The 513,807-nt window shown below is 53.7% G+C and overlaps 118 protein-coding genes across 118 annotated transcripts; 59 read left to right on the plus strand and 59 right to left on the minus strand.

The window, feature by feature from the left end:
- Nucleotides 1-15,105: 15,105 nt before the first annotated feature.
- On the plus strand, nucleotides 15,106-17,187 carry CGCS363_v006702 (Uncharacterized protein; the record flags this gene model as incomplete). The annotated part of the gene is made up of 6 exons (XM_036638551.1): nucleotides 15,106-15,231; nucleotides 15,286-15,475; nucleotides 15,530-16,003; nucleotides 16,059-16,295; nucleotides 16,344-16,899; nucleotides 17,106-17,187. The coding sequence occupies 6 exons, from the start codon at nucleotides 15,106-15,108 to the stop codon at nucleotides 17,185-17,187; spliced, it is 1,665 nt and encodes a 554-aa protein (XP_036496908.1).
- A 7,408-nt stretch (nucleotides 17,188-24,595) lies between these two features.
- CBF1 (Transcriptional regulator CBF1) lies at nucleotides 24,596-25,583 on the minus strand (the record flags this gene model as incomplete). The annotated part of the gene is made up of 2 exons (XM_036638552.1): nucleotides 24,596-24,927; nucleotides 24,977-25,583. The coding sequence occupies 2 exons, from the start codon at nucleotides 25,581-25,583 to the stop codon at nucleotides 24,596-24,598; spliced, it is 939 nt and encodes a 312-aa protein (XP_036496897.1).
- A 2,314-nt stretch (nucleotides 25,584-27,897) lies between these two features.
- On the plus strand, nucleotides 27,898-29,255 carry FYV10 (the record flags this gene model as incomplete). Its single annotated transcript, XM_036638553.1, has 3 exons — nucleotides 27,898-27,948; nucleotides 28,004-28,543; nucleotides 28,602-29,255. 3 exons carry the CDS (start codon nucleotides 27,898-27,900, stop codon nucleotides 29,253-29,255), a joined length of 1,245 nt encoding a protein of 414 aa, XP_036496894.1.
- Nucleotides 29,256-30,337: 1,082 nt separating this feature from the next.
- On the minus strand, nucleotides 30,338-31,898 carry Cnot7 (CCR4-NOT transcription complex subunit 7; the record flags this gene model as incomplete). The annotated part of the gene is made up of 2 exons (XM_036638554.1): nucleotides 30,338-31,387; nucleotides 31,449-31,898. The coding sequence occupies 2 exons, from the start codon at nucleotides 31,896-31,898 to the stop codon at nucleotides 30,338-30,340; spliced, it is 1,500 nt and encodes a 499-aa protein (XP_036496893.1).
- Nucleotides 31,899-32,461: 563 nt separating this feature from the next.
- Nucleotides 32,462-32,892, plus strand: CGCS363_v006706 (uncharacterized protein; the record flags this gene model as incomplete). The annotated part of the gene is made up of 3 exons (XM_036638555.1): nucleotides 32,462-32,475; nucleotides 32,552-32,656; nucleotides 32,724-32,892. 3 exons carry the CDS (start codon nucleotides 32,462-32,464, stop codon nucleotides 32,890-32,892), a joined length of 288 nt encoding a protein of 95 aa, XP_036496892.1.
- A 1,306-nt stretch (nucleotides 32,893-34,198) lies between these two features.
- Nucleotides 34,199-35,347, minus strand: CGCS363_v006707 (uncharacterized protein; the record flags this gene model as incomplete). Its single annotated transcript, XM_036638556.1, has 1 exon — nucleotides 34,199-35,347. The coding sequence occupies one exon, from the start codon at nucleotides 35,345-35,347 to the stop codon at nucleotides 34,199-34,201; it is 1,149 nt and encodes a 382-aa protein (XP_036496891.1).
- Nucleotides 35,348-39,280: 3,933 nt separating this feature from the next.
- Nucleotides 39,281-40,135, minus strand: CGCS363_v006708 (uncharacterized protein; the record flags this gene model as incomplete). Its single annotated transcript, XM_036638557.1, has 2 exons — nucleotides 39,281-39,573; nucleotides 39,649-40,135. 2 exons carry the CDS (start codon nucleotides 40,133-40,135, stop codon nucleotides 39,281-39,283), a joined length of 780 nt encoding a protein of 259 aa, XP_036496791.1.
- Nucleotides 40,136-40,511: 376 nt separating this feature from the next.
- On the minus strand, nucleotides 40,512-41,449 carry TIF6 (Eukaryotic translation initiation factor 6; the record flags this gene model as incomplete). The annotated part of the gene is made up of 3 exons (XM_036638558.1): nucleotides 40,512-41,058; nucleotides 41,161-41,319; nucleotides 41,415-41,449. 3 exons carry the CDS (start codon nucleotides 41,447-41,449, stop codon nucleotides 40,512-40,514), a joined length of 741 nt encoding a protein of 246 aa, XP_036496790.1.
- A 700-nt stretch (nucleotides 41,450-42,149) lies between these two features.
- On the minus strand, nucleotides 42,150-45,555 carry CGCS363_v006710 (Protein NRDE2-like protein; the record flags this gene model as incomplete). Its single annotated transcript, XM_036638559.1, has 3 exons — nucleotides 42,150-42,693; nucleotides 42,743-43,185; nucleotides 43,243-45,555. 3 exons carry the CDS (start codon nucleotides 45,553-45,555, stop codon nucleotides 42,150-42,152), a joined length of 3,300 nt encoding a protein of 1,099 aa, XP_036495960.1.
- Nucleotides 45,556-47,577: 2,022 nt separating this feature from the next.
- Clcn5 (H(+)/Cl(-) exchange transporter 5) lies at nucleotides 47,578-50,542 on the plus strand (the record flags this gene model as incomplete). The annotated part of the gene is made up of 7 exons (XM_036638560.1): nucleotides 47,578-47,794; nucleotides 47,872-48,251; nucleotides 48,302-49,453; nucleotides 49,503-49,835; nucleotides 49,889-50,272; nucleotides 50,321-50,431; nucleotides 50,486-50,542. 7 exons carry the CDS (start codon nucleotides 47,578-47,580, stop codon nucleotides 50,540-50,542), a joined length of 2,634 nt encoding a protein of 877 aa, XP_036495961.1.
- Nucleotides 50,543-52,376: 1,834 nt separating this feature from the next.
- On the plus strand, nucleotides 52,377-53,936 carry gatA-6 (4-aminobutyrate aminotransferase; the record flags this gene model as incomplete). Its single annotated transcript, XM_036638561.1, has 2 exons — nucleotides 52,377-52,669; nucleotides 52,727-53,936. 2 exons carry the CDS (start codon nucleotides 52,377-52,379, stop codon nucleotides 53,934-53,936), a joined length of 1,503 nt encoding a protein of 500 aa, XP_036495986.1.
- A 537-nt stretch (nucleotides 53,937-54,473) lies between these two features.
- CGCS363_v006713 (uncharacterized protein) lies at nucleotides 54,474-55,571 on the minus strand (the record flags this gene model as incomplete). Its single annotated transcript, XM_036638562.1, has 4 exons — nucleotides 54,474-54,665; nucleotides 54,712-55,316; nucleotides 55,375-55,489; nucleotides 55,542-55,571. 4 exons carry the CDS (start codon nucleotides 55,569-55,571, stop codon nucleotides 54,474-54,476), a joined length of 942 nt encoding a protein of 313 aa, XP_036495972.1.
- Nucleotides 55,572-61,042: 5,471 nt separating this feature from the next.
- SET2 (Histone-lysine N-methyltransferase, H3 lysine-36 specific) lies at nucleotides 61,043-63,857 on the plus strand (the record flags this gene model as incomplete). The annotated part of the gene is made up of 4 exons (XM_036638563.1): nucleotides 61,043-61,412; nucleotides 61,489-62,844; nucleotides 62,905-63,089; nucleotides 63,138-63,857. The coding sequence occupies 4 exons, from the start codon at nucleotides 61,043-61,045 to the stop codon at nucleotides 63,855-63,857; spliced, it is 2,631 nt and encodes an 876-aa protein (XP_036495978.1).
- Nucleotides 63,858-64,619: 762 nt separating this feature from the next.
- Nucleotides 64,620-65,732, minus strand: bmt5 (25S rRNA (uridine-N(3))-methyltransferase; the record flags this gene model as incomplete). Its single annotated transcript, XM_036638564.1, has 1 exon — nucleotides 64,620-65,732. The coding sequence occupies one exon, from the start codon at nucleotides 65,730-65,732 to the stop codon at nucleotides 64,620-64,622; it is 1,113 nt and encodes a 370-aa protein (XP_036495980.1).
- A 2,975-nt stretch (nucleotides 65,733-68,707) lies between these two features.
- On the plus strand, nucleotides 68,708-72,039 carry CGCS363_v006716 (uncharacterized protein; the record flags this gene model as incomplete). Its single annotated transcript, XM_036638565.1, has 3 exons — nucleotides 68,708-69,184; nucleotides 69,266-69,361; nucleotides 69,427-72,039. 3 exons carry the CDS (start codon nucleotides 68,708-68,710, stop codon nucleotides 72,037-72,039), a joined length of 3,186 nt encoding a protein of 1,061 aa, XP_036495982.1.
- Nucleotides 72,040-76,868: 4,829 nt separating this feature from the next.
- Nucleotides 76,869-78,460, minus strand: AOS1 (DNA damage tolerance protein RHC31; the record flags this gene model as incomplete). Its single annotated transcript, XM_036638566.1, has 2 exons — nucleotides 76,869-78,046; nucleotides 78,097-78,460. The coding sequence occupies 2 exons, from the start codon at nucleotides 78,458-78,460 to the stop codon at nucleotides 76,869-76,871; spliced, it is 1,542 nt and encodes a 513-aa protein (XP_036495984.1).
- A 903-nt stretch (nucleotides 78,461-79,363) lies between these two features.
- Nucleotides 79,364-81,555, plus strand: CGCS363_v006718 (uncharacterized protein; the record flags this gene model as incomplete). Its single annotated transcript, XM_036638567.1, has 4 exons — nucleotides 79,364-79,548; nucleotides 79,608-79,981; nucleotides 80,038-80,752; nucleotides 80,802-81,555. 4 exons carry the CDS (start codon nucleotides 79,364-79,366, stop codon nucleotides 81,553-81,555), a joined length of 2,028 nt encoding a protein of 675 aa, XP_036495973.1.
- Nucleotides 81,556-82,425: 870 nt separating this feature from the next.
- Nucleotides 82,426-83,143, plus strand: DYR (Dihydrofolate reductase; the record flags this gene model as incomplete). Its single annotated transcript, XM_036638568.1, has 2 exons — nucleotides 82,426-82,560; nucleotides 82,646-83,143. The coding sequence occupies 2 exons, from the start codon at nucleotides 82,426-82,428 to the stop codon at nucleotides 83,141-83,143; spliced, it is 633 nt and encodes a 210-aa protein (XP_036495974.1).
- Nucleotides 83,144-83,326: 183 nt separating this feature from the next.
- Nucleotides 83,327-84,427, minus strand: cbp3 (CBP3-like protein; the record flags this gene model as incomplete). Its single annotated transcript, XM_036638569.1, has 2 exons — nucleotides 83,327-83,940; nucleotides 84,004-84,427. The coding sequence occupies 2 exons, from the start codon at nucleotides 84,425-84,427 to the stop codon at nucleotides 83,327-83,329; spliced, it is 1,038 nt and encodes a 345-aa protein (XP_036495892.1).
- Nucleotides 84,428-85,129: 702 nt separating this feature from the next.
- CGCS363_v006721 (3-oxoacyl-[acyl-carrier-protein] synthase) lies at nucleotides 85,130-86,567 on the minus strand (the record flags this gene model as incomplete). The annotated part of the gene is made up of 3 exons (XM_036638570.1): nucleotides 85,130-85,291; nucleotides 85,381-86,103; nucleotides 86,163-86,567. The coding sequence occupies 3 exons, from the start codon at nucleotides 86,565-86,567 to the stop codon at nucleotides 85,130-85,132; spliced, it is 1,290 nt and encodes a 429-aa protein (XP_036496854.1).
- Nucleotides 86,568-88,499: 1,932 nt separating this feature from the next.
- On the plus strand, nucleotides 88,500-91,187 carry isp4-7 (Sexual differentiation process protein isp4; the record flags this gene model as incomplete). The annotated part of the gene is made up of 4 exons (XM_036638571.1): nucleotides 88,500-89,337; nucleotides 89,389-90,143; nucleotides 90,196-90,401; nucleotides 90,458-91,187. The coding sequence occupies 4 exons, from the start codon at nucleotides 88,500-88,502 to the stop codon at nucleotides 91,185-91,187; spliced, it is 2,529 nt and encodes an 842-aa protein (XP_036496183.1).
- A 3,713-nt stretch (nucleotides 91,188-94,900) lies between these two features.
- On the plus strand, nucleotides 94,901-95,890 carry HQD2-3 (Catechol 1,2-dioxygenase; the record flags this gene model as incomplete). Its single annotated transcript, XM_036638572.1, has 2 exons — nucleotides 94,901-95,110; nucleotides 95,180-95,890. The coding sequence occupies 2 exons, from the start codon at nucleotides 94,901-94,903 to the stop codon at nucleotides 95,888-95,890; spliced, it is 921 nt and encodes a 306-aa protein (XP_036495321.1).
- A 469-nt stretch (nucleotides 95,891-96,359) lies between these two features.
- Nucleotides 96,360-98,955, minus strand: CGCS363_v006724 (Filamentous growth regulator 27; the record flags this gene model as incomplete). The annotated part of the gene is made up of 5 exons (XM_036638573.1): nucleotides 96,360-97,155; nucleotides 97,216-97,897; nucleotides 97,957-98,308; nucleotides 98,357-98,565; nucleotides 98,619-98,955. 5 exons carry the CDS (start codon nucleotides 98,953-98,955, stop codon nucleotides 96,360-96,362), a joined length of 2,376 nt encoding a protein of 791 aa, XP_036496817.1.
- A 6,519-nt stretch (nucleotides 98,956-105,474) lies between these two features.
- Nucleotides 105,475-107,263, plus strand: frc-1 (Formyl-CoA:oxalate CoA-transferase; the record flags this gene model as incomplete). Its single annotated transcript, XM_036638574.1, has 2 exons — nucleotides 105,475-105,868; nucleotides 105,918-107,263. The coding sequence occupies 2 exons, from the start codon at nucleotides 105,475-105,477 to the stop codon at nucleotides 107,261-107,263; spliced, it is 1,740 nt and encodes a 579-aa protein (XP_036496856.1).
- An 88-nt stretch (nucleotides 107,264-107,351) lies between these two features.
- CGCS363_v006726 (uncharacterized protein) lies at nucleotides 107,352-109,530 on the minus strand (the record flags this gene model as incomplete). Its single annotated transcript, XM_036638575.1, has 5 exons — nucleotides 107,352-108,220; nucleotides 108,273-108,689; nucleotides 108,756-108,954; nucleotides 109,029-109,269; nucleotides 109,325-109,530. 5 exons carry the CDS (start codon nucleotides 109,528-109,530, stop codon nucleotides 107,352-107,354), a joined length of 1,932 nt encoding a protein of 643 aa, XP_036496859.1.
- Nucleotides 109,531-111,774: 2,244 nt separating this feature from the next.
- Nucleotides 111,775-113,502, plus strand: RIX7 (Ribosome biogenesis ATPase RIX7; the record flags this gene model as incomplete). Its single annotated transcript, XM_036638576.1, has 2 exons — nucleotides 111,775-112,516; nucleotides 112,577-113,502. The coding sequence occupies 2 exons, from the start codon at nucleotides 111,775-111,777 to the stop codon at nucleotides 113,500-113,502; spliced, it is 1,668 nt and encodes a 555-aa protein (XP_036496858.1).
- An 11,356-nt stretch (nucleotides 113,503-124,858) lies between these two features.
- Nucleotides 124,859-127,499, minus strand: CGCS363_v006728 (putative leucine-rich repeat-containing protein; the record flags this gene model as incomplete). The annotated part of the gene is made up of 2 exons (XM_036638577.1): nucleotides 124,859-127,381; nucleotides 127,467-127,499. 2 exons carry the CDS (start codon nucleotides 127,497-127,499, stop codon nucleotides 124,859-124,861), a joined length of 2,556 nt encoding a protein of 851 aa, XP_036496178.1.
- Nucleotides 127,500-142,661: 15,162 nt separating this feature from the next.
- On the minus strand, nucleotides 142,662-143,684 carry CGCS363_v006729 (uncharacterized protein; the record flags this gene model as incomplete). Its single annotated transcript, XM_036638578.1, has 1 exon — nucleotides 142,662-143,684. One exon carries the CDS (start codon nucleotides 143,682-143,684, stop codon nucleotides 142,662-142,664), a length of 1,023 nt encoding a protein of 340 aa, XP_036496177.1.
- Nucleotides 143,685-144,704: 1,020 nt separating this feature from the next.
- Nucleotides 144,705-145,874, plus strand: CGCS363_v006730 (Pyruvate dehydrogenase complex protein X component; the record flags this gene model as incomplete). Its single annotated transcript, XM_036638579.1, has 1 exon — nucleotides 144,705-145,874. The coding sequence occupies one exon, from the start codon at nucleotides 144,705-144,707 to the stop codon at nucleotides 145,872-145,874; it is 1,170 nt and encodes a 389-aa protein (XP_036496025.1).
- A 7,350-nt stretch (nucleotides 145,875-153,224) lies between these two features.
- On the plus strand, nucleotides 153,225-156,985 carry NTO1 (NuA3 HAT complex component NTO1; the record flags this gene model as incomplete). Its single annotated transcript, XM_036638580.1, has 3 exons — nucleotides 153,225-154,694; nucleotides 154,748-155,784; nucleotides 155,836-156,985. The coding sequence occupies 3 exons, from the start codon at nucleotides 153,225-153,227 to the stop codon at nucleotides 156,983-156,985; spliced, it is 3,657 nt and encodes a 1,218-aa protein (XP_036496026.1).
- A 10,210-nt stretch (nucleotides 156,986-167,195) lies between these two features.
- bimG (Serine/threonine-protein phosphatase PP1) lies at nucleotides 167,196-168,411 on the plus strand (the record flags this gene model as incomplete). The annotated part of the gene is made up of 4 exons (XM_036638581.1): nucleotides 167,196-167,375; nucleotides 167,473-167,874; nucleotides 167,955-168,254; nucleotides 168,313-168,411. 4 exons carry the CDS (start codon nucleotides 167,196-167,198, stop codon nucleotides 168,409-168,411), a joined length of 981 nt encoding a protein of 326 aa, XP_036496023.1.
- A 1,473-nt stretch (nucleotides 168,412-169,884) lies between these two features.
- On the minus strand, nucleotides 169,885-170,769 carry CGCS363_v006733 (uncharacterized protein; the record flags this gene model as incomplete). The annotated part of the gene is made up of 2 exons (XM_036638582.1): nucleotides 169,885-170,442; nucleotides 170,668-170,769. 2 exons carry the CDS (start codon nucleotides 170,767-170,769, stop codon nucleotides 169,885-169,887), a joined length of 660 nt encoding a protein of 219 aa, XP_036496024.1.
- A 3,154-nt stretch (nucleotides 170,770-173,923) lies between these two features.
- Nucleotides 173,924-174,598, minus strand: gng-1 (Guanine nucleotide-binding protein subunit gamma; the record flags this gene model as incomplete). Its single annotated transcript, XM_036638583.1, has 2 exons — nucleotides 173,924-174,044; nucleotides 174,138-174,598. 2 exons carry the CDS (start codon nucleotides 174,596-174,598, stop codon nucleotides 173,924-173,926), a joined length of 582 nt encoding a protein of 193 aa, XP_036496021.1.
- A 2,867-nt stretch (nucleotides 174,599-177,465) lies between these two features.
- TIF32 (Eukaryotic translation initiation factor 3 subunit A) lies at nucleotides 177,466-180,952 on the plus strand (the record flags this gene model as incomplete). The annotated part of the gene is made up of 3 exons (XM_036638584.1): nucleotides 177,466-177,468; nucleotides 177,619-177,882; nucleotides 177,953-180,952. 3 exons carry the CDS (start codon nucleotides 177,466-177,468, stop codon nucleotides 180,950-180,952), a joined length of 3,267 nt encoding a protein of 1,088 aa, XP_036496022.1.
- Nucleotides 180,953-187,759: 6,807 nt separating this feature from the next.
- CGCS363_v006736 (putative fungistatic metabolite) lies at nucleotides 187,760-189,778 on the plus strand (the record flags this gene model as incomplete). The annotated part of the gene is made up of 1 exon (XM_036638585.1): nucleotides 187,760-189,778. One exon carries the CDS (start codon nucleotides 187,760-187,762, stop codon nucleotides 189,776-189,778), a length of 2,019 nt encoding a protein of 672 aa, XP_036496019.1.
- A 1,900-nt stretch (nucleotides 189,779-191,678) lies between these two features.
- On the plus strand, nucleotides 191,679-192,707 carry CGCS363_v006737 (uncharacterized protein; the record flags this gene model as incomplete). The annotated part of the gene is made up of 1 exon (XM_036638586.1): nucleotides 191,679-192,707. The coding sequence occupies one exon, from the start codon at nucleotides 191,679-191,681 to the stop codon at nucleotides 192,705-192,707; it is 1,029 nt and encodes a 342-aa protein (XP_036496020.1).
- A 1,891-nt stretch (nucleotides 192,708-194,598) lies between these two features.
- RGGB (RGG repeats nuclear RNA binding protein B) lies at nucleotides 194,599-196,060 on the plus strand (the record flags this gene model as incomplete). Its single annotated transcript, XM_036638587.1, has 6 exons — nucleotides 194,599-194,616; nucleotides 194,809-194,827; nucleotides 194,905-195,060; nucleotides 195,155-195,259; nucleotides 195,343-195,400; nucleotides 195,451-196,060. 6 exons carry the CDS (start codon nucleotides 194,599-194,601, stop codon nucleotides 196,058-196,060), a joined length of 966 nt encoding a protein of 321 aa, XP_036496027.1.
- Nucleotides 196,061-200,761: 4,701 nt separating this feature from the next.
- Nucleotides 200,762-201,613, minus strand: CGCS363_v006739 (uncharacterized protein; the record flags this gene model as incomplete). Its single annotated transcript, XM_036638588.1, has 1 exon — nucleotides 200,762-201,613. One exon carries the CDS (start codon nucleotides 201,611-201,613, stop codon nucleotides 200,762-200,764), a length of 852 nt encoding a protein of 283 aa, XP_036496028.1.
- A 1,056-nt stretch (nucleotides 201,614-202,669) lies between these two features.
- CGCS363_v006740 (uncharacterized protein) lies at nucleotides 202,670-203,257 on the plus strand (the record flags this gene model as incomplete). Its single annotated transcript, XM_036638589.1, has 1 exon — nucleotides 202,670-203,257. The coding sequence occupies one exon, from the start codon at nucleotides 202,670-202,672 to the stop codon at nucleotides 203,255-203,257; it is 588 nt and encodes a 195-aa protein (XP_036496523.1).
- A 221-nt stretch (nucleotides 203,258-203,478) lies between these two features.
- Nucleotides 203,479-205,325, minus strand: CGCS363_v006741 (uncharacterized protein; the record flags this gene model as incomplete). The annotated part of the gene is made up of 3 exons (XM_036638590.1): nucleotides 203,479-204,318; nucleotides 204,366-204,885; nucleotides 204,943-205,325. The coding sequence occupies 3 exons, from the start codon at nucleotides 205,323-205,325 to the stop codon at nucleotides 203,479-203,481; spliced, it is 1,743 nt and encodes a 580-aa protein (XP_036496521.1).
- A 669-nt stretch (nucleotides 205,326-205,994) lies between these two features.
- On the minus strand, nucleotides 205,995-208,357 carry CGCS363_v006742 (putative actin-related protein 8; the record flags this gene model as incomplete). The annotated part of the gene is made up of 3 exons (XM_036638591.1): nucleotides 205,995-208,116; nucleotides 208,185-208,263; nucleotides 208,318-208,357. 3 exons carry the CDS (start codon nucleotides 208,355-208,357, stop codon nucleotides 205,995-205,997), a joined length of 2,241 nt encoding a protein of 746 aa, XP_036496185.1.
- Nucleotides 208,358-210,071: 1,714 nt separating this feature from the next.
- Nucleotides 210,072-210,863, plus strand: CGCS363_v006743 (uncharacterized protein; the record flags this gene model as incomplete). Its single annotated transcript, XM_036638592.1, has 1 exon — nucleotides 210,072-210,863. One exon carries the CDS (start codon nucleotides 210,072-210,074, stop codon nucleotides 210,861-210,863), a length of 792 nt encoding a protein of 263 aa, XP_036496733.1.
- An 8,068-nt stretch (nucleotides 210,864-218,931) lies between these two features.
- meu26 (Meiotic expression up-regulated protein 26) lies at nucleotides 218,932-221,070 on the plus strand (the record flags this gene model as incomplete). The annotated part of the gene is made up of 4 exons (XM_036638593.1): nucleotides 218,932-218,954; nucleotides 219,014-219,366; nucleotides 219,417-220,675; nucleotides 220,729-221,070. 4 exons carry the CDS (start codon nucleotides 218,932-218,934, stop codon nucleotides 221,068-221,070), a joined length of 1,977 nt encoding a protein of 658 aa, XP_036496529.1.
- Nucleotides 221,071-228,522: 7,452 nt separating this feature from the next.
- On the plus strand, nucleotides 228,523-232,667 carry PHF20 (PHD finger protein 20; the record flags this gene model as incomplete). The annotated part of the gene is made up of 3 exons (XM_036638594.1): nucleotides 228,523-228,623; nucleotides 230,381-232,435; nucleotides 232,484-232,667. 3 exons carry the CDS (start codon nucleotides 228,523-228,525, stop codon nucleotides 232,665-232,667), a joined length of 2,340 nt encoding a protein of 779 aa, XP_036496528.1.
- A 3,290-nt stretch (nucleotides 232,668-235,957) lies between these two features.
- Nucleotides 235,958-237,301, plus strand: LEU1 (3-isopropylmalate dehydrogenase; the record flags this gene model as incomplete). Its single annotated transcript, XM_036638595.1, has 5 exons — nucleotides 235,958-236,008; nucleotides 236,074-236,094; nucleotides 236,153-236,224; nucleotides 236,291-237,011; nucleotides 237,066-237,301. The coding sequence occupies 5 exons, from the start codon at nucleotides 235,958-235,960 to the stop codon at nucleotides 237,299-237,301; spliced, it is 1,101 nt and encodes a 366-aa protein (XP_036496527.1).
- A 4,195-nt stretch (nucleotides 237,302-241,496) lies between these two features.
- Nucleotides 241,497-242,987, plus strand: CGCS363_v006747 (uncharacterized protein; the record flags this gene model as incomplete). The annotated part of the gene is made up of 6 exons (XM_036638596.1): nucleotides 241,497-241,640; nucleotides 241,699-242,071; nucleotides 242,123-242,240; nucleotides 242,289-242,353; nucleotides 242,405-242,435; nucleotides 242,495-242,987. 6 exons carry the CDS (start codon nucleotides 241,497-241,499, stop codon nucleotides 242,985-242,987), a joined length of 1,224 nt encoding a protein of 407 aa, XP_036496525.1.
- Nucleotides 242,988-248,542: 5,555 nt separating this feature from the next.
- CGCS363_v006748 (uncharacterized protein) lies at nucleotides 248,543-249,786 on the minus strand (the record flags this gene model as incomplete). The annotated part of the gene is made up of 2 exons (XM_036638597.1): nucleotides 248,543-249,262; nucleotides 249,316-249,786. 2 exons carry the CDS (start codon nucleotides 249,784-249,786, stop codon nucleotides 248,543-248,545), a joined length of 1,191 nt encoding a protein of 396 aa, XP_036496936.1.
- A 6,333-nt stretch (nucleotides 249,787-256,119) lies between these two features.
- CGCS363_v006749 (uncharacterized protein) lies at nucleotides 256,120-256,703 on the plus strand (the record flags this gene model as incomplete). Its single annotated transcript, XM_036638598.1, has 2 exons — nucleotides 256,120-256,575; nucleotides 256,623-256,703. 2 exons carry the CDS (start codon nucleotides 256,120-256,122, stop codon nucleotides 256,701-256,703), a joined length of 537 nt encoding a protein of 178 aa, XP_036496935.1.
- A 3,290-nt stretch (nucleotides 256,704-259,993) lies between these two features.
- On the minus strand, nucleotides 259,994-261,121 carry CGCS363_v006750 (uncharacterized protein; the record flags this gene model as incomplete). Its single annotated transcript, XM_036638599.1, has 1 exon — nucleotides 259,994-261,121. The coding sequence occupies one exon, from the start codon at nucleotides 261,119-261,121 to the stop codon at nucleotides 259,994-259,996; it is 1,128 nt and encodes a 375-aa protein (XP_036496077.1).
- Nucleotides 261,122-262,105: 984 nt separating this feature from the next.
- Nucleotides 262,106-263,627, minus strand: GONST5 (GDP-mannose transporter GONST5; the record flags this gene model as incomplete). Its single annotated transcript, XM_036638600.1, has 4 exons — nucleotides 262,106-262,528; nucleotides 262,721-262,943; nucleotides 263,065-263,240; nucleotides 263,364-263,627. 4 exons carry the CDS (start codon nucleotides 263,625-263,627, stop codon nucleotides 262,106-262,108), a joined length of 1,086 nt encoding a protein of 361 aa, XP_036496078.1.
- Nucleotides 263,628-270,096: 6,469 nt separating this feature from the next.
- CGCS363_v006752 (uncharacterized protein) lies at nucleotides 270,097-271,851 on the plus strand (the record flags this gene model as incomplete). The annotated part of the gene is made up of 2 exons (XM_036638601.1): nucleotides 270,097-270,204; nucleotides 270,403-271,851. 2 exons carry the CDS (start codon nucleotides 270,097-270,099, stop codon nucleotides 271,849-271,851), a joined length of 1,557 nt encoding a protein of 518 aa, XP_036496079.1.
- A 3,195-nt stretch (nucleotides 271,852-275,046) lies between these two features.
- Nucleotides 275,047-276,856, plus strand: CGCS363_v006753 (Uncharacterized protein; the record flags this gene model as incomplete). Its single annotated transcript, XM_036638602.1, has 5 exons — nucleotides 275,047-275,129; nucleotides 275,186-275,675; nucleotides 275,726-275,789; nucleotides 275,839-276,138; nucleotides 276,186-276,856. The coding sequence occupies 5 exons, from the start codon at nucleotides 275,047-275,049 to the stop codon at nucleotides 276,854-276,856; spliced, it is 1,608 nt and encodes a 535-aa protein (XP_036496080.1).
- A 6,916-nt stretch (nucleotides 276,857-283,772) lies between these two features.
- On the plus strand, nucleotides 283,773-284,762 carry CGCS363_v006754 (Polyprenol reductase 1; the record flags this gene model as incomplete). Its single annotated transcript, XM_036638603.1, has 1 exon — nucleotides 283,773-284,762. One exon carries the CDS (start codon nucleotides 283,773-283,775, stop codon nucleotides 284,760-284,762), a length of 990 nt encoding a protein of 329 aa, XP_036496081.1.
- A 28-nt stretch (nucleotides 284,763-284,790) lies between these two features.
- Nucleotides 284,791-285,663, minus strand: CGCS363_v006755 (Alpha-ketoglutarate-dependent dioxygenase alkB-like protein 6; the record flags this gene model as incomplete). Its single annotated transcript, XM_036638604.1, has 3 exons — nucleotides 284,791-285,082; nucleotides 285,199-285,470; nucleotides 285,538-285,663. The coding sequence occupies 3 exons, from the start codon at nucleotides 285,661-285,663 to the stop codon at nucleotides 284,791-284,793; spliced, it is 690 nt and encodes a 229-aa protein (XP_036496082.1).
- Nucleotides 285,664-287,712: 2,049 nt separating this feature from the next.
- On the plus strand, nucleotides 287,713-292,502 carry HOS4 (the record flags this gene model as incomplete). The annotated part of the gene is made up of 3 exons (XM_036638605.1): nucleotides 287,713-291,634; nucleotides 291,685-291,914; nucleotides 291,966-292,502. 3 exons carry the CDS (start codon nucleotides 287,713-287,715, stop codon nucleotides 292,500-292,502), a joined length of 4,689 nt encoding a protein of 1,562 aa, XP_036496083.1.
- Nucleotides 292,503-293,474: 972 nt separating this feature from the next.
- RBG1 (Ribosome-interacting GTPase 1) lies at nucleotides 293,475-295,299 on the plus strand (the record flags this gene model as incomplete). Its single annotated transcript, XM_036638606.1, has 7 exons — nucleotides 293,475-293,495; nucleotides 293,583-293,603; nucleotides 293,832-294,114; nucleotides 294,200-294,728; nucleotides 294,856-294,964; nucleotides 295,058-295,178; nucleotides 295,280-295,299. The coding sequence occupies 7 exons, from the start codon at nucleotides 293,475-293,477 to the stop codon at nucleotides 295,297-295,299; spliced, it is 1,104 nt and encodes a 367-aa protein (XP_036496084.1).
- Nucleotides 295,300-304,195: 8,896 nt separating this feature from the next.
- Nucleotides 304,196-305,985, plus strand: Tigd2 (Tigger transposable element-derived protein 2; the record flags this gene model as incomplete). The annotated part of the gene is made up of 2 exons (XM_036638607.1): nucleotides 304,196-304,737; nucleotides 304,794-305,985. 2 exons carry the CDS (start codon nucleotides 304,196-304,198, stop codon nucleotides 305,983-305,985), a joined length of 1,734 nt encoding a protein of 577 aa, XP_036496085.1.
- A 1,625-nt stretch (nucleotides 305,986-307,610) lies between these two features.
- Nucleotides 307,611-308,264, minus strand: CGCS363_v006759 (uncharacterized protein; the record flags this gene model as incomplete). The annotated part of the gene is made up of 1 exon (XM_036638608.1): nucleotides 307,611-308,264. The coding sequence occupies one exon, from the start codon at nucleotides 308,262-308,264 to the stop codon at nucleotides 307,611-307,613; it is 654 nt and encodes a 217-aa protein (XP_036496086.1).
- A 1,404-nt stretch (nucleotides 308,265-309,668) lies between these two features.
- Nucleotides 309,669-311,050, minus strand: pxa1 (PXA domain protein 1; the record flags this gene model as incomplete). The annotated part of the gene is made up of 3 exons (XM_036638609.1): nucleotides 309,669-310,390; nucleotides 310,445-310,471; nucleotides 310,525-311,050. 3 exons carry the CDS (start codon nucleotides 311,048-311,050, stop codon nucleotides 309,669-309,671), a joined length of 1,275 nt encoding a protein of 424 aa, XP_036497001.1.
- A 704-nt stretch (nucleotides 311,051-311,754) lies between these two features.
- Nucleotides 311,755-313,367, minus strand: CGCS363_v006761 (Protein MSS51; the record flags this gene model as incomplete). The annotated part of the gene is made up of 3 exons (XM_036638610.1): nucleotides 311,755-311,782; nucleotides 311,832-312,489; nucleotides 312,542-313,367. The coding sequence occupies 3 exons, from the start codon at nucleotides 313,365-313,367 to the stop codon at nucleotides 311,755-311,757; spliced, it is 1,512 nt and encodes a 503-aa protein (XP_036497000.1).
- Nucleotides 313,368-313,684: 317 nt separating this feature from the next.
- Nucleotides 313,685-317,644, plus strand: msp-5 (Pre-mRNA-splicing factor rse1; the record flags this gene model as incomplete). The annotated part of the gene is made up of 3 exons (XM_036638611.1): nucleotides 313,685-313,928; nucleotides 314,072-316,151; nucleotides 316,330-317,644. 3 exons carry the CDS (start codon nucleotides 313,685-313,687, stop codon nucleotides 317,642-317,644), a joined length of 3,639 nt encoding a protein of 1,212 aa, XP_036497003.1.
- Nucleotides 317,645-317,870: 226 nt separating this feature from the next.
- On the minus strand, nucleotides 317,871-318,769 carry CGCS363_v006763 (uncharacterized protein; the record flags this gene model as incomplete). The annotated part of the gene is made up of 2 exons (XM_036638612.1): nucleotides 317,871-318,533; nucleotides 318,587-318,769. The coding sequence occupies 2 exons, from the start codon at nucleotides 318,767-318,769 to the stop codon at nucleotides 317,871-317,873; spliced, it is 846 nt and encodes a 281-aa protein (XP_036497002.1).
- Nucleotides 318,770-323,445: 4,676 nt separating this feature from the next.
- Nucleotides 323,446-324,886, minus strand: CGCS363_v006764 (uncharacterized protein; the record flags this gene model as incomplete). Its single annotated transcript, XM_036638613.1, has 4 exons — nucleotides 323,446-323,756; nucleotides 323,806-324,288; nucleotides 324,338-324,554; nucleotides 324,728-324,886. 4 exons carry the CDS (start codon nucleotides 324,884-324,886, stop codon nucleotides 323,446-323,448), a joined length of 1,170 nt encoding a protein of 389 aa, XP_036496997.1.
- Nucleotides 324,887-333,639: 8,753 nt separating this feature from the next.
- On the plus strand, nucleotides 333,640-338,250 carry CGCS363_v006765 (uncharacterized protein; the record flags this gene model as incomplete). The annotated part of the gene is made up of 3 exons (XM_036638614.1): nucleotides 333,640-333,798; nucleotides 335,879-335,983; nucleotides 336,058-338,250. The coding sequence occupies 3 exons, from the start codon at nucleotides 333,640-333,642 to the stop codon at nucleotides 338,248-338,250; spliced, it is 2,457 nt and encodes an 818-aa protein (XP_036496996.1).
- A 1,471-nt stretch (nucleotides 338,251-339,721) lies between these two features.
- On the plus strand, nucleotides 339,722-340,351 carry CGCS363_v006766 (uncharacterized protein; the record flags this gene model as incomplete). Its single annotated transcript, XM_036638615.1, has 1 exon — nucleotides 339,722-340,351. The coding sequence occupies one exon, from the start codon at nucleotides 339,722-339,724 to the stop codon at nucleotides 340,349-340,351; it is 630 nt and encodes a 209-aa protein (XP_036496999.1).
- A 494-nt stretch (nucleotides 340,352-340,845) lies between these two features.
- On the plus strand, nucleotides 340,846-341,380 carry NUT2 (Mediator of RNA polymerase II transcription subunit 10; the record flags this gene model as incomplete). The annotated part of the gene is made up of 2 exons (XM_036638616.1): nucleotides 340,846-340,885; nucleotides 340,944-341,380. 2 exons carry the CDS (start codon nucleotides 340,846-340,848, stop codon nucleotides 341,378-341,380), a joined length of 477 nt encoding a protein of 158 aa, XP_036496998.1.
- An 824-nt stretch (nucleotides 341,381-342,204) lies between these two features.
- CGCS363_v006768 (DnaJ-like protein subfamily C member 7-like protein) lies at nucleotides 342,205-344,435 on the minus strand (the record flags this gene model as incomplete). Its single annotated transcript, XM_036638617.1, has 3 exons — nucleotides 342,205-342,493; nucleotides 342,548-343,709; nucleotides 343,766-344,435. The coding sequence occupies 3 exons, from the start codon at nucleotides 344,433-344,435 to the stop codon at nucleotides 342,205-342,207; spliced, it is 2,121 nt and encodes a 706-aa protein (XP_036496995.1).
- Nucleotides 344,436-347,713: 3,278 nt separating this feature from the next.
- Nucleotides 347,714-348,700, minus strand: rlc1 (Myosin regulatory light chain 1; the record flags this gene model as incomplete). The annotated part of the gene is made up of 2 exons (XM_036638618.1): nucleotides 347,714-348,132; nucleotides 348,187-348,700. 2 exons carry the CDS (start codon nucleotides 348,698-348,700, stop codon nucleotides 347,714-347,716), a joined length of 933 nt encoding a protein of 310 aa, XP_036496994.1.
- Nucleotides 348,701-351,249: 2,549 nt separating this feature from the next.
- On the plus strand, nucleotides 351,250-353,873 carry mesA (the record flags this gene model as incomplete). Its single annotated transcript, XM_036638619.1, has 3 exons — nucleotides 351,250-352,098; nucleotides 352,155-353,399; nucleotides 353,454-353,873. 3 exons carry the CDS (start codon nucleotides 351,250-351,252, stop codon nucleotides 353,871-353,873), a joined length of 2,514 nt encoding a protein of 837 aa, XP_036496126.1.
- A 470-nt stretch (nucleotides 353,874-354,343) lies between these two features.
- Nucleotides 354,344-355,270, minus strand: ESD (S-formylglutathione hydrolase; the record flags this gene model as incomplete). The annotated part of the gene is made up of 2 exons (XM_036638620.1): nucleotides 354,344-354,433; nucleotides 354,491-355,270. 2 exons carry the CDS (start codon nucleotides 355,268-355,270, stop codon nucleotides 354,344-354,346), a joined length of 870 nt encoding a protein of 289 aa, XP_036496127.1.
- A 2,815-nt stretch (nucleotides 355,271-358,085) lies between these two features.
- On the minus strand, nucleotides 358,086-359,591 carry orsC-8 (Tyrosinase-like protein orsC; the record flags this gene model as incomplete). The annotated part of the gene is made up of 6 exons (XM_036638621.1): nucleotides 358,086-358,244; nucleotides 358,296-358,378; nucleotides 358,443-358,946; nucleotides 358,998-359,073; nucleotides 359,129-359,285; nucleotides 359,362-359,591. 6 exons carry the CDS (start codon nucleotides 359,589-359,591, stop codon nucleotides 358,086-358,088), a joined length of 1,209 nt encoding a protein of 402 aa, XP_036496124.1.
- Nucleotides 359,592-361,719: 2,128 nt separating this feature from the next.
- Nucleotides 361,720-362,442, minus strand: RPO26 (DNA-directed RNA polymerases I, II, and III subunit RPABC2; the record flags this gene model as incomplete). The annotated part of the gene is made up of 4 exons (XM_036638622.1): nucleotides 361,720-361,756; nucleotides 361,884-362,003; nucleotides 362,082-362,351; nucleotides 362,408-362,442. The coding sequence occupies 4 exons, from the start codon at nucleotides 362,440-362,442 to the stop codon at nucleotides 361,720-361,722; spliced, it is 462 nt and encodes a 153-aa protein (XP_036496125.1).
- A 373-nt stretch (nucleotides 362,443-362,815) lies between these two features.
- Nucleotides 362,816-364,444, plus strand: sfc2 (Transcription factor IIIA; the record flags this gene model as incomplete). The annotated part of the gene is made up of 2 exons (XM_036638623.1): nucleotides 362,816-362,900; nucleotides 362,970-364,444. 2 exons carry the CDS (start codon nucleotides 362,816-362,818, stop codon nucleotides 364,442-364,444), a joined length of 1,560 nt encoding a protein of 519 aa, XP_036496130.1.
- Nucleotides 364,445-364,880: 436 nt separating this feature from the next.
- ZRT3 (Zinc-regulated transporter 3) lies at nucleotides 364,881-366,609 on the minus strand (the record flags this gene model as incomplete). The annotated part of the gene is made up of 3 exons (XM_036638624.1): nucleotides 364,881-366,284; nucleotides 366,352-366,482; nucleotides 366,546-366,609. 3 exons carry the CDS (start codon nucleotides 366,607-366,609, stop codon nucleotides 364,881-364,883), a joined length of 1,599 nt encoding a protein of 532 aa, XP_036496131.1.
- A 1,916-nt stretch (nucleotides 366,610-368,525) lies between these two features.
- NUC1 (Mitochondrial nuclease) lies at nucleotides 368,526-369,575 on the plus strand (the record flags this gene model as incomplete). Its single annotated transcript, XM_036638625.1, has 1 exon — nucleotides 368,526-369,575. The coding sequence occupies one exon, from the start codon at nucleotides 368,526-368,528 to the stop codon at nucleotides 369,573-369,575; it is 1,050 nt and encodes a 349-aa protein (XP_036496128.1).
- Nucleotides 369,576-370,138: 563 nt separating this feature from the next.
- On the minus strand, nucleotides 370,139-372,485 carry paa-1 (Polyadenylation factor subunit 2; the record flags this gene model as incomplete). The annotated part of the gene is made up of 5 exons (XM_036638626.1): nucleotides 370,139-370,141; nucleotides 370,191-370,360; nucleotides 370,396-372,067; nucleotides 372,117-372,232; nucleotides 372,395-372,485. The coding sequence occupies 5 exons, from the start codon at nucleotides 372,483-372,485 to the stop codon at nucleotides 370,139-370,141; spliced, it is 2,052 nt and encodes a 683-aa protein (XP_036496129.1).
- A 1,617-nt stretch (nucleotides 372,486-374,102) lies between these two features.
- On the plus strand, nucleotides 374,103-375,801 carry DGAT1C (Diacylglycerol O-acyltransferase 1C; the record flags this gene model as incomplete). The annotated part of the gene is made up of 4 exons (XM_036638627.1): nucleotides 374,103-374,382; nucleotides 374,435-374,475; nucleotides 374,525-375,530; nucleotides 375,581-375,801. 4 exons carry the CDS (start codon nucleotides 374,103-374,105, stop codon nucleotides 375,799-375,801), a joined length of 1,548 nt encoding a protein of 515 aa, XP_036496122.1.
- A 140-nt stretch (nucleotides 375,802-375,941) lies between these two features.
- icmt (Protein-S-isoprenylcysteine O-methyltransferase) lies at nucleotides 375,942-377,033 on the minus strand (the record flags this gene model as incomplete). The annotated part of the gene is made up of 2 exons (XM_036638628.1): nucleotides 375,942-376,701; nucleotides 377,014-377,033. The coding sequence occupies 2 exons, from the start codon at nucleotides 377,031-377,033 to the stop codon at nucleotides 375,942-375,944; spliced, it is 780 nt and encodes a 259-aa protein (XP_036496123.1).
- Nucleotides 377,034-378,711: 1,678 nt separating this feature from the next.
- On the plus strand, nucleotides 378,712-379,576 carry CGCS363_v006780 (putative acetyltransferase; the record flags this gene model as incomplete). The annotated part of the gene is made up of 4 exons (XM_036638629.1): nucleotides 378,712-378,887; nucleotides 378,992-379,114; nucleotides 379,168-379,525; nucleotides 379,571-379,576. The coding sequence occupies 4 exons, from the start codon at nucleotides 378,712-378,714 to the stop codon at nucleotides 379,574-379,576; spliced, it is 663 nt and encodes a 220-aa protein (XP_036495543.1).
- Nucleotides 379,577-379,624: 48 nt separating this feature from the next.
- On the minus strand, nucleotides 379,625-380,113 carry CGCS363_v006781 (Uncharacterized protein; the record flags this gene model as incomplete). Its single annotated transcript, XM_036638630.1, has 2 exons — nucleotides 379,625-379,745; nucleotides 379,803-380,113. 2 exons carry the CDS (start codon nucleotides 380,111-380,113, stop codon nucleotides 379,625-379,627), a joined length of 432 nt encoding a protein of 143 aa, XP_036495299.1.
- A 357-nt stretch (nucleotides 380,114-380,470) lies between these two features.
- On the plus strand, nucleotides 380,471-382,519 carry PEX8 (Peroxisomal biogenesis factor 8; the record flags this gene model as incomplete). Its single annotated transcript, XM_036638631.1, has 1 exon — nucleotides 380,471-382,519. One exon carries the CDS (start codon nucleotides 380,471-380,473, stop codon nucleotides 382,517-382,519), a length of 2,049 nt encoding a protein of 682 aa, XP_036495298.1.
- A 603-nt stretch (nucleotides 382,520-383,122) lies between these two features.
- On the plus strand, nucleotides 383,123-386,658 carry nphp3 (Nephrocystin-3; the record flags this gene model as incomplete). The annotated part of the gene is made up of 4 exons (XM_036638632.1): nucleotides 383,123-384,072; nucleotides 384,139-384,836; nucleotides 384,884-385,330; nucleotides 385,697-386,658. The coding sequence occupies 4 exons, from the start codon at nucleotides 383,123-383,125 to the stop codon at nucleotides 386,656-386,658; spliced, it is 3,057 nt and encodes a 1,018-aa protein (XP_036495297.1).
- Nucleotides 386,659-387,493: 835 nt separating this feature from the next.
- On the minus strand, nucleotides 387,494-388,472 carry DDR48 (Stress protein DDR48; the record flags this gene model as incomplete). The annotated part of the gene is made up of 2 exons (XM_036638633.1): nucleotides 387,494-388,393; nucleotides 388,449-388,472. 2 exons carry the CDS (start codon nucleotides 388,470-388,472, stop codon nucleotides 387,494-387,496), a joined length of 924 nt encoding a protein of 307 aa, XP_036495296.1.
- Nucleotides 388,473-389,242: 770 nt separating this feature from the next.
- CGCS363_v006785 (Sterol uptake control protein 2) lies at nucleotides 389,243-391,260 on the plus strand (the record flags this gene model as incomplete). The annotated part of the gene is made up of 2 exons (XM_036638634.1): nucleotides 389,243-389,320; nucleotides 390,118-391,260. The coding sequence occupies 2 exons, from the start codon at nucleotides 389,243-389,245 to the stop codon at nucleotides 391,258-391,260; spliced, it is 1,221 nt and encodes a 406-aa protein (XP_036495295.1).
- Nucleotides 391,261-391,466: 206 nt separating this feature from the next.
- Nucleotides 391,467-392,357, minus strand: RTM1-4 (Protein RTM1; the record flags this gene model as incomplete). The annotated part of the gene is made up of 2 exons (XM_036638635.1): nucleotides 391,467-392,146; nucleotides 392,207-392,357. 2 exons carry the CDS (start codon nucleotides 392,355-392,357, stop codon nucleotides 391,467-391,469), a joined length of 831 nt encoding a protein of 276 aa, XP_036495540.1.
- Nucleotides 392,358-393,204: 847 nt separating this feature from the next.
- On the plus strand, nucleotides 393,205-394,554 carry CGCS363_v006787 (Sterol uptake control protein 2; the record flags this gene model as incomplete). Its single annotated transcript, XM_036638636.1, has 2 exons — nucleotides 393,205-393,270; nucleotides 393,346-394,554. The coding sequence occupies 2 exons, from the start codon at nucleotides 393,205-393,207 to the stop codon at nucleotides 394,552-394,554; spliced, it is 1,275 nt and encodes a 424-aa protein (XP_036495293.1).
- Nucleotides 394,555-395,329: 775 nt separating this feature from the next.
- Nucleotides 395,330-397,525, minus strand: CGCS363_v006788 (1-phosphatidylinositol 4,5-bisphosphate phosphodiesterase 1; the record flags this gene model as incomplete). Its single annotated transcript, XM_036638637.1, has 2 exons — nucleotides 395,330-395,853; nucleotides 395,905-397,525. 2 exons carry the CDS (start codon nucleotides 397,523-397,525, stop codon nucleotides 395,330-395,332), a joined length of 2,145 nt encoding a protein of 714 aa, XP_036495303.1.
- Nucleotides 397,526-398,806: 1,281 nt separating this feature from the next.
- Nucleotides 398,807-400,638, minus strand: CGCS363_v006789 (uncharacterized protein; the record flags this gene model as incomplete). Its single annotated transcript, XM_036638638.1, has 7 exons — nucleotides 398,807-398,822; nucleotides 398,889-399,295; nucleotides 399,349-399,953; nucleotides 400,014-400,195; nucleotides 400,251-400,312; nucleotides 400,394-400,465; nucleotides 400,552-400,638. The coding sequence occupies 7 exons, from the start codon at nucleotides 400,636-400,638 to the stop codon at nucleotides 398,807-398,809; spliced, it is 1,431 nt and encodes a 476-aa protein (XP_036495302.1).
- Nucleotides 400,639-401,754: 1,116 nt separating this feature from the next.
- On the minus strand, nucleotides 401,755-403,431 carry TPK2 (cAMP-dependent protein kinase type 2; the record flags this gene model as incomplete). Its single annotated transcript, XM_036638639.1, has 4 exons — nucleotides 401,755-401,782; nucleotides 401,835-402,209; nucleotides 402,279-402,532; nucleotides 402,592-403,431. The coding sequence occupies 4 exons, from the start codon at nucleotides 403,429-403,431 to the stop codon at nucleotides 401,755-401,757; spliced, it is 1,497 nt and encodes a 498-aa protein (XP_036496198.1).
- Nucleotides 403,432-407,628: 4,197 nt separating this feature from the next.
- CGCS363_v006791 (L-type lectin-like domain-containing protein) lies at nucleotides 407,629-408,806 on the minus strand (the record flags this gene model as incomplete). The annotated part of the gene is made up of 4 exons (XM_036638640.1): nucleotides 407,629-408,421; nucleotides 408,505-408,575; nucleotides 408,647-408,670; nucleotides 408,756-408,806. 4 exons carry the CDS (start codon nucleotides 408,804-408,806, stop codon nucleotides 407,629-407,631), a joined length of 939 nt encoding a protein of 312 aa, XP_036496199.1.
- A 639-nt stretch (nucleotides 408,807-409,445) lies between these two features.
- Nucleotides 409,446-409,772, plus strand: TIM13 (Mitochondrial import inner membrane translocase subunit TIM13; the record flags this gene model as incomplete). Its single annotated transcript, XM_036638641.1, has 2 exons — nucleotides 409,446-409,529; nucleotides 409,596-409,772. The coding sequence occupies 2 exons, from the start codon at nucleotides 409,446-409,448 to the stop codon at nucleotides 409,770-409,772; spliced, it is 261 nt and encodes an 86-aa protein (XP_036496200.1).
- Nucleotides 409,773-410,096: 324 nt separating this feature from the next.
- On the minus strand, nucleotides 410,097-411,317 carry CGCS363_v006793 (Nuclear speckle splicing regulatory protein 1-like protein; the record flags this gene model as incomplete). Its single annotated transcript, XM_036638642.1, has 1 exon — nucleotides 410,097-411,317. One exon carries the CDS (start codon nucleotides 411,315-411,317, stop codon nucleotides 410,097-410,099), a length of 1,221 nt encoding a protein of 406 aa, XP_036496201.1.
- A 503-nt stretch (nucleotides 411,318-411,820) lies between these two features.
- On the minus strand, nucleotides 411,821-413,960 carry CGCS363_v006794 (LIMR family protein; the record flags this gene model as incomplete). The annotated part of the gene is made up of 2 exons (XM_036638643.1): nucleotides 411,821-413,591; nucleotides 413,650-413,960. The coding sequence occupies 2 exons, from the start codon at nucleotides 413,958-413,960 to the stop codon at nucleotides 411,821-411,823; spliced, it is 2,082 nt and encodes a 693-aa protein (XP_036496194.1).
- Nucleotides 413,961-414,995: 1,035 nt separating this feature from the next.
- Nucleotides 414,996-417,854, minus strand: opgH (Glucans biosynthesis glucosyltransferase H; the record flags this gene model as incomplete). Its single annotated transcript, XM_036638644.1, has 3 exons — nucleotides 414,996-415,354; nucleotides 415,407-417,342; nucleotides 417,396-417,854. 3 exons carry the CDS (start codon nucleotides 417,852-417,854, stop codon nucleotides 414,996-414,998), a joined length of 2,754 nt encoding a protein of 917 aa, XP_036496195.1.
- A 2,719-nt stretch (nucleotides 417,855-420,573) lies between these two features.
- CGCS363_v006796 (uncharacterized protein) lies at nucleotides 420,574-421,114 on the plus strand (the record flags this gene model as incomplete). The annotated part of the gene is made up of 3 exons (XM_036638645.1): nucleotides 420,574-420,845; nucleotides 420,899-420,964; nucleotides 421,057-421,114. The coding sequence occupies 3 exons, from the start codon at nucleotides 420,574-420,576 to the stop codon at nucleotides 421,112-421,114; spliced, it is 396 nt and encodes a 131-aa protein (XP_036496196.1).
- A 1,905-nt stretch (nucleotides 421,115-423,019) lies between these two features.
- On the minus strand, nucleotides 423,020-424,846 carry sed4 (Tripeptidyl-peptidase sed4; the record flags this gene model as incomplete). Its single annotated transcript, XM_036638646.1, has 1 exon — nucleotides 423,020-424,846. The coding sequence occupies one exon, from the start codon at nucleotides 424,844-424,846 to the stop codon at nucleotides 423,020-423,022; it is 1,827 nt and encodes a 608-aa protein (XP_036496197.1).
- Nucleotides 424,847-426,813: 1,967 nt separating this feature from the next.
- CGCS363_v006798 (uncharacterized protein) lies at nucleotides 426,814-427,528 on the minus strand (the record flags this gene model as incomplete). Its single annotated transcript, XM_036638647.1, has 3 exons — nucleotides 426,814-426,973; nucleotides 427,046-427,277; nucleotides 427,330-427,528. 3 exons carry the CDS (start codon nucleotides 427,526-427,528, stop codon nucleotides 426,814-426,816), a joined length of 591 nt encoding a protein of 196 aa, XP_036496202.1.
- An 11,362-nt stretch (nucleotides 427,529-438,890) lies between these two features.
- Nucleotides 438,891-441,841, plus strand: CGCS363_v006799 (uncharacterized protein; the record flags this gene model as incomplete). Its single annotated transcript, XM_036638648.1, has 2 exons — nucleotides 438,891-440,739; nucleotides 440,787-441,841. The coding sequence occupies 2 exons, from the start codon at nucleotides 438,891-438,893 to the stop codon at nucleotides 441,839-441,841; spliced, it is 2,904 nt and encodes a 967-aa protein (XP_036496203.1).
- Nucleotides 441,842-443,714: 1,873 nt separating this feature from the next.
- EFM4 (Protein-lysine N-methyltransferase EFM4) lies at nucleotides 443,715-444,582 on the plus strand (the record flags this gene model as incomplete). The annotated part of the gene is made up of 2 exons (XM_036638649.1): nucleotides 443,715-443,767; nucleotides 443,829-444,582. The coding sequence occupies 2 exons, from the start codon at nucleotides 443,715-443,717 to the stop codon at nucleotides 444,580-444,582; spliced, it is 807 nt and encodes a 268-aa protein (XP_036496091.1).
- A 414-nt stretch (nucleotides 444,583-444,996) lies between these two features.
- paa1 (Protein phosphatase PP2A regulatory subunit A) lies at nucleotides 444,997-447,299 on the minus strand (the record flags this gene model as incomplete). Its single annotated transcript, XM_036638650.1, has 8 exons — nucleotides 444,997-445,350; nucleotides 445,400-445,737; nucleotides 445,785-445,885; nucleotides 445,946-446,205; nucleotides 446,256-446,747; nucleotides 446,800-446,951; nucleotides 447,005-447,110; nucleotides 447,234-447,299. 8 exons carry the CDS (start codon nucleotides 447,297-447,299, stop codon nucleotides 444,997-444,999), a joined length of 1,869 nt encoding a protein of 622 aa, XP_036496092.1.
- Nucleotides 447,300-448,970: 1,671 nt separating this feature from the next.
- On the plus strand, nucleotides 448,971-450,948 carry FRS1 (Phenylalanine--tRNA ligase beta subunit; the record flags this gene model as incomplete). The annotated part of the gene is made up of 3 exons (XM_036638651.1): nucleotides 448,971-449,023; nucleotides 449,115-450,848; nucleotides 450,903-450,948. 3 exons carry the CDS (start codon nucleotides 448,971-448,973, stop codon nucleotides 450,946-450,948), a joined length of 1,833 nt encoding a protein of 610 aa, XP_036496093.1.
- Nucleotides 450,949-451,687: 739 nt separating this feature from the next.
- Nucleotides 451,688-452,350, minus strand: CGCS363_v006803 (uncharacterized protein; the record flags this gene model as incomplete). The annotated part of the gene is made up of 1 exon (XM_036638652.1): nucleotides 451,688-452,350. The coding sequence occupies one exon, from the start codon at nucleotides 452,348-452,350 to the stop codon at nucleotides 451,688-451,690; it is 663 nt and encodes a 220-aa protein (XP_036496094.1).
- A 60-nt stretch (nucleotides 452,351-452,410) lies between these two features.
- On the minus strand, nucleotides 452,411-454,594 carry CGCS363_v006804 (Phosphoinositide 3-phosphatase; the record flags this gene model as incomplete). Its single annotated transcript, XM_036638653.1, has 1 exon — nucleotides 452,411-454,594. The coding sequence occupies one exon, from the start codon at nucleotides 454,592-454,594 to the stop codon at nucleotides 452,411-452,413; it is 2,184 nt and encodes a 727-aa protein (XP_036496095.1).
- A 1,754-nt stretch (nucleotides 454,595-456,348) lies between these two features.
- Nucleotides 456,349-457,337, plus strand: rps3 (40S ribosomal protein S3; the record flags this gene model as incomplete). Its single annotated transcript, XM_036638654.1, has 2 exons — nucleotides 456,349-456,371; nucleotides 456,581-457,337. The coding sequence occupies 2 exons, from the start codon at nucleotides 456,349-456,351 to the stop codon at nucleotides 457,335-457,337; spliced, it is 780 nt and encodes a 259-aa protein (XP_036496096.1).
- Nucleotides 457,338-458,377: 1,040 nt separating this feature from the next.
- CGCS363_v006806 (putative magnesium transporter NIPA4) lies at nucleotides 458,378-459,997 on the minus strand (the record flags this gene model as incomplete). The annotated part of the gene is made up of 7 exons (XM_036638655.1): nucleotides 458,378-458,864; nucleotides 458,927-459,218; nucleotides 459,275-459,526; nucleotides 459,579-459,669; nucleotides 459,755-459,780; nucleotides 459,840-459,883; nucleotides 459,984-459,997. 7 exons carry the CDS (start codon nucleotides 459,995-459,997, stop codon nucleotides 458,378-458,380), a joined length of 1,206 nt encoding a protein of 401 aa, XP_036496097.1.
- Nucleotides 459,998-464,372: 4,375 nt separating this feature from the next.
- CGCS363_v006807 (uncharacterized protein) lies at nucleotides 464,373-467,153 on the minus strand (the record flags this gene model as incomplete). Its single annotated transcript, XM_036638656.1, has 3 exons — nucleotides 464,373-464,395; nucleotides 464,453-465,836; nucleotides 465,888-467,153. 3 exons carry the CDS (start codon nucleotides 467,151-467,153, stop codon nucleotides 464,373-464,375), a joined length of 2,673 nt encoding a protein of 890 aa, XP_036496098.1.
- A 658-nt stretch (nucleotides 467,154-467,811) lies between these two features.
- On the plus strand, nucleotides 467,812-469,576 carry ARCN1 (Coatomer subunit delta; the record flags this gene model as incomplete). The annotated part of the gene is made up of 5 exons (XM_036638657.1): nucleotides 467,812-467,814; nucleotides 467,871-468,314; nucleotides 468,368-468,570; nucleotides 468,626-469,433; nucleotides 469,487-469,576. 5 exons carry the CDS (start codon nucleotides 467,812-467,814, stop codon nucleotides 469,574-469,576), a joined length of 1,548 nt encoding a protein of 515 aa, XP_036496087.1.
- Nucleotides 469,577-470,260: 684 nt separating this feature from the next.
- Nucleotides 470,261-472,913, plus strand: cut20 (Anaphase-promoting complex subunit 4; the record flags this gene model as incomplete). Its single annotated transcript, XM_036638658.1, has 6 exons — nucleotides 470,261-470,492; nucleotides 470,545-470,872; nucleotides 470,921-471,506; nucleotides 471,555-472,265; nucleotides 472,321-472,378; nucleotides 472,435-472,913. 6 exons carry the CDS (start codon nucleotides 470,261-470,263, stop codon nucleotides 472,911-472,913), a joined length of 2,394 nt encoding a protein of 797 aa, XP_036496088.1.
- Nucleotides 472,914-473,213: 300 nt separating this feature from the next.
- gtr2 (GTP-binding protein gtr2) lies at nucleotides 473,214-474,539 on the minus strand (the record flags this gene model as incomplete). The annotated part of the gene is made up of 3 exons (XM_036638659.1): nucleotides 473,214-474,072; nucleotides 474,132-474,233; nucleotides 474,289-474,539. 3 exons carry the CDS (start codon nucleotides 474,537-474,539, stop codon nucleotides 473,214-473,216), a joined length of 1,212 nt encoding a protein of 403 aa, XP_036496944.1.
- Nucleotides 474,540-476,461: 1,922 nt separating this feature from the next.
- CGCS363_v006811 (uncharacterized protein) lies at nucleotides 476,462-477,737 on the minus strand (the record flags this gene model as incomplete). Its single annotated transcript, XM_036638660.1, has 3 exons — nucleotides 476,462-476,839; nucleotides 476,893-477,288; nucleotides 477,342-477,737. The coding sequence occupies 3 exons, from the start codon at nucleotides 477,735-477,737 to the stop codon at nucleotides 476,462-476,464; spliced, it is 1,170 nt and encodes a 389-aa protein (XP_036496943.1).
- A 3,479-nt stretch (nucleotides 477,738-481,216) lies between these two features.
- CGCS363_v006812 (uncharacterized protein) lies at nucleotides 481,217-482,002 on the minus strand (the record flags this gene model as incomplete). The annotated part of the gene is made up of 2 exons (XM_036638661.1): nucleotides 481,217-481,606; nucleotides 481,673-482,002. The coding sequence occupies 2 exons, from the start codon at nucleotides 482,000-482,002 to the stop codon at nucleotides 481,217-481,219; spliced, it is 720 nt and encodes a 239-aa protein (XP_036496942.1).
- Nucleotides 482,003-485,674: 3,672 nt separating this feature from the next.
- Nucleotides 485,675-486,635, plus strand: CGCS363_v006813 (uncharacterized protein; the record flags this gene model as incomplete). The annotated part of the gene is made up of 2 exons (XM_036638662.1): nucleotides 485,675-485,776; nucleotides 485,856-486,635. The coding sequence occupies 2 exons, from the start codon at nucleotides 485,675-485,677 to the stop codon at nucleotides 486,633-486,635; spliced, it is 882 nt and encodes a 293-aa protein (XP_036496941.1).
- A 1,054-nt stretch (nucleotides 486,636-487,689) lies between these two features.
- Nucleotides 487,690-490,658, minus strand: Clcn3 (H(+)/Cl(-) exchange transporter 3; the record flags this gene model as incomplete). Its single annotated transcript, XM_036638663.1, has 4 exons — nucleotides 487,690-489,000; nucleotides 489,052-489,237; nucleotides 489,595-489,747; nucleotides 489,801-490,658. The coding sequence occupies 4 exons, from the start codon at nucleotides 490,656-490,658 to the stop codon at nucleotides 487,690-487,692; spliced, it is 2,508 nt and encodes an 835-aa protein (XP_036496948.1).
- Nucleotides 490,659-491,170: 512 nt separating this feature from the next.
- CGCS363_v006815 (Uncharacterized protein) lies at nucleotides 491,171-493,226 on the plus strand (the record flags this gene model as incomplete). Its single annotated transcript, XM_036638664.1, has 3 exons — nucleotides 491,171-491,598; nucleotides 491,661-491,967; nucleotides 492,018-493,226. 3 exons carry the CDS (start codon nucleotides 491,171-491,173, stop codon nucleotides 493,224-493,226), a joined length of 1,944 nt encoding a protein of 647 aa, XP_036496947.1.
- A 923-nt stretch (nucleotides 493,227-494,149) lies between these two features.
- Nucleotides 494,150-494,788, minus strand: CGCS363_v006816 (uncharacterized protein; the record flags this gene model as incomplete). Its single annotated transcript, XM_036638665.1, has 1 exon — nucleotides 494,150-494,788. One exon carries the CDS (start codon nucleotides 494,786-494,788, stop codon nucleotides 494,150-494,152), a length of 639 nt encoding a protein of 212 aa, XP_036496946.1.
- Nucleotides 494,789-500,424: 5,636 nt separating this feature from the next.
- CGCS363_v006817 (Cell division control protein 42-like protein) lies at nucleotides 500,425-501,547 on the plus strand (the record flags this gene model as incomplete). The annotated part of the gene is made up of 4 exons (XM_036638666.1): nucleotides 500,425-500,444; nucleotides 500,758-500,877; nucleotides 501,050-501,428; nucleotides 501,482-501,547. The coding sequence occupies 4 exons, from the start codon at nucleotides 500,425-500,427 to the stop codon at nucleotides 501,545-501,547; spliced, it is 585 nt and encodes a 194-aa protein (XP_036496945.1).
- Nucleotides 501,548-503,878: 2,331 nt separating this feature from the next.
- GBU1 (Guanidinobutyrase) lies at nucleotides 503,879-505,222 on the plus strand (the record flags this gene model as incomplete). Its single annotated transcript, XM_036638667.1, has 4 exons — nucleotides 503,879-504,007; nucleotides 504,063-504,070; nucleotides 504,110-504,237; nucleotides 504,294-505,222. 4 exons carry the CDS (start codon nucleotides 503,879-503,881, stop codon nucleotides 505,220-505,222), a joined length of 1,194 nt encoding a protein of 397 aa, XP_036496940.1.
- A 1,548-nt stretch (nucleotides 505,223-506,770) lies between these two features.
- On the plus strand, nucleotides 506,771-508,578 carry CGCS363_v006819 (Asparagine--tRNA ligase; the record flags this gene model as incomplete). Its single annotated transcript, XM_036638668.1, has 2 exons — nucleotides 506,771-508,392; nucleotides 508,452-508,578. 2 exons carry the CDS (start codon nucleotides 506,771-506,773, stop codon nucleotides 508,576-508,578), a joined length of 1,749 nt encoding a protein of 582 aa, XP_036496939.1.
- Between the last annotated feature and the right edge of the window lie 5,229 nt (nucleotides 508,579-513,807).

A 513,807-nucleotide genomic window follows, 5' to 3' on the forward strand; every position in this document is an offset into this window, starting at 1 on the left:
GGCGATGTGTGGTTGTTGAGGACCGGACGGGACCGGGTTGATAGTTTCACGACTTGGATGTGTGTCTCTTCTCATGACTTGACCATGTGATTCAGGCTCCTTTGCGCCGTGGTCCTAACCTACCTACGTCACGGTCCGGGTCTCTATGTTGAGATGTCTTGAGGTTTCAAACCTGGCATGCCCGCCTGGACGAAGTCGGAAGTTTCCATGGTGGACATTATAACACCAGATTCTTCGTCTGAGCGTCGTGAAGTCGAACGTGGTTTTTGTTTGAAGCCATTCGTGAGATACTGTTCACTCCTGCCTGCATAGCGTCGCGGTATCAGATGTGAGTGTGGCTTCACGTTATGACATCCTGACGCAAGGCACTACTTCTCCTGTCGTCATTGTCAATTCTGTATTCTAGACGAACTTATCCAGCGGTGGAGCGAGTGCCGCTGGTCTTGTATCCTTGGTCACACGGACTAAATGTGTCACGATGGCATGCCTTGTCACTGAGATATTGTGATCTTCTTGTGTCGGCCCCTGTATCTTTGCCCGGAAGAGAATAACCGTTGAGCATCGGCTTGGGGTTTTGTAAGAATCAGTTATTCCGTACATGAACAGACCGGTATATTGGCATAGTTAAGTGATGGTGATGACGTCTGCGGGTGACGCTGGCTAACGGCGTAAGTCCTCTTACCTCATAAAAGCGTTGTATCAAACAACCCATTTGATAGAACTAGAATGCTTGTTGCCGTACACTTTCTTTCTAGATGCCTATGTCAAATAAGCGTATAAGTTAGGCATCAAAAGCTGCTGCATTCCATTTTCAGTGCTTGAATGCTTGTGTTCACCCGGGCACTCCCCGCCGTTCGTGAATATCTCCCGTTGGTTATACCGTTTGAATCCTCACAGCTCTTAGGTGATGACCCGTTCCTTCCCCTGTTAGCTCCAATGTCTTGGTGTTGGAGCTGAGAGCGTTCGGTGACTGATTTAGACACCGACACCTTAGAGAAGGCATTGGCGCGACCCGACTAAATGCTTCTGCCGGTGTTATTGAAAGTCAGATCTGGCTTTATGTGATGGATAGGCTTTCTCTGCAACTGCAGTCCCAGATCTGCGTGCTGCGCATGGCCGTCAACGAGAACATAGTAGACTTTGGCATATGCTTAAATGGAAGAGATTTGTCCCGAGAAGATCTTTAGAATGAACATCCACTGATTCATCGGACCAGTCTATACTAGAGTTCGATGGGAAAGCATACGGCAATCTCGAGTTTATTTGATCAAACCTACCGTTGTCGGTGCAACTGCCCTGATTTCGACAGAACTGATATCTTCCATCATCTTCTGGCGACCATGAGGACGAGTATTTCCCTAAGTGTTTCTGTGACTGGCGACGGAAATTCGAATTGCTTTGGCCCGAACAATACAAGCCCAAAGTCAATTTAAATAATAACGCAACATTTCCACAAGCAAGAAGCCGCCGGCTGTGTTACTTCAGATGCTGTGGCGCGGCCGGTCACACAACGGTGTTCGGATTAGGCATCCACCTCGTCCGCCTTCCTCCCCTCACCGCAGAGCCTCAAAAACACTTGGCCCAGCCCTCGATACCGTGCATATGCCCACCAAACCACGGCGACCCAGCCTCAAAGTTAGTTATAGAAAAGGAAAAGTCAAAAGAGAAACACATAGCTGAAGCTGGTTCAAAACGAAGGACTATCCCTACCATCCGCTAGACGCATTGGCAATGGTCTAGACCCCGTTGGAAAGCCAGGCCCAATCTCGTACGGACTACTTCGAAGTAGCCGCATGAAAATAGACGGAGGCATTATAATGCTGAACCATGACCCCTTTTATTCGTAGGGGTTCATGGGATTAACTCTCTAGGTAAGGGTTGTGCAAGCGCCTAGGGATTTCTAGGAAAATACGGGAGGCGCTAGAGGAGATGGTGGGACGTTCAGGTTCTCGCGATATCAATTCTCAGCAGCGGGATGAGTCAAAAGATGTCCGTGAATTTGGGATGCAGTGGTGGCTACGCGTGGGAGGAGAGCACAGTGGACAAGGAAAGCTCCACGAGCTTCAAGTAGAAGAGACAACGATAGGACATGACGAGGAGCAATTCGTATCACGCAAGATTCACAGATCACTTCTTACAAGGAGACACGTTTCTGCATCAAGAACAAGGCTTGCCCCACGAACAACTCGGCCTCGCCGACGAGGAGCTGGATTTCGGCGCGCTTCCGGCCTACCGAACACGACGTGAACAACCTCGAGACCGCCCAGCTTCCATAAACTAAAGTCTTCAGACAGGTCAACTCTAGTGCTTCAAGAAGAACCCCATATCGACCCGGCAGAAACCGCAAAAAAAGGCGCGAAAGGTTTAGCCCCTGAGCGTTTCTTGTCGTCGGTATCACGGCCAAGACGACCGAAGACGTCGCCTACGCCACCAGGGCCACGAGCTCGGGGCGATCACCCCTCTCGAGCCATTCAATACCACCATGTCTGTCTGTCTATGTCAAATTGATTCTTATCACCGCCACCTCCAACCCGTCTCCTTGTGTATGGCGTCGCAAAAGGGGGTTCGGTTCGAGTCGAGGATATGTCGGATCGATGGATGTCGAGGGTTGGTCGTGTCGGTAGGACTCAGTCAACGTCGAACAGAATATCTAGACGTTAAGAGGACTGATATGATCTTTGGAGATGGCATACGGTGCAACTGGATGGTCGACGGCAGTTGGTATCGAACGCGGGCTCGACGATGGTATCTAAGACGTCTCTGTGGAATCTGGAACTCAGTCAGCAGAGAAGGGCCCGTACAAGATGCCCTAGCCTTCAACTCCACATCAAGGAGACGTTGAATTCTTCGACAGTACTGCCTCGCAGGAGAAGACCGTGGGTGCTGATAACGTAGAGCTAGGAGTGAGGCGTACTGGAGCGCAGGTAGCCGGAGTGATCGCAACATCAGAGCCACCACTCACGGTTCTCGGCCGCGGTATTCGACGAGCAACCGCGAGAAGAGATGATAATGAACAAACAGATGGTTGGCTTCCAACAGCTAAATTGTTGAGGTCGAACATTTTGCGCTCGCTACGGCCCCCCACGACCCGGAGACCGCTCCGGCGCTCGCGTTTACGCATCAAAATCTATCACATTTGCTTCACCCGCAAATCTTACGCCCGGCCTCCAATTTACCACGGCCGCAGGGCTCTTTGAATCAATCACCTAGCAGAGCCGTTTGTCGTGCTGAGCTTTTCAACAGCCGACGGCTGGCTTGTGCGACGTGCAGATTAGACCGGCAAAATGTCGAACCCGTCCTGGGTCGCTGCCATCCATCCAGAGCCAAAGAGCGCGGCAGAGCACACGCCGTGGCTGAACCGACGATCTGTGGCTTGCGGCCAATGTCAGGGGCCATTGATAACCCTGAGTCTGGCCGTCATTACATCTCAGGTGACCGAGCTGATGACAATTTTCTGGGAGTCAGAGGCTCTCTGCGGCAGGATTTGGAATGTGTCCTGCTCCATGACGCCTAGTCAACAGGAAACAGCCACATGACCTGAGGCAAAGAGGTATCCATGATACATCGGTACCATTCTCCGCCTCTCGTTTCCAGCTCGTGAAGCCCCGAGTCTGGGCATCCCCGGCGCTCCATCCTGCCCACTAGTAGCCTGTGTCCCCTCACGTTGGGACTTTTTGATGCCTTGACATGTCACAACATAATAGAGTAACGACTACGTCCAAAAGATGGGGTTAAGAAAGTCTAGCGTCGCCGTTAATGCGTTCGGATCTCTCATATCGGGCGCACGTCTCCCATGGAACGCGATTGGTTTCCCCTGAAGCACTGGGGCAACACGCCGAGAAAGTACACGCCGTGCCAAAAACAGACGTCGACCAAGACGCTATCTACTCGTTTCGATAAACACACTTGGCTTGTTCCATCATGTCGAGTGTTGCAAATTTTCGTCGCGGTCCCCCCTTTACGGCGTGGTGGGGGCGTGGTGCGTGGTCATTAATGACAGAGTTCTGGAGGGGGGTCAGGTTACCGACTTCGCTCTGTGGTCGGCCAAAACCACGAGCTCCTGTGGCTTTCGTGATACTCCGGAGATTTTTGGAGCATGGAGCGCTACAAAAAGCAAACGTGTCTTGTGGCGTGGTTGCTAAACGTCGCGAGAGTGTTTCTCGTCGAACAAAAGGAACCCCAAAAGGCGCTAGCAAACGCTTCGGCCAGGAGAACCGTATCTCTGTTGAGCCCGGCCTTAGGCGAGGTGCTAAGGGCAAGGTGCAACTCGTTGGAAGGGCTTGCGTACTGTCAAACTGGTCTCCGTTTGGCGGAACCAAACTTTACCCTGGTATCCAGTGGGAAACGCTTCATGGACGACCATGGTGCGTGCTAAAGCTTGTAGGATGTCATAATCATCACTGGCTGCTTGGGCCGTCAAATGAGGATTGGCGTGGTGCCGTTGGCCAACCTGCTGTGTCACCGCCTATGCTGTGTAACCCAGACGAAATATCTGCACCCCGAGTAATCCTGTAAGACGAAGGGCACCGATACGACCAAGGAAAGGGACCAAAACATTCATTCGTGTGAGTAGCGCACTTCTTGTGTCGATATTCGTAATCTCTCCAAAAGGCCGAGACATGGAAATATTCTGGTTTTGAAGATAGCCGGAGAAGACCATGCTACTTGGTCCTCTTTGAGTACTTAAGTTCTGTATCGAGATAAAGCAGTCAACTGACGAGCCGACGATAAATGGTCCAAATAGACTGGCGACTTCAGGCTCATTAACGAACTTGCAGACTGACTCTCTGTACGCCAAAACCCGGCAGAGTCTCCGTAACCATCGGACCGGCTTCGGGGGTCAGGACCGGGCCTGCGCCTGCTCGACTTTGGCCACAATACCATGCGGCTTACTTTTTGCAAGCATACCCAAACAAAGCAACGGTATCCGTCAGGTCAAGATAGGAATCACACGTCGGTCGTGCCGTTGAGGCTCCTCGAGCCGCTCAGGCACTTTTGTCCACATATTATTTGGACCCTGGCCACGTGTGACATGATAATGATGGTGGTAAAATAGCTATTCGCTTGTCGAGCCGGATCTTCGCGATAGTCTCGGCCAGCCTTCCGAATCTTTATATGTCTCCGAACTGGGTCTTTTTGCACCCGAACGTAGGCACGCTGGGCGAGGATCAGAACACCGAGGACGACGACCAATGGTTTCGGGGAGATCTAGTCCAGCAAGCTTGCCACCTTCTAGTCGCTAAAAGCTCGACAGACGACCTGAGACTGGGGAGGTCGCGTACAGATGAGGAGGTGTCCTCGAAGTTTGCTGGGTGCGACTAATAAGCACAGCCCAACTCTTTCAGATATCTTTTCCGAGACATGCTGACAGGGAGGAAATGAGAGGAGACGGTCGAAACGAGAAGGGTCATGACGGAGCCTGACGGCTTTGCTGTTGCCCCTTTCCTCGTGGTCTGTGAGGGTCACTGGCCACTTGGTTGGTCCTGTTCGGAATTGGTGTTCCAGTGTTTGTCGGTGGCTCGACTTTGCCAGGGCGCGTTACCATTGCGGCGGTAAATGAGCGGTGCAGGGCACCAACGGCCCCGCGCGTAACGCAAGCACATGGCCAAAGGCAGCCGAGCAGCGCTGAAGATTTGCCGAATTGCATACTGCGACCGTCATATGTGTTCAGACCCTGCTTCCTGAGCGACATCCGACTGATGAAAGTGCTTTTGATGTTCAATTAGAGTTGGAAGTCAAAAATGAGCTAACACAGACGCGTTCATCCGAGTTGGAAGAGTGAGGTCAATCAAGCCGCTATGCCGCGCCGCGCCGTATCAAAGCGAGCATCTGGAGACCCGGACATTAGACTAGCTTTTTGGCCCCAAGCACAAGCCAAGAACGCCCTTTGTCTGCGCTGCGAAATGAGAGGGTCCAATTCGTGCCGCAAAACGTGAGCAGGGTGGCCGGCAGGCAGCAAAATCCACGAAGTCAACCATCTGATGGCCCGCGTGCCCCGGAGTGACGAAAGAGAGGAGAAAATAGTAGTGGAGATAACTCCAACGGTGAGGTGAGGTGAGCTGTCAGACCGGGCTGTAGTAGGTACGGTTATAAGTGGAGAGAGCCGCCGGGGGTTCTGGGTCACAGGCGCAGTGCCAACGGCTTCTGGTGGGTTTACCCCAGTCGCCAGCTGATGTTGAGTGGCTGTATTGCCATATTCGTAGGTACTTGATGTTGGTGACGGAACAGGACGCCCTGCCGTCCTGGTGGAGACGATGCACCTCGGCTTGCATGTCAGGGAATCGTCGACAATGCTGCGAATCACAGCGTTAGTTGAACATCAAGGGTAAGGGTTGGGATGGGGAAACGGTAGAGCGAAGAAACCAGGAACATTTGGATGTGAGAGATTCAGTTGGCGGAAGTCCATGAGGATCCGCTTGAGCGCTCCCTGCGCATTTCAAAAGAAGCACTGGCTTGAGGGAATCTCGGCCACTGTCGCCGTCGCCCTTGCAGCCAAGGATCTCTAACAAGCAACAAGCGAGGAACTGAGTCAGTGCCTTCACTGATCCCCGGCTTCTGCCCGCTGCATGCCTTGTACGGTGGTGTATCGCCTCGGCGGAACAATTCTGAAGAGGAACTGTCAACCTTATGTGCCTCCCGTCCGTCGCAAGAGAGATAGAGAGAGACAGAGAGCTCACAGAAAGCCAGAGAATACAAGATGGTGGGAGGTGGAGGGTGCAATTAGCTGATGCAACCCCCCTCTTCTGGTCTGACAGCTTTCCTTGCCTGGCTGACACCAACAAGCTGATCGTCCCAGAGGCATGGTAGAAAGTCTTCTTCAGGCCTGTCGCTCCTTGCAGGCGGAACGGCGGAAGTCAATCAGAGAGGTCGAGACATGCAGTATGTTCTCCACGAGGCGTTCCCAGTAGGTTGACATGGCGAACCGGTGGTCTGCATCCCGTAAACCTGCATACTATCCGCCCAGTGTACGGTGATGCCGCGGGTAGATATTGCAAGGGCACTTCTGTCGCCCTTCATAGTAGAATAGTGCATCCACTGCGGAATGTACGAGAGATAGTGAGTGCTCTACCGCTAAGGTCAGCGCTATTCCGAGTAGGAGTCCTTCGATCCAAATCAGCGCATCATGCTTTTTTTTCTTCTGGCTAACGCTCATTACGAAAAACAACATGGCTTTGAATCCAAGCGCAAGTGCGTCAGCAACAGGTTTTTGCCTGACGCTGAAGAGATAGTGTCACGCCAAAGCAATTATTGACCTGCCCTAAGCGGGCTCCTTGGCTGCAAGCGTATTATCCAGGTCGAAGCGAGGGTCAGGCAATGGAATTATCGCGCTTTTCTCGGCTGGACAAGTGCCGTCGAGAGGAAAAAGAAAGCATAAAACAGGTGGCTGTCAAACATTTTTGCTTTTTTTTTTTTTTTTTTTTTTGTTCTGATGGGCGCAAGTGGTGGGGTGGCTCGTGGTTTTGCACTGAGACGTCGAGTTTTCCCACTAACCAGATTGCCTCAGACATGCCTCTGGACCAAGAGGTGCATCTTACGCAGATTGGCCAGGACAAAAGCGATGTGGCCGACGGGCGTCCGCTCGAATGCTCTGGGTGACTCTGGAACATGCATAGATGCACTGCAAAGCCAAGCTTAGCGCGGTGGAGTTCAAGGTTTTTCCAGGCCGGCAGTTTTGGATCGATAGGATGTGACGATATCTTGCTTTTGCACTATTGTTCGAGACGAGCCGGTGCAATATGTGACAGAGTCGACGGCGGGATTCTGTGTGGACCGCCCATGGCCGAAAGTGTGCGTGGTTGAGGGCCACTGACACGTTGGACCTGTCGAGACCAGTGGCTAAATGGTCCCTTGCTGGACCCCATTCCCACAGGCGGTTTTTTCCAGCAAGGTGACTTGGAAAGGCATCCGATTCTGTGCAGCCGTGTAAGAAGCAGCCTGCCGTGTGACTCGAATGCAGTCAGGCGTGTCGAAGACTAAGCCGGATTGCGTCGACAATCGAGGAGTCCCCAAGGGGTGCGGGTGCAGCTACATTATGAGCTAACGGACATTGGACTTTGACCAGGGCGAGGGCATGTAGGAAGAATACTTAGCATATGCAGAACATACAACATATTTTCGGTGTTGACCGTGAGCTCTGTGGTGTAGTCGGCAGTATCATCGTGTCGGGATTTGAACCAGCGGAAGCCAGCCAAAGAATTATTACATCGGGGAATGAAATCTCGACGCCGATGCAACCCCCGGGTCAACTGCAACCGCCAGCAACGAGGAGGAAAACATGAGCAGAGCAATGCTGTTCAACCAGCGAGATGCAGGGTTGATTATTTCGGCTGTCGGTGAGGTGGCAGCTGCAATTCAATGTGAGAGACCCGGACAGCTCCTGTCGCTCTCGGCTGCGCTTGAAAAGTGTTCAGGTGCGATGACCCATTTGGACCAATCACGTGTTGGCGATTTACCTTGAAGAACAAAAGGAAGGAGGTTCCGTCGGTAGATACCTAAGGTAACCTAAGGTAGGCAGGGAGGCACTCCGGGCTCGTCGAGGAAACAGCCCCTCAACTGGACTTTGGCAATCGCAGACAACACTACAGATACAGTCGAGCAACGGACGGAACACAGTACTCAATTCAGGAACTTACATATGCCAGTACCCGCATGGACGCTTGTGACAGTCCACCTACCTGCGAACAAAACGGCCCCGCTGCGCCTTGGAAACGGGACTATCAATTATTGGATTGCCATAATAGTAACGACAACACCACCACCCGCATGTCAGTATCCGTACGCAGCATGGCAGATCCAAACTAAAGGTCAGGTCATGTACTCGGAGGCGGGTAGCCGAATGCTCGGCAACAGGGTGCTTGCTGCCCCAATACCAGTCCTGACCTGAGATATATGGGCCATCAACCAGGCTTTGATGGTCAGAGTTTTCGTCGTTTCTGAGCCGAGCATTCCGACTACCCCAAGGGACCAAAAATAAGGAACGGGGAGCGGGCTCCTCTGCCACTCGGCGACCGGCCCATCGGTGCAATGTCCGGGCCGTTCCTAGGCTGGGGGCACCTCGCGACCTGTTCAGACGACCTACTATGGTACACTAATTAAAACTTCCTTTGCACCGCGCGCACGATTCTCTAAAGACTGAGAGATGTCGAGTTTGAGTTAATGATCGCCTGTTCTCGATTTTGCGTGCATGCAGCCAAGGCACGTTGGACCGTTGAACACCTTCAGTGGCCGCGCGTTATCTCATGAAGGCGAGACACACAGGCCGGAATGCAACCCTTCGGGCTCAGTTCCGTATGTACGGATATAATTATCTGGAATGCTACAAGTTGGCATCAATAGTCCGAGGCATGAACCACACGGGGGGTCTGCCAACCTATCAACGGCACTTTTGTCTTTCGTCATTGCTGTGCCGCATGTCAATGTTTGTTGGTGCAGTGTCCTTTGAGTGTTGCAAGCTGTTGGAAGGGAATGTCTCTTCCAGCTTCCAGCTTCCAGCTTCCAGGTTGACGACGACCGGGACGAGGACACGGAAGACTCGCACTGCCATGTAACCCCCACCCTCGCGTCCTGGATGAGTCCCTGTAAAGCAGGCTCGTCTCCGAGTATCCCAGGTAGCTCCCACGCCCGATGACACTTCACGGCGGTCTTGTTTCTCTGGTACTGAGCCAATTTCAACGTTGATCCCGGGAAGGCTTTGCGGGCTCTCGGTCCCTGAACCTGACCTGACTTCGGCTGAGCGAGGAGGTGAGTAGCTTATCCCAGTCGCTGAGCAAGGTCTGTCCGACACTGCTAGCTGCATTATCCATTTTCAGCGAGTGGGGAAGGCTGGGCGGCCGCGTTCCTTCTCCACCCAGAACGTGTCCCCAGGTCGAGGGAAGCAAAAAAAAAAAAAAAACGTCGAAGCAAACACCTGAGGTGACTGGGTACGTACCTCGCTGGGTTTCCTCCAAATCCCCACCATTTTATCCGAGTTCATGATCGTCGTCAAACCGTTCCTTCCTCGGCACCTTGCGCATCGCCGGATGCGGCAATAGCATCAGCACCAGCAGCAGTGCCTAGGTGCTGCTGCGACAATACAGAGCGCTATCTGGCAACGCCTTTCTGTTCCCTTCATCACTGATCTCTCCATCAGTACTATGTATCACTGTCATCCTCATCATAATCACCATCGCCCCGATACCCATGTCGACTCCATTTTCATCCCGTCCACCACGGGACTCCCACTCCACGAGGAGGTGCAGATACCCACGTACAACGGGTGGTGGACATGGAATGCGACGGCATGGCATGGGAGTCCAGCAAGCATCACACATGCCCAATTCCAGCATCAGACATGGTACAAATACCCTCTTCGCAGGATGGATACCTGCGACACGGTGCGAAAACGACGCAGAACGGATGCAAAAGCACCAGCGGCAGCAACACAAGATGCCGTCGGGTGCTCTGCATCCCCTTCCTGATCTTCATGCACTGCTCCCACCACCGCCGCCGCCGCCGCAGCCACTGCATCGCACGCTTCGCAGGTCGGGTTCGGGCGTGGTCAGCCGCCAACCACCCTGGAATACCTAGCAAGCAAACACGCCTTCCTTGGCTTCCAAACGTTTCTTGCATTCCTGCGCCCTGGTCCGACATGGGCACTGAGCCGTTGAACTTTCACTCCACTCACCTGTCCACGAAAACTCCCCACATCATCACTTGTGAGGATGACGGAGACTAGCAACCTTTCTTCTCGTCTCGTTCACCACTCTATCGACACGGTCCAGACGGGTCCTTGGGTTACTGACGCACCACTCAATCGACTCCTTGATGCACAACTATTACAGCTGCCTGCACCTCACCACCCGCTGGTCTGATCTGGCGTCCTTATGCATACGGCAACATGTTGTCTACCGTTTCCTGCTCAGTTGTGCCCATGTTTCCTTTTATTTCTTGTTCAAAAAGCTGACGGTTCGACAAGTACATACGCCTAACCAAATTCTGGCCGTCCAGTCGATTGGACGCCTCCAAAGATGCGAGGGGACGCCAGGGGAATCCGCCAAAAGGACAATCCCCGTTCGGAACCCATCCCCGACCACGCCATGCTTGGTTTTGATCCGCTTCACTCTGCAAGCTTCATCCCATCTTGCGGCCCCAGCTTCACCACCCGGTCTGCCCATCATGAACGACCTGCCACTTAACACTGCAATTCAGATTACATCGGCGTCGGCTGCTGGCTAGAAAAAAATCGACATTCTAACTGAGCCACCTCTTTTCAAAGCCTTTCCATAGTGCCGACCTCTGAAAGCATCTGGACTCTTGCTGGCTTAGATGTGTGGATGCCCGTCACCACCAAACGGCGCGAAAGCTCAGTTGGTGCCATGTTGTGCATTTGGCCATGGGGCATTGGGTCCCATCAAAATTTGTTTGCTTGCCAGTCAACGTACTAACTTCCGTGCCGTACCGCTTCCCGCCGCTGGCCCTGAACTGTCAGGAAAAAACTTGCGCCCGACGCCCACGGACTGAGACGGCCCTGCCAACCTGGCCCCCCGCCCGCCTCCGTCGACAAGCAAGGGGTAACCTAACCGCTAATAACGGAGACGGCGTCGAGGTTTCCAACAAGAAAGTCCCGCCCTCACACACAAGTCCGCTCAACTCGTTGGACGGCGCGCCCGGTGCCTGCGGTATTCGCTTTTCGAAGCCAGCAAATTCACGCCACCTACTTGTCAACTCAGTCGTGAGTGCCCACACTTCTCCAAAGAGCACCAACCCCAGCTAAATAGGAATTCACAGTCGAGAAGCTTCACTCGGGTGTGAGTATCACAGCTTTTTCGCTACCAAGGCCTCCGCGATAGATGAACGGGTATGCTTTGAGTCATGGACACATCTTCCCGCCGCGGGACGGTCACCAATTCCCACTATTTATTCTACCACCGACTCGCCCGCAAACCTGAGCCTAGTGAAACGTCCTTCAAATGGACCGCAGCAAGGAGTCGTTGATTTACTACGATCGGCTGGAAAGTCGATCGACCAATTGATGGGACTGTTCTCAAATCGAATGCCAGGGCCGAACCACCAGCTGTCTCTTCTATCCACCCATCTAGATCAAACGAGGAGCAAACGGATGCAAAAGCTAGTATATCACATCAGTGTTGACGGCACACAGCACCCGAGCCCCTCGCTATTCTTCCTGCGCACCGAATCTATCCCATCACTGCCGGCCACATGCAAATCAGAGAGACTGGTCGGACATGGTTCTTGGACCAACGGTTGCAACCCACCAGGGCCCCTCGCAGGCGCCATGCTGTTCATGATACCTGCGATACGGTTATCCTGGAAGCCTCCCCCAGCGTACTTCACGGCATTCTCAGCGTGCAGCGCCGCGGGAAAAAAGAAAGCCCCGGGAGACAGTACGGCCTTGAAAATGATGCAATCAGTGTTCCTGGTGCAGCCAATATCATGTAATTACGGCCCCGTATGGCTGGCGAGGCTCTTGCCGACCGATGCGCCGTTCAGCCCGGCCCACCGTTGTCTCACTTTGACCCCTGCTCGTCGACATGGGACCTCTCCCACACCTTCATGCACTCACACAATTTGTGATTTTTTACTCGCTTTTATTCGATGGCACCCTCACCACTGCAGAAATACTCTGTACCAGCTTACGGTTCAACAAACCCGCACAAATGCCTGCCTGAACCCTCAGCAAACGCGTTGCCGGACACAGTGGTCACTGTACGGAAGCAAACCACACATACAGGGCCATAGGCTGCAGCTTGAGTCCGGTTCGTGGGGCTTTGTAGGGAGGTTGGCGATTCGAAGCTGTCTGCACAGAGCACGAGACGAAGTAAGCAAAGTGCGAAACGAGTACTGAGAAGAAACGTCGTTATGAGTTGCCAGATGTCAGGTCCGATGCCCGATCAGGACCTTTGACTGGCGGTGCTCATTGCGGCATTCCTCGGTATGCTCATGGCGGGGAGCCTTGGGGGAAAGGCCAGGGCCAAGAGGATCGCCCGCTACGAGACTTGTGCCCAGTGACAGCGCATGACGGGCTTTTCTACGCAGTGGAGGAAAGCGACGAAAGGCCCCCTACTTCGTTGGACCAGAGTTTCTGGCTCCTTTTGGCCAGGTACAGCCCATGTATGCGCAGACATGCGTACAGTACTGCTTAGTACTGTACATGGTAGACCTTGTCCGCAGTAGCGCAAACACCACAAGAGCCTGGGGGTGTGGGCGACCTCACCTGCAGGCCACATATTGGGACGCCGAGCTGCGGCATTGGATGGTGGTGTTTGGGAGGGACATGGAGCTCTCCCTCACTCCCCTCCCGACGGGCACCTGCCACACCTTATCAAGATGGCAGACTAGGGAGGGGCCAAATGTATTCGTTTCCCCTGGCAGTGCTTCATAAGTACCTCAACTACAGTCCACCACACCCGAAGGCTTACCTGAGAAGCCTTTTCCCTCTTCTCCACAGCTGCCAGTCTCTCCCCGGAAGACTTGTCGTCCTGCTTCAGGCTTGTGTCCGTCCGTTTTCTCTCTCAGACCGACCGATTTACTTGACCCTTCATCTGGCCTTCTCTCAGACGCCAGTGCTTCGGCTCACCACATTTCCAGTTTCTCCTGCTCACCAGCTACCAGAAACTGAAGGAGGGTAGGAAGCTCAAGTTGACTAGACTAGGGTCTTTCCTGGGTCCCAGCTTCCTGCCGCTTTGCTTGTCCTTGTTTCTACAACTGCGGATGCCGGTCTCGCTGCCCCTCGACCTCAAGTCATTTGCGGCCTCGTTATCCACCCCTCGCTTGCGGGAAGTGCTTCTCGCCCGCACCTCCCCAGTCCGCTGTCACATACCGCAGCAACAATCGAGATATACTAAGAAGCCCTAACTCAGATCATTACGAAAGTACTGGATCCGTCGACAAGCTCAACCCGCCTCCGCCTCGCAGACCCATCCTCAAAGCTCCACCTCAGCCCGCGAGCCTTGACCTCATCTAGGGCCCTCACCCTCCAGCCGGTAGTCATTGGCTCTTTTTCCCTTTCTCTGTTTCCTTCCCGAAGGCAGCCGTATTCGTTTTCTTCGTTTCGTCCTTGCTCGGGGAAGCAAACGCGTGCTGTCGGCAGTCCACCAATCCCTCTCACTTATCAACTCCTCTTCTGGTCTACCACTTTGTCCCCGAGACATTGCGTGGAGAGTTGCTCTAAGACAGACCGCGAACCAGTGGAGAGGTTTCCCCCCGATGTCTCAAGTCATCTTGGAAACAAAGAGGACTTTGAGGTCCATCCCGGTGTCCAGTTTCGCGAGCTGATAGATCTGTGTGAACCACCCGATCCCGCCTTCTTCGCCAACTTCCTCCTCAAACACAGCATCGTCCTGGACAAGTCACATCACGTCTTCTTTGTCGTTAGGTCCGTTCGCTGGTCCGCCAATTTCGTCTTCTCATCCGCGACACATTATCTGGTGTTTTCTCTGCAGCCAGCTCAGCGTTTGGTTGCTATCCGCCCGCCAACCGCGACGATCCCAGGCAGGATCCCGTTGCGTCTCCTAACACCCGGATCTTCACAATACATCACAACAGGCTCGCCCTGGCCAAAACAAGCCTAGCATCTTGCCGCTCGACTCTGCAATATCTAGTCAGCGACCCGCCCGCCATACAAACATCGGAACAAGTCGCGTCTCTGCTGCATCTACCCTCGCGCATACGGTCTGACACGCCACTCTCAAGTCTCAACGACCTGCATCCTGCATTAGGTTTGAACGTTCTCCGAACCACATTCATCCCTCGTATGCTGCGTTCTTTGAGCACTGATCAATTGCATTGATATCTGAGCTTCGTACGCTCTCTCAAGCACAGGCTTCTGTCCTACGACAGTCATCTCTCAGAAGCTCCGCCTCTTGCGGCGTCGACGTGAGATGCCCGGCTACCGCTGTCTTCATGTCAACCTTGTCTAACGCTCGCACAGTTGCACATCGTATTCGTCTTTCTACCTTCTGTATCTGGTTGGCGACGTAACACCTTGAATCGAAGTCGACCTCGGCAGCCTCTTAAGACTCTTCCAAACGACACATCAAGCTTTCACGCTCAGATCTTGGATGTTACTTTCCTGCCAGTCATACTGACGCCGGTTGTGCCATCACCATGGTCCGCGACTATCCCCGGGATACTTTCCCTCGGCAATGGCATCAGGAGCGGCATCCTGCCGACCCTCCGCCAGGGCTTCATGACATTAGCCATACCCAAGCGGCGGACGCTCGTAGGCCGATCGTAAGTGAGCCATGAGAATGAATGAATGTATCTAGCGTCTAACAGAGGTGATAGGACATTGGAAAGGCATTGAGGGATCATTGCAATATCCCGGCTAGACATTACTTCGTTGCCGCTGTCCTGGATGATGGTAGCACGCAGACTTTCAGCAACATTCCATTGGGAGGACGGAACCAGCCAAATCCTTCCAACAAATTTTTCGGCATGAAGGCGTTTGTTCGGCATATCCAAGGCGTCGACGCTGGTACCTATCACATTCCTCTACGCAAGGTCGAGTTTTCGCTGACACGATGCACAGTTCCAAGCCCTATGCATGACGATTCCGAATTCAGCCTCGAGAGTGATTACCACCAGTTCGGAGGCGGCTATGGGCATCGATCACAAGACCGTCGCCGACAAGTTGGTGACATGTACGACGAGAACGGCTACAAAACCCGCAAGAGGCATCGAGGCGGCATGGGAGGATCCTACCGAAGGCAGGTCGACGACGACGACGATGTGGTAGTGTCACAGGCAAATCCAACGAGGAATCTCAGAGTTGGCAACGACAAGGATGTGTGGGACTTCTACGAGCAACGTTTCAAGAACTGCCAGCAGACGGCTTGCAAACTCATCGCCAAAGCCTGGGTGAAGGTCGTCGAGCCAAAGAAGCAAACGAATCACCCGTATACTGGCCAGGACGAAAAGGCGCCCGACTGGTGGCCGAAGCCATGGGGTCCTACGAAGGAGGAGAAGGTCCGCCACAAGGAGCCCGATCATCTCTACAAAAGAGGTAATTTGCCATGTATGGGACAATCCTGTTTGACAAATGCTAACACACAGCTCAGAGCGTGTCCATTTACTGTGCCACATCCTCCGCATGATCGTAGAGCCCCCTGAGAACCAGCACCCCGCCATCTTGAAGATGAACTTGAACGTGCAGAAGCTCGAGGATGCCACGACCGAGGCAATGTCAGCATTCTTTTCGGACAAAGAGAACAAGGCCAATGCAAAGAAGAAGCCTTATCTCGACGAGATCTTCAAAGTTGCCAAGCACGAAGAAAGATACAAGAGAAACGAGATCGGTAAGTGTTGTTTCGTGTTCAAGTGGCTTACGTACTAACGTGAAATAGATGGCGACTCATATGTCCATGTCATGTCAGAAGACAAATTCCCAGAGAGCTATCCATCTGACACGGAAGACAACGGCTTCGTGAAGGAGGAGGATGAGCACCACCCATCCATGACATCAAGCACATCGCCGTCAAAGACAGGAGCACCACACGACCTTTTGCACGCGTCGAGTAGCGACCACAGCCCAGCCGGGACCCTTCCCAGCGGCGCCTACATGAACGAAATGCCGCTGCGTGGACAACAGTACTCAACCCAAATGCTCCCCTCAAACATCCACCCCGATCATCATTTCGTGGAGGGCAGCAACATTCACCCGCCTGGCGGTCTTCTGCCACAGGACTTGGTGCCGCCTCCCCATGATCCCCATCGTCGGTCATCTATGTACACGTCTCCCAACGAATATCCAACCGCCGCCCCCACCGGGATGTACACTCAGCCTTGGCAGGGGGGATCAACTGCCCCCAATGGCGCATCTGTGTATTCCTTCACGGCGCAACAGCCGGGTCCTGCTCCGGGACACTTTGGCAATCATGGTGTTCCTTTGGCACAGAATCAGTACGTGCCTTCGCCCTACGATGGGATGCCGAGAGGTGGCTTCGATCAGGGCAGTATGTTTCGGTCCGTAAGCACAAGTCAGACACCCGTTCAGAGTTCTCAAGGGTTTTCTGGGTATAGTCTACCGACCGACACACGAGGCCTACCCGGCTCAGGCGGAAAGCCAGACTCTATTGGTCGCGGGCAGATGCATTGACGGCCACCAGCATGAAGACTCCTATCTGCAGCTCGCCCCTCGACCACGGCTGGAACCAACAGAACGGCTCAACACTCGACAGAAGGATTTAAGAGACGAGAGAAGTCTGCTGTTGTGACTCGCTTTGAGATCCAGGGGGGACATCGCCGAAGGGTCCACCAAAAAGATCAAAAAGACAATAACTGGTCATCCCTCCAACAGCCGTATCGCGAATCCGACAGACGCAAGATCAATCTGTCTGCAGACTCTCGAGCTTTTCACACAAGACTTCACAATGGAACAACCAGAACGACAAAGATATGGAGTGGCTAGTGTCTGTTCTTGCTTTTTACGACTTGAATTTTCCATAACGAGGGGCATTCTTTGTTTTTAATTTCATCCGCGGCTCTCGAAAAGTTACATCAGCATTCCGAGCACTACAGCAGGCGGTAGCAGTATCAGGACAGGCAAACATCGCAGCAGGGGGGGAAGTTTGTTTTCACGTTTGTTTTCAATGGGAATGAATGCCTTCCCAGGGGTGTTCAGAAAAGGCCCCTGATTTTTCAACCTTTTACCACGCTGGAGTCCATTTACGGAAAGTTGAGGCAAGATATCTCATACAAATTACTGGCGGCTCTTCTGTGCTTGGGCGTCGGACCTTACGCTATCATGACACCACGCTTTTTTTCCATCTTTGGCTATTCGTTTCAACATCCTCGAGCATCAGCAAACACGGATTATCGGCTCAGGACGCAGCACAGTTGGACGGGCAACGATCGAATTGCCACTTTTTATTTTCTCCTTTTGGCGATACCGCTGGCCCAGGCCGTTTGTTTTTTGCTTTTATGGCCCTACACGATAGGGAAGCAGGAGAATTCAAGATACAGGGGGGTTCGGCACGGAAAGAAGGCGCAGATGAGAAGAAGAGGCTTGCCATTGCTGGAGATGGAGTATATTGGAATTGTTGCTTGGAACCGACCGTTACGTGGTTGGCGGGAGACGGAAAGGGGGTGAAGAAAAACAAAAATTGGTCTGAAAAGTAGGGAGGAAGGAAGGAAGGAGCCTGGCATGTCAGGGCGGCTTGACCGTTGGCCAACCCAAACTGCGCATTCAAGTGGCCGTGGAAATTGGGGTTTTCTAGGGCCCTTTGCGGTTCAGTCATGACAATTTGCTTGTAATGAAGGGCCGCTATAGATAGGAGATAATGAGGGCAGTCTGCTCGAAACATTTTTTTGTGAGAGGTCAGAATTAAGTACGCAACGTTTTCATTTCCCTCTCTTTCTTTGTGACGCATGTCTCAGTCCCTCAGCCTCATCGAATTCCAACGTCAATGAGGCTCACACTCAGCCTTAGCCGCTTGCGGTTCCCAAGATCAACGACACGATCTTCACTTAGCGTGGCCCAATGTGCAGATGGGAGAGAACAAAAAAACCTCCGAGGTGGCCAAAAAATATATGACTATATTTCCTTCCAATCGGCAGTCTTCCAAGAAACCTGCCACGCCTGCTTTGTGTCTCCCACTGGGAGGACAGTCCCAATTCCCACTGTATTCAGGGTCCTTCGGCAAGGGGAGGGGGGCACACACCCGGCCATGCATACAGATGACAATCTGACAGGTAACGGACGGGAAGCGAGAGTGTGGGATGTGCGAGAGGACTGCGTGCGGAGGGGGGTGGTGGGATGATGATGGGCGCCGGGGGGAGGAGAGGGACGACGGGGAGGACGCGGGCGCTACTGCGAACAGAATGTTGGCATGTTTAGTCGTATCCCGGTAGCCTGGGTCCCGTAAAAAAAAAAACTAGAAGTGACCCTTTTTTTCCTTACTGCTCGGGGAGTAATTTTGACGTGTCGGATGTCAGTTGGACCCCACCGAAAAGGAGGGTAGGGTGCGGCGTTGGTCTTTTCGTTGTGTGATTCCGTGTCGTTTTTTCGTCTCCGGCCGCACGGCGAAGGTGATGAAAAAGTGGCACCCCGGTCACCGGTGCCCCGCAGACCGGTGAAGAAGTGGATCCGCCCTCCGGCCAGTCACCGGTCGAGGCGTACCACACCTTTTTTGGGGGGTTGTCGTTCTTTGTTTGACGGGAAACGGACTGCCCTGCGAAAGAAGCACACGCCCCTCCACGAACACGATCCTTGTGGCTTCTATGTTCTCTATTTTTCCCCTGCTTGTTTGATGGATGACCACCACCACCCTCGTGCTTTCTTTTCTTTTTCCTCGAGGAATTTTGGTGGTGTTGTCGTGTGGTTTGAAGGGAGGGGGGCGCTACTGGCACGGCCCGAGGATCGCTGCAGAGGTGTCGTTGGCTGGGTTCGGTTTTCGATGCGTCGGTTCTCTTGTTTTCCCCTTGAAGCACGCACACTCCCCCCCACTCACACGTTCTTCGCTGTCAGGTTGATCTCTTCTGTTTGACAGGTGACAATGGACATATGATATGGTTTAATTTCTTGTTTCTTGTGGGAGGGGGCAAGGGGATGAGGTAGAGGTACTTTGGCGGGTTGCCCCTGGTTGTGTGGGTAATGGTGGGAAACGGTTGTGACGTGGGTTGGAGTCCGTTTCTGGTCCAAATCAAAGATTGCTGCTGTGTCCTCTGAAGTCTGTTTCTGAAGAGTTGTTCAATCCGACCTTGGTTTACCGAAGTTGTTCGCTTCAGGTCTTTGGTTGCGGTATTGGGTTGTGCGGATCATATGGATTGGGTAATTGAGTCTTCGACCTCGTGAGAAAAACAGCAATAAACCCAACTCAAGCTGAGAGAAAACAAAAATTTCCCAGTTGGAGATTAGAGGAGCCAAACAAATCAACCAGCCCTTCGTGCCGGGCTGGCAATCAGACCTTGCTGCCAATGATGCATGTCATCACACAAGGCTGTGCCCCTTCCCGGCGTTCACCCAGCTTACGAGGCCATGTTCATTGCCGCTACCAGATCCGGCAGGGGAATCTACACCAGAAACAAACAAATGATAAAGGCGAGGTTGTGATCCAAACAACAAACAGGTGAAGGATCATTATGCCTCGCCAAGTCAGTTCAAAGATGGGGACGTTGTTTGCTGATTATGCATGTGTATTCACCTGCTATGCAGGCAAAAGGGAGGCTGTGGGGAAGACTGTGACAAACTACCTGTTTCTTGCCGACCGAGTTCTTTGCCTTGGATCCGACCCCGATAATCCGACATATTCGGGAGAGCCGAGGGCCCCCCTTGCGGCCAACTGCGTTGCTACATGTGCGGCATGCATTTCCGATGGCCCGCGGCTGCGGTCTGGTGTCTTTGGACGGATACTCGTATGACCGATGATAGGAGTTCCGGTTCTCAATGGTGGTCTTGAGGTTCGCAGACCTAATAGAAAAGGATGATATCACGAGGTGATGCATGTACGTTACGTCGCCACATTCTACGAAGGTGGCTGACTTTCGTGCGAGTCTTCAGTTTTTAGAACTCGTCTTTTGAAATGCGATAGTATCAATGTAGAAGCCTGTATACTGCCTTCTGGTAGTCATGGAAGCGAAGGACATTTGTTGGAAGTAATCCAAACACCAGCACACCAACACCGGAGCAGGAGCAGCCCCTATCACTGGCAACTGTCTAGCACATTCCATTATAAAATCCAAGAAGTCTTGACCAAAGCAAACGTTGTTTCAAAACACGAATGGATCGGCATGGCTGGCGTTATTCGACGAGACCAACCAAAAGACTCCGGGTCCGTCTATGCAAGTGATGTTCTGTCCGAAGGAGTTAAAGACCGAACTTGAGTTCAACGATGCTCTCCGTCACTTGTACCCTGCGTTTATTGACCATTAAATTGGAAGACAAAGAAAAAGTGACTATTTCTTGTACTCATCGACGTCAAACTTGTGTTCTGCCGTACATCAAAACCGACCAGCCATTGGGAATGACGATAACAAGATCATGTTTAATACTGCTGATCTTCATGCGCATCATGCAAGGACCGAACCAATTGATCCAGAGTGTGCATGCTTGAAAGTGGTCGTAACGTGGGATCTATTTAACATATTTAGTTGAGTTGCACTTGGTGTCGGGACTTGAGGAAACGGCCCCCAGAATTCGCGGTGGTTGGATTGGGGGTGATGGGTTGTGAGTTCACCCTTGAAATTAGAAGTAGCACGGTTTGATAGACGTGTATGTACGTCTTTTCTCGACATGTCATGCCACGGTAAGATTGAGCAATACTCCAAGAAGAACAGGGATCGAGAAAGACGAATATTCTTACTGAAAAGATACCGCTGCATAGCTCTCATACTCCTAGTCTCGCGAGTTCCGAAGAGATTTCACATCTCAGAAATCTACAGAAGCTTCCGAACGCAAAAACCGTTTGTTTCCGGGACTAGATAACGTGAGGCTCAACTACAAATTAATATAACATAATGTAACGAGCGTCCAGACTGCCTGTACGACCAGGCCGCAGAGGATCGTCTAGACGAGAAAGGGCATCGTGAATCTGTTTAAGGTATTACTTGATAGAAGACTGGGCAGTAGGTTTAAAGGCTTTGTAACTGATATATGGAAATATGCAGTGTTACATATCTCCATCAGATTCAGACCAGGGACTGTCAAAACTTCATAGCGATGACCTTAGTCGATCTGGAAATCTACGCACAGGTATTGCATAGACCACTTGAATACGTCGAGTGATGCAACGGAAGAAAAAAAGGAAAACGATTACGCCCTCGAGATAGTACCGAATCCCTTCTCTAGTGAAGATGCTTGCATATCCCTGGCTGGGTGCGTACTTTTGACGTCAGACAACGGCCAAACAGACAGGGTCCCAAGTTATTGCCCTTAAAGACGAGCTGAGTTGTCTGATGCCACTATTATATCTTGTAAACTGAAGTTCTTAATGTTCATAGAGACAATTTAAGAGGCAGCTTTGCTGACGTGGCAAGGAAAGCCTCTGAAACGCAACCAATTCGATGGATCCCTCCTAAAGTATCTTGACATCAAACTTCCATATCATGATAGCGTATTTGTACTATGTGGCATGCATAACAGTCGACTCTCACTACCTAAATGACCAGACGCAAAAATGATGAACAGTCACAAAAGGGGCGAATACACGACAGGAAATGCGGTACAGCGTTTTAAAGTGATTGAATTGCTTTGTTGACTCCATTAGCGGTACGTCTGATTGCAGGTTTCCCTTAGACCTGGGCAGGTATCATCTTTGCATCGAGGCGCGGATCCATCTTTCAAGACAATGAAACCGCGGTGGAGCAACGCAGACTATGCTTTTCTCTCTATTATGTGCATCACTGCCAAATTGATGGCCTTCGGGGCTTCCGAGGGTCCCATTTGAGGCAGGGAACGTAGCCGAGTGAGGAAGGCTGAATTCTACATAAGACTCGGTGCATTTGGTTCTGGGACTGTGCCAAAATAAACGAATCCGTGCGTTACGGTTTTACTTGAATTTTCTTACCAGTTGGATCCGAAGAGTTACCGTGGTTTTGGGCTGGCACTGCCTGACGTGGAGGTACTGAAGTCTCACCTGGAGGTGAAAACAGAATCTCGCTTATTGTAGAAAGAATAGATAGCGAGCAGTAATGAACGACGAAGACTGTGTCAAAATAAACCCGAGTCATGGGTTTCCCAGAGACATGTGCGGACAAACCCCTTGACTTCTATCCTTCCTTCCTCTTACGATGTCAGGGCGCCGAAACGCTGCCATATCTCGGACCGAGTGAATTGAATATTACTGACGTATTTTTTGGATCTTTAAAGTACTAAGACACCCTGCAGAAGCTTCGGCTATGACAGGAAACGGCGGGTTCAGGTTGTGGTGAGAGATCCAAGTAGGGAGACTCAATATAACGGCAACAGAGCGTAGATGGGTTTCCAGAACACTCGAATGTTGTGGCAACAAATCCGAGTGAGCTTCCCTCGGGTCTTCTAGAAGGTGAATACACATCCTGGTAGCACTGGTTATCTGTTTGTCTGCGAGGCTTGGCTGCGAACATAGCATACACGTCTCCGGTGTTTCGTAGAGGTAACAACGCAGGACAGTGGGAACGAAAAACAGCACCAAAGACCCATACAATATTTGCATATTTCCCTGTCCCCGGCAGGGAACTGGTCGTGTGTCGCCACACCTTTTACTGGCTGCAACAGCTGGTACCTGGAGCCCAATAGCGATGAAGACAGCCAGAATTGGAGTGTACTACTAGACAAACTCCGTGCAAATTTATAGCAGCCCGAAATGAGTAGCCGTCAACTATATCCGAGGAAAGAGCTGATGTATACAGCATGCCTTGCTCAAGGATCCAAGGCAGCAGCCAAGAAGCCTCGCTCTATCTATAAAGAAGCCAAGACGCAACACTTGAGGCATCGTAAACAAACCAGAAAGATCAATCAAGAGGTACCACGCGGATAGCTAATAAGTCGAAAGCAAAGCAACCCTAGCTGCCCGCTACCGGGATCAACCAATATACGCCATTAACATCCGGTACAAGGCGTCAAACCCGACCCTGGATAAACCGGCGGCGAGAACGGACGACAGAGACATGAAGAGATTCACAACGGCGTCTTGTCAGTCTCTTGTAAAATCGTAAGCTTGATTTGTAGAATTGATGGTGCCGACCTTGCCTGCTCGAAGCGCGAACAAAAAGCTCCGAGATGATTTCCTTGGTGAAGTCGTGAGAAGAGAGAGCCAACCCGCCATTTACAGATCGTCGTTATGCAACGTTGAGCGTGCCTCAACATGCCGTATGGGATGTTCGATTACGTCGGGCACATTACTTTTTGACAGCACGAATCCGCTGACTCTAGCATGGTCGGGATACGTGCTTTTTGAGACCATTTAACATAGACCAGGCATGAAATTTAAGGCCAGAATCAATATTATTTCCGCCTCAAAGATAAATAGCCAGCGACTCAACCAGAGAAGCGTAACCTCCGACGCCAAGACCGGGCAGACGGGACGTCCGGCCGTATGCATGACTGCTCAAAGAAACCCGAAATCCTACGATACCATCACGAAACGTCCAACGCTGATACCAATCCATACGCGTAAAACAGAGTTTGAAGGGGCTAGGGAGCAATGATTCATTATAGACTATCTGTCTGTCGGATGTGACATCCATCGTGCTTTATAATTGAGTAAAGAACATCGAAGAAAGCAGCCTAGGGCTGCTGAGGGGTATAAGTTGAAGGGAAGGAAGGAGGCGCGGTGTAAGCCTGGTTTTGGAGCACCATCAGGTGGTACCTGATTCTTGCGTCCTCATCCATCATTTGCTGATAACCGACGGCAGCGGATTGAGAAGCCAGCTGGCCAGGTTGAAGGGAAATCGAGCTTTGGTGCTGGGTAGAGAGTCTATTGGGAGGCTCAACATTGTCAACCCGATGACCGTCGACGGAATTAGAGGGAACGTTGCGAGGTGTCGGAGATGAGCTAGACTTGACTTCGGGAGACTCATGACTTCCGCCCGAGACCTCCGACGCCGTGTCAGGTAAAAAGGCCTGCTTGGCGGTAGGGCGGCTCTGAGTGCGAGGCTGGGAGCTTTCGGCCTTGACCTTCTAAGTTGCGGCAGCTGGCTCATCCTTATTCGCCTGAGGGTACGAAAGACCAGCATTCTGAGCAACGCGTTTCCACGTCTCTAGTTCCTTGTAGAGACGTTCACACTCTTGCTTGAGCTTGTCATTGGACGCACTGAGCTCTGCTATAGCTTGCTCCGTCAACAGCTTCTCCAGAGTCCACTTCTCGATGTTCTGGTTCTCGTTCTCCTTGAGCTGGTTGATGAATGTGACGGCGCGCTGGAGGATAGATCCCTTGTTCTTCTCGCAGTTGGGCACGATCTTGGCGAGTTCATTAATGCCCTCATTGATCGTCTCACGACGACGGCGCTCCACTGTCCACATGTTAGTGTACGTTCCACGAGTAAAGTTAGGCGTGCTCACCCTCTTTGTGGTTGTCCTTGCGCATCTTGTGCCACTCCTCCGAGCCAACATCGGGTTTCTTGGCTGGTGTACTGGCAGATCCGGTGGAGTAGCGATGTTGAGGCGGCTGGGGTGGAGGAGGCTGATGTGTCTGATGAGGTGGTTGAGGCACACCCTGCACTCCATTGGTAGGCTGAGGAACGTTCGGCAGTGATGACATGAGTCCATCAGGGGACGGGAAGTGATCCTGGTGAGGAGGCTCATTGGCGGCCTGAGCAGCGAATTGCTCTTCCGTGGTGGGCGGAACGTGGAGAGTGGGATACATCCCAAGAGCGGCAGCCGCGGTGCTGGACGCATTGGCCGGGTCGGCGGCCTCGGAGTGCTCGGCGGCAGCGGCTTGCTGGAGGGCGCTGAAGTCGGCGACATTGACGCCATTAGCGGCGGCGGCGTTGGCGGCCTCTATGGCATTCTCAATGAAGGCAGTGGTGTCTGCATCAGGTCCGGCGCTGGTGCGCTTGGCACGGCCAGGACTTGTAGACTCCGACATGTCACGCTTGCGCTTCTGACCGGGAGAGGGTGACTGAGCCAGCTCAGACAGGTCTGGGTGGTCGCTGAGGACTTCGGCCATCGTACTTATGGGGTGAGGAGGCCAACAAAGTTTTCGTTGGACGAAGAGGTGGTTGATGGTAATCCTAGACAAGCGTCCACAATTCAGAATTTTAATCAGCGCCCAAGGTTGGTTGATGAGGCTGACGAGGTTGTTAGCATCGAAAAATCTGACTGCACCGGGATGGGAAGCAAGAGGAGGTGCCAATGGGGGAAAAGGTGAGACGAGGCACTCTGGACGGAAGGTAAGACGAAATTCACTGCGGCTGCAGAATCCGGAAGGAAGACGACAGCCAGCCTGGTGCAAGAATGGTGAGAGCACTTGCCCTTTGAGTTGACGTCCCTGCTTCAACACCCAAGTCTAATCGACCAAAGAGCATTGTTAAGTGAGACTGTGAATGAGCTGAAGGGAGGCAGGCGTAGCAGGCATTTTGAGGGCATTCAGTCCTTCAGACCGTGCATCTCACGTAGAGGAGCAGTAGATATAGGAGCACAGGTAGTGTTTCTTCCTCTCATGATAGATTTGTATCATTCATCAGTTCTTGAGAGGATTTCTCAAGATCAATCGCTTGATTGTGGTTGGGAAGAACATCGCGATGCGCGTCGCAGAGAATGGGCTTCATTCCAGAAAATAGCGCAAGCGACAGCGACAGACGCGCCCTCAGAGAAGGGCAGGCCTGCGCGTTGCATTGGCCGTGTGATTGAGAGAAGCGATAGGGCAGAGAGGAAGATCGTCAGGAAAAATGGGACAGGTCGCATACCTCTAGATCATGTGCTTCGCAGCGTGGTCTGGGCGGTGTAGGGAGGGAGCTCCAGATCACGGGTTTTGCTGGAGTTCACGTGTTGGCGGCGTGATCAAACTCGTGATATCGCGCGGCGGCGGGTGCGGCAGCTGGGGGGCCCTTTCGCTCCGGATGGGGCCGATTGTACCGTTGTAAGTGTCGAGGTTCAGGTCGAAAACTCTCGAGGACGAGTCGAAAAAACTTCACGCGAAATGCAATTCTTGAAAAGAATCTTCAGTAGTTCGAGACGAACTGCAGGCTTGCGCTACTCTTTTAATTCCTGGGCAAGAGCAGGTCGGGGTGGTTGAGTCGGGCTTGTCGATTGGGGGGGGGGAGCAGCAGCGCAACGACGGCGGGAAGCTCTGGTCACGCGGCAGAGGAAGAGGGTGAACACGTGCAAAGTGGGTGAGGCTGGAGATAAATACGCTTGAGAGCGAGGAAGGATGCAGGCCTGAGGCAGGATTTTGGACATGGCCAATCAGCAGGCCGAAAGCCACACCCCCCAGGCGCCCGGCTGGCCTGTGGGTGCCAGCGTACTCCTTCCGCGACTGCCCCGATCCAATCCCGTTTCTTCAGAGGGGCACACGCTGCAGCAGACTCCCCGACCTGGGAGACATGCAAGTGATGCTTGTCGCGTCTTATCGACGACGCGCCTTATCGTCACCCGCGACATGTTAGTACAACACACAGCACGGCCGAAGCTATCCGTACGGGCTACGGGCCAGCAGCAAGCTACGACAGCACCGCATAGCAGGGGTAGCTCCGACCGGTCTGAGGAGTGTGGGTTTGTTAGCCTCTGGCTTCGGTACAGTGCACCCAACCATCGCCTGGCGCGTCAGGAAATGCCGAGCCTCGCCAATCACCTGATGCCGCCGTGGGCTGCCAGCATGAATCAAGTGACTGATGGGTTGTGAGACATTCCACTTTGAAGACGAGCACAGCGTCTGCATCGGCCAAGATAGTCTCGACCGTTGTGAGTCGTCGCCTCGTTCGTGTGTTACCTGCTTCATTCTACCACCAGTGATCACGACGGTGACTGAGGTGCTTACGAGAGACGGGAGGTGGGGCTCCAGAAAGCTTCAGGGGCCTCGGCCTTATGTAAGCGGGTGCGAGCCACAGATGTGGTCTGTGCACAGATAGCAGTCCGTCACTTGTGGGGTTGGAGATGAAGCATCGGAAGTGAAGCACGAGAGCAAGTTGTGAATGACGTCCTGGCAGGAGAAGTCGACGAGCGAGTTTGACGTCTTGATCAGTGAAGGAAACCAACCCAGCCCATGAAACTTGCTTGAAAACATCCCGCTCAAAGGTCAACTTCCATATATCTAAACAGCCACCCGGCCCCGCCACATTGACATCGGCCCGGATAACGTCAACGTCCAGGTCGTTGGCGCCGTATCAGTGCATCTGTGCTCCCAGCTTCCAATCAATCCCATCTCCCGAATTCCCGAAGCCACAACGCCAACAGCCAACACCCCTCCGCCGAGGAGGCCTTTCACCAATAACTTTCCAACTCGCCATTGAAACCCGCGAGAGCAATCCTCTCGAAGCTCCAATATGGCAGACCACGAACATTCAATAATCAAACACCAAGACCACCTCCTCCTCGTCCGTGCCCGCTCCTTGCCCTCCCGTCTCGATCTGAACTAACCCATGCCACCAGGACCAACCCCTCCTCCGCCTCCCCTACGAACTCCTCCGCAAGAACTTCCGTCAAGCCCACTTCACAGTCGAGAAGGACTCGACAGCAATCAAGTCCCTACTCAAAGAGACAGCCACCGCCTCCGTCAACGGCCGCGCCTCCCCCGACGATGTCCTCAAGAACCTCGACACAATGATCGCCCGCATGCGCGGCGTAAAACGCAAGCTCACCGCCCATGCCGACGAGGAGGCCCGTCTGACCCGGCAGGCCGGCGCCAGGATCTCCCATCTCGGCGACCTGTACGGCATGCACTCCGTCGACGACGTCAAGTATGAAGCGTGGAGCCGCGCGCGGCTGGATCGTCTGCTGGTCGACTACCTCTTGCGGCACGGCTACAACGAGTCCGCCAAAGCCCTGACAGCGGAGCGCGGCATGGATGATCTCGTGGACGTTGAGACCTTTGTGCAAATGAGTCGAATTCAGGAGGCGTTGCGGAATGGAAGCGTCGTAGAAGCTCTTGCGTGGTGCCAGGATAACAAAAAGGAACTGAGGAAGATGGATGTGCGTTCTCTCCCTCGACACCCCCTCTCTCTCGAAGTATGCTAACAAACTCTCTCAGAGCAACCTCGAATTCATGCTCCGGTTCCAACAATACATCGAACTAGTCCGCACCCAGTCCCAACCAAAGCTGCTCGAGGCAATCGCCCACGCGAAGAGGTACTTGGTCCCGTTCAAGGCGACCTACCCGGAAGAGCTCCGCAAAGCCTTCGGCCTCCTCGCGTACCCCCCGAACGCCGCCAACGCAGTCTACTCCGACCTCTACAGCCCAGACCGCTGGAACGCCCTCGCGGACCTCTTCACCCGCACCCACAACTCCCTCCTCGCCCTCCCCTCCTTCCCGCTCCTCCACATCGCCCTCTCCTCCGGCCTGTCCGCCCTCAAGACGCCGGCCTGCCACTCGGCAAACTCGTCCCACGTCGCCCCCTCAGACGCAAACACCGCCACCAACGCCTCCGCGACGGCAGGCACCCAGTCCGTGTGCCCTATCTGCTCCACCGAGCTCAACGACCTCGCGCGCAACGTCCCGTACGCGCACCACACCAAGAGCTACGTCGAGCACGATCTGCTGCTCCTCCCCAACAGCCGCGCCTACGGAAAGGAGCGTCTGGAAGATTACGCCAAGAAATCGGGCCTCCCGCCAGATCAGGTCAAGGATCTGAGGACCGGCGATATTTACTCGGTGGACAAGCTCAAGAAGGTCTTCATTACATGAGCAATCTGCGCCCCGTCGAGAAGGACGAAACGGCGTTTGTCCTTCTCGATGTGTGTACCACATCATTATACCTTCATCAGGTTGCAGGTCTGTTTGTTACAGCGTAAAAGGTCATTTCAAATGGGTTTGGAGTTTCAGGCGCAGCGTCCCCCTTTTTTTCTTGGAAATTTCTTAGAAGCCAGGCAGGTTTCAATCGAAGAAGTACAGTTGTACCAGAGAGTGTTTAGACAAACCAAATCAAAAACCCTCCGTTAAATCAAAAGTGTCGTCACCCTCATACGTCTTTCGCAGACGGACCGAATCAGGATACTTCATCAGCAGCAACACTGTGAACAACTAAACACGCGTTTTAATTGCAGTCATTCCCCCAACCCCACCGTTTGATCCAGGTATTCACAATACAGTACATGATTAAGAGAAGTTTCATACGCTCGTCCTCTCTTGTCTCGCTCTCTCTCACTCCCGCTGTGTCTTCTTCCTTCTTTAGTTGGTGACAGCCCGTTTTCCTTCCTTGACCCTTCCTGCGCCGCAAGCTGGGGTCACTTTCCAAGCTGGTAATGCATATATAGCTTTCCATCCATCAACGTCCTCGATGGCGTTTGTTATTTGTGTGTCAGTGTGTTTGTGTGTTTCCCCCCTTTTCTTGAAATGAAAAGAAAGCCATAAACACCACCCCACTCCTTGGTCCAACCCAGGTTTCCAACAGCCGTGCTCGTTTTCCCTTTTTTCTTCTGACGTGATTCATGAAACCAGGACCTTCCCGAATCCCAACTCCATATCGAGTCCGCGCACACAAAGACGTTCGACCGAAAAAGAAACGAAACGAGCCCAGAAGGATATCGCTCCCCCTTCTGGAACCCGCCTCAAACTAGATGTACTCCCGAGGCTGAGCTTATTCGACATAAAGAGTGGATAACAGCTCGTGGACCTTCAAGATAGAAGAAATATTATGCAAAACCAAACCCAGCGAGATTGTGCCCCTGAGAACAAGTCACCATGGCCAGTTCCAGGGTACAACACGCGCCAGAACCCTAAAGCATCCCAGTGTGGTAATAGTAATGGGCGTCCGGAGGCTTAACTTCCTAACTTCTGCCTGCAAAGGCAAAGTTACCGAACACGCCGCCGCCCCCACCCGGTGTCATCGGGCCCATCGATAGGCCGTTGGTGTTGTGGGATTGCGCGGCGGGTGTGCTCACAAGGCCGACGCTAGCAGTGTTGGGCGTGCTTGGCCCGCCGTTCTGCTGGCCGTTGGGTCCCTGGTGCGACTGGTCCTGGTTGCCGGCGTTGTTACCAAACGGCAGCCGTTCGAGCACCAAGAGGTCCGGAATGCCGAGACCCCACACCTTGCCGACGTGCTCTTCGGGGATCTCTCCGTTGAAGATTTTGTCGCGCATTTGGAAGAAGACCTTGCCCGTCAGCAGAGAGTCGGATCCGGCCTGATGCGCGTTGCCCACACGCTTGATCTTGAGGGAGTCGGCAATGTTCTCGAGACCAGACTTGTGCTCGAACTTTTGGAGGATGTCGGCGCTGCTGGGGTCGCTAGGGGTGAGAAGTCCCGAGTTGTGCAGTCGGATGGCATGCTTCATAAGGTGCTTGACATCATAAGCTGACGGGAAGTACTTCTTCATGACTCCATCGAAGTCCGCTTCGTCGTTGGGAAGGTCGTTGCAGGTGAGGAGCTTGGTGAGGTACCCGAAATCGTAGCCACCGTGGAAGGAGATCCACTTTACGTTGTCGAAGCAGACGAGACCGGACGGGATGAGGAGGGAGGCGAATTCGTGAGGGTCGATACCGTCTCTCTCGAGGAGAGCAAAGTCGATGCCCGCGCTCGATAATGATTCGATCGATTTCTCGTTGTACATGTCGTCCTTGACGGAGAATTTGAAGTTGAACTGCCAGGCATAGGGGAAGGGACCTTGCGACGCGGCCCTTTTGCCCGCGGCACCTAGTTCAATGTCTTGAGTCGAATTTGGTCGCGCAGGAGGCGTCTCGCCGTCTTCGTTAAACAGTGTCAGCCCGATCTGGATGACTTTGAGCATATCAACGTTAGTGCGCAGGCACTGGTAGTGGTAATCGCTCTTCCCCCTGAAAGAGCCCATCGGCCGTGACACCACGCCTGGAAATTCGGTATCCTACGATTGACAGTCGTCAGTTTTGGTCTTCCCGAGTCTCGGGGGCTGAGTCTCAGCTAACCATGGCAATATACGGGTACTTGTCGACGAGCTCCCTCAACACGGCCATCTCCTCGACAAGATTGTGCTTCCAGACCTCACGTATCCTTCCCTTGTTCTGGGTCGTTCGTGCCGGCGCACCGCCATGATCGAGCCCAAAGTTGTGCTGCGGCTGGCCGTGCGGTTGCTGCTGCAAGTTCGCGGCGTGGAAGCTCATGCGCGCAGCGTGGCTGCTGAGGCTGTTGTCGGCGCCGAGGGGGAAGCCGCCGTTTAGACCTGGAGTGCCGCCGAGAACATTTCCGTTCGTAGAAAAGGGGCTGATCTGGGCGTTGGCGTTGAGGTAGGAGGGATTGCCGCCGAGGGGAGGCCCATGGTTCGCGGCATGGCCTTGGGCGGCGTGGGAGGGGAACTGCTGGTGGTAAGGCGATATGGTGTTGGGCCCGCCAGGGAACCTAGGGATCGGTGGCGGCATGCCAGACTATGCCTCCCAAGAAGGGGCTTCAAGTTATATATGAAGTGTTGCGAGTCTACCGCGATGTCGAACGATGTTTCGTCGGTCTCTGAGGGGTTGTGGACGATCCACGGCCCTGCATTTGCGTCTGGGGTTGAGGAGGTACGGGGGCTGGCAGCAGAAGAGCGCCTTTGTTCTCCGCCGCCGGTCGTCGGAACTCGGTCTCGCTCGGTGAGGTGCGTCGTCCAAAAGGTTCGTTTCTGCGCGTGCTTCGGTATCGTTGCGACGATTGATGTCCGTTTCGTTCGTTCTGAGTCGTGCTGTGCGATGGGCGCTGGGTAAAGATACGTCTGGCTGAGCTCGGTTTTAGGGACAGAATGTGTGTCTACGAGCCCAAAGGCTTGCTGAGTTGACCATGGACGGAGGGGTGGTCTGTGCAGGGCCCCGAGCCAGACAGGTACGTACCCGCGGGACTTTCCGACGACAACATCTCAAAGATCTCCAATCAGCTTCCTTCCAACTCGACTGACCACAACCCCGAACCGTCCATTGTTGTACGGCGAGACGACATTCACACAGCAATCATGCAGCCATCGAGGTATGCTCCTTCCAAAGCGCTCAATTGACTTGGTGCATTCGAGACCAGACGACTGACGGACTCCCTCCGACCATAGGATACTCAGGGCCGCCCACGGCCCGAAGCCCAATGTCACCGGCTTCGACATGAGAGCCTTCAAGGAGGCCGCCGGACAGCCCAGATACGACCCTTGGGAGAGAGCGTTAGTGCAGACCACTGGCATGCGGGTGCTTGCGATTTCTGGACAACCGCTGACGGTCGAGATACAGAGAGTCGTGGAGATACAAGGGCCCCTTCACGAGGTTCAACCGATTCAAGGGATCCTTCCCCGGCCTGGGCATTGCGACCGTCGCTTTCGCCGGCTACTGCGCGTACGAGTACTTCTTCCTGGCCGACGACCACCACCACGGCGACAGCCACGGCAACGACCACCACTAGAGGGGCGGCTTGGAAGGGAAGCGAGACGGAGGGGAGTTGCTCCGCTGTACATTTACCTCTCGAGTCGGCAGACCGGCTCGCTGGAAGGGTCTAGACGAAGACGAATTGTTTCCCGCGATCAAGAACATTGCCGAATATGTGACTCCGAGGGTGCCGTGATGGTCAAGATGTGGGCAATGGTGTGGTTGACAGGTATGTTTTGCGGCCGGAGCAATCGCGGCTCCAGACTAAGGTTATGCCTGAATGCCTCTGAAAATCAGAAGGCATCATGTATGCATTCCGGGCTCACTGGCCTATGTACGGATGCCATGCGAGGCAGCCAGTATTTGAAGATCTATGAGCCTGGTAAACTACCCGTCAATCTCCTGGATTGTACTAGCCGCGAAGAGAATCGAACAGTCAGTGTGTACCAGTATGACATATTTGCTTGCTTCAAACCTGCTACGGCTCTCATCCTCACAGGATGTGTTGGCTTAGAACTACTTAGACTCCCAAGGGGGTATCTACTTGAGCGCGAGCGCTAGCAGAGTTCTCGTAATGTCCCCAAAGCTTTGAAAAGCGAGCATTGAGGGCACATTAGATACACCCACAAAACCGGTATCATCATTATCGTAAATACATCTAGCAATAGACCGACCTCCAGGGGCGTCAGCCGGTGAAGTATGCCACCCCCGCTAGCCGAACCATATGGTTATTCGTCCTGTAAGACGGTTCCTGCATGAGCGAACACACTCCGCCTCATCTACAGGTTGAATAAAGTTTTCAGTCATCAAGGTGCCTCAGCCATCTCACTAAGCTCGTATTACCACGCAGCAAATGCTCCCTTCTCAACAACCAACCTACTCCGAACTGCCAGTGGAAGAATGTACTTAAACGGACAGCATGTCCCGTCGAGAACCGCTTGTCGGCCCTTTGGCGCAATGTCGTTGCACAGACGCCCGTTTCAACACATCATCCCATCCCATCGCAGCTTCTGCTCAGTCCAAGCTTCTGACAAGTCGGGGTCTCCAACGTCTTGTGACGTTGTCCAAGAGCTGTCAAATGGAGTTTCTTTCTTTGGTTGCGAAAATACTTGAACGACATATAGCATGCAGCCGTGTAAGTACTCAACAAGTGCTTGATTCTCTACACCTAGCTCATACGTTAAAGAGGTATATGCCGTATATTGCCAAACGTCAATAATGCCAGCTCATTGGTATCACGTTGTCCGTGTTATCCCGTAACCGTTTCCGTAACCCTAAACGCCAATGAAAATCCAACAAATAATGGGTCGTTATAGAAGTATATGTAAATCCGCCTCTTTCTCTTAGTCAAGTCTAAGCCCGTTCACGACGTCCAACGCAGTGTCCACACACGTTTCGAGCTCAGCAACACGGTGCTTCAGGCCGCGGTTCTCGTCCCTCAGGAGGCTGACGGTGTCCCACGCAGCCCGCTCGTCCTGCCCGCGACAGTTCGTACATGACGTCGCGCCGGCTTGTTGGTTTGCGTCGCCCGTCACACCTCGCATCAACTTCTGGAACACGCTCGTTTGCTGCGGAGTCTTTGGGGCAACCGGCCGCGACGCTTTCGGGGGGCCTAGGGTATTGCCCGTATTGCTCCTGGCGAGCGCGGGAGGCGTATCGTTACCCTCAAAGACGCTCGGCGCGGCGGTGGTCGGGCTTCGTGATCTCGAGAAGACGCTGGCGTCCTCGACGCTTTCTTCGTCGGTGTCAAACCCGGCACTCTTTCTCCACTTTCTCCTCGCCTGATCTTCCTCCACACCCAGGTCTTCGGATATTGATGATCCCTCGGAAATAGGCCGGCCCCGTTGGCTCATCAAACGCTCCTCTTGCCTTGCCTTTTTCTCCGCCGCTAGTTCCGCCATGAGTTGTTGCATGGACAGCTCCTGCTCGGCGACCTTGGAGGCCATGTTCTCTAGTTGAACCTTTAAGTGCTGGATTCGTGTATCGGCTTCCTCGTTCTCGTCCTCCTGAGCGTCTTTCTCTTCCCGCATCTCCTGGATTGTGGCGTGCTGCCGTTGGAAGGCGTTTTGGTATTTCGTCAATAGGCCGATTGCCGTAGTCTCGAGGTTCTTGAACGCCGCAGGGGAGAAGGCGTCCCGATGTGTTGGTGAAGACGGAGGGAAGAGGGCTTCTTGGATGTTGAGACTTAACAGCTCCTCGTCTTGCTTCGGGTCGGGGGCAGCCTGGCTACTCTTCCCGAACGGAGAGCTGAAGAAGGCGAATCTTGAGGTATTTGGCGAGGTTCCTTTTGACGTTTGGCCAGCTGTCGCCCTCCTCTGCAACCTCGAGGGCGTTCCATCTGCGTCGACATCGTTCATTTTGTTCGTCTGGGTTGTCGGACTGGTTCCTTCCGCGCTGTTGGGAGATCCGGAGCCGCCCAGCCAACCGCTCAGTATTCCTCCTCGAGCGGCGTCTGGTGATTTTCCACTTCTGTTGTCTCCGGTAAGAGGCATCGTGACCGACGAGGGACGGCCGCTCCCTCGCTCTGTAGATGGTGAGAGCGTCACCTGCGGGATAGAGTAGTTTGTGCGTGTGGAGGGGAGGTTTGGAACAGATTGCTGCCTCTGGTGTCCAGTCTGGAGTCTTGGAAAGCTTCGGTTGGCGGCAGACGGACTAATGCGACACGGTTCGGGTTGGGTAGGCGGGTTGGTGTTTATGGCAGCACCGGGGGTAGCGCTCGGGGAAGTTGGATCGACGGCTGGATCTCTGCTCGCGGGCCCATGTGCATGGCGTAGAGTTTGAGAGCCGTCCATTCCAAAGTCCGTCGTTGGGCGCGGAGCGGTAGACGGGTAGTCTGAGGTGGAGGCGGCGTGACGACTTAGCATGATGCGTTAATGTTTCGTGTGGGACGGGCAATATCTCTTGCCTCCCAGCTTCAGTAGGGAGGTACAAGCTCTGCTCGCTGGGATAGGCTTGAGACGGGGTTTGCGGCCTTGTTGGTACTGGGAATGTGAATGGATCAACACTGGCAAGGCCCAAACAGTGAACAGTGACCGAAGAGGAGGGACCCTTTCTTGAGCTAGGAGCACCCCGAGTCGCAAGCGGCCTGGGTCGGGAAAATGAGTGCGGATAGGGCGTTGGGGAGGGAAGTGAGAGGAGGACAGACTCAGAGTCTCAGTCGCTGGTAGGGGGAAAACGCTGGTCGGTCGATTTGGACAAAGGGGAGCGAGAGACTTCAGGCGAGAAGCCAGGTTCCCCTGCAAGCGAGGAGAGCGAGCGGCCGGGTTGCGACTAGGGAGCGATGTTGACAGGCGACGGTGTACTGCGTGGTAGGCTGCTTGGCTTGCACAACTCGCATGAACCTCTCGGAATGAAATGGTTGAAGACGGACGGACCCGGTCCTTGCAGATGTGCGCAGGCTGCCGGATCGAGGAACAAAAAAAGAAGTGTCGAGAGGCGTCGGCGGCGTTTTCTTCGCGGGGGTGGTTTGTTGGACGTCGAGCTGTCAAAGTCGCAGGTGAGTACGCAACTGCGCTTGTGGCTGAGAGCTAGCAGCGCGGGTAGATCTCTCTGAAGGCGTCCGTCTTGTGTCGTGTTGATATTGATGCGCTGTGTTGTATTGTGTCTCCTATCGCGGGAGGAGAAAAAGCGGGGGCCAGAAGTTGTGCCGCTTTGCAATCCAGTCGGTCAAAGGAAGGCGAACGGCCGAGTCAGGAACTGCAGGCACGATTGGTAGAGAGGCCGTCTCCGTACGGTAGGCTCCGGAGGTAGGCCGTGGAGTGAGTGCGTAGGCAAATGACTGCGAAGGGGTATCGAGCAAAGAGAAGCCGTCGGTTTCGCTGTAGCACTGCACTGCACTGCAGGACCACAGAGAATGTCGAAGAGGCGGAAATGTTCAACGAGGGATCCTTGCGTTGGCACGTTGGCTCTTGAGGAATTGTGTTTGCTCCCACGAGGTCGGGCTCAGACTTGCAGGCCGTTATGACGGAGAGTAAAACCTTGGAATCAGCCAGCGACGCCCACGGAACGTGATGGAGGCGGCAAGCACAGGTCCCTGGAAAAAAGCCAAAGGAAAACCAGAACCAGAAGCCGACGCGGAGGGCGGCAAGCGACGTCAACAAAGTCAAAGCCGACATTTGGAGGAGGTTGGGGGAGACATGTCCAACTTTCCCCCGTCTTTCGGGCTGTGAGGCCCCGTCAACCCATACAGAGCCCAGCATCCAGTATCCGCTGGCTCCAGTGGCCGGCGGCCAGAACATGGAAGCCATCATCAGTTGACCAGCTCCCCCTCCAACTCCTCCACTCACAGCAACCTCTGGCCGCCCTGCCATGCACCGGCTCGTCAGCCCGCCCCTCGGCAAGCATTCAGCCACCAGAGTCCGGCCTTCTCTCTCTCTGCGCTCCTTTCGCAGTCCGTCAGTTGCGCTGCGTTCTGGGCTCTTGAGGACCCCCGTTTGTGCCGGTCGCCGGTCGGCCCTCAAGTAGGTACGTAGAAGCACACAAGAGGTACGTCTGCCTGGGCACTCTACGGGGTACATGGTGCACGTACCACCATCCCTGGGCGCTGGGGCTCCTGGACCCTGGAAGTCGCATTGCAGGCCGATGCACTTTGGCACTCTGCAGCGGCCAGACGGGAGGAATTCACTGTTGGAATGAATTGTGTTGAGCTCAATGCTGTCCCGTGCGTGCGGATGTCAACTCGGCACAATCACAATTGCCTTTGCATTCCTCAATCCCTTAGCTCTAGGTATTTCATCCATAAAGTTGGTATGCAACTTGGGACGGGGCAAGTCATGATCTAATGTCCAACGTTGTTTTCACAACACCACTTCATCTCTCAGCTGGATGGACACCCTCACTCAACCCAACTCACCACCAATTCTCTAGCTGAACTCTGATGCCCCCAAGTGCGGTCATAGAACCCGTCCGTTTGAATCTTACCTTGATCCTGAGCGATTCCGCACCATCAAAGATCTACAAAGCAGGAAGGCAAAACATCGAAACGCCAATGATCCTCAGTTGTTCAGCTCGTCAACCGGCCACGCTCAGGCACGCGACAACCTCTTCAGTCCATATTCACGTGCAGATGTTCATACTAGCGAGATCAAGAAAAAAAGTTCCGACCCCTAGTCCAAACAAAGAAACAAGATCGAAGACACATTTGGCTTCCTTTTCCGCCCCCTTCCCCCCTCGTCGTATCCTCCGTCTCGCACGGCCGATCAAACAAAACAGACACCACATCGCAATCTCCACCATTCCTTCTAGCGAAGAAACAAAACTGTGGGATACGCGCCCCCATCCCGTGAGGCTTAAACAGACCTTCTTCCATGGCGAATTCCATTCCATTGTGCGGCTGGCGTTGAAGAATATCTTGAAATAGACCCTGACCCAACACCACAACATTCCATCACCCATCGCCCATCATCGACACAGAACCCTCCCTCTCGGTCCTCGCACGTTCCCCCGCCATGCCCGCCGCGGTAGCGTTTCCCTTCATGCCGGACCAAGCTCTGATTTTCTGGAATCCTTCGGTGGCCGGTGCTTTGCCGCCTTTCGGGACCGACACAGAAGGTGACAAGATTAACTTGTTCGGGCCAAAAAGGCAAAGGCCACTCTAAGCCCAGGGTTGCAGATCGTGACACCCGTCAAGAATGGGAATGTGGTTTTTCCCTTCCCACCCTCGGCACTTGTGAATGCGGTTGAAGTGCGGGGTTGAATAGCCATCTGTTATTTTACCTTTGGTCAACTTGTTCGTGATGTTTCCGACAGCACTTTAACGGAATTGACTCTGATCATGGTTTCACTTTCCGTACTGCGCCAAGAACTCGTAGACGGCCGGGCCTTCATGGCGCTGCATTATCCCGACAATCGCCCCCATTCATCATCCGGACCGGCCGGTGGTCCTCCGGGGTTCCGGGGCCGGCTTCATCGGCCGGATATCGCGATGGCCATGACTACGCTTGCAGGGACCTGGCATTAGTGATATTTTTGCCATGGCAATGCCAGTCCGGATGTCGCCAACAGATTCATTTGCCGGGTGTGACGTACGTTGCGGCCTCCAGAGGCGCAGTCGCGGCGGCTGATCGACGTTGCGGCTGATATGCCAGGAACAGGGTATCTTGGCAGAGGACGTCATCAAGATTTCTTCCACAGGAATCCTTCAAACCCAACCAACAATGCTACCCTGCCCTGATTGCATTCACCGTCTGCACTTCGTAGCTCGCTTTGCACGGCGAAGCTGGGCCCAGGAGCTCATGTGGCGAACTGCGCGTAATGCCGATGAAAGCCATCATTATTGAGGATGCGATTCTATTTTGGAAGATAACTTAATGCTTAAGAAATAGTAGAGGTTATCGCAAAGAGTCAATCCCTTGTATTAACCTCACCATGCTGTATGTTGGAAGCAACGTAACCTTGTCACCACCGTCGCAACCAACGTCACCACCTCAACCTCTAGCCTTCCTAAGCATGCTCCAGCGTCTGAACGGCGACAGCTGCTTCACAGCCTCCTTTCGAAGCTCAACATCCCTCGGCGGTGGTAGTCTTTTCTCATCGACCTCATAGTAACTCTCCTCGATGGCTTCAAAGCCATACTTCTCATACAGCGGCTTCCCGCCCTCGCTAGCCTCGATGTAGACGTCCAACCCCATGCAATCAGCCCGCTCAACACCCCAATCCATGACGAGAGACGCGGCGCCCCGGCGTCGATACTGCGGGATCGTGAACAAAATATTCAGGACTGGTGTAATCTCAACGTCAGTCTGCGAAGCGAATCCCACGTGAAACCTGAATTCGCTTTCCGCGACACACTCACACGCATGCGGCCGGTTCGCATTCCTCACAGCCCTCTCCAAAAAATCGTTCAGCAGCAAACTCGCAACCCACCGCGGCTCCCCCTCCGGGAACCACGTCGCCTCGACCTCCCGGTGCCCGTCGTAAGGGTTCGGACCGCCCCTCTCGAAGAAGCTCCACCGGCCGCCGGCGACGACCTGCCCCGTCTCTTCGTCGATGACTTTGAGCCACGTGCTCGTCGGGTCGGCGCGATGCTCGGCTCGCATCCTCTCCGTGGCCTCCACGAGAGCGGCCTCGCGTGCCGCGAGGTCGTCGGGCCTCCAGTCGCCCATGAAGAGTCGCCAGACGGCCGTGTCCGGGTTGGCGAACCCTTCGCGCAAAGCGGCGATGAGCGGGACGAATTCCTCGTCGGCCTTGACCTCATGTAATACGAGGCCCATGATGTTGACTCTGCGGCGGCTTTCGAAGGGAGGACCGAAATCGAGCCGGGTGTCTGGGCCTTCTTTCATTTTATACCATGCCAGAATCAACGGCAATAATATAGTTCACGCGATGTTTCACACAAACGGGCCCTGTTCGCAGAATGGACATTCAATACGAATGTCTCGGATTTGGGAAAAGCACAGTCACATCAACAACTTCGAAGAAATAGGTAGGGTCCTAACTGCCCGTGGGCTAGGTATATTCCATGCCAGGCGCAAGAATTCTCTCTCGCGTCCTCAGCATTAAGACTGAACCCTAAAACTGGCTCGCAAGGAATCGAGCCTCTCAAAACCGTTGCTCAACCCATTAATGGTATCCCAAACCAACCAAAGACCTGAATGAACCCAGAACAGCCGCACACCGATTTTTCCTCCGCTCTTCCCCGATCGCCGTTCTCCATGTTTAGTAGAACGACTCGACCATGGTGTCCTTGAGGTTGGTGTTGACGTTGCTGGGACCCAGACCCTCGCCGAGCCTGAACACGCTCTCGATGACGCTCAGCTCCGTCGCTGTGGTGTCGAGACCGGTGACAGCCATCCAGTCGTTGACGACCATGCCAGCACCGACGACGTTGCTGCCGCGGTTGACACTGCCGGCAACCAGAGGCACCTGCAGAAGACTGGAAAGCTCGTCCTGGTCCTGTATCGAGGTCTTGGGGTGGACGAGGCCACCCTGGTTGGAGAGTGACATGTAGGATCCGACCAGCACGTTGTCGGCAATGGTCTGGCGGAAGACCTCGACGCCAAGAACATCGGCGATGATCTCCTCCGTCTCGCGCTCCAGGTCAGGGTGAATCAGAGCGATGTGGTCGTTGCAGACAATGACGTTGCCGAGAGCGGAAAGACGCTCCTCTATTCTCTGTATGCGGATCTCGTCGGGCAAGCTATTACGAAGATGTTGGAGTTCTTGGTCTGTTGTGCTCGTGGGAACAAGGAGGCCCTTGCGGTTACTGGGTGGTGGTGGTCAGCTTTAACTATTTGATGCTCATGGGACCTCTCATATGGCTACCAAAAGGCACCATCAGAGATTTTCGAGGTGTTGCTGTGCTTACCCAGCTGTTAACCGGCCAATGATTCTCGTACCGGCAATGGTTGTCCGGCAGATGGGGATGACATCTTGCAGCTCAGCCTCGAAGACACTGTAGAAGTTCTCGCTCGCACCGAGGGCGGTCAGAGCATAGGAGTTGGTGAGGGTCGCAAAGACGCCGACCCTAAGAGTCTCAAAGTCAGCATACCGCGTGGTCGGTGGCCGGATCGCTGCAGAAAGCAGGATGGCGGGGTCGGGTTCGGCGGGGCTTTTGCTCACTCGTTGGAGTTCTCGAACTGCGCGCGCACAGCCATGATTGTGTTTGTCCCGGTAAGCTCGGTGCTGACTATTGGAATGGTGAAGATGGGATGCCGGTAGGGCTTCGTAAGAGTAGTTTGGTCGCAGAAAAAGGGCCCTAAAGGGTATGTTGTCGTGGTAAGGGTCCTGGTGGTTTGGTGATGATGGAATTTTTGCAGAGGCGGAAAGGTCCCATTAATAAAAAGCGTCAATCGCAGAGGTCAAGGTGGGGCAGGCACGGCCGGCTGCCCGCTTTCTGCAACTTTTTGGGTGCTGTTGCCGCTTTGGCTAGGCTTTTGCGCTGAGAGCGGGGCACACCGGGCTGTGGACCCCTAGATTCACTGCGAGCCAGTGGGAGAGAAGGGACGGAATGTATGGCTGATGAGTCACTTTGCCTACAACGAGCACGAAACCATGCTAATTCGATGGTTTCTATTACCAACTGCCTTGTCCGCGTCCTAATTTTTGGCTGACGCATCGCCACTCTGACTCTTCATTACTGCAGCTCATAGCTAGACCCATTGAGGTTCCTGGTGAATCATTCTGGCGCCCAGCCCGTGCTGCGGCCAACCCCGGACACTACCCCAATCTGCTTTACCGTTTGAATCACCCTAATGGCCCATCATCATGATGGCTTGGGCTTTCTCCCCAGGAGCAGGAATTGCGGTCCCTAGCCCCTGCATGCTATGTATGCTAAACCAGACTTATCTGGGTTCTCTAACGACGCTTCACCTTACTTCTCTCATGCTTCGTCACAAATTCCTCCAAATCGACGTGTATCCGCAATCCCTTGGAGGTCATCGTGTTGAAGACAGACCTGAGCTCGAACTCATCCATGACGTTGATGAGCGTTGTGTATGCCTCGAGGGCCAGATCCTTCGACCATGGACAATGTCGCAGCCCGCGGAAGAAGACTTCCTTAGCCTTGTGCCGGAACTGTTTCCTTGCATAGCTGAACTTGATGTAGCATCGCCAGAATTCTGGGTTTGACCTGCATACCGGGGTATCTAGAGCTCGCTCAAACGCCGCCTGGGTGGAGTGTACGTTTCCCTTCAGCAGCTCGTAGCGAATCGCAAACATGCGGCTCCCAATGCAATCGTTGGCATCGGTAAGTGTGACCTTCCGAAGAATGTCCCGGACAGGATCATCGATGCCGAAAGTCGTCGAGGCCCATGCGAAGAGAGTGAGGAAAATGGTGTTGCGTGGGAACAAGTCGATGCAATGAGCGAGCTGATCTCTCAAGTACGCTCGCCGGAATGGCCTGATGTATGTTAGTCTGGAAACTCTTGGTTGAAACTTGGTGAGCTTACCCTCGACTGGCGTGATGGTATAAAAGTCTTGCAGCAGCCTGCAAGAGCCTTTCGTGGGCTTGAGACTTCGCTTGGCCCTGTGCACACAGTTCAGAAGAGATGGTCCACAGTCTTTCCATCGCCATGGATATGCTTCCTTGGGCCTCAGACGTGGGTTCGCTACCCTCTTGCGATGTGAGATATACCAGCAATGCAAGGCATTCTGCACTCAAAATAGCTCCATCCGGCTGCCTGAGAGAGAGTTGGTGCTCGAGGTCGTCCAGCAAAGTCTGACGAGCCTTCAAGAGTTGCGATGGAGACGGAGCTGCCAATCCCGGGGCATTCCTCAAGGACTGGTCAACTGAGGCACAGAGACGCAGTATGGCCTGATTCTTGTTCCCTTCGTCAAGTTCCATCCATGCCCACGTCTTGAAAAGCAACAACCCGCTGGTGGAGCTGGCAGGCTGAGATATGCGCGTTAGTGATACGGAAAATTTTTGTGGACCGCAGCGAGTACTTACTGAGACCGAACTAGTAGCTGATGAGACAACCTGACGGCCAACTTCCAAGTTACTAGTTCCAACCTCGGCCAGCGCATAAGCGTTGTAGAGGGCCAGGTTTGACGGGTCTTTCTTGATGAGAGCTTTAGCGCGCTTTTTGACATTGCCGGGTTCGTTGGCGACATCCACGGCCAATGAATACTCTGCCAAATCCTTCAAGCCGACCGATATTACGAGTTGTCGAAGACAATTCGCAACCCAAGACAAGTCTACCGGTCCATCGAGAGACTTGGCAGTGCAAGGCCAGCCACTGAGAAAGGAGAACCAATTCCGTCTAGCAAAGAGTAGATCGGAAGACACAGCAAGGCGCAGCCCGTCTTGCTCGAAAGCCGGTATACTCTTGGTCTCGTCCATAACATCAGGTTCGTTCGGCTTGCGAAGGACGTCGGCCTCGAAAACGCTTAGACTGCCAACAACAAAGGAGTCATTCTCTGCGCTTTGAATCCATGGGCTTGAGCGAAACACCGGGGGCAGACAGCAGAATATGAGAAGGCCATCCACCAATTGCTTCCAAACACGGGAAACTATTGCGGATGGGATAACAAAGAGAAGCTCTTCGATGTCTGAATACATGACAACTCGGTATGGATCGTCCTCGAGAACATCATCCGTAGCTCGGCCTGGACTCCTGGAGCTTATTGCCCGGAGACGTTCTGTCGCACCCCAAGACTTGTATACATCTCTGGATTGCACCACAGTGTCGTCGTCTCGTTGCTGTTCTGGAGAATCCACCGAACCATTAGTCTGGACGTAGTGACTCCAGCCGGATGCGTTGTGCTCTCCTAGCCTTGGTGCTTCATCTTCCCAGAAGTCTCTAAAAGAACTCAGTATTTCAGATTCTGACAGGGCATCATGCGTGGAAGGTCGTTGCAAGTTGAGTTCGAGAAGCGCTTGCCACGCTGCGACTGCCGATTCACGATAGCCAGCGTCGTATATGAACCTGGTGATTCGCAAAAAGATGTATATCATCTGCTCGTAACGGGCAGCCTCTGTATCGGTATTTGCGCTATACACTGGTCCTGGGGAAGCCGAAACGGATGACTGTTGGGCGACGGCTCGCAGGCGTTCAATATACAGCTTCTTGATTTCGCTGTACTCAAACGTCTTCAAGTCCGTGACTTTGTGGTCGATCCTGGCCTTCCAAAGACAGAAACTCACTTCGTGCTTCTTTGCCACGTCCGACCAACGGCTGTCAAGCTTCGATGAGGACCAGACCTTGGCACCCTCAAGCATCAGACCAAGGAGAAGCCGTTCTTCGTCTTCTGGTCTTTTGACTTGGGCAAGTGCAGACTCGTACATTGATATCTTGATCTCTGCAAAACTGTGTATCTCGCCCTTTGTTACTTCGCGGTCTAGACTTTCGCCAGCTTTGAGGAGAACGTCCTGATGGGCGATAAGTTCGAGCCATCCTGCGATGTCATCAGGATGTTCCTTGACCCGACGAGACAGGTGAATTGAACGTTGCTTGAGGGGCTCGTCTGCTTCCGGAGTCAAGTCGCCCTCCTGGTCGGTTTCAAAGTCGATGTCGCTATCAGAGAACTCATGGGCCTTGGCCTTGCCCTCGATTGATCTGTAAGAGGGTTTGTCATCCCCGTCGGATTCTGGCTCTTCAGTGCGGCATCGTTTGGACGACTTGCTGAGTGGTACGAAGTCCTCTTCGGCTTCCTCTTGGCCTTCATTTCGTGGGCGTATGCGTCTTGTTTTCACCCTATGAACCCTCGCCTGGAATAGAGCTCTGTCTCGCAAAGTAGAGCTGCCCTCGCCCGGCATCCGAATGCTGAATTCTTCTCTGGGGCCATCTCTGTGAATAATGAGGTAGCCATCGGAACCGAGGACTTTCCCACGCCCGTCACGACGATACGTGGGCACCTTGCCGCGGTCGTTGCCGCCAAATCTCCTGATGAGGGGGTCACCTTTTGTGTCTATGACGAAGACGCCGTTTCCAGCCCTTTCTTCCAGAGTCGTGGCAACGTTGGGTCTTTTAGCAACAACAAGAGACCGTTCCTGACTGCGGCTGCGACTGCGTTTGCGATCACGGTGGCGGTGTTCCGATCGATGCTCTGATCGGTGATCTGACCTATGCCTCCGGTGGTCGTCTCGGTGCCTGGACTCATGCCGGGATTTCTTTTCCTTAGCTACCTCACCAGCACCATCCTTCCGGCTGTGTGTGACTTCACTAGACGAGGATTTGGCCAACGGCACAGGATCGGGTGCCTTGGGCTTGAAGGTTGAGAACTTCGGCACCGTCAACTTCTTATCCCCGGTGTCTGACATGTCGCCAGTCTGCGGCTCACCGGGTCATAATTAGGGTGCGCACAGTCAGATGTGCGGAACCGTAACGGCCGCTTGAACTGGCTGACAGGCCTGCAGAATGATTCCGCGCGAAGAGTGAGTGCCGCTTGTGGCGCAAAGACTATTGCCGCGATGAGATGACGTTGGCTGAGGGCGTCGACGCGTCGAGGGTTGGCGACTCGGAACGGTGACCGAAACGGAGGATTGACAGCGACGGGCGAATCAAAGCTCGAATTCGTGCTGATGATGTCCCTCAAGGTGCACACGGGATGCTTAGGTAAGGGCGCCTCAAGACGGTAGTAGTAATGGTGGTGGTGGTACGGAGACATTCCGTTCTAGAGTTGCACCGTTGCACCCAAGAAGGTTTCCAGGCACGTGTCTGCAACGGGTTACAGTGGCGCCCTCCACGCCTCACTTCCTCCAGTTCCCAGATAATTAATTGGGGCGTTCAGCTAGCGACATCTGGGGTTGGAAAACAAGACATGGCCGGGCCCAGGATGCTGGTTTTTGTCTGGGTCTGGATCTCAAGGCTGCTGTGTTTGTATCCAATTATTTGGAAACGAGGCCAAAACACGCTGATCGGTAGGTTGGTTCAAGAATAGCCGTCGCGATGCTACCGCAATTGAGGCATGTCGAGTGACGCCTGTCAATAAGTGGCTTGGTGAGCTAGACATAAAGTGGTGTGCTGTCGTGCACCGGCGGCCTTGATGTTGGACTTTGAGTTGGAATTAGCTGCATTCGAAGGGGATGGTCGGCTTTCTGCGTCGACACTGGACCTCGGAACGTTCCAGAGGGAAGAGCGACGTCTAACGGTGCGGATTGCCGTCCTGCAGCCACCCTTTACTCGTGACGGGTGCTGCGCAGGGAACTGGGCGCGGGATTGGCCTGTGATTGGCTGCTGATGGCGTGCGGCGTGGTGGAATTCTGCGGGACAGGTCGGCTTTCCACTGCTTCCTTCAGTGCGAGGTAGGGATTCAGTAATCTCAGGGTCCTCGATCTGACCGTTTCGGCGGAAAGTGCGCTAAACTCGGGGCCAATAACCGCCATCCAGTGGCATCCAGAGGCATCCACCAAAGGGTCACCCGGTGCAATGACCTCACGGCCAAGCCTTTCTACACCCTTTAGTGCTTCCTTTTCCACCGCCATTGCAACAAATAATTTACAGCACTGTCTGCCAGGGTGGATCACGCCCTCTATACTTACCGCGCGTGCCCGGTGCACAGCCCGTTGCCCGCCGTCTCGGTGGTGCTAGGGGGAGGGGGGGCCTGAGGAAAGTGGACGGGGTCAAGACCGTCTCGAACCAAGTTGTCGCGTTTTGTTTCGCTTCCAACTTATTTTGAAGAGCCGATCGTTCGTTGCGGCGACGGGTCTTGAGGGTTTTGATCTTTTCCATTCTTTTCTTCCTCCCCCCCTCCATCTGCCTGTCCTTCATCTCGATCCCTTTTCCTCCTGGCCGAACTCGAGGTGCCATCTGATGGATAAGTAAACCTGCCAAGGAACTGCCATGTCTCGCCCGCGATAGTCATCCGCCTACCTTGCTTCGTCGCATCTGACTCCGAACCCCTCGACGTGATCAGCCTCTTGTCGCCTCCCCCAGCCAACTCATATCCTGTCGTGTCTGCTTCTTACCGTCTTTGGAGTAACCTCGAACCATTCCACGTTGGGTTCACGTGCAGCTTTACCTTAACCTGCCGCCAACCTTGTCTATTCGGTTGATCGCCCGACTTGTCAAAGACGCCCAAGTCCAGACCTTCGCCTCCAACTACCCCTGACCGCCCTCCAATAAGTGTCTAGTTCGCCGACCTTACCTCGACGACCTCGATCGTGTCCTGTGCTTTCGAGTTTATCCCATCTCGAGGCGACGAGCCTTGTGTGCTTTCTGCTTCGACTTCTGCACCCAATCTTTGGACGATTAGGAGAGCGAACCCAATCACGCAGCACTCGAAACAGACCCGAGAACTTTAACGGCTCGAGCCGCCTTGCATCTCTACAACAACTTCCACCATGGCCGACTTACCAGATGACGGCGCGCTGTCAGTGCCTCCGTCACCGACGAACACGAGAAGACCGAGATTTGACCGGACAGGCTCGCTCGGCGAGCCGGACGAGCGCTCACCATTACTCTTGAACTCGAGATCTCGGATTCGGCGACACCAAGCTGCTACTCCCGAGAGCCCCAAACACCTGACTCCGGGCCTGTCGAGGAATCACAGCACGGCCGGTAAGTGTCTTGCTCGCTTCACATGCTTTGCGTGTACCAAGAAAACATGACAGCTGATCCATGTCCTTGCTATCCAGGAAGCATCCGGAGTTTGCACCACAGTCGCAACCCGTCATTCGGCGCTCGCTTATCGCACGCCTTCTCCGACTTCCCAGAATCTATGTCCGAGTCGAAACGATCAATTCTGCCCGACGAACGAGTATGGTACGATCAGTTTACGTCTACCGATTGGGTTCACGATAACATCGTCGATGCCCACCGAGCCAAGGCCCTCAAAATGCGCAAGGACTTCTGGGGAAGGATATACGCCATCTTCGATGCTTCGCAGGGCTGGATTCTTAGCGCCGTGTGTGGTGTAGCCGTTGCTCTCGTCGCGTACGTAGTCAACTTGTCCGAGGCTACCGTATTCGATTACAAATATGGCTACTGCACACGGGGCTGGTACATCAGCGAGAGGGTACGTTCCTTCACCTCGGAGATAAGTCCGAAGATGCTAATAGCCATTAGAATTGTTGTCCAAAAGGACCTTGCGACGATTGGGAGACTTGGTCGGAGTCTTTGAGATTCTGGCCTTTTGGAGATGTGGGAACCGAGTTTACAATCTACCTCATTGGCGTCGTTGGCTTGGCCTGCGTTGCTTGCGCCATGACGTTGACGACCAAAACCGTGGTGCCCTCGGCGTATCGTATGACGACCTTCGACGAGAACCTCGCTGCGGAACTTGCCCCTTACGCCGATGAACCTACAAGCGACGAGAGCCCGACGCCTCCAGAGCCTGTTGAGCCGGTGACGACGACATCAGAACCCGCGGAAAACGTACCGCCACCGATGATTTACTACTCAGCTGCTGGCAGTGGTGTGGCTGAAGTCCGCGTCATCCTCAGCGGTTTCGTGTTGCACGGGTTTCTCGGTCTGAAGACGTTGGGTATTAAGTCAGCTGCTCTCATTCTCAGTGTTGCTTCTGGTCTCAGTCTTGGAAAAGAGGGTCCTTACGTTCATATTGCAACGTGTGTCGGCAACATTGCCTGTCGCTTGTTCGCGAAGTACGATCAAAATGACGCCAAAAGGCGCGAGGTCCTATCCGCAGCTGCAGCCGCCGGTGTCGCCGTCGCTTTCGGCGCTCCGCTGGGAGGTGTTCTTTTCGGACTCGAGGAGGTCTCGTACTTCTTCCCTGCAAAGACGCTTTTCCGCACATTCTTCTGCTGCATTGTCGCAGCCTTGTCGCTCAAGTTTCTCAACCCCTACGGCACCCACAAGATCGTCATGTTCCAGGTCAAGTATACAACCGACTGGCATTACTTTGAAATCGTGTTCTTCATCGTCATCGGAATCCTTGGCGGCGCTGCTGGAGCTCTGTTCATCAAGGCCTCGAAGCACTGGGCCAAGACCTTCCGTCGGATCGACGTCATCAAGAAATACCCCATGTTCGAGGTTGCCTTGGTCGCCGTAGTGACCGGAATCATGAGTTACTGGAACGTTCACACCAAGCAGCCGGTCGCTAAGCTGATGCTCAACCTTGCGGCGCCATGCCACGACGGATCTGATCGCGAAGATTACGGACTGTGCCCAACGACGGCTGAAGGCATTCCTCCTGTGCTTTCAGGCCTTTTCTCCGCCTTTTTGATCAAGGGGTTCTTGACGATCATCACATTTGGAATTGTGCGTAATACACCTGGGTATGGTCGGGAAGACACTAATTTCTTTGCAGAAAGTTCCAGCCGGAATCTACGTGCCGTCCATGGTCGTTGGCGGTCTCATGGGAAGAATCGTCGGTCACGTCGTTCAGTATATCGTCCTGATGTACCCCACCTTTGGGCTCTGGACTCGATGTGCCGCATCACCAACAGGATCATGCATTCAGCCCGGTGTCTATGGGCTAATTGCTGCCGGATCCACCATGTGCGGTGTCACTCGGTTGTCGGTAACACTTGCAGTCATTCTCTTTGAGCTGACGGGAAGCTTGGATTATGTCTTGCCGTTCTCCTTGGCTATCCTCGTGGCCAAATGGACTGCTGACGCCATTGAGCCAAACAGCATCTACGTGAGTACAATCTGGCGTTTCTGCAAACTGAGTGTTCAATCTAATATGAGTAGGACCTCCTGACGAACATGAACTCCTACCCCTTCCTCGACAATAAGCACAAGCCAATTTTCACTTCCGACCTGGCAGACATCGTCCCTCGTGTCCGCCGGGAACGAATCATTGACGTCAGCGCTTCTCCAGTGATATCCGCCGTCAGTCTGCGTAAGAAGCTTCAAACTCTGCACAGGGCAGGTGAGCTTGACGGAGGTCTTCCTATCATTCGAGACGGTATTCTTGTTGGGCTCATCCCAGCACCCGACCTCGAGTTCGCCCTGGACAGTCTTGACGACGAGGCTTCAAGCATGTGTTTGATGGCCCATATTCCCACCATCGAAGACTCTGACGATGAAGAGACGGAGAGAGACAAGACAGATTTTACTCCGTACATTGACCCAGTGAGTCCTTTGATCTGCTTCGTCTGGCTGTGGCTAACAAGGAAGCAGGCTCCCGTAGCATTGGATATCAGATCCCCAATGGACCTTGTATATGAATGTTTCGTCAAGCTTGGTCTCCGCTTCATTTGCGTGCTCAAGAACGGGCGCTACGCCGGCATGGTAAGTTGTCAAAGCTTTTGGCTTAGCACGATAATATCTAACTGACTGTGTTAGGTTCACAAGAAGAGCTTCGTGAAGTACATGCGAGAGCTCGAAGAAAAGGAGCACTAGTTTGGCGCTCTCACGATGTGTTTCTTTCTCATTACAGACCGATACCACATGCCGACTGAGATTGTTCGGCAAACATCTGACGCATCAGAAAGACTGCGTAGCATCAAGCATGTTTTTGGCAGACAGCCCATTCAGCATCTACGGCATGGCGTTTAATTCTTTCCATCTTTTCAGACGTTTTCATCATTTGTTCCTGAGTGTAATCCAGAAGTGGCAGAATTTCTCACGCCAGATTGCATAGCATTTTTTGTATTGTCCGACAACCCAGGTTATAAGGGAGAGGCTAGATTATCGTTCTTCGTCTCGCATGGTGGTTCTGACCGAAGCAGACTGGTCATGTGCAATAAAAGAGTTACAACATGAGCATGAGATGTCGTCGCAGTGATGGCTAAAGGAAGAGAATGCTGACCCGGCGACCACAGGTGTCGGCCTCCGGCGGCGTGCGGCGTTCCGGGTGGGCCCTCCGCCGGCGGCAGTGCGGCGTGAATTTGACCCAATCTAGAAAGCAAGCCGCAATGTTCGAATGCATGCAGCCAGGTTGGCTTTCCTAAATGCCGATGGCGAATCTATTATTCACTATTATTCAATGACCGGCAAAGCCATTCCCGGCCCGGTTTCCGGTCCCGGCATCGGCCCTCTCGATCCGCAGGGGCGACCAGTGGATATCTCTAGGTCGCGGCGTCGCGCTAGTCCCCAGGTGCTCCCCTGGCTAGGTGGATAGGTTCCCACCAGATGCTTATCATTGTCGGCGGGAAACGCTGTTATCGCCTGATACGCGCGGCGGGGGCGCGCGGAGAGACACCGAGAGCGCGCACGTCGGATCTGTGATAGATGCGGTAATATTATAGGCACGTTGTGGTTGATGTTGCGGTGTGGCTTCTGGCGCTGCAATCCTGGAGGCTGCGAACTGCAATATGCAAATCAGAAGCAGGCTGGCGGCTCGAGGCGGCAGAGACGGGAGCGGCACAGCTAGTTGGTGGCGAGGGGAAGCCAATTGGAGCCGCGACCGATCGATGCCATCCGAGATGCCGAAACCTGCCATTAAACAACAGCTTGAGCACAGCCGGTCTATTAGAACAGATGAAGCTATTACATATTACGACGTTTACGCTACGCCCGAGCTTCCTGCAGCAGGAAGCTGGCTGCATATTGTGTCAGAGGCAGGTACCCTGATACACGGCCGCCCGCTACAGGCAGCCGGCGTAAAGGGCGTGATTTTACCCCTCCAAGGTCCCCCCGCCGCGGCGTCTTTGGAGCGTGTGTGAGGTCACTGCGACCTTCATTCCCCCAGCTTTCGCCCCGCAATTTCTCATTGGGCACGTAATCTTGGCTTTGGCCAACCGCCCCTCCAACTGGCCGCCTGTCCGTCCCCCCTCCCCTTCCCTGCCATATCGCCGAGCTAACGCAGCTGCTGCAGCTTTCGCTCCTTGTTCCGGCATGGTGGGAAACCAAGCACCGCGCCGGTGTGTGCGTCTGAACGCCTCGAGTCAACACCAGGACCCAGGGGACCAAAGCTCAAACCAGGCCGATGGCAATACACCACCACCTCTCTCCACCAAACGGCCTGACGAGACAACGCCGGGGGACCTGATAAGCCGTGGCCACCCGCCATCTATAAACAGCCCCTCCCCCGCGCACCAGCTTCGTGTCTCATTGTGTTACTCTCTCTCCCTTTTGCATCTTCACCATTGGCCAATTGACTGCACGTCGAAGGATAGATACGCCTCCGATATCGCACAGCTTCACCCCCACGAACACCGCAGGAAGAAAGCAGCGTCATAGAAAGGAGCGACAAGCAGGCCAGACACCACATAAGAGAAAGAAGACCATCGCCATGGCCTTCATGAGAGCCTCAGCGGCCCTGCGCCCCGTCATGCGCACGGCGGCCAGGACACCCCTATCCCGCCGCACCCTCTGCGCCTCCGCCCCGCGCATGGCTGCCTCCCTCTTCGCCGGCGAGCCCTCCGCCCCGGCCGTCAAGACCGAGATCCCGGGCCCTCAGTCCAAGAAGCAAATCGCGGACCTGCACGAGGTCTTTGACACCCGCAGCTTGAACATGCTCACGGATTACAAGAAAAGCAAGGGCAACTACATTGTTGATGCCGACGGCAACGTCCTGCTGGATGTGTAAGTACTTTCCCACGTTTCCCCCTTTAGTCAACGATCCTAACATGCACACCACAGCTACGCCCAAATCGCCTCCATCCCCCTTGGCTACAACAACCCGGCCCTCGCCAAGGTAGCTGAGACCCCCGAAATGATAAACGCAATCATCAACCGTCCCGCCCTCGGCAACTTCCCCCCGGAGGACTGGGCCGAGGTCCTCCGCACCGGCATCCTCAAGGTCGCCCCCAAGGGCCTCGACCAAGTCTTTACTGCCATGGCCGGCTCCGACGCGAACGAGACCGCCTACAAGGCCGCCTTCATGTGGCGCCGCCAGCAGGAGCGCGGTGGCTACGACGTCGACTTCACCCCCGAGGAGACCGCCTCCGCCATGAACAACCAGGCCCCGGGCGCCTCGCAGCTGTCCATCCTCTCCTTCAAGACGGGCTTCCACGGCCGCCTCTTCGGCTCCCTCTCCACGACCCGCTCCAAGCCCATCCACAAGCTCGACATCCCCGCCTTCGACTGGCCCCAGGCCACCTTCCCCCAGCTCAAGTACCCGCTTGAGGAGCACGCCGAGGAGAACGCCGCCGCCGAGCAGGCCGCCCTCGACGAGGTCGAGCACCTTATCAAGACCTACCACGTGCCCCCGGCCGCTGTCATCGTCGAGCCCATCCAGTCCGAGGGCGGCGATAACCACGCCTCCCCGGCCTTCTTCCGCGGCCTGCGCGAGGTCACCAAGAAGCACAATGTCCTCCTCATCGTCGACGAGGTCCAGACCGGCGTCGGCGCCACCGGCAAGTTCTGGGCTCACGAGCACTGGGACCTCCCCACGCCTCCGGACATGGTCACCTTCTCCAAGAAGGCCCAGACCGCCGGCTACTACTTTGGCAACCCCGAGCTGCGCCCTAACAAGCCCTACCGCCAGTTCAACACCTGGATGGGCGACCCGGCCCGCGCTATCCTCTTCCGCGAGATCGTCAACGAGGTCGAGCGCCTCGGCCTCGTCGAGCACACGGCCCGCGTCGGCGACTACCTGTTCGGCAAGCTCGAGGCCCTCGGCAAGAAGTACCCCGGCCAGTTCGCCAACCTGCGCGGCAAGGGACAGGGCACCTTCATCGCCTTCGACAACCCGCGCCGCGACGAGTTCCTCAAGAAGGCCAAGGGTCTGGGCATCAACATTGGTGGTTCCGGAGAGAGCGCTGTCCGCCTGAGGCCGATGCTCATCTTCCAGGAGCACCACGCTGATATCTTCATCGAGGCCTTGGAGAAGATTGTCAAGTCTTGGTAATGACAGAGAGCGGTCATATTGGGATAATTTTTTCTTTTTGATGCATCTCATATAGGAGCTTATTGGCCCGGTCCTGGCCGGTTATTCTGGTTTTTATCTAGCGTTTTTATGAATTGTCTCCAAAAAAGATTGAGAGACGTAGACAGTTGGCTTGAGGCAATACCAATCATGATATTTTATGGCTCTATGAACTCTGCTCTCAGTTGTCAATGTACCTTGCCACCGCCTATCGTACACGTTGATGTTTGTCCCAAATCCCCCAAACCAGATAAACCTCCTCTAGCCTCCGTATCCTGGAGTAAAAGCAGTTGGCCAACAACGCCTTCCAAATATCATACATGTGCCTCCTCACATGAGCGGCCTTGCGCCCATTGCAGGTGGTGTGGTGGTTGCTGCCGCAGCTAGCTGTGCGGGCTGGGTAGGCAATGTCAACCTCGTTTTCAGCCGTGCTTCAGACGAGTACTTGGGTAGAATGTACCGTCACCGCCTCTTTGGCCTGTTGATATGTCCATTGGTGATGGGCGGAACCTCAAGTTTCTATCTCGCCAGTCCTTCCTGTGTCAAATGCCCAATATGTGGTATGGCTCGTTCTTTCTCCGATTCTGAAAGTTGCTCGCGCTCGGGGTATGGATCTTGGCGCATCTCGTCAGACCGGCCGCGGGGAGTCTCGCTTGGCGTGGACCGACCTGACAGTGTCCTAGGTTGGTCGACTCTATAGGTATAAGTGCCCTGCCAATGTCAGAACCTACCAGCCAAGTGGCAGCTGCCTACTCACCGGTAACTCTGGTACGCCCTTTTCCGTTGACCTAGGTCGCCCGCGTTTCTTCCTTGGTGGCTCGCCAATTGTCTCCGAGGTAGGGCCTGGTGATAAACTGTAGGCTGAGCTCTCTGCCGGGGTGCTGGGACTTTCCCCAGCTGAATTGCGAGGTGCAGGTGCTGGAGCCAGGGGCGTGAAATGTTGGGGAAGCATCGCTCTAAGTTGCCTCGCCTTGTCTGCCCGCGAAGGCCTTCCTCTCTTACGAGGCGGAGGCGGCGCTGCGGGCGGCTGGATTGGGCTCGGATAACCGTTGGACGCCGTGCCACTCTCCGGGCCAGCATTCATCTGTCTCGGCTGTATATTTGGCAGTGGAGTTTGCTGCAGTTGCGTGGGCGCTGGTAAGAGAGATCGTACAGACATCGGATTCGCGTAAGCAGACGGTCCTTGTGAAGCAGAAGCCAGTGGCGGCAGCTGTGCAGGAGGTTCCATCGGAGAAACTACTGCCAGACGTTTGGATGGCTTGTCGAGGAGATCACCGACAGGCTTGCGCTTCAGATCTGGTATTCTCATGGGCCCTTGGAACATCTGTTCGGTGACTTGTATGCACTGCTCCATCGTACGGCCTGGACAAGTCTGTCAGTATACACAGACCGGGGTTCACGACTGTTGAGACACTCATACCAGGAGGCAGCTGCATTTTGAGCCAGTTCGGCTCGGTTTTGTGTAATTTCAGAAAGTCAACGAGATGGCCCAGGTCTAAGTTGCTGGTCTTGATGACTTCTGCGAGGATCAACCTCTGTGGAACTGCGCGTCAGCATACGTATGATAGAGGCGAACAACACGCTAACCTTTTCTTCTTCTGAAAAAGGGTAGGCCATCGTGAACAGGCTAGCTACTGCCGGGGCAAGTGTCACGAAAGCAAAAGATGGTGAGGAACACGGATCTTGGGACCGGCATTGGCGGCGTGGGGTTGTAGCAAACGAACGTCTCGGCGCTGGCAAGGATGGATCTGTCCGTGAGGAGTTGCAAAGAGCCAAGGTGGTCGTTCAAATGAAGGTGGGATGCTAATAAGGTGTGGAAGCTAGAGCGAGTGTAACGGACGGAGCCGGCGTCGTCAACTGAAGTTGCGCACAGCGAACAGGCAGATGCCAGGCAGACAAGCGCGGCCGAGGCGGCAAGAGGTCGTAGCAAAGGTCAAAAACAGCCGCCGTGGTGGGTGTCGCCTCGCTTTGCCGTTGGTAGAAGGCAGGTAACTGCACCTACAGACGACAACTGGAAAGAACGAACGTGCAGCTGGAGATAATGAAAGTCGTGAGATCTGCGCAAGCGCGCGTCTTTGACCAGAGGCCGCCGAAGAAAAGACCCCGTCCCACGATAACGTCGAGGGGAAGTTGGACGAGGCGCGAGATGGAGGGGGTAACACAGCCTGGACAGGCCTGGTCGGTAGAAGTGGAGGCTCGAATGTTTCGTTTGTTCCTGGAAAACCTGGGCCACTTTGCGACTATGAGCGCGGGAGGCCCTGCACGGCGCGCGGTCGGGGACTTGCTGGCGTGACCGGGGTTCAGTGGCAGGTCTGAGGCGTTTGTTTTTGGAAGTGGAAGACCTTGGGGGGAAGTTGGAACAAGCGAGACAAGTTTGCCGAGTGGTTAATTACGCGTTAGGCCTGTTCAGGAGACATTCCAGGACGTCGGTTCAGTCGAGGCCTGATACGGTATGTTGCGACGGCTGTTCGCAGCAAGGATGCGAATCCCGTCGTTCGATCGAGTCTTGTTCGAGAGGACTCGAGCAGAGGACGAGGCGGATGCTGTTTGTCTTAAGATCCGAAGCGACGGAGGAAGAGGCGAATTGGACCGTCGCAATTATCAGCAGGCCTCCCATGCCCTTAGTTCTCGTCGTGCTGAGTGAGATTCATGGAAGTAAGGGGAGTTCGGAGCTGGCGCAAATGGATAAACAGGTCACAACTCCAAAGGCACCCTTACACTCTCCCCTTGTTGGAGTAGTGCAAAGTTGCAACGTCCGAGCGAGGGTGGCTGGGAAATGCCCGCACCTCTTTCGACGAAGACGATGACTGCACGAGAATAGGTAGAGACAGTGCGGCGCACCAGAGCCTTGGGTGTCCTACAGTGAGGACGAGACGAACGAAAAAAGCGGTTGCAGGTCTGGCGTGACCGACTGACGTCGAGGGTGTGATTGCCGAAAATCAAGCGGGAATCTGAGGTGGCCAGGGAAGGCTTCCGGTAGGGGCGCGGAGAATCGCCGGTCGTTGTCTGCGTCTGCGACTATCTGTTTTTTTTTTCGATGGATGGATGCACTGCGGCACTGCCAAACTGGGCGCAAGTTTAATGTAATGTGCTCTGTCGGGATGTTGGTGGGTGGTGGTGGTGGGTTAGAGGATGGAAGGGAGGGAGGGATGATGGATGTTGGCACAAGCTGCCGTGGCGGCCAAGGCTAGATCAGGTCAACGACGAGCGATAGTTTGTGTGGTGTGTGTGCGAGGGCGTGGTGTGGGTGAGGATGGGAGTCGTAGTCATCCTCTCTCTCTCTGTCGTCCGTCCATGGATTGATATCAGCAGCATCCTCCAAGCCAGGTCCCGCCGTGATGCTGCCACTCCGCTCCCCGCCTCTGGCTTCCGGCGGCTGCTTCTTTTCTCGCTATGCCTCAAGATCGTCGTCGGCCGCCTTAAGCTTCTGGTCTGACCCGGCAGTGGCTTTGTCTTAGGCGCCCCTCGCGCCCGGCCTCTCTTTCCGTCGTCGGATTCTTGCTTTTTTCGCGGCAGCCGAATCGCCCTTTCCAAATTTTGTCGCGCATGTCTCACCAAGGCACCCAAAGAGGAAGCAGCTGTCTGGTTGGCCGACAGCCACACCGCGGGGCCTTTTTCTTCGTTCGCATTCGAGGTCGAGAATGGGGCTCAGATCAGAAGAAGCTCCAATGTCTGTGGTTGCTCCCACTTGCACCTCCTCAGCACCACAGTCACGCACCCTTTGAGAGGCATCACAAATGACTGCATAAGGTAGCTTCTCTCTGCCTATGCCTATGCAATCGACAGAGCGGGTATCCCTGTCTCCCGCCCGTCCTGCACACGCCGCTGGCTGCAGCAGAGTCCCATATGCTGAGCTGTTAGTGGCCGGTGTTGGGCTGAGAAGAGCTACGTGCAGCAGACTCTGTAAGGCAAGGGCAATGGAGAGAGTGCGGCCTGCAGCTGCAAATGCAGTGCTTGATACTGCCAGAGGGGGAGGGTTGCGTCAACTAGCCAATCCTATCGGGGAACATCTCCCGCCTGACTTGACTCTCTGCCACTTGCAGGACGTCATTGTCGTGGTGTCTGCCGAAGACATGACTTTTGTTTTCCTTCTCTGTCTCCAGCAAGCTTGGATATAGCATGTCAGCTTAAGAAACCCAGAGACTGATTCAGCACTAGCTGGCGAAGACGAGAAGTGACGGATTAAGTGAGTGAATTCCATTCCCTTCCTTCTGCTTGCTGGTCGGTGCGCTGGCAGCATGGAACTCGTATCGGCCGCCCTGGAGCGTGGCCTTCCCCCCACCATGCAACTCAAGTCAGCAACTGCCCCTCCCCCTTCCAACTCACTTTCTCCCCTCTCCGCTGTGGTGGCTGCTCCAGCGTTCCCATCTCCTCCCTCCCACCTCCGTTAGAGTTCACTGTCATCCCATCATTCCGCTTGGAATGCGCGCCTTTTTCTTCTCGCCCATCGCGGTCTCTTTGTCGACGGTGGAACAGAAAATGAAGAAACGTGATCGACAGACGACCGAATAAGGAAACAGGGGCCTTTTTAGTGCCCGCGCAATGCCATCGTCCGGAATGCCATTCAGCACCCTCATTGGCCGTCGCGCAGCCAAATCCAGCTCGCTGGTGACTGTCGGGGGAAACCACTGGATTCCCTCTTCTCCAATCACCGACCAACAACGGCACAAAAGAGCCAGCACAGGGCACGGGTTCGTCACATTTCCCGCAATTGACAGAGGGAGCCGCAGCCAAACACTGTGAGGCCGCGCTGCACCTGAGTGGACTGAATCCCCATGATTTCTGGGGGGGCGGCCCAAAACGTGACCGGGCGGAAAGGAAGCGATCGAAGCAATGAGGCTGAGAAGAATTAGGAAACCAGGCACACGCAACTCAAAACTGATGACTGTCGCGACGAACGACATCGAGTGCAAAGGGTCGGAAAATGATCTTGCTGCCCCAATTGCCGCGTTCGTCCACCGCCTCTTTATACTCTTGGACTTCCTCAGGCTGCTGGTCTTCTTCATCCGGCTTCAGCGACGTCTTTGCTGCACAATGAGTTGGCATCCTCCCACTGGGAGACCCACCCATGTACAACCCGTCCATGCCAATGGCGGAGCCATCTCCAGACGACACCAAACGGCACCGACCGCCCGTCACTAGCAGGGCATCGTTGCCCAACTCGGGTACGCCTACATGCCTGCTTCTCTCCATCTGACGGTACAGCACCTTGCCCAACACCGCTTTCGCCGGGAATTTGTCTTCTGCACCTCTGAGCTGTGCGTCATGCTGCTTCAAACTCCCCTTACCCTCCAGACCAGTGGACGGCTCGGGCTGGGCCATCGTGCAGGTGCGCGCCAAAGTAGCTCGATGCTTCGTTGCCGCCGTTGACGTTGCACTTGAATCTTTGCGCATCGGATGAACATGCGTCGTGGCATTCCTGGAGTGGAGCGATGGCCATCGGCAGTGGGCAACAGTTGCAGTCCTAACCAGATATGCCAATATCCTGCCACTCGTTTCAACAGGAACTGTGGCCCTCCCAGACACTCAAATGTGTGGGAATTATCCAAGGCTTCGAATTCATTTCGTGCGACAAAGCTCGAACTTCTCACTTGCTCCGGAACTAGGACTGCGGGATTGGCCTTCGGCTCAGAGCTATATTTCCTATTGTCCCTTGAAACCTTTTCTGGCCGAAACAACGCAGGTACGCGCAGTGAATACATCACGGGGAGGATAGGGAAATTCCAATGGAAAATCTGGTGAGGCTTGGAAAAGGCCATGTCCAGGGGTGTTCTCTTGGAAGAGCATGCAGGGCAGGTGGATGCGAAGTGTCGGTGAGAGAACCTGGAAACCATCTTCTTGCTCCAGATAAGCCCTGGTCCATGCTTAACTGTGACCATGTTTGACGAGGCAAGTAATTCGGGAATTCGCATCTGAATGAATTCCGCAACAAAGGCGGACGGGGTGCCAAATACCTCAATCAGCCTCATGGCGCTGTTCACGCCTCACATAGAAGGTATTCAGGCTCCGCCGTCGTTACACAACATTGCTGACCCGTTCGAATTAGATGACCAGCGATAGCAAATTCAAAACTTGAGGCCCCAAACGACAGAACACGGTGATCCGCCCCTGCGTGCAGCCTCTTGTCATCTCATGTCTTTGATCAAATGCGCTTACATTGCGTCAAATAGCATTGGGCAGAATGCGTGCTCTTTCTGTGGAGGCATCAGTGACGTGGGATCTCCAACTCGGACTTTTAAACTTCAAATAAGTTCAGGTGGGGTTATTACGCACGCGACAATTGGATGGATCTCGCGACAGTCATTCTGGGGAAGCTACGATCGGATTTTGAAAGAAGTCTAGGCCTCGGAACCCGGCCGCATCAATGTTCCGCGCCTGTCGTGTTCAGGTCCCGGTCCACTAGGTGTCGCGCCGCGGTCGGGTCGGGTGTGCTCCACCGAGATGAAGTCCAGTGTCGCTGTTGGTAGTAAGCTCGGCGCAGCGTGGATTCGCTCAAGGAACGGAAGTGGCTAGGTTTGGCCCAAGCGCGACAGGCTGAGTGGCTGCCGTCCAGGCTCAGTTGGAAGCCACTGTGAGATTATTCTCGCCTGTCGTCCCTTCCAAATCCTTTGCGACTTCGCCCTGGAAACATTGCTTCTCTCTCGGTTGCCGACAGCCCAGTGTTAGGTTTCTCTGGGTGGGTGATTTGTTGATTTTCAAAAATTTGCCATTGCCCAATCGCTGCTGGGTTTGCTGTCAATCCTCGTGCGACGACCAGCTTTTTGCGATGCGGGAAACCTTTGGCTCGGACTGCTAACCGCTCTCTCTCCTAACGCGCCGCCGCCTCGCAAGTCGTCCCCCATCTCCTCTTCCCATACCTTTCCAATCCTCTCCTGCTCCACCCCAACAAAACTGCTGCAGCTCTCACAAGCGCACCGGCCTACCGATTCGCAAATTCTTTCGCCTGTCGCGTCCGCGTCCTTTGACCCTTTGTCCCAATCCATTCCTCAGGACGACCCGATTCGCGACAATCTTCCGCCTCCCTCCTGTGCGCCCGCCCTGCCGAGGGCTTTCTCGATTGCTTGATGGAGGATGAAGCGCTGGCGACGATGAAGATGGAGGAAGTAAAAATCGAAGACGGTCTTGCGCCGAATGGGGTCAAGATGGAGCGAGAAACGAGCCGGGCATCATCGCACAACAAGAGCAACCACGGCTCCCGCGCCGTCAGCATGTCGCCTGGGGGCGAGAATACCAACGACGAGGGCGCCTCCACTCCTGGTACGAATAGCCGGCCGAAGCTTTCCCGCAAAGCCTCTCAGAAGCCTGTCAAGCGCGAAACCGTCCTGTTCAGCGATCTGCCCGATGTTCGAGAGGAAGCATGCAATACCTTTCAAGTCATTCCGGACTGTCTATATGGATCGAAGCACATGGGCTCAACCGATCACGATGCCTTGGACTGTGATTGCCGTTCCGAGTGGCGTAAGTCCCCCACGCCTCCCTTTCTGCCCGACGCGAGGCAATCGCGAGCGGCCCCTGACTAAAATTTGCATTGCAGAGGACGGGAAAAACTACTCATGTGGCGAGGACTCCGACTGCATCAACAGAGCGACGAGAATGGAGTGCGTTGTGGGCACTGGCAATTGCGGCGACGGGTGCCAGAATCAGAGATTTCAGCGCAAGCAGTACGCCAACGTTTCAGTCATCAAGACAGACAAGAAAGGATTCGGTCTCCGCGCCAATGTCGACATGCAAGCTAACGACTTCATTTTCGAGTACATTGGCGAAGTCATCAACGAGCCAACCTTTAGGCGGCGCATGTCGCAGTACGACGATGAGGGCATCAAGCATTTTTACTTCATGTCGCTTACCAAGCACGAATTCGTCGACGCCACGAAGAAGGGAAACCTGGGCCGTTTCTGCAACCACTCCTGCAATCCAAACTGCTACGTCGACAAATGGGTCGTCGGAGAAAAGCTACGCATGGGTATTTTCACCTCGCGCAAAATCAAGGCTGGCGAGGAGCTGGTATTCAACTACAACGTAGACCGCTACGGGGCCAACCCCCAACCCTGCTACTGTGGCGAGGTCAACTGCACGGGATTTATTGGTGGCAAGACTCAGACCGAGCGATCCACCAAGCTGCCCCTCGCGACTGTTGAAGCCCTCGGCATTGACGATGGAGACAGCTGGGACACTGCGGTCGCCAAGAAGCCCAGGAAGAAGAAGGTCGAAGAGGATGATGAGGAGTACGTTAACAGCGTACAGGCCAGAAGCCTCAATGAGGATGGCGCACGCAAGGTGATGGCGACCCTGATGCAGACGAAGGAGAAATGGATTGCAGTCAAACTGCTGCAGCGCATCCAGCAGTGCAGTGATGAGCGGGTCATCCACTGTGTCATGCGCATGCACGCCTACCAAATCCTCAAAACCACCCTCAACATGTTCATCGACGACCACAATGTCATTCTCCAGGTCTTGGATATTCTTGATAAATTTCCTCGATTGACCAGGAACAAGATAGAGGGCTCAAAGATTGAAGACACAATCACTAAGCTGGCTCAATCGGAAAACGAAGAGGTCAGCGTCAGGTCGAAGAAGCTGTTGGAAGAGTGGGCAAAGTTGGAGTTGGGGTACCGCATTGGGAAGCGAAAGTTTGACCCCAACGCCCCGACCACCAACTCCTTTCAGGAGAGGCGCAACGCAGAACGTGAAGAAGACACTACCGCCAAATCGACTCCCGACCCGTTCCAAAATGTCGAGATTCCGAAGGGTCCAAGAAACAGTATGCCACAGCGGAATCCACACCTAGCGAACGGCCCCCCACGACCCAGAAGACAACACTTCCCCAGCGGCCCTCTTCCGGCTGGATGGTTCACTGCAACCGACCCGGCAGGTAACACCTACTTCTATAGTAAGACCGGTGTAACAAGGTGGGAGAGGCCGACTAAGCCGGCTGATGCGCCAACCATAGCCAACAAGGCGCGAGAGGAGCAACAGAGGCTGAGGGACATCATCGACAAGGTGACGAAGGAACAAACTCCCAGGCCTTCGGCTTCTCAGACACCGCAGCGGGCAGAAACACCCGTGCAGGAGCCCAAGCCAGAAAAGTGGCGCTCTCTCAGTGTTGAGAAGCAGATGAAGATCTATGAGAATACGGTACGTCCATTTTCCCACGCGGCATGAATGCCTACTAACGTCCTTTAGTTATTCCCTCACATCAAGTACGTGATTGATAAGTACAAACACAAGCTTCCCAAGGAGGATCTCAAGCGATTCGGCAAGGATATTAGCAAGAAGCTGGTCTCATCGGACTACAAAAGAAACCACGTCCGTGATCCAACCCAGCCTTTGGATCAGAAGCAAGCCAGGAAGGTCAAGACCTACGTCAAGGATTTCTTGGACAGGGCTGTAGTGAAAATGAAGAACTACGAGAAGGAGAAGGCTGTCCGTCATGGGCCAAAGGATGCAGGCGTCAATGGTCCAGCAACGGACGTTGATGCCATGGTGGACATCGCCGATGAAGTTATGCTTTCTGACGACGAGGAGACTGCGTCGACGGGTAGCCCAGAGAGAAAGCGGAAGCGCGAGGATGAGGCGGCTGCTTCACCGAACCTGACGCCTTCGGATGGACCCTCAACGAAGCGCTTGAGGGAGGAAGATGTGGAGGACGGTGCGCCGCCTCCTCCACCGCCCCCGCCGCCCACAGAGCCGGCGCCGACCGATTCTCCAGAGTCTCTGACTGAAGAGCAACAAGCGCTTAGGGAGCAGGAGGAAGCTCTGATGAGGGAGAACGAGGAAGCTGAGCGAGAGGAAGCCACGAAAACTCAGGGGATCTTTGATGGGCCCCGAATCAACGGTGGCGTAATCGTGGCTGGAGAAGGAGAGCCCGCTGCAGCGACCAGGCAGGAGGTTCTCGGCCACTAGAACTGGGACGAGGACAGGACGTAAGGGGGAAAAGTTGCCAATTTGGCACCTTCATTTGGAAGGAGGGCCAGCCGAGAACGAGCGAAGAATAAGCGAGACTCGGCGCTGTACGTACAAGCAAGCATATTGCATTTTTCTTTTCGGAAAGGGATTCAGCAGACCCAGAGCACTCGGTTGCTGCCATTGTTATTTTCCATTTTCTATTTTGTTTTCGCCATGTGGATATTCAAAACGAGGAGCAGACGGTCACGCGGGCTTGCGGAAGCTATATCTGCGTATTCAGCATCAACACAACTTTTTCCCCTTGATCAGGCATGTACAGGTGGGAACACAGGCGGCATTCTAGCATGGGGTTTCTCGGCAGGCAGGCAGGCAGGGGGGCGGGTTTAAGGACGGCGGCGTTGCTTATTTCTCTCTCACGAGGGCCCTGAGGGGACCCTGAAAAGCATACCCACATTACCATACGTGGTCATGGCATAATGGCATATTGTTAAATTCTGAGAAATGATTTTTCTTGTCGTGCAAGCCCCAAGACGGAGGCTAATTGCACAAGTAACAAGCATGGTATCTGGCTTTTGAAATGCTGTGAAGCTCCTCCAAATTTGTTTGACTTTTCCCTTTCCTGAAGAACGCCGTGGTACCCATGCCTGATTAAAAACCGATCGAGAGTGTCTAATGCCCATGCCGTCGTGCTGTATGCCTCACGCAAATGATGCTCCAACCCAAGAAAACGAGATCCCGTAGACACGCATGCAAATCCCCTCACTCAAAGTCATCCTCGATATCCCCCACCTCGTCGTCGAAATCCGACTCCTCGTCGCTGCTACTCTCCTCCCCGCCCTTTCTCTTCTTCTTCTTCTGCGCCGGCAGCGCCTCGGGCGCCTCGCCGGTCCTCATGAACACAAAACTCCGCGCGGGCCGGTCCTCGCCCCTCCACGCGTTCCCGCTCGCCTCGCCGGTGCCCTTCTTCTCCCGCACGACGCCGAGAGTGCGCGCGTGCCTGTACCCCGGGTACGCGCGGGCGTGGAAGCGAAAGCTCTGCAGGGCCTGCAGGCCGGCGTGGCGGCCGAGGTCCTTGATGTTCCAGAGGGTGTAGGGGTGGCCCTCGAAGAGGGTGACGACGAGGGTGCCGCGGGGCGCGAGGGAGGGCAGGGCGGACTTGAAGAAGGCGACGAGGAGCTCCTGGTTGTAGCGGACCTGGCGGTTGACGTCGGTGGACTTGCCGCCGACGTGGGGGAAGTTGAAGATGATGCGCTTGTAGAGGCCGTGTTTCGTGGTCGTGGCGGTGCCGTGGTGGTTCTGGGAGGTGGTGCGCCGGGTGAAGGGTTTCATTGTGCGCGCGTCGATGTTGTAGAGGATCTTGTTGTTGTTGGGAGGCAGGGAGGGTTTGTCTTCGGCGTCTTCATCGTCTTCCTCCTCGTCTGCCGCTGGGGAGTCTTCGTTCGCATCTTCGTTTTCGTCGTCGTTTTCGCCGTCACCGCTGTCGCCCTCTGCCTTGGTTTTGGGTTTGCTCCCGGGGTTGGTGATTTGGGCAATATTCTCGTCGGCGTGCGGGTACTTCTCCAGCAGCTCCTTTTCGTTCTTCTCGAGGACGGTGGCCGTGACGTTGCGGCAGCCGTGATGCGTCGCCAGACTCGCGGCGAAGCTGAGGTCACCCTCGCCAATAAGGAGGATCGCGTCTTCGGGCGAGAAGGGGATGACGGGCTCTTGGTTCTGGTGGTACTGCTGCTGCGCCTTCTTCTTTGCGGGGTTGTCGTTGGCGGGCTGTTTAGACTTCTTGCTGTTCGAAGGAGGGCCGTTTGGTTTCCTCTTCTTGGCGGAGTCGACGAAGTGGTTTTTGTGCGTGATCTGGCTGGCGGTGCGCTTCTTCCCCATGGCTGTGATTGTCAATTGGGTGTCGCGGGGGTTGGGCGAGTGTGTATGTGCGATTCGAGCCGGAAGGGGATCGTCAAGGGCGGTTGTCGTCGTTTGCGACGTCGTGTGGTGAAGCTATTCGTGTGGTGGTGTCGCGCCGACTGAAGTTACTTTACCCCACAGTCACCGACAACTTTTTTTGCCCGGGCGGTATGAGAGGTCGTTGACCGAAGGTGTAGCGCGCCCCGGCGGCTCGGGAATAGACGAGGTTCAGCCGGTCGCAAGTGGCCCCCGCCGCCGTCGTCCGTGGCTGGGCTCTTTGGCCTTTTCCCAGCAGGCACCGCGCGACAAAGCTTCTGCCACCCTACCCCCTGGACGGGGCGACACCGGATTATGGAGAACCGCAGGGGGTGCTCCAGCGTCGATTGGGAACTGGAGACGCGCCGGGGCGGGAGCGTGTACACGGTACTTCACCACGTTAACAGAGTTGTAAGGTGCTGGTTCAGGGACTTTGCGGTGGGTAAATGGAGCTCCACCATGGGGCGTGTGTGTTGTGCGGTGTGGACTTTTATTTTTTCTCTGGTACCATTGGGACTTCAAGTGGTTTTTTCTTGCAGGGAGAGGAGATTTTCGGTGTTGCATTGCTGTAAGGTGACGTTTTCTCGAGGGATTGGTTGATTTGATGCATCTCGTGAGCTTGATGAGCCATCGCTGAGTGAGCGTTTGGGAGGCCATCGTGTGCTCGTCTCTTCTTACCCCCTTGGTGGACCATACTCTCAAATGAGGCTTACGGAACCTTGGGTGTTGAGCACCTTAGCAGACGCAAGGGATGATAATTCAGCAATCAGCATTCCAGGTCTGTGTTTGCTCTGTTGCCAGGCGCAGGTGGTTGCCTTGCACTCATTCAAACATGAATGTCAACAGATGGCTGTGGCTGCCAAAGCCAACGGGCGCCGTAAAACACCTCGGGAACACACGTAATCTGGTGCCATTGCCTTCTGCATTATGGGATCTCATTAGCCACAACCAACACCATCTTGCATCTGGTTGCTAGACTACTGGAGAGGCTGGAGACAAGAGAGAGACCCGGCTGGAGCTCGGGATCTGGGTGCAATAGGGCCCACTTCCGGACGGGACAAGGTCCTGGAAAAGTGCCCCCCGTCCGACTCGTCCGAACTTGGGACTGGGGGTTGAGAAAAATGTCTGTTTGGGAGCCGCCATCATGGTGAGATTAAAAAAAGAAAGCAGAGGAAAAAGTATCCGGCTTGACAGGATGCGCGATTACCAAAGGATTCCAACGGATCTCCCCGTCATCAACCGCAGGACCAGGCCGGATCGCCACTCGGCAGTCAACGGCGTGGCCCCGTTTCCAAAACCGTGACGGTAGCGGAAGTTTCTCTTGTGCGCAAAGCGTGGGTTTTTCTTGCTTTGGGTCTGTCTGGGGGTAGTAAAAAAACGGGCACTGGCTGTTGGGTGTGGCTTTCGTCACGTCAGAGGGATGGGACGGGGGGACAGGCCACATCCTCGCCGGCCACGACTTGGGTTTTTGTCCATCTCTTTGACGGTTGATGCTAGACACGGGTTTTCAATGCTTGTTTGTCTGCTGCTGACTCTTGACTCTGGCGCGTGTGTGTGGTTCTGCATCCGGCGGTGGTTATTATGCGACGATGCGACACCTTGGCTTGCAATGCTCGTCGTCATACAATCAATTCCCATTAGACGCCAGTCACTCCGCCTAAATACCGAATCGAGTCGATTCGTCTGCCGGAGCGGGCGGCAGTGTTGGTGACTGTTGAGCAGGATGGACGGAGGGACGAGGGAGGGCGAATGGGCTGCTGCTGAATCAGAGGATGAGGAGAACTACTACGTACACCAGAGCAAAATACATGCCTCTGACTGAGTCTGTTACCAAAGTCCGCATCTCAGGCATTCTTGTCGGTTGGCCTGCCAAGTCGCAAATCCACCGTTTCGAGGACCTGAGCGGCCCATAGCCAACGAAGCAGGACAGAGCAAGGCGAGGCACAGTCGCAGTACGCAGTACAGCGAAGCAAAGCAAATCGCGGGCAAAAGGCTTACACTGAGCTGAACGGGCCCTGACTCTGCCCCAGAGCGAGTAACTGTGACCTGGGCGGCCGGTGGGTGACCAGAGTACGCGGCCGTACACTGCCAGATGGCAGGCGGTGCAAGTACCCAGTACCTTCCCCCTTCGACAGGGGTGAGAAACTATTTCCGGCTACCGGATTATCAGGCACTCCGGACGAATCAGCGACGGAGAAATCCTGCCGACTCCTACCAGATTGGTGTAAGTGTGCTGGGCTGGGCCTTGCCTTTCCGCCTCGCTGTAGCAGGGTGGTCACGTCTGGTCTGCTCCTGCCACTGCACCGCTCTGCTGCGCTCCGCCTGGCCTGGTACGCTCGGTATTATTCTTTGCAAAAGGCAAGAAGGGGAAAATCGCAGCACTCTTGGTCCACGACGCACTTCAACACCGCTTTCGCCGCCCCATTCTCACCTACAGCGGTCGCTGCGGAAGCTTCTCATCTTTATCGCGATCACATTTTTACCCTGCTCAGATTGGTTGCTCGTCGAGTAATTCTCGGTCGTTGCGAGAGACATCAGTGAGAAAGGCCAGGCGGCTGCTTTTTCTTAGCCCACACCCGTTCCCGCTGGCCCAATCCACACCCTCGTCTTTCTCCGAACAACTCTCAGCCAACAACGAACTTCTTCAACCAAAAGACTCTACACACTCTTCACCGTCCTCCCTCCTTCCCCGAGAGAGAGATAGACAGTCGCGCTGGCTCACGCACCAGGGAAGCGACTCACTGACCGGCCGACAGAGAGTCTCTCGATTTTTCTGCCGGCCGCTTAACTGATCTCATCTCTCCTACCCTCACACGTCTCATTACACACTTACCCGCTCTCACTTTTGCCTCCACTTACCCCCATTTCCTTCCCCCCAGTCTGTCACGTATCTTTCATGAACGGCCATCACCGCCATCATGTCGGACACAGAAACACCGGAGCAGTCTGCTTCGACGCCGACGCCTCAGCCGACGCCTAGAGCGACCAGAGGCAGAGGTAGAGGCAGGGGCAGGAGACCCGCCGTCCCAAGAAAAGAGGCAGCACCCAAACCCGCGCCCACAGCCGGGACCGGTCGACGCGGCCGCTTCAAGCAGTTCAGCGACGACAAAGTCCAGGCTGCCTACGAGCGTCAACGCGAGCTCAAGGCTCAGTATGCGGCTTTGGCTAATGCCGTAAAGCCTGCGCTGCAAGACTTGGCGACGCGGACCGTCAGAAGACTGACCAAGGACGGCGATTACTACACGTCGGTGCCAGAGTTTGACGTGGTCACTGATCACCTCCAAGATCGCTTCACCAAGAGACTCGCCGTCGCAAAGACCAAGCTTGGGATTGACCAGAAGATGGTCCTCGCCGCCAAGGAGATGCAGCGCGAGGCCGTGCAAGAGATTTTCGAGGTACGTGTGAACCCCGGACTGACATGTCATGTTTTTTACCCTGGTCGTCGTCCGCTAACTGGCGGTGATCCGCGGCATTAGAACGGACTTGAGGATCTTGAAGACAGATTTTTGGATGCGCAGATTCATCGCCTCGATCTTTTGGAGTATCTCCATGACCATGGCCTGCCTATTGACGTAAGTATCTTACCATTTCTCACTCGGTCGTCGTGTGGCCTGCTTGCTCACGCGTGCCCCCTCAGCTCGTCGACGGCGGCTGGAATTACAAACAAATTTCAGACAAGGAAGCCTCAGAGTTTGGCATCTATGAAGTCTACGTCGACGGCCATCTCGTGCCCTACCCTCAACTCATTGAGGGCACTGAGGCTCACGCCCTCCGCCAGGCTGCCTGGGCGGAGCCTCAACACAAAGAAACCGCGGCAGCGCCCACCGCCGCTGCACCACGGACCAAGCGCAAGGCCAGAGACCAGCCCGACGGCCAGCCCGCCTCCAAGCGGACCGCCGGTGATGTCGCGCCTGCTAATCACATTGCGGGCATCATGTCGGCGCAGCACGCTCCCGTCGAGGATGAGTCTAATGAGAGCACGCCTGTCCCCGAGGGCCCGGTCTCCGCCGATCAGAGAGAACCTCCGCTGCCTGCGAAGGCTTCGGAGCCGGATGAGTATGGCTGCAGACAAGTCAACCGCCCACCAGCCAAGAACGGAGCCATGATTGCCAACCGCATTATTGTGCCGCCTACTTTCCAGTTTGACGATGACGAAATTGGCTATCGCGATTCGACAAACTCTGCAAAGCACGGCGCCACGGTCGCCAAGCGAGGCAAGTACTTCGGCAAGCCCAACTCCAACACTTGGCACTACGACCCTCTGCTCGCTCGCTGGGATGCACGTCTTGTTGAGGACGACGACATGGATAAGGACCTTGTCGAGAAGCACGGCGTCCACCCTCGCTATGGCTACTTCCTTCCTACCAGCAAGAACGACGCCGAGCCTCCCAAGGAGGAGGCCGACCCTATGCATCCGACTGTCTATCTCACCACATCTGGCCGGGCCATCCACGCCTCGCGTTATGCGCCCGTGGCGAAGGTTGACACCTCACTTGAGGAAAAGCCAGTCCGGGACTCGATGGCCGACGTCCTCTTTGCTGTCTGCGATCAGTACGAAATCGCCGAGGAAGACATCGAGGGAGAGGAACTCAAGCAGCTCAAGGACATTGCCGCCGATTATGCCGAGCAAAGAGCCCTTGCCGAGTCCATCAAAGAATCCCAGAGCGTCGAGGAGACTCCCGCTGGATCTCCCCTCCCTTGCAATGATTCCGCTCTCAACATTGCTGGTCTTGATGACCTCGTCAGCGCCGCCGAGGCGGTTGAGGGAGAGGAGAAGGAAGTCAACCCTGTCGAGGAAAAGCCAGTTGTCGTCCAGCCTCCTACACCGGCCAGAACCACGACCCGTGCGTACGACGCAATTCGGGATATCTTTGGCGATTCTGAGCCGGCGACTGAAGCCCCGCCTACGCCCGTCATCGCCAACACCGTGACCGAGTCGGCTGACACTTCGGCACTATTGTTGCTGGCTGGCGCCATCACCGGTGACTACCAACAACAGCCTGTCGACGTGCCGATGGCAGATGCGCCTCCTCCGGTCTATGCTGCCCCGATGGATGCTCCTCCTCACCACATGGAGCCCGCCTACCCTATGCAGGCTGCCCATCCCGACTCACAGATGTCATTGCCTCCTCCGAACGCTGGTGGCTGGGTGGAGCCCCGTCTTGCCTCGCCTGGACCGGACACTCGGATTCATCAATCTATCGAGCATCAGCTACCCCCCGCTCGTCCGGTTGAGATATCACAGATGAGGGCTTCCATCGAGACCCCGAACGACGGCCGCCGTCACTCTATGTATCCCGAGCACAATGCTTCCTATTACGAGCAGCAGCAGCAACAGCATATGCCGCCTCCTCACCCGCAGCAACAGTACCCGCCTGTGGATCCCATGATTGACCCACGTCTCTACTCTGCGCCCATGGAGGGACCGCCGCCTGGGCATCACGACTACCACAACACCGCGTACAGCCAGCCTCAGCAGCCGTACCACATGTCGGGCATGCCAATGCAGGGAGGACCTCTGCCGCCCGCCCCTTCGCAGATGCAACAAGCAGGCTCCTCATCCCGCATGCCTTTCACGAATCCTGCCCAAGACAGAAGCTCCCCGCTGCCGCCTCTGCGCCCGTCTAGAGGCCGTAAGAGCGCACCCGCCGCACCGGAGAGCATTCCGCCTGAGCACCAGCAGGCTCAACAGCAGCCCCCGCCCCCGTACATGAGCTCCAACAGCGGCTCTTTCTATCCTCCTGGTCCTCCGAGACCTTACCACAATGGCTACACTAACGAACAGCCTGGTCTGCCCATGATGCAGCCGTACCCCCCATACCCCGGAGCGCAGCCTCCGCCGCTTCCTCAGCAGCAATCTTATGCTCCCCCGGGCATGTCCCCGACCAATGCCTCCGTCGCTCCTGTGCAGAGCCCTCCTTCGCTGCAGTTCATCCAGCAGCAGCCCAATGAGCCTCCCCCGAGAAGCAGGGCGGGCAGCGGTTCGTCGACTCCCAGCTCTGCCGGCCCAAACAGCCGGTACCCCAAGCTGGCACCGGCGCCTATTCCCCCTCACCGGGTTGGCTGGCCCACGGGTCCAGAGTTGCGTACAGTGCAGTACGACTACAAGGAGAACATCAAGGATTACGCCCCGACCGAGCCCCCACCGCGTAGAGCCCCCATTCAAATCCGCGGCTGGAACATCAACAACAACAAGATTCAGCGCCAGCGTGCCGAGGAGAATGGAGACGAGCGTCGGGGCTCTCGCTAGAAGCAGAAGCCTGGCCCTCGTGGACCAAAGTCTGCCGCGCCCAAGTCTGGCAAGTCGGAGATCCTCCCTGCCCTTAGACCGGAGCCTGCCAAGCGTGGTCGCGGCCGTCCCAAGAAGAACCCGAGACCCGAGGGGTATGCTACTCGAGCTGCCACCGCGGCAGCATCGGTTCAAGAAGAATCTTGCAACGTAACTGCAGGCAAAACTACCCTTTAGCCTGCTACCAATACTGTTGGAGCTGAACCAAGACGAGTGCACCAGCCGCCAGAACATCTACTTTTCGAGCCATTATCGAGCCCTTGGCTTTGAAGCCATAAAAGGCAGTCTTCACATTAGACAAAATCTATCGCCCAACCCCGGAGTCAAAGGGTTAAAGAACAACCGCACACGATTCATACAAACATATTTTGCACACAGAGGAAAGGGATAGGAAAAGCGAAAACCTCTTGTATTATTATCTTGATTAGCTTTGGTTTATACCAGGGAGTGTGATCTCCCGTTGGAACGATTGAGAGCTAGGACTGAAAAGTCAGGATGGCTCCTTCGCAGCGAGGGAATGTCTGTCTCGCTTTGAAGTTTGACTGAGAGCTAGGGCTGAAAAGTCGGTGGAGGCTTTCTAAAGGATATGAGAGCTAGGGCCGAAAGGCCGGAGTCAAAGTACTCCAATAGATTTGGCATGATAATGAATACGAAAAAAATGGATTGGTTCTCAAAGTTGATTCTCCCCGTGTGCTGATGTTATGTGATATGCCAGTATGTTCGAGGGACTGCCACCCCCACGGCCCTTCTATGGCTTCTGAAGACTGGTCGTAGATCCTTGAAGATGCTGCGAAGAAGCCCTGTCGTCGTCGATAATCAGGCGTTTTGCCGGCAGCCCGATGTTAGATGTTGTGGCATGTCTATGCTCGTGGCCAGTGTTCCTTAAATACGAATCAGCAGAAGTCGGGGTGTGCATGTCCAATGTGAATACTGATCATCAATAATCATGAAACGAAGTAGGGGGACGGCGTGCCGAAACCGAGTTCCGGTCGGCCGCCTGCGCCATCAAGGACAATCCAACCGCAGCAGCAATAGCACCAGCAGCAGCATAGAGATCAGAGACTCTCTGGCATTTCTCGACTGGCCCGTGGATTTCATTTTCGAACGAAAGGTGTTGCTAGATTGGTGCCTACACCATATTTTATAGAATGTCCCCTGAGACGCATGGAAGTCGGTCGGTTACTGAAATGAGGTCATATTAAAAGTTGGGCCTTTATATGCCCATTCTAGAAATTCGCAATCCAGCCTCTTCACTGGTCTTTCGTACTAGGGTATATCGATACTCACGAGAGCAAGTTTTTGAGATGTTGACGGCGTCTTGCGTAGGTCACGAAGTCGACAAAAAAACCTTTCTTCGTAGATCGCCGTGGTCGTCAGCTTGGTATCTCCTATGAATCACAGAGCAAAGGCGACGACCTAACAAGTACGACTTGATTCGCTGATGTTGATAGAACTAGATGCCATACGCATTCTCAGTGCTGCGAATACTGTCAAGAAAACAAGAGTGGCAGTTATCGCGATTTTGCCTTGATCCCTCGACACGACCGTGCATCAATGGAATCCGGCTTGCTTTCGGCATGTTGCGAATCATGATCTCCCACGCGTCGAAGGATTCTCGCATTGGGTCTTGTCATCCAAGAGATCAACCTACCACTAAGCTACAAGACATAGATAACTCCAGTGGCCCTGAAGGCAGGTCAGTCTTGCGGTCTACTTAACTTCAGACGCCTGGATGCCGTTCCGTCGCGGAATATAAGTCAAAGCTCTATGATCAACTCCAAATGCTTAGCTGATGGCAGTCTCTGCCGATATTTGGGTGGTGATTATCAAAGGTCGTGTGTCACTCGTGTTTGAAAAGAGCACTGCAGGAGACCTCGGCTTAGCTTTTGTTCTGGAGTGACAATCAACCTGTCCACGCCCTTTGCTCTCTTTGATATATAAAGTCTCAAATACCATAGCAAACTGCTGTGTCTTTACAAAATCTACTTATCGTCCATCTGTGATTGATCGGATGTCTAACCAATCAGCCCAGACGAAAACATACGGACTTATTGCCGTTATACTTGATGAGACTCCCACCATAAACGTGACAACTTTATATGACCATCAATGTAACACATGGACATATGGTGTTGCAAGCTCAAGTGAAATAACTATACAAAACACGAAGCTAACATTTCTTATGGAAACAATCACGAAATCATGCGGATGATAGCTTATTGTTCCTGGATAGCCGCGTCTCCAAGGCTACTGACTGTCTGAGAGCACCCCCTCAGTCGATCCCAGTGAGAAGCCCCTTTGAACATCGTGAATGCCCAAAAGATGCAATCACGGACGATGACGTATAAGAACTGGTCGGTCCTCAGGTTTCCATTTGCTTTTTGATACCAAAGTTGTGATAAAATGAGAGGGTGGACATGTCTAATGAACCGCTTTTGTTTACATGTCCGAAATGATGCCTAACGCGATTCGCGTCCAAAGAAACCCCAAAACAATCTATCACGTTTCGACACTATTTACAGCGCCGTCTCGAGGGGCTACTGTAGTCTCAAAGCTACTCGAATATATTACACAAAATGCTTGAAATTAGTATTAAATAAGGAGGGTTTTCCATTGAGGGCTTGGCCAAACAAATGACCATGGCCGGGACGTGCGATAGTGTTGCGCTTGCTTCACCCTACTTAGGCTTGGACATGCTGCGACCGAAGCTATATGATATTAGTAGATAAGAGTACTGGCTCTGTTCAAAATATCAAGTTGCGATCTCCGTCTCTGTTGGTTTGCATTTTCCTTTGGTTACTATACTAGGAATGCCTGTTGGATGTTTGCTCCATGTCAACAATCTTGTCTGATTCCAAGAAACATTCCACCAAACTCGTCTCTGTTATTCTATAGTTAGAAAGTAGAAAGCGAAAGAAGACAAGATTTGCCGTGCGTACCACTTCTGATCTCCAAGGACAGGAGATATTGTCTTATAACGTCGTCCAGATGGAGTGCTGACTGGGTTGACAGTCAACCATCCGCTCATGAGGTGACACTTACTGCTTTGTGAATATAAGACAGATAAAAATCTTGTCGATACTCATTCCTGCAACGAAATTGTGCTTGCATGGCCTGGCGTCAGTAACATAGGTTGGTTCATGAGATGGCAGACGTTCAAAGTCTTCCCGGGATGACACCTCGAGTACTCGTCCCGTGACGTGAGCTACCGAAAGACTGCCCATCTCCTGACTTATTCTACGTAGATGCTTTGAAGAAGACGCCGAAACCTTTGAGCTTTGAATAGAACAAGCTGCTGCTCCTAGCAAAAGCCCCTGAAATAGGAGGGACTTGGGACGGTCACACAGTAGGAGAGATGTAGAGTCTGGATATGGGAAGATTTACCTGCAGTCCTATTTAGTGTCATGAGAAGAAATTAGACTGAGCAAAAGGTGAACCTGGCTAGGTTTAGATTAGGTATTTTCGCATGTGCTGGCAATGGAAAGGGGATGAGGTCATAAATATCGCAAAAGTCTACGGATACGTGAGACGGCAGATTGGGGGAAGGGTTTGTAGACATTGACTCCCGAAGTTTTCCAGACTCAAGGCCATGATTGCCTATAAGGCATAAACAAGAAGAATCTACCATGTGGCAAATACTGTGAGCGACCTGATGGAGACGACCGTGATGACGACTCCGGATAATCACAGAACAGAGATGGGACGTAGTTGCATAGGTGTTGACATGTTGGGCAAGGACCGGCAGAAAGTAGGCTGGCACTGCGTCATACACGCAAAATTTGGGAAAGTGCAGGTGGAACATGGTGACCATTGTGGGTGAGGAGAGAGTAGATTTGATCCCTCAGAAGGAGCGAACACGGGGTTGACGGCAGTCTGTCAATCCCTGCGCAGGAACCTTATCTGAGATGAGTGGTCAGAGAACCCTGAAAGCTGGGAACAAAGGCAGTGATTCACAGCGAACACCTTTTGCTGCCTACCTAGATGAGTTGCAACGTGAAAGCAAGCAGGCAGCACCCGCCCCTCCTGCCTAGACTGTGAGTCTACCTACTTAGGGAAAAAATCACCTTGGGATCTCAACAGCTACTGGGACATCTTTCTGGCATATGGCCTGGTCAGTAGATCACAGCATTAAAAATATACCGTTGGTCAGATGGCTCTGTTAACATCTGCACGGCGCTCTGGTTCGACGCTCCATATGGGCACAGAGCGTATAACACTTTTTTTTTTTTTTTTTTTCCATTATTCTTTTTCAAACAGCCGTTATGCGGTTTATGAGAGATCAACGGCTCGAAATCTTTATCTTTCCTCGTCGGCTTTCCACTTCGTAATCTAGTGATCGCAGGTCCTTCGACTCGCCGGACCAAGTGGGCAGCCACGGCCCTTGATCATGCGGTGTATAATACCTTTCAACCTGCTGGGAGATGCTTCCTCTGCCAATATTACTGCTGTTCATCAAAAGAATTGTCAAATGGCAATGCATCTAGCGAGATGGAACCATTTAGCGAGATGGAACCAGAAGAGTTCAAGATCACATCCCGCAAGTGAACCCGATCGACCGTCTCTGAGCCGCAGCAACGTCTTTTTGGTTTATTACAGTGTAGCTAATATTACATATCTCCGAGCCATTTCTCCCTCTCCAGGTGAAGGTATTGAGATGGAGCATCCTGTAACTCAATTCCTGGCAGTCAAATTGTTGTACACACCACCCCGGCCCATGTATTTTGAGGTTTCCAAGCGTGGCAGTCTGCGCTGCCATCATAGCCTGGTTGACCTAATGCGATATAGACGGCTTACTGAGTCATGATGGCATTACCAAAGTCCACCGTGCCGTCCATGTTCATCATCATGCTAGGGTCAGGGACCATAGCACCTCCGTTCGGCATGAGACCGCTCGGCGCAGCAAGAGAGAGCAAACCCCTGCCCAGCTCACCGACAGGGTGCAGCGGGTAGACTGACGCCTCCATGCTGTTACCATCGAAGACGACCATGTTCTGAATCGGCTGCTGTGTCTGGCCGAGAACGTTGATGACATCCTGGGCAAGCTGTCCTCCAAGAATGGCCGTGACGGGTGCCATCTCGCTGCCAATGTTCTGCAAGAAGCTCCTGAGGACCTCTGAACGGAGAGTCTCGGACGGCAGACCGAGCTGGGCGTGCTTGGCCGTCGCGAGCTTGGTGAACAGTCCCAAATCCTCCTTATTGTGATTGGGCAGACGACCGCCGTTGAGGACCTGGAAATCCCAGAGAGCTCGCAAGCAGGAGAGGACGGGGCTGACGGCCTTCCTGCGACGCGGGCTCTTGGCGTACTCCTCAGGCAACGTGGCACCGTCACTAGCCAGGTACCAGGTCGAGTAGAGTTCGCGCTTCGTAACCACCTCAATAGTCTTGCCGCCCTCCTTCTTCGTGTTCACGGCAACAACGCTGCGGGTCCGCGTCTCGGGCTGCAGCTTGGTTGCCATGTTGCCGAGATCTCTCTCAATGACGTAGTCATGCTCGATCAGGTCGGAGAAGATGAAGCCGTACATGCCTTGGGTGCCGGCGGCGTAGAAAGACTTCTGGTGCAGACGGGTGGCGGTGTTGATGATGTTCAGGGAGTCGGGGTCGAGGTCGGTAGCGATGACGATGTCAAAGGCAGAGAAGTAGCTCGTTCCCTTGGACTTGATGCCCTCGGCGTCGACGTGGACATTGACGCGCGGGTTAAGCTTGCGAATAGCGGCGGCAGCAGCGTGAGCGCGGTTCTGGCCGACGTGGTTCTCCTCTTCAGAAAGGAAGAACTGCGAGCCAAGATCTGACTCAGAGACGACGGCACCGTCAAGGATGGTGAGAGTGCCGATGCCGGCGAGAACGAGGTTCTTGGCGATCTCGTTGGCGAGAGCCTTCATGGTGATCAGAAGGATATTGGCGTTGCGGATCTTCTCCTGGGCCTTCATACCCCAGAGGCGGATCTGACGGTCGTAGAGCGCGATCTCATCTGGAAAGGGTCAATAAGGGCGTAAAAAGACGGAGGTGAGAGATTCATACCTGCGGTCATCGCGTTGGCAGGAACACTTGGCAACGCGCCGTTATTCATGAGCATTTGCTGCGCGTCTGGCTGCAGCAGCTGAGGCATGAACATCTCGCCCGTAGGCAGCATGCCGGGGAGAATTTCCGGCATAGCTCCTGGCATGACTTCCTGCAAAGCGTCAGGAAGCACCTGGTCCATGGGTGCATGCAAGTTGGGGTTGAAGCCGTTGGCCATGTCGGGCATGGGATGGCTTGGGATAGAGACTTGTTGAGGCTGGGGCTGTGGAGGTGCTGCGCTGGTCTCAATTGCAGCGGCAGGCGCAACCGCTGGTGCAGCAGCCTCTGGGGCGGGCTTATCTTGAGGCTGTGATTGCTCCTCCATGCTGAGCTAGTGAGATGAAATTGAGATGGGCTGAGGAAGGCACGATGGATGCGCAATCGGTGGTGGTCGCGTCGTTTGGACGAGTTCAGCTGATAGCCGATTCGTCGGGGGGGATCTTGAGATAAGTTTGCGCCAGGCACTGACTGATGAGATGCGCGACGCAGCGAATCGGTGAGAGGAAAGTGAAACCGGATCGAGCGAGCTGGGCGTAGGCGAGGGTTTACGAGGGTCGCAGTGTTCGGGTCGGAGGCAGCTTTTGCTGCAATCGCAAGTGAGCAGATAAAGTCGCTAAAATGACGTCGCCGGCTGAAGAGTTGATGTTGATATAAGGCCTCAGCTCATGAAGCAAAGCAAGGCTGAAGGCCGGAGAGGTTCACTAAGAGAGACAGAGACAGAGACAGAGACGCCAGCAAACAGAAATTGTTAACGTGACGACCAAGGCACAAGGCACGTCCGACGCAGAACCCGGACTGGCACGGATAACGCGCTAAAGCCACGCTTAATTGGTACCTTACTCTCCAGCACGAACACGTGCAAATCAGAAGTAGCTGCTATCAATTATCGGCGCTGCCTCCTTCCCTGCATCACGGGCAGTTCTTACAGGCACGGAACCCCGCGATGGACAGGGCCAGGGGCTTACTTTAGCGGGTGCATCAGGGCGATCCCACCACTGACACTGTTCGTTTGCTTGCCTCCCTCCTGCTGGATTGGACTTTCGAGTAGCCATCCAACTTCAACCATCGACCAACCAACTTCCGCCTTTTACTGCCCTGCTGACGACACGCCGAGCTGCTGCGACGGCCACTCGCGCCAGCATCCTCTGGTTCTCTCGAAAATATCGCTTCCATACCTCTTAGAGCATTTCGAACCCATCAGCATCTCGTTCCTCGTTTGCGACGATTAATGGTAGCCTTCACCGATCGGCCCCCCGCCTGCAAACGCCTCGTGTGTGAGTGCAAACCCCCCAGTGGAGGAGGTTCCGCCCTCGTCTTCGAGCCCTATCTTCGGCAGCCTGCAGACTCGAACTGCCGACTCCTCTTCTGCACAGCTTCCGACGTGTTCGCCTGGTCACCTAATCAGTTCTTCAGGTGCATGCATTCTTTGACCGGTTTCCTGCAGCTTGATGTGCAGTTGACCACGACCTCAGCACCGTCAGCTTCCCCCGAAGCCACCGCCCGTCGAACCCACATTTCTTACGTCGATTCGGTACCGCCAACCCTCCTGCGACCTCTGGCCACCTGACACCGAGGACCGACGAGCTTTGCGAGCCGCTCCTGTCTTCTGGTGTCTGCGTCGCTGGACCCTCAAAATCGTCCTCTGACGAAGCATGTCGTCACAGCGGCCAGATCCGAGTCAGAACCCTCAACGGCGAGATCAAGACTTTCCGCCCCTACCGCCATATCGCAGACTCCCCCCGCTACCGCCCTTGCCTTCGACCCGCGGCCCTCGTCCCCCGCTCCCCCCTCGGCACCGTCTCTGGGGAGCTGAACCTTACGCATCCCACGGAGATCAGGAAGATCCGTACGACACAGACGAAACGGGAGACATCGTCCGAGCCGCACGACGACAGATGGCAGACAGGCACTTCCAGGCGGAATACGACGAACTTCTGGGGAACTTCGTGGGCAACACCCTGAGTGATCTGACTGCTTTCATTTCATCGGCGTCAGATCCTGTCTTGGAGCGCTCACGGAACCGTAATCAAGCGACTGGCTTGTTGGAGACCCTGCAGAACGACCAAAGACCAGAGGACGACTCCCGGCGCCCGGCCACACAACTGCCCCCAGTTTTTGGCTACAGAACTATTCGATCCTTGAACGGCCGACAGCGACACGACGTCGGCGCTGAAGACGATTTGGAGGCGGTTAGAGCATTGTGGAATCAGAGAGCTCAGTACAGCTCATCGCCCTTTTCTCCGCCCAGGATGCCTCCAAATCTATCCCCACCCAGTCTGTCACCACTTCCGCAGTCGGAGGAGTACCCCGAGGAGAACCGACGTGTAAAGAGGAGGAAGCTGGATTCTGAAAGAGCCTCGCAGAGTTTCAAGGGTTTTCGATATGGAAGATACGGCCAGGTCGAGCCAGGCCAGCTGAAGATGGAAATCCTGAGCTGCGACGGAGGACTATTCGAAAACGGGTCTTCATATGTTTACGACAACATACTAAGAGACGACAAGACCGTCTATTGCACGCAGTCTAATCGTTGCAATATCATACTGAAGCACCAGGGTGCGACGCCGTTCAGTTTGAAAGAGCTCGTGATCAAGGCTCCGGCTTTAAATTACTCCTCGCCGTAAGTCGGCCTTGCGCAGAGCCACAGATTGTGACTGACGCTTTCGTAGTGTACGAGAGGGCATGGTATTTGTATCCATGCACCAGGATGAGGTCTTGACGCGAACGGCACAATATGAGATTCAATATGCTTCATTGAGATCAGGCCGATCATCGTCCACAAGACCGCTGGCCCCAATCATCTCTATTCGGCACCATGAGGACGGAACTACCGTGACCAGGACACACACTCGGCAGAGACGGATGTACAGTATGGACGGGGAAGATGACGAAAACGAGCAGCGGACGGCACAAATACCTGCAGAGTTCACAAGTCAGCTGCCACCTTTCAACATCACAACCGAGTGCAGCTATGAGGAGACGGATGACGAAGATACACCAAGAATCTCGGTCAATAGGCGAGCACCGAATAGAATCGGATCGCTGCCGTTCGAAAGCGATAGTAGCGATGATGGGAACCCGTTCGCGTCGGACAGGTATGATTTTGAAGATTATTCCTTCAACAACAGACGCCGAGACCCGTCGGATATGTCTCTGGCAGAGGCTGTTGAGGCCACTCAGATGGCAACCCAAGAAGCTGTCCGAGCTGTGGGCGGTGAATTAATGGCGCCGCACGCCAAGTTCTTCATTGAGAAGGACAAGAGCAAGTGCACCATACGGTTTGACCCCCCAGTCTCGGGGCGGTTCATTCTCCTCAAGATGTGGAGCAGCAGCCGTGCATCTGGAAGCAACATTGATATACAAGCGGTTCTCGCAAAGGGTTTCGCGGGGCCTCGGTACTTCCCTTCGGTGGAACTGCGATGAGATCGAGGAGAGGATGAACACGACATGAATTTCCTAATTTTAGTAAGGTGGCTTCATAACTCATGACGGGACGTCGAATGGAGTTCTTGGCAGTGGCGCAAACTGGAATCGTGATGAGAAATCACATCATTATATACCATATAAATTTATTCGAGGCTTCATCACCTGAGCGTGAGATTCGGCGTGATACAAAACCCTGTTCAGACTGACATGGCTAAAGACGACGGGGGCGATGGCTCTCATCTCAGGCGACAGCCTATATGTTCTTGCTTCTGCTGCTTTGTTGTCAACCGGCGAGAAGAATAAAATGGCCCAGCGGTCAGGTCAGCGCAATCGCAGCGCCCTGGTGTCCATATCTGATCGGTGGGGTTTAAGGGTTCAAATGAATTCTTTTGACATTTAAACTTTCCCCCCCCTTTTTTTCTTTTCTTCTTGAGGCGAGTCCCCCAATTTCTTCCATCGCTCAGCGACGATAAATCTGAACTTGAAAAAGTTTCTAGAAGATATCACGAATAGATGCTACACTTGTTTCCCAGGTCCTGATAACTGATCAAATTTGTTGTCTTGACCGTTGTCGTCGCGGTTTGTCTCGGAGGTGTAGTCTGATTCGATGGTTCGTTGGGGGGGGACCAAACCCACCAATCGCCCGCCTTGTGCAAGCCATTTTCGTCCTCACCTCGTCCCGCAAAACCTAGAATGAACCGCAATTCGTCGTTCATCCTGCTGCTTTCTCAGTGAACATACACAGCAAGCAAGCCAGCCTAATTTTCGCAACACCTAGCTACTTAGCAACTGCTCTAAGCCTGAGTTTGACCAAACCTACCATTTGGAAAGCGGAGCATAGCGCAAAAACACACAACGTCATCAAAAATGAGCCACGAACTCACACTCATCGTCGCGGCGACGCGCAACATGGGCATCGGAGCCAAGGGGGGCCTCCCCTGGACGGGTTTGAAAAAGGAGATGGCCTACTTTGCGCGCGTGACCAAGAGTCTTCCAGCTCAGGTAACCTTCTTCCGCCCTCATTCCTCACTCAACCGACGGCGACGCAACACACCACCAATGCACCCAGACTAACACACACCACCAGGCCCCCTCCGGCGCAAAGAACGCAGTGATCATGGGCCGCAAAACATGGGACAGCATCCCCCCGCGCTTCCGCCCTCTCAAGGGCCGCCTCAACATTGTAATCTCCCGCTCCCACCCTCCCTTCGACTCCTCCGCCGCGACCCCGGCGGACTACGACAAGGAGCCCGTCAAGGTCGGCTCGCTCGAGCAGGCCCTCGCCTTCGTGCGCGGCCGGCCCGGTGCGGAGGTCAGCAGCAAGGTCTTCGTCATCGGCGGCGCGCAGATCTACGGGGCCGCGCTGGAGCTGCCCGAGGCGAAGCGGGTGCTCCTGACGAGTGTGCTGGGCGACTTTGAGTGCGATGCGTTCTTCCCGCTTAAGCTTGGCGGCGAGGACGCGGCGGAGGGGTGGAAGAGGAGGGAGAAGCGGGAGCTGGACGAGTGGGTTGGCGAGGAGGTCGAGGAGGGCGAGATTGAGGAGAACGGCACGCGGTATGAGTTCCAGATGTGGGAGAAGGCATAAGATGAGTTTTTCTTTCATTGAGTCTCAACGGGAGACTTGGGGTCCGTGGACATGTCTACTTTTTACGACCCTCATGAGCCGTAAGCATCATCATTCATGGTGACGCCTCTAGTATGCCGGTGATTGTACAGAATTACAAGCGTATTGCCATGATGGTACACAGAAGAAGCGTATTCCAGCCCTTTACAAAACCTTGGCAGCAGCCTCCTTTAATGACTCAACCTCCTCGTACACCGCGCCCTGCCTCTCCGCAACCGGCTCAGGCGGCGGCAACTCCTCCCCTTGTGCACCTAGCGTCCCAAACTCCCCCTTCAGCTCCGGCGCAAACGCGTCCACGAGCTTGAACATGTCCTTCAGATCCCGTCTGAACACCGCCCGCGGGTCCACGAGCAGGTCCTCCACGGCGCCGGCCTCGAGGTCGCGCAGGCTGGCGCGGATCCACGCAACGACGGCGGCGACTTGGCGCATGTCGGCGTCCTCGCGGGACTTGAACAGGTTGCGCCAGACGGCGGCGCCGAGGACGCGGTCGTCCTTGACGATGCCCTCGTCGTAGGCGGCGATGAGGCCGCGCCACTGCACGAATATCTCCTTGAGGTAGCGCTGGCGCAGCGCGGACGACGTCATGCCGTGGTTGAGGTGCATCATGCGCTCGCAGTCGAAGAAGAACTGGTCGATGAACTGGTGCTGCAGGGCCTGGGCCGCGTCGCGGTCGAGGCAGCGGAGGCGGGCCAGGACGATGTACATGTGCAGCATCGTGGTCTGGGACCAGGAGGAGAATGAAGGCTGGAGGTCGAGGGCTGTTTTTGGTGGGCAATCATGTTAGCATCTTGGGATATCTTATGGCGGGGTATTATGCCTACCTTCGAGCCAGGGACCCTGAGCCTCGCCGACTTCCTCGCCGTCCTCCGTCATCCTCACCGTCTCGTTGTGGCGGTCTTGCTCGGAAATCTTGTACAGGGCAGGCTTGGCGCAGGCCCCGTACAGCGCCTCGAGACGGTTCGTCGTCAGGGAAGCCGCCATCGTCTTGGGTGCCGCGGCGAGCATGCCCGCGCGGATCGCCTGCTTGAAGCTTGCGCCTTTAACATCTTTCCTGGGCACAGATTGGCTGAAATATCTCGTTCCGTTCGCCGCTGTCGAACTCGTAGTTTGGGTTGCCGGGGCAGAAGAAGCTATCGCTCGGCGGGCGAAGGCACTCTGAGTCGAAGATGCACTGGAAAGTTCTGCAGTGGCTCGAAGACTCCGGGCTAGGAGCCGGGCTTGATAACGGCAGCTCTGGCAGGCCATGTTGCGAGGTTGCTCGAATTGAATTTCAGCTGCGCATGAGATTCGATGTTGCAGGGGAGGGTATCGACGAATTGGGGCGGGCCTTTTTCTTGGGTCAGCTCGGGCCCGGCTTCGCGAGGCTCAAAGTCTGAACGTCATCCAAAAAATTCATGAACACATCGAATTGGAAATTTCGAGCTAGCGCGCATGTACCAGATCGGCGGAACTTCGGGTCATTCACCTTTTCACGGTGTGACGTGTACTTCGCACGGTGGCTATAAGCTATCTCGATATCGTTAACTATCCTTATTACACCTTTTATTAGGGAAGTCTCGTTCCTTGCATGAACACTGGCAGAGTTCTATTGGCGACCAGGAATAGCCAAGTCGACTGATCGCGTGTTCGGACCAGAAACTTCAAATTCTGGAGACGGACTCCGAAATTTGATAATTGACCGGCGGGTATCTCCAGCCTCAAGCTTCCCGTCTTGAGGTGAGTTCGACAAATATAGTTGCGCCATTCGCGCCTCCCATTGCGGTTATCGGCAATTCTATCTCACACACGTGGTGTATCCAAGTTGCACAGAGGTGATGACGACGACAAGCTTCGGCCCATCTCGTGTTTGTCTATTCGCAAAGTCTGAGCCAGACTGATGAGATGCTGCGACGAGACGGGCGCCTTCGTCGCAACATGCTTCGTTTTCCCCCGGTCGACGAACCGTCCTTATCGGACTTTGGAAAAAACCAACGAGGCATTCGTGCCGCCGAAGCCAAAGCTATTGGACATGGCAACGTCAACCTGTTTCGCTTGTGCTTTGAGGGGAACCAGATTCATGGATCCCCCGACATCTGGGTTTTCGAGATTCAGAGTAGGCGGCACAACATTCTTTGATAGAGTCAGTGGTGTTCATTGGGCCAAAGTCTGGGGAAGATAAGGTTTCGGTTTCAGAAGAAATAGCCGCGCCCTATACTCACCTCAGCCACTGATAGCACGGCAAACATGGCTTCGATCGCGCCAGCCGCCCCCAGTAGATGCCCAACTGCGCCCTTGGTACTGCTCACGGTTATCTGCGACTCGTCCGCGTGGCCTTCCTCACCCGTCATGATGCTTCGAATTGCGGAAGCTTCTGCAACATCGCCCACCTGTGTCGCCGTGGCGTGGGCATTCACGTAGCTCACATCGGCCGGTGGGATGCCCGCGTTCTTCAGGGCAGCCTTCATGGCGCGGAAAGCGCCGTGGCCGTCGTCTCGCGGAGCCGTCATGTGATTTGCGTCGCCGCTGCAGCCGTAGCCCCTGACCTCCGCGTAGATGTGCGCACCCCGGGCCCTGGCGTGCTCGAGTTCCTCCAGGACCAGGACTGCCGCACCCTCCGAGACGACGAAACCATTGCGGTCGCGGTCGAAGGGACGACAGCTGGCGTGGGGGTTGTGGTTGTAGGCCGTGGAGAGGGACCTTGCCCTCCCGAAACCTGCAAATGTCAAGGGATGGATGCAGGACTCTGTTCCGCCAGCAACCATGACGTCAGCATCACCAAAAGCAATGAATCGCATCGCGTCGCCTATGGAATGCGCGCCGGTTGTGCAGGCGGTTGTAACGGCATGGTTAGGGCCTTGCAGGCCGTATTTCATGGAGACATGGCCAGCGGCCAGGTTGATGAGAATTTTGGGGACGAACAGCGGCGAAACCTTCTTGTAGCCCTATCCGAACAGACTTTAGCTTGGCTTCGCTCGTCGATCACTGCGGCTCAAATCCTCACTTGTTGGTTGAATGCCAAGCTTGTCTCGTAAATCTCTTCCAGATTGCCGATACCACTGCCCAGACAAACTCCCGTTGCTTCCAGGTCGTCTTGGCTTTCCGGCTTCCATGCGGCATCCTTCATGGCCATGTCCGCACAGGCCACGGCATATTGGGCAAACTTGGACATGCGACGTTGTTCCGTGGCGTTGAGCCAGTCGGACGGTCGCCACTGTTCTGGACCTGTGCCATGGCTGGGGACTACACCAGCAACCGTGCTTGTCAGATCCTTCCAATGCTTCTGTGGCTCGAAGTTGGCGACGCTGGTGATGGCGGACTCTCCAGCCAGCAGCCGTTTCCATGTATTGCGCACGCCGACACCGAAGGGCGAGATGGCGCCGAGCCCTGTCACTACAACTCGTCGCATGATCCGGCCATGTCCAGGGTGACGGCGATCTGTGGTGTGTGGTTACTTTTGCCTTATAAACGCACCGGAATATAAACGGCGTGAAGATAAACGGCAAGGAAGGGCAAAAGGCGGGGGAAAATGGGGCGTTGCTGTGATTCGCCCGATAAGAATTGAGAGAGAAGACGAGGGTCTGAGAAGAGCACGGCCAGGTATGAAGTGCAGTGTCAAGTGTCAGGCCAAGCCGGGTGTGGCTAAGGAGTCGAGGATTGAAGTCGGAACAATGTTAGAGACTGCGCTGCAGACTTGCAGTAGAAGCCGCGGTCGGGTCGCTTCTGCTGCGCCGCACAGATGCAAGTTTTAGCGCGTTCTTAACAGAGAGACAGCTCGGATAAGATACGTACCGCTTGAGGCTGCAGGGGGAGAGGAACGCAGACACACTGTGCTGCCAGGGGCCGTCATAGCGACGACCACGCGACATCTGGAGGCAGTAGGGCATTTTAGGGCGCCATTCCATAGTGCTGTCACAGTGTCGAGATCTGACGGCCGTCGCCGAGGGCAGATTGCAGCGGGAAGCGGGGGACACTAATGTGGTCGCTGCAATTGGGTCAGGTCCCCTATTGGCGGCGGGCAGCTCCAGAGACCTGGTTCCAGCCAACGGGGTCTCTGCGCCGCAAACGCAACGCAACGCTGCGCAACGACATACGTTGCGACTGCGACTCGACTGCACTGCTGTCGCTCACTCACTCACTCACCTCTCACTCTCACCTCCAACGTACCCCCACGACCCGCGAAACCTTCACCTCTCTGCTGCGTCTGCGCTCTGCACTCACTCACCACCACCACCACAACAAGACCACGTCGATTGCAACTGAAGGGGTGACATCCTTATCCAACCCGTTGGATCCCTCTCCCCTGCGCGCTTCAGGGGCCGCCCAATCCAACACGCGAGAAAGAACGAACTCCCCGGCGGACGACATCTCAACTTGCCATTGAGCCACGTTTCAGACAACACCGACTTCCTTGCATTCCAAATCGCCATCACCACAGCCCAGGCCAAACCAGCCGAGAGAAACAATACCACTGCCGCCAGGAACAAGAGGCAACACCCCAATCTTGGCTTTGCTGTCTGGCAGGGTCTCCCATCGCACTTCGGTCGACGCGGCACCCAAACACGACGTTCTTTCATCCCCGCAACTTGCGGCTCTCACCTCTCGGCCCTCAACTCGCCACACCCACACGCATCTGTGCTGAGTTGTGCCGCAGCTTGGTTTCAGCGTCGCATTTGTTTCCCTTCTTATCGACTGGCCTCTCTCGTCCTATGAGCCTGTACATCGCCTTAGTCCAACCTTCTCGCTCGAGCATTGATACCAGTCGGGACATACGCCTTCCTTGAGACTAGCCCATTTCATGCCTTCGCACACCATCGTCCTCAGCATCTGTGGCCGTCCGATCATCGCCCATCCCACATCTCCTACCCTCGACGTTGCTTCCCTCCAGCCATCCTCCTCGCCTGCCATCAGTCTGATCCCGGTTCGCTGATCGCCCCTACTTTTCCTCTGCCGAGCATCACCCTGTCTCCCCCAGAGCACGGGGCCAGTCATCTACTCATCGACCCTGCGGCCCTGCAGGTTGATTCACCTCGAGTTCCGCGTCCAATCACGCCACCGCAGGCCTTGAGAAATTCATCAGAGAGGCTTATCGGGTACATCCAAAAGGTTCCCATTAGCGTTTGCTTCATGTTCGTCTGGGATCGGCGCTCGTAGCTCAGCGGGTTCCCCTCGACCCGTCTCTCTCTCCCAACGCACAGCACATCCGCCTGTGCCGTAGTAGACACTTTAGACTCTCCCCTATATAGAAACCCACTGCCTTCTTCCTGCTTTTGGACGTTTTAGCCCTTGCGTCGATGATTGTGCTCCCTCGCTGTCAATCCAGTCTGGGAATACCTTCAATATGGCCCAACCATCACATGCACAGTCGTCTGGCACGGCTTCCGCACCCATGATGGTAGACCACGATCGCGGGTACGACGACAAACAGGAAGGGGTTGAAGTCAGTGGGCGCGAGATCAACCCTGCCTCCGACTCGATCACGTCGAGATATCAAGAACGGCCTGATCCGGTCGAGGACTTGAAGGAGCGCCTCTCGCAATGGGGTGAGTCTAGTGTCTATGCCGGCTACTCTGATGATGAAGAGCAAGGGTCCGAACATGAACTTCTTTTAGATCCCAATCTGCCCGAAGAATACGACTCGAGAGTTCAGAAGGCGGCGACTACGCCTACCGAAGAAGTTGACGATGAGTTGGCTATGAAGGCCGAGGAGGAGGAGGACTCACCATATCCCGAAGTTCGCGCCGCCGTCCGCAACTACGACGAAGATGTACCATGCAACACGATCCGAGCATGGACTATCGGTTTGCTACTGGTGACCGTCGGTGCCTCGATGAACACGCTGTTCTCGTTACGCCAGCCGTCCATCGGTCTTGGACCTTTGATTGCCCAGATTATCGCCTGGCCTATGGGACACGGCTGGGCCAAGGTTATGCCCACGAAGCAGTTCAAGACGTTCGGTATCAAGTGGAGTTTGAACCCGGGTCCGTTTAATGTTAAGGAGCACTCGATCATCGTCGTCATGGCGGGTGTCTCCTTCTCCGTTGCTTACGCCACGGATATTATTTTGGCTCAGCTTGTGTTCTACAAGCAGGATTTCGGCATCCTCTTCCAGCTGCTACTGACGATTTCGACACAATCCCTTGGCTACGGAATTGCTGGCATTATGAGAAAGTTTCTCGGTGAGTGGGTGCGTGAGCAATGGGGTGTGTTGGTTTGCTAATATCAACTAGTCTATCCGGCCGCCATGATCTGGCCCGGAAACTTGGTCTCTGTCACTCTGATGAACGCCATGTACGAGAAGAATGACCGCCCCGACCCGAGCTTCATTGGCGGATCCATGCCGCGATACAAGTGGTTCTCGATCATCGTGTTGGCTTCGTTCTGCTACTATTGGATTCCGGGTTTCCTCGCGCAGTTCCTCAGCATCATGGCCTTCGCCACTTGGATTGCGCCAAACAATGTCATTGTCAACCAACTGTTTGGCGGCACAAGCGGTCTGTCGCTGCTGCCACTGACCCTTGACTGGACTCAGATTTCCGGTTTCGTCGGCTCCCCTCTTATTCCCCCATGGCACGCGATTGCCAACACCCTGATCGGTGTTGTCACCTTCTTCCTCATCGGCGCCTCAGCCTTCCACTACAGCGGCGTGTGGTACGCCCAATACCTGCCCATGAGTGACTCGGGCACCTACGACAACACCGGCAGCCCGTACAACACTAGCCGTATTTTGACCCCCCAGTTGACGCTGAACGAGGAGGCGTACAAGGCCTACTCGCCGCTGTTCATCAGCACGACATTTGCCATTTCTTACGGCCTGTCATTCGCCGCCATCGCCTCCCTGATCGTTTACACTTACCTGCACAACGGAAAGCAGATTTGGGCTCAGTACCGTGGCAGCACCAAGGAGAAGCCCGATATCCACATGAAGCTCATGAAGAAGTACAAGGAGGCGCCTACGTGGTGGTACATGGGTCTCTTCGTGATCGTGAGTGCTCAAGCGCCGAAATCCTTCCGACGCTTACTGACCTGAACTCTAGATGCTGGGCGTTGGCTTCGTCGCTGTCCTCGCGTATCCGACCAACCTGAGCTGGTGGGCGTTCCTTTTGGCTGTCGTCATCTCCTTCAGCTTCTCCCTGCCTATCGGCATTATCCAGGCCATCACGAATAACCAGATCGGTCTGAACGTGCTCACGGAGTTCATCTACGGCTACATCCAGCCCGGACGACCTCTCGCCCTCATGATGTAAGTCCTTCCGTGTCGGACGTCAAACCCTCGCGACTCGCTGACACCCTCTTTAGCTTCAAGACCTTCGGCTACATCACCATGTCCCAGGCCCTCAGCTTCGTCTCCGATCTCAAGTTCGGTCACTACATGAAGATCCCGCCCCGCACAATGTTCATGTGCCAGGTCGTCGCCACGACCTTCTCCTGCTTCATTCAGATCGCCGTCCTCAACGCCGCACTGAAGAACATCCCCGACGTCTGCACCCCGCACCAGGAGAACAAGTTCTCATGCCCCGGCGGCCGCGTCTTCTTCGCCGCCTCCGTCATCTGGGGTCTCATCGGCCCCGCGCGTATGTTCTCCCCGGGCCAGGTGTACTCGGGCCTCTTCATCTTCTTCGGCGTCGGCGCCATCACCCCCGTCATCTTCTACTTCGCCGCCCTCAAGTGGCCCAAGAGTCCCATCAAGTACCTCATGGCCCCCGTCATCTTCGGCGGTGCCGGCGCTATCCCGCCCGCCACCCCGCTCAACTACCTCAGCTGGGGCATCGTCGGCTACATCTTCCAGCACTACATCCGCAAGAAGCACTTTGGCTGGTGGTCGCGCCTCAACTACCTCACCTCGTCCGGCCTAGACCTGGGTCTCGCACTGGCCACACTGGTCATCTTCCTGGCCTTCACGCTCAACAAGATCGAGCCGCCAAAGTGGTGGGGCAACGACATTGTCACGTCGACGATGGATGCGCAGGGCACTGCGATCCAGATGACGCCGCCCCCGGGCCAGAAGTTTGGACCGACGCACTGGTAGAGAAAGAAAGAAGGAGTATGTGTGTGTGTGTGTGGGTTTGCGACGGCGTTGGGTCTATGGGTGTCACACAAACTCATTTTGATATATGGACAACAAGGGATTGGGTGAATTGGGAAAACCAAGGTTGGGATTATTAAGAGACAGTAGATGGCTGGTAACCACGATACTAAGCTGCTTCAATTATTGTGTATATTCTGTACTCAGCCGCGCTACGCCGACTATTTTGTCTAATCTTACTCGTTGTTTCTGTACACGATCCACCTCTTCAGTCACTTAATATGTTGTTGACTATCCCATGTCTACCTTGTCATAAATGACCTGAGGACTTGCCCAAGAGACAATTGAGATAGATAGACTACCAAAGTATGGCGAGACGACCTTCATATGGCTATCAACTGACAGAGCGTAAACAACAGCCTGGCTGCTGGCTGAGCCTCGTAGTGGACCCAGTCCGCGGGTCGTTTACGAGGATAACTTCCCATTGCTGGCAGCAAGTAGAGCCGCGCCGCAACCACGCAGTCACTCAAGCGCGCTGTGCCCCACGCGTGGTGTAAAATCGAACCACCACCCATCGTACAGGCATCGATAACAAAGACCGGAGATGCAGCCTCGGCATTTTGACCCCGAGCCAGAACCCCATAGCGAAGCAACAAGAACCGTAGATCTTACAACACACGGATTCTTGGCTCTTGTTGGTTCAGAACGCCACACAATGTTTGTGAAACCAAGCAGCGTAGTAACGGTACCCGAAACTAAGAGCGTCGCATCGGCGGTGGACTGTGCCTGTCTGCTGAGTGGAAACAGTCGAGTTTTGATAGGTGGGGCCCGCGCGCGGCGGTGATGTTCAACTCCGTTAATCCGCTGTGGAGGCGCTAACGGTTCGGGGCAAACGGCCGGGGCCGTGGGGCACTGCGACGGGGCGAGCGGGCAGGTCCAGTCAAGACTCGAGACTCAAGCCACAGGGAAGAGGCGCTGGAGTGGCCCAGGCCCTCCCTCCTCTTAGTGTCCTTCATGCGTTGAAGTTTCGTTGGGGGCGAAAAACAAGCCCATACGTAAAATCGGCACTAGAACACAATGGAGCCTCCAAGTTTCGAACCATTGTTTCTTGTGCATGTTGTGGATGGACCAGATTCCCGATTATTGCCAGCCACGGCCCGAATGCTGGAAGCCTCCCCCGCGGAAGGCTGGGAGGGGCGGAGTCGGCGGGAAGAAACACAGAGTCAGGACGATGTTGTCATTGTCTGTGCTTTCGTGTGAGGGCAGGTGTCATTGGGTTTGCCAAGGGCATCTCGATGATTTCTGCTGCCCCAATTTGACGACGAGTCAGGGTTTTGGAGTGACGTTATGATGTTGGAGCTTTTTCGAGAGTGTGTATCTCAAATGGACAATTGTGAAATGCCGGCCGGATGGGTGGGCACTCCATGATGGAGGTTCACTGTTGGTTCCCACCAGAGAGGGAGCCAAGAGGGGCCTTCTTGATGTGGGCGGCGAGGTTGACTGAGTGTAACGGGGCAGAGAGGGTCTCCATTGTTCAGGTAGAGGCGGCACCGGCAAATGGGGCCTAGAGTCTGTTGGTGATGTTGCCCGATGTCGTACTGCCTGTCGCTCGTCAAATCAAAGGCCTGTAAGATGGAAATGTTGTCACTGCAAAATCGGCCGAACCTTCTGTCACCTCGGGAATGTTGACGCCCGTCCCCATCTCCGGTGTCTATGCAGGGGCAAGTGGGATAAAATGGGATGGGATGTGATCCAGAGAAGGCCCGGCCTGGGAGGATGCGGCGGGACGAGGAGGGGATGCAGACAACAATGCAACTTCCTGGACAACCTTGATTTGATTTGCACTTTCCCACTCTATTTGCATGCCCATTCCTCATCGCTAATATTTGCTTATTCCTCGGCAGCCGCCAATCAGACTCTCTCGATTTCACCCTTTCAGAACCCATTCACGCGGGCAATGTTCCCTTTCCCCCTCCAACTCCACGCCGGTATGCACAAATCGTACGAAGAAATCAGCGACCAGGCTCATCTGGATCACGGATTCACCGTTGGGCCTAGTTCACCGCCACCAGAAGCCCTATATCCCAGCACACCGGCCGGCCTATCGGAATTTGATTTCGGCCGCAGGTGGCTTGACTGAACCCCGACCACTAGCTCCACGCCTAGAGCTGTCACCCTCGTGGAATGTCTCTACAACCTGACCCTGCAGAAGGGCAGAGGCAAGGAGGCTAACGACGACCATCCAAAACATAGTTGCACTCAGAGTGGCTGGAACGGCCAATGACCTGCATGAACAGCGGTCGATCTCAACCGCCCGCCGACTGACACCCATCGTGACGCACGAAATCCCATCACGCTTCCTTCTTCCTCGACACCTCACTCCACAGACACTTGGCTTCCCCTAGATCCCCCGACATCGAAAGTCGTTGTTGCATTGCAGCTGCATCTGGCGCCCCTCCAATCCGCCGCGGCGGGGACGCCACTTCAACGTGCCACTCGCATGCCACCTTCCCCTTGGCTTGGGCTTGAGGTAATCGCGACCTCCGAGTGCTTCCCAACCCTGAGAAGGCCTGGAGCTGCCTGCCGCTTCTGTTCTCGCCCAAATCACTTGGCCCTGTGCCAAAGCTCTGAGACATCCCACTGAGAATGGTTTGGGCTCTCAATAGACATCAAGTCCACCACGGAGAATCTTCCGCAACCAATTAGGTCCAGTGGATCACGATACATCAGCAATGCAGAGACGATGGGTTCTCAGACGATGACTCCTGCAAGACTAATGCACCGCACAGACATGCTATTATCACGTTGCCCTCACTGACCCTAACCCAGCAAACCTCTCTGATTCGAGCCACTTTTCGCCGGTCGTTGGAGACCTCTCTGGAAGATGCCGTGAAGGAGTCTAGCCTTCGTATCTGGCCCGGCAAAATGCACGGATGACCACCTTCTCCGCCTGCTGACGGATTACCGACTCCATGGAACTTTGTCAGTGGCTTCTGCGCCGCTCGCAGGTTATGCAGCCCGCTCAGTTGGGAAACTTGCGGCCATTGACACCCAACTAACACCGGCACATCCGTTGAGGTATCATTGCGTCGCTTCTGCAAATTCTGCCCTTTCAAACTGGGGACAAAGCCCGTGACATGGCGATCCTGGCAACTCGGCTGGCTCAATGCTTGGCATCAGCCATTGAGTTTAGCTGAGAGAAAGAGCCCGCTCGCTTGGCACTTGGAGACAATTGCTACAGGCGCCATCCATCTTTCCTGAGGACCAGTCGTGGAGAGGCAGTTCCCAATCCAATCCATCCAGATCGGTCCCGAGGGACCGTAGCTTCCGTCCCAGTAACTGCCAGTGTGGCCTTCTGCGGGCAACTCGTTCTGGCGACGGAAGTTCTTCCCAAACGATCTGCCTTCTTAGCGTTTTGCTTCTCAGATCAGCATCATGTCGACAAGCTGACGAGAGGACTAATTTCTCATCCTGCCTCCTCCAACAACGCCAAGTATCAATACATACGCATCCTTAATTCGAACCCTATTGAACTCACTTTACCACCTCCCGAATAGGATACTCCCCCGCGAGGATACGAAGTCGCTTTAATCTACGCGTATTTAAAGTTTCAACTCATCCGACGAACGCTACCCACTCTGGAGCCGTCTGTCAAGCTATAACACCTAGACCCTTGAGACCCCTGAACCCAATTCGACGTGCGTATACGGTCGAAGATGGCGAGCCAAAACGCCCTCGAGAAAGAGTCGGCACCGGCCGGAAAGGCAGTCTATGACCCGGACTTCACTGCCCGTGTCATTGCCGCTACGGGGCCGAACGCCAATCCCCGTCTGGCCCAGATTATGCCGAGCCTGCTGCAACATCTCCATGACTTTGCAAGAGAAGTCGACTTGACAGTCGGTGAATGGATGGCTGGCGTGCAACTTGTTCGTCTGCCGTCTGCTTTGGTCTTGTCAATTCAACATCTCGTCTACTAACATGTCGTCACCGTTTAGATCAACGAGGCAGGCCAAATGTCCAACGACGCCCGTAACGAAACCCAACTTGTCTGCGATATCCTCGGCCTCGAATCCCTCGTCGATGAAATAACCTCCACACAGCTCCAGCTCCAAACAACGTCCTCTCTCGCAGCAAACCCGACATCGTCCGCCATCCTAGGCCCTTTCTACCGCCACGACGCCCCTATCCTCCCTAGCGGCAGCTCCATCGTCTCCTCCCTCGACTCTCCAGAATACCAAAAAGCCTCGACCCACCTGTACGGCCGTGTCCTCGACCAGAGCGGCAACCCGGTCCCCGGCGCCATCGTCGACCTCTGGCACACCGCCCCGAACGGCATGTACGAGCAACAGGACGCGGATCAGCCGGACATGGACCTCCGCGGCCGATTCAGGACCGACGAGGAGGGGAGATACTCGCTGTACTGCCTGCGGCCTGTGCCGTACCCCGTCCCCGACGACGGGCCCGGCGGCAAGATCCTGAAGCTGCTCGACAGACACCCCTTCCGCCCCGCACACATACACTTCATCGTCTCGGCGGACGGGCACAGGCCGCTGACGACGCAGCTTTTCGACAGCGAGGATAAGTTCCTCGAGAACGATACGGTTTTCGCAGTCAAGAAGGATTTGGTGGTGGAGTACAAACCGAGCGAGTCGGATCCGAAGGCTGCCTGGGTTTTGGAGTACGACTTTGTGTTGCCGAGTACGTGAAGCCTTCTCTCTATCTACGGATACATGGGGCAAATCACCTAGTTGGCAGACCAAAACGCTTTTACGAAGACATGAATGACAAAACGCACATCAAACATAACCGTCTGCTTTTGAATGTTTAATTCCTTTGAATTTGAATTTTTGTGCTTTTTTGGTATCCCATGCCCCGTATCTTGTTGCTTGGCATAATCCTTTCCTCCCATTTTGTCTCACCGTAACTCCGTACCAATGATCATTACCCATGGAGCAAGCCCGGAGGTCTTCCAATACCGATACTTGGTGTACATACACACGACACAGCGGCTTCGCAAACCTCTTCTCCTCCCGCGCAAGCTTGCCTGCCCTCATACAGTCAAACGCACGATCCACCAACACTGGGTATATCTATCTCGCCGCGCCAGCGCACTTTCCATTCTCCTCCAGTCGGCTTTTGTCATCTTCGTCTGCTCGATCCCTCGCCCAAATGGTACTACGAATGTTCCGCAAGGGTGTACATCGGCACGTTCAAAGGAGCCACATAACCCCCCGCACCAGCAGGAGCACCCCCTCCTCCACCTGCGTTCCCATTAGGCCCGAAGTTTCCGAACCCCTGGAATCGCGGACCCGGGCCTTGCACCGGGAAACCTTGCCCGGGCACCGGCATCACCCCGCCCGTCTGCGGCGGCGCAGGTACAGTTGGCCCCGCCGGCATGGGTCCGCCCGCAGGAGGACCCGGGGTGGCGCCGAAAGCCCACATCGAGTCAAAGGGAACCTCCTCGTCGCCCATGTCGGAGTCGCCCATCCTCGCACTCAGGTCGCCGCCCGAATGCGACATGCCGGGCGTGCTACCCGCCGGGGAAACACCGGCAGACGGGCCAGCGGGGGCGGAGGAGAAGCTGTGCTCAGTCCTCATGGACAACGGCGGAGGCGCCATTGCCTTTACCGCGGACCCGGGCGGCGCGGAGGTGGCGGTTGTCGCAAAGGAGTTCTTGCGGGAGGGGGCGGTGCGTTTAAAGAGGCTGCCGATCGGGTCGTGGAGGGCTGTCGGGGACATTGTTTGCGGGATAGGCATGGCTGGCTGCTCGGGCTTCTTTGAGCGCAACTCGTAAATAACGTTGCGGAACGAGTTGAGAATGAAGAGAAGCCTATTGGCCTGCGGGTCGCTCGTCGCGCAGTAGTTCATGATGGAAATTGTGCTGGACATGGAGGTTCCGTAGGTCGGGTTCGGGTATATGGCGGAGAACTCGTTACTGAGGACGATAAGAGACGCGGCAAAGAGAAAGTACCTTGAAGTAGTGTAAGTGGCATGTCTTGAAAATATTTCTTTTTTCCGGGGGAGAGCTTACAGGACAAACGGGTTGCGCTGCGGAAGATAGTTGCTGTCGAATGCCTTCTGCACCAGGGCGATTGTCTCATTGGCCGCGCTGAGGCAAGCCTCGCAGTATTTCGATGTGCGGTTGATCCAGCGAGGAACCGGCAGCGTAAACCCTTTGCGCTCATTGTGAACCTTGCTCAGGAGATAAATAAAGAACGGCCGTGTGAGTATGATGATGGTGTGGTAGTAGAAAAGGTTGACGTGAAGGGCGGCGATGGCCTGCGCTGGGTTGGTTGGATCGGCGGCCACTTGCCCCGACGACAGATCGTCGCTGAGTGATGCGTGCCAGGCTCCGCATTGCTCCCAAATCTCAGACGTCCTGCGAATTGACACGAGCCGGCGGGCGTAGATCTTTTTCAAGATCTGGCTAACAATTTGGCAACATCTTACAGCGGCGTCGAGCCCGTCGCTGGGGTTCTGGATCCGTACCAATTCACTGGCAGACTTCTTCTCAAATACAAGCAGAGCGTCGGCCGAGCACTCTTCCTCGTCAATCGCGACTGGACGGCCCAGCGAAGCGGCGAGGAAACGGTCGAGGATGAACAAGCTCCTCCAGAGGCTTCGGCGCAACCTGACGTCTTCGCTTTTGAAGATGAAATGGTTTTCATGGACTCTGTGCAAGCCGAGTGCGAAGCCAGAGCGAACTGCCATGCCTTTGGGACGGTGTTAGACATGGTGTGCAGGGGAGGGGTTGGGTTGAGCTAAGACTTACCAAAATAGGCATACGCCGCATTGCGCTTGGACACTGCCAGCATGTAGACAGCCATCAACAACAACGCTTGCACAGACCAGAAATCCGCATCTTCGAACCCAGAGATGGGGTCGCCGAGGGCTTTCGCACTCCTAAAGAAAGACTCAGCTCGATCAAACTGGGCCGTTCTGAGCTTCTTGAAGATGGCGTCCTCTTTGCTGTTAGGAAGCGGCGTCGCGAACACCATGCCGATGGCAAAGGTCAGGTACAACAGACATAGGAAGGATGACTGTGCCGTAAGAGGATCCGAGTAACACGCCTCCAGTGATCTTTCGAAAGTGGGCCTGTCGAAGACTTGAATCAAACCATACGTCTATGGAGGGTTAGCAGGTGTGTTGTACTAGGAATAGACTTTTTTTACGTTTGTAAAAAACGACTCAACCAAAGCATTGGCCGTATCCCTGTCAGGTAAGATATGCGGTGTCTGTATGTTGGCCGGCATCGCTATCGTGGCCTCCATGATCTTGTGGCGGCTTGGGTCTTGCGTGAACTCGCTAGGACCAGCGCTGGCTTCAACAATCATACGAATGAGTTGAAGGTAAGCCAACGACGCGGAGTCGCCAACGTAGACTATCAGTTTTGTTAGTTTTGCCTTGGTCGCATATCTACGGGGTCAGTCGTACGTAGTCTACCTGTCGGATCTTGAAGCATCCTGACAGATTGCATGAGTGCCGTCTCTTCGTCGGGGCCTGAAGCTGTGCTGTGCCTAGAGCGAATGTCGAAATCCCGATCTCCCCCTGCCGGTTCATGGTCTTGCTCGATGGAGGGTTTTATGTCGAAGCCAACATGCGGCTTGTCCTCATTGGGCAGCGGTTTCGTCTCCCACGGCGTGGCGATCGCTGCGGGACTTTCTGATGCGAATGCAGCATCTTGGATAACTGGCTTGCTTGTGGGGAGCTCTTCAATATTGCGACGTTTCGAAGGCGAAGCTAATTGGTCCGGGGTAGTCTGGTCGGACATGTGGTTTGGGTTTTGTGTGTAGGTACACATCAAATTCCTTTTAGTACACGTCGCACATGGTTTAGAACCGTTGCACTTTAGAGATATTGGTCAGTCATTGAAGCAGGCTGGGTACAAAGTGCGCCATCCAAACCAGGGCAGATGAAGAATGTGACGGGCTCGAAATTGCCGACCCCTGGAGTCAGTCAGCCCCTAGAGAGCGGTGGACGCGAGACCGGCAACATGGAAACCCGCCCGGAGATCGATACTAGGGCTTCTCCATGGGATGAACCAATGACCCCGGTGAAGTCTGCGACCAGATCGTCGGGTTGGCGGCCGAGGTCAGGTCCCAGTCGGGGAATATCCCGGCCAGCTTGACCGGAGAGTGCCCCGTTTAAGGATCCAGCGATATTGCAAGTAATGCCGCGTAGGAAACACCTCCCAAACACATTTCTGGGAGACGCATCTCTGCCCACCATCCACTTGAGATGGTCCAACCTAGTTGGCAACGTAACATTGATCATCAGGGTGGTAGACTGGGATACATAGACAAGTGCGGTGAAACTGGGTTTGGGTATTGATCGAATTGTGAGACCCCGGGCATCTCATCCTTGATCGGAGGATTTGACGCTATTTCGGGGCGGAGGGTACCCGGGCTTGAGTGATATCCGGTACCCAAACTAGGCGACGGGTGATGTGCGGACGGATTCCCATTATCGGGAGCTGATATGTGACCGATTTGGAGTCTTGAAGCAACTAGCCCAAGGCCGGGGCGAGGGGATGGTGGGGATCGGAGGGGATGGTATGCAACGCCATCATCAACGACAACCACACTGTGTGGTTATGGCGACAATACGTCTTAGATTACAAGGGGGATGGATAGAAAAGGCGGTAAAGGCAAGGCAGGTAGAGAGCTAGGCAAGGGGAGAGAATCGTGACAACAGACGAGACCAATTGGATTCCGGCTGAAGTTGATGGTGGCAGACAGGGACGTGGTGTGGAAAACAAAAGTAGGGCTCACCTTCTGCTTCCGGCGCTTACAAGTGTCACAGGCCTGGGCGGTCCGTTGGCGCTTGTCTTCGGGGACCTTTGGACGGGTCATTGTCGAGATCGATGCATCAGCCGAACTTCCATGGACCGACCCTTCTTAGCAATACCCGTTATCCGATGATGCGCGTGATGGTGGGCGGTGGAGTTGGTTTTGGACGAGCAACGGCCGCAGTAAGGCAAGGCGAGTGAGAATGAGTAGGGTGACGGGATGTACCAGACCAGTGAGTAGCTCAATGTGTCGAAAGGCGGAAAGAGGCGGCGGGGATTCACAGAACCAAGCTTCCTGCACGGCACGAACTGTGTCGGAGGGGTGGACTGCTAGGAAACGGATAGCAGGCACCAGGCAGGCATGCTTTCCTTCACCCCTTCGCTGCAGCAAGCGAGGAGCCGGAGCCGCGAGGGAGGATCGCGGTTGCGGGTTAGAAGAAACGGGCCGCCGTTGAGGGTTGCGAGAATAGAACCTTGGACGGAAAGGCGCAAGGCGGCTCAGTTCCAACAAACAAGGCCTGTCCCAATTTCCAAGGCGGAAATCAAACTAGTAAGGATCGGTTCTCTGGGCAAGCTTTTTTGACATGTTCCGACGAGGACGGGACAGGCAAGCAAACAAGCGTCTGGTCTGGTGATGGGCGGCTGCTCGACGAGGATAGCTGCAAGTGGGGACCTTGAGCGTCGGGTATGGGGTTGGTTACTTTAAAGAGCAACAACACCATACACAATAGAGATGAGATGTGACGTGGGGAGTAGTAGATCTAAGCTTGTGCTTTTGCCTCGCAGCACTGCGGGCGACTGAGAAAGGGATGGGGGCCGCCGTTGCGGCAGCGGATGTCGGCGAAGGCGGGGAACGGGACTCAATGAGAGAGACAAGTAGGGACAGGACGGCGGCGACTGGCGAGAATGAGGAGAGGACAGAGAGAAGAGAGCGGCGAGCCTGGCCGAGTGAGGGAGGGAACGTCGAGACTTTGATCGGATATGGGACTGGCGGCCAGGCCGGGCCAGGCCAGGCACCTTCGATTTAGGCCAACAGAAGACCACCTGCGCCTAAAGGGAGCCCGTTCACACATCACTCAAGTCAGGTCAGGTCACTTGTCAGGGACGGGGGGGAATTGGGATGGAGGAGGATTGGAGCCCTCGCCCGCCCGCCTGCTGCCCGCTCACCCGCTCGCTCGCTCTCAGCGAGTACGCAGGCAGGGTGGTCGCCCGAGTCGAGTAGAGTCGGCCGGCGGGCTGTCCCTGATTCTTGTCCTCGCGCGACAAAAGATGCACAGCGGGGGCCAAGAGAGGGTCGGGGATTCAGACGGGGACAGGGGGGTGTGGCCGAGAGGAGAGTCGGTAGGGCAGGGGCCTTGACTTTGATGGGCGCCCCCCGTTGTCTGGATCTGGGATGGATCAAGTTGGGTTTGGGGAATTCTTGAGGGGCTCAAGTCTACACTAGGGGGCGTGTGGGTGGTAACTCGGGTGAACCAAGACTACTGCAACAGGAGCATCGCTGGTCTGGAGAAAAGAGTGCCAGGCGAGACGAGGCGAGGCCCTTACTTTTCGTTCCAACAGGCAACATGCAGAGCGGTTTTTTTTTTTCTTTTTTTTTTTTTTTTTCCCCTCTTACTTCCCGCCATCAACATGACAGAATGAAACAGGCCGAGAGATGAAGATACCCCGAAGATACGCCCGTATGCACGGCATGGGGGCCCAAAAGAACGGCGGCGACGGCGCTACTGGTTTCTCTGCGCGTATGGACATGAAGAGTGTCATCTCATACCTAGTACATACATGCTGCCCTGCGTACGGCAACGCATGACATGACCCTCTGTCTGTTCGCCGCTCAACACCTTGACATCCTGCTTCAATGTCTCTTGTGTGTGGAGTAGTAATAAGCGAGCGGTAGCTCCTCAGTGGAGGCAATCCTCCGTCAACGTCAGCGCAATTGCGACTTCAACTGAGCAGAGGTCGGCGTCGGCGCTTCTGGTCACCGATGGTGTGCTTCATGGGGTGGTTTTGAGGTGGGCATTGCTGCTGCGGCGCTGATGAGATGATGAGAAATTCCCGCTTGGCAAAACGGACGGTTCCTCTGATATGCTGGATGCCACAGATGGAAATCAATTGGACGGGCCTCGTCCTGAAGAAGGCGGTGGCCAAAACCGAGGACCTGTCAGGACTGCAGCCCACAAGCTGCAGATTAGACGTTGAACGGCTGAACAGAGGTGTCTGTACCTGTCTTATCGCCGGCGGGAGGAATGTCAGCTAGTGTCATAGTTCAGGGCCACGAGTCCGCACCCACACCAAACGAGCCGCACGGTCGAAGCTGGTGTTAGCGCAGCGCCTATCTGGGGGCATTGAGGAGTCTGCGTGTCAGGCATACGTTTGTGTGCGAGCGTGTGCGAGTACAATGTGACGAAGCTGCCGCAGTAGACGATGACCAATCTTCCGCTTGAAAAGGCTGCAAGGGTAGGTAAGGTAGCCTTCTCCCCTCGTATCACGCAAATAATCCCACGCACAGCGGAGTTGTTGATGCGGTGGTGTTGCAAGACTTTTCTTGCAGCAAGATTTGCGCAGACAGATGATGCGGTTGTCGTGGAGCTGTGATAATTATTGCAAGCCTCCAAGCCAGTGGCGCCGCTGCTAGCGTTGTATTGAAAAGCAAGAGGACGCGAGACAACACATGGCTTGCTGGCTCCGTCGCCCTATGGCCCTGTAGCTCTTCCATGCGAGGCACCCGGTGGGCGGGCATCAGACGCAGAAATGCTCGCTGTGTCTTTGGCGGAGGGTGGCCATCCAATGCCTTTGGCTGGACCGTCTGGCTAGACCGGGCTGGCCCCTCGCTGAGCCCGCGGCGATGGTGAGCACGTAGGGCGGGCGAGGCTTGGAGAACAGATGGGAGCTAAGGTGCTGATTGCCACCTGGGGTTAGCAATGTCTTGGGTCTGGAGGTGGGTGAAGACCATTCGCCATGGATCTGGTCGCGCTCCCGTCTCGATCGAGAGATCCGATGTCGATTGGAATGTCACCGAGAGCACGGCACGGGAGCGATGCTTCTCGAATTGGTTACCATTCCTCCTGGCAGGACACCCGTATGGGCCGTTTGAGATGTTGTCAATTTGTGATTATACTCTCGGTTGTCCTGCGGGAAGTGGCGGTTCGGGCGCGGCCGTTTTTTTCCTCGATGGGTCGCGATGCTGGACACCGGGAGCTACTTGCAAGGAGCGTTTTGAGCAGAAGTCTGATCTGCACGCCCAAAGCTAAATATCGGGAGTCAGTGTCGAATATTGGAGATTGGTGGTGTGGTCGTGAGGAGAAGCTGAGCTGCATCGTACATGATGCAATGCGGTGCGGAGTGAGGTGAAGATGAGGTACGCAGGAGACGACGGGTAGGTAGTAGACGATAGGTATCTGACTTGTCGATGTTTTTGTTGAGGCGGAAAGGAAGATTCATTGAGGAAAGCGCAAGAAACAATAGAGTATCTGAGTATCTGAGTTTCTGCCACAGCCGGCAGACTGATGTGGTAGGTGCAGTCCATGGGCTGCTCACCGAGGCACGCTTTCCTCGCTTATCTTGCTCACCTTAAAGTCACCGCATGCATGACCTCTAAGTGAATACTCTCAGATATGAATATATGCATTTAGGGGAGAAGAGGAAAACATTTCTTGTTCCTCTCTGACGACAGCGAAATAATACTCTATCTCCTTCATGCTGTACCATCATCACTCAACCACGGTTGATCTCTCGACACACAACATGCTATGGACGAGAATGGCAAACCGAAGTGCCAGCATTGCATCGGATCGATGTCCGGGCCGGACTTGGTGCAGCACCTCCCTGTATCTACCCGAGTCCCGATGCAGTCACAATTGGTCAAGTCAGCCATGTCGACAACCCTCCACTGACTTGCCGTCGTCAACAGCACATCCCTCGCTGAAGTCGGTGTTTTCTTTGAGCGATCTGACTCTCACTGTATTAGATCGCTGTCGATATCATCGGATAGTGCACCTAAGCCCAAGGTAGAGGCAAGACATGAATCGCGACACACCTGGCAGGGTATGTATGCGCGGGAGGAGGCCGATGAAAGGAGGAGACGGGCCAATAAGTCAGATGCAGACCAGCTTTTCGACTTTGCGCACCATCGAATTTCAATCTTTGCCCATCCGTTATCGTTTCCCCGCAGCAGATTTTCTGCCCCTAAATGTTCCAAAGCCCATCACCACGTCTCGTCGACCTGAGTTTCAGCGTAGATTGGCTCAGATCCGAGATGTCAAGTCATGGTCAAATCACCAAGTCCACCCAGAGCACAAGGATTCGCGCTGGCCAGCAAGATATGCATGCCGCATCGCATGCCGCAAACAGTTGTCATCGGATGCTGCACCCAGCATGACTGGTGCTTGTGACTGCCACATTCGGTTTTCTTTGTTCCGTCCAAATTCCAGTCTTTCTTTCAACTCTACAATCGCATGTTCCTGCATATCGTCCTCAGCCGTCGGGACTTGGTCAACATCCATACTATACGTCGGTATCACGTCTTCGACACCTCAACCGAGACAATGACGGGGTGAAGTCGCCTCAACCCAGATCGATGCCGCACGCCAGAAGCGACGTGTAAGCGAGGTCGCTTCTTGTTTGTCGGGTTCATCAGACTAGCTGTAATTAGCCAAACCTTGGCTTCTGATCCCGGGACCATCCTGAACTTCTGCCCTCCTCCTTCCCACCCCTTCTCCACAGGTTCCGTGTACGCGGTTCTCCATGGCAGAGATAGACCCCTCTTTCTTCAGCGTGGATAGTCTACATGTAGTATGCCGCTTTGTTTCGTCATTCGCGGCTGAGGCGCATCTGGTCGACAACTCCGTTCCCTTGCGCACGCCATTACTCTTCTCCAATTCGATATCATTCTGCACCTAAACTAGCTTCTCAGCACACTCTCATCAGTGTCAATTTCTGTCTGTACAATTCGGCAACTCCAACCACTGATGGCGGGCTGAGCATCCCTTTCGGACGTTTTCCATCCATGTAATATCCAAATGAATCCTAGACCCCCCTTCCTATGATGGAACACCCTCCCCGTCAACGTTCCGTTCGGGTGTCCCCGTCCCTGGTCACTCACACCCAGAGATCCCATGTTTAAACCCCGCTGCTATACTTCCGCGAGGCCATCCTGGCACGGATACCGTCTAATACCAGGTGCTGGGGATACACAGGTAACCGATGGGCCCTCTCACCGAACCCCTTTTCCTTTCGCTTCTTGTTTCCGACGCTACCAGGATCGCTTGGAGTGAGCTCCTCGATTCAAGCTCTTGCCTCAGTGGAGGGATCAGCATGCCCCTAGCCGACCACTTGCCCTACCTCGACCCGACCTATCTTTGATCCCTGATACATATAGGCTTCGCTTTGGGGTTTGTACAAAAATGTGGCTTTCGGAAACTTCGCAAGTCTGTGATCCTCCTCATCGTATCACGACCTGAATCTCGCACCACCTCACACACCCTCCCCCTCCTCATCACCTTCAACATGGTGGTGCCCAAAAGACCAGGTGTTGTCCAACAAAGAACGCCGAGTTACTCGGTCAGGGAGGGCGCGGAGAGTGCCCTGGCTGCCCTTGTCTCCGCGTGTCAACAACAACTTCCTCCTGAATTTGTCGAACACTTGCGAAACGTTACCTTTAGTACGCCACTCGGGGACACAGCATTCTTCCCATGTCCCCTGAAGGAACAGGAGGCCACTGCCTCCATCAAAGCCCTCGAGGGCATGGCCGCGGCCGCCATCGCCGACTTGAGGTACGGGCAGGCTTCAAGAGATATAGATGTTGACGTTGCGCGCACTGCTTGTTTCCTGATATCGGCTTATTTGACTACCGTTGATGGCATGGACAAAGCCCATCCAAATGTCAAGTCGAAAATACCAGGTATGTCGTCATACTAAACAACGAAAGCCCACCCGTTAACGTTCGGCAGACACCGACTTGAACCAGGCGCAGTCAATTCTCTACCGGCGCCTATCTGCAAACTTGTATGAAACAAAAACTCCGGGAGAGTACTACCACCTTCATGGATCCCTCGAGGCTAGTAAGGCCCTCAACATGATAGGCCTACCGGCTTTCAACCCGGACCTCCAAAACTATGGCGAGTGCATCAAGACCATCGAGACCGCCATGAAGCGTTTCACCGTCGAGGAGCTTGAAGAGATGAACCGTAGAGAAGGCCAAGCCGGCGTCCCCGTCCTCAAAAAGGAGCAATTCCTCGACTCGCCACACGGCACAGCTCTACAATCTCTTCCTCCTTTCACAATAAAGCCGGCCGAAACCACCACCCCACCAATTCCCTTTGAGTCTCAAAACAGCAACCCCGGCCCCGAGCAGTGTCTCCGCGGAGTTCGCGTCCTCGAGCTCTGCCGAGTGATAGCCGGCCCTACCATCGGCCGCTCTCTCGCAGCCCACGGCGCCTCCGTTCTCAAAGTGACATCTCCGCAACTTCCCGACGTCCCCTTTTTCCAGGTGGACGTCAACACCGGCAAGCATACCACCTCCCTGCATCTTAAGGATCCCAAAGACCGTGAGACCTTCGATGCCTTGCTTACAAGCGCAGACGTTGTTCTTGATGGCTATCGCCCGGGTGTCATTGACCGTCTAGGCTACGGCCCAGATCAACTCGCCATCATCGCCACGAAACGCGGCAAGGGGTTCATCTACGTGGCGGAAGATTGCTTTGGGGGAACGGATCTCGGAGAGGGCAGGGCAGAATGGGCCGGCCGTCCTGGGTGGCAGCAGATCGCGGACTGCGTCACGGGCGTGGCGTGGGAGCAGGGCCACTTCATGGGTCTCGATGCGCCTGTTGTCCCGCCTTTCCCAATGTCTGACTACGGCACAGGGGCGCTGGGTGCCGTTGCTGCCATGGCTGGGCTGTATCGAAGGGCCACGGAGGGCGGGTCGTGGGTTTGCAGGACGAGTCTGTGTCAGTATGATGTCTTCTTGCTTTCGCTTGGGGCGTACTCGCCGGAGGTGCAGGCTAAGCTGCGCAAGTCGCATGATCCTGCGTTCTTTGACCTGAAGCATCACGACTCGGTGGATGAGGTTAGTAAAAGAGCCCTGAGGAGTGTGAAGAAGCTTCATCCTGGGTTGTTTTCGGAGGACATGATGCACTCTGCATATAGCGAGGGATTTGATGCTGAGGTGAGGTGGCCCAGAGAAGCTATCAGCGTGGAAGGGATCAAAATAGGACATGTTCGGGCTTCGAGGCCTAATGGAGCTGACGAACCTACCTGGGAAGACTGGGAGTTTCAGGACGATGCTATTAGGTCCTGATGAATGGCTCGATTACTGATACCAGACTTGCTTTCTTCCGGGAGAAAAATTGATGCCATATTACAGGAGATGACAATATCTAGAGTTACTACATAGGGAGTGAGTTCGAATCCATAAAACCCAAGTAAGGGTGAATGTGGCCAGCTGCCAACGACACATGCCACCAGACATTTCTGTGCTTTCTCGCAAGATGTCCAATCTCCGTGCTTTGAGTCGGGCTAGTCAACAGAACTTTCAACGACCCAGAACGGCCAGCGTTGTTCCTCTTTGCCACATACTCCAACGCCGTCGCAAATTCATCGAGATCATCCAGCCAACGTCCCTGCTCATACCACGAAACACCGTCGATGATGCAGTACACCGTCGTCTGAGTTGGCACCTGCTTGATAATTTTGACGAATACTTCACAGAGAACGAGACAGTCCCCTTCTCTGCATCCCTTGATCATGTCCTTGGACATGAAGCTTAAGTCGCGTGAGGGCAGATTGTCACTCATCAGGAGCTGAGCTATGAGGCTCCTGATCATAGCCACCGGTCCGCTATCAATATCTGGCAGCTGCATATCGACATGCAGCCCTGCGAAGAAGAAGGCCACAGCCGAGCCCCGGCTCTCCACGAGGGCGCTGATCAGACCACCACATATCCCTGACAGCGGGGATATGAAGGAGTCCTGCAGCTCCCCGTCCACAAGGAGCAGAGAAGAGCGATTCTCTCGAAGCCAATTGCGAAACTCATCGGTTTGTAGTAACCACTGAGCTTTTGCCCTCTCATCTGTATCAGAATGCTCTGAATGGCCCAGGATAGTTTCAGAGTCGTCCCCTAATTTATCAAGATCAACCCCAAGAATGTCTAGAAGCTGCACGTCGTCAATAAGGCTGACCCTCGGCTGTTCTACGATGCTGTTCTGGGACACCTTTCGACGCAGTGTCTCATTCTCGACGCTGAGATGTTGGTTTCCTGCCGCTGGTTAGCGTTACGAATTGAGAATGTGGTCTGCGATCTGGCTTACTTTCTTCCAATCTCAACTCCCTGGCTTGGTAGTGTTCTCTTTCTCGAGAAAAGCTCTCTCTTTCGCGCGTCATGCCCTCCATTTGTTCCTTCATCAATGAAGCCACATACGCCGCAATTTCATTGCCCCGATAAATCTCGGATAAGATGGACGCGTAATCCTTCTTGGTGTTATGGAATATGGCCGTCTGCATTGCCTTACTTTCTGCAAGTAATGCCCGGATATCCATGTCTGAGTGTTTTACTGCGTCGCCAATGCTTTTGAGCTCTGCGGAGAATTTGGAGCACATTTTCCACTTCATTCGTTGCACATGCTCCTTCAACTGCACCACTTTTTGGTCCCAGCGTGACAATATGTCGTCAATTGTCATGGTCTCTGGGATGCTAAGTGAAAGAAACCTGACGACTTTGCGATACCCTACATCAAACATATGTGTCAACTAGAGCGGCATTGGAGGGTGACAGACATGAACAGAATTCTTACATTTCTCTTCTCCTAGAAGTATTTTAATCAGAGCTGGGAGGTCCTCAAGAAGCATGCCGACCGCCTCTGTTTGGACTTTCATATCGGCCGGGTCAGGGTCAAGAAGATCGAAGGCCATGTTGATGGTCAGAATGCTGTCAGGAATCGTCTCGAAGGTTTGGACAATCTTGTTTCTGTTCTCGTCATGCGCCTTGGTAGCCTATCACAATCAATCAGCTTCTTCGTTTAGCCAGAGTCCAAGGGCAAAATGGTGAGAGTTTTAGGTGGCCATACATCAAATATGAGAGCGAGTCCCCCCTTCAAGATTCCGATGCCGTAATCGTCCGGGAGAAGATTGATATAGGCTGAAATCACATCACCACCAGCTGTCACCTTGGAGCCGAGATCGGATCTCTCTTCATTGCGAGTCTTCGCCGCAGCCATTTGTTCAAAGACGAGGTCCCAAGAGCTGCTCCCAACCTTCAAGGCGGTATCTGCCTCATTGTCGTGAGCGTCAATGATTTTTCCCAGGTCCCTACAGGCTTTAGTCTTCTTCAGTTGATTAGAAGTTGCAAATCAAAGAGACATACTTCACCGCGACCTTGTTTCTAGCCTGGAACCTATCTTTACTGTTGTTGTATTGCAATTGCCCCGGGGGCGCATCGCTGAAGCTAGGAACCTTTTTGCGAATGAGCTTCTCGCATATTTGGGGACTCGGCGACCTTTGTCTATCTTTTGAACGCCACAACGGTCTGCGCATGCGATGAAGGCCGTGTGAGCTGCTATGCTCCCCCATCGTGAGGACAGACTTGGTGAAATCGAGAAATCTTCTGCCGCTGTATCTGTTCCTCGAACCGATGATGAACACGCAATTTACACCTTCGTGAGTCTGGGGAACAGACTGCTCACAGCCTTATTTCAATCCTTTTGGGGACATCTCGGGTCACGGGTTGGGCCATAAAACCCCATGCAAGCCTACCCAGGGAAAGGGCCATGACTCCATTGGTTCGCCAGCCGTTTCCATGACGCCGATTAGCTCATGGTGGTAATCTGATGGAACGCCATTCCCAGAATACATCTCTGACCACCCTCTTGACGCCATGGCATCTCAATTCTGGTCCAATGATCTGGCGCTGAGTCCTCAGCCTGCCGCTGAGCTGCAGCAGCGCGGCATCCAGAACGTCATCCTGCAATGAAACGTTAGCAAGGCTCGGGGCATTCGAATCGAGACTCAAGAGAACACCCCTTCTTTGAGAGGAGTACAAAAGCGAGACATCGCTTCAAGTTGCTCTTGGACGTGCAACTTTTATAACCAGCTTTTCTGCACATCACTGCTAGCTACGTCTCGATTGGATGCACGAATTGGGTTGGACAAAACGCAACCGTCAACATGTCAGAAGGGTCTGCTACTACGGAATCAGACTCTGATGTCCCAGCCTCACACAGCGAGCGGGATAATTCGAAACTCAGAAAGAAGCGATCATCTCGATCAAGAAGAAGGAGAAGATCATATGGAACCCGATACTCCACAGATACCGATTCCGATTACGATGATGTATTAGTTGAAGACATCTCACTATTGGAGAGACCTTTAAGGTCGGGGGTGCGGTACTACAATTACGAAGGATTCCAGAATAGGATGCGAACAGATGAGGGTGACTTTGGGATCGAGGTATTTGTCGCAAAGCCGGACTGGTATCATGAGATGATGACGGAGGAGGACAAGAGGGATAGCCCCTTACCACCACCATCGCAACATGCTCGACGTCGGTCATCGCGTCGACCAACACCAGGGCAGGTGCACTTACCCCGAATGCCTCCGCCACCACCACCGCAGCTTCCTCCCCCCCCAAGTCAGCAACCATCAATCAGCGGCCCGCGGCCTCTTCCTCCCTACATACCGCCAGTGCCACTTCGCGGTGTCCACATTTTACGCCCAGGACCTCCAGATCAACGTATCGACGGCCATAAGCATGCGTACACCTCGCGATTGCAGCTATCATCAGGCTCGTTAACTGCACCGGAAGGACGGCTTATGCGCATCAGGCTCCGCTCCCAGGTCGTTCTCCATGCGCTATCATCGGTCTCTGGTTACGATGTCCTTGGCAGAGAAAAAGTTGTCGAGTTTCATCGCCCATTTCGAGTGCTTGAGGAGTCACTTACTGGGATGAAATCCAAGTTGTCCGAGATGGAAAAGGCAATGGATAAGCCAATCTCAGCTGGATCACATGCTGCAGGAAAGGACATTGCTCCAAGCGAGGAACAGAAAATCGATCCTCACGACGAGAGCACCTCACATCCGCCAAATGACCCGATCAACGTCTTAACCGAGACGGCAGAGGAAAAAGTTGATCAAGAGTGTGCGGAACCGTCAACTTCAGTTGATCAAGACTTAGAACACATGCGATGTTTTGTCAATTTTGTGGAACAAGTCGTCGTTCCCATCCGGGACAATTTTCGAGGCTCCCAGCTTCAAAATTGCCAACGTATTTGCTTCGAGGACATCCCTTATCTCTTTCAACCTGGATCACTGGCCTTTCTTGCTCACAGGGCGAGGACGAAGAGGCTCCTACACAGATCTGCGGTCCAGAGGGTATGGAGAATGGTGTCTTGTTGCCCTGCCGCTGTCCCTTCGGTTTACAGAATTAACCCGCAAACGGATAAAAGCGAGTTCACTCAATGGTCGCTTTACTCGTTTGATTACGATGGAGAACGCCTTGTGCCTATTTGGACGACCGTTCGATTCAAACGTTTCATAGGAGAGAGAGATATTACCTCCTTAGAATGCTATCCTCTGTCTCTCCATGAGAGCAAGAAGGACGTTTTCGAGGAGCAGAAAGCTTGTGGGGAGCTCTTCCTGAAGTGCATCAGGAGTAGCACGAAGCACCATTACTACTCGGGATGGACCTTCATCACAGGTCTGTTCGGAGAGACTTTTCGAGATCATGAAGGGGGAGAAGTTCAGTCCCCCGAACACATCGAGAGTGAGATTGTTGTCGACTTCAAAGAAACGCTTCAGAGCTATCCTGGATGGGAAACCATGTCAGGCGTGCCGCTACATTTCCCCGCACCTTGGGATTCAGTGCCTTACGCTGAGGTTCCCCTGAAAATCTGGGAAGAAGGTGTCAAAGCATTTCCCCAACACCGGCTTTCGTGTAGTGTGACTACTTCGATTATCATCGAAGAGCAAAAACTGTACAAGTCGGAAGCGAATACATGGGTGTCTCAGGATTCATTCTTAGACAAAAAGGCGAATTGGCAGGAGTGGACTTGGTCTGATGAAGATATTGTTCTACTACCTCGACGGGCATTCGCCTACGTCTTACGAGAGCGAAAGTTTACACGAATCGACGTCAGAAGTATTGAATTCAATACTGAGCAAGGCAATCTTACTCTGGACCAAATTCAGATGAAGCCTGAACGCCGGAGGATGATTCGGTCAGCTGTTGCGGCACACTTCAGGAGTAAACAAGGACCTTCTACTTCCGATCTTGATCCCGTCAGAGGAAAAGGAAAGGGACTTGTAATACTGTTACATGGCGCGCCTGGTGTTGGAAAGACAGCGACAGCAGAAGCAGTTGCAGCTGAGACTGAGAGGCCGCTATTTCCTATCACCTGCGGCGATCTCGGGTTCTCGCCTGCAGCAGTCGAAAGGTCCTTGAAGGATATTTTCCGCTATGCCCACTTGTGGAACTGCATTCTTTTGTTTGACGAAGCTGATGTATTCCTCACACAGAGGGAACGCGGTGGTGGAAATCTAGAACGCAACGCTCTCGTGGGAGGTGAGTCCTGACATAGCCCTATAACTCTCGAGTGACTGCAACTGACCATCCGTTTCCAAGTGTTCCTCAGAGTCTTGGAGTATTATAGCGGGATTTTGTTCCTCACAACCAACAGAGTCGGTGCTCTCGATGAAGGGTTTCGTTCCCGCGTGCATCTCAGTCTCTGCTACCCCAACTTGAGTCTCATCGACACAATCAAGATCCTCGAGGCCAATCTTCAACGTTTACCCAGAGTCAAAGATGGCGTTGCGGGGGATGGTTATCTGGACGTCGAGGACGAGAGCATAATAAGGTTCGTCAGCGATGAATATGATGAGTATTCCAGAAGAACACGCAGAAAAAGAGGTCCATGGAATGGACGACAAATCAGAAACGCAGTGCAAATAGCGGCAGGCCTATCTCTTTACGACAAACAAATCAAATTGGAGAAAGGCATCAAAGACGAAAGCCCAGCTACGCTGACAGCCAGACATTTCGAGGCTGTTGCAGACACCACAGATGAATTTGAGGAGTATCTCAATATTGTAAAGATCGGGGATCAGGAGGACCAGGCAAAGCGTCGCCAAGAGCGTGCGGATCATTGGCGGGCGAGAGAGAGAAACAATGAAGACCACCCTGACCGAACCACAAGGCGACGCACGCAGATAGCCAGATACAGGGACTCTTCAGTAGACCCTGAAATCTCTTCTTCGAGAGCTCGCCAAAATTCAAGGTCACAACGTTCCGACGTATTCGATAGAACTCAACTTGAAAATCGAAGACGCCAGGACGACATGGGCGCAGGACGTGGAGCAGGCCGAGAGCAGCAACGCCCGCGGGGAAGCCGCATGACTCGACCGGCTCAGGACGACTACCATGAGGATGACAATGACATGGAAGACGACGATCTGCGAGATCAATATGATGAAGAAGAAGAACAGGACGAGTATACCTATGAGCGGCGCTCTCAGGGAGGAAGAACAGGGGCTGGAAGACAACGTTTGTGACAAGATTTGCGGTGGATCACGAGCACCCGACAACATGTGTCGAATCGATCTGGAAATGTGAGAAACAACTTACATGGATGAGTTTCATTCTATCTCTTTTCATTGAAGAAGTTTAGTCCAGAGATTGCACGCTTCACTCTCTTTTCCTCAGTACACATCAATTAGTTACTTGAATGACTACTACGTTCGTTTTGATCCGCCGCATGACCTTAAGATGACTGCGGAATTCACTCTCATGGAATGAGGATGCCAATGAGTCGGACGTATCTCTCAGTTGATGCTGAAAACGAAAGTTGAGTACAGCGTGACGGTAGCAGGACAAAGCTTTTGACTGAAAGTCAAATAATCCCTGATAGACCCGAAGCCCCTGTTAGATACTCAATGTATACGAGAAGGACATAGATGATGAATTCCGATCTTTGTGCCGATTATCATCAGCCCATATAAGTTGCCATGCATATGGCATCCATCCAACGTTAAATTTTCAATTACCCGGGAGAAGCGAAGGCAGTGAACAAACGATGCTGCCCATTCTGTTGCTTCGATCATCATATCCCAGCTAACACAATATTTATATGTCAACCAGTCGGAAATATCCAGATAGTGCGGCCTCCCCCTTAAAGCGGACTTCCACAAATACGACATCCTACCTCACTCGGGACAAATCCGTCCCTGTGAGAGGAAGGTCACTGCAAGATGCGACATATCAGGTACATAGCAGCTTTCATGGTTCTAGTAGCGGTCTACAGGCGGCATATTGCCGGCATTTCAGCCTTGGAAGCAGAATAGCACTCTAATACGAAGATCGTTCCTGCTAACGAAGAAGTCAGGGGCGAAGGAAGGTGGACGCAAACTCACGTCTAAAGAATGTTGAGGCACCCGCAAGCATCGAAAAGCGCTCCTCAAGGAATTATTCAAGATCTGCTACATAGACTAAAGCAGAATGGCAGACGATCAATTGCTTTAAGAGGCGCATGATAGGCCATGGTGTTGCCGGAAGATATACGCTCATGACCCTTGGTGGAACGTCTGTCTTCTTAGATCTCATATCAATGCATGGCCGTAACGAAGACATAGCATCAGAAACCAACCAATTCAGAAGCCCTTCTCTGTCTGATGGAATGAGTGTCTTCCCTTCGGTGAGCTTACACGTTTCATTCAAGTCGCCGTCACGTTAAGAGAGGATTCAACATTCAGTGAAGGAATGGCTTGATCTCATGAGCTTCGTAGTTGTGAGGTTGCTGATAACCTGTTTAATTATATCGGACACAGCAAAGACGACCGAGTTCAAGCCCAAGTCCATGCACAAGGGATTTGCCACAATGAATCAAAAGGGGCGCAAAACAAAATAAATTAAAAAAAAAAAAAGGTCAGAACCGGGCTCCGAACCTGTGATCCCTGGTGGCCACACACACCTCAGGTCGATTGACCCGTTGAGCCAGTTGGACCCAGGGCAAGTCCGATAGCGCGGTTGAGCAGGACGGTCACCTGCCTCCTCATCAAGCCACAAGTGAGGTTTGCCATTCCACAAGGCAGGAGTGCCCTCGTGCTTTAGGCAGACACAATTCACTTCACACAACCCAACAGGGGGAAGTCACAGACTTGTCAGCTGCACTTGGGGAATCGACAGAATTACGATTTGCTGCTGTGATGGGGGTTTAAAAAGACGAATGATGCTTCAGTATTTCCCTCACCACCACAATCGAATTGGCATTGTGCCGAATCCTTGAAAGAGATCGAAGCCCGCCAACCAGAACATGATGATCCTCGAGGGCATAGACACGAGGCTCGCAAATCCTTCTACCCAAAATTTATTGTCCTCATCTACTAATTCTGTTGCCCCCGAAGTATTATGTTAGCAATACTCTAGAGGAGAGCATGTAGTCATGCCCAGAGCGTAGTTTCCTCGTACAGTCCGCTTCTTTAACAAGGCCAATATACTTTATTTTTGTCCCATGAATTCTTCAGGACTCACTGCCAGGCTTGTCAACTGCTAGAAGGCGTTTCACATAGTCGAGACTCACCGATATATAAAAGTGCGCTGATCCTTACACGACTTTATGAGAACTCATATGTGCTATAAAAGAGCTGATCGTTGTTTCTACCAACAGGCCCCATGAGAAACTGTCGGCAACGCCAGCCCATCGCAGCGTTAATTGAGCTGGGCGCGCCTTACGTAATCAGCAATTACATAAGGCACCAGCCTCTGCGATTAACGCTGCGATCGCAGCTGCTGCCTCTAACGCAGTTAACCTTATACATATCACTACTAACGCAGTTAATATAATATAATATTTGCTGCCTATAGTGCCCTACTAGCTAGCTAGTCCTATGAGACTAATACTAATTAGTAGTTAACTTCATAGTTACCACTATGCGATATATTAATTAACTATAGATCAGTAAGGCTCTAAAAGAGGTGGTCTTATTAATATTTATTTAGATCTGTTCTACCTAGAAATGCTTAATTAATCAACCTATACTAACGAAGCAGTTGCAATTTTGAGAAAAGATGGTTTGTATCGCCTAAGCTGCTTTGAACTTACCCTCCTCTAGTTTCTAAGAAGAGTATGTTAATGCTGATATTACTAACATTAGTAGGATTAAGTAATATCTCCCTATAGTATTAATAATAGTAAGATTATAACAACAGCCTTTATAGCCTCTAATCTTATATTTAATAGAAGTAGTTATAATATAACCTAAAGGATAGTTTATTTCACTTAAAACGCTCTTAGTAATCACTCCTCTTTCTTATTTAAAGAGCATCTATTATATATTTAACTCTTAACGTTAACTTTAGCCTGTTAACTTATAATTAATAGTAAGGTTAACTACCTACCTTACTTTTAACTACTTTGCTTAACCTCCTACCTTCTTATAAGCAGAGTTTTCACACTATATAAGTAAATAAGAGATTACTCTGCTTTTAATAGCTTTTAACTACCTTCTTTTCACTAAGTTAATATTAATAGTAAACAGCTACTTTAAGCCTATTTAATAATAACTACCCTCGCGCGCAGCGCGCAGCATACCTTACTATAAGTTTTTCCTATTATTTAACTATTAAATACTAACTGCTAACTATTAGCTACAAGAGAATTTTTTACTATCTTTTACCCTTACTAACCTATACTCCTTCTATAACGCTATTATATAGTTCTTCTATTTCTCCTATAATACTACTTATCCTTAAGATTTTACTATTTTATTAATAATATTACTTACTAAGCCTACCTACCCTCCTATTAATACTTACCTTTAGTATCCTTCCTCACACAGGTAACTAACCCTCATTCTATTATAGAGATCCTTCCTAACCCCTATACTTCTGTTTTTAACTACTATTAAGCTGCATTAAGTTAAGTAAAAGCAATAGAGTAATAAATTATCTATTAGATAAATAAGCCTTAGCTGCTATAGTACTTAGTAAGCTCTTTATGATTATAGTGTAGTAATCTTCGCTTACGATTTAATTTAATGCCTTACTTTATTAGAAATATTAATACCTACCCCTCTATATCTTTAATAAGCTATGCAACTTCTTAAATAACTATTATTAATTTGTTGTAGCCCTATTAGCGTTACTCTTTAGTATATTTATAGTTACTAAGAGCTCCTCTAACTATATCTAATTCAGCTACTCTAGCCCCTCTAGGTAACCCTCTAGGCAACCCTCTAGCTCTACTAGTACCTCTAGTGCCTCTAGCTAGCAACCACTTTATCCCTATCCCTATTAGAGTTTATAGTATAGTTAACTAGAGCCTTTAGGGAAAGCTTAGTAATATTAATATAGAATTAAGTATTACTACCTATAGATAAGTTACTTTATACTTCTTATTTAATATAGAATACTACTAACTTAACAGCTTTACTAGTTCTACCTTCTAAGGTTAAGCCTCTACTAACTTCAAAGATATACTAGAGTCTGCTTTTAATAACTATAATATAGCTACTATAAAGGAATTTAGAGACTTCCTTATTACTAATAGGGTTTATATTATCTAAGATAGCACCTCTATTACCTCTAATATCTATGCTACCTTTTATAGAGATTTCTACTAATAGACTAATAATAATATTAATAATAAGATAACTAAGTTTCCCTCTCTTAAGAAAGCTATTAAGGATATTAACTTCTTTAATAATATTAAGGGTATTAAGCTAGAACTGCTAGCTTCTTCTAACTATACTTCCTTATATACAGCTCTATCTTTCAGACTAATCTAATATAGATTAAGCACTTCTAGAGCCTGCTAATTAACTACTTTCATCCCTCTAAGAGGCTTTAACGTTAACTTCAGTAAAAGTAACGCACTTAATATTACTATGCTTAATTAGCTATCCCCTTAATAACTCATAGATCTCACGAAGTTATATAATAACAGCATGCGATTTAGGGGTGATATATATAATATCCTTAACTTTAAGCTTCTTATCTTCAAGGATTATTACGTTAAAGCTAGTATTAACTAGTTCTAAACCCTAAGTGCCTTCTCTATTATGCTTAAAAGTAAAGTACTTAACTACTACTATAATAAGCTTTATAATAATAATACACCTATTAACTTTACTAGATTAGTTACTAAAGTTAAAGCCTACTTTAAGACTAAAGAGTTATATTAAGTGTATCTCTCTGAGTAGCATAATACTACCCTTAACTATATAATCCTTAAGAACCTTAGTAAGACTAAGATAGAGTGCCTTAAGATAGTTTTTAATAAACTTATTACTATCTAATATACTCTCTCTACTATCTACTATTTTAATAATACCCTCTATAACTAGGTCCTCAGTACTTACTAAGGTATGCCTAAGTATAACTACGCTCTTATAAGCTCTACTAAAAACTATAAGAGTGTTGCTAACTAGCTTAAATTATCTATTAGTATCATAATATAAAGCTAGGCTTATAAGCATTTTATAATAAATCTAGCTTTAGTTAACGATTAATACTAAACTAATTACTAATATAATAGCTATAGCTATAGCTCTTAATTTAGCTATTATCTATATACACCTTATAGTTAATATCACCTTTAACTTATACTTCCTAAATCTAAGAAGAAGTGCTATATTTGCAGTGAAATAAGCTGCTAGTTAATAAAGCATCTTGCTAAAGATTACTATAAAGCTTTTAACTGCTTTAAGCAGATATATATTAATAAGGATACTTTTACCCCTACTTTTAATTACTTTTTAATATAATATAAAGGCATTAAAAGTATTAATAACCTTCCTATTAATAGCTATAATAAGGATATATTAAACTACTTTAGCACTCTTAATATTAATAACTTTAACGCTAAAGATAGCTAGTATAGATCAGAGGGCTTAGATAATGAAAATTAATAATTTCTCACTCCTCGTTTTGCTAGTATCACTTTTAATAGCTTTAAAGTTACTAGCGCGTTAGGTAATAACGCTACCTTCTATACTATTACTAAGTAGGATTAATATGCTACAGTTAAGCCTAAAGAACATACCTTATAGTTCTCTCTTAAGGGAAAGTATAAGTTAATAATCTTCTAAGGTATCCTACTTAACACTAATACCTCTAAATATTTAATAGCAGGCTAACCCTAAGTCCTCACACTTTAATAATTAATATTAAACCTTAAAGTTAACGTTATAAGAGTAGCTACTATTAGATTCAACCTTAGCAACCCTATCTACTTACTAGGATCTATTAAAGTCCTTATACTGCTTAATCCTATTACTTTCTATATTATGCTAATAAATATACCTTTCCTATACTGCCTTTACAATATAGATAAGATAGAAGTTATATTTAATAACTTTAATAACGTTATAAAATAGAAAGACCTTAGAGTTCTAATTATCTATAAATAGGGATATCTTTAGATACTTCTCTAATAAGAATAGTTAATTACCTACTGCTACCTTAGTGAAGTTAAACTTTAATAACTTTATTACTATTTTAGCTACCTATTAGTTATTAGACTTTAATACATCCTTACTAAGGCTAGGTATAAAGTTAATAAAGGCTTTCTTACCTATCTAACTAAGGTTTACTAACACTATTAACTCTATATTAGTTAACCTAAAAGGTTTAGATTCACCTTTTATAATAACTATAAGTTTAACTATAAGATCTTTATAGATATTATATATCTTAATAGTAATAAACTAATACTCTATATTATTAATAGTGCTACTAGCTTTAATACAGCCTATTTCCTTAAAGATCTATTAGCTTAGTATACTTAAGAGGCTTTATATATATGCTAAATTAATATATACTAAGGCCCTCTAGACTTTATTACTATGGACGTTAATATTAACTTCTACAGCTGTGAATTTAAGTATGCTACCTATACCTTAGTAATTACTATTAAAGAAGTCCCTATTAAGGCTTACTATAGTATTAGTAAGGTTAAATATTATTATACTACCTTATGCTATGCCTATAATATTATCTATGCTAAAGACCTTTTTATCTCTTATAAGTAAGCCCTATAGATAATTATTAAGACTATTAATAACACTACTAGGCCTAACAGTCTAATCCTAACCCTACTTATCTTTAGCGCCTACCCTTAAGTAACCAAGGATTTAGTGCTATCTTTAGGTATCACTAAGCGTTAAGAAGCTATGCAAAAGGCTACTAATAAACTCCACTATATACACGCTAAGCACTAAGTCTCTAATACCCTCACTCTTTATAACAGCCTAAGTATATTATTAACGCTAGCCCTCTTACTATAGTTAGATATTCTCATATAGCGCAAGAATAAAAGCTAGGCTAGCCTATATAAGCTTCTCTCTATCAATAGGGAGGATTATATATTTAACCTACCTTACAGGCTAAGAACATTTCAATCAACCTATATTAAGCCCTTTTATAATAACTTAGACGAAGACGTTATTAACGCTAACTCTCTACTAAACGCCCCTAAGGTATTAGCAACGCTAGCAAAAGAAGACTAAGAAGGATTACTAGCGCTAGCATTACTACTATTACGCTGATATAGCTAGCCTTATAAGGGAGAAGAACGCCTAAGACTACCCCTAGGCAAGCTGCGCTGAAGTTTATAAAGATAGATACCTATAGCGAAAATAGTTAATATTAACCCCACCCCTAGCGTTAACTTCATACTAGAGGTTAATAACATTAACGCTACTACTGCATTCTTTACTACTAATAAAATCTTTATAACTAATAAGGAATATACTAACCTTAACCTAGCTATATAGCTCTATAAGGTAGGTAAGATTAATATACCTAGCTACCCCTTTAAGTAATCTAATAAGGCTAAAATTAAGGGATTTATCAATTAAGGCGTCTTTAAGATAGTTATATATAACCCTATTAAGCATATAAACATCTATATCTTCTAATTACAAATAGTTAATAAGATTAAAAGTAAGAACACTAATAAGCCTTATAAGAAGTCCCACTTTATCATCTAAGGATATACTAATAATAATAAAGAAGTGATTTTAATATAATCTCTAATAATATAGCGTATAAGCTAACACTTTATCCTCACTATCACCTTATAGTTACTACTTTCTAGTAAGATCTTATAGCTTTATAATATAATATAAGCATATATCTAGTTAGTAATAAAGCTTAATAAAACGATCCTTACATACTTACCCACTTAGATTTACAACTAATACCTAAAAAGCATTATTATAAGAGTTATTAAGCTGCTCTATAGTATTACTGAGGCTAACACCTACTAGTAGGCTATATATAGCTATTACTATAGAGAAGTTCTCTAGATAGTTACTTTAAGCTATAATCCTTACTTTTTAGTCCTTTCTGCTATTAACCCTAACTTTATAGTTATTAATATATAAACTAATAACACTTTAAGCCTCACTAATACTAATTTCTCAGCTTATAAGGATAAGGCTCTAACTAAAGCCTTATTTATAGCAAAAGCTAAGCAATAACTTACTGTTAACTAATTACTAACGTTTAATAGTAGTATCATTAGTATTAATAAGTCAGAAACTATTATCCTCTACTAGAAAGGTTAAAGTAAGAAGCTTACCCTTATTAATATTAATACTACCCCTAATACTATTAAGAAGTAATATATTAAATAATGCGCGCGCAGAGTATATATTGCGTTAATCTGCTAGCCTAAGGTATATTATAATCTATTAACTACTGCTTAATACTAAGACCCCTCGCTTAATAATATTAAAGCCTTTAATATATAACTATAGTAGCAAATAGCTTTGCTAGCATAAGAGTTAACATTTATACCTATTAACTTATTAACTACTAAACTTTTTATCTTTATTAATAGCTTATTTACTAATAATACTAACTTAACATTACAGCTTAGTTTTGCTATTATTCTCACTAATAAGACCCTTTCTAATAAGAATAAATTTATAATTAACAGTAATATTATCTACTTTAGTTTAATAAAGAGTAAGTAAGTTACTTAAAGTATACTAGCCTCTAAAGTCTATAGTATAATCGCTAGCGTTAATATAGCTTATACTATCTCTATAACCCTCTAAATAATTACTAAACAGCTTAACTTACCTCTAATACCTACTATCATCTATACTGACTTATACTTACTATATAAGTGCCTCATTAAGCTAAGTACTACAAAAGAGAAGCATTTAATAATTAATATTATAGCTTTATAGTAGTTATATAAACGCTATAAGCTATACGAAATACACTAGATTAATAGTAATAATAACCTTACTAATGCTTTTACTAAAATAAAACCTAACTAATACTTCATATACTTCCTTAATATAAACTTAGTAACAATATAGATAGAGGGATAAGTTATGTGGGCCTGAGCGGCGCTGATCGCTAGTGCTGGCCTGAGGTAGGATTAAGCGATAGTTGTGGAGCAACTACTACAGCAGGGGTTATAGGCAATTATGGGTAATTGCTGCAATTGCTGGCAATTACTGCTTTTCACGTTATATATTGTTTAACGACTTCTTTTTGAATTGTACTATAGTTACTGTTAACTGCGTTAACGCTGGCAAAAAGAGAAAGTTGCTAGTGTTGGTAACGCTAGCCTATCGCAGCGTTAATTGAGCTGGGCGCGCCTTACGTAATCAGCGATTACGTAAGGCACCGGCCTCCGCGATCAACGCTGCGATCGCGGCCGCTGCCTCTAACGCAGTTAACCTCATACACATCACCACCAACGCAGTTAATATAATACGATATTTGCTGCCCACAGTGCCCTACCAGCTAGCTGGTCCTGTGAGACCAACAGAAACAAAAGAAATGTTTTTAACAGATCGACTGTTGTTTGAGCAAACCAAATATCTTGTGATCAGACCTAGAAGTCTTGCATGACATTCGCCTTCCGAACGATCTCGAATCGGAAGACACATCGTTCAGTAGTATTAGAATGAATAGGCTGAAGATGAGGAACAAGAGAAACAGGTCAGAATGACGAATGGCTGCTGTCTATAACTGTCTCTCGTTCAGCTCTGAGTCAAAGTTGTGTCCGTCACCCTGCTTTGAACTGTGCATGCAAGAAATTCTCAATATGCCAACATTCATCTTCGCCTCGCAGAACCCATTTGAGACTCTTTGTTGAATGCCAAAAAGTTCCAAGTTATTTATATTCAACGATCACCCGCCTGGTTCACTCAAACGTCGTGAAGTCTAGCCCACCGAGACCGCAGAGTTGCTTCCCAACACACCAACAGCAAAGTCTTTCAAGTGCCGAACAGGGGTTCTTCCTCGTATGCTCTCAGGAACCAGGCCGAGACAAGCCAATGAGACGACGGCTGTAGCATGGGTCTCACCGGCAGACGGCAGCTTGATAGAGACCTGTGTACAACTTGCAGCTGCGAAGTTGTGTGCTGAGGGTGAAAGTGACGGCCTCAAGCACTCGCGTAGCTCTGACGTATCATCGGACCATGAATACTAAGAGATCAACAGAAGACTACGACAACGAAGGACGGCGGCAAAAAAGGCTCTGGGACAGGATGCAATCACTTAGTCCGGTGTCTATTTTGCAAATAGAGACCTGAATTTAGTATAAGTTACCCTGGTTCCCATCAAGCCCAAAGAGGGCAGACACACAGTGTTTTGAGCAGTCGAAGTCTTTAACCTGAAGCCTTGATTTATACCCCCACAGAAACCCCTACCCCTTGGAGCCCACGACAATTTCAGGGTGAGAGCAGACCTTCAAACCTAGCTCCTCAATTACTGCCAAACTTGACCAGAAGAAGCCCTGGGCTCTGTGTATAACGTCAAGGCCTCTTCGCCAAGCTAAGTATGACTTGCGAAGAAAACAATGAGCCATGGTGTCTTTGTTGTCGCCTTATCTGTGTCTGGTACCTAGACTTTGCAGACAACACCACTGCGTATGCCTAATACCCGTTTTTGAACCAGCTTTGCGTTCAGTATACATGCGATAGAAATGAGAAAGCCAACGAGAGCAGCGAAGGGCGATGGCAGCGAGCCCGGGGGGCGCAGGCGAGTAACTTCGAGTCACCACAAATCCGACGCGCATAACAATCGTGTATCGTGGGAAATGCGGGGAGCAGAAGAAAGCTATTGCTCTGATGTTACTCACCGGTAGCAAGGCTTTTGTTTTATACGCCGCTGCGGGCACATCCTGGTCGTCAATATAGATCCTCTACGTCCAAGTTGCATTGGATCATCACCACAGAAGGCACGTATCTAGTCACCATGTCACGTCATGTTGTGGACCGAAAAGTTTGAACAATGCATTTCTTCATGTATTAAGGAGCCGACCGCCCGCCCGCCAGCTTGTCTTCACGACAAGTCATCATCTGCCATACCAACAACGCGCAATGCAAAACCTTCATGCCGGGAATTTTTTCGTGCCCCATGATGACCAGCAAAAAAAGAAAGAGAAAAGGACTAAAGCCACTCGAGATAAGTAATCCGCCAACGCCAGGTTCGGAAAAATCAAGTGCCAAAATGGAAGTCTTGAAGAAGAGAAGAAAGAAAGAGGAAACCTGCACGCCAATGCCACTCGCTTTTTTTTCATCCGCCTATCCCTATGAGCCCAAGACCGAGACCCCCTTCAGGGAGCCGCGCCGAGAAACCAGACAGATGAGAAGCGACAAGATCTACTGTGGCCTTCTACCACCTCGGGCGGTGCAATCTGTGAGAAGGAGAAGAAAAATGCGGGATGAACGAAAGAACCCGCTGAACCGGAACGCCTTGTACGCTATGCTCTAACATGCTCGGAAAAAGATGACGAATAACACAATGGATGGACAAGTCCATGCTCGTGGCAATGCCAGATGCGATGCTGCAAACGAGAAATCGAGAATGCAGCCCAGTGTAGAATTGAACCTCAAGAGGGGGGTGGGGTATCATGAAGGGTATCATGGAAAGGTGACTTTTTTAACCAAGAGTGCGGCCACTGTGGATGGCCTGGGGGTGATGAGTGGTGGTGGTGGTACGGGGTGTTGTAGGGCTAGGCCGTACAGTCGAGGCTGGACTGAAGTCAGGGACAGTATATGTTGGAGGGCGAGAGGGATCCCAGCCCTCCTCACTGAGCACGCTCAGATAGCCGTTTCCAACCTTGTCCCGTAGCGCCTCGATCTTTCGGCGATACATCTCGCCACTGACGTCCCAGTCCTGGGAGTCGGCCGGAGTCTCGCGAGTCGTATAGATGGGAGGAAGCTCGGGGACTACGCTAGTGTCGATACGTGGTACTTCCGGTTGTGAGGTGGCTTTTCGGCCATCGGAGAGCACCGCAGACGGCAGAGGTGGAACCTCGGGGGGTTGGGAGATGCGGTAGTTGCTGTCGGACCCGGCTGCGGTAGCAGTGGCGTCCGCAGCCAGGACCTTGACATCGGTCGGCGGGAGCTGTGCAACACCAGGCGGCAAGATTGGGGTGCCATCAGATGTTGACAGATCCACTATGCGCCTTTTAGGGGTCTTACGGCGCCGAGTGGAGCTGGTGTTAACCTCGCTAGTGACGGCCTTTGGAACCGGTCGCTCCTTACGGAGAACGGACGCCTCCTTGGGAATGTCGTAGATGATAGCGGGCTTGCTGACATCGACGGCGGGAATGTCAGCAGGGGCGGGCTTAACAACCGGGACCGCGGCGGGCACCGGAGTACGCTCGACCAAGTATCTTCTCTCGGAGTAGGAAGGGCCAGAGTTGTCAATGATGATGTCCTCAGTGTAGCCGGGAGTCTTGCGGAACAGGTTGAAGATGGTGATGCGGTAGTCCTTGTGGGTGCGAGTGAAGGGATTGCCCTCGACCCAGATCTCCCGAATGTCGGGGATGCCGGTAAGTCTAGCAAGCTCCGAGGGGTCAGAGAGGCGGTTATCTCTCAGGTCCAAACGCTCGAGAGGGTACAACTTCTCGATGCCGGCAATGGACTGGAGTCGGTTGGCCCGGAGGTTGAGGGCTGAGATGGCGGGGAGGGGATTGCGCGTCAGGGAGTGGAGCCCATCAATCATGCAGTGTGAGAGGTTAAGTGCGCGGAGGGCGGTAAGGGTGGCCAGACTATCAGGAATCTGAGTAAACAGGTTCGACGACAAGTCCAGCGAATGGAGGGTGTTTGCGAGAGGAGCCAAGCTGGTAGCCGGGATGGAGGTCATGGAGTTGTCTGCAAGGCTAAGGTGCTTGAGGAAGCGCCACTTGGACGCAGGCAAGATGCCCATGTTCAACAGATTTGACGAGCTTCCAGTACGGCTGTGGTGCCACGAGTCCGACAGGCTCGACTGCGAGCTACCAGATCCAGAGCGACGAACCTTATGGCCGCCTCTCATGTGCGAGTGGTTGCGTGAGCTGATTGGCCGGGTGGGCGAGTTGCTGCGCGGCCTGCTCTTCGGCGGTGACATGGCCTCAAAGGTCTCGGTGCGAGCGATAGAAGGCCTTCTACCTTCGCCAGGTGCCATGTCGTCGTCGTGCATGTTCAAGGAACCGATGCCGAGGTCTCCGATAGAGCTTCGCGGGTCCGGTGAACCTGGTGCTGAAGTAGCCTTATGGAGTTCTGCATGCGGGAGCGTCGGACTCCTACGAGGACTCGAACTGGCGGGCCAAGGTGTTGTTGGGGAAGATTGTTGCTTCGCACTTCTCCTGCGCCGCTTGTCCATATCGTCGAGCACAATGTCGATAAGGATGTCCGCGGGGTCTTCCACGCCGGCACGCTTGAGAGTGAGAGATCTAAGCTGCTCGGCCATCTTGTCCCAGCCAAAGAACTGTCTAAAGTCGATGCTGTTGACTTCAAGAGCTTGGACGTTCTTGAAAACGTATAGTGGTACGGCAGAGTCGAACGGGAATTCTTCGTAGCCGCGAATCAGGCGGGCACGCCAATCGGGGGCGAGACGCAGGCAGGGAATCTTGGTGAAAGCCGAGTACAGGTATTTCAGGTCAGCCTGAATGGCAGCCTTCTGTCGCTCTGTTCTGGCGGCAGATATACTGGCACCGATGCCAAAGCTTTGCCAAAGAGCCGACATGCCAGACATGACGCTGCGGACACTAGATACGGAGTGTATGGAACCGACATCGGAGCCGCGGCTTCTGGATCGTTGGGTATTGCTAAGGAATGAAACGTAGTTGGCGGATGTAGAGCTATCGTGGAGGTTCTCGAGGCGAATCTTCATGGGGCCGACAGGAATGGCGAGTTCTTCGAATCGAGAAAGTAGGTAGAATAGGTGGTGAGGCGTCAAGGCCAGCTTCGCAGACTTTACGCTGTGCGAAGTGAAGTTCAGAGAGCCCAGAGATAGGGCGGAGGCAAGGCCGCTCGAAGTTGAAGCCGAGGTCGATGGCCGTTCGGGAACGACAGGAGACTGCGGCGTGGGCAGCGAGCTGACACTCTGCGAGGCGCCATGGCGGGCGGTCTGTCTTCGGAATTGCAAGGCGTTGGCGAGAGCCTTTTCGTGCGTGCGCACGAAGCTGGCCAGTTGCTGAAGATATCGTGAGCAAGGCGGAACAGATAGCGAGGCGGCACAGCCAAGCAGCGAGCGATAAGACGAAAATCTGGCGACATACCTTTATGAACAACTCCCCGTCTTCAGAATCCATTTTCAAGGACGCATCGGGGGCAAAAACAATAACTGGGTGTAGGGTATCTGGGTTGAGGAAAGGAGGGAACGGCGAGTCTCGGCGCCTAATATGGTCGGAGGAGAAATCTCTCAACTCTTGTACCAGATTCCGCTATGCGAGTCGGACGAGGGAAATTGAGTCGTGACCGGTTCTACCGCAGTCTAGTGCAACTCGGATTAGTATGTTGTCGCTGCGTGGCTGAAAACCCATGAGGTGACTCTGAGGATGTCGGGCGGGGGGTTTTCTGCTGGAGAGGGAAGCGCCGTTGCGATACTTCGCCGGGCAGTACAGTCGGGATGACAGGACTGGCTCGTGAGAGGGGCCACGAGTGATGTATCCCGTTGCAGATGCTGCAGGGCCCGTCTTGTCTCACAACGCAGGAATTCTGAAGGGGAGGACAAGAGGCCGAGGGCGACTCTGGGGAGAACGTGAGGTGTGTCGAAGTGAGAAAACACGGGGCGGCCGAATGCTGGTGAATAGTGACAAGCGATAGATAATACAGGCAGACACGACAGGCAAATTTTTGGGAGACAAGACGGATTTGCAGACGACAACGCGCAGATGTGCTCAGCAAGGCAGATGTTGTCCTCGTCCCTCGTAAAAACGAGGCGAGGAGATAAGCAGGCGGCGGGAGGGGAGGAGTCACGGGTGCGAGGCAAAAATGCTGTGTACAAAAGGCAAAAAAAAGGCAGTTGTGGTGAACCGTGGTCTTGGTTTTGTTCTGTTTTCCCTCTGGTTTCTGGGCGTGAAGCAGGCAACGCAAAAGTAGAACCATCCAAAGAGAGAACACTCACCTTGTCTCGAGTTGTTGGTGGTGGTGGTGGTGACGGACAGAGAAGCAGCACCGCGAACAGTGGTTCTCTATCTCTCGCAGCTATCGAGTCGGCCGACGGGGATATTGTGTTCGTCGCAGTGAAGGACGGACGAGGCGAGGCGATAAGGTACGATACGGTACGGTGAGTTGCGAGGCGAGGTGAGGCTCGTACGAGGAGGAGGATGTTTGTTGAAAGGTTCGAGGGTCGAGGAAGCTATTTCCAACTCCTCTCGACGACTCTGCACAATACAGAGAAAGGAGTGTGAGGGAAAGGGTCTTTCTTAGATCGAGGGGGGTGGTCGGACGGGGTCCGGGTTTAATAATAACAAATGGTCGTCAACCTGCCTCTCTCTCTCTCTCTCTCTCAGTGCGCTGAGGTGCCAGGCCAGGAGCAAGTAGACGGGCAGGCTAGCAGAGTAGGGGAGAGACTAGGTAGGAGAGCAGGAAGGAGACGACGGACGGGGGGTGGGTGGTGGGTGGTGGGCAGGGTGCCCAGTACCTCCCCAGTACTGCTACCGCTTTACCCACGCACCCAACCCACGCATCCAAGCACACCTTGTCCATCCACGGGCAGTGGACTCCCCTCTCTCTCTCTGGCTCCTCAGGGTGGTGCACATCGTCGCCAGCCAGACAGAGGCAGCGCCAGGCCGCCGCCCACCCACATCCACACCCATCTTTTTTTCCATCCCATCCCATCGTCCAGCACCAAGCAAGCACCCACACCTTTTTTCGCGCGGTATCCACACCCTGCAGCGAAGAAAGAGACCAGCAGCCAGCCTTCCCTGACGGGTGACCCTGCTCCAGACACCCTGGCTGGCTGGACATGGGAGACCACAGGGAGACAGAGAGGTGAGAGAGCACCAGGCGGGCATGGGCGATGGGATATGACCATGGCAGTGGGAACAGGCCAGTTGAGAGTTGCCCACTCACGAGAACCCACAAGAGCATTTGGGCAAGAGACAGGCCTCCCAGAACCCTGACCCTGCGCGAGGTTTAGCTGACTGGCATACCCCCAGCACCTACCCTGAGCACCCTAACAGGCATCGCGCTCTAGTCGACCCTGCACCCTTCAGTCGAGGCGCCAAGGACGGTTCGCCAGCGGCAGCAGCGAGAAGAGGCGAGAAACCAGTGCCGCTGCCAGTGCCAGTGAGTGTGAGAGGCCGCACTGCATGAAGGCGGTTGACGATGGAAGACGGCGGGAAAGATGGAGCTCGAACTTGCGAGAGACGACAGACAAGACAGACAGACAGATGCAGAGCGATTAGCACCAGCTAGGGACACCCCTGCTTTGAGGCGGCGGGTCTGTCGCTGGTGAGCACAGAAGAGAGAAAGACAGGAAGAGCAGACGCAGAGGAAGGTGTGGGTTGGAGACGTTGAAAGTACCCGGTACTTCACTCGTCCAGTACATCTGGGAAGGAGGAGGAGGATGCGAGATGGGCCTTTCCATTTCGACTGCAACTGCGACTGCTGCCTCTCTTTTTTTCTTGTTGGTTGGTTGAGCGTCTCCTTCCGCGACTGTTTTTTTCTTCGCTGCCGCTTCCTGCCTCTCGGATAACGAAGCCCACGACGGAGGCAGGCACTGGGCAGCCAGGAAGGCCAGATAATACAGATGGCACACAGAAACTCACGATGCTGCAGCTCCCGCCTCCTGCCCGCCTCATGTCGCTGCTGCTGCTGCTGCTCGTCTTGCCCGCCAACTGCCTTCCCCAAAAGTCTCAACCCCCCGGCGTCTCAGCCAATAATTGTGCTCACAGCCTGCCTACGGTCTGCATGTGCTCTCTCTTGCAGGCTCCGGCTGTTTCTGTTTGTCTCTCGCTATTCGATCATCCATCCATTCATCACATTCTTCTGCCTCTGCGCTGCACGTCTTGTTTGACTTGCACCTTCAGACGTGCATCCCATCCGCATCGCAAGCGCGGCATGCGGCGCCGGCCACACTTCCGCTGCATTTTGCACTTCCCGTTTGATTCGAATTGATTCTGGCCTTTCTTCCCCTGGCCATCGTCGCCTTTTTCTTTTTCTCCTTCTTGTGCGTCTGTCCATCTTTGCCTGCCATCCCACATTCAAAGAGAGACATCGCGTCTATGGTCCCCCGGCATCCCATCTCGTGGCCCTTGACCGTGTTCCCCCGGTCGCCCCCGTCCTCGTGTAGGCCCAGTGCCGACGACTCGAGTCAACTCGTCGTCCACTGTCTCGACTCGGTCATGATGCCGCACAATCTCCACGCCCCGAAGCCGCCCCCCGTCTGCCGGCTCCTCTTTCTCCCCTATTTCCCACATAACATGTCCGAAAACACCCAGAGACCTAAGATGAGATGCACGTGTGTTTGGCGACGCGTTATCGTATTCCAGATAATCGATATGACGGGCTCCAGACAGAGAGCTACATAAGCGTCCAATCCGTCAACGGCTCCGGCGCACGGCCGGATCGTCGACGAGCCCCTACCGACCTCCTGTGCATTTTTTTTTTTTCGTTCGTCTCTTCGCTTCTAATTCTCCGTGGCAGCACGCATCAAAACAGTCAAAACAGCCATCGTGTTGCGCCTCGAGCCATCCTTCGCCCGGTGGCCGGACGACGACAGGAAGAGGTGTGCGGTGCGGGCGCGGTCGGTCGTCAGATGACACGGGCGGCGCCATTTGGAGGAATGGAACGCCTGCGAAGACACACGATTGTTCGCTGCACGCTATCGTTTGCCCTCTAGACTGACTTACAGTCGAAGGGTGCGAAGTCGCTAGGCTTGTCTCTGGTACAAGTCCTCGCCCGTTTGTCGCCGAGACTTCGGAGCTCACTTGGGGCCTCTGGGGGTGTGCGACCAGGGGTCGACCGACCAGCGACCCTGGCTTGCGGATGGGGCTTGCGCTTGGCCCCAAAGGTGTGACAAGCGACGAGCAGCAACGAGGGGACAAGAGGCAGACCAGCACCAGGAAAAGAAAAAAAAACACCACTGTCTCTCCCCCCGGCAATATCAAATTGTCGTTGGTCTCGTCTACAAACGTCGACCGCCGCTGACTCTCATTTCGCCTCGTCCATGCCTCTGGAATTCGTCGAGAAGGTGGACGATAACAACAATCCGGATGTTTTGGGAGGCGCGGCATTCCCTTCACACGAGACAATCACATCATCGCAACCCCATCCGGATCCAGCGCATTGGGATCTCGGGGCACTCCAAAGACGTGGGAGGCCGGGCGAGATAAGAGCAACAGCCATGCGATGAGCGAAAGCCAATTCGCTCCCCCGACTCGTCGTTCGGCCTCGGGTCCGGCTGGTGTGCATTTCCACCTCATTTTGTTCATGCAAACTAGCATCAAGGGTCTCCGAGCGAGTCCAACCGCTACCATTTTCTTTTGTTTACACATGGCAGTCGTTGTTTTTGTTGACGGGTTGCCCGTTGCTGCGTCCATCTGTCTGCTTCTTATTCTCCGCGGGTCGTCCGAAGATTTGTTATTGTCTTCCGTCTGCCAAAAGGCCCTAAAGGCCCGTCCCCCGCGCATCGAAGACGACGTGGAGGCGAGCCAAGCCCACTCGACCACGGGCCGTTGATAACGCATTCCAGCAGCCATCGTCAAGCCGTCATGCGCAGGACATTACCGCAATGCTGTTGCCCGTTGCGAATAGCCTGATTACGCCATGTTGTCTGATATCTGGGGCTCCACGTTGGCAATGCGAAGCTGCGAACCGATGCAGAATGATGCCATCCGTTGTGTCTCCAAGCCCGTGGATCGTGTGTTGTGGGTTGTGGTCCTGCTGCTCCTTTCCGTCATCCGACGCGCGACAACGCACCTTGTTGACAGTGCCGGAGCGATGGGATGAGGAAGCATAATCTGCTGCCCTGGGCTATTGAGAGGTGCGTGAGGAGTGCCTGGGTGCGGTACGGATACGTGCGGCATTAGCTCGACGGCCAATGGTAGGCGAGATGCACCTTCCAGTAGGCATCTCAGGGTCCTACTCCTGGCCATTGTCAATAGTGCTAGCCAGCCATTGACCCATTGGCGCGTCTGTTGGCCTGCGTCTGTAGTACCGGGCTGCATGTCGAATATCACGATGCCGGCGACGGATCATCAATAGCGCAGACTGCAAAAGCAAAGCATCGGCGCAAGTAAAATTGCAAACGCGTCTGCGCCGTCCAGCGGCGCCGGGGCCGGCATGGATTGTCACAACGACATTGGATCGTGGCGGAGAGATCAATTTCGTCTTTTCGTCGCCTGTTTCGCCTGTCGGTCCACTCGAGGCCCCAGCACGGTCGTCCCATGTCCCACGCTAAGGGACCCCGGTGCTGGCAGGCTGCCCCCCACTACAGCAGCTAAGGGGATTCTCAATTGGCGAGGGAAAAAAATCATCAAAAAAACAAGGGCCTTCCTTTGCAGTCGCACTCAACCGTCAGCGATGGCCCAGGAAGCGCCTGGGAGGCTTGGTCTTGGCCTTGCACCGAGAGCCCTGGGAGTTGTGTGAGCATCTCACTGGCTCTGTTGCTCCTGTCCGTGCGCGCTGCGCTCGTCAGTTTTAGCGTCGCCAGATGAGCGTGGGCAGGGCAGCCATGTCGAATCCACTCATCCGTCGACGAATGTACCTTGTACGGACAGCCAGCGAGCCTGCTGAATTGCTGATGTGGACATGGACATGTCGTCGTGCCGGGCCTCAGGAAGAGCGTTGCGCCTTGCTTGCTTCTGCCAATCCCGTCTCCATATGCAACGTCTGCTATTGATTTTTTGGATTCTGATAACGATAGTTGATGCATGATATTGATATCTCGTCACGCATCGATTTGACTGACTCTGCATCCTTTCTTCTTCTTTTCTGTCCGCGACAATTGCACTCAATCAATTCGACATCACGTATATGAAGTATACCAGCATCGCGGCCCAGCCGCACTTTAAAAACAAAACGGCAAGGTCCCGTCGAAATAGACGGTAGAGATGCAAATAGAACAAAATAAACTCGCCCGTTGCGACGCCAGATCATCTATCTGCAGTGTTCGGTTTCCGGTTTCCACGCGCAACCTTAGATTGAATGTTTGCCACTACAGATTTAGAATTCCAGAGGGCTGAAGAGACAAAACCTGGGGAAGAGAAACATTTCTTGGTCGTCGCGGGTGTGGTATTGGCACAACACTAAATCTGGATGAGCTTGGCGCCGAATCACTGTGTCTCTATGTACAAGCCGACGAACGCCATGTCACTCACTCATCAATCCCAGATTTTACCTATGCGCCTCAAACATGAACGGTCCAAAATAACAGCTTCTTGGAAAAAAGATACTTTTCCTCTTTGGCCAGCCCAACTACCGATCCGTTCGCCTCCGCAGAAAGCCCATCGCCTTCGGACCCGACGCCGCTACTATTCCAAGAACGAACCAGGACGACATGACAAGTGCGCGGCGCCGTCTACGATCCTCATCCTAATTGCCTACCACGCCATTCCTTGCTCTACTTGCAACTCGATGGCTGCCGTTGATTAGGTACTGCAACTTGCGTTCCTTCTTTGGCGTGTGCGATTGACTCCCCCTCCTCCTCTAACCCCCCGCCGTCCCGAAGGCCCTGCTGCTCCGAGCGGCGCCGAGAATGGGAACTGGAGATGCGATCTACACTTTACCTTCTCCAAGCCCCAAAATGACCACCCCCGTTACAGAATTGTGCGTCCCGCTGGTTTCCGCCCGGCGATCGTGCTCCATCCCTTACTTCCTGCGACTCCGCCCGCCGTCCAATGGCTACGCGGCGCCGGACGTCTATCGAGTAATGGCTTCTCTCACGACCCCCGTGTCCGTCGTCACTATTTTACCAACAAGAAATCCCCCCCCCCCCTCGGCGGTCCACCTCCCTGCATTGCATGCAGCGTTCTTCGTCGCAGCATCGACTCCCGTCACAAAGGGCCCGACTCCTTAGCACGACGCAGGACGACGCACTGGAAACTGCAGAAAAGAAGAGTGCCCAGTAGCAAGAGACCGAGTGTCATGAAGGTGCCGTCACCACCACGGAGGATATCCGTGGGCGCCAGCCAGTGGGAAAACACACCCTGGACGGGAATGGGCACAATTATGTCATACCTCCACCAGCCCGAGCTTTTGATGCGGCTTGATTGGGATTTGGGAGCGTGGAGCGTGGGGACCGCAACGGCTGTGGCCTCTTGTCGCTGCCATGGCATGTCATCCTGCCTCCAACCCTTCGATAATCCCGGTCGTCTCGAGGAAGGGGACCCTCCAGTCTTTTTTTTCCCCGCCGTCCCCTTCCTCCCCCCTCCCCTCCACCCCACCTTACCTTTTGACGACCTTGTCGCTGCCACTTTGAGGCATTCCCTTCCATTCAGGCCACACGCACACCACACCATCCCTTTAACCACCAGATATGTATTTTAGCGCCGTTTTTCTCGCAGCGACAATCAGAAGCGATTAGGCTAATTAGATCACTATATTCTTTAACACTATACTTAGGTAATTATATAATTAATTATATAAATCAAAAAAGACCTTATTTTTAGCTATTTTAGCCCTCACTATATTAAATACTAAATATATTAATAACTACCCTCTTTATAGAGAGCTATATTATACTACTAGTAGCTATATATAGCTTACTTAACGTACTATATATTAAGATCTTTTAGTATAAAAAAGCTTTATAATATTATTTTATTAGTATATATAGTATAATATTACTATTTAAGCTTTTATATTAAAGTATAGGTTTTAAGGCTAATATTAATAGCTTTAGTAATTATAGTATTTATATAAGGAACCTTCTAAGTCCTCTAATATATACTACTAAAGGGGCTATAAGATAAAAATAGAGACTTATATAGTATTTTAATCTACTTAAACTTAGTTTTATATTTTATTTATCTCTCTATAGTTAGATAATCTTATTAGTAGAGGAAGGTATTACTTATAATAATATTAATTTTAAAGCTATAAATTAAGACGTACTAGCCTTTATAATAAACTTAGTAATCCTATATATACTACTTATATAGTTAGTTACTTATATTAACCTCTCCTTTTTTTTTATTATAGAGAGCTATAAATAGGAAGTATAGTAGGTCTTTTTTAGTATAATATTTAACTATTTACCTCTTATATTTACTTAAGATTATTTATTAAGACCTTTAAGTATCTTATTAAGCTTTTAATAGCTATAAAAATAACTATAAGGTTACTTAACTTATTATAGCTTTAAATAATACTTAGGCTGTTTTAAAATATATAGTAGATAGTTTTAAAAAGTGATAATAGTAAAGTATAAGAGGTTCTTAGTCTATAAAATAAGTTAATATAAAAAAGTATATAAAAGATCTTTTTAGTTAAACTAATTAACTTAGTAATCCTCTATAAGAGTAGTATAAAGAATCCCTTATAGTAAATAGTTAGACTTCTCTTTAGCTTTTTTAATAGTAAATAGAGGTATATAGATCTTAGAGTTCTATTAGTAAGTACTTATAGTAGTAATATAGAGGTTATTATATAGTATATATAGGAGGTATAAGCTAATAAATAAGTTATTAAGTATAATATAATAGGAGCTATAGCTATACTAAAGTAAGTAAGTAGCTAGCTTATATATTACTTTCTAAATATTATTAAGGATAGCTTTTTTAGATTACTATAAGCTTTATAAGCTTATAATATAGGTATACTAAAGCTATAAAGTTAAGAAGCCTTTATTAGAGATACTTTATATCTTATAGCTTATTAAGATAGGTTTAAACTTAATAGTAGTTATTTTACTAAAGTAGCCTATATATCTAACTATACTTTTATTAATAACTATAACTAAGGAGGGGAAAAGTAGAAACTATAAAACTTAGTAAATATAAGCTACTTATAGCTTAGCGCGTATAAAGGCCTTTAGTAGAGAGGGGTTAAGATTATTTAGATCCTAATAATAAAAGTAGTATAGTAAAGCCTTAAAGTAGCACTTAATAATTTATTAAGTAAATAAGTAGTAAATATTAAAGTAGCTAGTTAACTAATAGGCGTTAAAGTGTTTTTTAGGCTTAATATATATATATAGTAAAATTCTAAAAAAAAAGTAAAGTTTATTAACTAATATTAGTATAAATATCTCTTACTATTTTATATATACTACTAAGTAAATATTAATCTATACTACTTAATATATAATAAAGTTAATAAGGATAAAAAGTTATAATAAGGTAAATAGTAAAGCTAATAGAAGTATAAATTAATATTTAACTTTATAGATCTTAAAGTAGTTAAAATAAGTACTTTTTTAACTTAATAAGGTTATTTTTAAACGTTTAGTCCCTAGGTTACTAATCTCTTAAACTAAGGTTTTACTAGGAACTCTTAGTATATTAGTAAATATAAAATTTAGTAAATTCTACTTATAGATAAGCTAAATTTATAATATTATCACTACTAGTTAATATATTATACTTATCTATAAATAGTGAGGATATTATAATTATTCGCGCTATTATAATAAGTCCTAATTAGGTAAGATCGGCGTAGTGGACCCACATCCGAAAAAACGGCGCTAAAATACACATCTGGTGGTCAAAGGGATGCTATTTGACTCTCTGTCTTCTGCCGCTCTCCTTCCACAGCAGGATCATCGTGCCCCGCTCATTGGCTGAGGTGCTGCTGGTGTCGCAACCGCAGCAAATCACGGGAGGGATCAAAAAAAACCAACAGTGGCTGTCGCGCGTGGAAATATCATCGTGCACGCTCCCTCATGCACTCTATCGTCGTCGTCGTCGTCTCCCCACGTTGGCACGTCCACAATTCCAGGCCGCCATTCGTCGGGCCCTCCAGTTTTTCCCACGCCCGCGGCCACACTACGCTCTCATGCGGCGGCCTTGCAAGCATGCCCTCCGTCGTCACAAATCATCGTCAAACTGCGTCGTTGTCTCCATACCGCAGCACCGGCACACACCAGGGCCACCACTGACGGCGGCGGCAGCAGCAGCAGCAGCAGCAGCAGCCATCATCGAGCAGGGGACGCCGGCACGCATTTACATAACTGCATCGGGCTCGGCATTCATCATTGCGGACTCGTTCCCCATCGTCGCCGCCTCAATCTGCGAATAGCTACATGTCAGATTCGCGACGGATCTACGAAGAAATCATACGGGACCGGGACCCCGATGAGACCTTAAACCAGACCGTAGCAATAGTGTCGGTCAGCCGGCGGAGTGCACGGCCGACCATCTCACGGGTGGTTGCATCTGAGTGTGTGTGTGTGTGTGTGTTTGCTCGAGCCAGCCAAACGTGTGTCTGTCTCTTTGAGGTAGATGATACATGCCAGACTTGGACCGCACTCTGCGCGGATACACTACACCAACTTTCGACAGGCAACCTTGAAGGGGTGGTCGGCGACGAATACCCATTCAACACCGCCAGCCGCCTCGTCGTCTGCCCTATGCTCGATGCCGCGCTGCTGCCCCTCCTTTGCCATTCCTACCTTGGGGGGTATGCCACCATGCGCCGCGACGAACCTCGAGTTGCAACGGCGGCACCTTTTGCGCCTTCGCATCGCCGTGTTCACCCTCACCGCTTCTCTGCTCCGGCTCCTGTTGCAATGGCCTAGATTCAGAGATTTCCTCATTCAGCATCAACGACATTCGGCAACGATAATGAAGAGAGTCCAATGTCTCGCGTGGTGGTTGCAACGCTGACCTTGTCTTCTTACACGGAATTAAAGCTGTCCATGGCAGGAGTCGTCTGGGAGGGTCAGCCTCAGCGCCATGCCCCGCGCGGGAACTGGTGAGAGACCTGGAGAGACCGTCATGTGGGCGTGGCTGGGCCTGCGACACCACCGATTGTGAGTCGGTTCGTCGCCCCTTTCCGCCGCCATGAACGAACGACGGTCCGCCTGTTTGGTCGCGTAGTTGCAAACTGACGTTGGACGAACAAATTGGCGAGGCCGGAAGGCGCAATCGCTGCTGGCGAGTCAGTCCAATATCTCAGCTGTCGCGGGCGCTTTGCGCTGACCCAGGCACGAGAGAAGCGATCATCAGGCACTTGAGGCTCGTCCCAGGGATGCCTCTGGTTGGGGTCGTCGCCAGGAGGCGGTGGAGATGCAGGTGGTACAGCCATCTCGGGCCTAACGACGTGATGGAGGGTGCGGCTTGTCAGATGCCGTTTCCTCATTCGACGCTGTCAACCCCATCGTCGTCCATATCAGTGAAACAAGGGCCAGACCAAACCAGGTCGCCTATCCGTCCGGTCTTCAACTCTCGCGACATGACCTGCACGCCAGGTACGGGGAAAAATCATTTGACATATCAGACATTTTCTGCATCCTATTCGGGCCCATCTGCGGCCAGACCTCGAGGAATGCGGACAGCTGCTGCCCGGTCGAGTATGCTGTGTCCAGAAATGTTGGAGAGAGAAAAGACAAGAGACAGGCCAATGTACTGGCGGCCAACCACCGCCTCCGAAAGGTCTTGGACTTGGTTCCGATGCCAAGCACACACCAGGGAGCAGCGGCGCATGTGGCCATCCATGGCTTAATCCGTGTAACGGGGTGCTGGCCAATCAGATGCCGGCCATGCGAGGCTGGAGGTCTGGGGACCGGGGACCGCTGACTCGCCGGCCAAGAGAGATCGGCCAACTGTGCGATTCACGTTTGACCGTGAGTCGTCTCTTCATGCTCACCGTTAAGCGGTGACTGCCGAGCATCCGTCGATCTCGCCGGATCAGGACTGCAGGGTCCATACCTGACCGAATATCGTACCTAGGAATTCGACTTGTCGACCGCAAGAGATGGGAATTCCGTTCGTGGCGGCTAGCGAGGGGTCATCGTCAGCCATCAGAAAAGCCCACCGACGTACGCACGCCAAACGAAACGCCATGGCCGGGACTGGGAACTCCACGGAAGCATGGCTGGCGTTCTACAACCATGACGCTGACGTAAAGTTCAAGCCATTCGCTGAGCTACTGCATCTTCGCCATGCCATCCCATGCTTTTTCAGCTACTTGGTATAGCCGCAGCGGGAGCCATTGCATCCGTTGGAGCTGACGTTGGATATCAAACTCAAAGCCTGGGACCGACGTTGTCGTTCGTCGGTCAGTCGGATTCGGCGCAAAGAATATCCAGTATCCGGATAACCTCGACGCGTCCCACCCCTGGTCACGCCCCGTTCCGACAAGACGAGACGTATCCGAATCCTGCCCTGCTTCTCGCGGCGCTACTCGCGCCAGGTCCATATCTCACGAGACACAAGCAAACAAGGCTGCTTGAACCCTGAAGATCCTCTGGAATGCCAAACTGCAGTACCGAACAAGCCGAGAAACTGGGATTTGACCACATGATTTGGAGATGCAACCGCTTAATGAAAGGCAAAGAATGCGGAACATTCGCAGCGTTCGTCTCGCAGATTGTGTGGCTCGTAGGGGCAAGGCGATACGCCGATTGCTCGCTCACCGCTCCGTCGCAAAAATTCTTTTTCCTGCACATTCGCACACCTCTCATGCAAGCAAGACCGCGAGTGGATATCGCAGGCCACAATGGACATGGGTTTACGGGCCTCGTTCCACTCGTACTGGATGACGCTATTCCCAAGCCGTCCTAGTGAGGGAGACAGGGATTCGACGATGGTGGTCTGTGCTGCTATCGGCTCATGACGAGCCAGAAGGAGGGGCCATCTGGACCCTTGGGATGCCCCTCGATCTCGTGGGGAATTGGCGACGGCCGTTGGCTGCAGCCAACCAAACGCCATTCCCGCCTTCACCACGCCTTGTCGACTTGAGCCACGGCAATACGTACGCCGGAAATAGACGCCTTTCGACGTCGTTTTGGCTGGTTCTATCCACCTTCGCGAAGCGGCCGACGACGACCACAGCCTTAACCTTTGCGGAGACCTCATGCAACTACTTTACTCCATCCTGGGTTTCTACTGCCGCCTACCGCCTGACGTGGGTTTCTCGGTGCAAGTACCGAAACACGCTCCGCCAGTCTCTCTTCTGTCTCCTCCTTCTCCTCCTTCTCCTCTCCAAAGCCATGGACAGCCTGCGTCCGTCTGTTCATTAGAGCGGCATCTAGACACTCAGATGCGCATTCCAAGTTTCTTATTCGGCTCGGCAGCGGTCTCGCGCCTCTACCCGGGTGGCCCCCCACACTACTCATCTCGGAACTCTGCACCGCACAGCAAAACTGCCAGACCCCGGACCTTGTCTTGCGCTACCACCTCTCCGCTTTCGCACGTCAACAGGCCAGTTCTGCTGTGTTTTGTTTCTTTTGCGGGCATCGTATGAATTGGTTCGACTATCAGGAGCTGATGATCTGACCTCAACACCACGAAGCATGACGGGCGTCATGCTGTGATGAGGGATCGCGGGGAACCCATCCATCGCCTCATGCTCGACACACGCTGACTCTATTGATCTAATGCACCGCACCCAACACGGTTATTACACACACGCAAAGGCAAGGACCCCGTCGTCCTCGTCTCGCAATTTCCCACACCGCAAATGCAAACCGCATGTTTGTGAGAGGCGTTTTTCGGTCGTGCAACGCACATAATCCCCTCGCTGCGGTGTCCCGTGCCTCGTGCCCTCTTCCTTCGACCGGAAAAGGGATCATGCAGTCACTCAAATCAGGCACTTAACGGCTTTCCTCGTCCCATGCTGCTGCCCGGAGCCGCGATCTCGGAGGTGGAGAATGCGATCGAGTCCTGTCTGCACGTCCCCTACCCTCCCTGCCTTACGTACTCCGTATTCAATGGCTCCGTCCGCCAGCAGACGCCCGCCCTGCGATAGCAGTCGATAATGACATGGCGCCGGCCATGTTCCACCCAATTCGGTGGGTCCATCGGCGGCAGACATTATCGCTCACTCGTCGCTGATGGCCAACCCGGTCGAGGACCGCCTCGATGACGGCATTGTTGGAATATTCCATGGCGGGGTGGTAGGCGACCCCGAGATGGCGGCAGTCCAACCAACACTTTCTGTCACTTGATCTGACTGCGGAGGCTGAGCTTTAGCATCCAATCCTGCTTCACGAGAAGTCGCTCATCACACCGCTCAGCAAGCGCGCCGGTCAATTCGCCATATTCGTACACCGTAACGAATACCTGGGAATGGCTTCACCTGAAAGTTATACCCCGCACCGTCCCCCTCCAGGATGAGGCGATCGACATCCTCTGGGTAGAGACAAATGTTCTACATGTGTCGGTGGGTTCGTCCGAGTCCTGCATTTCTTCAGTTGCCCCTGGAGGGAATGTTTGTTGATCCGAGTTCGACGTGGCTTTGGCAGACAGGGATAGCCTCGTTCTGCGAGTTGCGCCATGAGGCTGACTGACCGCCATAGATCGCCAGCAACCGTTCTATCCCACCTACCAAGTGGGACTGACAGCTAGCAGCCAACTTTTTCCAACCACCACGGCAACCAACACAACCACCAACTAGCCACTTCATCCCGGATCACGATCGATCTCGTAGTGTTGCTGCCGATTTGCGCCAGTAATGAGTCCCCTCTTTGTGATCGCGCGCCGCTATTTCGTCCACGTACGGCATGCTTCCAATTTTTTTTCTCTTGCATTTCCCATGTTCAGCCCCATGGATATTGCAAGAACCCTGTCGCCATTGGGTCGTCGGAATTGTCTCCGGGTGTCAACGGTACCTCCGGTGCTCGGTGCGCTCCGCAGATGAGGTGAGGCGTGATGCCAAAAATGGCACGTTGGTCGAACGGCGATGATCAGGAACGGGCAAGAGGCGATCAGGGGCATGTTGGCGATCTGCGTCTGGTGGCTTCTCTGCCCCTCCGGCTGTCGTCCAGACCCGTCGACCGTCCACGACCATCCCGTGAGTGAAGCGCGCGCTGGCGATGGAGGGGCACTCTTGAGCGGTCTGAATTGATTACTGCCTTGGTACGGTGCTTCGATGTTGCTCCGGCCAAGGCAAGTGTGAATTCTATGTTGGGAAGGCGCCATTTCCGTCGGTGAGATCGAGATCTATAATGTTGGTGTTTCTGCGCTGCAGAGGGGTCGTTTTGTGTGAGGCTGCATGACACTTGCGGGCTTTTTTAAACGATAGGATGTCGTGCCTTTGAGGATCGACGATGCGTCGATGGCTTTGCTCTTTGGAACATCCTGCTGCATGAGAATCTGACGGCAACCACATGCTGATACAGGTGAAGTTGAAGTGTTTTTTTGGGGAAACAACTTTCAGCCCAGAGAGGGTTGAGACATGTCGTGAGGCCCAGAGTGATTGTCGAGTTGGTTTCTCGTGATTCTTCTGTGGTGTCTCTGGCCACGGTCATGTAGTATGGGCAGTCTTCAGCCAACATTGCGTTGAAGACTACGCTGCCATCCAAGTCTATGCTTTCGTCTGATACAGTGTTGTACATATGCTCACAATCCTAATCTGCCACCATGTCAAGTCCTTGACTTCTTCTCAATGGTGACCAAGCTGTCTATCGCCCGTCCCTGGTCCAGCGCCCACCCCGAAGCGACATCCAGCTTCATCTTCATGCCCCCAGCTTCTATCCTCATGAACCCCGTCTTCGTCAACGCCCGCTGGATCCCGAACCACGCAGACTTCATGCCACGTCCCGCGTGCCGGATCGGCACCGTCATGAGGTGCTCCCGGTCGTAATCGCGCGCCGCCTTCCTCTCCTTCCGCTCCTTCTCCTTCTCCGCCTTCATATTCTGCAACGGCTTGAACGGGCTCAGCGGCTGGAACACGTTGTACGGAACCACGACCCTGTGCGGCGGCACGACGACCCTCTTGGGCATGCCCGGCAGGATGCGCTTGACGTTGATCTCGAGGAGGACGGGGGTCGTCTTGGGGTCGATGCCGCGCGGCAGCTCGCCCGCGGGGATCTTGGCGGTGGGCAGGGCGCGGATGTTCTTGACGATGTTGTGCGAGGCGCGGAAGAAGTAGGAGCCGAAACCCGTCGTGGCGATGCAGCCGCCGATGAAGGCCCAGGTGACCCAGGGCCCGAGCTGGTCGGCGCGCTCGGCGACGAAGTCGCGGAAGAAGCCGTAGTTGATGATGGCGTAGCCGTAGAACATGGTCGCGGCGCCCCAGGTGGACAGCTTCATCCAGAAGTGGGAGCCGGCCTCGTAGAGGAGGGTGGGCGTGCCCTTGGCCGCGATGGCCTGGAGGAGGCGGCTGGCGGCGGGGTTCGTGGCCTGGAGGAGCTGCTGCTGCTGCTGCTGCCGCTGCTGGGCGGTCGCGGGGGCGTGAGGTTTTGCTGCGGGGATGGCTGCGGCTGTGGTGGGGGAGGAAGAGGAGGAGGAGGGTGTCTTTGGTATCGGCGACTTTTTGGGCGCGGGTTTGGCGTAGCGGAGGGTTGTGCTCGTCGTGAAGCGGGAGACGGGGTGGAGGGGTCGTTGGGCGAGGGTTCGTGGGAGGAGGGGCAGCCGGAGGGCGAAGCCCCTTGATAAGGCGGCCATTGTGTGTGTTTGTAGCCTGCAGGAAGTCAATTGGTGAAATAGCAGTAGATCGTGAGGTGCGCACCTGTGAGCTGGGGGCTCAATTGACTTCTCGACGTCGTCAGACCACACGGAGCCGGAGCGAGTTTTGGATGAAGCTATCCCGAAAAATTCAGTGGAGACCAGGATCCGGGCCCGAGCTTCCTCGAAAAGGGCCCGCAACGGCCAATGCGACGGTCCAATCTGCAAGCAGGGATTCGTTCTCTCGGAGCCCGGCGCAACGATACGGCGCCAAACTGTTTGTTGGCTCGCGCTATCGACTTATTCCCGAAAGTCGGGACATCAAAACCGCGCACCCACGAGTAGTCTGGGGTACGTACCTCGTTCATCTGGTCTTGCCTGGTTCAACGGCGGCCAATGAGCCAACAAGAATCGCCCAGACAGGCGCCCGGTCCGTGCGCAACGTGGGCTTTTTTTTTTGAGGAAATCCCAACAGGTGGATGCGGTAGCTCACGCCAAAGCTCCAGTGTGTCTCGACAATTTTGCAGTCGAAAAAAAGATATCCGCAGACCGGGGGGGTAGTCTTTTCCAGCCAGCGCGACGAGAAGGAACAATCTCTCAACCCACTTTCACATCCCTTCTTTCTCCGACCACGCCCGACTTCAATTGCGTCCACGACGAAACCACCACGCAGCCGTGCCTACCCCCGCCCTCTTCTTCCAAACGTCCGGGTCAGTTTGAAGGAGGATAATAGCTCATAGAGAGAGAGATGGCTTCCCTTGCGACGGCGTGTCGTCTCTCGGCGAGGGTGGTTGGCCGGAGAGTCCCCGCCGAGACTAGAGGTCCGTAAAGCTGCCACACCTAAAGTCCGATGCGGCTCTTTTGCCTGCATCTTGGACGAAAGGGACCTTTTCAGAATACCTCAGAACCGTCCGAACCCGCGGAGCTGACACCCCCTTCCATCGTCACATTACAGGCTTCCGATCCTCAGCACGATGCCTCGCCGCGCAGAACTTCTCCATGCCCGCCCTGTCCCCGACCATGACGGAGGGTAACATCGCCAGCTGGAAGGTCAAGGAGGGCGAGTCCTTCTCCGCCGGCGACGTCCTCCTCGAGATCGAGACCGACAAGGCCACCATGGACGTCGAGGCCCAGGACGACGGCGTCATGTTCAAGATCACCACCGGCGACGGCGCCAAAGCCGTCCAGGTCGGCACCCGCATCGCCGTCATCGCCGAGCCCGGCGACGACCTCTCCTCCCTCGAGGTCCCCGCCGAAGAGAACAAGAAGTCCGCCTCCGCCTCCAAGCCCGCCGAGTCCGAAGCCGCCCCCAAGAGCGCCACCTCCGAACGCCGCGAGGCCCCCCAGGCCCAGAAGAAGAACACCGGCGAGCCCCGCGAGCAGCGGTACCCCCTCTACCCCTCCGTCCAGCACCTCGTCAACGAGCACGGCCTCGACAAGGACACCGTCAGCCGCATCGAGCCCACGGGCCCCGCCGGCCGCCTGCTTAAGGGCGACGTCCTCGCCTACCTGGGCTCCATCAACGCCGAGACCCCGGGCAAGCTCATGAGCCACGCCACCAAGCTGTCGCACCTCGACCTCAGCAACATCAAGGTCGCGCCCAAGAAGGAGGAGCAGCCCAAGAAGGCGGCCGCCGCGCCTGCCCCCGCCGCCCCCGCGCCCCCCGCCGAGACGCAGATCGCCCTCCCCGTCTCCCTGTACAAGGTCCTCGAGGCGCAGAAGCGCATCCAGAAGTCGCTCGGCGTCTTCATGCCCGTGTCCACCTTCGTCGCGCGCGCCGCCGAGGTCGCCAACGACGACCTCCCGCCCTCCGCCCGCAAGCCCACCGCGGACGAGCTCTTCAACCAGGTCCTCGGCCTGCACAAGCTCGCGCCCCGCGGCACGAGGGGATACTACCTGCCCCAGATCTCCGCGCTGCCCGAGGCGTCCTTCACCGCGCCCCGCGCTGTGGCCACGCCCAGACGCAGCAGCAGCGACATTTACGACATCCTCGCCGCGCCGAAGAAGGCTTCTCCCGCTCCTAAGAAGGCGGTCGCGGCGGCTGCTGCTACCGCTGCGGCGGAGAGCATCTCGTCTGGAAGCAACCTGTTCAGCCTGACGGTTCCCAAGGGCGACGAGAAGCGCGCCAAGGTGTTTTTGGAGAGGGTCAAGATCATTCTTGAGGAGGAGCCTGCCAGGCTTGTCCTGTGAGGTGGGGATAATTGGTGTCGTGGGGGATGTGTGGGGAGGGGGGAGGAGGATATTGAAACGTGTTACAACGAAATTAGAAGAGGAAGCGAAGCAATGTACTTGTAGGATGTCGTGGAGGGATCCGATAGATGACATATACACCCATATTTCAATCTTTTCTGTTCCATAAGGGGGATGTTAGTGTATAAGATGCGTAATGTGACATGGCTACAGGGCTAAGACGGGCTGTTGAACGTCTGTGATCACTTTCATCGTGTCAAGTCGTCTGGCGACAGACCTTCTCTAGGCCAGCGAGCAACTTGCGTCAACTTCAGACATAGACCGACACCTTAGACAAGCTTGTTTCCTACCAGAACAAGGAACTTTACTCGGAGTGTGGCTGGTATTCCCAAATCTGCTTGTGGTGTGACCGGAAGAGGCACAGGCATCGTGTTGGCGAGAGACTTATCGAGGATGACACGACTATTTAAGGGCATGTAGATCACAAGAGAAAAGTTGAGAGCACAATCGTTGTAGATGAAGGTATGTTAATCAACAATGGAGCAGGCCCTCTCGTGTTGCAATGCCGTCCTGCTTCGCTGCTTGAAGCCCGTCGTCACTGGAGATGGGTGCTGAATAGATCATTTGTCCTTGGTCGTCGTCCGTCACTGGAGGTCTATGATACCTGCGTATTCGTTTTGGGTTCCCTCGCCCCGAAGTTGGGAAACGCTTGCTATAGGCGACGTCCACCCTGAGTTCATGGCTGAGGTATGAATAATGTATGCGAGCGCCCTCTCGCGAGAACGCAGGGCTATCAATTTTTATGATCTGCAGAATAAAACGAGATTTCTTGAAATAAAGGCTACTTATACTAAGTCTTGTGGGACAACTAAATACTATGACCGAAGCATCTCAGGTCTGCGCAGCGAAGGGGAGACAACTCTAATCACAGGCTATTCCTCTCTTGAAACTCAAATTTAAGCCCGATAGAAATTTTGTCTTGTGATGCAATGACCAATGGTCTGCTGGCTGAGCTGGACGACTTGCTCACTGCTTGAATTGTAGCCAATGACTAATATCATTTTGCGGCTATCACCAAGCGAAGCATGCCACGAGAGACTCACATCATCTACATTGACCTCCCATCGCTAGGGGCTGAAGTGCCCTTCATCCCTGTCCGTCTTTTTGTTCTATAGATGAATACTTGGTTGAAATGCGCATCAGGATGTGGATGAAGAGCAGCATATTCTTCTTGGGAGTGTCAAGTGTGTTTGTATGTTTGTGGAGGCCTCGTGCCTGGGAACGTTTCCAGATACTGGTTGGAAATAGGATATCACCATTGAAGCAATTTTGGTTCTCCAAAGCTCTTCAATCCGTTAATCATCTGGTTTTATAGCTCACATTTGCGCTGTTGCGTTTACAAGACAGCCTAAATTCCCGTTAGGTTACCGCCTTGCCTGAGTATTCGCAATCTTGCCAAGCCCAAGCGAACAATTTGAGTGGCTTTCAAGCATAGCCTTGCTTACTGTTTGCTATATAAAGAAGCCATTTGGTCGAAGTCATTGTGTGGATAACGATCGAAGTCGTCCCATCCGCATTTTGAAAGACGGTAGGTAGTTCGAGATATCCGAGATTGAGCTGGCATTCGCGCTCGTCGACGCGTTTATAAGGGCTACCTACTGAGTCAGAGATGCATCGTCTCTTGAGCAGCATGTCAGAATACTTCACGGATAATGGTAGCAGTGGTGATGAGCTTCAGTCTCAGCATCTTGAACCCGAACTCAGGCTTACCGTCGTGGCGTTATGAAATGCTGAATAATTTTGATACAATGCCACGCAACCACCTTTCGTATTTGTCCTGTTTTCCTAGAGGTTATATGTTCCCCTTCCATTCCGCAGATTTACACCGAATCTTGTGTGAACCAGACGGTTCAATCTGCTCCCTAAGCGGGGTATTAAGGCTACGATGACTAGATAAGGTAAACATGTGGTGGGCATGTGTCGGTCCAATTGAAGAACTCTCAAATTACTCGTTCAGAGCTGTGAATACCGAAGATCGTGAGTAGTGATTGGATTCGGAGTCAGGGCATGAAAGTGTATTGTCATGTTGTTCAATCAGGAGCGTCAAATCATGTTCTGGAACTCATCGTCTCCTACATGTTTAGTCTAGAATAAGCCAAACCTCTTACGCCGCTATTCTGAGACGTAACAAACCCCGCGGATAGGGTTCATTAGAATATGGGATGCTTCATCGACCTTCTCAACACCGCGGGATTTCCTGCATGATAATCCGTTGCTGATCCGAAACGATGTAGAAGACTGGAGCTTTGTAGTTACGTTGCCTCCATATTTCCACTAGACTGCTCTAAGAAACAAGTGACTTTAGCTACCAGATGCTTGGAATTTGTTGTGATTCAGTGGATGGTCCGTATTGTAAAGTGAAAGTCGCCTCCGGCTTAGACTTAAGTTGAGCCAAGGCAGGAGATTTAGCTGGAGTTCATGACAAGGTGCCGGATGAACGACACTAGTGCTTTTATTACCTTATGAGAGGCCTCGAACTTTCCATCAATGGATTATTTATGATCAATTTCGCTTGAAAGTAACAGCAAATTCCGATGGCTTGCTTTAGATTGTCGCATCCGCTACTTTACAAGGAGTCAGACCGCATCTTCGCCCATACGCAAGGCCAATTTGCCAGCACATAGCTTCCGGCACTGGAGAGTTTCGTGCGATGACTTTGCGGTTCCGCAACTGGTTTCTGAAGTCGGGCTCGGGAGTGGAGAGGTCACGGCTCTACTCGTATCTCTTGAACAATGAAAACGTGTCTGCGTGACTGACGACTGGATACCCATCAACTTATTGCTGATAGAGACGGACGAAGATTGCGCTATCAATTCCCGTGCAACACAATTAGACTAGACAGTCGTGGCTTGTGAAAAGGGAGCCCTAGGGCAACATGATACGGCACATTTCAGCAAATACGTCCTACAAGGTAGCCGATTTATAACGAATCCAAGCTCTTGAGTGCTGTACTCATTTAAGTACCTTGAACAGACAGTCTAAGGTGTGTTGCAGAAAACATAGATAGAATAGTTGGGGGGAGTCTTGATAGACTTAGTCTCACTGTCGAGCAATATATCCGATAACTATATGCTACTGACTGCGCATCTTGAAGTTTTCAGGATCTAAGTACGTATAGTATCGAAGTGAAATTGAAAATGGGCACAGACTGGCTGTCTGCCGGGACTCTTGAACATCAGACAGAGAGTCGACCTCATTCTTAGTATTGTCCAACCTGTTATGAGTATTCGATGGCTATTCACTCTGAATCTGATTTTTTCTCGTGCCATTACTAGCCTTCCTCTCTTAGCCCGATTGATGGCAATCACAGGACCAGGCATTCACAGCACATGGGACCTCGGAACATTTGTGGTTGTGCGTGGTGAGATCACCCGAAGCTATATTGCGTGAGAATATATAGCAAGAGTCATTACGCTGTTGAAACCGCTAGATGGTACGGTATGATAACAGTGAACACGCATCACGGGTTGCAATGCTTACCTACCTGTTTGCGAGTGCTCAATGTCATCGAATACTTTGACTACGCGCAGAGAGAACGCTCATGGATCATCAACGGCTTCAAGATGCACCAAAAAAATGACAAGAGAATATAAGACATCAGTTGCATTGGGAAGGGGTCTCAGTTGCCCTCCTCAATGCAACATAAGGTGGCTTTGCGCTTCACGGGATAGCAAATGTCGATTCCTCCCTAGTCGAGAATATAAACCTCAGATCTCCGGGTTACCCCAGGAGGCCTCGTCGCCTTGAGTCCAGATCGTCACTTGCCACCGATGGCAGCCAACGCAATCGGCAATATCAATTCCATTCCGGAAAGCTATAAGGGATTATGAAATGTGAAGCGATATTGCGTTGTCACACATTCACACCTGTAGGAAGGAGCAACGGAGGAGCATTACGGTAAGACAAAGAAGAAAGGACAGAGCTAACGAAACCTTTGTGATGATGCTGGCAAGGAATAAGCTCATCGAGTGCAATCAGCTCTATCAGTCGTCAGACATCAATAGAATCACCTCCCAAATACACCACCGACTAGAGATGAAATAGACGATGACATGATAGACAGTCTATATTCGATTAACAATCAGTCTAAACGTCGACAGCACCAAGGCCAGTTATCTCACGACGGATTATTCTCAGCAGGATAATCTCTACTTCTGCTCGACAGATCAACTGGACGATCATTTGCTGGATTGAAATCACAGCCGCCGGCCACGATCGGAATATATACTCTCAAGTACGATACCTTACGTGCAGAAAACATGGTCTTGATCATGAGTCACAGCTGCGAGGCTTGCGTTTGCCCTACGATTTGGATAGGAGGATCGGACGATTGAACGTTTTTGCATGAGAATCTGGTTACTTGCCATGCAGTCCGACAGACTTCAACTGCAGAAAAATCAGCGCCGCTCATTGGATCAGAGGACACCCGACTTTCTCCTGCGGAAAGCGAACCCCAGGCGACAGAGCCTGCCGAGCCTGAATAAGACAAGCATTTCCAGCAGTTAAGCCCGCCGTCCGGGAAGAAGAAACTTGCCATTGGGTTTCCATGGGTGCGATCGTCTCGCCACTAAAAAGGAAACACCAGCCCATGTCCGAGACCAAATTAGCTGAAGGCGACGTAGCTTTTCGCTTGTGTATGATGTTAGCAAGCGAGAAATATGAACGTTAATGAACATGCGGACGTCTGGACTGTGCTGGGGATTTCGGGATCGGTATAACCCCGAAAGTCCACGGCCGCCAAGAGGGCGGCAATCGCCTGCCGCTCTGAGAAGACGATCACTCCGGATTCGTGAGCTGTTGCTGGAATACTGCAATTGCTCCCAAATGTTTCGTTCGTGGCTCATGAGTTTCCCATTGAAGACGACTGCAGCATCGACGCCGCATCCTGCATTTAGCATTGTTTGACGTGGTTGCGAAAGACAGAACCCCCCTCGGCTTCCCGGCTGGAAAGACCGCGTTTTTTTGATCAAGCTGCATCATGCGAATAGAACATTCTTCTACCCAGGTTATGGGGCTAAAGTATTCCTTTCTCTTTTGCCCAGGCATCGGACCAGCTCGTCTGAAACCACAGCCCGATCGCATGGCGTTTGACGTGACAAACTCATAGTATTCATGACGAATGGCACTTTTCCAGTGATGGCGGCGGGGAGATTCACTCCCGAGTCTGACCAGCGAATGGTTGGGAGAGCGAGGGTGAGATGAACCGACAGCAGCGATTCGATGATGTATTGGGGTCCCACAGGTGCAAAACTGACGGAGAATTCCCCACCACCGACCCGGCCAGACCGACTCGCCGACCTTGACGGTGAATTTTGAGTCGCTCTGAAGATCACTTGAAATAAAGAGGTTGGATATTATCGAAATAATTTGCATGAGAAATAGAACTGCGCTAGGTCAAGCTGCTGAAGCGGTGAAGGAGCGAAGGACCGTGGCGATAAGTCGCTTGAACTGATTTGATCAGAATGAGTACGAGATTAAGGTAAGAGATTAGTGCATTCAGAACGATCAGCTGTTTCGCGGGTGAATGGGGTTGTGAAATTTCGAATGAAATGTGCCTCTCGGTTAGGGTGTTGAATTTGCTCGACCGTAGAACACCATGCTGAAGTTGGTGACACTCGCATTCGCTCGTGATCAAACGGTAAGAGTGAGACGAGCGAAGCAGGACATGCAAAGAATTGAGAAGGCATAGTTGGACACCCACTCGAACAAGCAACTTCGCTGGATTGGTCGGCGGTTGTCAGCGCTGGTGATTTGCGGTGGTTTCGGTGTTGGGTGGAATCGTCGGTCGGATTGGGGGCGACGATGAGTGCGGAACTCCAGCCCTCAAACAGTCGCAAAGAATGAATGGACGAAGACAGGAGGAGCACGTCGCTTGGTCAAATCCAAGTAGCGGTGTGCGGAAACACCGTGTTGACGGAATCCGGTCGAGGGCTGAGTTTAAGGTTGAAATCCGGCTGATCACGAATAAAATGTCCGAGGGGCGGCGGACTGGGGGAGTGAGTGTCGCCTGCGAGATCTGCCAAAGCCAATTCAATCAGAGCTTTGTGACAAGACAACACCGAGCTGACGTCGGACCCTGAATAACGGCGTGTGTCAAACAGGGAGGCCATGTGGTGGTGGGTTAGCGGTGGCCGATCGAGGAGGGGCGGCAAGGCACATTGGCCGCCGCTTGGCCGCCTCGGGAAGGGACCCGGAATTGTGGGGAGGGATCCCGGGGTAGCTAAAGATGCGGTGACATCAACGTCGGTCGCAACTTTGAAGAATGAGGGCGCTCGTGAGGGAGGAGTATGCGCTGGCATGCGCCGCACATTTGATTGGGTCGCAGAGCTGCAGGATATAGAATTGGATCTCGACAGAATATGCGACGTTCTAGTCTGAACTTGGATGTTGATGGACAAGACGCAGGGTACTCTTTTCATATACACGTTCGACATTTACTGGTGTCTTATTGACCGTGAGCGTCGCAGAACAGAGTGCTGTTTCCGGAAATGTGTTGTGGTGAGATGCGCTCGAATACACTTGCATGGGAAGGCAGGTAACCACTACCAAGCAGCTGCGGCAATGGTTGCGACGGCCGATCGCAGCGATACATGGGTTAGGTGAATGACGAGCCGGTCGAGGCGAGATGAACGACGAATTGTCGCACTGACTCCGGCGGAGCCAGCGCCGAGGAATTGGAGGCGATGGGATGGTCCTTGGTGTAAAGCGTCGAAAAGACCCGACTGTGAAGGCAGAGTGGCTGCGCCGGGTTTGGAGCGACGGGACCAGGAACAGTGGCCCGCCCAGGATCAAGTCAATCTGATAAAGTGTCGGACAGCAGGCCAATCACGATGGGCAGAAGCAAGTGCTAGTGCGGAGGTGGATGCGGGTGCGGCTGCCCCCCCAAAGGGTGAAGCGAACCCCAACCACTAACAGCGGCCCTTGTCTGATACCCGCGGATGACTAATGGCGCGTGCCCCCTGCGGCTAACAATGGCTGTCGGGTCCGTGCGTTTCAACTTCACGCGTTCTCTGTTTTTCGCAGGAGTAACTGTGAGCCGCCAGTTCGACGTCACCTCCTCTCCTGATGATTTTTCAAACTCGATCTCACCTCAGCATCACCTTATTGACCGCACTGTAACCCTGTTGCGTGCCGGAGAATCGTGCGCGGAACCGTTTCGCCAATGCCCCGCCCCTTCCTTCAGCCGCAAAACCACTCCGCGCGCCACCTCCTGACGCGGTGATTCTCGACACACTTCCCCTCCGCGAGCCATCGAAATCGATCCAAAACAAGGGATAAGAATCGCAAGAGATGGCGCCGAAACCTTCTACTCCGCGCCGTCCACCTACTGGTAGAAAAAGAGGAAGACCCCCCGGAACCACCAACGCTGCTCGCATTGCGCGCGAGCTCGGCGCTTCCCCCGCAGCTCCCTCCAGCCGACCTTCGCGCGAGCTCACCACACCATCCGCAGTCCCCATGACCGAACCACCACCCAAAAGGAGGCGATACATTCCTGGCGGCGCCGGCGGCGGTGGTCGTTTCATCGATGATGATGGAACCGAAACACCCATCACAGTGCGAAGACAGCCAAGGGAGCCGCGCAGCGTATCCGCACTGGTTCCTCGACGAGAGCGAAGTGCCAGAATACGAACCGCCGCCGATCGAGACGAGATGGAATTCAGCTCTGCGGCTGCCGTTGCCGCCGCCGTTGCCGAGAACGAGGGATACAAGCCCCGAGAGGAGCGAGGCTGGGAGGAGTTCCACCCCAAGCTCGATATTGATGCCACCTTTATGGTCTTTCGCTCCGAGGAGGTTGATGGCCTGCCTCTACCAGTCGTAAAGTCGCCTCCCGGCACCCCGAGTATTGCCCGGCCATCTACCCCGATGAACGGATCCAGCACGCCCTTGAAGGAGATGAACCCAGCTTCGACAGGCAATACCCCAGCTCCGCAAACGAACTCATACTTCGCGCTCGCCAATGGGGCTGAAACTCCGCAGAAACGACGAACCAGACCGCCTCGCGAATCCGTGTCTTTTCTCAGCCGAGATTTAGCGCCAGTGTCGACCCCGAAGGTACCGCAAGTCCTCCCGATCCGGAACCAAACACCAAAGGAGCGCCTAGACTTGAAGGCGCCCTCATACCGAAGATCAGACCAGGTCGAACAATTTGAAAGCAAGAGCTTTGGCCAGGCGCGCTATGTCGACAAGTCGATGATGAATGTTGGCTACCAAGAAACCGATCGATACATTCGCCCCGATGGCAGGCTCATCAAGGCCGCAGAACCAAATCTGGAAGAAGACGAGCAGTCGGCAATCAAGCCCGATGGCGAAGTCATCCCGACTGGTGGCACCAATGTTGGCCGTGTTGAATACGACATGGACGAACAAGATGACCAGTGGCTCGAGGTGTACAACCGAGACCATCGCAAGGCCCAAGACCTCGAGATCATTACCCGCGAAGTATTTGAGATTGCCATCACCAAGATTGAGAAGGAGTGGCACGCCTTGGAAAAGCGAATACCGAAACCTAACCCAAAACCTCCGCAGACGCATCGTCCGCGCTCTAGTTCAGCTGCGGCCGTTAATGGCGAGCCTCAAGTCGGAGAAGAGCAGGATAGCAAGTGTGCGATATGCGACGATGGCGATTGTGAAAACACCAATGCCATTGTGTTCTGCGATGGATGCGACCTTGCGGTTCACCAAGAATGCTACGGCGTACCCTTCATTCCCGAGGGACAATGGTTATGTCGGAAGTGCCAGCTTATTGGGCGCGGTGTTCCGGTCAGTCATATTTTCCGCTCTCGAGACTTGCAAAGACGCTAATCCGTGTATAGACTTGCATATTTTGTCCCAACACCGACGGTGCTTTCAAGCAGACTAACTCTAGTAAATGGGCTCATCTGCTTTGCGCCATGTGGATTCCAGAGGTGTCCTTAGGCAACGCCACCTTCATGGAACCTGTCATGGACGTGGAAAAGGTGCCAAAGACGCGCTGGAAGTTGAATTGCTACATATGCAATCAGAAGATGGGTGCTTGCATACAATGCAGTAACAAATCTTGCTACCAAGCGTTCCACGTCACATGCGCCAGGCGGTCACGACTTTTTCTTAAGATGAAAAACAGTCACGGAGCTCTTGCGGTTCTTGATAACAGCATGGTCCTCAAGGCATTCTGCGACAAGCACTGCCCCCCTGATTATACCAAAGACAACGGAGTCGCACAGGCAGCGCGGGAAGCTAAGAAGTTCTACAAGCGAGCCATGAAGGGTCGGATATGGGCGGACAGTCAGGCAGCAGCTCATACTCTGGCTGCCAATCATCGTCACGCATTGACGGAGCATCCGCCAGACGAGAGCCAAATGACTGGCGCCAAATTCGCGTCCTACGTTGCTGGAGGGGACAAGAAGAAGGGGCAACCTGCGAAGCAGATTTGGAAGCTGCCATCGGGTGCACCCATCATCCCTCAAGCGGTCTTTGATATTGTCGAGCAAGCACTGTCGAGATTCCCCTTCCGCAAGCGCAAAGATTTCGTAAGCGAAGCTTGCCGCTACTGGACACTGAAGCGCGAAGCTCGTCGTGGCGCTGCCTTGCTCAAGCGTCTGCAATTGCAGATGGAGACATTCTCGTCAATGGAGCTGACAAGACGGAACTTCGCACAGATGGGACCTTCGGGCAAGACCAGGCTTGCCAGGCGAATCGAATTCGCCGAGACATTACTAAAGGACCTTTGGGAACTCAAGACTCTTTCGGAGAACGTCGTGCAGAGGGAGCAAGAGAAGCTCGAGGCGGCAGAGCTCGAGCAAGAATTTGTGGATACTTGCTACTTTCCGATTGCGAAGCAGCTTGTTCCTGTGGTCGAGCGAGCCATGTTGTAAGTGCAATCCGGGGCCACTATGGAATCTTTTACTAACCAAGAATGTAGTCTCGACAAGAACATTTTCAAGGAAGGTTTGTTGGAACTCCAGGACAAACTGGAGCAGCGCTTCTACACCAACACATTGGTGTTCACACACGACCTGTGTGAAGTGATCAACGTGGGCATCAACACCGAACCTCCTGCCCTCGAGGAGGAACCACTTTCGCCCGTGAAACAGAACTTCCATGATCCAAGGCAAAGGAAGGCGCTCGGAAAACGAATACTGAAGGACGTGCAGCCACGGCTGGAAGCGGCCCTCAGGACGGAAGCTGATATCACACACAAACCACTGGACACCTTGACGAAAGAACTTGAGGGCATGTTGGAAGCCAGCATCGAGTTCCGTCAGCCATCGATTACTGTCTCGCGCGCAGAAGAGAGCACAGAACCAAGCCAGGACACCATCATGGTGGACGCTGCCGACGAGGCGGTATCAGCATCGGAACCTAGGCCTGAGCCTGGACCTGAACAAAAGCAGCAGGAGTCAGAAGATCTGCAGATCACAGTGGCTAGTGAGGAGAGCGTTGCGAAGGCCAAGGAGGAAGAAGACATCATGAGACCTCCAGACGATGATGAGATGGATGTAGATGCTGAAGGCGAAGACGACGATGAGGGCAATATTGAAGTCAACACGTCGACTCTGGAGAAGCCAAACGACGTGCACTCATCCAACTCATCAGTAGCAGGCCATGAGGGTAACGGAAAGGCGGCAGACAAACCGGAGACCATCGTGCCAACGATTGTCCCGCCACCATCCGACACACCCCCAGAAACCAACGGCTACGTCTCCATCGCTAGGCCATCACAACCGGCGCCCCCGACACCACCGCAGTCCAACGGCAGTCTCGGCAACGAGTCGACAGACCCGCTCTCCGAGGGCGGCGTGCCATGGTACTTCAAGGAGTTCAAGCCGAAGGGTACTACCATTGTTGAAGAGCAGTGGGCTGGCCGCGAAGCTCTCCGCAGTCTTAGTGAGGACTTGACGGACATGGACGAACAAGAGCTTGAGGGTCTCGCTTTCGACGTCGAGGACAGCACTATCACTGCTTCGCCGACCGTCCCTGGCGAGATCACTGCCGATACGATCGTCAGTAAAGCCAAGTCCAACAGCAAGGTGCGCAAGCGCACGAGCGCCCGGTCGTCCAGAAGGCGTTGAACCACATTTTTTCCTTCCTACTCTCCGTTGCGGATGAGAGAGCGGGACAGTACGCGAGTGACGAAGCTGTGTTTTTACGAAATTGTATTTGTATACCTACCTTGTTTATTTCCCCCCCTTTTCTCCCCCGACCGTCACGATTACCCGCCCATTCTATCTGGCGCCCCGGCGTCTTATCCAGCAGCTTTTCCTTTTACTATTCACCCTTATCCTTTAACTACCCACGCGTCTCTATAGCGTCCCCTAGTCTTCTTTTCTCAACATGACAACTTGTCATCTTTTTTTGCTGGGCTTGAGGCGTTTAGAAATGGTGGGGGGAGGAGAGAGAACACACATTCGAGACCCTTTTGAAGTTGGGGCTGGGTCTTGAGTTTTTTGGCCAAAGAGATGAAAAGATTAGCCGCATTACATCCACTACGCAACGAGACACACAAACACACACACCACTACCCATGGGTTTCTTTTCCGACTGGCGTTCTGAGGGTTCGGCTGGATGTGGGCAACCAGTGTTTATATTTCTAATCACGAGACCCAACATCGGGAACGACGATGCGACTTTTTCCTCTTGATTGCTTTTGAACTGATGTTTTGACGTGGTTTGAGTTGAGTTCCTGTGGTATGAGACAAATGCAAGTGGCCCCCGTTTTTCTTTTGCGCGCGATATATACTACCGTAGTTGAACGTGGGAGAGAGAAAAAAAGTCAAGGAACATTTTTCTCGATTTGTTCGACAATGCCTATTGAGTCTCTGGTGCCTGCTTGCCTTGCTTTGTGACGCGCATCTGGTTCCTGTGCAAGCGATCCTGACCTCCGTATATGCATATGATCCGAGTCTTGGGATGCTGAGACTTTTATTGGATTTTGCTCGCGGGCAGACGACTACGTGAAAGCTATTCTAATTATTATTCCTTTTCCCCCCTTGCCGTTACATAGTATATGCTCATCATCGTCGTGTTTGTTACTTTGCCAATGTCCTGTCATCATAGCCAGAGGCATCCGCCCATGGTGCCTGGGTTACTGAGCACCAAAGTTCAGGAACTTTGCAAATGGTACACTTTCCCGCGAATCACACAAACACTACAACATGTCACGAGCGGCCTCCAACGTGCACTTCCGCAAGCTTAATCCGCCGAAGAAATGCAGAAAATATCGTCCACTTGCAGAGCCGCTGACGAGCTGGTCACCCTGCCTACCACAGTAAGCATAGCGGTGAGTTTACTCTTTGCGACATTATGGGGGAGTCAACAGGCGACGAATCAGAAAAGGAGGGACCTCAAAAAGTCTACCGGCAACTCGATCAGCTGAGCACGCATCGCCCGCAATACCTCAACGGAAGGGCCTAATGGGAGGGTGGGCATCGCTGCCTGGGCACACGTCGATATAGAGGAGAACTGGGGAGGAGGGGGGGAGCACTAAGGGTTCGCTGCCACGTCGCTCAGGATGTGTCGTGGGGGGAGCGGGAGGGGAGGGATGAAGGTGCACACAGCCAGTGAGTTGAGGTGGGCATGTGGTGGTGGTGGTGGTGGTGGTGGCTTTGGACTTTGGAGTCTTGAACCAATGTCCACCGCAGGACTGGATGTTGAATGTGGGATCGGACGTCGCGGGGCAGTCATGTGACGTCTTGCCTGGAAGATAGGGGATTAGAATTCGTTTTCTGCTGGAGAATGGGAGCATCGAAAACGCGGCATTAGGCCCTGATCTGCCATATTCTCATGTTTTTAACCCCTTAAGAGCTCTACTTCGGAGGCGTAGATATAGCATATATACTACCGCTAAATTAATATTAGCTAAAAATATTAAAGTAACTATAAATAATAAATATCTTACTAACCCTTTATACTTAAATAAATATAGAATCACTAATATATAGTTTTAGCTACCTAAATTTGCTAATTTTAATATTAAATACTTAGATCTTATATTTTCTAAGCGTACTCTTATATATTAAAATAATCTATAAAATAAACTATAATTTTAAGTATTTTAATAATAATAAAAGCCTTCTTAATATATAGGAGATAGTACTTAATAAGATCTAAATAGCTAAGTCTTCCCCTTTTAATTTAGAGGATAAGGGACTTCTTATTAATAAGCTTTTATTTCTATTAATACTTAGTTAATTTAGCCTTAGTTAGTTAACTTAGTAAAGTTAGATAAGTAAAAAAATATATTAGATACTAGCCCTCTATAATAAGTTTTTATACCTCACTCTTAAATACTAATAAAGTAGTATTATTATAAAAATAGTAATATTAGAGAAGCTAATAAGTATTATTCTACCTATTTTAATAGTAAAATTCTTAAGAAACTTCTTCTCTATTAAAGCTCTTATTAATAAATATAAAGCTATTTATACCTTATTTAGGAAGGTTAAAATATTAATAAAACTCTTTAGCGTTAAGTATAATAATAAATTAAGTAAAATCTTAATAACTTAAGAGCGCTAATATAACTAATATACTATATATTTAGGCTACTAATAGGTAAAGTAGTATAGTCTACTTAGTATAGAGATATTTTTAGAGTTAATTTAGCTATTAGAGTTAATAACTAGTGAGAATATTATAAAGGTAAGAGATATACTCCCTTACTAACCTACTATATATAAAGAGGTAAGTAAGCTTATAAGCTAGTTAGTAAGAGTATTAATAACTAAGGTAGTAGTATATTTACTCCTCTTATAAGCTACTATAGTATTAAGTATAGTACTACTTATTACTATATAAATACTTATTATAATATTAAATAATTATAGCTATAAGTAGATAAGTTAATAATAAGATCTAAATAAGATTAAGGTAGTAAATAGTAATATTAATATTTACCTAATTTTAGAAAACGTTATAGCTATACTACTAGTAAGAAAGAGGAAAGATAGTTATATATTAGTAATAAACTATATAAATAAGTATATAAAGTAGATTTTTACTAATAAGTACTATTAGTATCTTATTAGCTTTAATAATATTTAGAAAGTAATTAATATATATTAGACCTTACTTAAAGTTAACTTTAAGTTAAAAGGAGTTATTAATACCTTAAACTTCTTCTTAATAATAATAATAAAAGTAGTAATATTTAATAGCTTATAAGAAAAGGATAATAAACTATTATTCTTATAAAGTAATAATATTAATTAAGTTAATCTTAGTAGTAGGGTTTTTATATCTATAGAGTGAGGAAGAAAGTTATAGAAGTTAATATTAAGGTAAAGTTAAGAGGGGTAATAAGGTTAAAGTTAATATTAATATTAAGAGGGTTAGAGGGCGCTAAATAAGCTAAATATTTACTTATTAAAAGTAGTTACTATTAAGTATTATAAAACACTAAATTAATTAACTATATAGTAATTTACTCTAATTTTTACTATTATAACTTATCCCTCTACCTCTTAAGATATTATTAATATGCTTCCTATAGCTATATAATAAGATTAAAGTAAATTTTATACTTAGGTCTCTTACTTACCTATAATCTTACTTAATTTTTAGCCTTTTTAAGAGCCTCTACTTACTACGTATTAATAATACATAAGCTATTAGATTTCACTAAAAAGTTCTATACTACTATTATAACGTATATAATATTAACCTAGGTTATAAAGTTATATTTAGCTATATTCTTACCTCTTATAATCTTAAATTTTCACTTTACTAAGCTAAAGACCCTCTTAATAATACTTTTTAGCTTTATATAAGTGAGGTTATATAACTTCTTTTTTAATTATAGCTTTATATTTAACTTAAAGTAGTTATAAAAGTAGTATCTCTACTTAATAAATAGCATAATAATATTAGTATTACTTTTACTAAAACTAATATTAATAAGATAAAATTAACCTACCTCTACTCTAAATAATCTTATAAAGGTATAACTAAGTAAGGTTTTATTATTTATATTACCCTCTATACTAATAAATATATATAAGAAAGTATAATTAAACTTTACTATAATAAAGATATTCTATAAGATATTACCTTTTTAATTAAAAAACCTCCTCTACTAACTAGCTAGTATATAAATAAGGATTAATATCTTATTAATAGTATTAATATACTTATTAAAAATAGTATTCTTAGTATTAAGCTTAATATCTAATAAGATATATAATTCTAATAGTAAAGTTACTACTTTTTTATAGAAGCTAATAAAGGTGTTAATTATAGTATAAAAGCTTCTTAATACTATATTTTATAATATTTTAAATTAATAGGTAGTATTATACTAAAGCTCTTTAAATACTAAGATATATAGTATAATTAATAACTTATACTTAACTAATTAGTATTAAGTATTATTAACGTTATACTAATATAGCTAGTATATTAATAAGTTAAATATTTATTTTAATAGTTAGAAAGTATCTTTAAACTTAATATTAAACCTAATAAGTAAAGTTTTAGTAATTTAGGTAGCCTTAATAACCCCTCTAAGGTAGATTATAATCTACTTAAATATTACTAAATTAACCCTATTATTATTATTATTATTAATAATATTATTAAAAGTAATAATAATAAAAATAGCTATTTATACTTTATTAAAGCTATTATTTATTACTAATTTAAAAAGCTTATAAATATCTATCTTAAGCTTACTATATTCTATAATAAATAAAAGATTAGTTTCTATTTAAAGTCTTTATATTAATAGACTTATTAAGTATTTTATAATAAAGAATATCCCTCTTTAATATCCTCACTAGTTTCTCTATTACTACTATAATTTTAAAATCTTATTCTATAAAACTAATACTACTTTTTTTATTCTATAACTTTATAAATAGAAAGCTAAATAACTAAACTTCTCTAAGTAGTAAAAGTATTAATCCTATTACTTAATAGCTAATTTTTAGTATAATATAATAACTAGAGGGATCTAAGTATCTATATATATCGTTTTAGCTTCTTCTTAAGTTATATAGTAAAAAATAAGCTTAAAGTGGAATAGCGCAGTAAAAAATAGCATTTTTGCTTATTTTATGCAGCTGTGGCGAAGGCGCTAGAAACACAAGAATATGGCAGATCAGGGCCTTACCTGGGTTATGTCCGTCGAATGGTCGTCATTGAATGGGCCGGGATGAAGCGGAGCGGTGGGGTGAGATTGCTGGGGCAGAAAATCAGACTCCGCCCGATCTCCAAGGCCCGGCGCCAATTGGACAGCGGATTGCCTGAGGACTGCCTGGACCACCACCATCCACGTCCACGGTCCAGTGTCCCCTCAGCTCGCCCTCCTTTGTCGGCTGGTAGCGGCCGGCTCTCCACTGCCTTGACAGCATTCAGATGGAGGGGTAGGCCCAGACCCAAGAGCCACTTCGGTGCCGGCCGCGGGGCAGAGTCAGGCACTCAGTCAGTCGGTACGGTGAGAGGATGGCAAGGAAACCGCGCTGCACGACATGGCACTGACGCACTCTCCGTCCATGTTGTACGTCGGTCGTCCTTGGTGCAGGCAGACTGGCAGGCAGACATACGCATGCTTTTGGTCGACTGACGTAGCCAGCCTCCATCTACTGTGGCATACACGCCTCCCCGCCGCTCTCACGACCGTTCCTATCCACACCTGGCGGAGTCTGTCATGTTCTCTGCCGTTCTGCGTCGGTTGTGCGGGTGAGGTCCATCTGGTCGCATCGACTGTGTACGGCGTATTGCTTGAGAGGGGGGGCATGGGATGGGACGTCCCGAGCGACGTAAAGGATCAGGTGAAGTATTTGTAAGGCCGCGTAGTTCTGCGCCCCTTCTGACTGGGAAAATTCAAGTCTTGGAATTTCGGGTGATGACTCTCCAGAGCGCCCGTGCAAATCATCGCCCTGACCGCTTCACGTCTTGGTCACCCAAACCTTAGGTGCCGTGGCTGTCGCCCGCAGCCTATGGTTAGAGACCGGGTGCTTACTGGACGAGAGAACAAATAGGCGTCGAGCCGGTGAAGCGGAAGTGGTGGGTTGACCTATCTTAGCCGGGTGACGGGCCCGTCCGATCAAGAATCCTGCTTGGTGTGCTTGATAGTTGGCTGGAAAACCGACAGGCTTATCCAGCCTGGATACCGAAGGATTTGCCTCGAGTTGTCGTTTCATCAAAAGGCTCGCCTTGCCTGAACACGGTGGCTTGGTTTTTTTCTCCCATGTGTAGTTGTACGTCTGACGCGTCTTGTCCACCAGTGGCCCCAAGCTGCCAAAGTTTCTTCGCAGAGTCATGAGTTGGGCCATGGCAGTCTTGCTCGGCGACATCTTCTCTGCTCTTGGGAAGTGCTATACGGAGCAACAAGGCGGAAGGCGGTGACGGGTGCGTGAGTGGGTGAAGCAAAAGGCAAAGAGTGTCTTGCATCGACACGGCTTGTTATTGACTCAGCTGATCTGCCCCAGATACTGAGTCTCACTCCAAGATGGCCGTGCCACGCGGGGAGCCTAGGAGAATTTTCTTGGCGTCGTTTAGGCAGTGGGATGGAAGAGCAGACGGAGAGTTCGGGCGTTGTGTAGTTGTTTACAGTGGGCATGCTGCCAGTTGCTTTCTTAAACACAGCGCGATGGACGGCAGCTGCGTACTGGAGTGTGACACGGGGGAAGCTCTGCATGTCCTTGACACATCTATGGGACTGCGTCTTCTGCATGTTCCGTGCCGGAAGCCCGTGGGATTTGTAGAAGGCGATGCAAAAGCGTACACAGGTGCTGTAGCGTGCGACGACGGGCTGATTGACTTTCCAGTGAGGCCAGAAAACGTTGACTTTGGGTCAGCATGTTGGGGAAGGCTTCAGATGAATGCGGTGTGGTCTCAGGGAGGGCTGTCTCTGGTGCGGGTAACAAAGCAGACCATCCGAGAAAGGGTTCTTGAGAGGCCAATTCGGGGTGGGACCCTGATGATCATGGTGTTATAGTTGAGATGTGACACTCGGGATCTGGTTGCGAACAGAGACGGGGACGTGGAAGGGAGATGCCGAGGAGTGGCGGAACGCTGCAAGGATGGGATCGTTTGCGAGGGCCGTCGGACGGTGTCATGGAAACAAATTGCTGGAGCTGCAAAAGGTTGATCGCTGCTGGTTCTCGGTCTCATCTGGCAGGCCGGCTCATTGTCGCAGAGGTTGTAGGTTCGCAACGCGTAAATGCCGAAGCTATGATACCGAAGTCCACGGTGGAAAATATATGTTCGGGTTCATTGCTATCCTTTCTTTGCTTTTTCGTCGAGCCAGATGGCAGTCACGTCTATGAAATAAAAGAAAGGTGCACCGCACCCGGGGAAAGAAGCACCAATGGCCAAAGGCAGGAATCAGGTTTGGCAAGGAAAGATCCAACACAGTCAGTGCCAAGATGTGTGAAAGGCAAAGCTTAACAATCCCCCAACCGAGCGCCTGTGCCAGAGACAGAATTTGGCTGCGCAGGGAATGCGTACGTGAGGAAGGGGTGATGGACTTGAGAAGCAGCTGTTGAATCAGAATCCCATGATTCGACTTTACTTGTTGTCATTGACAGGATGTATAAAATCTCCTTAACAACCGGGCTACTTTTGTACCAGGCAGGTAAGGTGAGTGAGTAAGCAGGCAAGGCAAGGGCAAGGGCGGCCGCATTGCGCCGGGGCTTCACGGAATACGGATACACAAACGCGGACTCGACTCGGACGGACGGGAAGCTCATCTAAGATTCTCAGCCCGAGAGCCCAAGTTCATGTTGCAAGGACCATGAATTTGGGTGTTTCTGCCCGAATGGGCAGGGAAAGGGAGCGACGGGAAATGGGAGAAACATGGCAGCCCGGGGGCCATGGTCATCGTGGACATGAACAAGAGCCCGACGGGAGAGTGGGACTCGGACCCGTGCTGCTCATGCTGCCAAGGGGGGAGGGGACCCGGAAAGCAGCCAGAGATTCGGAGTGTCTGGGTAATGGGTAATGGAAGGGGGAGGCTGAGTTCATGGGGTCGAGGACTAAGGCGACTGCTTGGTGCACTAAGCCCGTATCTTGGGTAAGGCAGGGTCAGTGGTATGGGTTGTGGAATGCGGTACGCGGGAGACTTTTTTAGCAACAGCTCCAATTCCAGCTCTACCTTAGCTCCAGCGGGCCCGGCCTTGACCTCCAGTGGGCTTTTTCATCTGGGCATCTGCCAGGGACGCTAGTGTAGGCGCTCTCAGGGCTGCGAGGGACTGTCCACCCGGCTGCCCTCCAGCAAGCAATAAGTTCTGGAAGAAGACACCCTTGTTTGGGGTATCAACGCGTGTAATGTACCGTCCATCCATCTCCAGTCGCCTCACCTTAAGCTTTCAGGCTCGCTGAAAGCCCCTGTGGCTCCCTATGGTTGACCCTTGCTGCCGGGACCGCGAAGCAAAGCACTGCACACGACAACAAAATGCCATGCTGGATGTACTACCTCATGTAAGTTATGGATGGAAGTCTTCGTCGTCGAGTGAATGGACGTCGGGTGCCTGCCCAACATGACTCTTACTACCTACTTAGCTTGCCGTGCGTACCTACCTACCTATTTGTAGATTGCTGCCGCTTGCCAGGTAGAATGGCGTCGGCGTGCTGAGAAACGGGCGTCTGCCTCTCTTGCAAGTAGGTAAAGTAGGCAGGTAGCTGCACGCCATCAACATCACAGTTGCTGCCGCCTGCGTAGGAGGTAGGTACATCTGTGTCCATGCCGCGCCATGCCTGCCTCCACTGCCTTACACAACACCACAACACGCTGGAGACTACCAATTACACCCGCCAGCGAGAACACACACTCGACGCGCATTCACCTCAGGGCGAGGAAACTCGACACGCACCAGAACCGCCGAAGCGGCAGCGTCGTACCTTAGCAGTAGCCGTAGCTCGTAGCTGGTCGCAACTATCCGTTGCAGGACCCGGGAAACCACGAGCACCTCAGAGAGGCAGGCAGACTCAACACAGACAGAGAGACGGGGAAAAAAGAAAAAAAAGTCTCGACCGCTCACTTACCCCAATTTTTTTTTTCCTTCAGATCTCCCTTCATTTTTTTCGGTCCTCTCTCTCTCTTCATCATCCCTGACATTTTCTCGGCCTCTTTTCCACCCCTGTCACCAGAGAAACCCTCGTCCGTCTGCCTTTCTCATCCTGCATCCGTTTCTTCCATACGCGCAGCATACTCGAGTGAATTGAGCACATCGTCTCTGCCTCACCCGAATCTCGATCTTTGGGTTGTTGTGTGTTTTTCCTTCGGTTCTGCCCAGCACCCGAGTCCATAATATACGTGCACAATCAGCAGCCGGCGATCGCATAGTGCCCATAGCACTATCCCTCTTTAACAAACCACCCCCTGTAGTACGAAGCGGCGGCCCCCCTCACGCAGCCAGCCAGAGCCAGCCCAGCGCAGAGAAAAGAGCGATCCCTCCATCTCCTCTCTTCCTGCCCGCCCGCCCACTCACTGCCACTGCCACCCATGCTGCTGCTGCTGCTCTGCTGAGTCTGCTCTCCCGCTGCTTTTTTTTGCCTGCCTTTCCGACCGAGCAGCCCGCGCCCAACACAAAACACGAAAATCCTCCCCTCAAACCCACCCTCACCTCTCCTCCCCCCAAAAGCCTCTTTTTTCCCCCACGAGGCCACCTTTTGACCCAACGGCGACGATACGTCTAGACAAGACGACAACGCGATCCAGAGATTTCCATCTCTTGAACATCATCAAAAACATCGACGATTATTCTTTCACGCGACTCCTACCTCCGCTGACGTCCGTTTTTTTCTCGGCTCCTGCTGAAAGAAGCGAAGCTATCAACAGCGACGGCCCTCTCTGCGGCGACTCCCTCCCATACCCAGGCGAACTAGATCCCCCCCCAAAGGGACGACGAAAATTTTCTCATCGACGACGAGACACCCTACCACGCGATAGAGGCCTGCGCAGATTGATCACAATCCGCCCTCTCGCCGCCGCTTTCTTTCCGACAGGAAGAGAGGCTACCCAAGAGCTGAGATCACTTCGCCGTAAGTCTTTTCGCCCCATACCTTCCCTACTTCCCCTCTCGAGCCTGCTCACCACATCACCCGCTACTTCTGGGCGCTTCGCACCACATCCCCAACAAACGCCTGTCCCATCGCGTCAAATACTAATTTCGCGTCATCAAATCAGCCCCGAGAAGTGCATCATTCCCGTAACCAGGGCACCATTATCTACGGCCGCCGCGAAAGAAAAAAAAGGGTACACTCTTGGTACACTTGCCGCACACGCGAAATCTTCTCTCGGTAACAGCGGGCCATCTTTCTGGCTGGTGAGGATAAAAGATGGCGGACCAACATGAGGTCGACCTTGACTCGATAATCGACCGTCTCCTCGAGGTTCGGGGAAGCCGCCCTGGCAAGCAGGTCCAGCTTCTTGAGGCTGAGATCCGCTACCTGTGCACCAAGGCTCGTGAGATTTTCATCTCTCAGCCCATCCTTCTCGAGCTTGAGGCTCCTATCAAGGTAAGCAACCATCACTTGACTCGTATTGGCTGCGTCACTCCCCTCGCTTTGTTTTCCCCGAGTAGCACAGACCTGCTGACGCCGACCCCTCATTCAGATCTGCGGCGATATCCACGGACAATATTACGACTTGCTGCGTCTCTTTGAATATGGCGGTTTCCCTCCTGAGGCCAACTACCTGTTCCTTGGCGACTACGTGGACCGAGGCAAGCAGTCTCTCGAGACCATCTGCTTGCTGCTTGCCTACAAGATCAAGTATCCCGAGAACTTCTTCATCCTCCGTGGCAACCACGAGTGTGCCTCCATCAACCGTATCTATGGCTTCTACGACGAGTGCAAGCGCAGATACAACATTAAGCTGTGGAAGACCTTCACCGACTGCTTCAACTGCCTTCCCATCGCCGCTATTATCGACGAGAAGATCTTCACTATGCACGGTGGTCTCAGCCCTGACCTGAACTCCATGGAGCAGATTCGCCGCGTCATGCGACCCACTGACGTATGTATTAACTTTCATACCAGGCCAAGTCTTGGATTCTCGTTCGATTTTTACAGATTATTGACATGTCATTTTCGCAGATCCCCGACTGCGGTCTTCTTTGCGATCTTCTGTGGTCTGACCCAGACAAAGATATCACTGGCTGGAGCGAAAACGACAGAGGTGTTTCCTTCACCTTTGGTCCGGACGTTGTTTCCCGCTTCTTGCAGAAGCACGACATGGACCTGATCTGCCGTGCCCATCAGGTCGTCGAGGATGGCTACGAATTCTTCTCCAAGCGCCAACTTGTTACCTTGTTCAGCGCACCCAACTACTGCGGAGAGTTCGACAATGCTGGAGCCATGATGAGCGTAGACGAGAGCCTGCTTTGCTCGTTCCAGGTGAGTGTGGCCATGTCTGTACTGCGTGGCCGAGGTTGCTGACATATCATGACACCAGATCCTGAAACCCGCTGAGAAGAAACAAAAGTACGTCCCCGGTGGTCTCGGAGGCAACAGCCGACCAGTCACATCTCCCTGGAAGTCCGCTTCCAAGTGATATCAAGAGTTTATTCCAACACAAATGCTTCTAGGTTCGGCCGTCGTTAATTGCCTCCACGCCCATCTCGACCGAACGATCTCTTCGCCCATCGATGCGGGTCTCGCCCCCGCACACCGTCCTCCCACTTTCTTGGACCCTCTCAGGGTCTACCTCCGTCAACTCTTCAACCTGTCCGAGTCTTCCCGAGTCCACCCACCCGACTACAACCCGCGCAACTGTTCACGATTACGGCTGTCTGGTAGCTGAAGATAAAACACACAAAAACAACTGGAATTTGCAATGGTTTCCATACCGGTTCGCGTGTCTCCGTGCGGCCCCCCCTATGGACATGAACCATACAGGGTCTCGTGAACAAGTGATTTGCACGCGACGCTGCATGGGAGAGCTCGAAATCGACGCCTCGTCACCGCCTCGATTTCGTTTTGGCTTCGTCATCCATTTTCACCTCATGTTGGACGGCCAATTTGCCAAACAAATGCATGCCAGTTGGCAAGGGCTGCCATCACGGGACCGATGTGACATTGAAACTCCACCTGTGTTCTCGCGGCTCCAGACAGTCGTACCCGGTCTCAGACTGGAGATCGTTGCAGCGCACTCACTCCTGAAGCCATGTCTCAATCCAGAACACTGTGGCACGTTGTAGGACTTTTCACCTCGTGAACCAGGGGCCAAGCTTGTGGAGTCGGCATTCTCTGTCGTGGACGAGGCAAGACGTGGAAGCGTCGCCCCGGCTGGGCAACAGAGTTGGGGGCTGGGTTTTCTCTCTTTTGCTTGTATTTTTCTTCTCTTCCTTCTTTTTCTTTCGATTTTCACTGTTCTTCGGAGAGGTCTCTAGTCTGCTAGCGGGGATGGTACCGAGACCTCATTCAGGGGATCGCCGCTTGGCACGATCTTGGGAATGAGGGGTCTGGCGTCCTGGCCCGGGTTAGCAGTCTGCTCTGTACACACACACAAACACGCGAGGCATACGCTTGGACTGGTCGACCCGGCGTGGTCACGACTTCGTGGACAACGGATAAGGATGCTGCGGCGGCTTTATGACTGCAATGAGAAAAACAAAAGTCTTATACTATTCGAACTTTTTGATTCTTGGTGAAGTTGCTTGTTCCTCGTAATGGTGTTTGGGTATAGGATATCAAGTTGCTCTTCGGCAAGCTAGCTAGGTGTATCCGGCATGGATCCTCATGGTCCAATTAAACAACGAGAGCCGCCAAAGACGTTCCCGTCGACGATCATAGCCTGGTCCATCCTTCCTAGCGCGGGAGTCCACATTCCTGAGGCTCTCTCTCCATGCAACGACGGATCAACAACCACCAGCCAACAGGGGAAGAGGAATGCGCAAACGTCGTCCACCTATTGGTGACCTCACAGGCGGATGGTCCCGTCAGGTACGCGGCGGGAAGCTGACGTGTCTAGCCCCCTCCCCGTGGACACCGCACGCTACCCAGGCCTATCGGTCCAGGCAGGGCCTCAGGCACAGTCCTCGCAGGCTTCCTTCGCATCGTCCTGTTTCTTCTGGAGCTGTAGCTTGCCCGGGGGCGAGACCTCTGCCTTGGCCTGCTGTCCCTTGTTCGCGCCCGCGGCGGCGATGGCGGCCTTCGCCGCGTCGTCAAACGGGCTCTTGTCGCTCGTGTCCGCGGTCTTGTTCGCGTTTGCGGGGTGCTTCTTGAGGTGGGGAATCACGTCCGCGGCGGAGGGCAGGCTGCTACTACTCCCGCTCTCTTGGTCTTTGCCCATCGTTGCAGAAGAAGGCTCCGCGGCGGCGGCGGCGGCAGGAGCTTTGCTATGCTTCCGGTCGACGTGTCCGAGGTCCCTATCCGGCTCGATGACGTCGCGCAGGCGGCGCTTCAGCTCCTTGGTCTCGGGGAATCCGCCCTCCGTCTTGCGGTCCCAGAGGATCGTGGAGGACGTCGTCGCGGCGCCCGGGGGTTGGTGGGTTAGGGTTACGGTGAAGGTGCCGCCTGTTGAGGGTTGGAGGGCCACTTCGCCGAGCGAGGTTGAGAATGTTGAGAGGAGCTCTTGGGCGAACTGGCGGGGGAGGGGTGGTGAGGTTAGTATGATTGTTCAGACGTACGGGATGACGTTTGATGTTGAGGCTGTGAGACGGGGGGCGGCCAAGAGGGGATGAGGTCATTGGCTTAGGAAATGTCGGGTTGGTAAGGTAGGACGGGCGGCGGTTGCTTGTATTGGAGGCCCAGGGTCAGGGCAAGCGAGGGAGGTGTAGCGTGAGAAAGGCAGGTCGGGAGGACGTACATATGCCGCGCGAAGCATCCACTTACACTGGGTGCAGAACTGGATGGCTACGCGAGGGAGGGGGTATGGAGTTGCCGTTGTTGATGAGTTGACTTCAGCCATGTTGGTAGAGGCTGGTGCAGAGGGGAAATGAGTAGAAGTGGCGCAGATTCGAAGGTCTTGCTTGTCGTTTGCTAGTTCTCAGTTTTGGATACCTCAGTGACGGCAGTTTGCGACTATGGTGATGCGGGGGAATCAACTCGAAGCAGAAGGGTCCAGAATGCAACTTGGTTCAATAGAGGAACACACGTCTTAGGCAGTGAGTGAACGTCCAGCAGGGGCTTGAGTTATGGGAAACCCGTAGATCGTCACCGTTCGGATGCTCGGTTCGCGCCTAGGCCAAATCAAGGTGTACAAGCAAGATGAGAAAAAAACAGACTAAGGAACAGTCGGTTCATCCTGCGTCATCGGGCGGCGTAGTCAACACGACGCGGGAAGCGGGGTGGGGGGAACCCAGTCGTGCCAGTGCTCCCAGCTCCTGACTAGGACGCCACAATTTGGATGGGAGCTGTGGCCAGCAGCTCATCTGGAGGGATTGGATTGTGGCTTGCGTCCGGGCCTGGCAGCTGGCTGACAAAGAGGGAAAAGTGGCCGACGCCGGCGGATGCGGAGACCCGGCGGAGGGTAAAATTGGGAAACACCTCAGGGAGCCAACCCCGTCAAGTGCATAATGTGCTTGGTGCTGCGACTGGCAAACACCTGGCCACCATCTGCATACCTGGCAGGAAACGGGCAAAAAAACGGCGCTTTTGGGGGGGAGTGGAGGGGGGTAAAAGCGGTGGTGGTGGTGCTTGGCTTGGGTGTTTGCCCACAATGGAAACCTTGTCCACCTGACAAAGCGACCGGGGTGACGGGAGTGCCATTGCAGAAGGGGGAGAGGGGGCCCCCCGGGAAAGAGGAGAACAATTGTGAAGCTTGTGGCAGGAGGTGGCTCCGTCGCTCCGACGCCTTGCAGGAAAACCCGGCAGCAATTCAGGTACCGGTGGAGTCTTGCTGCAACGCAAGGTCGCGCTGCCATTGGGAACGACCTGGGACTGGATGGACAGCGCTCGCTGAGTCGTCGTCGTCGGGGGGTGCGGTTGCGGGTGCGGGTGCGGGTGCGATGAATGGTGGTCCTCCAGCGCCGAGCGCCGCAAGCACCACTAGGTACTACTGGGCAAGCAGCAAGCACACCAGCCGCGATGGAGAGAGCACGCAGCTCGGCGGGCCAAGAAGTAAGAGGAAAAGCAAATGCGCCGTACGCAGTAAAGTGCCGTTCTCTCTTCCCTAGCGTGGGTGGAGGAGACGGTCTGCGAATGGGTTCGAATAAACGGGTCTTGGTCTCTCTTCTTGGTCTGGCTGAGGGACAACGACAAAGCGCCTCCCGTCATCAACCCTTTCCCGCTGAGGCCCAGAAGGCATGATGTCGCAAAAAGGGAAAGGAAGTATGAAAGATGAAATAATGGGAAGGCTGTAAAGTAATTGAATGAGATATTGATGATTGACAGGAGGGAATTAGGTCGGCATCCAATAGTGGCAAAGGCCGTAGATTCCCCCGGCCGAGCAGGGCAAGATGAGTTGAACCAGGCCTGCTCCGATGTGACCCCTAGGGAAATGAAATGGACCTCTTACCGTCTCCATCCCAGCAGGTCAGCACCAACCCAGCGCGTTGCTTCACTCCTCCGGCTCCTCCCCCCGTCCGGCGTCCCCCCTTCTGCCCTGCTGAGGCTCCAATCGCTCCTTCTCCTGCTGCTGGCCTGGCCTCCCTCCTGCCGTTGCCCGTCCACAAGTCGCAGGTCCTGGCGAAATAAACAGCAAAAAGGGACGCTGCATATGTCTCAGATGACCCTCTGACCTGGGTTTGGTGGTTTGAAGAAAGATCTTGCACAAGAATAGAGAACACACACACTTCCAGCCACAGCAGTACGGTGGAAAGTCTGTGTGTACCGAGGTGCTTCCCCCACCGTTAGATTTGCTTCTTCAGCGCCGCGCCGGATGGATGGCCTGATGTCTCTCGCCGTCCTTCCCATTCCCAGGCCATCGGGACCACCATCACCAACACCACCACCCCTGGACACAGAAGACGACACAGAGCCAACAACACCTGTGTTGGTGCTGTGCCGTCCTCGATCAAATCTTGGTTTTGAGACTCCTCGGTCCCCCGAGAGGCCTGCGCTGATGATGGAAATCGGAAGGGACTCTGGTCACGAAAGTGGTTCAATCCAGGGCCGACCGCCCTCACCCTCACCGACCCCGGTCCGCCAATGTAGCCATTGGTTGGCCGAAATGACCTGATATGGAACCACAGCAGATGCGGGTGATTTCGTGGCTCCACGGCGCGCAACGCACATTGCACTGTCTGTTTTGGTGGTTTGCCCTTTTGCGAGGCTGTGGAACCCTATTCCGCCCAAGAGGCTGAAGCTTGCACCTGTCGTGTCAGCGTAGATGCATCGTAGACGCGAAACATTTCGACACAATTGGTATCAAGTGACACAGCAAGTTTCATGGAGACAAGGCATTGATTGATTGAAGCTATTCACACACTCGGTGCGGGATATAGTGGGAAAAGGGGGAGCAGACAGATCCGAAGAAGGAAAAAAGAGTACAGGACATCAAGAGAATTATTACATGCTGAAGAGCTGTCCGCCAATAAAAGCCTTGCCTCCCAGACAACCACCGCCTTCCTCCCCGATGATAATAGAAAAAAGAACAGCATAGAAGCATTATCGTAGCGGGGGCCATTGCCTCTCTTCTCTCATCTCGAGTCGCCTCCCCGTCTCCCTCGCACCCTCACTCGCCGTTCCCAGATATTACTGACCCGTAATTGTTGTCGTCGTCGTCCGTTGCCTTTTGACTTTTTTTCTGGAATCCGTCCAAGAACAAGATATCCATTTTTCCCTCTTGGCTGGCAAACGTCCGGGAACCCTTTGTCGTCTTTTCCCAATCCTGGGGAACCTTTTGTGTTTTTCGTTTCCTCATCGACTCCGCGCTAGTCTAGGACTTTTGATGGATTCCGATGATTCCATGACCGCGATTAAAAACAAACAACATCGTCTTTTCGGTGCGTCGGGATGGGTTGCTCGCTGTTTCCGGGAGGTTTGTGCTGCATTGCCCGATGGCCTTCGGGGGTCTGGTATTCCACGCGTAAAATAAAAATGACAATCCAATCGGAGCATCTCGATTGATCCGATTAAAAACGACGTCGCTACCCATGACTTCCGTTGCTTTTGTGGTTTTTTTACATCACGATACAGCATCCGCCGCTTTGTTGTGGTGCGTAGGGATCCTCGCCACGGGGGACAGCGCCCCAGACCGAAGGAACCATGTAGTCTCTCGTGCTGTTGCAGTAGGCAATGATGCTGTTTGATGAATTAGTGATGAATTCGCGATGGTCGCGATGGCGTGGTCATCCAGAGCCATCGACGATCAATTGGTTGAATAAAAAGACCTACCTCTTAGAAGCATTGCTAACCGGGATACGTTCCCTCTCGAGATCCTCGCGCAAGCGGTTGTTGAGTTCCGTCAATCGGCGCAGCTTGAGATCGGCCATCGACTGCTTGTTCTTCTTGATCTGCGACGGGTCGCCAACATCGCGGGAGGTGTAGGCAGGCATCGTAGTGGCGGATCGGGGGGCTGGAGACTTGGACGACGAAGGAACGGAAGACGACTCGGCGACAGCGACGGGAGCGGCGCTTGCACTGGCACTGGGAGTCGCTTTGGAAGATGAAGCGACAGCGGCAGCGGGTTGTCGTCGCGATTTGATGTCGTCGGTACGGGGTTTGTCGTCCTGGTCCTGCCGCTGGCGAGATGTCGATGACTCGGCTGTGGCGGCGACGGCAGCAGTTGGTGAGGTAGAGGTGCTGGCGGCTGCGGTGGTGGTGTTGTGAGAAGAACGTTCCTGGTGAGCGAGCATATCGTGTCAGTTTGATTAGAGTTTCCCTCCTTAGACTCCGCTTTGGCGGTGTTTGCCGCGTTTTCCCACCACCCCGTGGAACGAGCGTCTTCGTTCGGGGCGGGAGAAGGGGGGAATAAATGGACAAAGACGGGGGCGAAAACTCACAGGTGTGATGCCGCGGGGGCAGATGGGAGAGGAGGAGGACGGGAAGGAGGGATTGAGAGAGAATGATCAAGGCCGGTTTCGATCGAAGCGAATCGACAAAGGAAAGAGCGTCGGGGGGTGGATTGGATTTGGGGGGGATTACGGGTGTCGAGGTTTTGGGTACGAAGGTAGGATGGTTGCTCGGATAGAGAGGATTTGGATTTGGGAAAGCAAAAAAAAGGCAGCAAAAGGCAAAGGAGAGGACGGACGGACGTACGTGTGGACGGGACGGGGGAGGGAAAGGGAAAGGGAAGGTGTCTGTCTTCTGGCAGTTGCTCTCTGTCTGGTGCTTTGCTTGCTTGGTAAAAGGGTCAAGGCAAGGTGCCAGGTACTGCTTTACTAAGGTGAGGTGGGAAGCGACACTGACTTGACTGGGTAGGTACCGACAGAAAAAATAATGGGCAGGGGGAGAAAGCGGAATTGGGATTGCACCTGCGTCTCTCAGTCGTGCTTGGTACTAGGGACGCTGGGTTTGGATTGGATTGCGGAGCCGTGGGAAGGTTCCCCTAACGTGAAAGGAAAGGTCCTGGACTCCAAGGTTACCTTACGCTCGGGCCACCAGGTGCACCATTGAAGCAAGCAGCGCGCTCCGTACCGCACCGCGCGCGCGAGAGGAGAGGAGCGAGGCGGATGCGAGACCGATTGCAGCTGGTGGCGGCTGGCAAAGCGGTGCCCACCCTACCTACGAAGTAACTGAGGTGAGGTGCGGCAGTGTGCGCTGCAATTGTGCAGATGCCCCGAGATGAGGTGCAGGTGCAGTGGCTCGCACCTCAGACGACCCAGACCAGGGTGGACGGGGCACATTGGTCATGTCCCTTTCTCGAGCCGGCGGGGGTGTTCGCTTGACTGGACCGGGGTCTGGTCTCTCTTCTCTCAAATTGTCCCTCGCCCAGCACGAGACGGGTGCCGCACGGACTCGTCCGGTGTTGGCCCAACTCTGGCGGGATTGGCTGGAAGTTGGCCGGAGCGGGCAATCTCCAAAATTGGGTTTCCGCCTAGCAGGCCACCACCCCGTTTAACAGCCCGAGTATCGCGTACAAGCATCGCACGACGCGACACCTCTTCCAACTTGAAGCACTTCTTGTTGGTTCTTCAATGACGGCGCGGGCGACCGCGGACAAACTACAACGCCAGAACGGCATTCATCACATCATCATCTGTGGCGAACTCTCCCTACTCACTTTGCAATGGATACAGACTCTGCACTACTGCTACCAAGACCCGGCAGCCAGATCTGACTTTGACCCTGCACTGCCGACTTTACTGAATTGATATCCATCTTGCGGATTTCTGCCTCCGGCTCGCCTCGCTGCCGAACCCAACACATGCCGTTGCTATCTGCGGGGGGTTCGCCCCGTACACGTACAGGCCTCGGGGTATCAATCGATGTCAGCCGTGATTCTCATCAAGACGTCCGATCGAACTCACCCACGCTGCTTTCGGCCTCGCTGCTAACCTTTCACCGCGCCAAAGACAAAGAACGGGGGAGTGCCGACGGCCCAGCTGAGTGGTGAATGGCGCAATGCCCAGATGCTCTATATCGGGAATAAGCATATCAGATATGCCGTTCCCTTCTATCGGCCCTTTGGTCCGACTTGTACTCGTTCGGATACAACCACCATCAAATACCCCATCCAGCCAGCCTTGGCTTGGCCGTCCGGGGAAACAAAATTGCACCTTCCCCTTGATCGTTCCAGCACTGCGATAATGCTGCTGCACAAGCCCCCCTGACAGGAGGTATGATCGAATACGAACCCACCAACGACCGGCGCTCTACCGAGATCATCGATGTGTGAAGTCAACGATTAAACTCGGAGGTCACGTCAGGCAACGGTGTGGGGGGGCGGGAATAAGCCGCGCCTTGTGATGGTGTTGGATGATTAACTTCATCGAACTGTTGGATCACACACTGGCAAGGCTGGCAAATCGGGCTGCGATCGCAGTGACACAGACACCTACCTCGTTGCTTGTCAGATGGGAAGTGGGCGAGAGAGTTTTGCCCAGAAGTGCTACCTTTGCGCATGATTCACTAGAAATGGACTTTTCTCAAACTTCACTTCGGCGACCTCAAAGACCCCGTCACTGGACCCACGATCTAACCTCCATCGATGTTGCATCATCCATTTGCTCAGTGATTATGGGATGGCGGAAGGTTTTTCTCAGGTAGGGTGCCAGTCTATTGATGAGGAGACCGCCTAATTTTCCCGTGTCTTCGCGGCTGCATTTTCCGTGCAGTTAATTACTTTGATCAAGAGCGACAGTAGTAGAGACAACAACGGTAATAATAGCGGTCGCTCTAGCAATGGAAAATTAGGAGGTCTCTTGGTGAGGTCCCCCGCCTTCTTTCTTCAATGTGCAACGGAGGACCGCAGACAGCCTTGAGGCCAGGACAAGACACCTAAAGTGAAGGCAGGTCGGCAGGCTGGAACGGCAGCTGACATAATCTTCAATATCACGTGATCGTCCGTTTCGCAGCCGTGCACGGACGCAGAGCCCCTCAGAAACTCGCATAGCGGCCACACAGGAAATTTGAAAATTCTCGTGTGAATCGACTCTTTCGCAACGCCATCGCAGCGACAGCCAAGTCGATATCTCGCTCGCACCCACACGGCTTGCGTTGCAACTCTCTAAATAGACATCTCCTCGAGAATATCTGTTACCCGCAGAGGAGGTTGCCCATCATGGTGAGTCCCGCCTATCCATGTGTTCCAGCCCACCCGCAGCCTAAAATTTCCCGCCCATTTTGACGCTACCCCTCTCTTAATTCCATCACAAGCCGGCTTCTTGCTGTGCGATCGACTATTTGGGGCAACAATACTGATGATTCTCTATAGCCTCCTCCGCCTCACCAAAAGCCCGAGAATGTCCTGAAGCGGGCTCACGAGCTCATCGGCGTCAAGCAGGCACCGGCCGCCCTGACCCTCCTCCACGAGCACATCACCTCCAAGAGAAGCCGAAATGTCCCCATCGCGTCGCTGGAGCCCGTGATGCTCCTGTTGGTCGAGCTCTCCGTCGAGCAGAAGAAGGGAAAGCTGGCCAAGGATGCCCTGTACCAGTACAAGAACATCAGCCAGAACACCAACGTCGCAACGATCGAGGTACGCCGCCACGTCGTCGGAGATAACTTGTGTGCCGGAGGAAACGATTGCTAACAAAGGGCATACACAGCTGGTTCTCAAGAAGTTCATCGAGCTCGCCGCCGAGAAGGTCACCGCCGCCCAGCAAAAGGCCGACGAGGTTCAGTCCACCATCGACGCTACCACTTCCACCGCCAACGTCGACGATTTGGAGGCCAGCGAAACCCCGGAGTCCATCCTCCTCGCCACCGTCTCCGGCGAGCAGTCCCGCGACCGTACCGACCGTGCCATCGTCACCCCGTGGCTCAAGTTCCTCTGGGAGGCTTACCGTACCGTCCTCGACATCCTCCGCAACAATGCCCGCCTCGAGGTCCTCTACCAGAGCACGGCCATGCAGGCCTTCGACTTCTGCTTGAAGTACACTCGTAAGACCGAGTTCCGCAGACTTTGCGAGCTACTCCGCAACCACGTCCAGACCGCCGCCAAGTACTCCACGCAGATGCACGCCATCAACTTGAGCGACCCCGACACCCTGCAGCGTCACCTGGAGACCCGTTTCCAGCAGCTGAACGTTGCCGTCGAGCTCGAGCTCTGGCAGGAGGCTTTCCGCTCCGTTGAGGATATCCACACCCTCCTCAACCTCAGCAAGCGCCCTCCCAAGCACATCATGATGGCCAACTACTACGAGAAGCTTACCCGTATCTTCCTCGTCGGCGAGAACTACCTCTTCCACGCTGCCGCCTGGTCCCGTTACTACACCCTCCTGCGCCAGTCCGCTGCCCTGGTCTCCACTGGTCAGAGCAAGAAGGCCGACAGCCCGTCTGCCACCGATGCCGACCTCGAGAAGGCCGCCTCCTTCGTGTTGTTGTCCGCCTTGGCCATCCCCGTCATCAGCACCACCCGCTCTCGCGGTGCCATGGTTGACTTTGACGAGTCGAGGAAGAACAAGAACGCCCGCCTTACCCACCTTCTGGGTATGTCTCAGGCCCCTACCCGTGCCGGCCTTTTCCGCGATGCCCACGCCAAGGGCCTGCTGAAGCGTGCTCGTCCCGAGATCCGCGACCTCTACAACATCCTCGAGGTCGACTTCCACCCTCTGTCCATTTGCCAGAAGATCTCTCCCATTCTCACCAAGATCGGCGCCGACGCTGAGATGGAGAAGTACATCCTGCCTCTCCAGCAGGTCATCCTGACCAGACTCTTCCAGCAGCTCTCGCAAGTGTACGAGACCGTCGATCTCAGCTTCGTTGAGCGCCTCGCCGAGTTCCCCGAGCCCTTCCAGGTTACCCGCGGCACCATTGAGAAGTTCATCATGAACGGCAACAAGAAGGGTGACCTGGCTATCCGTATGGACCACGCCACCGGCGTTCTCAGCTTCGACAACGACGTCTTCTCTTCTGCCAAGGCTGCTCACGCCGGCTCTTCCGCCGGTTCCGCCGAGGCCGACGGTAGCTCCGTCCAGCGCCTGCAGAGCACTCCTTCGGAGATTGTTCGTTCTCAACTCACCCGTCTCGTCAAGTCCCTTCACACTACCTGCTTCTACGTCGACCCCACCTACAACCAGTCTCTTGTCGCCGCCAGGGAAGCTGCTCTCGTCCGGGCTAAGGCCGGAGCTGAGCAGGAGCACCACGCCATTCTTGCGAGAAAGGAGGTCATCCAGAAGCGCAAGGAGGAGGCCTCCGAGGTTCAGGCCCGTAAGGAGAGAGAGAACGCTCGCCAGAAGCGCCTTCGTGACCAACTGCTCCAGGAGGCAGAGGACAAGCGCCTCGCCGCCGAGCAGAAGGAGCGTGAGGAGAAGCGTATGAAGGCCGAGCGTGACCGTGTCCGCAAGGAGGAGCTCAAGAAGCAGATTGCCGACCTCAAGATCGGTCCCAAGGTTATTGACCTGGACCTTGAGAACCTGGACAACCTCGACTCCAGCGCCATCCACGCCATCAAGCTGGAGCAGCTCAAGCGCGAGAAGAACGATGTCAACGAGAAGCTCCGCATCGTCTGGAAGCGTATCGACCACTTGGAGCGTGCATTCCGTAAGGAGGAGTCTAAGAAGTTGGGCGAGGACTACCAGAAGCAGATCGAGAAGGACCGCGCGACCTACGAGGCCGTCAAGAAGCAAACCCTCAAGGAGTCCGAGGAGAAGCACAAGGAGAGCGTCGAGCTGAAGCACCGCCTCAGCCGCCTGGTGCCCGAGTACACTTCATTCCGCAACAACCTTCACGACCGCCGCAAGGACGAGTTCGAGAAGCGTCGCAGGGATGCCGAGAGAGAGCTCGAGAAGCAGATCGCCGCCCGCAAGAAGGAGTACCGCGAGCGCAAGCTCCGCGAGAAGCGCGAGCGCGAGGAGAAGGAGAGGGCCCTCCGCGAGGCCGAGGAGCGTGCCGCCCGCGAGAAGGAGGAGCAGGAGAGACGCGCCGAGGCCAAGCGCGCCGAGATGCAGCGCCTCAAGGAGCAGCGCGAGCAGGAGCGCCAGGAGGGTCTCGAGAAGGCCGCGCTCCAGGCGAGACGCGAGGAGGAGGCCCTGGCCCGTCGCAAGGCCGAGAGAGAATCCCAGCGCGCTGCACCCCCGTCCCGTGTTCCCGAGCGCGGCCCCGCCGAACCTTCCTCCGAGGGTCGTCGCCCGCTCAACCTCCTCGGAGCCGGCAAGTGGCGCGAGCGCGAGGCGAACAAGTCTTCTGCCCCGGCGGATTCCGCACCCCCGGCTCGCGGACCTCCCGTGGAGCGCTCCGAGCGCCCCGAACGCTCCGACCGTTATGAGCGCCCTGAACGCTCTGAGCGCCCCGAGCGTGCTGAGCGTGCCGACTCCGGCGACCGCCCCAGCGCTGGCCCGCCGCGCCTCAACCTCGCCGGCAACAAGCCCAGCTGGCGTGAGCGTGAGGCCGCCAAGGCCGCTGGCGGCGGTGGCGACAGCAGCAGCACCGCGCCGCCTCCGTCCCGCACCGCCTCCGGTGGTGCGCCCCTCAACCGCGCCGGCTCTGGACGCGGTGAGAACGGTCGTCCTGAGCGCACCGGCTCACCCGCGCAGCCGGTCGAGCCGCTCAAGCCATCGGGCGGCGCTGGCAAGTGGGTGCCCCGTCACCTTCGCGACAAGCAGTAAGCTTGGTGCTCATCATGAAAGGGGGCGACGAGGAGGAAGAGAGCAAGTGGTGGGATCTGCAGTCTGCATCGGCGTTCTAGGTTAGGCAGGAAGTTGTTTTAAAAAAGGATGTACTCTAGAGCCCCCGAGGATGATCCCCCCTCCTCACCGATCGAGGGGAGCTAGAATGGAAGTAACAGATAGCCTTTAATCGTTGGTCAGGATGGAGTGAAATGTGACGATGATGAAATGATTTTTGGCATGGTTCAAATTTTCAAAATGGCTGGATTAGACTTTGGGGCATCTTGCGTATAATCCATGATTCATTCTTTCAACAAAATCTTTTGGCCCAGAAGTTGGACAATTCATCAGTGACGGACTATGTCCGACATGTTTGACTCTGCGACAAACAGCCAAAGAAGTTTTCCCAGTCATGTTTCTACACTAGTTGGATGTCATAGTCTGGGCAGCCTTGGCGACTTTTGTTCGGGAAGATGAATCGGTGTTGCAAGCTGCAAAAGGCTCTTGGCAACTTCAGGACGGCGACGGTGGAGGCCCAGACCAGGCTCATTGGAGACAAAACGACCGACCGTATTCTTCATGGTCTCCGGTAAGCCTTGTCAGGGGTAAGTAAGTAAATGCGAGATACGCGGACCTCCCGCGCCGCATCAGCGGGAATCGGGGATTATCGATCCAAGAGGCTTTGGACTCGTGCCGTCCACCTGGATACGAGGCTTGGAAGGATCGCCGTCCGCAGATGTGGCGAAGATCGTGGAGTTTGAGGTTCTTCATGGCCCCCTTTCGTTGTGAGCCGTAGCCTCAGAGGTAGGGGAAGTAAGCCGCCGTTAAGCCTAAGCAAAGCCACGATGCGGGATACGTTGCCGTGCGCCAAGAAGCGCGCTGCAGAACTGCTCTTTCCTCCCATCACGTGTGAGGCGTCGGCGAGGCTCGAAGCTGTTGCCCGTCTTGTTGGGTCTCACTTTGGCTTGGGCCGTTCGGTGCGCCGTGGGCCTCAATGACGGACGGTCGGGCTTGATGAACTCCCCTAGCTTTCCTCCCCCTCTCTTGGTGAGAGGAAAGGGGTTGCTAGTGGTATTTTCAGGTGTGCATTGTCCAGTTGCATTGGCATCGGGCTGGCACCGTCGACGGGTGATGGAGGCGCAGCAACTCCCCTCCCGAACTTTGTAGTGAGAGGTGAGGTCGGGCCCAACGAGCTGAGAATGGCGCACGGGAATGGTTCGGATGGAATGCTTGTATCCGAGATGGGATCTTCGCTGATGGGATGGCAGCATGCAAGCCAGACATCATCTACATGATGCAGCTGCAGCTGCCGAAGATGCACTGACAATTCTCTCAGCCAGGAGGATTGTGTCTGCCGACAACGCTTTGAAGCAGTGACGCGTCTTTGGATGGGTGGTTATTAATCTCTCCCTTTGGAATTCGAGTTTCTAGACTCAGTAGACCATTGTTGCGGGTTATTGCAGTCATTTGTAGAAGGGATCTGCGACGATGTAATGTAGTCAACTTAGTGTGTGAATAATCAGGCGGCGACAATATGACCTAGATTGGTCCAAGTTAAAAAACAACGTTTAGTGAGTTGTTGATTCATGCCATCGACCCCAGAGAGGGGACGTCAGGGCTGGATGGCTCGAGGCGAATGTTGAACCAAGTCAAGCTTAAGGGTAAGCTTGATAACGAAAGATGTCTCGGGCTCAGGTGCCGGTCTCGTATCCCCCAGCTTGTGGAATAATGCAGCCCCCATTCTCTCGCAGGCGATACGGCCGTGCAAGGAGGGTCCAACAATGCTCACCTGCAGTTGGGAGGTCTGTGTCTGGGAATATGGCGGGTGTCGCGAGGCGTGACAGCCCTATCAAAGGGAGTGTAAACAAATTGACGAGGTGCTCGATCCTTGAACGCGGGAGCGCCCTTGCTTTGGGCCAGGGATCATCGAAGATCTACAGCTTCGGCCAGGTTCCGCCCCGCACAGGAAGATGGAGAGTTGTTTGTCGAAATCATGACCCCGATTAACGCAAAGAAAAAACGCTCTAGCTATGGGGTGTATTCTAGGCTCTCTCTGGGTATACGATTTAGAAGTATATCTTAGCGAGTATATATAAGTAGAGATCTTACTAGGGGATAGTTTACTTTACTATTAAGCTTAATTAAGTAGTAATCCTAATTTAGGGGTTAGCTTATATATCTATTTATTATATACTTTACTTATTTATTTTTAAACTTATTTTCCTTCTTATATAATAATAATAATATATATATATAGCTAAAGTGATAATATTTAGAGTTATTATTATTACTAATACCTCTAGTTATTAATTTTTAGCTTTAATATTATATTAATAGCTTTAGAGAGTTTTACTAATTATTAAAATATATAAACCTCTTCTTATTAACCTTTTTAAATATAATATTTATACTTAAAGTATATCTATAAGGATCTTAGTTTATTTATAAACTTTAAGATAAGTAAGTAAAGTAATAGCCTTAGAAATCTATCTTTATAGTTAGTAAACTTCTTAGGTTTTATAGAACTTATAGCTACTTTCTTATTATATATCTACTTAATATTATTAGTAGAGGTTATTAATTATATTATTAAGTAATTATTATTATAGTATATAGTAGTAAAGTAGGTATTAATAGTATTAAAAGAGGTAATTATAGCTAATTATAATATTTAAGTTATTAAGGTTAGTAGTATTAAAGTTATTACTAAATATAGTATTAATTAAGTTAGTATTTTTATTAATTAACTCTTATACTTTATATATTTTACTAATAATCTTTTTTTATATAAATTTAGGGAAGTAGTATAGACTTAATAGAATAATAGCTTTAAGTAGGATCTTTTTAGTAGTATAGTAATAGTAGTTAGCTTAATTATAGTACTAGCTATTAATATAGTTATAATATTTAATAATCTTATAAAGTAAAAAATAAGCTATTAAAGCTTTATAGTTATACTTAAGGGAAGAGTGTTATAACTTAAAGGTATTAATTAAAATAGTTTATAAGAGGAGTAGTAAATAGTTATAAATATAGTTAGTTTATTATATATAAGTTAGTAGCTAGTTTTTATATATATATACTTTTTTTAACTTAAAAGTAATAATAACTACTTTTTTAATAGCTTTAATATATTTATACTTTATATAATAAAATTTTAGGGTAGAAAATAGCAGTTTATAAACTTTATAGCATTTTAAGCTAGCTAGTTAGTAGTTAAGGGTTCTCTTATAGTAAATATAGTAGAGGAGGTATATAACTTTAGTTTTATTAGCTTTAAAGCTAGGGAACGCTTTATAGATAGTATATTACTTAATAGTAAAGTTATTAATTAAAAAGTAGTATAAGTATTACTTATAGCTATATTATTAATATTATATTTTAAGCTAGTAAAGATAAATAGTAATAATATCTCTATTAGCTTTAATAGTAATAAAATAAGCTATAAGTAGCTAAGTACTTATTAAATTATATATTATTACTATATAGAGGAACTAATTAAGCTAGTTAGTCTTATAAGTAGTATCTATTATAGTAAAAAAACCTTATTAGGTTAGTAGATTAATAGAAATCTATTTAGCCTAAATAAAGCTATTAGAATTAATATTATTATTTTGATATTATTTAATATTAATATATTTAAATAAGTACTCTTATAATTATAATAAAAAAACTTAACTTTATTAACTTATAACTTCTTATAGTAGTTATACTTAATAACCTTAGGATTAAAGTTTTCTTAGAACTACTTATTACTAATATTATAGATACTTTATTAGGTTAGCTACTTACTTTTTATAGTAATTAGAGCTTTTTTAATAACTTTAAAATACTTATTATAGCTTTATAGTATATAATAGACTTTAGAAAGCTTATAGCTAGAAGAAACTTATATAATAGTGAACTATTTAAAAGTAAGAGGGATTTTAGTATAATTTAGTTAGTTAAGATTATAATTAATATAAGAGCTATAAGTAGTAGTAATCTTAATAATAAGGTAAGTAGAGAGGGATATATTAATATAATACTAAGTAATCTTAGTTTAAAAAGAGTAGCTAATTACTTACTATATCCTTTATATATATTAACTGCTATTTTAACTTTAGTGCTCTTTTTTTTTAATAAGAAGGTAGTAATAATAGTAGTAAGTAAAGTGTTTTTTAAAGCTATTAATATATTTATAAAAAGGTATAAAAAAGTTACTTATATAGGGCTATTAGGTATTAAATATATTACTACTAATAGTATAAGTAGGGTTAAAATTAAAAAAAGAGGTATATATAGCTTTAATCTCTTTAAGTATTATAAGAGGGCTAGCTTAAGTTATTTTAGTTTTAATAGTAAGTTTTAGGAGTAATAGAAGTTAATAGTAAAGTAGGGTAAAAATAGTTTAAATAGAGATATATAGTTAATCTTAGTAATAAGGGTATTTATATTAAAATCTACTTAGTTATTATAATATTAATTAAGGTTAAAATTAATATATAAGCTTAGAATAGGAAATAAGTATACTTTATTAATATTATTAGTATTAGTAGTAAACTAAGTAAAAAGAGTATTAAAAGTAGCTTATTCTTTATAATTTATTATAATAGTGAGGTTAATAATAGTAATAGTAATAGTAATAGTAAAGTAAGTAAGTAAAAGAGAGGGTTATAGAAAGTAAGTTAATAAGAGAGGTATAAGGAGGGTAAATAAGTAGGAATAATCTAAAAGAAACTACTTAGCTTAAAAAGATATAATATTATAGATTAAAATATTACTTATATAAGTATACTATTTTAGGAAATATTAAATATTTAGAAAAAGTTAGGTTTTTATATATAAAAAATAATGAGATTGTGTTAACTATAAATTAATAATTAAAAAGTAGGCTAGTAGTAGTGAGGGTAGAGGGGGGTAGAGGGTAGTGTGGAAGTTAGAAGTTAGTAGTGGCCAGAGCGTTTTTTCTTCGCGTTAATTGGGGTTGAAATCATCCGCACCGACAAAACACAGAACTAAATTGTTGGGAGAAGAGAACGAAGCGGCAGAACAGAGCGTGAAATCTGAGCGGGCAGATGCTAGAGTCAGAGCACGATTTGGGGACCTCGTCTGAAGCGTTGTGGTTTGCCTTATCAGCTCAAGCACCGCAGACGTTGCAGCCCCGTCGATAGTCGCCCAAGCGTGCTGCATCGCGGAGGATTATACGAGAGACAGAGTATGCAGATACCCTGCTTCTCGAAGCGTTGGGCTGGCCTCGGTGGCTGACAGGGCTCAAGGCCTGGGGTAGAAGTCAATAATGCAACCCAAGCTGCATTGTGCATAGCTGCTATGTTCAGACCCAAGCCATTTTCTGACAGGTTTACCATGCAAGGGCGCACGAGCAATGCAGAGGAGCTTCGAGATAGGTATCGCGGCCCGAGTCATATCAGCTTCGGCCAAGGTCTTTTGTGGCGTGGACAAGAAAACCGGTCGAGCGGTAAGCCTCTGGGCATTGAGACGATTGTTCTCCAAGCCCACGCTGACAAAAAGGATATTCTTGGCCTGGCGTTTCCCCTGAATCAAAACGAAACGAAAGTCCAAAGATGATGTCCTGCGTGGGTGGCTAAAGTGAAGTAGGACGAATTGGCTTGGGGGAGATTGGACCTGACGGCATCATGGACGGCAAAGGTCCCCACAAGAGCCTAGCAGCTTTGGAAACCTTGGTGATGGGTGAGTGGAAGGTACGGATGCAATTGAGCTGAGATTAGCAGTTGCTGTGATTCCAGATTGGAAAGAAAAAAAAGAGTCTAATGCAGGTACGGGGGGGCTCTGTCCCCGGACCCCCTGCTGTTGGAGAGGCGAGTGGAGGGAGAGGGAGAGGTGGAGGGATGGCACCGACGGGATAAGCTGAGCCTAACGCCGGGAGGGCCAATGAGACGGGCCAATCTATCCCAAGCGGGGCATTTCTTCTTTCCCAAAGGGGCAACACCCTGGTCGTTTGTTTTGTTTCCTCGTCTTCCTCGCACCTTGGCACCCAAACCCTTCCCTGTGTATGTCCTTTACACCCCGTCATCCGCCGACTACCGCCGACCAGAAGTGGCCTGGATTCAGCATTCACTTGTACCTCCAAGCCTGTTCTGGCCTAGGTGCCTTGCTCGGACTCAAGGACCATGCCCTTTTGCGCCGGTCCGCCCCAAGATGGCGGATACTCCAACTTGACTGCATCTCGGCCCTGCCTCTTGGCCAGAAAGAGTATGGGAGTCTCCATTCGACTCTGCAAAGCTCAACGCCAGTGCAGGTGAAGGCGCGCCGTTCAGCGGTCTCTAATTGCTGTTGTCCTGGCTTGTTGTTGGAACATCGATATGGCCCTGGCTAGGTGGCGTCCAGCTCCCGCTTAACCTGACTGACTCTAGCCCGCCTATTCTTGACATCAGACCCATGATATGGCTGTCTCTTGCCGATTCTTCCGTGAAGACAGCACAGCGTCTGAGCCAACAGTCAGTCATCGTACCGTCCCCAGAATAAGCGTATCTTTTACTCTATCCTTGGAAATCACGCTAATGCTCTAGCTGCAGCCTCGTCCCCGTCTGACCTGACACCACTCTATCGGCCGCTACCTGCGTCTCCCGTTCCCCTGACTGCTTCCCACCCTGGAGGCCGCCATCATGATCTTTCTGATATGATCGAATTTCACTATATATGGAGGGCGTTGATGCCTCTCATCCCGGTCTCTTTCCCTCCTCATCACACACAGCCCTCTCGGCATACAACCACATTCGTTTCTTCTGCTTTTCGCAAAAGACCTGTTCATTCTTTAGTTAATTCACCGCCTTACACTCGCTCGAAATGGCTCCTCTCCTCAGAGCCGTGGCTGCCTTTGCCGCTGCCACCACTCTCGTTTCCCAGGTCACTGCGACTACTGTTGAGTTGCCTCCATGCCTCAGCGCCTTCCAGCCCTTCGTCTACTCTGGCTGCTACGCCGAGAAGGGAACTCAGGGCGAGAACGCTCTTGACTTCCGCTCCTCCATCGACCAGTCGACTACCACCACTGAGTCCTGCGCTGCCGAGTGCAAGGGCAACGGTTACCGCTACTCCGGTCTGACCTACTACGGCGTCTGCTACTGCAGTGCCACTGTCAACAGCGCAAAGCTCGATGACAAGGTCTGCAACTATCCTTGCAATGGAGCCAAGAACGAGACTTGCGGCGGCCCGTCTGCCTTCTCTGTCTGGGCTGACCCCACGTTCCCCAACGTCGACGACACGGTCATCAACTCTTTCCAGTCTATCGGCTGCTACACCGACGACACCAGCCACGGACGCACTGTTGCTGAGCGCCAGGACCAGCTTTCTACCGGCAGCATGACCCCGTCCGCCTGTATCGCCGCTTGCGCTGCCGATGGCTACCCCTTCGCTGGTGTTGAGTTCGGTCAGGAGTGCTACTGCGGTGTCGTCATTGGCAACTACTCTGTGCCTACCACCAGCGACAAGTGCGCCACGCCTTGCACGGGTGACAGCACCAAGAACTGCGGTGGCTCTGCAAATGTTGAGATCTATGCCTCTCAAAAGCTCCTTTCTCTGGAGCCTTGCGGCTACGTCCCTCCCGCCAACTCGCCGTCCTCTTCGCTCCCGGTCACGCCCCCTGTCTCTTCCGCCCCGGCCTCTTCGGTCCCTGACACCTCCGTCCCTGCCACTTCGGCCCCTGCCAGCTCCGTTCCTGATACCTCAGTCCCGGCTACTTCGGCCCCTGCTACTTCAGTTCCCGATACCTCAGTTCCTGCTACTTCGGTCCCGGCTACCTCGGTGCCTGCCACTTCGGTGCCTGCCACTTCCGTTCCTGCCACTTCGGTCCCTGTTGTATCGACCACTTCCCAGGCCCCCCCTCCTCCTCCTCCCGCCACGACCTCGACCTCGATTTGCACGACCTCGACCACCAAGCCCGTCGTCCCTCCCGTCTCTACTTCCAAGGTCGTGTCTTCCCAGGCTCCTCCTCCTCCCTCTACCACTCCTAAGCCTACTCCTAGCACCACTGCTCCGGCTATGTGCACCACCACTGTGACCACCCCCGCCACCTGCGAGTACGGCTGCGGTAGCTGGTGCAACAAGAACCTCCCCGACTTTGACGACCAGGACAGCTGCAACAAGGCCTCCAACCGCTGCCTCCTCCAGGTCAACGCCTGCTACAAGGGTGCCGGCTTTCCCAACTCTGCCGCCTGTGTCGACTTCAAGGCTTGGTGCAAGGACGTCTCCAGCTACTGCTCCAGCAGCTGCTCCGGCAAGAAGGGATCTTGCGGCAAGAAGGACTGCTTCCAGAAGAAGCAGCCCAAGGGATGGAAGCCTGGTTCTACCTCTGTTTCCACCTTCCCCTGCCCCTCCAAGCCTACCTCCACTTCTACCCCGGTCACTGTTGTCCCTCCTCCTCCCACTGGTATCTGCAAGCAGCCCTCCAGCTGGCTCTTCAAGTATGGCCCTGGCAACCCTGTTGGTGGCATCGAGATCCCCATCGTCACTTGCAACGACGTCGAGGTCGAGTTCAAGGCTGGCAACCAGTTCAAGCTCTACATTGAGGCCGACACCAAGCTCTGCAAGGGTTACGGCAAGGGCAGCGTCCCCAACGCTTGCGCCGAGGCTTGCCAGGAGCAGTACACCGAGTGCCAGAGCGTCTACGCCCAGGGTTGCAAGGCCTACAACAACCGCCGCAGCGGTGGTGGCTACTCCTCTGCTCCCGATATCGCCAAGCGCTTCTTCTTCGCCGACACTTTCACTGTCGCTCTCAACAAGTGCAAGATCCAGTATCAGGACTGCTTGGCCGAGAACAAGAACGTCCTTGTCTCCAACAAGTGCGGCGTCTTCGCCGGCGGCTACTAAGCTGCACCTCAACTCTCATTTGAGCAGCATCGTGGCGATGCATAAAAGGATGAACGGAGTTTGGATTTAATGAATTGCATGGCCTCATTCTTACACTCCTTAGACGACTTTAGGGTAAATAATTATATCTAATGGCTAGTATCTTAATGGAAAAATAATATTGGATTTATTACATCTTTCTTCTCACATTCCTCGTGCTTTGATGGTGATGTGCGGTTTACATGAAGCAAGGGACTTGGTTGCCACTTTTTCGAGTACCGAAAGGTCATGAATATCGAAAGTCCAGGGCAGAAACAGAGTCTCAAAGTGGTGTGAAACCAGCAGATGTACCAAACAACTTTGCAGAATCGAGCTGCAAGGGAGCCACGAGGCTCGGGGTATTTACCATGTTTGCGCAACAAAAAGCATGGATCCAAGATCTCAAGATGCCGCTCACTTTTCCACCTGCAGGAGCATGCAGATCGTCAATAAGTTTTGTTTCTTTCAGTTTTCGGATTCTGTCCCAGAGAAGGCTGGGTCTTCTGTGAGCTCCTCCCTGCGTAAGTATTATGGGAGAACAAACGATGTCCGCATGTAAAAGAAAATCGACGAGGGTGTGGGTTGATTACATTCTTGCATCCTGCACTCATAGGTTAATGGTAATGCCAGAAGCTCTGAAGGAGATTCGGTGTTGATGTCCGGTAAACTTAAGGACTTTGCCGGCGATGCGTGTTGTTGTTCCAACTTACTGAGAAAATCCCAAAATCATGAGTTTGACATAACAAAAATATCGCAGAACGCATCCTAGACAGCGCACCAAACTTACGGTAGTCCAGATAATTAGTTATCAGCGCGTGATGGTGCTGCACATCTTATTGCATCCAAGTTCCCCGCTTGGCGATGGACACATGTACACCGGATGAACTATGCTTTCCCCAAAAACGCATCCAACCAAGAATTGCATCGACAAAAAAACAGTTCAATCGGCATCTGCGCGACCGCATGATATGTCCGAAAAAGACAAAAAGAGAACTGCTCATGCCAACACTGTGGATCGAACACAGGATCCCCGCATTACAAGTGCGATGCCTTACCACTTGGCCATGCTGGCGAATCAGTCGGAGCTGGTGATGCGACGCTGCGGAGCGAGTAAGCAGCCCTTGTAGGCAGCCCGGGCTCAGGAGCTTGGGCTGGCTCCAGTGTGGGGTTCGCGTGGTGACCGGGGGTGGCCCAGGTTCAGGCGCTAGGGTGTTCCCTGATGACTAAGGTGCTCTTTCCGTTTTGGGAGGTTCGTGGGTGGTGGGGTTCGTGACTTACAAGCGGCATGTCGTTTGGATGTTGGTTTCTGAAGCGGTGTAATGGCTATATCGTCGAGATTTAGATGTTGTTTATGTAAAATAGCACTTGTGTCCTAATTTCTGTCTATCAATGAGGACTTGCGTGACAAGCCTTGGATCGGTGGTTGTGGACTAAACTCTGCAGTACAAGACACGCAACTTCCTTGCAAAATCAAAACTAGTTGGCTTTAGAAACCAAGTGGAAGATCGCGGCTTCCCGTTGTTTCTTTCAATATATTACAAGGTCGCCTCAGGGAAGTCGCTATGGTGCTATCGGCTGCAACTTCAAAATCGGGTTTCTGAAAGAGCCAATCGCGATTTCTATTTCTTCCCTAGGTGGAATCGAAACTTCCTAAATATTTCTGCTCTCCTCATACTGCTTCTGTTATCTCCAGCAAAGCGATATTGTTAATCGGTGAGTATGTTTATCAAAGACATTTCAAATTTGACTGACCCATAACATATTAGAGTCATTCATCTCAACACATAGATGAGATTAGAAAAGGCGCCAATACAGATAGACACGGCGGCTGGAGGAAGATACGACAGCCATGATAGTGTTCAAGCAACCTCAGTCGCCTGCCATGCGATCACCTGCCACCAGCACTCCTGAAAATTCTTATGCAGAATTTGAGTTGTGTCGCGAGTTTTGGGAGCGGCTTCTGATACTGAATTATGAGCTCGAGCCTGAAGTATGGCGACCAAAGAGGAGCGGGGACGACCTCGACAGCGAAGAGCGGGACATTGAGCGTTATCTTGCCAAAGTTCTGGGAGAGAACGACGGTGACTACTGCCGATCTGAGATGCTTGTTGATGCTGCAAGAATCTCCTGGCTGGGATCTTTGCGCGACGAAGGCGAATCTCAACGATTTGAAGAAGTCATATCGCCTGACATGGTGGCCAAGGCGAACGCCATCCTCAATAACCATGAGTCTTGGGAAGACGTCCAAGGTCTTCTGGAACACGCGGAGGCTGAAGACACCCGGGGTTCGTCACCTTTTTCGGAGGAGGAGCCAACCGAGGTCCTCCGTCTTCTTCAACGGTTCTCAGCCTGGGCCTCACCTAATCTTCGCTTCGATCGATACGTATTGAAGCGTGAGCGTAACAAGGAGCCTTTTTACACCATTCGAGGCTACCTCCGAGACGTCCTAGTACTTCTCTCGATGAAACGTCTATGGGAGGATAATCTGCGTCTGGAATGGCAGCCTGACATTCACCCTGCGGCCATCCACCGGGCCGTGGCATTCGCCGGCAAGATTGGGCAGCGGGCGACAATGGAGCTTTTTGACGCCTTCTTGGAGAGAATGGAGTGTACTTCACTGGATCCCGACAATCACTTCTTCCCCCAAAGTCCTACCGAAAGGCAGAATATGACACGGCGCTTCCTTTCTGGTCTATCCAAGTGCAAGCCAATGCAAAACTCGGACATTCTTTACCCGGTAGCAACCCATTCGACCAGTCACCACACGAAGGGAGTCAGGTTCATACTTCCCGACGAGGATTCCAGAAAAGAGGCCAAGCTTTCGCCCTTGCGCGAGTTGGCCAAGCAATACAAGTTGTCGCTGCACACTTTTATCCGGCTGTCGATGTTCGTCTACTCGGATACGAACTAGCGGGCTCAAAGACCGCAGTTTTCCGCAAGATGGAAAAGGATGGGAATGACTCCTAACCAGAGATCTGAAGCTTAAGAGAGGACTTGCGACAACATAATATTTCTCGGACGGGATGGCAGGAAAAGAGGGCTTATATGAGCCAAACAACGAAAAAGAGGCGTTTTGGGGTTAAAGCCGTGGGCTCATCATGGTAGCCATTGGATGGTTCTGCGGTCATTTAGTAACTTGATTTGGGAGTCCGGCAAACAGATAACGGATCTTAGCAAGCAGAATTGTGTTTGCAGCCATCAAGAACAATATTACGCCATATGTAATGGGATCGCGTCTACTGCCTCAGCTTGCATTGCTTCGGACATGTCCACAAGTCATGCTGGTATTAGTAGCAAATGTAGGTATCCAGCGCCATTGGGAAGCACTGAGTTGGTGGCACTTGATTCACGCGACAACTTCTTTCTACAAATCACGCGAGAGCAAGCAGCCTGCTGTACAACTCAATCGCATCATCTCACAAAAGATTTCCAAAGCCAGGGTTCAGCAGCAAACCAACGAGTAGGATATCACCCCGGGAAGACCCAACGGGTGTCATCTGCGAGATGCGTGTAAGTACCTTGTCGAACGCAGCGCCAGTTGCGGATTGAGTTTTCCCCAGCTTTGTAGCCCTGTGGAGCCTCGCGCTCAGATGACACTGGCCGCCGTCGGGTAGCCACCGAGGCTTAGCCTGCATCTTGCATCCGAAAAGCGGCATGCCTCAATCAGAGTGTGTGGTTTCAAGAGCTCCGCAGACAGAAGCACCGAGCTTCCTCGCCTGCCAGGTCCGATGCAAACGGGGCGTTGGCGATTGCGGGTGGCAGCGCTGAGCAGTAGGCAGCAGGCAGCAGGTAGCAAGCATTGCGGGCGACGACCAGGGCCCGGGACGACCGACATTCGCGGATGAGAGTTTGGCGTTGTGTGTGCTCGGTTTGGTTTCCGGATGGAGCTCCTCCTTCAGCGGCGGCGGGGAGGGGCCATTGGAAACGAGCCGAGCATGCCGCCCCTCCTTTTCGCAACCTGGATTCGAATGCGAGGGGTAGGAGCGAAGTCGGTTCTGTTGGTTGTGAAAACGACCCATCGGTTGAAGCGAGTGGCACGGGACCTTTGATGAGATTCCGGGATCGGGAGAGCAGATTGACCGAGGAAGGGAGCTGGGCTCCGACTCCGACCAAACTGAAGGTAGAGTTCACCGGCATTCGGAAAAATAGGCCAAGGTGAGGGGAACCGGTACCTAGGTAGGCTTGGTACGAAGGGAAGGGACGGGAAGGGAGGCAGGAGGGAGGGCGCGTCTAGAACCCTAAAAAATGGCCGGAAAATAGCACACAAAAATGGAGGTAAATCCTAAGCGAGAGCAGCCAGGCGATGATCTCACACACCAAAAAGACTGGCAGCGGGCGGTGGTTGTAGCGGCTGGCACACGGACGGGTACAGGGCAACAGGGCAGTCGGCACAGTGCGAGGTCTGGGGGCCAGGTGCCCCTCATCTGCGTGTCAAAGTGGTGCGTGTTGTGTGCCCTGTCCTGCGTCCAGCGGGCGGTACCGGGCTGCCATTGGTCCCCGGGCTGCCTTCTTGCCCTGCGTGCCCTGGCTACATGACCTAATTTGCTCCGTGCTTGGTCGGTTCGCAGCGCTGTGATTTGTCCCAACTTCCTCCCGGAAACCCCAGCCAGTGCCCACGGTGCCCCGTTGCGCGCAGTTTCTTCACCTCTCTCCCCATCGTCACATCACCGGCACCAATTGGTCCCATATTCCCTATCGAGCATCATCACCAGTCGCTAGGTCATGGTGTTCTAACCTGCCTCTTTACCCCAAATCACATCCTAGACTAGGTCGCTATTGTTCACCACAATCCAGGCGACAAGATGTCGGTCGCAAGCAAGGTAAGCTCGCCCTCTGGTTCTGTCCCTCCCGACCTTTTTCAATTCCTCTGTTCGTCGTCATTTTGACCTCGCCATTGTGTGCGTCGTCGTTGTTGCCGTCAATTTCCGGAATCCTGTTGTTGTCGGCGTCGGTCACAATTTTTCACCACCTCGTCGTCCATCGTCGAATCCCATACTGACAATGCTTCCCAGAACCTGTTCGAGCTCCTCGGTATGAATACCCTCGATTGCGATCCCTCCGACGAATGATCCCTCGCTGTCTGGACATGCCCTAACCCCTTATGATAGGCAACGATGCCGAGGATGACACCCCTCAGGCGCCCGTGAAGACGGTCGATAAGTCCACCATGCGTTCTACCAAGCGCAACGCCGAGCCTGAGGCCCCCTCGCGCGCCGCCGCTAACACCGGTGCTCGCCGCAACAACGCCTCTGGCAACGAGGCCGGTACGTTTGACCTCCATTGCCGTCTTTCCTCCCGAGGAGACGCAACCTCGACCCCGCTTTGTGGCTCGGTTCGCTGACCCAACTCTGTCGACAGCTTTCCGTGACCGTGGTGCCGGCAGCGACCGCAACCGTGGTAAGACCACCGAGGAGTCTGCTAGAGGCGGCTCCCGTGGCGGCTACGGTGCCCGCGTCCGTGGAGGTTCGTGCTCGCCCCGTCGTCGCCTGCCGCGAGCAATTCGCGCATGGCGGCCGAGACTCGGTCCATTGACTAACATCGAACAGGTCGCGGCGGCCGTTTCCCCCGTGAGCGCGACGACCGACACACCAAGGGCCAGGCCACGTAATTCCTCCCCGTCCCGTCATGCCAGCTTCAAAGCTAACCCACCACAGCGGCGGTTCCGACAAGCAGGCTGCCCAGTCCTGGGGTGCTACTGAGGGTGATGCCGAGCGCAAGGATGAGCAGGCCGGCGAGGCCATCGCTCAGGCCGAGGCGAAGGATGCCGAGGCCGAGGCTGCCGCCCCCGTCGAGCCCGAGGAGCCCGAGGACAAGAACATCTCCTACGCCGACTACCTCGCCCAGCAGGCCGAGAAGAAGCTCGCCCTTGACTCTGGCCTCGAGGTCCGCAAGGCCAACGAGGGCTCCAAGCTCAAGAAGGAGTGGGCCAACGTCAAGGAGGTCTCCCGCGACGAGGAGGACAACTTCATGATCGGCACCGGAGGCAAGACCAAGCGTGAGCGTGAGCGCAAGACCAAGCAGCTCCTGGATATTGACCAGCGCTACGTCGAGCCTGAGCGCCCCCGTGGCGGCCGTGGTGGTCCTCGCGGCGGTGCCCGCGGTGGTGCCCGTGGCGGCGACCGTGGCGAGCGCGGCGGCCAGCGTGGTGGTGCCCCCCGTGGTGCTCCCCGCGGCGGTGCTCCCCGTGGCGGTGCCCCCCGCGGCGGCTCTGCTGCCATCAACACCAAGGACGAGTCTGCTTTCCCCAGCCTCGGCGGCAAATAAGTTATGCCACCTAAGATCTGCCAACATACAGGCAAGAAATGTGCCTCGACACATGTTTCCGCTCTAGCCAACAACGATGGGTACGGAAGGGAAGGGCCAGTTTTCGGGGAAAATTGAAGAAGGATGGTTTTGCGTCACATGGCTTCCGAGGACTGGGCCGGCTGAATTTCTGGTCGTTGCACAATGAATGAAAGGCTTTTTTCTCATCTAGGTACTCAAGGAACGGTATCGTTCAAAAAGTCAAAAATGGTCTCTTTGCATGATTTTCACTGCTTTCCGGCCCGGTCTGCTGCAATGGTTAAGGTGTACGCGTTATGTGGTATCAGCAACGTCATAACGGGGCCTGGATTGTTAAAGGATGCTTTACCAACGCTGCTTCATGAGGACTTGCATCGTCTAAGTGTTCATCAAGTTGTAGATATAACAAGGCAACCCGCGGATGCTCTTATGCAAGACCACAGAGCACGATGAAGCTTGGTTGTGAGCATTCGATTGTCTAGTCACCAAGCCCTCCAAGGCTGCCGGGGTGCGTTGTAGGTGTTATGATCTTTCACAGCATTTCCATGACATGGCTTCTAAGCAACTACTCAAGGTATACTCGGAAGACGCCAAGGCAGGATACCAAGGGCTGGATAAGCACTCGTCAAAATAGAATGCCTAGGGTCTGAAACATACCGGCCGTGGGAGACTGATCATCGGATTACGCTTACAACTTGCTCCTGGAAGTCGATATGAGCAGGTGTCCGTGTATCGTTGAGCTGAAGGATGCCATATCATTCTAGGAGATAAAGTAAGCCGCCTGCGACAGGCACTGACACTCAAGTAGCTTCAGTAAGAGCACAATCATCGGATAAAGAGGTCCTCTGAAGAGATGAGTTCCTGTACTCTGCCAAATCCGCTGGGCTTACTTGGGTTCTCGTGGAAGTTTGAACCGTCGAAAGTGAGAAGCGCTTGGTTCAGGCTGAGTTTTCCTTTCAGCGCGAGCTTCTACAGCATGTGAACCTCCGACGAAGACCTTACCACACGCATTCATTCCCTTGATATCCTTGACTGATGCCCACTTGTATACTTGGACGGCACCGATGCAAGTTGAGTGAAAGAAGTAGACATCGCGCTTCGCGGCACAAGTGCAGGTCCTGAAGGCGATGTCCAAGATTGTTCTCGCGCTTGGCAGTGTCAGATGGTCCCAGAGGTCGGAATTGCCTAGGTTGAGGTCGACAGGATAGCGGAGGACTATTAATACGAGGCATCAGCTCGACTTTGGCCCACGGGGCTTTGCGCGGCTGATCATCACCGACACCTCGTCCATGATGGCTTCAAGTCCAATTTTTGGGCAAGGGAATGTTGATGAGATTGTGCATGTAATCAAGTCGCTGAATCTGAGTTGAGATGGTACTAGACGCCCATTAAACCCTCAATGTTAACTGTTCAAATCGTCCTCAACGCAAGGCCAATTTTCCTCGCCCAAATGCGTTATTTCCTTGTCGTTGGTGGCTCAGAAGCTGCGTTCGCCGCCATGGCGTGACTTGGATTGGATCATTGGACCTCTCCAGTTTTCTGATCATGCGTTGATTTGCATTGTTTCCGTCCCTCTTCTCTGGTCCCGGTGTATTTCTAGGGGTATATTCGGAGAGTGGAATAAGTGATGCTCATCATAGCCCGCATCACTCAGCAAACACATAGTTAGAGGTTTGTATGTGCTTATCATGAATTACGGCAGAGAGGTCTGACATGTTAGCACGGCACCGTTAGGTCATAATTGGCGGTGGGAGAACTAAGCTAGAGCGGCAGCTGTAAAGAACTTATACACAGCTCAGCTCACTAGACGGACTACAGCTTGCCCCTACCGTGAAACCCCTGGCTGAGTGGGCTATGAAATGTTTTGGAAATTCGATTGGTATATCGTGGGACCATCAACGAGGAGAAGCCTCGGCAGTGTTGAAGGTTGTTGGACCGTTCCCGGCTTTCACGATTTTGAGCTTCCAACCGCGAACGTAACTTCATCACGCCAAAAAGAGCAAAAAGTTGAACGTCGAGTAACAGTAATGATCCGATTGCCTGCGTCTCCCTTCTAGGCTTCCGCTGCTGCGACGCATCGTCCGCATCGAACCTTTCCGGCCCCACCACCGCCAAAGTCGGCGGCCGGTAGCAATGGTCCCACCTCTCCGGCATCCGGTCCGGAGGTAACCGCAATGACGGGACCAAGTCTGCGAGTACGAGGCATATCACGATTAAGGCAGGCTAAACAGATGCACGTATCAGGCTGTGTTCAGGAGTCGATGCAGATTCAAGCCACTGGCAACGTGCATACACAGTCCGGGTTGGTGTGCGTCGTAAGCGGGCCGGAAGCCAGGTAGGACAGTAGAATAACAATATACATTTTACCGGACACAAGAGTTTCAAATGAGTAAACTCGCTTTGAACTATTGGAAAGCGTTATCTGTTCGTATCGCGCTTGCCAATGGGCGTTGGTCCTGTGCATTGGGCTGTTGCAACATCAAGCAGGCTGGACTTGGCGACGGCTCATATCCGTGAGACCCTGCATTGGTCGCCTGGCAATGTCCAGAATAGCTTGAATTTAATATACTTGGGCGTTGATGTCGGAAGAAGTTCGTACAGTCTTCTTGCATGAGTCAAATCACTCCAGCAGCTTCGGCAGCATTCATCTCCCCTGACACAACGCTCGTTGGCTGCAAGTCACAACATGAACGTAGAGTCTCGTGTGCATGTATCATCAAGGCAAGTCCGACCATAATCGACTTTTGCAGAAGAAAAAAAAAGTTGTGACTGACAGACTCAATTGTCTCAGCTACCAAGTCCGTAGCGACAACATTAAAAACCACAGGAACGACATCGGAAGTCACTTCAAGTCCAAACCTACGTACGCATCACCGATGATGAAGAAGAACCCGCTCGCCAAGTGCAGCGATCGAGCCATGCCAAGTTTTCCAGCGTTCCAAAAGACGGCGCTTCGATCGCCCTCCCGCTTGCATTCACAGTGTTTGTAGTTGTGCTGTGGCGTCTAAACGGATCTCCAAGCGGGGACAGCCTCGAGAAGTTACGGGAAGACGCTATTCGATACGTAAGTCGAGCCTTCAAATGGGGGCTTTTCCTGCACACAGGATGAGCATTGTGATAAAGATTTGAAACTGTAGCTTGCGAGTACCTTCCCAATCCTGTTTGCGGGCATTACAGGCAAATTGATGTCCGAGATCGTGCGTTGGAAGCTAGAGCGGGGAGCAACCGTGGGGCTTCTCGAACAATTGAATGGTAGTCAAACAGTTGGCTCGACTGTCATGACCCTATTCAGCTTCGGCTTATTCAATCTACTAAGCATCTTATTGCTTATCACGTGGGCGTTCTCTCCTCTTGGAACCCAGGGCCTGCTGAGGATGGAATCCCGACGAAACGAGCCGCGAGTCAAGGATATAACTATCACCTACTTCGACGACGATGCCAGGAGTAGGCTCGTCAAGTGGCAGGAGCTCTTTTCAACAGGGTCATTCGGCCCTACTCCAGGTATGCGCTCTTTGACGTCTCTGTATGCGACTCTTGTCACTACGCCGGAAGCTACGAAATTCGACACCATGGACCTGTGGGGTAACGTTAGGATACCGTTCTTGAATCACACTGAGAACGAATGGAGAGACTTGCCCAGTAATTCTAGCGAGATCGAGTATTCTTCCTTGGCTGGTATCCCAATCAGCAATCTTGATAGTGGCAACACGACCTTTACCGTGGAGTCCAGCTATCTTGACCTCCGCTGCCACAATGCAACTGTTCTTACTGGTAACCAGGCACCTGAGGGCTTCTTTGCACATTTGAACCATTCAATGATGGATACGGCGGCCTCGTCTGCGGAGGATCTCAAGGACAAGATCTTCCGGATGCCAAACGGCACCTATCCTTCCCAAAGGTGTTCAACCTCCTGTCGCAGAGACTACCGCTCGTAGTCGGGGGCTCAGTCAACTACCAGGCGGACTTTTCGCTCTACTACCTCCAGGACCCGACTCTCAGGGGTATGAAATCCGACGAGAGGGCGTTTATGAAGTCCTACACCGCCGAGACACTGCAGATCCGTCTAGCTCAGCTTCTCAACACGTTCTTGGCCGTGAGCCAACTGTCTTTCGAAATCGCAGGAAGAGGGTCTGCTCAAAGGAAAGATTCGGCTAACGTGGTCTCCCGGTCGAACGAGACTGTCCAAGCTGAGTTGAGGGAGCTTGTGGTTGTGGTCCAAATATCAGATGTGTGGGCAGCCGTTTGCCTGTCGTCGGGTGTTGTTCTCCTCGCTGCGGGTGTAATGGGAGTGGTTTTCAAACATCGGGCAAGGGGGCCTGAGATCTTTGGTTACATATCAACCATATTCCGCGATTCAAAGTACTTTGATCTCCCGCCCAAGGCTGATCTTTTGGATGGAGGGGACTTGTCAAAAACGTTGAGAGAGCTCCAAATCCGATATGGCAATGTTGGGTCCAAGGACGGAGAGCCGGTGACCGGTGTTGTACCTCTGGGAGACACGGAATTGGAGCATCTCAACTAGTCGAATAACACTGGCGATAACGAGTTAGCTGGGGTTTGTCGTCGCCTCGCCCCGTCGATGCTATGCCCTCATGTCGCTACCAGGTGAACTCGATTTGGTAGGTCTTCCCAGCGCATCTCCATGGTGCTGACCTGGACAAAACCATCAACCTGAGCATCAGCTCAAAAGTCGCCAAAGTATTTGCGACGAATCTGATCCATCCTGAGCTCATGTGGCATAGGTGCCACGAACTTATCGACCTCCTGCTGCCAAAACTGATTTTGAGGGTTCACATGCCACGCAGAAGAATACTCCCAATATGAGGGCAGCCATCCCGCGGTCTCCCAGTCGATGACGCCCACCACATCGTCGCCCCGGACCAACACGTTCAGGCTGCTGAGGTCTCCATGAGCAAACACCAAGCTGTCATCCCAATGGCGGTAGAAGTCCAACAACTCATTTATATCTGCAAAGTGGCCTCCACCGTCAGCTTCCAGGGATAAAGGTTGAACGAGTTCTCCGTGGAAGTCCTTGGCTGCAGCAAACGGCCCCCAAAATTCCTTTGACGGCAACCGGCAGTCCCATATAGGCCCTCCATCGACATTAGAGACTCCCGCTCCTCCAGATGGCGATGGGATACCGCGCAACTGGCAGACGATATCCTTCAACTGGTCGAGAATCTGCTTTTTGGACGCCTCCGATCGCTGTACCCAGCCCATGCAAGCCATGTTTCCGTCGATCCTCGTCATCACGATGTAGGTTTTCCCCCGGTGAATAAACGCGCAAGAGACTCGGGGAACCGGGATCGAGGTTTGTCGGTGTATGAACTGCAGAGCGTGCGCCTCGCCCAGACTCGCGTAGGGCTTCACCTTGATGTAGAGACCAAACTTTGAAACCAGGCTTTGTGGCGATTTACAGATGTATCGGCGGAAATATCTGTTTGTTGTGATCCAGACTGTTGTGAGGATAAGCACCCTTTTGAAGGCCCCGGCGTTTAGAGACGCGCTCTGCTTCGTATCCCTAGCATTAGACATCGTCGCTGAGGATGTCTGGAATTGATCCGGATTCTCGCGAGGGGAATCTTTGGAGTCGATCAGAATTCTCTTGAGAGCTATGTCTGGAATCGATCGGCATTCTCGCGAGGGAGATGTCTGCTTTATATGGTTGTGCATTCGTTGGTGAAAACGTACTGTTCAGCCGGTGCATTCAAATGTATTTGGTTGCTGAACAAACCGAGATTACATAACAAATAAACCCCTTCTGCGTGTGATCCGTGCCTTCTGAAGTCTGCAGACCGCCTATTTTTCCTGCGCTCCAGCGACTACTTTTTCTGTGGTTGTCTTATATACTGTTTACTTTACCTTACATACTGTTAACTGTATCGTCGTCGTCGCCGCTTTCATTACTACTTCGACCATTGTCATCTATCATCGCTACCTTACCTCTCTACCTTTTCATCGTCTTCAATGGGAGTAGTCAAGTACATAGGAAATGTACCCGGTCTCAAATTTTGGGCACCTTGCGTGTATGCCAATGGGAAAGCTCTCAAGAGAAAGCGCAACATCGTCATGATTTCCTGGCTTCTGTCAGAACCAGGTTGTGATCTCATCTTGTCATCGACAATGGAGAGCACGAAACCAGCAAACAAAACTTTTGTTCATGGCCGCCGCCAAGAAAACTTTCATCTGGCCTACACCAACAGCCACGTCGAAGCTTTAGGTCTTGGCAACAAGACCGCCTGAACAATACTCAGCAACCCAGAGACCCATGGCCCCGAGGTCCCAAAACCCGACCTCTTTTTCCACTGGCCATCAAGGCATAAAGCGAGCATTTGTTTAGCGGAACAAAGGGCTAGGACAATATGGGATCCATCTCAAAGATTGCGAAACACACTCGGAGTCTCTGCAATGGGATTGTCCTCATCCTTTATCATTAGGCCCGCGAGAGGTCAGTCAGCCCCTTTCCCAGAGAAAACAGAATCAGGTGAAATTATATAAGATCGACTCCAGATTCCTGCTTCACATTCCGAATCATCAAGCGACTCCAGTCGGGAAAAGCAGTCCCAGTCACCTGTCGAGATCACCAGCAGAATGCCTCTCCGAAAACAACCTCCTGCCGGACACCCGTTGGTTCTGCAGACAGTCCCTACCAAGTGCCCCTACTGCATCGACAGCAGAGCTGCCCGGAAGCAAGACGGCTTCCGCACTCGCTTCAAGCGCCTGTTCAAGCGCAGCAGCCAGTCGGTCTGTCACGCATGTGGTCAGTCAGGACGTCAGATGCTCGAATTCCACGAGGTAAACTACACCAGCGAGAGCACCGCTGCTAACTCTACTGAAACGCAGCCTGTTGGCCCCTGGAACGAGACATTGGAAGAAGCCTGGGAGGATGATGCCCCGAGTGATTTGAACGTTGATCTCCAGGGCGTCGAGGCGCTTCCCTCTCAGCGACCCACGAGCTTGGATCCGAAGCTGGTGAATGACTGGTTTCTTGACCAGTGGAGCGTGGTGCGTAAAGACAGATTCTTCAAGCGATGGGAGCGATGGTCTTACCGGAAGCTGCGGCGATCGACTCGTAGACCCCGTCGAGCTCGATACAACCTGACTTCTACACCCCTGGAGGACATCCCCGAAGATGCTGAGCCGTTGTTGTTACCGCGTCCACGCATGCCCCTTGACTGAGTATCTGAGTTGGGGATTCCTAGGATGCTTTGAAGACAAGTTTTGTTTCATAGTTGTGGGCGGGTTGAATGTTACAAGACTGTAAGCTGAAAAAGGTGAGTAGGCAGACTGTCACGTGTAAGAGAAGATTCAACAGTAGGACCGCAGTAGGTAGTTCTGCGCTAAAGATAACCAATATCGGTGTAAGTTAAGTATATTCTCGTGTTTATTGATATGTATCATTACTGTCTGTCTCTGTAAAGACGAGCAGCATCAATGCCCAAGCTAGCAAGGAGAAGGATGGCGTTGAAGGACGCCATCATGTAGAACGGCGCACCGTTGGATACGGCATCGAACATGAAGCCGCCCAGCTTGGTGAGAAGCAAGATTGCAGCCCCGCCGAACCAGGAGTACATGCCGGCGATGGAGCCCTTGAGTCGCACTCGCGACACGGCATCCACGCTGGCATTGTGCTGTAGTAGTGGCGCAGCTTCTGTGGGCGTTTCCATAGCTTCTGCCGAGTCCTCAACTGTGTCAATCTGCTGAGACTTGGGAATATCAGCGGTCAGAACGCCGCGGCCGAGGGAGCCCAGACTGCAGACGATCGCTCCAATCTGGCTAACGCCGATGAGTATTACAATAAGGAAGACAACAGGGCTGCCACCTCGACCGTCGACGTCCTTGTATTCCGGGCTGGGTAGCTGAGGGAAGGCAATGTAACCGACGATTCCGAAAGTGGTAGCGATGATGATGGGGACATTGAAGCGGCCGCGCCTTCTGTTAAGGTAGCCGAAAACAGGGGCCGCGAAAAGACCAAGTAGCTGCGCCACGCCCGATAGGATAGATGCCAGGAGATAGGCCGCTCTGCACTCCTTCTTCAGTTCGGGGTTTGGATCATTCGGAGATCCATGGCAAAAGCCGTTGCCGATGAAGAAGGTGTTAATGTACAGAGGAAGGAAAAGGGAAATTGCAACTGTCGAGGCGCGGGCCACGAAGCCACCCAAATACCCGAGGGCAATTTGGGAATCGGTGAAGCCCAGGGTGATAGAGTCTCGGAGGAGACGGAAGTAAGGCAGAACCTTCTGTTGGTTGTTAGGTGTGGTCCCAGATTTGGAGCAAGTTGACTTACCGGCCGGTGTGGGTGGTCTGATCCATCTTCGTTGGAATCATCCTCAGAGCTCGTGTTCGCTTTGAGTCCCAACAAGACGTTCCAACCCTTGCCTTCCTCGCCCTTCAGGTTTCTCAGCCCAAAGAAGACAAAGATGGCGACTACGAATGCGACAATTCCCACGACGTAAAAGCTCTCTTCGACAGCCTTGCCCGGGGTTACGCCGTCAACTTCGCCGAAACGAGCGGGAAGCGGCAGGAACAGGGAGAGCGCAACCAGCGCGCCGCATCCCGTGAACAGTCCGACGTAGCCCGCGAGAGCCGACGGTTTGCCAGCTTTCGCCTCATCCAAATCGTTCCCTGTCGCGGCTTGTCCGTTTCCTCCGATGCGGTACCGCGCTGGGGTGATGGTCATGTCGGACTCGAGGGACATGGCGATGCTGTGTCGGGGGTTGTTGACCGGCTTCGCGACATTCGCGGAGCCGTCAGACTTGTCGTTATCATCTGTCAGAGACGGCAAAATCGCTGTAACCATAGTCGCCCTGAAAAGCTCCGTCAGTCCATCATCCCAACCTTTGACCTCGGTTGAAGCTACTTACGCGGCAGTCGCGCCGAGAGCGAAGAAGATGCGCGCCAGAAGCAGCTGCGGATAGATGTTGCGCGCCTGGACGAACAGCATCAAGGCCGCGCCGATGATCGCATACCCGATTACAGCCACCCATCTTACACCGAGCCGATCCGAGACGAGGCCCCAAACCGGACATGCGACGAGTGCGACAAGCTCATCGACGAAGCCGAGGGTACCGACGATGTCGCCCACGCCGTCCTTGACGCCAATTAAGTCGGTAATGACAAACGATATGCTGCTGTTGAGGAAAACGAGAAAGGAAATGGAGAAGAGAGAGATTCCGAGGAGGTACGTCACTGCTTGCAGTGTAGTAGTCGCCTCGGAGAAGGGCAAGTAACGGGACAAGACGGCCATGGTGAAAGTCGCTGAAAGTGGTGTTGTGCTGAGCAATTGAGGGTGTTCTCCTTTTTGCCGCAGACCACCGTCCGGTCCGAAGCTTACATCTCGCGGTGGGCGGTGCGAGATGGCGAGGAAAGGGTTGGGGAGAAGGTTGTTTTTGTTTGTTGTTGATCACAAGGGAGAGAGTGAGTTAGCAGAGAAGGTGGGTGGGTAGCTGCGCTTGCGGGTGCGGGACAGGTGAGCATCATACACCTAAGGTCCCTGCTTCCCGGGCGAGCCGCCTTACATAAGCCCGCACATGGAACTCTCACCGTACCCATCTTATTACGCACTCGACCGGACACCCGCTGGAGCTCGGAGTCCTGAATCGCCGACAGCGGCTACGGCACTTAGACATCGCTAGCATGCTGACTGATGGTATAGTGCGACAACGGACTTTTGTGTTTTGACGTCTGACCCGTTTCTTGCGATAGCCGGGCATTGTATCTGATTTGCCTGGCTACAGAACTTACCCCAAGCTGTGGCTCCCGTATAATTCATTACTACGCCCAACGCCTACGGTGCAGGCAATCTTCGACACCTTGCCTCCTAAAATGCCAGTAATGGACTAAACCTGCTGGATCCCTGACTCCGTTGCTGTTCCAAACCGTTCCTTTTATCACGGCGCATCCGTCCTTAACCCATCTACCAAGCCCAGAGCACCTTGTGATGTAGCACACGAGCTCCAAGTCGCTCAAACTCGAACGGAGTGACCCAAGAATCGTTGGCGGGGAGCTTGGCAAAGACACTGGCCCCCTTCCAAGTGACAACCTGCTCATCCATGTCTCTGGCACTCCTGCTGACGAGGATGCGGTCGAAAAGGTCAGGCCTTCGTGCCTTGAGCTTTTCCTCCAGGACTACGGTGAACTGTGGCGTTTTGGAACCTCCGCCGATGACCATGATACTGCCAAGGTAGTCTCGCAGTTTCTTGTCGTCACCCTTCGCGGCATTGTTAATGCTCGTGAGAATGGCAATGTCAAGCGGCGCATGTGGCAGAACAGCATCGCGTTCAACGGCCTGCGCCTTCGCGCTGCGCGCCGCTGAATCAACAAACATGCCGGCCGGTGGTTGCGGCGGCACAGTACCATTCGGCCCTGGGGTACCGCCGTTCCGTACAGGCGGAGCAGGACTGCCTCCGTTGGCACCCTCTTTGTTGGCTCCGAAAATGAACGGTGCTGATACAGGGGTGCTGATTCCTTCCGGGGCGGGCGACGGGGCATTAGAGCCTGACGGCGTGCCGTTGATGCCATTGTCGCGCTTGAGGAAGTCGAACGGCTGCAGCTTCTCCTTGACAGGCGTGGAAACATCGGGTTGGGACTGAGTGAAGCCGTTTGTTGGCGCTGCGTTCAACGATGGCTTGACATGAGCGAGGATCGCAAATTGTGCCGCAGACGTTGGGTCATCCGGAATATCAACGTCATAAGCGTTGTAGGACCTATCAATGAGCTTGCGCCTGCTCCTCAGCTTCGTGCTGTTGTCGAAGATGGATGGGTCGTAGAAGCCCATGGGGGCGAGAATGACTTCGTCGTATGTCTTGAATTGGTATTTGTGCGTGGGCTGATTCGGGGCTCGCAAGTGGAACTGGTATAGTTGAACCGAGATGTCTGCTTGCGACATGGTGCAGTGCTTAATCTTAAGCTCTTCGGCCAACTGGAAGTCATATCTTCTTCGCAAGTTGATATCCTGGTAAGGGAAGTTGTCGTACAGAAGCATCTTGACGAATGTCTCCGTTACGTCCCAACCGCCGTATTTCATGTTGATGCGGGAGTCTTCCACGCAAAGACCGTCTTCGACACACGTAATTGAGGTCTTTTGGGCTCCAACGTCGACGACACAGGCCTGTGTATATCCGGCGCCAAAGGTAGCGGCCATACTCTCCTGGATGAAGCAGATGCGGTTGAACTCGAACCAGGTCATGCAAGACCTGAGCACCTGCTCGACATACTTCTTGTCGTAGAGGTCAGGTATAACAAAAACGCAGCTGTACTGTCTCCACGTGCTGTTCTTGGTGAGTCCAAGTTCCTGTCTGATAGCCTTGTCTAGCAGAGTCTCGAAATCGTCGAACAGATGTTCCGCGTTAGTGTAGTCGTCTTCGTTGAGAACTCCGTGTTGTAATGGCCACCACAGCTTGAACTTCGGCTGAGAGTCGTCTGGAACTCTCTGCGCCTGATTTCCGATGAAGCAGGAGGCAGAAGACTTGGGGTCTTCCAAGTCGTTGACATCGGTCCAGTCGATTTGCAAGGGGTCGTTATGTGTTTGGATAATTTCAGGCTCGGTACGGCGATTGTAGTTCAACACCAACTCCTTTGAGTTTGGCAAAACCTTGCGCTTGTTTGCGCGCATGTCGAGTTTGAGATCGTTGCTCATCTTCGCGTACTTCTTGGACCACTCTTCCCCGTATTGTTGGTCTTGTGTCTTCGCTTCGAACTGTCGTCGGGGAAGCGCCTCGTGCATCTCAGCCTCGGTTTGAGGAAACTTGGTCGCAAGTGTCATCGGGATCGATTTGGGAAGAGCATCGCTGGCGAAACCAATGCGGAGGTTCTGGCTTCCGGGATGGATGACGATGACCTTAGAGGGATCCAAGCCTACGGCAGCATCGCCGGGCGCCTCCTCAGGTTGAAGCTCGGGAATGACGAGGGGTACCTCAGCGCGACCGCTTTGAGCAAGAGCGCGGTCTCTATCCTTCGCTGCCTGCACGATTCTATCGCGAGTGGCATCGCCCTGGAGTCGCAGAGCAAGAATCTGATCATCGCGCTTCATATAATCCCTGCCGTTCAAGTATGTATCAGCATCGATGCGCCTGGCGCTGGAATCGTGGTTCAGGAATGAACGTACGTGTAATAGTTCTTCTGGTTGATGGGCGTGACATCTGGCCAGCTTGTCTGCTTCATGCCATTGTCGGTTCTCTCCAGGCCTGCGCGTTGCGGTCAGCTTCGATGCTTCGAACAGACGGATCGAGGCTACTCACCCTCCCGAAGGAGAACCCTCTCACTGACTTTCCCTACCATATTTTGATGTTTCACCTAACGTCTGGAACCAGATAGGGAATTGGCGCTGCTGACATGAACTCCAATTGGGGGAACAGTTCCAAATCGCCAGCCTCAAGGATTCGCGACTCTCAGCCTGCCGCAGCTACCAACCATCGTGCTCTGGAGAGCCAGCCCGCTGGCCTGTGCTTAAGGAGCTAGATCAAACTGGGTATAGCGTATCTCTGTCTCGGACAAATGTTTACCCTGGTCCGCTCCTCCTGGATGACTTACATAATCATCAGACGAACGAGTCGGGACCGAGTAAGGCTTTTGAGTCTCCGAATCTACCATGAGTATACGGCTGCTCTTCCTCAGACAATACCCGCCAGTCTTCCGCACAGATCTTTGTCAAACCCACAGGAATGAGGCATCAACACATTGCATTGCGTGCCTCCACATTCAGTCAACTCTACGGCAGAAGCGGAGCTCTTGGCACGGCTCGCGAAATTCACAGTGGCGGCGACTCGAATGGCTACGGCTTCACGACTACCAGCGAGTGATCCTTGTGGTGTCGCTGCATGGCGTGCACAGCTGGACACAGTTGAGATCAAGACGAGAATGACACGATTCCGCTCCTTCCCTACCTCAGTTGGGTAGGGAAAGAAGCTTAGTTTTTGGCGACTCAACGCGGTCCAAGCACCTCCCGGGAGAAGGCCGTCTTGCGGCTTCAGTTGGGCAGCAAACCATTGGTCATGAGCTTCACTTCTGGCCACCTGGTTCGGCCTTGGATGCGTATCTGGCCTGCCCGCTCCATGCTTTACAGCTTAAGTTGACTGTTGCTTGTTTGCATTGAGCAGCGACCGAGTGGATGAACTTGACACAACAGCTCCCGCCGAATCAAAGTGCAAACGAGAAACCTCGTGGCCAGCATGTCCCGGGAACTCTCGGTGGGAGCTCCGTCCACCTCCAAGTTTGCCAGCGCGCAAGTGCACCAGGCCGGTCTGTTGAGGTGAGTGATTTTGAGGAAGATAGAGACACCTCACATCCAACATTTCCATTTCCCGTCTTGGGCATGATGGCCTTGTCAAGGTGACAATCAGCAGCTGCCTTTCTGGTACTCTAGCGCCTGAAGTCTGCGGGCCTCTGTTTATGCCGCTGTCTCTTTTGTTGTTGGTTGTTGTCTGTCATCGTCGTTGCCGTCGTTCAGCGCCCCATGCTCCCCGAAGCAACTTCCTTCTCCGGACATGACAACAAGCCAACGTTCCCGAGGCAGGAACAGGTCACGGCCCCGACCCCGAGGCAGGTACCGCCCAGGACTCCAGGACTCCAGGAGCTTGCGTGCCACCGAGGTAAGGTACGAAGCAAGCCGCAGGTGCTGCCCGGGTGCCTTGCAGCTCAGGTCTGCTGCTGCCTTCACCGGCGGCAGTTGGGGGAAGAGGGTGGCCGCTCGGGTCAGGTGACAACGCCCCAACCACCAGAGCAATGACGTCGTCACGTAAGGTTTCGCCTGCCACAGAGGAAACCACACAGCGTGCCACGTCTGCTTCATGACTCCGAGCCGATTTCAGAGACGCATTGTGCAAGGACGGTCATGATCTCGCTGAAGCCAGCAACTTAAACCCTCCTTGACACTCTCACGCGCCATTCTGTGTCTTCACGCTGCAGTACCTCCCTTGCCCGCACTCACGCCCAAGACCAACCCCACAGCTTCGTTCCTCTCACACCTTGGCCAAGAGGTCAACCATCACCAACTATGCCTCCCATCCAAATCCACAGCGAAAGCCCAATCAACGCCTCCAAGGCTTCGGGACCGACTCCGCAGACCGAGGCGGCACAGGCCAACAACGCCAGCGCCGACAACGCCAACGGCATCTCCAATAACGCTGCTGGACTATCCCAAGGTCAAGTCGGCGCAACCCCATCATCCACCCGCCAGCAGCCATACCCGCCGGCACAGCCTGGTGCCGCCCCATCTCTCCCTGTTCAGACAGCGTCGGCGCAAGCATATCCCATCCCGCGGCCAACTCCAACTACCACCACGGATGATGTCAACCATCCGCCGCCGCCCCAGCCAGGTGCAGTTCCTGTCCCCGTGGCAGCCAACAAGTCGACCCTGCCTCCGCCTCCGAAGGCGGGCGAGGCCTACCAACCTCCAGCCCCGACGCCCGCAACTCAGGCCACCGTTCCTTACCCTCCTCAGATGGCCATTCCTCCTCCAACCATGTCTGCCCAGCGAGGGTCTTCCACGTCTACCACCGCTGCTAATGGACCTCAGATGACTGGTCCGCAACCCATCCCGCTAGGAGTCGATCCTGCTTCTAGCCTTGAACACCCGCCAGGATACCAGCAAAACGTTGGTGCGTCTGAATTCTCCAGCCACCAGCGAGCTGCTCACAATGCCGCGGTAGCATCGGCGGCGGAGAGAGGTTCCCTCGCCCAGTCGGACGAAGGTGTCTGGGACACGGCAAAGAAGTGGGCTGCTGCTGCTGGCGGTTCACTGGCCGCAGCGGAGCAAGAGGTTTGGCGAAGAATCAATAAAGACTAGAACAGCACTTACGGGCTGAATGTTAATCAATGCCTCTTTGTCAAATAAGAGGATGTCGCTTTCTCGGTCTGACAGTCGCCATGTTGTGAAACTGACCAAGAATCGCTTTCAAGGCTAGCAATCGGCCACTGCCACCGCACTTCAATCTGCTCGCCCAGGTATAGCTGGCGGTATCTTGTCAGTCGCCAACATCAAGCATCAGATGCCTAGCCATGTGGCCCTCATCCCTAGTCACGAACGCTCCAGGTTGATCCATCATAGGCTCTCGCATCAACTTTAGCGCCTCATCGCTCGCTCACCTTCGCTACGAAGTCTTTCTAAACCCACTTTGAGGTGGTTCTACCGAAGTTCCTTTTTACCCTCAAACCCCGATACCAGCCTAGGTCACGATCTGGCGAGAGCGCGTCCAAGAGCGAAAAGCCGCGTAAACTATAGCATCCGCGGCAGGCTATTTGCGGCTCCTATTCCTTGCGTCAAGTTACACTAATACGATGCGCAGCCAGGGGAAACTTCTAATCCTGTCGAGCCAGTCATTTCCCACCGTCCCGTGAGGGCGTCGGCCTGGCTCGGACTATGGTAAACATCAAACACATCAGTTGATAAAACGTCTACTAACATAGCGCACCACAGAGTTCATCGCTACCCTGTTTGGCCCCTTTCTCCTGGCGGCTGTCGATGGGATCTTGTCAGCCTCCCTCCCCCATTGATCCGCCTGATGTAGGCTGCCCACTATCGAGCCGACTCGACTAGCAATCGATGGCGGGGAAGGGTCGCGTCATCATTGGTCTGTGATCTCCATAAGAGCCGATTTATAGACAGCGGCCACGGCTGGAGAGTTGGCGTAATTTCCCAAAACGTCCGAGGTTGTCATGCAAGCAACACGGCCAGTCCCTGTCAGCGGCCAGCCCGCCAGACCCACAGAACAACTCATCGAAGGCTCGGTAGAAGCTAACCAGCGGAGACCGCAAGCTGAGGGAGGCCACCGGCGCGAGACGTGGTATTCTCGCACAGACGAAGAGGTCAAGGCAAGACCTGCCGAGCAGCTTTCCCACCTACGAATCTGATCTATCGAGAGGATTGTGTCGTCAAACTTATCTCGTGGCGTGTGACGGCGTCTAGACGGAAGTCCGCGACCGATATCCTGAGTAGGAAAGCAACGCTAAGTTTCACTAACGCTGGACAACACACAGAGCCCTATGAGAGAGTTTTTGACGGATTGAAGATGTGCGTGGTTAGCGCCACCTCAGTTCTCGCAGTGGCTTGTTTGTCGCCAACGGATAGGCTCAACAAGCTTTAACAACATACGGATTGTTCCTGTTGGTGACGATGGAGGACGGGAACCACTTTACGCGTGTACATTCCGTGGGATAGCGGCCCCCGAGGCGTGAAGCCGCGCCCGCTATCCAGGATGTGATGGCGGGAGCCGACGAACCTCATAGGCTAGTGACTTCTGGCATTTGTCAAGGTGCCCATGTCCGCCAGAGCTATAGCGGATTTGTATTATATGCCAAACGACACTCCACCAACGACCCAGGCACACAAATGGAAGCCAGAGCCTGGAGGCATTAACATGACGCGTGTTATTGCCGCCAAGTGGCTGGTCGGTCGCTGAATGATTGGGCTTTTTCTGGCAGTTTTCTCTGTTTTTAGGAGAGGAAGTTGCTTTTTCCCGATGGGTTGATGATGTCGACTTTCAGCCAGTTTTCAGCTTTCGAATGTGGCTCCGGACAACTAGCCCACATGGGCCCATCGTGGCACAATTCTGGATCAGTACAGAGTAGACGAGGGGGCGAATCACATTGTGCGGAAGACGAGGTGGCCGCGGCTCGCCTCAGGCGCGTCAAGGGACGGGAACGCGGGGCTTCGGCGAAGGAGGAGGAGGGGGAGGGGGAGGGGTAACCAGTCGCGAGGCCGGATTCGTTGGATCGTCACCACGAGTGAACCCTCCTGGCGCAAGAGCCAAACCGGACCAGCTGGCCTCCACGGAAGAGGAAGGTTAAGGTTGCGACGACAACGAGGTGGTGAATAAGCAGCCGGAGGACACACGATCTAGAGGACAGCTGGCTTCTTGGTTAGAGAATCCGGTTTGATGTCGACCTTGGGGTGCCGTCTGGAACTGGCCAGTTGCGGACCAGTCTCACGTCTCATACAAGAGCCCCAAACGCCAGAAGGTGTGCGGGGTAGTATTTGATTTACTCACGCCGCAGACCGATCTTGATTTGAATTGGGGCCAAGGACTTGAGTTTTTCTGGCAGCATCTGCGAAGGCGGATAAGATGGAGATGAACGCACACAGGCTCACGACGGCAAGATTGGACCAGACCAACTGACGGCTTAGAGGGTGTTTGGATAGCAGCTCTGGCATGGCGGCCACTGCGAGACTCGATATGCGAGCGAGACCGAAGATATTGTTAGCCCATACGCAGTTGAGGCTGGCAGCTGCAGGCTAGACAGGCGCAAGGCCTTCTGGGCCTACATGTAGACAGGTGGGACTGAGTGATGAGGTGAAGCTTAGGCTACCACATGCATTGCGGGAGTCTAGGAGGTGAACTGACTGTCACTGAGCCGATTTCTGGCTCACTCATGAGTTATTGGGTGGCCAGAAGATGACTGAGAATGACAGGCAAAAACACACACATCCCATAAAGTACTTCACCCGGTATGGCACCAGGCAGACAACAGAGGGCGACAGCGCACCGGAGCGATTAGTTGGACGGCAGAAGGAAAGAATAGCGCGCGGGATGAGTGAGTGACGGCGACGGCAAAGACTCGGCGGACTAGGGTCAACGGTCAACCCGGTCGAAGGGTTGAAGCGAGACAAGGGTGTGTTGTTCTGCGACAGATCTGAGACAGCCCGAGCCCCTGCAAGCCCCCTGGCACTGCCCCCGCGTCTACGATGGACTTGCAGACCTGCAGTAGGCTGGACCCAAATCCAGCGAGTCACGGCGCGAGTCAGCGGGTACAGGACAGGACTCGACACGCTGTACAGGACCAGGGAGAAAGAGGAAAAGAAAAAAAAAGTAGGGAAAGGTTCCACTATCAGGGCCTAGGAAAGTCTTTCGTACGGGTCGGCCACAGGCTCCATTGTCTCTGCCACGACTGGTTCATGGCCATGGTCGTGTGAAGAACAGCACTGTGGAAGAAGTGGAATCAGGACCGCGGCGACGCCTGGACCTGCCCGAGTCGACTGGAGTCGACAAGACTCAGTGGACTGGACTACTTTGCAGTAGGCCGGGTGGAAAGGATGGACGAGGAGGAGATGCCAAGGGTCCGAAGACGAGGCGAGCAAGCCTCGGATGAGGCACGTCAAGATCATCAACATAGTTGGGACTTATGCAAAAGATGAGAGCAGCGATTCGGGAGTGGCATCGAGGAACTGCACGAGATCGATTGACTTGTCCAATGCAGGTGTGCAGTGTAGGCAGAGTCGATGACAGAGTCAAGGCACACACAAGACAAGACGCATGGCAAGCCGAAGTCGAGCGACGAGGTGCAGTCGCGATGACTGAGGCCGTGTTGGTCACTGTCGGTAGGTGTCAGATGGAGGAGGTACATGAGGTACAAGGCGACTTGGGGTATGACTACAGCGGCGGCACACCCTGGAAGGTCAGACAGGAGACGCCAACACGACGGACTGCAAGGCACGCACAACGCAACCCACACCACTCGCGCGGCGATGCCACCACTACGGCGTACCTGGCGAGGTACAGCCAGGTACTTCTCGCAGTAAGGCACGTTAGGTGGTGCAAAGAACATGGACTGCGTAGCATCTGCAGGAACCTTGGTCTGGCATGGCACCAAGACACGACAGACGGTGCATCCAACGACACCCACCCACCCACACACCCGCGACTCCCTGATCTGCCCCCTGCAGATGCTTACCTCAGCGACAAATCAGAATGCGCCGCCAGCCAGCTCAAAGTCAACTTCAAACGTGCCTGCTCCGTGCCACGAGCACCACCATCTCCCGCCCACCAACGACGTCGACCGCGGCCGGCCCCATCATTGCGCGCCATATACCCTCCATCACTATGATATTTGACCATTTTTTTTTTTTATTCTCTGGCGTTCGGCCTCTGGCTCAGACGATACGATGCACCATCAGCGATCAAAGTACTCCCATAGCGGTTGGGGTTGGTTCTGGTTCTGGTTCTGGGTCTGGTTCAGGTGCTGCTCCTGAAGTCGCGCCCTCCCTCCCATCATGTCCCCGCCGTCTCTCATCTCCCGTCCATCGCTTCCGTCTCCCGTCACCACCTCTCATCTGGAAAGCCTGCATGGTCTGGTCTCTCCTCTCCGCCATCGCACGGTTTTCTGCGCACCGTCGTGTCGGCTTGCTGGAGACACGATGCCTGTCGCGTGGACACTTGGGCATCCTGCCAGTCGTTCTCGGCTCGTGCTGCTTCTGCTGCTGGCTGGCTAAACTAACCTCAGCACATTGCTCACCGGAACCCATCTTTTCACACCATGTCCGGTCAGCATCGAACCCACTCATTATCCCGGCCAGACAGGGCAAAAGATTCCAATTCTTCGATGCATCGCTTCAGGTTCCCAACAGGTCCCCAATCGACTGGCCTGGAAACTGGAGCTGGAGCTGGACCTGGAACTACTTCGTCTGACCCCCTCATCCACATGGTCCCGAGGCTCTAGCCTCTGTCGCTAGCCTCTCCCTCCTCTCGGCAACACTCCGCCCATGATTCCCCTGCAGCTCCGGAACGATGCCAGACGACCCAGAGTTGATGGGCCTGGAGAGACGAACAGACTGTCGTCCACTCACATTCATTCACAGCAGACCCTTCCTCGCTCACCTTCGTTCACACTCACACAATTTCTCCGATCTCCAGCTGTGCTCGCTCCTGTCCTGCACTTGCTTCTTTCTGCATACTGCGGCCACCTAGCCTACCTCACATTAAGCTACGCCAAGCTACCTGACCTCGAGCTAATCACCTGTCAAGTTCAAGCAACAAGCAAACAGACTTCAGCTCCCCATCAGCTGCCGCTGCCAATCCGCATCTGTTATCTGATTACTGACATACGGTGCATCGACACCAACCTAAGCCGCCTAGCTACATGGACGCACATCTGTGCTGCTTTATGCCTGTTCTTCCGGTGCTCGTTATTGGCACAACGGCCGAACAGGAAAAAGAAGCCCGAGGGCGGATCTGCTGGAAAGGATAGGATTCCAGGTTCATCATGTGGGGAACCAGGGATCTGACAAAACAGGCACAGGAGACATCCCTGCTCCGCTGTCGCTGCCAAAACAAGAGCCCGACGTCAGGATTCTCTTGCCAAACACTCTCGTTCGTGATCTTCGTACCCGAAGCCTGATTGGCCCTGGGGACTCGTGGGTACGCCGTACCTTAACACTCGACTCAAAAAATCTCGACGTCTCTACCTCCCCAGGGACGGTGCCATGTACCTTGACGCAGCACCTGCATCCACACCAGCTGCTACACAGACATTGCCCGAGGCCCCTCCCCATGGCCCCCATGCCCCATTGGCCTGGGACGGGTACTGGGCCTGCGGCGGATTTACCTTGCAGACGTGCCGTTCTCGGCCTACTGACACTCCAGACAAGTCGTATCGTATCATTTCGATACTTGACTGAGGTTCGTCCGTGAACCCTGGCTCTTGCTTGGTTTCCGCCGCGAAAGAGTTGGAACGCAAAACCTGTCCGCACGAAGAGACGAGAGGGAAGGGGGAAACAATAGCACACGACCAGACCAGCAACAACAACAACAAAACACCCCCCCATCACGACACGCCAGGCCAGTCGCCTTGGTTTCGGCTCCGGCGCCCACTTCGATACCCATTTCCCAGCGCTCTCGCTTTCTAACCACAGTCGCAGTTGCCGGCCGTCGGCCGCAGGTGACTAACCATGACCCGTCCCCGATGCCTCACTTCTACCTCCCCGATGGGCCCCAAGTCACCCTTCGCTGGCCTTCCGCTCTGGAGCCATGTCGCCACATGTGGGCGTATGGGATGAGACAAGCCACCTCCTCGGGAACTATTTCCTTCGGATCGCTAGGGTCCTCGCCAAATCTCAGCCCTGATGGCCCTGGTCGGAGACCACCGAAAAGGCCCTTACATAGCACAGCAATCATCATACGTCAAGTGCGGCTATCGACGATACAGGGCGATAGAGTGGGTGTGGCTCGTCCGTCCAAGTATGGTCCTGTATTTCGTCACTTCGAATTTCTTTGCTACAAACCCACACCTGCACCGCCGCTGCCATAGTAGACTGCTCAGAAAAAAAAATATGGCGAGTGAACGGGGACGGGGAGGGGGGCTAAAAGGTCTAGAAGGGGGAGGGTGTTTCTGACAAGGTATGCCAGGTGTATCCGTATGGAAAAGAAGTGTGGATGGATGAGCTCCAGAACCAAGTGACTTTCTCAGGTGCAAGTTGCACTCCGTTCGGAAAGGTACTCCCTCTTTTTGCCTTCTGCCCTTTTCCCTCCATCCCATCCTTTTCTTGTCTCTGACTGGTTGAGCGGTTAATCTTTTCATGGGTTGTCGTTGCTCTCAAGTCTCCCAGTCTTGCACTCCCCTACCCCCTCCTTCTATGGGCTCTCAGTCCCTCGGACTCCCCACACCACCATCAGCCCTTCCTCCTCTCAGTCCCTCTTACCATGATACTCTCTGGTCTATCCGGACTCTCTCTCGCTTTCTCTCGCTCAAGTGACAATTACCCATCACGCCAATTGACGGCCCCGAGTTCGTGCCATGTACTGCCCTACCTCTCAATCTACCTGGCCTTAGTTTATGAACACACACATCCATGAGCTAGGTATAGCCTTGTCGGCGCCTTAGATCCTTGTCCCCCGTCTTCCAAAAACAGCTGGCGGTAGGCCTGTCCCTGGTTCATCGGCATCTCACTCCCACACATCCACATCGACGAACAGATGTTACCTTGTCCACCACCAAAAGTCTACCCCCTGCCAGTCCTGTCCTCTTGGTGAGCCCGGCCAAGCTCTTTCTCGCACGCCTGCCTCTGCCCCCAAGTTCACAGACAGGAAGAGGTTTGTATCAGGGAATCCGGCTTAGCTCCAACCGACGTTCCGAACCTGACCGTGCAGACCTATTGGTCTGTCCATGGATGATGCTTCTTTTTCCACACTACTTCTTTTATACCTCCAGGATCCTCTGCACCGCCCCTCGTCTTGCCTTCTTTTTGCTCTCCTTTTGCGTCCCACTTACCAAGGCCTCACTGCCCATGATTCCCATTGCTAGTCACTCCTTTTTCGAGCCTTGTTACCTATAATATTTTTTTCCTTTTCGAGGGGGGCTACTACCTCTTCGCATCTATAATACCTACTCTCCGGGAGCTGGCTCTCTTCATCCTGCCAGGAACCGCTAGCCAGCTAACGCGCTCTCATCCTCATCCTCAACGCACATTGAAGCATTCAAACGAGTTGCTGGTGACTGCCGCAAACTCACGACGCTCCTTACACTGCTCACTCGCCTTTGAGGAATTACTCGCATACATACATATATACCCAAATACCGATCACACACCAACCAGCACTTACTCACTCATCACACATACACACACCCACAGACAAGTCTAGTTGAGGACGGGAATCCCTACCGTCAACAACAACCACTAGCCTCATCGCGAGGACCCGCTGTCCCTAACGCTCATCGCCATCCACCCGCGTGCGAGGAAGAGTCCGGAAAGGAAACCAAGGGGACGGAACAGAAAGAGAGAGGAGCCTAGAAGGGAAGGAGACGAAGAAAATCTACGCGTTCTGAACGGATCCCAACAAACAACCACTCAGTGGCCATTCCATTACTCGCCCGGTCCGGAGATTATTTTGTGTCTCTCCGCCCAGGTTGGCCACTGCGCCAGATTTCTTCCAAGTAAGTTCCATGGAAGCCCTCTTTCGGCCTGTCGGATCGCGCTCGTCGATACGTGGGCAGTGTGGACCCCCCCGACTGCCGTCAGATACAACTGCCACCCTTGGTAGTCCCTCGTCCGAGGATCAATGCTAACAACCCACCGTCCCCCGTTCAGCATCAACCCGATAATTGATTAACCGCACGCTCCCTTGTCTTGTTCCTGTCTAAGCACCATGGACTCTGGTCAGGCACAGCTGTAGGCCCCATCCCGTCCCTGCATGCCTCCGACATACATGACTTACAAGTACAATTTAGTCGGCAACAAATACACACACCTTCCTTCACCTTCAACCCAAACAACAAGTTCAGAAGAGACGTCCCGCCACGCACAACGCCCATCATCAACATGAACGGTAATGATATGCCCGTCAAACAAGAGGGCGTGGGAGCACCCGCTGGAGTATGGACGACCCCGACATCTCAAGGCATGCGGCCCAGGCCTGCGACCATCCACGAGGGCTTCTCTTACAGTATGAGCGACGACTACGGCACACTCCCATCGTGGGACTCATCGCCTCTTCCCATGCAGCAGACCCCCAGCGACGCCATGTCCCGTCCCGTCTCGGTCCATCAACAAGACTTCTATCCCGTCACCACAATGGAGAACAGTGAGTCGGTCCATCAGAGGTTGACCCCTCTCGTGCTAATGATGATGCAGCCTGGCAACAGAAGCCATGTGAAGACAACTTTGAGTTCCATGGGTTGGACACGGAGATGATTGGACAGGCTTACACAACCGACGAGGCCATTCCCGTCCTCGACTTGAGATACGGACAGCAGACAGACAGCGAGTTCAACTTCGACTGCGGTCCCAACCCGAGACGCATGTCAGGATCTTCGTTCACCATGTCGACATCGGGCGCCCTCTCAGACATGCCGTCGTACGAGGACTTCTCCGCCGCTCTATCGGAGGCGCCATCATTCAGCTCAGACTATCCGCCGCCGTCTAACCGCAACTCATTGATGTCGTCGACTCAATTGTCGCCCGTGGCGTCCCCACGAATGACGCCTCAAAGCCGATCTGAACTTGTCAGGACCCAGAGCCGCGGCCGAGCCTCCCCGTCACCCCGACCGGGCATGCGATCTGCCCCGTACAGCGTTGAGCGAGGAACCACCAAGAGATGGTCGACTGGATCATACGGAACCCAGCAGAACCGCCGCCAAACCCCGTTCGTCTTCCACCCCGGCCACGACGCCTTCGGTGCCCACCAGCGCATGTCCTCCAGACACTCGTCGCCGACGATCCAGCACAACCAGGTCCCTCTGAACTTCACCAACCTGCAAGCAGCCCAACAGCACCCGTTCATGATGGCCGGCCCGCCGCAGTTCCAGAGAAACAGCATGAACAGCATGCTTCTCCCGTCTCAACTGCCATCAAACGGCTTCCCGCACCCCGACGCTCATCACTTCGAGGCGCCGCCGCCGCTGCTGTCTCACGGGCTCTTCCGCATGCTGCAGAGCAACGCCGACCCGCACTCTCTTCACAGCCACTACACCGATCTGTCTGACCCGCCCGACTTGTACGCCTCCCTTCACGAGGAGCAGGTCCCGCCGCCTCCTGAGGACATGAACCCGTCCGACCCTGATCTCGTCCCCCACGAGCAGGAGCTGAGATTCGAGGGCGACCTGTACACGCCCAGATGGGTTCGCGGCCACGGCAACAAACGTGAGGGATGGTGCGGCATCTGCAAGCCCGGCCGCTGGCTGGTGCTCAAGAACTCTGCCTTCTGGTACGACAAGTCATTCACCCACGGCATCTCCGCCGCCACGGGCAACCCGTTCCAGGAGCCGCAAGAAACCAGGCGGATGGACGGCAACCCCGACGTGTGGGAAGGACTCTGCGGCAGCTGCAACGACTGGATTGCGTTGGTGAGCAGCAAGAAGAAGGGTACTACATGGTTCAGACACGCGTACAAGGTAAATTTGTCTGTCCTCTCTGCGTCAAGACCGGCCAACTAATTCGTGTCTAGTGCCACACTCATCCCAAGATCAAGGACGCCCCCAAGCGTCGTCGTGAGAGCAGCCACAACCGCAACCTGGCAGCGTCGCAAATGGCCAAGCCAAAGGTTGAACCTGGTCAGGCTCCCCCGATGCCTCAGCAGACGCCCATCACGCCGCAGTCAGCCGCCTCGGTCACGAGCACGCCGACACCCGCGCAGATGCAGCAGCAACAGCAACAGCAACACCAGCACCAGCACCAGCAGCAACACCTTCAACAGGTGCCGCCGATGCCCCAGATGAGCCAAGGCCAGATGCAAGCCCAACAACGGGGCATCATCAACCCGCTCGAAGGCATGCCCGGCATGATCTAAGTCTGCTCTGCTGTCTGTTGCTTCCTGATCTTGAGATGATTTTGTGTGTGTTTCGCGAACCTCCAAAAAATACACGACTGATACCACCTTATTCCTGTTTCAGAATTTTCCTTTGTTGTCTCGACTTTTACCCCCCCTCTCGCCGCAGAGCGCGCGCACTGTGGTAACAAAAACCCTTTTTTCCTTATCTCCCCACGAAACAACGTCGTCACGAGAAAAAGTAACGTCTCAAACCCTTTTTCTTTTGCTCAGCGGTTTCTATCTCTCCATCCTCTTTTCTTTCCTAACCCTCACGAAATCGAAACGCTTTTCTTCAACGAAACTCTCAAATCTTATAGACTACTGGGCATGGGAAAAAATACCTTTCGGGAGGAACACGGGAAATGTTGGGGGTTCTCTCTCTCTGTGTGTGTGTGTGTGTGTGTGACACCTTTGTTTGTATGTGGAGGAACAAGAGGAGGACCAGGGAAAGTTTCATGCCGCGATGGGCCCAAGAAGAAGGAGAAAGAGAATGTCATGACGATTCAACCATCATCATCCATCACACACCCAACACAGAAAAACAAATCTACTTACCTCTTCCCATCGAAACAACCAACCTTGGAAATATCTCTTTCTCCCCCCTTCCCTTTTTCCTTCGACCACGTCTGTTCCTGAATTTCATGCGACTTTATGCCCCGATAAGAGGAGGAATACCAACCACCAAATCACACCATTTCTACATTACTCGCCACATCAAACACCACACACCCACGCCGCGACGCAGTGCAGGAAGAAAAATAATGGCCAGAGTCTCAACCCAGTTTTTGTCAACGCTTCATTTTTCGAACCAAACCAAACCGTTGGAAGAGGAAACGCGGGGTCCCCAGTTTTTGTCCAGTGCTTGGTGTGACTTTTTTTGATTTCGGTTACTTATGCTTCAGTTCAGTTCAGTCCTTTCCATCATCCCCGTTTGATCTTTTCGATTCTTTGCTTCCCCCCAAACTTTCCTCTTCCACACCCTAATCGTAGATAGTTAAATCTCTGCCGGGTTTCTTCTTCTTTTTTTTTTTGGATTCTTGTATCTGATCTTCTTTTTTCTTTCTGTCACCTATTTTTTTTGTTTGAGGAGGACATACCATATGATATCAAGGGGAGGAAAAGGTGGAATTCGGGAAGGGCACACTTTTCTTTTTTTCAGTTTTCTCTCTTCCAAGAGAGAGAATTAGGGAAATCAAAAGTTCTTTGGGCTGGAAATATCACGCTGGCGAATTTGGGACGGTAGGCCGGGCGGGTAGGTGGGAATTGTTGGGCAAAATGGGCTTTTGGAGGGAACACCCCCATGTCAGTCAAGTCAGTCAGGTCCTCTGGGACGAATGACGATGACGATGGTGGGAAAAAACTGTGTTTACGTATTTGGCAAGAACCCGCGGGCAGTAGTACGTAGTTAGATTTTTCTTTTCACTTTTTAACCGCAGAATGAGGAACACACGGTCATTTCAGACAGACTTCCCGCTTGGTGGTGGACGTTTGTGATAATCTACGCTTTTGGACAGTTCTTAGACCACACTCCCGAAATGTCATGGTAGTTTTGGGAAGACAGTTTTCGAAAGGCTACTCAATACCACACGTGCACCGTCATAGCGAGAGGTTCGATATAGGAGCCACTTGACGTAGGCCTCCCGCACACACGCTGACGAGGCCGTGCCACATTCCGTGGACGGCGGGACCAGAGAACACAGGAGGAAGAGGATCACACACGGGAGGAGCAGTCGCAGGCGGGCGGCACGCAGTCCGCGGTCCCATCACGAGCTATGACTCCCCTTTCCCTCTCTTCGCTCGACTGGACTGAACGCAGCAACCCCCCCGCTCATAGTCCGCGCGTGCTAAACAACCCCCCAACGATCCTGGACGTGAATCGCGATGATGTGTGGGCGCCCGGGTTGTGGTCGAAGGCGTGGGAGAAGCATATGGAAGGAAAAAGGGGGGACCACCGCCATCACCCCTCTCTGTGAGTGTGGGCTGGCTGGGAACGGCGTGGCTCGTTCAGGGGTATGTGCTAGATGGGTATGCACATATTGATGGGTTAGCTAGGGTTCGAGAGAGGACGTGGTGATGGGCTTTGACTGGCTCGTGGCGTCCGTCGTGGTGGCATGCGCAAAGTGTTTGGAGTGGGCAATGGCAGTTCTCGCGGGATCCGGGGACAAGGATGCGAGACCGGGGCGAGAGGGGAAGGGAAAAGGGCCGGGTTGTGATGACGAGGAGCTGGGCAAGGCGGAGGGCCCTTCCTCCCCCTCCACCCCGATATGGCCGATGTGAAGATCGGTGGAGATGTTGGTTGGCCGAGAATGTGGGCACGGCAGGGGAGTCGGGGACCCCTTCTCTTTGGGACGTTCTGCTCCCCCGAAAGGGGGATGGTTCAGGAACGGGCATCTGCCGACGGGGGTTGAAGCCACGATGTTGAGCGTCCTCTCAAGGATCCAAAGGGGGGCGTAGACGGACACGCCTCTCATGCGGGCAGAAAAGGACGCGGCAGGTAGGCAAGTGGGTGGGCGGCAGGCCTGTCATGGCCGGGAAATAGATAGAGCCAGGGGTAAACGAGGACATCGGACCAGGAACCAAACGAAACTAATGGAGCCAAGCCAGGAACCCGGCCTGCCCGGTGAGGATGGGAGGTTAATACTTCGTAGACGACGACGAGGACGGGGTTCGGCAAGTAGGAGTTGCGCGGAGGATATACAGATACAGGTCTTGTTCGCTTCGGTTACCCGTCACCGAAGGATAAGGCATGAAGCAGGGCAGTGGTACCTCAACACCATGTGGGTGCCTTTCTGAGGTGTTTTCTACTTCTCCTCTTTCAAAGGTGGTCGAGCTGGGGGCTTGGATGTTTTGGGCTTTTGAATTCATGGGAGAGGTGTTGCGCGTCTGTGGTCCTGTAAGAGGGCTTCCGACATGATCGACATGGACCTTGATATGCGCCTACGGAAACACAACGGCGGCAGCTTGTCTGCGAAAGTTGGGTTGACGGCGGTTAATGCGACTGACTGACTCTCTGGACGAGTTTGGACGATCGGGGTAGGCCGTCCAGCTGCGTGACAAGAGTGGTCAAGTCAAGAATGCCATATGTTGGGCTGCAACAGCGTTTCGACGGCGGCACGGTACCTGGCTGGGGATGCGGGCGGGCGGCCGGGCGAAAGCTCGGCGTCGGAGACCCAGGCCGGCTACCCCTCTCGCCGGAGGAGGCCGTCCACGCCATCCCGGGTTCACCCAAGAATAACACTCAAACCTTTACCACGCGCCTGTCGCTTTCTTTTACGGTTGTTTCGATTCGACGGGTATCCCGGAAGAAGATCTTTTGGGCAAGACCAAAGAGCACTTTTTTTTTTTTTTCTCTCTTAGCGGCGTGTGCCACGAGTAGAACAAAAGGCATCGGGGGCGTGTGCAATCTCCCAAATTCATGCGTCTCGACTGGGTGACCCCGCCAATATGTACCCGGGGCCGGCCACCGCAGAGACCGTCTCTCCCTTTGCGGCAGGCCGCCATGATACGCAGACGATCGTGCTTATTCTTGCCCTACGGCGGAGTACTGCATGGACCGGGGACGGCCTCGGTTCCAAGTTTGTGGTTCTGATGGCCCTCATCCTTCTCCATCCCCATCATGTCCACATGTTGCGCGAGTTGAGGTCGTATCCGGATTCTGGCAAGCGCCAGGGAATTGAACAAGGACGGGATATGCCAGACACGTGAAAAAGGGGTGTTGCTGTTCACAGACGCAAACGACTGGGAACAGAGTTGGGACTGGCCTCACGCCCTGGTCCTGGGCGGAAACTCAGCATTGCCACCGAGGTCTTGGGTGATGCTGCGGCGTCTCGGGCGGACATGGAATTCGCGAAAGTGGTGAGAAGTCAATTCGGGCGTACGCGGTTGAGTACTATGTATGTAATGAGTTTTTGGTACTTTTCAGTTGCACAGAGACAATGGGAGCCGCTCGTGGGCCACCAAATGGCATGTTGCTGCAACCACTTAAACCCCCCTTGCAGCCGCAGCATCAGAAACGACTTGTTCGACGCCAGACGAGCCAATCGAGCCAATCGTGAGCTGGGGACACACGTGCTTGCAAGACGCCGGTTGGGGACTCTGCAGGTGTCGCCGATTGATCTCCGCCAGTCGATCTTTGGCCGACAGGACCTCTTGCAGCAGGCTATTTCAGCCCCTGAAGTTGACAGCAACCCGTCATTGAAGCCGGTATCCGCTTCTTGATTGGAGTGAGCTGAAAAAACACTGCATCTGTGGCGTTTTGATTGTTCAACAGCATGTCTTCACCGGCATTGTTGGAATTATTCCGAAATGACAACCATCGTTGGCATCCGTATCTAAGCGTATGGGTGCATGCGGGGGGCTGAAAGGGCCCCTGTTGGAGGCCGCAGAAGCGGCGAAGCAGTTGCCAAATTAGGGAATCGGTCTGGTGGGAGTAAGTTCAAGAGCAGCTTTGCCCCTCACTAGTGGCTGACGGTGCAGATATCATCTGCATCCTTCAGTCCTTGTTAGCCTTGACGTACGACTATTCAGACCATGTCGTCCGATCAAAGTGAACCGCAGTCAAATGGACTATCAGCCGCGCTGGGAATTCGTTTGGTATTAAGGCTTTCTCGGTAGCGGAAGAGGCCTTTTACCGGTAAGCTCCGCAAGGAGAGTTCGTCTGATGGTATATCAGTAGGTGAATCGGTCTGCTTGCCTGAGATGCATTCTGATGCACCGCAAATCCCTCTGAGCCGCATGCTTATTGACAACCTTGATGTTTAGGCGTCTGAGAAACGACGGTGGCGTTTACCAAGGCAATGAACAAAGGCCGCCCACACAGATTGACTGGAAACGTAGAAGCAGTCCCCTCAGCCATGGAAACGAACGTTGAAAGTTAGAAAAGCCACAACTAAGCTGTCCTAGGTAACAAGAACCCTACGAACACTGCCAGACTCTGCCGCAGGCATTTGACGCATCGAGGCTGTTGAGTGCATACTCCATCGTCTCCGGAAATCGCAGCGGGTAGCCTGTGTCAGGACAAGATTCGTATCAGGAAATGCGCTCACTGTCCACTTTGGTTTCCGAGCAGTCGGGAATATTTCCGAGAAAACTGGCGAGGCGCCGTGCGTGATTGATCTGCCGCTCGGCTCGAAACTTGAGAGGAAACAAGTGTTGACTTGGATGACGAGGTCTTGGCAGTGTCGTGAATTGGCGAGACTGAGACAACATCGTAGCTGCTGGCGTTTGCACCCGCAGACCCATCCGACCATGCGAACATGTCGTGCAGTCAACGCCGTCAATCTGCAATGGCGAGAGAGCCGCAGCCTCTGCCGGGCATCCAAGGGGCTTGACCGAAACAGGGCGACAGGAAGGGCTGCCAACCTCGAGCGCCGACTGTATGATGTCTGTTGCGGGACACGGGCTTGTGGTGGGAGCCAAGGGACCATTGCCTCGTCACCAAACGGCTCAGACATGTTTCTTGACAACGCATAATTGGTCTCTTGGGTTCTCGCCGAAACCCCGATATCGAAGGGAATGTCAAAGTTCAGCTACCGAATAAATGGTGCGCTGCTGGCTTCACGAAGACCCGCCGATATCAGCCCTTGAATAGGTAGTCGATAAGTGTCTTGGTCTGTCCCTGGCCAGCGCTCCATTCGGCAGTCGGTTGTCGTCCATTGACCGTCTGAAACTCCAGACGAAGCGAAGGGAAGTGGGAGACGAGACGGAGGCAAGGCTCGTGATTCCGGGCAGAGGCTTCGGCGACCGACTGATTTGCGGGTGATTGATCTGCTTTCCCGTCATTTGTGTCTGTTGGAGAGACAACCGATCGATCTGGAGTTGGGAGATCCTAACGTCGATTCCACGAGGTTTCAGTGCACTAAAGCACGACCCCTTGCCGGACTCAGCTGCAGGCTGTTGAAGCTGGCCTCGAAACAGTGGGGATCTCCCGGCGGCTTACTTTGCCTTATTCATCTTGGTGAGGGCGAGAATGCCCGAGAGGGTAACAGATTGGTGAGCAAAGGTGGCATCACCACCGTGGTATCAGCTGGCATCATGGCCCAATAGCGGGGGAGTGACACGGCAGCTCGAACGAGTTCCAGTCCAGTCCAGTCCAGAGCTACATAGTGCTAGCCCTCTGCTCCCCTATCTCCTTGGCGCACACATGCACACATGCCTTGCGATCCGGTGCGTTGCGGGAGAAGCACCAACGAGGCTAGTCTGGTGGTAGCGCAGCGCCGCGTTGACTCACACCTGCCGCTTACATGCTTCGGGACTTGGTGGCAGCCAGTCGAAAGTCTTGTCGGAGGGGTTGCCGGGTTGTCTCTGAAGGATGTGGAATGGATGGATGGACCGGTGATGATGGCAATCAGGTAGTTGACTGCGGGAGATGTTCGTGATGGAGAATCCAGAGGAGCTGGTGTTTCACTGGCAGGGCTGCAGTGGCATCTGCAAGAGCCTGCCGTCATTCACTACCGCATCAAACCAAACGACGTGCATCTAAGGTACCTAGAAGGTGCGCTGTCGAATCCGTCATGTCATGGCCCTGCAGGCACAGGCACGGTTGAAGCTATCCAAGAACGAGTGGCCTCTGGCAGCTGCCACTTGCAGCACTTGCAGCACTTGCAGTTGTCATCGCCAGTGGCCGCTGCACATCTGCAGTGGGCAGTGGAGTGAGTGGCTGCTCGCCCGGCCTGGTGTCGCATGCCTAGACATTCCTACCGTACATGGATTCACAGCGTACCTTAGTCGGGCTTGGTGCTGTGAAGCCGTCCCTTTTTCTTCCATCTCTGGTGTCCCTGTCTTCGGAGAAGACTCTCCAATACCTCTCCCTGCTCAACTTTCCCCGCCTTACATAGTACATTGCAGCAACGATGAAAGATGACGCTGCGTTTGGATAAGTACCTTGCATGGCTCTGCCTAAGATCCTTTCCGCCATCACATTAGGATATTTCGCTTGCTCCGTAGCCGAGCCGTTGCAACCAGCAACCACCTAAGCAACTCGAATAGGGCCCTGACTAATGAGAAACGGGCCTGAACCTGAGGCAACTGGTCTTCCGTGGCTTCCATGAATTGCTTTGGTTGTGCATGGGCTTCCAGTGGTCTTCCAGGCTGGAATATCGGTCTCCAAAGGGAAGCCTCTGAGTGCATGTGGAAGGGATATGCCGAATCAGAACAAATCAGGTCGACATCATGCCAGGGCATACTCGTTTCGTTAGACGACAGCTGCTGATTTGCATATTTCAGGCGCAGATAACCTCGAGCACCGAGACAAGTCCATGCCACGCAGGAACATCCTTGAAGCAACCCTTTCTTCAGCCCCTAGAGTTCATCGCATCCCACCATCGGCTGGGCTCTATCGCAATAGCCTCAGCAGTAACAAACGGTACCTTGGTGTTAGCTAGCCGCTGTCCTGGCCAGGTATGTATCTCAGCACGAGGTTCCCGCCCAACCATGCATATTGCGCCATTGCAGGACATTGGACTGCATGAGGATGATGTGCGCATGGAGCGTTCCAACGTTCCTCTCCGCATCCAATACCTGCGGTGCCATGTGTAGGTTGGTTGGTCTTGTGCGCAGATAGCAGTAGCTCGGACGACCAAGACGCCATGTTCAGCGCCATCCGGGCCAGTCGAAGCTTACTTTGGGCCCATCATCCCGTGTTTGCCAAACCTTGAAACCCTGGAATACCTGAACAAGCGCTGGCGCCGCCCGAAGGAGAAACCAGCTGGACATCCTGCCACCGCAAAGCAGCCACGGCAGCATCTGTGCGAGAAACGGCTCGCTGGATCTGGCATCCATCTGAACACTGCTGGCCGTCAGTGCACCCGCGCCGGCCCAGCGATCAGAGCAGCCTGACCTCACGTTGCCCGGATGCTCGAGACACTAAACACCATCTTGGACCCTTCCAACCTCCCTGCTGCTGGGCCTGACACGTTTTAGTCTTGTCAACGTCAGTACTTCGTAGAGAAGACATACAACACAGACGGAGGGAGTTGTCAAAGTGTTCTGGACTCGAAGAAGCCGACGCATGTGGCTTTTGACAAGGCCCCGGGAGCCGAGAGGAACGTCAGGTCGTTTTCTTTAATTGAAGTGTCCATTTAGCACCGCTGGCACCCAGGGGACCCCTAGCAGGACGGGTGATGAAGACGCCTGTTTCCGCACTCTGCCTTGAATTACCAGCGCTCCCGTCACGCAGCCTGCGCTGTGCTCTGCTGGACAGTGCTGTCTTCCGCCAATGAAGACATCCTTCTCAATGGATACGTACTCTGACGGCCCTTAACTCGAGGTACATTGATGCATCCCGAGGGCCAAATTTTTTTTAGCAACCTCCAACGAGTCTCCAACGAGGGAAGACCGTCTCTGCCTAGCTTCATCTACGTACCAGCGTACCGGCGTACCAGCAGTGCAGTGCTACTCTCCCATGCTGCAGGTACTTCGATTACTACCTACCTTAGGTTGTTGGACACTCACATACTGACCACCATTTCTCTTGACTGGTATCTCGTTTTCCCATTCCCCTTCCACGGTTAACGATTGGCTCCCGGACGCTCCTTTCCTCTCTCTCCTCTTCCTCTCGTGCCGCCTCCGCTGCAACCTGCGCTCTGTTGGAAGCGCTCACTGAAAGACAAGGCTCTGCTCTGCTCTGCTCTGCTTTGCTGTCTTACGATCCTGACGACTAGATCTTCATCTGCTTCCGTAACCCGTCTTCTGCTGGTACGCTTGCTCCGTCTCCCTCCGTCTCCTGACCGCATCTCACGGTCCTCCCTACGCAACGTTTCCCTTCTGCACCTCCCAACCCCCCGGCCTTGAATCCTAGGCAACTCTCTTGCTCACTCGGACATTCAACCTCCAGTGTAATGCTATTCTCATGAGTCTACGGCCCCACGAGCTTCTTTAATGATCAATGATATACGAGCCTGAAGCCGCCCCCGCCTGACACGCCCCGTCGGCCCCGTACGCCCCCCGTTCACGAGCCCAGACTTCGAAAGCCCTGCGCCTGCCTCTCCGTCACTCCGACAAGGCCATTGCCACTTGCTTCTGACATTTCGACCTGCAGAGATTACGTCTGCACCATCGACACTCGATAATTCCGTTTGCACAGGTGGTTCTGTCATGTCCGAGTTAGGGTTGTGTGAAGTACAGTAGAATTGCTATGAGTGGGGATCAGCTGGCTTCCAGGCAAGATTTCTACCTACCAATCCACCCCCGTTCACGTTGGTCTTCTGCCTTCCACCAGGCCGCAGGATGATCAACAGGGCCGCACCTCTGCCTCAAAACACTTTTGCTAACTCGACATTGTCTTGTGCAGCTTTGGAAACCCAAACGCTCAGCCGCCCACGCCCAAACAGACCCCAACCTCCGCCGTTTTCCCGAGTCCCGTCTTCGAAACCCCAAAGCAACGACAAGGCCACTTCGACGACGCTGGCGGCTGGACTCCTCGTTTCGCAGAGGAATACTCCGTCTTCAACACCACTCCCGGCAACTTGAGAGGCTCCCAAACCCCCTTTGCCGAGTTTTCCTCCGCATCGACCTCATATCCCCCTTCGACCGGCCTGAAAAGACCCCTGTCTGCCGAGAGCCTCGCTGCTCAGATAGCATCCCATGCTAATCACCTCTCGCCCAACCCGAGCTTACCTCTGCCGCCGGTTGATATCTCTCAACGACTGAATTCTTCCCACAAAACCTCGACCGAACAACAACACAAAATTCCCAGCCAGAAAGACGGACCAGCCAGCCCGAGCCCGGCTTCACAAGGAGCGCCGAAGCAGGCGGGAGACAGAGAGGGAGCTGCGGATCTGAACGGACAAACGGCCACTCCTCCGCCGTCTTCACACAAGGGTGGGCGGAAACTTGCGCCGAAGCTCCGGGCAGACAATATGCAAAATGATCATGGCTACGGCCAGCCAGACTTTTCCGGGACCCCACAGCAGAATATGGCGGCGGCGTTTGTAACTGCCACCGACATGTTCGGCTATCCCATGTCGGCGCCGGCAACGGCTCCCAACAGCTTCTGGGACCCCGGCGCCGACATGTCGGCAATGGACATTGATTTCTCTTTTGGTCCTAATGTTTTCCAGCCAACCCACCGTCACATGCCGTCGTTTGACGCTTCACAAATGTTCCAGGAAACAACCCCCCTTCCGCCGGCAAATAGTCAAGAAAATACTCAGCCCGTCAAGCGAAGCCGGCCCCTGGCTCCCAAGCCCCCTGCGTCTAACGTCCAGTCCAGCTCAGCGGATATTTCCATGGCTTCGTTCACGACGTCGGCCGAGGATCCTTTTGGTATTGTAAGCCCCGGCGCCGGTGTGGATCCGGGCCTGCTTTTCAGCCGACCGTCATCTTCGAATATGGAGACCAATATCCCCGTGACACAAGGGTCCGCACAATATGCTTTGGCAGCGGCTGCGGAAACTCAATCAAGAGCACCAATGCACGGCGGGGACATACGCCGTTCCCTCAGTTCCAGGGAGTTGGCACCCAGTAGAATGCCAGACCACATGTTGGGAAGCTCGCCCTCCAAGTCCCAGGGACGCCCCAACGGTCTTCAACGAAGCATTAGTGAGAACCGTGGCCGTCGTAAGGCGCTGCCGACGCTGGCTCCCGCCATCCAGCCCAGACCTGTGGTCAATAATGGTCCGGCAGTAGGACCTAGTCGGCCTCTGAGTCGACCTTCAGGCAGATTATCACCTCTGAAGCAGCAGCACTCGCGGCTATCAAGCCTGACGTCAATCCCTGAATCGAGCCCCCGTACCCGGACGTCCGTCAAGTTCACAATTGACTCAAAAGGCAGAGCCCGAGCTGAGACCACCGTCGTTGTTGATGATGCCGGATCCAATGGCGCACAGAGGAAGCCCGTCACCAGGGAAATGCCGCGCAGAGAAAAGAGCTGGGATTCCGAGGACGATGATTCTTCAACAGATGACGAGCCCATCATCATTCCCAGCCGGAACACATCCTTTGCTCTCCCTGATCCTCGCAAGCCTACTTCGTCTTCCATGTTCCATTCGTCTCGCAGAAGCATGAGCGAACACAGCTCAAGCAGTCATGGTGCATCAACTTCACAACACGACGCCGAGAGCGAAGCAGAGACAGTGATGAATGATAACCACGGAAAAGGCGGCGACGCCGCAAGCGAACTGCGCAAGTTGATTGAGAGCCGCCAGAAGCGAGGGCCCCAGGCTCTCAGCAGCCAGCGCTCCAGCCGGTTTGCCTCTGGCAGCTTTGTTGGGAACTTCCAAGGAGGTCTAATGTCGCCCGGCGCCCTGACCGAGGCCAGCTTGCCTTCGCCCACAAAAGCCACCTACAGTGTGCGCTGCGTTTGCAGGAACAACGCTGACAGGCCAGGAGAGTACATGGTTCAATGGTAAGTCTGACGAAGGTTATGGTGATCGACTTGGCTGACCATTCTTAGCGAATCCTGCGAGATGTGGCTTCACGGCCCTTGCATCAACATTTCGCGGAGGACCCTTCCGAGTGTATATATCTGTGCCTTCTGCTCCAACACCCCCAACATGCGCGGTGGACGGCACCGCGGCAACGGTCCAGTGCTGGGCCCGTCAGGGGCGAGCCCGCTAAAGCACAAATCATTCCGGTAGCTCGTGGCCCAGTCGAGCTTTCAATGTAATATTTCAGGCTTCCGACGCTGCAATAATGTCTTTGCCAAAGGAAAGAAAAAGTTTAGAAAGAGAACCCGGGGCAATCCGCCATCAAGTCATCCTGGACGTTGATGAGTACATATGATACCCGAGAGTGTACACACTTGCGATTTAATGAACAACACGAGGCTATGCATCCTGTACGTTGATGTACAAACGAAGTGACTCTAAGCTGCGGCGATCGAGAACGATGTTTCTCAGATATGAGGTTGTGATGTACCCCTGCGGGCTTGATTCCACCCAAGTGTGCGATGCCCCGCATACCTTGTAATTGACATCCACGTCCGGGAAGTGTGCGTATATATATATGACTTCACAGGCATTAATTTGTCAATTCAACGATGGAGTATGGACTTCTGCGTAATTGAACGAGGTGAGATCAAAGCTCCAGCGGTAGGTAACGTCTGGTAACCCCAAACATTCCTCCGTTTGCTGTTCTATTATCCATCTTCTTGCTGGCGCCATCTTAAGCTCTTACGGTTTTCTGCACTTCTGTTGTCATGAGCGTATTCGTACCGCAGCGTCATTGTATTTTGTCGAGTATCATCCGTTTTTGGTAGGAGGCGGGGTTCAGGGTGTGAGTTGTGGTTGAACTGGGATACAAAACTAGCGCACTATTGTGAGGCTATATCTTTACTGCCGTCGAGATGATCGCAAAGAGTCAGGATCTGTTGTCGAAGCGTGAGGAAAGGGTTGATCCTGCTCAATTTATAACCGGGAAGCAACCGCCATTGTTGACCTCGCTGAGTACGTCGGTCGTCCAGACGGGGAGGTCGTGAGTGAAAGTATAAGAGGAATGGATGGACGTGGCAAGTTCCAAGCGCACGACAGAATAGGCCAGTTCTTTACCCATTTCTTTTGGTTTTGGAATGGGTCTGTCAGGAGATGTCACAGACAGGTGCTCCAAACCGTGCTTGCGATTGGCAATAAGATGATTATTGAAGCATAGGCACTTCGTTCATGCATACTTTCTCCGTGTGTATTGTGCCTGAATATGGAGCGGATACCAGGAGTGGGAGAAAGGGCAATGTGTGCGGGTAGATCAAGACGTAGATTGAGGGTATTATGGTGTTGTCGAAAACCTGACCGCCGAGGATTTGTACTGCCCACCTTGAACATTGATGAAGACAGCATGACCAATTGCGTGGCGATTCAGACTTCAGGCGGGCTTGTTATGGAAGTTTTATACGCAGATCGAGCCCTGCGACTAGCCTGGAAAGATTCTCGACGGGTTTCTTTCTAAACGAACGCGAGACTCCACAGAGCGCATGAGACGGGAGCGTTCAAGAGGATTGCCATCGATACCGGGTACTCAAACATAATGTATATGTCTTGTTCTTCGAGATATGTAATAGCCTATATATACCTTACATACGTGTCGAAATTTAAGAACTTGACAATGGGATGGTGCCTCTTGGTAGTCATATAACGTAGACATCATCATCGTCTATATTCGGGATCTGGCCGGCGTTCCTAGTTGCTCCTGTGCTAAGTATGCTACATCATATTGCCGTAATTGTTTATGGCTTCTTCCTGTATCCCCGGTCTTGGGGTATCGCAGATATGCTTTCGGGTGTATTCTTACACTCGACGTTTTGAAGACTATTGCATTGTATGCGACTGTTCCGTTGAGATATTAAGCAGATCCTGTGGCCCACAAGTTGTCTCACTACAAGGGAAGGAACTCTGTTGCGTCCAATTGCGTAAAGAGACAGCTCCCAGATAGAACTCAGGGGGACACGCCATTCTTATAGCTGGAGGCGCGTGTAAGAGGGGCGATTCGGTCTCGTCCCCAGGCTGACTCTAATGCTCTGTGGAAGCTGTCAATGATTCGTTTCAGCAAGGGTTTCTCTAAATACGATCCAGTGCCTCTTCTTGACGGGATCGTTAGGCAACAATGTCACAGCAGTCCGGGAACTTTGTCTTCGTGCAAGCCATCGGTCTTGCCGGCTGGTGTTGTCTTCAGCACATATGCGATTATCAGACGTTGCGTTGCTTTCTGCCTTGTCTTGCCCCTGGTAATTACCCTCGCCGTCCGTCCAGGGAGTATTCCTGTGTAGTGTAGGTAGAGTAACTGAGCGAGCGGCGCCCAAATGCTGTTCTTTCTTCTGATGTCACGTCGAACTTTGACTTCCAGGTTTGTGCAGCCCTTGGTACTTATTATCAAACGTATTTCGCACCTATATCAATTGGGGTGTGAAACGGCAGGCAACACAGAAAAACAGCACATTTATATGTCAACCCAAAGAGCTGTCCGGGGGCAGATATGGACACGTGGGCATAATTAAGAGCCTATTCCAGGGTTTTAAGAGAGTTGCCAAAGATGAGAGGCGACCGAGAAGAATGCTCTGGTTGGCGAGCGGCATCAACAAAACAGCTGCGTATTACACTCCAGTGTACCCGCAGATTGACATACGCCCCCGACTTCAAACTTGTAGTAAATTGCCAAATAGATCTTGTTGCTTCCGAATACCGTAACACTGGCGATTAAGAACAGAGACGTTTGTGAACGACAGCACACTTCTGTCCTAGACGCTGCATAAACCGCAGTCATACGTGGAGCACCCCAGTGTCTAGTTGAATCAGACAAGGAACCAGTCCAGATGCACGAATACTTGCAATTCGGTTTGCTCGAACGATTGACTTCACTGTCGCAAGTTTCCGTTTAATACTGGCCAATTCGTTCTATGAATATAATTGCGGTGGGAAACCCGCTAAGCACGACCTTGCCTCGGAAAAGCCGGTGTGTTCACCGGCACGGCACCAATGCCGGCAATGCGAGTGACACCACTCGGCCTGCATCTTCCCGAGCGAGAGATACGAAAGGGGAGGATCGTGGCCGGAGAGACGACCGGAAGGGGGAAGAAGACTGGGGCGCCGGGACGAACCGGCGCCGACGGAAGCCGAACGACAACGCTGTGCAGCTCCGTGGGGTGCTGGACGAGTGCGGGGCGCAGGCTCCAGGGCAGTTTCCAGGGCGAACCTCAGTGAAGCTACGGCTCCGACTTCGGAAGGCGGGGTTGGAACTGGGCCTAACTTTTTCAATCTTGTGCGGGATGCGGGGCAAACAGCTCACCTGTTCGCCGGAGCGGACTCATTTCCTTCGTACCTGACTTGCTGCTCAACCTACTCCTTTCCTTCTTCACATCTGCTTCAATTGCAACGTGATACCCCCTCCGTTTTCCTTCAATCCCCTTCAACACCCCCTCCTATTTTCAACAACAGACAAGATGGCGACGCACAACATTGTAGTGTTTGCTGGTGACCACTGCGGTCCCGAGGTGAGCTCGCGCAACGGAGAAGCTTCGGCTTGGCGGGGAACGTAGCTAACGAAACTCTGTTCTAGGTTGTCGCTGAGGCTGTCAAGGTATGCCTCACAAACCGACAGACGCGTCGCTCACTGCGAGACTGACCAACTCCTGCAGGTCCTCAAGACAATTGAGTCCGGCAGCCCCTCCGCCGGCAAGTTCAACCTCCAGGACCACCTCCTGGGTGGTGTAAGTCTCCTCCGGTCCCGCCCGCTGCTCAATCCCACAACGGCAATCTAACCACTCGCCCACCAGGCCTCCATCGACGCCACCGGCTCCCCCCTCACCGACGAGGCCCTCGCCGCCGCCAACTCCGCCGACGCCGTCCTCCTCGGCGCCATCGGCGGCCCGAAATGGGGCACCGGCGCCGTCCGCCCCGAGCAGGGTCTCCTGAGGCTCCGCAAGGAGATGGGAACCTACGGTAACCTGCGCCCCTGCAGCTTCGCCTCCGAGGCCCTCGTCGACTTCTCCCCCCTCAAGGCCGACGTCTGCCGCGGCACCGACATGGTCATCGTCCGCGAGCTGACGGGCGGCATCTACTTTGGCGAGCGCAAGGAGGACACCGGCGACGGCAAGGCCTGGGACTCGGAGCCCTACTCCCGTGAGGAGGTCGAGCGCATCGGCCGCCTGGCCGGCTTCCTCGCCATCGCCCGCGGCGAGAAGACCGTCTGGAGCTTGGACAAGGCCAACGTTCTGGCCACCAGCCGTCTGTGGCGCAAGGTCATCACCGAGCTCTTCGAGAAGGAGTTCCCCCAGCTCAAGATCGAGCACCAGCTCATCGACTCCGCCGCCATGATCCTCGTCAAGAACCCCCGCGCGCTGAACGGCGTCGTCGTCACGAGCAACCTGTTCGGCGACATCATCTCCGACGAGGCCAGCGTCATCCCCGGCAGCATCGGTCTGCTCCCCAGTGCCAGCTTGAGCGGCATCCCTGACGGCAAGGGCAAGTGCAACGGCATCTACGAGCCCATCCACGGTATGTTTCTCCTGACACCCCTCTCCGGTTGAAGCGTGCTAATACAGTTCACAGGCTCTGCCCCTGATATCTCCGGCCAGGGCGTCGTCAACCCCATCGGCACCATCCTCTCCGTCGCCATGATGCTCCGCTACTCCCTCAACCTGCCCAAGGAGGCTCAGGCCGTCGAGGACGCCGTCAAGGCCGTCATCGACAACGGTCTGCGCACGAAGGACCTCGGCGGCAACGCCGGCACCAAGGAGGTCGGTGACGCCATCGTCGCCGAGCTGGCCAAGATCCTCAAGGCATAAAGTGTTTGCGGGCGCAGCATTGGGAAGGGACCATTTGATGAGTGAATGATGTTTTTGGCTGAATTTGCGCACTGGAAAAAAAAAGAAACGGGAATACGGAAAAGCAAGATTAGCTTGGCGTGCGGAGGGTTGTATAGCTCGCCACGTACTGCGAGATGGCTGAGATAGTGAAAAGGCTCAGTTGAACATGTCCTGAGGCTTATTGTGACCAACTCATATGGGTTTATGACTGACGAATATTCAGCGGCTCTACTTAAGATGTGAAATCACGACGGCCAGAATAAGACAAAGCGTTCTGGCTTGGACATCCCCTTAAGAGAGATTGGTACTCCACGTGTGTATCTTTGCCGCCTTGACTCTCAGTTATTCGTCTTTCGACTCTGGGCTGGAACCAAAGCGAAGAGCCCATAGCTGGAAAACCCATGCTCTCACCTATGTCCTCGTAAGCTTTGGGACAACTGTTTGCTTGAGCAATGGGTCATGTATTGCTTGTTGGTCGTTGTGGAGCAATTTCTCCGGCGTTCCCTGTTCATGAGACCGGCTGTATGGTCATCATTGAATGCGCAGGAAAGAGCATATGCATGAGGAACTTGACTGACACAAATGTTCCCATGTTTGATGTGAGACGTGCTGTCTTCGGAATGCAAGCTTATTCCTCCGTATGAGGTGTTGAACAAAACGTATCTAAAACCTGGCATCAAAGACCTACTTGAGCAACACCTCATCGCAGGCGGCCTCCCGTTGAATGGCCAACCAAGCCTCAAAAATTTGATCGTAGTTCTTGACGTAAAAGATCATATGCTTTGTTGGATCTGATGGTAGAAACGTAAAGGAATAACAGCCAGTCATTGTCATGTTGGGAGAATCCCCCATTTGCGCAAGCCGCTTTTGCAAGAGTACGTTCCTCGGCCGGGGGTATTGCTTTCGAACAGGCCATAGACGAGAATGACTAGTAATGAGCTGAATAGGACGCAGAATAAAGAACGCAATCAGCACCACGCCTCGATGATTATGGAGGCCAGAGAACCCCACCTAAGCCTGCCTACCTGTATTTCGGGCAATAAAAAAGAACAAGGATCTACGCCAGCTGATCGATTGTCTTATTCTTTCTAGTCCTGGCTCTCTACGTATGCTTTATACTGACATTGGTAATCAGAACTGGCTCTGTTCCGCGGAAAGCGCCGATTTCTCTGACTTTCTCATCGCGGCCATGCCTACGTAAATGAGTTTTCCGTACTATATAACACCGCGATGATCAAAAGTGCTTGGTAGCAAAAAATGCTCCATGTGTTGTACCATAAGTTTCGACACCATCATGCCTAAGTACCATAGGCAGATGCTGCAACTTCATCACTTCGATCTTGTACCAAGGGATGTTATTCTGGTAAGTGTGAGCATCAAACATAGTATGCCTCCCCTAGTCATCATTTTCTTCGGAGTATACAGATTGTGTGAATGGTAAAGGGCCGAGGTTTCATAGAAGCGAGGCTCGCGATTTGGTACTTTGTTCACTCAATGCGATTGGTTGGCGTGCACGACACGTGCCAGTAATAACTGAGAATGAGACCGTGGCTGCGATTCTAGAGAGGATTCAGTAGTCAGGTCTTTCACTTAAATATGAGGCCCATCCGCGTCGTCGACCCCGTCATCTGAGACAACTTTCGGCGACGCCGGTCAACCGATCCACTTTTCCCGAACCTATCCGGGGCATCGCCGGTCGGATTCCGGATTCGATTTGCGTCCTCACAAATCATCTAGACCGCATTTCCATGATAAGGAGACATCTCTAATCACAGTGCCAAAGATTCCTTAATGAAATAGAGCAGCACTGTGACCTGCGCCTATCAACACGGATACCCAGCTTGGCGGATATTGCAAGCTCACGAACCGAACCCTGGACGAGATCAAAAGTTCCAGTGAGTCTTGAAAGGCATCATCCCCTGAGTCCCATATGTCAAAGTGAGCAGGAAATGGCGACATTTGCTCCGCGACGCAAAGTGATCTGCATTAGCTGCCAAGACCGTGCAGATGGGGATGCCTCCGAGACCCGCCAAACACGCAAACATTCAGACTCTAGGATACGAATCCCGTTGCGACGCTGTCTGACTCTGGTGGAAGAGCACGAACTTACGGGGCACGTCACATCTTGAGGCCTAGAACAGTTCGACTTCTTTCTTGCGGGTCTTTTGAATATCTCTCAAGAGGTGTCTCTGGTGAGACAACAGCCATAACAACATTCGGCTTGTGTCTCCGTGCCATGTCCAGGCCAATAAAAGCATCATCACAGTGTTTATGTTTTTTACATTGCCGATACGGTCAAACTTCCCTGAAATATAGGTAAACGTAGTGGAAGTCGCCAACAAACGAAGAAGGCAGTAGGTAGATGACAATGGGGAACGAGAGGCTTCAGAGAAAGCTCCGTGCAGCCACCAAATTCGTATCCGCTACCGCCAGCAACATCAAGCCGGAGCGGTGTGTCGGCGTTCATGTCGGAGAATGAGGACGTAACATCAGGGTACGATGACAGCTGCACCGTGGCAAAGAACCTTGCCTATAGCCTCCGACTATATGAGCGTCAAGGAATGACAGGTTTCTCCTTTTCTGCAATCAATCCTTTACTTCCTGTAATGATGGCTCTGTTCATCGGACCGAAAGCACTTGAAACATGACACCGCCGGAATAGGATCACTTATCCTTGGACTCTATTAGTTGTTTCCGCCCTGAAGAGTCTGTCTTGAGCTTCATTGAGGGAGAACACAGCTTTCCTCCTGACGGCATTGGGGCTGGATGATTGGTAGACTAACCGGCATGCTTTTTCCCCCAAATTTATTTCTCTAACACACTCGTATTTGGCTTAAAAAGCAACTTGAAGACGTAAGAAAGTCCATGTGTCGGGCCGTACTGCGCCAAACCGTGCATCGAGGAGGACCGAGGCTATATCAGGGGCTCGTCACGATCGTCGCCCTCCTGCAGCAAATCCTTCTTGTACCAAGCCAAGAGATTCCAAAGCCCGGTATTGACACCGACGACCGAGCCACCGCATGAGGTATCAGTCGCTAGACTTCGATCGACTGATGTGTGAATTGATGTGTTCTAGTCCGAGATTGAAGTTCTTTTCTTCAGGGATTGAAGAAGTTTGCAAATTGTACACTTTCCTAATCAAGAACATCCATCGGGTTGCGTAAGTCATGAGCTATGTCTGGCACTCCCTCGGGAATACTTGCGCAGACGACCAGCGAGAAATCACGCGGCTGTGTTACGATGAAGCGTCCCAAACCCACGGTAACCAATGCCAGAGCTCTGTCAAAGGTTGGTAAGATTAGATATGACAGACACCAGGAACGTCTCATGAGGAATGACACACTACCCCTCAGACGTCTTCGTGTGACAGGCCAGGGTCGTAGAAGTCCCTCTTCCACTTTAATGTTTGTCACCTGGAAGCGGTATGCCGACACGACGAGGCCCTGTTCACGCTGACAGGTGGATTGTGCGGTTCTTAACTACATTGGCTGGAGCAGTGGGTTTCAGTCCATAAAGAGGACGAAAAGCCGTTGGTGCCGGGGTCGTTGGTTCCTGAACATGCGTTGGGGCTGGGGTCGTTGCACCCTGACCACACGTTGTTTGCTCGTCGACGTTCAATTTGGTAAAATAGACGAAGATCAGCTAGAAAGATGGCTGACATCTAAGTTGCCTCTTACGAATTAGTCTCCAGCCTCACCCGTTGCATAGACACCACAAACATCTCGACGCCGCTTCCACGACTTCACTCACAGTGTGGCCTAGAACATTGATCTCCCAGCCAAGAGCTTCTTCAACAACAACGGTGTGTAGGACAAATCGGAAATTTCTGAAATGACAGAGGCACGCTCATGATGTTCCGTGTTTGCCCGTCACCGGGGTTCCGGAACATAAAGATCTACGCCCGGTATCTGGGTCCTCGATTTAGCACTGTCTTCGACGTCCCGTTCAGCCGCAACTTCAACAAACACGCCGAGGGATCAGTTCAGCACCAACGGCGAAGCATCCTCAAACAATGTCAAATTTCGGGGATTCGCCCGCCGGGAGAGGCGTCAGCTTCCGGCATTGCGCGAGACTCGGCATCTGCTGCAGCATTCATATTTCCTCTCGCATCCCGTCGTGTCGTTCCATACTTTCCACATACGTCGGAAGCATCATCTCTTGCGCTCGGAAGACCATGGAAGACAAAGGGCCCCTAATCATCGCAGCCTGCTGGGCGTTCACGGGACTGAGTCTCCTATTCGTGGCCGCTCGGTTATTCGTTCGACTCGCGGTATACAACAAGCTCATGAGCGACGACTACTGGATCATTCTCTCAACCGTGAGTCTTTTTCTCTCCTCATCATCAGCCCGGGATTGACTGCCTGACACGACAACAGATCTGCGCAGTTTGTTCAAACTCACTAGTCATCTTATCAGTCCATTGGGGCAACGGGCAACACTGGGACACTCTCGACCAGGAACACCAACAAGAGGTCATGAGATGGATGATCGCTGCATACGTGCCAGGAATCGAGACACTCGGCTTTCCCAAGTTGGCGGTCGTCTGCCTTCTCTCACGCCTCCTCGCGCCTGGCAAATTGCACCTCCGGATCTTGTGGGCGCTGAGCATCGGCTGCGTTATATCGCTCACTGTCACGGTGATGACGCTCATATTGCAGTGCTCGCCTCCAAGCGCTGCCTGGAACTTTGATTTACCCAGGGACTGCATCAAACCAAAGGTCATTGAGGGTTTGGCTTTTTGGGCTAGTTGTAAGCCGGGATGACCTCCACGGTATGGACGAAGCAGCTGATGATGTTTAGCCTGGTCCGCGTTTCTCGACTTTTATCTCGCAATTTACCCGGCTGTTGTTCTTTGGAGGCTTCAAATGTCTATGAAGAAGAAGATCGGTCTCACAATTGCCCTGGGTATGGGAGTGATGTAAGTCCACACCCCAGATTGGTCGGTGCTCAGGCTGATATGTGACAGTTCGGGTTGTGTTGGCATTGTGAAGACGACGGGCATTCCCACATTCTTGAGTGAGGATGTTAGTTGTAGGTGAACCGAAGTTGTGAGGAAGGTTTCGTATCTAACAGTGCTTCCAGATGAACTATGCGAGCCTTTGTACTGGACATCGTAAGTTACCTCGGCGTCTGCCCCTAAGACTTCAGTCAGCTTACCACAATAATGAACAGCATCGAGGGCAATCTTATCATCATCGCAGCTTGCATCCCAATCCTCGGACCCCTCCTCGAGATGTTCAAAGGCCGCCCAATCTGGCGCACCGACAAGAGCTCGAGCAACCGGCAGTACGAAGACTACAGCAAGCAGAGCACACAGAAACAGCAGGACGCGATCGAGCTTCGGAGCAAGCATCGGAAGAAGGTCGATGCGTACGGGTTCACGATACACGCAAAAGACGAAAGCGAAGAAACTATTGTGCACCCGGACAAGCGATCCGCGAGCGCCTCGTCTGACCGGAGGAGTGGCGGCTACAGTCAGGAGGAGTCGGAGCACCACCACAACCATCACCGCCAGCACCACCGTCAACATCAACATCGCCACCACGGCGGAACGTACCACAATCATGGGGAGCATCAGATCGTAAAGAGTACTGCGATCACCGTGACTTATGACCAAGGAGAGGAGGGGCCAACGTCGGCGGCGACTAGGTGGGCGGCCATTTAGCATGGATGAAAGGGGCCTGGATCAATATGAATTCAAAACAACATCGAGCCATCCTGTCTTCTCTAGAAAATGGTCTCAGTATGATAGTTTCAAAATTACTAGAATAATAGACTGTGTGTATTGCAGTTAAAAATCAAAAACAGCAATCCAGACTGGCGGCACACAACTAGAGGCTTTGCTTAAACACATGTTGCGCAGAACCTCTTGCACATTTCTTTTGTTCATTTCAAATGAACAGAGTGGTACTTCATTTGGTTCTGTTTGTGCTCATGGTTTTGCGATGACGACCAACATGCATCCTACTTACGAGACATTTAACAACACAAAGGGCGCAACAACGAGGAAAAATTGAGAAAAGTGCAATCCAACAACATACGGAGGAGATCCAAATAATCTTCAACTTCCTTCACTCCATTACTGATAGTAGGTAGCGTAATTCTAAAGTTATTCCTCCCCCAGGGCAACTACCGGAGCGCCGCTCTAGTGTTCTTTCCAGGCCTCAAGGCTTCCACCCCCTGCCTTCTGAAACGCTCCTACCCTCCCAGAATATTCTCTCGCCTCGCTCCTTCCACTTCGAATTACTACTAGTCACACGATATTGCATCAAAACTGACGCCAAACGGTCCATTAGCACCAGCTGCCACGGCCTCACCCAAAGGAACTTTTGGCAGCCGCCAATACAGCCATACTTCTTCCTATAGACATCTACATTCAGCCCATCATACTCGTTATACTCCCTCACTCGCGGCCGCTACATCGTTTCCAGAGCGACTCCCATTGCAAAGCAACTTTATTTGCAGGGTGGCTTCTCTGATAGGGAAGGTTCTCTCATCAGACCTTTTTCCTCGTACGGTGGCTTCCCTCACAAGGTACCTTCCCTCGTCAGACTTCAATCCTTACGGGGCAACCTCCATTCAATCATAGCTTCCCTGTCTAATACTTTTCTAGTGGCCTATTCTACTTCATACGAGGGCGCTTGACCAAAAGGTAGTAGAAATCCGGCTATCTTTCTCTTCTTCACCCACAAGGCGACCACTGCAAGCGGCTTCTTCATCGTTGGAGGCCGAAGAAGAGTATTGGTGAGTCTCTTATCTGAGTCAAGTTCACTTCAGTATTGCCTCTGCGACCCTAGGCGACGGAATACACCAACTCGCACGCCACTACTCGTCTACACTGCGACAAGCTGAGTGTTTTCATACCGATGGTTGAGCGACGAGGCATGCAAGACGTCGATTCCACGAAGGAGAACCTTCTAAAGAATAAGAGAACCAGGACCGAAGAAGGAACGGCCGATACAGAATGCGCCCATATAATATCTATCAAGTTTAGGGAATGCCAAAGAAGGTGACAATGTGGCCGTCAGTGAATTTTCCAACAACCAAGCTGAAGTGTCTAACGCTCTCTAGACAAGAAATAAGGCCATTATCTGCAACTAGAAGCTGCGCTCTGTGGATCACGACAAGGACGACAGGGACGACAGGGACGACAAGGAGCCTCGGAGAAAATGTGAACTAACGCACGACCTTGTAAGTCCTGTTGGCTTTCGCTATTTGTTCAATTGCTAATTCAGTCTCAGGAGACTCCCGCAAAGCCGGCACACGCTACCTTTGGGGCTCACAGGACAGGCTAGGCATCCGCAACATGGCTTGAACTCGCCTACGCACCTCTCCTCGAGCTCTACCAAGCCGTTAAGGCGACACCTTCCCTGGAGGCCGTCAGTAAATTTCTCGAGAAAATCCTAAAGGAGACAAACTTCTTACGCCCTGTCATTCCCCAATTGCAGCATTGGAGTGGAAAAGCCTCGGCAGCTAATCTGTGGGTTTTGGTGTGTCCAAAAAGAGAATACACACCATCAATATCTGGGACAACACGGATCCTTACTGTCGTCCTGAATTTTCGCAAAGAGTGTAGGAGAAATCAGATTGGTGACCACTGTGCGCCGTTAAGACCGGCCGGGATCCTTACCTACGGACTGGTCACGTTATCGAACTTCAACTTTTCGATTTGTTTGGGATCAAAGTCCACCATAACTTCATGTTTTCCTGCGAGCTTCTCCAAAACTGGGTATCTTTCCTCAAAGCCGACGTCATGTGACGAACTTCCAGTGGCATCCAGCCCACACTAGCTCTCGCGTAGTCTCACATCGCAGGGCATTCTTGGAGATGAAAGCGAAGGTAAACGAAGACGCCGTACCCAAGCTGTCGAAGGCCACGGACCAGAGCGAAGACGAATGCAAGGATTTTCTCTGGAAAAGGTACCTGGCATCCCCTTCGTCGTGTCAACCCAGAGGAGCTGGACGTGGGTGTCGGCGCCATCAGATTGTTAAGAGCACTGCGGTCATTGTCACTTATAAACAAGGGGAGGGGGTACGGACGTCAGCGGCGACCAGGTGGACTGCTATTTGGCAAGTACGCAAAGGGGCTTGGCGAATATATTAATCGCGGAATATGAAGCATCCATGACTCAGTGATAAGGGGGAGGACGAATGACTTCATCCACTCATCTTGTGTTTGGTCTTTGTGGCCTTGCACTTTGGATTTGAAATAACGCCACCCGACGCACTTGACGCACGACGCAGTATCAAGGGAGGCATTCATGACGGACTAGAATAATCAGACAGTATATAATACAGATGAGAAACACTGGAGTCGAGAAATGGTGAAAGCAGGACTTCCAATCTGTATTGTGACATAGGTATCTCCACTCAGCAGGCTTGCTTGATTCCGGTCATTGCGCAGCCTCTCGTATTTCAACATGCGTCGGGAAAGCGATTAAGCGAACTCATTGCTGTTGAGTTCAGAATCAGACCTGGGCGCTTTATATAGACGCTTAGAGGTATCCCGATGAAGTGATAGCCAGCATGCTCGAGAGCCCATGGCCATCCCACAATAAATATTCAATGTTGAACGTGATCCTATGCCTCTGCAAATGAAGACCCGAAACCAGCGGAAGGGGTGGTTGGGAACTGAAGAGACTGTATCAAGGTCTAGTTGAACAACCTAGGGGCCATCGAATTTGGATGAAACCTAGCTGTTATCCGGCACTTCTGCACTTCTTTGCACTGACGGTGCGAATACGCTAAGATGGGACCGAAGCGATAGCAGTGGGTGTATGACTTGGCACTGCTTCGTACCTCATCGATCATATGCACTTGGGCGTTCCATCTCACTGGGCGCTGGCGCCAACACAAGAGGAGACCACCGAATTCACGACTTGGGGTGTAGGACACGATCGCTGCGAAGTTTGCACCATGATATATTCTTTGACGCCATACGTTGCTGTGCCTGTAAGGTCGGGTTCCATATAACTTACGTTTGTTTCCCCATGAGCGAATAACGAAAACAAATGCGGGCGCCCTAATTCTCGAAATCCATCTCCACCCGCCTGAGAGGTATGCTTATCTGGCTGAAGCCCATGTGATGAGCTTTTGCGGAGAACCACGCAGGAAAATCTTTAAATACTGCTAGCTTATTCTTGACGTAATAGTTAACGACCTGTAGTGAATATACAAGACAGCGAAGGAAACATGTTGGGTAGCCCACGTTCCCATAGTGTCGCGCGGAATCCAGGAATACCTTAGGTTGTTGGATCGTGATTGCTAGTCCGCTTTTGTCTAGAATTCTACTAAAGAGGTGCCGCGACGCCAACGATTTGGCTTGGGACCGCTCATGTATCAAGAATCAGTCGCGATTTTATAGGTCAGTTGTATTGTAGGCGCCAGATATGTTGAGCCCGGGCATATATCAGCCTCCCTTCGCAACTAATGTCTAAAATACTCCACAGTTAACTATTCAAGTGAGACACGAGGATGTCAGTGTAAAGTATCACCAATTGACAGTCCAGAACATGTTCTTGCTTGGTAGTTGTAGCATATAGCCTGTCCATTCTTGTTAATCTTCTTGAGATTATACTGAGTCATATATCATCATTTCACCTTCTGTCGGGGGTTTATTCATTACCAATCAGAATCACTTTAGACGTAAAGGACACCGACAAAATGTGGATTGATATCATGATAAATCATCGCAGCCTTGGACAATTGAGGACGGGGATAAGCACGGGAAGACTGCTTTGCTTCACATATCAATTTCTCGTGCACGACTTTTTTGATTGCTCAAGTTGATTCCAGTCAAAGAAGTATGATTTATATAGTTTGAGTTGGACCCCCAGCTGCTTCTTGTGGAGACCGCCGCCGAATTCGGATCTCGACACTTCCCACACTTGATTCCCGGCATGCGTATCTTGAATGCGGTATCTTAAACTCTCATGAACATGACCAGAAACTAACAAGTTCACATCGGAACCCGTAGCGAGAGTCTTACTTACGCTTCCAACGGCGTCAGCCACTGTCCAGCCACACGCGTACTCCCCCGCAGTGATCGCCGAACCAAGCAGAACCCTTCCCATAAGTCCCAAACCTTTGGTCCAACCCCAAAGACACGTCAAATTCGCATAGGGAAAGACTGACAGGGCGTCCAGAACCAATTGCTTCTATGCAGCTCACCCAAAAGGGGCGAAACTTCCATCCCAGTCTCACCTCCCCCAGAAAGGGAAAATGACATCAAATATCGATGCGGCTTACCTTCCAATCATTGATTGGACATCCGCCAAGCACTGAATCCGAGCCCGACCCAACAACGTAAAGCCCGGCCAGCAATACAAAAGCCCCGATGTTGCATCCGCATTCCGCCCCTGCTCGACTTACACGAGGTGACATCGCTCCGATCGGCGGCCAACGCACCAACTGGTCTGAGAGCATCCTCGACCGACAGCGCATGAGCGTGTTTTGTGATGTGGTGGTCGAGATGCGGTGCTTCAATGAGCTTGACGCTGGCTTACCTTGCGTCCGGGTAAGGGGAAACATGCAAGACAGAACCTCCTCCTGCCAATTACGTAAAGTGCTCACCATATCGGAATGCCGAGGAAGGAGGTTGCTACCAAGAGAGGAGAAGAACGTCAAAATGAGTAAGGCGCATTTGCTGTGAACCTCCGCTTCTTTCTCATCTGGGAAGGCTGTGGATGGTTTCTGGGGAAGGAAGCCTGGCCGCTGGGGCAAGTGGCCGACCCTCCTTCATTTGAATAAACGAACTAGACGCTCAAGAAGAGATTTCAGGCACAATGAAGATAGTAACAGGATATTTCGTGCCATTATTCCATTAGTCCCAGAGCCTTGCGCCCGGTCCCCAATCTCTGCCTTCATCTAGGTATATACAAGAATATGATTATGGTCTACTACTGCTCGTGGCTCCCATGACAAGGGGCTACCGTAAGACCTGTTGTTGCTTAAGAATTATTCCTCCTTCCCAATGCCTTAAACCGCCTAAATCGCCATTCGACCGTAAGTCTCCGCCATTTTCCGTCGTTAAAGAGTGTATTGGGTATATGCCATATCCGTGATGCTGTCGTAGCCGTGGTATATCATTGGAATTAATCATAAAGGTCATTCGTTGAATAAAATGCTCTCCTCAATCGCCTTTCGGCCTGAAGAGTGCGTATATAGAATTGAAAGGAACAGAAGGCCAAATTGGCTCATCTGAAGCTCAAGCTCGTCCAACTCAGAGCAGAGCAACGGCGCCGAAGAGACCAGCCAAGAAGGCCGCGGCAGGGGCCTTCTGGGCGTTGGCAGCTGCCGTCGGAACAACCACGGGCGCAGTAGACGCGACGGTAGTTCCTGGAAGGGTGACGGCGCTGGTGGTCGGGACGACGACAGTCGAGGGGGCCTGGGTCAGAGTCTGGTGGACAGTGCCGGAAACAGTGACATACACCCAGGACTTTTGAGTAACAACGGACTCGCCGCCGACTGTGACGGGAATCGTGACATCAACGTGCTTCGTCTTGGTCTCGGGGTAGACCTCAGTGATGGTCTTCACGGCCGTCACGTAGATCTTCTTGGTGTCCGTGCTGGTCACCCAGATGGTCTCACCGTGTTCAATGGTCTTGTAGGTTGTCTCCGGCTTGGTGATGGTCTCATAGACCTCAGTCTCGACGTGCTTCGTAGTCTTCAGAGTGGTGTACACGTCGACCGTCGTTTGGGCTTTGGTGACAATGGTGCTCGTGGTAGTGTAGACGATTGTTTGGGTGTGTCCATCAACAACCTTGGTCTCGGTCACTGGACATACGGAGGTAATAGTCACATAATCCACCTCCTTCTCCGTCTTTGTCACGTCAGGAAGCTTCTCAGTCTCGTAGACCTTGGTAGGAACCTCAGTGACGATCGTGGAGAGCTCGGTGGTGGTGACGGTGTAAGTGTGTCCTTCCTCAGTGATGGTCTTGGTCTATCGAGCTGTTAGCAAAGTACACAGATGCTTCTAAAGTTGATTGAACATACGACCGGGCAGTATGTGGTTAAAGTTGTTAAGTCCTGCTGAGTTTCTGTCACGACCGCGGTAGGGCCGGGAACAGTCTCGTAGACCTTGGTGGGAACCTTCTCGGTGATGGTGCTCAGCTCAGTCACGGTTGTGACGTAAGTGTGCCCATCTCCAGTCACAGTCTTAGTGATTGGACAGTATGATGTATACGTAGTCCAAGAGACATCTGTTTCAGTGGCGTAGTCGGTAGGGCCGGGGACGGTCTCGATGATGACAGTTGGGACCTTTGTGACGATGGTTGAAGTCACAGTCTCGGTTTCATAGTATGTAGTTCCGGGACCGTAGTGGGTCTTGGTCGTAGGACACAAAGTTGTAATTGTCGTCTCAGTTATCGTAGTAATCGTCTTTGTCTTGTCCTTGCCGTGGTCATGGTCGTCGCCGGTGGCGATGGCGGTGGCAGCCAGGGCCAGGAGGGCAGAAGTGTACTTCATGGTTGCGGGTGGGGCGGAATGGGGTTGAGAGTAATCAACGAGAGATACTCCTTGAAACGATGGTTGGAGGAAGCAAGAGTTGCGACTTGAGCGAGAGTCTCTTAAGTAACCTTAACGAACGAGTTACTTGATAGCACAACGAGGTGGTTGGCTAGGAGATGGAGAGAGGCTGGAGAGAGCTGCAAGAGGATGGAGAGTCAAGACGGAGATGGTCGAGGAAAGCAGGATGGCTGGTATGCTTATATCCTGAGAAGGACCAGAAGGCCGGTCTGCCCGGGCCTTCTGCTTGCAGACCGGCCCTTCTGCTTCCTACTTGCAGACGAGCAGGAATGGATGTGAGAAAATGCGGAGGTTGCGATGACATCTTTCGGTCGACCAACAGGTCTCGTCGATCTCCACAGCGGCTTGCATTGGTCTTGGGCCATGTGGACAGCAGACAGGCCACGGTCTGACCCATGAAAGAGACGATGGGTGGAGGGACAGGGAATAGTTGCCAAGTCTGTGATACGAGGAAAGGCGATCTTGGAGATGCAGACCAGCAGTGTGAGAGAGTCTAGAGCTTTATGCGTGGCTGGAGAGGGGCCTCGTTGCGTGAGTTATGCAGAGATGCCCATGGTGTGAACAGATGAACGAAACAGTCTCGGCCGAATGGCGACACAGTTGGATTGACCAACACGCAGAACACAAGCCATACGCCATCCGGTGTGCGTAGCGCCACTGCAAGTAAGAGAAGAGGTTGGACGACGACAACAAGGCTTGACAAGGTTCAGCATTACCCATGTCAGATTGACAGTCAGACTGGTAGCTTATTCGATGGCAACAGCGAATGAGAGAGACCGAGGTAGCTGAACAGGGCCGATGGCGTCGGATTTGCAGAGACTAGGCAGACCGCCCTGGCCCCTGTCAATGATGCCGCCTAGGCGTTGAGGCGGACGCGATGCTCGAACGTGCAGGTCTCCATGACTGGCCGCTTGTTGTCGGGCACGGCCGGCCTTCACAATGACACACAACTGCGTATGTGTAGTTAATATAATTGTCTCTTATGTGGTGAGCTTTCCGGGGTCACTCAGCCCAATCGTGGTCATAGGAATCGCTGCAGGCTGCGACAGAGAGGCAATGCTGCTTTGCCAGGGCTTTTTGCTGACTCTGTCTGACCAGCAAGCTGAAGATGCTGGCAAGGCAGCACTGCAGAAGCGTGACGGTGATGTTTGCCAGCGATCACCGTGCCCCTCCTTGTCACCTTCAAGTCTGTGATTTCAATGGCAAGCGTTATTTGTGGGCTACAGCCTTAGCTCTTCACGGTCCAAGTCGTCGAAATGAAATTGACGATTTGGGGACGCGGCTCGTTCGTATTTTTGATAGCAATAAGCCGAAGCTGTCAAGTCTTTTCTAGCTGCAGATGCCTGATAGACTTGCCAGCTAGGCATGAGGCAGTTGGAGTGAGGTACAAAGATTTCCGTCGTTGGACAGAGAACCGTGCTTGATGTGTGTAGAGGAGGGCTCGTGTCCAGGTCGTGGCACTTGGCCAAGGATCTGCAGCTCACGGGAGCCGACCAATGAAGAAACGCATGATGCTGCAGTCTAAAATCCTTGGTGTACAGGAACGCGTCCAACCAGTGAGGTGAACCAGGAGCGGACGATGTACAAAACTTGATTTGGTGTGGGCGCCAAACTTTGTGGACGAGCCGCGAACATGGTAACCAGGCCAGCGGCGGATAGTACCTAGAGTCCGGCAGTCGACAGAGGCTCCAAGTTGTGCTTCCCATCCCACTTCGGGTCCCTAGATGTGGCTGGTGATGTCAGCTTGAAGATGGGTGAGATGATAGTCGAAGGCTTTCCGACCAGACGCAGCCAAGACTGGCGCACTCGCGTGTGATCCGATAATCCGACGCGTCTGTCGGTTGACATGCGAATTCTCGGCAGAGTTGAGAATTGCCGTTGTTGCCCGAGCATCATCAGCGATCGCCCTGGCTCCTCGCAGTTTTCCGCGGGGCATGCTTGGTCGCCCGAGCTAGGCTGGCCGCCGGGATCGATGTGGTGTTTGCTAACAGGAACAGCAGCACTTGCCAATAGCTCGCCGGATGATAGTCCCGGTAGGGCAGCTAAGGCAAGGACCCAAGAAGCCGGCGACTGTAAAGTGGGCAGATGGGGCCTGACGGATGGAACGCGCCATGCTGGATCGGGAATACTGGACGTATGTTGGTCGACGAGCTTTAGAAAAATGGATGACTCGACTGGTGAGATGCTGGAGCTCGATTGCGGCCAGCGCACGAAAGGGTTGTCGCGGCAGAGCTCTCGAGTCCTTGCAAGTTGCACGAATAAGCTGCGGGTTGGTGGCACCACAACATGGTGCTGATGCTCAAGGCGAGGTGCGCGGCCTACGCTGCTGACGGTCAGCGAACAGGGAGAACCTTGAGACTACGGCCTTGCATGTCATGCCTTTTCGTCTCGTGAGGCCTGCGTGTTTGCGGCGCCGTGTCTGCGGTTCCTCCGCGGGCGGTGCTCTTATGATCTCTTAAGTTGCGCAGCGTTTGTGCCCGCTTCAAGACCTGCATTGTCTTAGTTGCGCACTTGAATATGTTGTCCACGGCAAGGCTCGACACCCGAATGTTCCGATCTCATATCCGGAGGGCACTTGACAAGACTGCGGTGGCATATTGGATAGTCGGTCGACACCACCAACAGGGTCAGTTGTTGTGACCAAGTCTCTCCGAGAAGGAAGGGCGACAGCACGCATGGCGGGGCGGGGCGGCGTGGCAGGCTTTCAGCGGGCTTTCGATGGCTGGTGCGATGATGGCTTCGTCGGGAGCGGCACAGATGCCTAGGGCGAGGTAGGATCAGGAACTGGCTGCAGGTTGAATATGCAGAGGACGACGCCGGGCAAGGGGACAAGGGCGGGCAATGTGGGTTGTGGCGCCTACGGTTGTCGGTGTGGGCGTGATGGTGTGCGTGGGAAGACGGACTGGAGGTGTGGGGAATACATGGAATATTGGAACCAGGGCGGGAATAGCCTGTAAGAAGTGACGAACAGGCCGGAGAGAAACCTGAGAACGTTGGAGCGAACGAACCAGAAGGGCGGGATGGGCGAGGATGAGGAGAGAATACCACGGCGGGAGGAGAGGGGCAGAGGAACAGAGGACGTGGGTAAGAGAGAGAGGTTGAGCTGAGCGAAGTGGTGGTTGCCATCTCAACCATGCATCCTGCTGTCCCGGTTCTCATGCGACATTCATCCCATCTCATGCTTCCCGACCTCCCTCTGTGTGTTGTGTGTGCAGCTTTTGGCATGTCTTTCCGGCCCCCAAAGACCAGCAGTTCCGTTGACCGCACTCTGCAGTGAGAGGGAAAAGCATCTGGACTCCAGACGCCTTTATGCAAGCCACATGCAAATCGAACAAGATGTGCTTTTCCTGCCATGCACAACGCACTGGGCTGCATGTCCAAATTGCTTATACGAGCAACAGACCTGGGGCGAACAGAGGAAACAAAACGTCTTGTGGACAGAATAAGCATAAGACTCGGCGGGGATTGCTGGCGGGGGATTTGCATCCAACTGTCACCGCAGATCGTGATGGCCCTCCTCAATGCCCCATAGCGTATCCGTAGCCCCATAGCCCCTCCCGGCACAATACCCCTCGCCCTAAACTCCAACCTCTTTAGCGTTCCAAACTCTACCTTTTCGTGGCATGGTGCCCCAACATCAGCGCCCGATTCCTTCTTACCAGCCACGACGCAGTTTATTCCGATGTTTCTCGAAGACTACCGTGAAAAGTGCGTGACATCTGCCATGAGCAGCCACACCTCGTGTTTCCCACCTGTAGCGCCATCGTGCCATCTCGTCCTAAGCCCGAGGACTGTGCGCCAGTGCACCGACCTTACTTTAATCTGTGTCTGTGCGCTGTGATGGATCCGACGGTACGTACTCTTTCCTCTTCATGTCGTTCACTAAGGTGGTTCCATGGAAGTGCTCTGTTCCCTGCTCAACCTCTGCTCTTCCGCTTTCCGTGCCGCTTCCTCTCGGACTATTAGCTGCCTTCGGATTGCTTGGGAAAGCCAATAACGCCGGTCATGGAAAATCCCTCACCGAGGCACATCAATCCTACCTGTTGACTAATTGGATCCATACGCTGACCAAGGAAGCCAACAGCTGCATCAATGACAGGAATCTCATGCCTTCATTGTTGAATGCAGGTCTCACTCCCAACCATTTTTCTTTTCGAGCCACTAGTTCGCTCAGTCAGCTCAGACACAGCCTATTTTCCCCCGCGAGCCTCGCAGCTGCTTGCTCCCCGCGCTTGACTCAGTCGTGACCTCTCCTCCCGGGTAATGTCTCGCGTGCTGCGTTCTCGATCAGCCAGGCCGACTGTCTGCAACTCTCTTCTTCCTACCAGGAGGATCGTCACGAAACAGCCCGAAAGCCCAAGTGAACCTATGGACCCTCGACCAAACATCGGCTGCAGCGGACGCATGATCCTCGCCGGGTTCCAAGACCTGTGTTCAGTGGTTCCGATGTCCCGCCTTTCCCGCTTACTTGATCCACTTTAGCCACTCCTTCATCCCCACGGCGTCTCTTACTGGCATTGGAACTAATACTTGCCGTATCAGGAAGCCTTTCTCGCTCGTCGAGAGACGGCATAGAGTTCTCATATAGCTCCACCTCTTGAACGCGTTCCTGATCATTTCGGCTTCGGCACATCTTGGCAGGAACATCGGCGATGGTCTTGGTTTCTTAGAGCCTCGTTCGATTAACACGTCCATCGGTGGAGACTGGTATGTGATGGACTGTGATAAATGCGAGGCATTGCATTGCCTGCTCTTATGTCGCGTCTCAACGATTCCCTCTCACGGGCTCGTGAAGATCGACGATGGTGGAGGAAGAAGACGAAGAAGCCGTTGTCCTCTGCCTGAAGACAGCTGCGCAGTGTGTGTTTGAACAGACTGGATCAGGCCCACGAACTTATGGAGGCGAGTCAGCGCCATTTGAAAGGTCCCTTTTGAAATGATGCTGGGGAAGTAACAACTCCGCCCCTCACAGAAGTAAAATGATATCATGAGAGCTTTGCGAATTCACAATCTTGTGAATCCGTTATCGTTCAAGACATTTGAGACTATCCTGTGGATCTCACCGAAGCCGCGAGCAGATACCAGATTGCTACCTATAACCGTGAATGAAGGGTTCTCAGGTTTGATCCATCAACTAGAAATCTCTGAAAGGTCTTCACAAAGCTTGAAACCATTTGATAAGTTGCCACGATTCTCACAGGTTGTGAGTGACTTCGTTTGCAACGTAACAATCAACGCAAGTGAAGATACAGTAAATTATCTCTGAACTAAAGCTCATGCTCTACTTCAAATTCCACTTTGAAGTATGATCATCCCGCGCACTAGAGCCTTGCCACAATGGGGCACCACTGAAGCAGGAAAGATGACCTACAGTCATCAACAAGTATATGAGTTGTTCCAAATCGTATAGCTTTGAAACATGAACAAGATCAGAGCCAATGTGAATTGAATCAGATCAATTCAATCTCTAGCCTTATGAGTCGGGGACACGTTTGTAGTCCGTCACAAGTAGAATGTGAAATATGCTTCATCATCAGCTGAGCACAACGGCTGCCTCTGCCATCGGTCAGCATTCCTGTTGGCCGCTTATTCGTACCTATCACGTTGAATGGTAAACGCTGCCATTTGGTGATGAGGTCAAATATGATCTCGGACAAAACCTCTTGGTGGTTGATCCAGTTTCAAGATACGATCGACTCAGGCACGACTGTTTAAAGAGGGATGGAGGACATTGCGTTGTGGCTAAAATCTGGTTGAGCTCGTTTATACGCGGAACGACCGCTTTGGAGGGAAGCAATGTGTTAAATGAACTACTACAGCTGGTGCGAAGATACGGAATATGATCATAATGCTTACTGCTATGGCCTAAGGGCAATACTAAATCTTCGCCATGTTGCATCTTACTTGAACACTACCGCTGCGGCTGCCAGTGCAAGCAATAGAAATAGACGAAACTCCCCGGCAGCTCATTTATGATCAATGCTCCTCATACATGCGCCGCAAGATATGACATGCGGCCAGGATTGCGGACTTCCCGGGAGTGTCGAACTCCGTCTTTGTCGAACCCCGGCGTCTCCACTCGGAGCCGAGGTCCGAAGTTCGTGCGGAGATCAACGGTAAATAGTGGGGCTGCCGAGGCACTCGGGCTCGGGGGCTGGCTTACACACTTCAAGTGGTTTACTAAACAGAACCACCGCGCAACTGTTCTTGAAAAACCTCTGAGTTCTTTAATTTGCATGTTGATTTGCTCTATCAGGAAACCTGCACAAGAACATGGCACGCCTTCCGTCTCCCGACCCCCAAGCCAAGGGCCTCAACGTCCTCAAGCAATTCGCCCACGCCCCGGCCACGGCGAAGCACTGGGGCAGCATCGGCGCAGCTCAATTTAAAAACCTAGAACTTTCCAACAAGAACCGAGAACTGGCGATCCTTCTCAGCACGGCAAAGTTCAGGTCGACGTACGAATTCTCGCACCATGTCCCGGGGTCGACCAAGGAGGGCGTGACCGATGCGCAGCGCGAGGTTCTCATCCAGGCGGGAAAGCAGAAGGGCTTCTTAGCAGGACAGGAGAGTTCTGAAAAATTGAAAGATCTGTTCACGCAGAAGGAGAGGGCGCTGCTGGTGTTCCTTGAGGCTGTCGTCGAGAGCCCTGAGGTGGATGACAAGGTGTTTGCGGGCGCAAAGGCCGAGCTTTCGGATCGTGAGATTGTGGAGCTGGTCACCCTTCAGGTAAGGTTCCAGCTTCCATCTGTCACAGGTTCTTACTGACTTATCAGGGCTTCTACTACACTTGCTCACGTATGACAACTGTTTTGAATATCGAATTGGATAGCTTCGCAACGCCGGCCAAGCTATGATACGATGTAAAAAACATTCATGAAGATTGAGATCGATCGAGAGGCGAGATGTAGTTACATTAAAGGCAGTGTTATTGAACCTACTAAGTTAGACATCTCAAGATGACTCGATTCGTCACCATCAGCTTCAAAGAGTTCAAGGTTACCCTCATTTAACAAATGCGTATTCATCTTCTACCTTTTGGGCCCAGCCACATCCAGTTTGTGGAGGTTTGCGCCACCATATATAAACTCTGTTTATACTTTGATAGATGCCTACTAAGCATCGTGATGCTGCTTATGATAACCAGGAATAACAGGTGCTAATTCAGTGTTCAGTCCCATGGCCAGTATTGAGCTTTGAGAGGCGTCGAACTAGAGGATGAAATGCAGTCTTCATTATTTCAATGATTGGAGCTGCTCTGAATAAACCATAGTGCGAGATTTTCTTCCACTTAACAGGCTGATATACACAAACATTCCGAAAAATTGGCCATCGTTCACCAACCAACGGTGTTCCAGCTTATGATTGATCTCCGATTGGTTGAAGACAGCACTCAGAGATGGATCACTAGGGCTCTGCGATCCTCAGGAGCTTAGTAGCCTTACAACGTAGACACCGAGGGTCGGCTGAGCCTTCTTGACGAGAAATAATGGAGGGTGCATTCTCTTGGGCTTTTTGGGCTAGCAGCGTTTTCCTCGAAACCCATCCATTATGCTACGATTCCCTTGCACATTGCCTGCGGCCGCAGTGACTGTGTCGAAGTCGTGCGGCAGGGAACAGTTGCGGCTGCACAAACGCAGCGCCACCAAACCTAAGAAAGGACTCTAACCATTTGCGCAATCGCTTGCAATCTTCAAGCCCCTTGTCGGGGCTGGGGGATGGGGCTTTGGGGAGGAGCTTCACAGGTTTTATGACGTATTCGTACTCATAATAGCACCACATGAATGAATATCAGCGAAGTGCTCTTACTGGATTTACCTACTGTATACCCCCTTGTAGGATGGGCCACGAAACTTCCTCAACTTGCACGAATATCGACCTCGTAGGTTCAATCTTGAGCTGCTCATCATGCAGATTTCTTACCTGCATGACCGACACTGGCGCCTCACACAATCACGAGATGTGCACTCTCGCACTCAACAGAGACACATACGCTCTTGTCTTGTTCTTCTCGAGTCCTTGGGACTTGGGAACACCCCTGCTTTCACAGTCCGCATACCGGCAGATAAAGACTCGCGGACTTTTGCCAAAACACTTCGTGACACCTACGAACGGAACCTCACTCGATTCGGAAGGTTCTTTCAAACATATGTTAAATTACAAGAGCTGACAGTCTACCGAGTGGCACTACACGACATTAATGTACCCAACCTCGACAGCTTGCCAACCACCAAAGCTCTCGTCAAGAATGCCGTCCGCGATGAGGCGCTCACGGCGGCCTTGAGAGACCCCGAACACATGTGCTGGTCATGCTATAACTGCCTCTTTGGTCTCTACGAAAGCTTGTTTGTCAGAATCGAAAAGCGTGACGGCCGGATACGTGTGCCGATGTACGCTTTGATGATCCGATGGGAGACAAGGCCAATCGTGAACGCGCTTCTCTTCAGTCTTGTGTCCATCGGCGCCATCTTTCTGGCCGAGTCTGCCCATATTGTCCTCGATTTGTAACAAAAGCCGGTGTGGCCGCGCTTAAACCGAGGCAAATCTCATGTCTTCAAGAAGGAACAGCAGCTAAGCAGCGTCACACGAACAACAAATAATGGGGAGGCATCATGTACGATAGAATGGCAGCTAGACTATATATTCGAGGGACGGGCAAGACTAGAACAACTTCTACGCTGATACACGTTTTACGAAGCAGAAGATGGCATTCACACAGACGAGTAATATGGACGGAAGACATGTTGACCAGGATCATTCCTTTGCTTCACAGACTACAGCATGTAAAGTAATGGACGGCACGATAGAGAACACGAGAAACCTAGTTCATTGTGTTTTCTTTTTAATAAACGATATCCTTTTGGTCACAAATGGCAACAACTCTTCAGTGATCATGACTTCATTGGCGAACGCTTTGTGAATGTGAAGGTCCCAACAAACCGTGCTTACAATTTCTAAATCACACGCCCGCCCGCGACAGCGCTACTGAATTTAAAAGATATAATGAGTTGAATGTAATTTATTTAAACGTATTCATAAGTGAAAAAGGGGTGAGATTCAAGCGCTGCTTTTATACATAGATACTGGCTGCTACTTTATCTATTTATAGAGCCAACATCGGCAGCACCGAGAACGATTCAGGCCAAACCCATAATTTAAGCTATTACAGCATGAAGGGATCATGCATCATTGATTGCGTCTAGTACACCTTCGCCAACGTCCCGAAGTGCAGAAAGCTGCTCTAGATTATATAGCTTGGCTATCGCAAGGAAAGACGCATGCGACACCGAGTGGGTGTGTTGCACGCGTCACCGCGGCCAACTCCGGTGGCATGCATGGGCTTGCATCCAGAATCCTGTGGGTATACTCTATTGCTAGACTACCAGTTAAAATCATGGGGACGTCTGCCATGTAAAGGAGAGCGATGATAACTCTAGGTGTAAGTTGGGAGGTTTGCAGGCTTCATCGCCAAGACCATGTGACATTTAGTCTAAAAACAGCCCCTGAGACTTTTGGAAAGCTTCGGCAACAATCGTTCTTGAATCGCTCCATCAACCTCCAGATATGTGCCAGTATCTAGATATGTCGAAGGGTGTCTGATACACGCTGCAACTGCAATGGCTAAGCCAACGAGCACTCGTCACAGTCCGTCAACTATGTGTTATCGAAGTATGAATAATCTGAAGAGGGAGAGGAGCAGGAACAATCGTTACCGAAATAGTGCCAAATACCTGTTATCATCGTAACGGCGTCAGGAGCTTCTCGTAAGGCTCGCAAGTACTCTGGGAATATCGTTCGGCTGATACAGCGAATTGGCTGGTTGACGAGGGGATCTCATGACTGCTGGACGATACTTTTATGCCAAAGGTGCTGGCAGTGACTGGAAATGTGCAGTCAGTCTCTCTAGCCTCGTTTATGTCAAGATATAAAGGGATAGCGAAACGTTTCATGAAGCTTCTAAGCAGGCACCAATGCAACATCCGTGTCGTATGTGTGGTTTCTTCTGAGAAGCCAAAGGAAATGTTCTAATCTCAGTGAGTAGTTTAGTACGAGTCGACCTCAAACGGATGCCTTTCCTCTCTGTTCGTCGTCTCTAGTATTATTCGTATATACGCCTCATTATTCACAGCAGTCTCTCATTACTTCATCACAGGCAACTCATCAACTCCCTCACACCTTTCCAGACCCTCTCCCACCACCTCTCCCTCATCCCCAATCCTCTTTCATCGAACAACCAAGTCCTCAACCTCTGCAAGTCCCACCAGTCCCTCTCATCCACAACTCTCCCCAAGTCCCCATCATCAAACGCAATGCCTCTCCATAGCAGCACGCCCAAGATCTGTGCCCACTTCGCCCTCTTCAAAACGCCCTCATCGTCAACCACTCTTCCAACTTCCTCCCAAAAGAGGTCTCTCATTTCTCTGGCTTCGGGGTAATATTCAAATCTGCTCCTCCCAGTCTTTTCGTCAACAATGACATCTTCCCCAAGGACCTCTTCAAGCCCGTACATCCCCACCCCGAAAGGCAACCACTCCGCCTCGGCCCAGTCAATAAGCCCAACCACGCTCCCATCACCCTTCACCATGATATTGTCAGACACGAGATCGCCATGGGTGACAACCCACCCAAGCCCCTCAACCTCATCCATCTCCCTCATAACCCTCCTCACAACACCCCTAATCTCCCTCGGCAAGCCCTTCACCATAACATCCAACCTCCACCGCAAGCTCCCACCAATCTTCCCCTTCACCACCGCCGCAGCATCCCTCCTCCCCCTCCACGAATCCGCAAACATCCCCGCGAGGTCCTTCACAACCCTCTTCCGCATTTCCTCCTTCAAACCGTTTGCCCTCTTCAATTCCGTAAGAGAAACACCACCGACCCGTTCAAGAACATACCCAACCAACTCCCCCTCAACAACACCCAGCTCCTGCACAACCGGCACCCCAACCCCTCCCCCCAGAATCTTCCTCGCCTCCCCGCACATCCCGACGTCAATACCGTGCTTCCTCGGCCTGAACTGCACCAACCTCTCATCGCCAATCTCGCACCCCGAATCCCGCCTCTCCTCCCCGTCCTGGCCCAAGGGAACAAGCAGGAGCGTATAAGAACAATACCCCTGAAACGGCGCGACCACAACCTCGCACCCGGGAAACAGCCCCCTCGCGAACTCATGCATCCGCGGCACCGCCTCCTCCGCGCTCAACCCGCACCGCGCAAGGAACGCGGCGACCTTGCGCGTCTCGTCGGCACCGACGTCGATAGCAGTCGTCATATTACGGCAGTCGCAGGTGCGCGCGCTGCATTTCGGGGTGGTGGTTCTCACTCATCAAAAGAACCAGGTGATGATGGATGAGGTGAGGTTTTTTAAGGTTTCTGAAATCCTTTCCCTCAGCCGCGTCCCGAAAGGAGGGTGTGGTCTAACTAGGTTCACATGACACCATCAGCAATCAGCTCCAACGCCGACCGACGTCTGCAGGTTGGAAGGGTGAGTGAGGGGGGCGCGGCCGGACCGGGGCGGCTCACTTCACCCGACCACACCACTTCAACGACACCCGCACGTGGGGTTGATGACATGTCATCCGCCGTCGCCCGGTCTGGATTCATCAAGCTGCGTCGCCTTAGATTAGCACTCAGATAGCTCCCTCAGTCACTGGCAAGATCACGCATGGAAAAACCTGAATTGTGAAATGGTAAGTTTGAATTACTACCAATGTCTTGTCTTGACTTGAGGCTTTAGAAAAATGTTCTAGAAGACAAATGAAGTTGGTTTGGAAAAAGAAGAATCCCCACCCATGAAGAGAAGAAGAAAATAAAAAAGAACAATTCCGTGTTTATGCCCGTTTCCTTTACTCCATGCGAAGGGTATATAATTGATGCGCAACCGTATGGATGCGCATGCATGCTTGTTTGACGGAGCCTGCTTCTATCCATCGTACACTTTTGACGGCTTTTCAGGAAGGTGGGCGGCTCGGATTAGCGTCGTAGGTTGCGGCAGCCTCAACTCGGCTTGCGCCGGCGTGACTTGTCCATGCATCCTGTCCTCGGGAGACGCAGCTCTTGCTATCGTCAAGCCCTATAGGACGTCGAAGTTGCCGATTGGAATTCGGTGTCGATAATTCCACCCAAACGCCTCGTGCCCACGTCCTCGCCGACTTGACCCGGCTCTGCCTGGCGTCCGACTCTATGCTTTTCGGCCGTTACTGATATTCGTTACACGCGCATTACAGCGCACTCGTCGCCCGACAAGGCGAGTCGTCTATTTGCGGGCCTTGCGGTCCAGCTCGACCTTGCTGTACCACGCAGCACCGAGCATCGTCATGAGCATGCCGGTGCCGTTGAAGAGGTGGATCTCGACGCTGTCGAAAGCGACGATGCCGAGGAGGACAGTGAGGCACTGCTTGAGGTTACCGCAGACACTGATGGTCAGGGCACCAGCGACCTTGTTCGTCTGGAAAGAGGCGACGTTGAGGGCAAACGCGAGAGCGCCGTTGCCAGCGATGGCGATGAACGTAGCAAAGCCGAGCTCGCCTCCAACGACCATATCGCGGAGCTTGGTCAGCTCGCCGGCGGCCACGGCACAGGCCAGGGACTGCATAGCCGCGAAAGGCGACATGCGCAGCAGCACCTCCATGGCGGGCAGGGCCAGGGGGCCGGTCATAATGCGGTTAGTCGCAACGGTCTGTGGAAGTGTTCGTCAGCGCCTCATTTCATGCATGAAAGTAAACTGTAAATGGGCTGAAGGTTTGGCCATCGGGTTTCAGAGGCGGCGGGGACGACGGGTCCAATTGGAACAGCCACTCTCCGCGCACGACTCGACAACTCAAAAAGCTCGGATGATGGGCGGGTGATTGGCGAACCAAAATTAACATACCTTAACCGCAGCAAGCATGACACCAGCGAAGGTGAGCAGGAATCCAAGATCGGTGAAGGTGTACTCGCCGACCGTCGTCAGGGCGGCACCGATCATGACGGGAACAAGAGTGAGATAGGTCATGTTCTCGTAGGTACGGCCAAAGATCGTGCGGTAGATACCGACAGTGAAGACCGGGACGGTGGTTCTGAGGACCTGGTAGAATGCTACCGAGACCATGGCACTGTTCAGGTGAGTTAGCATGATGCTTGCATGAAGGCTTGGCCCCGCCTCATCCGGAGGCGGAACCAGCGGGATCCCGCGAGACGCCGCGCGGCGTGCCCGGGAGGAATCTGGATGCTTACAGCGAAAGGTTGGAGACGGCGATGTTGGTGGTGAAGAGGAGAGAAAACGCCAGGAGGATGAGGTTCTCACGGCGTCCCAGGTGGGACATGGTGAAGTAGCCTCCCTTCAACAGACCGAAGCATCCCAAGCTCGCGCACGTGGCGTGGATGCAAGTGAGAAGCCATGGGAAGGGGAACTGGGCAGAAAGTCAGTGAATGCCTTTTTTGTGAGAGTTGGTGAATGATGCATCTCATCTTGGCAGAGCTCCCGCCCGCGGAAGCTTTGCCAAGACTGAGAGGGAATTGAGGAAGCCACGTACGAATCCTAGGACCAGCTTGTTGTAGAGAGTCAAAATCAAGCTGAAGAAAAAGTAGGCGCACAACCAGGCGTACTTGACATTTGGCGAAATGGTGTACTCGACGGGGTTGTTGTTGGTGGTCTTGTCTTCTTGTGCCTGCTGTTCGGTAGCAGGGCTTGGGGCGGCCTCGAGATCGTAGCTCTCCTCGACGCGCTTCTCATCGCCGTTGAGGAGACCATGGCCCTCCTCACTCCGCCGGGCCTCGCTCTTGAAGTTGTCGGCCATTTCTTCGGTGTGTTTTTCAGTTGCTCGTAAATGTCGAGAGAGTTGGATCGTTTCTCGTTCGTCGGAAGGTCGAAATGTTATTTTGTTTATAGGCCGTGTGTCCGCCGCAAAGTGCTAAACCCTGGCTGCGAATGGGGTGGTAATGGCTGACGACTGTCCAAGTTTCACGACGCAGATCGGTCCCGGGCGTGGGGAGTTTGGCGTTCAAAACGGGCGTGCGTAAGTTGTCGAGCTTAAAAAATCGGACCAACAAGCGACGAGTGGAAGAAATGACTGTGTGTTGTGTCTGTCGAAAATGCCGGAAAGAAAAAAAAGAAGAAGAGGTCCAAACGAGAGGCAGAGCGTCGGGAGGGTGAGTGAGCTCGAGGGGGTGAAGGAGGAAAAATAAGAGCCGATCGGGAGCTGCAGGTGCAGAGTGCAGGCAGGTAGGTAGATAGGATAGGTAGGCAGGTTGCTGACGGGAGACAGGAGGCGAGGGTGACAGCAAAGGGTGTTTGTTCAGTGGAACAGGGACAAATGAACCCAAGACTTCGGATCGCGGCGTTGCAAGGCCGTACCTAAATCCGATGCACCAATGTTAATGTCGAAACCCAGGAGAAGGAAGAGCCTGGGAGCAGGGGGGGTGGGCAAAAATAAGGATTGGGAGGGAAGGACAGGAACGACAAAAAACGTGTGGAGAGAGAAGGACTGGAGTGGCAGAGCAGCAGAGAAAGCAACGGTAGAAAAGGCGAGTGGGAATTGAAGTGGGAAAAAAAGAAGAGGGGCCCCGACGAGGGTGCTGGTCACGACGTGGGTTGGTTTGCTTGGTGGTGGTTCCCCTGGTGGAGGCACCGTGGGCGAGAGAGGGGAGGGGGGAAGGACAAGAAGAGGAACGAGAGGAAGCCGAGATACTCAAACGGGCATCTTTCTCGCTTCCGTGCTTGGCATCAATGACGTTTCGGCTGGCGGCATTTGCCTCTGGCTCCTTGCTGCCGCTCTGCTCTGCTCTGCTCTGTCTTTCAGTCGCTCCCTGTACTTGGCTGTCCGTAAGTACGAAAGGTACGGTGCTTTTCTGGTGGTGACTGTCACCAGATCACTGCATGGCAATTTCTACGGCTCATCTCGACGAGTACGGTTATCCGTACGTTAGAAAATCAATATTCGTACGTTACCCCCCTTCTGCCAACCACATCCCTCGCTCAATGTCACTTTACCAGAACCCAATGATCACATTCCCGAACTTCTAACCACTGACCCTAACTTACCCCAAACTTACCCCTAACCCTAACCTTTAACTAACCCTAACCAGCTCGAAAACGTATCTTTACTTATTAAAAAGCCCTCCGAATTTTCCGTTTATTTTTACGAATTTTCCTCGACTTTTCCGCCCGGTTTGAATACATTGCAGTTCGGTCGGCGTGCACGCGGCACGGGCGCGGTACATCGTGGTGTGGGCCTCTTAGGCTGGGGCTGGTGCCGTGGCTAGGGCCCCCCCTAGGTTGTGGCGTTAACGTATGAATACCAGTTTTCTAACGTACGGATAACCGTACTCCATCTCGACGGCAGAAAGAGCAAATTACAAGCACACGTAGGCTCAAACCCGGCCCCGCGACGATAGGCCAGCTAAGGTAGGGGTAAGGTGGTGAATCAAACCTCATAAACTGCTGCTCTCGTGCCTTACTTCCGTTGACTTACGTGGAGAGGGAGGATGAGCACACGCGGACGACGTACGCAGCAATAGCCCAGCCACAGACTCAGAGTCAGGTCAACTCAACCCGATGGGTTAGAGATGGTCACAGATGAGCAGCATCACGGCTCGCCGGCCATCAAGCTCCAGGGGACGCGGCGTTTGGGGGTTATTACGCCGCAAACTCTGGCCGCCTGCTCCAGTCTCGATGCTTCAACACCATCCGAATAGCCGTAGTCTTGAAGCTACCGGCCATGCTATGAGGCCTTTTGGGGGGTGATGCGGATGCCGATAGCGCGTGTATGTGTGTGTGATGTACATTGAGCGACCTGCTACCCATCTTACCCGCCGTTACTGGCTTGAAGCAGAAGCTGCCGCCCGCCGTTTGAGCCGTTGGATCTGATTGCAGCGCGCACTCTACCTCGAAAAGGCCCGTACGATATCCGTAAATGCCTTAATTACTCTGCGTCCGTCGTGCTGCTTGCTTGCTGTTTGAAGTTTCCCATCCCAACTCGCCAGCCGCCCCGCGTCCAGAAGGGCCGTCCTCCGATAAATAAAGGCGGCGGGCCTTCACTCTACCGTGGGCACCACTGCTGCCACTGTCATCATCTATCCTCATCTCTGGTCTTGCACTGACGACAGCGCGTGCGGTGGAGGACGCCCCTCTGGCAGGTCTGGGACAGAGTGCTGGAGAGCAGATGTGGCACTGGCACTGACGGCAATGCGCGGTAAGTAGCGAGCGGTGGGCGGGCTCTGTTGTCGATTCCATGGGCTTGGCTCCGCCAGAAAGGTACTTGGCCCTGGTCTCCGTCCGAACTGAGCTTGTCTTGGGAGGGCCCCTTGGCAGCCGCGTAAGCCTGGGCCCTGATTCATCCTGGTGCGACCGGATGGCAGGGGCTTACTGGTAGCGAAACCGGGCCAGTTAATAAGGAGACGGGGTCAGATACAGTGTTTTTTTTAGGTGTCATCGCGGGATGGGAAAGTGGGAGGGCCGGGGTTGGGGCACACAATCACCGCTCCCAGACCGGGGTTGAAGTGTGGTGATGCGCGAAGAAAAGGAAGATGATGATGCCGTCTAGAACTCTGGATGGACCGGAGTGATTGGGATGATTCTGAGATGAGGCCTGCCTACCTGGGGTACGTATACACCGAATGGAGTCCAGGCAGAGTTAGATAATCATCGATACGTACCGTTTTAATCGGTCTGGATTCTCAACTCTGAGACGGCGGACGGCGAACGGCACGCGCCCACCAACGTTTATTTTTTATGGGCCTGCCAGGTGCGTTTCCAGAAATTCCAGGTCCTTCCGGTCTGGGATTCGACAACTGGGGCAGCAATCATTCTGGCGAAAAAGCTGCTTACATGATGCCAACTTTGGATCGAGGACGTCACAGTCTACAGCACAGCCAGTCACAAATAGGAGCTTCACTGGCTCATCAAGGCAGAGGCGGCGGAAACAGTGGGGGCAGAGCGAACCACCCGCCAAGGGGCGCGTGGGTAAAAGAGTCATTATCACTGGCCGATCTCATTTAAATGCGGCTCTGGGCATGGACAAGCATCCAAGCAGCAATTGCCAGGACAGCTTGATAGATTGATAGCGGAAAGCAACGAATATTGAGCTGAAGCTGATGTTGAGCTGTTTCCTGTCGCCTGTGAACGAGTATTCGTGTCATTCGTGTACGGTGCCGAAATCGGCAAAAGGGACGCTAGTACCTGGGACAGTTGCTTACTTGCGACGGAAAGTACCTAAGGCACGTTAGCTCGAGTCTAGAGCCCTCTCAGGTAGGTGCCAACGGTACCTTGATTAGCTTTCCAGATAGGTCAGGTAGGGCAACGCGCGCCTCGCTCTCGTCAGCGCCTGAAGCCGCTCGGGGGATGGGATGGGATGGCAATGCACAGGAAAACAATCCACACAGACACAGTCTACAGATAGACGGGCAGCCGACAAAGCCGAAGGTCTGGCGATGCCCAGAAATCCCATCCTTTTTTGGGTTTGGCTCCCTCCCTTGGCCTTGGGCGCCTTGGAGGGGTGGTAGGTGGTTGGGGGTGGGTGTCAGCTCGGTTCTTGGGGAGGAGGAGCGGAACTCTGGGACTTTGGGTGGAAGCAAGGAGGAGACGGGCGATAGAATAGGGGAAGCCAAGGCCAGGCAGGCGGAAGCCCTTGGGCAGGTCCACGTCGTTAACTGGAGTGCTGTATCAGTGGGATGCGACTGGCTCGGGACATGCAGGGCGGAAATGACGACAAGCCGACACTGGATTGGCGGGTGAATGTCACTGGCTCGTTCGCCGTGGGCTTCTTGGGCTTCTGCAGGGTGCTGCGCCGTAGGAGTGGGAAGGGATGGGACGGGACGGTGGAGACACGGCTGGCGGAATCTCGCTGACCACCGCCGACAGGCACCTTCTGTGGCTGTCTGTCTATCTGGAGCCCGTCGCTATTCCAGGTAGATTTGCACAACGAAACCGCGGTGGAGATACTTGTGTCGCTCATAATTACATCTTGCGGATACACGGCGGCAAGGTAAGAAAGAGACACTTTTTTGCTGATACAGATGCAGATACAGATCCAGTAGTTGAGACAACAACACTGGCCACAACAGCAGATGTGCGATACCACGATGCCCCACGAAGTAAGGTATCTTAGCCTTGCTACCTATGCAGTAGCCTGTAGGCCTGGCATGGCCTCACCTCGCACAACACCGCATCTCAGTCTCAGACATCAAGCCACCAACGCGTCCCTTGGGTTACCTTAATCCAACGGCTTGAGTCGAGTCGAGTCGCGGCGCGGGGTCTGTCATTCATTGCCATGGCTGCCAAAGCTACGAGGTGGCACACTTGCTGCAGCGAAAGACAGTGTCAGCCGGACCACGCTGCAGACCGAAACTGACATGGCACTGCGTATCGCGATACCAAGCGTCCAAGCCGGCACAAGACGGCAACTCTGATATCTTGGGTTCACCACCTTTTGGGGCCATCCATCCCTCCACCAGGCCAATCGAAGGACGCCGGCCCTTGTCAGCCTCTGCTTGCCAGCGGAACTCCCTCCCAAGCTGTAAGATGATCAACCGGGCACCCCCAATCCAACGACCCCAACCGGACCCAGTAGGCTATTCTTCATACGCGGGTTGTTCTGAATGGGAGCCGCTGAGACGCTTGTTTGCGTGGCCTAGAAGATGATTCCCAGGGTCGCGACGCTCTAAAAAAGGTTGATCGCTGTGCGTACGTCAGCAGTTATCTTGGGTTCTCTCTCTCTCTCCGCAAGGACGGATACACTAGGTAATTAGATGCTCGACGCTAGGCAAGATGCGAATAGCTAAGGTAGGTATCCTGACCATCGACCGTTGATATTGATGAGGCCAGTGCATCGCAATGCCGAACATCTCTCTCGCCCGCAGTAAACTCCGTCTTGTTGCCCAGCTCCATGCATTCAGCCCCTCTCCGCCAGTCCCGACGTCCCGCACGCCACGCTGCGCCGTCGGTGCCCCTAATTGCTCGGTCTGCACCTGCGCATCACTGCACCTCACCTGCACCTAAACTTGAGCTGCGCCTGCGCTGCCCTCCCTCCCGTCTCCCGCATCCTCCGCCCCTTGTGTAGGCTTTTAGTGCTGTCTTCCCTTCCCTTGAGTTGTCTTCTCTAGGTCGGTACCTGGCCTAAGTATCTAGGTGGCTACAGCACCTTCAGACTCCTAAGAGCGTCCATGTGACCGTCTCTCCCTTCCTGCAACTGACTGGCCACAACCGCCATCTTGGCCCGCTGCACCCGTCATCCCAAGACATTTGCTGAGAGGGGTCTTCCTTCTTCGGTGCTCACCCTCCCTTTCTGCCCGTATACCTTTTTTGGTGGTGGTGGTATTCTTCTTTTTTTATTTTCCTGCCTGCATCATCCAATCCAATCTGAGTTGAATGAAGTGGTGCATCCGGCCCACACCGAGTCCAGTCTAGCCCCAATTTCCCTCCCATCCTCTTCGCATTTCTTTCCCCGGACTCTGCAGGAATATCGACTCTCGCCAAATCATCCAGTGCGGCTCAATTACAGGCCTGCCACTCAGGCTTCAGCTGTGTCTTTCCCGCCGACGCCTGACCGCCTTGCCCGCACCTGTCCGCTACCCCTTGCGCTGTGGGTGAAGTCGTGGTCTCCGTACCTCCTTTGCTCCATTCTCTCCTGCGGAAGAAGCCCAAGACAGGCCTAGACGATATCAAAGACACGGCACGACAGAGACAGACCTGCACTGACTGGACACCACGAGGCGACCGTGACCCAGAGGTGGTGCGAGTGCGAGGTGCGAGGTCACTTCGCCGACCCGCGAAAAAAATAGGAGACCTGTCAGCGATCTTCGGATCCCAGGTCCTTGCCTCCTCTCACAGACAAGCTCTTGGGAATACTCCGTGTGTTTTCTTGGCATTTTGGCATTTTGGACACCACAGCGGCAGGGCGAGCTGCTCGCTGCTTCCCCCGTCGGCCAAATTCTTTGCCACAACCTGGAAGCATTTCTTCCACTATTTTTTCTACCTTTTTCTTCCCCTTCCCCCCCTTGAACGACGACGCCGACGACATCTTCGACCGAGTGCATCCACTTCTTTTTCCTGCTCTCGTTACCGTCCGCTCTTTTGGTTCGCTACGCTTTTTATAATACCCGACCGCACTTTCGTCATCGTTGCCCACGTCGCCCTCGTCGTTGCCGCTACCGCTTCGCCCCTCGTCACGACGCCTACTTCGACCTCGCGCGCGCGCCTCACCACCCCCAAGATTGCCCAACCTGGATCTCAAGCCAATCCGGCAGCTAAATGAAACCCGCTTCGGCCCAATGTTGATGCAACTGAAAGGCCGCAGACTCGTTCTGCTGGCAGGCTTCATTGTCGTCCTCTTCCTCCTCATCTTCTCCCAGTCCACCGTCCCGGAGAGCCTGAACTGGGTAAGTTGTTTCGTTGTCGTTACTTCAAAGTTCTTTGTCCTTTTGATCGACGTCGCAAGTCCGTGATCTGCTGGGGCAGCATTCTTCGAGAGAGGAATTCCCCCACGTGCCGACTTGGGGCTGAAACATCGACCGAACTCCTTCCTACGGATCTCTGAGACACCCGCCGCGACTTGACACTGACGTTTGCTTCTCCAGCCCGACCTTTCAGCTTCGTTGCCCAGCGTCACCGGCAGCAAATCATCCGCCCCCTCGGGCAAGAAGGGCAAGGACGAGTCTCCCGGTGTCGGCCGTTTCCACTTCCTCATCGCCGCAAGCGCCCCGAACCTGCAATTCTGCCGCGCCCTCGTCTCCTCGACTGTCAACCGCTTCGGCGCCCCGACCATCGTGGGATGGAACGGCACTGGTGAGAACGATGCTGCTCTGTCGCACTTGGCCAAGATTCGCGTCGTCACCAGGTACCTCGAGGATCTCCCCGAATCCTCCAACGATGACCTCTTCATGATGATCGACGGATACGATGTCCTTCTGCAGTTCGGTCCCGATGTCATGATTGAGCGGTACTTCAAGGCGTCGGCGTTGGAGGATGAACGCATTATCCAGCAGCTGGGACCCGAGAAGGCCGCCAGCCTCGCTGGACCCCTTGGACGACACATTTTCTTCGGCGCCGACAAAGTTTGCTGGCCGGTGGACTGGCGCCGACCCGCGTGCTGGGCTGTTCCGCCCGTCCCTAACATGGACGGCAGAGAGTTCGGCCCCTTGACCAACACAGGCGACATGGTTTTCAACCACCCGAGATGGCTGAACAGCGGCACCATCATGGGCCCGATCAAGGAGCTTCGCGAGTTCTTCCGCGCCACCCTGGACCTCATCAACGAAGTGTACGACCCAGAGTACGAGTTTAGAGAGAGCGACCAATTCTACATGAGCGATGTTTGGGGTCTGCAGGAGCTTGAGCGTATTGAGATGCAAAAGGAGGAGAACCCCGACGCCGCAGTCATGCGTCCCCCGGAGGATGGCTTCGTTCCGCAATTGGAGCCTCAGTACAGCTACAACTTCCACATTGCCATGGACTACTGGAGTATCCTGTTCCAGACATGGGCAGGCTACGCCGACTGGGTGGACTGGCGAAGGTTTATCGGCCCCTTGTACTCGGTTGAAATCAACCAGAACACGCGCAACAACTCCGAGTTCGTGCCCTGGCACTTGCACATGCAGGCGGACGCCATGAAGTCGCTCAAGCGCATCTTCAACACCACTTCCGACGAGACCATGGGCTCCACGGTCAACGAGTTGATCCGCAAGTCGGAATTCGGCGCCAACATCATTACGAAGCAGACCTTCCCTCTTCTCCACGTCACCGGAGAGAAGGGTGCTCTGGACGCTTTCTGGCCACGTTTGTGGTTCTTCCCCTACTCCCGCTCCCTGACCCGCTCTGCAATCAACTGGTTCCGGGGCGGCGAAGGCTACAGCCCTGACCCGATCAACGGCAAGGTGTGGTACCCTGCCCACCCGTACCCCAAGGAGATTAGGGAGACGGACGGAGGTGCCTGGTCAGACGCCAGCAACGACAACAACACTGTGTACTGGTTGGGTTTCGAGTCGCTGTGCGCGGAGCACACTGGCATTCTGTTTGGGGAGGAATAGGTCTCTGGAACGAGAGGAGGCCACCTTTTTTCTTTTTTCAATGAGCATATTTTGAGCACCTTGGGTTTAAGGTCTGGAAAAATCACAGTGCAGGTTCCATGGGAATCGGAAGCATTAGACTAGCAGCAGAGGAAACTGCTGCAAGGGGACAATGGGAGTCCACAGCCAGAGAAAAAAAAAATGTCACGGCCGGCATTGCATGTTTGTCACAACATGTAGAAGATGTAATACCCACACCATGTGTTTGTACGCCTTTTTTTTTTTTTTTTTTTCCTTCCTGTATAACGCAGCGTTGCCTGTCATCTTTAGCAGTAGCATGGCGGGACCGCCTCAGAAGCGGTATTAGACAGTGACTCAGACTTGCTTTTGCATGAAGCTGTGATGTTGATGTTCGACGCAGGGCGTGGCAGACGTGACGGAGGTGGTCACTGCAGGTGTGCATGTCTCAATACTGTACTATCTCATGTCTCTGGCCTTTGCGGGGGCTAATCGGGTTCGAATGAGGTTGACTTTGACTTTGCCGCAGACGCAACCACATTTGCGGCCGCATCTCGATGCACCCGAAGACTGCGAGATGCGCCCGAACCCGTCGACCTTGCCGATTTCTGTAGGGCTGAAGGGCGGACTATTGGAATGGCGGCGGTCTCATGAGTCGTGGAGCTGCAAAGGGAGAAGAATGTGGGCTGGATGGCTGCTCGATGGCCCCCCTGTCCTCGTTTTTTTCTTGCCTAATTTGGGTGTGCTCAGGTGGTGATTCTTGGCGTGATTGGTTGGGGGCGGAGAAGCCACGTTCGGTAGTTGGCGCTGCCAAGACGAGCCAGCTGGAGCGAGGAGGAAGAGTGGCTTTGTTTATTGCCAAGAGTTTGTGCAGGGCGGGATTCTTGACGATTGTTTTTGCATTTTACGAGGGAGGAGTTGGTGATGGGATTTTGCTTTTTGGGTTTCGATATGTTTAGAAAGGGAGAGGTGGTAGCTTCCTGCGGCTGTGCCTTGGGTGGATGGGGGTGGCGTATGCTGTTGGTTGTGAGACTGTCTTTGGATTGGAGGATCGGAGAGACGGGTGGATTGAGTTGATCGGCTTGGAGGTCAGACGGTAGCCATATGTTTGCGATTCGATGGTGGTGGTGGTGTAAGGGGAGGGGGAGAATCTTGGGGAGGGTTTGGTACAGTCAGACGGGATACGGGTGTGGCGGAGGCTGAAGCGGGGAGGTTCACGCGGGCTTTTTATGAGTATTTTTGAACGTCGGTCTGGTTACTGCGTAATTGTCTTATGATTATCGTGCTCATTTGTAGGCAGCACTTTCATCTTCAAGGCGAAGTGCGCGAAGATGGCGGCGGAGGCGTTGATACGGATGGCTGTCCACGGCTCAGTTGCGACTGATTCGACGGTTGGGTAAGCGGACAGCTGCAAATGTCCAGGTAGACATTGAGCCGCGCGAAAGCGCATGTTGGTCATTTAATTCACCTCATGAGTCAACCGATGTACGACATCTCTAGGACGCACGCATTGGTATGTCGTTGCCTCATTTGAGACGAAAGTTCGGTGACGGCGTTTTTTGAGTTCAGCTGATAGCTGGGAGACATGCCTCGGTTCGTCTCGTCTTCGGATGAACTGCTTTGTCATAACGAACGTCATGTACTGTAGTCATATTGAGGCTCAATTTTGGCCTCATATCCCACAAGACCCTGATTTTGATATCGGTGAGCCATTAGAGAGTTGTTGTTGTAATCAGTTGGCAGGGCTGCCTTCGGAAGAGCCGTCAAAATTGACATTGACATATTCCAGCGCTGTCGGGTCGCACCCGGGCAAATGACAGTGAAGACCCACTTTCTACCGCCTCTAAACCGTCTTTCCCGGGCTATTCATCGTCTTCTGTCATTCTTCAATATTGACACAACGACACCGCGAGCAGCACTACCCTCAGAACTCAAAAAAAGTCCCGAGTAACTCGATGCCTCGGCAGGACAAACGTCAGTCTTTGTCCTCGGTCTTACATGGAGTAACACCGTACAAGCCTCTGGCGTACACCGCCATCGTGTCGCCTTGCGATCTTCAACTTTCAAGTCATTCCAGCGACCGTCCAATGGGGACCGCCACTGTCAATGTCGCCTATTTACCCTTTCCAGCAAGCGGGATCGTCACCTGCCACTTACAGAATAGCTCTCATTCGCTCCTCGCTTCTCCCCGGGCGGCTCAGTCCTTTCGGCGGGATGCAGGCTTGAGGCGCTCATCTCTGTTGCATGGCTCGGCCGGCCACTGAGCGGTCGCCAATTTCCCCCATCGCTGACTGCCTACGGAAATGACGATGATGGTGGTGGAGTGGGGAGCAAACCCCCAAATTCCTACAACGATGCAGGCCATGGAGGCTGAGCAACCGGTGAATCGTCAATTGCTCAATTGTCTATCTGTCTTCGCATGCTGAAGCACTCAATCAGGCTCTCTGGTTGGTGACTCTTCTCAGGTCACAGCCGTCTTCCCGCGCCTCCATTCCTGCCTCCGATGTGCAACAACAACCATCTCGCGCTCTCCCCCACGCCACATCGTCGGGGGCTTGAGCTGCTCGCAAGGCAGCCAATAGACACAGCAGAGTCGTACTCGCCTGCCGTGATGCCTGTACAGGCTTACTTCCTCAACATGCCTCTAGCAAGGGTTTCACACCGCTAGCAGGCAAACATTTCCCTATTTCACCTCAATGTCAGCTTCAGCCTCGCTCTCGGCGAAGGGCATCGCACAACCGAGCAGCAGCGCGACGGCGCGCCTCCCCACCCCGCGCACTTTCTCCCCTTGGCAAGACCTCCCCTTCCCCGATGGCACCCGCGGACTGGGTGCCTTCCCATAGGGCAGCCTTGTGAGCCACGATGCCTTCCGCTGACTCTATTATGCCTCACCCATGCCACTGCCCTATCTGGGTGCCTGATGTGCCAGGGGCGCCACACCGATGCTGTGGAATGCGGCATGTAGCCCCTGCTTCTATAAAGAAGGGGCATCCGCAGGTCCATGGGGAAAGTGAAGATCGCAACATCCGCAAACGAGCAAGACCAACTAGGCCCTGCTAAAAACTTTGAACCAACATCCAAGAACTTGAAATCCCAGCTTCACATACGTAGTCAGACCCGTCCGTAACCTACTACCTAAATCCTACGCATCGCTTCCTCGCCCCAGCCGATCCACCTAGGGTCAGATCGTCGCCAGCAATGGACGTCCCGACTGCTCCAGAGGGAATGAACTACTCTCCAAAGAGGCTCATTGTATGCTGCGATGGCACATGGATGAACTCGTAAGTACATCACCGCCCTCTAAACCCTCTAACATCCCATGCTGACGACCTCCCAGGGAGAGCGGCTACATCAAGCCGACCCTCTTCAAGCCCAAAGGCGGGCTCCAGATCCCCTCGAACGTGACCCGCATCTCGAGATGTTTTCGCCGAAAGTGCAGCGACGGTCGTGTGCAGGTCATTGAGTACGAGTCTGGCGTCGGCACGGGCTCCAACGCCCTCGACGCCCTCACCGGCGGCGCATTCGGCCTCGGCTTGTCGGAGCGCGTCCGCCAGGTCTACAGCTTCCTGTGCGCCAACTACTGCGACGGCGACGAGATCATCCTCATCGGCTTCTCGCGCGGCGCGTACACCGTTCGCTCCGTCGCCGGCATGATTGCCGACCTGGGCCTGCTGACCCGCGAGGGCGTCGAGCACTTTTACCCCATCTTCAAGGACATGGAAAACTGGATGAACGACAAGTACAAGGACGAGTTCCCGAACCTGCCGTTTGAGCACAAGCCCAAGGGCGAAGATGCGGCGGAGAAGTACAGGGCTAAGCTGGAGAAGGTGAGTTACTGTAGTCGGTTTTGGTGAAGGGTGGGTGCTAACTTTGACAGCGTGGCATGACCCGTGTTCGACAGCAGGAAGGCAAGGGAGAAATCATCAAGGTCAAGGCAGTCGGTAAGTTTCCTTGCTCAAGTCAAACATGATCATAGCTAATCAGAGACAGCCGTTTGGGACACCGTTGGCAGCCTCGGCATCCCCCAAATCGCCTGGCTGAACAAGCTTGGCATCTACGCATCCAACGAGGAGTACAGATTCTGGGACACTGCCCTTTCAGACAGGATCGAGCACGCCTTCCAAGCTCTCGCACTCGACGAGACCCGCTACTCTTTCCAGCCCGCAGTATGGGAGCGTTTGGAAGCCAACAGATTGTCTACGGATCTCCGCCAAGTTTGGTTTCCTGGCAACCACTCCAACTGCGGAGGCGGCTGGGCCGATCAGGGCATGGCCAACATTACTCTTGCCTGTAAGTCAACAGTGTTATTACTACGGATCTTTCGCTGACTCGGACAGGGATGATGGATCAGCTCGCGTCGATTGGCGTCGAGTTTAACCACCGCGCACTCGAGCGCTGCGTGAGCCAGTCAAAGTCGTTCTACATTGCGCAGCAGAAGAAGAATAAGGGTAAGCAGTGGGCCCGCGAACCCATCTACAGCTCAAACCATCCCCTCCGACCCTGGGGCCTGGGCGCTATCCAGAAGACGACCAGTCTGTTGTACAGTCTTGCCGGAAAGATTACTCGGTCGCCTGGGCGGTACCGGCAAGTCAACGCAAAGACAGAGGTACGAGACGGACCATTTCTGAAGGACACGAACGAACGTATTCACTCCTCTGCCCGCATTCGTCTGGCCTGTGAGGGTCTCGGTCTCAACGACAAACTTCCATGGGATAACGCCGCTCTCAAGAAACATTGGAAGCTCGTCCTCTCACAGAAGGACTACCACGACCCTGTCCCTAACCACCCTGACTGGGAGCCGCAGGAGCACAGAGAGAACTGTAGCATTCAACACCCATCTGAGTGCAAGGATGGTCGCTGGGTCTGGGAGTATTCTGGTCCGTCGAAGAACGCACCGCTCTGCAAGGTCATGGTCGAAGAGCCGCTGGGGCCGTACGAGCGGCACCTGTTGAGGCTGACGGGTGGTGATCCCAGTGTCTACAAGTGGGCTCACGAGAACCCCATGTAAAGGGGTGGTTTTGCTTTTTGCGATTGTTTTTGAGCGGCATTGTCGGGCGTCGAGATACCTCTTTTCATCATGGTTAGCACGAGTTGGAGTTTGTCATTGCATCAGGTCTGGGTTTCAAGGCATGGATATCATAGAGTTAGATTAATACAATTGGTTGGCAACACCACAACAAGTTCATCGTCCTGTGATATGTCATATTTGCTTGAAATACAGATGCTATAAGATGAGGTTCAGTACTCCAAATGCTTCATTGGGAAGCATTTGGAGCCTTCTCCTGAGAAACGTGGAGTAAGCTGAAATTCTATTTGTCGAGGTGGAACATTTCACATGTGTATTAAATATTGATTCTTGGCAAATTGAAAGGCATCAAAATCAGCTAGGCATCCTTTCCCCGATCATTGAACAGTCAGAAATTCGACAGAAGCTCACTTACTCTGCACCAGGAGGCCTTCTTGACTATGTGACGCCTTCGAAAGAGGCCTATGATTCTACCTCTCTCCGTTTCTGGGTGCGTATTCTGCGCGCTAGTATTACTGGGTATACACAGTGTTCATTGGAAGGCTTTGAACGGATGCCGGCCTGGAACTGATCGAGCTGTGGGGAAACAAATAATTGCCGCCAAGTAGGCAACATCAAAAGCATCCTGAATTGGTCTTATAAGTACTAACAGCACAATGATTCTTATTTTATACCATTTCGCAGAAGTGAAGGATAGCACAGCGGCTTTTAAATGCCACTTAGATGCCGTGCCACGTGCTTGAAGCCGTGATGGCATGTCGAGGCCTGAAGGACTACAAGCGTATGGGGTTGAACTATATATTGACAGACATTTGTTGAGGGACTAATGCTGTTCAAGACAAATTGATTCTGCCGTAGTGTTCGTTTACAAACGTGTCTAGGGTGGCATCGTAACGGGTAGATGGCTCAACGGGAAGCTGTCTAAACTCGTCGGTGAAGAGGAGGAACCTCCGAAGCACGTTCCTTGATCCGTCATCGTTGGCAGTATAATACGGTGATTCGGGTGCACAAATTCAGAATCCTTGGCGTAGAAAGCTTAGATCGGGGTAGATCTGTTGCGGCTATAGCCGTCGACGACGTCAGGCCGTGGCTCATGGCCAGTCGATGCAGATACCTGGTTCCATTACTGAAGCCCAGATTTCGACCTATGGCGATGGGGTTCGGCCATAATTCTGCACTCAATGATCTTTTTATCCACCATGTGAATCAGTCTAGCGCAAATTTCCTTACTGATTTGGTAGATGCTTCTGCTGATGACGTTTACAAACAGACGCATTTATTCGGGATGGGGTTGGATGTATACGCCATGTTGCTCCAAAAGCAAGTATGGCTCAACAGCTTCAGAGATCTTGCACCCCCTTTCACCCAAACTTGCTAGCTCCGAAGTGCCGAGAACTCTCGTTCTTGTCCGTCTTTTCTTTCTGATTATTCAAATTTACATACGACTCTGTGCGACGCCTCTCGTTTGCGGGAGGCAGCAGGTCTATACTCAAATCAACGTTGGAAATTCGGTTAGCCAAGTGTTGGCGCACAGAACAGGATGCTATCCCAGGCAATTGTTTTCGGCAGAATTAAGACACAATCGATATGATCAACACGACTTTATACAATAACTGAAAATTAAAGGCGCCCTCTGTTGGGCTGTGAGCTCGCACATAGCTCTGCCCTTGGTGTCCTATGAAGGTACAGGACAGATTCTATGAAGTGATGAATTCGTATAAAAGCCTGTCCAGATCGCCACAATGACTTCTTGAGCACCAATGGCACCTGTTTCCCAGACTCATACAGATTCGTCAGGCTTATACATGCCTACGACAGCTCTGTTTCGTCACAAGTTAGTTGCTAAGATTCAGTACTTCTTAGGGGTGTCCACTATCATTGACACATGTTCAGCCGTCTTCTCTCGACGGTTTCTGGTGGCTATTCAGGTACTATCTCTTGTCATGCGCAACAGCCCGGTGGCTAATGTTACAACCTTTACAATCTGAGTTAGTGGTGCCGTTGTGCCGTGATCACCCTCGGTCTAAAATTTGCACTGCTACGCACAACTCTAGGCAGTAAGACGTCAGAACGTCGGTTCATGAAGAGACTGAATTGGTCCTCATCTAGAAGAAAGACTGTCCCCCAAGTCAAATATATACCTAGGAAGCAGCATGTGCGTTGGAAACAGCCCGAATGTTCAAGTATTAATAACTATCCGCCTGCACCATGTAGCTTGAGAAAAGATAGATTGCCTCGATACGGGGCACCGCGGCAGTTTTACTGAGGACGAACTACGTACTACGAGATTTTCCAGGGTCAACCGATGTTGTGATGGGGTGGCGCTTGCGCGTCACCTCATAACTCTCGCTGCCGTCCATCTCCCACGTATAGCTCGAATTATTCTGATACTCCTGCAATACTCAGATTGGAGAGTATGTGAGTGTAATGGTTGAGGTTCCAAAGTAGCAAATTATCGGGATACCAAGATCTTCTAACAAAGACATGACGTGTCGACGCCGAGGGTGGTGGAACGCCTGCATTTCTAAGTTTGACCGCTATGTAGACTGATCTGACTTGTTGTTCAACACGCGCTTGATCCGTCTTCCACGTGAAAAAAGGGAAGGTATAAAATTTGTGGCTTCAGATGGAGTGTCATGCTGCTGAGGCCTTCGCCATCGCTCACCATGCTGCGGAGTTGTTGTTCGTCAACATATCCTGCTTATTCAGTTCAACCTCGATATGTTTACTGGCCTGTCGCTTTAGACGACTAAGATTTCGGAATTCCTCGTTTGTCGGCCAATGTGTGGTGACATTATCATAAAGGTCCTCTTCACCAATCTCCCCAAGAGTACTCAGATATGCAGGCATATCTTGTTTTCCTTGTCAGTGGCCTTCTGAGATAGGTTACAACATATCTAAAGCTCCATTGAAATTCTTGTTTGATTCATAAACAATATAAAAAGACACCTCAATTGTCAAGATGTATTGCTTTGGGGACAGCAATATAATCTCGGCTGGTATATTGGCTTACGCACAAATACCTTATAGGCAAGGCTCATCAACTTACGCGTCGGCATGGTGTTCATTCCTCCGAAGGAAAGATCTTGTCCCAATCTCTTCGTGTTCTTGTCAATCTTCAATGTCCTTCCGGTTCCGGTGTTGATACTTCATGAATATCCACGCCCAAGCTTTAAAGTAGCTTGAGTCTGTCTCATGGCTTGCTGTCACTGGAGCTGGGTTCAGCATTTAGAAGCCAGTAACTCCATGAGTAGTATTTCTAACTCAGACAAAAACACCAGCTATTGCTGAAGAACTATTCGGGGGCAACTATGGTTGGTTATAAAGAAATTTGGCGGATAAGGACTCGCATGAACAAGCGAGGGCGAGTGAAGGCTATGAACTTGGCCCTTCGGTCTGCGGTCTTACCACCCCGGTTTTGAACAGCCTTCATTCTACTCTCAGGATCTCAACCTTAAGACATCCTCTGATTGAAGACTGCTCACCCGTTGTAGATGTCGCCACAAACAGCGGAACAAAGACTTCACAAACACAATCATTTCGTTTCCTACGGCTGATCCATTCAATGGCAGAATGCCCGCAAAGAAATCGACGTCGTCGGTCTGTCTTTGAGGGCTTGCCCATGTGCTGAAGTGACGGTCCTGAATATAGATCTCGGTTGAGGCTCAATCCAAAAATCCACGAGCATCACTATCCTTGATGAAAAGAAAAATTAAATAGGTCAACATCGTGAACGCTTTTTGACACTATGCCCTATTGTGGCGAGTTGAATTAAGCTTTGCTGCCATTTTCGCAAAAGCAGGTCGCTACAGACCACAAGAGGCTCTCTCGTCATGACCTACACAAACCCCTTCAGGTGTCTATGATGGCCATCGTCCAGTGGTTTCTGTCTCGTTCTGTTCGTGTATTATCTCATCTATATCCGACATAGATGCTTTGGTCTGGTCTGAGTTCGCCGAACCAAAGGCTTTCTCCGGCATTTAAGGTACCTTTGGGTGTGGCTTTCGGTGTCGAAAAAGCCACCCGTAGCCCATACACGATGTTGGCAGCGAGCATAATTCCAGGCATCGCGTCTCTGAGAATGTTCGACGTCGTTCCAAACGCAGTCCTGCTATGATAATCAGACCCAGCATCCGACGTCAAGGTCTTAAAGTGATGCAAATACTGGGTAGGTACGACTCCTTTTCACCCGGACAGGCAGCTCTCCGGGTACATTTTGACACAACCGAGCTTTCTCATAACCTACCTTTCGGCGAGAGTTCAAGCTCGGGCTGTTGATAGGCCATCAAAATGACTAGCAGTACTATCCAGGTCATCAGCTTAATCACAAACCAAGCAAGGTTGATCGAGTGATCGAGGGCCTCTCGGAAAACACATATAATGGGATCCTCGCTCCCAGATCCAGCCTTCTCTTCTTCTCTCTCCATCCCATCTTTACATCTGATCACATCTGCTCTATGCAGTGATTCATGTGTTCCACCCTTCATCATCACCTTTTTGTCCACCCTTCGGGTGCTGGGCATGGAGGTGGTGGATGCGAGGGGCACAATCAGGTATAAAGCCCTTTCCTTCCCCTTCCCTTCCTCCATCTCTTCTTCTCTCTCCATCCCATCTGATCACATCTGCCCTCGGCAGTGACTCCTGTGCTCTACCCTTCATCATCACCTCTATGTCCACCCTTCGGGTTTCAGGCAAGCAGGTGATGGATGCGAGGGGCACAATCTTTATAAAGCCCACCCCTCCCCTGGCTTCCTTCATCCTCCGTCTCTTCTTCTCATCCTCCATCTCTTCTTCTCATCCTCCATCTCTCCTTCTCATCCTTCATCTCATTCGCCCTCTCTCTCCTTCACCCTCCCATCTCACACTCACTTTTACAGCAACATTCAAAGTCCCAAGGACATACTAACCTCACAGCCTCAACACCTCAGACTAGCAGTACTCAAAGTCCATAGGACATACTAACCTCACAGCCTCACTACTCTCACCACTCAGCAGCACCTCAGATCAACAGTACTCAAAGTCCATAGGACGTACTAACCTCACAGCTTCACCACTCGGCACCTCAGACCAACACTACTCAAAGTCCATAGGACATACTAACCTCACAGCTTCATCACTCAGCACCTCAGACCAACACTACTCAAAGTCCATAGGGCATACTAACCTCACAGCACTCACCACTCAGATCAGCACACCAGGCCAGCACTACTCAAAGTCCAAAGGACACTCCCTTCCTTCTCTCTCCCTCCACGAGGCTGGGTTCTCCCCCCGGTCCTCTTCTTCCTGCTGAGGCCTTCCTCCCTCAGCTCCGCCATGGCCCCGGTGAGCCTGATCACTACTTCTTCACTCCCTTCCTTCTCTCTCCCTACCCGAGGCTGGGTTCTCCCCCCGGTCCTCTTCTTCCTGCTGAGGCCTTCCTCCCTCAGCTCCGCTATGGCCCCGGTGAGCCTCATCACTACTTCTCTGGGCAACGAAGCCGGACTCCAAACCTCCCCGTGGTGTTGCCTGGGAACTTCCTCCCTAGTGGAGAGGATGCCAGACTGGAGACGCGAATCATCTTTTCTTGATCATGACATGTATGGCATCGTTTATTCTCATACTTATCTTCACCCCTTTCCACACTCATCTACAACAACCATATTATCGGATATGTCCACCATACTGTAGGATCATTCAGTCTACGCCTTTCTACGACACTACCTTGGAAAATATTTACGGCTTCCAATCTACTTGTATATACAAGCATATCAAAGCCATATCACCCATCACGTCACTAATATCGATATCCGACTGACGCTCATCCTGCCTCATACCACGATCGCTTTCACCTCCAAGCCATAAACTCGACACTTCGTCATTCAACCAAACATCCCTCCAGATCGCCAAGATGTCCCGACCTCCTCTCATTGTCTCGCTCAACTCACATTCATCCTACCCTCCCCTTCCCCAATGCAGGGGAAGAGTCACTTGTGTAGGATGAAGAACGAATATGTAAGCTAATCTTGAGAGGATGAAAGACTATAGGTGGTAGTGATGTTTACGATTGTGGTGGTTGGGATGAAGAAGAGGATGCACGACAGGGAAACCTAGCCTGCTTTATACTTCAGTTTGGAGAGGGTTGCGAACCACACTCGCGCACCACGCTGAGGCTGACGCGAGGCAGCCCGCCTCAGACCACGTCGCCACGCCGAAAATGGATCAGGCTCTGCAACCGGACAACCAACTTCACAAGGGGTGAAAAGATATGCATGGGCACCTACATGGGCGGTTTTCAGGCTGGCTCAAGTTCACACTTCATTCACACTCGCAGCCATTAGAGAGGCAACTTTCCTGTCACAGGTCAATAATCAGGGGGATACGCAAGTGAGCCATAGAAACCTGAGGCCGGGCCTCAGGCACAGCTAAATACAACCCCTATTTCACTGCAATCCAAACCTCTGTAAAGTGCATGTCTTTGCGGCCTCCGTCTGCCACATGAAGTGAGGCGCCCTGGCTGCCTGCATCTGCATCCAGGGCGCTGCGCCTCCACGGCAGCCTGCCTCTACTCGACAGAGCCTGCCTCCAGCAGCCTCACTTTCGCCGGGCGGCGGGCGGAGCACGGCGGGAAGCGGCAGGCTTATGCACGGGTTGAAAAGTCCCTTGCGCCGGTAGTTGGGGGAGGGCGCTTTTCAGCCTCAATCGGCAGGGCTCTTCGTGGTGAGGGCGTGACCTTGATATTCCACTTCGAGGGGGCGGGCGCAGCTGCACGGCCTGGCCCGAGGAGAAAGCCGGACCCGCGGGATCGATGATCCGGGGACACCCTTAGGATCTCACCTCAGTGCCAATCATACCCCGACACTGTGTCCAACACATCCTGGCTTGCATGCATCACGACCAGGGCCTGTCCTCCAGCATCACCATGGACTCCCTCACAACCGCCGCCTCGGCCCTTTCCCCGGCCCAATGGTGCCAGGTCTTCTTCGGCCTCTCCTCAGCCGCCGTGCTGGCCATACAAGTGATACCCAAGGCAGCTCAGCACGCGATACTCGACTACGGCGCACGCTCGCCGGCCACCACCGATGACCAGACGAAGGGAGACGGGCCGCAGGCCACAAACATGTTCAACGACCTCGTCAAAGCTTTCGCCTCCATCGGCCAGATCCCACACGCATGGTTCATGCACTTCTACGTCGCCTCGATCGCGGGCTCAGCCTTCTGGGCGTTCGAGTATCTACGAGACGGCCCCTTTCTCAGATTGATTGCGGCCAGACAGGCGCAGTCGGCAAGTCCCGCCATGAGCCTCGAGCAGACCATCCTCATCTGGGCACTGATGGCGCTGCAAGGCTCACGTAGACTCTATGAGTGCTTCTTTGTGATGAAGCCCGGATCTTCCAAAATGTGGTTTGTCCATTGGTTGCTAGGCCTAGGGTTCTATCTCTGCATGAGTGTGTCGGTCTGGGTTGATGGATCAGGCGAGTCTCTTCGCCCGCATCATCACCGGCTTCTACTAACTTCCTCAGCCGCCCTCCGTGCTTCGTCAGAGAGGAATCTGGAGGCCCTATTGTCGTTCCAGTCGGTCATCGGAGTCGCCATGTACCTGTACGGCTGGACGATGCAAAATTGGTGCCATAAACACCTGGCCAGCCTGAAGAAGTATTCGCTTCCTGAGCGTGGTCTCTTTCGATATCTCATCTGCCCTCATTACACCTGCGAGTGCCTCCTTTATCTTGGACTTGCCATCGCAGCCGCACCGAAGGGCCAATGGATCAATCGTACGCTTCTCAGTGCTTTCTGGTTCATTGTAGCAAACCTCGGCACAACCGCCGACGGAACCAAGGAGTGGTATGCGCAAAAGTTTGGTGCCGAAAAGGTGGCTAGCAAATGGAAAATGATTCCATTCCTCTTCTAGACTTCTCCTAGACTCACTCGAGCCAATATCACTTCTTTCCAAACAGGCCAAACTTGGCCCCGAGCTTCGACACTTGCATGACATCTCGGTATGTGAGGCTTGTTCTGGTTGCGCGCACGTTTCGGCCGGTGGCATAATGATCCTTGGATCGCAACAAGTCCCAGTTCACAATGGAATCGGCGGATAACTCGACGTCTTCGTCAGTGTCGGCAATGCCGTGGAGATAATCGGTGTAAAGGTCATCGGTGGTGATGAGTAGGCTCCTGGGCTCTTGAAGAATGCGCCACACAGGCTCCGGATCCAACGCACCGTCCTCTTTGCTTTGGTAGAGATTCAGACACAAGCTTGCTCCCAAGCTGACAGTGCATACTACTGGATGATAGGCGGGTCCATCCTGCAGACACTATGAGATTTGAGCCTTCACGCGTAAACCTACCATGTACTTAACTTATGAGGCATGATTCCGACTCCTGGAGGATACTCGTTTATCAGCACGTGGTTCGGCCGTTGGTGAGGGCTTTCGCTGAAGAGGTTGGACGAATCAGGAGCAGTGGCGCGAGGCAAGGAAAGAATTCGCGAGACGACGGGCTCTTGTAGCCATGGTGGCAATGGAGCATCGATCAGCTTGTTCTGAACGAGATCAGACGGCCATGTTTGGAGACGGCGATGAGTCAGTTGTTTCCAGCGGGGTTTCGGGGCATCAGCTATCTGTTGGGCAAGGCAGCAGTGGTCAGCTATGAGGTTGGCGTAAAGGTCTAGGTCAAGGCTTCCGTACCTTTTGCAAGATGGCCTGCTCTTCCTCCTCGGATATGAAGTCCGCAATGTAAAACGCAGAAGGCGGAAGCTTCGTGATCCTTACGTCTTCAAGGGAAGTGGGTAGGTTTACAGCTCCAAGCTCCATTTTCCGGGCTTCACGTGGGGGCTGTGTGTTGTAGGGTGTTCGATAGTTGGCACGCGGTCGGTGTGATCTGGTGCGTCGTCCAACCTTATGTAGGGCGAATTCGAGTAAGGTGGAAGTCGGGAAGGTCAGGCACAACGAAGCTTGTCGACACGAGGAGCAAGGTCGACGATGTAAGCTCAAAGCTCTAGAGGGTGGGTAGGCCGGCGACGGAAGCCAAGCGTCAAACGGTTCTGCATTGAGCTGGGAGGATCCAAGCAATCAGATGACGGGATGGGAAAGGTTTGGTGGAGAAGCAAGGACGGCAGCTGGGAGCTGGAAGCGGAGGGGAGAAGGACGTGTTTGTGAAGGCCTCAGGTCGAAGAGGTTCGAGCGCGGGAGCTGCGCCAGTCGGTTGAACAAGTCGACAGATGGCAGTGTGGCGCTGGAACAAAGGGGTTGGAGAACGGACGCTGGTGACTGCTGCTGGAAGAATGGCGCTAGGCCGAAGCGGGAGACGGCAAGAGGATTAGTCACAGGCAGGTGGGATTGCGATGGTGCGGTGGCCGTTCCCAGTTCCCAGAGCTCCGTTTTCGATGTGGTTCGTGATTCGCTGATTCAATTCAAGATGCGACGACGGCGAGGATGAGAACGACAGGGTGGGTACGATGGCGGAGGGGGGAAGAGCAGCCTGCTGCGACGCTGCAGGAGGTTGGGAACGCGGGATTGGCCAAGGTGGATCCGAATAAACTGCAGCGCTCGGTACGTATCTTCGATGTCGCAGCACCGCGTAGCAGCACCTACGGGTACGTACCGCGAGTGCTGCTGGTTTTCATTCAAGAAAGCGAATTTGCAGGCAAGCCGGGCAAAGTCTCGTTTGAATGGTCGGTCAGGCCTTGTTTTGAATTGAAGGGAAATTTCGCAGGCTGGCAGCCAGGGTCGGTCAGGAGAGCTGCTGCGTGTTGCTGCTGCCTCTGCTGGTCATGGTCTAATGCAGCGTGGCAGCGTATTCGAGGTAAGGCACTTTTCAACTTGCATAACAGCATGCGCGGTGTGCAGCTGCAAACTGCAGACGGACGGGGGAGAGAGAGAGAGAGGGAGACGAGGCAGTAGGATGGCAAGTGGCAGAACCTTCCTAGCAGTCGGGTGAGATTGAGCACACACGACACGGCAGTCCCGTCCGCTATCTTGCCGTCTCTCTCTGAAGCAAGGTGGCTGCCGGGACTGCTGCCAGGTTGTATCCTGTTTAGCTTGGCTAGTGCGGGCTGGGGGATACTTGATGATGCACCAAAAGGATGCAGCATCTACAAGTACCTCGAATCGAGTACGTAGTTTCGTCCTCGTGTGCCCACCCAAGTCGGCCGTCAGGCTGCCACAAATTGTGCAGAGGCACACACACGCACTCACTCACACTGCCACTGCCACAGAACCGACACGACTGACTGCCATTGCGCTACGCTACCGCTTTTCTGCCTGCCTTGGTACTGCTTGCTGGTCGCCTTGCTGGCTGGTGCTCCTTCGCTGTCTGTTGTTGTTAGCACTACTGCTGCTGCTGCTGCTCCTCCTCCTCCTCCTATCCCAAGCGTCCCCCGTCGGGTCCAATCAAAGAGGTGGCGATCAGACTTTTTGACTCTGAAGACTCTCGCGGCCCCATTTCCACCTTCAGCCAAACCGATCGAAGCGTCAAGCGTCACCAAGACAGCCTTTTCCAGCATTTCCACCCACGCCCGCGTCCATCGAACCACACGCATCATTACTCCGGCCAGGCGCTTCCTTTGTCTTTTTTATTTCCTTTATCGTCTTCGTGATCCGGTTTTACGACACTTCCGACCCCGACACCGCACCGCTGCCCCGTCAGTCGCCAACACACCGCGCCCCCGTGACTAACCTGGCCACTTTCTCTTAGGGGCGTTTCTCTTTGGCGACCGAGAAGCTGCTCCGCTCCGTCCACCCGACCGCGATTTCAATCAGTCAACACAACACCAATTCGCCCACGCCCTCATTTTCTCTCACTCGTGGCCGACCTTTGGCCAGGATGGTGCTGGCCAGTTTTTCGACCTTCAGATAAATGATATGGATGCGCAGAATGCTGCCGGGTCCGACAAGCCGAAGCCCGTCGCTGCTGCGGAGAAGCGACTGGGCAATCACCAGCCTGACGAGTCCAAGGAGTCCACCAACAACAAACCAAAGAGCGCCGACGAGTCCATCAAATCTCCGCCTGTCCTTGCAAAGGATGTCAAGCCCAGCGTAATCGTATCTCGCGCGCCTCCTGCTGCCGACGACGCTCCCGCCGAGAAAGACTCGGATGCCGAAACCATCGTCTTACCCGGTAAGGATGGCTACTCGCCCTCCAAGGCGAGAAAGGTAAAGCACGAGGATCGCAGCGACGGAGAGCCCCAGGTCCCCCGCAAGATTCGTGATGCCAGTGCCGCCAGAGATGCCGACAGAGACAAACCCGTCAACCCTCCCCGTTTGCTGTCTGAAGGAGCATCTTCGTTGGGCTTGAAAAAGAAACGCCTCCAGGACCAATCCGCCCGAAGTAAAGATGGCTCCAGCGGCCTCAGCTCGGCTCCTGCTTCTCCCCCGAGACGTCGATCTGGTAACCATTCCGATTCCGACACGGGTGCTGACCGTAGGAAATCTCCCAAGCTGTCCATGAAAGACCGAGCCAAATCCACCGATCGGACACTTACTCACAAACGCAAAGCTCCCAAGGCAGACTCGGAGGACGAGGCCGAGAATCGCAAGGCTCGACGACAACGTATTTCTGACGCCGGGGCTGATTCTCGACCGATCCGAGCCCCCAGGGAACACAAGATGTCCTCTTCCAAGAGAGAAACCGATGGCCACTCAGGATCTCGTACCAGATCCGTATCTCCCCACAACCCACGTGCCCACCGACGGAGCATTTCGACGCAGCTTCCTGCAAACTCGTCAAATGGCCTGAGCTACAAGAAGAAGCGTTTGCCTCCCCCGCTCCAGTCCACCGACTATCACTCGGATGAGTCTTCAGCGAGCGGCAGCCCTCATCCCCGGAGCTCCAAGCTACGGAATCTCTCGACGCCCGCCACTGCCGAGTCAAACATGTCACCTGCCAAAATTGCGCCACACAAGAAACATCTCGACGCTCACGGCCAAACGTTCCTCGCTAGAGCCTGTGCCAGGGGCGAGTACGACATTGCAAAGCAACGACTCGGTGAGCGACCCGAGGACCTCAATGTTGCCGATTATGCGGGAAACACGCCACTTCAAATCGCCGCAATTAATGGGTACGAGGATATTGTGAAGCTTCTCATCGACGCTGGATGCAACCTGGATTGTGTAAATTATGACAAGGACACACCATTGCTCGACGCTGTTGATAACGGCCACCTCGGAGTCGTGAAGCTTTTACTGAACGCGGGTGTCAACCCGCGGAAAGCCAACGTGAGCGGCGAGGAACCTCTCGACAGAGTCAGCGACGACCTGGACAATGCTGCCGATTTTCGTGCCGCACTCATCGAGGCAAAGTCCAGACAAGGCGAACGCCGGCGAACATCTGAGGACCATCATTCTGTCGACCACCAGGATACTCGGTCATCACTCGGCCCCGATAGCCCGCGACGGTCACCTGCCCCTTCTTCATCTCACGCCAGCGGTCGGCGGGCCGGTACTGTGAGGGCCACCAAAACCAGCAACTACTTATTGTACATGTCCCTCGATGATAAGACACTTCGGCAGGCAGCCGCTAAGGGCGACGAGGAGACTGTTACAAGAATCCTCCAGGTAAAGGATGGTTGCGACGATTCCGAAGCGATGGTAGCGGCTGCCAGGGGTGGGCACGAAGTAGTTATCCAGCTACTTTTGGCATTGGGTGGCGCAAACCCAGACCCTGCACCGGTGCAAAGTACCAATATGCCGTCAGAGTTCGCGACACCTATGCTAGCCGCGATAGGCCAGGAGAACATCAAGGTGGTTAGGTTGCTCTTGGACCAGGCAAACTTTGATCCCACACGTCGATTCAAGGGAGAAACCTACTACGAGATCGCGCGACGCCGACAAGGCACAAATTGGAAAGACGAGGAGCACATGCTCAAGGAAGCTTACGATGCGTACAGGAAGTCGCATCGTGATATTTCCAAGACCAAGTCTCCGAACAGACGGGAGCGTGAGAGAGAACGGGAGCGGGAGCGTGAGCGTGACCGAGACCAAGACCGGGAAACCAAGCGCCAGGGCCGCAATGAACTCAAAGACGAAGCCCGAGCGCACAAGCGCAACCTTTCTAGCCCTTCACGCGACCCGGAGAGTCGGAAGAAAATCTCAGCGAATCGTAACGTCACCAGTCCAAAGGAAAAGCGTCGGTCTGATTCATTCCACGACGACCAGACGTCACCCAAGCGCGGTCCTGGCCGGCCTAGAAAAGAAGACCGTGTTCCGACCATTGCAGTTTCTGACAGAGAAGCATCACCTGCGCTGTCACAAAAGCAATCCGCCAAAGCTGCGAAGCGCGCCGAGTCTGACGTTGCTGCCATGTCGTCTGAAGGGGAGGCTGTCAAGCCGCGGAGGAAACTCATTTCCAAGGGCGAGCTTCGCGGTGAAAGGGAAAAGAACCGCCGCGCTAGCATGGTTTCGACCACCTCGTCTCTGAAGGACCCCTCAAGCCCACGCGATCCGAAACACGACGACCATCCCGAGAAGCCGAAGGGAGAACCCTTATCAGAGAAGTACCACGATCGTACAAAGGCTCTCAAGAGGGACGAGTCTAGGGATCGACTCTCTGTTTCCGGCGATCATTCTGCTAAGCGGCACCGGTCAAGCGTCACGCCGCCGCACTCGAGCACTGGGGAGAAGGAGGACGGTGAGGTGCCGACGAAGAGGCGGCGGCTCGATGTGGATGGCAAGGAACGCCGGCCGAAGTCGACAGCATCGCCAGACGACCCGCATAGGCTATCGCGTGAAGCACCTCCCCGATCGAAATCGAGTCTCAGGGACCACGATGACAGCGACCGCAGGCCCCACAAGAGCAAGTCAGATTCTGACGGGCACAGGAGGGAATCCGGAAAGTCCAGCAACAGTGATAAGTCGAGCATACACGTTAAGTCTGAAGATGTCGATATCGAAATGCCAGACGCATCAGATGTTAAGGATGTCGAGGAGCCGGAAATTCGTGTGAAGAAGGAACGTGGCGATGACGACAAGAGACGCCAAGAGGAGAAGGAAAGACGCCGTGAGGAAAAGCGACAAGAGGAGCGGAAGCGCCGTGAGGCTGAAGCCGAGGAAGCACGCAAGAAGGAGGAAGAGCGGCGACAGCGTGAAGCTGAGGAGAAGAAGCGGGAGGCCGAGCAGAAGAGACGCGAGGCTGAACAAAAGGAGCGAGAGGCCGAGGAAAAACGACTGAAGGAGGAGGAGGAGGCTAAGCAGCGCGAGGAGGAGCGCAAACGCAAGGCCGAACTCGAGAGAAAGCGTCAGGAGGAAGAAGAGAGACAACGCCGGGAGGCAGAGGAGAAGAAGAGGCGCGAAGAGGAGGAAAGACGCCTACGCGAGGAAGAGGAGAAGAAACGCCGCGAAGAAGAAGAACGCAAACGAAAGGAAGAAGAGGCCCGGAAGCAGCGTGAGGAGGAGGAGAGGCTTCGCAAGGAACAACTCGAGCGTGAAGCCGCAGAGGAAGCCCGGCGTCTCCGTGAGGAGGAAGAGCGCAAGGAACGCGAGCGCAAGGAGCGTCAACAGCGTGAGGAGATGGAGCGCAAGCGTGCGGCTAAGGAGGCCGAGCAGCGCAGAATCCAGCAAGAACAAGAGCGTCTGCGACTTGCGAAGCTTCCTCCTCTCCTCCGTTGGCTCGACGGTTGTTCGAACCCCAAGACTCCTGAGCTGGCGGCAAAATTCAAGCACATGCAGGGTGTGCGGTTCGACACCATCTGCCCACAGGCCACAGGCTCGCCCGAAGGCAGAGAGCAATGGATCCTCAACACTCATGCCGCTTTGCTTCTCGGCGAGAAGGACCTGACTTTGTCGAGATGTACGTATTCCACTCACGTCTTGATGTACTCACTCACTGACAAACTCTAGATACCGCTTGGGAACATATTCCTGTCTCCGATCTTGCCAAGAAAGTTATCTGGAGACTCGAAGCTGACCGGTACGCGTTGATTACCGACAGTCTCTACGAGCTCGGCACTGGTCTACCAGACTACTACGGCGAAGGCCAGGACCCTTTCAAGATGAGTTATCGTCTCAAGGAAAAGCTTCGCGGAGAGGCCCGGGAGAAGTTTTTGAAGTTGGACATGTTCTTTGTCAAGGTAAGGGACTCGTTCAGGCAGTTACTTTGCACGATGCTAACACCATCCTAGCTATCTGACTTGATGTTCATTGTACCAAACGTCCCTCACCTCCGGAGTCTGAAACTCAGCGTCGAGTACCGCGAACTTCCCGAGGATGAGGCCCAGTTGTACGGATGGAAAGTACCGCAAAAGTGGAAGCAAGACCCTGATGCAGACCGTTTCTACGGTTTTGCGCCGAGGAACAAGTACTACGTCGACGGTATCATGGTCGAGGAGCAGAAGCCTGGACTGTCTGCGACAAGCAGCACACCTTTCCCCGAGAAGCGGGCCCCTCGCAAGGGACTGCAGCAGATCTTTCCTGGCGACCCAGATTATGCTCGCCTTTGCAAAGAGCAAGGGCTGGAGCACCTCTTGAACGGCACCAAAACCCCGGCGCTACCCAACGGCGGACATCTTTCGCCGAGGAGTCAGTCGAATGCTACCGAGACATCGGCTGAACCCGTCAATGGCACTCAAACCGCTTCTTCTGCGCCCGCGCCTCTGTTTACCGAGGCGAGACCTCTCCCCAACGGTGTCAACGGCGTTTCGACGTCAGGATCCAGCTAAGCTGGGTTCACCTTCGCGAAATAGAGTAACGGGTCACACTTACTTAATATACGAATGCAACCTGTCCTGTCGCAAAAACCACCCCCGGTGACGATATGGACCAGCATAACTGCCGAGAGGAACCCTAGACGGAGCTTCCAATCACAATTCAGGGCGACACCTAAGCCGGCTGCCTCCAGTTGGGTTTTCTACATGTTACGAACAGAGATAAACAGTGCTCGGCTATATTTCACCTAGCCGAATGGACGGCAAGAGGATTCTTTGCGGATCAGTCTGCAACAGTACAGACTGCGATGCCACTAGCTTCAGTTGCTTTTGGATGACGGCTACAATTCAACGCGACCAACCCCTTTTACCAGTATCATATAACGGAAAAAAAGGAAACCAGACCTGCAGTGGGCGGTCTGTGCGATTCATGGGTCGGAGGGTATGGAATGATGGGTCGGGTTTCCAGGCGAGACGTAGATAATGAAACAAACTGTTCAAAAAACAAAAAGGAGTATCTCATGTGACCTTTCATCTGTTGTCGCAAACCCGAAGCACATTGACACTAATGATGATATTCCACGAAGAAGGAAAATACGCAGGGAATAAAGATTTTCCTATGACTCGAGTCGTGAGTGTGAGGCCCAGACACTGACATCACCGACGTGAGAGAGATTGGCCCAAAGAAAGCCCAAGAAAAAAACCGGCCGGCAAAACCCGCGCCCCGCCAAAACTTTGACACCGCCCTCGAAAACCCCCGCCATTTGCCCACAACGATCGCACTGCCATCACCAAAGGACCTGAACAGGGCTGCAGCAGCAAACCGAACGAAAACGCCCCTCGTCATTGCGAACGAACGGCGACGACGACAAACACGACGACGGCGGGACGTACATTTAGGACCCGATAGACAAAGCAGCCAACGGCGGCTGATACGACCTGGTTTTGGAAACACACACGTAGAGCGAGTCTGGGAATACCGTCATCATGTCGACGACGGTGGACAAGGTATGCGCCAACACCACAGCTAACCCCCGTCTATGAACACGTCGAGAGAGGTAGTGAGTCGATTGCTAACGCGACTTTTGTGTGCAGATCAAAGAGATCGAGGCCGAAGTACGTTCCAACTTCCCCCATCCCCCCTCCACGCCACGATCGATACGTTGCCCTCATTGCCTACACATGCGTCGACCCTGAGAAACGATTTCATCCCCGAGGCGCATCGCGATCACAATCACATCTGAATGTCCACCACAGCCAAAGCTCATCCACGCAAATCGAAACCATGATGCCGTCCTCATGGACGGATGACCAGCAGCAGGGACTGACAGTGCAACACAACAGATGGCCAAGACTCAAAAGAACAAAGCCACATCCTTTCACTTGGGCCAGCTCAAAGCGAAGCTCGCCAAGCTCAAGCGCGAATTGCTCACCCCGTCGAGCGGTGGTGGTGGCGGTGGTGCCGGCTTCGACGTCGCGCGTACGGGTGTCGCCAGTATCGGCTTCATCGGCTTCCCCTCGGTCGGAAAGAGTACGCTCATGAGCAGGCTGACAGGCCAGCACTCCGAGGCTGCTGCGTACGAGTTCACGACCCTTACCTCCGTGCCGGGTCAGGTTACCTACAACGGTACGTCGTCTCTGCTGGCGGCTTCATTGCGCCGAGGGCAGGCCGCAACGACTCCCCTCCAAATCAAGGCACTAACGCATCACAGGTGCTCCTCTTCAAATCATCGATTTGCCCGGTATTATCGAGGGAGCAAAGGACGGTCGTGGACGTGGTCGTCAGGTCATTGCCGTGGCCAAGACGTGCCATCTCATCTTCATCGTGCTGGACGTCAACAAGCCCCTGACAGACAAGCGCGTCATTGAGACGGAACTCGAGGGCTTCGGTATCCGCATCAACAAGTCGCCTCCGAACATCACCTTCAAGAAGAAGGAAAAGGGCGGTCTCAACATTACCAGTACGGTGCCCTTAACGCACATTGACCATGACGAAATCAAGGCCGTCATGAACGAATACCGTATCAACTCTGCCGATATCGCCATCCGATGCGACGCCACCATTGACGACCTCATCGACATTCTCGAGGCCAAGAGCCGTAGTTACATCCCCGTCATCTACGTCCTCAACAAAATCGACGCCATCAGTATCGAGGAACTCGACCTGCTGTACCGTATTCCAAATGCCGTACCAATCAGTTCCGAGCACGGTTGGAATATTGACGAGTTGATGGAGGCTATGTAAGGATTCCCTGTATGATCCTCGCCCGGATAGTGCCCCGGCGGCACAATCAGCGGCGGCAGGGATCTCCCCAAACTCCAAAGGCTGTCGCGGCGCAATGGCTAACAAACCCCGTTTCGCGTGTAGGTGGGAGAAGCTGAACCTGGTTCGCGTATACACGAAGCCCAAGGGCCGCTTACCCGACTATTCCCAGCCCGTCGTCCTTCGGTCGAACCGGTGCACAGTGGAAGACTTTGTGAGTAGTGACCCGTCAGGGGGAAACCCCACGAGCAGCATTCCCGTCCGGGAGAAGGTCGATAGCGTTCTCTGGTACTGACGAAATTTCCAGTGTAACCAAATCCACAGAAGCATTCTGGAGCAGTTCAAGACGGCCGTTGTGTATGGCAAGTCTGTCAAGCATCAGCCTCAACGCGTTGGTCTGGCCCACGAGCTAGCTGACGAAGATATCGGTACGGCTGTGCCCCTTTACCCTGCGTGGGAGAACAAGCCGCATCCTTGTTCGGCGAGACGCTGGAGGAAGCAAACAATGCTAACAATCGATGACCTGCAGTTACAATCGTCAAGCGCTGATCAAGGCGGCAACGAGAACAATTGCGCACGACAACCATTGTCATCAAGCCCATTCCCGGCCGGAGGTGCCGACGGCGTTGGTGGGAAAGCCACTTGCCTCTTTCCTCTCCAGAGAAGAAAACACCATCTGGACCCTGAGGTCCTTTTTTGCTCGCGCGATCTCACTCGGCTCCCGACACCATGGGATCGTGGACGAAACTCAAAATTTCCAACAAATTAGTGGCATGTACTAACAACACGCGGGCGTACCGGAAAAGCCGGGACACGGGCTACCAATTGCAACTTTGAAGCTTCAGTCAAATCAGGGCAGGGCTGAATGGCCTGCGGCGTATGGGCGCGACCGCAAACAGTCAGTCTTTGACAGCGGCGCCAAGGGCATCTCACCTTGCGGCCGAGATGAGAGGCACGTTTGGGTCAGGCAAAAAATTTCGTTCTAGCATCATAGAATACCAAGAGAATTGAATGAAAAAGGGGGCCGGAGACCTGGCTTGCGGAATGAGTGTCTCAGTTGAAACGGCGTCTGGCGGATAACGTCTCCATATTTTCCAAGTCTCCTGAGAGGAATCTTGAACTGCCATGCGTGTCGCAGTCACACATGGCGTCGGTCGTCGGGCAACGTGCCGTCTCTCAAGCAGGCTTTTTCTTTGGCCGTCGCGGACAGCCCTGTATCCACCGCCGTCATTGTTCGTCGTTGTCGTCGCTCTCGCATGCGACGCCGTCTCACCCATCGCGATTATGACGCAGGCGGTGGTGCTTCAAGATGATGGACAACGGTTTCTACCCCACATGCGCCACCATCTGAAGTTGCGGTCCAAGAGGTTGAAGCAAATCGTGGACGACATGCATAGCCGAGGGCCTCTCGTTCTGCGGCCGAAAGTTTCCCAGCAGAAGCGTGGGATGCATGCTCTGGTGTCTGCAAGAGGGCAGCACATGGCCGCCGCCGCCATGCTTCTCTGCAAAGGCTCCGCGGGAGAGGGTGGGAAGAAAAGTTGCACGCAGAGTGCAGTCCGCAGCAGTATGCAGCTTCCGTAGCGCACATCCGTCCTCTGATGCATGGGTTGACAGGCCGGGTATGGATAAGCATGGGCGGGTGTGTGGGTGAGCGGACTGGGGGCTTCCCTGGATCGAGGGAACGTCGGCGCTTAAACCAGAGCTAGAGCTAAGACGACACCCTTTTCTTCTCTGTCCGCACGCTCGACACTCCCGCCATTGCTGGCTGACTGTGTCTTGGAGTACGGACGCTCTGCACCGCTGGCGCGATGCATTTCACTGCAATTCCCCGATGAGCGAGAAAAAACGTGCCCGACGAAACGGCGGCGGCGGCTCAGGACTCGTGCTGGTCGAAACAAAAAGAGGGGTGCCGCTCTCGCAGCTAGTCAGGCGCAAATCCTTTCCACCCCTCTCACGCCCACCTTTCACAAGGCTCGCTTTGCCGCCCATGTTCAGTCCTCGCGGAGTCCCGATTTTTGTTTGCGCTGAGCAGTGGTGCTAGCGGTGGGTCGGCCGCGGTCCTCTCAAGCCGTGATCTCATCTCATCTCATCTTGCGAGTGAAAGAAGAGCGACGAGGATTCCTAGGAGCTAGGTCCGCGATATGCGACGAAAGCGAAAGAGGGCCGTTGCGGAGCATGGTAGCAACAGGACCGCGTACGATCTTGGCCTCTCATCTAGAGATTGTCTGAATAGATGAGCGCATTCGTACCTTGCATCGAATCGAACATAAATGAGGCGAACGAAGGGCGAGAGGACACAGACCACGGGAGAACGGCTGCAGGGAAGGGAAGACAGGCGCAGGGGCAACACAGACGGCCGCGGCGGATGCTGCGCTGCAATGTTGCTCGTGCTCTCCAGGTCCCCTGCTTCCTCCAAGGCGTAATCTGCTCCGTCTACTTCCAGCGGGATTGGGGGAGCTCGGGAGCGACCCAGCTGCACTCCACCGGATGCCCTGGCCAGCAGCTCTTTTCTGCTTGTGGCGGCTCTCGGGTGTATGGTTGCTCGAGGGCAAAGTTGAGACTAAACGTGCCGTGTGTGCATGCATACTAAGCATATCCCAAGGGGCTAGATGCAGTCTCTTGGGAACAGGATGGTGTACCGAGTTGCCTGCCCGAGCTCCAGTAGCTTGAACGCTCCCCTCGAGCAATCGGTCGTTGTTTTGGTTGCCATCGGGGGCAGGAGGAAGAATGTGATATGCTGTCATCCTGCGTTGGGGAAGCCCTGGTGTCAATAATGCAGCTCTTAACATTTGATTGTCGCGAGGCTGGGGCGACAGCTTATTGATCCTGTGTGTCCTCGTCACGGCCGCGTTGTAAGCAGCGGCTGGCCGTCGCCAAAAAGGCACTAACACAACGCCAGGATGGGCCCCCAGATTCCTGCCCGTATCTGGTCTCCTCCGCATCGCGATTGGTCCAGATCGAAGCACGACGCCACATTCTGAGATGGCCTCCGTCGCCTCCAAAGTGGACGGTCATCGGCTTGGTGAGCGGGTGAGAAATTGAACATCGACAGACTGGAGCACGTTGAGACCCCAGAAGGCTTTCGCTACCTCTTCGGTTCATCCCCCGCCTGGCCCATAGACTTTATGCATGTTACCCGTTCAACATCCTGAAATGAGACGTCTCTTTTACCGTGACGGACGCGAGGTCTGTGCCTGCCGAGCGATCAGACACTGGCCCGGCTGAGTGTTGGAGGCAAGTGACATGTACGCTAGGATACCTCCGGAAGGGCCCGCTTGAAATTGAGAACGGCGCACGTTGCGGGCCAACGCGGGCGGATGCTGGTCGACCCTGGATCGAGCATGGCCTATGCCCCAATCGCAATAGTACGCCGCATGTCGCTCCCCAAGGACGAAGCCTCCCTCGTGCCGTGATGTTGAGGCTTGGCCAGGCCCTTCATCCTCCAGGACCGCCTTTGGCAAGCAGCGATGGTCCAAATCTGCCCAGGATTTTCTCGTATGCGGCGAACTGACCAACTGGAAGCCAGGCCGGCCTACAGGATGGCTTCACTAGGGCCGCCTCACGCGCAAAAGAATCTTTTCTGTCCAATGATTAGAAGAAAGACGTCGTGATGAATCCGGAATTTATGTCCAATGAAAACTCCGAAAACGTTGCGAGAGCTGCTGTTGGTCGACGGCCGACCTTCAGTTTCGACGGCCCCAGGCTTGTATGGCGACGCTGCCGGTCTTCTGACCGACATCTGGAATCGGGTGACCTCATGGAGGCAGTTCTCAAAGTAACCATGCTGGTGGACACTGAATATTGGGTAAAAAAGGAAGCCTGCGAGATTGGGGGTTTGACGGTGTGAACGAATCGACCGGGTGTCGGCCAACATACCCTGGAGGTCCCCTTATGGTCCGAGAAAAGTTTTATAGGCCCGTCCCATGATGAGCTAGCCAGATCTATCAAACTGTATCGCAGCTCTTGGCCAGCCCCATGATGATTTGAAAATTCGGGCTGGTTGGAGCGGACCACTTGTTGGACGGCATGGGCCGACATCTAAGCGACCGCGGCGAGTCTTGATCAAGAGCATGACGTTCAGCGTTGTTGGAAGTAGGAAGCAGACCCCATCTCGGTGGCCAGCTCGTCACTTGGCCCAACGAGGAGCCAAAGCAATTCAATTGCGGTCCACGATGAATGTGACGGTGGTGGATGTTTAGCCCACGGGAGCAAAAGACGTTGCGACAAGGCCCTGTCATTGTCGGAGACGGTCTTCGTGATGCCATGGTGGATGCGTCAGGGTAGTTCGAGTCGGGAGTAGTGTACCGCAGGCTTCAGCCCAATATCGGGCAGCAGCAATGCTTAATGGAATGCCGTTGATGTCGGCATATCAAACCAAGATTGAGGATCAAAGCGCCTGTCGCAGCTTGGCTCGTTTTACGTTGGAGCTTTGGCGGGATTTTTGGCGGTCGGTTGGTGTATTGAATGGGGATGAATGAAGGAATCAGACCAGGTTAGGGCGTCCCCGCCGCGATATGCATTGATCGTCATGGACTGCCGCGACCGTTTATGCTGGATTCGCAGGCACGAGTCGATTTGGCCGAGGCTGACAAAATAGTACGCTATTTTGATTCCTGCTGACAAGAAGTGACAGAAGTTTGAAGGGCGATAGCAGTGCGTGAAGCAGCGGCGGGCATCCGCAAGAGGTTCCAGGTCTATCAAAACACACCCCCTCACGCCCCTCCAATGTTTGAATGGTTCTCTCGGACGGCTGAGGAGGGTGGGACGTCTGGGGGGCCACCCTGGGCTTGCCAGGATGGGTCAGGTCGCCGAAAAGCCCTTTCTCAAAGTATCAGTCGATCGCTTGACAGGTTTGACGGACCGGAGAAAAGCAGCATAGCATGTAAGTACTTGGCTGGTTGGAAGCAGACAAGGCAAGGCTAGGGCGCAACGGGCGCGGCTCGGATTTTTGAATTGAATTGGAGCAGGTCGCGAGTAACGCAGTAGTAAGTACTATGTAGAGGGGACTCAGGAGGGCCGAGTTGTGGGCGTCGTCGTCTGGCGTCCAAGTAACTGACATGGATGAGGTACTTGACGGTGTTTAATTCGCGCTTCTCGTCATCTCGTATCGGTTGAGGACGGACAGCGATTCGAGTCGAGTCAATGACGAATAGTCGGTCAGAGCATCAGAAAGCATCAGATGACGAGGTTGGGTGGATGTGTTCTCTCGCGAAGTACTTCAGCTCGCTCGTGGAGGCAGTTGCAAAGTCGCAAAGGTCGAGTCTTCATGAGTCGCAACGGGGTGCGGATTGGGCACCGATGGCCCTATGGGAGTCGAGGAAGGGACCGCAACCCCTCAATCACTGGGGGCGATTGGGGTTGTTGAAGCTGGGCCTGTCTCTTCCTGTCTGAACTCTGCGCGTCTTCAGGCCCGTCTTTGATTGTCATTCGGGGAAGGTACGGAGTTGCGGACGGAGCACTGCGGTACAAAGTGGAGCCGATACTTAGTTTAGTAAGGAAGGCAGGTACCTCCCGGTCGTGTCTCGCACCATGCTAAGGTACCTTACCTAAGTACCTCCCCAGTGGGGGAGAGTGGCTCACGGTCCACGCAGCAGCCCCTGCCCAGTACCCCTGCCTCGTGCGCCTTCTAAGGTAAGGTAGCCCTTCTGCTAGTGCACCTTGGTCCGTAGTGTATCCGTAGCTGCACCAAGTGGGAATAGCGGACGCTGGTGAAGGCAGGCAAGGACGGGTGAGAGCCACTGAACGCCCGGCCGCCGGCCCACTGCCCAAGATGGGACGACGCAGTTTGTCCAGTCCTTCCCTCCATCTCTCTACGCAGTACCCGTGCCTTGCCCTCCCTTGCCTACGAATACCTACCCTTCGTAAGTACCTACCTTACCTTACCTACCTTACCTACCTACCTCAGGTACCCGATCCTTACCTCACTCAGCAGCTCTCGTCCCGTCCTCTGCTTTGGCGACCGTTCATCCGCACTTCATCGTTCATTCGTCTCTGCGCAGCAACGTCTCCGATGACCTCGCATGCCTACGACCTACCTACGGGCCAACCTGGCGTAGGTAAGGTAACGTAGCGGAGCATAATGGCAGGTACCAGCACTTGACAGCTACCTACCTCACCTGCGAATACCTACCACAACCACAACGGGGTCTCCACCGTCCGGGAGTGCAAGGAATGCAAGGAAGCCACCGAGAACCACGCGGCAAGAGGCATCTCCATCGCAGCCGGGGTGCGTGAGAAGTGAGCAAGACGGACGGTGGACGCAATGCCTCATGGCATGGCATGGTATGGCATGGACGGTAATGTAATTGAGCGTGGCTTGGGTTTCGTCATTCTTCGACAGGTCTCCATGTCTCGTCTCGCCCTTCTCATCTCTCACATTGGCATAATCCCATGCCACGCCAATCCATCCATCCATCCATCCATCCTACCAAGTGCCCCCTCCATCTCTCATCCCATCAGCAAGCATCACCCGCACTCTGCGCCATCGGTATCCCCACGGGAGCCCAGCCGCGCGATTCGCATACGTCCCTCCTCTGCTCGAGCTCCATTAGCTCGCTCCACGACCACTCAGCGTATGAGAAAGGGCCCGTCACACACACACACGCCTACACACACCATGTGTTCGCTGCCTCTGCTGCTAAAGGTACCTTGCCCTCCTCTGCTTCCCTATCTTCACTGCCGCACCATCTTCTAACAATATCCAGACGCCAGGGATCTTAATACTCCGTCACTAGAGCTGCCTTGACTACCTCCTCCGTCTCCTTCGATTCTTCCCCCCTCCGAAGACGACCTCATCGCGACGGACATGTCTCCCAGTGCGTTTGCTCATGCGTCCACCTCTCCGTCTACATCTACTTCTACGTCCTCCCAGTGTGTACGCCCGTGTGTGCGTGTGGGTGGTAATCTCACTGGGAAGCAGGTACTAATGTCAGCTAATTGGCGCGCACTTTGTCCGTTTCCTCAACCCCGTTGCCGCCCTCTTTTCTTGATTATTGAGCCTTGCTAATTAGTAGACAAACAACCGTTTTCTGTAACATTTCGCTTTCTGGCTTGCTTTTTCCTCCGTCAGACCAGCCTCACCTGTCTGCCATCGTTTCCGTTTCTCTTGGGTCATACAAAATCTTGTTTCCCTACAGAATCTCCCCAGCGTGGCCCGATCCGTGGTCACCTTGCATCAACCTGACAGACTCAGCTATGCCAGTCGTGATCTTACAACACGAGGCGAGAAACATGGGAATCTAGATTCCCCCGTTTGGTCGCCTGGGCTGGCTTAGTGGCCGTTCTCCTTTCAGCGTGGGATAAGCCGAGACATGACAGAGCAACCGAGGGCGAGCCCAGGCCCCAGAGGAGGCGCGACAGAACAAGACGAGACGAGACGAGACGGAAGCAAACCAGCATCCCAACTAGTGTCTGTGTGTGGCTTGCCCCATTCCCGTCAAAACTGTTCCTAGATCCGCCGTCGTTTCTTCCCATGCGGCAACGGAGACCAACCGAGCCAGTGGCTTCTTCTAGCTCATCCTCAATTCCCTAGCCGTGGCGGTTGTTAGTGGTCTAGACACCAATTGTAAGCCGACTATGATGTCTTTATTGATGAAAACACTCAATGCCCACCCTGCTTCGCCCTTGAGATACGCAACCTCATCAACTGCCATGCGCACTTACAGACACTCTGGAACTCTCTTCAACGGCATTTGCCTCACCACCGCCGCCCTACCTAACCTGCCTCTCTTGCCTCGATCGCTGCTTGCAAGATGCTCTTCTCCGCCATCGTTGACCCCTCGGTTCTTTTCGTTCCTTGCCAATATCATCGTGTTCTATGCATAAGAGTCCGCTGCACCTCAGTCTTGTTGTCGCCCTCCCCTCCTCTTTCGGACCTATCATAACTGCAACCACTTTTCCACCCAGACTCTCCTGCTCTGACAACCGTCTCGGCTCTAGCGATTCAACTCAACCTCCGACCCAAAGGTTTTTTTTTCCCCCAAAGAATCGGACTGGCCCAGCCTGCTGACTGTCACCAAATCCTTTTCCCCCCTCGGCGTCTTCCTTTCACTCCTTGTCGAGGGCTTCTTCATGTATCTGTGGATGCATGTGCACGCACACAGGCCAGAGAGCTCCATCTTATCCTTCACCAGGCCCGCTGCCACACCAAGTCAAGACCCTAGTCGGACTTAGATTCAATCCTACCCACCACACCCCCAGTAGGAGACGAGACACCCCCGTACCCTTGCCGGCAGTGTACCTACTTACATGGAAAACATCCGCTCTAGTGTACGGCGGTACATATGTATAGTAGAGGACGGCCCACCACCGCAACGCACCGCACCGCATCGCACCGCACACCTTCCCATCCTTTCGTGCGCAGGACAGTATTACTATCTTGACAAGCCCGCCTACCCCAACCCTGACCTGCTAGCTCTGGCCTCCAAGCCTTGCCTTGTGCGTCGCGGCGTCTGATTCTTGCAGGAGACCGCTTCCTACCCTTCTCTTCCTACTGGTCCGATTCGACTCTCCAGACCTGTCAGGCTTGTCTTCCTCTATCCTCCACTGGCCGGCCGGGTAGATACATCGAATCTATCTCCTCTGCCATCGACGCTCTTCTCCTCATCTGATCCTCGCTGTTGTCTCTTTCTCATCACCGCCATCTCTCTGCGGACGCTCGCAGATTGAAACATCAATCGACCACCGCCAAACCTGCAGTAAATCGATTGCCGGCCTGCTCCTCACTGTCCAGACGGCGGCACGAGAGAAGAAACACCATCGGAACCGAGAAGGCGTGAGCGAATCCGGGGGGTCCTGATAGGGTAAAAGATCAACTGACTGGGTTGGTGGTTACCGCGTTAAAAGGCAGTTGCTCGTTGCACCCGCCCTCGAACTCGAACCCCCAACACCTGCATCAAGGACCGGCCCTTTTCGTTTAGAAGGCGCTGCAGACAGACAGCCCGAACCCAAAGCCAGACGGGCAACAGCCATTCACAAAGCAAGCAGTCAACCGGGCAAGAAGACAAGACAAGACATCCTTTCCTGTCCCTTCCCCCCTCCCAACCCAACACGCTTCTGCAGCCTGCAACGCACTTGCATCTAAGTCACCCCCGGGGCCCAGGGCTTCTTGACCTACACAGCAGACCGCCTGCACGCCTGCACTCCTGCACGCCGCGCCTCCAGGAACCAATTGGCCTCCTCTATCATGCATGCCGTCTTCCGTTCATGAAGTCGAACCCACCAATATCTGCTTGCTGGGACCAGGCATCCCCACACTTGCTTGGCCCGAGTGCCATCCCATCAGTCAAGCCAAAGCCATCGGCGCGATCCCCTCTTCGCAATCACCAACCCAGAACCTGGATTGAACAACTACAGGCCACCTAGGTAGCCAAACACACTTGCCGCTCGGAGCCTTGTCGAGTTGGCTTGTTGGCTCTTGCTGGAACTCGACCGAGTCATATAAACAATGGACCACTCCATCGTGGGCACCACCACTATGGATCAAGACAACCACATGGCTCAAGACGAAGACAGCCACATGTCACAGAGCCACACATCCTTCGGCAATGAGAGCTGGAACGACATGAATTCGTACACTCACCAAACCACAATGCCAGACTACGGCCCATTCGGCGCCTTCATGCCAACTATGCCTCACGGCTTGCCGTCTGAGTCGATTGGCAGGATGCCTCCTCCTCCGGCGCCCCCTCAACCGATACAGCCGCATCATCAACAATCCCATTCTCAGCTTCCAATGCTCATGATACCGTCTCAACCAACATGGCCCAGCATGTTGACGAATCCAAACAGCTATTCGGCACCACCTTTGGGCATGGCTCCCGTGGTCCCTCCCGCGCCCGCCAGGACGGGGAGACACGGCAACGGTGCCCAGCCCCAGCAGCGAAGGGTCTTGACGGATGAAGACAGGAAGAAAATGTGCCAGTACGCGGCCGAACACCCCAACGTCAAACAGACTGATATTGGTGCCATGTTTGGGGTTGAGCGCAGGTAGGCCTTGTTACCAAGACTGGAAACGTGGAATACGAAACTGACATCCTCCATAGCACTGTATCCAAGGTCCTCAGAAACAAGGAAAAGTACCTGAATCCTGAGGCGGACAGAAGTCAATCCCCCGCCGGCAGACGCCATGCCAAAGGCAAGTATCCGGACATTGATCGCGGCGTCGTCTCCTGGTATAGGAAACAGGTCCAAGCAGGGTTAACTCCAGGTGATGAAGAGATCCTGGAGCAGGCTAGGCACTTCTCTACCAACGGCGGCGGTGAAGCAAACCAGACGAAATCGATCAACGCCACGTGGCTGGAAAGATTCAAACAGAGAAACATCCTCCCTGGAGGAAGGCTCTCGCGAAGGGCATCGGAAACGAACATCACGAACCACGCCAAGATCTCTGGCTCTCCATCCTTAGGAGCATCTGGTATTTCCCCAGCATCGCCAACAGGTCATCAGTCCCCTCTGTCCGCTGACAGAAGCGACGAAGACGTTGTTCACGGTCTTGGTTTTGTCAGCTACGGAGACGGTCCAGCATACAAACATTCCAACTCTCAAAGCACTACGTCTCTCAACAGTGCCTTGACCGATGCGGCCAATTCATCCTTCTCTGGGAGTGCCCTGAGTCCAACGGGAACCTTTACCTTCTCCCCTGACCCCAACGCTGGAGCTTTCTTGCCCCCTGATTCGTCTCGTCAGATGCACGGAGTCGCTTCAAACTTCCAGAGGCCCAGAAGTCAGACGTTCCCGAACATTGACGTTGAAGCAATGTACCAGACTGCAACGACTGAGCCCATGACTCCGAAGTACCACCCAGCATCGACTGCCCCGTCTTCTGCACTCGAGTCACCGATCTACGAGATGGCGGCACCACACTTTGCTCTGGATACCGCAATCACATCGTCTCCGCATCTGCACCACAGCAGCAGCAACAGCAGCATGGCCGGCAGATCAGCGACCACGCCTGCAGGCTCGTCTCCAACATCCCCGACGCAAGAGGAGGCCCGAAGAGCGGCCGACACGTTGCTGAGCTTTTTCTCCAGCACAGCTGCGAGCGGTTTGGTCGACCAGAAGGACTACCAGGGCCTGCTCAAGCTGACGGAGAAACTTCGAGTAAATCCGCAACATGCTGCCAAATCTTCGGTGGGCGGCCTGGATCGGATTCCTGAGGGCGACACTGAAACTCTTACCCATCACCCGAACCACATGTCTTTTGAAGTCAAGCCCGAGGCGGTCTTGACCCAGTAAAGGCCTGCGATCTTTTCTTCCCAGCGAGCACTCCATCGTTTGCTCAGGCGTTATGTCTTGCTTTTGTTTTGGGCCTGGGCATGGACGGGGTAAGGTACAGGGACGAAGCCACGCGATCAACGCGTGCGTAACAACAGAACAGCGACCATCATCATGGTCCCACAAACCCCTAGACCCGGCGAGGGTTCTGCAAAGAACGGCTCACACTCGCCGGGATCGGGTTACGGTTTCGAAAACATCATCGGCTTTACCTACACGGTCAATGTCTCGCGACAGCCACTTCACTCCCACGATCGACATCTTGAGCGTCTTCCATCCCCGGCCCCCCGTCTCACGACATCAAAATATGGACACAATATACCTTATCATTACAGAGCCAGGGGACAAGATTAGCAAAAGACGAGGTCATGGGAGAACCATTCACTCCAAACTTCAACATATTCTATATACCCCAATTTCGCATCCTTATCCGCCGCTCATCAAGGAAAAGACCTTGCCGCTCACGCGAACACCGAAAATTCCCACCTTGCGCGACCTTTGCAAATACTTGTTCTTGGTTTATTTCAGTATCTATCTCTCTTTTTTTTTTTACCCCGTCACTCGGCACACCGTTTCCAAGCGCTCTGTTATCTGCCCCTTTCCTTGTTTTCTTTCCTTCGCTATATCGACGATTCGCAAACGAACTCGCCACTGTATTATTTCCCGGGTTTCCTCAGACGCAGCTGCATTGCGAGACAAGGGGGTTTGGGATTAGGTCAGGGAGATTGGCTGGGGTAGCCAGGCATTGGGAGAAGGGAACATGGGAGCCCTCAAGGGATCATCACTTCATCATCAACGGACATCATCTATGGACATCACATAATCGGACAATCGGACGATATCTGAACGATTTTCTGACAGGAGAGGGAAACCGAGAAAACAAATGGCAGGAGACCCGTACAGAGCAAGGGAGGCCAGAGGATGATGGGGAGACGACGGAGAGGTGGAAAGGCACTCCACCTCCCGAGTCTGAGGTCAGGAAACTGAGGCCTCCTTGGCTACGAAAGCAACAACCAAAGCAGCCAACCCAAAGAAGACTCGCGTTACCCCGGCCAGAGTATGCGCGAAATCCGAAAGACAAGAAAAAAAACGGGCGGCCCCTTTTGCATTTATTTCTAGGGATTAGCCCCTTTTTTTTTCGTCCCCTCTACGACTGGTCTACAGAAATTACAAAAAACATCGTTTCTCCCTCGATGAATGCGTTGACAAAGAGATGACCATGACGTTTGGGAAGATTCACAACCCAACCAGTGCAAGGACAAGACTATCGTGATGTATACGAGCGAGCGTTGGGGTTGCAATGGGGATAATCCTCGCCCAGCTTCCGTGATATTGTCTTGTGTGTGTAACTCAGATTCGCTTCTGGAAACCGATATACACTGGAAAAGCAATATGGCATGTAAACGGTGTGATGTGAGACTTGAAGTGGCATTCTGTGTAACATGTGGCGGTCATGATCGTGAACATCGTTGAACATTGCGAACATCATGAAATCAAAACACTTCATCATATTGGCAGAAGGGTATCTAGACTAAACGGGGATCAAGGCGAAGCACCAAAAAAAAATGCATGGCAGCACACGAAGCTCATAGGCTCAATCGTTCCTCCCACAGCTCAACCACCCCCTTCTCCGCCAGCTCGGGCATCAGTCTCACCAGGATCAACTCCAACATGCCATACACAAAGTGCTTGTTGCAGTATTCGTCCGAGAAGACGTCGAGGATGCCCTCCTCAATCTCGGACAGCATCTGCTGCTGATCCTCATCGTCTTCAGGAGGCTGTGACTTTGTGCCGTTCTCGTCACCTGAACTATCGCAGTCGCTAGTGCCGGTGGCGACCGCCTCGACGTTGGCATCCCTGCTGCTGCCAGGACCAGAACCAGGACCACCGGCCGCGGCGGTGTCATCCCCGTTAGCCCCAGCTTCTGCTGCTGCTCCTGTTGCTCTAGAGTCCGGACCGGACCGCCACCGGAGGCCAAGGCCTCGCCCGCCCAGGTAGAGCCTAGCCAGCCACGGCGGGATTCTGGCTAGAACCGCGCTAGCGCACCTGCGGCGCAGGGCACGCAGCTCCTGATCGGAGGAGGGGGCCACCAAGGTCGAGACGCCGGGAGCGTTGTTGGGAAAGAGGGCGGCGCGGATGGACCGAAGGAGGGTGGGCAGGTACGCGGCGTCGAGAACCCGTTGGTGTATGGTATGCGAGATGAGCCTATAATTCGCGCGCGACGCGGCAAGCGCTCTCATGTCAGTCCCGGCTTTGCTTCCGACTCGGACAGTCGCAGTTCATGCGTGGGGGCTACAGGGTCAATGTGTGTGAAGTGAGAGGATCTGCGGGAGGGGAATCGAACGAGAATGTGAGGCGCAAGACATTGGAAATGAATGGAAACAACTGAGGGAAGGGAACACGAATTCAACAGGGATTAAACGGCTGACGACGAGCGAGTGTTGGAAGGGCCGCGCGCATGTAGAGCAGCATGCGCCAAAAGAGGGGATACAAGTGAAAAGCTTGGTACGCTGGAGGCGAAGGTTGCGTCTGTGTCGCAAGGCAGGCAGAATATTTCCCCTGTCCGTCCAAGATCCGTAAATGGTTGCTGATGCCCCCCGGGCAAGGCTACCGTCTCTCCCCGTAATTGTGTGTGCTTTCCATGCGTCGGAGGGTGTGACGTCCAATTCTTTCGGGCCCCAGAACCAGGGCTCTGTAGCAAGCCACGCAAGAACGAAGATTCGGGCTGTCAACGAGACGTATCTCGTCTTTCCATATTGGGCCAGCCGTCATGTCGCCAACTGTCGAATCGGATGACGGTTGATAGACAGCTAGCCGCTGAAAGGGAGCAAGCTGCTAGCCTGCCTCACGGGACGGATCGAGTCAGTGGCTGCGTGCCGCTTCAGCAAACGAGGTGCACTAACAGGCGGCCATTGACGAAGCCCGTGGGGAGCCCCATGATGATACTGCTAGTGAAGGCGGCCCCTTAACCAGCAGCAAGAATTATGCCAACCCGTGTACCGACTTCTGACGGAGTTTCTGGCAGGCGGATGCGGTGGGGCCACGGGAAGCGAAGGGCGTGACGGTTGAGTGACTGAGTGCCGGGTCTCCGTAGGTGTGCGTGGATGAAGGAGATGACGGTGGTGACCAGACCCTTGTAAGTCGGTGCTCGTTGTTGGAGCTGGGCGCGTAAATGAGGCTTCCTGGTGGATGGAAGCGCAGCCCCGCGACAACCTATCAAGCAAATCGGAGGCGAGCAACGTCGATTCCCTCTGCGATTGGCTGGCGCCCATGAGGTCCTGCAAGTGCGACCGTAGTCTCGAGAAATCGGGGTAGGAGGTCAAGTCTGGGTTGGGTCGCAGAATGGGCCGGGTGGGGGGTGTCGCACAGCATATTTCGGCTTTTTTCGCGCAGCATTCCAAAGGACTCGACCCCTTCACTGCGCGCACCCCGAACCGTGTCGTCACAGCTTGTATCAAGTCCATCGCCGAATGTGCCTTCTCAGCAGCCCACTAGGCAATTACTGAAGCAGCTCTCATCTTGCACTTGTTCGACTGAGCGTTTCCGTGTGCTCACTGGAGCGAAGCCAGGTCAAGTGACTTGAAGCTCATGCGGTGTGACGTGAGTTCGTCTGGAAAGGGAGGGAGGAGGAAGATGATGGATGCCTACCTGTCCATGGGTCCGTTTAGGGCGGCGACCCGGCCTGGACCTTTCATAGCTCCGAGCTGAAGCATCGAGAGCGTTCCGCTCAACCAAGGCATGCGGGCGTCCAATTCGATCAGGTCAGATATGCAGGTCCACAGCTTGAAGGCGAAGATGGGAGTCTTCACTGGCTGTGCTTCGTCCAAGCCCGTGAGCGCATCAGGTGTCTTTGAATCTGATAACTGACCCGTCAACTCGTGTTTCTCATCGTAGGCAACATCTGCTCTTGGAGGCAAGGATGAAGACATGGCGAGAGTGCTGACAAGCAGGCGTATCATTGCAAATGACAGAAAACACCAGTGTACGAAAGACCAGAACACCCCTTGGATTGACCAGCTGCGGCGAGCCGGTCTAGGTAGAGGAGCCGCTGACCCGGCCTGCACCGCCTCTGCAACATCTTCCTCAAGGGGTTCGGATTTCCGTTCAAGGACTCTCGTGAGAATAATCAGGCATTCGTAAATAAGCCATGGTTGAGAGAGCCGATTGGCCAAGACATTGCCAATGATGAGCTCAGAGAAGATTTGACCGACCAAGGAGGTTAGGCAGTCGTTTTCGAGGTCTTCGGTTGGCAGCAGTACGGCCAAAACGCCTTGTACCAACAATTGGCGGTAGATTGCCTCGTTCTCTTGCTGCTTCGCAACGGTCTCTGGTTGGTCTGGCCGTGGTATTGGTGACAAGGGCGCCACTGGACAAAGTGCGTGGTAAACTTCTCGAGGGTCTATCTCCGTTGGAGGCCTACATACGGGGTCATGCGCTGCGCGATAGGCTGAAAGGTGGTGTTAGTTCATGTGGAAACGAGCGAACAAAGAGCAAGCTTACCGACGATATGTTTGTCCAGCAAGTCGGGAAGCTCGTCGAAGAGCAGGCTTTCTAGATCGACCTTCCGTAGCCGTTGTTCCAGAGCTCTGGTACAATGGGCTATGATCTGGACAATCTCGTCGACAAAGGCCTCATCTGGTGTGATCTTGCTGTACCAGGCCTGTACGTATTCCCTCAAAATGACAGCAATCAGGGCGTATAGCTGAAGGTCGACGTCGTTTCGACTTGTCAGGGGCGGCAGCAGCTCCTCAATCGGGGGCGGGGTGGTTCTCTCCTTATCGGAGAGCTGTTGGGAACATAGGACACGACGGATGAAGGCGGCAGTGGCCCTGTCGGAGAGAAAGTCGGTAGGGGCTGCGCGAATTGATCGGCGAGCGGAAGGATTGCTCTGCAACTGCGGACGGAGACGTTCGGTAGCGGGGGTCGAGGGTGTCGGGGCAAAGGAGGTGGTGTCGTTCGCGAAACTGACTGTTGCGGGGGCTTTCGGGCGCGGCGTGGGTGCGCGAGGAGTAGCGACAGCTGTCATGGCCGTCTAACGTCTGTAAAGCCGCAGTCTCATGGTATGACTTGGTATCAAGGGCGACCGGGCGCACGCGATCAGCACAGAGGAGTTGACGAGGAGGGGTTGTCGTCGACTTTGACTTGCAGCCAGCTAGATTTCGGACGACGCTGATCTGTGCTGTGACGGATTAAGGTGAAGTGACGACGGGACTGGGGACCTGCCCCCGGCTCCCAGGTTAATTACAGGGAATGCTGGTCTGCCGTTGCAGGTGCAAAGCGGCTCAACCTCCCGCAGCTGTGACCCCGTGCGCTGCAGGACGGCGCCCGGACCTTACATAAGGCAACCTACCTACCTAAGCTAACAGTAGCTGAGGAAGCTGCGTCTGCAAAGGAACGCCGCTGGCACCGGTTTGTCTAACAGGCACAAGACAGAATTCTTCTAGAAGCGATTATTACCTTGCGACATGGGAAAAGTTGACGGCAAATTTGCTGCCTCTCATCGATGCGTTCATGGTACCTCTGGATGCTACTCAAACAGCAACGTCTAGACTCATAATTTCACAGGGTCAAGAAAGCGTGTGGAATGCAGTAGAGTCGGCTTGGTTTTTTCCCCTCCTTTTCTCCCCGTCTCCTGTTGTACAATGCACGTGTCGTGAGCAGTATAGTACACTTATTTACAACGCCTCTCTATGCACGGCCTAGAATCATTACCAGTATCCTCCAGGCCACTCAGAGATCCTTGGTCGCCGTTTCATACCTGTTTGAGTCAGTACTAACGTTCAAGACCATGCCGTTGTACAACATACCTCTTTCCACGGAATGCCCAGACTCCCCAGTTTCCGCAGCTGACGTCCTGAGGGTCGAGGTCGTTGAGATCCCACCTCAGACTGCGGAAACGGTTCTCGCCGGGCTCCAAAAGAATATCGAACTCGCCAGCGGCAGTCTTACGAACCCACTCAATGTCTCTCTCCATGTCGAACTGGGTGTATCCCGTGGCAATGATGGGAAGCTTCGTCTCAAGAAGCATCGGCAGAGTCTCGGACCATTCGTGGCTGCTCGCCGGGTGACCCAGGCCGGGGTGGAAAAGGCAGAAGCAGTCAAAGTATGGGTCATATGGCGCAAAGTATCCCGTCTTGTGGATCGTATGATAGTAGTCCACAATAGTGCTGATCTTCAGCTTGTGAGATATCCGGTCTTCAATCACCATGCCGAAAGGGTTCTCAGGTGTTCTGGGGGGCAGCGGGAATTCGTCATCCCTGTTCGCCATACTTTCAGGGCCGATGAAAATGAGGTGAATCTTGCTCTCGGGGAACAGATGCGCCAGCTGAAGCCAGACGTTTCTCGGAAGGGACGACTCGGCGCGAGCGCCCAAGCAGAACACTCTCACAGGCGGCGCCTCAGGACGAAGGTCCTTCATATCTGTGCCCTTTCCTGAAAGAGGGGGGTGAAGTGTATAACGCAAAGCTGTTCACTCATGAGCTTCTTGATATCACAAGCTTCGCGACGAAGGACCTACCACTCAAACTCTTCAAACCCTCGCTTGTGAGCCTTTCGCCCTGCTTTACGCTGTACGGGCTAAGCTCATGCAGAATGCTGCCAATAGTAATGGGGTACGTAAGCATCTTCGTGACCTGCCTCATGCTACGCTCGTCGTTGATAGCCTCAAACTCTCGGCTGTACATGAACGTATCCCAGTTGGTCATGTTGACAACGGCCTCCGGCATTTGGTCGTCGGCCATGACGAACTCTGGGAAAGCACGGCCAGACCGCAGATCATGGTCATCCTCATTGATCTCCTTCAATGTATCGCAGATCTCAAGGTGTGCCTCGTAATTATCCATCCAGTGCTCCTTGCTGCAGTAAACAGGAACTCCACAGTCGGGGCATTCGAAGTCAACATGCGCCGGCGCAAGGTTTCCAGTCTGGTGTGTGTGCTCATCGCCCTGCGGTGCAATCGTGGGTACGCGAGTTGCTCTGTGGTCTGGGTGCGGGCAGTACGCATGTTGTCTCATGAAGGCCGCTCGACGCCGGATCTCGGGAATGGGCGAATTCGTGAAGGAGTGGAAAAGATCGTCCGAACGAAGCTTCCGGGTTGCCGTCCCGGTGCTCACGGGCTTAGCAGCCGCTGCCTCGCTAGAGACTTTGGTCGTTGAAGAGAATTGCCTCGTCGCATTATTCGCCTTTGATTTCCTCGGGACGGTGGAATGTAGACCCCTCGTCGAGTGGGCTGGTGCGATTCTGGAAACGGTTCTGACACCGCTGTTGGAGACCAATTGCCTCCTCAATGTCGCGGAACATTGTCCGCAGACGCTGGAGGCTGCTCGTCGCAATGCCGGCTCCATCTTTGCCAATACCGAACTGTGAGATGCGGCGTGCGTCGACAATAGCTATGACCAGTGTATGCGTCCCAGAGCTGTGCCCGCGGTGGGTTGACCCGAAATTTTGGGTGGCCCGGATCAACTAGGCGCCGGAGGTGGGTCTCCACCGAACTTCGTTTCGAGCAGTTGCCAAGTGGGAACCTAGAGCTTCTGAAATTTTGTACTGGAGCTCTCCAGCCTCCTAGCCCACCTTCACTTCAAAACACCACCGCGTCGTGTCTCATCATCCAGTCGAGCTCGAACTTTGAGGCCGCGCAGGCTTTCTGCGCCCACCTGCAAACATGGCGACGACCTCGAACATGTTTCTTTACTCCCTGACCCTTCAGCCGCCAACCAATGTCACTTTGGCGGTGTTGGGTCAGTTCTCCGGGACGAAGGAGCAGAACATCGTCACGGCGTCTGGATCGCGCTTGACGCTCCTCCGACCCGACCCGTCCCAGGGCAAGGTCATTACGCTGCTTTCGCACGATATTTTTGGCATCATTCGGTCCATGGCCGCCTTCCGGCTGGCAGGAAGCAACAAAGGTAAGTTTTGTTCCTCGTTCCATTTGAAGCTTCACTTAGTGATTCGAGAAGCTTGCCAGTCGCGACGCGCGTCACTGAAGCCATTGTCGCTCAGTGCTGGCGATACTTGATCGTATCGAAACTTTGCTGACCTCGTGTCAAAGACTATCTCATTCTTGCGACTGACTCTGGAAGGATCACAATCGTCGAGTACATCCCCGCGCAGAACCGATTCCAACGGCTGCATCTAGAGACCTTTGGAAAGTCTGGAGTACGACGCGTGATTCCCGGAGAATACCTCGCTTGCGATCCCAAGGGCAGAGCTTGCCTCATCGCCTCGGTCGAAAAGAATAAACTTGTCTATGTTCTGAACCGAAACGCTCAAGCCGAACTCACCATCTCCTCGCCCCTGGAGGCGCATAAGCCTGGTGTCTTGGTGTTGTCCATGGTTGCGCTCGATGTTGGTTACGCGAACCCCGTCTTTGCTGCACTGGAGATAGAGTACACGGAGGCAGACCAAGATCCCACGGGAGAGGCCGCTCGCGAAGCCGAGACTCAGCTGGTGTACTATGAGTTGGACCTGGGACTCAACCATGTTGTCCGAAAGTGGTCCGAGCCTGTCGACCCAACAGCATCTCTACTCTTCCAAGTTCCTGGTGGTCAAGATGGCCCTAGCGGTGTCTTGGTGTGCGGAGAGGAGAACATCACATACCGTCATTCAAACCAAGAAGCCTTCCGCGTACCGATACCACGGAGACGTGGCGCTACGGAAGATCCTTTAAGAAAACGCCACATCGTTTCTGGTGTAATGCACAAGCTCAAGGGCAGTGCTGGAGCCTTCTTCTTCCTGCTTCAGACGGAAGACGGTGATTTGTTCAAAGCTGTAATCGATATGGTTGAGGACGCAGACGGCAATCCTACCGGCGAGGTTAAGAGGCTCAAGATCAAATACTTTGATACTGTGCCGGTGTCGTCTAGTCTGTGTATTCTCAAGAGCGGTTTCTTGTATGCGGCTAGTCAGTTTGGCAACCACCAGTTCTACCAGTTTGAGAAGCTTGGAGACGATGACGAAGAGAGGGAATTCTCGAGCGACGACTTCCCTGCCGACCCCAAGGCTGGTTACGATGCAGTGTACTTCTACCCCAGGCCACTTGAAAACCTGGCTCTGGTAGAGAGCATCGACTCAATGAATCCCCTCCTCGACTGCAAGGTCGCAAACCTGACTGGCGAGGATGCGCCTCAAATTTACACAGCATGTGGAAACGGCGCTCGCAGCACATTCAGGATGTTGAAACACGGTCTGGAGGTAAATGAGATCGTTGCCTCTGAGCTGCCCGGTATTCCTTCAGCCGTGTGGACACTCAAGCTGAGCCGTGGCGATCAGTACGATGCCTATATTGTGCTGTCCTTTACGAACGGAACCCTTGTGTTAAGCATCGGCGAGACCGTCGAGGAGGTTAGCGACTCGGGATTCCTGACCTCGGTGCCCACGCTGGCAGCGCAACTGCTTGGCGAGGACGGTCTTATTCAGGTCCACCCCAAGGGTATCCGTCACATCCGCCACGGCCAGATCAACGAGTGGGCAGCCCCTCAGCATCGATCCATCGTTGCTGCCACGACCAACGAACACCAAGTTGCTGTGGCTCTGAGCTCCGGTGAGATTGTGTACTTTGAGATGGATGGCGATGGATCTTTGGCAGAATACGACGAGAAGAAAGAAATGTTCGGTACCGTCACCTGCCTTAGCATGGGAGAGGTTCCGGAAGGACGTCTGAGAAGCTCGTTCCTTGCAGTGGGTTGTGACGACAGCACGGTTCGTGTTTTGTCTCTGGATCCCGATTCGACCCTTGAGAGCAAATCGGTGCAAGCCTTGACTGCTCCTCCTTCATCCCTGGCTATTATTGCCATGGATGACTCTTCTTCTGGCGGCTCAACCCTGTACCTCCATATCGGACTTCACTCTGGTGTCTATCTGCGGACGGTGCTAGATGAGGTTACTGGAGAGTTGACAGATACCCGGCAAAAGTTCCTGGGCCCCAAGCCCGTGCGACTCTTCCAAGTCACCGTTCAAGGTCGAACGTGTGTGATAGGATTGAGCTCACGTCCATGGCTTGGGTACTCCGACCCTATCACTAGAGGTTTCGTGGTCACTCCCCTCAACTACGTGGACCTGGAATGGGTATGGAACTTCAGCAGTGAGCAATGCGAGGAAGGTGTTGTTGGCATTCAGGGCCAGTCCTTGAGGTAAGCATTCTTTTTCTTTCTCTTTCGCTTTTTTCCCTTACCATGATGAGAATTGGATTCCTACGCCAAAGTGCAGTGAGGTCTTACGCATTTTTTACCAATTGTTCCTACTGAAGGTTCTTCTTTCATTGGCATCTTTCGAATATTCACTTCGTGGCCCGCCGCTGACAAGAATCAGGATTTTCGCCATCGAGAACCTCGGAGACACCATCACACAAAAGTCGATACCCCTGACCTATACTCCAAGGCGTCTTCTAAAGCATCCCGATCACCCCATGTTCTACACTATTGAGGCGGACAACAACACACTGCCTCCCGATCTCAGGGCCAAGCTCATCGCGGAGCCTGGAGTGGTAAACGGCGACGCGACTGTTCTCCCGCCTGATGAGTTTGGATATCCCAAGGGCAAAGGTCGCTGGGCATCCTGCATTAGTGTCATTGATCCATTGTCGGAAGAGCAACGAGTATTGCAGACCGTTGATCTCGACAACAATGAAGCAGCGGTCAGCGCAGCCATTGTCTCTTTTGCCAGCCAGGACAATGAAAATTTCCTGATCGTTGGCACAGGAAAAGACATGATTGTCAACCCGCGACAGTTCACGGAAGGATACATACACGTATACCGCTTCGGCGAAGACGGCCATGAGCTGGAATTCATCCACAAAACCAAGGTCGAGGAGCCTCCCACGGCACTACTAGCCTTCCAGGGCAGACTACTCGCTGGTGTCGGCAAGACCCTCAGGATATATGACCTGGGTCTACGACAGATGCTCAGAAAATCACAAGCAGATGTAGCGCCGCAATTGATTGTGTCTCTGAGCACGCAAGGCAGCCGCATCGTCGTAGGCGACGTACAGCACGGTGTCACCTACGTCGTCTACAAGCCCACCACCAACAAGCTCATCCCATTCGTCGACGACACAATCGCGAGATGGGTCACCTGCACAACCATGGTAGACTACGAGTCGGTCGCCGGAGGAGACAAGTTCGGCAACATGTTCCTCGTTCGTTGTCCAGAGAAGGCGAGCCAAGAAGCCGACGAGGAGCAGGCTGGTTTGCACCTGCTGAACACCAGGGACTATCTCCACGGCACACCTCACCGTCTCAACCTTCTCAGCCACTCTTACACCCAAGACGTGCCCACAAGTATCACAAAGACCAGTCTCGTCGTTGGTGGCCAGGACGTCCTCCTTTGGAGCGGTATCAACGGAACCATTGGCGTCTTCATTCCCTTCGTCACCCGCGAGGATGTCGATTTCTTCCAGAACCTCGAGCAGCATATGCGCACCGAAGACGCGCCACTTGCAGGCAGAGACCACCTCATGTACCGCGGTTACTACGTACCGGTCAAGGGCGTCATTGATGGCGACCTCTGCGAGAGATACACACTCCTGCCTAATGACAAGAAGCTGATGATTGCCGGCGAGCTGGACCGGTCCGTGCGGGAGATTGAGAGGAAGATTTCAGACATTAGAACACGTTCCGCCTTTTGAGGAGGCTTATACGTGGTGGTTATCACTATCCATTTCTGGGAAGGAGACATCAATTGTTACGTGTATTGTACAAAGCGTAAGGTATATGTTAGCGGCGTTTCATACAGGCCAAAGAGCCGTTGGGTGGTACAGGACATGATGACGATGCAATGAACAAGAGTTCTAATAATACCAATCCCCCAACAACGCCTGCCAATTTCGTGTGAATCAATCAATCCCCGCAGCCTCACGCGGACCCCCTCCAGAACGGCCCCCGGTTCTTGGGCGCACTCTTATCCTTCCCACGTCGACCCCCATCTTGCACCGGGTGGTCCCTCTCCCACGCCTCGTCCGCAGCAAACGCCTCCATGGCTTCCTCGAGGTTATACCCGGCCTGCTCGAGATACAGCACGGCAACGTCGTAGTCGGAAACCTTGCACCCGGTCATGAACCGGCGGATCTTGCTCTTGCGCAGCTCCTCCTCCTCGCCCTCGATCGGCCGCGGCGACAGGCTGATGCCGGCGGCGTAGTACTCGCCCGGGATCAGCACCGTCCTGCGGCCCTGCAGGAGGTGGTCGCTCGTGATGTTGTTGGCGCGGCGGAGGACGGCGGCGGGGACGCCGTAGCGCAGCGACAGGGAGGCGACGGTGTCGTGCTCGTGGTTGAGGAAGTGCAGGGTGTCCTCGGGCGGCGTGGCCGTGGCGGACGAGCCGGCCTTCTCGTCGTCAACGGGGACGTTGGTTGTCGCTGTGTACGGCGGGGGCGGGACCGACGGCCCGGAGACGTGGAGGTTGCTGCGGGCGACGGAGGTGTATGCGGGCGGGTCTTTGAGGTTCGGCGGGAGGACGGAGGTGGCGGGGTTGGACGAGGTCTGGCAGTAGGGGCAGTAGGACGCGAAGCGAGGATTGTCCTTGAGTTGTTGTCAGTATCCCTTGGTCTAACACGATGGAGAGGAGGCGTTACGTGGATGCAGCTGCCGCATATGATTCGCGCGCAGCATTCCAAGACACGGTCATCGGGGAGCGGCTTCTCGGTCGCGGGGTGGTACCGGGGCATGGAGGTCAGCAGCTTGGCGCAGGTGCAGCAGGCCGAGTTGTCCATGGGCTGCCTGTCCTTCTCCGTCGCTAGTGTTCGCTCGATCTTCATTTCTCGTTGTTCTTGTAGCCGCCAGGACGAAAAGGAAAGGGGGAGAAACAATATGTTATCGGGAGTTATCTGGTTGAAGCATGAGGTTGATGGCGCGCCGGGTCATTTGATGGTTACGCGGGCGCAGAGGGGTTCATAGAGTCCCCGCAGAGGTCGCCACCCCGCACCGCCACCGGGGGAAGCGGCCGGCGTTTTAGACTGACGTCTTCCATCCGGAGAGTAGCGGGATTAGTCAGTGACATGTGCTCAGTCTGATGTTAGCAACGACATGATGGGTAGCTGCCAAGAACAAGCTTGTGTCAGTCAAGCTTTAATCTGGTACGCAATGTGATGAATTTGATATGCCTTTCAAAACGATCGAACGATGTCTTGAGAGAAGTTACAGTTGATTGGCAAAATTCCGACGATACCATATCGGAGATATTCGCTTTCGGTTGTAAATAAGATATCCGCAACCAATCTCCATCGACTCTGGAAGCTATCCGCAATCGCGCGAGTGATTCGTTGCGATCATAGGCAACAACAACGAGGCTTGCAATCGGCTGTGCTGGGTGCCGATGGTCAGAGTTGGCTCCCGCGGAAGACAATCAACCCCCAAGATGCTTGTAGGAGCCACTTTGAATGTTCTTTTTCCAGCATGATAGTTGGATTTGCTGTAACTTTGTGACAGACTTACTACTACTCCATCGGATGAAATCTAACCAGTATGCTCCTCAGCGATTAATGAGACAACTGCGGACGGGTTTGACGTATTCAGCTTGCCAAGAAGAATGCCCGAAGTGCGACTGTAAAGAGAATTTCACCTTTAGGCTTTTTGATCCAAGATAAGTGTGCGGGATGGTCGCTATGTCGCGGTCATTTCGCGGTGTGGGTGCAAGTGCATTTAGACAATGATCTTATGGCAGTTTTGAGATAATGCAGATGCAGCTTCTACTTTGACTGCTAACCCCCTTTTATCTCAGTGTCAATCTTCTTCGCTGGGTGCGTGGAATGATGTGCTTGCCCTCAAGATAATGGGAATGAGATCATGTGCTTTCACGCAGGTGATTTGTCACCAGTCGGACCACAAGAAGTGCAAACTGGAAGTTGGAGGTGGAGGATGAAGTGCGATCCTGAGTTAGCGACGCCAAAGACTCGATCCGCTATGGTCCTGTCAATGAATGACCATGAGACAAATACGTAAGTCTAAAAAGCAAAAGCTCGGGTGCGGATTCGAACCGCAGACCCTACGAAACCAGCGATTGGGTTTCATACCAAGTTCAAACTAACGATCTAGGACGTTATACCTCTGGGCCACTTGGCCCTTCATCAGGCTTGGTTGGCAAGAACTGCGCCGAATTTGTCTAAGAAGGAAGGAAGCACTTGCTCAGTTTGGTTTTGGGCAGGTGCGTTGAGTCGCTCCTTCCCCCAACCCGCTACTCATAGACGAAGGCAGGACTTCATCCCACTGAAGCTACACGTGAGGAATGTACTGCATAATAACGAAACTTCAGTTTGAGAAAGAGCTCACAGATGCGGTAAGAGGGGCAGTGGAAGATAGAGGTTATACGACATATCAGTATGGTATTAGAAATGTGCGGTCAACTTGCTTTATGATTTCGACAGGAAATTTGCCAAATCGGAATCTTCTTTTCACATAACTCCTCAATAACACGATATTTGCTCGGAATGGCTGGTAAGCTATATATGGCCAGCAACTGTGCTGTCTGGCAGGTCATGGATAGTTCTACAATAGTACTACACAAGTCGTTGTGATAGTGATTTGCGACCATGGGATTGCAACGATTTCAGGCTTGGATCCTTATTTTGCAAGAAGTACATACAAGTTCGTTGACGGCGTCAGCATCTCGGTTTGGAGAGCATACATGATGTCTCGGAACCAAATAACACAAATGTCTTCGACTGCAAAAACGTCAAGGCCTCGCCAACTCGTATCGATGTTTAGCCTCTGCCGAACACCATCTGCATGGCCTTGTCCGTCTCTGTGCTGCCTAACGGAGCCAAGGACAACCGCAATTCACGATCAAAAACTCGAATATTTCAGCTAAACACACCCCAGGCCCCTGAATCATCGTCCAGAAATTCAACACGTCACAATGCAGATTCCGAATATCCTCACAATCTAAAGCAACATCAACCTCATCTTGGCCACGAAACCAAATTTCGCAAAAGACTCTTGGCTCGGATCATCAGCACAGTCATCCAAGGGTCTAGACCTTTCGGATGACAAATGTTCTCTGCCTGGTGCCCAGAGAAAGCGTCAAGATTCCTCATCACACAGATATGCAAGCCCCGATTCCAGCCAACAGAACGGTTCAAAACTAGACTGCGTCACATAGCCAAGGAACATCACGCACGCCTCGCCGCTCACCCGGAACACCCCCTTGACGCGGGCGCCTTCGGGCAAACACTCCATCATCACAGCTCTCCAACTCCAAACGGCCCCCCGAAGCCTCCAATCCCCACCTCCCGGCCATCCCGATCCATCAACCGTCTCCCCGGCGGGTCTGCTTTCGGCCCCAACGGAGTCTCGCTTCCCCCGGTGTCTCCCTGGCCTCTCCAAACACTCCAGCCAGGAAGGACAATAGGACTTTGACACCAAGCAAAAGAAAACCCCGTCACCGTCCTCCCAAAAAGTCCTACTTACGTAATACCCGTATGCCCTCAGTGGAGAAACCCTCCCGTGCTCACTCACACACACACCCCCTTCGTCAAGTTCGACACCCCCCGACATTACCATTAGGTGATTCGGCTCCACTTCCCCGTAACACAAACTCACGATACGTGCCTCCTCCCCCCGTCTCCCCCAGCCGGTTGCGTATTCCGGCGCGTGCGTCTGAGGAGGGGGGAAGGAGGGAGACGGGGTCAATCAAACATGAAGATGGGGTAATCACAAACCTCCCCAGATTTTCCAAAAGAGACAGATTCAGGCACATGTACATGCACATACGCGCACACATACGAGAAACGGACGCCCGCTGCCGGGACCTCCCCTCAACTGCCGTCACGTCACGTCACGCCTTGACCTCAACCTCAAGACGTATGGCCCCTGGTTCCGAATCACGCACAATCTTGTTACTAACACGTTTCCGAGTTGCCTCGCTTCCATTGGCCTAAGAAAAGTTAAAAAGACAACACGTTGGCCATATGTGCGCTGCCATCGGTAACGCTCTCGCAAAGCTATGCATCTCATACATTTCATGACCAAGAAGAATCAAGGATCGTGGACGAGACAAACTTGAGAAACAACAGCCATGCCACGCCAAGCTAACACGAACCGTTCCGTCTCTTGTAGACATGCAGGATTTCCAACACAAGCTTCGAAAAGTAGAAAGCCCACTCACACATGGCCGTCTCTTCCACGTGTCTTTCAGGTACGAACAGGAATCCGGTTAGAAAAAAAGCAAAAAGGTACCAACACTTCTGTTGTAACTTTCTCGCAAACCCCGAGTCAAGCTCCCGTTGCGCTCCCGTAACTATTACCTAACTACATGGGGGGGTGAAAGCGGGCGTACGCAGGTTCCCACGATGGAGAACAAAATGACCCAAGATTGCACCAAACTTGCATGCTACCTTTCTGCAAAAGAAAGAGACCAATTGCCTCGCAGAAACGATGCCACGCAATCTCAAACGCTCGCTCGTGATGCCTCATATATGTGGATGCCATGCCTAGAAAGCAGGTAATCAGAGGCTGCTGCCTCAGACCAAGTAAGAAGGAAGGAACCATGTTGGCCAAGATATTTCACACGGACTCAGCTCCGACGCCGCCACTATGGATGCCGTCAGCCGAGACGTGATGAAGGATGTTGGTTTCGCTCGAGGGCTACTTCCGGTCCTGGAACATCCGAGTCCCACTTTGTCCGCCGCCGGCCGATCTTGACCTTACAGCGGACCTCTCCTGACGACGAGCCATCTTGAGAGATCAACACCTAGCAAAGACCGCTCTCATAGACAACCACGACAGCACCGTGAAGACGATATCTCAAGAAGAAAGATGGAAACTTTTTCATGCAGAAAATAAACAAAAACTTTTTTTGATCCCTCCTGTTTTTGTTTTCCCTTGTGCATCATCGTACGTGATGGGTTTGAAAGGTTTGAAAGACAACATAAACGCCATTAAAATCATGATGAACAGGCTTTCTCTCCTCATAGCCCTCCTATCCAATGTACAAGAAAAGGTTTCAGAGACGAGTGCTACAGGCCGCCAACCCAAACCACCGTTTTGGGGTATTTCCGCCGCCTAGACTGTGTCCTATATTCGAAAAAAAGATGTGAAGGAATTGATTGTACTTTTATGTCGTGATCGCATTTCCCGTAGATGACCGCGGCGCGGGTATTGCTGCCATCTTTTAGAAACGTTTCGATGTCCCCGTCGCTTTGTTGTGATTAAGGACGCTGCTACAATGCTTCGCCCGTTTAAAAACAATCTCGCCGTCCGAATGCTGGTTTTTTGTCGTCGTGTCGCCCGGGTATCGAGTGTTTCGCTCGCCACAACCTCCCAAATAAAATGATTACTTTTTCTTTTCTTTTGCAAAAAACAATAAAACAAACGGCCAGAGGCCGTGATGAGACTTTTTTTTCGTGGTCAAAACCATTTCCTTCCCCTCCAAATCATCGGATGGCTACACCAAGCTGTATCGCTGGCGCTGCAGATTCGATCCGTCGGGGGCGTAGGGTTACCTCATGTTGCTGGTGTCGAAAGAGAATTGTGAAGGGAAGGCCATGCTGGCACTCAGCCCAAAGGGATCCCAGTCGATGCCAGTGTCCAGGAGCTGGGTCATGGAGGGATAGGCACCGCCGGTAGTCTGGGCTGGCTGAGCAGACTCGGCCTGGCTCGTCATGTGCTGGCCCGGTCCAACGGAGTTGGGGGAAGCCATCATGTTTTGTGGCGCGTCACCGGAGAAGTTGTTCGGGTACGGGCCGGGGCCGCTTGGGGTGTCGATCTCAGAGTCCTCAATCATGTCTGCTGGAGCATCATATTCTTGCTCTATATTCATGTTAGAAAACGAAAAAAACACGGAGATGGCTTTGCTTACCGAGCTGCTCAATGTGGTTCTGGAACGCCGGGGTCGGGTAATATGGACCGTTGTTGCCGACTCTCGGGGGGCCGCCAGACATCATGTGAGCCCGGGCAGCCGGGTTCATCGGGGCCATTGGGCTAAGCTGTGACTTCATAGAGGGAGCCATGGTACGCATCGGGCCGTTCTCGGAGGCCGCCGGTGAGAGCGCCGGCTGGCTGCCATACGGAGCCGTGTTCGTCGGAGAGTTGGAGTGCGACGAAGGCGTCGGGCGGGTCTTGGGGGACGCCGCCGAATGGCCTCCCTGTATTGGCGGAGGGAGCGGGCTGATACCGGGCTCAAGCTTCGGAGCGATGCTCGAGTTGGATCGTCGAGACTGGTGGTGACGGTTCAAGATGGCCCGCTGAATAGGCGGAGGCTGAACCATGTTCTGCGGAGCATGGGTCGGTCCCAAGCTGGGGCTGCCCGTTTTGGCTCGAAGCTCAGCTTGAACATCGATGCCTATGACTGATAAGTAAGGGTCACTTGAGATAAGACATTGCCATCTTACCCTTCTCGAGAAGGATACGTTCAAGAAGAGAGTTCTTGTAACGCAGCATCAGACACTCATCGGCAGCGGTGCGATGAGCAGCCTGCAGGTTGTGCAGGTTGGACTCATGGACGCGGATGGCCTCTTCGAGTTGCTTGATGTACTCGGTTCGACGCTCACGGAAAGCAGCCTGAGCCTGGCGGTTACGCTGCTTACGCTCCTCGGACGTGGCGTAGATCTTGGGGTACAGATTAGCATTTGGTCGGGGTAGGAGATAAGACCAAACAAGGTTTCGTCCCAAGTGAAACCTTAAGATTGTGTGACACAGACAAAAGTCTGGGGAAATATGGTGTTGAACCCGCAGTAGGTAGATAGGGAGTGAAAACAGATGACGAGAAAAGATTGACTCACCGGTTTGCGACCACCCTTCCGCTTGGGCTGCTGGTTCTCGGGGGCGGCATTGGCGTTGTTGCCAGTGCCGTTAGTCGCAGGTTGCTGTTCGGCCTCGGGACTAGAGCCCGTGGTCTCGGGAGTGTCCTCCTTGACGGGATCTTTGTTGTCGATGGACATCTTATCTGCCATTCCTTATCTCGTCCGGGGGTAGTTGAGGCAGCTTGCCGGTCGGCAGCGGCAGCGAGGACAGCTGCAGCAAGCACGGTAGACCGAAAGAAGGGTAGAGAGGTATCTCTCTAGGCGTTGAACGCGGCCGTTGTGACGTCGGGCGTTCCACACTCCAGCCCTATGATGTTCTGGAAGGTGTTCGTGTATGGGTGTTTGCGCGTGGTTGCGGGCGCAAGAGAGATGACAAGCAGGGACGGGGCAGTAAACAATTGCCCGAAAAAGGGATATCCGGGGGAAGAGATGGCAGTGGCGCCAGCGAGCGCCCGCACGGGAATTGGGGCGAAACCGCCAGCGTGGTAGACGGAACCTGAGAGGGTGGGAAAAATCTACGCAGGCGCAAGATAAGGTACAGAGCGCTGCGCTGCTGAGACTGTGACTGGGGGGAGAGGCATCCAAGCGGGCGCAATTGAGCTTCAGTTGAATCTTTGACAGTTATTTTTTGCCAGCCCAGAGATAAGGGATGCAGCGATGAGAGGTTGCAGTGTGTAAGGAAATGGAAGAGAGCGGCGGTCTTTTATGTAATGATAATAAACTGCGAGCTCGAGGGGGGGCGCTCTCCAGCCATTCGTCGCCCAGACCCAGCACCACCGAACAGGGCCGCCGGCGTGGGAGAGAGGGGGTGCGCAGAGGGGAGGGGCGTGAGCAAGTTGAGGGATGGGCTTGGGATGGACCGTCGAGTGTGTGGGTGGAGGGACGGTGGAGGATTGGAAGAGGGGATTCAAGGAGGAGGGAGGGGGGTGTGCAATGGAATGGGGTAGCGGACACTCACACACACAAACACGCTCTCACTCTTTCTCTCTTCGCACACTTGCAACAAGTGCGAGAAGACACGACGGGAGGGGGGGGGGGGGTAAATGTGTGGGGATGATCAGACCCTGTAGCTGTCTGTCTGTAGGCCAAGCTCTCGCCCAGGTCGATGTTCCTGTTAAAAAGGACGGTATGCTCTGCTTCGGAGAGCCCACACACGTTGACAAGATGGAACCTGCTTGTCTCTCCTCTTTCTTTCCCTTTCTCTCTTCCCTTTGGCTCGTCTTCGGACGGGGGTAAGGAAATCAAGCTGGCAGACAGGCTGACTTGGCTTGGCTGGCTGGACTGATCAGTTGGTTGTCCGTCCCGTGTGTGTCTCCCCACGTTTTGATGCAGCTGCAACGAGGGCAACGTTTTCTGGAGGACGTGCGGGTAGGCCCAGGAGCGTCAAGAACCACGGCGCGGAGATGGTGGCCACCCCCAACAACCTGAGAGGTTGGCTGAAGGAGAAAAGAGGATTTGGGGTCAGCAGCAGATGACGATAGACCGCGTGGTGTCTATCCTTCTGCAGAGCCAACCAGCAACAAGTCGTGGAACCCGGGCAACGACCAGGCCGCTCACGACGACGGTGATGGATGGATGGATGGACAGCTGCGCGACGGTTGCTCCAAAAAGGTAACCCCAAGAAGGGGAAGAGGCGAATGTGAGCCTGGTGCTGGTGCTGGTGCTAGCGGATGTCGTCGGTTGCGTATCCTGCAGCAGACAGAAGAGGCCAGCAGACGAACAACTCAGCTCGTCTCGCTCGACAGAGATGCAGCTTCACTGATCAGGTCGCGCGGCTGCTGCGCCAGCCCAGGAACCCCGCTTCTGACGGTGGAGGGTTTGGTTTTGGTCGTTGGGGTTCGTTCGTTTTCCTGCGGCGTGATGATGGTTCGCCGCGCGATGTCCGTCGTAGCGTTGTCTCGGCCTACTTGTCGTTCCAGTCGTAGCTTTTCGATGGCCTGCACGGTCTCAACGGCGTCTCTCGTCTTTCGTCGTCGACTTCTCACGGGATTGACGTCAAACACAGCGTCGAAAACAGAGGAGATTCAGTAGTTGAAGAGTCCGAAAAGCTTTTCAAAACCCCTTCTGGCCAAGGCAGGAATATTGGGGTGGGACTGGTTATATGGCTTTGGGGGCGGGTACTTGGCTCCAGGTAGCTTTCGCAGTCCTGGTGTTAACGCGGCCCCCAGACCACCCCTGGCGCAAACCGTTTCCTGCCTACCTCATTTTTGTGGCACACGCACGAAGCATTAACATGAGGCTTCTGGCCGTGGAGAAGGTGGGAAGCTGGCCAGAAACCAAGGCATTTGCCTCGTTCGCCAAAGTGGGCAATTATTGGTCCAGATGCTTCTCTTCTTCCAAGGCCATGGCTGCCATCGATGGCTCCTCTCGAGACCTTGGGGACTGGTCCAATCCCAAACTAAGATTGGAGGGTACCTTGGGATGGGATGTGGCTGTCCAGTGCGCCCTATCGCATAGTGGTATCCCGTCGGTGTTGTGCAGCAATAGCAGCTTTTCCTCCGACCACCGGGCTGCCTGCCGTCACGTTCCTGACCCGAATTTTGTGCATCTTGCGGCATCCGACTGGGACCTGCCCGCGATGAGACTTGGCTCTTAGGTTCACCATTGAAAGCTCAGGGAAGGCGTCATTTCGGGGAACCTTGTTGACATTCAGGACAACCAGAAGCTGTCGTCGTCAGATCGCTGCGGTAAAGGTTCCAAAGAGGCAGGCCTGCCCGCCAAAGTTGGACATGAACCGCAACAATTGCTCCAGACCAATTCAATTCGCTGACTCAAGGATCCAGCGAGAGCTTCTGCATCCGTGGCTCCTCGCGAAGCTCGCAATTAGCCAGCGACAGACACAGAACGGCTCAGCAGATCGATATTGTGACAGCCTAGCCAAGCCCAGGTCGTGCAAGGACCGACAGGCAAAGAGATCCCTCAAGGATCCGCGCGTTGAATGATAAGGGGGCGGTATTTATATGCACCGTGATGCGCGATGGACGACGATAGAGTGTCTCTTTTGGCCCGTTCCACTGTTCAAGCCTGGGCAGTGCGGCTCAGTGATGAACCTAGAAATGATGCAAGCGTTGAAAAATTCCATCAGCCATCAGGTCAATCTCGCAGACTCCGAACCGGAGGCTCCCCCACAAGCCTTTCCTTGCGTAGACGAAAAGACACCCAGATCACGGACGGGCTCTCTCGTCGAGCATCAAAAACGACCATCCTTGGCACGCAAGAGGTCATTTCACCAGACCTTTCAGACGTAGGACGTCCCAGGCGTATTCGCGGCAGCCGGTGTTGCTGGCGACTGGTCGATTTTGGCGGTCATCAGAACTGGAGCGGAGCCACGTTCGCATCGAACAAATTTTCAGATCACCTGAGCTCCAGCCAGCATCCGGGAGGCTAAGAGCTTCCAGCTGTCGTCCAGTTGCGAGGCACACCCAAAACCAACGCCCCTCCACCAGTCCAGGTGCAGTTGGAGACTTGGGGTACCTGTAGCGCATGTACCTCGGGGAGAGAAACGTTAGCCTGGCCAGAGAAACGCCATGTGCGTTTGTTGACGTCCACTGAAAATTGTTGGTCCTCGAGGAGAAAGAAATACGTCGGGAGACAACAAGTGTCCAGAGAAAGGCTGAGCAGGATGTAGAAAAGACGCCGAGTTGATTTGAGGTCCAAGGCTCGCCCCGTTGACTCCATTGACGATCGCCAGGCTGGACGTTTCGACCAGCAGAAGTGCGGTTGATGACGCTGAAGCGCATTCAGAGGTGAGCCCAGGCCCTTGAGCGGTGCCGCGGTAGCGACTCCATGATCCGCGACGGGAGCAGCGCAAGTGCCGTAACAGCAACGGCGGCACTGGAAGCGGACAGCGTGTTAAAGACGGCGGCCAGAGTCTGGACTCAGTTGTAGGCTGCAGGCTCAAAGCAGATTCCCGCGCTGGACAAGCCTGTAGCGTTGGATTGCATCCCTGCGAACTGTACGGTAAGGCGACGTTAGCGACGCACTAACGGATGCTTGCCTCAGATCCTTGGACTGTTGAAGAGAGAAACTTGTATCTCCGCGGAGTCGTCTCCAACTCTTTCTTTTCGGAGGTCTTCTCCAACTGCCTGCCTGCCTGCCTTCGTAACGTGACGCAGGGCGACGTGATTGAAAAAGTTGGTGTGGTGGCCCTATCCCGGTGCAGGAAAGGCTTTTCGACGTTGCTGCGGCCAATAATTGTCGGACTCGACCCTCCCGGAGCGCTGCGCCGATGGTTACGGCAGGAACCGAGCAGTCGGGAGAGGTGAGGTGATTGACGGTGTTTCGTCACATCCTCGTCTGTGCCGTGAGGTTGAAATAATTTTCACCCATCCTTCATGCCTGGAGGCCGCGATTGCACTGAGGTCATCCATCCTCCGGTCTCGGGATTGGACCGATCTCTCTCCCATCTGACTTTCTGTTAGAGGCAACCGATGTTCGTCCTTTTTGATTTCTTGGGGGCAGCAAGTCGCGACGCCAAGCCTGCTCAAGGTTTGTTGCAGACAGCACTTGTTGAGCTGGCAGGCGATCTCGAACGTGCGCAGTTGCAGTTGCCAGTGACAGTCTGGGTGCCGTCTGGGCTTTGGCGCCGTCCGTTCGCACCGTTCATTCGCTCCGTTCGTTCTAATCCGTTCAGCTGACCGTCTTGGACGAAATGGCCTTAGCGTCGGATCGGGGTCCAAATGCATGGCCCGAGCTTCCACTTCCACGTCCATCTCTCAGTCTCGGTGCAGAAAGAGGAAGAAGACCACGCAAAAAGTGGAGAAGGCTTTTTCTTCCAGAAAACTTCTAGTCTCTCCGACTGGCCCCCGAGTCCGGACGTTTTCCGCGCCCTCAAGGTTCTCACTCATTCGCCGTGGCATCCGAACATCGGAAAGCCAATCATCTGACACGAATGCAAAAAGGCCTTTGCCTGCCCGGCGTCGCATTACAGACAGCAACACACCATCAGACATTTCCTCTGCCCTCTTCTCCCTCTCTTCTTTTGCTCTTTTGCAATGCATCAGTACGCAGCCAGGCTCCCGTACACTACGCGAGCCCTAGGGCGGGGCATTCCGCTAGTGGACCGCAGCTGTGGATAGATTCCTCAGATGCAAGCCGTGTCGTTTCATTGCCCCTTTGGGCCAAACCCGTAGAGAGGGGTGTGTTCCCGACCAGACTTACTGAGAGAGCTGGCCGCCGGCCACCCGCCATGTCAGCACCTGGCGGCGCCGTTCAAAAGTCCTACAAACACGAACGTGCCAGCTGCGTTGCGGTTACGTAGCGGTCAGGTGATGCTGTCCCCCGTGACTCACAGGAGGGTTCCGCGGGAATCGCAGACAGGCTGACCCAGATCGTGATCTTCAGAGGAGAGTGTGGAGTGCCCGGGCGTCGACATCTGCAGTAATTAGACATCAGACATTCCATTGGCACCTTTGGTCCGTCACGATGCTTGGCTTGATACCTCACAAACGTGTTCGGGATGAGTCCGGCGTCCTGCCAAGCTCATGATGCCGCCGGGTCCGAAAGTCCTTCAAATGTGAAACCATGTCCGCGGCGGCATGGAAGACGTAACGAAGCGGCGGTCCGAAGACCGCTGAGCCTGATGTCTTCGGGGCGTGTGTCGTGAGTTGAGTCTCTCAAAGCTGGGATGAGTCGGACAAGTGTGTCGAAGGTGCTTGGAAAGAGGAAAAAGTCAATTGCCAGCATGGACCGGAGGCGGGCATGCTGAGCTTTTTCAATGTCCTCCGGTTCCCAAACCACTGACGGAGTCTCTTGATTCATTCGACATGGAGTATCCATATGTGCAGAAAACCGCTGTCATGGAAATTGTGCCTCCTCGGATTTATGCTTTGGTTGGGCCAGCTGCGACCAGGTGTCGGCTCTGAGAGTTGTGTTCAACAGAAACACGCAATCCGATCACTCAAACTCTATGCGGCTCTTCAGTGTTCCAAATACTGGTTATTCAATCTGTTCCGAAGACGAATCAACCAATCAACTTAACAAGTCTTTCAATGCAATGGTCCAAGCAGCTTTTACTGCCCTTTGTCGAGTTGCCCGGCCTCTGTCAAGCTCGGTCAGGCTCCGTGAGACTGTGTGCCTCCACGTCTGACTCGAGCCATTCCTTTCTCGGCCACGCCAACCCCAAACCAACTGCGCATTGTACCACACGCTCTGACGTGGCCTTCATGAGCCGCTTGATCGCCTCTCTCTCCAACAAATCAGCATCCGGCATGGTGTAGTGGTTAACATACTCCGCTTTCAAGCCGGTCAAATGGTCTGAGGTTCCGGAGAGCTCCGAGTTCGATTCTCGGTGTCGGAAACATGTCTTTTTGTCTTATTTTTGATCGTGGGTTTGTGTTCAGTGTCCAATTTCTGATCCTGAACTGCGTGGAGAGGCATCTGCTTGGAGACATGGCGCAAGGGCATTGGGTTGGGGTTAATTGAGAGAAAGAGATACTGACTGAACTCATGCTTAATGATATCGCAACATGTCAAGCATCAGTCGAAAGGCAGACAAAAGAGGACAACGCTATTGCATTCTTTCACCAAACATTACCCTCTTGTTGAACAGAAAATCTCGATGAGGCGATGTGGATTCGGCTTTATGAGCCAGATGCGAGAGGTTATCCTCTATTGATTTGACAGCCAACGAGCATCAGATCTATGTGTGTCAATAATCTGTGAAGAAATTGAGGCAGCCACCACCAACTGAAGGAAGAACTTTGGATCATCCCTCTGCATGATGGATCGTCAGGTTCTCTTCTTCATCTAACACTTTCCCAGGCAGCCACCTCCGAGCTTCGTCGGCAAACATGCGCGCGGTCTGCGTCGCTCAATTCGACAAATCTGACAACACGGTACCCGGCAGGACCAGTTTCCCTTACTTCTCGGTTGTAGGCTTTTGCGATTTGACTGGAGCCTCGGCATGGATGTGATGGGTGTTTGTTGATGTTATCATCCTTCGTATCTCGTGCAACCTGCTGTTCAACTTTTCCGAAAGCCACTAAACATATGGAACTGGGACGGAGATGGGGTCAACTGCAGTCTTGAGATGATTACACAGAGGCGTAAAAATTTACTGAGTCTTTGTGTATCCCTTCGAAGCTCTCTGACCCATGTCTATGGCCGTGTGTCCGCAACTCATAGGACGAGATGACTGCGTGCCCGTTAAACCGGGTCCTCCATGTGTTGTCCGAGCCCGTCAACGTATAACATAGAGCTGTGTTCCTGGCTTCTATCCTTTGACTCTTAGATCCACCGGAAACGCACCTATGCACAGGGTAAGAAAACTCCACTGCAGACGACGTCGGGTTTTCCGTCGTTTCTTCCCTGGTGCATCTAGTATCGTTCTTCTTCTGGACTGTCACCACTGGGAGCTTATCGAAGGTTCAATATCTCAATCTTTCCGTTGCTACTGTAGTCAAGACGTATCATACTGGAAGCTATGGGCGAACTCTATACACTTGTGAGAAAATCGTGCCTCTCGAGCAAGAGCAGCTTGAATGTGATACCACAATGCTTCCACGTAAGTAGGCTTTACTTTATTCTGATTACGATATCTACGCTCCATACCCCCGCGCCAAGTCGGTCGATGTCGCCTCGGTGATTAGCATTCAGAAGAGGCGTCGTCTCGAGAAGGGGCCAAGGTCCCAGGAGGACTTTTGTCTGCCGTATACTTAGTGTACTTGAAGTATCATCGAGCTTCGTTCAGGTGAACCATGCAGTCCCGCAGACGACCATGTCCAGTTTCCTTCCTGCCAGCAGACTCGATCGAGCCTTCCATCGTCTCCCACAGATATCTCACATCTGGCCTCGAAGTGATATTGCAACTTGATTCAACAAGATCACATCAGACTTGTGCCTTCCTAATTATCGCTAGATATCTGCCCAGCCCCTGACGCGATCGACTATTTAAACCCCCATTCCTTCGCTGAACAGTCAAGAAGTTGATACACATTCAACAACAACAACAACCTACGTTACTTGTCACATTGGACATCAACTTCGATCAACTCCTCCACTCACCTTACAAGATGAAGACTCAGACCAGACGCGATGGCCCTCAAGAAGTGAAGGAGACCACGAAGTCCAGCGCCGCAAGCATTCAGGGGCAGGCAGGCTCGCCCGAGTTCTACAACGATGTCTGGGCGCACCATCTAGATATGCTTCTCGCCGAACATTCAAGCCCTCCAAGCGCCTTGAACCAATTGACTCCTCCAACCATATATTCCGCCTTCCACCCGCTCGCAACCGACTGGCCAGCCGACTGGTACTAGATGAGGAAACTTCGGCACCTCATAAGAATCGCCTTTGATTGCGTACATGGCTTCAATGCCTTGTTTGCACACATTGCCGGTAAGCTGTGAGTAGCCAGCCGTTCCATACTCTGATGACAGTTGACGGAACACTGACATCTGACATGACAGGCCTGGAGATAGCCCAAGATGAGCTGAAGTTGAAAAGATAGAGAGCAAGAATGACGGAGAGGTGCTAGTCTGCGAGTGGAAGCTTTAGAACGAGCGCGAGATGGAATTGAGAGGTAGGCGTCAGATTGAGCAATATGGATACGAATTAAACCCGCGAGACCTACACATCTGGACCGTGACTGCTGATCGATGCCATAGGTGATGTTCACGTTCCTTCCATCCTGTCGCCTACATTCTTCACCTGGTAATATCTAGTTCTAGCTGCGAAGGTGCGGGTGATATCGCTGCCTGCCGTCAGGTACCCGTGGTTTCTTTGGAGATATCCAATTTTGCGCCAGCGATTGACTTCTCTTTCTTTTTCAACACAAACACATTGTCCCCACGCCCACTCTCAAGAAACCATTCACATTCCCCCGAACAACTTCTCAACTACAACTCAACATTCACTTCCCAGCAACCCCGACCCAGCCACAACACCATCTCAACATGAAGACCACTGTTCGCCGCGATGGCCCGCAGGAGCCACCCGAGCCTCGCTACTACCCTTTCGACAGTGAGGTCCTTCTTCAGAATTTCGCTGCACAAAACGACCGGTGGATCAGAGCAATAGCTCATCCATCCTGGTGGTCGATCCTGGAACTGAACGTGAAGCCTCTTACCAGACGCAAGGCCAACCAGCCTCAAGCTCGGCTTCCCGCCACGGCCATCCTTTGATAACAATGCGGACCACCAAAAGATGAAAAGACAGCCGCCAGAGCTTCGCGGACAGAAACTCTTCTCTACGTCACATGTCAACCGAAGTATTCCGCAACGATTCTTTCTTACCTAGGTGAGGTCTGAGGTAGGTTTACTCCAGCTCTATGTTGCAGGACTTTCCGCCGGATACAAGAAACTGAGTAAGTGACCACAGAATATCAGCCGAGATGGCTGCAACGGGAGGAAAGGCAGGCAAGGGCGGTTTGGATTGAGGACAGAGTGTGATTAAGATGAAAGTCGAGTATCAGCAAGGGCCCAGCTACCCAACAAGACACCAATCTTCAAATTGAACACCGATTACGCTATGCATACCACACAAACCCAAAGGATTGGAAGCCAGAGACACGATGATATCGATCCTGCCCGCAAACGGACTTCTTCAGGGAACTATGTCTCTTCACGGCAGCTAAGCATGACCAACAGGATGCTCCAACCCACAGAAGAAGTGATTGTAAGACCAGAGTGAAACTGCAAAGGAACCGGGTTCCGGAACAGCCTGTCCTTCAAAGAATGTGGCCGTCGAACACGAGATAAGACTAGATGGATCATGCTGGACAGATTACCAGCCCAGAAAATCACCAGATTAAAGCTGATGGATATCCTGCTAGAACATCCGGCGAACCTGTCCTATCCCATAGTGGCAATTCTGTTCTAAATCTTAGCCTGCTGTATGGAATGCGGCAACGAGGATCATGTGTCGTCATCTACTAGCATGGTGCTGCATCTGGAACTAGCTGGAAGGTCAGCATTCCGCACCATGAGCCTCATTCTGGGCAAATCATCTACTGTTGAGACGTCACAGGAAGAATGACAGGCTCAAATTCGATGGTTGGGTGTCAAGCCACGACTTCTATCGCATGTCCATTTTTATACGTTTATCTCGGTCATACAAATCAATCTGCAGGCGGAGTGTTTGTACAGTGTGTGTTCACAAGGGGAATGGCGCTACACGTTGGCGAATCTGACTTCGAGTCGCAACTCTCAAGCGAAGGCGGGAAGATCCAGTTCCTCGGAGCCGGATAGAATTTCGCTAATCTTCAGCCTTGCTGGGCTCTTCATAGCATCCATCCATGGAATACAACACGAACCCTTGGAGTCTCATGCTGCGTCATTGTGAAGGGGGAAACGATGCGGCAGTCCGGGTTAATCTTTTTCTTTTAATCCCTTTCATCCTCGGTAGACAGCGTTTAATCCCGAAACGTTGACCCATATGTTTTGAACGAGGTTAGAAGGAGAGAATCGGGAACTAGAACTGTGTGGTCCGACACTGGCTTGCGTTGAGTTGCAGCCACCAGATAGTGGCGTTGCGCCTTTGAACGCATAGCCGAGGCTGGCTTTGTTGTTGTCGTGATCGCATCGTCCACTAGACTTTCCGTTCGCTGATATCTCTGAGTGGGAGAACCACTGCCATCCAATCGAGCAGATGCAGCCACAACAGGAGGTGTCAATGTCACCGTCGTACTTACCGTGGCGTCCAAAACAACGTGAACAACAGCAAGCCACGTGAAACAACAGAGAGTTCGAGAAAGAGTAGACGTGGACCCCTAGACACGAGGTGCGCCTGCTCTGTTTGTTTGACCCACGAGATGTTCAGGGTGAACCCAAGCAAACACTGGGTGATGGCGCCGCGAACGGTAAACAAATGCGCCCAGAGTACGGTGCAAACACTGTCCGGACTGCGGCAGCCCCACTTGATCACCCAAGGCCCGGGGCGTGGAGCTTGGGCCGTCACTGTTTTTCTACCTCGAACGGACCAATCGAAACAAAGCAAACGGCTGTGGAATGTAAACAAACGGCAGCCCCTCCAAGCACTCCCCCGTCGCGTTCTACGTACCAACGCCGAACCTGTGAGCTACACCCACTCTCACTCTCGCCTGACATCATCAAATCTCTCACAGAGTCTCTCCCCAAGGACCTGGCTTGATCGACGATTTCTTCGTCTTGACCATCACCCATACTAACCTTACAGCAACATCAAACCGAAGCCAACGATACCCTCACGGAGCAGCAATCCAACATGACGCCGCCTCGCCGTCGTTCGGCCCGGTTGGCCAGCGGTGCGAACACGCCCAAGGTAAGACAATCCGACCGCCGGCTGTAAACAAACGACTCGCGGGCCCCGAACTAACGTCCTTTTTCTTTTTTTAGCCCAAGGCCAAACAGACTCTCGCTTCCGTCGCCGAGCGAGATGATACTCCTCCCTCTAAATCAGTCGCTGAGAGCTTGAATGCCCTCGTCGTCCCCGATCACGACCCAGCCACGCCTTCCTCCTCTTCTCAACTGAAGGCTCCCCTCTCGGAGATGCACCCGAGCAAGGTTCACCCCACCGTCGCTCCTCCTTCCGCTACCTGGCTTGGCTTCAGAGATATGAAGCCTTCTGATAAGACCACCGATACTCAGGCGACGCCCTCCAAGACGTCTGGCGTGCCTGAGTCGCCCTTTACTTTCCGCGTTGATCAGCCGACTGGAGACACCGGCTTGAGCAACGATGCCCAGCGCATGATGAATGAGCTGCGCGAGGAGGCCGCTAGAATTAAGGCTGAGCTGCTGGCTAAGCGCGAACTCGAGAGGGAGGACGAGGAGCTGAATGGACGACGAATCGCAAAGGCGAAGGGCAAGTCGAGCCGCTACAGCGCTGCTCACATGGCCGAGTTCAAGAAGATGGACTCTATCGAGGGTCATCCTTCCGCCTTTCGCGCCCAACCCGGCCGAGTCACTCCTCTGAAGAGCTCTCTCAAGCGCTCCCAGTCCAAGGCTAACTTGGATGATACTCCCACTCAACCTAAGTCTAGCCTCAAGCGCTCCCCCTCAAAGGCCAACCTCGACGACACTCCGAGCCACCCCAAGTCGATCCTCAAACAGCCTTCTAAGCCCAACTTGCTGGCCGCTGGTACACCCAGCCAGAAGTCGAGCCTCAAGCGGTCTCCGTCTAAGGCGAACCTGGACGACACGAACTCGAACGAAGCCAAGAAGACATTGGCTGGCCCTCACCCTAGGGCTCGAATCTTTGCCAACCTGGAGCCTCCTTCGTCTGTCAAGCGTGTTCGCCAGCGCTTCGAGGACGATGCTTCGACGGCGCGTCCTACTTCTCGCGATGGCAGCTCCCTTCCGCGCCCCAAGTCCAGCGGTAATGACGCTCCTGCTGCCTCTGCGCCTACGCCTGGCCTTCGGTCCCAGCCTAGCCTGGCCTCGTTGACCAGCCCTACCAAGTCTTCCCTTGCTCGCGCTGCCGGCAGCAAGATGCCTCTGCCTAGCTCGCTGGTCAAATCTCCCAGCAAGCCTGATCTGGGAAGCCTTGCTAGATCTCCTTCCAAGCCCGACCTTGGAAGCCTTCGAAAGTCTCCATCCAAGCCCGACTTGGGCGGCCTCACAAAGTCTGCCACCACTAACGATTTGAGTGCGCTGGAGAAGACAACCGAGCTGAAACGCCGGATTGTGAGCCCAGGACGATTCGAGAGGGTCAAGTCTATTTTGCGAGGTGGAAAGGGCGCCTTCGATAAGGCCAAGAGTGCCATCCCCCAGCCTGCGTCTGGTGTCGCGCAGACTCCCGCTCCCCAGGTCGCCATCGAAAAGGCACCGCCCGCTATTCCCTTCACTACTCCCCGACGCAAGCTATTCAAGAGAGTTGATTTTACTCCTGACACGAACCGCACTACCGACGTTCCGAATACGATCGCCCACAAGGCATTCGCCCCTGCTAACCCGATTCGTAAGCAAGGCGAGGTTCAGTATCCCAACCTCGATGCTATTCTTGGCAACAACGTCACTCAGAGAACCAAAGATGATGGCCTGTACCCTGACTTGACGATTCAGAGCCCGTCTACGAAGGCCGCAGAGCCCAGCGATGCTCTGCCCGCGACCGTCCCCGGAACGTTTACTTTCCGCAGCGACCATACCATTCGGTTCGGTAGCGCCTCTCCCACTGGATTTGGCTCGACTGCAGGACAATCTAGCATCCGTCATGTGCGTAGATCGCTCGACATGCCGGGTAGCTTCCCCAACGACTCCAACACCTTTTCCAACAAGGAGAACCGGTCCCCGATGCAGCTTCTCGCTGGAAAGCCCCACGGAATGACCAGCAAGAAGCGTGCTCGAGCGCGCGAGGAGGAAGGCGACCTCGAAGAGGCTTCTGGTGAGCGGGCTGGCAAGAGACGTAAGGCTGAGCCAGTCCCTGAGGGAGACGCTCTGCTAGCCCCCAGACTTATGGGAGCCACCCCCAACACTGTCGGCAAGAAGCCGCAGACTCCCCGAGTCCTTGCTTCGCCGAGCCCTACTAAGAAGCGTACCGGCATGAGTCTCAGCCGACTGAACATGCTGGCCAAGCCGAAGATGCGCAACTGATTACGGCATGAACTTCCACATGGAAATATTATGAGCCAGCACATTGCTTCGCGACATCGTAAAGGTGTTGTTGAATTGTACTATATGATGACGAATGGGGAGACACGCGGCTGTCAGTTGCATCAGGAGACTGATTGTTTCTTCAACTCCGGTGTCTCAGGATCACACGAAAGGCGTACGACGGATGCTTTGATTTGCAGATTGATTAGGTTGGCAGAAACATGGGGTTTGGTCGAGGATGGATTGGCCATGGCGTTGTTTGGTCTACATGTGTACAATACGATGGGCGTTGACAAGAGGATTGCATTTTGTGTTTGGTCTCGGTCAAGGTATCACCTCAACTGAGTTTTAGGTTTTAAAAGTTGCGCGCCAATGCAATGGCCATACGAGTTTGAGCAAAATTTTGTGCTGCCGGACAGTGATTCGGGTGATGTGCAGGTGCTAGTGAGAGTATTACTGCCCAAGGAACAATGCTTTGAGCACTTGCCTGATACGTCAATGTCCTACTACTATTGAAGTTATGCGGCACTCCTCCCTAGGTAGGTAACATTACTTCATGGTCGATTCATTCTCTACCACACTTATCCGAATCATTAGACAGAAGGCATCACGGTCTTTGAACCACGGGGAGCATGGATTCGGCACGGGTTCCATTCACTTGCGCCTTTTGCTAGCAGCTCTCCGACGGCCCTCCACAGGTCCTAGGCCGCTCGGCCCGCCTCACCTGTTCATCTTGCTACACGGCCATCATCGACCTGGCGATATGCTGGGTTTGCGGCGAGATCGTCCTGCGCGGAGACGACTGTGTCAGCCTGGGCTGGTGCTTCTGGCATCGAGCATGCTACGGCTGTCTGTTCTATGGGAGCAAGATCATATACCGCGGGGTGCCGTTGTCGAACCTCTTTGACGACCACGGAGAGGATCTTGACAGAGAAGGCATGTTAGGTAGGAGGAAGGGGAGGGAGGTCGATATCCCTCCGGTTTGCGTCGCTTGCTCCGTTGGCCTTGAGGGAGAAGACTTGGTGCAGAGTGGGCTGAAGAGGACCAAGAAGGTCGACGGCGGTCTTGGCCGCGTACGATGGGAGCTAGGTCAAAGGAAGACTGGGAACTTGGTGACAGCCCCGGCTGTAAGTCAACATTCGACTGATTATTTTCGCTTCTAACCGCTGAGTAGTCCATCCGTTCCGTCAGTCGAGACTCGTTGTCGCTGCGTCGAGCTGGGGAAGGATCCCGCGGGGATGAGCAACGTCCAGTGCCGCTGGATTCTACGATCTACGTCTCGGTAAACGACCCTTTGGAGGAGGAAACCTTCAAACCAAGTCCAACGAAGCCAATCCCAACTTGGATGCAACCGTACCAACCCGTTGACCAAGTAGAAGAGCGTCCAGTAGTCAACGGTCCACTTCAAAGTCTGGTTGGATTTGCACAAACCCCAGAGACGTCGGTATCCGGCGGCTCGACGGTGGGCACAATGGGGTCGCCAACACCAACCTACCAGCCGGCAACACCACAGTCTTTCTCGCCGTGCCCTTCGCCGATGTCTTTCCGCATGTGGCCACCGGACCAGCGACGTCCCCAGGCCCCCACTTGGGTAAGCAACGAACCTCTCAAGCGCCCGTCGTCCCGTCTCGGAGCTCGTCTCGGGGACCGTCTGGAAAAGACCGACACGACTACATCATCAGGCTACGTGACGCCCCCCGAGACCCCTGGCGAGAGAGAAGCACGACACATGACGCCGCCCCCGCAACTAAGACGTGTCCGGCCCCGAAGCCCACTGGTGCCACCAGACCGCGGACGCAGAGCTGTGCGTCTTATGCGCCGCACACCGCCGCCCCAATCGTCCGAGTATTTGGACCTGTACAACCCCATCCGTTCCCCTTCACCGCGGCCGCGTGCTAGAGAGTCGGCCATGGTGGCGCTGAGGCGAGTCAGCAGGACGGCCAACAGTCTGGGACATTTGCGTGAGACACCAGAGACTGGGATCGATCGTGGCAGAGACCAGAGAGACATGGAGAGAATGACGGCTGACGGCGCGGATTCGCCCCGCGAAGGAACGAGGAAGAAGATGGCTTGGAGGAGGGTATTCGGCGGCGCAAAGTGAGACGTAACGCGGGGTCCGATGTTGGACCCTGAGATTCATTGTCTAGGAGGTATCCTTACCAGAAGCACTCTAAAGTGTGGAATGCACCCGAAAATAGACTGCTTTAACCCGACGGCCATCTCAAAGTGCCATTAGCCTCGTGGGGTTATTCCCGGCTGTCCAAGGAATAAAGCCAAGGAAAGATTCCACCGTTGAGGTTATAGAGGGGTCAGCTAATATGACCAGGGCCCCGGACTGACACCCGCCAAACCCCTGTAAGACGGTGACCCACACCTACCTGAGGTGCCTGCCAGAAGGTGCCGCCGGCTCATCCCGCCAACAACCAGCCGAACTAAAACAAACCACCAACATCCATCCATTCGTCGCAAACCTCAGCCTCGCATCGTCGCATCGTCGCACATCGCACGGCATCGCATCCCCAACCCGCGAGCTCAACCACCGTCCCTGTCGCACACAACCCCTCTACCTGACTCTTCAACCAAACACCCGCAAAGATGGCGCCAATGGACAAACCAACTCCCGCCGAACTCGAGCGTAAGCAACAACCTCTCGTCAACTCCTCGCGGCGCCCGCTAACCCTCACCCCAAACAGAACAGCTCAAAGACACAATCCAGGATCTGTACCAGATCATGGTCCAGGTGACGACCTACAACGCGAACCAAACCCCCACGGGGCCCGCCCTCGCCGACTCCGTCTCCGCGCTCTCCTCGTCCCTGCAGCGCGTGCACATGACCGCCACCGCCGGCGCGCCGCCCTCCCCCGACCTGCCCGGCGCCCTGCCCAAGATCCCGCCCGAGCTCGTGCAGTACGTCGAGAACGGCCGCAACCCGGACATCTACACGCGCGAGTTCGTCGAGCTCGTCCGCCGCGGGAACCAGCTCATGAAGGGCAAGATGAACGCTTTCGCGCAGTTCCGCGACGTCCTAGCGGAGCATATCGAGAAGGGCATGCCTGAGCTGAGAGACGACGTTGGGAGGGTGCTGGAGACGACCAAGGTTACCGGGAGCGGGCGGCCTGGACGGAATTAGGCACTGGGAGAGATTCGTGTTGGATAGATGGATGGATGGATGGAGACGCTGGATAATTGATACCCAAATGTCGTGACGACGCGACAAATCACACATTTATAGAGACTCACAAGTGCAACACAATTAAAAGGATTGCAGCATGCAGTAGGCGAAATAAACCTGCCCGAGACAAAGTCTAGAGTCCAATTACCAGGTGTGTGAACTATGCCTAACCTTGATGACATTGAAAAGCAATCCCCCGTAGTAGAGATATGCAAGACGCCTCCCAGCCCACCCCCATAGTTGTTTGGGAAAACAAAAACTAAAAAACAAGACTGACGTGTACCCCTGGGTTTCTTTCTTTCTTCCTCATGAATTTGTGAAATTGGGTGTCGTAACTCTAACAAGAAAAACGCAGGTTTTGAAAAAGGGTTGGGTAAAAAAAAAGGGGGTGACAATCGATCGATGCCTTGATAACGCCGCCGGTGTGTGACTTTTCTTGCGTCATGTCTATCCCGAAAAAAACAGATCATGGATGCCAGTCTGCAGTCGACTCATTCCCCGCCACGGAGCCGTATGCCCAGCTTCCGGGCCCCTAAGATGCAAATATACACGAATCCCACAGTTATCGCGGCCAGTATCAGGAGCTGCATGGGAACTAGGACCAAAGCGGCCACAATCCACACTCCGTACTGGCGTATCTTTTCCACAATTCGGCCACCGCTATCTTGGCGCCGCTTCATGTGGTTCTTCATCGTCTCTTGGGTGAATGAGCCGCCCGGCTTGCGTCCCGGCTTGGCCGACTCGTCGTAGCTTTCTGCTTCATCTTCCTCCGATTCGGATTGTCAGGTCGAGAAGTTGAAGCCGCGTCCACCGAACCCTTGGCCGCCGCGCGGGCGACCACCAGAACCGTCAGCAAACGAGAAGTGTGCACCGCCGCCGGGGAAGCCGCCTCCGTTGAAGCCGCCACCCCCGCCGAAGCCGCCACCACCTCCCATCATGTTGAACAGGATCTCAGGGTCGATGCCCCCGTGCATGCCGCCCATGCCACCCATGCCACCTCCCATACCACCGCCACCGAACATGTCGGAGGGATCGATGAGGTCCTCGCCACTATCATAACGAGCACGCTTTCTGTAGAATGGTTAGCACTGGCCAGGTCGAAGTATGTTTAGACAGGCGACTTACTGAGAATCGCTCAAGGTCTCGTAGGCTTCACCAATGTCCTTGAAGCGCTCGGCGGCCTGCTCGTCGTTGGGGTTCTTGTCGGGGTGGTGGATGATGGCCAGTTTGCGGTAGGCCTTCTTGATCTGGTTGTCATCCGCGTCCTTCTCGACGCCGAGGATCTTGTAGTAGTCCTTGCGCTGGCTCTTCTTGAGCTCGAGCTCGGCCTTGCGAACCTCCTTGGCGATGGTGCGGTCTTCGGGGTCGAGCTCCTGGATCGCCTTCCACTCACGCACGGCATCCTCCCACTTGTTGGCCTGGCCAAGAGCATTGGCCTTGGTCTTGCGGGCCTTGAGATACGTTGAGTCCAGGCTGATGGCACGCTCACAGTCGGCAATGGCATCGTCGTACTGCTTGAGCTTGATCTTGCAGAGCGCCCTGTTCTGCAGGATCTTGGAGTTGGTACCGCGGTTGGCGGGGTCAACCTCCAGAGCGGAGGTGTACTTCTCAATGGCGGACTGCCATCGGCCAAGCTTGTAGTCCTGGTTGCCCTCCTCCTTCATGCGGTCAAGCTTCTGGACGATTCTCAGGTACTTGACGGCATCGCGCATGTCGGGGTCGCAGCTGATAGCCTTGCGGAAGTGGCTGACGGCCTTGTCGTTCTCACCCTGGGCGTACAGAGCACGTCCACGGAGCACCAAGGCCTCGGGATCCTGGCTGTTGCTCCTCAGCAGACTCATGGCAATGTTCTGCGCCTCGCCGAGGGCATTCACGGTGCCCATCTTCAGGTAGGCCTCGCCACGCATCAGTTGCCACTTGCGGGGCTTGGAAGCGCCGAAACCCAGCTGTCGCTCGGCCTGGTCCAGGGCGTGCAAAACCATGGAGCCGGCGGTGCCATCTCTCAGGGCGCTCTGGGCGGCGGTGATGTGCTTAAGCATCTCCCGGGCCGGAGCCTGGTCCTTGGCAGAGGGAGGCGGGTTGATGCGACCGAAGACCAGAAGGGCCTCCTGGGGCTGTCCGAGACTGGTGTAGATGCGGGCCAGGCGGAGGAGAATCTTGGGGTTCTCGGGGTCGAGATCGGCGGCGCGGGTGCAGTCCTCGAGGGCGTACTCATACTGGGTGTTGGACATGTACGCAGCAGCGCGGTTGCTCAGGTAGGTGGCGGAATCGGGGACCAACTCGATAGCTAGACTGGACTTAGTAACTGCGGTGTCGCGGACTTTGCAACCGGCGGCAACATACCCTTGGAGTACTGGAGGATGGCATTCTTGTAGTCCTTCTCCTTGAAGAACTTGTTGCCCGCACCCTTGTAGGCCTCAGCCTCATCCTCGGTAGTGGGCACAGGGCTGGAGGGGTTGGACTTGTGAGGTGGGGGAGGAGGGGCATCGCCATTATCATTGCCGTTGACGTTTGTGTTGATGCCATTCGGTATGGGGACGGAGAATGAAGCCTGGGCGGAGGGTTGGGGGGCCGGGGCAGGAGAGGAGGAAGGAGCGGCGTTGGACTGGGAGGAGTCAATGTCCATGGCTCCGGGGGAGTTGCGACCACTCATGGCTGAAAGGCGCTTTGCACGCTCTTCGGGGGTGAGGTTGAGGGGGTGAGTGTCGTAGTCGATCTTGCTGGTCCTGCGTGATCCGGGGTCTGTAGGGTGGCGGCCGAAAGTGCGGGATGTGCGCGATGACTTTGTCTCCCGAGGGCCTGGAGATGCGGGCTGGGATGATTTTTTGGTGGGGGATTTCGTCGGCGAATGAGCCTTGGTGGGTGACCGGGGCTTGGTGGGCGACTTTGTGGGAGAGGAAGCCTCCGAGTTGGTGGGAGGAGGGAAGTGAGAGTAGGCTGGGGGGGCGTCGTAGTCGTTTTCGTCCTGGCCGGCTTGCTGCTTCTTGGACGACTTCTTTGCGAAGAGCTTCATTGATAAAGCAAGCACCCTCTGAGGGGAACCAAAAGAATGCGCGGGCTTATTTTTTTGGTTAATTAGGTAAGGAGGGTCGGCAGACCTCGATGCAAGGTTATGCTTGTGCTGGATTCCCCAAAGCGCATTAACGAGCCTAGTGAAGGAGCCAGCTGCAGCAGCAACTTTTTTTTTTTTCCTGCGCTCAAGGTTCCTTTTCCTTTGGACCTTGGGTGCGCCCGGGTGAAGGCAGCTGTACCTTGTCTCGGGGAGCGGAATGCGGGAAGGGTTCGGATGGTGCAGGCAAGCGTTTGTCTGCTGCTTTGGGGGGCTGCAAAGGCAAAAGAAGCTCAAGAAAACAACAAAAAGTCGAAGAGCAGGACGAGAGAAGGAGGAAGAAGGAGTGAGAGAAGGACAGCGCGGGCTCTCGGAAAGGCGAGGTAAGGTAAGGTGAGGGCGAGGGCGCGCGGAAGGAGAGGCGGGAAAGAGAGAGAGGAAGGAAGCCCAGGCAGGTAAGGTAAGGTTTAGGAAGAGAGGAGGCTCAGCCAGAAGACACACAGCCCATTGGCACTTGGGGAGTGGACACTGGAGGAGACCTGACGGGCTGGAGGAGGTGCTCGAGAAAGCCTGAGAGGCGGACAGGCAAAAGATAGAGGGGTAGGGGACGGGAACCCGGTGGAGGCAGGTAAACGTCGGTAAGGCAAGGTAAAAGAAGCCAAGGTAAGGCAGCAGCAGCAGCAGCAGCAAGCAAGCAGAAGCTCAGTGGCAGCAACAATAGCTAGAGATGGAGATTGCACAAAGTTGCTTTTCAGATGTCATCCTGAGAGACGAAATAACGGAAAATCCCAAACAACAAGCGAGACGAGCCTTGCTCGCCCGGGGGACTTGATCGATTTATCAGCTGTGCACAATTTTTTCTTCTTCCCCTTCCTGCCTCTCCTCTCTCCGTCTCTCTCTCTCTCTCTGCCCGCCCTGTACCTATGGATACGGGGGAGACGGAGACTGTACAAGGCCCTGGACGCCCATGTGCTCGCCTGGGCGTGCGTGATGTGGATGGACGGCCATGTATATTTTACATAGCACACAACCCAGCGCTGCCAATTACAACACTTTACACTCCATTATCCCCATGACACCAGCTGGCGGGGACTGCTGTTGCTAGCCCTTGCAGCTGTTCCAGGCGGTGCTTCTGCTCCTCCCCAGCCCTGTCGGTTTGAGGAGGATCTCTCCCAAGAACCAGACCAAACCAGCCTGCCAGAGACAACTGACATCTCCATGTCGACCAACTGCCTGTCTCGCCTGGGCATGGCACTTGGCCTTTGCCATTGGGCGCCCGCGGCCGGCAAAACGTGTATCTGATACCTGTAGAGTCGCGTGCGCTGTGCGTGCAGTTGATGTAACCAAGACCGGCCGCCGCCACACATCCCCACAGGAAGCTTGTCCAAACGGTCCAGTCCCGTCTCCCGATGACTACTCGCAGCCGCCAGAGAGCCAATGGCGAGGCCAAGACGTCGTCGACTTGTTTACCTAGCTGCACAGCGGTGGATGAAGAGATCGTCGGACGACTGGTCTGCGGACGACACAATGAGGAGAGGAGTGTTGCTCGCTGTTGTTCGTCTGCCTCCTGTCTCGTTTCCTAGCCACCGTGATTTCGCTGTCGCCCTCGGCCGACCAATGGCGCATCACGCGCAAAGTATTAGGTTCGTCGGGGGCCATGTCATATCCTCCCGGCGACCGACGCAGGCCTCAACTGTACTGGCTAGAAATAGACCAGGATAGTGACTAGACCTGATCCCGCGAAAGAGGAGCTTTTCGTGTGTTCAACCTCCATTGGAGGGTCCTCCAGCTCCAGGGCCCAGGGACGACAGCGTCATGGCGTTTGCAGGGGACCACAGCTGCCCTTCCTGACTGTCGGGACACGGCGGATATCAGACGTCGAGGATGAGATAATGCTGAGCACGTTCCTTTCACCGACTCCAAGACTTTTGGGGGGAGAACAGGAGAGGAGGAAAAGGGAAACACTGTAGCCAAGCTGTCGTACAGCGTCATGCGAGTAACATCGAAAACGCAGCCCGGGCGGCAGACGCTGAGTTTTCAGGCTACCTACTGCGCATCTGCCTTTACTTACAGCCCAAATTGCCATTGCCGTACCCGTGCCGCTGCTGCTTAGGAAGGTTCGGGATACAGGCTAAATCGGCATATCGAGGCGTTTGCAACAAACGGCTATTGCTCTCCAAGTCCGCTGCATCCCAGCGGGCCGGTTCGAGAAGGTTCGGTGGGGCTCCGTCCCGGACCCTGCGAGACGCGCCCAATCAGCGCCCACCATTGACCGCTGTCACCTTGGGCCGCCGAACCGCCCGAAGGTGCTGGTTGCTGAATGGCACCCGACCACCTGCACCGACCGCAACTGAGAAAAAGTCCCTGAAAAATCAATGTGCAAGCTCGGAACACCCCATGTCCCGGTCACTGCCGCCGGCCCCTTGTTGACAAGAAAAAAAAAAATGAGGTGCCCTGCCAGCTGCTGCCGTTGCCGTTGCTGCTGCATGCTGTATGTACAGGTAGGCAGGCCGCTGCAGACTGCCCTGTGAGTGGCCCCGAGTGGCCTCCTCGCTGATGTGCATCTCCCAGCCTCCTCCTAAACCAAACTGATGGCATCACCACCCCCTCGGCTTGCCCATTCAAATTGCCCATCCCAAAGTCCAGATTGCCGCTCAAGGCCACCGCGGCCAGGGTTATTACGCAGTCCAGCGGGTCTTCCCAGAACCCCCCTCTGGATGCAAGTTGAAGCGGATGCAGAATACGTGCATGCACTGCCCTCAACGGCCTGCGTCCCAGCCTTTTCCATTACACTGAATTCCCCATGCCTTGAGAAGAGACACCGTCGTTGCATGTGGCATCGTCCTCGACGGAATAGCCCTTGATCCCCCGCCCCGGCTTTGGCCTCTGTGGGATCTGTCCCCCGTCACTCGACGTCAAGTCATCGTCACAACGGGCGCCTGCCGCAACGGCTTGTTGCCCGGCGCCAAACAACAGGCCTCTCTTGGCGCGAAATGCTGTGAAACGGAGCCGAAATTGTTCCTGATACTTTCCGTGATCCGGTGTCCTTTGATTATTTCCCAATGAATAAAAATACAGTGCAAGTCATGTCCAAATCTGTTCGTCAATCCCTCCGTTTCCATTTAATTGTGCTCGTTTCCCCTCCCCGCGGTTACGGCAAGCTTCGTCTCCACATAGTGCTCGCCCAATGTCGTCACACACCGATCTCCCCTGCGCCATGAGACTTTTCTTGTTTTGTACCCTCAGTCCTCCGATCCCTCGGCCGAGTTAGGCTCTGACGCCGTGTTGGAGGAGCCCATGATGGAGTTGACAAAATCTTGGTATCTAAAGACCTCGCCGCGCTTGCCTAATCCGCCCTGCATGCTGCGACTGAACGCCCTCCGGCCCGTGAAGCCTTCAATCACCTTCTCGACCTCGGCCTCCGTCAGCGGACGTTCGCCAGGCTCTGGCGCAGTATTCAGCAGCGCGTCTCGCAGCTCGTTCAGGTTGATCTGGCCGCTGTCGTCGTCGTCGAACGCGGAGAAGGCGGAGAGAAGCTCGGATTGATGGGATAGAGAGGCCATCATTGTGGCCAGAGAGTTGAGAAAGGCCGCCATCGTTATCGTCTGAGGTGCGGATGGCGGGAAGAATTGTGTCACGTCGGATGCGTTGGATGACAGGCCTGGAAGGTGTCAAACATTGCAAGCGACGCAGAGCTATCACATCGTCAACTTACCCAGCTGGTTCAGCATGTCCGCCACATCGTCTCTGTTAATGATGCCGTCGCTGTCGCGATCCAGAATCTCGAATCCTTCTCTGAGTGTCCTGACTTGAGCAGGTTGCAATTGCGCAATGGCGCCGCCGTGGCTGACGCTCTTCTTCAACGCTGGCCGTGCAGCGATGGGCGAGGTCATGATGTTGTTGGTCTCGCCGCCAGTGGGCGTGCGCACTCTCGGTGTACGGCTCTCGACTGTCTCTGTTGGAGTAGTTGGGTTGCCGAATCGCCCGTTGTTGGTAGCGTAGGACGCCTTGGTCGGTGATCCGGACGGAGTGACTTGTGTTGAGGCCTGGCGCACGGCAGAAGGCGATGCTGGAGACTCTGGTCGTCGGAAGGGTGAGCTGCGCGGAGAGCCATATGGTCCTAGTGGGGAAGGTTTGTAGCCAGCGGGCATTGCCTGTGGATTCTCGACGTCAAAATTCATGCGCTCCTCGAGGCGATTCGACGCGTGAGATGGACCCTGGCCTACCATGATGAGGGCTTTTGGGGCGAAAATAGATGTGGTGGGTGGGAAATAGGGAATGCCTTGCTCAGGAAGTCTGATGCCGCGCGCCCACTTGGCACCAAAGTAAACAATGCGAAATATGGAGAGGCCAAGAGGCGTTGGTTCACTGTCTGAGAGGGTGGCAGTGATGCTGCAGGACGTGGGGAAAAGCAATGGCAAGATTAAAAACTGTGCACAAGTGTTGGATAGAGCCGATGGATGTTGGTTTCGTATTAGAGTCAAGCTGGCGGCGTATGTCACTTGGGAAGCGGTCAGATCCAGCCATAAGACGAAGGCTGATTTGGGGTCGAATGTAAACAGAGGCGTCTTTTCCACGACAACCGCAGCCTTGCAGCAGCTTCCCGCGACGCAGGGGCCATATCTGACGTGGGGCACTCAGATGTGGCTGGTGGTTTGTGGCTCAAGAAATCCAATTGCCGAAAGCGTGCCACCAGCCACAGGGGTTTCACGTCAGGACCCTCGGCGCTAAGCGCATTTTAGGTTGGGTGCGACAGCATGGGCCACCAGGAACATCAAAAGGGGAAAGGAGGGAGGACAAGGGGGGGCGGGGGGAGAACGTGGAAAGGGGAAGGGAAAAGGAGGGGACTTGGGAACGTGGGAACCTGCTTCTTGAGCACTGAGGGGGGACTTGTCGGAAAGTCGATACATAATCAGGCGGCATCAGTGATCGTTCATCAGGATCAGCAGAGCTACGTACGCATTCGTCGGCGCTTTCGCAGACACTGCCCACTGCCACCGGCCGAAGCCCACTCCTTTGCGGCGATACCCACGGACAATGGAAGACGCAGCCAGTAGTGAGTGTACTATGGTATGTTGCTGCGGTATGTACACCTCCCTCAGCGTCAATTGCGGACTGTAGAGTGCCAAGTAGAGGTATCCAACCCCGTACTCCGCCTACCAGCTGTCTCTTTGTTTCGTCTGCCCGTGAGCTGCCCGCCCGCGCACGCCGCCATCGGGCTGTCCATCTGGCATTCTGGCCTGACTGACGGACGGACAGACTGTGTCTGTGTGTCTGTTCAGCTACGGTATGCAGTGCCAAAGTAAGGGTAAGTGAAGGAACAAACTCAAGGTTGGTTCCTTAAGGTGATATCCGTAGGTACACTCAGCTCACTGCTGTGCCCGTGGAGCGCGAAACTTACCGGGCAAGGCAGAGAGCGATACCGACCTGACTCTGAGATTCTGCACACATAGTATATCCGTAACCACGTAACGACGACTAATTAGTTTGTCCCTCACCTGCGACCCGCGACCTGCTTGGGCGACACGCGGAGAGCCACACCGGCGCAGCGTGGGCACTAACCACAGACGGGCAATCCCCCCTTTTAGTGTCCATCAGGGGCAGACCTCCCTCCATCTTCAATCAGACGCGCTATTTGGTCCAAAGAGGCGTACCTTGCTTCTGGCGCATTTAGCTGCGTGCTGTTCGTGCCGGTGGGGGATCGAATTGGATTGCACAATTTTAAAAAATAGGAAAAAGAAGCACCACACCTTAAACCAGCCCCTGTCAGGAGTTCTACAAGGTCCTTACACCACCAAGAAGGCCACCAGTGACGGCCACTACCACCATCACCATGGAACCCATGGACTGACTGACCATGTGCCTTTCTTACCTCACCTTACTAAGTAGGCGGGAACAGAAAAGACCCAAAAGACCAGGCCAAACGTCGTAGCAGATGGTGTCTCGGTGCCGTTCTCTTCCAACGCATTGACATTGAACGAGCAGGATATCCCTTCTCTGTTGCCTCCCATTCCCCGAGGGCGATCCTGTTTCCCTCTCCAGCGTCTGCCTGTGTGCGCCAGTCACTGCCCGGATCTGACGTTTCGAAGAGCGCATCCGGCTGTCGTCTGAGAACGCCTCCGCGCGCTACCCTGCCTGGAAATACAAGTGAACACCGCAAAAGGCACGCCCACGGCTACGTACCAGCTGCTTTTTTTCCCGCCTGGCTGCCTTCTTGTAATGGAAAGCTGAGGTGCCGCACCTAGGTCCCTGACTGACTGGGAGTCCCTCCAGGATACAGCGCCAATAATACCTCCCGCCTTCCCTCCCTCGCACTCTGCCTACACTGCCGAACAGTCGCCCTCCCTATCTCTATCTTGCATCTCGGGACCCCACGACTCGCACTTGGCTCTCCCCAGGACAGGAGTGCCTTACCTTACAACCACCATCCAACTCGCCTCCCGACTCCCGACGATACTGCGGACGCCGTACTCGATACCAGACGTCCTCCCTCTCGGTCGCATCATTCATGTCGCACTCGGACTCTTGTCGAATGTATCTGGCTGCTGCAAGCCGTCGTTAAACCGCTCCTGCGACCACCGCCGCCAACGCCCTCCCACTGTCGCATTGTCGCAGACCAGACAGCCAAATCTACTTCGCATCGCTGCACCTCCCCGGACGGACCTCGACGCTGCAGTGCATTGGATGGCTCTGCCTACCGGCAGCCTGCGCAAGCCTCGATCCCCCCCATTTATCGATTTGAACTGCTCCGCAATTTAGCAGTGCGGCCCTCTTCAACATGGCTTCAACACAGACCGCGCTGCCGTTCCTTACGCGCAACTACTCCAACACCCAGCAATATCAATCGCCCAACGGCCCCTGGCCCAGTCGTCGGACTTCGCTCTCCAGTTTCCCTACCGGCTCCGCCTCGAGATCCCCCTCGCAAATGTCCAACACTTCTCGCCCCTCGCGATCCCCTCAGCCGCCGCCTATCGCCGAGACGGACCGCTCCTCGAACCCCAGCTCAAAGTCAAAGACGCCCTCCACCGGTGTGTCGTCGCAGCACTCGTCGCTGTCCGCCCCGCGCCGCTACAACCCCGATGCGCACCCCCCACGCAAGTTGCGCTCGCAGTACCCGCGGGGCTCGACCGAAAATCATGTCGAGTACATTCTGGTCGCCTCTTTCGACATTGACCGGGGTCCGGTCATGGAGCACCAGTACCCGGTCTCTATAACTGGCGACGAACACATGTTGGCGGAGCTCATGTTACCCGATCAAGCCCACGTACGCAACCAGGACTGGACCATTTTCTTCTTGCACAAGGATACGAGCCAGGAAGAGGAAGACGAGGAGCGCAAGGCAAAGGAGGCCAGGAAACGAAGGCGCAAGAGGCTGAGGAACCGCGCAGCTGGAATCATTGACGAGGAAGACGAGGGCGAAGACCTGGGAGATGAGGAAGACTTGGACGACTTGGACGATTATGACGATGACGAGACCGACGACGACGAGCCGGAGGGGGGAGAAGGGCCACCGCTGATCTATGTGCTGAATCTGGTCAATACGAAACAAGACAAGACGGTCAAGAGAGGTGCTGTGGTCAAGGCCATGGCCATCTGCACCAGGCATCCATTCTTGCACATTTACAAGGTAAGACGCTCCCCTTTCCATAGTTGCATAATTTCACGAGACTAACTAATATCCAGCCCCTTCTCCTGTTAGCGCTGGATGAGTACTTCAAGGCTCCAGTACCCGAAACATTGGCTATGTTGTACGATGCTGTGAACGCTATGGACCTGTCCCTTATGCCGAAACTGAGCCTGCTCGAGAGACACCTGCTGCAAGCCAGTGACAACAAAGACCTGTTTGTGGAGAAGTTTGAGCAAATGATTCAAATGCGCATGGCCGAGGACCGTGGCGAGCACATCAGCGACCAACCGTTTGACGCGAGCCGGGAGCCTCCGAAAATGCCAGGCGTCTCGAGGAAGGGAACGAAAGCGCACATCGAACTCGGCTCGACATATTCAGTGCCCCGGGATACGCACGAATTCGAAAGCAAGGTAATGTACAAGGGTATTCCGGTGCCAATCAAGGTCCCGGTTGCCGTCATGCCGGAAACCGTAGGCGACTTCTCCTTGGTCAAGCTCATCCAGAAATTCTCAGAGCCTCAGGGCAAGTCGCCACAACCGTTCCCATTGCACCCGCAGTTGACGACGAATGGCCCGCATACACACCCGATCATTGTGCTGGTCAATGCGTTGTTGACGCAAAAGCGAGTGATATTCCTGGGCCATAACATGCCTTCGGGTGAGGTTGCGGAGGCAGTCCTGGCTGCGTGCGCCTTGGCATCTGGTGGTACGCTGAGGGGCTTCACGCGACATGCATTCCCCTACACCGATCTAACCAAGATTGACGACTTGCTCAACGTACCTGGCTTCATTGCGGGCGTTACCAATCCGACGTTCGAGTTGCACCCTGAATGGTGGGATGTCTTGTGCGACCTGCCCACAGGGCGTGTCAAGATCAGCAGCAAGATTGACCCCGCGCCGGTGACAGAGGGGATGGTATACTTTCAACAGCAGAATCCGTCTTATGCCGGACTCGTCGGGGGCACATCCAAGGTTGCTGCTGAGAGCGACCTCACGGGCGACGCGGCTTTCATGCAAGACGTCTTGAGGAGCATTGCGGCAAGGCACGGCGAGAGAGTGATACGCGCCAAGTGGAGAGACTGGGTGATCAAGTTCACCCGAATCGCGGCCGCCTTTGAGGAGAGCGTGTACGGCGCGAGCGCTCTCTACATTGGCGGCGATGAGTTGGAGATGGGCTCCATCGGCATCAACGGTCATGGCTACGTGTGGCCGGATGAGCAGTCAAAACACAAGGAACTTGCCGGCAATGTGACAAGAATTGAAGGCTGGAGAAACACAAGAAGTTATTACAGCTTCATTCAGGTAAGAAAGAGAAACCATCTTTGTGGCGGCAGGGCCTTGTACTAACCGTCTCAGGATCTCGCACAGATGTACCAAGTCAGGCCACTAAAGGGTCTGGATTTGCACCACATGCACGACCGACTGCGCACGCAGCGGCTCAATCCGATGCAGAGCAAGGAGATTTATGTTCAGTTCTCCAAATACGTCCATTCCTACGATGAGATCTGCCTGCTTCTAAGCGTCGCACCGGAGTCTCACGCAGGACTGTTCTATATCGCCCTCGGTCTCTTCCACAAGGACCGCGAGGTACGACTCAAGACGGCGGATCTCCTGGAACGTATCGGCGAGCACGAGGCCGGGCAGCATTGGTGGAAGGCGCTCAGTCGCTTCGAGAAGCTGGCGTTCAACCGGATCCGCAAGGAGGCGGACGCGGAGATGCGGGCGAAGCTGGAGAAGGAAGGCTTGAGTCCCGAGGTGGAGAGACGGATCAGTTAGGCGCTTTTCCCAGACTCGTTTCTTGCACTTGCATGCTTCTAGACTTTATACTCCCATCATGGCGGGCGCTGCTCATTCGTACCGGCGCTGGCGTTCTTGCTTTACGACACCCCTTTTTTCTCGTGCTGGGAGGGATACATATGTGTTGCCCTGCGGGTCCAAAAGGAAAAGGGGTCGCGTGGGCGCGGAAATAGTTGGCATTTGGTTTTCTTCACGAAGGTTACGATGGAAACGGGTGGATGATACGTCGGCTATTGTTCTCAAATTCAAAGAATCTCAGCAGCAGCGGCATACTACTCAAAAACTAACTTGTTCAATTACGCGCGCGCAATACATGTTCCCTTCCGTCCCACCGCACATACGATTTATGGTATACTCCTTCCTTCTCCTCGCCTACTGCTCCAAGCCGCAAACCTCGGAATGGTCCGTTTCATTTATTTGCTTTACAGTCTTTGGTTCCGGCCCTCTAGTCAGGCGGAGCCGAGACCCAAGTGCTTGGCGGCGTGGTCTACATGGTCCTTGGCGAAGGAGGCCATGAAGAAGTAAGAGTGATCGTAGCCCTGCTTGTTGTCAGCTTCACACCGTCACCCGTTGTTGTCATTTATGGCTAAACTCACGTAGTGGTATCTCAGGGACAGACCACCAATGTTCTTCTCCTTGGCGACCTTCTCAAAGTTCTCGGGGAGAAGCTGCTTCTGGATGTAGAAGTTGTCACCGAGGCCGACGTCAATGAGGGCGTTGAGGGGGCCGTAGCTCCAGTTCTTGAGCAGCTCGGTCGAGTCGTGCTTGGCCCACTCGGCGCGGTCGTCGCCGAGGTAGCCGCTGAAGGCCTTCTCGCCCCAGGGGCACTTGCTCGGGTTGGCGATGGGGGCGAAGGCGCTGACGCTGCGGTACATGCCGGGGTGGCGGAGGTAGAGCGACAGGGCGCCGTGGCCGCCCATGGAGTGGCCGGTGATGGAGACGCGGGCGCGGTCGAGCTTGCCGGCGAACTCGCGGAAGAGCAGCTCGGGCAGCTCCTTGGTGATGTAGGTCTCCATGCGGTAGTTCTGGCGGAAGGGCTCGCGGGTGGCGTCGACGTAGAAGGAGGCGGCCTCGCCAAAGTCCCAGCTGTCGCGCTCGCCGGGGAGGTCGAGGCCGCGCGGGGAGGTGTCCGGGTAGACGATGGCGACGCCGCGGGCCGAGGCCTGGGACTGGAAGAAGCCCTTCTCGGTGCAGTTGTCCGGGGTGCAGGTCAGGCCGGAGAGGTAGAAGAGGACGGGGACGGCGCGGGTGGTGGCCTGCGGGGGCAGGTAGAGGTTGACGGCCATGTCGGTGCCGGTGGTGTTGGACTTGTGGGAGAGCTTGAGGAGCTGCCCCCCGAAGGAGGTGATGGTTGCCTTGGTTGTGAAGCCGGACATTTTGGCGGTTGGATTAGTCTCTTTGACGAGATGGGGTTTGGGGGTATCGATTGCAATTGGAAGCTGGGTATATATGATGTGCTGCTTGTTTTGCAGAATCAAAGAAGCAAGAAGTGGAGAGAGAGGAGGGAGAGAGGTTGATGAGAAGAAGAGAAGAAGATTTGAGGGGGAAAAGCTGGAATTATTCTATGGCCTGGAAGTTAAAGAGGAGTAGTACAAGGGCCCTTGGGTATCAAGAGGTGGCATCGGAGGGCGTCTAATAAATAAAACACCGAGTTATGTCCATTGAGATCAGATCGGAGAGGGTCAAGCTCGCCAAAGTGGAGGACGGACGGCCTTGGCCGTGTGTAGGCCCAGAGACGGTGCTGAGGAGTCGAGGTACGGTCTCTGCGTCTTCTGCCATTGACCGTTGACCTGGTCGTGATGATGCTGATTCTACCCCACCATGCATGTCTAGGCCAAGGAGGGGTAAAGGTAAAAAAACGGTACACTGTGTTGAAGGTAAGGTAGGTAGCTGTCACTGCCAGCTCTCCGAAGAATTGTTGGTTGACATCGGCTTCGGTAGCGCATCCGACACTCGCAAAATCCAACGGCACCCTTCGGAAACCCGGGCGTGTACATGCCAAAGGTGGTAAAGCTATCCGGGAAAAGGTACCTCTTCCACGATAGGTAGCAGCTACTATCGCAGCGCCCAATGGTGTGTGGGTGGGTGCATTACATTATTTTGGTGGTGGTCTTTTCGCTCATGCTGCGACGAACCCCGCATTGCGTGCGGGACCGGAGACCTCAGCTGGGTGCGTCATCGGCATGGAGGGGGGGAACGCCTGGTCTGGCACACCATGTTCCCCAGCGGCAGGCAGCCCGCCTAAGCTTTCAGCGGATTGTAAGCAGCCCAGCCCGTCAAGCTGCATTCTACAGCTCCCTTCCCTGAAATGATGCTTCCCCAACTCAACCTTTCCCCAATACCAACCATCCATCCATCCACTCAAAACACATAATTCTTCATTCTTTTCTTCTTCATGGCTTCCACGAAGATCCTTGAGTAGAGGCTCAGAGCGCGGAAACTCAAACACCCGGCCCAAGGCATTGAAACTCTGCATGGTGGTTTGGTGTATATCGACTTTAGGCACATACGCATCTTTCCTCCCAGCACTGGGCAACATGTGAGCTGGTTGGCCAAGGATTGACTAACTCCCTTTTCCTTTTGCGAGGGGAAATATCGCATTAAGAGAGATGATTCGACGAGGTGGTAGGCAGTTTGACGGACATGGCGTCCACCCACCAAACTCTTTTGACTTCCATTGATAGTCGCTGGTCGTCGCGATGTACTTGCAAAGACGTCAAAGCTGCATCGCTCCGGGCATAACAGGATCGGTGCCGTCTTTTCTGGGCTTTATCCACCGTGCAAGGCGTTCGCTATCGGGCAGCCGATGGGTCCTCAAGCGATCGGCTACTACCGAAGGGACGGGACGCACGCCGAGAACATGGCCGGGTGAACCCCGAAGCTGGCGATGTCCAGCAAAAGCTGGTATCTTCGACAGCATCCGTCGAACAGGTGCAAAACGTGCTCACACGTGTCAGGTCCGTTGCTGCCGGTGCATTTCTAGCATCTGAGTGGTTCATGCTGTCCTGTCAGAGACTTTCGTCGATGGGATGGAGCTCAGAGGTCCTGGAGTCCAAGCGGACATGAAGCGAGTCGAGTAATGGCAGGAGACGAGGAACATCACCTGACGAACTCGTGGACAACCAAGCCACAGACGGCATGGTCGACGTCGCGTTCGGACGAGAAACCGTGAGATTCAGACACCTCATGGCACAACAGCCTGCGAAAGCCTCACTCAACTGCCTCACTCGCAACGGGTCTCTCGGAGTCGAGACGCCAAGGACCTGGAATAAATGGTGAGACGGAACACGCGCGACATTCGACGGTCGACTCGGGTTCGGACCAGTCGTCGTTAGTCGTTCGATATTGATAGCAGATGCACACATCAGCCAGTCGGCCTACCAACCTCTCTCGCAGGAAGATCCCGCGTTTACAGATCGACTATCATCAAGGCATGAAGTCGGACGGGCCCACCCTCGCCCGCTCGACCTGTGTGAAGTGTTCATCGCGATGCCGATATACCTGACGAACCGGGCTAAAAGGGGGGCGCCGCTCGGTCGACGGGCCGCAGTGTGGCACCTCCGTACGTTTGTCCGCGGCGGCACGAACGTCATGCCCGGGCGGCCGGCATGCCCGGGTTGCTGAGAAGACAAGGCATCCCTCACAATGAGAAAGCCTCGGAGAACTACGTCCGCAAGGGTGGCCAACCGTCAATTCGCGCTCAGGTCCTGCTTCACTCTAACCGTTCGCTCGGCACTGCGGATGTCACCACGCTTCGCATTCCCGGAGGAAATTCCGGCACAGTCTGCTTGTGTGTCAAGCCACCCGCTATTTTGTCGCACATGTGAGAAAGGCACTTGACTCGTATCATTTGTCCAAAACGCCTCGTTGAATTCGCACGTCGCTCCGTCTGATGCTCTAACACTGCTTTGCGGCCCAACCACGCTATGCCATTCCGCCATTACCGCCCAGAGCTGGCTTCGCATTAATCCCGCCAGGTCACCCTTTACAAAGGAGATGGGGTGCCGTGTCTCCCCGCCGCCAATTACAGAATGCAACCGAGCCAACACTTCCAGAGACCAAGATGATGCCGCCCATGAACGAATGACTACCTGACACTATGCCGATCCCAGAAATATAATGAAGGAAAGTATAGAAAAAAAAAGAGAGAAAAGGGAGAAGAGAGACACAGAGAGAAAAAGAATTGATGGCTTAGTCTGTCGCGTAGATGTAGCAGAACGGCCCGGCCATGGTGTCCATCGCGTTCCTGAGGGAAATCTTGTCGTTCAGCGGTCCCAAGTCGAGCAGGTCGTCGAGCTGGACCACCGGGCTGGGAGGACTGTTCTCCATGGTGCCGGTGCCGAAGATGGTCTATATTTCAGTCAGCCCCTCTGGTCATCCCTTAAAAGGCGCAAGACTTACTTGACGGTTCTCCCAGTCCAGGTTCTGCCACAGCCAGTAGACACGGTCGAGCTGCGTGTGGTGGAGGTAGAACACCGGGTCGCCTGTTAAGAAACTCGTCAGCAAAAAACAACATCCTTCACCAAACATCTAGTCTCGTCAACATACCAGGGCTGATGTAGACGTCAGAACCAGGATCCAACCCGAAAGCATAGTGTCCCGCCCCGTGGACGCCGAGCTGGCCGAGACCGGAATAGTTGGTCTGGCCCTGCGCGATGCCCTGGAACCACTCAATGTTGTCGTTGTCCGTGATGAGATCCGTGACATTGCGGAAGCTCGCCCAGGTCCGCAGGACGGCGCCGTTGAGGTCGCGCTTCAGGCAGCGCGGGTTGTCCGCCGTCGGGGTGTCCGAGTTGTTGGACACCACGGAGCCGAGGTTCGGCATCGCCTCAGGGCCGAGGTGCACCGTCATGTTGGTGAAGGGGCCCGACGTCACGCAGCCGCCGCCGGTGCCGGCGGGCAGCGTGATGACCTGCTCGGTGCTGTTGAGGACGAGGCCGTCGTGGGCGACGTAGGCGCCGTCGCTGCCCATCGAGGTCGCAGAGCCGTCGAAGATCGGGCTAGAGGCCGGGTCGTCGCCGTCGAGACTCCATTCCCAGTAGGGAAGTGTTCCTGGGTCGTGTCAGTCGATGTCGAAGCATAGAAACTCTGTGGTTGACTTACCCGTGTAGCCACACTCGGTGCTGAGCTTCTCCTCGTAGGTATGGATGTAGTAGCGGTGCCAGAGGAGGAACGTCGCCTTGGTGAGGTAAGTATGCGAGCAGCATATTTGGAGATAGCTTGTGTGTACTTACCGACATGTGGACGTAGCCAGTCATGTTCTGGTGTAGAGCCACGAAGTCGTCAAACATGGACTTGGAGCCGGCGATGTCGGTGTAAAGGGGAGCCTTGGACTGAAGGCAGGTGACGGCATCCGTGTAAGCGATACGGTCCTCGCCAGGCATGTTTCTCCTGTCGAATCGACTTTGGTCAGCAACCTACACGGTTCGTTAAGGGGAACGAGGAGGCAAGTTAGATAGCAACATACCATTCACGGCGAACACGGACGTTGTCCTTGGTGCACTGGGAAGTGCCATTCGCTGCCAGGCGCGCAAGAGCGTTGTTGTAGGCCTGGGCGTGAAGATCCGAGAGTGCTTCACCCGAGTCGACGGCCTCCTGGGTGTAGTTCGTCGCCCGCGGCATGAGACGAGCAGAGGCAGACTGCGCCAGCAAGAGCGGGAGAGCGGCCGCCGCGAGGATGGAAGACGGGGGAAGCATCGTGAACGATGAGAAGGCGGCAACAAATTAAGACTATAGCCAAGAAGCGAGCGTTTGGCTTGATATTAAAAAGAAAACGAGAGGAGTTGTCGGCTCGTGTCGTGCTGGCTTGGCCCGAACTATCTTTTTTTCTCTCCTTCGACGGGAAGTTCTGAGGCTCTTTTATATCGAAAACGATCTGCGAGCCAAGCCCGAGACGGGCCTAAGCAGCGGTGACGATCACCAGGAAACAAGCCTTTCACATCCTCGTTCTCGACAGCTCCCGCTGCGCCGTTGCCGAAAAGATGGTGTGCTCGCTGCTGCAGAGCTACCCAGCTAGTCGGCGCCCCCAATCCTACGAACCAGGGGATCGCTACACTTCAGAGGACTCATGGCGATTGCGCACGTCGACGCTCGACACGTAACGTCCTTATCCACAGCTCTCTATTCTAGAGGAGGGGGGGCAGAAAGAAAGAAACGGGTCAAGGTTGTGAGGTTGTAGTCTAAGCTAGGCCCGAGGCGGGCCAAGAGAAGTCTGTACTGACAAGACCAACGTGGTAGCGTGGTATGGATCCCGGAGTCTGAGGCGAAGCAACACACACAGCTTCGAGCCGAGTGACGAGATAAGCGTCTTCGACAGGCCCGGATAAGTTGAGCCTCCCGCTTCGCTTCCACTCGCGTTCGGGAACAGTGTGGGGGATAAGCAAAAGAGACAACCCTACACTTGTAAGGGCACACTTTTTGTTTTCGTCACGAGCGAGCCGAATCACCTGCAGCGGATGAGTCCCGTGAAGCGGAGGAATCCTAGCGAGGCGGTGGGCGCGTTGCAATCTCTGCTGCTCCTCTATTGCATGGCGGGGAAAAGAATGAGTAGTGTCTTACGCAACCAACAGGCCTATCCCCTGAGGTCCGAGCAGAAAAATGAAGACGATGACGAGAAATGTGAGAAGCGAGGATTTCACTCGGTTACTAGCCGTTTGTTTCCCCGCGCTGTCAAGGCTCGTTCGCGGGAACGAGCGAGAGACCGAGCCGAACATCGAAAGAGTTGACGATATCAACTCACCAAGACGGCTCTTATCGTCATCGCCAAGACAGTAAGCAAGGCTGGGTGAAGCATACTAGCAGAAGAAGGTGTTTACCGCGGATCGGCTGCACTTGGCTTTTCAGATCGAAAGAGAGACGTACATGTTCAACCTAGATAGAGCACCCATGTCGACGGCCATAAGCAGCAATTAAAAGTGGCTCCTAAGCAGTGTTAGGAAGCCGTCTTGGCAACCTTCTTTTGTTAACCTTCTCTACCAATCTACATGAGGTGCGTTAGTACCTTTCCCTATTCTCTAACGCCTTAACGAGGACCCGTAAATGTCCAAAGACGGGAACCTGGCAAAACCTTACGCGTGTAATTCGGACGACGGGGAGTGGCTTGGCTGTTGGCGACGTTTTGTTCTGTGTCGATCGCAATTCACACAAAGTCCTCCGGGGCGGGTCCGGTCTCTGGTCTCCGGAAGGCGGGCGGCAGGCGGCCCGGGATGGGATGCACGATCGGTGCTTGTGCTGTCTGACTCGCCCAGACCGGCCGTGTTGGGCAGGTGCTTTGGGTTCCCTGGGAGGGGCCTCAGTGTTTGTCCCCCCCGGACCACTCTCGCTCCCACCCGTTACACTGCAGGCGACCACTCGAAGCGACGATCCGAGGAAACACGTAATCCTGTTTCTCACGAACCCGCCGCTGCACTGCAATCCACGACGAGAGCAACATCCCAAAAAAAGAATGCCATGGGGCGGGGATCTGTTTTTCCTCACTGCGGATATGTAATTTTGTTTCTTGTGTGTTTAGAGTTTGATGAAATCCAATTGCCTAGAGAACGCCACGCTCAATGCAAATCAAATAAAGTGTGTACACTGCTTTTGGTGTCTTCTTTTTATAAGTTGTGGATGGGTTTGCTTCTTCTTTGTGTCTTCTCGAGCTTTGTTCTCGTTGTCCTGTGCATTCTGACAGAGTCGACACCTCCGGAAGAGAGCGGACGCGAAAGGGGCGCAGCTTCGGGAATCTGACTATCCTTCAGGCAACGACAATAAGAGATGGGTATAAGTGCCTTGCATCTAGTCGCGTAGTCTTCTTCTTGCCCCGGGTAAAGAAAGCCAAGATCTCTCACTGGAGGAGCTCCTCGCAAGTCCAATCCTCGTAGCTGACGTTCGGTTAGCCTGCGTCGCTCACGGCATCGTCCATCCGGGCAGGCTTGCGTGGACTGCAGGGCTGGGGGCGGGGGTGGTCGGATTGGGTTGGGTTGGGGGTCATCCGGGGTCAACACTTACTATCCGTCCGGCATGTATCGGCGCACGATAAGAGGAATCTTCTTCTCACGCATCTCCTTGATGGCGATCTGAAGAGGATCCGTCTCACCTTCCAGGTCGACGAGTACCGGCGCATTCATGCTACAAAAGGCCCCGCGTCAGCAAAAGTTTCGACCGATGGCCTGCATCGTGAAGTGGGAAACAATGGCGCCGTCGTACCTGATTTGCAGAGCGCGCGTGCCGAGGATACGGGCGCGTTCGTACTTTGTCATGTAGGGTGTGGTCGTGCGCTGGTCATCGGGGATCTTCTTGTCGCGGTGGCTCTTCTCGTTGCCCTTGCCAGAGTTCGCCGCAGCAGAGGGGTCGCCAGACACGACGACGTTGTCTGCGTCCTCCTCGTCGCCCTCGGCGCGCCCGACCTCCTCGTCCTCAGCGGGGACCTCGGGATCCCAGTAGTCGGCGGCCTCGTCCTCGTACATGGGCTCGTCGCTGCCAATCGTTAGAGTCGCGTTTCTTCCTCAATCAGAAAACCTGTCTGGACGTACCCTCCGCCAACATCATCGTCGCCAAAGTCAGACATGTTTCTTATCGATGGTGGGTGCAGTTAACTGAAGGATGCCGTAGTGGAATTGGGTGGTGGTCGAGCTTCCGTCGCGTAATTGTAGGTGTCGCGGGGAGGGACGGGTTGACTCTGCTGGATCCAGCCGTAAAAAATTATTGACGAGGCTGCGATTCAGCAGCTGGAATGTGGGTCTGCACTAGCCTTATCAGTACCAAAAAATGCTTATCCGGACCGAGGAGACCCCGGCTTCTCCGATGTGGCTGGTGAGCGCACAAAATTTCGTCTCACCGCCTGACGATATTCTGCCAGAAATAAGTTCACGAGCTGGTTCCTGAGACGATACTTTTCACCCCATCGCCAAGGAAGGCATGCCCTTCCTCAATCGCTCGCCATGACGAAAAGGAAGGCTTCAGAGGCTGACCTCGTCTCGGAACCTAAGAGGTCCAAGATTGACGACCCCGAAGCCGCCGGCACTGGTACGCACATATCTGGCAATTGGGTGTAAGCCAAGTTTTTTTCTTCTCACTAACATGACGCCCGGGAAGCCCTCAGCGACGATGACTTCGACGACACGGCCAGCAACTCCGCCTCGACAGCCAACGCCGACGCAGAGACGGTTCTGACGGGACAGACCTCCCTCACCACCCGCTCCCGCAAATTTCCCTCGGACCTCAAGACAATTCCCTGCACGTATCCCGACTGCCACAAAACCTTCAACCGTCCCGCCCGCCTGGCCGCCCACCTGCGCTCCCACACCGACGACCGCCCCTTCAAGTGCACCTACCCGGGCTGCGACAAGGACTACCGCGAGGAGAAGCACCTGCGCCAGCATGTCAAGGGCTCCCACACCCAGGAGCGAGCATACACCTGCACACACGATGGCTGCGGCAAGTCGTTCCTGACGGCAACCCGTCTGCGCCGCCACCAGGACGTCCACGCCGGCCAGGAGCGCTTCCGCTGCCGCGAATATCCCCCGTGCAACCAGAGCTTCCGCAAGCACAACACCCTGCAGCGGCACATCCGCTCGGAGCACCTGGGCGCCCACGCCTACCCCTGCCAGGAACCCGACTGCGGCGCCGGCTTCGACTCCCAAGGCGCCCTGCGAAACCACACCCGGCGGGAACACAGCGAGCCGCAGTTCTGGTGCGAGGAGTGCGGCGGCGAGGAGGGCGGCGCCAAGGTCGGCTTCACCTCGTTCGCGCTGCTGCAGGCGCACATCCGTAAGGAACATCTAAACTGCATCTTTTGCGAGTTCAAGTGCACCGGCCAGTGGGAGCTGGAGCGGCACGTCGAGATGCGGCACTCGGGCATACCCGTCGAGGCCCGCAAGACGATCGCCTGCACCTGGGAGGGATGCGACAAGAAGTTCACCAAGAAGCACAACCTCACGGTGCACATCCGCACTGCCCATGAAGGATTCCGTGTCGTCTGCGGCGAGCTCGATGTGACTGGTACTGCGGGCTTGCAGGGCTGGTCAAACGAGCAGGGTTGTGGTGCTGGTTTCATCAGCAAGATGAAGCTGGAAGAGCACATTCGGCACGTTCACCTAGGTCTACCGCGGCCGCAGCCTAAACTCACCGAGGGGCCGTCAAACCTCATTGATGACATCGCCGGCACGAAGCGGACCATCCAGTGCGCGATTGAAGGCTGCAATGCCCGCTTCATCCGCCACCACGACCTCCAAGTCCATCTTGAGAACCACCCCCCTGCGGCTCCACAGATGGACCAAGTCGAAGCGGCAATACTGAGTTTGGCAGACACCCCCAGCTCAGAAGACATGAGCGCCGCTCCCTTTGGCGAGAACCGTGAGATGCCGGAGCTGCCCTTGTACGGCATCATACCCGGCGTCACGGACTTCACCGGCGGCGACCAGGGCCAGACCGACGATTTCTGGATCGGTGCCGCAGATGACTTCAACACACCGCCGCAGACGTGGCAGGAGGAGGAAGCTGCCATGCGCGCCCTCATTGACGAAGACTTCACCCGTTTCGTCGATCCGGCGCTGGGAAATATGGCGTAGAAAAAGGACACATGATTTTGACGACGTATTGATACCCGGCCACAGGCCACACCAAAAGTTGATGGATGGGGAATCACTAAAAGTTGTTGCTTTGTCACACATATGTAAATGAAATCAAAGGAGCTAAGATGTTACGGTCACGAATGTGGTACCTCGAAGTGCGCTAGTGAAATCATTCATTTTCATTGAACCCATAATTGACGTCCCCCTCTATAATGCGCCGCTGGAATGCTGCTCAGCAAGTCGATTCTAACCAAGCCTGTGACAGCGAAGCGGTAGTGATGATTCTAACACAATTAAAGCCTTCCGAACCCGAAAACCTGCCTTGGTATAATGTATGTATGCCCGTGCCGACCGAAACCAAAAGACAGATCCTGTGACTCCCTGAACCGTTCGAGCATGACTTGAAATGCCCAATGCGAAAGCCCGTATGCCGTTAATGCGTAGATGCAATGGCGCCAGTGATACCCAGCAGAGCCATGCCTATGAACCCGAAAAATATGCAGAGGTTGCGGTTGTGATTCAAGCTGAGCGCCTCGACAAAGAGTTGCAGGCCGACGCTGACCATGATGCCAGCTGTGATGGCAAACATACAGGCGTAAGCTACTGGGGTTGGGCTGATGTGGGTGTGATTAGCGAGCTTGAACCACAACACAGCAATGCCAGCGCCAAGGGGCTGGCTGAGGCCGCCCAGGATGGCGGCCCAGAACATGGCCTTGAGACGACTTCCAAGGGCCATGTACAATGGCAGAGCCATGGCAAAACCTTCGGTAATGTTGTGCACGAAGAGAGCCATGAACACGTTGAAGCCGAGTGACGGGTTAGCGTGGTTCGTGGCGTAGGTGATGAAGCCTTCAGGGAACTTATGAAGCGCAATGGCGATGGAGGTTTGCAGGCCGAGTGACATGAACGCGTTCGTGGGCACATGGTGGTGATGTTGGGCCTCGACATCCTCTTCCTCGCCGTCCTCGCCGTGCGCCTCGTGGTCATGGTCGTGACGATGACTGTGGTTGTGGCTGTGACTATGGCTATGATCATGATCGTGCGCTTCGTGGTCCACGTGATTCCGTGATGGCATGGGCTCTCTTGACGCCGCCCGACTGGTCCGTACCTGTCCACTGAGGGGTGAATGGCACTGAGAGTCGCTCTCCTCCAAGTCTGTCAGATCGGTATGGCTGTGGTTATTTGGGTACAGCTGTGCGATGCTGGTCCTCACAATAGTTGGGTGTCTCGAGGAGGCCGCTGAGCGGTTGGCCACATGCTTGAAACATTCCTGGCCGCATGGATCGGAGTACCCAAAGCAAGGGCCCTCCTCATCGCAGTTCGATTTCATGTCATTCATGAAAGATGCGATCCGCTGTTTGACTTGAAGCATAGAGGGTCGCCTTTTCACCGTCGCACCGCGGCTTCGCGATATCCGCGGCGGGTGCGAGTGCGTCGTGTTGAGGGCCAGGGCGCTCCTAGCATGTCCCTTAGGCATCAGGGATCCTCCGTTCTCATGCGCCGTCTCTCCATTGAGCAGAGGCGTGGACTCGGTAGCGTGGCCATTCTTAGTGATGCTCTCCACAAAGGGCCGTCGTGATGATCGGCGACTGCCCGAGTACAAAGACGTCTTTCTGCTCTGGCTGCGTGACCGAGTATCGGCTTCATTGTGTGTGTGGTCACAATCAACCACATGCGACGGCATGTACTGGTGCAGCAGACGGGAGATAACCTGTATACCAAAAAAGCCCCCAACAAAGCAGCCCATCATAATGAAGCCCGCCTTTTGGTCTTGGTAACCATCCTCCTTAAGGTACTGTTTTGATGACGGCAGCATGCTGTTTAACGCAGAGTAAAGCTAGATACCGGGAGTGGTATTAGTAATAGTTCTGAGGTGTCGCGTCGGGGCTGCTGGAATGACATACCATAACGCCGAAGCTCAAGCTCAAAGAGCTGGCGAGAAAGACATTGCTTTCTTGTATCCTGAAGTTGCGCTGCCCTGGTAGCCATCGTACCAAAATGTCGATGCAAATGACGGACGCGCCTACGATACAAGCTGCCGAGAAACACCAGTCAGCAAAATTTCCACTTCAGACGTCCATGGAGTTTTGTCACCTACCAATTCCACTCACGATACTCATGATCCACCCCCTGGTATCGTTGTCGATCTCTGTCGCCTTCATGATGGGCGGCTTGGGCTCAGCGCCTCCAATGGTTGCCTGTTGCGATCGCGATCCTTAGCGCATGTAGCGAAATGGTATTTCGATGTCTTTCTTGTTGAAGCGCAATTTGTTGGACCCAATTTAGGGAAATCGCCAGAGTCCTAGGTGTGCCTGGGGAACAGGTGCTGGTGTGGCGGCTTCGATTCGTCCTGCAGGAGAGCGGGTGACGTATTGCGGCGCGCAATAGACCCAGACGAGTGGGATATTGGTTCGAGGGTCCCGGGAGACGGGAGCGGATAAGTATGGGGATGTTGTAGATTTCGGGAGAGGCGTTTAGAACCTTGATCGTAGGTAGATTGTCCAAAGAGGTAGGCAAGATGGGGGAGAAGGGATAGGGAAAGTCGAAGAGGTTGCTGGAGGAAGCAAAGGGTATTGTTGTTGGTGGGAGAGTAGTGATGTAGACGGCTGCCAATAAGATGGAATGGGACTGGGCGCTGAGCGGCGTGCTTTCCAGGTTTGCGCTGGGGCAGCAGCCAGAGAGGTGGGGGGCTTCACTGGTGTAAGTAAACTGGGAGCGCCTGCACCTTAAGCTTTCCAGCAGCGCGGATTGTACGCAGTAGTGGATTCGGAGGCGCTGGATTTGGCGCTTTCTGGAGCCACTGCGTTGTTTCTGTGTGATGGATCATGGGCGGTAGTGAAGTGGGCTGGGGGGCTGGGGCCTTCTGTTGTTCATAACTGGACCGAGGCCATCAAGGTTCTCAAAATTCCTCCTTCAGTACACAAGTCACTCAGCTACTCACGCAAGAAAAGGTCTCACGCCCAAACAAAGCTTGTTTCCCATCCATTCTCTTTTGCATATCTACTTTCCACTTTCCACTTCGGACTCCCCTTGCCTGCGCGTTATCAGTTGGCTGCCGCCCTGCCCTGCCTGCAGCTTGCCGTCTGACCCTCCCCGATCGCAACCCACCTTTTGTTGCCTTTTGGCGCACAAGCAGGCGATGCGGCTCTTTCAATGAGAGAAAGACGGCGTCGAAGTCGAACTGCATATGTTTCTCAAAAACTTTGTTTTGTTCTACAAGGTGCAGTCATTCAGAAGAAAACAGACTGTATACAAAAGATGCACGTTGTCAGCCGCTTTGTTGGGATCCCCCCGGCGGCGAGTCAAGCTGCTGGTCGACAACACACCCATGGCCTTGGCTTGAGAACCCGGATGGCGCTACATGCCGGGTATCCTCGTACTCCCTCGAGACCCGTGACTCTTTGGCGATGTACGCCAGCTCATTGAAGCCGCCCGAAGCGCATGCTAGGGAGATGCCAACACATGTGAAAGGAGGGAAGACTGCTGCTGCTTTGACGGCTGTCGTTATTTTAGGTAGGGACCATGGATCCAAAGAAACTTTTTGAGCATCGCAGGGTCTCGCCCAGACCGCGAATCGGAGGCTGGCATTTTGTCATCCGCTTTTTTTTCTGAGCATGGTGCCCGCCTCGTCTCTCGGTGAAGCAACTGCACGCTCACCGAGGCCAGCCCCATTCCAGCCCCTCAGCCTGCACCCCGAAATCCTTTCAATCCTCATCCCCGCCTTCGCACCTGCCAGCTGTCGGCAAATGCTCGGGACATCTGCAGCGGAAGCCCCACACGAGCTCCTCCTTCCGATCGGCGGCCCTGGAGAAGTGAGATCGGTGCAGTCGGCGGACCAAGCGCCGTCGCAAGCCCAAAATTTTATCCAGCTTCGAGCTCCAAATCCCCGTCCCGTGAAGAACCACAACTGAGACATCCACCACACCACCACCAGATCACATCCACGTGCCCTTCCTTCCAACACCCGTGGTCGTCGCTGTCATAACCGCCTGACGCTGGCGCCCGGTTTCCGTGCTCCTTTCCTCCTACAAACTACTTTTCGAATCCCCTCAGAGCACCGGCCGCGACCCAGCCCGCCATGTCGAAAGCAACATCCATCGCCCTCGTCGCGGCTCTAGGCGCGGGAGGAGGCGCCGCCGTCACAGCAGCCATGTACGGCCTCCGGTCCAAGCAGCCCGCCACCGACGCGCCCATGACCGCCGCGCCCTCAACAAACGCCTTCACCACCGCTCCCACCGTCCCCGTCCCGGGCTCCCAAATCTTCGACAACAAAGCAAACCCCAACGCACCCCTGCCGTCGGCGCCCCCGCCAATTCCCGGCGCCATCCCCGGCGCCATTGTCGACCCCGCCGGCCTCTTCCAGTACGGCTTCCCCGGCCCCGTCGCCGACCTCGCGCCCCGCGAGGGCCTCATCTCGAGCTTCGACCGCCGCACACGCAACCCCCACTGGGTCGTCGAGCACATCACCCCCGCCTCCCTCGCCCAGAAGGGCGGCGATCGCAAGGGCAGCACCTTCCTCGAGGACCCCTCCGTCCCCGAAAAGTTCCAGGCCAAGCTCAAGGACTACTTCCGCAGCGGCTACGACCGCGGCCACCAGGTTCCCGCCGCCGACTGCAAGTGGTCCCAGCGCGCCATGGACGACACCTTCTACCTCACAAACATGTGCCCCCAGGTCGGCGACGGCTTCAACCGCGACTACTGGGCCCACTTTGAGGACTTCTGCCGCCGCCTGACGTCGCGCTACCCCTCCGTCCGCATCGTTACCGGCCCCCTGTACCTCCCGAAGCGCGACCCCGTCGACGGCAAGTGGTACACAAAGTACGAGGTCATCGGCAACCCGCCCAACGTCGCCGTGCCGACGCACTTTTACAAGGTCATCTTCGCGGAGGACGGCAAGGCCGGCGGCAACGTCGCCATCGGCGCCTTCGTTATGCCCAACGCTGTGATCCCCAACGAGAAGCCGCTCTCCGACTTCGAGATGCCGTTGGAGGCCGTCGAGCGTGCTGCCGGTCTGGAGTTTGCGTCAAAGCTGGCTCCGCAGCGTCGCAGGAGGCTGTGTAGCGAGGCGTCGTGCGCCATCATCGTGAGGGACTACGCCGACAGGCAGAAGGCCTTCACCAAGAAATAAGAAGGGCTGCTGTTGGGTTGAGAACACATTAAGGCGAGCGCGGGAGTTTGCGATCTAGAGGTCTGCATTCTCCAGGGCTATGGGGGAAGTCGCCCATCTGAAGAAGTTCCATTCATGTCTGTACATTTACCCTCGGAGAGAGGAGCACAAACGAGGAAACCCATTGCTGGGGAACATCGCAGGATAGCATCTGAGCGAGACCGTAGGGCGTGTGGTTTGCTGGCGGCGACACATACATGTACACTAGATAGGCCCGACGGCTAGACAGTTGATTGGACTGCCTCTACATCACAAGCGATCTTTTTCAAACTGGATATGGGCAGTCTTGGTTGGGGAACCTAACACGCATGATCCGCAAGCCATTTTGCTGTCATGTCTGTGGAAGTACTGCATGCATGGCAGTATCTTCCACCCGGCGTAATAATTCTTCAGGCCGGAAGACAATACTGCGCCAGTATCCTGTTCTCTTGTCAGGTCAGCGTGGAGAGATAATACGGTTTGAAACACAGCGAACGATCAAACGAGACATCCGGGCAAGCATGTGTTGTTTAACTTTGATTATATCACTAGGGTATCACCACTGCCCTTCTCCCTTTTCGTATTTACTATTCTTACACCAAGGTCACTGTCCAATTTGCAGTTGTTGGTTACGCCTGGGATCTGTCCTGGGATTTGTCCTGAGATCTTTCCTTGGATCTCTCCTTGGATCTCTCCTTGGATTTGCTCCAAGATCTTTCCTTGGACCTTTCCTTGGATTTGCTTCAAGATCTGCTCCGAGATCTGCCCTGAGTACTGCTCTGAGTACTGCCATGTGACTAACGAATTCTCGTATAGTTGCCGCGTCGCTGCTCCGCCTTGAGACTCTCCTCCTGACTGGGCAAAGGAGCTCTCCTGCCCCCGCGGTCGTGCCCGTTAAGGTCAGCTCCGGGCGGCGGCATAGGCATGGGAGGGAATCCGGGTGGTGGTACAAAATTTGGCGGCGGGACCATACCGGGAGGGAAACCGCCGGGCGGTGGAGGAGGGAGCGTGCCTCCGGCCTTCTGGATCATCTCGGCGATCTTTGCAAGGTCGGCAGGATTGCTCGGGTCTATGCCGCCAGGCAGTTGGATAGGCGGTGGCGGAGCCCCGTTCAGGCCAGGCAAGCCTGGTAGAGGGAACGGCAGCGGCGGGGGAGCTCCACCGTTTGCGCCAACGCCTGGGATCATCGGTGGTGGCGGTACCGGAGGCCCGCCAGCGCCATTCGGTGGCATAGATAGACCGGGCAGGCCAGGCAACCCAGGCAAGCCGAGGAAACCAGGGACAACTGGCTGCTTGAGCGGCATCTTCTGGTCGACGAGGCCGTCCATTTCGTCCTCCATCTCCTGCTCCTCTTCTTCCTGTCTTTGGCGACGACCTCCGCGACGGTCCCAGGTTCCTTGAGCCTCAGCCGCCGCCTCTCCGATGTGATACCTGTCCTGGAAGACGTCGGAATCTCCCGGCCGCTTTCTGGACCAGAACCTCGTGATACGATCGTTCGAGCCAGAAGCCAGGATGTGACCAAGCGGGTGCCAGTCCAGAGACCAGATCGCGAAATCGTGTGCGTATGGGACCTTATGAGCTGGGTAGATGGTCTGGGCGCCAGTTGTGGTTGGGTCCGAACTGTCGTATGGCGCGATGGTGGTGTGGCCAGCTGGCGTATTCGGCTCGTCTAGGATGTAATGGTACAGAGAGCCGTCGTGTCCACCGGTGCTAAGGAAATTCGAGTGAACGGGATGCCATGCGATGGTTGAGATGTCCTTCTCGTGTCCCTTCAGCAAGCAAATGTCTCTCATCATTCGGAGATCGAAGACGCGGGCGGTTTGGTCTCTTGCTGAGGTTGCGAGGCAGTCTCCTTGAACTCGCTCAAAGAGCGTCTTGGTAATCGTGTTCTTATGGCCGTGAAGCGTCGTCAAGCAGCGGCCGGTTCTCGGATCCCACAGCTTAACCACGTGGTCTTTTGAACCCGACACCAACAGACCTTTGGTGGGATGCCAATCACAACTCTTGGCGTCCCAGCCGTGCCCCTTGAGAACCGACTCTTCGACTCCACCAGCGAAGTCAAAAATCTTCAATGTCGAGTCGTCGCATGCCGTGACGAACTTGGAATCGTTCGGGCTGAAGGCGAGGTCTCTGATCGGGTCGTTATGTGCAGCAATACTCTGAAGGTTGTTAAAGTTGGGCTGCCAGTACTTGACGCTGCCGTCGTGGTCCGCGGAGATGAGCCAGTCGTCGTTGTGAGAGTATGCTAGCGCTCTAATGGCAGAGTCGTGAGCCTGCATGATAGTCTCAAAGTTGAATCCGGTGCCGTTCCATAATGTAAATTCTCCGCTGGAGGAAGCCGTCAATAGACGGCGGCCTTCTGGTGTCCATCGGACGACATTGATAGGATGTTTGATCTTGTTCAGTGATGAGTGAAGGTGCTTCACGGGTATCGAATCGCCAGGATCTGTTCTTCTGGCTGAAGGAGGTGTGAACTGAGATATGTTAGCAGGCGTATGAAGTTATGAGAGATACAATACTGACATCGACGATGAAGCTCGCGCTTGGCCTCTCAGCCTCGCCAGTGTAGACATCTCCGTCTGCCGGCGCGCGATTGCGCATCCAGTGTGCGACGGTTGAGCCATAATCTGTTACGGGACCTGAACACGGTGTCAGCGGTCCTGCTAAAGCATCTGGTCTGTCTCAAGTCTTCACGTGAGCCTGACGGAGAGATGGTGCCCTGCACGTGTCCGCAATACACGCAAGTTCAAACATTCCCATCATGCACCGAGATTGCGATTTCGTCGAAGAGGGCAACTCACGTCGTCCTCTAGCTCTAATAAAGCCTCCGTCCTGACCGTCTCCTGGCGGCCCTCGCCTGTCGTGATGATCCCCACGAGGATCGTAGGCCATCTTTAAAATCCCATGCGATGAAACGTGCAGTAAAGAAATGCGGTCTTGTGGAGCGTGGTTTTACTAGTCCGAAGTCGATTGCTATTTCTGTTGCAACCTGGCGCGTTTAGGTGGTGATGGATGCTTCCTGCTTGACGGTGATCCACGAGGCCGTCGCCAATCACTGAAAATGACCGCGACGCGTGCACGGGCCCGACCCATTCTCTCGAGATCACATGACCTTGAGGCTGATTGAGCTGGAGCCAAGGTCGAGACGGTACGTACCTCCCTCGTGGCTTCAGTGGTGTCACATACTGGTGGTGGCGTGCGTTAGCTTCACGGTTTGTCTTATCGGCGCCAACTGCCTGCTTATCCGGGCCAACATCGGGCCTGATGCTTCCATTTTTATATCCTCCGAAGTCTTCTTCTCCAGACCTCGTTCTTTCGTCGATAGAATGAGGTGATAATTAGGTACAGCCCATGACCCATCGTCTTTTGCCTAGCCGCAAGAAATGCCATGCCGCGACCCCTTCATTTTGGCATGTGATAGAGTTCAGCCACGGCTCCCTCTTCAATTTCTCTCATGGACGCCCCACGAAGCCCCGTGTCCCACCACTCAGAGCTTCCACCGGGATCGCCGTCGCTATCCGTGGAGCCGTAGCACCCCTGAAGCGCATGCATGCCGCTTTTCTCGTTGTAGCGTTAGCTCCCAGTAAGGTGATTTGGCCCGGCTGCCCGCTGTTGCTGCCAAAGTGCTGCAAATGCAATCCAGACCCGAGGACCTTGGCTGCTGTGGGTGCTGTCACCTCAGTGGACAGGTTCGGCGACCCTGACATTCTCAAGGTCCCCCCTTCCAATCTTTGCAATCCTCGGGGCCGTGCTTCCATCTGTCCATCCAGTTCGCCAGGAGCTCTCGGCTGTCAACTCCTCTGATCACCCCCATTTGTTTTGCTGTCTCTGAAATTTTGTCTCTCTTCTCCGACTTCGACAAGCCCGTTCTGCACGCCGGCTGCATTCTTGTCGTCAGCGCGCCTCCTGTTCCCTCATTCCTACACGTCGAGCAGCGAATCCCCACGCATCAAGGGCTGATGGCTCCGGCCTAGTCTCCTCCACCTGTTTTCCGCCCCCTTCCCCGAGCGAGCCCAGTGTCTCCCCCTGCCCTGTGCCTTGACGTACCCCCTTCCCTCTTTCTGCTGGCTGCGGCTTCAGATCCCCCCCTCGCACGCACGACGTGCCCCTCCTCATCCAATCCACGCTCGACGCCAATGCGCTCACCCATCCAGATAGCTTCCCTCCAAGCTTAGGGAGCTCGGATAGAATCGCAAAAGCGCCGGCCTCTCTGCGTGTCTGCCCTTGGAAACACCGGCTAAGAAGTCAATTGGTAATTTCTTGGCTCCGACCGGCCTTGGTCTGGTGTCTTGCATATTGCTCCGATATCTTATCGTTACGCTTGCCACTCACTCCCTGCATTGCATATACAAAGCTTTCCTCGCCATTAGGTCTCCTCACTCTTTTTAAACTTTCACCCATTTTCCCCGTCGTCATCCACCACTGTGGCACTATTTCCTGTCGTCTTCTGTTCCTTCCATTGCTTCATTCTCGACCGGCCTCAATTGCGCTCAGGACGCATTGCCCGTCATGAACACGGCCACCGTGACGAGCGTCGAGAGCTCAACCATGACCACCACTCTGCGTAACACGAGCAATGGCAGACCCGAGCCGAAGTCCGCCAAGTCATCCGTCTCCGCCTCCGCTTCCGACAACCAGCGCTCGACCGAGGAGCTGAGGAGAGCGGTCCAACGGAAATACAGACACGTTGCCGCCGTTCACAAGAGCGTCCGCCCTTCCACACTGAGCCATGACTCCAACGCCGCACCTAGCTTCCTCGGCTTCAGGAACTTAATGGTAATCGTACTAAGTATGCTCATCGACGACACTGCGGCTTGACGCCCTTGGCTGACTTGATACAGTTGTCGGCAATCTTCGTCTGATGATTGAGAACATCCAAAAAGTAGGCGCACTCCCACAGTAATCCCAGTCACGTCACTGACACGCCGTAGTATGGGGTATTGATCTGTATTGGATGCCACGACTTCCGTAGACAAGATGTGCTTCTTGGCCTGGGCCTCTACGCCCTCATCCCTTGCCATCTGTTCGCCGCCTACCTCATCGAACTGGCCGCTGCTCAACAGGCTAGAGGTCTGAGGGCCAAGTCGAAGGACGGCGCCGCCAGTCCAACGGAAGACCAACGATCTCGGTTCAACGCAACATGGAAGGTCATTGCCTGGATCCATGCTGTGAACATCACTCTCGCCCTGGCCATTACGACATACATGGTGTACTTCCACATCCACCACCCCTTGATCGGCACCCTGACCGAGCTTCATGCCATTATCGTGTGGCTCAAGACGGCCTCGTACGCTTTCACGAATCGAGACCTTCGACATGCCTTCCTGCACCCCGTCAAGGGCGAGCTGGCAGCCATGCCCGAAATCTACGCAAAGTGCCCCTATCCGAACAACATCACGATGGGCAACTTGGGCTACTTCTGGTGGGCGCCCACGCTCGTTTATCAGCCCGCATACCCGAGAACGGATAAGATCAGATGGGTGTTTGTCGGCAAGCGCATGGCGGAGGTCTTTGGCTTGAGCGTCTTCATCTGGTTCGCCAGCGCCCAGTACGCTGCCCCGGTTCTGATCAACTCCCTGGACAAGATCGCATCGTTGGACGTGCCGAAGATTCTGGAGCGACTGATGAAGCTCTCCACCATCTCCCTGGTCATCTGGCTCGCAGGCTTCTTCGCTCTCTTCCAGTCATTCCTTAACGCCCTCGCCGAGGTCACCCGCTTTGGCGACCGATGCTTCTACGAGGACTGGTGGAACAGCGAGAGTCTGGGTGCCTACTGGCGTCTGTGGAACAAGCCCGTTTACACGTACTTCAAGCGCCACGTCTACTCTCCCTTGATCGGCCGTGGCTGGAGTCCCAGGGCGGCCCAACTTGCTGTTTTCTTTGCTTCGGCGGTGCTCCACGAGGTTCTCGTCGGTATTCCCACCCATAACGTCATTGGTAAGTCATGTATCAAAACCCGATCGCAGCAAGGAGCTAATCATGACTAGGCGTCGCCTTTGCCGGCATGTTCCTCCAACTTCCTCTCATCGCCCTCACCACCCCGTTAGAAAAGATGCAATCGCCCACGGGCAAGATGATTGGCAACTGCATCTTTTGGGTTTCCTTCACCATTCTCGGACAACCGTTCGCCGCGCTCATGTACTTTTACGCCTGGCAGGCCAAGTACGGCAGCGTGAGCCGACAGATGGCCTGCGCGAGAAGTTCTTAGACTGTGTTTTATTATAAAGACGGGGGCCAGGGAAGGCGCTCACCCGTCGTTTCTCATGTATCTTATCTACTGGGTTATAGAAAAAACAATAATACTGGCGCTGTTTTGACACCATCTTACATATGATACACTTCAACATGTCATCCGCAAAACGGAATCAACGTCCCGACGCGCTTGCGGTACTGGACGTAGTCGTCGCCAAAGAACCTAATCAGGAGCTCCTCCTCGTGGCGTATCCTCTTGGAGAAGAAGAACCACAGCACGCCCGCATAGCCGAGCAGGGACACGACGTTGCCCATGACCAGCTGGGTGCCGATGGCCCACCAGAAGAAGCCAAAGTAGGACGGGTGTCTGAACCACGCGTAGATGCCGGCGGTGACGAGCTTGTGCGACTCGGTCTTATAGTGCTGCACGGTGTGGTTGAAGCTCTCGCCGGCGGTGATCATGGCCATGGAGCGCACCGTCTGCCCGACGACGACTAGGGCCAGGCCCGCGGCCATGAGCAGCGGTCTCGAGCCGAAGGGCGCCCAGACGGAGTCCCTGAAGAGGACATTTGTGAGAAGGCACTCTGCGAAGGCGGTGGCGTGGGCGATTGCGTAGGCGGGCCAGTTGGCGGTCAGGAGGAAGGCGTGGACGGTGGCCTGCGGGGTGTTGAAGGCGGCGGTCGTCCAGAACTCGAGGAAGTGGAAGAGGGAGAGGGCGGCGAGGAAGAAGGGGAGGCGCCAGAGCGGGGAGGCGGTCGTCGTGAGGATGAGGGCGGTGGAGAGGAGGCCGGTGAGGAAGGCCGCGCCGAGGCAGAAGGCGCGGAGGGCGATGCCGGCTAGGGATTTGCGCTGGTTGGGGTAGAATTCCTGTCCCACGGGCGCGGGTGTGCCGGGAGCAGGCGCGGGGCGGGAGTCGCTGGGAAGAGAGTCAGTTTCTGGAGATGGTGATGATGATGGGGTGTCATCGTGGTGGTGATTCAATAATCTGGAAGGGTCTTGATACAGGGGGTTCACGTGTCTGCGGGAGGACATCGTGATGGTGGGGTTTTGGTGTTGAGGGGTCGAGGAAAGGGTTGCATGTGCTGTGCGGGAGCAGAGCCGTCCGGGGGGGTGAGAGCAAGGCAGGTAGGTCAGGGTCTGAGGACGGAGATTTCACGGCGAGATCGGGGCGGGTACGAAGGGAGCACGGGACCGAGGGAGGTGGAGGGGGCCTGGGGCTGCTACTTACACCCGACGAAAGCTTGTCATTGTGCGTATGTCGTGTGCCTCGTTGGCGAGAGCTAGCTAGCTTGCTTCAATGATCCGATGTCAAGGAGGAAGAGGTGGTGGTGGTAGTGGTGGGTGTCGGCACTCGACGGTTTAGAGTCCGCCTTAGACTGGGGGCCGCGGGACGCGGGGACGGTAGGAAGAGGCCGTGACACTTTGAGGACAGGTACCTGACGGTCAGGTCAGGCAGGGGGGTTGGCAGGGACAGAGAAGGGTGGCGGGCGGCTCTAGCTCCTTGTGTCCGTCATTCCATGCATGAACGACCTCGATCTGTACCTTTCGAGTGCGTATGGATATCCTCTTTCTATTCGACAATCCTGTTCAGCCCTAGTTCAAAGCGTAGAGAGAGATGTGTTGTGAGTGAGTAATCGCCCGCTTCTGGCACTGCAACTGTGTCGAAGAGCTGGTGGAAGTCTGTTCCCTGCAGCGGGCGGATTCGGTTGCGCTGTAATGCTCGGATCTTGCGACGTAGAGGCTCAAAAAAAATGACAGAGTGGACAGCAAAAGAGGATCAGCAGAGATGGACCAAAGAAAGGGGAAAAAAGGGGGGACTCGACGTTGGAGTTTGTGGAGAGAGTCGGCATGCAAAAAGGGACTCCGAGGTCCCACTTCAGCCTGGGCAGGCGGACTTTGTCGTTGCATTCCCTCTTCTAGTGAATCCCACAAGGACAACCGCCGTCTCCAGTGACCACTTCGGTGAGGGAAACGGTAATAAACAGTGGGTGTGCACTGCGTGTTTGGAAGTCTGGAGGACAGGACGGGTGGGACGGGTAAGGCCAAGCGCCCAGCGCGGGCCGAAGGTCAGGGGCGGATGACGCAAGTGCGTGGACCTTTTCTCTATTCTGCCCCCATCAGTCGTCGTCTGTGTCTGTCTCTTGCTGCCGTGTGGCTCCATGTCTCCTGCGGTCTTCGCTGCTGATGCTGCTGCCGCTCTAGGTAGTTTTTGCTGCCAGGTTTCCATGCTGTACTTTGCGCTTTGGGCCCTTGACCAGGGAAAGCACGGAAAGCAACAGGTGCAGGCAGCATGTCGCCGCCTAGTCGTAAGCACCTGGGCTCTCGTTATTTTAGGGTGTTCGGGCTCACCGACACTGACGCTGGACCTGGACTTTTGCTCTTCTTCTGATCATGGGTACACTTTCGAAGGGCAGATAGACTACTGTAGCTCGAAACGGCCGGCAAATAACTCCCGAGATCTTTGTCACACTGCGGTGTTTAATTCTTTTTCTGGCGGGGGAGTAAAAAAAAGAAAAAGGGAAAGGAAAACAAGAGACAAATCTGTCATAGGGCTGGTTTTGGTCTCTCTTGTTTCGTTTCTGTTTCTTCTCTCCATTTACACAAAAAGTTGTTGTTGGTCCCTGTATCTCTTGGAGGTTCTATTTCTGCAACCCGATCTACACCACCTGTCTGCACCGCATATCTCTCTCTCCATCTTGGCTTGCTCCGCCTGCTGCCCCCCTCGTCTTGTCCTGCCCGTCTCGTCAGTCTTTGCTCCCCATCTCGCTTCGCGTTGTTCCTTGTCCGTTGCCCAACGAGTAGGAACGCGACTCTTGACCGCCCTCTTACATAAATCACCTCATACGTATTCTGCTGTACAGTATACACTACACCGACAAGCCGTCGCCCTTCCCCCCTTTACACCACACTCATGCACAAGAAAACCATGGACATCCGCACCATCGACAGGGAAGAGAACCGCCGGCGGATGAAGAATGGCGAGCTTTACCATGCCTTCACCCCGGATCTCATTGCGGATCGGAAACGCTGCCAGGCCGCCTGCACCAGGTTCAACAACGCCGGTGACGTGAGCCGCCGCACGCTTGTCGGCATGTGGAAGGAGTGAGTAGTTCCGCCTCCATTTTACTCTATTTCTCTCGGCAACCCTGAAGCCAACCCCTCGGCTCTTCTTTCCCGTCTGGAGATGCAGACCTAACCCAGAACAGCATCAACGGGGACACAATCCCTCTCCCTCCACCCAAGGCCCGCCGTGACGAGGACGACGCCATCTTGGAAGATTGGCCGTGGGTTGACGCCCCCATAAAGATGGACTACGGTTACAACGTGAAGTACGCATCTGCCCCATCGGAACCTGTCTCGTGTCTCGTCTTACCGTCTGCAGATTCGGCCAAAACGTCTATGTCAACTCTAACAGTACATGGATCGACACCTGTACCATCACAGTCGGTTCGCGTACCCTGATTGGCCCCAACTGCTCTTTCTACAGCGGCACACATCCGCTCGATCCCACGCTCCGCAACGGCACCCGCGGGCCGGAGAGCGGGAAGCCCATCACCATCGGCGACGATTGCTGGATCGGTGGAAACGTCATCGTGCTGCCGGGCGTGACCATCGGAAAGGGTGTGACAGTCGGGGCGGGAAGCGTCGTGACCAAGGACGTGCCGGATTACGTCGTCGTCGTTGGCAACCCGGCGCGTATCGTTAAGGAGATTACGCCGTCGAAGCCGACGAACGGCGCGGTAAATGGGTTATCGGCCACCATCAATTATAGCGCTAATATGTAGTCTTAATGCCTTTACGCGTTTGTTCAACATGTCCGTTCGTGTTTGTGTGTATGTTCAAAGACCGCCCTGAATGGAAAAGGACGAGATGATGAGGACGAGGACGTTGATAACGCCCCAGAGAAGGGGGACCCATGTGGACATCGAGAAGTAGCCGGCGTTGTAGACTGCACCGAGACTGCAAAGCCGTGGGTTAGCTACGCTGTGTCGTCGACGGAACATTGCTTGCACTTACATCAACCCGACAACGCTCCCAGCACACAACGCCTGCACGCCCGCCACGAAGGCGTAGAACAACGGCACCGCCCATAGATAGGTCAGCGACCCGCGCTTGTTTGTGTGCATCGCGATCGTAATGGCGGCAGCGCCCATGTGCACCGCGGCGTAGATGATGAAGGTCCATATCACCGTGAAGCGCCAGATGTCGCGGATGTAGAAGAGGCTCCAGCGGTGGTCGTCCGTGAGGTCCCGCAGTTGCCAGTTGATGCTCGGGAACGACGGAACCTTATAGTTCGTCGGTGGGTAGTTTTGCGCGCGAGAAGACATTGCTGAACGGCGGCCCTGGGGCTCGACGGGGGAAAGAAGACGAGATGTTGAAAGTCGGTGGGTTTGGTGAGCTTTGGAGGCGCAGTGATTGCAGCTGCTGATCGTCACTACCGGGGTTGGCTGTGGGATGTTGCAGGGATGGCGCAGCTTTGGGGGAAGCTTGAGGTGTGGCTTTAGGGGCACTTCAGGTGCCTCGGCAAAAACGCCCGCGCCAGTCCCGACGTCCTGCCATCGGCATCGGCACCGTTGATTACAACCACCGCGACCCAACAACGGCTGCTTCCGCTGTTCCTCCCATTCAATCTCATCCCGACAGTCACCCCAGGCTCTGGTCAGCCGACGCGATCGCAGCTCACGATGCCGGCCGACAGACTCCTCAACACGGTTCTGCAACTGTATCAAAACGTCCACGATGATCGCAAGACGGACCAGATAGTGGGTTCCACGACGACCCTCCTGACGACCCTCTCGAACCCGCTGAACCTCGGCGTCCTTACCTCCCAGCTTCTCACCGCGCCTGCGATTTGGCAACGTCGCGACGGCCTACGGACGAGCTTGCGCATCATCAGCATCTACAACAGCGCCGCGATACGAGTGCGACAGAACGAGATCGATAACGCCAAAAATGTCCACGGCCCGCGGCAGGGCGGGGGCCTCGGTTGCGACACATGGGTGCGCGCCGTTGCCAAGGGCGCGGACGATCGGTCCAATCGGTGGCAGCATCTCCTGATTTTGACAGGCGTCTTGATGGGGATGGAGGCGAATGATAGACAATCTCTATCGAGGGGCTTGCGGAATACACTGGAGGAAGCCGTTGTCACGGCTGCAAACCTCGCTTTGGAACGTCAGGACGGGCCGTTCGCCTCGGCCTCGGTCGTTCTGGCGCTCAACTACGTGTTCCCGTTCCTTTCCGACTTCCACCAAAGCGTGATTAATTGCAACGCGCTTCTGCCGATTGCGGTATTGGCTATCACCGGGGATGACGGCTTCCAGGATGGCCGGTTCTTGGATGATATCCGCAAGGACGTCAAGCAGTACGGACAAATGGTCGCTTGGCCTCCCACCTCTCCGTCGTTTGCGCTGCTGCAGACCATCGAGGGCAAGCCCCTGATGGGCGGCATGGGACCGTTGTCCAAGCTGGCAGGTTTCGCTGCCACCAATGCGACTGACTCAGCAGTCGTACTCGACGCTCAAGATGCTTTGATGGAGTTCACACAAAAGATGCTGCGGTACTGGCAGCACAATCCGCTATCGACGGTTGACGGCGCCGAAGAGACGGCGCGGTTGGAGCAGAATACGCTGGAGGCGACGTGGCCGGCTTTGTGGCAGTTGCTGAAGAAGACGATGTATGCGACGGTTGCCGTTATGCAAGCCGTCGTCGGCCGGAGTCTTCTTGACCCGCGCATGAGAAACGACGCGATCGCCCCCCAGGTGGCGACCAAGGCGTTGTTCACCCTGAGGAACTTATTCTTCATCTCTTCACGACAAGGAGCCAACGCTTTCCAGGCTTACCAGTTCACCTACCTGACAAGTCTGGATATCCTCGCACGCTTCCCAGACGCTTGCGTTGCGTTCTTGGAAGAGACCAAGCCGCCTCATGCTGGGACGGTCCCTCCCAGCTTCTATGACAGGACTCTGGACCTTTTCTACTTGAACGTGGCGGAGCACTTGCCTCTCAACATGCCCACAGAGGCGTGTGACGCTTTGATTGTCCGCCCTGCAACGGCCTACCTCACCCATACCGGCGGCCTGACGTCCACAATGGTTGAGCTTTTCGAATCCGCCCACAGCGCTACGCTGTCTGTGCTGTCTTGCCCTCACAACAGCTCGCTGACGGTCGGCCTCGTTCCATTCTACGTCGACGCCCTGTTCGCATCCTTCCCGGCGCAGATCTCAACACGCCAGTTCCGTGTGGCCTTCAAGACGGTCATGCAGATCGTCTCCCCGCCGTTCCCCATCTCCCTCGCTGAGCCGCAGCTTTCCGAAACCCTCCTGGAAATGGTCCGCTTCAAGGCCATGGACGCGGACACCGCCCCTCTCCCCCTGACACAGGACGTTATCAACCAGGCCGAGAAGGGGCTTTCGCCTCAGGACCCCATGTCAGAACAGAGCTCGCTTGTCTTGACGCTCATCGACTCCTTACCATTCCTGCCTCTGCCCCTGGTCAAGGACTGGTTGACGTTGACCGCGCAGTCGATGAATGAGATTGCCGACCCCGTCCTGCGTCAGCCTGTCAAGGACCGCTTCTGGGAGGTGCTCGTCAGCGGCGAGATGGACGTCGAGAGGGCTACTATCGGTGTCGCTTGGTGGACTACCAAGGGTGGACGTAGGTTGGTCCTGGGTGAGCAGATGGCCCCTGTGATGAGCGGTGCGATAATGGATGAGGGGAGGTCCAGTAGACTATAAGATGATAAGGGCGGTTGTCGTTGTATGGGGTATGATGGTAATGTGTAAGCGTTTTATCTTTCTTGGGTACTTTTGGGTGCATGGATATATCCAACATGCATTGATGCATGCCGATTATGTTCCTTGCTTTTCTTTCCAGCCCGTGACATCGATATCCGTTGATGATTCGTAGGTTACTGTAGAGGCTCCCCGCAAAAGGGAAGAGCCACCTACTTCAAGTTCACCCAGAATGTAGGCATTTGGCAGTCCCAACCACTGTACGCAGCAAGAAATCTCAAATTCCGGTGCAGGTGCATAAAACGGTCGGTATAAACATGCTGAGGAACCTGGCAGCCTCTTCCACTGTGATTCGCCAGGGGTGTGATGCTCAGCCGCACAATGCTGGCGGCAAGACGAGATCCCCTGCTACCCTACAACCAACGGTCCGATAAGGGGGCGACCATCAACCTTCACGTTCCCCCCTCACCTCCGGTAATCAGTATGTCATTTCAAAGTCCTTGCTCACCACTTCCAACGTTTCAAAAGTCTAACTGTGTCGCAGAGTTCTCATATCGCTAAATGGCCGATCGGACGATTTGAGGATAGAGTTGGACAATCGAAAAGATGGCACAGAAATGGAGACACGATGACTACAAGGTGGCATGGATCTGTCCGCTAGAGGTGGAACAGATCGCTGCATTGGAAATGCTGGATGATGAACATCCCGCCCTGCCAAAATCCCCAGCGGACCATAACGTTTACAGTCTGGGGTCCATCAACGGCCACAACATCGTCATCGCTGGCTTATACGAACCTGGGAACTGTCCCGCGGCTACGGTCGTAGCACAAATGAGGATGACGTTTCCTAGTCTCAGGTACGGTCTCCTGGTTGGTATCGGTGGTGGAGTTCCAGTCGAAACAGATAACGGAATAATACGCCTAGGTCATGTTGTGGTGAGCAAGCCTACGGCTGGCCATTCAGGCGCTCTACAGTATGATCATGGGAAAGCGAGGGATGGCCAATTCCAACGCATAGGGGCCCTAGCACCGCCGCCGGCAGTTCTTCTTAATGCCGCGCAGGATTTAGAGGCAAAACGAGCAAGACTGGATATCGACCCGGTGCAGCAGAACGTCAGCCGGATTAACACAAGGCGTCGTGGCCTGCGACGGTTCCAGTATCCCGGTATGATGAACGATTATCTCTACCCGCCACAATACGCCCATACGACACAGGGAGAGCCTTGTACAGTCGTATGCGACCCATCGAAGCGCATAGCCAGAGCAAGTGACGACGACGAGACGTACGTAATAGTTCATAGAGGCAACATTGCATCTGGGGAGCTGGTGGTGAAGGATGCAAGGCTAAGAGACGCGCTCGCTCAACAACATGAGCTTTTGTGCTTTGAGATGGAAGGCGCGGGAGCGATCGCCGACTTTCCTTGTCTTATCGTCCGCGGTATCTCTGATTACTGTGATTCGCATAAGAATGATAAGTGGCACGGGTATGCGGCCGCTGCGGCAGCTGCGTATGCTCGACAGCTCTTCTTTCACTTGCCGGTGGATGAGGTGCAGCGGTGAGAATTTCCCTCTCATGGTTCAATTGCCCGCCAGTCTTCAGAAATTAATTAGAACCTATGCAGACCACCCATTAATTCAACCCATACGTACAATCTCTCCTTTAAGTTGCAAGGAGTCAACAGCGTAAACAACTTCGTCGCCAGACAAGCAGAGCTTGGACGCCTGCATGAGGCGTTGAAGTGGACTGGGAATCGTCGGACCGTTGTTTTGCATGGCCTGGGCGGTATGGGGAAGACCCAGACGACGATAGCGTACGCGAAACAACATCGACATGATTACTCCGCGGTGATCTGGTTTGACGCAAGCAACGAGACTGCCCTGAGGCAGAGTTACCAACGAGCAGCCCAACGAATTGCGAGCGGGAACGCGTCCGTCATGTACGTCCAGAACGCCGTAAACAGCAGAGACCTCGATGAGACGGTGGCGGCAGTTAAACGGTGGCTGGAGGACCCAAAGAATAATCGATGGCTTTTGGTCTACGACAATTATGACGACGTCGAGTTCCGTACACAAGACAGCTCGAAACAGACTACGCGATGCGTTGTGACGGACACGGAGTCTAATGTTCGCGGGACAGTCTCGAAAGCATACGACATACGTCCTTATTTCCCAGAGACTGAACATGGCGCCATTTCAATTACGACACGGTCATCTTCTGTAGGCCGACTCGGACAAAGTATCCAGCTTGAGAAGCTATGCGACATCCAGGAAAGTATAGAAATACTGGCATCGACCTCCGGGCGCGTTGATTTTTCCAAGGGTAAGAAACTAGCTCCATGGCCGTACTTGAGCTAAAAGATGCGGCAGATCCGGGTTCCAAGCTACTTGCACAAAAGCTTGATGGCCTTCCACTCGCCCTCGCAACAGCTGGAGCCTATCTGAGCAAAGTTTCAACTAGCTCTACGGAATATGTTCAAATGTACGAGATAAGTTGGCTGCAATTGCAGGAGCAGAGTCCACACCTGCTAGAGTACGATCGAGCATTGTACTCTACTTGGAATGTCTCTCTCCGACATATTCAGTTGCAGAACCAATACGCCGTTAAGCTCCTTCGACTATGGGGACATTTTGACAACTACGACCTATGGTACGAACTGCTGCAGGCAGGCAGACTGAAGAAGCCAGCTTGGCTTCATGAGATTACTAAAGACAGGCCAAGTTTCGACGCAGCAATGAGAGTTCTCTGTGAATATGGTCTAGCAGAGCCGAACGCATATAGCCAAGCAGACTGGAGACCGGAATCGAGAGGATATAGTATGCATCAATGTGTTCATGCATGGGTGGTCCACGTCCTCAACGCACAATCGAGCCGACGGCTGGAAAAGGCAGCGATACGATGCGTTCTATCACGCGTTCCGCATAACTGCGACACTCAGTACTGGTTAGTGCGACGAATCTTGCCGCATGCCGACCGAATGGTAGCGAAGATCGAAGGAGACCTAAAAGTCAGCCCATTGGTGTTCCATAGGTTTGGCAGGCTTTACCTTGTACAACGACGTTTTACAGAAGCCAATTCAATGATGGAACAGTTTCTTAGAGGCCTTGAGAAGCTGTGTCAAGACCATATACTACCACTCTCAGACGCCGTCTCTTTTTTAGGCAGACTCTACCTTGCACAAGATCGACTGGACGATGCAGAGGCCATGTTCAAGCGAGCTCTTCACATCCGTGAGAAGACATTGAGCTTAGACCACATTGGCATAGTCGCTGAACATCATCTTCTACGTGTTGTCTATTTCAAACGAGGGCAACTAGACGATGCCGAAGGATTGTGCGAACAAATGATCGAAATCCACGAGAAAGCACAAGAGCCAGACTATCTATCGACAACCTCGATGGCCAGTGATCTTGGAAGTCTATCGACAACCTCGATGGCCAGTGAGCTAGGCAGTCTCTTCATAAAACAAGGTCGACTGGAGTATGCAGAGACCATGTTAAGATTGGCTCTCCAAGGCTACGAGAAGGCAGTAGGCCTTGACGACCCAGACACACTCAGCTTCGTCTGTGACCTAGGCATTTTTTATACCAAAAGAGGCCAGCTAGAGGAGGCCATGACAATGTGCGAACGGGCTTTCGAAGGCTATCAGAAGGCGTTCGGGCCAGATCACCCGGATACACTCTCGGCTGTCCGCAGTATGGGCTCTGTCTACTATGAAGGAGGCCAGCTAAAGGATGCCCAGATAATGTACGAACGGGCCCTACAAGGCCTCCAGAATGCATTTGATCCAGGCCACCGGGACATACTCCTGACCTTACATTGTTTAGCCGTTGTCTTCGAAGATCAAGGCCAACTTGAAGACGCCAGAATGATGTGCGAACGCATTCTTCAAGCATACGACACGACGCTGAAGTCAAGTAGCTTAGAATTCTTTGTTCCGGCTTTAGATATGCTCCACAGTCTTGCAGGGTCATTTGAAGAGCAGGGCGAGGCATTTAAAGCTATGTCATGCTACCAACAGGCTCAAAAGGGGTTCTTAAATGTATTTGGACCAGATGACGATCAGTACATCGACATATGTTATCAGATTAGCTCGTTGCAGTCTTTGATGAAAGAGCTCACCATTTCCCCAGATGCAGCTTAGGCAAAAGGACAAGGGAGGTCGACTGCATGCGAAAGGTCGGGCCCTGGAGGATAGACAGATGGAGCAGATTTGAACCGCAGAAGCGTCCACAGACGTGTATAAGCAATAGCGATTATCGCGAAGCTTGAAGAAGGGTATGAATCCACTTTATAATAGGCCTCTTTCTTTTGGAATAATTTAAATTGGAAGCGGCTGCAGACTCTGTTTCGATATCGATAAGTCGCAAAATTCACTGTGTCATTGTCCGCAGTAACAAGACGGGGTTTGGAAACAATGAAGCACCTTTGGTCACTCACTGCACGTGTTTTGTTTGTTTTCCTTGGTGCACGTAGTAGGTCCAGGAACATGTATAGGACAGCTTCGTATCAGACGACAATTTGTCACATTAGAATGCTAGGTCGCCGCAAGACTAAGACTCTTCTTGCCCGCCCTATGTAATGACTTTCATCCGCCAGTAGCTCATCCCGACGAATCCAAGGCACGCGAATGATGAAAGATTCACTATGACTGGGATGTTTCACGTATATCTGCGAGCCCTGAGTACGTAGACTGCGAAGCTACGAAACTTGGCACTGACCGGAGTGCTTTGACTGCTTTATCTTATTGTGAAAACCCCTACTGGGTGGGCTTAAAACTTCCTTAACATACATACCTGCGAGACCGTCACAAATACATGTAGGCGAATCACATCTGGCCACAGCGACGCACTCATGTATCACGGCTGACAGCCGAAAACGACATAACTTTTGGTCATCATGTTATATTAAACTCGCTAGGCCAAGCTAATAAGACGAAACATCCCACAGCGTGGAGAAAACATTAAAAAACTGAAGGCTTAGTAGTCGTCGTTGCCGTATCCCTTGGCCTCCCTCTTCTCCTGTCCCTTGCTCTCGAGCTTGTCGCTGTTGAGGAGGCTGCCCGCCTTCTCGAGCACCTTGCCGAGCTTGCTGTCGCCGCCCTTGTTGCTGCTGCCGTAGCTGTCATCGTTGTCACGACGAGAAGAGCCGTAGCTGTTGTCGTTGTCGTTGTCGTTGCGGCTGGAGCCGTAAGAGTCGTTGCCGCCGACACGGCCTGACGATCCGTAGGAATCGTCGTTGCGACCCGTGGAGCCGTATGACTCTGAAGTGTTGTTGTTGTTGCGACCGGAGCCATAGGAGTCGGAGGTATCGTTGTTGCGGCCGGAGCCGTATGAGTCTGTGTTGGAAGACCCAAAGGAAGAGTCATTGTTCTTGCGGCCCGAGGAACCGTAGCTGTCGTTGTTGCTGTCGTTGTCGTAGGTGCGGCCCTTGTTCTCGGAGGCGTTGTAGGAGAGGGAGTCGGCGCCGGCGAGGTTGGAGGAGGTTGACTCGCCAAAGGCGGAGCTCTTTACGCCTGAAGAGCCGTAGGAGTCGTTGTCCTTGCGGGAGGAGCCGTAGCTGTCGTCATTGCGGGACGAACCGTAAGAGTCGGTGTTGGAAGAGCCGTAAGAGGACTCGTTGTTCTTGCGGCCGGACGAACCATAGCTGTCGTCGTTGTCACGACGAGATGAGCCATAGCTGTCATCGTTGCGAGAAGAGCCGTAGGAGTCGTTGTTGGAGGATCCGTACGAGGAGTCGTTGTTGCGGCCGGATGAGCCGTACGAGTCGTCGTTGTCACGGCGGGAGGAGCCGTAAGAGTCGTTGTCGTTGCGAGAGGAGCCGAAGCCGGAGCCAGTGTTGGAGCCGTAGCTGTCCTCGTTCCTACTGGAACCGTAAGACTGGAAATGTGTTAGTGACGGGTACCTTGAACTGTAAGGCTGAGGTGGAACTCACGTCGTCGTTTCCACCGTAAGACATGATTGCTGTTTTGTTTAGAGGAAGGGATGGGTTGTAGGTTGGTTCAGATGATTATGGGATGATGCGGACCTACATCCAAGAGACGAGGGGCTCAAGGGGTATTTAACGGCCATCACACCTGCAGCATGATGCCAGTGACAACGGTCTCACTCTCACATGTGCGCTTGGCAGGAACCTGGACCCTCCCGATCGACAAGGCGGTGGCCCATCGGACGTGTGTGTCTAGGGGCCGCTAGGAAACGCATGTTTACGACATTTCTGGGAGGCCCTACGTGCTCGGGGAATGATGGGATGGATGGGACGTTGAAGCTTGATTTGGGGAGGTCACTGCCTTGCCTAGCTGAACCTGTTGGAGGCACAGAAGCAGGTTCGTGATACGCGCCACTTGGCAAGCGCGATTTAGGATGAGGAGAGCTTGTTTGGGGAAGCCCTAGGCTCTTCTCGGTCTGGTCTGGCGAAGCACATCCGATAGTGTAATTGTCCTGTGCAGCTCAGCTTGGTATGGGAGGGGGGCAAGCAGGGACATGAGAGCTGGCGATGGGGACCACAGACTGGGACCCTGATCGGCGGGAATGATGAAGACTCGGAAAGACGGAATGTATTCCCAGCTTGCCGTCGGGGGCCCCTCGGCGACATGTCAGACGTACGGCATACTCAATTGCCAAAGCAAAACAAGGCAGCGGTTTTCCCTATCGTCAATTAAAGATATTACAGAATTGAGGGCGACACCAGCGCGGATGTCATGACGGACTGACGTCCGATCCACCCACATGGCGTCATACCGGAGACCATTGCGCAGGCCTCCCCGAGATGGTGGGATGGAGAACTGGTTGGACGCTGCCCAGCAGGTAGGTGCAGGTGGTGGAGGGATATGTCATTGCGGCAGAGACAGCCAAGAGCTGAGGTTCTGGGACCGAGTGCCCGCACTAAGGCAATGGCTGCATGTCCTAGTGAACGTCGTTGTCGTTTACCCCGCCATGAAGAGGAAGAGACGGAGGGACCTTTTTCTCTGGGAGGTGGCAGATTTCTCGCGAATCGTTGGTCCCACGTTCTTGGGTCCCCTGTCTTCCTGGGAGGCCGCTGTCTTGAGGACGGCACTGGCGGTTACGTAATCAGCTACAGGGCACCTACCTGGCGCTAAGGTCCCTTTCCGTTGGTCTGGTGGGTTCTTCTTGACACCTTCCAGCTTGACAGGGATGCTGCGGCGCGAATACGTGTATTCGGTAAAGCTCAGAGACAATTTCCAACGACTAGCTGAGATGAACCATCCCGCGTCCAATCAAGCTTCCTTTCGAGATGGGAGGTGATGCTAAGCTTCAGGGTCTTGCACTGCCACCCATGCCTGGATAGTTCCGTCGACCGAAGCTGGACCGGTTCTTGGCGATGGATTCTCTCCTTCACCACTCGTTCGGTGTCTTTGTGATCTGTTGGTCTGTCAATGGAGCCGGCGCCAGAGCCAGCCTTGATCGAGGATGAATATGACAACACCCTTGCCTGAATCTCGCGTTGCCAAGTATCACCAGATCCGGCATCACAAAAAGTCCAGGCGAGGATGTCTTGAATGCAAGACGAGGCGTGTAAAGGCACGTTGCCCTCGCATCGCAACTAGGCGAGCAGCAACAAATCACTAACACGTTGTCCGTAGTGTGACGAGAAGAAGCCGACATGTTCAGCATGCGCAAGGCGAGAGACACGATGCCACTACGTGGAGCCAGGCCTCCGAAGGCCCCCTGGGCAGGAGAAGTCCGGCACTGGCAGTCCTCAGACAGACACCGACGACGCATCTGCCAACCATCGCCAGCCGTCACCAAGCTACGAAAGCATCTACACTCCCGAACACTTGCTGCATCTTCGCCTCCTGCACCACTACAACACCTGCACGGTACAGTCCTTTACCGACGCCTTCCAGCTCGAGGGCTTCAAGTCGGAGGTCCTCCGTCTTGAGGTCCCGAGCCTGGCTCTCCAGCACCACTACCTCATGGACGCCCTTCTCTCCGTGACCCTCCTTCACCTGGCCAGCACGGATCCGTCCACTGACCTCCCCGTCACCAAGTATCGAGATCGCGCGGTGAGGCAGCTTCGGCAGCAAGTCGAGCAGGTATCGGAAGACAACGCCCGCCCCGTTTTTATGGCTTCACTTTTGTTGTCCGTGACTGCCCTCGCAGCTGATCGGCACACAGGCTACGATGGAATCTGGCTTACGAACTGGCTTGCGATGGCCATCGGGCCGCGGATGATGATCGATGGGCTCAGAAAACAAGTGTCGCTCCGCCCTACGCCGCAGAGGAGTATACCGCTCGAGCACGCCGCCCCCGTGGCGATTCCACTGGATCTGGAAGATGCCCTGCGGATGGACGAGGATGACGAGGACTGGGAGTTTCGCGAAGACCTCCAACGTGCGGCAACCGGGATCGGAAAGCTGTTTGGCTCGTTGGCATGCCCAACTTGCGACGGCTGTGTGGCATTCAAGATCAGGGCGTGGCCATTCTCGTTCGTCTCGTCGAGGTTTGTGGACATGGCCCGTCAACTGAGGCCCAGGGCTCTGACGGTGATGAGTTACTACCTGCCCTTCTTCCATTGGTTTCCCAGAGTTTGGCTTTACGAGGACGTGGCTGTCCAGGAGATGGAGAGGATTGCTTTAGCGGTCGGGAGTGAGTGGGCTACGCCTTTGGCTGCACCAAAGGTTGCTGTTAGAGTCAAGGATACGAGCCTCCTGAAGGAGTACCTTCTTGGGCTAGTGTCCCGTGAATGTCTTCGAGACGAGAGTGCTTTTGAAGGATTTGTTTGATTATAGTTTGTAGAACCGAGCAATCGGGAAACAAAAGAAAGGTATGTATTATCTAATGTTCAGGTGTACCCCTGATTCTAACGTGGGCGGTTCAAAAACAGAAACCGAGGAGACTTCTAGATACGGCTACTAGTCATACAGCCCAAGCTTGCTCGCATATATGGTCATGGCGGGGTACTGTATTCACAGCACACCTCCCAAGAACATCAACCATCCATATCCTGCATGGCCATAATCTCCTTTTTGCCCGGCACATACTTAGCGGGGTGGAAGACCGCCGTAACAGCCACGACACCGAGCATCAGCAGCGCGTCAAAAATGTACAAATACACCTCCGTCGAGAGTAGGACGCCATCATTTCCTTCGACATACTCGACGAGTCGAAACAGCGATCTCACGAAAATCAGACCGCTCGCGACGTAGAGCACGCTCATCACACCCCCCCATCCTCTGATGTGCCTCTGCCAACCCGAGTTGGCCTCTTCGTGCAGGACAGCGGGCGGCACACGGTCCAGGAGCCGACGATGGAACACGGCGGCTGCCACGACGAAGAGACCAAAGAAGATGAGCTGGACGGCCAGGCCGAGCAGGATGATGGTCTTGCCCGTGTTCATCGACTTTGCCTGGGCGAGCAGACCGGCACCCATGACCTGGACAAGGAAGGAGAGCACGTCGCCGACAACGAATATCTTTGTGAGGCGCGAGGGCTTGATCGGGGAGAGGGGCGCGCATTGGAGGTAGAGGATCAGCCGGCCGAGTACCATGTAGATCGAGGCGGCGAAGAGGGCGGGGGCGACGAGGAGGCAGAGGGTTTGGATCATGAAGAAGCCAAGGTTGCCCGTATCGGTGGAGGAGAGGAAGCGGCCAAGGTATCCGGCGATCTCGACTGATGGAAATCTTTGTCAGTGGTGATGTGAGGTTGTGTGGCTAGTATGGGACAACGTACGGAGACAGCCAATGATCAATGGGATAAAGTACCATGCCCGCCGGCGGACGATAATGAATACGTGCCATGCGCACCCGACGACAAAGCCAACCAAGAAGATCATGGCAGCTGCCCCTGAGGGAGAGTACTTGTAGAGGTTGTAGGATGCCATTGTCGGGTTCCGGCGGGAGGAGGACTGGCGTGTAAGTGAGGTTGAGACGACGAAGGCGAGGTGTAAAGACTGGATGATTTGAATCTATAGACTTACTCTTGGAAGCACAAAAAAGAAAAGCAGCGTTATATACAAATATTCCATTCGAGATTTCTTCACCCTATCCTACAAGTTCCACTGCATCTCTCCCTATCTCGTCAAGCAGCACCATCTCGCATCTCGCACTTCGCATTTCGCACTTCGCATTTCACTATCGACACGGTGCAGTCGCTCAATTACACACACATCCCACGCTCCTCATCGGCCCTTTCCGCCCCACCACGGAGCATTCCATTGCATTACACCACAAACGGGGAGGCCATGTTTGGAAAAAAGCCCAGTCTGAAGGATGGGGGCCAGTCTCTACAGCAGAACCCATCCTGTACGCACGAGATTGTGTTGTGGGGAGAGGCTCTACGCTCTCCCGGTGTAAAGACCCCCGATACAGCGTATCAGGACGTCCAGTACGCCTAGTGAGTCCCTGTACGCTAGCAAACTCAGCCCCTCCGGTGCCCGGGGTTCATCTGAAGTCCCGGGCTTGCCCTGCGCCGCATTGGACTTTGGCATGTAAACTTCTGCCCACATTTTCAAGGCGTCGCCTCAGACCTCGCTTTCGCATTTCAAGACCGAGAGCTGAAAGCATGATCCTTTTTCTCCCACTTCATCACCTCATCCTCACCCCCTGATATCTCACACGTTGAGCAATGATGATAATATAAGCAAGAACACGCTGTCGAAGGAGAACTGACACATACCGGCTGTACGGCACACACACCACACACATACGACTCATATACGGCACCTGAATATGAACCGCCGGGCTCACAAAAAGTCGAGGAACGGCTGCGTTGAGTGTAAACGCAGGCACATCAAGGTGAGGATTCTCATGAGTTTACCTCACAACAGCCTACTAAATAAAGCTTCGCCTTTACTGACATGAACAACTCAGTGCGATGAGACCCGCCCCAAGTGTAAAAACTGCACCATCATCGAGCGGGAATGCGTATACCGGACGCCGCCCCCAGCGGCTGTGCCCGCAGCAGCCCCCGCGGTAGCACCCGGGATCGGCGGCGCTGAGGGTGGTGCCGAAACTTTGCATTCGGGTCCGAGTACGCCGTCTAATACTGCCGGATGCTCTTCTTTCGCCGACGGCTCCTCCGGGACGCCGGCTCATCAGCAGCAGCAGCAGCAGGGCGTGTCGCCCCTCGCGTTCCCGGACCCCTCCGTCATCCGCTCCGGGCCGCAGGTCAACATGGACCACATGGAGCTCCTCCTCACCTTCAAGCTCGAGCTCATCATCCCGGAACTCGACGAACACCTCCGCGAGTGGGGCAGCCAGATCACGCTCAAGGCCGGCGTCGACGCCCCCTACCTCATGCACGAGATCCTCTCCGTCTCGGCGCTGTACCTCTCCCGCGCCAGGCCCGACCGGAAACAGTACTACACGGAGCAGGCCGTCCAGCTGCAGATGGAGGCCATCTCCCTCTTCAACTCTTCCATGACCAGCAGCTTCGACATTGACGACTCCAACTGCGTGCCCATCACCATGTTCACCTCCCTTCTCGGGCGCCACCTCTGCATCGACGCCCTCGCCACCCCCGCCGCCGCCGGCCTCGACGCCTTCCTCGACAGCTACCTCAACTTCGCCCGCCTCCGCCAGCGCGGCGCCCACGTCATCCGCAGCGCCCGCGCCGCCCTCGAGAGCTCCGAGCTGCGGCCCTTCCTGACATGGGGTCCGGGCCTGCAGGACCTCATCGGGGAGGGCCACGCCTGCGACGGCCTGCAGGACCTGATCTCCGCGGCGACGACCCTGGACGCAACCTCCGCCGCCGCGTGCAGGCGCGCCGCGGAGCTGATCCAGGTGTCCTTCGACAGCTGGGAGGACCGCGGCAGCGTCCCCGGGCAGCAGCGCATGGTGCAGATGATCTTCACGTGGGCGTTCCTCGTGCCGGAGGAGTTCGTCGCGATGCTGAGCGGCCGCCGCGCCGAGGCCGTCGCCGTGCTGGGGTACCACGCCGTCATCCTCCACTTCGCGCGGGACATGTGGCAGATTGGCGCCGCCGGCGCGCAGCTGCTGACCGCGGTGGGGGAGCACCTCGGCCCCGGCTGGGAGGAGTGGCTCGCGTGGCCGCGCAGCGTTGTCTTTGGGCAGACTTGAAGAAGCGTCATAGTTTTGGGGAGAAAATTCCCCAGTGTATATTTGGCATCAAACACTGCCGGTGGAGAAGCTCGTGCATAGGGCCCAATGAGCTGGTCCTTTGGTGACGCCGGGCTCCTGACGGTCCTGGGAAAATAGCGATGCATCCAAGATGCCTCCCATGACTGTTGGCATGCCCTTGCCCAGCTCTAGGCCCGAACGCGATGGGAGGACCATTTCGAAGTACTCTAGGCCTCGCCCTAGTCAGGCTGAAGTGAGGTGCCCGCGGTGATGGCCAAGTTGCTGACAATGACCAAAAGAGCACTCAACGGTGGCGGCGGCACATCAACAGCTGATGGTACGGGTTGCGGACGACGATTAACTCGGCTTTGAAACAAAGTCGTAGCTGGTGAAAGCGCAGCATCTGTCACGTTCGGCAGCCCAGACAAGAGTATGGTTTGATGGGCAGAAATGTCAAGGCCTATCCGTGGTAAAGCGACCAAGCTAATACGGCAACAACGCCGTATGTCGATCAAGGTGCCGACGGCTGGCGTAAGGGGTTGAAAACTCCTATCTATGAGCGTATTATTAGCCATGTTACCAGCAAGAAGACGAGTTGGTCACGCTTCGCTTAGAAAAACCACACCGCTTTCTCGATATCATACATCGGAGCTTCCGATAGTTCTCTGTTGATAGACTTCAGAGATCTTACGAGGAGGAAGAAAATATGATTTTAACGCTCCATGCTACGCTAAAGACTATCCCTGAATGATACTCAAACCGGTAATGGCTCAATTTAGTACACCTTCTTGGTGATCCTCACAAGGATTACACTCTCTGTCAACTTGCCGTCACAATCCATGAGATGAACGAAGCGGAATCCGCCCCTCAAACGGTCAAGTCTCACAGCCGCCCACGCAGCCAAGTCGTCCCGTCCGATCTCGTCGTCTCTAACGGTGAACCTCACAAATGTCAACTCCTCCACGACGCCTGGCACGCCCGTGAACTTGAGCTCTTCGCCCTTGAAATCGGGGTCGATGCCCTTGTTGGACTTGGTCTTGGCCTTGTACTCGCCCTCCTGCTCGTGGCCGTCGTTCTTGATGTGCGCGCCGGGCAGGCGTTCCTCGGGGGATTCGACGTGGATCTCGACCTTGACGTACGGCTTGAAGCCGGAGACCTTGGTGTCGCCAGGAGGAAGAGGAAGGTTTTGGGCAGCCAGGACGTCGATTTGGAGGTCCAGGGTCTTGTATGCGATCTGCGGCACGTCTTTTGCCGCGTCGGGGGCAGGTGGTGGTGAGCCGGCCTTGATACAGCGGTAGCCTGTTCTCTTCATCAGCACAATATCACACTACTAGAAAAGAGGAGACTCACCCTCGGGTTTCAAAACATAACCAGACGTGCCCGCGAACATGGCCTCATTGAGCATCATCCCCTCGTCCCAATTCTGCCAGTTGAGCGCAACAATCTGAATGCCCCTGCGCCAAAAGACAGGAGCGTCTAGGTTGGAGGACCCGATACGCAGGCCAGAAGGATAAGCCCTCATCAGGTAGTGCCTGTTGTGATGGAATAGAATTTCGGGCTGCTTCTCGTGGACCTCCATAACGCCCTTCTCCGACAGCGAGAAAATGTGCGTTGGCATCGACGCCTCAGGCTGCGTGAGTGACTTGAACGAGACACCCCGTGTGTAGATGCCCAGCCTGCTCAGCGCCTGAATTATCTTGGATTTTTTCTTGTTCGCGGCGGCAGCCTTCTGGTGAGGGGCTTCACCAGCTGCCGCGTCGTCACCCTCATCTGATTCCACAGCGTCACCCGTCGGCGGTGCGTACTTCACCTTTACCAAAATCTTGCCCTTTAGGTCCGCCGGTTGTGGCAGTTCTGCAGCGTCGACGTCAGGTGTCGGTATCAACATGTCCGTCCAGCAGTCCTGCATAATCTTCACCATGACCTCCTGTTGTTGTGCGCTACAGTGAACCTCCAGGCTGACAATCAGGGGCGTGTCCGACGCGACAAAGCCATAATCGCGAATGGTTTCGCAAACGTGGCGGAAGGGGACCTCCTTGGTGAGCGTGTATCCGTGGAATACTTGAGGCTCGATGCCGTATGGCCTAGGCGACGGCGTCTTCACCAACTCAACCTCCTGCCCTTCAGCGGGCGGGCTTGTCGTAGTCGTTGCATCCGTTCCCGGCTTCGTAGTCGTTGCGTCTGTTGCCGGCTTCGCGGTCGTTGCATCCGCTGCCGACTTCGTTGCGGTTGCCGCCGCCGCCGCCGCCGCAGGCGGGCTCGTGCCCTCCTTCTTCTCGATCCTCTCATCCATCTTCTTGCCCAGGGACGTCTTCTCAAGTCTGCTGGACAGCGAACTCGGCATCTTATCCTTGAGCCTCGACAGCCGGCTCTTCTTCACCTTGGTCCCAGCAGCAACCTCCTCATCGCTGCTGCTGACCGAGGTGCCATCCTCGTTGTCGGAATCGTCGCCGTCCCAGACGTCAATCTCGATGCATCGGCATCCTCTCAGCAATACGTTCTTGTAGGCATGCGTGCTCGATTCACTATACAGTTGGTTTCCGGTAAGATATGTGTTGTGGCTGGAACTGATGAAGTAGCTCGACAGGGGGTAGGTCAGGTCCGTCTCTACAGCAGGGCGTGTGATGGCGGAGTGAGAAGAGGTCATGTAGTCCAGGAAACCATTGAAATCCAGCTCCTTGTCCGAGACGCCCTCGATCGCCTTGAGATGCTCAAGGGCTTCCTCGTCGGCTTGGACGTTCTTGACAAACGATGCGATCTGCTCCTTGTGCCATTTCTGATCGTCCTTGCTGGCGTGGACATTGAAGATCTTGGTGAGGTGAGGCAGGATAGATTCGTTGAGTGACTTGACGGTGCGGTGATGTTCGCTGGCGCCGCCGCCTGCCTGGGGCGTGGAGGTGCCCGTTCCCGTCGGAGACACCGTTGGTTGGGTCGTGGTTGCGGTTGCGGTTGCTGCTGCTGCGTCCGCCATGGCTAGTGTCGATGTTGAAGGAGCAAAAAGAGGCGGTGAGGTTGGCGATGATGAGTGAAATATGTTGTAGGGTCTAGGGAGAGGACGGATATCGCAGGCAAGTGAGACGCCAGATGATGCAAGTAGGCTATGAGATACAGGACGCGTCTCGTATGCTGGTGTCAGTCAACCAGTAAGCGTGGTTGAGCCGCGTGGTCGACGTCAAAAAAGAGATCGTCTTGTTTTGTTTGAACCTGAGCCCGGTTTTTTTTTTTATAACATGTGGCAGTACGTCAACCCGCCAAGCAGCGATACGTGTGAGAAGAGGACAGAGGAATCTTGTTTCCCGACCCGCTCCTTTCGTAGTGCACAAATTGCAACCGAGCGACGATCCAGAAGGTGCTCAGCTGGGCAGCAAGGGTCACAGAGGGAAGGGTCGAAGCTGAGTGGTTCCTCATGTGAAGTGTCCCCCGGTGATGCTGCCCCCTCCCCTGAGCTGTCGGGGTCACGACGTGTGGTAATGGCGTCACAGGGTTCTGGCCTAGCCGATCTTTAGCGGTAACAGGCCCCCGGTCCAGCCCAGACCGCTGGGCTCTAGCTTCGTAGCTTCTCAGCTGGGCTCTGTCCTTTGGGGGCGATATTAATAGCGAATGGAAGCCCCTTATCGATAGCAACGACCTGGACACGATGGAACCCACGACCCCGCCAAACCCCTTCCTCTACCCCTCATTTTAGTGCCGGAATGTCGGTCTGGCATCCTTGCACCTGAAACCTCTGGTATCTCTCGGACCTGTGGTCGTCGTATGTGAAAGACGATTAGTTTTTTGGTGATAAGTTATTGTGATCACTATACAATAAGCATTTGACTCGTTCACTTTGGTCCGATGTTGAAATGGCGCCAAGGTCCCGGAACGGCTTCCCGAGCATGAACTTGCAAAGTACGAGGAACGGGCCGCACCCGCTGTGTGTGGGCCAAACTCATGCTCAACTCGCTATCATCCCGGCTCTCTCTTGTTCTCCATTTGATTTATTCATGTTCCCGGGATGCTATATCGAATGTCGTTTATTCGTAATGTATCGCTCATAAATGTCGTCAGGTCGTAAGGCGTGATAGTGACAGTATGTACATATCCATCCACCACAAGCCCCCTCGCCTCTGAATGTTAACATAATCGTACCAAGAAACTCACCCATTATTTCCATACTTCCTCCTCCTCTTTCCGACCCTCTTTCTCGTGGCCTTTCTGTGCATGTCCCTTTTTCTTCGCAGCTATTGCGCCGCCACCTCTCCTCTCACTTCTCTTACTGCTTCTGCTTCCTATTCACCAGTCAACTTCTCTCCCCAAAAAACTCCTCTCATGGCCGGATTGGCGATGTTACTGACGTCCACGTGTTGGCCTTGCTCATCGTCCGCTTCCTCATCATGGCCATGATGTCCGCCTCCATGTGCTCGATGTTCTTCTCCAGGTCGGCGTCCTCGACCGCAAACTTGCCTTCCCGCCGACGGTCGAACATGATCCATCCGACGACGATGACGACAGTCAGGGGTATCGTGATTGCAAAGTAGACCCAGAGCGATTTCGAGATGACGGGATCGGCGTCTTTGGCGAAATCAAAGAACGTCATGCTAAAGACCGAGGCCAGGAAGGTGCCCGGCAGGAACACCGCACCAAGCAGCGAGATCGTCTTCATCGCCGTGCTGTCCCTCTTGCTCGCGTGCGCCAGCCGCCTCTGCTCACCAGCCATCTGGAACTGAATCTTTGACTCTCGCTGGGAGAGCAAGTTGTACAACTGTCCCCGAGTCAGCACATCTTACCCGCTCTCCAGGGAGGCAGAACACATACCGCGCTTCGCTGGATATGGAGTCTCTCCAGCGTAGTCGCCTGGTAATTCTCGATGCCTTTTAACTTGATCTTGTAAAAGTCCAGCCGGGCGTTCATGCTACGGTGCAGCTTGTGCAGCTCTACCGTGAACTTTTCCATCGGCACTTTGTGCTTGAAAAGCGCCATCGCAGACTCGAGCTCCTTCACGACCTCCCGGTACGCCTGCGGCCGCTTCCACAAGACCTGGCTGTGGCACTCGACCAGGTCCCGGCTGATGGCGTCGACTTCGAGATATCCATCCTTGCTGACGTACCCCTCCTCGTCCTCGATCTCGTTGCGCATGCTGACGGCATGCTCCAGCCTGCGCAGCCAGTCTCGCGCATCGCGCTGCTTCTGGTCATTCTGCGACGACAGGTCGTGGGAGAGGATAATGACGGGGAGCAGCATCGGGTGGCCGACCTGCTTCGCGCAAAAGCTGAGGTGGCGGATCGCAGCCACAATGTCGGAGCTCGGGGTGCCCTTGACATAACCCGACGTGATGCCCGTCTTGAAACGGTGCGACAGCATGATCTCCCATCCTCGGGTTTTGCCCTTCTTTCGCACGTCGGACTTGCGAAAGATGATTTCTTGGGTTGAAAACGTCAGTGAAATATGCAATGAGGGCAAAAAAGAAAGAAAAAACTCACGAAGCGTCGGGTCGTCGTCTTCCTGGTCGTAGGCGGACCAGAAAAAGGGACCGACGACACTGGTCCCCTCAATCGCCCTGTAGGGCAGCCTCATGGCTCTTACCATGGACTCGTAAGCATCGGCCGTGAACGAGATTGTGTGAGGGGTGAAAGTGTCTTTGTGCTTGGCGTTCTTCTGAAGTCTGTTCCAAAGTCAGTCTCTCTTACCCCCAAGTCTCAATTGAGAGAGTTGCCAACACTAAACGAATGCCACTCATCAACTCGACTCCCTCCTTCACTTTCGGCGGCTCGAATGCACCCTGAAACAAACACAGCGTCAGCCCAACACAGCGCTCATCACGCGTTCCGGACAGTCTTGTAACTGGGCCCGGCATACTTACTCGTCGATACAGGAAGTTGTCAAACTCATCCATTGTCAGAGGATGCTCCTCGCACGAGTCGTAAAACGGATCCTGTTCAATTGGCTCAGTCTCAACACACACGATGTGTCTCCGGTCTCATCGTCAGATTTCTCCAGACTAGACAGCCTTGCTCTTACCGAATAATTGAGTATCTCAACATAGTGCGTCGCCTCGGTGACTTGGCGGCACTTGCTGACATGCTCGCGGAACATGTAGTCGTCCATCTTGAACCTTCGAATCCTCTCTCTCGATTGGCCGTTCAAAACAAACTCGCCAATCCCTCAAGAGACGAACAGAAAAGCCAATAAAACAAAACCACGGCTACGTCAAAGGAGTTAAGGGGAAAAGAGTTTTGTAGGTTCCTGCAGGTCGTTCATCATGGCTCCAGACGGACTCCTTTCATAAGCCGCGCCCAGCCCCGTGACTTTCCGCCATGTCTGCAGCACAAGCGGTCGGGGGAACGGGTCCAGTCCGGTCCATCATCCATGGATCCAATGCAATCTGCACCTCGAAGCCCCCCGGGCCCCTGCCAATTGGCCGGGAACACCACCCACAGCGCCCTCGCTCACTGGACGTCGCCCTTCCACAGCGGCCTCCGCAGGGGATTTCGGCGGGCTCCCAATGTCGCCTACGAAAAGCTTGTAGCGTCCCTCATGGACACCGTCCCGCTGCCCTGGCCACAATCCCCGCACTCCACCCTGTCACCGCCAGAACTAACCGTTGCTCCCTCTGCATTAATAGGCCCGGATAAGAACCCATTGGAGCTTGTTTGGACGCTTGGCTAACGGTTGCGTGGGGGTGTGTCCCCTCTCGTGCGGTGAATTGGAGCTGGGGCGTCGAGAATCCAACCCGGAGCACGAGAGAGACGCGCAAAGATGCAACTCAGCACGCACGTATCCCATGTCCGTCATCAGCGTGTGTTGCTTTGCGGTTAGTAACTTATGGTCACCAAATGCCGTGGCTAACCCATCTGGAGCTGTTCCTGCAGTGGTCTGATCCCGCAGCCCATGTAGTCAAAAGGTCTAGACCTCGTCCAAGTCCACCAAACACGACGTGGAAGATAATCGCTGTTAGGTATTGATGTATCCAAATAATACGGCGACGAGTCTCGTCTTGTTGCACTTTTCCATCTTCCAGGTCCTTTGAAGCCTCCAACCGACCCCCGTCATTGCTTTCCTATCCATTTTCCAAACCACCAACCAGGCGCCCAAAACAGTGCAGACATGATTTATGAGACCCCCAGCGTCTGCTAAGCGCCTTATACTCTTCGAGCGCTATTCGCAGACCGGAACATGCGTACACGTTCACATTACTAGGTCGAATTTGATCCAAGAGACATATTAGAAGTCGGTGAATAGATGGCCATATCTGAAACCTCACGTTAGCAGAACCCCGGACCGTTCGGGATAGAGAAACCCACTCGTCATGCCCGTTTGTGCCGTAGCGTTCGGGATCCTCAGGGTATCGGTCAAACTGGCTCGCGTCGCCCGCGCCGGCCTTGACCGGGGGCGTGTACGGCGCGTCAATGTCCTTGCGCGCGAGCCTGTCCCAGGTAACCTCGGTGAACCAAGGGTGGTTTTTCACATCGCCAGGACCGCCGTACAGGTTACCCAACCGCTTGGTGAGATCGGCCGTGATAAGCTTCTCCAACAAGTCCTGCGCGTCGGGGTTGATATAGGCCGGGTATTTCACCTTGCCCTTGAGGATGTTTTCGTAGATCTTCATTGGCGACCCGCTGTCCCAAAACGGTGTGTACCCGCACAACATCTCGTATATCAAAATACCAAGAGACCACCTATGCCAGGATCAGCATGTGAAAATGACTCTCCCCGCCGGCCACAAAAAAACAAAACAAAAAACTTACCAATCCACGGATTTCTTGTAGCCCTTGTTCGAGACAACTTCGGGAGCCAAGTAGTCTGGCGTACCGCAAAGCGTCCATGTCTTGTCTGGCACTCTCTTGGCGAAACCAAAATCTGTTATCTTAAGGTGTCCATGCCGGTCGAGCAGCAAGTTCTCGGGCTTGAGATCTCTATAGATGATGTTTCTCGAGTGCAGGTACTCGAGCGCTAATGTGACTTCGGCGGCGTAGAATTTCGCAACAGGGTTCGGGAATCGCTGAGAGATCGCATTAGCTCAGTCATGGATGACATGGTTTCTTTTAGAACTTCACATACCCCCGATTTTCTTAGCAGCGAGAAGAGTTCACCACCTTCGACAAAGTCCATCACCATGTAAAGGTTCTTGGAATCCTGAAACGTGCCCCATAACGTGATCAAGAATGGGTGCTTGACCTCGCCCAGCATGCGCCTCTCGTCGTTGGTATGTTCGACCTGCTTCATTTTGACGACCTGCGCCTTCTTCAACACCTTGACGGCATAGAAGCGCTGGTTGTGCTTGGATTGCACAAGGTGCACTCTTCCAAAGCTACCCGTTCCAAGCGTCCGCAAAATATCAAAGTCTTGCAGCGTGTATTTCCCCTTCGTCTGTCGGACCGCGTCTGCAGCTGCCTGCTGCTGTTGCTGCTGTTGCTGCTGCTGCATGCTTTGCTGCTGTTGAGGAGCGTGTAACATCGACTGCTGCTGCTGCTGTTGGAGGCGCGAGGGATCGGTACCGGGGCTGGGATTGGGTTGAGGGGCTTGCGGTTGCGCTAGGTATTGGCCGTTGTTGGCGGCACCGTCATGCTGGGGCGGGTTGATGAGGTTACTGATGCTCGGGAGGTTCTGCTGGTCGGCTTGGTTGTTGTTATTGTAGTGAGGCTGGTGGGGTGCCGATTGATTAGGCGGATGGACGGTGACGGGATACATCTGCTGGTGTTTTGCGGCCTCGAAAGAGGCCGAATCCTCCTGCTTCTGTCCCTGGCCGTTGGAGGACAGAGAGGAAAGAGTGGTCGAGATGGAACTGTCGAAGGGCTTCGAAGAGGTAGGCGTCACTGGGCTGGTGGGTAAGCTGGCGCCCTGAGAGTCTTGATTGCCCTCCCTCGTCCGTTTTTTCTTGAGAAAGCCGAGGGTAGGCATGTGGATGTCGGAGAGGTTAGAAGGGCTGCTTGCCCCTTGGAGAAACGGCGGAAATGCGCAGGCGCAGGTGTCGGGGCCCACGACGTTTGCAAGATGGGTATGGGGAAGGAACGGTCGCAAAGTGATTCGTCGATTCAAGGGACAGCCCGGTTGGGTTGTTGGGTGAGCAGCGGCGCGGGGGAGGGAAAAAGGGCCGCGGGCGTCAGTTGCGACTACTCAAGAGGGCAAGCCGGAAGCCGGGCTACGCTGGCAATATTGTCGTTAGGAACAATGAGGCCTAAGTCGGCGCATTCTTTGGCGGGAGGGAAGGGACAGATGGGAACGTACAGAGTTGCAAGTTTGCGAGAGTGCGGTATTACAAGAAGCGGCAGTCCAGGTCCGGCGGTAGTGGCAGTGGCAGCGGCAGCAACGCGCAGTCAAGGTAGGGAACCGGCCAGTTGGCAGTAATTGCAATTAGGGATTGCAACGGGAACGTAGGGCGGAGCAAGCGGGAGCTTCTATTTCTTGGAGGCTGGGCAGAAGAATGGTGTAAGTTTACGGTGCAGGTAGCAAATGTAACCAATGAGCAACAGGTTGCAAGGTCAAAGGGTTGGTTGATACACGGCACGCGGCTCCAGGAGCAAAGTAAATGTGAGCGTGAGAGCGCGACAACAAAGGAAGAGGGGAGATTCTGGGCAAGACGAAGCTAGGTAGGTAGGTGGAGGAGGGGGAAACGAACAGATGATGAATTGGTCGCCGTCTTTTGGGAGGGGGTCGGTCCTCTCAGTCTCTCTGGTATGGGGATGGATGCTTCGGCGGAATGAATGCAAGGACTGCAAGGTGGGATTCTGTCTTGGTTTCTTTTTTCTCTCTCAGTCGGAAGCGACAGATGGCTCGAATCGAATGACGAGGCAGCTCTCAGTGTGAGGCGTCAGATTCGGCTGTTGCGTCTGCGACTGCTGCGTCTGCGGATTCGTCTGGCGTCTGCTGGGATCTCTGGGCCGGGCCAACAGGAGCAACGGGATCTCTTCCCTCCTTCTGTATAGATGAAGGATGGTGGGCGGAGTAATTAAGGTAGGAGGCGCCGGGACGGTGACTGAGTCGTTGCGCGCACCGATAACTGGGGACAAGATGGGACCAAAGATTAAGTGACAGCTGTTGCCCTCAATTGATTGTATAGATGACACGGGGTCGATGGCGGCGAAGCTGAGTTGTTGAAGATGTCGAGAGCTGAAGTTGGTGCAGAAGGAGTCGAGAGGAGAGGAGGGGAAGAGAAAGAAAGAAAGCTTGACCAGTAGAAGGCGAGGGAGGTCGAGGCCGATGATGATGTAGGAAGTCGTGCTTTGGCTGCTTAAGGCGGCTGCGGGAGAGCTAGGGAAGGTGTGGTATTGTGTGAAAGGTACCGGAGGTGGTCGCTTCTGGCCGCGGAGGGAGTGAGGGAGGTGGTGGATAAGGTATGGATGGATGCTTGCTGTTGGCGCAGGGCGAGAGGGCGTGGCGGAAGAGGTACTTTGTAGCGGTGGTTCAGACTCGCGGGTCGACGCCCACGTTTAGACGGGAACGGCGTAGCCACCTTCCTAGCAGTCCCCAAGGTAGATACGACGAATACCTCGCCGTGGGTGCCTCTGGACAAAATGAGAAGCAAAAATGCCAATTGGACATGCCGAGGACGGTTGAATTGAGGTTGCCTTAATCTGATTTCTATGGTCGCGGGGACGGCCACCATCATGCCCACCCAGCACATTCATCCCACGGCTGCTTTCTGCTAGCTACCTACGTAAGGTAAGGTAGGTAGATACCTTAGGTCGGCAGGTACCTTTACGTGAGGTAGGTAGGTTAGCTGTGAGGTCGAGGTGGTGGTGACCAGCCAGCCCAGCAAAGGTGGGGTAGGGGCAGCCAAGTAACCTGACCTGAATCTCGACGGGTCACAGTTGCAGCGCCAGAGACATTTCCGACCTGCGTGACCTGGCCGGGCCCTCGATGATTGACTCGAACTTCATCTTGCCCCGGATATCAATTGCTGTTTTCTGCTACTCCTTCCAATGTGTGGGCTGCTTGCCTACACAACTCGTGTTTGATCAATGAATGCGCAAGCACTACACGTGAAGCACCGGCCAAGATGAGCTGCAAGACCATGACCATGACCCCTCATCGTGGAAGCACTGGGATTGGAAGGTCAGGTACCTTACCTCGCCTGAGGGACACAGCTGCCCTCGCCCACTCAGGTGCCCTGCTCCCCTAACTTACCTGAAAAGAAGTGGGAAGGAGACGTCAGGACATGGCTCCTGCACTTTCGCTGCTTGCTTGCACTTGCACTTTCACTGGCTCTTGCTTCCACCCGACGACCCCTCCTCAGCTCAGCTCACCCACCTCAGACCTCCACGAAAAGATACGTACCTGACTGCAACCTCGCCTCTAACCTCCCACCTCCTGTCACTTCAACCACCACCACCACTACCGCTACCAATCCTCCATCTGCGACCATCACGCTACGCCTAGAATGTCTTGGACGATACCCTTTCACGTTCCCGTCACTCGTCGTCCTCTTCCCATCCGCACTTGTCAGCGATCGTCCACCACCCCCCCCCCCCCCCATTGAGCCCCTCATTCCATCGATGATGGCCCATTCTTGCAAAGTCTCGCCATTCTCGCCGCGCCGCTACCGTCTTGCTCTACCGAAACCTTAACCAACCTGAGCTCTGAGCTGTCCGCAAGCTTGTGCAAGCAAATCAAGTATTTGACCCTCCCCGCAGATTGCAGTCCTGTCTCCCAGCCACTGCTTCCCAGTGAGACATAATGAGACGCTCGCCCTTCCCAACAGCAAGCAACAAGACGCCCGCGGAGACAGGAGGTATCAGAATTCCACACCCAAACAGGACGCTTTCTTCTCCTCCCGGCCCTCCCTGCTGACAGTCCAGTCCCGGAAACCCGGATCGACCACCAAGTCTCCCCAGTAATAAGCAGACCAAAAAACAATTCGTCCGATGGTCCCTGGCAGTTGCCGGCCAACGCAGCTGGAGATTCCCGAGACTGACAAGCGCCGCCGGGAACGGCTGTCATCCGGGCACCGATTCCTCACTTCCCCCCCGTCTCGATCCTGATTCCGCCGTAACCTCTTGACTGCAAGCAGTACGTTGAAACCGGGGTCATTGTCTGGTTCCAAGATCCCAACAAGCCGATCCCAGCAATGAGGAACCAAGGATCCGAACACACCGCGGCCCTGCCCTGACTATCTCGGTTGTCGCCTGTCCAGTCTTTCTTTGGACGTGCCGAGAGAGACTGGCTGTGGCCGATATGTGTGGCGGGAGCTTCCCACCGGCATGAGCCACATAACAGTGTCCTATCAGGATAACCATAAGCCGAAGCCACCCCATCATCCCGTCTACAAAAGCCTTCCTGCGTTGCAGCATCTCGGGATTGCTTCGAGCGTCTTGCTCGTAGCGCTTTGGCCGTCGGCATTCTTGCTATAAACGCTGAGAATCATCGGCATACCGATCTATAACCGATACCAAAGTGTCCTGCCCGTGAAAGTGAAAATCGAAAGAACAGACGATCCTTCCCGGCCATCCCAATTCATCCGACCAGTCCTGCATTGCACCGACATTGCGTCTTTGGACCGTACAAATTTTAAACCTGCCAAGTAGCCGTGCCAGAGAGGTTGTCATCCCGTAACTTTTGCCAGTTTCCCTCTAGCCTCGAAGCGTATCTACCAAAATCAACAAGTCATCATGTTTTCAAGATTCGGATCTGGAACCAATCTCGGGCGGATTACCGACGGCCGAGCGAGCGAAAAGACCGCCGCATACCTCAGCCACCCAATCGTAAAGTTGCTGGCATTGAACTTTTGCGACGACGTACTTGCCTTCTCCCACTTACTGAAGAACGCACACACAGACACACATCTCCCTGACAACCATCGTATAAATACACTTGATTCATCTCAGACTGAGTATCGTAAGAAACATGAGTGAGCGAAGGGGGTTTTGTTAGAAAAACACAGCCTTGAATCTCGTTTTTTGGTTTGTTTGACCTGCCCATGCAATGTGTGAGTGTCGTTGGTATGTACGGTCATCTCTCCTAATCCAAACAAACTCGCCGCCCCCCCTCCCTTTTCGTCCGTCTTTTTTTCCATCATTCTGTTGCCCCCGGATACAACCTCTTGACTTCAGAAAAAAATAAATAAACTTCCAAACCCATCATCATCACAACTCTCCTGCTTTAAAAGCGGTGTCTCTTGTCGTTCTTCGCCCTCCAGGCAGTGTAGCCAACGTAGCCACCGCCGACGAGACCGAAAAAGAGGAAGACCTTGAGGAAGAACCACGTCCAGCTGCCGCCCTCCTTGGGCTGCTTGACAGATCCGGAGCCCTTCTTACCCTTGCCGCTGCCCGGCGTCGTCTTGCTGGACCCCTTACCCGTCTGCGTCGTGTAGAGGTTCTTGGCCTGGATCGAGATGATGTCGTGGTTGTCGCTCAGCTCGCCCGTCTCGGCGCTGAAGCCGAGGTACGCGATCTGCGGGATGGCGGGCGGGCTCTCCGTCTCGAAGCACAGCGTCCAGTCGCCCTCGGACTTGTACTGCAGCTCGAGCTTGAGCTGCTTGTCCTGGAAGTACGTCACCTTGGCCTTGGTCGGCACGCTGGCATGGCGGATGCCGCGCGCCGAGCAGCCCGCGAGCTCCGTGCCCTTGCCGTCGTTGTCCTTGTCGTAGGCCGTCTTACCGTCGCCGTACATGGCCATGACATAGGGGAACACGGTGCCGGGGCGGTTGTTCTTGTACGTGTCGAAGAAGATACCGAGACCCTCAAAGTTATCCGGGCTGCCGAAGACAGTGCCCTGGGTGCCGCGAGACTTGGTCACCCACATGGCGAAGCCGTCGCCGTAGAGCTGGTTCTTGCCGTGAATCTTGAACTCGACTTCAATCTCCCAGTTGGTCGCGGTCAGAGGCACTCTGCTAAAGAGCCAGCCCGTTTGCGACGGACGGTCGGACGTTAAGCGGATGTAGCTGTGGTAACCCCTTTGTTTAGCCTCTCTTTCTCTTGTTTGTTTCCTTTCTCCCCCTTTTCCTTTTCCTTTTGTTATGGGCGGGATGCGACATACGAGTCTGTTCGAATAATAGTGTCTCCTCCAAAGTCGTACCATCTACTCGCCATGTCGGAATCGAGGTACGGCTACATTGTGAAGAGAGGTCTTAGTATATCGCAGGTCAGGGGGGAGACACGTGGATGCGGGAATCGCGAACCTGGTTCAGGGAGTGCGTTCGGAGCTGCAACACCAAAAGTCAGTTCTCGTCATCTTCTGCAACTTTGGGCAAGTTGCGCAATTGATGCGCTCGGAAGTAGACAACTTACCGCGATGCTCTTAACCTCGCCATCGTCCGCCTTCGCGGCACCCCAGGCCATTGCGGCCAGCCACAGGGCCGACACGGATGGCTTGAACCACATGATGAGGAAGGTGCCGAGTCAGAACAGAAGGAAGAAACCGGGGGGAGGAAGGGAAAAGAGAGAAACTGTCGTCGCGCACGCGTAGAAACAGAAAGGAGGGCCGCCGGGTTGAGGGTGGGAGGTGAAGTAGCCGCGAGGTCGGTCCAGCGACGAAAAGACGTCGTTCGGCACACGAATGGTGGTGGTGGGTTTTGCTCGTGTGTTCTTCCCAGCCGTTAGCTGTCCTCTTTTTTTGGCCGATGGATCCTGATTCCTGGGGTCAGCACGTTTTGGAGAGCTACTACCCCTGTCTGAAGGCACTAAGGAAGATTCCAGGGGGGAAGGTGCCTCCCAAGAGTGACCTTCGCAACCACCAACAGCAGTACACTCTAGCTGCTAATTGGCGGGTCGGGCGGTCTTCAGGAGCCCCCTGTCTTCCAATAAGTGAGTTTGTGGCTGAGGCCTAGAGCCTCAGGTGCTTCGAGTGGTGCCTCAGCCACAACAGCCTCGCCTCGATCGCAAACCTTCCGACTTTTTTGTAGTGCCAATGCCGTTCAGCCCAGCGCATTCGTCATAGCAAAAGAATTTCGCCAATTCCAACCACCACCAACCGTCGCAATGGATTCCACCTCGGTCAAGCAGGCTGTCATGAAGCAGGTCCTCCAGGAGGCCAACCTGGCGAACGCTCGCGTTCTCATCGACGTGAGTGGAACCCTTGAAATGGACGTCAACGACAAATTAAATACTGACGGGTAATGTCTCCAACAGAAGCTCCAAGAGAACTGTTTTGAGAAGTGCGTCCCCAAGCCTGGCACCTCCCTGTCTAGCGGCGAGACTACATGCATGACCCAATGCATGGAGAAGTACATGGCGGCATGGAACCAGGTCAACACTGCGTACATCAACAGGATAAAGCAGGAGTCCGGCAACCAGTCTCTGCTGTGATCCAGCCACAAATAAATCAGCAGGAGTAAAAGGAAGGGCTGGATGTTTATGAATGTACTATCACTATACGACCATGAATCGCAAAGGAGGGCATCAACAAGCCCAAGGGAAGCATCAGCTTGGGGCGTATATAAGGGCAAAAATCTTGCATGAAGGATGTTCCATCAAAGGCTCTGCATCAAGGCTAGGTACGCCGTGTACAACAGAGGCAATAGAAAGGAAGAAGCATGGTCCACTCTCATAGCCTGTTTTCCCGAAAATATAAAGGGAAACAAGAGAAAGCTTTGTTCTCGGGGGGTATCTTTGATCTTGGTCGCTGGACATCTACTGCTCCGCCAGCCCCTTCGCCTTCGCCTCCTCCGCCTCCCGCTTTCTCGCAAGGTAACGCTCCCTTGCGCTTGAAATCTCCCCGTCCGTCTTCCTCGTCTTCGTGGCCCTCTCCACCTTTTCCTTCTCCTTCTCCTCTTCCTCCCGTGACCTCTTGAGCGCCGCCTCCAACTGCGCCTCCATCATCCGCGTCTGCCGCTCGCGCATCGCGCCCTTGCCCCCGGAGCCGACGAAGCCCGACCCGCTGCCGCGATCCGGTCTGGCTTCCCGCGGTCGCGCCGCCTCCTGTCTGACCTGTGCCTCCTTCTTCGCGCCGACGTTGAGGCCGCCCCTGAGCAGCTGCCGCTTGTCCACGACCTGCCCCTCCTCGTTGACGGCAACCGAGCCGCCCTTCTCGTTGATCTCTCGCGCCATGTCGGCCTCGGTCTTCTCCTTCGGCCCATCCTCCCCCTGCTTCTCAGCCCCGGCAGGACCGGCCTTGGCCTTCTCCTCCGCAGCCTTGAGGACCTCGGCATGCCTCTCCTCGCCCTTGTTCAGCATGTTCTTGTAGAACGCGCTCATGCCCCCCGTCTTGTTCTTCTTCGCCTCCTCCTCCTCTCGCCTTTTCTCCTCCTCCTCAATCCGCCTGTTCTCCTCCTGCTGCTTCTTATACGCCTCCGTGACGAACTTCTCCTTGTCGGCGTACTCCTCCCCCTCCGCCTCGCGCTCCCTCGCAATCTTCTTCTCCTCCGCAATCAGCGCATCCCGCTTCCGCACCGACGCCGCCGCCAGCAGGCTGCTCATGTACTTGGGCTTCCTCTCCACGTCCTCCTTCGTCTCCTTCTTCGCCGGCTTGAACGAATCGTACACCCCGTCGTAGTCGTACACGCTGGGGTCCAGCTCCTCCGCCTTCTCGGCGTGTTTGCGGGACGCGAGGCTGCTCGAGAGGTCGCCAAACATTGCGCTTTCCTGTTTCTTCGCTTTCCCTTCAGGAGGATGCGCCGGCGGTAAGGGATTCTTCGTCTTGGATTTTCTGCCGTTTTCTGATCTCGAGGTTGAGGATGGAAGGTCGAAGCCGCCTAGCTCGTCGAGCGTCTCGACTTTGTTCGCTTTAGTTGTTGCATCGTCGTCTGAGTCGTCGCCGCCGCCGAATGCTGTTTTCCGTTTTGGCGGCGCCGACTTAGACGCGCCAGGCTTTTTGGAGAGGTTCAGTCCGAATGATAGTCCTGGTTTGCTCATTTTGGCGGTCGTTGTTGAGGACGCAAATTCGAGGTTACCTTACGGAGGCGCGTCTGAGGTAAGGCAATTCCCATTGCGCCGTGCACGGTCCATTCGCGACCCACTCCTGCAGCAGGCCGTTCACCCCAGCACCGAACTGCATCCGGAGCGGACCCGGCTGGCCATGCCGATTTATATCATCTGAAGCATATGAGAGTAGGCGTGTGTTCATCGATCGACATTGCAGATGGGAATTGGCTGTTGGTTGTATAGTTCGTTGCAAGAGTCTATGAAAAGTAAATCTATCTCGTACACGTGCGGCGGTCTCGCCGCTATTACAACATGTCTATACAAGGAAGTGCGCGAGACTGGTCAAACTTCCGTCTCATCCTCTGGCGCGGGAACTCAAGCCGAAACTCCTAGCAATATGTTCTCCCCAGCTCTTGGTGGAGACTCGAATTCGATGAATGATGATCCAAAAGAACAAAAGGAAAAGGATGGCTCCAGGCAACCCCTAGAGACGATTACAGTCTTACGCGGCCTTCTCCGCCAAACCATCGGCGAATGTCTGACTCGACACCACCACCGTTGTTGCTGCTGCCTGGTTCGTCGTCATCGCCACCCATCCATTTGGGCTTCTTGATGTCCTGGAACCATTGCGGGGCCTCGAACGTGTCAATCGTGTTCTTCATGCGGTGACCGAGAGACTCAAAGAAGTTTTCGTCTTCGGGCTCCTCGTCCCGGTACGGTCTTGTGCGAGACGCTTGTCCAGGCTGGCGATCATGCGTGGCTCGAACAGGCGACCTCGCTGGAGACGCTGCCGCGCCAGTGCGTGCCCCTGGGATGGTCAAAACAGGTGCGGACCTTCCGCCAACTTCAAGCCGTGCAAAAGCTTCCTCTCGTCGTCGCAAGGCAGAGTTACCGCCTAGTTCACGCTCGATCAAGTCTCTGCCCTCTCTCCAAGACCCGGTTCCAAACACCCTGCCATCGCCCTCATCATCATCCATGAAGTCCCCGCCGAACCCGAACATGCGCTTAATCTTGCCATACAGGCCGAAAAGAGTGGCAGCAACGGGGACGAGAACGAAGATGGGGAACAGGTAGTCGGCCCAGCGACCCATGGGGGTGAAGTCGATGAGTTGACCGAGGAACCCGTAAAACCGTGTCTTTGAGTAAATGGATTCAGACAAGAATGTCATGAAGTTGTAGGACAGAGGGACGCTCAGCTTGGCGACCTGGCCAGCGTACCAGAAAGCCGATTCGTAAGCCGTATTGCGTCGGACGAGAGCACGTCCTCGCCACGTCTTCACCTCGGTCATGGTGGTAAAGGTAGCTGCGCACATGTACAGAAGCCAGAGCACCGAAATAACTTGACCGGCGAAACCGACCTGGCCCTTTTCGCCGACCCAATGGTGAACAACTGTAAGGCGGATGACGGACAGCTGAGGGAATGCAGCCTTAATCACCTCAGACCAAACGATCAAGGCCGAGGCCACCGCCAGAAATGCTCCGAGAAAGATGGCGCCGTACGGTTCGCAGTGATAGTAGTACAGGTATCGGGTATATGGTGTATGTACGGTGAAGCGGTCCCAGAATCCCGCGTGGGGTGACGGCGCACCGAACTCGAGCTTCTTGGAGGCTGCAGAGTCGAGAATAGCTTGTGTCTCTGCGGCTTCCTTCAAAAGATCGTTCCATTCGTTCACGTAGCGGGACCGCGCATGTCGAGCCCGCATCAATTTCCTAGACAAATCCGCCATGAACTTTTCCGTAATGACAGTCGGCAGAGAACGGCTCTCGACAGCCACGCCCATCGTCGACCTGGGATGCGACTCTGGAAGGTTGGCGCTCTCGACGAGCTCGTCGATCCATTCGCTGAACTTGACGGCGCTTCCTGTCTTTCTGCGGCCCAGTTCTGACACCTGCAACTCGACGTCCTCCAGGTTCAGTAGGGAGTCCTCCATCTTCTCAAACAACTTCGGGGCCCGTATCTGTAATCTCCGCAGTCGCCCACTGATAGACGAGTATCGAAAAAGCCGCCGGGGTATCGAAACAAGGCCGTGACCCATTAGGTATATCGCAAAAACCAAGCCGTAAAAGTATGCAAGCGCCATGAAAGAGGTCTTGAGTGTCGTAATGCTAGGTTGGTATCTAATGAAGAGGTACGCAAGGCCGACACCAGCCGTGCCGAGAACCATGACGTGGTACTGCGCATTCTGTCGGAGTGAATACTTGAGGCTATCTTGCGGTTCGCGGTATCCAGAGTCGGAGTACTCGCCCAGGATGGGAAGAATAAACCTATCGCAAAAAGCGTCAGTACATGGCACAAACACAACAAAGTGGCAAAACTCCATACCATGTCAACGCGAACGTCAGCCAGTAAGTGATCCTCCACGAAACCAACAGCATGCGCTGGGGAAGCCAGACGCCGCGGGTTGCCTCATCGTCGGTTCTCGCGCTCGAAGCCAGGTCGATTGGGACTAACAAAACCATGCATGCGGGCAGCCATAATGCGAAAAAGATGGGCACTAGATAGAATGCTGGTGTGGTTCGTAGAGGCAGGTAGTGGCGCAGAATGAATAGGACGATGACTGAGATGGAAAGCAGCGCAAGAAAGGCAAAGATTTCAGAGGGCACTGGCGACGATGCGCTCACGATATGTAACATGTTGTCGGCAATGTCAGGGGCGTGTCCATGGGGTGCGGTGCGGTGCTCGTTTCGACCTGTAGATGCTGTAATGCTCTTTAGTTCGTGATCATCGGGAGCTGGGGCTGGAAGAGTCGGCGTTGGTGAGCTTTGGCGGACGGACGAAAAGTTCGCAACGCGCAATGGAAGAAGGAGGGCGGGAGGTGTGCCGTAGAAAAGTGAGGTACACCTTTGCAGGCTCCCGGATACCAAGGAGCGCCCTCAGCAAAGTGTTTTGGCAGGGACAACCACACAACTGCTGCGCGAACAGGGTCATGTGCACGGGCCCGGAGTGTTGGAAGGTCCGCAAGCAAACAGCAAGGTGCCTTATCTTGAGGGCGGTTTACGTCATCTGCACGGCACTCTCTTGAATCCACCAGGCAATGCATGCTCCGTTTTAATTGATGAAGACTTGCGAGGCCCAATTTTGGCTCCCGACGGGTCCGCTTTTTGCCTCTTGAAGTTGGACAGCCCGTTCTGGTCCAGTCCAGATCAGGTTCCCATCCCCTGTCCCTGGTGGTGGTGGTTGAACTCGCACACGAGGTTGATTGATTGATCTCCAAAGTTTCTCTCACACATTCCCCGGCCTTTCCTGGATCCAGTATTGTCTTGGCCTAGACCTGAGCCATGCTGCAACCGTTGCGTCGGGCCCTTGACACCATCGCATTTGCATCATGCATCTGAGGTCAATCAGCCCTGTTTTATGCACGGCGTTTGGTTGTCTACACTCAAGTCCTGGGCCGCATCATCAGACGCAGTGTTCCAACCCAATCTCATGTTAGTTTCTTGAACTTGGTGTTCAAGACTTCCTGGCATATGAATTGATAGCAAAGAGATATACATGTCCGGCCATATTGTATCCAAAAGAATGATGGATTAATATTAAGAAATAGTACAAGGAGTGGCCACTATCGCTTGGTGCCAACTGTCTATGCCACAGATATGTCTGCCAAAATAACTCCATCTATAGATCCCATTTTCATGCTTCAAAACTCATCATCAAGCAAGGTCGTCGATTTAGAAAGTGAACTTCATCAACGCCGGGTTGAGGAGAACCGGCAACGCAAAGTGCGAAACGATAGTGACGCACATCGGGTAAATGGTCGCAAAGTATCTGATCTGCCACTCGTGTGGGAAAACGTAGTAGCCACAAATGACCAGGGCCGTGGCGCCAAAGCAGAACACAAAAGTACCCGCAAAGCTCTTGATAATTTTCGGAATCTCCTCGAGGAAGTTGCAGTTCTCCACCTCCTTCGATGTTGCACCCCATTGGATGTCAATCTCGAAAAAATGGCAAAGCAGTGCCTTGGAGACGTGAAGAGAAATACCACCAAGGAAGATCGTGAAAATCGGCATCCACTTGAAGTTTTCCCACACTAAGGATATGATTAGCATGTAGGATTCCCAGGGAGAGGGGGGAGAGCTTACGAGCTGATAGAAGAGATCTCTCGCCTAGTCTGTAGCGAAGTATAGCCAGGGAGAGGTTGCCGACAAGGGGAAAAACAACAATGATCGATATGTAGATGGCAAATGAATCAAGGTAGTACTTGTCATAGTGTCCCCAATACCATCCCGTCACAAAGTAGTTCAGAATGGTCAGAGGCCATGAGGCTCCGATGGCGTAGTAGGTGCCGATGTAACCTAGGATAGTCATCTTCCGGGGGAAAGCAATGTTGGAGAAGATGAACTTCTTGAAGAGGGGAGTGAAGGGTCCGCGGGTGATCCATAATCGCAAAGGATGGAATAGCAGTTCGTTGCAGCCGTACGCATACTTTTCCCAGCGTGCCAACTCATCGTAGACGGTCAAGGACACGCCCTCCTTGAAGCCATCCCCAGTATAGGCACCGTACCGAATAGAGTATCCGGCTGTCTGGAGACGCAAGGCCATGTCAAAATCCTCAGACACGTGCGATTCGGACCAGAACTTCTCGTATCCATCGTCCTCGTCGAAGTACGAGGCGGCATCCTGAAGAGCAGACCAGCGCAGGACAGCGTTGTGGCCAACGAAAGGTGAGATGTCACCATTGGCGACGGCGAATGTGATCGCGGTGTAAATCATTTCCGTGAACCAGGTGACAGCCTGCTCGAAGAAGGAGTCCGAAACGTTCATGACTCCGGAGGTGTATTGGATGATGGCGACCTCGGGGGATGCGTCCATCTCACTGACGGCGTCAAGCAGGCAGTCTCGTGGAACACGCGTGTCGGAGTCGATGAGCAGGATGTAGTCACCAATTCGAATATTGCCGTCGGCCCAAGTGCGACCCTCAGATTCCTCAAGGACTTGGGTGAGAGCCTCAGCGTAGACTTGGTCCTCGCTCTCTTGGCCCCATTTGTTTCCGCGCTCAATCTCCATGAGTTTCTCCTCCACCTTGATGCTTGTCATGAGTGCATAGTTCATGTTCGAAGCCTTCTTGAAACGACCCTTGCGGAGGAAAGGAGCCTCGCCGGGGTTCTCGGGGTTGGGGTTATGACCAGGACGGGAGACCCATCCCATGTTGTGCTCCTCATAGAAGTCTCTGCGAGCCTGAGCCTCCTCTTCGTCGATGAGCTGCATACCGTCATCATTGACCAAAATGTTTGCGGTGCCGCCCTGCATCTCGTACGTCGAGATAGCAGCCTTGAGAGAAATGACGGTAGGCTTGATGACGGCGTTAAGGCCCTCTTTGTAAACAGGCATCTGGATTGTAACATGGGGTAGCTCGCCTGATTGGGGACTCATTCGACGAGGTGGTTTGCCGGAGAAGTTCTTGGAGTTCTGGCTGACACCAGAGATAGGGCCAAACATCTGGAAAATGTTTCCAGAGATTGACATGAAGAAGAATAGGGAGATGAAGAGCACGGCTGGCCCAACAGCAAGCAGAGCTAGGCGAGTATAGTTGTTGTCGACTGCAATCTCCAATGCAAGAGCTCGGTAACCAAGACCCAAGCAAGTAATCGAGAGAGCCAGGGCGAGAGCGACTATCATGGAACTGGTGATTCTGGAAGGCCGAACCTCGGCTTTGAGTGCCTCCTCAAGGGCGGCTGGTGATAATTCCTGAATGTTGATGTCGACTGCTTTCTCGTTTTTCGGCTCATCTTCTTCCTCGCCATCGTCAGTCTTCCAAATCATGGAAATGATCATCTTCTCGATGCTCTCTGGTCGAGAAAAGATTCTGTTGGCATCATCGTCCCATACGACCAGCAGAGGCGGGTCGAGTACGAAAGCCGCATACTGATGCTTCTGACATCTAGGCAAGTCGGTCATCCTTGGAAGGACCTGCAGTTGCAACCCTCCTTCCAGGGCAACGGAGTCCTTGGGCTCCCTGCTGTTCAGAAGGCCTTGTATGATGGACTGGATGACAGGAGTGTTCACTGTCATGGCACACTATTCCATGTCAGTTCTGACATTATGTAATTGGGGTCATTTTTCCGACTTACGCTGACGTTGAGCTGGCCAACCATGTCAAAAAACCCATAGGGCACAGTCTGCATCTGAGGAGGGGCGCAGACAAAGTCATTTCGACCCTTCTTGAGGACGATACCCTCGCCCAGGTTCCATGCCGATGCGTAACCCTTTCTCAGCTGTTCCTGGTACATACCGTGCACCGTCACATCAGCTCTGAGATCGATAATACTGCTCGCATGCTTGTCTCTCATGCCAGCAGTGAGAGCCAAGCTCACGGTGGACTGCCTCGCGGATGTCCTAGTGCTCTGGCTCCGATACGGCCCCGGCTTCTCGGATGACTGCGTCGCATTCGACGGCATAGGGAGAGTGTTACCCGAAGACTGTTGTCGGTGCTGTGGTGTTGACGGAGTCGGCTTCGATTGCCTTGTAGATTTGTTGGACTCGGAGCCTGCCGCCCGGGCAGGCGTGAGGTACGACTTGAAAGCATGCATCTCGTGATAGTCTTTGAAACGAACGAACCAAAGCTGGTCAAACCACTTCCAGCGTCTGGATAAAGAAAGAGTGACGCAGACACCGTAAGTGAGTGGATGGTGGAGAGGAAGGCTCAGTCGTCCAGGGGATGGGAAGGAGGAGAGAGATATTTGAGAAGGCCTCACTGCATAGTATTCTCAAGTGGGCAAGGTCAGCAAGTAAGTCCAGGACAAAGGTTAGCCTAAGCCGCATGCACGGGGGCACCGGTAGCTGAGCAATATTGCATGGCCTGGCCGGCAACGCCATCGCGACAACCACAACAGCTATGGGGCGGCGGCAACGAGAGGCCATGCTCGAGTTGGGTCTGGAGGGGAACAAACAACGGCTGGACTCGAAAGCCACGGTGTGAAGGTGGGTTCCGCCGGTCTAAGTCACCCGCGCCAGACGGACTATCATGTTAGCTGAGAATTGATGACAAGCGGCATCGAGTGGCTCCGTACATGAGAAGCTGGCGCCACCCGTGCGCTGCATGGAAGACGGGTAAGCAAGCACAAAGACGGTAGGGACATCCGCCCATCGTGAGGTAGTAGCGTGGCTCGAGACGACAAAGCAGGCCGAGTCCTTGTCGCGTAAAAGCTGCCTGCCCAAGCGCCGCCGAGCCAAGCCGTTAGACTGAGAAGAGACATTGCACCCCTGTGAAGCCAGACTCGCTCTAGTCTATCGGCATCCCCTGCCTAGGCTCAGCACAGCATGCAGCCGTCATGAAATGGCCAAGGCGGGATAGCCAACAATATCCGCAGAGATGGTGGGAGGACGTGGGATGTAGATAGATAGCCCAGTTTCTGCCAGTACGCGGTATCGGGAAAGAAGCAGACCGACCGTCTTGGTGGGAATGCCCGATTGCCTCGCCGAGATCTCCCCGGAAGGAGCCATCTCTCCTTCGAGAGTCCGTTTCGTTGATCAATGCTGCTCAGAAGGGGGAACAGAGTAATCAGGAACAGAATCGTGGTTCCTGGTGCATCTAGCTCAGGAACGTCGAAGGCCGCCTTGACTTGGCGCCCTCCTAGTTGACGACGAAGCTGCGAAGGCTTCAGGAAGTGCTTTGAAGCTGGGACGAGAAAACAAAACCAGAGGCCACTAGCAGTTGTCTGTAGCCTAGAGAGGAAAGGTGCCTTTTGCCTCCTTTCCGCTTCGAGGAAAGGCTTGCCGCGAGTTCAGCCTCCGAGAGGTCTTGGACCACTGAGACACCACGCTTGTTTATGTGGCTTGCGCCGGTCGGCTTAGATGCCAGCGCCAAAGTAGCACTGTCCCTGAGTGCAAGGCAGTTGTTTTTAGACGACAAGTCCAACTCAACCCAGACCCCTGAGGGAAACAACAATACATGCCAGGCCATTCCGAGGTCTCGGTAACCTTATCTAGTAAACTTGTACGAAGAATAGAACCAACAAGGGAGTCTCACACCCGCCTGAGTCGAAGAGTCTCTGACCTGGGCTTCGGTCGCCACGTTTAGTGGGATGTCCTCGGTGCCTCGTACGCGTAACAAAGATGCTGAGCCTGGCGTCATGTTTCCATTCTCATAAAGAAACTGAGTTTGAATCGTTCTCAACGGTGGGTTCTGAATCGGAGGTCGTCAAGAGTTCTGATCTCGCGAGTTGTGCGTTGGCACTCGCCACTGTGACTGAACAAAAGGAAAGCTCCAGGCGCTCGCTTGCCGCGAGAAATCGGTACTTTAACATTTCCAAGTAATTCGGTCAAGGGGGCCTCAGAGATATTCAAGGACGAGGATTTGTTAGTGAACGGGAAGGACTGGGGTGTGTGCCTCCAAATGCTCACTTTTGAAAGCGAAGGTACTGTTCCGATGGGAGGGAGAGATAATGAGACGGGTCAGAAGAGTAGTGTGGAAAGTCGGTGGGTGTGCTGTGGCTTGCTGAAGCTGTGACATCTAGCTTGGCTCACCGCGTGTCAGGAGATTGTACGTGTCCATGCAGGCATAGCAAACATTAGGAAATCGTATCGATGCAAGCCTGCGAAGGTGGTCTCGTATGTATTCATGCGGGAGACCTGGGGGAGGCGGCAGGACAGCAAGAGCTGGCGGGCAAAGACGGCAAGCTAGATGGAAACCTGCATGAAAAAGGACGATAGGAACAAAAGAAGAAAAAAGCAGTGACGGAGGACTGTCGTGTAGATCCCAAGCTAGCCGGTGATCCCGCATCCGGCGAAGTCCCTTCTTCTGCTGGGTGTCGTCCAGGCGTGGTTCCTGCTTTATGCAATAGCACAAGATGACTTATTACCTATCGTGGCCATGGAATGATCCCCATTGGCCGGGGACGCGAGAGGTGCAGGTACCCGCTCTTTATATGCATCTATGCCGTCTTCGGCTCGCCGGCACTACGCCAGCCTACCATTCCCTCTTTGGCCGCAACCAATTTCCTCGCTCAAATCTTCCGCTCCCCCTGGTCTATCTATGCATGCACCCATCTTTGCTGCCCAGCCGTCGTCCACGAATCCGATGCCCTGTCGTCCCGTTTATATCAACTGGTGTGCTGCACGACCAGGAATATTGGACGAAGTTCCGGCCGCATCACCAATTCATCCCGATGGTGGCGCCTTTTCGGCCATTTGATTGCCTCTGCCGCGTCGCATCCCGCCGACGTATCATCGTCTCCTTTTTTGACCAGGCTCGCTGCAGTTCCTGCTAGCTGAATGATGGAAGTGGAAACACTCGACTCCCAACAAAGAATGGTCCTGATGAGGTGGCTCGTCCGCCGATCAAAGAACCAGCAATTGTCGGCTCTGCCACCAGAAAAAGTTAAACACTTCGTTCCTGCTTCGACCAGCCCCAGTACGGAGGCCTTGTTGCCGTCCGTCGGCCCGCCTATCGCCCAAGGCCATCCAGTCACCCTCTCGTCTTTAACGAGCTTGATTTTCGACCGTGAGGCCGAGCGCCGAGAGGATCTGCGTTTCTTGGACGTGGCATTTCATCAACAGAACGGCCCGTTCATCCCGCATCTGTGAGATGCATCGAGACGCATGAGATTTGTGTTGCCGCATGTTGTCATCGAAGAGGTGGCAAGTCGCCAAAATGTCATGGGGTACCCGTTAATTTGAGCTATCAAAGAAGCGACAGACGGTTTGTGCAGATCCCGTGCTACGCTATTGCCATCACGCATTTACACCTCCCGGTTTGCCATGTTGAACTAACCGATTCTGACTCTTGCCCAGCTTTGCTAGGTCGATGAGCAGAGTCTTCGACAGTGGACACACACCACGCCGACGATGACCCAGAGCAAATGTTCAAGGGTGGAAGCCCCGAATGGACCATTGCCGACCCCCACTTAGAACTCTCAGCTGAATCCAGAGTTGCATTGTAGAGAATATGGTCCTCTTTTGTTTTCAAACACCTTTGAGTACCTAGTCGCACCACGAATGATTCAACGGCACCAATATCTACAACGCAGAAATTGGGTTATCACCTTAACTTCGGGCCAGATTGACGAACATACACCGCCCGTGCATTTTCGTGCCATTTAATCTCCTCAAGTCGGAAAATTTGCCGCAACAAGCCACAGATCGATGTTGTGGGCGGCTTCAATCCAACTTTGCTATCGACTTGTGCAACCAAATACGAGTTCTGCTGTACTTCCGGCCCTCTTCGTCGGCCCCGTCAAGCTGCAGGCTGCAGTCCAGCCTTCTCCTCCCGCTGCCGGTAGGTCTGGACCGACACCATCACACCGCTAGGCAAGGAACCACGACTAGCTCTTATCATGTTGCTTTCCGCGTGGCCTCGATCCTGGCTATTTCAGGAAACCTCATGCCTCGAAGCAGACATCCTCGCGAAGTAACACGTCAGAAGGCCCTCTTTTTCCGTCGGTTCTCGTCGTTGTCAACTGGGGCGGCTTGTTATCCTATCGCTCAACACACACTGAAAGACATCTTTCTTTTTGCACCCGCAAGGCAGGAAATCGTCGGCCAAAAGCCAACATATGGATCGATGGTGCGCTCCAGCGGCATGAAAGCCCAATTTGCCCCTGAACAGCCTCTTTTTGATGCTAAGGGTTCAGCTGTCACCTCAATTGCGAAAATCGTGCTTGGGCTCGGACCCTGCCGCGAGCCACGAACAAGCTACCCTGACTCTCCAACTCAGCCCTCATTTAACCTCCAAGATGGAATCTGACAGGCTGAGCGCCCGGCGAGAAAAAGAATTAGCATTCCAACTTCGCAAGCAAGGAGCTGGTCCCAGGGCCATGGGACTTATCGCGCGCGGAGCTGGTCCACACTCCCGGAAAATTCTACCCTAGCCATGTCAGGCTATCCTCACATTTGAATGGCTAGTGCCGGTCTGATAGAAGGTCTAGTATATGCCAGGGTCCAATATCAAAGTCTGCTGTCACTGGGATGGCAGCTTGGTGCTTCCAAGGGAAGCCGCAGTTCTCGTCATCGTCACATTTCACTCTGTCGTCCCCAAACAAGTGGGTGGGGGGACTGCATCCAGTCGTACTCAGCCAACCACCGCAGTTTCGTGGTGCTGTCGATGGATCCAAAGGCAGGATAAAGCATGATAACTGCACTTTGGGCCCATGGTTCTCGTCTGGGACATTTACCAAAGGTTGGCAGGCGCTTTAGCTAAACAGTCTTAGCCGGTACGCCAATTCATCACGCAAGATAACGCAGATGATTTCCCAGCCCTACCTCGCCGATAGTTTGGATCTTCGTTACCCACGTTTCCTTCGGTCAATTTGCGTTCCCTAGCATGGAGCAATACCTGGGGGCAGCATTAAGGTTGCTCTTTGTTGGCGCCAGATCAAGATTCTTGGCTCTTCCGAAGCCATGTTCCTTCCACCGTAGGTTCACTGTTAGGGCTTCAAGTCTTTCCTTCGTCATACATTGTGAAGTAGAAAAACTTTTCCTTGCGTAAAAGAAATACATTTGAAGGGCTACACGTCCTTGAGCGGCCTGTATAATTGGCAGGACGGTATCCCGTTGACAGCTTCAGCAATGGCTGGAGGGCATTGCGCATCAAATCACACCGATGACCAGTCACGGGGCGCTTGTAGCATTGTCACATCACGGTGCCTAAGCCAATCCTGGTTTGAACGTGTTTATGAAAGTACATCAGCCTCTGACATGAATCCCTAAGTACACAGCATCCAAAGCGAACCGATGGTTGGTCTATGGGAGTACCCGCTCACTTCATCAGAGCAATCGTCTTCATCATCTCGAAATTAGGGAGACCCAGTCCCGTCACAGGATCCCAGCCCTGAGTTCCGTTCCATGTCGCAAAGGGAATGACGCCGGCGCCCTGCAACGGCTTTCCAGACTGCAAGTCCACACCGCCGCAACCCTGCGCGACACCCGTGTTCACGTCCGTCAGGCCCCGGAATCCTCGCTTGTACAACCAGGGGTTCATGAAGCCCATCGTCGGCTGGCCGACGCGGATCCTAGCATCGTTGAGAAGACCAACCAGGCCGGCAACCAGCGGGGCAGAGGCGGACGTTCCTCCCGTGCCGACGAGCCGGTTCGCGTTGACGATCGGAAACGGCGGGCTGGCGGAGTGGGCTGAGATATCGGGAAACCCACGGCCGGTGAAGTTGGCGAACGGCTCGTAGTACTTCTTGGTCTCAGGAGAGATGCTCGTCGCCAGGTACGAGGTCACCGCGGCCTCCTGGTACCACGCCTGCTTGAAGTAGTTGCTGAAGCCACTGCCGGAGGCAACCCACGTGATCTCGGGGCCGAACGCCTGCGTACCTCCCACGGCGGTGATGTACGGGCAGGTGGCGGGGAAGGTCGGCGTGAACTGGGGAGCGTTGCTGCCGTCGTTGGCGCGGCAGGGGGCGCCGACGCCAGTGTCACCGCTCGACTCGAGAACAGTCACGCCGCGAAGGCCCATCATGCCAATGAGGTTGCACACACGCGTGGCATACTCGATGGGCACCGTCTGCTCGTCGTCACCGTACGAAACGGAGAGCACCTGCGGGATGGCAGCGTTCTCCTGCGTCATCATGAACTGGTAAAAGTCCAGGAACGGCTCGTTCTGATTGTCGGCCTGCGTCGGCGTGCGGAGGTTGGGGATCAGAGGCGGCTTGCCTCCGGTGATGAACTGGGTGATGGGGAGGTTCTTGACCGCGGCGGCCATGACCTGCGCGTCGAGGTTCGCCTCGCCGATCTGACCCTTGGGATCCTGGTGGTCCTGGCCTCCGTTGACGAGGACGCTTTTGAAGCTCTGCGGCGGCAGTTGGAAGCGTGTCAGGAACCCCGTGAGGTCGTCCTGGCGCGCAGATTGGTTCAGGAAACTCGCAAAGCCGACGCGGCTGCCGGCGGCGGGGTCAGCTTGGTAGGCGCCGTAGTTGTATGCCAGCTCGAAGCAGGCCGGGGTGAAGGCCTTGGAGCAGTTCGCCGTAGCACCGGGCGGATTCTGTCCCTGTCTGCGAGCCAGCGGGGGAGGCATGGGCGGCATGGCACCGGCGGGCATCGGGGCCGCGAACGCGGGGTCCGACTTCATCTTTCCAAAGTACGTCGTGGGTGTCACGAGCTCAATGTGCTCCGCCATGGTGTCGGGGAGAGAGTACTGCTGTGTACGCAGCTTCATCGTGCCCTGAACGTCGTAGTAGGCAAAGTTGGCTCCGAGGATTCTGTTCGCAGTCCCCACGTCCGTCGCGAAGTTGACGAAGCGGCCCCCGTCGGTGTACGAGACATCCTTGACGTTCTCTTTGGCGAGCCACGCCTGCACCGCGGCGACAGACTGCTCTGCCGGCTTAAACATGTCGTTGACCTGCGCCGCCGACAGGTACTTGCCGTAGTTGGGGCTGTCGGGGTCGGAGACGTCCTTGAGCATGGGCTCGAGCTTGTCGATGTTTTGCAGCTTCAGGCCGATCTGGAGGTTGATCTGCTCGCCTTCGGCGGCCATGTTGACCATCGAGACGCCCGAGACGAAGTTGGCTGCTCGAGACATAAGGCGGGCTTCGACTGCGACGGCGGCGGCCGCCAGGGCCAGGAGGGCCTTGAGAGGAGCCATTCCGGCTGGCCTTTTCGTTGGATGGACTCGGTTAGGGGATGAGGATTATCGAGTCGTCGTTCGCGTCTCTCAGAGGGCCGAATTGGAAGATTATTCACAACTAGGGACAACGGCCAACTACGACGAGGCACATGAAAGAGGCACGGAAATCAAAACCAAGTCGACAAGAAGACGAGACGATTAGAAGTACGGATCACGAGTCGGACAGTCGGCTCTACGGTTGTATCCGAACTACCAAACCCAGGCACAGTTTCTCCTTCTTACTCGGGGGGACAGCACTGCAACTGCTGTTTGCCTTCGATCCAAAGGCCCTACCGGGGCCAGGTGTACTGGTTCAGACAGTACATGTCGTAGAATCACGCTGCGCAGTAGGGTAGGTACAGCCCTTCCCGCGCAGGTTTTCGTCTGAAGGCGTCCAACCGGCGGGATCAGACTTTAAGGTTACAAGATCCCAAACGTGCAAGCTGCACGTTTCGAGACCTGGACCTTGCCCTCACGCAAATACAAATCTGGCCGCGGGATAGCCGACACAGCAGGGAGGTATTTTCTGAGGGAGCGCAATGCAGGAACGCCAAACCTTATTTCCTTTTCGCGGAGTGCAGGAGCAGAGGAGATCGATCCCGCGCGTCCCACGGTTTGGTACGGCCACTTATTTGCCATCCATCGCCTTCCATAACCCACACTTTCAGGGAAACTCAACGCTTGCCTTGGCTGAAGCGGGTCATATACTCGCTGGAAATTTAAGGTGTGAATCATGTCAGTCTAAAAGTCTTTCGATAACCTGACTTGTCAATCACATCCGTGTCCACGACCACACGATTACGTCTCCTCTGCAGGTTGACGCGGTTAATCTTTCGCCATACCTTAGGTTTCCTTCCTGTCGTTCGTTCGTGTCCTTGGCACCGGCGGCTTGGTGTTCTCTGGTTCGACAAGGGGGAAAGCGAAATAACTGGACGCCGGATTTGAACGCCTAAGATGCCCGGAATAGCCTCCGTCGCCCGCATTATGGAGAAACAAGACATGAAGCCGCATCGCTTGGCAAATCCTGCTGCGAAAGCTTGATCGTCGCACTGGGAGAAACACTCCGCCAATCTGCGCGGGGCGATCCTCCCCTGGAAGAAAAAAGCCAAGAGAACATGCAAACAAGCAGTTGAGCCGCGCTACTAGCGCCGTAGATCCAATCAACAACCACTGCCGGCCGAGTGCTCTTTTCTCTCTTCCCAGGAGATGACCGCTCGACGGCCCCTTCGCCTCCCGAGAAATGATTTGGATTTGATGGCCCCGGCGGGCGAGGGTCCCCGGGGGGAAGCCACCAGGTGCCCGTGAACGGATGGTGCCTGGGAGTTTCCGACCACTGGCGGCCTTCCTCGCCTCCCCCCTTATTTTTCTTGGCAAGATGTGTAAAGTTGTTTCTGCGCCGGGCGGGCCTTTTGGGCAGAGCAAACGGGATGGCATGGTCACAGCGGCCTCTGCATTGTTTAGGTTCCGAATCCGAGCCGCACTCCGGTCTGGCGCCAGACCCCTTTCGGTGCTGGAGAGACCAAGTGGCTGACCACTCCGGAGACGGGACGGCCCAGGAGCTTCTCCCGTTGGATCGTTGGTCTGGATCATTCTTCAACAACGTGATGGGGCGTAATGGGCCGGAACCGCATCCCAGAGAGACACATCACGATTGCTAGTGTTTTTTTTTTTTTTTTTTTTTTTTTTTTTTTTTTCCGTGCAGAGTTTATCTGATTATTTCCTACATAATACCTAGTCATACAAAAGAGCACGAAACGCCTGACTTGAGCACGGGGAGGGAGAATCCGTCCCATCTTGGACAACATGAGGCGGTGGTAAAACACGAAGGAAAGTTGTTCCGACCGGCGCGCACCACAACTCTGATGAACACCCACCCACAACCGACGGGAGGAAAGCGTGACTTTCGTTAAACACATGAGACTGAGAGAGACCAAGGCCGGCCGTTTCTACGATAAACCGTCTGTGCGCTTCGATATTGTTGCCGTGGCGATGAATTCGAACTGGTTGACAGGAGGCACGAATGGAGCCAATGGAGGTACCGGGTGGTTGTTTGGAATTTTGACCTCGACCACGGCTTTGCGACCGTCGTATGGAAATTGAAAGTATCTGGTTGGTCTCTTGTTAGCACCACTTTCATCCAAGTGAGTTGCGTACAGAGTTTGCCGCCCGGCCCCTTACCTAGAGTCTTTGTACAAGTGGCTCACAGATATCATGAAGTTTGAGGCTGAACGGAACTCGACGACCTTGAACGAGAAAAGGTTCGTTGGTGACGTCCAGCAGAATGCTCCATTGATGGGAAAATCGTTGTTCGGGCCGTTGTCAGGGGTTATCCCGTCCCACGGCCAAGTTGCATTACAGTGAGCGCCGTTCACATCGACGACGCCTTCTGTGTTGTAATCGTAAAAGTCGACTGGCATTGCCATGTTAGCGAGGCACAACTATGATGTTGAACTGAGACTTACAATCGAGTGTACAGTTATACATATCTGAGGTCTCCGTCTTTTGGCAGACGGTGGCCAGGTTGCTCAGTGTCATGTTCAACCACGGATACCTGAATCGGCTGGCCTCTTGGTTTATCTTCTCGTCGTCTTCCAACGCCATCGGCAGGGAGGCTACGAGAGGTATAACAGACAGCATGGACATGAAGAAGAGAGACTTCATCGTGATTAATGTTGTGATAGCTAAGACAGTGTTGCTGTTGTACACAGAGACTAAACCTCCCAATGTGTATGGTGAGGATCTCGGCTTTACTCTTAAAATTTGACTTAAGTGCCGTCAAGTTATGGCCTTCAAGATTGACCTTAGGCCATTATTTATAGTTATAGATTCGATGACAGCGCATTCTATGCAGTCTTCCCCGTCGCCGCAACCGAATGTCGTCGTAGACCGCCTCGGACTGCAAAGCCATTGGAGCAACGGCGTCATGTACCCGGCCGACGATATGCCCAACGCGGGCCGGTGCGAGAAGCCGTCGTTGTGCGCGGCTACGGGCAAACCCCGTTCGTCACAAATACGATATTCAACCGCCTTTCGAGGGAAAGCTGGATGCGGTGCCAACCATTCACCGGAACGGAAGAGCCGAAATCAGGACGAGGGTACCTGCCGAGAGGTTGCCCGTGTTTCCCGGAGATTGTTGTCACACCGAGGATCATGGCCTTCAGGTTACCATGAAGATGCGGAGAGGGCCCAACGATTGTAGCGCAAATTGACGAGATGCCCAGTCTTGACCACTGGTGATGTTCCCGATCACGTTTTAGAGTCCCTTCGCCCAGATCATTTGCTGAAGGTGTCGAAAACGAGGCGAGGTTGCTTGGTGGACAACAGGTCAGGCAACTGGAACAAGGTGAAACTCGTGATCAAGATTAGCGCTTGGTTTGTAGCAAGAGCTTGTCGTTGAACTTCCTATTAGTGCTTCGCAGTGAACGGTCGTGTAAGTCGGCCCGCGGGCGACCAGAATATCGATCCTGAAAGAGCCAAGTATGTCAGCACAAGTCATACCCATGCGGATGGCCAATCTCCTGCACATAGTAGGAGAACATGGCCCAATCAGGGTGGCGTGTGAGTTACTGCAGACAGGGCGGCTAGGCACAGATGATTCGTTTTCCCGTGCGACCAGCCCGGAAAGTTGCTTTCAGACGCTGCCTGTGGCACTATTTCGGTGGCGGAATGGTTGCCGGACGAGCTTTGTTTGCTTGAGCAGGTCGTTTCTCGGTCTTCTTCGAACCAGAATGCATGGAACATTGGCTCCCAGCAAGAAGCATACCCAGCCCCCTGGAATGCTTCGCGTAGCATTATCAATGCAGCCATCCAGGCCGCGATGCTGCGCCTTGAGTCCAAAAGGGCTCTCGGTTCGTCCAGAAATGGTCATGTGTGTCAGAAAGTGGTATTTTCGCAGAGCCTCGACACGTTGTTGTCCAAAGGATTACTGAGGGACTTGCTTGCGACCACATACAAGCGATATCTCAACCCGTTTCCTAAGATCGCTTGAATGTTCCGTTTCAAGCAGCAAGACTATTTGCCGGCGGTGAAGAATTCTCGCAGCGAGCCAATCAGTCGAGCCGGCCTCGCGATGATGTGCGTGTCGTCGATCTCCGAGGTGAAGCCGTCGTACTGCTCGAGGAGTCACAGCTTCATTGACCGACTGAACGCCAAACACTACTCTTGTCAACGTGATGACAACTTTAAGGATGAAGATATTTGTGAAATCGGCAAACACGCACACCGCTTCTTGGCTGCGAGTCATCAAGACCGGGCCTGAGTCCCTCATCGAAGCATCGACGAGCTCCTTCCATGCGCTGACCGGCTTCGTGTGACATGAAGTTGCCCAGAGCCGAGAGTAAAGTCAGTGTCGCCAAACACGGCGTGGCTAGCATGAGTTTTGAGTCCAGGGTCGTCACCACGAGGTCTCGTCGTGTCGGACGGCAGCATTTGGCTCAGCGGACCATCTTCATCGGGAAGGACCGTGGCAGGCAAACAAGGAACTCCTGTAACGGATAGAACAGTATGCTGAGGAAAAAACGTTAATCGAACGACGGGCTCTCGCCTTGAACACGAGCCCCAGTGGTCAGCCGCCGTATTCCTGGGCAAGACTGGACAACACAAAGGGGCTGGATGGCCAGGAAAGTGGTAAAACTTGCGAGAGTAATTGCTTGATTATACCAAGTCAGCCAAGACTAGTTGGCAGTGATCGATGATGTCGTACGCAGATATTCCAGCAAATTTGTAGATTTTGAGCGGTTCGAGAATGGCCAAGAGGTGACTGACTGAGTGTCGTTGAGGTTGATGCCGTGGTGCAAAAGCACCAGGGAACAGGAGAGCGGAAAGATGTCTCCTTGGCTCATACGCCGGAATTTCAGAAGTCAAGTTCACGGAAGGAACTGAGATGGGCATTTGGGAAGGTATGTCTCTTGCCGTTGCTGCTACCACTTCTGGATTTCCAAGTTGCTACTCCATCCGTCATTCAGTAATGACTTCCTACTCAATACTTTGCCCCTGCTATCATCATCTTCACACGTCAATCTCCATCTTAACTGTGGTGAAACTATCAGACTCTGTACGAAAATGTTGTTGAATCTGATTGCAGCGCAGACGCAAATACTCTCTGAAAAATCCCAAACCAGCACTGTTTTCGGTGGCACCATGGCTCACAGGAAGAATAAGGTATCCGTTCTCTTCCTCGAGGTCTACGTTGACCAATCTATGGGTCTTCTCCAAGAGATTGCCTATTTTTCCTGTGCTAGAGCGACCCCTTTTCTTGTGGTATCGTATTTATCGTCGTCGTCGCTCTATCATTGTTATTGCTACTTCATCGTCCTTATTATCTTCGTTATCGTCGTCGTTACTACTACTCTTATTACTTCTACTTCTGTATTTAATAGGAGTGATTAACTACACAGAAAATATAGCCGTATACACACAGGAAATTTGGGCGGTCTCCGCTACAATCGCATCACCGGACTATAATGGCAACGCCGGACACTAGACATAACACCCTATAGGCTAAAACCCGACAAACATTCACGTCGGCAGTCCCAAGCCATTTGTCGGGGGAATACCGACATGGTGGGCAGACAAAAGGTCCCAGGGCGGAAATGCCGTCGTTTGCCGGAGCTGGAAGCCGCGGGTCACGGACGGGACGGGACGGCAAGGCAAAAACGGAGCAAGAAGTTCAAAGGAACATGGGCGGCATCTCCGAACGCTCGGGCTCCGTCCCGTTCAGATACGACGCGCTGGTGGCGGTGCCGCCCTGCAGGTGGATCGCGAAGGGGAATCTGCTTCGTTCGGTTCAGCCTTAATGCCAGCGTATCTTTTCCCTTGCACGTGTACAATCTTGGGGGCTTCTATTTCCGCTCCGGGCCGGATCATTTTAGGCTTTAGCACAGCGTTTTAAGGGCAGTCGACGTGCGTAAAGTAAGGTAGGTAATATCAACATTCGGACTGTGTTCCGCGTCTAGTGATTTTTGGGGGCCGCATGAGGTTGTATCAGACCCGTTGACCGCGGATTCGATGTCCGACCAAGTCGCGCTATGCACGGGCGAGATCTCGTGTTTGTGGAAGGTGTGTGTGTGTGTAAGTGTTCTAGAACAGGTCTCGTCTGCATGTCAAGTTCCAATATATTGACGCAGAAGAAGTCTGGAACCGCGAGCTCAGCCATGACAACGAGTGTTGGATTCGGCCCAATGCCAGGTCTGGCGTGGGATGATGCATCGGCATTCAGATTTGCCCGTCGAAACAAGACGACCTTGACGCAGGACGTCGATCATGTCGCTCGTCAGGTGAGGCACCATGCCTGCGTATCTCTGCCAGATTGGCAGCAGGTCTTGACTCGACGTTATTCAAAGGGTCGGGCTCAAGAGATGTCCAACTCGCGCGTCTGTTCCAAGAACTCCTGCCAGGATGTCGCTTTGCATGGCAAGAGGTTGGACGGCGGGTATGGTTCTCTCTGCCACCCACTCTGGTGGTGTGCAGTGCGGTGCAGGTGAGATCTGCGGCAGGCAGTTGGACGGATCCCTGAGTTCTTAGGTGAGCTGAGTCCGAGCTAACGCCGGATTGGGATTAGTGGTCTTGTGGAGAGATCCCGACATCCCACTGGGAAAGAAAGAAATGGGAATTTGGGAAAGCCCCTTTTTTCTTGCGCTATAAATAGACATTCGCCTGAAAACTAAGTTTTCTGGACGGAGCACGAACGAAGAAAAGGGTCCTCTGCTTCTGGTTTGGATGATAGATCCCTGTCGATACCACAGCCTTACTCGGAACGCCGCCTGTCTGCCGGCCGCAATGAGCTCGAGCGCTCCTCTGGTGAGGACGGGAGTTGCAGTTTGTATTGGGGACGAATGTTGACAGCAGAGTACACTCCGTAAATGCTACTGCAATCAAGTCCTAACGAACAACGTTGTATTCTACCCGCAGACATGGAGCGCCAACCACCTGGAACTCGGTTAGAAAGTTTCGCAAAGTTCCAAGAGGTCCTAGAGCAACATGTAAAGAGGGCGGTGAGCTTGTTGCTAAAGACGGGTTCCAACTTCACACACAGTCATGACCCAACTGGCTGGGAAGGGGTCATGACTCATTTCAAATGACCACGAAGCTCGTAGTTTTATTATCGTAGCTCGTCAACTCGAATAATCAATTTGATGAGCTTACTGGTGGCCCGATGTCTTGGTATTCTCCTTCCGGGAAGTGGGTTATTAGTAGCTCTTTTCCCCCAAAGTAGAGTGACTCCACTTGAGCTCTCGGCCGAGGGTTGTGATTGCAAAGTCGACAGCTGTCCGACGGGGTTGTACGTATGAAGATTGGCCTTTATATTGCAGTGAAATGGGGTGCGGATCGGAGGTTCAAACGATTCATGATACACCCTGGTTTACACCCTGGGCAGCTCAGAGGAACGGCGCACCAACGTAGCCGCATGAACAGAGTTGCGACGAGAATCTGTGATTAAGCATCTTGAGACGATATAAGAGTTGTCAAGTATGGGCTGCAAGGAGACACATCATGCCAACTCATGCACACCAGATACGACGTGTGGTGTTGCTGTGGGATTTCGCGTCGTTAAGGCCGCGAGCTGTGCTATGCGAGGCATCACCGCGAATGGCACAGCGACGGGGTACACCGTAAGGTGGGAGATGATTGGGCGGGTTCAGTCCATGTAAAGTTGAGCTCCCCACAGCACACATTGTAAAGTTTCCGAGCTAAAGAGATGAAAGGGGCCAAAATACACCTTGGCATCTTGAAGCTCCTGGAAGCAAGGTTGTTTTAGGGCTGAGCTGTCCGAGAGCTGCTGCGCCCTTTGGGCGGGGGAGGTGAGGGGTGCTGGGACTCTAGGAGCAGCAGCAAGATTGTTGGCCTGGGACATCAAGCAGCTTCGGCGCTCGCCTTGGTTGCTAAGAAGAGGATTCGAGGCGATTCTGCAATGCGGCTTCTTGACATGTCGTCATTGTCCCTTTTTTTGAGACTGCCGAAAAGTTGGTGCATATGGCCGAGCAGGATATGGACGTGGGGTTGCATTATGTCGTTGCTTGCTCGGAGACAAGAGGCTGTGGCGCCGCGGCCGCAAGAGCGAAGGAAATGTGCGCGCATGCACGGATTGCGACGTAGTTGCATGCGATGCCAGGGTCCAGGTCGCCATGAGTGAGAGCCCAAAACTCTGTTCGGACCTGAATCCAGTCCGCAACCAGGCTGCTGGCACAACCCCTCGTCTCTCTCCATTCAGTCTGTTGTCTCTCCCTCAGCCTCAGGCCGGGCAACGCACAAAGCGGTGCAAGCGGTGCAAGCGGTGCATGCTGTCTGTCGGTGTCATGCTGGACAGGCTTTTCGAGCTCTCTCTTGGGCTGGGCATCTGTCAGCCGCAGTCGTGGTGTCGGTGATTTTTTGACAACGGGGGCGCAGGGCCAAGGAGCCAGGTTACGGCCTGCGGTGTGGGCAGGGTGGCATCAGCAGCGAGACAGCCCGCCGGTAGCTTGCCGAAGGACCGAGAGGACGGCAACGGCCAGCGGAGGCCGATGGCACTAGTGTAGTGTAGAGGACTGGGGTGGTGTTTCTGTGAGTGGTGAGTGACTGCTGAAGGATGTGCGCCCGTTTCGTTGTTAATGTTGGTAAAGTAATGGTGGTTGTGGTGGTGAGAGCTGGAATTTTGGACGAAGCTTATGTTTAATTAAAGGGACGTCTTAAACCATACCCACCCTCTACACCCTCCCACACCCACATATATAGCGCAGCCTCTATAGTAAGTAAAAAATAGTGATATTAGTGATTATTTTAGTTAATATTACTATAGTTATATATACTACTAGTTATTACTAGAATTCCTATATATCTCGCGAAGTATATAATACTATTAGTTTAATAATACTATAGTATATATATATAGTAGTAGTAGTAATAATAATAGTAGTAGCTAATCTTTAGTAATATAAACTTTATTATTACTCCTCTTTTTACTTATTTACTTATTTACTTACTTCTTAAAATAGATTTTATACTTACTAAAAAACTTTATAGCTTTTACTTACTTATTATAATATATTACTATACTTTTAATAGCTTATTTAATACTTTCTAAGTTTATATATTAAGTAATAGCTATATATTAAAGCTTAAGTAATACTATAGTCTTAATAATATTAAATATTATTACTCTAAAGTAGTTTTCTTTTATAATAAAGCTTACCTATTTATTAGTAAAGCTAAAACTTATAAAGAATATTAATATAAAACCTCTTTATAGTTAACTAAATACTTATTTTATTTTATTACTACTAAGGTACTTAATAAGTTATATACTACTTACTTAAATAAGAACTTTAAAGTTTTTATATATAACTATTTATAGATTAATACTATTAGTTTTACTTCTAGCTACTATTTTTAGATATAAAATATAACTAAAGAGGTTATTTTACTAAGAAATAATAATTTAATACTCTCTTAGATTATAGTTTATTTCTATTAGAGAGAGGGTATTTTTAAAATTACTATAACTTAATATAATATTAATAACACCTTAATTTATACTTATTATAACTACTTTAAGTAGGAGACCTCTATTAAGTAGCTATTTACTTAACTATATATATTAAAGTTCTTTTTTTAATATAAGTAAAGTCTAATAAGTAATATTACTTACTTTTTTATATAGCTTTATTTTTATATAGCTTTATTTTACTCCTACTTTAATATATTATTAATAAACTATATATATAAAACTAACTATTTTAGTATATCTCTCTTTAATATTATAGGTATTACTTCTTATAATAGTACTTTTAATATTAATATTACTTTCCTCTTTACTAAATAGATCTCTAATTATTAATAAGCTTTAGCTTACTTTATAGAAGCTTATATTAAAGAGGACCTTTTATACCTTAGTAGTATTATAACTAATTATAAACTTACTCTTATTAAAAGTATTAATACTAGTACTTTTAGTAAGGTTTTATATTTACTTTATATATAATATATTACTAAGAATATTAAACTTAAGGCTAAACTATACTTTTTAAAGCTAGTTAAAGTTAACTACTACTATTATAAAGTTAATAAATATTACTTAGTTTTTATTAAAGCTTAAAAGGAACTTTATGTTTTATTAATTACTACTTAGTATACTAAGAGGTTATTTTAGTTTAAGGATAGTTATTAGCTTTATAAGCTAGTTATATATATTATTAGTATATAGATTAAGTTATAGTATTAAAATATTATTACTTATTAGACTAATTAGGTGTTTTATTTTAGCTATATAATATTTACTACTATAGAGGGTTAAAATAAGGTTATTAAGTTATAACTACTTATAAGTAACCTTACTTTTAATAAGGTTTTCTTAGGTTTTAAATAAGCTTAAGCTAATTAGAGTTTTAAGATTATTTTAAAGTAATCTCTTTTAGTTAACTACTTACTTAACCTTATTAAGCTTAAAGCTATACTTTTTAGTTATATTAAGTTTTTTATATTACTAAAAGCATTTAATTTTATAAAAAAGTAGCTTTAAAATAATATACTAAAGTATAATAACTAATTAAATAGCTTATTATAGCCTCTATTAGCTAACTTTCTACTTTATTTATTTTATTTAATCTAAAAAACCTATAGATTACTTTATTAGTACTTTCTCTATTACTATATATAAAATAAAGACCTCCTTAAGATTACTTAGATCTATTACTACTAATAAGTATAGTATTACTTTAACTTAGAAGTAGAAACCTTTATTAATAGCTTATCTCTACTTAAACTTAATATTATAAGAAGTAAGGACTATTTTTATAGTATACCTAATTATAAGAAGGGCTATAAGGCTAATAATACTTATTAAATCTCTACTATAATAGAAGTAAGTAAATATATTAAGTATTAAAATACTATTAGCCTAGCTATTATTTAAGCTACTACTTAAGCTACTTCTACCTTTATAAAGCTTATTAGATTTAAGCTTATAATTATTCTAATAATTAGAGCTTTACTATTACTACTATTAGTATTAATTATATTAATAGCTTTAATAAGTATTTTAACTATAAAGTATAATTTATAATACTTTAAAATTTATAGCTTTAACTTTTATAAATTTAGTATAAAGGCTTTATAAGCTTATTAGTAATATAATAGCTTATTACCTAAAGATTAATATAAAATTAAAGAAGAAGTAAATATTCTACTTAATAATAATAAGAGACTTATAGTTAAAGTTAAAGCTATTAATATATAAGCTACTAACACTAAGTAGGATTACTAAGAAAGTTAATATCCTATAGTACTATAGTATTAAAGTAAGTTATATAGAGTTATATAGTAGTAAGTATTAGTAATAATAAAAGTAACTAATAGTAATATTAATATTATTAAGTTATTAGATTAAGCTTTCTAGAGGTTTTAGAGGGTACTAAAAAGCTTAAATTAATAGTTTTTCCTTCTTTTATTAACTTTTTTAATTAAAATTATAAAAAAAAGCTTTTATTAAGTTATATTAATTACTATAATAAAAATCTAAATTATAAAAGTTATATAACTTTAATCTCTAGCTTCTAATTAGCTAAATCTAAGGACCTCTAGTTACTAGCCTCTAGCACTATCCTAGCCCTAAATTATGGCTTAGGGGGTGTAGAGGGTAGGTGTGGTTTAAGACGCCCCTAATTAAATTGCTGGCGACCCTTCTCTGCTAAGGTAGGCAGGTCCAGCTCGCAGTCATCTCAAGTTGGGCCACCTAGACAGAGCTAGTGCCGCAATCCGACGTCGAGAATGGCCCGGCCTCTGCTCGAGTTCGGACCTTCGTCTCATTTCCTGATCTTGTCATCCTCCAGCCGTCTGACTGGCGTTGGTGGGCTGTGTGTGAATGGCATTGGCTGCACACCCTGCCCTGTCGACAGAGCAAGTGGACAGAAGAAACAAGACAGATATGCTGCTCTCCAATAAACCCGACAGGCTCTCTCTGTCTCTCTGTCTCTCTGTCGTGTTCTGAGATGGAAGCCGAGTCCGCCGTACTCCGTATGTGGTGGGGAGGAGAGAAGGGCCAGCCCAGGGAAAAGGCAACTGATCAGCCCTAAGGTATCCTGGATCCTGGCGTGGCATCCCCAACACGACGACGCTATTCGCCTCTCCCTCACCTTCCCTCTAAGGCTCAGCTCTTTTCTGAGTCTGATTATTGTCGCATTCCCGTCTAATCCGGTCAGGTGCTGCTGCCGAATCTGCCCTTCACATCCTCTTCAGCATTGGAAGCCTCTTTCGAGCCATCTGCTGTCCATCGTAGCTCTCCGCCTTTGTCAAGCCATCTGTCTCTATCTTGCCGCCCTCATCGGCCAACAGAAGGACACTGCCATTCCGTCCCGATAGTCAACCCCCCCTGACGACGCTGATCGAAACCCGTCTGTGTTTCACCAAACGACCCCAGATCCCTCCCCCGCAGCACGCAGCACTCGCATCAGCAGCGTGTCGCTCATCCCCCTCGTCGGGTCACAGCGAGTATCCGTACTGCACTGTACTGCACTGCACTGCACTGCACCTCTGCAGGACTCAGTTAACCGCCGTTCGTCTGAACAGAGCCAGAGCCACAGAGGAGAAGTAGACATCCCAGAAACGAAAGGCCATAGAGCCAGCCAGACGTCGACCTCACGGAGTGACGAAGACGACAGACGCCCCCTTTTTGAACCCCTCGGGCCACTCGCTACCTTTGCTTTTCGACCTGCCATTGTCCGTCGAGAATGGCATAGCGCTACATGCCGGGAAACAGAGACAGCTTCCATCAAATCACCTCTTCGTACCTCCCTCAGCCATCGGCACCACCCTAGCAAGCATTCGAGCAAGCCTCGCCCACCAGCGAATCCAACAGACGCAGACGCAGGCGCGGACGCGGACGCGGACCTCGACAGACAGACGCCCAACCAGACAGAGCACCCTCCATCTCCTTCCCCATCCCGTCGCATCCTAGACAGCTGACAGACGAGCTGCCGCTGGGATTGACTTGTGTGCACAGCCCCAAGGAAGCCCCTCCACGCTCCCCCTCCCCTCCAAGGGCCCCAGGGAACCCAGCACGGCATCCGCTTCTGCAGCCGGCGTAGCCAATCCAGTCGGAGCCGTCTGGTTCTGCCTGCTGCTCTCGCCGCTGGCGGGCTGGGACTATCTTCCTTTTGGCGGGCACAGGACGACACCACGTATCCAATCCGTACGGACGTTTGATTGAAGTGAGTGAGAAGTGGACAGACTCGACAGGGTCGCCAGACGCAGACGCGCAGAAAATAGGAACAGGGACCAGCTGGCCGGGCTGGTCAATCTCCAATCTCTCCCCGTCCCGTCATCCATCGGCCATCCTCTTGCTTTCCCTTTCCTGCTTGCTGCCGCTCCGCCGCGCTGCTTGCCTGCTTCTGCTGCTGCCGCTCCTTTCGCTCGCCCGCCCGCCTGCTTGCTTGTCTTGTCGCTGCTTGCTTGCTTCTGTCAACTCTGGGAAACTTGGAACTGACTGACTGGCTTGGGTGACTGGTAGACAGAGGAACAGAGAGTGAGAAAAGACCCCGCGCGGAAGAAACAAGAGAAAAGAAAGAAGAAAGAGGCCGAAGAAGACGGAAGCCAAAGACAGTGAGAGCAGAGCTGAGCTTGTCACTCACACTCGGAGCAAGAGAGTGAGAGTGAGAGCAAGCTCCATTCATTCCCCTCCTCCTCATCCTCCACCCCCGTCTCCCAGTCCCGTCTTGTGTGTCTGTTTCTGCTGCTCATTGTCAGTCGACACACATACAGACAGACACACATACACGGGCTGTGCCGTATTGCCTGCCCTGCGTGGTTTTATTTTATATTATTATTATTTTGTTTACTTGCCGGCTTGCTGCTTGACGGGGACTGACAGACTGCGACTGGACTTGCGACTGACACAGCCAGCGTCTGTCCCGTCTGCATTTGCGTTGGCATTGGCACAGACAGGCCAGGGTCGTCTTACCAACGAAAAGGAAGAAAACCTGCCCATCCATTCGCACGTCTCTGTCTCTGTCCAGGTTACTGCGGCGGCTGCGCACGACGACATATCGCAATTATAATGCCGAGCTTCGGTCGCATTGGGAGGCACAACAACCGCTCGCAACAAGCACTTGTCGAGCCGGTTGGCGGTGCCCCTTCAGCAGGCAACTCACCTACGCCATTATCTGCTGTGCCCGCCGCGCTGTCGGGTGCTGGTGGTCAAGTTCCCCTTCCTCCTTCAGGCCACTCTCAGTCTCACCCTCAAGGCCAAGGTCACGGCCACGGTCTCTCAATCTCCCACTCGCTGGCTCCTGCGCCCGCGCCTACCTCTTCGTCGACCACTCCCACCACCACCACCACCACCACTACTGGCGGCGCTAATAACCCAATTACCCCCCATTCAGCCTCGTCGACCGCCTTCAGCTCCATCGAGTCCTTTGACACCCAACACCAGCTGCAACATCAGCAGCAACAATTCCAAAATCTTCAACAGCAGCAACAGCAGCAGCTCCAGCACCAGCAGCATCAGCAAGGGCAGCAAGGGCCTCCTCCACCGCCCCACGATTATCCTGCCTCTGCCTCGCCCGCCGCAGCTGCTGCCTCACGCAACTCCCTCCTCTTGCAGCACAACCCACTGCCACCCGCCGATTCGCGCCAGAGGGGCCCAGGTCAGCAGCAGGAATTCGCCGACTCCGTCTCCCGCTCCCAATCCCAGCGCTATCCGCCGGCCGTAGCCCCCTACCCCAACACCCAGTACGGCGCAGCCTCCAGCTCCGTCGACAACCTCAGGGCATCCCTCAACAACACCTCGACTGCAACCGCCCAATCTCAGGCAACTTCTCCTACTCCTCAGCCTGCACCCCAGCCCGAGAAGCGCTCTGCACGGAGGTTGCTCAAGAACATTCTGGGAGCGGGCCGAGATCATCACAACACCCCGCCTCCTTCCCAGCAGCCTACCCCGCCAGGCTCCTACGATAACACTGGTGGCCTCGCTCGCCGACCGTCAAAGAGAGTGAGCAATCCACCACCCGCGAGAACCGCATTATCCCAGCAGCCTTCCCAGCTGTCGCTCGATCAGCAGTCGACAGACTGGCCGTTGCCCGCGCTAAATCAGCAACCCTCCCCGCTTCAAGGCGTCGGCGAGATCGAGGACCAACACCGCTTTGCACAAGATCCTAACAGAGACCATCGTCTGCAGACCCCCGATTCCCACCGCAATTCCATTCGTTACGTTCCCAGCGATTTAGACAATACCCCTTACGAAGACCCTGCATATCTCCAGCAGCAGCAACAGCAGCTGCACGCTTTGCAAGACCAACACCAGCACGCCCAGCAGTCTGCTTACGACCCCTCCCAACACCAGTACCAGCAGTACTCCCAGCAGCAGGCTGGTCAATACCAAGGCGGACCGTCTCCCATTCACACTGGCCACCTGGGTACCGGTTCTCACCAAAATCCCGAGACCGTTTCTCAGTTGTCGCATGAATCACCGGTTACTGATTCAGACGCTCGCTCGGCAAACGTCCAGTCCGCACAAACCTCCCCCGCAGTAAGATACGCCGTGCAGACCACCGACAATCCGCTGCCTCCTACACTCCCACCCGCCCAAGGTAGCTCTCAGCCTCAGCAGCAAAATATGACGCCCCCTGCTGGAGGCCCCCCTCCCCGATCCGAACGACGACCCCAAGCAGAGACGGAGAAGACGTTGCGAAGTCAGGTCGACGCACCCGGTGGGCCCCCGCCGGGCTACAGACAGAGTCAGACTATGCCTACCACTGGTGCCGCTGCTGCGAACCCGGCCTTCCGTACGGGTAGCGCTCAAGAAGGCCGCCAGTTCGAGGGGTCTGGAGGAGAGCAAGGCCGCAACAGCCCTCAGCCGTCGAACCCTGACCGCGACGGCACCGATCCTGACAAGTTCAAGGAGCTACGTAAGGTAGTCGCAAGCATTGTGCTGGCACGCGCTAACAGCTATCAGTCACCAAGTACAAGAACGTTAAGCGCCTTTATTTCGATGGCAAGACACAGATCGACAACCTGAACTCCCAGATCGAGCAACTGCAGAATGCCGTTGCGAACCAGCGAATGTCACAGTCCCGCACCGCTCTCGATGATAGCGAGTACATCACCAGGTTCAACCGTCTCAACGGCGCCATCAACAACCTGTCGTTCAACATTCGCAAGGATTGGCGCACAGTGCCGCAATGGCTGGACATGTACGTGAGCATCGACGCTCTGAAGACCGGGAAGCAAGAAATGACGGCAGTCGGTCGTGCTGTCATCACGAGGTGGATTGTAGAAGAGATCTTCAACAAGTGCTTCCACCCGGGTCTCAACTTCGACCTCAGCCGGCAGTTGAAGGATATTGAGCTCAATATCCGGCGGTTCTCATACACGATGAACAGCCAAGAGGAATTCGATGCCTTGACGAATAAGGTCGTAAGCTGGCGTATGGCAACCCTGGAGGGTCTTCAGAGGGCTTTGAACTCCCCTGAGAGCGCAGACAACAGAGCAGACTTCACCCGCATGTGCACGTCAAACCTCACGGCAACGCTGTTCCAGTACATGACAGATCCGCCGCCGCCTGGTGTAGATGGCAGCGCGTCCATGATCGTGGAGTTGGCAGTAGGCATCGCCGCCAACCTGCCGCTGGAGAGTAGAGACGTGGCCATTACCTACCCGTTGCCTGGAGATCCCATCAACCCCAATATTATGGAGGTAGAGAAGGCGCCTCTTCCGCCGCTGGAGACGCAGAAAGAAGGCGAGGAGGCCGCGGATGATTCTGACAAGGATAAGAACGGCAAGGACCGGCGGGCGGACAAGACCAGAAGCGGTATGTTCACAAACATTCTCGGTGGCGGACCGCCTCGAAAGAGCAGCAACGCTTCATCGATCGTACCTTCAAGTACTGATGCAGCCCCCCCTTCAGCGCTTCCACCCAAAGACAACAACAAGGTGCGGCTCGCCGGCTTCCCCGCAGTGGAAGTCCGGGGCCGTCAAGTGTTGGTGAAGGCGCCTGTCTGGACGCTCTGAGGACGCTGGAGGTGTTGATGAGAGAGGACCGGAAGAAACGTCCCTGGGGCTGCACAACGGCCCGCATGAAGGAGGAAAACCTTCGTTGATGACGGTATTAAATAAGAGGAGCTTTGGGGGTGGAAGAATACGTTGGTTGGAGCTAGTCACTATTGAGAAGAAAGGGGATGGAGACTAAGAACCAACACCACGGAATGGGCTAGGGGCGATATTTCATGACTGAAGATTCACATTCATACCAGGACGGTATGCTTGGACGCTGGGGTATCTCTCTCTGAAGGGGAGCGCCTAGATAGTTGCCAAGGTACCTCCAAGTTGCTTGCTTTCTCGCTCTCACTACTCTCCTCTTCGTCATCACGCTCCCTGTGCCCCCAGATATCCGCACCGAACTTCTGGTTTACGACTCGAATCTCCCCGTGGCTCGATCAAGACGCAAGGAGCCCCGTCAAAGGGACACTGTAGTGATGTCAACTGGTGTTCGACGTATTCCCCAACGCATATAAAAAGGGGGCTACCACGTACCCTGTTGTAATCGGCCGGACAGACCTGGTCATCGCGGCTTGCGAGATGGCACTTGTTGCTCATTTGTGTGCAGGTCTACAACGCATCATTCAGCAATCATAGCTCCCTTAAAGCTGGTGGCTATGGTGGACTTACGCCTCTCGTCCTGGTCTCATCCTGAGACTGTCTGACTTCGAAAAAGGCCAACCTCCTCGCCGAGGCCGTGCCGAGGATCAGGAGCGCGGCGAGTACGAAGAGGTGGAGGTTGAACACGGCCATAGTCTTTTCTTCCCTTGAAGCTGTTTGGGAATATCGAGAACGTTATTGTCGGCGCTGTTGAGGAAAAGGGATAGAGTAGGTAGGCGGTTCCGTGATTGTCAAGCGAATGTAAGTCTTGCTCTGCACCAAACGAAGGGCAGTTGAATCAGAACAGAACGAAACTCCTTCGCCCAGGAAGAGAGGGTGCGGGGAGGAGTTCATCCTCTTTTTCTAACGCACAAACAGACACACACACGCGCGCACACACACTCACGAGGCACGTCCACGGGTGCGGTGCGGGAAGAACAGACGAAACGTCACCTTATTGCACCCGCGCGCAGTGGCGATACATTTTTGCCTGCATCTTTGAGGTGGTCACACAAGCCACACACAGACCCTTTCCCCTCCGCAGAGCCAGCAAAAAGAAGCTCACGCATTGCGCGTTTCTTGTTTCCCCGTCGGCGAGGACAAACATGACTGTACCATTGTCGTCTCTAGTTGTTGTACTCGGCCGGAATGCTCGTGTGGTTGCAGTCGCCCTCCCGTCTTACGTAGATGTCATACGAATGGATCATTGCGAGAGGGGAAATGGAAGGGAAACATCGGCCGGAAATAATTACATCACTATCCTCCATTGTGATTGCCATTCATTCGTTCCTCTGTGTGCAATTACCAGCTTGGCTCAAGATGACAGCTGCGCCCAAGTCGAAGAGCAGTCTTTGCTCCGGAGCTTCACAACACATCAGAGTTTCAACCCACCTGCCACTGAAGCTACCTACCTACCACCCTACCTTACCCTGGGTCCCTACCAAAAGGCAGCCCCTCCTCCATCGGGCAGCGAGGGGTTGCTTTGCATGGTTTGTGCTTGAAAAGAGGAGGGAGGGGGTGGGGGCCATCGGCTTGGGAATTGACTTGGCCGTCTCACCGCCTGCCGCTTCCAGCATGAAGCGGCGGAAACACCCCGCCAAAAAACACAATTCGCGATGGCATCAAAAAAACCGGGTTTGGCCAGTGTCGTCGCATTGCGTGGTGACTGCAAAGTTTCTCTTCTCCTCTCGCCTTAACAGCTTTGTACGAAGAACCACCGCGGCATCACAGAAAACCACACTTAAAAATGGCTTCTCAACCCGCCCACCTGGAGCCCTCCAAGCTCGGAACAAAAGAATAGTACTGCCTCCCCTCCTCACCCCCGGACTCCCACCCGCAATCTAACCGATGGGAACAACAGCTGGTCCTCTCTTTACACGACCGAACTCACAAACCACGCCTCCGACCCGACCGACCGCGGCACCGTCTGGTTCGACGACTCCGACGCCGAGTCCAAGCTCCTCACCTACCTCGAGGACCTGACCGAGTCCGCCGCCTTCGACCACTCCCTCCGCCAGCCCGACGCCACCTTCCTCGACCTCGGCTGCGGCAACGGCTCCCTCCTCTTCGCCCTCCGCGACGAGGGCTGGCACGGCCGCGCCCTCGGCGTCGACTACGCGCCCCAGAGCGTCGAGCTCGCCCGCCGCATCGCCCGCCAGCGCGCCGAGGCCCCCAAGGAGGGGGAGGATGAGGACATGGCCGATGGCGACGAAGAGGAGGTGGACGTCAAGGAGCCCGAGTTTGACGAGTGGGATCTGCTCAACGGGCCGTGGGAGACCGTCCTGAACGGCAGCCAGCAGGAGGGCTGGGACGTTGTGCTCGACAAGGGAACTTTCGATGCCATCTGCTTGAGCGACGAGAAGGATGCGCAGGGCCGGAGGATCTGCGAGGGTTACAGGGGTCGCGTCTTGCGTCTTGTGAAGCCCGGTGGCCTATTGCTCATCACGAGCTGCAACTGGACCGAGGAAGAGCTCAAGGCGTGGTTCGAGGGCCCCGCGCGAAAGGGCGACGTCGGAAGGTTTGTTGCCGTCGGCAAGGTCGATTATCCCAGCTTCACCTTTGGCGGCGCCAAGGGCCAGACGATTAGCAGTTTGTGCTTCCAGAGACATGCCTAGCTGCATGCCATGATGCAATGATTTGACGAATAAAGAGAATCAAAAGAAAGATATGAATACCCCATGATCACGGCTGACCTCATGTGCTCGTTGCAACGCGTTCTTCTGACTGCTGCTGTGTATCATACATTGGTTTCTTTTTTATTGGGGAATCCAGGCAGCGTCACCTACCCTCAACTTTCCTCCACTTCTACTACGTCATGCAACCGATGCCCCGGAGCCGACCCTCCTTGAGTTCTCCTTGAATGACCTCTGAACATCCGTTCCCCTCTTTCTAGTCTCTTTTTTTTTGCGATCCGAACAGGCCAGCTAAAGAAGCACCATAGAACTATCGTGTTGCCGAAGCATGCGAGGTTAAGAATGTTGGGGCGGGCTCGGGTAAAAGATTGGGAATTGCTTCATTACGTCTCTCATCTATGGTGATGTATTCATAGGTTCGCCAGCAGTAGGTCCAGTCACGCTGTTCGCGGACGTTGTCGCAAAGTACCGCACGTCGACGTCGTCGTCCTTTTGCAGCTTCTCGAGCTTGGGGATGACGCGCGACTGGATCAGCTCCATACCTCTAGGGGACGGGCTGAAGCTGGCACCCTCCTTCTCCAGCGAGTAGATGGTACCCTCTTCCGGCAAACGGCGAAGGACGTCGATGAGAACGCCGTATGTCTTGGCAACATTGAAGCGAATGTTGGGGATCTCGTCGTCAACCAGCTTGTCGAGCATCGGGAGAATCTTGTCGGCGATGACGTCCATGCTGACGACCGAGGCGAGAGTCTACTAGATGTCAGTACGTACAAGCTGTGAACGGTGCGAGAATACTCACCGTGATGGCGAAGCAGGTTGTCATGCGGTAGAGGTAGTTGGGGTGGTTGCCCATAGCCATAACCTTGGGAATGATTGCCTCACTTGCCCATTCAACCCCGAAAACCTCAGTCAGCTTCTTCAAGTTGTGCGTCGCAGCCTCGCGAATAGAAAAGACCGTGTCACCCAACCAGCTCATGCACAGGTTGCCCAACTTCTCGTCAAAGAACTTGACGCCGAGCTGGCTCGCGAGCAAAGGAATGTACTCGATAATCGCAAGCCTCACGCGCCATTGCTTGTCTTCCGCAAGCTGGGTAATCGCGGGAAGGAGAGATTGCGAGAGCAGGTCAATGCCAATAACTAGAATCAGTCAGCTTTGAACTCGTATCTTGTGGGTTGTCACATACCCTGATTGACAAGCTCAAGCTTTGAGATGATGTGAAGACGGACTTCGGGGAACTCATCCTTCAGCATCTGCAAGAACATGGGCAAAAGGTGGTCGATAGTCCTGGAACACGTTAGTCTCATACGTACGCTGTAAAGCGCCCCCCGCAGCGAAGAAACTCACTCTTGCTTGCCCAGGATGGGTGCAAGACCACTAATCTGCGTTCCAAGAGCAGCTCTGACGTGCTGAGAGGTATCGGAAACGAGATCCTCGACACTGCCCATGATATCGTTAAGAAGCACAGTCCTGTCGACGAGAGCGCAGAAGCCGGGTATTTGGCCAGCGATCGCAGTGCGGACCTCGGCCTCGTTGTCCTTCAGCAGCTTGACAAAGGACGGAACCAGATCTCTCGACACGACCTCCTCATCGACAGCCTTGGAGATCTGCGCGCACATTTAGCATCACCTCATCTCTTGATCACCGACGAACTCACCTTCTCAAATCTGTCCGCAATCATGTATCGAACCCTCCAGCTCTTGTCCTCGATCAGGTTGCGCAGAGAAGTAAGGAGGACGCCGTGGCTAGACTGCTGCTCCTTGGGAACGACTTCGGCGATGGAAATGAGGATTTCGACGGTGAGTAGGCGGACGGAGTCCTGGTCGTCTTGGGCGAGGTGCTGGAAAAGGGGTATCATCTCCTCAACAACGACGGCGGCCGGCATCTCCTTGACGAACTTTGACAGGTTGGTGGCAGCCTGACGTCTGACCATGGGTGTCTCATCGTGGACGAGCTGGCCAAACTGCTTCCGAAGCTCTTCTTGAACGCCGGGAGAAACCTTCTTGTAGGGGGTTGTGTAAAGGCCGCAGCCAGAGACCTTGGAGGTGAACCAGTCTGCTTTTGACAAACGGACCGTCAAGGGAATGAAGTATTCTTCGACTTGTTGGGAGGACAGCTCCTCGCAGATCTTGTTGAGGGACTCGACGGCCTGTGCTGGTTAGGCGACGTAGGTTGCAGGTGGAGAAGGGGGCGATAGCTACCTTGTCCCGCACGACGGGCTCCTCGATGGCAGCGAGGTTCTCGAGGGGAGATAGGAGGACGTGGCCCCATTGAGGGCCTCCGACATATTCGATGAAGTTGCCAAGCTCGCCGCTGAGAGCGACCAAAACCTCATCCTCGTCCTCGACAGATTCTAGTAGGTTGTTTAGATATGGCTCAAAGAGGGATGGGATGCGCGACACTAACCGTCGAGGAAGGGGATCAGCTCCTCGCGCGTGCGCTCGGCGCCCAGGGCGAGGGCGATAGTAGAAAGGCGGTGGATGGCATTGAGGCGCAGGAGGACATCGTCGTGCTGTATTTGATCTGTCAGCATCGAAGGTGCGCGGCGGGTGGATGGATGGTGGTGGTGGTAGCAGCAGTCTGGTCGGGCAGGAGGCCGAGGACGGGCAGGGAAGAGGGACAGTCACCGCCATACCTTTAGCTCGTCGATGAGGACGGCGATGGGGTAAAGCTCGTCCTGGGTATTCGGCGCGTCTGCCATGGCGAGCGATTCGGGCGCAGGCGCGTCTATCGATGGGTTGGTCGAAGGATGTGAAGGGGAAAGGTTGTCGACGTCTTTTGGGCGATCGGGGTGGATCGCGTGCGAGTGATGCAATGGGTTGGTTGAGGGCGAGCGACGGTCGTTGTGGGATGGGGGGGCTCTAAAATCTGAGACGACGCAACCGGGATGGTGGATGGTAATTACTACGAGGCGGAGGTTGCAGGTGAGCAGACCATGCCACGATCCGAAGGGCGGGTTGGCGGCAGAATCAGCAAGATATCGCGGCAATGGTGGAGAAGGAAAAAGGTGGTGTTGATTTCAGATGGTGGACGGAGGCAGCGAAGGGCAAGGAGAGGCAAGTTTGACGACGCCGTTCTGTTCTGGTCTGGTCTGGTCTCTGGCCGCTGGACGGGAGGTCGACCTGACGTTTCTGTCCTGTGCTGCTCGCCGGGCTGGGTTCTGCCAGCCAGTCCCACCACCGCAGCGTGGCCAGTGAGTGAGATGCAGCGTGCTAAAAGGTGGGCTAGCAAAGCTTCCACTGATCAACAAATGCCATGCCCTGCCCGAAGGTACACTGTATCTGTGGCCACGGGCGGCACCTCAGGGCAGCGTCCAGTGCCCAGCTGAGATCTAATGCTGCCTTCCATTAGGTAAGGTACGTACTTTCCGGGCTGGATCTTGGAGCCTTGGACGACGTAAGGCAGGGGTGCAGTTCACACTTCACAGTGGCTCTTTGGTGAGGGGAGGGGCTGCCTGCCTCATGCCTCTTCTCAGGCGAGCAACGCAAGCCTGCCTACCTACCTTGGGATACGAAGTTCTTTCTGCAACGCATCTTCATCGTTCTAGAAGGAAGGAGATGCACAAATTTCCCTTTTCATGCCAGAATGGCAGGATCCTACGGTGTAAACAGAACATGATCCTCCCGAGGCCTGCAGCAGAACACGGCCTTTCGATCAAGCACCAGACGAAAACTTGATGGAGGGGCGATGACGAGGTGCAGCTGAGCTACAAGTACGTATATGAGCTGCAAGTGCTTCGCCCAGAGGCACCTGCCTCACGGATATGGCCTCCGTGCGCTGGTGACGATGCTTGATTCCAGAAACCAAGCGCGCGCTTCACGCATGGAGACGTCACGTCAGGCTTCTGTCAAATGCAAGGCAACGCCAACAAACATGGAGCTCTTTCGTCTCTCATCTCGTGTCTGTTTCTCGGGCAAAAACATGTGGAACTGGAATGTAGAACATATGGCTGCGTCTGGGCGCGGACGCACTGGTCGCCAGCTGTCATCAGGAGCCAGCATCAGCATCAACGACGACAGATCAGTCCAGCCCGTGGCTGCCAGTCCCGGTCTCGCTTGCCCGAGCACGAGCCACATCGGACCCTGGAAGATTGAGATGCCGAGTCTGCCCGCCGCTTTTGCAGCCCCTCAACCCCGCACTCCCTCAATTGGCGCCAGGACCACTCCGATGACTCTTTTGGCTTTGTAAAGCAGCAACTTCATCCCGCCAGTGACCCTCCGTACATGCAATTGCTTGACCTCCGACAATCCCCCAAAATTTCTGTGACTCAAGGCCACTCGGAGAAGGACAGCGACCACTTCACGGAGCCTCTCCCGCCCTCTGACGACCGCCGGACCGATATTTCCTCGAGAGATTCTCGTCAATTCTCACCATGCCTACCATCGCCGTTAACAAGTACGATTTGTACAAGGCCCTGGGCCAAAAGTGAGTTGCGCCGCGGTCGCACCGCCTGCCCAGACCCAGATCACGACCCCGCCATCCCGAGTGCCCCTCCGCTAAACATCACCGCACACAGCTTCACCACCCAGGAGTTCGAGGACCTCTGCTTCGAATTCGGTATCGAGCTCGACGAAGACACCGAGAATGACGAGCGACCTATCGTCAATGGCGTGCAGGAGCCGCCCCAGCTCAAGATCGAGATCCCTGCCAACCGATATGATATGCTGTGTTTCGAGGGAATAGCGCTCATGCTCAACATCTTCAGGGGAAAGGTCGCTCCCCCAAACTACAAGGTCGTTGAGCCTAAGGAGCCCGAGACTCAGGTCATCACCGTGGCCCAAGATACCAGCAAGATCCGTCCCCTCGTTGCCGGCGCTATCCTCAGAAACGTCAAGTTCACCCAAGAAAGCTACGACTCCTTCATCGGCCTCCAGGACAAGCTGCACATGAACCTGGCGAGACAAAGGACATTGGTGGCTATTGGTACCCACGATCTTGACACCATCCAGGGCCCCTTCACGTATGAGGCGCTGCCCCCCAAGGACATCAAGTTCAAGCCCCTGAACCAGACCAAGGAGATGAATGGCGAGGAGTTGATGCAGTTCTACGAGGGCGACAAGCACCTTGGCAAGTACTTGCACATCATCAAGGACTCGCCTGTCTACCCAGTCATCTACGACAAGAACCGCACCGTCTGCTCCTTGCCGCCCATCATCAACGGCGACCACTCCAAGATCACCGTCAACACCACAAATGTCTTCATCGAGATGACAGCTACCGACGCCACTAAGCTCGACATCGTTTGCGACATGATGGTCACCATGTTCTCTCAGTACACCGCCGAGCCTTTCACCGTAGAGCCTGTCAAGATCGTCTCCGAGCACAACGGTGCCTCGAGGACGACGCCCAGTCTTGAACCCCGCACTATCGACGTCGAGATCGACTACCTCAACGCCTGCACTGGCCTGAACGAGTCACCCGAGACGCTTTGCAAGCTTCTCACCAAGATGGCATACATCGCCAAGCCCTCAGAGAAGGACAGCAACCTTTTGAGTGTCACCATCCCAGTTACCCGCGCCGACGTGCTACACCAGTGCGACGTTATGGAGGACCTCGCCATTTGCTACGGCTACAACAATCTCCCCAGATCCTCCCCCAACAAGAGCGCGACCATTGGTGCGCCTCTTATGATTAACAAGCTCGCCGATATCATCCGAAATGAGGCCGCCATGGCTGGCTGGAGTGAGGTCTTGCCCCTGATCCTGTGCAGTCACGACGAGAACTTTGGTTGGTTGAACAGGAAAGACGACGGCAAGACTGCCGTGAAGCTCGCCAACCCCAAGACTGCCGAGTACCAGGTCGTTCGCACATCTCTGGTCCCGGGTCTCCTCAAGACTATTCGCGAGAACAAGAAGCACAGCGTGCCCATCAAGATCTTCGAGGCTTCCGACGTCGTCTTCAAGGATGAGTCCCTGGAGCGCAAGGCTCGCAACGAGCGCCACTTTGCTGCTGCGTGGTACGGCAAGACCTCTGGTTTCGAGATCGTCCACGGTCTCCTGGACCGCATCCTGCTGATGCTTCGCACCGCCTTCCTCACTCATGATGAGGGCCTGACGGCTGGCAAGAGCCTTGACTTTAAGGTTGCCGAGAACCCCGGAAAGCCGGACGGCTACTGGATCGAGGAGATTAACGAGGACACCTTCTTCCCTGGCCACGCGGCTGCCATTTACCTTCGCCTTGGCGGCAAGGAGCAGCGCATCGGCGAGTTTGGCATCCTGCACCCCACCGTGCTGGAGAAGTTTGACTTGAGGTACGAGCTCCCCCTCCTCTGACTGAGATAGAGAATGCATACTAACCAACGTAGATACCCCGTGAGCACCCTTGAGATCAACCTTGAGGTTTTCTTGTAGTGATGAGCATGATGGGATATGTGGACATGACGGTTGGCTACGGAATTTAAAAAAACATAAAAGTTGGGCGATGCGAGGGCAGACAGACATAGACTTGTTCCCTGGACCAGAAGTGGGCCCAAAATATTGCCAGATAAAATAGACGGAAGACCAAAAAAAAAAGATCGAAAGAAAGATGCCGTCCGTTGTCGCAACGTGTTGCATCCATGCCAGATTGCCTGTGTGAGGAACATACTCAGTATGCCAGTGTTCGTTCAGACTGCACAAGGAACGCAAGACGTGACTTTAACTAATTAGAATTAAGAAACTTCTCAAAGAGTATGGGGAGTTCAAAACCCAAGGCGGATCTATATAATGAGCCCCAAGTGCATCCCTTTCCTGCTCGGTCGGACGCGTTCAATTGCTCCGCACCTTTTGTTTTTCCAGACCCCTCCCATCTGTATTGCCCTATCCTTCTGCCCCTGGACCAACGCTCTTTGAATGCAGGTCGTTTCGCCTTGACGCCAGAAAGCAGTATCGGCATGTCTCTATTTGGCCCCCTGCGAAAAGAGGCCGAAAGTGAAGAAACAAAATGGTCGTAATAAATGTACAAAACTCCTAGTGGCGTGTCATGAAAACCGTGAAACGTGTCGAAGGCCTCTCTTTTCTCACTTCTCCATTCGTACAAACTTTTCTCGTTTGCACTTTGTGTGTTTGTTGGAACGATCAAAGTTTGAACTGAACGCCTTAGACGCCATCTTCACTGGGAACCCATTTGAATCCCGTGCAAGATACTGCCGTTATCAGCTGAGGGTGCATCTTCATTGCCGTCCACCATGACGAAGATGCTGTTGTCGGCCATCTCATCGAAACTGTTGTCAAGACCGTCAGGGATGAGGTCGCTCTCGGTTATGGGGACGATGGTGTCCTCACAAAGGCTCATGTCGTCGCTGTCGGCCGTGGACATGCTGTCGCTGCTCATTTGGCTGCCGTTGGTGGTGTCGCCACTAATGCTGGTCTCGTCGCCACTGCTCTCGTCGCCGCTTGTCTCATCGAAAGCACCGTTCATCGTATAACCAGCAGGCGGCCACTCATTGTCAGACTCCTCACCGATCATGTACCCGTGAAAGCTCATGACGCCCCAGTCCAGCATGCCTTGACTACCCCAATCTAAGGCAGACTCCAAATCCGACTCAGAGACTGTCGCCGCATCGGCAGAGTTCGTGGCTACCGACATATTCTGCGGTATCTTCGCCAAGTTCGCTGCGTTCAACTTTGAAACAGTCTCCGTCAGCACTTCTGTCATCTCCGCCAACTTCACTCCCACCTCTGGGTCTCTCTTCGATTCCGGCATTGACTCACTGTCGCTCGGGTAATCAGGATCCCAGTTCTCCCTATGGTAGAGGTCTGCATCGAAGAGCATAGTAGATTCGGTCTCTTCGATCAGGTAGGGCGGGTCGGGCAATTGCGCGAAATTGACACCCTAAGTCATCTCCCGTAGCTCTTGCTCGCCGCGAGTCGGGACCCTCGAGGTTGAGGCTGGACTGCCATTGCGATTGTTGGTACCCAGGTTGTTGAGAATGCCGGTGACGTTGCGGCCAATATTGAGGTTTGCGATTCCGTCCGCAATGCCGTCTCGAATAGACGAGAAGGCATTCGGGTTCTCAGCCGAGGCACTCCGTTGAAGGTGTCGCTCCTGTCCCTGCTCCAATCGTCGTCCCTGGCATTGCTCCTCGGGTGTCAGAGTGGTGTGTGATGATTCCACCGCAGCGAGAACAGACTGGCTAGCCGCCAGCGAGGGTGGCTTGGAACCGGGAGTGTCGTCAGGAGGTGTGCCAGGATGGCTGCTCGCGTAGGACTCTTCAGTCGCCGGCTGGAAGTTGGCCATGGCCGAGGCCTTGTTCTGAGCCTGCGCAGCTGTGGCGTGGAGGTTCGAGTTCATCTCCTCGTCAGACCGGTTGAAAAGCTGGTGCCACCAGATAATATCCTTGAGGTCTGTCTTAATGATCGAATCACGACCCTTGACGTATTCGTCAATGGTGGGATCGTAATCCTTATTGATGAACTCCTGCTTGCGAGCCAGGAAGTAGTCCCAGACAGACTGAGTGCGCTCAGCAGCACGGGCGTCGCGTCTCTGCTTCTCGGAGTTATAGAGGAAGGTTCCATACTGGCAAGAGTAGAGGTGGTAGAGCAGCCGGCGAAGAAATCGCTCATTAAACTCAAACTTGGTTGGGTTCTGCCGCAAAAGCTGGTAGACGCAGTCCAAGAATTGGTGGAACACGGGGCTGATCATCTTAGGGACGGTGGCCTCATCGTTGGCAACCTTACCAGTCGCTGCTTCGCCAATAGCGTCAAGCTGCTCCGTGGGGTCATCCTTGTTCTGGTTGAAGAACCGGCGCGCTCCGGCAATGACGTTCTGGAATGCGTCTGCGCGGCCGTCATTCTCGCCAGGCTGGACGGTTTGACCAGCCATGCCATCTCTCTGAACATTGAACCAGCTCTCATGGTTCAAGGGGCCAGACCGCAGTCTGAACATGTGGCCAAAAGATAACCAATCCTTCTCCACCAGAACCATGAATCCCTCAATGGTTCGGAAGTACGGGTCCAGGAGGATCTGAGCAAGGGCGCTGAGCTGACTTGTGCGGTCCCAACCATCAGAGCAATGGATCAACACATGAGAGTGCTTGTACCAGATCTGTCGAGCAATAATCTCAGCACCGTTGAGCACTGCTGCGGTGTGCTTGAGCCAGCCAGTTGCAAAGAGGGCGTTCTGGTCAGGCGGCAAGGGCGAGACGTCTGCGTCTTTGATGCAGTCCACAACCTTGTTCAAAGAGTTTCTCATGACGTGAATGTTCTCAATGTTCATAAAGGCCTTTGTGGCACCAGGGTAGCGGTCCATGGGCTCCGATCCCATTCCTTGGACTTGGTTGACCATAGCGTTGACAGTGGGCCGGGCGTCGACAATCATGTTGGCTTGCTGAGCTCCATAAACAAGCCTCTTGCCAGTCTTCTCGTCGTAAACCTTGGGCGCAGCATCCTCGATGATGCTCTCCTCGTACTTCTCGAGCTCTGAAAGACTGGTGGTCTCCGAAGCCGGCAACTGGGGAGGCTGCTCGGAGTCGACGCTGGTCCGGGGAACACGCTCCGCGAACGACGCCAACACAAGCTTCTCGTCCTGAACATTGTTCTTCCTGGTGATGCCCGACAAGGGCTGGGCGCTGCGAGTAATGGTGCAGTTGTTGACCTTGTGAATATAGCTAAGAGCCGGGATGCGGTTTCTAGAGCGGTAATCCTTGGCGTACTTGAGGACATTATCGGAGATGGAAGAGGGAACCACAAGAACGGCAGGGTACGTGTCGCAAAAGGTATAGTCCTTGTTGATGTTGCTGATTCTCCATCCCAAGTCCGCCGACTTCTCGCTAATACCCTGTCGACGGAACTCGGCTCTCGGATCGTAGATGTGCCAGCCATTGACGTGCTTCTCGACTTTGGAGGGCTTATGATGGAACGCGAAGAGCGACTCGACGGAGGGAAGCTTGCAGGTTCGGGCCTTGATGAACTCGAACACCTCCTTGGCAGCTTTGTCGTCTTGGAATGTGAAGGTGACGAAGACGAAGTCGCGACAGCGGATGCGGATTGAGCTATGAATGCCAGTGGTCGGGGGCATGAGCCGGAGTTGCACGTTTGACAGGATAGGAAACGTAATCCATGATTCGCGAGTCTTGGGTGCTTGGTTCGGCGGTTGAGGGAGCGGTTGGTCCTTTGAGGCTTTAACCGGGACGCAGTAGACGAGGTGGTAGTCGGTCAGACGAAGGGTGCCGGTGGAGGTGACTCCGCCGCTGATGCCCTGGACGTTCTCGACCACCTGTTGGACAACACGTTAGTACACCTCTTTTAGGGAGATGGAGCGCGGGAGGGAAGGAAGCAAAACATTAATTCAGCTGAAGGGTCGCGTAACTTGCCTTTCGGGCCTCCATATTGAACTGCGAGTGATGATATTGCTTTTTAGCTAGAGGAGCATGGCCGCGCGGGATGTCCGGAAGGTAAGGGAGCGTCGTAGGTAGGTCGGCAGGTTAAATCACTCGAAGAGGGCAGCTTGTGAGGCCGCACAACTCCTTCAAAGTGAACTTGAGCAAGAGAGAAGAAATGCGAAGGGGAGAGATTTTCGTTGGACCGCGCGGCGTTGGATTTTGGAGGTTGCGCAAGTCAAGCAAGGTTTGGGAGGTAAGGTAGAGGTCGGGTCAGTGGTCAGGTCGGCTGCTGGTGTCGCAGGGCAGGCGCAGGCGCAGACAGCAGACGCAGGAAGGAGCGACGGGTCGGCTGTGGCCCCACTAGCGAGGGGCTGAAAACAGACGTCACGGCCTTTGGTCCACGGGGGTGCGGCCTGGGCACTCAAGCACTCCAGCTGCTGCAGCTTCCATGTGCTGCTCTTCAGTGACCGGGTCTTTGATGTTTCTGGCCGCTTTGTTTACTTTGGTACGATGAAGATGTTTTTGCTGTTTTCTTGTGAGTTGTCTCTCTGCCTTTCTTTTGTTTTTCTCAGGCTGTCAGTCTGCAAAGTGATTCCACTACGTCTCCCGTCTGAGCAGGGAAATTTACGGGAGCTACCTTTAGCAGTTGCATCACCAGGGACATGTGCAGGACATCATCATCAGGTAAGAATATTGGCGGTGTGTTTCCCTCTCCTTGTGTGTATCATCATTGTTTGTGCAGCCAGGCGTATTTTAGCTAAAACGTAATCTGTTCCTTAAATCATGTTCTGGAAAACACACCAAAACACATCACCAGCAAACATCGCGACCTGAATCGCAGCTCCAGGTCCAGACGGACTGCCTGAAATGTCACCCACCTGACGTCTTCAGCTGTGTGACCTGTGACCGGCAGCTTCCAGTGACAGCCCAGGGAGCATTCTGCCCCACCAACCCTTGGTGAGCTGGTCGCCCCGGGGTAGGTGTGGCGCGGTGTCTTCAGATGTGAATTCACTGTGACCCCTTGAAACCCCACACTCCCGTCAGGTCCCGCCCGGGAAACGGAAAAGTCTGTCCCGATGACCGACCTCCAGCCAGCTGGCTGCAGGTGGAAGGTCAGCAAGTCGACGCTTACCTAAGGCGAGCCGGCGCGTTGCAGGAAAAAAAACCACTTTGGCTGGGAGCAAGGCAGGCGCGTGGGGGGACGTGCGCCCGGTGCAGACACTGGAGGCAAGGAAAAAAAGCACAGACCACGCAGGTCAATCGAGACTCTAGGGCTTCACACAATTTTCCTTCCCACAGCGAGAATTCCCGCTTCTGAGCCGAGCCGGACGAATCGAGCTGCTTTGACAACCTCATTTACTCGCCAACACCACCCCCCGACGACGTCGAACTTCTAACCAACCCGTCCACCTATCCCAACCCCTTTCGACACCGGGCAAAGAAAGTCAAGATGGCTGTTCCAGGCACTCAGATGTAAGCCAATTCCCCCTCCTCTTCCCCGGCAGTGACAATTACACTTTTTTTGCGTCTTGCGCTGGGAGGACGAACCCACCCCCGCCAAAATTCGAGGTTTCGCGATGATGGGAGAAGGGAAGAAAACGACGACGAAGACGAAGAAGAATAGTCCTGGCTTTACCATCGACTACACGAACAAATAACGCTGACTTTTGTTTCTTCCACAGCTCCAAGCGCAGAAAGTTCGTCGCCGATGGCGTCTTCTACGCTGAGCTCAACGAGTTCTTCCAGCGCGAGCTGGCCGAGGAGGGCTACTCCGGCGTCGAGGTCCGCGTCACCCCCACGGTAACCGACATCATCATCCGCGCCACCCACACCCAGGAGGTCCTCGGCGAGCAGGGACGCCGCATCCGCGAGCTCACCTCCCTCATCCAGAAGCGCTTCAAGTTCCCCGAGAACTCCGTCTCCCTCTACGCCGCCAAGGTCCAGAACCGTGGTCTCTCCGCCGTCGCCCAGTGCGAGTCCCTCCGCTACAAGCTCCTCAACGGTCTCGCCGTCCGCCGTGCCTGCTACGGTGTCCTCCGCTTCATCATGGAGTCCGGCGCCAAGGGTTGCGAGGTCGTCGTCTCCGGCAAGCTCCGTGCCGCCCGTGCCAAGTCCATGAAGTTCACCGACGGCTTCATGATCCACTCCGGCCAGCCCGCTAAGGACTTCATCGACTCCGCCACCCGCCACGTTCTCCTCCGCCAGGGTGTTCTTGGTATCAAGGTCAAGATCATGCGCGGCTCCGACCCCGAGGGCAAGGCCGGTCCCCAGAAGACCCTCCCTGACGCCGTCTCTATCCTCGAGCCCAAGGAGGAGCAGAGCGTCGTCCAGCCCATGTCCCAGGACTACGGTGCCAAGGCCGCCCAGGCCCAGGCCGCCGCCGAGGCGCAACAACAGGAGCAGCAGGAGGGTGGCGAGGAGGCTGAGGCCCAGTCGTAGGAGGCTGTCGAGCCCCAGGCTTCTTCGACCGACGAGGTTGATGACTACCAGCAGTCTGCCAACAACTACCAGCAGCAGCAGCAGCAGCAGTCCAGCTTCTTGCCCTCTATTTGGTAGACTGCTATTTTCGGACAACTGTCTCGCTCGCTTCCTTCTTCTCTTTTCTCCAAAAAGATTCGCAATTTGGGAAAAACAAAAAGGTGTCGCGCGAACAGCAAAGGGAGGACGGGGGTGGAATACTACTCAGGCGTCTTGATCACATTTGCATCACTCTGCGAAAAAGGGAATTCGGATAGTTGCGACTGGCTTGTAATGGTACAAACCATGAAATGAGCAACGAAATCATTCAATCAACATGTGTCAATCTCATGTGAAGTGACGTGATGTCTGCCCCCATTCCGTGGAGAAGAACAGAGCAAGAAGCAGTTGTGTGAGATGTGCCAATGACTTCATTAGACCTACGTAAACAATTTCAAGATACCCGCATCATCCGTCCAGCCCGTCTCACTGAGATCATCGAGTTGCGACGGCAATTTTGCTTGTCGTACTTAATTCAAGGCTCTGGGTGGCCTGGTCTATGGTGCTCAATGCTCTGGACAAGGAATCAAATGCCGTCTCGCCCGGCGAAACAGAGCGTGCCTCTCTCACGCTCTCTTCCCGTTCGCCCTTAATCGTACAACAAGAGGTGCTTCCGCACTTGGAACCATGCAAACCCCGATGAACGCCCCGAATGTCCGTCCCGCCCTGTAATACTCCTCGTGCCGTGGCGGAAGTGAAAATGGTATGGAAAACTGCTTTCTGGTTTCCCACTGCTCCCCTCCTTTACTCGGGGTGCGCCTGCACCTTTTCCGTGGGTCTGTGCCTCTTTCGTTGGATCCGATCATGTCGTGGAGAACTTCTCAGTCATATGGCTTCGAGAGAAAATGTACAATGCTGCCCTTGAAATCGAGCCCTGGGTAAGAGAAATGCTTCGAGAAAAAGACAACTACCGCCTCAACTTCTACCAATACCTAGGAAACAGACTTCCGTGTCTTGCCTCCTCACCTATCGGATCGCTGATTTTGAAGCTCAATGGTCTCGTTGTAGGACTTGGAGTGGCCATTGGCGGATCCATTGCCTCTGCGGTGGTCGATTTCGTCGTCGCTATCATCAGCAAGGTCGGTCAACCCAAACTCGGCTCCAGCCTCCTCGTCGTAGGCTCTCATCAGACCGGTCGTGTCACCGTGGCGGCTGCCAATGCTCATTCGCGGGTCGGTGCTTCTGCGCGCCTGCATGCTAAGGCGAGTCTGAATGGTTGAGACCATGTCCGTGCCCATGGCATCCGAACCACCGCGGCCAGCAACCAGGTGGTGTCCATTCGGGTCGGATCTCGAAAGGTTAAGCAAGTAGACACCGGTGAAGGTGACCAAGAAGCCGCAGATCAGGGAGATCGTATTGACGGTGTCGGTGGTGTTGAAACCGCCAAAGAGAATGAACGAGGCGCAAAGGGTCGCGGTCGTGAACGTTACGTAGTAAAGGGGGTTGACGCTACGCGGCACCTGATTAGCGCAGCCCGCGGCCGCCGACGCAGAAAATAGCATGCGACTTACATGTTTGTGGGGAACTGGGCGAGCGCCTTGTTGAAGTAGTTCATTTGGGTCAAGATGCAAACGGCCGTCAGGATCATGAACACGTAAGTCGACGGGTGGGAAAATTGGTTGTTTCCGGCGAATGTGAGCTTGAGGGCAATACCAAAAGCCTTGACAGACATGACGGAGACCGAGCCGACCGTCGAGCAGATCGAGAGGTAAATGAGGGCGTTCTTCTTTCCGTGGACTGGCGCAACCTTGTAGATCATGACAACTGCAAAAACAGTGACCGCGAAGGCGTACAGCAGGAAGCCTGGTACCGTGTTAGCTTCAGTCGCAACGCCGGCTCTGGCCAGCATCGAGACTCACCAGGCTGAATGGCGTAGTGCAGAATCTGGTCAATCGTCTGAATGTCCTCATCTGGAGGCGCATGAAGGACGATGATGACGGCGCCAATCAAGCAAATGGCACTGCCGAGACGGCCCAGAGTACCGAGCTCTTCCCTTAGGAAGTAGGACCCAAGTACAGCTCCGATGAGGACAGATAGAGCTCCTAGAGGTGTGACGAGAATTGCAGGCGCAAAGGCGTAGGCCGCAAAGTTGCAGATTTCTCCGACAACCACTGAGCAAGAGTTAGCGACAAGCGCCATCTGAGGGAAATCGCACAAGCTCACAAGTCGTAATACCGGCCCACCATACCGGGCTCTTGAGATAGACAAAACCATCTCCCTCAAATCCATGGCGCTCTTCCGCTTGCATGAGACCCTATAGCGACCGTCAGTATCGGCGTCGCAAATGATTGATGGGTTGATCGAGGTGGCTCTCGATACCGCGGCAAAAGGTCGCGTACCTTTTTTGTGATCACGAAACTGATTCCTGTGGTTAAGCAATTAGCAAAGAGAGGTCGAGCTGCAGAACAAGTAGCAAATGCGTACCTATGGCTAAACTAGATGCCATGGCCAAGGCCAGGCCAATGTATCTGCGCGGGATGGTGTCAGCGAGCTCTGCTCTCAAGACCAGGTGGACGCATCGGCATTGCGTAGCGAACGCTTCGTACGCCGAACAGATCGCAAACGTACTTCTCGTCTAACATCATGTTGCCAAAAATGAGCGCGGTACCGGCGACGGAGAGCCAAATGAGCGTCAGGTTCTAGTAGATGCGTGCGCCGTGGCGAGGTGGTTGCTGAGAGAGTGTCGTGTCCCGTATATGGGAGCTGGCGAGGCTCGCGCCGGGCGAGGAAGATGGAGAGGTTGGAGGTAAGGTCGAACGTCGTCAGCAGCGACACATGGAAAGACGATGCAACTCTCGAAGACTCCAGCGTTTGGAAGGCCGAGTCACAGGTTCGTGGTGGAGGGCGATGGTCGCTGGTCTTCGGGGTTCGATCTCGTCGGGTTCGAATCGAGTCGAGGGGGTCGTCTTCGTGGTCACTCGTCTGGACGGGACAGGTCGGTGGGTTGGCGCGAGTGGAAGGCCAAAAGGAGAGGGAGAGATGTTTCGTGGGATTTTGCAGATAAAACTGTGAGGGCGGTACGTAGTGTGACAGGCCGAGCCTTGATCGGTACCTCGCAACGATAAGGCAAGAGGGCGGCAAGCCAAGGTAGCCTTCAGGTAATGAGGTGGTAGCGGGCAGAGGCGGGTGTGGTTCCTCGCAGTTTGGCAGTGGACGCGGAGTGGGTAGGTGCGTGGTGTCGAGGTCGGGAGGAATGCCAACCAGCCAGATAGGGACAGGTTTGAGTTTCAGAGGCCCCTGTGAAGGGTGGAAATGGTGCCCTGTTGCAAGTCACAAGTCACTCTGGGCAGGAGACAGAGAGAGTGTGTCCAATCTGTGTGTGTGCGGGAGAGAGTGAGATGCGTGGGTGCTGGATGCGAGAAGCTGTGGGGGAAGAGTGTCAGAGCTATGTACCTCTGTAGCCGTGAGGTTAGAGACGGTACCTGTGGCCGATGATGTTCCTGGATCAGATTGGCTAAGAGGTTGCTGCGATAGGTCCCTTCTTTTTTCTTCCCCCTAGTCCTCTCTCTGGAAAGAACTTGGCTGCGGCGCAGAGTTGTTGAGTGAGAGTGGGTACATTTATCGACCCCGACTAACCGCTGTAGAAATAAAAGATACTTTATTCGGCCCAGTATCTTACGCGACACGAGGGGCTGAGGCCGAAGGGGGACTGCTAGATCGAGTCTTGGTCTGGCCAGTGAGGTGGGCAGAGGACACCAGGTAAGGTACCTTACCTTACAGTGTACCTTAGGTACCGTAGTGGATGGTGGAGTACGGGGAACGGCGTCGGCGACGGACCACGAGTGACAACAACCAGGACAGACTGTCCACTTTTGGGAGGGACAGCAGAAGCTCAGCCTGCTGCTGCAAGCTGCTGTGGGTAACGGAGGAGGTACGGAGTACCTCTAGATTGATTGACCGTGTGGCCGGTCGCTGGCCGCGGGTGATGTGATGAGGCGAGGCAAAGGCGAGGTGGTGTGTTTTAGCGTGCTGCAGGTTGCAGGGCACTACTGACGACGGGACCGACAGGGCAGCGCAGCTGTGACAGTCAGCACAAGACTGAAGAACGAGGCACAAGGACGCTGCTGATGGCGATGTGCTTCTTGTTCCGCTGCTGCCTCTGCCATACAAGTCAGTCACTCGATTCATGCTGGCTGCTGCTTGTTGGAACTGCAAACTGTCCGTTCCGCTCCCGTACCTACCTACACTACGAACACCGTGGCGATGAGGCTTGTATCCCGTCTGTGCATGGAATTGTACGCAGCCTGTACAGATGCTTGACGGATGACGGTCGGAATCAGGAGGATGGAACACCCCTCGCATGCGATTTTGGACGGAAAGCCATTTTCCTGACACAGACAAATTCTGCAGGGACGCCAAGTCTCTGTGCCGAGTCCTGTACCTTTTTTTCGTCTCTTGTTTTTTCAATGGCTTTCTATAGCTTGCTCAGATAGGGCATTTCTGATTCTCTGCGTTTTCTCGAACCAGATCCTCTGGATATTCCACTGTATAATCTCATCCTGGATCCTCATCGGTATGCCCCAGTGACAATCCCCAAACCAAGGCACGCGCCTGGCCCGTTGACTGAGGTCACCATCGGCCAGGGGGGTCGGAACTGGCAATTGGTCCCTGACTTGTCCCCCTCGCCTCCCCGTACCACGACAGGGGGTGAAAGTGAACCGCCGGCTGGTGAGCGTGGGAGGTTCCGCCGGTCTCTTGGGTTCTCCGCAGGGGGCATCGAGGCATGCCCAGCTGGTTGACACTGCACACTCTCCAATATCAGCGTTGGACGGGGGCCTGGATCTTTCTACCACTGGCTGCCCGGTCACATCCACACTGGACTTACGACGCCTACCAGCTTGTGTGTGTCTGTTAATTAGCGGGATGGCTGCTCTTTTCGGTCAGGAGAAGGAGATTTTTTGACGTTCCATACGAGATCGATCCCCCGAGGCACAAGCACCAAGCATCAGGGCACAATCGGCATTTCTATTTTTCAACTCGTGCATCTGCACCAACCAGCCAAGTGGGGTCGTTGAAACAGCTTCATTACGAATGACACTGTGAAAACCCGCTTCACTCCCTCTGTGCCTTCCCTCTTGACACGACCAAACGGGCTCCTTTTTAATTAAACCACAGCCACACCCTCTAATACACATAGTGCACCTTCGTCGTCATCACCTTCGCTGCTGAACCTGTGAACGGCGAACGCTCCCACTGTAAATGTCCGTCTACCCGGCTGTTTCTATCCGTAGATATCAGGCAGACGTTGTATGCCAACATGTTCCACCTGTGTTCAACGATCCATACTCTACCCAAGTTGAGGTATCCCACAGCGCCCCTTGAAGGAACTGAGGAATGCAGAGGCGGGACCATCGTGACCAGCCTCTAGGTATCTCACCCACGAGAGACTTCCCATCCTCCCCGGATTCCCATGCAAACCAAACAAAAATTACCACACACAGCCTCGTTGCAGATGACAGCTCGTTTGTCCTTCCACTTCCTAGCGTCCATCACTTCCACTCCCCTCCCTCGTTCAGCAGTTAATGCGGCAACGCGGCCGCCCGGGAACCGCATAACGAGAACGGTTGTCGAAACAAACTGCCATAACGTCTGCCCTCTTAACGACGGGCCACCACCACAAGGATCCCCACGCCTGCAACAGTCGAGACCTACTCAACCAGACACAAAAGTCTATCCCACCACACCACTTTTTTCTGGCGCCTCGATCCTTCTACTCATTAACGTCGTCGCTAACTGCATTTCGTTCGCGTGGTCTTGCATTGAAATGCTCGCCAGCGCAACAAAGAAAGCCCAAGCTTCCATTAACCCTTTTCCTCGCAGGGCTTCTCGCATCCCATCGCGCCCTCATTCCCCCTGGCCGTTCCTGATCCATTGCAACCTTCAAAGTCTCTGCCCACGTTGGAATCAAAACTAAGACTTAGGATGAAGTGAACCCAGGGCCACTGCTCGTCATAGACCAATATCCACTCCAATCATCAGGAACCGTCTTAAGATTCTTTTTGCCGAGTTGCCAAGGCGGTTCCTTATAAGCGTATTTTGCATCTTGACTTGAAGACGACTAGTTGTAAGACCGTCAAACAGATGCTGTTTTATGATGAAGGTCGGACGAGCCCAATCGCTCGTCCTCTATTCAGCGCCTCGTCGTCCCATCTGTGGTCTAAAGGCCGTGTTAGCACGTGACGAATTCAAGAGATGCACCAACGGGTGTCTCCTAACGAGGATATTCCCTCCAGAAATGACTCGTCATATGCAATTAGCTTGTATCGAGTATGATGTGTATTCATCGTGACTACGGAATTATCGAAAAGGTCATCCCTAAGAGGAACAGCGCAACCCGGTGAGTTGGCACGTCAACATGCCTACATCTCCAAGCAGGCACCTGCATCCCGTGACGGAGTCTGCCTCTCATAGAACACATTCCAGAGAAGCATCGTCAAATATTGGATCTGCCTGCCTCTCGTGTCACAAAGGGGGGTCGTTGCCTTGCTGAGCAGGCCTTTTGACCACCTCACGATCGACCTGCCGCTGTACAAGAACATCGCCCACCGTCCAGGTTGTCCCACCATTTTCACCCGCCTTGTACGCCAGGAATCCACCAACATCGCCAGATAGTAGACGGGGTATCGAGAAGATTGAAGGAATACTGTATGAAGAGCGCATCGTCCATTCAACATGCCAGGATTACCTCGGCACCTTTGGTTGCGAATTGTAAAAAAGCTATGGGTCAGTACAAAAATCATCAGAACCCTACCTGGGTGTCATGCAGACTTCAATGAGTCCATCATTTTCCTGGAGATTTGTCTGTTTGGATGGTCCAGTTGTCCATTTTGTTGTTGTATCGTTACGCCGAGAGTTCGCCGATTGCATCACCTGCACAACGCGCAAAGCCTGCCAGCCCTAGATCCGGATAATATGCGAAAGCATATCATGGGAAGTTAGTGGAAGGATGTACGAAGTTTAAGAGCGACGACGCTTGACGTCTGCGACATTGTTAGTTTCCCCACATATCCTCAGTCTTTTACCGGCTTGCAGCGTACCTTTCTCAGCTTCATCATCCAGCAGGTCGTCCACATCCGACCGGGGGCGTTTGCCCACGACCGCAGGGGACTCCGAAACTTCGTCATCGCCTTGCCCAGGGAACTCTCTCCAGTCAATTTCCTCCAACTCGTCATCCTGACCTTCAACGTCGGCCCCGTCGTTCTCGTTGATATCGTTCTCGCCCACGTCGGCGTTCACATCGAGCTCGTTGTTTTCGTACGTGACTTCATCGCCGTTCAAGGTTGAAGTTGCGCTGGTGTTAGGGGTTACCTTGTTCGTCGCATTTTCATCGGTAGCTTCGACAATTTGGTCTACGAGGGCTGCGCTGTCTTCGTCATTCGGCCACTGCGGATCGTTCTCGACGGCGTTGAGAAGGTCCACTTCGTCTTCCGCATCCGTGTTGACAAGTGGGTTAGAGTCGTCGATTTCTGGTACTTGGAATGAATCGTCAGCGTTTGTTGTTGAAGAAAATGCCATGCTAACATCCGAACGAGAATGTAAATGCCGAATATGAGAGCGGGGAAAGCCCTCAATGGGAACTTCCAGAGAAGGAACATGAAATTGTGTTGACTGGTGATTTTGAGCAGTCTGCCTTGTATTCCGCACCAGAGATGCGTAGGCGTAGTCGTTATCTTCCATGTCATCTGTGGTGTAGGCTGAGGCGCACTCAACGCAGAGACAGAATTGGGGATAAAAGCAGGGGTCAGATAAAGAAGAGTCGGGATTACCATTTTCCCCAGATGTCTGAGGCTCCTGGTCCTCCATCACCTCTGTCATTGGGTTGCTTTCGACGACATCTGTGTCTGCGACCACAGTCGATTCATCCAACAAATTGATGTCCGTGTCAACCATAGTCGCCTCGCCATCTAGGTCTTCAACAACGGCGGTAAGCTCTGCGTCAAAGGCGCTCTCATCAACTGTATCGTCGACCTTCGTGGCATCATCATCTTCTTCAGCAATACCAGTCCCAACGTCGTCGTCTTCGTTGGCTGCTTCTTCCAAGGCGCTAGGAACATCTTCATCTAGGTCTTGAGCTTGAGCATCGTCCTGGTCGTCATGCTTGCTTTCAGCAGGTGAGTCAGGCCAAGCGGTGGCATCCGCGTTGTCATCTTCTCCAACCATGCCCGGTTCATCATCCAGTATCTCTGGCTCGGCCATTTCGCTTTGTGCCTGAGATGCGAAGTAATAGCTCACCTCGTCAAGTCCCTTGCCATTGTAAGCATCGTCGACGAGAGATAGCCACCTCTTCTTGCAGTTTGGCCGTGTGACTAGCAAGGCATACAACGGCTTTGAAGCATCGGCATCCTGGTTCTTGACCAGAGAATCAAACACGGAAATGACTTGACCCAGGGTAATATCAGAGATCAAATCTGGCTGGGTAGACTTCGAATCTGTTAGTAACGTCCCAGCAAATCTCCCAGTATGACAACTTACTTCGGCAAACTCAAGTCCCAACTCGTCAATTTGGAACACCAGTTCGTCGAAGGGACCCAGTTCGTTAGCAAGCTCACGACGGAAACCTGCAAGCACGCCTTCCATCTTGCAATGCAAAAGGGACAGATCGTCAAAGAAGCACTCCTTGCCTTCGCTGTCCGGCGAGTTGTAAAAGAAGGGATATTCAACGCCCTTGTAGGAAACAGTTACAGCGGGGATCTCAGTGTCGTCATTCGAAGGTGCGTCATCGGAGTCCGGTGACTGGACGTTCGCAAGCAGCTCATCTTCATAATCCATGCGATCATGGATGGAAGTGTCTTCGCCAGTCGCCGTGTACTCTTCTGCATCATTTGCCTGGCCATTAAGGTCTTGGTTGTGGGCGTCATCTTCCTCTTCTTCTTCGACGGCAACAACACTATCTTCTGCTTCATGCGGAGAGAACGATCCGTCATTTTCATCAACGGCACGATCCGTATCTTCGCGGTCGGAATGGGTGTTTCTAACGTCTTCCTGGTCGAGAACGTTGCTTTCCGGTGGCATCTCGGCGGCTGTGTCCATAGATGCATCCACAGCGGCGTTGCTGTCGTCGAAGTAGTCTATCTCGTGCAAATCACCATCCGCGTCGGCGCCTTGAAGGTCAGAAATCTGCTCTTGCAAAAGTGGCTCGGCATCTGCTCCACTAAGTCCTTGGGCGTTATCATGAACGTTCTCAGCATTGCCAGTGGACTCATGAGCATCTTCTTCATCTCCTTGTGGCTTCTCTTCAGTGTCCGCTATGCCTTTGGGCAGGTCCGATTCTTCCTCGGCCAAGTGTATTTCATCGTCAACAAGCTGCCAGTCGCTTTTCTCGGCGTCAAGGTGGGCAGCGCTTGCGTCTCCAGCTTGGTCGTCGTTGCCATCTTCCCAGCTGATTTCGTTATCGTTAAATGACAAGTCTTCAATATCCTGAGGCGCTTGGTTGGCCATGGTGGCACTCTCGGAGTTGCTTGCTTCAAGCAAATCTTGGCCACTGCCATCCGGCAGGGCATCGCTGGCCACTGTAGTAATTTCAACTGCCTGCAAATCGATAGATTGGTCATCTACTTGTACGGATTCTGCTGCCTCCTCGTAGTTCTCAGTGACAAGATGGGCGTTGGCCGAGAATGAGGTGCGGTTGGAGTTCTGGGCTGCAACGGCAGGGGCCGCTGCGTCATCTTCGGAATAATCGATGTACTCCTCATGACCTTGAGCTTCGAAGCTCGGCGGCGGCACTGCTTCTGCCGCCATGTCCTGAGGTTGGTAGGGATAACAATTCACTTGGAAACTTTTAACGTGGTAAATAAGTTGAGGGTTCTCGAGAGGAATCAGGAACGGATTTGGCGCGCCGGTGGTGGTCGGTAATGTTGGGGGTTCGTGGCTCGGATACCCGGTCAAGCTTGGGGAACTCCAGCAGGGTAACTGGGAGAGGCGCGTCGGCTGGAAGTGTGCCGAAGATTGAGAAGGTGAGGTTGTTTGAGTAGAAGTTCGAAAATGTCTTTGTGAGGCCAACTATTTGGTCATGCCCTTGGACAGAGGGATGGAATGAACAACGAGTGGTTGGTGGATGGCAAGTGAGGCCAAGCAGGATGACAAAGTGGAGTCCAACTGAGGCGCGTGGAAATTTAAAAATGGCCTGGGCGACACCCCTCTACGTTCCTTAAGCGCAGCTCGACGCGCCTGTAGCTGGAGCTTGAGCCTTCCCCTTTTAGGACTAGACCGGGCCGCTGTACGTAAGGCCAGCCTGGTCCGTGCACTGGCCAGATTCACACATTCGGACCTCAATATTCAAGCTCCCTACGTCGATGTGGTCCCGTCCCTCCTTAGGCCTGGGACCTTGAGTTGAAGTTGCGACAACCTATCTACATCACCAATTCGTCCAACCAACAGTCACAACACTCCACCCAAAATGGTGCTTGGTTTTCCCCATCCAAGTTGTTCAATCCTTCTCGATACTGACTGTCCTAGGTTGTCCTTGCGGCGTCGATCTGCACCCGAGGCGGGAAAGCTGTCCTCTCCCGCCAGTTCAGGGAGATGCCACGATCCCGCATCGAAGCCCTCCTCGCGTCCTTCCCCAAGCTGGCCGACAGCGGTACCCAGCACACCACCGTTGAGCAGGACAATGTGCGCTTTGTCTACCAGCCGCTCGACGAGCTCTACATGGTCCTCATCACCAACCGACAATCGAACATCCTCCAGGACATCGACTCCCTCCACCTGTTCGCGCAGGTTGTCACCAGCACATGCAAGAGCCTCGACGAGAGGGAGATTGTCAAGAATGCCTACGAACTCCTCAGCGCCTTTGACGAGCTGGTGACCCTTGGTTACCGGGAGAACCTGACCATCAGCCAGATCAAGACCTTCCTTGAGATGGAGTCTCACGAGGAGCGGATCCAGGAGATCATTGCGAGAGTCAGTCAGCTCAGCTGCCGAAATGACCAGAAGATAGCTAACAAATCCTGCAGAACAAAGAGCTCGAGGCTACCGAGGAGCGCAAGCGCAAGGCCAAGCAACTGGAGATGCAGCGCAAGGAGTCGGCTCGCGCAGGCCGCGTCGGCGGCGGAATGCCCAGAACCCCTGTATACCCGACCTACACTCCCCCCACTCGCCCGACCACGACGGACACATACGATTCGTACGAGGCCGAGAAGAACAAGACCTTCAACAAGTGAGTATCCGAGCTGCAGGATCGGGTAGTGGCAGACAGTAGCTGACGTTGGCAGGCTGAGTGCCCCCAAGGGCAAGGGTATGCAGTTGGGCAAGAAGTCCAAGACGACCGACATGTTCGAGCGTGTTCGTGGCGAAATGGGCGCCGAAGTCGACGACACGCCCCTTATCACTCCGGCGCCCGCCCACGCCTCGGAGCCAGCAGCCGAAGCTCGTGTCTCATCAACTTTGGATCGTGACGCGATTCACATCGTCGTCAACGAAGCCATCAGCGCCAAGCTGTCACGAGAGGGTGCTCTGAACTCTCTGGCAATTAGCGGTGACCTTAACCTCCGCATCTCCGACCCAAGCCTGACGAAGGTCAAGTTGAACTTGACGGCAAACCCTTCCCACGGTGCCCAGTTCCGTACGCATCCCAACGTCGACAAGAACCTGTTCAACAGCTCCAAGGTTATTCAGATGAGCAACACGGCTCGTGGTTTCCCCACCAACCAGTCGGTGGGTGTTCTTCGCTGGAGAGCAACGGCCAAGGCGGACGATACCAGCGCTTGCCCAATCACTTTCACTGTCTGGATCAACAAGGATGCAGACAAGTACAACATGACAGTGGAGTACGAGTTGACAGGCGGCGACACGCTCAAGGACGTCAGCGTCATCATCCCGTACCAGGCCAGCGAGCCTGTGGTGTCGAGCTTCGACGCTTCATACGAGGTTTCCGGCGACTCTCTGGAATGGAACATCGGCACTGTGTCAGAAGATAACCCAAGCGGATCGTTCGAGTTCGAGGCTGAGACAAACGACGAGAATGACTTTTTCCCCATGACGGTCAGGTTCTCGAAGACGACGCCCTTCGTGGATGTTGATGTAAGTGATCGTATTCTGACGGTGGGAGAGCCAGCAGCTAACGAATAAAATAGGTCCTTGGTGTGTCTTTGCTCGAGGAGGATGAGGAAGTGACCTTCTCTAAGGATATCAAGTCTCACGCGGACAATTTCTTGATCGAGTAAAAGGGGCAGGCTACTCTGGACAGGTATGCAGTGGTCAGGGGTTCTAAAAGTTGAGCGCCAAACCAGGAGTTTCCGAGCAGCGGTTTGACTTGTTAGACAATATTTGCCATAATACGTGGCTGCATGATATGAAACGTACTTAGAATACAGGATGTGAAGCTCCTGAGAGAATAAGCTGTCTGATGCTATGCTTTTCTTGATACCAATGTCTTGCAATAACCAGATAGGTTGTCAGTATCCTTTGAGGGTTGCTGTGCAAACGTGGTTGAGCTGCAATCAAACGATCACGGTGCAGCTGCCTGACTCTGAGATACAGCGTCTGGGGCCCCCGCCATTTTAGGGAGCCGCAGCTAGGTACAGACCCTCCCACCTTCCAGTGCCTTAGGTACGGTACCTAACGTAGGTACCTACTAGATATTCCTACCCAAGCTGCTCACAGCTGCAGCTGCGTAAAACGAACCTCAGAAAAGAGGCAAGCGACATGCAACAATTGATTAATCTGGCTGTTTAGAGTCCGCACAAAGTGTTGACCAAACATCAACCCAGCAACTTACGGAGATCAAAATTCGATTGTGCATCTCACCCTCTTGTCATTTGACCACAGAACCTTCTTGCAGGGCCCAGACATGGTAATGTCTGCTGGCTGCTCTTTGACTTTATCACGAACAGCTTCGTGTTTGCGCCATGGCTGAAACAATGCAGCTTCGGCCCTTCAGCGAGACCAGGTTTGACCACCGCGTCATCGATGGCTTCCCTCCCAGTAATCCGACGGTGGACCTATCGGTCAGCTGGGACCCGTCCGGGAAGAATCTTCTCATATATCGGCCCAAGGACCAGGTCGTCTCCAAGATACACCAGTTCGCAAAGCCCGGCGAGACAGCACCAGAGCCCCAGGCAGTGAGATGGAAGCCTGATGGTGAGTTGACTTTTGAACGAGACACATTCGAATAATTCTAACGACAAGGCAGGTCAATTTTTGGCGGTAGGCTGGAGTGACGGTTATGTGAGACTAATGGGTCTTGAGAACAACAAAGCTGCCCACCACATTCGCGTTGGCGGTGATTCGGACTCTGCTACTACGATCACTCACATCGGCTGGTCACGCAACGTTGTCGGAAAGCAACGAGCTCAACGCCAACTAGCCGACGCGCAACCATGGAAGAAACTCATGTCTGAGGAGCTGAACCTGCCGGGGAAGCAAGACCCGTCAGACCTGCCTCGAGAACTAACCTTTCTGGAAGTCGATTTGGCTCTACCCAAGATCAGTCCTCTTCCCACATCTAGCGCTGGATCTGGGTGCGTCCGCTCGCTTTGCTTGTTGCAAACATACTGACCCTGATATAGGGAGGACAGCCTCGTTTTCACGCTACGGACGGGTGTCGAGTTTTTGTTCCAGCCCTTCAACGTCGACGACAGCGATCAGGTTTTCGTGATGGTCGTTGGAACCAGTGATGGCCGTCTTCACCTTAGCATATACGACTCGTTTATCATCGGCGACTTCCGGTATACTCTTCCGAGTTCCATGTACAAGCCGGGCGTGCTGCAGCTCATCCAGCACGCCTCTCATCCAGAGATCTCTACACACTCGCTTATCCTAAAGTCTTCTGTAGATGGCGATCCGGCAGTCTATCTGGTCCCAATGGACTTGCCATTCGTTCCTTCGTCTCCCATCAACATCTCTCTCTTGGCGTCCAAACTAACAACACTGCAAAAGCTGCTGCGGTACGTAAAGCAAGCGCAGCTACACATGCAGGTTGAGTACAAGAATACGCGAGAGCTCCCCACGAGGTTCCTGCGCAGTGTTGAGGGTGATTTAGAGCAGGCCACGCATGGGCCGACGAACATCGTCCAGGCACTGTTCCATACAGTTGTCACCGGTCATGCGTACGAGCCTGTTCGAGAATGGCTCGTCGACAGTCTTGCCGAGCGCGTAAGTACTTCACATTGTGCATAGGGCCGCGTTGCTGACACATTCCAGGGCCATAAACGATGGGACAAAGCCGTAACCTCTGGGCTAGAAAACCTCCGGTGTCTTCTGCACGAGAATCTCCTGCCCGTACTTGAGAGATGTGCCATCATACTCAGCCGCCTTCGAGGACTGGCCCAGTTCTATGATACCCGCGATGACATTGGCTTTTCAGTCGCCCAAATCAACCGGGCCATGGATATTGTATCCTGTCTCAACATGGTCGGCCACAAGATCCTCCTCAACGTCATGGATGAGCTTGATCTCTTCAATGCCTTCTCTTCGTGGATGCGCTTCCAGATTGACCGTCTCGCCGCGTCGAGCTCTTTCAGCGACGACCTGACAGAGAAGGAAGCAACCATGGAAAACAGCAAAGTTCTCGCATACATACAACGTTACTTGATGGAAAGCCCCATGGCTGTCTTTCTCGACGAAGTGACCAAAGAGGACTACGCGAGCAACTGGGAACGTGCCGAAAGCGGAGCTTCAATGCTTGATGAACTTACTACGCAACTTGCTCGTCAGGAAGAGGGTCATGCATACCTCAAAGCCTTTCCGAATGTCAGCTTCCTCGTCGACTGTCTGACCTCGCGTTCCAATGGAATATTCGGCGATATTGCCGAGGCACAGAAAAGGAGCGTTCGCTTCGGACAACCAACCAAGGTCGTGCTGGGCAGCAAGGTCGCCAAGTTGGACTCTGTGATGTACCCAACGAAGACAGAGGTAAAATTGGCGAAGAAGAAACAGCCTCTAAGGACTGGCGACTAACTTTCCATAGGATGGCGTCGATGGACTATCCTTCCTGGCTACTATGGCAGAGGGTCGGGATCAAGAGTGTGAGTTTGCGTTCCTGCAACATTATGTCCATGTAGTTTTTCTGATTTGCAAGCAGTTTACATCTTCCGCACATCTATCCGAATCATCAACGGCATCAGCAGCAACGTCGACACGACCGTTTCAGCAGTCTCAATAGAAGAGGGCAAGATCGTCGACCTCAAGTTCCTGAACGGCAACACCCTTATTCTGCTTGTCAGCAAACAAGGCAATCAATCCAGCATCATCACCATCCCCATGCAATCACAGGCTCTCAGCTACACACACTATGAGGAGAGTAACCTCCCCAGTCCTACGCAGCTTTCTAGCCTCATGGGACAATGTACCGCAACAGCTCTTCCTGAGGACTCATCGTTCGCGCCGGTGCAAATGGATGTCCAAGACGTCACGTCAGCGCGGGGCGAAATGCCTATCCGCATTTGCCTCCTCGGTTCAAACCGCTCTACGTACAAGGTCTTTGCACTTGAACTCAAGTCTAGTCCTGGTGTGGTCCAGACGGAGGCCCCCCAGCCGGTGACTCCGCGACGAGGTGGTTAGAAGACGCCCGTTACGTTGTCTCCGGGAAACATGTTCAAGGTAGCGCCAAAGAGGTTCACGCCACGGAGCAAAAAGCGCATGGGTATTCTGGCATCTCGTTTGGAGTCTTCAACGCTGGACGAGTTGGCAAACATGGAATAGATTATGCACTCGAATCGATCTCAGGTAGAGCGCTCGAGACCATAGAACGAGGAAATGGAAGAGAAAAGCATGTTGATATTGGTTTGAAAAAAAGACGTATTATACAGCATGGCCATCCCCCCCCCCCTCTCTCTCCATCCGTACCGCTTTTTGGCTCGCTCACTTCCTCGACTTGGTGATCTCGAAAAACTCAGTGACACCCTGTACCACAGCCTCCACATTCATGTTCACGAGCGGCATGCGGTCGTAGGAATCCTCCTTCATGATGGCGACGAGGGCCAGGTACCGATCGACCTCGCGCAGCATGATGGGGCGCTGGGAGTCGTGGAGCACCATGCAGCTCTCGGCCCAGTTGCACGCGACCTGGTCCTCGACTTTGGCGTTCCACGGTTCCGCCTCGAGACGTTTGCGCTGGCCCTCGGAGCGCGGCCAGGAGCCGTACACCTCGGTGATGTCGATGATGACGTCAATGTAGTCGGAGCAGATCTCGTAGCTGGCCATGTCGGCCGTTGCCGAGTCCGTGGCGATGTAGATCTTGGACAGCACGTCGAACAGGTACGCCTTTTCGAAGCGGCACGTGCGGCACAAGTTGGTGAGCATGGCCTCCAGGGTGCCGAGCTGCGGGATGAGCTTCTGGATGACCTTGGAGAAGGCCTCAAAGATGGAGTGGTTGTAGATGGACGTCAGGTGGAAGGTGACGGGGGCGTTCTCGAAGCCGTGGTCCGAGAGCTCGTCCTGGATGCGGATGGTGATGTCCCGCTGGATGTCCAGCTTGTAGTCGTCCGACAGACCGTCGACCTTGTGGATGAAGACCTCGATGTTGATGTTTGGGTAGAAGCGCTGGAGGTTGAGGACGGTGGCGTTGAGGCGGGCGACGGCCTCGAGGTAGTCGTCCTGGGCGTCGATGACCCAGATGAGGGCGCCAATCTCGCCAAAGATGGCGTCCATGTCAAAGTTTGGGTTCTCGAAAAAGTCGATCTGACCAGGAAAGTCCCAGACCTGATAGTCCATGAAGGATCTGAGGCTGTTAGTGGGAGGGGCAAGCTGAAGGCGAGGAGGGAGGGAGCGGTTTATTACGCCATAGAGTCCTTTTGGATACGCGCTGTGGATTCGAGGAAAAGCGTTTCGTTTGGTGGGAGCTTGTGGAAGACGACGCTCGATATTGACGACTTGCCACTCCTGTTACCAGTCAACGCGATGCCCGTATGCTGCGGTCGAATGGGAGTAGACTCACCTTCTCTGGCCCATCAGGAGAAGCCTGGGCTTCCCCTTTCCCGGAGGCCCCGGAGGTCCTTCTAGCGGCTTGTTCGCATCTTTCGCCTGTGCTCCTTGAAGACTCTGATCGTAGACACGTTGGAGCGTTAGCCTTGCTGGACTGAGACTACCACTTGTTCGGGGATGCTCTCGTTGGGAAGAGAAGCCCATGCCGTCGACCGCTTGGGACAGCAATGAAGCAACGGAATCGGGCGATGTAGACGAAGCCATCCTGAACGACACGCGCCGCGTCCTTTGCTATGCGATGTCGCCGATTCACACACTTCTGGGTGAAGGGGCTTCTTTCTAGTATCGCTCAATATTCCTTCCACGTCCTCGATCGCTGTTTGCCAGTGTCTCGGGAAGTTTGATGCCACAGACCGGCAAAGCCCATATGTTTGCACGGGTTCCTGGCGGAAAGACCAACCGGGAGCCCAACGACGGTCCGTGGCGGGACAAGTGATCAGACTACCACCGAACGACGACGCCGAGCAATCCTCAAGGTCATCGCATTCATCCGTCGTCCTTCAAGGCAGGGTAGCCCCCTCGAATACGACCACCCTGACGGATGCGCGCAGCTGAAAGGAAACCACACGGCGAGGCTTGGGCATCTTCGTAAAGCGAGGAAAAAGAAAGATGAGCCATCTGCATTCGAGAGATGCTCGCCTGCTCAAACCAAGCGCAAGCCCCCCTCTCGAGTTCCAACCCAGCCATGGACTCGAAGCGCTGTGCGTGCTGATCTCACCGTCGCACAACGCCACTTCATCCATGACACCATGGCTCAGCCAACCCGCTTCATCTGGCGAGGCCAGGTAGACGATCGGGGGGGTTAAGTACACGAGCGGGGGAAAAGGTACCGTTGGACAACAGGATCCCAGACCGTTTTCGACTGTTATCCATTCATGACTTGAGAGGAAGATGTCCTCCTAATACGCAAACCAGGACGCATTGTAGCGCAACACGTCCCCCGCTGAAAGCCTTGTGAAGTTGAGAGAAGCCGGCTTCAACCATGGACATCCAAACCGAGCAAAATTACAGAAAGTAAGACTCTACAAGCAGCTCGCCTAGCCGAACAGGGGAGAGGAGGGGGATGCGAGGAAAGATGCAGCAGCAGACGTGACGATAGACGGTAAACATTAAGAAATACGACCGATTCTCACCTCCATTTTTTTTCCTTGTCTGAGCCTCACTCTGCGGCTGAAAGGGGGTGTCAAATACGCCGCTGAGAAAAAGCTCCCCCAAGCTGACCACTTCAAACCACAGCAGCAGCAGCGACAACCGCACCGACGCCCAGCAATCAGGCCCCGTAACCGATCGAACGAGACTGACGGTCACTGATGCCCAAGTCGTTACGAGAAGACCAAAACAAAACGTTAACGTCCAAATAGATCCGTTTCAATGCGAAAATGACAATTTCCGTCGCAGTCGAGTTGCCAAAGGACCGGCGCACACCAGCCTATCACGGGGTTCGAATGTAGGCAGGTCACTAAGGTAAGGTAATCCGCAGATGTGGAGCGGGTAAGGTGAACGACGGGGTGAAGCAATTGGCAGTTGAGCACGAGGTGGGAAGGATGACGATGCAGCGTGCTTCCGATAAGATAACGGTGCAGTTCGCGGGTACTGCAGACGGGACCCATTTAATTTAGGCGAGACCACATCCTGGCTACTTCATCTGACTACCTACGACCTGCCACACAAACCACCAACCAGCACTTTCATCCTATCACCAGCGTTAGTGCTTGCCTATCCTCTGTCACATTGTCACTACATTTTAATGTTTCTGATTTGGCCAATATCGTCGTGCAATCATTCAGCCAGCCCATCATGGAAATATGACAGAACCAGTGGAAAATCGGTCACTTTGATCAGACCAAAATATCCAAATGCTTGTGTAGCAATCAATGAATTGAGACTCTACACCTGCTCCTACTCATGCTTCCAAGTATTAGACAATACAGATACCATTACAGAATAAGCGCCCCTAGACTATGACCGAAGGCCGCCCCAGGCAGGCTGGTATGCAAAACTCCCTCTCCCAGTTTTTACGATGCAGTGCTCCGTTGTTTCCGACCTTACAATCTAAACCACTGCCTTGATTCCGACAATGAGTGCAGCACAAAGGAAATTATAGTTGAAGAACGTTTTGAGTCCGTCTAAGAAACGGTCGGCATCGGAGAGGGAGTGTTCCTACCACGCGAGAACAGCGAGGTCACGAAGCTGCTCTTACGTTTCGCCGTCTTGGACTTCTTGGCAGGGGCAAGGCTGCTGGTGTTGGTAGGAGCCTTCTCAACCTCCTTGATGGGCGCATCCTTCTCATCGGTGGTTGTAGTAGTCGTGGTGGTAGCGTTCTGGACATGTTGCTCAGGAATAGCAGGAATAGGGGGCGCATCGGTTGCGCTATGAGGAGGAGTGAGCTCATTAGGAGGGGGCATCACCGAATCTCTTCGTGGTGCGACCGACTCTCTCCTAAAGTCAAAGATGGATCCCTTCCTAGGGCCGGCAATGGAGCCATGACGAAGAGCAGAGACAGACTGCATCAAGTTAGTTATCCGTTCTCTTTGTTTGTGGATCTCTGATGTCTTACCTTAGCACTGATGCTCTTACGGTTGCGTGCACGGCGCTCAGCAATGGTTTCCTCCTCCTCGCCGGTCATCTCGGCAATATGGGCAGCCACGGTCTTGCTGTTGACAGCCATGTTCTCTGCAGGAACCTCGATAAACTTGACGAATCCGCGGACGGGCGAAACACCAATGGCTTCTTGCAAGTGCTTCTGGAGCAGGGCGGCATTCCTCTTGTTCTTAGTGACGCCAACCTCACACGACAGAGCATGGACTGTCATCGTGTAGGCAGGGTCAAAAGTTCCGCCAAACAACATACAAGCACCATGTTGCAGGTTCACCACGATGGACGACACTGGCCGCTGATACCTAACAGAGAGCTGGTACGAAAAGTCAGTGATGAAACTGAATTCATCACTAATCTGGGAGGGAGTCAGTCACGGAAGGTCAGACATCGGCAAGTCGAAACACATACGATGACGTTGGTGCGGAGTTCAGCCATGACAATAGCTTCGCTGTAAGCACGATCCTTGAGGACGTTGATGTCTCTATCACCCTGGAAAGCCTCCTCATAGTAGGAGCTGCGGCGTCGAGCCAGGTCGGTTTGGTTCTTAGACTTCCTGTTGTTTCGAACGTCGCCGGGCAAGGAGTGGTTGACGTCTCGGGTTCCCTCGCCGGCCTCGACAATAGGGGTCGGCGCGGTAGATGGCCGGCGACTCATTCTCCTCTCGGCAAAAGACATTCCGGCGCCAGCTGCGATGGAAACACGCTTGTTGTTGTTGTCGGGAGTAACTGGCGTGGAGTTGACCTTTTCGTTGATGCTGCCGGTCGTGGTGGATTCTTGCGGGGAAGAAGGCGGAGACAGAGCCATTTTCAGGGACGATTGGGAGAGCTGGGATAAAAGGCGGCTGCAGGTGTGTGTGCTTGGAGCTCGTGGGGGATGTATCAGACGTGGTCGTTTGGGAGCGGCGTCTTACTAGCAGCGGCCGTGTTAGTCTCAACCCAACACCCAAAAGCCTATCTAGCTTGACACGTACCGAAAGAGGCGCCGGCCGAGATATCGTTCAAGCGATACTAACAACCGCGTTGGTCATCAACTAGGGCCCCCTGGGACTTGGCGCAATATCTTCAGCTGTCAAGCTGCAGGAGATAGGTCGTGCACTGGCGAATGGCAGAAATCGTCGTACTCGCGGTGGCAAGGTCCGGAAGAAGACGTTGCGATGAGGAAGGCGCAAGTCGTTGGATGCGAAGAAGCCGCCACTGAAGCAACCGAGTGCCGATCGTATGGTCTCTTGATGCACAAGACGTGGACGGCGGTGGGTATTGTTTGGTGGTGATGAGTTGCGAGGGTTCAGCGGGAAACAAACAACTGGACGAACGAACAAAAAAGCTGGTGTGACGGTACGGTGACTGAAGGAGACTATTATATCAGGACGAGGACAAGAGATGCGAGGGCTGGAGCTAGCTGGGATAGTGCACCACCGCAAAGAGCTACGACGGCCGCGAGTCGTTGGGACGGAATCGATGCAAGAGGCGGATAGCCACTCAGAACCGCGAGATGATGGTCGAAAACGGAAACAGCCAAGGCTCGATGCACGCACCTAGGCAGGTCTTTCTTCCCACGCTCGACGAGCCCGGTTTCAATGCAAGACAAGACAGGTCGATCAAGTTGAACGGAAGGAGGAAAGAGGGAGAAGGAAAGCGGTTTGGGCTGGACTGGACAGGACCGGACGGGCTTACCTCACCTGCCTCATCTTTGGTTTTGGTACTGGTCCCTGGGTTTGCCTCTGCCTCGTGTCCTTGGACGACCAAGGCAGAGTCTCAACTCTCAATCCACGCCGTGCGCTAACGAGCCAAATCATTCTTTGATCTCCTCACTAGGCAACTATGTTAAGGAAGGATAGGGCATCGCTCCCGCGGGGGGAAGTCCCTCAGGTTGATGGATCCAACGGGATCTGGAGGCATCGCCGTGTTACCTAACTCCCTGCGCCTGGACTGTTCTGTGCTTGTTGCCAGGGCTCCTCTGTTGATTGCGACTGTGAGGTTCCCTCGAGGTGTGTGTGTGTGTGGCACGCGGTAGCAACCGAGCCCATACGCATCATCACATTACGCCTTCACCGTCCTTCGCCTTGGAGACGGGAGTTCCTGAGGCTGTTTCCGCAGTGTCCAGATGTATGCGGCCGAAGCTCTGCGACAAGATAGATTTTCTGAGATTCCGCAGGACTGGAGCGATGCCGCCTCCACATCCAAAGTGGCATGGGTGGCATTGGAGACATTGTCGAGGGCAGTCCAGCACGCTAGTATGTGACTAGGCATCGGGACGACAGGGTCCAGGACCATCGTGTCGCCTTGGAATGCATGGCGGGAACCCCATTTGAGCTACTTCTCTTTGTCGTCGGTCGGGCATCAGGTAGAATGGAAGAATAGGAGAGTCATGGAGGGTCAACGGCACGCCGCAGACCAGCTACTCGGCCAGCCGCATGATGGACGGGCGTGGCACACAGGCGACGCAGCTGGCATGCCCGGCAAGCATTGTTTGCTGTTTTCGCGTGGTTTGCAGTGAGATATGCCGTATATTAGAAACAGGGCAAACCTTGGACCCTTTGCTCCGTCTGCCTGTCTCTTCAATTCTGGGACCATGTTTGGCATAGGCGCCGTAGCAAGCGCATAGGTAGTTAGACACAGGCCACAGGCCACAGGCTTTACAAGCCAAACCGTCGAGCGCCTCTCTCGTCTGATTGCGCCCTCAGCGTGGTCAGGAATGCAGCGGCGGGTCCAGAAGCGGACAAGCTAATATACTGGGGACGCGGACGCGCGGGTTCAGCGGGAGACCCAACATGTCGTGGTCTGTGACGGAATGCACATGTTTCCGGTCACTTTACGGTTGCCCGCCCATCACCCGCTGATCGACCGCCCTGCTTACCATCCTACCACCCAAGATGCCTACTGCGTATCCGCAGGATCCCTACAGTATCATCCTGTCAAAGGCAGGTAAGTTTTCACACGGTGCGTAGGTAGTGATTATCATCCTCCAAACGTTTCCAAGAGACAGCCACAGTCACGGCCCTCACCTGTTGTTGCTGTTGCCGGGGCCATGTGTGTGGTGCCCTGTGGAGTGGAGCTGTACCTGTGAGCTCGGAGAATAGCGCGGGAAGAGAGGCCCAAGCGGCGTTCGTCTCGTCTACCTTACCTTACCTTCTGAGCACGCTTGCAATTGATCCAATCATTCCACGGCAGATCCTCTGTGGCCCGGCAGCGTCCAACTCCCGTAGCGAGCCTCCAGGTAGTCCAGCCTGGGCTGGGTAGTTAGCCTGTGTAGCTGGCGCTCGCGTGAGTGCGCCAGGTCCGTGTTCCCTTCTGGGTGGCTTGCGCGGGCGTTCCACTGAAATTTGACGAGACGAGAAGTGTCCTAGGTGAGTGAGTGAGCTCACTGAGCTGCACAATTGCCCATACCATACCTTAAGGTACCTTACCTGAGGTGCCGACTGCATAGTAGGTACCTATCTGAAGAACCTTAGATAAGGTAGGGCAATTGCAGGGGTCTCCTGAGTGCTCTAGACGACTCGTATTTTGCAGTAGTCTTCAAACCAAGGCCGTCGTAGCTCCCGGCATACAAGAGATGAACTACTACGCCCTACCTACCTTAGGTCAAAATTCCCCCAAGAAAAGCGTCTTATCAGACTTCCACCCTGCATTGGTCCCCTACCTTACCTGCTTCAAGCTGCGTCTCCGAACGACCTTAACCTGACCAACCGCCATGTCGGACCCTAGGTACGAGAAGCTAGACCAGCCTTGCCAGCGTACCTGATGGCCGGGACGACGGCATCTCCTGCTAGACCCCCACACCGCATCCTCTACCCGCAAACGGCCAGTATCTCAATTGATGCTTCCCAAGCTCTCAGCTGCACTTGCGTAGGTGGAGGCTCCTTTCGCCACTTTTGATACCCTCAGTGGTTGCGAGCTCAGTCTTCTCCCTCCCAATGCTGCCGCATGCGGCCATAGACTGTGAGTTCGTGAATCAGATTACGAGTCTGTCGGATAATCAGGAGGGTGGGGAAAGATCGGATTCCTGGATCGATGGGGATTCTGGATCGAAAACGTAATCCATTGGACAGTCTCACTGGTCCTGTTGACAACAGCAAAATATTAACCCGTGAAAGAGACACTTCTTGGTACAAATGTGACGCAGCTGACTTCTGCATCTCCCTGGTCTTGCGTTGACCTGAACGCCCACTCCATGACCGCACATCGTCCGTTTCCGGCGCGCCTACCGTCACTCGCACCCTGACATCGTACCCGACCCTGTGGCAAAGGCAACCCCGTCGTCTCGACGGCTCCGCTCCGGACATCCTAGTGAGCCTCTCCCTCAATATCTCTGGCGGTGACTGACGAAGGAACGGGGCTGCCGGACTTGCGGCGTCCTTGAACTACACCGCTGGCCCTGCTGATGTTCCTCTCGAGTACCATCTGATACGCCCCAGCTCCCAGAGTAATGGCTTCGATTGGGATCAGGAGGATGGACATGTACAGTCCGGCCTTGCTCTGCTTGCAAAGAGTGCCAAAGTGAGGCCGCGTCACCATCACCACGTCAGACCATCGGCAGCTCCAGCTCTGGAGCGTGTCCACAGTTGTCGAGGCGTTGATGCTGTAGAAGACCGACATGGCGACCACTGCAGCCACAAGTCCGACTGCTGGAGCGGCGACGCTTAGTGAGTTGTGGATGAGGGCTCGCCCACGCAGCTATTCACGTTTGGCATTAGTCCGAGTCGACCTGCCGCAATGCCTTGCCATGATGTATCAACTTACAGACTGGACCCGGCTGAAAAGCAGCGAAACAATGTTGGCAACAATGACAATGGAGCTGCCAACCACAAGAGCCACCGTGGGCCTCAGGTCAAAGGCATCCGGCCAGAGCGGGAGCAGGTAGCTGGCGGGTACGTGGGTCGCATCATAGACTGCAAGAGCATCTGCTGATACGCCGAGGATGGTGATGCCTGCAAGCAGAGCCACAGCCGTCAAGCTGACTCTTGCCGCGTCTATGGTCCCAAGGAAACGGGCTTGCGATGCGTATTGAGTGTCTTCGGGATCAACCTCGAAGCCTGAAGTTTGGGTGATGTTCTTTTCTTCGGAAGACATGGCGGAAGAGAAGGAGACGTGAGAAAAAAAAATTACGATAGGAAGAAAAGATGACTAAACGTAGAGATCGACCGTTACAACAGAAACGAAACGTAGGAAACGAGAAAGGGAAAGGAGGCAGTGCTTTGGGTTTGCCATCTCGAAACTTGGGAAGGGGGACTTGGATGCGTACAAATACAACAGACAAGTATCAGATAGGCGCCTTGAGCCGTGTGTGGACGCGGCACGCAATCTTGCCAGCCTCCGGGGAAGGGAGATGCGATCCAAAATTATCATGACGAGCGTCGCGCCGATGCAAGATAGCCGCGCTTGCGACGTGTTGAGGTGTGAAGTTGGAGATAGTTGGGAACCCTGTAAGAGCGGTCCGGCGTGGGATTGGTCAGATGCCCGCAGATGCTGGTCCCTATTTTGGTCATCCCAGGCGCTTAGAAGCGGGAAGGCCTGTGATGAGGCCAATGGCAGCATGCGAACACCCTGAAATAAATCCAGGCATGAAGCCTATTCGCCGACTTGAATAGAGTCACAATCGAGGTTACTTCGGCACAGGGGTATTGCTCTGAGGGCCTGCTCAGTTGCCGCCGTCAAGGTGATCCAGAGAATAAGCTCACGTCAAGCGGGAAGGGCGGAGACAGACTTTGAACGCAGTGGAACGAAACAAAAGTTCAATCCGACGTCTGGCTGAGTCATCCTTGTCACCCAATGATGCACGTGACTGGGCAACACCACGCTTATCTAAGCATCTCAGCTCCCGTCTGATCTTTTGCGGGCCCTCCTTCTGACACCAGTTGGCAGGGACTGCACGGTGTTTTGCCAGACATTCTTGATGTCGTCTTTGCCCTTCGCCGTGGCGAAACAAGCAATTTGCATCTTCGTATATGCAAGAAATACATCATGACTCCGGATCTTTGAGTTACACAGCTGTTTCCCCCCCTTCTGGCCACGCATTTCGATGTTTCTCATCTCACAACATTTGCAAAGCATTCGTACGGATGCGGATTGCGGTTCCTGCATCCTCCCGGACCTTCAATACGTCGGAATCTTTATGATGGCCCGTTGCGATGTTGTCCGCTAAGCTCTGTTCCTGGGAACTAGACTAGTCGGCGCTGGACTCTCCATACCCACGAGTGTGTGTCTCGTCTGCGAACTGCGACATGCAGCACCCATTGGGATGGTGGCGTTTTTGCCGTCCCAAAGCTTCCTCAATGATTCCACATCACTAGGGGGGTGTCGACGACAGGGGGTCAGACCCTCTTCCGAAGGGGCAGGCAATCAAGCAAGCACTCAGGCTCTTGCATGGCAGCCGCAGGCTCGCAGAAGGCGACGAGGCTCTGAGTGGACCAAACAGATCCAACCAGTGACCATCAGCGGCAGGGCTGTCATCATTAACAGAACCTTGGCCCTGTCACTGGAAATGAAGGCAACGAACACAACTTGGATGGCGTTCGGGCGGCCGACGGGAAAGTGTCACCGGCGACAGGACGCATCCACTGCCTCCCTGTCAGTCTGTCAACTTTGTTGTTGTTGCATGTCACACCAACACTTCGCCAGTCTTCCCAGCCTCACCTCTATCGCTGCCAAATCGCCCACGAATATTGGGAGGCCTGGGTCTCTGGCATGGCACTTGGCGTTTTTCCTGCTGACAAGGGAAACTAGCATTCGTCGGCTGGGGTCGCATACTCCGCATGTCAACAATCCTCACCCTGCCGCTGATCCCGAGCCGAAGGAGGAAACAGTCCCCGGTCCGCCTGAGAGAACGGCCGCCTACCAAGGTCATCTTGAGCACTATCAAACTTATCGTCAATATCAGACAACGCACAAGGCGGATGCGAATGAAGATCAACGGGCGAGGCGGGAGGTTAGCTGCTTGGCCTCCAACGTCCGCAGCTGAGGAATGCCGATCGGCCCATGCTCCGTGAAGCAAACAGCTGCCGTCTGAACCTCCTCCAGGCCAACTTTCAGCTAGGAATGGCCAGTATCGGAGTTCGGCAGCCAAAGACTGTGGGGTTCAAAGTTCGGCCATCGAGTTGCCAGCAGGTGACAGGTCAATTTGGCCTAGAGGAAGTCTCACAGTGGCGCCACGGGGGAAACACAGCGGCACAGCACCTCAAGCCCGTCCCTCTGGGTAAAAGAACCAAACACCCGGGTTGACTTCTGTGACACTGACACCAAAACCAACAAAAGTCGAGACCGCAAGCCGGTCGACGGTGATTACTATTCAGAGTTCCTCTCATGCCCCAGCTTGTTGCGTTTCGTGCAAAGCAAAGAAACGCCAGGTCGGAAAATCGGACTTTTCTCCCTGCAGGTTCCTGGCCAGAATGCCATCTAATGATACTGGAGCCTCGCCGAGCAGGTCGGCGAATCTACGTACCCTGATTCAGCTGAGATTGCTAGCAGGCCAGCCGAGAGGCACGGCGTTGACGCCGACTTGGTCTACCAATCAGCACTCAAAGCTGGGCTCACTCACAGACTGGAGGCATAAGCAGACTGCAGCAGCCAGCGAAACATACCCTGTCTCGACCCCTGACCCCTGGCTCAGCCCAACGGATTGGAACCAACCACACGTCCATCACCCGCCTTTGCATCTCGACGATCTACGGTCCCGCCCTCTTACGGCCGGCCGGATATACAGACTTCCTTTCTGTCTACAACCACGAGAACCGCAGATATTGCGTCGTCGTCATCTCACAGCGAACCCCAGCTATAGGCTGCCCCCCAACGTCTGTCCGCACCTGGTTCAGTGGAACCTGACCGGTACGGATCCCCCTAGCTCTTTGCAACCCGCACTTCATGATCGGCGTGGTCGGTAAGAGGCCTGCCTTGAACAGACCTACAGACAACCTCGGATGACATCTCGCTCTGAAGAGGTGCAGAGATACGCTCAGTCGATGAATTTACGTTGAGACTATACAACAAAATTAATGCCAAACGGCGATTGGCAGGAATACGGGAGCGGCTGCAGGCTTTCAAGCAATGGGACCCTAAGCCATGGCTCAGTTCTGACACATCTGTGATTCTGTTGTGCATATGGCTATCCCTTCGATCGGTTCCGCTCCCAAGCACCTCGCTCCCGTCGGGCATCCTGTCATTTGGAGCCTCCCCCGGCTGCGTTATGTGGGAAATATTGACCATTTGAATCCTTCAAATGCTGAGAACCCCTGTCGACCCGACCCAAAGCCTCGGGTTCTGGGCCGCCACACTTTCTTCCCTGACACAAACATGCGTCCATGACTGGGGTGGGGGTGAAGGGGGGTGTGGTCTTCAGTTACCATGATTCACGACCGACAGAACTTGGGTATGCAGACTCTTGCCCTTCCCCCCCCCTCCTAGGCCAGCGAGCCTGGTCTACCTTTACCTCGACGAGGGGACAGCTCGGCCGGGGCTGGGTATTTGTCAAAGAAGTCTAATGATGTCTCGGCTCGAATTGGACCTTGCGGGATGCAGGTTGGCAGGCATATCCTTTGTGTTCGTTTGCCCAGGATGGCGCTGCCAGCCCGCCGCGCCGCTGCGGCCGATATAATAACCTCTCACGCTTGCCACCCCTCCGTCATCGTGTCCCGCATTGGCCAAATTACCCATCCACCCACCGCACTTGCGGCCCTTTCCTCCCACATTACCGACGACGAGTTCGCAATCATCGATAGATAGAATCTTGCGCCCGCGTTCCAACAAGCCATGCTATCCATCCCGACATCGACGACGACGCCCATTGCGAGGACACAAACGGACGGCTCACGCGAGCCAACGACACTATCGCGGCGACCATTAGACCACTTTGTACGTTTAAATTGCCGTAGCTTCGTCGATCTCCCGAGAATGCCTATATCGTTAACATCGAGTCTTCCCATCGCAATAGCACCTTTTCCCACGCCTGCCCGCAGAACTTCGCCTCAAGATATGGAACTTCAACCTACCTCCGCCGCGCATCGTCCCCATACGGTGCGGCGCAAAATCTCTGTCCTTCGCTGCAGACGTCCACCCAGCCGCTCAGCGGCGACCATCGACTAGCGGCTGCATCTCCTACGCATCCATTCCCGTCAACCTCCACGTCTGCCATGAGTCTCGCGCCGAGGCCATGAAGTCCTACCGGCTCAGTTTTGGCATGACTCGCAAACCTGGCCAAATCTTCTTCGACCGGAGCCGCGATATCCTGTACTTTGGCGCTCGCGACGGCTACATGGCGTCGGAATCGCAGTTCATGACCGTCATGGCGCTGTGCGACCCCACGGACCTCGCCGAGGTGCGCCACCTGGCCGTCAACGATTCGCTGTTCTGGATCGACTCCGTGTACTACCAGAGCATGTCGGCCGCGAACCTGACGGTGGAGGTGCTGAAGCAGGTGCGCGCGCGTATGCCACGGTTGGAGAGTCTCGTTTTCATACCGAGGGACGAGAACCCGGTGTACTACGACCAGGTCGAACTCGTCGAGGCGAATCGGCAGTCGGAGCTGGTGCAGATCATGAGTCTGCAGATGGAGGCCGGCATGAAGGCCGTCTCGGAGATGTTCCCCGACTGGCGGCCGCCTTCGTGGCGTATCATGGCTCTGGGATGCGGGCTGCCTGCGGCAGTGGACTGGTGTCGAGGAGGGTATATTGGGACGTTACCTGTTGAGATGGAGATCGACGCGAGAAGCTGAAGATCCGACAATGCGTGTGTGCTCGTGCGAGGATATTTGTTTTTTGACCTGTTGCATCAAGGGCGGTCAGACTGATTTTGGAGATACCCTGCACATCTGTTTAGGCGTTACGGTTCTTGGCGTCGCGGAGCATGTAAAGTATTATTGAGCATCTACGAGCTGTGTGTTTGGACAAGTCAGCGTACGTCATAGAATGGTGTGCGCCTCTACGGTTTATCGTTTCGTGCTCCTTGCTACCAATGTGATGAAGTCGTATGTTCGAGCCCATTTTGAGATATCCAATGTGCCGGGATGTCGATGGCTCCTCGACCAAGATTTGATACATTTTCCCCGAAAGAATCAACGGTGGTAATATGTCACGTAACTACAATAGAACCAACGTTATACCAGATCATTAGCTATAAGCATACATGCGTATTCTCTGGATCATCAAGTGAAAGTCTTTACTAGAGTAATCTCCAAGCAGGCGATTCTAGTGCCAAAGACCTGAATAATCACCAAATTCATACGGGTTTGGCCTTGACTCTCGCAAACGAGGTTGGAGGTTGATGTTTGTGTTCTACTCTCCTGCTTCTAGAACAGTTTCATTAGACATGACCTAGATCATGACCTGCAGGAAACTTGTCAACTAGCAATTGTGAGAAGGCACGAGGTGTGCGCAGCTTGACAAGAGTTTTTCAACGGTAAATAATAATGACACCATGATCGAAATTTGTACACGCGAAACGCACTTGGGTATCAGTAACGTGGTAATTCGTAGAGCCACTCATCTTGTACAGGAACAGCACTCGACTGCATCAGTGTAGCCGTCCAACGGTCTACGTTCCTGGATGTGGACGTTACAAGACGGCAACGGGGTTGAATAGAATACACTCACCAGTTTAATTAATATCTGCCTTTATACTTCCTTCGTTCTCCGACAATCCTATGTCGACGCCACGCAGGCTACATTGCCAACGCACAAAATACGACAGCCTCGTCAAATAGTATGTAGCATGGCAAACAGTATTCATGTCTTTGTAAATCGTACACTGTCCTGAGATCACACTCTATTTCATAAAATTGTATCCCGGTCATCCGCCGGGCTTATACCTTCCTCGTGCCCGTCGTCCCTCAGTAAGCCCCTCTGCTCGCCGCCACCGTCTTCTCGCGTGAGGCCAGACTGCACCCCCATGTCCCTGCTCAAACCGCTCGTCCGGCGCGTTTCTTCGGCGCCGTTCAGGACGTACCAAACGTCCTTTTTAGTTAGGAGACCCTGCAGGGCCCCGCGGTCGCTGAAGAGTACGTAGCGAAGGCCGAGCTTCTGGAAGTAAGTGACGGCCAGGTGAAGACTAGACCTCGACGGCATGGTGATTGGCGTCTGGTCCATCCACGGGCGCAAGTCCAGCGTCGTGCGGGGATCGGCCAGCGGCTGATGGGAGAAGTACGCCTCCGTCTCTGGAGGGAGAGATCGTGGAGGCGAGGAAGAGATCCGCAGATTGTACGTAAGCTCTTGCCGCGAAATGTATCCCAATAGAATAGCATCGCGAGGATCCGAGATTACTGGGAAGCCGCGGTAAGGATGTGTGTCGAGGATGTTCTTGAGGCTGGCTATTGTGTGGCCTGTTGCCGTGAGTACAACCAGGTCCTCAATACGCGTCATGATCTGTGAAGCGGGTATGTCGGGGATGACCATTTCCTCGCTGTTGTCCAAGAACGGGTACTCATTGAAGTGTATCCAGGCTTCGTAGATGCCTCTTCGGGAAATCGCGTCGCCCACCCATTTGGAAATCATGACCGCAATCATAATGGGCAGGACGTAAGTCAAGGCTCCGGTCAGCTCGAACATGATGACCACAATCGACACAGTCATTTTAGTGACGCCCGCCAGACTTGCTGCTGCGCCAATGATGGCGTACGTCCCGGGTATTACGCAAGGGACGTCTGGCTCGCATGATGCGAACGGGAAGAAGGTTGGGTGATTAGCGACCCAAATCTCCATGATTATACCGACTGCGCGGCCGCTGAGAGCGCCGATTGCCATTGACGGCAGGATAATACCAGCAGGTAGCTGCAACCCGAATGTTATGGTGGCTAGGAAAAATCCAAGCACGGCTCCAAAGACCAAAAGTACAATAGTCGGTGCTGATGCAACTCCAGTCTTGCAAAGTCCAATCTGGTCATCGACGTACTTTGTACATTCCACGAACAGGTTGGATACCAGTTCCGATGTCTGGAATTTCATGTAAGAGTTTGGATAGTTGATGAGCGCTGTCAAAAGCGCAACAGCAGCAACTTGGGTAATGGGTCCTGGGAGCCACGGGGTGTTCTTCTTCCACCGAGCGACAGCCATGTTGGCCTTGACGAACAAGCCGCCGTAGATGCCCTGCCACGTTGATTAGCCTTGTTCTCGGATGGTCGATCCAAAATCACTTACACCCATGATACCGAGCAGGGCAAAGGGGATGAGCTCGAAGCCATGCCAGCCAGTACTGTACTTGACCTGATACATGACGAGCTGACCTGTGCGGAATGGGTCGAATGCCTGGAGAACGACAGCGGCAGTCATGGCACAAACGAAGCTTTGCCACATCGTCTTGTCGGGGAAATAGTATGAAATTTGCTGAACACAGTAAGTATAGAACAGGGTGGCATGCGGGCGTCACCAACTTCAAGGCTGAACAAGACGCCTCCAATCGGCGAACCGAAAGCCACCGAGATGCCAGACGCCGCCGCTGCAGACAACACCTCTCTCTTCCGAGCTGGAGCACTGTCAGAAATATGCTAGAAAAACGATGTAAGGGACGGCCAACCTTCGTTTTCGTTGATGTTGCTAAACAGCTTTATAAATAGGTTTGCGCAGCAGCAAGCAACATGGACAAGAGGTCCTTCTTTACCCAACCACATGCCAGACCCGACAGCGAGACACTATAGATCTTCGTGAGCGCGATTTCGTGCAGTGGGCACTAGATTGACATACCAGTCCCAGCGACTTGGTGATCAGGGTCCAGCTGCCGAGGAACCTTCTAATAATGAAACCGCCCAAGACCGTCTTGATTTCAGGAATACCGCTATGCTTGGCATAAATACCGTACTCTCTGACCAGTATAGCCGCTGCGCAAGCCAGAATGACCTAGAAAAAGAGTTAGCAGCGGCTCTTGACGCATCTGCCGAAACATCACCTACCGACAAAAACATGAAAAAGAAGTACTCTATGAACCACTTCCCGCCCGTGGAAGACACTCCCAGAGCCTTCGCCCAAGGCGTCCATCCGGCGCACTTGGAAAATTCATCGTAACCCCAGCAGCAAAACCCCTTGTTCAGGTAGAATGCGCCTCCTTCGGGGCCGCCCGAGCAGTACCCGGTCTTCAGATCGCCAAGCCAGTCCGTGGTGATGTCTATCCCAGCTGCGACAGCACCAACTGCCATGCCAGTCAGGATGAGAATAATCCAGACCTGACTGGAGTCGACGAGCTGCTGGAAGTAGCCCAGAAGGCCTTGCGCGCTCGCGTACAGGACGCGCAAGCGCTGGCGCTCCTTTGTGTATTCGAAAATCCAATCGATCGCCGTCAAGTCCTCGTATCCAACTCGTCGGCCCGGCCCCTCGACATACCAGTCCAACGGCGCGCCGTCTTTCGTCCCATGGGTCGTTGTCGCATTGCCGCCTGTCCTGCGCGGGGAGGTGAAGCCCGGTCGGCCAGCATCTTGGATCGGCGTTCGAACTCGCGGGGATGAGTGGGGGGAATCGGTGCCTGGTCGCGAACCGGTGATGGCGGAGAGAAAGCGCCCAGGCGTGGACAGCACGTTCTGCTTCTGCTTACGCTTAAAGGAAAGTGGCTCTTCTAGGTCTTCGCGGTCGCGGATGGGGTCTTCGGTGAGGACGTCGGCGATGTCCTCGTCTTCGCTCCAGAGTTCCAGCTCGTCTCGGTCGCCGGGGGGGCTGTTGCTATTGCTGTTGCTGTTACTATTGCTGCTGCTGCTGCCATTGTTCAGCGGTCGCGACGAGGACGAGGCCGAAGAATCATTGTTTGCGTGGCCGGTCATGTTGCGACTCTGAGGAACACCCGACTTCTCTTCAGTTCCTCGGAATGGCCATCTTGTTGTCGTTTCGCCTTTGTTGAAGGTCGCACCTTGCGCCTCTCTGCCAGATACCTGCTTAGTGACAAGCCGCGCGTGGCTGACTCGATATAGAAGCTCGGACCATTTTGCAGTCTTTCCTCCGGTGATCGCTTGCAGGGATGTTGATGTGCCGTGGAGAATGCTCCTTCGATCTGCTGGGTCAAATCTGCGCGGGGCATTTTTTCCACGAGAGTGTTGTTCTTCTGGTCTTGGCTTCGGGCAGCTTCTATTTGCAGATCGGTAGTCTGTTGACCGACATTCTCTGTTTAACGGGGAGCCCTACCAAAACGATTAACGGTTTTCATGAAAGAGGGCGCGGGCGTTGTCAGATGTTGACAATTGGAAATTACCCTAATCCGATTTACAACTCACTCAACTTACTCTACACTCGGCCTTATTGTTTGTAGAGAACACCAGGTCGTCCTTATTCGAACGGAATGGATCAAGACGCGTCTTCAGGATCTACGGATCCGCAGGCGACTGCCTCGCAGGCGTCTGACGCTCCGCAAGCAACACAGCAAACAGCCTCACTCGATCAGATTCAGACCATGCTGAAAGCCAAGGATGACACGTCGAGATTCGTAGGATTGGCGCTTCTCAAAAGCGTGCTTGACAACTCCGAAGGACTCAGGAATGACGCAGAGACGGTCTCCGTCCTCTGGGCGTGCGTCCCCCCCAAATTCCTCGACCGGCTAGTGAAGACGGGCTCGTCCGCCCAGTCGGCTCAGGCAGCAGACGCCAGAAACATGTTGGACCTGGCCGTCTCAGTCATACACACATTCACATCATTACTGCCTGACCAGGCAAAGAGAGACAAGAGGCTTGTCGGGAGGCTGCCCCTTCTTGTGTCAGGCTTGCTACGGAGGTGCGTCGACCAAAGACATTTTTCAGGGGGGAAAGTTGCAACGCTAACTCTCAAGGGGGCAGTTCTGGCGAGACATCTCGGCTGATTGTGCAGACCATTCTTGCACTTGTCGTCTTCCCAGAAGGCGCTCGGGTATTTTCAGAGATTGAGGACGTAAGCCCGCTGGTTGAGATTGCACCGAGTGACCCGGTGGCTCTTGAAATCTTTGCTTTCGCGTACATCAACTGCATGGACCTTGCCGAGGACAAAGTCGTCTTGAGCAAGAAAATCGACAGCACTGTCCAGGCCCTAGTCTCATCATTCAAGGGAACAGATGGAGTCACTTTGCTTGAATTCCTCGGCAAGTTTCTCCGAAATTCCGATGCAAAGGTAGGTCCTCCCCCCGAAAAGATACAGGCGGCTGACTTACACGCTCGCAGGCGCTCCCGTCGAATCCAACATGGATCAAGACTATCGTCAACTTCATCAAGACGTTGCTCACAAGCAGACCTACGCCCGAGGCTAGGAACGCCTACACCATCGCGGCAGCCTCCTTGCTCGAGGTCTATCACGAGGATGCGGCAAAGCTTCTCTTCACCAGCGACGTCAAAGACGACAAGCCTTTCTCCTACTTACTCATCACCCTCCTCCTGACTGACACGAGAGTGACCTTGCCACGACTGCTAGAACTTCTAAATGACCCAACCTACCCATCCGTCGCCCAGCGTATTGGCTCGGCGTTCGATGTCACTACACACTTTGTCGGCTACTTAGTGAGAAGCCTTGACGACGATCAGTCGCCAGGTGCGATGGTCATGCCCCCAGACTACCTGCTGAAGCTCCGAAGGACTATCTCGGAAGCCATGTCGTTGGCCATCGAGTTTCTTCGAGACAGGTGGGACGCGTCAGTGGCGGGCACGTTCGGCTTGCACCCCGACGCACGCACCAAAGAGACAGACACATCCACCGGGAAGAGGCTCACGATTTCTTGGGAGTCCAAGAAGGATAACGTCCACGAAGATCCTCTCATCCTGGCAGCTGTCAGGGCCTTGGCCATCTGGCTTCGCGAGGACGACAACGAGCTTCTGCGGAAAGAAGCCGCGGGACTCACAGACATGCTGGTCGACCTGTTCAAGTCCAGTTCTCCCTCTGGACTAGACTTCCGGTCACCCGTCCTGGTTGGTCTGGAAGGCATTCTCGTCGAGAAGGCAGGACTGGAGGAGTTCTCCACTCACGGTGGCTGGCAGGCCCTCACGGCCGACTTGATAGTCATCCTGCAGCACACCTCGACATTAGGCGATGAAATCGAGGCAGCCCGTGGGATCGAGATTGTGCGTGTTCTTCTGCCAATCGTGGAGGGCGAGGATGGCGGTGCGAGGGAGGACTGGATGGCCTACATCACTGCTGTCGCCGCCTGGGACGTTCCTGAGGCCGAACAGCCTCTTCTCGTTCAGGAGGCCCAGATTGCTGCCCTCCAGCTGGCAACAGCTCTGCTCGTGAGTGCTCATGAGGGCATGAGGAAGCGGTACGTACACTCTACGAGCGCCATTCTTGGCATAGCTGCGCGGTTACAGAGACATGTGGGCACCGGCCACCCGTTGAAGGAGTCCTTGGACGACGTCCTAGAAACCCTAGATAGATTCCGTTAGACGGCTGCGAAGAATGAGACCACCTGGTTTTCCTGCCTTCGCAACTATATTTCCTGTGTGCCTGAAGAATTTGAAATTGTATGAATCGAGGACGATACTTGAACACTGGGAAAACAGGGGTTTCCCCAAGAACATCGCTCCGAGGGAGAAAGACGTGAAAGGGGCGCCATTACTATGCGGCATTACTGCCATAGATCGGTACACATTCATTGCTGTTGGGCAATTGTGCAAATCAATGAGGATTATTGGCGTTCTAAACTTTTCTGCAAGATCACAACCGCCAAACGAAACGACAAACACTGGCCGAGACTCACGTATATTGATAGCAGCATACCTGTCAAACGTTGACATGATGTCGTCGTTACCCACCAGGCCCGAGTCCAGTTTTGCGCGCATCATCTAGATACAGGCCTGCACATGGCATGCTATTTGGGTCGACGCTCTCTTTCGTGGGATCATTCACCATCATTATTCCAGTCCTCTCACCGGTGCGCACACCGTACACTGTTACTGAGTTGTCCAGATGATAGCCTCGCCATTACAAAACCAAACCCCACGCCACACTTGGGTTGTGTAGATCCTCGACCAGTTCATGTTAGTCTCCATCACAGAGACACCAACAGCCACACATTGAAAATGGTCGAAAGCCAACAAGTCACACTGCAAGTGTATTCCTGATCAGGACGGAGGGTTGATGGGAATAAGATCTGATGGAGATATTGGCGGTAGCCGTTCTCATCTAGGGAGGTATCTGCGAGTGACCCGTTGCGGGCACATGCAGGCGGCTTCAAATGGTGAGCCTTAAGCTGCCATCCGACCACGTTTAACCCGAGAAGAAAGATGTGACAATACTCGTGGATGTCCTGGGTTGAAACCGACCTTCGTTGATGGTTTGAGAGGTTGCGGTTGCGTGGGATGCCCGGTTACGTAGAATCAATTGCTGCCCTGGGGGCGTGCGACTCGCGACTTGCCGCCGCTTCGTCAATCTTCTTCTGAGCAGCCTCAGCTTTGGCCCGCTTCTTTTGTGCCCGCCTGACCTCGATTTCCACATGCTTCATCTCAGCCTGGACAGAGACCAGACGAGGAATCACGTCCTGCACGGCCTTGACCGACAACGTTTGCGCCTGACGCAAAGGCATCGGCGCGAGGATGCCGAACCACCGAATAGGGTCGTTGCTCTTCTCCGTTGCCTTCGTAGCGTCCTTTGCTTTTTCAGTTGGCTCGACCTCGTCAGCCGGAGCCTCATCTTGGCCGTCGGGTTTCCGCTCGCCGACTGGAGCCTCCTGGGTCCCTGGGTTCGTTACATCTTCTGCAGGCTTGACAAGCTCGTAGCGAGGGACACCCTTGCTGTCGGCAGAGATGGAGAGGATTCTCGAAGCCTGCATGCGCTCGTCGTAGTAGTCCGGGCCGTATCTGACGCCCCTCTCTGCGGAGAAGTTGGCTCGTGCGATGTTCTGATACATGCCAGCCTGAGTCTTGCTGAGGAGCTCTCGCAGAATGGTATATTCATCCAGCAGGATGAGAAAGCGCTCCAGCAGCTGATCGATATGGTCCGTCTCCATGGTGTGTAACGCGGCACGGCGGCAGACGGGGGGTCCGGAAGCTGGGCCGGGGCGGATGTAGTTGGTGATATTGTGGCAGAAGGGCCGAGACGGCAACGGTGGGGTGCTGTAGTGTCCCACGAAAAAAACAAGGTGCACTTGAACGCGAGTGGCACGTACTCGTAGGGGTGAGTTGTCGTCAAAGTCGTAAATGGAGCGGTCTAACTCTAGGCAACGGTGATAAGGTATTCAGGGTAAGGTGGCTGCGCGAGGCGACGCATGAAGTTGAGGCAGCTGTATGTGGTAAGGAATTTGCGTGGCTTGAGCGATGATCTGCAAAGGAGGGACGGGCATGCAGGGGGGTGCCCTGAGCTAGCGACCCCAAGACCCGAGTCTGTGGCAGTCGTAGTGGTACTTGGCAGTTGATAAGCACCTGCTGATCCGACGGGTGTGTGCGAGCTGTCGACGAAGGTATCTGTACTTTCAGCTGTCCCGGGGCTGGCGAGAGCACCTGCCTGTCAACTGGCCGCAGGGCACATGCGATTGATTGTCCAAGGAGCTGCAACTTACACTACCTAGGTAGGTATTTCGAGATGTCGTTGGGCAAGCCCAACGGCAGGGCGGTCGTTCCGGGGCAATGGCGAGGATGGACAAACAAACCGAATGGGTGCAACACAACGGCAATCTGGTGCACAAAGATGAGGCGAAGTTCGAGGGGGTACGGCAAACAATCGGAACAAAGGCGGCCGGAACTGTCAAGTCCCCTTCCTTTTCCACTCCGAGCCGCAGCCCTCACGGGAACCCGTTGGGTCGTTTGTTCGGCTGGGTAGTTGTAATGCCATGGCTTTCGTTTTCATTCAGCGTGACTCTCCCGGCAAAGCTTCATGTTTCAGCCTCGACGACGCCCCGAGAGCGACTTGAACGGCTTGACATTGCACAACGATGAGAAATAACTGCAGGGGCATATAGATGCTGTCTGAAGGGAGCGGGACAATCATGAGATAACACTAACACCTCAGTGACGGTGAGAGCAAATAGACCAATAGCCCCTTAGGAGCTGTTCCCCGTCGTCAACGCCAATCCGTTGCGCACGAGCCGTGGACCATCCTTTTATGTCGGAGATCCCGGCATTCGATCACGTTGGACCCTGGGACGCAGCGGTACTGGGATTCCGGGAATGACGATGGGCGGAAAAAAGGCATGTAGACTGCTTAGCTTCCCCCAAGACGGTAGATTGGATTGCCCTTTCTGCGATGGAACATCGGGCTGGAGTAATAGGGCAAGACGATGCGAGACAGCAAGCCGAAGCCATTATGCCAGGTGCCGGAGTCATGGCTGGATGGAAGCATTGAAGAAGTCTGCGGGTATCCGTTGACCGGTCCCCCGTCTGGCTTATTCCCTGCTCCCGGGACCTGCCTCAAGTGCGTGTCGTCCAAATGACTTGCGAGGGGATCGTCTGCAGCGTGGCGCCCTCCGTCCCCAAATCTCTGGCGTGCCTTGTCCTTTGCTGTCTCGATTTCCCACGTTTTCTGTCACCAACGGCGACGAGTAATTGCGGCGGCAGGCGGCAGAAGGAAAGTTGCATAGGGGACGTGTCTCTAGCTGACACGACATGCCACAACCAGCAATTGGGATGGCGTGTCAATTTTGGCATTTTGTGTCAAGGCCGCTCGAGCCAGAGACAAAGAAAGGGTTGCTGAAGTATTTGCTGGATGAACCTAACGCACAGGCGCCTCGGGCGTAGCAAGTTGTCCTGACGCTGCCTGTGTGAGTAACCACTGCTGGCAACATGATGCTTAGCCAACGTCGAGGAAACCCGGCTTTCTTATTCTTCGGCAGGTGTTGACTGAAACAGCCCAGATAGTTCTCACGGTCAAGTGAATGAATAGGGAGGTTCAAGTATCGCTACCTGGCCAATCTTAAGGGTCGTGGGCCCCGTGGCGTATGGAGGTGCGGATACGCCCGGGTAAGGTAGGTCACCTTAAGCCGATGCACCGTTCCAGCATCGGTGCAGGGCAAGAGGCGTGGGACCCAGCGGGCCAGGATTTGCAGCGGCTTTGAAAGTAACACTCGGGACAATTGGCAAAGAGAACGGTCTGGATCCGGCGCTCCTGCCATCTCGATACACGGCCGCTGCAGGCCATGCGAGGCGGAAGAAGGCCGGCGGCGGTGGTGGTCAAACTTACGATTTTGCTCCGAGATGGGGAGGCCAGGATATGCATTGTGGCGGGAGCCGTCGGATGTTTACGTGAGAAAAAGGAAATGGCTAGAGTTTGGATTGGTAGATGGGAAAGAAATAAGCTTGCTGGACAAACTTGCGTTGATGTCCATCTGTAGGACCCCGAACTGCTCTGTGCATTCGGGGTTAGACGGGGAGGGAGAGAGAAGTGTGAAGGTGGGTGAGTGGTTTTGACTTTGGATGTTTGAAAAGAGACATCGAAATGACTTGAGAGAGAGGGTGTACTGCGTGGGAGCCAATTACACAACGGCATAGCCCTACTGAAGCGAGAACGGACTGGTGGTTCATCCTGCATCTAACGATGAATCCGCGGATAGAGAAGGATGCCTCCGACAAGAGATATCACGACCCGAGTTGAGAGTGATTGGGATGCACCGTGGCGGGCTGAGGTGACACAAGACGGCAATGGCAGGTGCAAGTGCAGTGGCAGATGCAGCGGGAGGTAAAAAGCAAAATGGGCCGCAAATTGGCTGGCGTGATGTCAGGAATGAGGTGCAGCTGTCGGTTCCGCTGCTTGTGCTTTGCTCTCTCTGCCTGTGCTCGTGCTCGTGCTCTTGCTTGTGCTTGATGCTTGAGCTGCATGTGCATACCATAATGACACCTAAAGGTATCTGTAGGTTGGTAGATAGATGTTGGGCGTTGGAGCTGAGGTGGTGGTGTTGGGAGCTGGCGGTGCACCTGCTTGGTTGGGTCTTGCTACAGAAGAAGCTTGGACTGCACTGCTCTGGAATTGGGCGGTGTCCAGTGTCGTCCTGGACCCACTGTACCGTGGGAACCGGTACGTACCGCCAGATATGCACATGCATTTTGCGTGTTAAAGTCGCAGCGCTGCATGGAGTGGAGAGACCATCCCCAATTTACGCAGGACGAGGGTCCTTGGGTCGCGGTCTTGAGATGCAGCACCACTTGGCACTCCATGTACGTACGAACAGCCACTCTGCCGACAGATGACACCCAATGTCACCACAAACTGCGAAGTGCGTAGGGGTAGCCGCCAGCCTCGAGTGGCCGGGCCTGGCGCCATGGTTATCGGAATGAGCCCGGCTCACGATCTTCTTTTCTGCTGTACGAAGTACTCCAAGCCAGCAGATCCAGCGTCCCGCTTAAACCAAAGACGAGGGACCGGTCCACTCTTTACGGGTAGCAAAAGTGGTTGGTGAGGGCGGTGAGCAAAGAAAGAGGAGGTCAACGAAAACAAGCTACGAGTGCCCCGCGTCCGACCCCGAGCGAGACGGAACCACCAAGCCGAACCCAAGACTCGACCAACTCACCTCATCACCATGGTGGTGGAGATGTCAAATACGCAGTGCCAATGACAGGGACGACACCCCATATGCGTGCCTCAGTCTTGGGCGGCTGTTTGCCCTCCCGTCCATGCTGCTGCATCTCGGGCAAGACTGGACGAGCGAGAGGAGGGACCATCCGGGCATTGGCTACTGGGACTGACTGGCAATGTCTTGTCCGTCTCGTACGGGTCTACGTACCCCTTGGACGCAGGCCAGCCCAGGCGTGATGGTTCGCTGAGGTTGATGGGAACCCCCCAGTCCAAACTCCAAACTCCAAAGGCGGTGCTTGGTTTGCCCTGGGCTCTGCTTCGTCGACCTTCCGGGGTTGGGCCATGCCGTCCAGCTCGCAGCTAATACTGCACCAACAGGCCGTCCCAAGTACCCGAGAGCCACTGGCCAGGCGCCATCCATCCCTTTGGAACAGTGAACTCCCGTCCAAGGGCGGGCGCCAATCCCAAAACTTGCAAGATTCAGCCTTGCAAAACCCCCCCTTCCCACGCCTCCCCTCGTCCCCCGAATCACCGACCTGTTCTGTCAAAGGTATTCGTGATGAGAGGAGTGTGGGCTTCTTTCCCCCTTTCCAGATCGCATGTGTTGTATGTGTGTCCAAGGCGAGGTAAGATAGGTTGATAGGTTGTCATCTTTAGCCTCTGAGAAGGGCCTGCAACATCTGGACCGCCTGGGTATCTGTAGATTGCCATTCATGGATCTCATTTACGTTGCTTTCCGGAACGAAGCTGGCATGCTCCTGTCTACCAAGCGCGAGTTTGGCCATGGCCACTGGACAATGACTTAGTACCACTATTCGTGCTACTGCAGCCGCTGCCTGCCTCCGTAGATGGGACCAAAATTTGCGTGCGTGCCATGATCAACAGCAACCTCAGAGGGAACCTTTAATTTTCTCTTTTCTTTTTCAATCCTCGACTACCTTTATTTTATTTGGCACAACCAACACAAGCCTCGCGGTGCAAGGTACTGTTCCTGCAGCCGCCCATCGTGTCTACTAATTACCGGTTTGCGTGCGGAATCTTTTCCCTCTTTTTTTTGTTTTTTTTTTTCTTCTCTTTTCTTATTTTCTGCCCCTCGATCCCCTGCCGTCGCAGGTACTTGTTGTCTGTCCAGGTATTCGTAGTCCATGGTGCTTTCCTTCCCTGACGGAACACCTCGCACTCCAAGCGTTCAGGTCCTCAGGCTGCCGGTCGTCACCCAGAAAACTTATTTCATTATTCATTTTTGCCCGCTCCTCGCCTCTGGCTTTCCACCCCCAAGGTGACCCCTTTCCCCCCTTCTATTACCTTACCTACCTACTTCCAGGTCGGGCCTGCTGTTCCACTTTCCCGCGTGTGTGTCGAGACCGCCCGGCGCCATCGCTGCTAAAAAAGAACACAAAAAAATCCCCGACGACATCTCACTTGCAACCTTGGTTGGGACGGGCCCCCCATCCACCCATTCACCTATTCATCACCATTCGCCAGTGTCACCTCTTGCCTTTTTTTTTTTTTTTTTCTTTTTTTTTTTTTTTCCTCCCCTCCCTCGCCCGCCCACCTGCTCCTCTCCGTTGGCCGTTCTTACTCGACAACACCACGCACAACTGACCTCCTCTGCCACTCCCACCCACTCACCTACCCGACCCGCTAGCTTGCCTGGCCTGGCCCTGCCTTATTCCTGCGTCTGCCGCTATTGCTCTCCTGCCGCTACCGCTGCTGCGACGCCGCTACCTTACACTTCCAATCCCACGCTTACCTTGCAAGACGGGCCTACTCGACCTGCTCACCCTAGACCCTCTCTCCTTCTCCAACTAACCACCACCACCACCCGCCCTGCCTGCCTACCTGCGGCTTCGAACAAGGACCCGTTCCACGTTCCTCCTCCTCGCCGCGCCCCCCCATTTCGATTCGACCGTCTCCACTACCCATCTTTCGCCCTGCAGCGACGGCAACCACCACTGCTACCAACTACCACTGCCATTCTCCAACCTACCTGCCTACCTTACCCGCCTGGAAATCACACCCCGACAAGACCAGAGACACTCGACGACGCGCCGCGCGATAAGGGAGAGACTGAGAGACCAGTCTTATTTTTTTTCTTCCCCAGGTCTCTGCTCCTGCACAGGAGCATCTTTGATCTAGACAATGGTCGTCGCTACTATCAAGTGCGTACATTTCTCCCCGTTTTGCCGTGGCCCTATCCCCATCTCCATCCCCTTCCCCAGTCACAAGTTGTAGTCCCTCGACTCCAGCTGCGTCGCTCTGTTCCACCTGCCTCAATATCTACGCCCATCTAGATGTTGTCGCTCGTCATGGCCATACTGCCCGTTTAGCCAGATGGCCGAGGCTGCCCTCTCTGGCGCTGGCTGCCTCTGGATTGGGCCGACCCCTCTCTCTCCCTCGCTCTCACCGCAGTCATCAAAGCGCGCATGTCACTGGGCATTGTGCTCAGGACCAGAACTGACCCTCATCCTCCAGGTGCGTTGTCGTCGGCGACGGTGCGGTCGGAAAGACATGCCTTCTCATTAGCTACACAACGAACAAGTTCCCCTCCGAATACGTCCCGACCGTTTTCGATAACTACGCCGTCACTGTAATGTGAGTTTCTCCAGCACTTCCAGACACACAAACACCAGGCTCCAAGGCCCTTTGAAGAGGCGGCCCAGCATGAATGGACGGGCAAAAGGGATGGGAGGATCAAGGGAATGGAATCTGCTGGCATTGTTTGGGAAAACTTGGTAGGCCTTGCGCTGATGGCCACTTTTTGCAGGATCGGAGATGAGCCTTACACCCTGGGACTGTTCGATACCGCCGGTCAGGAAGATTACGACAGACTGCGCCCCCTCTCCTACCCCCAGACCGACGTCTTCCTCGTCTGCTTCAGCGTCACATCACCCGCCTCCTTCGAGAACGTCCGCGAGAAGTGGTTCCCCGAGGTACATCACCACTGTCCTGGCGTCCCCTGCCTTATCGTGGGCACCCAGGTGGACTTGAGAGAGGATCCCAGCGTGCGCGAGAAGCTTTCTAAGCAGAAGATGTCTCCCGTACGGAAAGAGGATGGCGAGCGGATGGCGAAGGACTTGGGAGCGGTGAAGTACGTCGAGTGCAGTGCTCTGACGCAATTCAAGTTGAAGGATGTCTTTGATGAGGTACGGCTTTTCTCCGTCGTCGTTGCCGTGATGCGCAACTAACCCATGTACAGGCGATCGTTGCGGCTCTGGAGCCCCCTGCTCCCAAGAAGAAGTCGCACAAGTGCCTTGTCCTCTGATTGCGAACCCTCCCCCACGGGTCTCGCTTCCTTCCGCCCTGCCCGGGTTCTGGCTCTGGCGGCGAGCGAAAAAGCCGAGAACCAGGCTTGGGCCTTTTCTCTTGCCTTCCAGATGCGCGCGCAAACGGTTCTGGACATCCGGCTTTGAATGGCATTTTGGGCCTCTTTTTGTTTGCAGCGCGCATGGCATAGGACACGCTGGATCTTGGTTAGCCGCAACTCTGGAACCGATCAGGGCAGTCATCTCTCGCGAATTAATGGATTGGGCTTCCTGGTTCAACGACAGCGAGGTTTGGATTGGACCATCTGACCGACAGTCCGGGCTATCAGGCATCTTCCGTCACGAGGGGGACTGCAGGAAAAGAGGGAAATGGATCAAAACGACGGGCTGTATTTCCCCTTGTATACTTGGTTCACAAACTCCCAAAGGTCCTCTCATCGCCTCCCCCTCCCCCCTTCTCTCTCTACCCCCAACCTACTACCCTCTTCCCTCTTCCTAGCCCCTCGAGCTCCTTGTCCCCTAGCCCGGATCTTGGTGGTCTTTCTTGCTTCTTTCTACATTTAGGGATGGGTAAATTCATCACACGCAGGCAGGAATACTTCGATAGGACAGTTTGGCGATTGGAGTGCACTTTAAATCGATGGTCAATTTTTTTCGCGCTGAAGTGCTTGGTGACCCTATTCTCTATTCGGTTCATTTTGCGATGATTGGACGGGCGTACAGACACACTGACGATGAGCACCGGCCAGTCCAGGAACCTTGCTTCGTCCATCGCACCACAGACTCGGTGTTTACACCACCTATCGGCCCGGCGAGTCATTCCTGCGTGCAAGTTCCTCTCTCGGCCCCGAGTACGCCGTCCAAAGGCCCTGATGGTGCCTGCGGGAGAGGGAGAGGGAGAGATGACAGCATTACCGCCACCACGTTGAGGCAGACAAACACAACGCGATGGGCAAGAGATGGTGAGCAGTAAGTTTTGCGACATGGACGGCATTGTTGTTCCATCTGCCCAGCGGTCTTGACGCCGCCACACAACCGCTTTCTTTGTTCCGCTACGCCTATCTTGCAATCTTGCCCAGGAGACGACTCACAGAGGCGCAACGACCACTAGAACCCCCTTGGTCCCCTCAATCTTTGGGCGGAGGGGTGGTAGGCGTATTGCATAAGGGGAATAACGTCGCACCTCGGGCGCCTCTGCCACCATCAATGCGAGACAGATGTGGTCAGACTAGTGCCGTTTACTAACGGGTTCAAACGCCCCGCGGGGGAGACCCGGGCTTTTTCCTCTTCTCTTTGAATCTCGCTCCTGCCTCCCCCGCATTTGGACTTCATCCTCTCGCTGCCTTTGGTGTTGCATACTATGTCGGGAGCCGGTTACGAACGCCACGAGGAAGTCCATGGGGCCCCCGGGGACAAGGGTGGAGATGTCGATGGTCAAGACATGCAAGGCTCTGCTCTCTGATGGTAAAGGGGGGTTAGTATTGGCCAACCGATGATGCTCACTTGGGTTATTTTGGCGCCTAGGCACGTCAGCCACCCCTCAATCGGCAGGTTGTTGACGAATTCTGAGAGTATCGAGTGCGGCTGGGTTTGGATGGGATTGGCGATTCTTATGGATATATGCACCTTCTGTTGATCATTACATATAGGCTGTTTTAAGACCTTATCGGGGAGCGGGAGGAAATCGGATGCTGCTTACCTGCATATCCGGCCCCGCAGTCCCTTCGCCGGCGGCCACGCTACCCCTCCATCCTCCGCTGGGGCCATTCGACCCAAGGAGCAGAGGGCCGAAGATAGGCTAATGCATTGGTTGACGGTTTATTGCCCCCCTCGGATATGGAGGTCGATTGACTGGTCAGAACGGATAGCTTGCCTATTTCGAACCCGATGTTCTCCGCATTTTCCGGGAGCCTAGAAGCTCCGGCCAGGAGCTTGACACCGCAACGACGGACGACGGTGGATGCATTGGCCAATTGGGCCACGGCCAGCGGGTATCTTTCCCCTCGGGGGAGCTTCGACTGGAGACTAGGTAGCGCCCTTCTCGGCAACGAAGGAGGTGGGCGAATCGGCCATATCTATGAAAGTGGCAGACTGAGGCCATCTTCCACATGGAGGCCGGGCCGGTTGCGGTGCACTGAGCCGGTCCCGCCGAATCGGCTGGTCTTTTTAAGTTGTCATGCACTTCTCCCGATAGACTTGAAACCAGGCATTTTATTTTTTCTCAGCTGTCTTTTCGTTGTCTGAACCTCGACCTCTCAACCCATCTGCCTCAACTTTACCGATAACAGACGCAACAACAACTCATTCACTATACGAGAAAGACACGGACCATGAAGTTGACTTCTCTGCTACTGGGCTGCTCGTCGGCTCTGCTAGCTTCTGCTTGCGGCAACCACGGTGACGACAAGGAATGGACCAAGGCTGAGCTGGATGAGTTGGAGGCCAAATGGGGCTTTGAGGTGAGTCCGAATTTCTGACATTATGAGCAGGCATCATGACTGACTCTTCTGGCAGTGGGGTTCGTAATCACCATCGATGGCATGAAATACTAAACTCACAAGTATAGGCTTCACGGGCATCGGCACGTTTGCTCATCTCAAGCACGCAAAGTGCTTGACCACGCCCCAAGAACTCTACGACATCGCCATCATCGGCGCCCCTTTCGACACGGCCGTGAGCTACAGGCCAGGTATCAACGTCTCTGCATCGCTTGTGAGAACCCATCAGCTGAAACATGACCCTCAGGCGCCCGCTTCGGTCCCCGCGCGATTCGCCAGGCATCCAGCAGACAGACGTCCTTCCGTGGCTTCAACCCCCGTGCCAACATCAACCCGTACGCCAACTGGGCCACCATTATCGACTGTGGCGACATCCCCGTGACGCCCATGGACAATGTCATTGCTCTCGACCAGATGAGCACCGCCTTCAGGGAGCTGGGACAGAGGAAGCCCGTCTCCTCATCTCTGAGCAAGCCCAAGCTGATTACCCTCGGCGGCGATCACAGCCTAGCGCTGCCCGCGCTGAGGGCGTTGAAGGAGACTTACGGTCAGCTCCGCGTGCTGCACTTCGACGCGCACCTGGACACCTGGCACCCGGAAAAGTACCCCTCCTACTGGACGTCGACCCAGTTCAACCACGGCTCCATGTTCTGGATGGCCGGCAACGAGGGCCTCCTGTCCAACACCACGTCCGCCCCCTCCGTCCACGCGGGCCTGCGCACCCGTCTGTCCGGCACGGACTTTTCCGACCACGAGGACGACACGGCGCAGAACTGGGTGCGCATCGCCGCCGACGACATTGACGAGATCGGCACGGCCGGCATTGTCAAGACCATCATGGAGACGCTGGGAACGGAGGACCCCGTGTACCTGTCGATCGACATCGACGTGCTGGATCCCGCCTTTGCCCCTGGCACCGGTACCCCTGAGCCCGGTGGCTGGACGACCCGCGAGCTGATCCGCATCCTGAGAGGTATCGAGGGTCTGAACCTCGTTGGGGCCGATGTTGTCGAGGTCTCGCCCGCGTACCAGAACGCTGGCGAGGAGACGGCGCTGGCCGCGGCGCAGGTCGTGTATGAAGTGTTGAGCTCCATGGTGAAGAAGGGGCTGGAGGGGATGGGCAAGGAGGGCAAGGCCGCTGCTGCTGTCGAGGCGGAGGTGAAGGATGAGTTGTGAGCGATGTGCTTTGGGGAATGATACCGGCGTCTGGAGGAAGCGATCATGGCGAGAGGATGGGGCGTTCAAAACGAGGACTGGCTACGCCCATGAAGCACACCCTTAGCTTGGGTTGACGAACTGGATGACAAAGGCGCGTTGGGTTGGGTTTTGAGGTAAAGGCGGCGAAAGGCATCTCATGATCGACTCACATAGGGCCATTTACGGCCTATCTCCAGCGAATTTAGCGGCTTATATTGAAGATTAGAAACTGATTAGTTCGTTTTTGTTGGGAAGGTGTCCGTCAATGAAATGCCAGGTGATTACACCGAAATTTCGGCCAGCTCATGTGCGACTAATGTGACAATCACAGCGCGCCGTTCTTCGACACATCACCTTGATCGCGCCTTGATATTGATATCGAACTACGAGTTGGATGTCTGCAGCGGTTTCTTTCTCGAACATGCGAATCCCCAGCTGGGTTCACGTCAACTGCACCTTCTGCCACGCATGCCCGTCCTAATGTTCTACTTATTTGCGCCGTTCATCCTGATACGAGTGCTACTAGCATCGATTCGGCTCCAGTGAAGTGAATTATTATCCTCTTGACGAATAGACAGCGAGAGCCAGGTCACTTGCGCCGTCAGCCGAGTCTATATCCCCACATCCCGGCCGTATCTTGGTTTGGAGAACAACGGTCAACACATGTCTTCGGAGATCAAAAACACCATCAATCACATGGCATCCCAGGACAGCATCAATAAATCTGGCATGTCGGTGAGTTGACCGCCTTTCAATTCCCCCTCCACCTGCCCTGCTTGCTCTCATGACAACAAACATGCGAGTCAAGGGAGTGTGTTCGAAACTCCTATCTTCGGAGCCCAACCCTATCGTTCAAGGGCCCGAGCTCCTCTCCAATCTGGGCCCCCTTATCTCTGAGCAATTGAAATGCTCAATTGACACCCGCTCGAACCACAAGCATCGTCCTCAGCGCGCCGGCAGGCCAGATTCACTGTTGATTTGTGTGGCCTGGCGTTGCCCGAGGGCCGGTAGCAATCACGGACCATATATTCATCGTCAGGTAGAGGTATCGAGGGGTCTGACCAGTGTATCAAACCCCTGGGAACGATGAGTGACTCACCTTTCCCTCGCCTGGTCTCTGGAATCGTAATTAGATAAACAAGGCCCTCGACGGAAGATGCTCGCCCGAGAGAAGCTCCTGTATTAATTCGCATCTTCTGGTGACATTTGTGTACTTTGTTCCCGGTTCGAAGGGTCAGGTTTTAGTGACTCACACAGCGCAGCTGCGGGAAGGTACATCAGGCCCACCCCTCCTCTGTCACCTTAGATTCCCCCTCCTTCTCGCGTTCCCACCAACTCAATCCGATTTTACTACCCCGCCATCCTCGCTCGACCGCAGCCCAAAAATTTCCCGCCTCACGTCCGGGACAAGAAACGAGTCAACTAACAACGTGTCCACTGCGGCCATCGTCCCGTACGCACCCTCTTCCGAAATTGACTGAAAAATTAGTGGAAGAGAAGCAAGGCACTTCCAGAAACACCGCAAACATGGCCGCCGTCCAAGAATTGGCCGAGCGCCTCAAGTCTGACGACAAGGTCTACATCGACACCGACGCCGGCGCCGACGAGCCCACGACCACGGGCACCGAATCCTCCCCCTTCAAGTCCCTCGCCGCCGCATACATCGCCAACATCGACACGCCCGGCCGCACGTTCTTGTCCCGCGCGTCCAAGACGGGCGATGACGAGGCCGCCCGCCTCGAGTGGAAGGAGCCTGCCAAGAGCGCCGTCAAGAAGGCCCAGTCCGCCCTTGACGCTCATAAGAAGAAGCTGGCCAAGGCCGCGCAGAACAAAGCCCAGGAGGAGGAGCGCGAGAAGCAGCGCCTGCAGACCCTCGAGGCCGCCAAGCAGATTGTCATCAAGGAGGATGAGTCACTCCCGCCCGCGAAGCGCATCACCATTGGCGAGAAGAACGTCGAGCTCGGCGACGGCGATAAGAAGGGCGCTCGCGTCAAGATTGCCGGCCGCATCCACAGACTGCGCGAGCAGAAGCAGGCCACTTTCATCACCTTGATTGACGGATACGGTCACCTGCAGTGCGTTCTGCAGGCCGGCGATCTGACCAAGACCTACGATGCCCTCACCTTCGCGCAGGGCACTTCCCTCTGGGTTTACGGAGAGCTGAAGAAGGTGCCCGAGGGCCAGACGGCCCCCGACAACCGCGAGCTGCACGTCGACTACTACAAGGTCATCGGCAGCGCCCCCAGGGATGACGATGCCATCACCAACAAGGTCTCCCTGACTCAGAACCAATGGGACTCCCAGATGCTGGACAACCGCCACCTGGTCCTTCGCGGCGACAACGCGTCTGCTATCATGAAGATCCGCGCGGCTGTCGAGTGGGCCTTCACCAAGACCTACAAGGACCTTAAGATCACTAAGGTCTCCCCGCCTGCCCTCGTGCAGACCCAGGTCGAGGGCGGTGCCACGCTCTTCTCCGTCCCTTACTACGACGAGACCGCCTACCTCACCCAATCCTCCCAGCTCTATCTCGAGACTGTCCTCCCCAGTCTCGGCAGCGTCTACTGTATCGAGAAGTCGTTCCGTGCCGAGCGCAGCTTGACCCGTAGACATTTGGCCGAGTACTCTCACGTCGAGGCCGAGTTGGACTTCATCGAGTTCCCCGACCTGCTGGAGCATCTTGAGGAGGTCATGTGCCGTGTCATTGACAACGTTCTGGCCGACGAGGAGATTGCCGCCTTGATCAAGGAGCTCAACCCCGACTTCAAGAGGCCCGTCCGTCCCTTCATGCGCATGAAGTACACCGACGCCATTGACTGGCTCAACGCCCAAGATCCTCCCATCCTCAACGAGGAGGGCGAGCCCCACAAGTTTGGCGATGACATCGCCGAGGCTGCTGAGCGCAAGATGACCGACGCCATCAACAAGCCCATCTTCCTCACCCACTTCCCTACCGAGATCAAGGCCTTCTACATGAAGAAGGACCCCCAGGACCCCCGCGTGACCGAGAGCGTCGACTGCTTGATGCCTGGTGTTGGTGAGATTGTGGGCGGGTCGATGAGAATGGAGGGCTACGAGGAGCTGCTCGCCGCTTACGACAGAGAGGGCATCCCGTCCAAGGACTACTACTGGTACACTGATCAGAGAAAGTGAGTTTCTCCCCAACAATGATGAGTCCATACATCAGCGCTAACACCGACCTTTCTAGGTATGGCACCTCCCCCCACGGCGGCTACGGACTCGGTCTTGAGCGTTTCCTGGCCTGGCTCGCCAACCAGCACACCGTCCGCACGACATGCTTGTACCCCCGTTACATGGGCCGTTGCAAGCCGTAAACAGGTGGGCTGTTTTCGTGAGACGGACGGTGATGTGTAGTAGAAAGTCTAGCGTGCTTGAAAAGAAAAGAGGAAAAACGCTGCGGCGAGGCATCAGCGAGATCATTCAGGGTTTTTCAGGGGACTTTGCAATGGTTTGCCGGCATAAAGCTGGGCAAGGGTATCGGAGACGGGTCGGTCTAGATAGGAGTTACGGAATCAAACCATCTCTGCCGGAGCATGATTTCCCGGAGGACAAAAGCGGTTGTGAGCCCCGCGAAAGGTGACTTGTAATAAGAGACAACAAAAGCCAAAGCACCGCATCAAAAGTGACAGACTCCCCGGTTGCCGTCAGAAACACTGCCGAGTGCCGACATGGTTGTTTTCCAACTCGGGTGACGTCGACTTTGAGGATTGAGATTCGGTTCGAAAACTCGCCGATTGGGCCCTGGCATACTGTCACCTTGTCTTGCCTGCCGGGGGGAAGCTCGTCATTTTCGACAGGCGAAAGACGCGAAAACAACAAAAAGCCAAAAAAGCCCAATAGTGAGACATGGTGCGCGAGCCGAGCCTAGCACGACATGTTTACTTGCCCAAGCTTCAAATCTTGTCAACTCAAGTCAGACTTTAAGCTCTCGCCTTCTGCATACTGTTGGAACGGCAGGATAAAAAGCAGACGGGCACACGCAGGCAAACCAACCACCACTACGTGGGACCGGGGATGTCGTCTGTTCGCGGGCGATGCTTCCTGGTCAAAGACCAGGATCCGGCTCTGAACATTGGGCAGACAGGGGGAAATACGGATACTGGGTATGCTGGAGTCGCCAATTGAGGGACGAGGGGTTGTAGGCCCGGAGCCTGTTAGAGGAGCTGCAGCGTCTCCTTCGCCCTGGCCCGGCCGATCTTGTGTTTGAGGCGTCTACATCAGACCTCTTCTAGAAGGACTTGGTGCCATGCTCTTCAGAAAGGGGTGAGGAGACTTTGGTGGATGCCCGCCGAGTCGAGGAGCCGGCCGGCCTTCAGCCCCGGTCTGTGCGGTCGAGCCGTGGTTGCGAGGCGGCTGTCGCGCGTGGAGAGTATGTGGCAGTACCACCCGAGACCTTGGAGGGCAAAACGTTTTCGTTCGTCTTGTGCTTGTCTGTGGTTTTGCGGGATGCCTTTCTTTCAACTTCTCTAGAGCCTAGTCCCTCCAGTTCGGACTATTGATCAGGAACACGAGTTGTACCTTCGATTACCGGCATTCCATCGCGGCCGCCCTCGAATGCGGCAGATCGCGTGCGCACTGATGTCCCGGCGATCGGCCAGCAGGCGGGGACAGCGACCATTGGATGCTGCCAAGGGGTTCAAGGGGAGGAACCGAGCGGGCGCTGGCGCGTACAGCTAGACGATTCACGGGGCGGCAGATTGAAATGAACGGTGCAGTCAGTAAAGCAGGTGGTGGGGATGCGCGCCCGGCATGTCCATCACAGAACCCGGAGCCGTCGGATAGGGCGTTCGGAAGGGTGGCAAGGTTTGTCCAGCGAACAAGACACAACGTCGTAGCAGCCAACAGGCTATCCATGAAGCTTAAAACCCAATTATGGAGGGCTACGGTGGGAGAATGCTCGCCGGCAGCTGGCTTCCTCGGATGTACTTAGTATGGCATGGCAGGGCGCCAAGGTATTTTGGCTGGTGATTGTGGCCGGTATTGAAAATCGACGAAGCAACCAGCCTAGCCTCTCTTGTGTTTGACTCAAGGACGTTGTTGCTTAACGGTGTGGCGTGGGTCGACTCTGCAAACGGAGGTGGCCCGAGATAAACGCACTTCTGGCAGCGGAGGAAAGCCATGGTTGTGGTCAGTTGATGATCTGATGAGAGAGACAATTGGACGAGTAATGACTTGATGCGAGGCGGATCTAATGCGGATACTGCCTGCAGCTGACGGTTCCAGCTCCATTCAAGGGGCGTGGACGTTGCCGCTGCCGCTGTGCGTCTGCGTCGGGTCGAGCACATGCATTGGCGCTTTTGGTACCATCGCGGCTATGTAAGGCACCACGGGCAAGGGGAATTTTGTCCGCTTTGAACAGCGGCTGAATTGTACGCAGTACATCGCTTGACAGGTCTCGAGTGTCGTTGGTCTTCTCATGCATCCGTTTTACATGTTACTTTGAGTCGAGCAAACCATGAGTAGGCCACCACATTGAGCGGCCTGGGTAGCTATATGGCCGATGGCTCTGTGGCAAGCCAAACGTAAGACACGGCGTCGCGATGAGTTCGGGAAGTGATCTGAGGGGTCAAAGATATCTGGTTCAGATGGTGCAGCATTCGGCTTTTGCTTGGCGGCGCTTGGTGCCACAGGAATTCCGAGTCTGGGTCCAGAAGCCAAGCTTGGTTTTGGCCAGTTGTTTCTCTCGCCATTTCTGTCAACAAGTCTCTGCATATTTGAAGGGTACGATTGATGGTGTCGGGACACTGGCGAAAGCTAAGCCACGGCTGACGGGGCCAGCCGCGTTAGAGGTTTTCAAGATATTGACCTGAAGTTGAATTCTCGTGTCCCAAAGCCCCCCCGTAGCAGTCTGGGGGTTTTGATGAACCCAGGCTCCTTGCAGCGGTGTTTCATCCGAATAGCTGGACAGAAGTGGAGGCAGGCCGAGGTCGCGTAGGGGTAGAAAGTCGATATCATGTTAGCAACACCGGTCGATTGTAAGTCCAAGATGGAGGAGTCTCGAATCCATTGCGTAGCCAGCCGCAGACACTGTGCTGCATACTCATGGTCGGTCTTGTCTCCGAAGGGTGTCGTGTAGTGGGGGATAAGCAGCGTTGGGTGTGAGCTGCATTGCAATTTTGGAGCAACGGCACGTCCGTCGATATTCTCGCGCTCTGGCGTTCTAGAGCGTGGGTTCAGAAGATGTTGTGGGATGAGCGGCGAACCGAGAGAGGGATGAGCGGGCCAGATTCCACGAGTGTGGTGTGCAAGATTGAGGTGCAGCCAGTGCAATTTCAATTCTTCATCAGAGGCGCTGAGAGACAGGCGGGAGTTCGGATATCTGGGAGGCTCGCACAACTAACTGCAGGTCATCCGTACAAAGTGTGGGCGTAGGCAGAGTATCGGAGTGGAGACCGAGCTTGGAAGACGTTCTGGCAAAGGCGGCTGTCAATGTTCCATCGAGCTGGGTGGGGAGAATGATGAACCCTTGGAGGATTGATCGGGGAAAGTGTTAGGAACGGGACAGACCAGACCAGAAAAGGCCGTGCCTTCCCCTGTCGGCCAGGTGGGAGCAAGGGGAAGGCTGGCTGGAAGCGGCCAGGGATGTGATCAGGGGTTTTTCGGAGGGGACGCACCTTACTTACGGATACCCTAGGGAAGGAAAGGAAGGGGAGGGGCTTTCGGTGCAGAGCAGGTATTGAGCAGGAATGCCCGTACCTGACAAGGCAATATCGGCAAGCTGGCTGTGCACGAAGACAGGGTCATGCAGCGCCAGCAGAGCACAACTACTATGTACTATTCACCCCGTCACCCAGTAGGGCAGCTACCTAGTAGTAGGTCATGCTTATTTGCTTGACTCTGTCTGTCAGCGCAAAAAGACCGACTCATTCACCTCTGGCCACGTCGTTTTGCACTTGCACTGCACTTCAGTGTTGTCTCGGAGATGGAGAATCGCGTTCGTAGATGGCTAGCGTCGACCAGATCCCCTGGATGTCTGCCCAGCTGCCGCCACTCAGCAAAGTCCACGATGGTCGACGGGGGCTAAAAGTCGAGGTGGCACTTGACCAGCCGACAAATCAGGAGGAACGAGGCTCAAGCTCCGAGTCTTCGCAATTGGAGATGGAGGTCCAAGGCCAGCCAGGGCCCAGGGGAGAGGGGCTTAAAGGGGGCCAAAAAAGGGGACCAGGCCAGGGGCCGCGAAGGCTGTAGATGTGGATATTCGACACTAACAAGTCATGGACGGAGGGCAGAAAATGGCTTAAGCCGACCGAGCCTGGAGGTAGGTAAGGTACCTAGGTAGAGGGAGCAATTGTAAGAGTGCAGATGCGAGCCTGGTGAATCCGTACGGCGGTAGGCAAGTAGGACCTCTAGGCGCTGGCTGAATGGTTGGTTGGCTGGCGGGTTGTGGAGATGGCGGCTCACCCGCATCCGCACCCAGGGCGAGGAGGCTATCCGATTATCGTACCTTACCTAGAGGTGCAGGTGCAATGTGCATGTCTGGGACAGAGCAACAAGCAGTTTCCCGTAATTGCAAGCCTTGCCAAGTAGTATCAACTCGACGAGGCAGGCTAGTCAGAGCAGCAAATGCATCTCATCTCACCTAGAGTTGTGGAATTTCCACTGCTTACGAGCAAGAGGCTCAGGAGACGGAAACTTGCGAGTAGAACTTGTCGTCTAGAGTAGGTGGCCGACTAAGTAGTGCTTTGCGTACCGAACTTAGTCAGGGGACTCGACAGAGAAGTACCTTACGAATGCAATACGTATGGGCCGGCCCATTGCGCGAACCCCGTCGAACTAAAGACAAACCAGTGGTGGTCCGTAGATGGCGGCGTGATGACGCTAAAGAACCATGGCGGTAGATGTTCAAGTCTCGTGGCTGTGGCTAATGAGAAATGACGGCTGGCTGGCCCTACCCGCCGCGAACTTTTTTGGGTTTGCATTTGAGCTTGGGGGGAATGAATAGTGTGTGAGAGTCGATGATGGGCGCGGGTCCTGTTGGTTCCCCAAGGCGTGTGCTTTTACTATGCAGTACGCACCTAAGGTACATGCGGAAAGGGTGCCTCAACGGAGCATTGCGAATAATATCCAAGTCGAGAGAAAATGTAAGCCGTATCCGTATTGCAAGTCGCCGTTGATGCACGTCCCATCACGTAGGTGCTTCAGCATGCTGATGACAATAGGGTGGTTCCCGTCACATCACAATGAGCATCATCATCATCGACGATGCTCTCTGACTGTCTGACACTTTTATCCAATGTTCGTCACCGTTGGTAAAGTCAGTGCCATAGACCCCGGTCAGGGAATTGTGCCACGGATGTACCTTGCGTTGGCTCCTGATTATTTGTGCAGATCGGCCTGAAATGCCAGGAACATGCTGTGTTCGATACGTACCCCGTGCGATACAAGGTTAGTCCAATGTTCCGTCGCCCGTTGGGGACTCGAGAGCTCATCCTCGTCCCCCACTGCGTCTAGGTACGGGTACCGCCCACTGCCCACTGTCAGTCGCCAGCACTGTAAGAGTGCGGTGCCTGCCTGACCTAAGACGGCTCGTCTGATTGGTCACC

The sequence above is a fragment of the Colletotrichum siamense genome, assembly GCF_013390195.1.
Source record: "Colletotrichum siamense strain Cg363 chromosome Unknown KSG_Cg363_contig04, whole genome shotgun sequence".
In the NCBI taxonomy this organism is placed as follows: Eukaryota; Fungi; Ascomycota; class Sordariomycetes; order Glomerellales; family Glomerellaceae; genus Colletotrichum; species Colletotrichum siamense.